We start from the raw sequence: 570,996 nt of genomic DNA, 5'->3' as shown, positions 1-570,996 counted from the left end.
CCACCCCCCGCCCCGAGGATGGGGACCAAGCCACCCCTCTCCTGACTACATCAGTGTTTCGAGGGGCCCAGCTACATCAGGAGGTTGCAGAAGATGCTGAAGGTTGTGAGCTGACTCAGATGGGATGCCCAGACCCTGTAAGTCCCCCTGTTGGGCATCTGGAAGCCTTTGCAGGCCAGACAGCATCTCAGCCCTTCACAGACTGGTGAGCCACCAGCTCTGGAAGAGACCCTGGGCATCATCTCATCCAACTCCCTTATAGCACAGACAGGTAAACTGAGGCCCAGAGAGGGGAAGGCACTGCCGAGTGTGGGCTGGAGTGGGGCTCCTGACTCCCAGGCTGGAGAACCTTCCAGTAGTCCACACTGCCTTTCCAGAGACGAGCTGGTGTGGATAGGGAGGAAGTGGATAGTCAGGGGCCCGGTCGGAGGTTTTGGGAGGAACCAGCCCCTGGAACATTCAGAAACAGCCTCTCTGCTGCGGCTTCTGAAGACGCAGGATGTCCCTGTCTTCCTCAAGTCTTGTTCGGCTTGGCTGTGCTCAAGAAGAGGGGGTAACGCCCTTCTCCCCTCCTCTTCTGGGAAGAGAAAGGGCTCTGTCAGCTCTGAACAGGAGAACTTTCTCCGCTGAAGGGCTTCGCGCATCTCCAGTGGGTTCCAGAGAAAATTAGATGAGGGTGTCCTCAAAGGAAACAGCCCCAAAGCACTCTCAGGGTCCAACAGCTCCCATGACCATGACATCCCCAACCCAAGTACCATGTCCTGGCCAGATGGAACGTCACACACACACCGGGCACTTCCTCAAGGGTCACCTTAAGTCCTCCAAGGGGCCCTGTGAGGGAGGTATTATCACGGTCCTGTGGAAAGATGGAGACAGAAGTACGCAGGGTGCGCTGACTTGCCCGGTACACAAACGGAAGGGACAGGGCAGGCTGTCAACCCATCCACCCTTGACTCTGCACTGCCTGCTTCTCACGAAAACAGTTATCAAACTAGTGCGTTAAAAATCCTAACTCCATTTGCATTCATTTTTGCCCACTTCAGACACTCTCTACTCTCCCTCCTTTTTTTTTTCCTGCTTTAAATGGAACTTGCAAATCTCTAGCGCCCTGAAAAACCAAAACCAAAACCAAAAATGACCCTCCAAGTCCTGAGAGATACGATGGGCCGGGACACCAGCCTCCTGCATCTTCCCAAGTATAGGACTCCCGAATTTCTGTTCAGAAGCAGAACGGCTTTTTTTTTCCCCCATTAGACAATGTGGTTCTAATATATATCAACAGAGCCAAAGAAAAGCGCCCCCCCCCCTTTTTTTAAGAAGTTAACTTCATTTCAAGAACTTGTGTGTTTCTCATTAGTAACGCTGTCTTTTGAAATCCAGCTGAGGGAGGTAATTCCAGCTGAAATCAAAACTGATATGTGAGGGTTTGACTCCAGTGTCACTCTGTGCCCCCTGCTCGCTGCCTTGTTGGGACTGATTGCTGCAGAGATGGGATGGGCAGGGCAGGCCGCCAGCTCTCTTCTCCCCCACCCATGGTCCCATGTCTGTGGTGGTGTTGGTGTGTCTGGGGAGCCTGGTAGGTAGGGGGGCTTTCAGCCTGGCATGCATCTCACCTGATGAAGGGACTTGAGACTTGAGCTTGAGATAAGACCTTGAAGGAGGGAAAGCAGGATTCCTTGGCCTGGCAGCCGGGGTGCTGGGGGCCTATGGGGGGCAGAGGGCTCAAGTCATGATCAGAGCTGTGAACTGAGTAAGTTTTACCTATCATGGGCATGATAATAAGGCATGATCAACCAGTCCCAAGGGGAGCCACATTACTCTCCAAGTTCTAGGTTTTTCGAGCTGTTCTAAGCAGAAAACTCTTACTTTTTACTTTTTGGGCCAATTTTGGGCATTTCTTCTCTGTGAGACCAGGTTTCCTGTAGAACATTAGGAAAATGGAAAAATCTTTCCTTGGTCAGCGAAGGGGCTGCTCAGCCTTCCTGCTGTTGGGGACCACTTTCTCTGGAAGGGTCATTTTCTGGATGGACCAGGAAGGCACAGGGCATTCTCTGCTTGTCCTTCTCTTCTCTTCTCAATGACCCCAAATTGGATTTTTTTTCCTTAATAAAAAACCGTCTTGTTCTTAAGGAGGGCTGATGTGGCTTGATCTCCCGGCCAAAGGTATTTGTTTCAAGGGTGATAGAAAGGAACAGGATGGCTCCCCCCACCCAGCCTTCTAATCAGATTTCCCCATCCTTCAAGACCTAGCAACATCCTTCCTTCCTTGGGAAACTCTTCCACCCGCAACCCCTCAAGGATGGCTCCAGCCCCAGGGTTAAATCTGAACCATTCTCTTTACAATTAATAGGTTGTTGTCTTTTTAAAAAAATTGAACCATCCCTTCTCTCTTGCATTATTTAATTTTTCAGACATCCGGACGTTTCTGTCTTGTCTCCTTAGCTAGAGGTATGATTTTCTTGAGGACCTGAGCCTTTTCCATGCTTCTATCCCCAGCTCTTTCTCAGCCAGACTTAGCAAAGGGTTTGCAAATAATTGCAGTAATGATTTAAAGACTATCACACATTTAAAAGCTCTAACCTGTGCTCTTACTTGTCCCCTTGAGAAATAAAAAGTGTTCCCAAGAGACAACCAGAATCATCATTGAGTCACTTCCTCTTGAAGGGCCCTTCTGGTCCCAAGAATTGTGATCCTCAAATTTGTTGGGCAGTCTCCCTGTGCTTGGCCTATGCTGGAAGCTTTCTCATGCATTGCCTTGTTTAAAGAATTTATGGATCTATTGATAAATCTATTCCGTTTTCCCAAAATTACGTTTGGGGAAACAGGAGGCAGTGTGTTTTGGAAACTGCCCTTGTTTAAATCCCAGCGCCACCTGTCCCACACCCGCAGTGGGACATTCTGATCCTCACTTTACTCATCTGTAAAATGGGCATCATCATGATGCCTTTCTTCCCTGGGTGGGGTCTCGATGAAGTGAGCTCTCAGGAACATTGCATTTGCTCCCATTTGTTGAGCTTTGCTAGGCCTAGAAGTAAACGTGAGAAGCTCAAACATCAGCTTTTCCAGAAGTCTTTCCCATGTCCCTGCCCCCACTGGGTCAGCTCCCTCTGTGATACACTCTGCGTCTTCCCCTCACAGCAACCCAGTTTGTATCTACTGTGTGTTGTGTGAGTGGTTGACATCATTCTTCCTCACTAGAGCTCCCAGAAAGCCAAGGCCTGGTCTGTTTTCACTCTCACTATTGATCGAGGGCCTGGATAAGTACTTAATAAACATTCATTCTCATCTCCCTTGGGTCTCTTTTCGGAATTAAATCAAAAGTTCCCTTGCTCTCCTGAGAGCCGTGTATCAGGGACTATAGCAGCAGAGGCCACAGAGTGGAGACTTCATGTCCATTTTATGGCGGTTTGAGCCATGCAGGGATGTTCTCTCCTGATTGAAACCTACAAGATCCCTGTGTCCTTGCTCCTGCTGAGGCCTTGGCAGTTGACGGCCATCCCACGTCCCCATCCCATCAACCTTAGTCCCCCTTTAGGATGTGCTCCAAGGCCACCTCCTCTGAGAAGCCTTCCTTTACTCTCTGTAATAGACTGAAAAATCTGAAAATACTTATGAACACAGGCACAGTCTTGATCACTGGACTGTGGCTCCCTTGGGGCTCGCTGAAGCTTTGGCTTCCAAGTGCCTGGTACAGAGATAATTACCGGTAAGTGCTCATTGAATGAATCCTGTTAAAGCAAAACCAAACCCAAGTCACTTCCACACTGCCCAGAAAAAGCTAGTATACACCCTTGTGATGTACACAGCTAGTTTCTTTCTTAATTCATTCAAAATATATTTGTTGAGCACCCAATCTGGACCCCACGTTGGGTGCTGGGAGCCAGTGGTAAATCAGGCAGACTCTTTCCTTATGTCCTGGCAGCCCTGGAACTCTCTCTCTGGGCCAGTGGATTCATGGGCAAGGGTAAAACAAGACCAGGGAGCAGGAGAGCACAAGCCTCCCCACCAGACACTTGCTGGAACCCACCAGCCCCACGACGAACATGCATCTCCAAAGAAAAAGGATGAAAACGAGCCATCTCTCCACAGAGGTGCGTGGGTCCAGCTTCTTCCCAGCACCTGTGGGCCCAGGGGAGCAGACAGACAGGGCTGACCCTCTGAACTCAGGGCAGGGAGGACTCTGTCCACCCAGAACCAGCTGGGGCTGCCCAGCTGTGGGCCAGCACAGCTGAAAGGTCCTAATTAGCTCATTTCCCCAGCCCCGTGGGCTGCGAGCAGGCTCCCTTCACCTTTCGCCCTGCCCCATCTCACTCAATTTAGCAGTTCAAGGTTCACCGTGATGCCAGGGTGGGGACAGGGAAAATGTTCCCCCACTCCCATGCCATTAAGCAAAACCATCCCTTTGTAGTCAGCTCTACCCTGAAGACTTTGGAATCCTTCCCTCCTCAGCCTAATTCTGATGGCTGCACTGAGAAGAGAGGCTGTGGGGTGTACCCAGCTTCAGACTCTGTCTCTGCCATTGGACGAGCAGCTGTGTGATCCTGAGCAAGTGACTCACCCTCTCTGACCCTCAGTTTCTTCAATTCTGAGGACGCTGACACTCACTTCACTTGGTGCTTGTGAGGATTTGATGTGATGAGGTCTGCAAGGCAAGGGGCACATGGCCCGGACGTAGCAAGCCCTCAGTTCCAGCCCCTGCACTCTGCCCAACTTTCCCCAGACTGTAAACCCTGTGGGGGCAGGCACAGCGTCTGCTCTGCTCACCACTGTGTGTCCAGCATCTTGCTGAGGTCCTGGACACAGAGGGGCTTTCTTATTCCTTTCTTTAATCACTCCTCTATGCCAGGCCCTGAGCCCAGGAAACAGCCAGTGAATGAACGAATGTTTTCTTCTCCCACTCCCCACTTTTGCAGAGCTGAGCTCTGGTAAAGGGCATCTCTGGCAAGCTAGTTAGACACTGTGGATGGAGCACGGGACACAGGGTCAGAAGGCTGGGAAAGAGCCGGAGCTTTGCATCCCGGCAGCTCTCCTGTCTTAGGAAAGGTCTCCCCTCCGCCATGCCCACACTAGCAACCTCAGGGGCTGGGTGTGCCATGAGCCCCCAACCTACCCCTGTTACTGGCTCCAGTCTGGAAAATCACCCGCAGCTCTTGAAGCCTCACCTTTCTCAGGAGCGGGAATGGGGATAAACGTTTCTCTGTCCAGGGTGACAAGTGGTGTCACCAGGGCGTGAAATGGGAGTGAACGCAGTAAAGAGCCTGGCACAGGGCCTGGCTGGGAGAGGACTCCATCATGTCAGTTTCCTTTTCTTCATCCAGCGTGACAGCTACCTTGTTTCTCTAAGTGTGGTCCTCAGACCTGGGAGCTGGCTGGAAACAGGATCCCTGGGTATCATTCCAGACCCACTGCATCCAAACCTGCATTTTAACAAGATCTCCAGGTGCTTCTGTACCACCCAAATTTGAGGCGCACGCTCCACTGCATGCCCTCTCCTCTGCAGCTCGAAGTCGTGGTGATGTTAATAAGAGCTCTCCAGCCTTGGCATAAGCCAAACGGAATGAGGGAGAATTGGGATGGCCAGTTCCAAAGCCAAACAGAAACAGACTGAGGGCTTTCTGCGGGTCTGCGGGCCACAGCTCCGCTGCTTGCTGGAAGCAGATGGAACCCAAGAGTGGGCTGGGGGATGGGCAGTGGGGTCAACTCCTCCATCCTGTGTTGGGCTTAAAAATAGAGCTGAGGGAGCATTCCACGTCTGGATGGGTAAAATACCTTCTCCTGCTTCTCTTTATTACGGGTCTGCAGAGGCGAGGTCAGGAATCACGCCCCATCCTGCGGTTTACAGGACCTTTCCCTAATGAAGCCGAGGGCCAGGAGGCCGCGCATTCCAGGGAACATAATTAAAACCACCGAGGGTTATTCGGAATAACAGACCCGTTTAGTCGGAAGCACTTGCCATGCTAATTCAAACAAGGTGATTACAGGCGATTAGCAAACCTAATGCCTTCAGTTAAAACCCAGCCTGAGCCAATATCCCTGTGCCATGCGGCTGCTTCCCACTAGCTATCTACCTTACTACGTTTGTTAGTGTGTATATGTTTGTGACAGCCTGGAGGGGTGGGATAGGGAGGGTGGGAGGGAGGGAGACGCAAGAGGGAAGAGATATGGGAACATATGTATATGTATAACTGATTCACTTTGTTATAAAGCAGAAACTAACACACCATTGTAAAGTAATTATACCCCAATAAAGATGTTAAAAAAAAAAGAAAAAAAAAAACAAAAAACCCAGCCTGGAGGAGGGATGAGCAAGTGGCCCTGGCTACTTCCTGTGGCTGGTGGAGGGTGCTGACCTGGGACTGAAATTTCCCAAGGTCAGTGCCAGGTGGGGCTTTTGGGCTGCCCACCTGGGTAAGGTGCTCTCCTAGTGCAGACTCCTTGGCGGGGAGGAGGCTGACCCCACCTGGGGAGGGTCAGAAATGAATCCCTCCAGGTCTCCTGGGACCATTCTGGGCACATCCTACAAGAGCTGGCCCTACCTACCTCTTCGGCTCCATCCTCTGTGGCCTCTTGAAGGCAGGGGCTGCGTCTTCTGGTCCCTCTTTCCCTGAAAGGGGATGATTACAGATGTGCCTATGGACACCTAATAATCATCTTTTTTTAAAAAAAAATAAATTTATTTTATTTATTTATTTTTATTTTTGGCTGTGCTGGGTCTTCGTTGATGCGCATGGGCTTTCTCTAGTTGAGGCAAGCAGGCTTCTCATTGCGGTGGCTTCTCCTGTTGCGGAGCACAGGCTCTAGGCGCACGGGCTTCAGTAGTTGTGGCACGTGGGCTCACTAGTTGTGGCTCACGGGCTTAGTTGCTCCGCAGCATGTGGGATCTTCCCGGACCAGGGTCTGAACCCGTGTCCCCTGCATTGGCAGGCGGATTCTTAACCACTGCGCCACCAGGGAAGCCCTCATCTTTTACTTGGTACTTATTATGTGCCAAACACTGTGCTAAGCAGTTCTTACGCATCACCTCATTTAGTTCATTGAAGTCAGCACCGTTTTTGTCCCCATTTGATGGATGAGGAGTAGTGGGCATGGAGAGAAGTCTCTGCTCCAGGCCGCACTGCTCGAAAGTGGTCACTGGGGTCTTCTACCCAGATCCACTGGACTCTGAGGCCCTCTCAGTACCTCACTGAATTTCCTCTTACAGTTGAAGGGGACTGAAGCTCAGAGAACTAAGTAACTTGCCAGAGATCATCAGCTGGTGAGTGGCGGAAATGGAATTTGCCCCTGATGTTGCTGCTTCCAAAGCCCCTGTGTGACAACTTCTACCGGAGCACCCTGGAGAGCACACAGAATGGTAGCCAAACCTGGAAGGGGAGGTGCCGCCAGGGAGGCTCATTAGGGAAGGGCATCCCAGACAGAGGGAGCTCTACAGACGCCTGCGATAGGGAGCTCTCAGCTGCCAGCGGCCAAAACCCCCAAATCAACCAGCTTAGTTAATAAGGGCTATTTATCATTACAAGCAACCAGGAGTCCTGACGGCTGGTTAATTTAGAGGCTCCACAGTGTCACCAAGAATACAGGTCTCCTTCCTCCCTTCCTGCTTTCCATCCATCAGATATTACTGGGTACCTTCTAGATGCCAGGTACTCTCCTAAACCCTGGGGTTACAGTGCTGAAAAAAAAGGTCCTTGACTTTTTGGAGCTTGTATTCTTGTGTTAAGGACTGATAATCAACATACAGTGTGTGTGTGTGTGTGTGTGTGTGTGTGTGTGTGTGTTTAATATATAGTGTGTGTGCATTATACATATATATACAATACATACATATGTATATGTATATTTAATGTGCATATATAATATATAGTGTGCATATATAATGTGTATATATATGTATTATATTTATATAAATATATATCATATATTGTGTGTATATATACACAGAGTGTGTGTATATATATTATATACCCACATTGTATATATATATATAATATACCCACATTGTGTATATATATATTATATATATATATATAAAATATATATATAAATAACATAATATCAAAAAAAAAAAAGCCACGGGAAAAGAGAGTAAAGGACGGGAAAGAAGTCAGAGAAATCCTTCTGAGGAGCTGACACTGGAGCAGAGACCTGAATGAAGTACAGGAATGAGCTCAAAGAGATCTGGGGAAAGTGTTCTTGGCAGTGGGCACTGCATGTGCAAAGTCCCTGGGGTAGGGTAGTACTTGGAGTGGAGCGATTGAGACCTCTTTGCTGTGCATCCTCAGAGGGTTGGCTTCTCCAGATAATTGCCCTCATGGTGGTCAAGGCAGCTGTAGCAATTCCAGGCACCCTAGGCAGACAAGACACTTGCTGATGAATAAGAGGGTGTCTTTCGTAAATCAGTGGAGAAATCCTTCCCAGAACCCCCCAGTATTTCTCCTCAATCCTGCTGGTCAGAATTGAGTCACGGGCACATGTCTAAATCAATCCCAGGCAGGGAAATGGACTACAGTGGTTGGCTTAGACCCGTGCGGATGCACCCTTGCAGCTGGAGATGGGGCCATGCTTGTTTGAGTTGTAGGGGATAGATAACCCCCTGATAAAATGGGGCCCTGCCAGGAAGAAAGAAGGGGGACATAAGTAGAAATGATGTGTACAATTATGGGTCATGATTTTAAAAGGAAGGGGCATGTCCTTCCCTTCACTGGCTGGAATCTGAGCTTGCTCGTGGTTATCCAGTCTTTTTTTTTTTTTTTAACATCTTTATTGGAGTATAATTGCTTTACAATGGTGTGTTAGTTTCTGCTAGTTATCCAGTCTTGACCACGAGGACAAGGGCAGCTGCCTAGGGATGGCAGAGCAACACGGCAGAAGGAGACTGGGAATCATCAAGTTAGCCCTGGAATGCTCGCGTTTAGATGATAGGGAGACATAGTTAGAGATGATAGAGACAGAGAAAGAGACACAGATAGGTTCCTATCAGGGGAATTTGCATTCTAACTGATTCAGCTCCCCAGCTTGCCTCAACCAGAGTAGGTCCTCTTCACTTATCAGGGCCCATGTCAGGCTTTACTGGAGAAAAAGCTCTGCTGCTTAAAAACCCTTTGACAATGACTAGCGTAGTCCAGCGTCCTCATTTGACAAACTGGAAAGGGAGGTGCAGCAAGGGGAAGTGACTTGCCCAGGACCACACAGTTAGCAGGTATCAGAGCCAGGACCAAATTCAGACTCTGCCCAGCAGGCACTGGTGCTGCATTCCTGGATCACTCCAATCAGGTACATTCTCTATTGTGATCTTAAATCTGTGCTATGGGGAATTCCCTTGTGGTCCAGTGGTTAGAACTCTGCACTTTCACTGCTGAGGGCCCAGGTTTGATCCCTGGTCAGGGAAGTAAGATCCCACAAGCCACTTGGTGCAGCTCCCCAAAACCCAAAACAAATAAAAAAAATTCCAAAAACAACACACACACACACACACACAAACCCAAAAAACAAAGCAAAACTGTGCTGTGGAGAGAATGTGGCTGATTCCAATCCTGATGGAAGACAGCCTCATGGTTCCTAGGCATTACATGCTCAGGCTGTCACTCCACCTTTTACTTCCATCCTCCATGTTAACCTCAGCCAGGGTCCTGTGGACCTGGGCAGGGAGACAGCTGCCTCTTGGCTTTTGTTAGCAGGTCTTAAACTTTGTTCTGCTTAAGAATCATCTAGGGGGCTTCCCTGGTGGCACAGTGGTTGAAAGTCCGCCTGCCAATGCAGCGGACACAGGTTCGTGCCCCGGTCCGGGAGGATCCCACATGCCGCGGAGCGGCTGGGCCCGTGATCCATGGCCACTGAGCCTGCGCGTCCAGAGCCTGTGCTCCGCAACGGGAGAGGGCACAACAGTGAGAGGCCCGCGTACAGCAAAAAAAAAAAAAGAGTCATCTAGGGGTCGGGGTGAAGGGGGGCCAATGATTATGCTGCAGACTCCTGGGCCCTCTCCTGGAAGATTCTGACTCAGTAGGTTTGAGGTAGGGCCCAGGAATCTGCCTAGAAATTAAGGCCTCTCTAGGTAACTGTGCTGCAGGCTGTCCACAGGCTACACCCTGAGAAACAGTGGCCCAAAGGATTCTGGAGGAAAGTTCTCTTCATCCTAAAGAAACAATCCCACAACCAAACCTGAGGCTTGATATTGTTTTTCCAGGTGCTAACACTTTCATTCCAGCTGGAGGTCAGACTGAATACCTAGAGAAGAGGAGAGCCGGGTTGTTGCACTTAAATCCAAACTAGTGAAATATTTTTAATATTAATGACAATAAATTTAATCCAAAATCGCTGAAAACTGGGATCCAACCTTTCCTGAGAGAAGGCTTTTCGGGGAGCTTAAGCTGGCATTGGGTACCCAGGAGCCGTGAGTAAAGGACATGGTCTCCCCTGCTCCGTGGATCTCTTCCCTGCATTCTGCTTCCTCTAGCCTGCGGCAGGTAGGTCTGGGGGATTGCACCCCCTTTCTTCCTGGAGTAGCTCTCTCCTTCATCTCCCTTCCCCGGACTCTTATCTACCTCAATATCGGCTTTCAAAATATCTCCACACTGAGGAAAAGAAGCAGCAAAACTAAAAAATACGCAAAAACCCCAGCTTTTGACAAAATTCACAGCTGGAGAAGTAAAACCTAAGTGATAGATTGGTATTTTGAAAATCAAGATTTTATAGTTTTATTTTTTCAAATTCCCCCTAAAGCAGTCAGGTCCAGTTATTCCTTGCCTCTGGCTTAGATCTCCTAAGGTCTGGGTTTCAGAGGCCATATAAACACTGCCCTGCTTACCTGTAACCAGGAAGTCCAGGGGTCACTGTCTTCAGGCACGGCTGGATCCAGGAGCTCTATGTCTTTGTCTCTTCCACCTCTTGACTCTGCTTTCCTGTGTGTAGCTTCATTCTCAGGTAAGCTTTCTCCCTGTGGTGGCAAAGATACCCACTGGAAGCCTGAGGCATGCCGGGTGCTGACAGCTTGGGATCCTGAGGAGGAGATACTCACATGGGTCTCTGCCAGCATCCATGTAGCAAAGCCCAATTCTTGGACCAATCACAGTGGGCTGGAGGGTGGGGTTCCATGGTTTGTAGGTGTGGATCCTGTTCCCACCTCGGTCATCCAGGGATAGGCAGGGCACTGAGATTTTTTTCCCTCTGTGCTTTGGAATGTGGTGAGGATGCCCTAATAGACAGAGGGCTCCTGCAGATGAACCAGGGCTGCCCACCCCTGGAAGCGATTGGCCTGGTGTCACCCTAGGGCTGAAAAGCAAAGTCTAATTCAGCCCAATGTCCTTATCCATGGTCCAGGGCTCTTCCAATCATGTCACTGGCCTGAAGAGGACACTGGGAGCCTCCTGTTGGGGCTACGGTGTCTGTGGATGACAATATAATGGAGTTAGGGTGGAAGTGTCAAGGTCTTGGCCAAGCTTTCAGGCAGCCATGAGGGAATGGGCAGATCTCAGTGCCAGTGATGGAATTCTGCCATTTATTCTGTATTTGGACTCTGCCATTTACTTGTAATTGTTAAACTTAGTTAACCTTTCTGACCCTCAGTTTTCTCATCTGTAAAAGGAAGATAATAAATATCTACGTCCCTGGACTGAACAAATTATTGATAATCCTTGTGTGGAGGGAGAAAGGGGGAAGGGAGAACAGTTCCAGGAGCTACGCTCAGGAAGACTGGCACAGGGGAGGAGGGACAGAGGACACAGATGAACCCTGTCCTCTAGAGTGGCCTTGGTAGGAGACGGCCTGCATGGGGCCTCCCATAGTGCACTATTACCTGTGGGGTCAGGGAGGGGTTGCAAGATTTAGCAAATAAAAATACAGCACACCCAGTTCACCCAGAATTTCAGATAACATTTGTTTTTCTTTTTTTTAGTATAGGTGTATCTCATACAATATCTGGGATATACCAAAAATTATTTTTGTTGTTTATCTGAAATTCAAATTTCCTGTATCTTAATCCTGCATTTTAGGTCCGGGGAAAGGAAGTGTGAGGATCCCATTGATTCAGGCTAATGAACCTGATCCCGGTTGGGTGGGGGGCAGCCTACCCAGAGCTCTAATTATGCCATCAGGAATTTGTCTTTCTCTGTCTCCTGGCTCTGCTTTTCTCTGTTTTGCTTCATTCCCAAACAGTATGAAGGTAGTCACGAGCAGCTCCGGGACCTCCTTCCGAGCAGCCTAGCGAACCCAGGAAGAGAGCACACCTCCTTCCCAGCCGGTCCAGCAAAAGTTTCAGGCCTGACTCTCATTGGCCTGAATTACCACATGCCGTCTCCTGAACCAATCACTGTGGTCTGGGAAGATGAAGTCACCTGATTGGCCAGGCCTGGGTCATGTGCCCGTATTAGGGGCTGGGGAGTGAAAGGGGGAAAATGTGGTGTTGTTATCACAGTGGGAAGTGGAACTGGACTGCTGGAAACAGCAGGAGCCCACTGAGGGGGATCCACTTCCTCCTGACTAAAGCCTTCTCTCAAGGGGCAGCCTCAGCTAAGCCCGTGTGGCCTCCTGGGCAAGGCAAGTCTGCATTCTTGCTCTTCCTGGAGAGGTCTGGGGTTACAGACCATGAAGAACTAGAATAAGTCCCAGCTCTGCCTGTGTGGTCTTGGGCCAGTTCTCTTACCTCTCTGTGGCTCAGTTTCCCCATTTATAAGGCAAGAATAAATGGCATCAGTGTTATCAAGCAAGTAGAGCACCTGGCACTGGGGCTGGCACATGGAAACTCTAACCTGTCTGGAGGTTTTTGGTGGTTATTGGTCCATGTGAGGTCCTTTTAAGGGTGAAGTGGCAAAGCTTTGATTCCTGGATTGTCAGAAGGACCATCTTTCCGTCTTTGGGTGCGTAAAATGTTTGAATGGTCCTAGCCCACTGGCTATACCTACCATTGGAGCTATATATCAGGGTGGGGAAAGCAGATTCCTTGGAGTCCGTGAGCCTGGGCGTGCCCCCCCCCCCCCACTTCCCCCTACTCCCGCTGTCAGACGCATGTCAAAGTCATGCATGTGGGCAGAATGACTTAGGAGACCTAACGTAGGCTGCCCCTTCTGGGATCCGTAACCATCCTTGGCTCTCACACTCCCAGACTGACCTACACAAGAGACCTATGGTATTCTATTCAGCAGCCAAAAAGGCTTGAAGCTGTCTATTCCCAAGCCTGCCACATGCTTGAAGCGCCGTATCACGGCTCTGTGACTTCAGTTTTAGACTTTCATCCTTTCCAAGATATAAATACTCCTGGGAGAGGTTTGACTTTAAGCAGTTAATAACTGTTGACACCTCTCTATAAATGAAGGCACTGAAAACAAGATTTATAAGGGAAATGAGAGAGGGAGAGAAGGGGGCACTGGGTATAAAAGGAAGTGGGTTTGGGCCCTACGGATGGGGAGAAATTTTAGGACAGGGAGGCTGTGGCCGTCTCCTCCACGTGGCACTGCCCCACGCTGTGGAGCCAGCTACTCACACTGCCCTGCCACTCCCTGGTGCCTGGGGCCATGCAGATGGTGGCAGCACGTGTAATGAAAAGAAGGTGGGCTTTGGAAGCATCTGGGACGGGAAGAGAATTCTGTCTTTGGCAATTAAACACAATGTTTGACCTTCCGCAAGTCATTTAACGTCTCAGAGCCTCAGTTTCCTCATCTGTTAAATGGGGATCCTACTGCCTCCCTGACAGGGTTAGTACCAGGATTTGTGAATTATACTTCAAGACCCTGTATTTTGACTTACCAACCTAGATTTTCCTGAAAGCAGTTGGCTGGCTCTAGATCTTTCTGTGTTCTCATGGCAACCCCACCCAAAGGATTCCCCCCACATTACCAGGCTCCTGACCTTGACTTCAGAAACAGAACCAGACAGCCCATCAGAGGCTTACAGGGTTAGGTCCTGGCTTGGGCTTCACCCCCAGGTCCCCAAATCAGGAGGCATCTTATACCTCCAGGCCCCCTCACCCTCCAAGCACCGCCATTTGCCTGTCAAGGAACTTGGGCCCATGAGGAGCTCAGACAACAGCAGCTTTTTTCTTCATTAAAGTATCTTACTGGACTGAAGAAGAAGAAAAAAATCTGAGCTCGTCCATAATTTAATAGGTGAAATGCCAGGGAAAGTCAACGCCAAGCTGTTTCTTGGTGGCCTCATTATGTCGTCCATTAAACAACTTTTATGTTTTGTTTATAGTTGCCCGTTTTTCCCCTTGTTATTCCACCCCCCCCTTTTTTTTTTTTTAATAAAAGAACATTTAAAAACTTATAACGTTAAAAAGGGACATGGGCTGAGAAACCGATTACGAGAAATCTACTGGCCATCCCTGGCAGGGCTGGGAAAATCCAGCCACCACAGAAAGGAGATGGTCCCGGGAGCAGCCCCTGCTGAGGTCTGGGCCCAGCAGCGCGGGCTTGGGGTCAGCACGTTCTTAGCGTTTTGCTGATTCTGAGGGCATTTCTGAGGTAAGAAAGTCCTTATCTGTTGGGTAATGGTCAGAAAGGCCCTGGAGGGCCCAGAGAGAGAGAAGAGCAAGAGAACATTGGAACTTTCCTTTTCCCTTCAGGGAGAGAAACCCTGGGCCCCGTTGTCTGGCAGGACCTGGCAGGTCAAGAGAGGCGCTGGTCCGGATGTGGCCTTGTTTACAGGCCAGTGTATGAGCCACTCAACACGCCAAGGAAAGTCTTAGGAAGCGAGGCCTCTGGCACGGTCAACTGGGTTGTGCTTGTTCCCAGCTATGCTCTGGCCACAATTGTGACCTCCTGTGGGACATCCCGATGTGAGAACTGACCCCGGCTCAAGATGAAGCTGCCCCCAGCTTGGGGGTCTCCAGCCTTGGTCAAGGGGGTGAGCAGAAGCAAATCTCTCTGGAGCTTCTAGAGAGGCTGCCTTGGGATTCTTCGAATCAGCTCAGACATGAGGGTCTGGACCAGTTCCTGCCAGGCTCTCAGGGGAGAAAGGATGTCCTTTCTGGAGCTCTCTAAGTATAGCTTCTTCCAGAAGCTGACCCAGAGATGAGGTGTCCACGGCGAGTAGTTGATGCATGGGGTGATCCCAGGAAACGCCAGCAGAGGAGTGGGCAATTGAGAGAGGGAAGGGGAGGAAGCCGGTAAAGGGTGACTTACCAAGTTGATTACCCCGGGCAACTGGGACTTAATTCATCTGGGGAAATAGTGTCTCACATGCCCCGGGAAAGGCTGGGAAGGGGGCAGATTCTGGATCAAAGCTTCCACCCCGGGCCAGGCTCCTGCCAGGCACAAGAACAGAAGGATGGAGGGTGCAGAGATGCAGCCCCTTGTCCTTCAGGACTTCTCTGCCTGAGGAGAACCAGAAGAGGGATGTTGTACGCTGGGACTGGCGTGGCCGCTGTGAGCACACAGGCTGAGCCGTATCCTCGCTGTGTTCCTCGCCCGCACGGCGGCCCAGAGCTGAGTTCTAGGGCCTTCAGGTTCCTTGTAAGATGTAGGTCATCATTCCTACTTGTGGCCCGCACTGTGGCTGTGAAGGTGGCTGGGTAAAGAGCTTCACTCCTTGTTCTAGACTGAATTGTACCCCACCCACCCCCAAATTCATAGGTTGAAGCCCTAACTTCCAAGGTGACTGAATTTGGAGACGAAGCCTTAAGGTTAAATGAGGTTATAAATGTGGGGCCCTACTCCCATAGGGTTCGTGTCCTTTTTTTTTTTTTTGCTGTACGCGGGCCTCTCACTGTTGTGGCCTCTCCCGTTGCGGAGCACAGGCTCCGGATGCGCAGGCTCAGCGGCCATGGCTCACGGGCCCAGCCGCTCCGCGGCATGTGGGATCCTCCCGGACTGGGGCACGAACCCGTGTCCCCTGCATCGGCAGGCGGACTCTCAACCACTGCGCCACCAGGGAAGCCCTTGTGAACTTTTAAGAAGAGGAGGAGACACCAGAGATCTCTCTCCACATGCTCAAAGACCATGAGAGGACAGAGTGAGAAGGTGGCGTCCACAAGCCCAGGAGAAAAGCCTCACCAGAAGCCAACTCTGATCGCACTTTGATCTTGAACTTCTAGCATCCAGAACCGTGAGAAAATCAAGTTCTCTTGTTTAAGTCCCACCAGCCTGTGCTGTTTTATTTGGCAACTGGGCTGGCTAAGACCCTCCTGAACCCTGGGGCCAGACTAGGTGGGTTTGAATCCTACCTCTGTTTACATTTAAGCCATGAGAACCTGGGAAGTTTTAACTTATTCTCAATTTTCTCATCTGTGAAATGGGAAGAATAATGATACCTGCCTCCTCAGGAGCTACCACCTCACAGCCGAGCAGCTGAAGACAACGAGCATCGATTCCTGCTCATGAGTCTACATTCTGGGGGGCAGGCAGCTGTGGGCTGAGCAGGCAGCTCTGCTCGTCTCTGCTGGGTCCTCACGTCCTTGGGTGTCAGCTGACTATGGGCAGGTCTGGAATGGTCCCAGCTGCCTTCAGGTACGTCGCTACAGGCACACGTATATGAAGATGCTGCACAGGCCACCTGGCACACCACACATGCAGAGCTATGTCTCCATCCCCCAGCTGGCTGGCCCAGGCTTCTTCACAGCGCTGCGACACAGTTCCATGCAAGCGAGTGGAAGCTGCCAGGCCTCCAGAGGCCTAGGTGTAGAGCTAGCACTCCATCACTTCCACCCCATTCTACTGGCCAAGGCAAGAGTCCCAGACTAGCCCACATGAAGGGGAGGTGAAATAGACTCCACCTCTGCATGGGAATTGAAACAAAGTTATATTGCAAAGGGCAGGTCGTTACTTGGGGCCATGAATTCAATCACTGAACTCATAGCACATTTGGGGGGTGAAATAAGGCACCATGTAAAGTACTTGAAAAAGCTATGACTGAAACGATGCTCTCCTACCGTATTTGTGAATGAGTCAGGAATTTTCAAGATAAGACTGGATGCCCGTGGGTCATTGAGTCAGAACTTAATTATTTTAAAGCCAGAGCTTCTTTGAGAGTGAACACAGGGGTCTACCTCTCTCTACCACACACACACACACACACACACACACACACACACACACTTAACACATTCATATGCAGACGCACCCAGCTGAGGTGCTCAGACATAGCTAGATGCACACAGGTGCACGTGGCCCCTACACCCCATACGCAACATGTATTGTCGCACAGGCCCCAGGAGCCGGTTCACACACCCAGCGGACACGGACATCCCCACACATAACGTACCCACACACACACCACACACGTAGGCACATGTGTTCACACACCTGGACACGCAGATGGCACAACCGACACACGCGGCTCTCGCAGGGACGCGGATGCACGTGTGCCCCGCCAGGACCCAGCAGCCTCTGGCACCTCAACTCCTCGCCTCCACCGGCCTTTTCGGTGAGGCCTCTTCAGAGGGGTGTGAGCAGCGTGTGGGTGTGGTGGGTGGCAGTGTGATGAATGCTCTCCTCGGGCCCCAATGTCTGCTGGGGGTTGGCATCGGTGCCCACGGGGCAGGCCACAGGATGCCTTGCAGATGAAAGGGAGGTGGGCAATGAGTACTGGGAGGAGAAGGGAGCCTTCCCAGGTGGGCCCGGGACCTGAGGGCAAATAGCCCTCCAGCAGCTCCGTGCCTACTCCGCCCCCTGGAGGGGGAGTGTGAGCCCCGAACTAAGCAGGCTGATTGAAGCTACCACACCCCGCCACCCCGGGTGCACATTAGCAGGCGGTTAGAGGGGACAGTGATGCTGAAAGGTCCCACGCTTGGAACCTTACACGGACTGTGTCACAGCTTCTTGGCCATGAGACCATCAGCTGCTGCAGCCTGGGCTATAAACGGGGGAGGCAGTGGGCTCCGGAGGCATAACCTTCTGCCTCTAGATGGTGACGGCCAGGCAAGCTCCCCCAGACCTCCCCTGCAGGTAGTGACTGTGGCCTTAGTGGGGTTTACTGCGCCCTGAATTTTTGCGTCTTTGGGCTGACTCTGTTCCAGAATCCAGTCCTTCAGGGTTTGGGGTGCGTTGGGGGCAGAGTGCAGGGGACTCCAGGAGGCTAAGAGAGCTAGCTATCTTTGACCTCAGGACAGCCTGATCCTCTAGTGAAGTGAGCCCAGCAGAAAGACATGCATATGCGCCTGTCTGCCCCCAGGGGCTGGGTCTAAACACTTCAGAGAAGGAAACCTTCAGGGCCACGGGGAGAAAGTGGGGGGTGGGGGGGTGGGGGTTGGCAACTGTGGCCACCTGGGCAGGTCTGGGATCCGCGAGACAACCTGGATTTGTCTTCCTGTTCTTGTTCTCAGGAGTGTCTGTGGTGGGTGATGGTGTGGACAAGCTTGTGAGCGTGCTTTCCCCAGGGCTCAGCAAACTACGGCCTGGGGGCCAAATCCCACCTGATGCTTATTTTTATAAATAAAGTTTTATTGGAACATGGCCACATCCACTCCAGTATGTATTGTCCACGGTTGCTTTCACACGATTACCACAGAGAGGAGTAGTTGCAACAGAGGTCTGACGTCCCAGAAAACTGAAAAATATTTACAGAAAAAAGTTTGCCAATCCCTGCTTTACTTTATACCCTGAAAACAAGAACGTGGGTTCCAGAATGAGAAAGACCTGGGAGGAAGCACCACTTCCTAGCCCTGTGACCTTGGGCAGGTCACTTAACCTCTCAGAGCCTCAGTTTTCCTGTCTGTAAAATAGGGATAACCACACCTACCTCACAGTGGGGCACAGAGGAGAACAGCACTCAGCCTGGCTGGTGCTGGGCACGTGCCATTGCTCAGTAAATGGCAGCATTTATTCAGTGTTTTGCTAGAGGCTCCTTTAAATTAGTGTTTCCCCAGTTGAATCCCTGGCAGGGGAGCTTCATGAAAATGCACAGCCCTGAGCTTCACCCCAAACCTGCTGAATCAGCCATGCAGAGGATGGGGTGAGCTGTGTGAGGGCTCATCAGGCCAGCTGGGAAAGGGGGCGGGGCCAGAGTGGAGGTGGGTGTGGCTCAGGACGACCAACTCATCCTGTTTGCTTGGGACTAAGGGGCTGCCCTGGGATGCACTACAACCAGGAAAGTCCTAGGCACACTGGAGTGAGCTGGTCATTCTAAGTTGTTCACTATAATAGCTATCCAGTGGGATGGCTTGGCAGGCAGAGGCCTGGTTCCCAAAATACTGCTCAGCTTCAGTGACTCGCCCCAGGTCACAAACCACAAGAGCCAGGGTCTTCAAGTCCTGCGGAGGGGGTGCTTCACAGTATTTCTCTTAGGCAGCCTCACCCACCCCCCTCCTCCCTCTCCATCTCTGCCCATCTCCTTGTTATTCCTATTTCCATCATTTTCCATCTTTGGGGGGGTCTCATGCCTCCCTTGCTCCATCAAGACTGACTCTGTCAGGATGGATGAGCTGTCAGTTATAACACCTTAGAACTAATTTCTGTATGTGAGCTGTGCATTTGAAGCTTCTTTTTTTTTTTTTTTTTTTTTTTTTTGCGGTACGTGGGCCTCTCACTGTTGTGGCCTCTCCCGTTGCGGAGCACAGGCTCTGGACGCGCAGGCTCAGTGGCCATGGCTCACGGGCCCAGCTGCTCCGCGGCATGTGGGATCCTCCCGGACCGGGGCACGAACCCGTGTCCCCTGCATCGGCAGGCGGACTCTCAACCACTGTGCCACCAGGGAAGCCCGAAGTTCATTTTTTTTTTTTTTTTTTTAAACAATCTCAAATGTTTATTGCCTTCATAACAAAACAAAATATGAAGCTCAGAACTGGATCACTTGGCCCTTTCTCTTCTTATCTCCTCCCAGCTCAAAATGCTTGCATCTCTTAATAGCCAGCATTCTCTTAGATCTGCAGTTCGGCTCAACACATTCAAGCCTCAGCACAATCTTCTTTGTAGTTTTAGCCTTTTTCCGGAAAATCGGCTTAGTCTGCCCACCATAGCCACTCTGCTTCCTGTCATAACGCCGTTTTCCCTGGGCATACAGAGAATCCTTGCCCTTCTTGTACTGTGTCACTTTGTGGGGTTGGTGCTTGCCGCACTTCTTACAGAAAGTCCGGCGGGTTTTAGGAACGTTCACCATGTTTGCGAGAGCGCTATCGGCACGGAAAAAGCCCGAAGTTCATTTTTAAGCATGGAAGGGAGAGCTTTTTTGGGGTGGCGGAGATATTGTTGCAATTGTTCCAGTGCCTGCTGGCAGGCACTGGAAAGAGATGTCTGGATTCCCACATAGCAATAGCACCTCTTCCTACTTAGCCTGCCCTGGGAGCCCCGGGAGAAACTCAGGGGGTGTCCTCTCGCCCCTGAAGGGACTCTGGGGCCCTGGCCACCCTGGCCCATCTTTGTCTTGACTCCCCTGAGAACGGTGAAATCTTAGCTTTTGAGCCAGGAATATTGTTTTGAAAAAATTAAATGCCCCAAGAGTCCCTATAGTCCCCAAACCTCATTTTAAAGGGATTATAGCAGCTGGCTTGTAAATCCTGCTTCTTATGGTGGGGGGCTTAGAGTGGGGCTCAGGCAGGGACTGGGGTTGGGGGGAAAGAAAGGAGGTCATTTCATTTCCTAGAGAGAAAGGCCTGGGTTCTCCCTGCTGCCGCGCCTGGGACCGGGCTCAGTGCCTCCACTGGGGAAAATGGACTTGGAATCTGGCCACCAGGGTTCCAGCCCCAGGTTTGCCATCGGTTTATGGCTGACCTTGGGGCTGCTCTGTTACCTTCTCTGGGCCTCAGTCTCCTGAGTGACAAGGATTTGAACATAAAGAAGAGTTTTGCCATCCTCCCTTCTTTTCTTACCTTCCAAGTAGGGGTCTCTGTCTCTGGGCTCCCACACATGTGAAGGCTGTGACAGAGGTGGGTGACTGGAGAGCTGGATCAAAATGCTCTGTCCAGGGGCAGCTGTGTGGCTGAGAGATTGCAAAAACTTTAATTAAAAAAAAAAAAAATGAGGCTTATTTTTGGGGACTGGGTGGAATTGAGGAAGACATTTGACACCTGCCAGGAAGTGGGACCAGGGGGAGGGCAAGGTGGGAAAGGAGGATTTCGAGTAAGTTTCACTGCATGCACTTCCCCTCCCCTGAGCCCCTGCAGAAGCTTCAGTCAAGCTCCAGCGGCTACCATAGAGTTTTGGAGTCAGATTAGTAGTTCTTTGGGGCAAGTGCCTACGCAGACGCAGGCCCACTTGGAATTGACTGGTGCTTCTAGACTACAAGACTGGTCCAGACTGGTGCTGGCCTGAGGGTGGGGGACGAATTATTAGTGATACAGATGATTTGGGTGAACTTAAGGGAATTGTGATTTATTTATTTAGACTATGAATGCTATTTGTTTTTTTTTTAATAGATCTTTTTTTTTTTTTTTCTCTGCGGTACGCGGGCCTCTCACTGTTGTGGCCTCTCCCGTCGCGGAGCACAGGCTCCGCACATGCAGGCTCAGCGGCCATGGCTCACGGGCCCAGCCGCTCCGTGGCATGTGGGATCTTCCCGGACCGGGGCACGAACTGTGTCCCCTGCATCAGCAGGTGGACTCTCAACCACTGCGCCACCAGGGAAGCCCTAATAGATCTTAACTGGAGTATAATTGCTTCACAATACTGTGTTAGTTTCTGTTGTACAACAAAGTGAATCAGCCATATGCATACATATGTCCCCATATCCCCTCCCTCTTGAGCCTCCCTCCCACCCTCCGTATCCCACCCCTCTAGGTCATCGCAAAGCACTGAGCCAATCTCCCTGTGCTATGCTGCTGCTTCCCACCAGCTAACAAATTTATATACGGTAGTGTATATATGTCAATGCTACTCTCACTTCACCCCAGCTTCCCCTTCCCCCTCCATGTCCTCAAGTTCATTCTCTATGTCTATGTCGTTATTCCTGCCCCACCACTAGGTTCATCAGTAACATTTTTTTTCTAGATTCCATATATATATGTTAGCATATGGTATTTGTTTTTCTCTTTCTGACTTACTTCACTCTGTATGACAGACTCTAGGTCCATCCACCTCACTACAAATAACTCAATTTCATTTATTTTAATGGCTGAGTAATATTCCATTGTATATATGTGCCACATCTTCTTTATCCATTCATCTGTCGATGGACATTTAGGTTGGTTCCATGTCCTGGCTATTGTAAATAGTGCTGCAATGAACATTGTGGTACAAGTCTCTGTTTTGAATTATGGTTTTCTCAGGGTAGATGCCCAGTAGTGGGATTGCTGGGTCATATGGTAGTTCTATTTTTAGTTTTTTAAGGAACCTCCATGCTGTTCTCTGTAGTGGTTGTATCAATTTACATTCCCACCAACAGTGCAGGAGCGTTTCCTTTTCACCACACTCTTTCCAGCATTTATTGTTTCTAGAGTTTTTTGATAATGGCCATTCTGACTGGTGTCAGGTGATACCTCATGGTAGTTTTGATTTGTGTTTCTCTAATAATTAGTGATGTTGAGCATCTTTTCATGTGCCTCTTGGCCATCTGTATGTCATCTTTGGTGAAATGTCTATTTAGGTCTTCTGCCCATTTTTAAATTGAATTGTTTGTTTTTTTGATATTGAGCTCCATGAGCTGTTTGTATATTTTGGAGATTAATCCTTTGTCTGTTGTTTCATTTGCAAATATTTTCTCCCATTCTGAGGGTTCTCTTTTCATCTTGTTTAGGGTTTCATTTGCTGTACAAAAGCTTTTCAGTTTCATTAGGTCCCATTTTTTAATTTTTGTTTTTATTTCCATTACTTTAAGAGGTGAGTCAAAAAAGATCTTGCTGTGGTTTATGTCAAAGAGTATTTTTCCTATGTTTTCCTCTAAGAGTTTTATAGTGCCTGGTCTTACATTTAGGTCTTCAATCCATTTGGAGTTTACTTTTGTGTATGGTGTTAGGTAGCGTTCTAATTTCATTCTTTTACATGTAGTTGTTGAGTTTTCCTAGCACCACTTATTGACGAGGCTGTCTTTTCTCCATTGTATGTTCTTGCCTCCTTTGTCGTAAATTAGGTGCCCATATGTGCATGGGTTTATCTCTGGGCTTTCTATCCTGTACCATTGACCTATATTTCTGTTTTTGTGCCAGTACCATACTGTCTTGATTACTGTAGCTTTATAGAATAGTTTGAAGTCAGAGAGCCTGATTCCTCCAGCTCCGTTTTTCTTTCTCAAGACTGCTTCGGCTATTCGAGGTCTTTTGTGTTTCCACACAAATTGTAAAATTTTTTGTTCTAATTCTGTGAAGAATGCCATTGGTAATTTGATAGGGATTGCATTGAATCTGTAGATTTTTGCTTTGGGTAGTATAGTCATTTTCACAATATTGATTCTTCCATTCCAAGAACATGATATATCTCTCCAACTGTTTATGTCGTCTTTCATTTCTTTCATCAGTGTTTTATAGTTTCCTGAGTACAAGTCTTTCACCTCCTTATGTAGGTTTATTCCTAGGTATTTTATTCTTTTTGTTGCCATGGTAAAGGGGATTGTTTCCTTAATTTCTCTTTCTGATTTTTCATTGTTAGTGTATAGGAATGCCAGAGATTTCTATGCTTTAATTTTGTAACCTGCAGCCTTACCAAATTCATTAGTTCATCAATTCATTCATTGATTAGTTCTAGCAGTTTTCTGGTGGCACCTTTAGGATTCTCTATGTATAGTATCACGTCATCTGCGAACAGTGGCAGTTTTACTTCTTCTTTTCCAATTTGTATTCCTTTTATTTCTTTTTCTTCTCTGATTGCCATGGCTAGGACTTCCAAAACTATGTTGAATAAGAGTGGCGAGAGTGGACATCCTTGTCTTGTTCCTGATCTTAGTGGAAATGCTTTCGGTTTTTCATCATTGAGAATGATGTTTGCTGTGGGTTTGTCATATATGGCCTTTATTATGTTGAGGTAGGTTCCCTCTATGCCCATTTTCTGGAGAGTTTTTATCATAAATGGGAGTTGAATTTTGTCAAAATCTTTTTCTGCATCTGTTGAGATGATTATATGGTTTTTATTCCTTAACTTGTTAATATGATGTATCACATTGATTGATTTGCGTATATTGAAGAATCCTTGCATTCCTGGGGTAAATCCCACTTGATCATGGTGTATGATCCTTTTGATAGGCTGTTGGATTCTGCTTGCTAGTATTTTGTTGAGGATTTTTGCATCTATGCTCATCAGTGATATTGGTCTATAATTTTCTTTTTTTGTGATATCTTTTTCTGGTTTTGGTATCAGGGTGATGGTGGCTTTGTAGAATGAAGTTGGGTGTGTTCCTCCCTCTGCAATTTTTTGGAAGAGTTTGAGAAGGATAGGTGTTAGCTTTTCTCTAAATGTTTGATAGAATTTGCCTGTGAAGCCATCTGGTCCCGGACTTTTGTTTGTTGGAAGATTTTTAATTACAGTTTCAATGTCATTACTTGTGATAGGTCTGTTTATACTTTCTAATTCTTCCTGGTTCAGTCTTGGAAAATTGTACCTTCCCAAGAATTTGTCCATTTCTTCATGGTCGTCCATTTTATTGGCATATAGTTGTTTGTAGTAGTCTCTTATAATCCTTTGTATTTCTGTGGTGTCAGTTGTCATTTCCCATTTTTCATTTCTAATTTTATTGATTTGCGTCCTCTCTCTTTTCTTCTTGATGAGTCTGGCTAATGGTTTATCAATTTTGTTTATCTTCTCAAAGAACCAGCCTTTAGTTTTATTGATCTTTGCTATTGTTTTCTTCATTTCTATTTCATTTATTTCTGCTCTGATCTTTATGATTTCTTTCCTTCTACTGACTTTGGGTTTTCTTTGTTCTTCTTTCTCTAGTTGCTTTAGGTGTAGAGTTAGATTGTTTATTGGAGATTTTTCTTGTTTCTTGAGGTGAGATTGAATTGCTATAAACTTCCCTCTTAGAACTGCTTTTGCTGCGTCCCATAGATTTTGGGTCATTGTGTTTTCATTGTCATTTGTTTCTATGTATTTTTTTATTTCTTCTTTGATTTCTTCAGTGATCTCTTGGTTATTTAGTAGCGCACTGTTTAGCCTCCATGTATTTGTGGTTTTTAGTTTTTTTCCTGTCATTGATTTCCAGTCTCATAGTGTTGTGGTCAGAAAAGATGCTTGATATGGTTTCAATTTTCTTAAATTTTCTGAGGCTTGATTTGTTACCCAGGATATGATCTGTCCTGGAGAATATTCTGGGTGCACTTGAGAAGAAGGTGTATTCTGTTGTTTTTGGATGGAATGTCCTATAAATATCGATTAAGTCCATCTGGTCTATTGTGTCATTTAAAGCTTGTGTTTCCTTATTTATTTTCTGCCTGGATGATCTATCCATTGGTGTAATTGGAGTGTTAAAGTTCCCTACTGTTATTGTGTTGCTGTTGATTTCCCCTTTCATGGTTGTTAACATTTGCCTTATGTATTGAGGTGCTCCTATGTTGGGTGCATAAACATTTATAATTTTTATATCTTCTTCTTGGATTGATCCCTCGATCATTATGTAGTGTCCTTCCTTATCTCTTGTAACAGTCTTTATTTTAAAGTCTATTATATCTGCTACAAGTATTGCTACTCCAGCTTTCTTTTGATTTCCATTTGCATGGAATATCTTTTTCCATCCCTTCACTTTCAGTCGTATTTGCCCCTAGATCTGAAGTATGTCTCTTGTAGACAGCATATATATGGGTCTTGTTTTTGTATCCATTCAGCCAGTCTGTGTCTTTTGGTTGGGGCATTTAATCCATTTACATTCAAGGTTATTATCGATTTGTATGTTCCTATTACCATTTTCTCTAATTGTTTTGGGTTTGTTTTTGTGGGTCTTTTTCTTCTCTTGTGTTTCCTGCCTAGAGAACTTTCTTTAGCATTTGTTGTAAAGCTGGCTTGATGGTGCTGAATTCTGTTAGCTTTTGCTTGTCTGAAAAGCTTTTGATTTCTCTGTCAAATCTGAATGAGATCCTTGCTGGATAGAGTAAGCCTGGTTGTAGGTTTTTCCCTTTCATCATTTTAAATATGTCTTGCCACTTCCTCCTGGCTTGCAGAGTTTCTGCTGAAAGATCAGCTGTTAACCTTATGCGGATTCCCTTACATGTTATTTGTTGCTTTTCCCTTGCTACTTTTAACATTTTTCCTTTCTTTGTATTTAAGTGTTGATAGTTTGATTAATATGTGTCTCGGCATGTTTCTCTTTGGGTTTATCCTGTATGGGACTCTCTGTGCTTCCTGGACTTGATTGACTATTTTCTTTCCCATGTTAGGGAAGTTTTCTACTATAATCTCTTCAAATATTTTCTCAGACCCTTTCTTTTTCTCTCCTTCTTCTGGGACCCCTATAATTCGAATGTTGGTGCGTTTAGTGTTGTCCCAGAGTCTCTGAGATTGTCCTCAATTCTTTTCATTCTTTTTTCTTTATTCTGCTCCTTGGCAGTTATTTCCACCATTTTGTTTTCCAGCTCACTTATTCATTCTTCTGCCTCAGTTATTCTGTTATTGGTTCCTTCTAGTGTATTTTTCATTTCAGTTATTGTGTTGTTCATCTCTGTTTGTTTGTTCTTTGGTTCTTCTAGATCTTCGTTAAACATTTCTGTATTTTCTCAATCCGTGCTTCCATTTTATTTACAAGATTCTGGATCATCTTTACTATCATTACTCTGAATTCTTTTTCAGGTAGATTGCCTATTTCCTCTTCATTTATTTGGTCTTGTAGGTTTTTATCTTACTCCTTCATCTGTGACATATTTTTTTGCGGTCTCATTTTTTTTTCCTTATTTTTATGAGTGGGATTTTGTCCCTGTCTTACTGGTTGTTTGGCCTGAGGCTTCTAACACTGGAGTTTGTAGGCTGTTGGGTAGAGCTGGGTCTTGTTGCTGAGATGAGGACCTCTGGAAGACCTCACTCCGATGAATATTCCCTGGGGTCTGAGGTTCTCTGTTAATCCAGTGATTTGGACTTGGAGCTCCCACCACAGGAGCTTTGGCCTGACACCCAGAGGTTCTCTTGGGGGTTCTTCCCATCTCCTTGGGCGTCGGGGTCCCCCAACAGCATCCAGCAGACACCCTAGTTGTGGGGAGATGTGAACTCTGCATCTTCCCACACTGCCATCTTTTGATGTATTGATTTAAATGGGTCCTGGAAGAAAGTAATGCATGAAATAATTATGAAAATAATTGCATAATCTGCAATTTTGAGGATATTAATGCTGAAGACAAGGTCCAAAGAGGTGTTTATGTTAATAATCTGTGAGTTGATTCAAGGGGAGTAATAAGTGATGCTGTGACTGTGAGGCCACTGACTGAAAAGGCCAGTGGCAGCCACCAGAAGGACAGGACTTTGGTGGGCATCAGCCAGCCCACCCCCAAAGGGCCTGGCTCCACATTCACTGCCCACACCCTGTGTGCCATGAGGTTACACAAGCCCCTTCCCCAAACACCCAGTCGCTATCTGAAGAGAAATAGGGAGAGCTGGGGAGGAATTGAAGCATCAGTAAACAGAATGAGCTGATGCACAAAGATTGTTAAAATGATTGGATTGGAGGGAGTCGTAAACCAGACTGGACAAAACTCAACTTCCCTCTCTCTCTCACCCCACTTTCTGACTTCTTCTTTTCTCCCCTTCTTTCCTTCACCCATGCAGTGCAAGCTAGTAAGGAAATTTAGAGTAGCTTTAGAGAAATAAACTACATGTTTGTGGCAAATTTGCTCCACCTAGAACAGTAGTGCTACTGGACGATCTTCACACACACAAATCATATGAATCAAGTTAAATAAATTTTCAGTCAATAACACCTCATGGCCTTTTCTTGGACAGTCACAATATTACATGTGCAAATTGAAGTCCTGTACTTAAAAAGAATATACCTGACTGTGAGCATTTCTCAAATACATTTGACTCTGGTATGTTACCTCCATAAAACATGTGTTGACATCCAGCAGAATTGGTTCCTGAAGAACCCATTTTGGGGAAATGCTGGACTGGGAGCTGGTGAAGGTGCCTTCCATCCCGACAACTCATGCATTGATGATCGATAAACCCCAGGAGACATCCGGCTCCCAGGCCAGCCTCTCCTGGGTGGGCAAGAGGACTGACTCCTCCACGGGAGGCTTCCGGCCAAGATCCGTCCCCCACACCATTCCTGTCTCCACCAGGGAGAAGTTGGAGTGACCTGCCAGCCATGCAGTAGGGTTTTTAGAGCTCCCAGTTTCCAAATAATGCCTTTCTACGGCCCGGGCTTCTTGCCTCTGTTATTGGGATTAGAAAGAGAACAACAGCTATGAAAACACAAAACGCCAAACAACAAAAACCCTTGGACTGAACAATACCCCAAGCCACATCAGAGGAGCCTTTTCCCTGCTGGCCCGCCGCCTGTACAGAGTTGGGATGTCTGGGTATGGCTCCCAGCTCCACCATTGGTCAAGGCCAACATGCTCTCTGGGGTCCTTGGTTTCCTCAACTCTCCCCTCTTTCTAGGCTACCCTCCTTGGGTGGTATAGCCCCCATGATGAAATCTCAGCCCTAAGCTCATTGGAAGCTCTTTATTTAAATACTTAGAATTCTGAACAACCTGAATAGTGTATTAATCATAATTAGTAAGTTGACATCTATTCAGCATTTGACAGTTTACAAAGCAGCTATACAGTCCTTCCTAAGAGGAGCCCATGAAGAGAATAGTGATTCTCCATTCCATCAGTGAGGAAACAGAGAGGATAAGCAGCTTGCCCAAGGCCACACAGGCAGCTGGCAGACCTGGGATTTGAAATGAAGACTTCTGATTTTAAAGTGGGCATTATTAAAGAGCAGAAGACATAGTCCCTGCCTTTGGGAGTTTTAGTCCTGCTGAGAAAGCGAGGCTTACTTTACCCCATTTTCTGTTGTCTGTTATTTTGAATGTGTGTGAGAATAAATCGGGCTGTACAAGTTGTGTAGACACTGTCTCACTCAAGACATCTGAATTCAGAGAAAGGAGAAGTCCTGTGGGCTGGGGTGGTTAAGGGAGGCTTCCTAGAGGAGGCAGACCCAGAGCGAGGCCTTAAAGAATAAGACACAAAACTTAAGAAAAATCTCTAATACATCAGTCATTTATATACCCTAGTATAAAATTCATTCGGCACCCCATCTCTGAACGTAGGACAAAAACAAGGCTTTCTTACTTTTTCATTCAGGACAACATTTTGAACCATTACTGTGTGGCAACCAGAGGCTAGCTTGCTGATGCTAGCTTGTTCCTTGGAATAGGCCCCTAGGATCAGTATATGCCTTTAAATGTAAAGAGGAAGGAAACAGGGGTCCCCCAGCCAGTGGGTGGTAGAGTAGGATTAGCACCCAGATCTCAGTCTCTGTCCTTAACCCACTTCTCTCTATCAAAGTAGTTCACCTGCCCTGAGCAGGTCTGAGCCACGTCCAGCTCAGACGGGGCTGAGGACTCAGACGGTGGTCGTGGTGTTTCGGTGGGAAGGGGTAGAAAATTCAGGGAGCCAGAATTTGAGCCTTGGGACAGGGAAGGCTGGAGTTGGAGCAAGAGGGAACGGTGTCTAACTGCCTGTTTCACCAAAAACACAGAAGAAAGAAAGAGCCTAGAGCAGAGATTAGTAAAACCAAAGGAGACCAAGAGGTCAAGAAGTGGATCGTCAGGGAGGCTGAGCCTGCGGGCGGGCGCTGGGCAGAGGAGCTAACGAAGGCCCTTGGGCAGGTTAACAATTAGCAAAAGAGTTGTGTTTCTAATTACATTTCTGATCTCAATCTGTTTGTTCCTTGAGTGAAATGAAGTAGTGATAGTAGATGGGGAATTGCTTCGAAAAGTAGAAGAGGTTTGCAGTGTTAAGTGATCGATGAATTCTTCATTAGGGGCTGTTAGCTTCTCTCTCTGATATTTATCTTTGTAGGTTGCAAAAAGGGCATTTGTGCCTGAATTTCTTTCTTTCTTCCCCCCCCCCCCTTTTTTTTGCTTCCTACAGGAATTCTTGTACACAAGGCAGACCTGATGTTTGCTCATTGCCCAGCTGATCTCTGGTCCCGTGACTTTTAACATCCATCTACAAATTGAGTTTCCCATGTGGACTTACCAGCCCTGATATGTCTTCTGGGCCACCTTTCCAGTCCAGAACCCCTTTGACCTCACCGCAGCCAGTCTCCCCTTCTCTTCTCCAAGTTCAATCCAACCCCTTTCTGTGCTCTCCACAGTGCACACACACTGTCTTTTCTGTCCTTTGAACATCCAAGCTTGGTCTCACCTCTGAGCCTTTGCCTGCGCTGTTCACTGGGTCTGGAATGCTTTCCCCACACCCTCTCATGGCGGACACCTTCTCATGTAGGGCTGAGTCAAAGATCACTTCCTCAAAAAGGCCTTCAATGACCACTCATCTCAAGAAGCATCCCCATCACTAGTCACTCTCATTACTCGCTTTATTTTCTTTATGGTGTTTGATGATAGGGAATTCTTTCTTTCTTTCTTATTTACTTTTTTGAGAGGGAATGTCTAGTTTTGTAAAAAAGTAATATATGTACATGACTTTAGAAGTTTACATTCAAATAAAGGTTACATAAAATACAGCAGTCTCCTGCCCCCTCCTCTCTGCTTCTCAGAAGCAAAGCATTTTTAGTTCTTTTAGCTGCCGCTTCTATTTACTGCTATATTTCTAAATAATATCCTTGTACTAGAAGTCCTTGATTCTTCTACCTTATTCACAATTCATGGTATTTCTACTGATGGTTCAACTTTTACATACTCGTACATGGTTGTATGCATACACGGGGTTGTCCTTTCCCTCCATCCTCCTTGAATAATTTATCATAATTTTTGGAAAATTCACTATTCAACTCTTTAGGATCATTACTATGTAAATATTGTTCACAGATAAGCCATGTGAAATAATAGCATTGTTCTCTTTCTTGCAGAATTTTGTGTTTCTTCTGCAATGATCTGAGAACTATTAAATGGCTTCTTGTGTTCATTTTCTTTTTTTTAAATTAATTTTTATTGGCATATAGTTGCTTTACAATGTTGTGTTAGTTTCTGCTGTACAGCAAAGTGAATCAGCTATACTTATACGTATATCCCCTCTTTTTTGGATTTTCTTCCCATTTACATCACCACAGGACACTCAGGAGAGTTCCCTGTGCTACATGGTAGGTTCTCATTAGCTATATATTTTATATATAATATAAAATAGTGTATATATGTCAATCCCAATTTCCCAATTCATCCCACCCCCCTTCCCCCCTTGGTATCCATACATTTATTCTTTACATCTGTGTCTCTATTCCTGCTTTGCAAATAAGTTCATCTGTAGCATTTTTCTAGATTCCACATATAAGAGATATTTGTTTTGTTCTTTCTGACTTATATCACTCTGTATGACAGTCTCTAGGTCTATCCATGTCTCTGCAAATGGCACAGTTCCATTCCTTTTATGGCTGAGTAATATTCCATTGTATATATGTACCACATCTTCTTTATCCATTCCCCTGTTGATGGACATTTAGGTTGCTTCCATGTCCTGGCTATTGTAAATAGTGCTGCAATGAACATTGGGATGCATGTATCTTTCTGAATTATGGTTTCCTCCTCATTTTCTTAGTTTTCTGTTTGCCTATCATTAATTCTCTCCTAAACTCTCTGACAGATTTAAAACTCCTCTCAGTATAGGTAGTCTATCACCTCTAGTTTTTAAATTCCTGGAGACATAGCTCCTGGAGCACACCTATCTTCTGCTTTAATGGGGGCTGTTCGCTCTTTGAGCATAGCTGTAGTTCTAGAAACTTCCTCCTCCCATCTACTATGTTGGATCCAGATCTCGGGTTTTGGGGGTGGAGGGGTTTGTTTGTTTGTTGGAGCTTTATTTTTGTTGTTTAATCCAAGGACTGACAAAGATTTCTGTGAAAGGTCAGATAATAAATATTTTTGAGTCTGCTGGCCATATGGTCTCTCGCAACTATTCAACTCTGCCATTGCAGTGTGAAAGCAGCAGTAGAAATCATGTAAATGAATGGGCACAGCTATCTTTCAATAAAACTTTATTTACAAAGACAGATGGTAAGCTGAATTTGGCCTGCAGGCCATAGTTTGCCCTCCCTTGGTTTACACCTTCCTTTTGGTGGAGTACATCCTTCAGTAGCTTCTTGAGAAAGGATGCATGGGAAATAGTTTAAAAAGTATTTGCATGCCTAAAAATGTCATCATTCTACCCTGTGTTTGATTGACAGTTTGTCTGGAATTACATTCTAGGTTGGAAATAACTTTTCTTCAGAATTTTTAGGTCATTCCTCTATTGTTCTCTAGAGATTTAGGTTACTATTGAGATGTTTGATACTCTTCTGATTCTTTGCATACATTTATTTTTTTGTTTCTAAAAGTCTTTAGGATATCTTTATCATGGAGATTCTGAAATTTCCTGATGACATCGCTTGGTGATTTTTGTTTTAATCTATTATCTGGGCAAATAATAGCTCTCCCCAAAATTTATCCTAATAATCTATGGGCTTCAGTTTGAAGAAACATTCTTGTATTATCTCTTCACTGTCTACCCGCTCCCACACGGTGATTTTCTCTTCACTCTTTTTTCTGGAATTCCTGTGAGTTGGTTGTAGAAATTCCTGGTTTGACCCACTAATTTTTACTTCATTTCCTCTCATAATTTCTACCTTTTCTTGTCTTTTTGTTCTCTGAATTATTTCCTTATTTTTACCTTCTATTGAATATTTTATTTTAGCTCCCATTTTTAATTTCAAAGAGCTATTTCTAAATGTGTTCCTTTTTATAGCTGCCTATGGTTTCATGGATGAAATATCTTCCCATATGTTATAAGGATGGAAATAATAATTCTCTGACATTTTCTTTTGCTCCATGAATTACTCACTTCGCCTGTTTGCCTTTCTCATCCTCCCTCTCCTCCTCCCTCTCCTCCTCCTCTGCCCCCTCTCCTTCTGTTTGTTTTGTTGTCTACTTTTCATGTTAGAGGATTTCTCAGGTCCCTGGTGATCGTGGCTGTCTGTATAAGGGTGAGACTCTGTAAAGTGGACTGGAAGTCTCTGGGAATGGGCAGGGTTTGTGTGGTATTATTGGAGAGCGACCCAGATCTTTAATTGGGAGTACCCCAGATCAGTATCTCTGGGTCTCTGCCCTTGGCTGAAAGTCCCTACAGAGATGGATCACCCAATCTTTCACCTGGCTGGTGGGGAGGGAAAAAACTGGGGTCCCTGGGTTTTGAGAGTTGAGTGGGGAAAAGGAGCTGGAAGTTCCCCCTTGTGGCTGTGCACTTCCACTTCAACCTTCTTCTTGCCTCCCCAAGTCCAGGGTCCTTCTCGTTCACCCCCATCTTCAGTCATATCTGCTGCGTCCAATTCCTGGCCTTTCCTGGATTTGGTGGCTCATGTTGACTTTTCTTGTTCAGGCACTTCCCTTGGCAGTTAGATTTCAGTTTCTCCAGACTAGAAAATCAGTTCCCACTCCTTCTTCCACTTTCCATCTTCCAGAAATTTGTTACCTCTGATCTTTGGTGGTTTATCCTTTTCCATTCTCATTGCCCTTGCTGTTTGAGTGGCATTTTAGAAAGGCGTGGAGATAAACTCATGTATGTAAGTGGGTGTTCTTTTTATTCTGTGCTTGGCTGGCTTCTTCTTGCTAGGCTCCAGGAAGGCAGGGAGCTTGTCAGTTTTTTTGTGACTTTGTCTCTATCCAAAGGGGCAGGGCAAATCTTGAATTAAAAAGCCTGCCCAGGAGAGGACATCTGGGGCTGTGTGAGGGACTCAGGGGGTTCAGTGGCCAGGAGGAGGCTCCACTCCCATTTAAAACAGCATCTCTTTCATCGAGTTTCACTCATTCATTCATACTCCTCATGTTTACTGAGCACTTACTATGTGCTTGACATTATACAAGACCTTGGAGATGTAGCAGTGGACAAGACAGATGTAGCCCCTGTCTTCATGGAGTTAGAATCTAAAGGACAAGTTGTTACAATCAAGTAGGGTGAGCATTTAGGAAAAGAAAAACAGATACTACTGTTTAGGGCACTGAAAAAGTGATGGTTCAGGAGACACCTGATGGCCAGAGGAGACTAAGCTATCCTGTTGAGGAAGCAACTGACTGGAGAGTAGTGTGTCCTGGGCAGAGGGGAGAGCATGTGCAAAGCCTGGTGTATTAGTTAGCTATTGCTGCATAACAAATAACTCCCAAAGTCAGTGGTTTAAAACAATATTTATTATCTCACAGTGTCTGTGGGCCAGAATCCGGACATGGCTTAGCTGGGTCCTCTGGCTCAGGATCTTTCACAGGCTACAGTCAAGGTCTCAGCTGGGGCTGCAGTTACCTTAAGGCTCAACTGGGAGTGGACCTGCTTCCAAGCTCAACCAACTGGATTTTTGCCAGATTCAGTTCTCCCTCAGCTGTTGGACTGAGGACCTCCATTCTTCCCAAGGGGTTGGCCCAGTTGGGCTTCTCCACAGAGCAACTCTAATATGGTGGGAGGCTTCATCAGAGCAAGCAGGTGTGAGAGCAGGACAGAGGCCATAGTCTTTCATGACCTGACCTCAAAAAGTGACACCCATCACTTTTGCTGGTCAGAAGTGGTTAGAGGGGAGTCCCTGGGCCTGGCCCACTCTCAAGGGGAGGGGATTCCACAAGGGCATGAGTCCCAAGGAGACAGCTGTTCCTGATCACTGGGAGCCATTTTAGAAGCACCTTTCACCTGGACTGTGTGACTGGATTATTTGACTGGAGTGTCTATATACCAGCCAAGCTGGAACCAAGAGTGTGAGGGGGAGAGTGTGAGTGGAGGCCTGGAGAATTAGGCAGTAGCCATGGAAGGTTTCTCAGCCCATGGAAGGTTTTTGGCTTGGGCTATTATAATAAAATACCATAGACCAAGTAGCTTGAACAACAGACATTTATCTCTCACCATTCTGGACGCTGAGAAGTACAAGATCAGGTGCCAGAGGACTTAATTCCTGGTGAGGGCTCTCTTTCTGGTTTGCAGATGAGCACTTTTTCCTGTGCCCTCATATGGCTGAGAGAGAGAGAGAGAGAGAGAGAGAGAGGAAGCTCCCTGGTGTCTCTTCTTATAAGGGTGCTAATCCCATTATGAGGGTCCCACCCTCATGACTTCATCTAAACCTCCCAAAGGTCCCATCTCCAAAAATCATTGCCTTGGGGGTTAGGGCTTCATACATGAATTTTGGAACCACAATTCAGTCCATAGTAGCAGGTGAGGTTCACGATTGGATATACAGTTTTTGGAAGATCAGTTGGGCTGCTTTGAGAGGTTTAGAGGAAAAAGACTGCAGGACAGGAATCAGTTAGGCTAAAGATAAGTGGCAAAGGAGACCAAGAAGGGGCATCCAGTGAAGTCAGGTGAAACCTGGGTGAGGGTGGTGGCCTGAGGCCCAGGAGAAAGAATTTCAAGGAGGTGGAAGCACAGGTCTGGTCCATTGGATCCGCTGTCCTAGGTCCAACTTCCCTGGTAAAGACATCCATGGCTCAAAAACCCTGAAAAGCAACTGCTTAGCTCCAAACCCCTCATATGTACCTGAGGAAACTGAGGCCCAGAGCAGTGATTTCTGTGAGGAGCGAGACCGTCTGGGGCTCGCAGGCCGAAGGTCACACTGAGTGCCATGGTGTCCAGATTCTGTCCAGTGAGCAAATTTGCATTCTGCTTCCCCTCAGCATGTGATGGAGACCTCACGATTCCAGGTGTGAAAGAGGCTGAGACAGGCAGAAGCTGTGAGAAACGTCTCTGTGAGCCTTTCAGAACATGAGCCATGTGGTTCAGACAGGGCCATAGGAGACCTGCTTCAGGGGGTGTAAGGGGAAACGAGCCTATCAGAAGGACCAGCTTTGCAGATATTAATGATCCTCCTTTTGGGGCTCCTGGCCACATGTCCCTGTGCCCAGCCTGGATTAAAACCCCACGTTGCTGCAATCCTGGGCCCTCAAAGAAGAGATTTCCAACAATGCAAAACTGCTAATGAGGCAATCCTGATGGAAGGCGTGGGCCTCCTCCCTGGGCCCCCTCCTGGGTCTTGGCTTTGAAATCCCATCCCATGGAGGTAGGGGGGAGGGCTGTAGCTCAGACTGTCTGGAAGTCCCCTCCCCCCCATGCTGGTGCTCCCTGGATGGGGCTCAGCCCCTCCCCAGCCTCCTGCTTTTGGTCGCGCTGCTGAGAAGCTCACTTTCTTGGCGGGGGTTCGTCAGTTCCAGGCATCAGATCCCACCATGGGAACCTCGCTAGTTGGGGCCACCTCGCCAAGGTGCACAAGTGTGTACCACACTCAGGCGGGCAGGGAGCAGCAGCAGGGGGAACTGGACTCCTTTCTCCCCAGCAGGAACAGAAGCGGCTGTCATTCTGTGATGCCTGGGCCTGGCGGGAGACCAAGGTGACACTTCAGGGACCCCTTCCCATACCCTGCTGCCCAACCCAGCCTTGCGTGGGAGCTGTCGGGCTGCTGCACATTAGGATGAGCTGCGGAAAAATGGGGCCCCGAGCGAACGTCCCACCTTCAACAGGAGCAATGGGCGGGCGTTTCCATAGAGTATCTAAGCAGGGCTGGTCACTGACACAGGTCATGCCCTGACCCTGTACTCCAGGCGGCTGCCCTCTCAGCACCTGGGGCACCTGGGACAGAACAGAGGCAGAAACCAAGCAGTGTGGGGAGGTCCTAGTGACCCCTTCCTCATTACCTTCACGGCCAATCTCAAGTGTAGGACGGACCCTGAGGTGTGGCCCATGGCGATGGGTCAGTGCAAACCCATGAGCCCATGTTTGCTGCCACCGAAAAGGGGCCCGTGCTTTTTGCCTACCAAGCCCGTTGGGCAAGAGACCTTTGGGTCAAGGGGCCAGCTGAGGAAACTGTCCCAAAGTAGTTATCACGGCAAAGGACCATGGAAGGTTCTGGACCTTCTGAAAGCTGCCCCATAATATTCTCAGGTGATTCCGGGAGGAAAATGAAGCACATTACATTCAAGACCACATTTAATCAAGAACTCTGAGATAGGTACTACTATTATCCTCATTTTGTGAAGACACTGAGGCATAGAGCCACTAAGGAAGATCCTCAAGGTCACGCCAACAGGAGGTGCAGAGCTGAGACGCAAGCCCACGGCTGTCTGCTTGCCCGGTCAGTGCCCATCTTCCCTCTCCCGCCTCCCCTTGGACTCCAGGCTCCCAGTGGCCATGTGCCCCAGAACAGGTGCCCGCAGAGTTCTAGATCCTTCTCATCTATGCTGCCCTCCAGCCCCCTGTGCAAGGGGTTCCACAGTGAGAAAGAGGCAGTTCTGCTTCCTCGTTCTGCTGGTTCCAATGATGGTGGCTCGAGTTACAAACTACTGCAGTGATGCTGTGAGCTGAACTGAGGCCTCCGAAACCTACGGCAGCCTCTGGCTGGGATCCAGCCTCTCTTGAAGTACCTCTGTTCTCTTCCCTGGAATAACGGTTGGACAGTCCAGAAAGTTCTGAAACTCTGGGTTTCAGAATCCCAAGGTACAGCCTGCAAAACATTCGTTTCTCTCTGCTGATTTACCACAGCCTCCAGCACACACGCACACACCTCACCTACCCTTTTATGCCTCTTGTTATCTTCATGACCTTGGGCAAGTGACTTCATCTCTCTTAACCTCAGTTTCCTCATCTGTAAAATGGGGATAATCACAGTACCTAATTCTCAGGGCTGTTGTGAGGGTTAATATGATGTGTCATTTTCATTTTCTTCCCTCTTTGCCCCAGATCAAGGCTGACTGTTCCTATCATTCTCCATACGCTGTCATCCTTTGGCGGAGGGCATGAGAGTAGAGCAGGGAGCCTTAAACCGCCTTAAACCGCCATTCCAGAGCCTTCACACCAGTCGGCCGTACGCCAGCGCCCAGTATAGAAGTTAGGGGCATTCCTTGTTTTCCCAGCCCTGCATGTCTTTCTCCTCTCCCTTTCTTTCTGGTAATAGGCTTGAGATTTTTCTCTGGGGAGCCATGGGCTCCTGAGGCTCAGATAGACCTCACTTTGTTTGGGTTCTAAGACTGGGCATGGGATCCAGCCTGCCCAGCTAGCACACTCCACTCTCTATCCAAGTGCTTGGTTCAGGGACGGTCATGTGATCCAGGCTGGACCAATGAGAAACCTGGCTGGGATTTATGCAGCCTTTTTTCCTCTGCGATTGCTAAACTGGTAGAACGTAAACTTGAAGAGGCTGGCAGGTGTCCCCTGCATCGGCAGGCGGACTCTCAACCACTGCGCCACCGGGGAAGCCCTGCAGTGGATTTTTACTTGTTTATTTTCTCCTGTATGAAAAAGACACTGAAACACACAGGTATTCTTGATGGTTGCACCCATTTCACTGCAGGACATTCTCACTCGCTCAGGCCAATGCTATCTGCAAGTTTACTTTAACATTGTCAGACCTTAACCTGCTCTTTCCTTTAAATGGGTCCATAGACATGGCTCCTAGAAGAGCCGAGAGTGTCAGGGGAAGCAGCAGACAGTCCTCCAGGCTCCATGATGGGGCCTCTCTGTCCCACACACACTAGCCAGCTCCCTGCAAGTTGCAGGAGGTACGCGCTGCACAGTATCAGAAGGAAGAGGTCACAGGGGATGCGTGGCTAAGCTGCTGAGGGATCGGCTCCTGAGGACCCGCCTTTCTCTGCAACACCGTAATTGGTGCCTCTTCACAGATTTTCACGTGGCTTCTTCTTTTCTTCATGTTTCTTTCTCTTTTTTAACATTTGAATGATCTGTCTTCGGTTTGTTTTTTCTTTCCATCTCCAAAATAATTCAGTAAAGAGCCTTCCTACTTTCTGGCACTGACAGGGCAGCAACAGCCCCTCCCTGCCCCCACCGTGCGCTCACCGCCTCTACCTGCCCATCGTGGTCTCATCTGGCACAGAGGGAAGAGGCAGCGGGGAGGAGCAAGGCCTAATGCTCAGAGAAGATGCCAGAACCAAGGAAGAGGCATTCTTGGGATGTACGTCTCCTTATTTCCTCCCAAATCTTAAGTCAATCTAACCAGAACTTTGGGGGAAATTTCTCCCCAAGAATCCAAGAACTTGGGAGGCCTCTGAGAGATGAAGCACTGTGGTGACTTCTTTTTTCCTTTTTTTTTTGCGGTATGCGGGCCTCTCACTGTTGTGGTCTCTCCCGTTGCGGAGCACAGGCTCTGGACGCGCAGGCCTAGCGGCCATGGCTCAGGGGCCCAGCCGCTCCGCGGCATGTGGGATCTTCCCGGACCGGGGCACGAACCCGTGTCCCCTGCATCGGCAGGCGGACTCTCAACCACTGCGCCACCAGGGAAGCCCCACCGTGGTGATTTCTAAAGATTCCTACCTGCTGGTATTCATACCCCGTGTCATGCCCTCCCCTGAGTGTGGGCTACCCCTGGTGACTTACTGCTAAAGAATAGAATATGTAAGAAATGATGGGATGTCCCCTCCGTGACTGGGTTAGGAAAGACTGTGACCTCCATCTTACGGGTATTCTCTTGCTCTCTCTCCCTGGCTCACACTAACGAAGCCAGCTGCCATGTTGTGAGCTGCCCAGCAAGGAGAAACTGAACCCTGCCAACTACCACAGGAGCGAGCTTGGAAGGAGACCCTTCCCCAGATGAGCCTTGAGAATGACTGCGCCCTGGAGGACAGCTTGACTGCAGCCTATGAGAGACCCTGAGCCAGAGGACTCAGATTAACTTTGACCAATTCCTGACCCTCAGCAACTTTAAGATAGTAAGTGCTGTTGCTTTAAGCCACTGTGTTTTGGGGGGTCATATGTTATGCAGCAGTAGATGACCAATACAAGTACAAACCTTCTACTTCCCATGGGAGACCACGAAGGCCAGAGAGAAAGTAAGTCACCTAAGGTTGTAGAGATGGTGGTTGAGAGCAGAGCAAGTGCTATAATCCAAGACTCTGTCCACTGCCCTTGGGGGGAGACTGGAAGTAACCCCACGCCATGATTTTTGTCCGCACTAGGATTGTCGCCATGAACGCTAAGCCTCGGTTCTGTCATCTATAAAATGGGATGACTAGTAACTAAGTGGAAAGATGGTAAATGCTGCATGTAAAGCACGTAGTACCTTGTGCATAGTAGGTGCTTTGTCTAGAGAATTCTTTCTAGAAGAGAAGCCTCGCCTGAAACCATCTTTCCAGAACGTTTTAGGAAATCAAAGCAGCTGGTCAGAGGGGAATCCTAACAGTTATACACATTTTATCTTGGCTAAAACTACAAATGGGCCTCCATGTTGATGTGAGGCCAAGAGTTTTCTTGGCATATAGGTTTACGTATTGGAATCCTTTTCCTCTTTCTTGTATAAAGTACACCCATGATGCAGCATCTCCATTTCTTTAAAAAGAAGAGAGAACTTACAGATATTTGGAAATAATATGATGGCAGAATCCTGGATTTTTATAATCCCCTCCGTCCATCTTTTATAGTCATCTTCTTTATATCTAATTTGAAAGCCATGATTTAGGGGAACTCACCCTTTTTTTGAATATTTCCAAAACGTTCAAATAAGCATTCATAGAAATATTAACATTATTTTGTTTCATCCTTGTATTTCATGATTTTCCTCATATTAAGCTCAAGTCCATGATATCGAGCTTAAGGGATATACGCAGACCGGTGTGGTAACCACACAACTGCCTCCTGGTAAGGCTGGAACTCAGTGATGGGGAGGAAATTCAGGGACACGTTAGTCACAGTCACTTACCTTCGGCATGCCACCCCCGTCACCCAGATGTTTACAAGAGCAGAGATAACACTGGCTCATCCCATGAACCAGGCAAGTGGAACTCTGTTAAGGAGAATCTACCAGATTAATAACTTCCAACAAAGCAGAGGTGGGGTCGTGAGCTCTACTTTCCAGCTGAGAAACAGAGGGACTTGCCCAGGTGCACACAGTTTATTCATCACAGAACTAGACCTGTATATATTTTTATCTTATATCTCTTTTTAATCTTTATAAAGATGGTTATAATGCTGCAATGTAACCTTTTTTTGGAACTTACTCTTTTCACTTAATATTTGCCTTACTCTGTTTGGGCTGCTATAACAAAATACCACAGACTGGGTAGCTTATAAACAACAGAAAATTGTTTCTCACAGCTCTCGAGGCTGGAAGTCTAAGATAAGAGTGCCAGCACGATCAGATTCTCTTGAGAGCCCTCTGCCTGGTTGCAGACTGCTGACTTTTTGCTGTGTCCGCACACTGTGGAAGGGGTGAGCTAGCTCTTTGTATAAGGGCACTAATCACCTTCCAAAGGCCATGCCTCCTAATATCATCACCTTGGGCATTAGGTTTTCAACATGTGAATTTTGGGGGGGACACAAACATTCAGACCGTGGCAATATTCTATTGTTAAGATTCATCCCTATTACTGTGTGTTGCCCTGGTTCACTTATTTTTTTTAAATTTAAACTTTTTATTTTGAAATAATTTTAGACTTACATACAAGTTGCAAAAGTGTACAGAACTTCCATCTACCCTTCACCCAGCTTCCCCTGATGGTAACGTCTTACGTAACCACAGAACATTTATCAAGACTAAGAAGTTAACATTGGTACAACAGTAGTAATGAAACTACAGACTTTATTCTGATCTCACCAGTTTTTCCTCTGATGCTTTTCTGTTCCATAATCTAATTTAGCACACAGCACTGCATTTAGTTGTCATGTCTCCTTAGTCTCCCATCTGTGATGGCTCCTCTCTGGTTCACTTATTTTGACAACTGTGTGATATTCCACTCTTTGAATTCACTATGTTGGTTCATCCATAGCTGAGCACTTGGGTTGCTTATGAGGTTCTGCTCTCATGACCAGTGCTGCTGTGGAACCACTCATACGTATGTCCTGCCATACAGTGGCCAGAGTTTCTCTTGTGTGTATACCAGGAGTTGAATATTCCGGATCATAGGTTTAAATATTCAACTTTAGGAGATAATGCCAAACCTTTCCAGAATGAGTGTACCAGTCATAAGTCTACCACTGTAAATATGAATGGTCTATGACCCCTTCCTTATTTGATATGGTCAGACTCGTTCATGTTTGCCAATTGCATGGGTCTAAGTGGGCTTGATTGGGGTCTAAGCGGGCTTGATTGCTCTCAGTTCTTTGAACACACCAGTGTCTTTGCCCCTCAGGACCTCAGGCATAAATGTCTCCCCGCGGGCACAGCTGTCTCCCCATGGGCATGCCCCTCCTTTCCAGCTCTCCCTTCCTCTTGCTCTTCAGATCCCAGGGTGGGCTTCCTCCACCACCCTCTCCAAGTCTTCCCCCACCCTCATATTGCATCTTAGCATCTTGTCTCTTCTCTCTGACCACAGCGTCAGCTCCATGAGAGCCGTGATTGCATCACTCTTCCCCATTCACGCTCCCCAGCTGGGCACAGTGCCTGGGACTGAGTAGATGTTCAACATGTGTCTGTTAAATGAATGAATGAGTGGATGGAGCTTGTCTGTACAGGATGCTTCCTATTGGGAATCACCCTGGCCCCATAGCCAGTAAAAGTAAAAGCTTCATCTGGTTTCCAAACCCCAGCCTCCTGTTTTCACCAGCAATAATTTGCTGCAAACCCTGCCAGTAAAGGACAGACCATTTGGGATGCATAAAGCAAAACGGAATCATGTGCAAGATCTTTGGGGTGGGCTGCGCTGCTCATCCCGAGTCTGGGGGGCCACAAGTCAAGGCTGGAGGACAAGCTGGGTGGGTGAGAGAGAGGAGGTGAGGGAGAGGACAGCCTTCTCCTTGTCGGCCACCTTTTCTTCAGTTTGAGAAATGTGAGGAGGTGGAGCGTGGGTGGGGGGGCAGGCCACGCAGGTGGTCTAAGGATCCTCCACTTTTCCAGTGGGAACTTCGCTGATGTTGGGTGGTCTCCTGGGCAGCCCCATGGAGGGGATGGGCTCCGACATGGTCTTCTCATGACCGTAGGGCTGCTGGGGCTTCTGGGAGAATTTACAGTATGCCATCAGGGCTGCTTGCTGATGTCTTGTTAAAAAGTACTATTGTACTGTTGGTTGTCTCTGACTGTAAATAAAATACATGCAGTTGTAGAAAAGAAAACAATAAAATCATTAAGGCCTTCCCATCACCCAGAGATCTCACTGGTTCCATGCTGCCATATTTCTTTCCTGTCTTTCCTACTCCTCCCTTGTTCACTTAGGAGAGCCTGGGGAATTGAGGGATTAAGAATATGGGTTTTGCAGACTGACAGCTATAATTCAAATCCTGACTCTGCCTCTTGCGAGCTGCATGGTTTTGGCAAATTCCTTAACTCTTCTGTTTTCCAATCTGTAAAGGGGAGCATTAGCCCATCCATAGTGCCTGCCTCTTAGAATGGTTGTAAGGATGTCATGACCTATTACATATAAAGCACCTGGCCCATGGTAACTGCTGAATAAATGTTAGCCACTATTGTGTCAAACCCATTCAGTCATTCGATTAACATTTATTGAGCATTTACTGTGTGCCAAGCACTGTCTGGGGAGCTAGGCATACAGAGGTGAACAAAACAAGCATGTTGCCTTCCCTGGGGGAACTTACAGCCTCTTTGGGGTGAGGGTGGAGGCACACATGGTCCAAATAACATGCTACTGAATTTATAATCATGTGTTGCCAGGAGTCTTATAAACATAAAGAATAGGAGAAAGTTACATTTCGGCCAGACCTGAAAGACAATGAATAAGATGCAGTGCGGGGGTGGGGGAGGGGCGTCAGGCAGAAAGTGCAGGGACTCGAAGGAGGTTTGGGTGTGTTGAGGTGCTGACAGCCGGCCTTTGTGGCTGAACACAGCTGAGCAAGGGGACAGAGGAATGAGGTGAGATTGGGCTAGAGGGGCAGCCAGGTCAGAGTCTTTGGGGCCTTGTCAGTGTCCTTGAAGATTTTTAATGCAATTCCCATGCAGATTGAATATAAATTATAGGCAAACATGTCTAAAAAGAGATCACACGTGTCCACCATTCTTCTTCCATTTAGCCTGGAGCCCAACTTCTCTACAAAGGGCTTGTAGACATCATTTTGAGGGACTGTGTAGTACTCCATCATGTGGATGGAGCTATAATGAGTCATCTCTCCATTGTTGGCGGTTTGGGCTGTTTCCATGTGGGGGCAGCCAGTGCTTGCTCTTCATATGCTCCTGGCAGCTTTCCGCGGGGACACTCCTCCAACCATGGCACCGGGACCCCTGTAGACAGGAGGGAAGGGGAGTGCAGAGCTCCCTCTCTGCCCCTGAAGGTTTGGCCCACTGGCCTCTGATGTCTTGGAAAGTTGGCCGGCAGCTCCTGGCTCTCTCACCAAAGCTGGCTGTACCAGGCTGGCATCTGCCCCTTGACCGCAGCTTGCAGCTCAAATGCTCCACCAGGACATCAGGGGCCCAGGCAGGGCCTTCTGGGGCCTCGTTGCTCCATTCTGTCCCTTCTCACTTCACCCCTTTGTTCTGCAGACCCCACCCCCAACCCCCCGCCCCCAGCCCTACCCCCATGGGATGAATGAGCTGGGGAGGTGTCTCTGGCCTGTTACTGATTATTTCCAAAAGTCCCTTGTGACCAGGCTGGTGGGGCTGGGACAGACACCAGTTCTTCTCCCGCCGTCCTGCAGCTTATCATTCAGAAAACACATCTTAGAGGAGGAAGTCGGGGAGCCGGGCACAGGTGCGAGGGGAGGGGAGGGTTTCTCCGGAAGGACAGGCCGCCATAAGGGGGAGGTCCCAGAGGAAGTGATTGACGTGGGATGGGATCTGGTGTGGGCCAGTGGGAGGGCTCTCAACAGAAGAAATGTACGGGCAGCTCACGTTTTTACCTTCTTTTTCCACTCCTAGGGCCATCCTGGGAATGTGGGAATAAGAAGGGCCCCTCTGGGCCTGACACAAAGTAAGAGCTTGATAAAGATTTGCGTGAATGAAGGAACAAAACGACCCTTGGATTCAGAATCACAGAACGGCACACACAAAGGACCCGTGGAGATCACCCAGTTCTGTGTTCTTAAGCTCTCTCGAGTCAGGCACTTTTAGGAGAACCTGATGAAGTTTCTGGTCCTTTTCTCCAGTCCATACTCCTACCCACACACCCTCAAAGCTTCTAATATGATTTAGAGGAATTCCAACCCCCTAGAATCTTTCCATGGACCCCTCATTGTCCAATTCTCTCTTTTGACAGAAGGTGAAAGAGATGCCTAGGGAGGATCAGGGACCAGCCCAAGTTCCCCGGAGGTGGTGGCCAGAATCTTGACCTTCCTTCTCACCCCAGTGCTGGGAATCCTGTACAGCCGTGGTCCCGGGCCTGCCATTCACGTGCTGTGTGATCTTGTCAAGATACCTGAGCTCTCCGGACCTCAGTTTCCTCACCTGTAATTGGGGAGAAACAAGGCTCACGGCCCATGTCTGTGCTTGTACTAAGCAAGGGTGCTTGTCGAGTGCCCCACCGCACGGCAGGTGGTAACCACACACTGGCTGGTCTAGCGTTTCCCCATCACACAGAGGTCAGTAGAGCTTCAGTGAAGGGAAGGGTTTTTGCTTAAGGCCGCAACATGGGAGGAGCGTGGAGAGTCTTCCCTTGGCTCAAATATGAGTCCCGCATGACACTGTGTCTGTCCCCTCGGGGCTGAGCACCTCCAAGCCATCAGAAAGGCTCTCACATTTAGGTTCAGTGTGTCAGAGGCAGGCTGTGTGGCCTGGGGCCTCCATCTTCTGATTTGCTGCATTGAATGGGCACTAGTTCCTAGTTCCCTCCAGGATTAGAATGCAAAATATTTGTTTCTTTCCAAAAAAGACATTCTCTTACTCTCTGGGGGAGTCACTTGCCCCAGTCAGCTGGCCACAGAGACGGCAGAGAGGTAGTGACTTGACAATCCCTTTAGTTGGGGGTGGATGGGAGTGGGCAGAAGGGAGCATGGCCAAGGGTCTGCTGCAGCAAGTGACAAATAATCAGTGACCTTGAGTTTGGACTACTGTGTGAGAGAGTTCAGTGAGGGAGACCGTCGTCGTGATACGAGGTGGCCAGGAAAAGTTGTGGAGCTTCTCAGGGGAATATAAAGTGTCAGATAAAGTCTAGAATGTGGGACCCTATACCTCTCAACACCCGGGCTTCTGTCTTATAAATGGTCTCTTCTGTTCTGACTACAAGCTTTGTGATTTGTGTTCTACAAAGGCAGGATTTGTGTCTGAATTGCCCTTTAGACTCTGCACAGAGCCAGGCACATAGTAGGTGCTCAATTAATATTTGTGGAATAAAGGAACCAACTGGACTGCAGCAGTACAGACTCTGCTGACCCCAGCCCCAGCCTAAGAGCCTTGTTAGCGAGACGACAGAGGCAGCTCCAAATACAGGGGGCACCCGTGGGTGTCTGTGCAGTCACCACCCACTCTCAAACCCCTTTGACATGTCCACTGGCATTTGGCACATGGACGTATCTGCCAGGCCATGGAGTGCTTTCCCATGCATGAGGCCCCATGGAGGCCTCGGAGAGCTGGGCATTGTCCTGCCCAGAAAGCTTCCATTTCTTCCAATGAAAGGGTCATTAATAACAATGTATTTAATTAAAGGAAAGCTGGCTTCAAAGAGCTGTGTGTTTATGGGAAGAGACTTGGATGGAAGTCATTATTCTTTTTGTCCCATCTTGCCCCTCATTCTGTTTCTTCTGTCTTCCATTCAGCCCACGTTTGATCTCCTGCCTGTGCTTTCTTCTGCCGGTTCAGGGTCCAGGGGGAATGGGCTACTGTGTCCATGGTGGGAAGAATGGGGAAATCTTTTGAACTGGCCTCTTGTCCAGGAGAAGCGGAAGCCATAGTGGAGTGGGATGGGGGAGCTCTGAGATGTGTCTGGGGGTGTGAACTGAAAGCAGGAGCTGGTGGTGAGGACCCAAAGGAAAGTTCTCTGCCAGGTCAGGTGAAGAAGGGGCTCTGGTTTGCAAAACACCTGCCAGAGAAAGAACCAGGACCTTGTGCTCTGCCCTCCCTGATAGATATAATAACAATCATAATGATTAATATAGCTCATACTGAGAGCTCACTGTGTGTCAGGTCTGTGCCTGGCACAAGGGCATTGTTTCATTTCATCTTCACAATAGGTGTCCTCATTTTACAGATGAAGAAACAGAGACTCTGTGCCCTGTCACTTCTCCAGTCACACAGCTGACATCACTCTTCTGTGTGACCTGAGTCACAAAGGCTCACCTCTCTGAACTTCTGTTTGTTTTTTTGTTTTTTGAACTTCTGTTTTATTTTCATCTGCAAAATAGAAAGGCTGAACTAAGTGTTTCTGGTTCCTGGTATGAATCACATGAACTTTGATGTAATTTTTGTCTGGTTAGGGCAGGGTGGACCACGAAGAGGTACTCAGCATCCTTGCTTCGGCAGCACAGCTCCCAGGTCCCAGGGGAATTCTTCAGGAGGTGCCTCTCCATAGCAGGTAGGAAAACATGATAATAAAGCTGTGTCATGAGGATGAGTTCTAGTCCTTACTTATCATTAGTTGAATGTGGCTATTGGGGAAGACCACAGGTCTTCCTGTGGTCGTGGACTACAGCCTCCTGGAGGAGGATAGGACCTCATGTGTAAGCCGGAAGTTGTGGGCCCTGCCTTGGAGAGAGAAAAAGAGGGAAATAGAGATAGAGGAGAGATAGAAACAGACAGAGATATAAAGAGAAATACAGAAACAAATGGTTATACAGAGAGATAGCGAGTGAGACAGAATGAGTCAGAGAGAGAGAAAGGGGTCGGGGGAAAATATCAGAGAAACAGAGGCAGAATAAGAGAAGAAGAAAAAGAAAGATAGAGGAGAGAAAGCCAGAAAGACGGAGAACCTAAACAGGGTAGGAGTGGAGGCTGCCCAGGCAGCCTATCTGGGATTGGGCCGCATCTTCCTGTAATTGCAGTTCTGATTGCTCAAAGACAGTAGCTGAGAAGCAAACCCCAGCACACCCCAGAGAGCTGCCTGGGGTGAGGGCCTGGAAGGCAATGCAGAGATGCGAGGCCTCAGAAGGTGTTGGATGGGGAGAGAGAAACCTGCGGTTCTTTCGGTTAAACCAAAATTATGATTGTCCAGCTCAATTTCAGAAGTGAGCAGAGCCCTCAAAGCAGGCCTCATGCTCTTTCTGTGTTTTATGGGAGCTGGAACATTGTGGGTGTTAAGCAAACATACTCTTTCAAGTTCAATCACGGAGGGAAGCTGGATGGGAGCTATTAAACAGAGCAGCTCTCACAGCTGGAAAAATAAACCCATGGGCTGAGGCATCATCCAGCGGCATGAGCTGGGCCCCTAATCCAAGATGGCAGAGGGAGCCCATCTGCTCTGCTGGAAAAGGGAGCCCTGGGGTGGCCCTGGAGCCCGGGTCTTCACTTGAAATCTCAAGGTCTCCGACGTGCAGAACTGCACAGGCTCTTGGAAATGGATAATAATAGCACTCCCTTCCAGAACACGACGAGGCCAGCCCCATCTAGTGCCTTACAAATATTCTCTGTAACCCTCAGAGTAACCCTATGAGGTACGTCCTGTTGCTTAACCTACTGGTTTACTACGACTTAACCTGTTCATTATGGGGTAGCCCCATTTTATAGGCAGAAAAACTGAGCCCTGCTATTTGTCCAAGATCACACCTGGCAAACGGCAAAGTCAAGACTTAAACCTCAGATCTGCTGCTTTCCTGGCCATTGCTGTCCAGGTGAGCACCATGAGATATCGCAGGTACCTCCAACGGGGAAGGCCCTGGCTGTGGTCACAGAGGCACCCCCATGGGTTGAGAATAAGGGGCAAGGGGCCAGCTGGAGGGACCATGTCTCCTTTCCAGGTGATAACCTGGGAATGCAGACTTGCTCTTCTTTCTAGACCCTCTGTAAGTAACATGTACCCCAAGAAGCCCCTTTGGGGAGGTGCAGTGGGGGGATGGGCAGGTGGCAGGATGGGAGATGGACAGCTACTGACTTGTGGGCTCAGCATCTTTTTATTTCCCCTTTTGCTGGTGACACCCTTTTCTTTTCCTCTGGGGGATCTCTCCCCCTCTGTTCTATGTGATTCTAGCAGAGATTTCCATTCCACAACTTTACCCTGCCCTTCATAGTGGCTCGCATATGACACTGTGTCTCTGTCAGGAATGCTTTCACCTGCGAGTAATAGAATGCACACCTAACAGGAACTTCAACAATAAAGACATTTAATTATATCCCATAAGGAAAAAAATCTGGAAGTGGAAATTTCTAAGTTTGGTGTAACAGCTAAACAATATCATCAAAGACCAGATTTTTCTCATTCTTCTGGTATTACTGTGCTGGAGTTTTGTCTTTGAGCTTGTTGCCTTATGGTGGCAAGATGGCTGTAGTGACTTTTGCATCATGATTCCATTCAGAAGCAAGGACGCAAGAATCTTTCCTCTTGCTAACATGGCTTTTATCAGGGAGAGAAAAACTTTTCAAGAAGACACTAGCATACTTCCATATATATATGTGTGTGTGTGTGTGTGTGTGTGTGTGTGTATGTGTGTGTGTGTGTATACATATGTATATATTTCATGTTTTCTACCTGGACATCTCTCTCTCTCTTCATCTCTCTCTCTCTCTCTCTTTCTTTCTTCTAAATTAAATTAAAGTTGCCCAGGTGAAAGTCTGAATTCTTTACTTTTGACATCGTTATAGGTGAAAATATGGTGGCGTCTTGCGCCATGGTAGAAATGAATATTGGTGGAATTGAGTATGAGTACAGAATGGAATGTTGTGAAGGTATGAGGATGAAAGGGCATTGCATCAGGTTGCTTTCCTTAGAGATCTGTTAAAATAGGATTCTATTGGGTTTCTATTCCTGCATAAAAATTGACCACACACTTAGTAGCTTAAAAAACACACACACATTTATCATCTCATGTTTTCTGTGGGTCAGGAGTCCAGGCACAGCTTAGCTAACTCCTCTGCTCAGGCTTTAATCCAGATGTTGGCTGGGGTTGAAGTCTTATCAGAAGCTTGACTGGGGAAAGATCCACTTGCAAATGCACTCAGGATGTTGGCAGAAATCATCTCCTTGTGGTTGTAGGACTGAAGTGCCCATCTTCTTGCTGGCTGTCAGCTGGTGGTTGCTGGCATCTTCTAGAAGCCACCACAGTTCCTTCTACATGGCCCTTGCACAGCAACATAGCAATTTACTTCTTCAAAGCAGCAAAGGCATCTCTTTCTGTAGTCCACTAAGATGGAGTCTTTTTTAAAGAATCGTAACCATGGAAGTGATATCCCATTGCCTTTGCCACATTCTATCGGTTAGAAATAAGTCACAGGTCCTTTCCCACACTCAAGGGGAGGGGATTACAAAAGGACAAGACTCATGGGGGAGTCACTTTAGGGCATGTTTGCCATAAGGATTATTCCTCAAGTGCTTCTTGGTGGAGTTCTGCAGGAGCAGAGGGATAGCTTTGATGACTTTCAAGACACCCATGCGTGTCAAGAGTCCAACCAGCATGCCATTCGGCCTCATTGAGCTTGGTTCTAATGGCCATATGAATAAGGGGCTACAGTTCCCTGCCTGAATTCCGTGATGCTGAGCCTGTTTTGCAAATCTCTGATTGGTGACGTAATCCACTCCCTCCCCCGAAGACTTTCTCTGCAATTTCAGAGGTTGGCTGGGACCAAGAGGATGACCACATGTCTAAGGATGTCTAAGGCCTAGGCAGTCTCCATAACCGGGCACCCAAGTGGATCCCCAGCCTTTTGAGCTGCTCACCAGACAACTGCTAAGTAGAAGGGGAGGAAGGCCTAGAAGAATTGGCGAATTTTTTAATTCCCTCATTCTTTTGGCTGTAATTCTGCTGGATTTTCTGTCTCTGAGTCCTGCCTGCTTCTGCAGCTCTGCCCTCTCGTCCTGCACACTGCCCCCACCGCCACTCTAACCCTTCCCTTAGCTTCACCCTGCATCGTCCATCGGCCTGGTCTTGTCTGGCTACCTGCTCCTGAGTCAGCTCATTCATTCATGGATTCATTCATTACACATTTACTAAACACTTATGATGAGTCAGGCAGGGGTTATGTACAAGGAATACCTATCAGTGAACAAAATGGAGAAACAAAGTCCCCACCTTCCTGGAGCAGTAGACATACGAACAAATAAATGTACGATAAATCGTTAAGTTCAGTGAAGACGATAAAGCAGGATAAGGGTTTTGAGAGCAAGGCTGCTGCTTTATATCACAGGTGGTCGGGGAGGCCTTTGATAAAACAGCAGCTGATTACAACTCTGTGGGTGTCTGGGGCAAGCATTCCTGGGAGAGGAAACAGCAGGAACAAAGGCCCTGAAGGGGAAGTGTGCTTGGTGCATTTGAGGAAGAGCAAGGATGCAGTGCGGCTGGAGCAGAGTGAAGAGGAACTGGTGAGGAAAGAGAAGGGAGAGGTCGGCAGAGCCTTCTAGCCACCGAAAGGACTTTAGATTGTATCTACGTGATGATAGAGTTCATCTCTTATGAAATGCCATCCATCCTCTCCTGAGGACAGACCGCCACGAGGAGATGTCATGTAGAATATCTACTGCTTATTAGCTCTGTGGCCTTCAGCAAAGGACCTGAATTTTGAGTCCCAGTTCTTTTTTGATCTGAAAATTGGGGATGATGATGATGGTATTATATCAGAAAGATGCCGCTCATTCAACAAACAGGTGTTGAGTTCCTCCTTAGTGTTAGGCCCCAGGCTATGTGCTGAGGAAGACAGAGCTCACTGAAGCTTGTATTCTGCTTGGGGAAAGAGAGCAAAAGTGCACAAGTAAACAATAACATAATTACAGATGGCAACACAGACTAAATGGGAAACAAACAGGGTGCTGCTGGAGTGTTAACAAGTGAGACTTACTTTGGCTGGGCTAGATGGCATCTCTGAGAAGGGGCCGCTTAAGCAAAGTCTCAAAAAGAAAGAAATTCAGTAATTCAAAGTTGGTGTGGGGGGAAAGGAGAGTTTAGATAAGATATGTTTATAAAATCTCTTGCCTGGCACAGAGAAAGTCAATGGTGGCTGTGGTTTTTATAGGATTCAAGGTCAGGGAGGTGGTGAGTAAGGAAGGTTCAAGGTCAATGGTAGCAGATCACCACAGATCTGACAAGCTGGATTAAGGAAATGGAGCTTTAGTTTGAGATAAGGGGAAGCCTTAGATGGTTTCTACTATCAAACTGTTGCCTTTGCTGCTGTTGGGAGAGGGCTGGGTGCCCCATGGAGAAAAGCAGTGATTTTTGTGGCCAGTGGTTGGATGGTCCCTGATTGCCTTTGTGTCCCTCTCATTCTCCTTCTGTCCTCTTCTTCCCCCACAAAGCCCTCAGAGTCCAGGAAGAGGTAGAATAACAGCAATTGTCTTGATACACTAGAGCAGCACTTTACAGTTTGTACAGGGCTTTCTCCCTCTTGATCAGAACTGCTCTCTAAGGGAGGAGGAAGAGGGAGGGGGTAAGGCACTCTCTCCATTCCACAGCTGGGAGACTGAGTCCCAGAGAAGTTGAGGAATTTGCTAAGTACTCACAATTCAGGAGGGTTTGACCTCTTAGCCCAAGAGCCCAGGAAAACCTCTTCCCATTCCCTGTTTGTGTGTGTTGGGGGAGGGGTGCATGAATGAGGGAGACTGCCCCAAAGGGGAGACACCCTTGTGGTTAACCAAGCCACGTCAGGCACACCCCAGTGCCAAGCCACTTGCCCACCAGAAAAGCAGCCACCACCACCACCTCCGCCCCAGTATGACAGGGACATTCCTCTTCCTGGGATTCTCCCGCCTCAAGACAGGAAACCAAGCGGGTTACGAGCTGATGAGACAAGAGACACGGGCTCGTTAACCCACTCCTCTCGGTCCCTTGGAAGGCTGTGTTTGTCAGTCTCTCTTTTCACATTTTTTTTCCCACTTATCTCATGGCCATTAATCTGCTGCCTTTGCCAAGGTTCTCAGGCTCCTCTGTGACCTCCTGCCCTTCCTCGGCATCCCTCCTGTCCTTCCCAGGAGATTTAGTGGGACAGGAAGTTCATCCACTCACTCATTTATTTTTTCCTTTTTTCATCCATCCATCCATCATCCATCTATCCACTCATCCACCCATCCATCCACTCACCCATCCACTCACCCATCCATCTGTCCATTCATCCACTCACCCATCCATCTATCCATCATCCATCCACCCATCCATCCATCCATCCATCCATCCACTCACCCATCCACTCATCCATCCAACTATCCACTCATCCACCCATCCATCCACTCATCCACCCATCCATCCATCCATACCCTCACCTACCCACTCACCCATCCATCCATCCATCCATCCATCCCTCCATCCATCCATCCATCCATCCCTCCATCCCTCCATCCCTCCATCCATCCATCCATCCACTCACCCATCCACTCACCCATCCAACTATCCACTCATCCACCCATCCATCCATCCATCCATCCCTCCATCCATCCATCCATCCACTCACCCATCCATCTATCCACTCATCCACCCATCCATCCACTCACCCATCCACTCACCCATCCATCTATCCACTCATCCACCCATCCATCCCTCCATCCATCCATCCACCACTCACCCATCCACTCACCCATCCATTTATCTATTCATCCATTCATCCATCCATCTTTACAGTCATTACTGTGCTCTACGTGTTACAAGGATGGACAATGGATGGCCTGCCCTGACAGGCCCTGGTTGTTGTGCTATATCAGGCAGGATGAAGAGAAGAGAAAGCATGGGAAAGGGGTTGGTGGAGATGGTGATAATGATGATATGAGGCTGGGGGCACTCTACCTTGGGCTCAGGCTCCCCAGGAGGTACTGGAATTGGAAAGGCAGGAACTTGCTTCAGACAGTCAAGGGGAGATGTCTAAGGACTTTCCAGATCTGATGTGATGCTATGGGCTTCTCTCCTGAGCTGACAACCTTTCCTGTCAGGGAGAGGAGTTACAGAAGCCCTAATGCCTTAGGAAATGGATATGCCTCCTAATCAGCTTTCTGTCTCAACAGCCCACCCCTTTCATCCATCCACAGAGTGGTCCTCCTAAAGCATAAATCTGGCCACATCCCTCCCCTGCTCAACAACTTTCTGTGGCTCCCCAGTGCCTTTAGGATAAACTCCAAGCTTCTGTGCTTTGCCCCATGTTGTCTTTTGAGTCTCCTCCTACATTTTTTTTTAGAACCCTATGTTCCAGCTTGTTACAATGGGTACTCATGCCTTCTCTCCTGCCACTTCATATGCAAGTGGCGTGCTGGTCAACCAGCTCTCTGGAAAAAATAAAATAAAAAGCCCTGATCTGTAGCACTTGCCAATTTCTGTGCTCCCACCATGGCCAATTTCAAGCTGCCAACCTGGTACAATTGAAAGTAGAGTTGAGAAGAGATGACAAGAATGGGTTCTCAGAAGCCCTTCCCTTTTCTCCATCTGAGGCAGAACAGTGTCCAAAGTAAAGGTGCTGCATTCCCAGTTTCCCCCTTGGGTCTGTGTGACTTTGGGCAAGCTACTTAAGCTCTCTAAGCCTCAGTTTTCCCTAATCTAAAATGGGGCCAGGGATAATATCCCCTTCATACGATCATTATAAGAACGAGATGAGAGGATGCATCGAAGTGCTTAGCACAAGGCCTGACACACGGCAAGTGCTTAATAAACAGTGACCATCATCTCCACCTGCGAGATGCCTTCCCCATCCTCCATCCTCTGCTCAGAGCCACCTCCAACCCGGAGCCTTCTGTGACTTCATCATTGAACGAAGTTCCTCATTTTATACACCAGAGCACACGTTTTACACGCCATTGCTCCCATCTTTATCCCTCAGGTCATTTTACCTTGTAACAGGATTATAGGGTCTGTAGCCCCACTGCTGTCTCATGCCTGATTCCTCAGTATTCTGCAGAGCCTGGCACACCCATCCAGCTTTAAGGAATACTGGTGAGTTTGTGCATGAAGCACGTACATGAAGCGTGTGCTGGGGGGCTGGGGGGATGGGAGGCACTGACATGGAGGGAAGTGTGTGCCTGGGTAAGATGTAGCAGGGCAGGGCCTAGTCGCTTATGTTGGATGGACTAGTGTGTGGACGTGACAAGCAAGGACATCTGGCCAGCTGTGCACACCTGGAGACCCAGGCGGCCCTCATTCCTCAAAGCTGAGAAGATCACAGCCATCCCAGCTCAGCAGAAGGAGCCAGCTCCCAGGGATGGGCTTGCCTGTGACAGTGAAGCTGACGGGCTGGTTATTAGAGAGAAGCCAGCACGGGGCTGAGACCCAGTGGAAAAATAGATCCACATCGTGCCAGACAAGCCTGGTTCCAGGCTGGGTGAGTTAATAAAGTGGCTCCGAGGCTGGGGAGGAATCTCCTCGTTTCTCGTAAAGACTTAATCAGTGTTAGTCACTTCAAGTGATTACGAGGGCTTAGAATAGCCCCCAGCAGCCAGCCCGAAGGAGGGCTCGGAGGCTGCTTTGTTTTGTTCCTGTGGGGAGCACAGCTGGGCCTGGGAGGGACACACGTCTGTCCCTCACTGGACCACGAGGGACCGTGAGCTCACGGAGGGCGGAGACGGGTCTGGCTGGCTGGCGTGTCCCCAGGCCTGGGATAAGCCACTGACTGGCCGAGGGGGCCACTCAGCTCGATTCCGATCCTGGGGCCACCACTGCCTCTCCAACACTTCTTCCTACTTGTTTGATTTTTATCTGTTTTTCTCACTAGAATATCAATGTTCTGTTCACTGCTGTATTTCCAGTGCCTTGAGCAGTGCTTAGCCAGAGGTAGGAGCTCAATGGAGAGACAGATGAGATGGGAAACCATCTTCTAAAGATGCCACTAGGATTCTCAGAAAGTCACCGGTATCACCATCCCCATGGGCCTACCCTTCAGACCCGGCTCCTCATAGCGGCCTGGGACCTGCTTCCAACAAACGTCTCTGTTCCACAAATTCCTCCCTGGCATCCCCCGACCCCTGATAACATCCTGATAAAACTTCCTCTCAGGGAAGGATCCCAGAGCAGTCATTGACACTGTAGTATGAATTTCAGGCAGTGTGTCACCTTGCGAGGTTATTTGTGGAAGTCTCCATTCTCACCAGGGAAGGAGAAACAGCCTCTGTAAATTCATCTTGAGCATCAGAGAGAAAGGGGGAGGGTTTAGTCCCAGCGCTCCCTGAGGGAGGTGTAACTATTAAGAAAACAGGTTTTGGAGTCCAACTGCCTCGGTTCAAATCCTAATTTTGCCCCTTCCTACCTTTCTGACCTTGGTTTTCTCTTTCGAAAAAGGGGCTGATAAGATAGGATTTGTCTCACTGAGGTATTGTGACGAGCAGAGGATGGGACACAGAGGTGGGTAGTGGTTACCTAGCAAATGGGGGCCATTGGGATTCTTGGCTGTGGGACTGTGGGCATGTTCCTTGCCCTCTCTGAACCTCAAGAGGTACAGGCTGAAGTGGTTCAGAGCACAGACTGGATTGTCACTGGCCTGAGTTCCTTCCCCATACCTGCCATTTTTGGCTGTGTGATCCTGGGCAAAGACCAACCTTCTCTGATCCCTGTTTTCTGATCTATACAGTGAGGGGAGTTAATCCACGTCATCAAGAACACTATGCGGGTAAGGTCTTAGCACCTGGTGCCCAGTCTACGTGGGTCAAGTTGATCAGTTTCCTAAGTCTGAGTGGAGAGTGTGACCCAGCTTTGCCTCTGAGGCCCTTCTGCCTCCACCTGTCACTGTCACTCAGGCCAAGTCTGAGTGAGACGCAAACCCTTTGCCTAAGAAACACACTCACCTGCCCAGTGCCCCCATTCCCTCACAAAGTCTCCTTTTCCTGGAGCCCAGCCGGATCTTCGCCGATCAGACTGTGTGTGTGTGTGAAGTGGAGGGGGGCTGCTGGAGAAATTTAGGGAGGTCCTGCCTGGGAAAATGGGGATGGGGCTGCTGGGAGAACCCACCACCAGCACATTCAGCCCTTGGGGCAGAAACCCTGCACCTGGAATCACCGCCAAACTTTACTGGTGAGGACCCCAGTCCCCTCATATACTTCTGCCGCACTGACTTTCCAAATCCATCTACTGATCTCACTCCTTGCCGCTTCACGGCCTTTGCAAGCACAGTTCCCTCTGCCTGAAACCCCCCTCCTTCTTGTGTACTCACCTTTCAGGTCCCCTCTTAAATGTCACTTCCTCACGGAGGGCATCCCTGACCACTCAGGCACCTCGGGGCCCCTCTGTTAGACACGGCCACCATGCCCTCTATGACATGGTCATGGCCTTCATAACAAAAACTCTCAGTCAGTCAGTTAATCAACTGTGTGAGTTCATCAGTCAGTCAGTTCATCAACTGTGTAGTGGTCATCCACACTAGACCCTGAGCTCCAGAAGAGTAGGGACCCGGGTCTGTCTTGTTACCCTGGTTGATATCTGGAAAGTATTCATTAAATAAATACAGGGACTGCCCACATTATGATCTACTAGATCTGCTTTTGTTACTGAGTAAGGCTGTTCGTAATGAACACATTACATGTATTCATTCAACAAACACTGGTTGAACACCTACTGTGTATCAGGAATGTGGACTTCTTGTTCCTGACCCTCAGGGAGGGTTGGGAGTCCAGGGATCCAGACTGACCTGGAGAGGGACAGTTGGAAAAGCACAACACTGGAGAAATGTTCTAGGTGTTATGGGATCACAGCGGAAGGGGTCACAACATGGTACGGAGGAGGGGTTAGGTGGGGATGAAGTGAAGACTGGGGAGGTTTCACGGGGCAGGAACTCAGAATTGGGTCTTTACGGATGCTTAGGCATTCCAGGCATGTGCAAAGACCACAAGGCACCCCCAGAGCAAGGTGTGTTGGGCTCAGTGGTTGATGAGAAGAGGCAGGAGAATGTCCAGCGCTGGAGTGTGGGCTTCATCCTCTAGGCCAGTGGTTCTCAGGCGGGGCAATGTTGTCCTCTTCCTGCCTGTCCTGGGGGCTTTTGGGAATGTCTGGAGGCATTTTTGATTTTCATAACTGAGTGGGGAGAGAATGGGGAGAGCACTACTGGCAGCTAGTAGATAAAGTCAAAAGATGCTGCTAAACACCCTCGAGGGCACAGGGCAGCCCTCTTAGTGAAGCCACATCCAGCCCCAAATGTCAATAGCCAAGGCTGAGAAACCTGCTCCAGATGGGGTTCTGTCAGTGTGATGTACAAAAGTCTCGAAAATTGTTATTTTCAGAGGACGTAGTAGTGACTAGAATCTCTATTTACAAGATAAACCTCTACCTTTCTGTTCCAACAATACAGACCTCAACCTAACCTGGGCACCAAGGTGATGGCAACTGGCCTGAGGGGGGGGCGCGCTGTGTCTATGAGAATTCCAGGGGCCTTCAAGGCCTTCAACATGACACCCAAGGGGCCCGGCTGGCCATGATTAACCCTTTCCTCATGTCAGCAGGTGGCTCCTGCCATGTCCTTTCTGCTGCCTGCTTTCTGGCTGGGCAGGGGGCCGGGAGAGGACGCTCATGTGGTCAGGACGACTCCACCCCAGGAGGTGAGATGCAGGGCTCGGAAGCCAGACTGTATAGGTTCGAATCCCAGTTCAGCCCTTCCCGCCTGTGTGAGCTTCGGCCAAGTTCTTAAGCTCCCTGTGCCTCAGTTTCCCCCGCTAGGACCCACGCCTCGCTGGCTGGGCTGTTTTCAAATGAGATGATGAGATTGTTGGTTAAGATCCTGGCTGTGGTGTCCAGGTGACCTGGGTGTGAGTCCCAGCTCCCCCACCCACTGTGTGACTGCAGGAAAAATCGCTTAACTTTCTGAACCTTTCTGGTTTCCTCATTTGTAAATCGGGAGACATCGAAGTACCTGCCTCAGCGTGTTGTTCTGAGAATTAAGGATTAACTGTGACAACGCACCCAAAAGAGCCCAAGCCAGCGCCTGGCTCCTGATGAGTGCTTAGCCTGTGCTACTGGAATGCTCCCAGGTCCTAGCACAGAGCCTGGCACGTAGGAAGTGCCCTGGGTGTTAATTCCTTCCATCCTTGCCCCGGTCGGGCGCGGCCCCTGTGGAGGTCTTGGTCTCTGCTGGGATCTTTCTGCTTGTGCAGATTACTTTCTGTCCCAGCCTCTCCCCAGGTTTCTGGTACAGGGCGGCCACCCTGGGTCAGGGCAGGGCCTGGAGCAAGGCGGGCCTTCAGCTTTCAATTTCTGCCGCTCCCCCTTCCCTTCTTTGGCCCATTCCATCCCGATTAGCTTCCTGGCCACCCCAGCTCTTCCTCTTCCCCTTTGAAATCCCTGCTGCTGTCCCGGGTCCCTTCAGACATTGCACAAAGGCGTCTTGGATTCCAGCGTCAGCCCCAGAGGCCAGCTCCGTAATTCAATTATGGCGAGGAGGCTTTCTCCTTTCCTTCCCCCCTCTTCCCCTGCCTTCCTTTCTTCTTTTGTTTTTTAGATCAAAAATAAAAAGACAGACATCGTGACCCTCAGAAGACGCCGGGGCTGAAAATTCCCTTCTCGGCTCCAGGCCCCTCAAATGAAATCCCAAGAGTCTTCTCCCCTTGGAACACGTGTGCGTGGCATTTGATGTGTGTTCTTTGTTTGGGGCTTCTCTCTGGTGCCTCCCACCCAATGCCGGGGACCCATATAATTTTCCGACCAGAGAAACGATGGCGGTCCCCTTCATCTGCCCAGCCTAGACTTGGGCGGCCGTCGGCTGGACCCAGGAAGAGAGGCTGTCTCCTATAAGGCCTTGCTCATTTCTGAGCTTGGCGTGTACTTTTTGCTGCCTTCACACATGTGGAATGTGTGGATGGGGTCATTGCCTGGAAGAGGGCAGGCGGAGGGATGGGGGACAGGGCAGTGGTCTGGGGGCTGAGCCTGGGACCCCATCCTGGCTCTTCTGTGTAGTGTGACAGAGGCAGGTCACTGGCTCTTGCTGAGTCTTGCTTGCCCGTGGACGTCAGTTCTGTCTGCAGTTCAGCAGATGTGGGCTTAGAGTGCACCAGGTTCCCAGCTCTGTGCTGGGGTCTGTGGGCAAAAACCCAAAAAACCCTTGTCCTGGACCTCCATGAATTTGGAGAAGACAGTTTTGGAAGCCCTTTCTGGCTCTGATGTGCTAGAAACAGCCAAGACAGGCTCAAAATAGACACTCGAGCTGACTTAGCCAGGGGTTCACAGGAAACCAGGTGTCAGGGATAGAAGATCTTCTGTTGCTTTTCTAAGTGAATTTTCAGGAACAAACAGAGTCTTAGAGGCCAAATGACTCTGAGTATTCAGTTGTTCCAATTCCTCTCCAACACAGGAAGTCTCTCAAAAAGTTGGAGACCGAATGCTCTTCTCATCTTGCCCGGGAGCAACTGCCGCCCCTAGGGGGCAGCACAGAGCACAGTGGGAGAGCTTGGCCCCTCCATAAACCCCCCTCACTCATTCTACTTCTGCCTCCAAAGGGCCTCACAGACACAGCCCAATCGCTGGAAAGATGGTGATCATGTTTCTATAATCCCCCCTTTTCCAGTCTCAGCTACCCCGATTCCTGCACTCGGGGCCCCCAAGGGGGCCAAGAATGACCAGAAGAGGAAAATGACAGGCAGGGTAGAGTGACACTGGTGACAGGAGTGGATCCCTGGGATATCTTAAAGATGCAAGAGAACGTTGGTGGCCCAGACTGGAACACCTCAATGGAAGTCGTTCACCGGGGATGGCAGAAAAGAAAGGCTGTTTCCAAGGGGGAAGGAGGTCCAGAGGATGAGGGTGCTTTGCCTTTTCCTGCCTCTGAGCTTTTGCTGAAGCTCTTCCCTTCCTCCTCCCCTGCAGCTCTGCACACTCACACCTCTCCCATCTGTCACTGCCCTGTTCAAATGGTACCTCCTCCATGAAGCCTTCCTACATCTCCCAGCTGGAAGTTGCCTTTTCCTTCCTTCAGACTCTCATTGCATTTTGCCTGGGCTGCTCACGAGACATTTAAGACGTCCTTCTCTGTGTTCTATATATGTGTGTACAGGAACACTGGGTTGCAAATTACTGGGATGGTGTTGATTGTCTCTTATCCACTTCTGAATCCTCCAGAGCTATGAGCACAGGGCTTAACTGCTGTTTATGGAATGAATCAGTGAGAGACCTACAACAACAGCCAGTCTCGGTGATAGGTGCTTTAGGTGCAACATTTCATTTCATCCTCACACCACCTTGAAAGCTGCAGACTGTTGTTTCATCACTTTGCAGGGGAGGAAACCAAAGCTCAGAGAGGTTCTATAATTTTTCCAAGGTTGCAAAACTCATTTATTGTAGAGCTTCATCTGCTCTTTTGCCCTAGAGCAGCCTGCTCATTATATGTGGCTCAGGCAGTGTTTTTTTTTAATGCTTCGTACCCACTCCATTGGGGATGACTTTAAAAAATCTAAACCTTATTATATATTTACATTAATGTGGAGTAGTAAAAATATAATCAGCACAGTAAACCTGTTATTTTATAAATGCTATTGCATGAAGTGAAGCCAAAAGAGGTAAGTGAGTTTTAAAAATTCAGAGGATTATTTTGTAGGGGATGAATTTTAAATACTAACTAAATGGTATACAGGATAAAAACTGTGAATGTGGTTTAGAGATGACTGGAGTTTGTGAAACATTGTTGCAAGTGAATCCATGGTCTACCTAGGTTTTCTTAAAAACTTCAAAAAATTATGAGGAAGAGTAATTACATATTAACTGGAGAAAAATTTGACAATTGAGATAAACCAGGAAAGAAAAGTTAAAATCCTCCTCCACCCCACAGGGAGGTACTGTGTACAGTGGGTGTGTTAGCCTGGCAGGGGCCCAAGCTGAACCTGGGCCCAAAGACAGAATTTCCCTGGTGAAGTTTCCTTGAAGCTACACTTAGAACCTGGCCTCAGGCTGTTGCTGAGACCTTTGAGTCCATGGTACCAGCCTGCCCAGTGGTTGGGGGATGCCAGGTTCAATGCTACCGACAATGTGGTCGTGATCCCATTTCCCCAACCCCTGCCCCAGGTGTTCAGTGTAGACCCCAGAAGCTGCTGCAAGCTCCTTCCTTTGCCCCGACTTGATGAGGCCACCTTCAACTTTTGTCAGCACTTGTACATGAGTTTTTTTATCAATACATGTATACCATCCTCGTCCAAGCCCCTGCAGGGTCTCAGACCCTCACAGGGTCTGAGCTTTGCAGTGCTTTGCATACAGCTTGGCACACAGTGGATTCTGAGTAAAGAAAAGTTTTGTGTCAGTGCAATCCTGTCTGGAGACCGGACCAGATTATTCCTGAAACCCAATGGGATCTAAAGAAAAAAACTTTAAGAGTCTTTACTCTCTGCCCCTGAGACAAATTCTCTCTCTCTTTCACTGTGGTCTTCTTGGTTTCTACTTTGCCTAAAAAGTAAGCACTGGATATCTGTCTATCTATCTATCTATCTATCTATCTATCGTCTATCTATCTATCAATCTATCATCTATCTATCTATCTATCTAGACTCACAAGGAAGATGGTATTGCTCCTTTGGGACACCTGAGTGATGAGGTCAACAGTATAATTTATTACAATGAATAGCTATTATGTTTCTGACCCAAGTTAGTGCTTCTTCCAATTTATCTCATTCAGTCTTCACACATGTGCTGAGATGACTGACATGATTATTCTTCCTTCTATAGGAAGGAAATTGACTCTCAGAGAGGATCAAGACTTGTCCAAGAGGATTGTGCAGATCGTGAGTGAGGTTCACCAAATATTTTTAGTTGAGCTCCGTGGCACGTGGTAGGATTGTACTTCCTTTGGAATTTGCTTTAGCCAATGAAATGTGAGGGCCTCATCCTCTCCCATTGCCCAGGCAAGTGGTGGCATTTCAGGTGGTAGTGACTCCATCAGTCTTGGCTCTGGAGGGAGGATATCAGGGAGCAGAGCCTCCCACCAGCTTGGAGTGGACTTGTAGCGTGAGCAAGAGATGGGCCTCGTTGTAAGCCCCTGAGTCTCGGGGATGTCTGTTACCGCAGCATAGCCCAGCAGCCCTTCCTGAAGCAAACAGTTCCAAAGCCAGTGAGTTGGCAGAGCTGGAATTTCGATCTCAGTCTGTGTGACTCTAAAGCTTTTGCTTTTCCTACTATCCCCATAGTTCCTGCCACCATGTTTTGAGGGCTGTCTGATGGTGAGATCTCAGAACTTCTGATATACTGATAATGTACACGTGGGAAAAGTCACCTCCCTTGCAAGCTCTAAGTTTTCCTGATTTCAGATGAGTCTGCTGCAAGCTCATTTTAGTAGGGAGGGTTGAGTGAGTGACAGGCAGTATAAAAATAATAATAAAGGAAGAAAACTGAAGTGGGTGCTTACTATACACATCACCTATTGTGCTGAGTGCTTTATGCCTTTACAACCACCCTCAGCAGTAGGGACTATTATTTTCACATTTCACAAATGAAGAAAACTTGAGATTTAGAGGGGTTAAGTAACTTGTTCAAGTTGGTATATCCCTGTAGCATGGGATGGCTTCCTAGCAGTCAAGGCAAAAATGGAAAGCAATGGGTTACACACTTTTCATTATTGGTTGAAAGAAAGCATGTTGGCATTTAGCACCAAGGAAAAATCTGACTTCCCCCAAGAAAATGAAGGTTTTTCTATGGAACATTTATAATGCATACTGTGCAGTGCATGACTTTTTATAAAATATTTTATTGTGAAATAACTTCAAAGTTATAGAAAATTTGCAACAATAGAAGAAAGAACCCCCATATGCCCTTCACTCAGATTCACCCTTGTTAACATCTGCCTCATTTGCTTTATCCGTCTTTCTCTCTACACATATGACTATTCGTTTTCCAAACCATTCGAGAATAAATTGCAGACATCATTCCTCACCCGGATTCCAATCCAGACTCACACATTACATTTAGTTGTAATGTCTCTCCGGACCCTAATCTGAGTAGTTCCTTGGCCTTTCATTGACGTTTTCCTAGAGCAGATCATTTATTTGTAGAGTCTCCCTCAATATAGGTTTGCCTGGTGTTTCTTTACATGTAGATCTGAGCTGCGCACGTCTGGCAGGAATATCACTGAAGTGATGTTGTGTCCTTCTCACTACATCATATCAGGAGGCACGTGATACCCGTGTGTCCCATTGCTGTGGAGGGTGAATTTATCTTCTTGAATAAGGGCGTACCTGCCAACTTTCTTCCATGTCAAGGTACTATTTTTCTTTTTGTAGTAAGTAAGTGATTGTGGAAGGATACTTTGAGAGTATGAAAATATCCTATTAATCCTCAAACTTTCACATACTGGTTTTAGCACCAACGGATGTAACAGCTCCTTGACTACTAACTTGTCCCAAGAGTGGAGAGAGGAAGACTTTGGAAAACTGAGAGTCATTTCAAGTATCTGAGGGTAAGGAAAGCCTGCTACTCTTTGTTGGAATAAGTGACAGAAGGAAGGAGAGGTTCACGTCTAGAGAGTCAAACCAGTTCTTGTATTAATCTGCAAGGGCTGCTGTAACAAAATACCACAGACTGGGGCTCAAACAACATAAATTAAATTTCTCAGAGTTCTGGAGGCTGGAAGTCCAAGATCAAGGAGACCTCTCTCCTTGGCTTGTGGTGGCCATCTTCTTGCTGTGTCCTCACATGGCCTTTCCTCTGTGTGCACACATCTCTTCTTCATCTTATAAGGACATCAGTCACATTGAATTAGGGACCCACCTTTTGACTTCATTTAACCTTAATTACCTTCTTAAACGCCCTAGCTCTAAATACAGTCACACTGAGGGTTAGGGCTTCAACATATGAATTGTTGTGGTGGCGAGGCACACAATTCAGACCATAGCACTTGGATAGGGGAAAAAATCAGGAGGACTAAAGGATGAGCTAGTGGTGTGCTATTTCCTCTCCATCACCTCTGCCCCATGCACTCAGTGGGCTTGTTTATAACTGCCATGTGTGAGCAGTCCCCAGCAGGGCAGACCTTCACGTTCCTTTCTCCAGATGATATATCCGACCCACTGGCAACCCCATAGTGTACAAACCCCTCCTGTCACCTAATGCTGTTTACCTGAAGGTTCTTCCCTATCATTCTAGATTCAAGAATCGTCATGATCAAAGGAATTCCAAGGTACCCCATGAGGTATCTCCCAAGGAAGTGATGCCCTGATCTAGGGTCTGTGCCACACTTTGCTCCCTAGCCTGCTTGCACAAATGTGTCCAGCAGAGCCAACTGATAACTATAGCAATATTAAACCGATAGGAACCAATCGCTTAGATCTCAGAATGTTTCTTTCTTTAAACCTGGCCCTTAGTTCTCTGCACACTTTGTCTATGCCTTCTTGGCAAGAATGGTTCCATCTATAAAGAGGGTCTCCTCAGATCCAGCCACAAAGTCTTTTCTCTTTGTCAGAAAGACTCCCTTTCTCCAAGCTCTACTGTCAGAGAGCTCCTTAATGAAGTATGGTGCGGAGGGGCCTCCCCATCCTCTTAGCTCCTTGAGTCTAAAGGGCTCCCCAGTCCCTCAGTCCCGTTATTTTAGGGCTTAGCTTTCTTTCCCATGGCATCAGCTGCAGCCACCTCCGGCCATTTTCCCTGCTTCCAAATTCTGTTGTTCCCGCTTATAGTCCTTCACTGAGTCTGACGCAGGAGGCCTGAAGGCCGCTCGGGAGCGGTCCCAAGTTCTCTCTCCCTCCCAGACCCTCCAGGGGGGTGCCAAGTGGGAGGAGGTGGGGCTCAATTCTCCGCCTTCCTGCAACTCAGCAAACTGCAATTTATGAGTTTCAATCCACATGAAAGGGCCCCCAACTAAGTCTCTCTGGATTCATTTGGAATGTTGAATTAATTTGGAAAACAAGGGGAAAGAAACCTTGGTTTCAGCCCAGCAAGGGATCATGACGTTTTCCCAAGCCCTGTCACGCCTTTAAATGTTCTTCATCTCCTGCTTGAGTACCTCCTTCCAGATGGACCACAGGTAAAGTGAGGATGGTAGCAAAATTCTGTCCTGTCGTGAGAGTCATAATTCGCCCAAGAGAGGGTGCACACTGAGGAGTTCGGGCCATCACACGTCTCTGCAGAGAACAAGTGAGGCTTAAGGGAAAGGAATCTCTAATGAGGGTATTCCCCGTGTTAGAGAAGCATGATCCTTGAACTTTGAGGCCAAAAGACCTAGATTCAAATTTTGCCTCTGCAGGAAATACATTTCTTGATCGTTGCCTTTCCAAACAGCTAGGGGGAGGACAACAGAAGGGCCCCCCCGAAAAAAACTCATCCTGTATCAGTACATTTCTCTCCTCCAATGCTCTCACCTGAGTTCACTGTAATCTCGCTCCTTTCCTGGTGCAGTTGCCACTGGTCACGCCCCTTCCACTTTCTCCATCCTCAAATCCATTCTCCATGCAGCAGCCAGAACGATCGTTCTAAGATATAAATCAGATCCCGTCTCTGCTCGGCTAAGCCTCCCATTGCTTGTCGTCTCACTTGGATACAGCTCAGACTCCTCACTGGACCTACCAGGTAATAAAACCTGGCCCTTGCCTTCCCCTCCATGCCACCGCCTCTCCCTCTTCCCCCACTCCACGTTCTCACTGCTCCTCAAATCTCCAGGCTCCTCTGCCACTCCCTCTGCATGGAACCTTCTTCCCCCTTCACCTGTCTGGTTCCTTCGGTCATCCAGGTGCCAGCTCAAATGGCCCTCTCCGGAGAGGCCCGCACTGAACCATCAATTTAAAGAGATGCCGCTGACGCCAGCCTGTTCTGTTTTCGTGGTTATTACCCATTGAAACCCTCCTCTCCATTTTGTTGCTGTTGTTTTGTTGATAGACTGCCTTCTCCACCGAAATGTCAGGTCCGTGAACACAGGAACCCTTTTGGTCTTGTATCCCCAGTGGCTGGAAAGGTGCCTGGTCCATAGTAGTTGTTCAGCAAATGTTTGTTCAATGCATGAATGATCAGAAGGGGGCGGGGGCAGGCAATGAGACCTCATGATCATCATCAGTTGCTTCATCTAGGACATGGGGATAATAGTATCTCGCTCATTAGGTTGTTTGAAGATTAGATTAGTTCATAGAATAAAGTGCTTAGAATAGTGCCGAGCGCATAGCAAGCACTCAGTAAGTGATAACTGCTAATATTGTTATTTTAATATTATCACGATTAGTGTTACCGATGTATTTCCTAACTCTCTGAAGATTTAGTGTCTCACAGGGTGTCACGGTATCCAGGGGTGCTTTCCTCTCCGAGGGATGTCCTCGAGTGCCCCCATGGTCGTGGGACGCCCCACTTCATCCCCTGCCCTTCAGGAGGCCGTGTAGAGAGTTGAAAACATTGTGAGCTGTAGTCCAACGCGGTCGAGTAGAGGTCCCAGCTCTGCTGTTTAATGACCACGTGCTTTTGAACAACAAATGAGACCTCTCTGAGCCTCAGTCTTCAAAAAGGAGATCCTAGGAATTCCCCGTTGTTGGAAGGGTTAACGACATGAGCAGGTCCTCAGTAAAGTTCTGTCCCCATAGAGTCCAGCTCTGCCCCTGCTGGAAACGGCATGGACCAGGCCGTTCTGATCTCCCCGGGATGCCTGACACCTTGGCCCACTGCCGCTCTCTGTGTAGGCTCCAGGACTTGCCATCTCCGAAGAAATCAAGAATTCCAGGGAAAGTGACCCTGGTCATGTTGTCAATGTCCAGCAGCCATCAGAATTTGGCAGGACCTCCCCACCTCCTGAGTGGGGCTGGCTTCCTTCCTGCAGTCCCCATCTCTCCTGGCCCTGGTACAGGTAGGAGGGGTGGGAACCACATAATAAGAATCTGCAAATAGCTACTCGCCCATGGCAAGAGCTGGTTTATACTTCACTGTGGACCACCTGGCTGATATCAGTGGAGGGTGGAGGTTAAACTTCCTGAGTCTGAGCCAGGCATCGGGTTCAGATCCTAACACAACCATGTAGTTGTATGAGACCAGAGGGGTCCAGTCACATCGAATTCCATGTCAAGGGAACCTGGGAAGCAGCGGCAACTGCATGCCTCCAGAACTGGGGAGGAATGCTCCAGGGCTTGTGTGACCAAACTTCAGTTTCCTCATCTGTAAAATGAGTGTGTGGAGCGCTTAAACAAGACAACGTGTGGAAGGAGCTGGGCATCGTGGTGGCTCAATAAATAGCAACTGTGATGATTAGTTCTGTTTCTTGCCCTCTCTGGGTGTCCCTGGGATGTTGACCTTGTGTGAGAGTCCCGAGGGCTCCGGGAACAACTGTCCCCACTTTGGAGACTTGTTCCTGAGATCTTCCTGAGTAAAACACTCCAGTGTATCTTCCCAGTAGAAGATACCCAGGGTGGCTTCCAGACCTTTCTCTCTAGCTTCCATCCTTCAATTCTTCTGATTATATGGGGAAGAAAGTCTCTGTTGGGTGCTGGTGGTCCTTAACACCTGGTGATGTTTGCTGCCCAGGGCATCTGAGCAGCAGGGCTCCACCGGGGAGCAGCCGTGGTCAGGAGGAGAGGACGGTGTGATACTGTGGAGGACGAAGTGCTATAATTTTCCCAACCTTGGCTCCCCGCCTGGTGACTGTCTCCCTCAGACCTATTTGAAAGGTGAAAAGAGGTGCCCTGTGACGGCCCCTCCCCAGTGTGGGTGAGGGGTCTCGGATGCGGCCATGTGAGGTGGGGAGTGAGCCTCTGGCTCTGGAAATGAACCCATGGAAAATCTTGGAGTGGCATCCCCGCCTTTGGAGCCACTGGGACACCGCAGACCTCAGCCTGGGGGCAGCAGACAGCAGCCCACAGGGCTGGAGGCAGGAACCGGCTGTGGGAACACACAGAGCTGATGGGGTCAAAGTGACTTTTTAACACATTTCTGTGGGAAGGCGTCCTCAAGTGAGAAGCCAGCTCCCAGAGCAGAGTGGGACCTTTCATGTGGCTCCAGGGCTGACGCTGGTCCCGTTTGCGGGACGTCGGGGCCCTGCCTGGGCAGAGAGGCAGAGGGTAGGACAGGAGGAGGCCTGATGGGCTTACCAGGGTGACCCAGGCCCAGGCCACAAGGAAAAAGCTCAATCCCCGACTTCTTTCTACTTCCAGCCCCATGGCATCTGCCTCACCTACGACTGGGACAGCAGCCTGTATCCGGGGTTCAAATCTCTTCTCTTCACCAGCTGTGTGACCTGGGACAAGCCATTTAACCTTCTGGGCTTTTGTTTTCTCATCTGTAAAACAAGGATGGGTCAGAAATGAAGCCAACCAGTGGGAAAAAGTAGTGCTAGTGACTGATGGCGGCAATGTTCCAGGCACTTACAGGGGCTACTGTTTCATTAAAATATATTCTTTTATTGATACAGGTTGCCTATATTATTATTTCATTGAATCAGAACAATGCTGAAAGGCAGGGATTATTAAGTCCATTTTACAGATGAGGAAACTGAGGCTGGGGTGAGGGGCACAGCCTGGATGTAAACCGGGGCTGTAGGCCTCCAAAGCCTGTGTTCTTTTCTCTACCTCAGAAGCCACTCTGCTTCACGTTATTAATGGAAATACCGTTTGCGTTTTGTTAGTGAAGCTGACCGCAAACAACTGGAGCAGACGGCATCCTCGTCGCCCTGTCCTCGGAGCCTCTGGCCATCCCTGTGTGGTAGATACAGATATCCTCACTTCATGGCGGGGAGGCTGAGGCTTATACGACCAGAGAAGAAACCCAGTGAGGAAAGGGAATGGACAGCAGGCCTGCCACTGATGGTGAGACGTCCAGCTCACTCTTCTTCCCCTGGAGCCACGCCAAGCCTGGGAACCATGGTGGCCTTGGAGAATACCACCCGAAATTAGAGTGGCCGGGCAGGAGGGGGTCTGCCCCACATAGCTGGGGGATGAGTCGCACACTCCTGGGGACTCCCCTAATTGCCCACAAGACCTTACTGACCAGCCTCCCGGGGGCTTGATGGAGTCCAGGCCCGAGTGCAAGGAGCTGGGAGGTAAAGTGGCTGGAGTGGCTCAGAGGAGGGGAGGGAGGGTGGCCGTCTTGGTGCCACCTGCCCTGGGATCCCCAGAGTTCTGTGTGTCTGGGCAGGGATGGATCAGCTGAGGCTCAGGCCAGGCCAGTGCCCGGAGACCACGTGGTGGAACATGGGGCTGGGGAGACAGATAGAACTGGCTTTGAATTCCAGCCCTGCCAGTTACCGGCTCAGAGACTTTGGCCAGCTGACGTCCCCTCACTGAATCTCAGCTGCTGCTTCTGAGAAAAGAAGCAATAAAGGTACACCCTCCACGGGGGTGTCAGAGGACCCTATACGATAGTAAAGAGCGTGGTACATGGAAACACTCAATATGTGTTGGCTGGTATTGTTGTTGTTATTATTATCACCCTTGATTTAATTTCCAGAACCTTCTGCCAGCTCAAAGCCACACACAGAAGGGCGGTGCCCAGGACTGCTTTGATTAGTCAGTGAGGTACGCAAGTCCACGTGGGGGGCCCTGAAGGTCTATTTTCACCAGCATCTGTTCCTATTTAGGGACCTGAAGGATTTCCGGTCTTCAGAGTGTCCCTGTGGAGACACCATTGCCTGGCAAGGGGCTGTCTGTGGGCTTTTATCAGGGAAGCTTTTGTTGGGTGATCAAGGGATGGGATGGGGGGGCTTCCAGGGGAGGCAGCTGGGATGGGGATGCTGGCTGGCGAGACTCCTTTCCTCTCTGGGCCTGAGTCCCTTTGGCCTGGCAGAATCTGGATGGACTGCCGCCCTGTAAGCGGTGGCGTTTTGGGGCCTGGGATTCAAATGATCCGAGCTGTGTGGCCCTCTCCTTGGTGCATCCATTGAAAGACACTCTGGACACGGCCATCCTTGCTGCTGAGGTGCGGTGCCCTCTGAGTTGCTAGAGGATGGTGGGGCGGATTTACAGTGGGGCTTGGGTGAAATGAGGCCCCTCTCTCGGCCTCAGTGTTCCCCTCCGAGAAGCGGGTAGAGGCTCCTTGGCTTCCTCTGCCTTCCTGGGTGAAGCTGAGGATATGGAGGCTAAAGAGCGTGCCTGGGGGTACCCAGGATGAGCTCCTGGTTAGACTGGGAGCCACGATGGATCTTCAGGGCTCCTGGGTGGGCAGCCTCGTCCACACAACTGAGGGTGGTCAGCACATGCCAGGCCTCCCCCGAGCTCTGTGTCGCCAGTGGAGGCTCCCGCTCCCTGGAAAGGGGTGAATATTAATTAAAGTCATCAGGGCCTCAGTAAAATCCCACTGTCAGTTTCCTCCCTCTGGTTCTCGCTGTCAGAATAAATTGGACGGCCATTACCTCATACTCAGCCCTATTTTCCTAATATTTCTTGGACACTGAAGTGCTGACGGGAAACAGGGAAGATGAGGCCCTTCTGAGCAGGGGAGAGGGGGAGCTGTGTGGGGCTGTGCTGTCCTGGCAGAGGGGCCTGCCTCAAGCTACTCTCTGGGGCTGTGGCCTCAGGAGGGGCCTCAGTCCCCAGGGGCCAGGGATTGGGTTCTGTCCACAAAGGTCTGATCCAAAGGAGACCAAAGAGCCTCTGTTAGCTGATCTCTAAAATGGAGATGCTGTGCTTTGGGCCCTGCCTCGCTCCCCAGAGTGTACACAGGCTCCATCACACCAGGCTTAGTGTCATTCACCTCCAATCCCCAAGGCCTGGAACACACGGAAGAGTGGGGACCCAGTATATATTTTTTGTGTTAACATGTGCAATAAAATCAAGCATGGGATGGGTCCTCAAAGGGCCAAGACAATCTTGAAAAAGAAGAATGAAATTGGAGGACTCACGCTTCCTGATTTCAAAACCTGCTACAAAGCTATGGTAATCAAAACAGTGTAGCGTTGGCATAAAGACAGACATATAGACCAATGGAATAGAATAAAGAGCCCAGAAATCAATGCTCAAAGACACTGTCAAATTATTTTTGACAAGGGTGCAAGGCCATTCAATTGGAAAAGGACAGTCTTTGCAACAAGTGTGCTGGGAAAACTGAATATTCACATGCAAAAGATGAAGTTGAACCCTTACTTAATACCATATACAAAAATTAACTCAAAATGGATTAAGGACCTAAATGTTAAACGTAAAACTCTTGGAAGAAATCACAGGACAAAATCTTCATGACATCGGATTTGGCAATGATTTATTGGACTTGACACCAAAGGCATAGGCAACAAAAGAAAAGATAGACAAATTTGACTTCATGAAAGTTTTAAAATTTTGTGCATCAAAAGACACCATCCAGGGCTTCCCTGGTGGTGCAGTGGTTGGGAGTCCACCTGCCGATGCAGGGGACGCGGGTTCGTGCCCCGGTCCGGGGGGATCCCACATGTCGCGGAGCGGCTGGGCCCGTGAGCCATGGCCGCTGGGCCTGCGCGTCCGGAGCCTGTGCTCCGCGACGGGAGAGGCCACAACAGTGAGAGGCCCGCGTACAGCAAAAAAAAAAAAAAAAAAAAAAGAGACACCATCCACAGAGCAAAAAAGGTAACCCACAGAGTGTGAGAAAATATTTGCAAATAGTATGTTTGATAAGGGATTAATATCCAGAATATAGAGAGAACTCTTAAAATTCAACAACAGCAAGACAAACAACCTGATTCAAAATGGGCAGAGGATCTGAATAGACGTTTCTCCAGAGAAGATATACCAATGGCCAACAAGCATATGTGAAAAGATGGTCAACCTCACTAATCATTAGGGAAATGAAAACCAAAACCTCAATGAGAGACCACCTCACACCCATTACTATATAAGAAACAAACAAACAGAAAACAAATGTCAGTGAGGATGTGGGGAAATCGGAACCCTCGTGCACTGCTGGTGAGAATGTAAAGTGGTGCAGTTCTGTGGAAAACAGTGTGGAGAGTCCTCAAAACATTAAGAATAGAACTGCCATATGACCCTGCAACCCTTTTTCTCAGCATATTCTCAGAAGAATTGAATGCAGGGTCTCAAAGAGATGTCTGTACACCCATGTTCATAGCACCATTATTCACAACAGCTAAGATGTGGAAGCAACCCCAGTGACCATCAACCGATGAATGGATCACCAAAATGTGCTCTATACATACATCATTCAGCCTTAAAAAGGACAGGAATTCGGACACTTGCCACAACATGGATGAGGACATTATGCGAAGTGAAGTCAGTCACAATAAACGCAAATACTGTATGATTCCACTTACAGGACTTAGAGTAGTCAAACTCAGAGACAGAAAGTGTAATGGTGGTTGCCAGGGACTGGCGGGGAGGAGCGCACGGGAATGAGTGTTTAATTGATATAGAGTTTCGTATTTACAAGATGAAAAGAGTTGTGGGGATGGATGGTGGTGATGGCTGTCTAATGATGTATTTAATATCACTGAACTGTACACTTACAAATGGTTAAGAAGGGGGCTTCCCTGGTGGCGCAGTAGTTGAGAGTCCGCCTGCCGATGCAGGGGACACGGGTTCGTGTCCCGGTCCGGGAGGATCCCATGTGCCGCGGAGCGGCTGGGCCCGTGAGCCATGGCCGCTGAGCCTGCGCGTCCGGAGCCTGTGCTCCGCAACGGGAGAGGCCACGGCAGTAAGAGGCCCGCGTACCGCAAAAAAAAAAAAAAAAAAAAAAAAAAAAAGGTTAAGAAAGTAAATTTTATGTTATGTGTATTCTAACACAATTTTTAAAAAATCACGCAGAGGAAGTGGTTTGTAAACGATGAGACTAGGCATATCTTGGACATTGTTATATTTACTCCTGGCTTGGACCCTGAGAGATAAAATTGGGACCATCCCTCAGCTCGGGGTATATACGATGGGGAAGGGGCACCTCCCAGGCAGCAGGAACACCTTAAGCAAAGATGAGAAGCGGGAGGGGGGAAGCCCACAGCGACGGAAGTGTGTATTTTTTTCTTTCGAAACAGTATGTGCGTCTAGAGCAGACACAGTCACCCTAGTCCCTGATTCCAGCGACGCCACCCAGAAGGTCCCGCCTAGGTGGGACATGGACACCCCCCATGGCTGCATCTGGGAGGCCCAGCTGGCTGCTCTCTCTGAAGTCCCCATAGTTCCCAGAGCTTCACAGTAGTGCTTAATCCCTCCGAATACAAGCAGCTTTTAGTTGACGGGGACACAATCGTGGCCCTGGGGTCTGAGCTCGGAATCAAAGCAAACAGGCATCATTTCCCATAAACAGGCAGCTCCCCAGTGGGTTCTGAGGCCCGGGGACAAGGAAACCCCGAGATCCTCGGGCACTCACAATAGAAGTCACCAGCACACAGGGCTGGCATCCAAGGCTCTGACCACGAGGTTCCCCCAACCCTGCCCGACCCCGCCCCGCCCCCTCCTTCAGAGGAGCCTCGGAGGAGCTGGGAGGGGCCGTGGACAATGGGGGGTGGAGCCCACCGGCTAGACGGGGCGGGGAACAATGGGTCCCATCAATTTAGGAGACTCCACGGTTGTTCTAAATAAGGCCTGGAGGTTGGGGGTCCCACTAGGGAAGAAGAGGCTCACATTCTTCTGTTGGGAGTGGGCTCTGGTCCTCTGAGCCCGCAGCAGCTCGCCACTGTCCTGCAGGGCAGGGGTGTGCTCATAAGCATCTAACAACCAGTTCTGGAGGGGGCAGCTCTGCTTTGTGGCGTTTGCTGATTTCCATGGTTTCCTTGCTCCCTCCAAGGCCAATTTCAAGCACCCTGGGTGGTATCACAGATCGCAGAGCTGGGAAGAGGGGTGCAGACAGGGCACCACTGTATAGGGCTTCCGCCGTGCACAGAGCATAGATGTAAATAACCTCATGGCCATTGATAATGGTACTACTAAGAAAGGTACTAAAGTGCTTAGGAAATAATGAGCTTTGGTTATTTATTACCTTTGTTTTTAATATAATTTATTTATTTAACTGTAGGTTTCTATTGTTTAATTTTTAATAACGGCTCACAAAAGTCCTGAAAACATACCAGTGGGTCTCGTGAGCTGAAGCAGGTTTGTATGGGTTGGTGTGGCTCCTGCACATCAGCAAGGACAGGGAACCTGGACCAGGCCTGTCACAACCTCCTCTCCAGCCTCTGAACAACGCTGAACAGCTCCTGTCCTTCTGGGAGGCAAGAGGGGCTGCCCCTGGGTGAGATCTGGACTCCAGTGGGGATGGGGGAGGGGGAAGAAGCCGGAGTTGCCACGACTTGCGCTCCAGCCCTGACACGCCTCGACCTGGGCAACCTGCTCCTCCGCCAGACTCCTGCTAAGGTGGGGCCCTGCCTGACTCCAGCCTCCTTCATGGGGTCTGGCTCCTTCTGCGAGCCCCCTCCCCTGCAGCAGGGTATCCGACCTGAGTCTTCCACTATCCCAGCCACTTAGCCGTGGGTAGTTCCCACAGGAGCGCGATCCCACAGCTTTATCACTGTGGGAAACCTCTTGATGCTGGGCTCCACGGATGCTTCTGGTACCCCAGTCTGCCCACACCACACCTTGCCTGCTTACTGCTAAAAGAACAACTCACTTTTATTGAGTCTTTACTGAGTGCCAGGCATTGGGCTACCACAATGGGACCCTATGCGGGAGGAGCCACTCTTATCCCCATTTTTGCAGAGGGACAACCCCAGGCACTCAGAGTGAGGAAGTCACTTGCCCAAGGGCACACAAAGGCTATGTTACAAGCTGAAGCCTGTTACTGAAAGCAATTGTTTTAGTTATATTTCCTAAAAATATTTAGTCCTCTTTTTTTGTTTGTTCGCATGCAGTTGATCTCGCCCTGGTTGTGTCTGCAGAAACCGTGGCTGGTGGTAGAGTCCTGGATCAGGGGCAGGGAGCAGCTGTGAGGATGGGCAGACATACCAGGAACAGAAATTGACATGTGGGCAAAAAACAGGGAAGGCATTTCGGTCTTTCTCCCTCTGCCTGCTCCCCACTTGGGACACGCTTCCCTACTGGGGAAGTGGGAGCAGTTCTTAAGAGACCTCGATCGGTGCTAGGTTTGAGGTCCCCCACTTCCCAGCTATATACCCTCGGGTAGGTCAGTTTGCCTGTCTGAGCCTCAGTTTCCTCATCTGTAGAAAGGGGAGAGCATAATACTGGGCAGTGAGGGTGGTGATGAGAGAGAGAGCAAAGTGCTCACTCAGCACAGCGATTGCAGATGCCTGTCCATCGTTATTTATTGTCATCAGTAGTTTTAGGATCCGGATGACCTGGGCAATCATCGCCGTGGTCTGGCTCCACCCCTGCCCCGAAGCTCTGGCCCCTGTCACCGCCCCCTCACTGGCACCACTAGCAGACTGCTTCTCTGGTCTTCTGACAACAAGATTCAAAGCCCCATCTGGGTGCATTCATTGATACTGTGAATGAAATTCTAGGGGGGCAGCGGCCTCCCTTCCCCCGCTCTGGGGCCGCCTGGTATTGATGGAATAAGTGCTCACGTTTCCCCAGCTCTCCACGGGCTCCGGGCTCTGTGTTTGATCACTTCAAAAGGGTCTGACACAGACAATGCAGGTTCGGAGGCTGACAGGGGAAAGAGTGCCGAAGACCAAGCAGCAGGCGAGGCGCTCCCGGGGCCCAGCCAGGCCCGTGGAGCAGGCAAGCAGCTTACACGGGCCTGGGACTTCTCGACGGACACAAACCAAGTCTGGAAATGGGTGAAGGGACCCGGAAACAAGCCTGGTCAGGTGCCAAGGAGGCCTGGGGGAGGGGCGTCTCTGGGGCTGCCCCGGACCTCTCTCCACGCCTGCTGCCACCCGGCCCTCTGCCTGTGAGGCCGCACCCTTCACCCACAAAGGCCAGAGCAGTGACGGGAACAGAGGCCATGAGCACGACTCTCTTCCCCCAACTTTGCCAAAGAGAGACACCCTCACCACAGTTTTGCAACGTCAAAGGCTGAGCTCCTCCTCACCTTTGGGAGGTGAGTGAAAGGCCCATTTCACAGATGGAAAAGTAGAGGCCCAGAGAGGCCCACTGGCTGGGCCAGTGGTGGCTCAGCTGTGAACTATAGTCTCTCCTCTGGTTCTGGGTCTTCTGATTCACCAGTGCTCTTGCAACCTGGCCACCACGTTTCCCACGAAAGTGACTGGGTGTGTGGCACTAGGCAGAGGGTAGATAACTGTCATTCTTCTGTAGTGGCTGTGACCACCCCAAGTCCGGCAGATTTACAAGAACAGGCTTGTAAACTCAGCAACACCCCATAATCCTTTTTATGGGGTCTGCTGCAGTAATGGACATTCATCAGATCTCCCAGGCTAAGCGTGGTAGGCCCTGGGGGTGAGGGGCTGAGGGGAGCCAGGCCTGCCATCTACTAACCCCCTTGGTGGATCAATCATCCCAAGAGAGGAGCAGGGCCAACAGGTTTCTGAACATTGCCAGGATCCTCGGCCAGGGGGCGCTGTGCAGCCAGGGCTGGAGAAGAAGCTATAGAGGTAAACAATGGATCAAAACACCTGGACACCTGCATTAGCAACATCTTTGTGTCCCTCCAGGGGCTTGGGTGGGCCGGGAAGAGGGGAAGTGTTGCCTAAATTCCAGTTTCCAGGCTCCTGTCCAAACCTCCTGATTTAGAATCTCTGAAGGTGGCCCAAGGAACGTGCATTTAATAAGAGCTCTTGATGCAGCTGACATTTCACATCCACTATTTTAGGAAGAGACAGAGAATAACGGCAGGGAAGTGCAAGGTAGATCAGATACTTAGATTATTCATTTACTCAACAAACATTTGTCCAAATCTGGCCCTGATCTTAGACAGGTGTGGCTTCCCTTTGCCTCCGTGGGGATAGGGCTGGCCTCCACCCTCACCTGCACAGTGACCTTGGACCCTTCCCTCCCCTCTCTGGCCACTGTATCGTCCTCCGTCAAATGGGAGAGTGTTTGCAGTCCCTTTCAGCTCTAACACTGTTAGATGTTTCAACCGGGGTGTAAATAATTAACCAGGATGTGCTTGTTATCAGTTAGCATCTGGGCTATTAGGGGACTGAGGGTAGATCCCGGGGATACCCTGGACCTGGGGCTCCAGGCTAAGGGCCTTTCATCTCCCTTTTCCACCTGCCCACTCTCCCGAAGGGTGTGAGTTGTGCCCTCAAAGCCAGGGCAGACGAGCATGGCAGCGCCTCCCTCTGTCCACACGGAGCTTAGGAGGGCAAGCACTGGGGGTCTCTAAGGCCTTACATGGATCCCTGACTTGATCATAATCTTGAGGTCCCCTAAACGGCAGCATTGCTTGTTGGGTCCTAGACTGGGTTCTGTTTAGTCAGATTTGGGTTTTAACAGGTTGCCAAATGATACGTCATACCTGAGTACTGTCTGTATCATTATTTACTTAATATATTTCCTCGAATCCATTGATCTTTTTTTCTTTTTTACTTAAGGAAATGTATTTAAAAGGGAAATGTTATATCATTACTGTAAACGGAAAAATAGAATCAATTGCATGAAAAGCATAGAGCAATAAAAATTAACGCAAGGAAAACAAAACAAGGTAATTAAAACCCAGGCAGATCTGGAGCGTGGGGGTAGTTACAAGAATCTACCCCTGGTAAAATGACATAAAACTACACACACACATTGTACCAATGTCGACTTCCTGGTTTTGATATTGTACTTTAGCTATGGAAAATGTGATCACTGGGGGGAACTGGGTGAAAGGTACGCAAGACCCCTCTCAACCATCTTTGCAACTTCCTGTGAATCTATAATTATTTAAAAATAAAAAGTAAAAAAGAAACCCTAAGCACATATGGATGCCTTCTTCTAGCTGAGGCTGGCTCTCTCTCCTTTTAAAGAGGGACCGGTGAGTGTTGGTGTCAGACATCCTAACCCCATCCAAGACTTCATCCTTGACTCATCAGAAGATTAGACAGGCATTCTGAAAAGAACCAAACTTTCTCACTATGGGATTCAAAATCACTAAACACTACACCGTCTTACATGCCATGAGTGGTGTGTGTGTCTACTTTGGGCAGCGCTGTCCCCGGTTTTGCCTCTGCTGCCCTGTGTGGGATAGACAGCTCATAGCCCAGCTACGTGGCTGAGAGAGTGCCTGCTTAGAGAGTATTACACAGCTGCGGGCACCAGTCCCACCCAGTCAGTGCTCTTCACATTCAGGAACCCACAGACACGGGCCGTGCTCTTGTCAGGCACCTCCCATGAGCTAGCACAGAACATCTTGAGATCAGGATGCCTGGGTCTTAGTTGCAGTTCTAATTGAAAAGTTACTGTGTGGCCTTGGGCAAGTCCCTTCCCTTTTCTGGATCACTCTTTTTTTTACCTGTTAAATGGGATCTGGGGTTCCCCAACTAAGAATCGTGAGAGGGCACCGAAGATTATAGAGCAACTGTGTTCTGTGCGTTGCTCCAAGGAGATGGTCTAGAGCTACGCCAGCCAGTCTAAGGCAACCAATCACCCAAGTGTGCCCAGGACCCAGGGGTTTCCCAGGACACGGGACCAGCAGTACTAAAATCAGGACAGTCCTGGGCAGACTGGGACGGGTGGTCACCGTAAACATGGTAGCCAGGAGCCACGTGTGGCTACTGAGCAGCTGAAATGTGGCTAGTCCAGATTAGATGGGCTGTAAATGTAAAACACTGCAGATGTTGAAGACTTAGTGTGAAAAAAGAATGTCAAATATCTCAGTAATTTTTAATTGATTCTATGTTGAAATGATAATATTTTGGATATACTCAGTTACATAAAATATGTTATTAAAATTAAAATTATTAAAATAAATCTTTCTTTTACTTTTTTAAATGTTGCTACTTAAAAATCGCATCCAGAACTCGCATGATATTTCCACTGGACAGCACTGCTCTAGAGCCTTCCGCAGATCCCCAGAGGGGTCTGGTCTGTGACTCACAAAGTGCTCCAGCCGTTCTTGATAGAAGATTCCAAGGTTCCTTCTAAGTTAATGATGGCACATTGTGCTTTTCTGGGTAGCTTCCTGGACCTTTCCTTGTGAAAGGCCCTTGTGTGAAGGCAGACACACACACACGCACACGCACACACACATACACACACGCACGCAAACGCGCGCGCGCACACACTGGTACGGCCGCCATCTACGCCTCCCCTTTCCTGATGGCCGCCCTGCCCTCGTCCTTCCTTTGAAAGGCGCTCCTGCGAGCTCAGTCTGCCTCCCCTCTGCTCCATGTGATTTTCATTTGTCTAATTAGAGCTAATCTGATAAAGGCAGGAATGACAGAGATGCGTAGAAGCTCCAGTGAGCACAGGTCATGGCCTGATCCAAAGAGGGGACCTTTGTCTCTCCACCCCCAGGCAGCAGCCAGCTGGGCAACGGGTTACCCAGGGGAGCAGGCAGAGGGGCCAGGACCAGGGAGGGGGCTCTGCTGGGACAATCTGGGCTGACATCACTGTGCTGACCGTTTGCAAACACAGCCAGAAAGAAGCTAAAGACGGAGAAAATCACAGGAGAAAAGTCCTGTGAAAAACAGGGGTGCTCAGGAGTTAATTGTGGGCTGGGATCCTGGCTCCCTGTGCCTTCGTCTTTCCTTCTGGTCAGTGACAGCGTCTAGGGCAGAGGTGGCGGCTTCGTCACTGCTCTGGCCAAAGGGAGGAGGGTCCAGTATGGATCACAAGTATCCTATAAGCAGGGACACTGGGCTCCCCCAGAGCCTTGGGATCTCCCCACGTCCATCCCTCGAGCCCTCCTCCAAGGGCTCCCCACAAAGGCTCTTCTTCAAGAGCTGGGACCCCTGGAGCAGCCCCTCTGACCACTCAGGACATTGTGACATGCACCTACCCACTCTCTCACTCAAATTACTGGGAGTCCAGAGATGAACTAGACGGGGTCTGCAATATCTAAGGTTTTCTGTGTTTGCGGCAGCTCTTTGGTTTGAAATTCTCTACTTCCTCTTTGGTTGAGGGAGGTAGTCCAGTGGGGGAAAATCAAAGATGCTACTGATTAATGAATTAACCAAGCCAGAAGCATTTACCAAAGAGTTGTGGGTAACTGGGCCTCTGCTGGGAATTTTGATGGAGACGAGAGAAGAAATAAAGGACGTCACACTTTCACTGGGGAGACGGCACTCACGTACAAGAACAGCCATGGGAGAAGATGGACACACTCTATTGCCAGGCTGAAGAGAGCCCAGCCGGGGCTCTCAGGGATGAGAGTGGGGAGACAGCAAAGGAGCCTCGGGCATCAGGGCAGAAGAGCTAGAGGTGGGCATGAAATGAGGACAAGTCTAGTGGAAAGAGGACCACAGGGGCCCAGGAGGCCTGTGCTCTACTTAAGGGTTCTTTTTTTTTTTTTTTTTGAGGTACGCGGGCCTCTCACTGTTGTGGCCTCTCCCATTGCGGAGCACAGGCTCCAGACGCACAGGCCCAGCGGCCATGGCTCACGGGCCCCGCAGCTCCGCGGCATGTGGGATCTTCCCGGACCGGGGCACGAACCCGTGTCTCCTGCATCGGCAGGCGGACTCTCAAACACTGCACCACCAGGGAAGCCCTACTTAAGGGTTCTTCTACCAACCCTGGGAGCCTGGGCACCCCAGCTTGTCGCTCCTTGGGCCTCATCTTACTCATCTGTAAAATGAGCGTGCTGACTGGGTCGGCATCTTTACTGACCATAATATTCTAGGATTGGAAAAACCAAAGAAGAGCAGGTGGGAATTCCAGGTGGGAAGAAGTGTTGGGGCACTTCTGGTAGGACTGAGACAGCTGTGAGTAGGGAGGACCCATGGCCAGTGGTGCTGGGAGGAGCAGCTCCCCAAAGCTGGGGAAAGTGACCCAGACCTTTGCTCATTCCGGTCTATCCCAGGGCAAGGAAGGCCCATGGCCTCGCTGGGGTCTCAAACAAGCAGCTGTATTGTGTATGCCCAGCTGGGGTGCGGGCCAGGGCGGGTGTCATGGGAACGGCCCCTCTGCTTCTGAGGAGAGAAGCAAGATGTGGCCTCAGAGGCCTTGCCTGGCGCCTCTGTTCTTTGCTGACAAGCTTTGGGCCACTTCCCCAGAGCCCTCTCCATCCTTCTCCATCATCTTCCCAAGGCAAGCAGAACCCTGAGAGTCAGAGCTGACCATGCAGGGGGCACGGGGAGGGGGGTTAGATCTGGATTCTAGAGAAGTGCTATAGGTGACTTCTGTCATTTTGGTTTCATCTGTATTGGAGCTCGATCCAGCTAGAGACCTGGTAACACCAGCATGGATTCAACCTATGAAATCTTTCAGGAAGTTCACCAATGCAAATAATGGCGAGCTTTATTTCTTGCTTTGTTCTTTTACCAATCTGTAAGTGGCTGTGAAAGGCTGTTGTGCGCCCAGAATTGCGCCATGAGGTTTGCAAAAGGCAACCATGCATGGTTTGCTCTTTCAACATTGGAAGATATTCCATATGGATTGCACCCCAGATATGGGTCTTCTATGCAAGGTGTCTGGGGCCATGTGGCTCCCTCCATCCACGGCCCTGCTTTGTTGTCTTTTTTTTTTTAAAGAACATGTTGGGGGTAGGAGTTTATTAATTTATTTTATTTATTTGTGCTGTGTTGGGTCTTCGCTTCTGTGCAAGGGCTTTCTCTAGTTGTGGCAAGCGGGGGCCACTCTTCATCGCAGTGCGCGGGCCTCTCACTATCACGGCCTCTCTTGTTGCAGAGCACAGGCTCCAGACACGCAGGCTCAGTAGTTGTGGTTCACGGGCCTAGTTGCTCCGCGGCATGTGGGATCCTCCCAGACCAGGGCTTGAACCCGTGTCCCCTGCATTAGCAGGCTGATTCTCAACCACTGCGCCACCAGGGAAGCCCTGCATTGTCTTCTTTATAAACGCATTGCTATCCAACATTATCTTACACATTTACTTGTTTGGTTACTGTGTACTGCCACCCAAGCACATGGCTCCATGAGGAACAGGACTGCGCCTGTCCTGTTTACTGCTGTATCCCCGACCCCTAGATAAGGCCAGTCACCTGCAGGTGGTAAAGAAAAGGTCATTGAATAAATGAATGTGGAGACATGGGCATGCTGCTTCCAAATGGGACAGTCTAGAGCAGTAGGTGGGGGGATGTGATTAAGCAGAGCTATTATTTGGGCTGGCATCACTCATCAGTCGGGGTCCCAGTGGAAACAGGGGACAAACTTCGACAGGTTACTTGAGGCCAGTTTACCAAAGGGCTGTTTACAAAGACACAGTCAGTGTTAAAGGCATGGAAAAGGGACAGAAACACAGGCCACAAGGAGCAAGGCGGGGTGGGTGTACTTACTGCAACCACAGCAAGGGTAGCCCGAGAGGAGCTGCGGCCTTTGGTTGAGGGGTTCTGCTGTTCCCTGGTGACACGTCAGGATGGGAGCTGGGGAATAAATGCCCAGCCTCGCCCTCCTGTTCTTTCTCCCATTCTCCTCACAGGGCCACCTGTGGCTGAGCCCAGCCAGCAGCCGGAGGCCAGGGGAGCCTGACGATGCCATTCACACGGGAGATGGGGTCACGGGCGAGTCAGCCTCGTGGGGCGCAGACAGGGAGGAGAAGGGTGGAGCAGGGGTCTGGAGGGATAAGCAGAGGATGTCCAGCCCAGGAGGTGGAGGGGACCAGGGCTGTTCCTGGGACCCACTGCCACATAACAAATCTGCCCAGAACTCTGGCTAGAAACAACCGCTATTAGGTTAGTATCTTTCACAGTTTTTGTGGGTCAGGAATCCAGGAAGGGCTTTGTAGGGTGATTCCAGCTTGGGGCTTCTGACAGTTACAGACAGATGGTGGCTCCAGCTGGGGTGGTGAAGGGCTGGAGGAGCTGGGTGGGAGCAGGCATCTCTGTTTCTCCTAGAAATCTCTGGCCTCTCTGTGTGGTCTCTCCACGGGAGCTCATTTGGGCTTCCCCATAGCATGGCAGCCTCATTGTGGTAGAAAGTCTGGCATGGAACTCAGGGCTTCAGCGTGAGCCTGCTTGGTGAACACAGCAGAAGCAGCACCACCTTTATGACCCACCCCGGGTCAGAAAAGTGTCATGAAGTGTTACTTCCACCATAGTCTAGTGGTCAACCAGTCTCTAAGATTGGCCAGATGCAAGGGGAGGGGCCATAGACTCCACCTCTTAATGGGAAAAATGTTGAAAAATTTGAAGACACGTTTTAAAAGGTTAGAGAATGCGGGCTTCCCTGGTGGTGCAGTGGTTAAGATGCAGGGGACACGGGCTCAAGCCCTGGTCCGGGAATATCCCATATGCCATGGAGCAACTAAGCCCGTGCACCACAACTACTGAGCCTGCGCTCTAGAGCCCCCGAGCCACAACTACTGAGCCCGCGTGCCACAGCTACTGAAGCCCGCACACCTGGAGCCTGTGCTCCGCAACAAGAGAAGCCACCCAATGAGAAGCCCGCGCACCGTAACGAAGAATAGCCCCCGCTCACCGCAACTAGAGAAAGCCCGTGCACATCAACAAAAACCCAACGCAGCCAAAAATAAAATAAACTTAAAGTAAAACAAAATAAAAAGTTAGAGAATGTGGTCACTTGAGTTATAATTGAGTATTATTTGGGTGTTTGCCAAAGAAGTCTATGAAATGGTGCTTGGTGGAGACAGGGACAGGATGGAAACTTCCAACATTGTTAGGAAGCTGGAGCTTTTTTTTTTTCTTTTTGCGGTACGCAGGCCTCTCACTGTTGTGGCCTCTCCCATTGCGGAGCACAGGCTCCGGACGCGCAGGCTCAGCGGCCATGGCTCACGGGCCCAGCCGCTCCGCGGCATGTGGGATCCTTCTGGACCGGCGCACGAACCCATGTCCCCTGCATCGGCAGGCGAGCTCTCAACCACTGCACCACCAGGGAAGCCCAAGCTGGAGCTTTTGAATTTCTCCTCTTTAGGAACTAAAGGACAGAGACTTAGAGAGGGAAAGTGACAAGTCAAAGTCAGGTGGGGCATCCAGGCTGGAGAAGCAGAACCCTTTCCTCGGTCTCTAGAGATTCTGTGCTCAGTGCAAAGGGAAGCTGGGTGGTGAGAGCAGAACCCAGCACATAGGTCTCTAGGGCTGCTCATCCAAAGCTGGAGAACCAAAGGCCAGCTGCTTTTGGCTAAGATTCCTCCCACATTCCCCTCCCAGACTCCAGCAGCCTCCCTCCCTGGAAGGAAGGGGGAAGGAAGGGCAATTTGGAGACTATCAAAGCGAGTAGCTTTCACTTTCAGGGAGCAAGCTGAGGAAGATTGCTTCCAGGTGCCTCTTGGGGCCCCTCCCAGCCTGGCTGGGGCAGAGGGTGGGCCAGGAGGCAGGGGCAGCAGGCCTGGATGCTGGATGAACTGCTCCCCTGGCCCGGGATGCTTTTTTCCAGAGCTGTCAGGGCCGCCTGCTTCTTAGCCAGGTCTCAGCTCAAAGGCCCCCTCCTCTCGGAGGCCTTTCCTCATCCTCTAAACTGAATCAGCACCCCACCCCCGGGGCTTCCTAGAGGGGCAGCCCTGGAACCCGATTCAGAGGGCCCCACTCTGGCCTGACCCATGGGGTGAGAAGTCCATGGGCTGAGGTGGTGTGCCCACCTGGAGAACACATCCTCCCGTCTAGACGACTCTCAGGGTTCTGAGATCTCTGGAATTCCCTGTCCAAACATTCTGAGCCTGCTTCTAGGCGTGAGGACCTCTTCCCTGGTCTGTCCTGCAGAGACCAACTGTGCTGCTTGTGTGAGCACACCCAGGCCCGAGGGGTGGCCCAAGGGTGGCCGGGTTGTGTGTACAGTGTCGATGCTGGAGGAGATGGACAGAGTTTTTATGTGTCCACACACACGCATGTGAGGGCCCTTAGGATCCGGAGCAGAGACAGGGTGGGGAGACGGAGGCTTGGGCTGGGATCTTCATTAGTACTTATGCTGGGCCCACAAACACCAGGGGTGTTTCAGGCTTTCTATTTCAACACTGTTTTATTTATTCCTACTGCTTTCAACTGTCTGAAGTTTATCACTCCTTTTCTTTTTTCTCCTCCCTTCTCCAACTGGAATACACACTCAGCAAGAGCTGGGACCTTGGGTTGCATGCTTGCTTATGAATTGGGGTCCATCTGTCTCCTTGGCAAGAAGTGGGCGTTAGTCTCTAAGAATGTCTCTGCAGGAAGGAAACTTGCAGAGTCTTAATGCCAAATCACCCAATTTTACAGATGTGCAAACTGAGGCCCAGGGAGGAGGAGGGACTTGCCCAAGGTTACCCAGGTAGTGTGTGTCAAGACAGGCATGTCCCAGATGATGAGACTAACTCCTAAAACCAGGATGGTTATGTCAGCCAATTGACTGAGCAGCTCCACCCGGGCCCAACAAGTACCTGGACCTCCTCTAAGCAGGCAGCTCCCAAAGGGGAAATGTGTTAAAAATACAGATGCCCAGCCCTATTTGTCGTGATGCAGGATGTCTGCAGGGGCGCCAGGATGTCTGTACTCCCAGCAAGCACCACAGGGAGACTGGGGGATGCCCAGCGCTGGGAGGGAGGGCAACCCTGGGCTTCACAGCTGTTGGTGCCAGGAAGTCCTTCCAGAGTCCAATCCAGATGCCCCCCACTGTCTTCACTCAGCCTTTTGTGGGGGAACATGACACCTTCAGCTGAGGGTGCCTGTCCCCAAGCCCTTAGGTGAGCTAGGTGCCTGTGCCCAAGCTCTGGGTCACAGAAGGCCAGATGCCCCAGGAGGGCAGCAAATGGACACAGTGAGACAGTGACATCTCTCTCATGCCACCTGCTCACCCACTGCCTTGGTGAAGCCCTCACCCCTCTATTTCCTTCTCCCCAACCTGTGGCCCCTGCACCCAGAGAGTACCGTGCAGGACAGAGAGGCAGGGGACAGTAGCCCCTTCCATCTCTTCCTTGCGTGTGAGCGGGAAAGTGTGTGGCCTGAGGTCAGGAGACCTGGGTTCTGGGCCCGGATCTGCTATGAGCATGTCACTAAAGTTTCTGCAACTTTAGATGGCAAATAGCGGCTTCTTCCCTCCCAAGGATGGTGTGATAGATGTGATTATGAAAGCAAAGCTTCCTTGAGAATCAAAACATGCTGCCTGTCATAAGGATGATGCAATTTAGCAATAACCCCACGGAGCAAACACAGCCATCTCAGCCGCCTGCTCTGAGTGGCCATCCCCTATGCACAGACAAAAGTAAATACGTGGATTTTGACTCAGAGTCAGATGACGAGTATGGACAAGAAGAGGAAGAAATGATGACAAAAATAAAAACAACTCAGATGCATGGAGTGCTTACTCTGTGCCGGGCATGGTTGTCAGTGTTTTCCAATCCCATGAATCAGGTACTATTAAATACACATTTTATAGATAAGGAAGCTGAGGCACAAAGAGGCCACAGAACTAGTAGGTGGCAGAGCCAGGATTTGCACCCAGGACAAGCCCTGGTGAACGGGAGTAGCTGGGCAGGGACCCCCTCCCCGGGGTGGGGCTCAGAGGGGCCCTTGGGGGCTTTTGCTAAATGAGTGGGAGAAGCCAGATCTTTCTTGGCCCCTGAGGAAAGATAAGATTCCTTCAGGCTGATGGGATCCTCCAGGGTGCAATACGGCAAAGAGGAAGTGAGCACGCTGTTGATTCCCTAACTCCTCATGCCAGGCAGCTGCCGCAAGGGATTCTGGGATTCTCCCAGTACACTGTGTCACTAAGCCTCGTCTAGTTGGAGGCTGGCATTGGTCTTTTGTCTCTGGCCTCCATACCCCACAATGTTCTGCCTGGTTTGACACGTAGTAGGTGACACAGAATACTTGCTGCCTGTTGTGGGATCGGTACCTGCTCTGTGGGGTAAAGGGTGCCCGGAAGGCCGGCACAGGGGCTCGCCGAAATCTCATTGCTGCCTGGAAGACCGTCCTCCCTCCCTGCTGCCCTGGCCTCCTGCTGGCTTGCTTTACGCCCCCTCCCCCCTCCAGCATGGCCCTTCCATTCCCCTACTAAGATGTTCCCCCTCTGAGCCCAGTGGGGGTCAGAGGTAGGTAGGATGGGAATGGGGGACCCAGCCGAGAGACTGTTTCTTGGGCAGGTGGTGGTCGGCTCATCCTTGCCCCAGGTTCCCCAGCCCACGTGCCCTTATCAAGACCTCATCTCCGATGCCTGCTCCTTTCAGATGCCACCTCCAACTTCCCCAGCAGAGACCACCACCTCTGCTATTCAACACCCACATGGAGACTTCCCTGGCAGTCTACTAGTTAAGACTCTGTGCTTCAAGTGCAGGGGTGTGGGTTTGATCCCTGGTCAGAGAACTAAGATCCCACATGCCGTGCGGCCAAAAAAAAAAGAAAACAAAAAAACACCCACATGGCCTAACTCACTCATTGGGCCACTGTAGGACTTGTTTTTGTGTTTTTTTTGATTGTGGTAAATATATATAAACATTTACATATATACAACATACACTGTATATATGTTATATATGTAACATTTACCATTTTATACCATCTTAATATATATAGTTCAGTAGTGTTAAGTATATGCAGAATGTTGTGAAATGGATCTCCAGAACTTTGTCATCTTGCAAATCTGAAACCCTATACCCACTAAACAACAACTCTTCATTTCCCCCTCCCACCAGACCCTGGCAACCACCATTCTACTTTCTATCTCTTGAACTTGACTATTCTAGATACCTCACATAAACGGAATCATCCAGTATTTATCTTTTTGCGACTGGTTTATTTCATTCACGTAGTGTCCTCAAGGTTCATCCATGTTGTAGCATGTGTCAGAATTTCTTCCCTTTTTGAGGCTGAATAATATTCCACTGTATGTATATACCCCATTTTGTTCATCTATTCATCTGTCAGTGGACACTTGGGTTCACTTGCTTCCACCTTTTGACTATTGTGAATAATGCTCTAGGACTTTGCTTTCTAGATAAATAAGACTGTGCCAATTATTCCTTTAGAACCAGGTACTTTATGTACTTTTCTAAGAGACTGTCTTCATTTAACAATGAAGGAAACAGGAGCTCCCACAGTTTACGTCACATGCTTCAAATCCCACAGCCAATAAGTGGCAGAGCCTGACTTTGAATTCATATTGATGCCAAACCTCACATTCATCTCCTGCTTCCTGCTGTCTCCTTTTCTCAAGGGTATTTGTCTTCATCTCTTATCTGCTGGAGAGATGTCCAGGCTGCATGTGCCCATCTCCAAGGTTAGGGGCCAGTGCTTGTACAGGACAATACAGCCAGGTCGTTAAGATCGAGACTTGAATCTAGACAGCCCAAGTTCAAGAGCTGGCTCCTCTCATTCATCAGCTGTGTGACTTTTGCCAAATTACTTATCCTCTCTGTGCCATGAATGATTAGTGATGCCTGCCATGGACTCAGGATGGGATCCAAATGTCTCATAGCTCTCTTGACAAAAGGAAAAGCTCACCTGAAACCACGCCCCACACCAGGCTCCTTCCAGATTCTTAGCCTTGGAAGCAAGAATGTTTCCTACAGAACTGCAAGCAGAGAGGCCCTGAGTGAGGATGGGGCAGGATTCACCCCAGGGGGATTTGGCTTCCATCAGAATGGGAGTGTCTTCCATGGCTCACAGTCTACTTACCCTGAGGCAGGGGGGTTGGTCCCCGGGCCCTGTGGCCAGCAGGTTCCAGGTGGGGGAGATTAGACTACATGGGGGCCCCCTCCCCAGCCTGTCCTTTGCACAGCCTGCATACATTACTGGTCCTTGAGCTGTAGCTGTGGCCTACCACCTTTCTAACGTGCTTACAAGATCCCTCGTGGTTCCTTCCTCCCCAGAATTTCTGAGGCCCTCGGTTCTCTCTGCCTTTCCTCCTGGTCCCCCAGCTCGTCAGTGCAAGTCTTCATCTGAGATCCCGGGAGAGGTGGCATGAGATCTCCAGCTTGGTGGTGCCCTGAACACAACCTCTGCTGACCCCAGGGCCTGAAAGTGGAAGGGGAGACGCGTTTGCTGGCTGTGGGGCAAGTGTGGGAGGGTTCAGGCACCACTCTGGGGGACAGGAAAGAGCAGTTAAAGTGACATCTGTGAGTGCCACTGTGGGTGACGAGGAGACTGATGGAGAATATGGGTGGGTGATGGCGTGAAGAAATGGAACTGCCATGGTTATGGGTGAGATGGGAGGGGTGACAGTGTAGGTGGCCCTATAAATGTCACCATGAGTGATTGACAGAGCTGACCCATGGGAATCTGAGTGGATGACCTTGCACGTGGGTGATGGCGTCAGCGACACGTGATGGGAGACGAGGGAGCAGCTGAGAACGGGGGCTGGGGACGGGTGGGGGAGTGTCAGAGGGTGTGAGAGGGTGGCGGGCTGGCGGGCGCCGAGACTCCGGGCTGCTTGGAGCCACTGGTCAGGCCCCTGGGCTTGTCTCTTGGGGACATTGTCCATGCCGGAAAGAAAAGAACGAATGTGTTTTCTCTGCCTGTTGAAAATGATTCTGAGCGAAGGGGCTTTGCCTCCTGGCCGGCGTGAGCCTGACTCCGCTGTGTCAGAAGATGATCTTTCACAGATGCTGAAAAGTTAGGAAGTGTAATTACGGGGAAATTGCGCTCCGGCAAACGAGTACAAGCCAAGGGCTGCCAGGCCCCATTCCTCACCTGAGCCCCCTGATTGTGGCCGACAGCCCCACATCTGTATGTGCTTTGCAGCCAGGAGAGGAAAGAAAGGGGGAAGCAGAGCCGGTTCAGGGAGGAGAGGGGGGTGAGGGGACCTTCAGCTACCCTGCCCACTGCTCCCCCAGCTTCCTCGGGGAGAGCTGAGGGAAGGCGAGGTCTGGGGCGCATTCCTGGGCTCCCAGGGCCTTCTGGGGCACCCTCACTCCTGGGGGTGATAGGAGGAGCTGGGGTTGGCTCCGGAGGAAGAGAAGGGAGGCTGAGGCGCTTTCCTTCCAACGTCCTCATTTCACTGGCAGGGAAACTGAGGCTGGTGACTCTGTGCCCAGGTCACGTGGTGAGTTAATGGTGCAAGCAGGATGTGACCCTCCACCTCTCGACCAGCCAGGGCTCTTCCCACCGCCCGCCCCCCTCCCCCCCCACCAGGAGGTGGGGGGCTGACAAGGGGCTGGCCTGGTGTGCAACAGGGGGTCCCTGCCCTCCGCCTAGCCTCTCTACAGAGCCACCCAGCAGCCTCTGCATTCCTCAGATTCCTCTCTCTCATCTTCTCCCTTTGGTTCCTGAGCCTCCGCACCTCCCTGCTGAGGAAGCTGGGAAGGTCCCGGCAGGGGGCCTCCAGCTCCTCCCTTGCTGCAGAGACCACTGCTCCATCCCACCCCCCACTGGCTCCTTGTGTTTCTCCCTCCAGCTCCTGGGATGGCCCCAGAGGGTCGGGCAGCCCCCCTTGTTCAACCCCTCTTGGACTAACTCAAGGGTACCCGGATGCCCACAGCTCCCTGCTCCTTGGCCGGTATATGGAGCTATTTTTTCCACTGGACACAGAGTTTGCTCCCCATCTCCATTGTCCTGGTAACAAGTGCCCTTCCCCCTAGCCTCAGAGGTGGGCACAGGCAGACTCTGACTGGACCAATCATCCCAGCATCCTCCTGGCCCTAGTGATTGGGTCAGGGGTGGCCATGTGACCCCCACAGATAAAGTCACTAGGATCAGGACCTGGCTTCATTCCCACTGGAGCTGAGAGGTTGGGAAGCTATAGATTTGGAGATTTTCTTTATCTGCAGGAGGCAAGAATGAGGCATACAGAGTCGGGGTGGGTGGGAGGGAGAACACCATTATTAGCATTTTTGAACTCTGGATTCAGTCCTGTCCCCATCCCCACAGCCCCCAGTTATATTAGCCAATGATTCTATTCTATTCTATTCCATTCTGTTTTGCTTTCAGTACATTCAACTGGATTTCTGTCACTTGCAATCAAAAGAGACCTGTTTGAATAGCTGCCTCAGAGCTGGAGCTTGGATGTCCTGGGAGGTGTTGATGGGTAAGTTGGTCAGACTGAGGAGGGTCCAGTGCCAGCGAGGATGGTAGCCACCTGCTGGCCGGGAGGGGCTTGTTGGGGGCAGTGTGCATGGTAGAAATTTGCTAAGGAGGAAGTAGGCACAAAGGAACTTGAAACCCCAGCACAGAAGCAAACGGACAGCTTAAGTCCAGCTGCAGCTCCTGCAAGAATGCTTGTCTGGGGGAGGGAGAAATATTCCACCCCCCAGGAAGAAAGGACATCTGATGGAAAGGGTCCTTCCAGGCAAAACTCAGACCGGAAGGAGTGTTTCTACTGCCCAGCCGGGAGTGGTCACTGGGACAGTGCAGCGGCTGTCAAGGACATCTCTGTACAGGGAAGGGAAGGGCTGAGACATTCCAGAGAAGGTCAGAGCAGAGTGTAGCCCAGCGTCATAGCTGCCCAACCTGGAACCAAGCCGGAGCAAACCGGTATTAGCCCAAGTGTGGGAAACGCCACCGATGGAGGATGTGTCCTGGGCCCGAACCCCCTTCCCTTAAGTCTGGGTTCTGAGGAACTGCAGTCAGAGATCTCTTGGCAGGTGGGACCCCAGTTCTCAGAAACGATGAATGATGTGAGATACAGGACGGGGGCCAGCAGGGCCTGAGCAGGACCGCATGGGTTTCTGGCTGCCATGGCTAACTGTTCCCAAACCTCCAGTGAGGAGGGATTGGGATAACCTCGGCTCTGCAGTTCTTTACTCTCAAGGAGGCTGTTGAGAATCCTTCACGTCATTTGGCGGGGAAAATTCCATCCCCCAGACGGAGTGTGGTATGGGAGGAAGAATCAGAGTTTAGAGACAAACACAGATTTGAGTCTGAGTCCTGGATCTACCACTTTCTAGCTCAGAGACCTTGAGCAAGTTACTTAAGCCCTCTGAACCTCAGTTTTTTAATTTATGAAATGGGAATAATAACATCTCCCCCATGAGGTTGTTGTGGGATTAAATGAGATCACAGATCTAATGTGAATTAAATGAAGCAAAGGTATGTCAATGTGCCTGGTGCGTTCCAGGCACTCCCCAAACACTCTCCTTTCCCTTTATTTGCTGTGGTTTAAGCAAAGCCCTTGAGTTATAAGAACCACCTCAGGTATCGTTAAGGCAAGGTACTGAACTAGAAAAACGCTTACATCACTCCTTGGTACTCAGCTTCGGCTGATGGAGCAAGGAGCTCCCCACCCCTCCCACCACTTACCAAGAAGCATTCAAGGCAGAATTCTTCTTGGGAAAGCCAGGCTTACCAAAAAGGCACAGGACATGGCACCTTAAATGAAGTAAGATGGTCTCACTGAGTTTTGAGCTCTTCAATGTCAATTATTAGTAGCATAAGCAGGCTGTGGGGTGGTGAATTTTGTGGTGGCGAGAGCCTACACTGCCTTGCTTCTCCCTGCTCCAGTTCCTCAAACACCTCAGCCCCAAGCATGCCACACTCCTGCTCTGCAACCTTCAATGGCTCCCTCTTCCCTTGGAATTAAGTATAATTTCTTTGACCTGGCATTTGGTGATACCTACGGTCTGATCCCCACCTACCTTCTAGCTTTATCTCCTACTACTCTGCTTCTTCCTCCTTATCCTCTGGTCAAATTCAACTTCTCTTTTCCAATCGCACCCTGTGCTTTCCCGCCTCTATGCCTTTGCTCAGCCTGTGCCCACTGCCAGGTTTGCCCTTCTCCCCTCGGTCTGGGGAAATACGATTCCTTCTTCACAGCATCAGGCGAATCCCAGCTCCTTCCTGAAGTTCCTCTTTACCCTGAACTGGACGTGATTCTTTCCACCTCCGTTCCCCCCTGAATCGCATCTTGCGAACCTCAGCTTCAATACAAGCTCCTGTGAAAACATCCCTCCCCCAAGAAGGATTAATCTCTCCCACTCTGGGCCTGCAATATGCTGTTCTCAGTATGTGCCGGGGATGAGCTCTTTAAGTTTTCTCTGCCGGCCACAGAGACTGGGATGCCTGGCCCTTGCCCATACATCTCTGTGCCCTCCCTGGGGATTGCAACATGCTCGACCTGTGTTTTCCAGAATGATGGTTCATGGCCTCAGGACTCTGGCTACTTCTATTCTCTGCCTGTATCTAACATGCCTGGGAATAGTGTCCTGGGAGTAGCTATAAGCATAAGATCAAGTCCACCCCTCTGCTCCAGGTAGCCAGGGGCCTTCATGTTCTGTTTCCCCTCCTTGCTGTCAAAACTCCTCTGCCACCAAGTAGTTAGACCTTGGGTAAGTCACGACCGCCATTTGAGCACTGATTTCCTCCACAGGAAGATGGAGTTTGGCCAAAATCATCCTTAACATCTCCCTCAGGCTAACAGTTCTCCCGCAGTCTCTCATGGAGGGAAACCAATGCATAATGACAGATATATAATTAATAATACTGTGTTATATACTTGAAAGTTGCTAAGAGACTAGACTGTAAATGTCTCACTACAGAAAAGAAATGGCAATTGTGTGATAGGATGGAGGTGTTGGCTAAGGCTATAGGGGTCATCATTTTGCAATATGTGAGTGTATCAAATCAACCTAATGCCCACCTTAAACTTATACAATGTTATATGTCAATCATATCTCAAGCAAACTGGGAAAAATAATGGCGGATAAATGCTTCAGTGGTGGAATTCTCAGCCCCTCGACAGACATTTGAAGCAGACGAGGTTAACCAGGTTGATGAGGGTGTAGACAATGTCGATAAGATTTATTGGTGTCATTTATCAGGCGTTGCTGTGTGCGAGGCACTTTGTATAAGCTATCTTGAATTCTCCCAATAAATCTTTGAGGGAATATTAAAACCCACTTTATAGATGAGGAAACTGAGGTTCAGAGAGGTGATGTGACTTTCATTATTCCACCAGCAAGTGGCCAAGGCAGAACTTGGAGCTGGGCCCACTGGACTCCCTCCCATACTCCTCTGGCACATTCCAGGCAGGCCCAAGTGGCCGGAGCAGGCCCCGCCTGCCTCCCCTCCTGCCCTCTGCGGCTGTTTCGCATCCTGCTGGATTCCTGAGGTGTCAGGCCTCATTAGAGCCCGCACCCCAGCAAGCGCTGAGAGGCAGTTGACAGGTATACAATCCGACCGCGACTCTCTTCACATTATCAAGCTGTCTTCAGGCAGGAACGTGCCGGGAAGCTGGACAGAGGCCCCTGGCTTGGCTGCATAATCTGATGCACATTAAAAACATCTTTCAGACGCCTTCCCCTTGCTGCACACTCGTTCTCACTCTCCCGGTTTCCCTTTTTCTCCGTCCAACAAAAGCTGATGAAGTTAGCCAGCAATGTGGGCTCTCCAGCCCAAACGGGGTCTTGTTGACTGAATGGCCGCCCAGGAACGGCTGACATTCTTGGTGTTTGGCTGGCATCTGGGTGAGAGCACCTGTGACATCGGGCCACATCCAAGCGAGTTTTGACAGGGACCCGTAGCTCTGCCTCCCTCTCCAGTTCTGGGGAATGGGTGCAATTTTACCACAACCATCAGTAGAAAGCCTGGACTCATACTAACCATGAGGGGCATCGGATGAGTGCTTGATTTGGGGGCTGAATCTCCTTTTGTGCTTGGGGAGTTCCCCATCGCATGAGCCATGTTGGGGGAGGACAGCCAGCCTTCCACCAAGAACCCAAGAAAACCAGATCCTTGCTTTCCCAGGGACCCTTGCAACCAGGAAGTGGGCATGTGACCAGAGCCAGCCAATCCGCCGCTCCTGCCTCTCGTTGAATTCAGCCCAGGGGCAGGGGAGAGTCTGACCCCATACCCGCCGCTGTTCTGGGGTGGCGAGGCCACAGGCGGTAGGCGTCGGGTGCACAGAGCTGGGGGTGGTACACAGAAAGCTTCACTGCGCGTAGCCTGGTTTGGGCTGTGGTTCTGGCTGTGCCAGTTCTGGGATTTTCTGACCCTAGATTTGCAGCCCTCCCGATGACTTTTCTGCTTCAAGCAGCACAAAGACCACTCCTGTTGTTTCTAATTAAGGTTCTCTGGCTAGAACTCACGTGGTGGCTTCTTTAATTCTTACAACAACCCTTGAGATAGATGCACTGATCAACCTCATTTTACAGGTGAGGAAACTGAGGCACGGAGTGATTCACTAACACAAGGTCACACAGTAGGAAATAGCAGGACATGGATTCAAACCCAGGTCCGAGAGCCTGGGCTGTCAAACACTTCGAGAAAGAGCCTGTGGTAGGCTGAACAATGGCCTACAAAGATGTTGGCTGTAATTAGGTTAAGGATCTTGAGATGAGGAGATCATCCTGGATTATCTGAGTGGGCCTATTGTAATTCCAAGAGTCCTGTAAGGGAGAAAGATGTAAGGACAGAGCGGAAGTCAGAGAGGAGAGATGCCGCTACACTGCTGGTTTGAGGATGGAGGAAGGGGCCATGAGCTCGGGAATGTAGGCAGCCTCTGGAAACTGGCAAAGCCGAGGCAACAGGTCCCTCCCCAGAAGGAAGCCGCCCTTCCAACACCTTGATTCTGGCCCGGTGAGACTGATTTGGGACTTCTGAACTCTAAAGCTGTAAGATAATACATTTATGTTGTTTTAAGACACTAAGTTTTTGGTCATTTGTTATGGTAGCAGTAGGAAACTCCCCGTAGCTATAAAAAGGTTTACGCCATTTGTAATTTTTGTTGAAGATAGGCTATTGACAGGATGGAGCTCCGTGAGAAGCACCCCCACTGTATCCCCAGGGCCTATCACAGTGCCTGGCTCAGGGCTTCAGTATATCTGTGTCACACAAAAGGACAAATGAACGCAGACAACATGATCCCTGCCCTGGAGAGAGATGAGGCCAGTCATAGGAGATCGTAGCTGCGGCCTTGGCCCCAAGACCAAGGAGGAGGCCCCAGAAGCCCAAGTGGGTCACACACACGGAGGCTGGGGCAGACCTGGACCCAGAGCTGATTGAGCCAGCCCCATTACCGTTTGCTGCCAAACCCATGCCCTCAGTGGCTTACCACTCCCAGGGTGAGGAACAGCCTCATTCCAACAGCGCAGAAGCCAGAGGGCTCCGTCCTAATAGGCTGAAAGTCTGTGCTCTGCTTCCTGTTTGAGCTTGCTTGTAAAATCCCTCATTCAGGCCCTCCGTGCAGGAGACAGGCCTGAGGAGGCAGCCTCGGCCTGAATCCGTATTTACCTCTTCCTATATCCCTTCCATGCGCTCATGGTTGAAGGGAGTGTGCCTGGGAACGGCTGACACGAGGAATATCTTTTGTGGTCTCACTTCCTCTATCTTATTTCCGGGAAAATAGCATGGTCTTCAGGCATATGTTAGGCATAAAGTCCGGGTGGTCCTCCCATCTCTGTCATGCTCAGAAGCTCCAACGCCTAGAGCTATGCCCTGGTGAACTCCTATTCATCCTTCAAAACTAAGCTGACTAAATGCCATATGGTATCCTGGATTGGATGCTGGATTGCAAAAACTGCTGAAATCCCAACAAAGACTGTAGTCTAGTTAATAGGATTGTACCAACGTGCATCTCTTCATTTTGACAAATGTAGCGTGGTTATAGAAGATGTTAACATTAGGGGAAGCTGTGGGAAGAATATATGGGAACTCTCTGTATGACCTTTGCAACTTTTCTACAAATCTAAAATTAACCCCAAATAAAAAGTTTGTTAAAAAAAAAAAAAAGAAACAACTAACTTGGCCCAGGCATGGCCAGGAGTGGAAGCCCTCGTGGCCAGTTGGCATCCCTGCCACGTATGCCTGTGTGCCCTGTTCTTTTCCCTGTTGCAGCTTAGATCATCCCAAGATGTGGTGACCTTTCCCATTCAGCTAGAAGCTCACGAGGGCAGGGGCTGTGTCTTATTGCACCTTCTGCAACGGTCAGGGAGCACTTACCATGTACACTGTACGTATTTTCCATGTATTAACTCGTTTAGTCCTTACAGGACTTGGAGGCAGGTACTGTCGTTATCCGCGTGTCACAGATGAGCATATTGAGGCACAGAGAAGTCAGATAACGACTAAAGTCACAAAGCTAGCGAATGGCAAGACCAGGACCGGGATTTGAATAGCTCCAGCAGTCTGCTTTCGGAAGTCACGTCCTGCACCCTCTGCCACAGGAAGCCACGTGGCCTGGGGGCTGAGCAGACCTCGAGCGTCAGGTTAGCATCCCAGTTCGCCACTCACCAGCTGTGTGACCCTAGACAAGTGAATCAACCTCTCTGAGTTCAGTTTCCTCATCCATGAAATGAAGAGAAGAATCAAAACGGTTTCACCAGGAGTAAATGAGACATGCAGAGTGCTTAGCCTGGTGCCAGACACAGAGCAACCCTGATGATGATGGTAGGCGGTTAACTGTGGGGATGATGCTAAAGGTAGTAAGTGGTGAGCGTGATGATAGAATGAGTGTGATGACAATAGAGAGGTGATGATAGGGAGGATGATGTCATGCCTGCTCACTGAGGGAACAATGCAGGAGCAAAAGGGGACTGGTATCAGCTTCTGGAAGGGTCCAGTCATGATGAACTGGGTGTCGGAGGAAACGCATATGGCAGCAACAGGCAATGACCATCAATCCAGAGGCCGGAGAGGAGAGAGTGAGGGAGGAGGCCAGCTGCGAGGGAGCACAGCCAGCAGACAGTGGTGGTAGAGAGAATGGGCCCAGCCGCAGACCAGAGGCACAGTCCTCTGACTCTGCCAGAAGGTGGATGTTTCCACCACGGCCTCCTGTACTGCTCCGAGCCTGGGAAAAAGCAAGCAGATCAGGCCTGGGCCCCAGGCAGCCCTGCTGCTCTCCCTGCTGGAAAAGGCTTGGTCTGCTGATGCACAATTACAGACGGGCTCTTGTCCCTGCCTGAGCAGGAACCTTTTGTCTGGCAGGGGGAGGAAGAGACAAGGGGACGCCGGAGAGGAGCTCCCGGATGCCACACGCTCTGAGCTCCTCCTACAGTGCCTGCCAGGGCCCAGGTGGGTGTGCGGGCTGAGGAAGCCCTTGCCACCCAGCGAGCGAGGCTCCAGAGGCCTGGCACCAGAAGGAGAGGTGGCAGATGTCAGCACCGAGAAGAGCATTCTGAGACACAAGAATAGGCCAACCACAAAACAGGGAGGCGCTGTCTCTGAAACATCGCCTTCCTCCCTGGAGCAGAAAAGACCACATGTTGGGAGGCCACAAGGTTTCCTGGAACTGCTAGGAGCAGAGGCTGATCCCCAGTGGACCAGTTTCCCTTGCGGAGTCCCAGAGCCCTGGGCATGGGGTGGGCACCCTCACGGAAAGGGTCCATATCTGTGCTTGTCCATGTTCTGAAAGATATCCTCCCAGCCGCTGATGTCCCTGATGAGAAAGTGACACTCCTGCAACCACCCAGCAGAAGATGGTCCACACTTTTATTGTTTATGGGAGACCCTCCGTGGAAAGTGTTGGCAGAGCCTGGATCCCGCTACGAACCACAGAAAACCCGTGCAGACTTCAGCTCTACCCCTGATCACAAACCCTTAGGCGTTTAATTGCATTAATTTTAAATAGCAGTTGAGTGCCTTTGTGCCAGACCTTGTTCTAGGAACAGGGAGGTGGGGGACGGGCGTAATGGCAAACAAGACCAGCCCCAGAATTAACGTCTGCAAGGGAGAAAAGGGACAGTGAACAGGAAATAAAGCCAGCTGATTCTTTTGGATAGCGATGAATGGTGCAGAGACCCTAAGTGTGGTTAGGAGAGGGGGATGTCCAAGCCTGGGGGCACCGAGCAGCTGCTTCAGTCTGGTGGTCAGGGAGGCTTCTCGGAGGAGGTGACATCCGAGTGGATCCCTTGGAGGTGAGAAGCAGCTAACTGTGCAAAGATCCGTGTGAGGAGGGTTTCGAGCAGAAAAAGCATCAAACTGCAGAAGCCCCATCCAAGGAAGGAGCAAGCAGGGAAGGGCAGAGTGGCTGGAATGGAATGTGAACAGGGGAAGTGGCACAGATGGACTTGGTGGAAGAGCAGTGACTGGGGCGTGTAGATGCGGAGCCTTATAAGTCAGAGGAGGGAAACTGGACTCAATTCTACGGGAAATGGGAAGTCAGTAGAGAGCGGTAAACAGAGGTGTGGCGTGATCTGGCTGTTGTCAAAGCCCGCTCTAGCAGTGGGAGGAAAGTGGATTGTAGAGGGGCAGTGGAAGGAAGCAGGGAGACCTAGCAGGTCTATTTCAGTTGTAGCCAGAGAGGATGATGGCCCGGGCTAGTGAGGGAGAGCAGTGGACAGAATGAGGCTATACAGTATTTTGGAAGGTTGAGCTGATGGGAGCTGCTGATGGAATAGATATAAGCGGTGATAGAAAGTAGAGGATTAAGATTTGGCGCTAGAGCTGATGGCTGGGTGACAGTGTCCGTTTGCTGCTGTGGGAAGGAACAGGTTATGGGGTAGGGGTAGGGGTCAAGAGAGTGCCACCTTCGACAGGGAGCTGGACATCGAGGGGTTTGGGCTGGACTCAAGTTTTCATGAGGTGTTTGGGAAGGTGGCTCAGGTCTATGGAGCTGCTGCAGGGTGTAGGGAGACTGTGGGTGGAATCAAATCTCAGTTAAAACACAGTGACTCCTCTTTAATGTATTTTGTAGGTAAAAATGTTTTTTACTGATTCAGGAAAAAAAAAAAGACACCTTCATCGCAACGTTGTTCACAATAGCCGAAAGGTGGAAACACCCCAAGTGCCCATTAAAAATAGATGAATGGATAAACAAAATGCGGCACGTAGACACAATGGAATATTTTTCAGCCATAAAAAGGAATGAAACTGTGACACTTGTTACAACATAGGTGAACCATAGAAACATTACAATAAGTGAAATAAGCCAGATACAGAAGGACAAATATTGTATGATTCCACTTCCATGAAGTGTCACGAATAGGCAAACTTACAGAGACAGAAAGTAGAATAGATGTTACCAGGGACTGGCGAGAGGTGAGAAGCGGGATTTATTATTTAATGGGTCCAGAGTTTTTGTTCAAGATGGTGAAGAAGATTTGGAAACAGATAGTGGTGATGGTTAGCACCTGATCCTCTAGATACCTGGCTGCAGGTCCAGGCAGATCTGCATCCCCAAGAAGAATGCCTCCAGGTGGAGCTTCACCCAAATTCACCTGTCTCCACCCGCCCGCAGGATGTCCCCAGTCTGGTGTCCCATGTGGCCTTGTCTCAGTCAGCTCAGGCTGCCATAACAGAGCACCACAGCCTGGGTGGCTTAAACAACAGACACATATTTCTCACAGTTCTGGAGGCTGAGAAGTCCAAGATCAAGGGGCTGGTCAGTTTGATTCCTGATGAGAGCTGTCTTTTTGGCTTGCAGACGTTTTCATTGTATCTTCACATGGGAGAGAGAGAGAGAGAGAGAGAGAGAGAGACCTCTCTGGTATCTCCTCCTGTAAAGACACTAATCCTATCGGATCAGGGCTCCACCATTATGACCTCACTTAGCCTTAATTACTTCCTTACTACAAATACAGCCACACTGGAAGTTAAGTCTCCAACATATGAATTATTAGGGTGAGGGGGTCACAAGGTAGTCCAGAGCAAGTTTCAACCTCAGTGTGGCCTAATCCAATCTGCCCTCCTGCCCCCACATCAGCGTCTCCTGCTCACTTCTCTGTTCCACGGGTGGCAGCTCTGTGCTCCAAGCCATTCAGTGGTCCATCCTCCCTCTACCTGCCCATGTGCCTGCTGTCACAGAGGTCTTCCCAAAACACCAAAGGGACCGTATCATCCCTTCTATATCTCCACCATGTATGTTCAGACACCTTCAGTGGCTCCCCATTGCCAGCCAGATAACATTTAAACCTTTCACCCTGGTATTCAAGGCCATCCCACAGAATGGTCCAAACCTGTCTTCCCAGTTACTCCCCTGTTCTCTTATCAACTGTTATACTTTTCCACGCCTATGTCTTTGCTCACCCCATCCCCTTTGTCTGCAATGCTCTACCACCTCCTACCTAGAGGGTTTACATCCTCCCAAGTCAAGTTCAAGCTTATCATCCTGCAAGATACCTTCTCTGACTATTCTAGCTGGAAGAGACATCTCCCTCCTTGAGCTTCTTTGTTTCTTGCATTAGTCAATGTCACCTTTGATAAAAAGAAAAAAAAGAACCCAACAGAAACTCAGCTCTTACTAGCATCTTAAGGGGAAATTAATTGGCTCATGTATCTGGCAAGTCCAAGCTTGGAGAAAGTCCCAGAAATGAATATCAGGGCTCTTATGCCTTTCATCACTCAAGCCTTCATTTCTCTAGGGCTGCCCTCACTCTTTCCTACTACAGATGTCGTACCTCCATGCAGTGGGGGGCAGAAAGAGAATATGGTCATGGGCAGTTGCAGGCTCCCGCCATCCCAATTTAGTGGCTCTGTGTGAATGAGAGCATCTGCCTACAATCCTAAGGAATGATTCTGATTGGTCAGGTTTGGACCATGTGCCATCCCAGATCCGTCACTGAGATCAGGAGAATAAGGTGCAGTGATTGGCCTGGCAAAGGTCACATCACCATTTGGTGGGCCAGAAACATGGCCTACTGTGATTGGCACCTTGCCAGTGATGGAGTAGGGGAAGAGCAGCTTCCCAAAGGGGTGTGTGGCAGATGAAAACAATGGTCCATCCTACCACTCGTCTTTATTACATAACTATTTGTAATCCCCTTTGCCTGTGTCTATGTGCATCTCACATGCCAGATTTAAACTCCTTGGGGACAAGGGGATGGGTCTTATTTTTGTCTAAATCCCCACACCTGGCATAGGATCGGACCCATACATTTTCAATAAATGCTACTAGCTGTGCATGGAGTTGTCCTCTTCCCCCTACGCTGACCTTTCAAATGGTCCTGGGTGGGGGAGAAGTGGCAGAGCTGAGTGTATCCTTCAAAGGGTGTCACATGGCTCCCCAGGAGTTCTGAACACCTTTCCAGGGGCCCCACTGGGAAGGACAGTGAATCATCAGGCTTCTGTGTGGTCCCATCCCTGCTTTAATCTGTTTCATATAAATTTAGATTTCTTACAGAAAATAATTTGAAGAAATAATTTTTATAAAACTTTTTAAAAAGTTTGAAAACCACTGTGCCGGGGAAGGGCATAGATGGACTCTGGATTCTTTGAGCAGCTGCTCATCAAAGGAGCCTGTGGTCAAATGAGCCTGGGAAACGTGATTCACTACAGCCCCTTCTTGGTGAAAAATAATGCACATTAATGGATTATACTCCTGAGAAGTCCTGCAGCAGAGAACATCTTCTTGGATTTGTTTAACTCACTGATTCCCAAGATGATTCAATCCTAAATTCTATTGTCTATGAGCGCCAATTAACATCCTGAAGAACCCGTGTCCCATGGAACCCAAATTGGAAACTCCTGGGCTGGGGAGCTCTAAGGCCCCTTCTGAGCCGGCTGTTCTTGGATCCCTGTGAGAAATGGCTGAAAGAGCTGGAGACAAGGAGACTAAATCTTATCTGAAAGATCTGTCACTGGAAGAGGTAGCTGGTCGTACGATGGGTCCCCCACAGGAAGCCTGCCTTAAAAACTGAGCTCTCCTTGGGCTTCCCTGGTGGCACAGTGGTTGAGAGTCCGTCTGCCGATGCAGGGGACACGGGTTCGTGCCCCGGTCCGGGAAGATCCCACATGCCGTGGAGCGGCTGGGCCCAAAAGTCTGGGAGGAAATGCAATACTAGGTCAAGAATGATTTTTCTCTAAATAGTGAGTTTGGAGTAATCACTCTTTTTCTTTTTGAAAACGCTGTATTTCAGCTTTGCTATCATGAAAGTGCATTTTTTGAGTAATAAAAACGTGTCCGAGGTGAGGCTGGATGCGTGTTTCATAAGGAGGTGGTACGGGCTGTCTGGCACGGGGTGGGAAGCCGGGAGCAGATGGCCATGGCGCCTTTCAGTTCCCAGATGAGACCTGTGGCTGCCTTTGTAGGGGGAGACATTTGTGGGTCGGCAGCTTCCTGCAGGCAGAGCCGGGAAGAGGCAGGAGGGTTTGGCTCTCTTCTGAGTCTGGAGCGTCGTCCCTGGCCCTCACCGCTGCTGTCCCCACCACTCCATCCCCATCCCTGGGCACTGAACTCTCTGGCCATCCTTCCCCTTCCCCAGCCTCACCTGGGGGGATACAGAGCATCACTAGTGTCACCTGCACAGCGCAATGCCACCACAGGCCACCACTGAGCCACCAGACACCACGTCAGGGCATCCTGAGTCCAGGCCCCTGCCAAGGCCCCGGGCAACGTCTGTTGGCTCCTAGGCTCCTCCAGGGAGTTTTCCCGGGGACCTCCACCCTGCCAGCCCGCCAGCCGGAGGAGGAGGGAGGGAAGACAGGGGCAGCACAGTTGTGGTTAGCCTAGGGGGAGGGGTGGAAAAAGGCCTCCCCGCTGCCATTCCTGCGGGGTGGGGGCAGCGCTGTCCCCCAGGACAGGAGCCTGGCTTTGTTGTTGTTGTTTCCTAAAGAGAAGAAACGGCAGAGATGAGTTTCCAGACGCCAAGAAGGGGGAAGAATGTGAACCCCTGCTGGGATTACAAGGCCTCCGCCTCTGGTACCCAGACCCAGTGGATGCCTGGGGGCCAGGGCACCGACCGTGCCAAACACAGCCGGCTTCCCAGAGCCGTCACTCATTCTGGACCCAGAGGGAGGGCGGGGTGACCTTGGGTGACTATAGATCTCTTGTGCATACCTAAGTTCGGGCAAATCATGGTTGTCAAGGCACAGATCTGAGGATTCAGACTGTTCCAGAGTTTACACCAACCCAATGAGACAGCTATTAGTGTTATTCCTGTTTTACAAATGAGGAAACTGAGGCTCAGAGCAATAAAGTGACTGAATTGCCTAAAGCCACAGAATTGGGAAGTGGCAGAGCTTGGACTCAAGCCTGTGCCAAGCTTACTCTAAGACATGTGCTTTCTCTGCCAGGACATCCTGTCTCCTAAGAAGGTAAAGAAGGTGTGGTCTAATTCTGGTTTGTACTCACACTCCCTTCCGGAGAGCCTTGCCACATCAAAGGCTCCTAATGCACGGCATGTAGACTTTGCTTCTTCCTAGCCTCCGTCCCTGTTGGAAGGTGCCAAGAAGCCAGTTGTTGTCGATGTGCAGTGGGTGAAGGGCTGGAGCTTGGATGGAACTGGAGCTCTGCACTGGGGACTCCAGGCTGGATCTTTGCTCCAGGGCTGGCCAAGTCCAGAAGTCCATGTGGGCTGGAGCCTGGATGGGGCCATTGCTTCAACCCACATTGTCCGGGGCAGCTCCAAATCCCCAACCCTGTGCCGCAGCCCTAGTCAGGGGCACCTGCCATCCCAGGCTCTGGAGGGTTTGCCATGGGCCTGGGTCTCTCTGCCCAAACTTAGCCCTGCTAAGCCAACCTGGTCCTCCTTCAGAGGTGCTTCTGGATGATGTCAGAGACAAGGGCCAGGCGTGGGACTGGGAGCCAGATAAGGGTGAGATGCTGAGTCTGGCCATCCCAAACTTGGGAAAACAAGTGGAATTCTAGAATTCTGGCTGAGTTACTGGACTAACTAGGAATTCAGATCAAATCCTTGGAAAGATATCAGCAACAACAGTCAAGTGAAAGAAAAATCTTTTAAATGGGATTTATAGAGCTATCCCATCTTTGCAAGTACATGCATTTCGATGGGTGTATATGTATGAATCTATATCTATTTCCATAAGAACCCAGAGATAGGTCAAACTTTACAGATTAAGAACATGGTCCTCCACAAGACTGCCCTCCCTTCAGACACAAGGGCTACCTGCACTTCAGACCAGCTGGCTACAGACTCTGAGATCCCCATGGACTCCCTCAGGTTCCACAATTCGCTAGAAAGACAGAACTCAAAAAAGCACTATAATTATGATTATTGTTTTATTATAGCAAAAAGGACACAAATTAGAAGATATGCATGGGGCTAAGTCTGGGAGGGTTCCGAACACAATGCTTCCATCACCCTCAGGACCGTGTTACCCTCCGGGCATCAATGTATGACCAAGAGTACTGCCAACCAGGAACCTCGCCAGAGCTTCAGAGTCAAGAGTTTTTAATGAGCCTTCATTGCACAGGTATGATTGGCTGATCTCCAGCCCTTTCCCTTTCCCCAGATGTTGGGCTGATATCACGCAGCTCAAAGCCCTAACCCTCTAATCATAGGATTGGTCTTTCAGGCATGGCCAGCCCCTATCCTGAGCCACCCTGTTAGTATGAACTCTTAGGTATGGTCCCAGGAGCCCACCAGGAATAATAATGCACTCTTATTACCCAGCAAATTCCAAGGGCTTAGAGGTTGCATCCCAGAACTGGAGACAAAAACCCAGCCAAATGCTTTATTACACAAAATGTTCGTGACATACAAAAAAGAATGGAAGGAGGCCCCTCAAAACGTGAATAGTGGTTCTGTCAGGGTGCAGAAGTTTGGGTTATGGCAGACACAGTGATATGTTCACCAGACCCAATTTCTCTTCTTCCTGACACACAGTTAGACTACATTTCCCAGCTTCCCTTGCAGTCAGATGCAGCCATGTGACTGAATTCTGGCCAATGAAATGTGAGCAGAAAATAACCAAGCCTAACCCATAAAACCTGCTGCACAGTCTTTACTCTCTTTTTTCCCACCTACTGGCTAGAGACATAGAGCTCAGGGCCCTAGAGGATGATGGAGCCATAAGATATGAGGGTTCCGGGTACCAGAATCATCAAGAGAAAGGCCATGGATCAAATACTGTCATTGGACTTTCGCATGAGAAAAACAATCTATTATTTTAAGCAACTGAGATTTGGAAGTTGTTTATTAACATCAGATGGCCTACTGTAATTAATGCATGGCAAATTTCTTCCCCCCACGCTTATGTTAATTTTCTTAACATGCTGTAATAAAAACTTACCATGCTTGTAAGACCAAAAGCAAACACCAAGGTTATTTTTTAATGACAACATACAAAAAATTAAATTAGATGGTTAGGTTAGAGTGGAGTGTGCCTGAATAATTTTTACATGTTTTTGAAGAAAAAATTAAATTTGTTGGCACAGGAAAAAATCTTTGTTCTTCTTGAATCCCTGAACCTGGAGGAGTTCCTCTCCTTTCTCAGTGACCCACCCAGCAGGCCTTGAAGTAGCTTTTTAACTTGAACACCCCCAGAGTTAAAATCATGGTTCCCCTACAGGACTTCTTCCCAGCCTGCTGCTTGGGTTGCATTCCAGGAGCTGCTTCTGCTCCCACCCAGTTCCCTTGGCCTGAGACTGAGGCCCAGGGATATGGAAGGGGACTCAGGCTAGGACCCCAGACTTCTCTCCGTTCACAGGGTTTCTCCCCAAGGTGGGTCCTTATAGAGAACAGTCTGGGCTCCATAAGGATATCTCATCAACCTCACTACCTTGACATTTTCACCAAGAAGGAGCTTTTTTTCCTTCTGCTGTGGCTTCACAGAGTAACCGGACCCAGGTCACTCAGGGCTTGCCCAGGGCCTGGGGCCCCAAGAGTCTACTTCCTGAGGATATACTTCCAGTTCAATTCCAAAGTAGCCTGCTGAGAACTTCCCTTCTCCCACTTTTCATCCATGAGGTGGTTGGGCATGGGCATGCTTTTCATTATCAATAAATATAGGATTTATATTAGTCAGGGTTCTCCAGAGAAACAGAACCAGTAGAATGTGTGTTTACATATAATGTGTGTGTACACATATAATGTATAATGTGTATGTGTATATATGTGTGTGTGTATATATATGTGTGTGTATGTGTGTGTGCATACATATATACACACATATTTAGAGACATTTATTTTAAAGAATTGGCTCATGTGCTTACAGAGGCTGACCAATCCAAAATCTGTAACGTTGCTCAGCAGGCTAGAGACCCAAAGACTAGTCCTCGTTGCAGTTCAAATCCAAAGGCCATCTTCTGGCAGAATTTTCTCTTGCTCGGGGGATCCAGTCTTTTGTTCTATTCAGGACTTCAACTGTTTGGACAAGGCCCACCCACATTATGGAGGACAATCTGCTTTACTCAAAGTCCACTGATTTCAATGTTAATTTCATCTAAAAACACCCTCACAGAAACATCCAGAATAACATTTGACCAAATATCTGGTCACTATGGCCCACTGAAGTTGACACATACAATTAACCGTCATGGGATCCTTGAAAACCCAGCCTTTAGGTCAGTTTTTCTTGAGAGCTAAGACTTCATGCTCCAGGAGCATCTCAGCTCATGGTAATCTCATGACACAGCCACCTGCTGAGCGCTACTAGCCCCTCACATCATCATCACCATCATCATCCTCATCATCACTACCATCGTCATCATCATTATTCCCACTTTACCAAGCAGGTGCCCAAAATTCAGAGAGGCTCAGTGACTCATCCAGGATTACATAGATGGGAAAGAGAGGAAACTGGATTTGAACTGAGATATTGGAACCAAACTCATACACTTTCCATCTTGCCAGGCTGTCTCTTTTCAAGCAAGCACAAAAAAACATTTACAACAAGGCCTGACACCACTCTGGGCATTGATAGGTATTCACCCATCAAATGCCTACCATAGCGCTACGACATCAGCACCTCTAACAGCCCCATTTAACAAGTGAGGAAAGAAAAACAGGCACAGAGAGGCGGGCCAACCGGCACCACAGCAGAGCTGAGATTTGATCCCGGAAGCCTGACCCCTGAGCCCATAGATAACCACTGCCTCACACTGCCTCCCTCTCCACCCCACACCTACTTGTATTTTTAAAGGAGCTTCATAGGAAAGAAGAATCTAAAAATTATTAGGCTCCTGATCTTTGCGACCCTCTAAACTGAGCCTCTGAAACGTATGTGCCCTGTTGTAACCACGGCTACCAGCCATCTGGGGCTCTGCCTTTTGCCCTGTCACCTCCCCATTTCCCCCATCCACAGAGCCCACATGCTGCCACTTCCGTGGACCAGTGTCGCCCACTCTGCTGATTTCCCCCAGCTCCTTGCCCAGATGGTTGGGGGTTACTAAGAGTGAGCATTTCCATAGAGCCAACTCTGGGCCAAGCGTAGGGCTGGATTTATCCACGTGGACTCCTGGGCACCCTGGCAACCCCGTGAGGTCCCCATTACACAGACGAGGCGACTGAGGCACAGAGCCGTTAGGTGACTTGGCTAAGGCTGTGCAGCTGCTAGGTGTGGCCCAATCCAGGTCTGACTGACGTGACAGCTAGAGCTGGCCCAGGGACTAGCCAGTCTTTTGGGAGACATGGACTGGGTCCCACGGCATACCTGGCTTCAGCACGTGCTGGCAACCCAGATACGAGTGAGACGCAGGCCCTGCCCTTCTCTGGCTCACCGTCTAGCCAGGCGGCATAAAAATATCCTCCCTCTCTAACACGAAACCAGCTTTCCAGGACCCCACGTTGCAATCCCTGGCCAGCCTCCACCTTATAACTCGACAGCTAGGCCTCCCAGCCTCCAGCCTGCCGTCCAGTGCCAAGGTCTGGCCTCCACTGGAGGAGGTGGCATCTGGTTCTGCTTTGCTTGGGAAAACAGCTCCATTTACATATATTTGGACTGTGCCGCTTGCCTCCCCGCTCAGCCTCGGCTTGGGCCTCAAAATGAAGCCTTCCTGTAAGGCACCGGAGGCAGGTCTACCGGCTGGGAAAGGGGGAGGTCTCTGTTGAAGTCATCATTTTCCCTAATGGAAACTGCACTCCCGACCCCCCGACAGGGCAGGGCAGCTGGTGGTCTGGAGGCCCTGGGTGGGCAGTATTTCCAGATAACGGGGCTGAGCTTGTGGGAGCTCATTGACTGCCTGTCACACTGAGACTCTGGACCCCTCCCCATAACACCACAACAAAATGCCTTCGACTCCCCTTTCCCGTAACATCCCTCCTAGGGTCCCCCCTCCTACCCTCCTAGTTCTGGCAGCCATGCTGGCCCCCCCCGAAGCACTGTGGCCTGGAAAGCAGGTGACCTGGGAGCAAGGGTCTGGCCATATGGAGACCAGGATGGTTCTTCCACAGGGGAATGCCAGGTATTGCTGTGGCAGAGCTGCATCTCAGCCAGGAGTCTCCCCTGAGGACTCACAGGCACAAGGCAAAGCCGTTCAAAGTTGCCAAGAGACATGATTCATTCACTTGCCAATTACTGAGTTCCCACTCGGTGTCAGCTCAAAGTTAAGACCTGGGGTTCCCCGGTGAACAAAAGCAGACACAGTCCCTTCATTCCTAGTGGGGAGGTGGTGAGAAATCACAGTGTTGAATGAGAATTAAAACTAAGGGAAGGTGCTGAGGAGAAGAGGAGCTTGATTCTATGAGGCCTGACACAAAGAACCAGATGGGAGTCTGGGAAGACTTCCTGGAGGAAATGAGGCTTGCCTTGTGTTCTGTCCTATCAGTAGGAGTTAACCAAGGGAGAGGGCAGAAGAATGAGGATCCCAGGTTTGGATGAGCAGGGAGTTTTTCAGGAAGTGAACATAAGTCCCGGTCAGCAGGAGGACAGAAATGAGCAGAAAGTCATAGGGGAGGGGCTGAAATTCATGGAGGAGAGATGGGGGAGGCAGACCAGGCAGGGCCTTGACACTATGTTAAGAATCTGTATCCCCACACTTGAGGGACAGTCCATGTCTTCACCTGGGTTTGTGTGCCTGTGGGGCAACTTGCCCAATGACAAGAGTGTCTAATGTCCATCCCTCACTGGAGGATTTTGCCATCCATATAGATATTATTATTTATTTCTTTTTAAAGAAATGCCAAATAATTTATCCAAGTGATTAAAAGTTGTTAAAAAATTTAAAAATGTTTCCACAATAATTTTTAGAAATTCTATTATCGTATCCACAGGGGATTGGTTCCAGGAGCCCCCTCTTATACCAAAATCCATGGATGTTCAAGTCCCTTATACAAAATGGCCTAATACAATGAAAGGATGGTCCCTCCATATCCATGCATGTGAAACCCACAAATACAGAGGGCTGACATTTATTGAAAAAAATCTGAGTATAAGTGGACCTGCTCAGTTCGAGCCCATGTTGTTCAAGGGTCAGCTGTGTTTATAAAAGTTTAATTTTAAAGTCACTATTGAGTCTAACACTTAAGAGCAGGCAGGTGTGTCCTTTATGAGCTGAGGGTCACTTCCCCTCTCCAAAACTCTTTTCTCATTTGGAAAATGGCAAAGTATCTGGTTCACAGAACTACTGATAAATTAAGGAATGAATGTAAGCCAACAGCAGGCACTTTGCGTTCCATTAACTATTCATGAGTTTTAAATATCCTCCCACCCAAAACCTGTTCCATCCTCTGTCTTTCTCACTTTGAAAAACAGCCTCACCCTGTATCCAGCGACGTTGACGCCTCACATCCAGGAGTCACCTTTATAGCACACTTCCTTCACCCCCAAAGGCTGATCTATGGGAGGTAGGCGCCACTTCCTGAATCTGCCCATGTTGGCCACGTCTTTGCATGTCCCCCGCTTTCTCTCCTTCCAACTCTCCATCATGGCCCCCTCCCTCACTCTACTGCTTCTCAAGTGGCCTCCCGTTTGCCCCTGCCCTCCACGGTCCATTCTCCACACAGTGGCCAGAGTGACACTCAGATCCTCACAGCTCTGAATCCTTCTTAACATTCGGGTACAAGTTAAGTTACAGCTCCTCAGCGAAGCCTCTCCTGACTACCTGTCTTAAGTCATTCCTCCCCACCCCTCACTTTCTATCCCTTTATCTTATCATCTTATCTACAGCACTTCCACGTATTTGAGATTATCTTAGTTATTTGCTTACTTGTTAGTGCCTAGAATGTAAGTTCCTGGAGGGCAAGCACCCCTCAGTCTGGTTTATCACTCTATCCCCAGCACATAATAAAAGCTTGGTAAATATTTGTTAAGTGTAGGGATTAATAGCAATACTGTTCATATAAAATTAATTTGGAAATGCCTCAAATGTCACCTCCTCTCTGAAGCCATCTCTGATTTCTGGAGCATTTTGTGCCTATGTCTACCGGCCAGCTGACCTGGGCTTGAGCTGCTTTAAGGTAAGGTGGTCCAGGGCTGATGAGGGTTGCTGTAGGGTTTTTCTGAGAGAATAGCTCAGCCTTGTCGCCTTGGAGGCCTGGAACCCCCACCAAGCAACAGGCTGGCACAGGCAAGGAGACTTCATCCCCATCGTGCAACTGATGGGCCAGAGAAGAAGAGGTCAGGGCCAAAAACTAGAAACAATTTTCAAAAGAGGGAGAAAACTTCAACCATCGACCACAATGTAATGAAATGAGAGAGCCACCCAGGGAAAATTTGCATTTTAAAAACAGAGATCTTCCAGGGCCCAGCCATACCAAATCAGCATCTGGTTTTTGCCATATAAGTCATCTCCTCACCCAACACTTGGAGCCTCCCCAAATGGCTCTGCTTGTCTGGTCTGATATCCTGGGACTGCCTGGAAAGCTGGGAGTCCCTGACCTCCCCGGGGTGGCTGAGTCGAAGAAGATGCAAAAAGGAGAAGGCAAGCTCTGTGGTCAGCCTGGATTTGGGTTTCAGAGGTTATTCTGGAGCTCTGAATAAAGAGCAGATTTCTACTGGGTTAACTCATGTTACTGCAGTGACTATCGGGCAGTGGACTCCAGAGTCATTGGATTCAAATCTTGGCTCTACAAGCTATAAACTAAATGACTGTGGGAAAGTCACTCAGCCTTTCTGGGCCTCAGTTACTTCACCTGTAAAATGGGTACCCACCTCAAAGGGAGATTAAATGAGAGAATTTATATAAATTGCTTAGAAGAGTATGTCACACACAGCTAGTGCCGCTTTGGTGTTTGCTTTTATTATTACCCTTTATCTACACAGACTGGCTTCCTATAATATAATATTAGAGTAAATCATGACAAAATTACAGTTCAAAACTTGAAGATTCATTCTACCTCATCACCAATTCAATAGGTTGAACTTCTGGATTCTTGTCTACTAACCTTGAAGTTTTCAGTCTTAACATAGATTAGAAAAAACAAATCATACTTAGCATGATGGGCCATTTAGGGCTAGGACCCCACTCTGAGCCTCCAGCTTCTGCCACCCCAGTGTTTTCCTAGAGAATAATCATTCTGAAGCATAGACCTGGGAAGCAAGAAGATTATTTTCCTCTCTCTGGAAAGGCCAAGATAATTAATGGAAAACAATGATAAACAATAAAAGCTTGGTATAATGTATAGTTACAAAATAAATATACAAAAGTCAGTAGCCTTGCTATATAGCAACAATAACCAGTATAGTGGAAATAAAGAATTCATTCACAAAAGCAACAATACTAACAACAACAGATAGAATATTAGGAATAGATTTGGTAAGAATTGACAGGTTCATATGAAAAAAATATATATATGAAAAATATATATAAACCCCAAAAGTATAGAGAGGAGGACTTGAGTAAATAGGTATGTATCTTTTTCTTGTCTAGAAGGCCTCAAAATTATACAACCATCAATTCTCCTAAAACATATTGAAAAATCCAACCCAATCTCAACCTAAATTCCAGTGCGGTTATCTTTGGAGCTTGAAAGCATGGAAGAATAAGTAGGAGAAAATAAATATCTGGGGCAAAAATGAGAAAAGATGGAAAAGTTGCACTAGCAGATATGAAAATACTTTATAAAAATAGAATACTATAGATGCTTTGATATGGCATCAAAGATAAGGACATCAATAGAGTAGATTAGAAAGTGCAACTTAATATGAGAACTTAGTACACTAGAAGAGACACTTCTAATCAGAGGGGAGAAATATATTATTTAATAGATGAGGTAGGCAACTGGCTGGCCATTTGGAAAATAATAAAGACAGATGCATACTTCTCTCACCAGAATAAATTCCAGATGGAATAAAATTTAAATGTAAAAACCCAAACCATAAAAATATTAGAAAAAACGATGGAAGAATATTTTATAAGGAAAAGCCTTTATAAGTGGCAAATGAGACCCAGAGCCATAATGGAAAAAGATAGGCCTTTTGAGGTTTTACAGATTTTACAGTAAAACACGTTGCAAATAAAGTTGAAAGACAAGCTTCGCTTGGGAAAAAAATATGACAGAGATATGTTTACTATCTGTAAGATAGAAAGAGTTTCTACAAATCAATGAGTAAAAAAAGCAAAGAGCCTGAACGACATTCAGAAAGATGACCAACCTCTCTAACAAGAAAAGAAATGAAAAATTAGAACAATGAAATATATTCTCCACCCCCCGCACCCCCCATTGACAGTTTTCAAAGATCAGATACTCAAAGTTGGCTAAGAGGTTCGGAAATAGGCATTTTCATACATTGCTGGTAGAAGTATAAATTGATTCAAGCTTTCTGGAGAGAAATTGGGCCATATCAATCAACATTTTAAATGTGCAAAATACGGAGAATAAATCTCTGTCTTTCTGGTGGTTCTTACACATGTTTTCATGTGAGAAAAACTGTGGTGTAGTGGATACTGTGGTATTTCGCCCAGATCCTCCTTCAGCTACTAAGAGGGTGGGCAGCTGACAACTGAGAACCACCCTCACTCCAGCCACCCCAGGGATTGCTCTCCGCTGAAAAGAAACATCTTGCCCAAGGTCATAGCCTGAATCCAATGACTGGTTAATGGAGGTGTATAAAGACTTAACCTTCTCGGCCCAATGTGGGGTAACTCTAGCTCCAGCGCTCCCTGTGGGATTGGCTGAGGCTTTTGTTGCGTCTGCACTGCAACCTAACTCCTCCTTGTGCCCAAGAAATGCTTCCTTTGCTCCCTTGCCAATGTTGATGCTGAGAACATCTTCCAATAAACCTCCCACAAGCAAATCTCTGTCTCAGAGTCTGATTCCCAGGAAACCTGACCTGTGCTGTTTGGTGCCATGAGTGGTCCAAGAAGGCAAATTTTAAAATGGGATCTTTGAGCTGGATTATCTGCTGCCCGGCTGGCAACGAGGGCCTCATCGCTGTTGGCACGTGGAGCACTGATCATCACTAGAGCACTGTAGCAATGAAATTATTAGTCTTTGACTAGTAGTGAACTGGGGTGGTTTGGAGTAGAAAGGAACAGAAGGTTTGGACAATGTAACCGGAGTGACAAGTATGGGGGAAATAGTAATTCTAAGGACAGTAGAATTGAATGACTGTTGCTAAGGGCAATAGATGTTTTGGAGATAGACAAGGAAAGGCTGAAGGAGTTTAGAATGGATTTGAGGACATGGGGTGGGGGGAGGGGGAGGCTGGGGTGAAGTGAGAGTAGCAGCGACATATATACACTACTGAATGTAAACTAGTCAGCTAGTGGGAAGCAGCAGCATGGCACAGGGAGGTCAGCTCGGTGCTTTGTGACCACCTAGAGGGGTGGGATAGGGAGGGTGGGAGGGAGGCTCAAGAGGGAGGGGATATGGTGATATATGTATACATACAGCTGATTCACTATGTTGTACAGCAGAAACTAACACAGTATTGTGAAGCAATTATACTCCAATAAAGATCTGTTAAAAAAAAAAAAGCGAATTGTTTTTCCTTCTCTGATTGCCATAGCTAGGGCTTCCAAAACTATGTTGGATAAAATTGGTGAGAGTGGACATCCTTGTATTTTTCCTGATCTTAGAGGAAATGCTTTCAGCTTTTCACCATTGAGTATGATGTTAGCTGTAGGTTTGTCGTATATGGTCTTTATTATGTTGAAGTATGTTCCCTCTATGCCCACTTTCTGCAGTTTTTATCATAAATGGGTCTTGAATTTTGTCAAAAGCTTTTTCTGCATCTATTGAGATGCTCATATGGTTTTTATTCTTCAATTTGCTGATGTGGTGCATCACGCTGACTAATTTGTGGATATTGAAAAATCCTTGCATCCCTGGGGTAAATCCCACTTGATCATGGTGTGTGATCCTTTTAATCTATTGTTGGATTCGGATTGTTCGTATTTTGTTGAGGATTTTTGCGTCTATGTTCATCAACGATATTGGCCTGTAATTTCCTTTTTTTGTGATATCTTTGTCTGGTTTTTGTATCAGGGTGATGGTGACCTCATAGAATGAGTTTAGGAGTTTTCCTTCCTCTGCATTATTTTGGAACAGTTTCAGAAGGATAGTTGTTAGCTCTTCCCTAAATGTTTAATAGAATTCACTTGTGAGGCCATCTGGTCATAGACTTTTGTTTGTTGGGAGTTTTTAAATCACAGTTTCAATTTCAGTACTTGTGATTGGTCTGTTCATATTTTCCATTTCTTCCTGGTTCAGTATTGGGAGATTGTACCTTTCTAAGAATTTGTTGATTTATTCCAGGTTGTCCATTTTATTGGCATACAGTTGCTTGTAGTATTCTCTTATGATCCTTTGTATTTCTGTGGTGTCTGTTGTAACTTCTTTTTCATTTCTAATTTTATTGATTTGAGTTCTTTCCATTTTTTTCTTGATGAGTCTAGTTAAAGCTGTATCAACTTTGTTATCTTTTCAGAGAACCAGCTTTCAGTTTCATTGATCTTTGTTATTGTTTTCTTCATCTCTGTTTCATTTATTTCTGCTCTGATCACTATGATTTCTTTCCTTCTACTAACTTTAGGTTTTATTTGTTCTTCTTCCTCTAGTTGCTTTAGGTATAAGGTTAGGTTGTTTATTTGAGATTTTTCTTTTTTCCTGAGGTAAGATTGTATTGCTATAAACTTCCCTCTTAGAACTGCTTTTGCTGCATCCCATAGGTTTTGGATCATTGTGCTTTCATTTTCATTTCCAGCAGTATTTATAATAGTGAAGACATGGAAGCAACCTGAATGTTCATCGACAGATGACTGGATAAAGATGTGCTTCATATATACAATGGAATATTATTCAGCCATTAAAAAGAATGAAATAATGCCATTTGCAGCAACATGGATGGAACTAGAGACTGTCATACTGAGTGAAGTAAGTCAGAGAAAGACAAATATCATATGATATAGCTTATATGTGGAATCTAAAAAACAAAACATACAAGTGAACTTATTTACAAAACAGACTCACAGACAGAAAATGAATTTATGGTTATTGGGGGGAAGGGTGGCGGGGAGGGATGTTTAGGGAGTTTGGGATTGACTTCTGCTCTTTAGGGTAGAAGAGCTCCAGGAAAGGAGTTTCTATGAAAGGTCAGACCTTTAGGAAGGAGTAGGACCCTGAGATAAGAGCTGGGGACATCTGGACTGATACACTTGAAAATCTTCTGTCTCCAGATAACCTTGAATCTTCTGACCATTTCTTTTTTTTTTTTTTTTTTTTTTTGCGGTACGCGGGCCTCTCACTGTTGTGGCCTCTCCCGTTGTGGAGCACAGGCTCCGGATGTGCAGGCTCAGCGGCCATGACTCACGGGCCCAGCCGCTCCGTGGCATGTGGGATCTTCCCGGACCGGGGCATGAACCCGTGTCCCCTGCATCGGCAGGCAGACTCTCAACCACTGCGCCACCAGGGAAGCCCTCTTCTGACCATTTCTTGATGGCAATGCAGAAGCCTCTGACTTACAGGCAATATATGCCTCCCTTAGAATGTGCTCCTACCTCCCCTCCTGACCAGCAGACGAATAATTAGGATTAATTCACAACATAACTCAGGCAGGGATATGCTGGACCTTCTAAGAGGGGAAAGGGACTATATTCTGAAGGAATAGAGCCAACAGGAGTTGGTTAAGAGAAAATGGCATCCTCGGGTTGGACGGGCGACCAACGAGGGTTTTTCTTAATCTATACAATTAAATTTAAGAATGAACAATCAGGAGTCTGAGAGCAGCCACCCAATAAAAAGCTATGATCCCTTGACCAGTTTCTGATCCCGAGTCAGTTTTCAGACTTAAACCCATTGGCTGAAGAAGAGGCTGGGTCTCCAGGAGGAAGGAGCCTGCGACATCATGGCAAGTGTATATGATAAAGATTTCCCCAGCCCTTCCACCAAAGGGACCTATAGCCATTTACTTGGGTAACTGAACACTGAGGAAAGAGGTATTCCTAAACATTTTGAGGACTATTAGACACAGGGCATGAGTTGACTCTGATACTCAGGGACTCAAAGCATCATCATGGGCTTTCTGTTAGAGTGAGTGCATATGGGATCCAGCCCCAGCTTACAGTGGGTCCACTGGGTCTATGGTCTTACTCAGATCATTTGCCTTGGCCCCACATTTATCACTGTAATGTCTACACTTAGAAGTTGGCAGAATACATTGGTTCCTTGGTATGTGAAGGAAGATCCAAGTGTCAGCTTTTGAAATTGGCCCCCTCATCCCAGCCAAGATAGTAAATTAAAAAAATATGGTAGGGCTTCCCTGGTGGCGCAGTGGTTGGGAGTCCGCCTGCCGATGCAGGGGACACGGGTTCGTGCCCCGGTCCGGGAGGATCCCACATGCCAAGGAGCGGCTGGGCCCGTGAGTCATGGCCGCTGGGCCTGCGCTTCCGGAGGCTGTGCTCCGCAACGGGAGAGGCCGCAACAGTGAGAGGCCCGCGTACCGCAAAAATAAATAAATAAAAAAAATATATTGTACCCCAGAGTTGGCGGAGGGTGTAGGGGAAATAGCAGCAATTAGTGGCTCTCAAAGTTCTAAAGGATGCGTGGATGGTTGCCCCATCCTCTTTCCATTTGATTCAGTCTGGCCCCTATAAAAGCCAGACAGATTCTGAATGATGACCACAGACTGCTGCAAACTTAACCAATTGGTAGCCCCTATTGCAGCTACTGTGCCAGCTGTGGTTTCTCTGATAGAACAGATTAGTGTGGGCTCTAGGAAATGACCTGACCACTGATCTGGTGAATGTGTTATTTTCCATCTATCGGACAGGAGGGTCAGAACAGTTTGCGTTCAGTTGGAAGGAGCAACAGTATATCTTTACCGTCTTGCCCCTGGGGCTATGTTAATTATTTCACCCTCTGTCATAATATAATCTGAAGGAACTGCACCATCTGGATAGCCTGCAGAGCATCACATTAGTCTTCTAGGTTGATGACATCCAGTTAACAGGACTAGATGAACCCTAAGCAGCAAATACATTGGAAGCCTTGGTATAACTCCTCCAGGGAGTGGGAGGTAGTCCTAGAAGATTCAGGAGCCACTTTAGTGAAGTTAAGGGTCCCATCTGGTCCTGGTCTAGAGCATACCAGGACACTCCCTCTAAAGCCAAGGGCAAATTATTGCATCCTGGTAGACCTCTTCGGGTTCTAGAGGCAGCATATTCTACATGTGTGCCACCTATACATCGAAATACATGAGAAGCAGCCAGCTTTCAGTGGAGACCAGAGCAGGGTCTGTCTACAACAGACCCAGACTGTAGTGTAAGAAGTTCAGCTGCTTGGGCCATATGACCCAACAAATTATATGGTACTGGAGCTCTCCAAGGTGGGAAAAAGTGCTGTGTAGATTTTATGGCGAGCCCCAGTAGGAGACTCTCAGTGTAGACCTCTGAAGCTCTGGAGCTAGTTCATGCCATCTGCAGTGGAAAAATAGACATTGTTCAAAAACAGCTCCTGGAATGATACTGATACTGATAGAGTACCCAACCATGGAGAGCAAGCCTCCAGGTAGCCAGAGCTGTCCATCATTAGCTGAGTTCAGACAGCACTGCAAAACCATAAGTTTGGCCCAACAGGACCAGAGGGTACAAATAAGCTGACAGGCAAATAACCCAAATCCCCACGTCATCGGCCACTGTTCCACTCACCCCATGTCCATATGCAGGGTCCTTATAAATAGCGATAGAGGAGGGGAGAAGTTCACAGGTGACATTTAGAATGGATAAACAACAAGGTCCTACTGTATAGCACAGGGAACTATATCCAATCTCCTGGGATAAACCATAAAGCAAAAGAATATTTAAAAAAAAAGAAAGTCTCTGTGTGTGTAACTGAGTCACTTTGCTGTACAGCAGAGATTGGCACAGCATTGTAAACCAACTCTACTTCAATTTAAAAAAAAACAGTTAAAAAAAATTCACAGATGGGTTAGTTTGACTTGTGGATGCAAGCGGTGCCTGAAAAACTGATGGCAGGAGATTCTAGCCCTGGGTGGAGTTTTGGGCAGTGACCTGGTCATCCACTTAGTGTAGAAAGAGAATTGGCCTGAGGTTAGAATATGGACAGATTCATAGGCAGAGGTGAATGGCTTGATTCGCTGTTCAGGAAACTGGAAAGAGAAAATTTGGAAGAAATGGTGGATGGATTTAAGGGAACAGGCATAAAATGTGAAGATTTTTCCATTGCATGTTAATGTCTGCAAGGGAGCGTCCACCTCAGAAGAGCCATTAACCAACTAAACAGACAGAACGACTCAGCCAGATGATGTCAGCCAAAGAGGCATCGGCCACCCCAGTGCCTGTACAACTGGCACTGAATGGAGAAGGCATGGTGGCTGGGATGGAGGCTACGCATGCGGGGGGTCCCAGTCCTCAAGGCTGATCTAGCTATTGCCACTGCTGGAACAGTTGGTGCCAGGAGTGGGATCAACGCTGAGCCCCCCACATGGCAGTTTCCCTTAAGGAAAACAAAGAGCTTCTCAGTGGCAAGTGACTGTGTTGGATTCTGTCCACCGAGGAAGGAGCAGATTTATCTTGACTTAAAGTGACACATACTCAAGGTATGAGTTTGTCTTTTCTGTCCACAAGGCTTTAGCCCATACCTACCAGTATTCAAGGTCTAGCCAGGTGTTCGTCCACCCACCCAGTTCGTGCACAGTATTGCATTGGACCAAAGGATCTACGTTAGAGCAAAGAAGGCACAACCCCCTTCCTCCGTCTTTGAAACGCATCATTTCAACCTCGGCTTCCATCGTCACTTCTCCTTTCTGATCCTCCTGACTTCCTCTTATATGATGCTTGTGATTATACTGAGCCCCCCTTGATAACCCAGGATCATCCGCCCCTCTCAAAATCCTAAAGTTAACCGCATCTTCCAATTCCCCTTTGCTATGTAAAATGACATATTCACAGTTGCGGGGGATTAAGATGTGGACAACTTGGGCGGGTGTGCATCATACCGTCCACCACAAATGGTAATCCCAGCAGCCACACTGATAAGACAGCCAAGGACAAATGGTAATCCCAGCAGCCACACTGATAAGACAGCCAAGGACGAAACCCTACCTATAGTTCTTTCATACACTGCAGTTTGAAGTCTAGGGAGCTGGTCTACCTGATCTTAGCTAGGACAGAGAGCAGAGCAAGGCACGTTAATTTAGAGCCATAGAAAGGCTAACGGATTGGTGAGAGCTGAGGGTTGGCAACGGCAGTGATGCTGAGCAGGGAGATTAGCCCAGGATACTCTGCACAGGTGGTGATGGAGAGTGTGCAATGCAGAGCCTGAGAGGACAGCAGTGCTGTGTTGGTAAGACAGTGCCAACAGTCAGCCTTCGAGCCAGAGTTCAGAAATGCGAACCCAGCCACCTTGCCAGCACAATTAGAAAACAAGAGAAACCGCTGTTTCTGAGAGACAGTGCTGCAGCAAGGGGTCATCCCTCAGGGCCTCGTTCCTCGGCTGGAAGATGAGCGTGATACTAAGGGTCCTCCCCTATGGAGCTGCCATGAGCCTCCATGAATGATGGGTGTAAAGGGTATCACGTGGGACCAGGCACATAACCAGGGAGTGCTAGCCAGGCACAGAGCCAGCGGTGGTTGTCTATCCACCAAGAATTATGCTCTCCTCCCAGAATACAGAGTCATTACTGGCAAACAGCCGTCCAGCCGAGGACGACAGTTGCCAGCCCCCTCATCCGTGTGTGGTCACATGACTGGTTCTGCTTGATGGACCATGGATAGCGTGATGAGTTCCTTCAGGCTGGGCCCACAGGATCTCTCCTGGTGGCCTCCACATCCTGCCTCTCGTGTCTCTGGCTGAATGTTGATGCCCAGTATGACCTTTGAACCTAGGAGATGAAGATGGCTTAGCCTCCATCAACCTGGGCCCCTGAGAACACGGGGCTAACACTTCCCTGGTATCCCACGGCCATTTAGACTTTACATGGATGAGAAATAAGCTTCTATTATGTTAAACCATTAAGAGCTTGGGATTTGCTCTATTTTTAGTATCAACGAACAACTGATCCAGTTGTCAATGATTACTTAGCCATTTGGTCATCCTGAATATCTAACCCAAGATTATAAAATGGACACGAGGCTCAGAGAAAAGCCTCAACAAATCTGGAAAGAGCAGGATGGGGCAGTGCATCAGTTATAGCCCTTAGGTCCCAGGACTGACCCTGTTGTGACAGTTTGAGACACACAGGCTCCATGTTGTACCTGGACTAAACGAATATATCCATCATGACAGATCTAAATCATTAAGCACTTCCTATGTGCTGACTCTTCCCTTGCTTTACCCCCCTGAATCCTATTAAACCAAGTTTATGTCCATTTTACAGAGAAGGAGTCTCTGTAAAAACTGCACAGAGAAGTTCTGTGATTTGCTGAAGGCTGCACAGCTGGAAGGTGGGGGAGCTGGGATTCCAGGCCAGGGCTCCTGAAGCCAAGCCAGACTCTCAAGTTCTGTGCTGGCTTCCTTCCTGGGCTGGTGGGAGCTGAGTGGACTGCCAGACCCATAAGGAGAGTTTTCGTTACAACAATGAACGACTGCCCAGGAGTTGGCTAAAGCCATCGTATTAAGATGCTTAGAATCGGATTTGTATAATTAACAGGGAAGGTCCTGAAGAGAGGGCTCTAATTTATGATCCTGGAGCCAAGATGGCTACAAGGTTTGGGTTAGAAGACGTAGAAGGAGAGAGTGACGTGGCCTGTTTTCTCCTCTCACTGTGTCTGTCTGGCCAACATCATTCATGTTTCTGCCATTGGCTCTTTACCTCAAACAGAACAAAGCAAAACAAAATCATGAAGCTTTTTGAAAATTATATCTCAGATTTGGAGATTTACGGGTTCACAGTTAAATAGTCTTACGGGGATTAGGGCAGGAGTGAACTCTCATTACAAATGTCAATATCTTTGGGCTCTAAACGCCTGAAGAGTCACCTAAAGGAGTCTCGATTTCATAAGCGAGCATCACTAATATGCATATTAAGATCTGAATCTCTTATCTGTTGCCACAATAGTGCTGATTCACAGCCACAAAGACTTGGATGCCTGCACCAATAAACATGTATGTGGCTCAAGAGTCTGTAGGGCTCCACTGACGGGGGTGGGCTGGGCTGGCTTCAGCTGGACTTGCTCCTGCTTCTGCTGCCAGCTGAGGTCGTCTGGGCAGCTTTAACTTGGCTGAGTCTGTGCACATGCCTGGAGTTGGCTGGCTTCTGGCTGATCTAGGTTGGCCTCGTTTGAGATGACTGGGCTGACCCAGCTCTGCTGCATGTGTCACATCCTCCGGCAGGAATGCCCAGACCTATATGAAGGTGCTTCTCGAAGTACAGTGGACCCTTGAACAGCATGGGTTTGAACTGCGCAGGGTCCGCTCATACACTAGTTTTTTCAATAACAAATATTAGAGTACTAAAGATCCAAGGTTGGTTGAATCTGTGGATGTGGAACCATGGATATGGAGGATCCACAGGTAGAAGGGACCTGTATATACAAAGGGACAACCCTAAGTTATACTTGGATTTTCGACTGCAGAGAGGGTTGGTGTCTCTAAACCCCATGTTGTTCAAGGGTTAACTGTATAAGCTAACATTCCGTTGTTTAAAGCCAGTCACATGTCCAAGCCACAGTCAGAGAGGCATGACACTAAAAATGTACATAACAGAGAGTGAGGACCTGTGATGGGGTAAAGAATTAGGCAGAGGGTGGGGAGGAGGGGAGGGGGCAGAGGTATTAGCACCATCTACCACAAAACTCATCATTTACTGTGTATTTACCATGAGCCATTTCCTGGGCCAGATCCTTTATATATGATCTTTAATACTCACAAGTATTATCATTCTGTCCCTGATTTAGATCCTCAGAGAGGTGCAGTAACTTGCCCAGCGTCACACAGTTCGCAAACAGCTGAGCTGAGATTAGAATTCCAGGTCTGCTTCTACAGTAGGTGATCTTTCCACATCAGTACATGGCTTGGATATAAATATTTTTGTTACTAATTTTGAGGCTCTATCATACTATAAGTGCTTAAATTTCTACCTTAAGTGGAAGATCTATCTAGAATGTTTGAGTCTTTGTTGGTTTGTAAGGGTGAACATTTGAAGTATACGATTTTGATATAAAATGATTACTCCCAAACAGCAAGAATAAGGGCAATAGTAATAATAACAGGAGCTTACCATGTGACAAGCACTTAGGTTTCATAATTACCTTGTGATGTAGGTATCATTTCTCCCTCCACTTTACAGATGCTGATAAGAGGCAGGTCTAGGCTCTAAAACAGGCACGATGATGCCAGAGCATGATGGCTCCCTTCCTTGGCTATTAAGTAGAATTTCACGCATTTGGGAACCACTTTGGGGACAGTCAGATATGTCCCATGAGCCTCTCCCTCTCTGCCTTCACAGCTCCCTTTTATCTCATGTGATTGATCTCGGGCAGGGATGAACCAATCCTGGGTGGGGGTGGGAGGGTGTTGGGTGGAGGGGAAGTTTCCAAAGCTGCAGCCAGGAGATTGTGCTGGAAAGGGGGAGAGGGTCCTCCTCATGGAGAGAACAGGCGCTAGCCACGGGGACCTGGCTTCTTGGCGGTGTAGCCTCCAAGATGGATGGTCATGGCCTTCAGGGCTGGACAACCTCTTCTCAGGCCTTTGATGCTGAAAGAAGAACAAATGTGAGCCGCCTGGCCACAGCTGCCTCTCATTAGGGCCGGCTTCTTCCAGCCCAGGACAAGGTGGACCCGAGAGGTAAGCTGGGGCAAACGCCAGATGTGTCCGCCACAGCTGGCTGCAAAACCTTGCTCCTGACTTCTCGCCCCCAGACCTACTTCCCAGCCCCCACCCGACATCCCCCCTGGCTCCTCAAGCCAGAATCTGAAGTCCAAGTGGGTCCTCCCGCCCACCACCACCACTTCCCCCACATACCTAATCCATCAGCAGATCCTATCAGCGCTGCTCTCAAAACGTGTCTTCTGTCTGACCGCTCTCTCCGCCTCCACTGACATCACCTGGTCCAGGCCACGTGTTCTATCTCTCCTGGACTTATTGCACTAGCCTCCTGGTATGGATTGAAAAATTCAAAAATTTTGAATTCATATGTTGAAGTCCTAGACCCCCAAACCTCAGAATATGACCTTAGTGGGGAATAGGGTCCTTATAGATGTAATTTGTTATGATGAGGTCGTACTGGAGTAGGATGCGCCGCTAATCCAACATGACTGGTGTCCTTATAAAAAGGGGAAATTGGGACACAGATGTGCACACAGGGAGAATGCCACGTGAAGATGGAGGCCGAGATGAGGGTGATGCTTCTATAAGCTAAGGAATGCCAAAGATCGTCGGCAAACCATCAGAAGCTAGGGGAGGGGCACAGATAGATTCTCCCTTCCAGCCCTCAGAAGGAACCAACCCTGCCAACACACTGATCTCAGACTTCCAGCCTCCAGAATCGTGAGCCGACATTTCTGTAGCTTAAGCTGCGCAGCCAGTGGTTCTCTGTTGCGGCAGCCCTAGCAAACGAGTACACCCCTGAACTGGGGCTCTGCTTTCTCTCTTGTTTCTTTCCCCAACCCACATGCACATTATACTCCACAGAAAGTGGACATTTTAGAATTCTAACTGGGACCGTGTAATTCTCTTGCACTCGCCATGGCCTGCAAGGCCCTGGGAGACCTGGTCGTGCCGAGTTCTCCAATGTCCCCTCTTCCTTTTTCTCCCAGGGCCACTACACACCATTCACACCAGCCTCCGTATCAGTCTTTTTAGTTTTTTGCTTTTTTGGCCGTGCCGTGCAGCTTGCGGGATCTTAGTTCCCCGACCAGGGATCAAACCTTGGGCCCTGGCAGCGAGAGCGCCAAGTCCTAACCACTGGACTACCAGGGAATTCCCCCTCCATGTCAGTCTTGAACATGCCAAGCTCCTTCCAGCTAAGGGTCTTTGCACTTGCTGTACCCTCTCCTCTCTTCCAAGTCTTTGCATGGTCACATTGTCTAGAGAGCCAGGGAAACACGAACGCCAATGACATCCCTGGGACAGGGAGGAGGATGCCACGGGAGAAAGGGGAGGGGAGGGAAGGATGCTGATGGAAGGGTGAGGGGCCTGTGCCTAGCTCACAGCCTCTGAGAGCAGAGGTTTGTTTGCCAGGGATTTTCACGTTTTGAAGTGAAGACCCAGATTCTTACCCCCAGTTCTTCTGTAAGGACTTGTGTAGCCTCAGATGAGTCTCTGGGATAGTGATGTGGGCCTCAGTTTACCTGTCTGTAAAATGGATCTGTACATGACCTTATTCAGTTCTCCTAACAACAGTGTAAGGTAGGTGTCGTCTCAACAATAGGTGCTATTAGTGTCTTTATTTGTTAGAGGGGGAAACTTAGGCTGGGGTTGATGAAGTCACTTGCCCAGATCACACAGCATGAGGAATGGCAGAGCAGGGATTTAAACCCAGGTCTCTCTGGCTCCAGAATTCACATCCTTGGCCACTGAGCTATAGTGCCTCAGAGAAGCTGGGCCCAGGACTGTCCACATCTGCAAAATGGGCAGGTGTCTGTGGAGGTGTGGTTACAAGGCACTGGGTGAATTCATCCAGTACGATTCCACGGAGCCTTTCTAAAATGAGAAGTCCATCTAGATATAAAGCCAGATGAAAAGCTCCCCACAGGCACACATGCAACAGATACTGTGCACACCCTGTGTGCCCTCTGCTCTGTGGCTTAAGCGGGAGAGAAATCCCCATACCCACAGGCCACACTCTGTGGACTCTCCCCGCATAGTCAGCGGTCGCTGCTCTTGGGGAGAGGGAGAAACAGCTGGGGTAACCTCTGAGACTTTGTCAAGATGGAGATGTTTGCAATGGACATGGGGCCCCATGCTTTCAACTTTATACCAGCTCTGAGTTTAAAAACAATCAATATATGCAAGATTACAAAATCAATATTCTTGGAGCAAAGTTTGAGGCTACTGTAAACAAACGACTTTTAAACATTCCTAATGCAGATTGCATATTATTCATGGGAAGTCCCCCAATACAGCTTACCTGCCACCTGAAAAGAGCAGCTACTGCCCGATATCCTGCCTGTGGAGGGTGCCAGCCTCTGGGTTAAGACCCTCACATACAGTCCCATGTAGTCCTCAAACAATCTTCTGATGTGGATAGCAGCCTCCCTGTACCCATTTTACAGAAAAGGGAACTGGACTTCAGCGATGGTGGACCATCATGCTGGGATCACGGCAGGCTGATAAGCGACGCATAATTCATATGCTTTTCTACAACTTTCTTAACACTTTGACACTCCCCACCTCTCACCTCTGTGTACTGTACCCTTTAGCTTTAACTAGCCTTTAGATGTGGTCCCCGGGGAGGTGTCACAAGCAACTGAGAAAGGCCAAAGTTTCCAACATTCTATAATTTAGATAAAAAGCTAAGCAATTTGGGAAGAGGGTTTGTTTCAGGAACGGCAGCTTTTGGGGGAGGTAGCCGGAGGCTTTGCATTGGAATGGGGGCTCTGCCAGCTCTGGGGCACCATCTGGAGAAGGTGGGAAGAACAGCCCTGTTACGCTGGGAGATGGGCAGGTGCAAGGAGGTGGTGCCTTGCGGCCCAGGGGGTTGTCCAGGCAAGCCTGGAGCACAGCCCTTCATCCCGCAAGAAGTGACAATGACCGCACGAGGGGACTGTGCCAGTGTCCCCCAAGCAAGCAGGGCTTGGAGAGAGTGGCTCCACAGTGTGGCAAGCGCCTCTGGGTGGGTGTCCAGGGACACCTCCCCACGGCTTCTGTGGGACTCAAGTTGGCTAAATGACAGAAAGGCAGGGGCCAAAAGCGGAGGAGAACCCCGAGCCCTGGGGAGCTGGCGAGGAGAGGCCCAACGGAGCCTGAGCTGCCTCCACGGGCGTCAGCCTGAGGCGCCAGCAGCTGAGAACTGCCTCCAAAGGATGAAGGATGGGGCAGTGGCCCCCCACGGAGTAATGCCTGCCCCCCACGCTGGCCTAGCGAAAGCCTGAGAAACTCACTGCTGTCGGTGCCTCCGCCTGGATGTGACCACATTTCATTGCAGCAGCACAATGAGGGCTCCGGAGAGAAATGAAGGTCTGTCACAGAAAAAAAAGAAGTCACATTTATTTGCACACCTGCCTGTAAAACATACCTGCCTTATTGTTCTAGCTCACACTATGAGTTCGTTCCTGCTAGAAGGTTCAGTTCTCTTACACACACACACACACACACACTCAGGAGGGTCTCTCTCTGAACCTGTGTGATTGGCAGAAAATGCTACCCTCCCACCCCCCCTAATTCCCAGAACCTGTGATATGTTACATGATGGGAGAATTAAGGTTTGCCTCAGTTGAGGCTGCTAGAAATGGGAAGCTCCTGAATTCCGGGTCCTGTGGGACAGGAACAAGCCGTCGCTTTCCTGGGCCTCTTTAGTCTTTTCCAAGGGGGGGGCCACCCCGTCCCGCACACCACCCTTCCCCTGCCTCCCCCGCCAAGGCCAAGGGTGGGAGTGCAGACCGGGGGCTCCTGCCTGTAAAGACTCTAATGTGGGCTGGGAGCAGGAAGGGGGGCGGGTAGGGCCCGCTGAAGTTACTGGAGAGCATCACACCTCGTAAAGCAATGCGAGCTGGCGCGCAGAGAGGGATAGCTCTCCCGACTTTCATCTCCTGTCAATAAAGCGTTATCAGCACTGAGCTGGGTTTTTGGCTCTTAATTCCAGATGTGGCCCAAGGCCCATCCCCAGCAGGCTTCTTTCCCCCTTGCCCTCTTCCCACGCAGGCCCCTCAGGGCGATGCTGCGCTAGAGGAGCGGGACAAAAGGCCTTTAGGGACTGTGTCTTGGGGTCGCAGGAGCCAGGCCAGCCCAGCCAAGCTGGTGGAAGGTCATGGATGCAGAAATCCCTGCCCCTGAGGCAGAGAGGGGATGGTGGTACCTCCACCTGGGGTCTGCCTGTCCCTGCTGAGGTGTGGGAGGGGCACACCCTGGACCAGGACTGTCCTTGACCTGAACGGTGACCTTGGACAAGTTAATTTCCTTTTCTGGCCTCAACAGTCTTGGTAAAATGAGGCACTCGCTCTAGTTTCTTTTGTTAATTAGTCAATAACTATGTACTAAGCCCGTAGTCCTTGCTGGTTTCTGCTTAGTCTTGGGAGATGCCGGGTAGACAAAGAGCAGGGTTCCTGTTCTTATAAAGCGCCCATTCTCATGGGAAGAAGCAGTGAATCCCAAGAAAACACGCACAGAAGCCAAATACCCAGACTGTGAAAAAATGCTGTGCAAGAAAGGAAGTAGGATGCCAGCTAGAGGAAAGCTCAGGGGAAGGAACCTCGTTAGGAAGGCGGTCGGGGACACCCTCTCTGAAGAGGGGATGTTTGAGCAGAGCCAGATGGGAAGATGAAGAAGAAAAGCATTCCAGGAAGATAGAACAGAGAGTATAAAGTCTCCAGGTGGGAGTAAGCTTGGAGCATTATAGGAACAGGAAAGCCACTGTAGCTGGCATGGAGTGAGTAAGAGGCAGAGGGGTAGGAAGTGAGGACCATCTGATAGTCAGGGGTCAGATTTCCTCGTATTAACCAGGACCAGGTCAGGCGCATGGCAAAGAAGTCCAGAAGTATGTAGTTTGCGGCTGGTGTGACACTACGCAGTGTCACATCCCCAGCTCCTTCCATGTTGCTATTCCACATTCTCAGCTTGTGACTTACTCCTCGTGATCCAAGATGGATGCTTGAGCTCCAGACATCAAGTCCACTTTCCAGTTATCCAGAAGGAGGAAGAAAAAACAAAGGAAGGTAGCCTACTGGGGCACTGCTCAGTAGTTGAACACAGCATTTCTGCTTACATCTTGATAGTAGGAATGCTGGGAAGTGGCTCTTTATTCCAGGTGGCTACATGCCCAGCTAAGAATCAGGGGTTATATTATATACTAAAGAGGAAAGGGAGAATATGTAGAGGTGGACACCTGACAACTCTACCACTGCCTATAAGGTAGGGAGTTCTCAATCAGAGTCCACCTCCTGGTTCCACCACTCAAAGCCACATCCAATGCTAAACTGATCACTTACCCCATAAACCTAGCCTTCTCCATCTCAGGAATTGGCACCACTGTCCTCCAGTCAGTTGCCCAAGACAGAAATCTAACAACTCTTCTCCCACCTCCAGCAAAGACGCACATCAAACATACCACCATGGCCTGCCCATTAGACCCCCGAAATATTCCCGAATCTATCTTTTTCTCTCCATTTCCCCTGTCACCATCTTAATTTAAGGCCCATCTCTTCCCTGGTCCACTGCAGTAGCCTCAAAATTGGTCTTCCTGCTTCCCTACTATCCGTTCACCACAAAGCAGCCATCATCATCGCTCTAAAGTCCTTCAGTGGCTTTCTGGATAAAAATAGTAAAGTCCCAGAGCTATGATGTGGTCTTGTGATAACCAGGCTCTTATCTTCCCTTGTTTCATCTCCTCTCTCTCCCTCCCTCCCTCCTTCCCTCTGTCCATCTGACTGTCTGTCTTTCTCTCTCCTCCTGTCACATTAGCCTTCTTTCAAGCCATCAAACATTCCAAACTCCTTCCTGTCACAGGGCCTTTGCACATGCAGATCCTGCTGCCAGGAGTGCTTCCCCCGTCTCCTTTCTCACCTGAGTAAATCCTATCAAGAGGGCCTTCCTACCACCTATCCTAGATGATGTTATTTGCTCCCACATTGCCCTGTATATCTCACACATGACACTTAACACAATTGCAATTAATTAATTGTTTTGTGTCTGCTCTCCCACCAGAACAGCCGCTCCTGGGTGCAGGCAATGTATCATGTTCATAAGGAGGGTGTATAGTAAACGGTTCAATGCATACATTGAACTACCCTGTCGATCCCTGTAGCCAGCCCTGCACCAGCTGATGCCTCTCGATCCTGAAGAGGGACACACAGACATCTGGGAGTTGAGAGACTGTTCATGTTAATGGTGGGGCTCGTCTTGTACAGGCTGCTCATTACATGGTAAAGCCTGTGGCTTCTCAAAGGGAACTTAATAGCTTCACGAAGGGCTGGATTCTCAGCCACACACATGTGGTGGAGCCCATCTCTGGGCGGCAGCGACGAGCTTAAATCTCACTTGAGATGTCCAGCGGGCGGAATTCCAGAAGGTGAGAGAGGGAGGGGCAGTGAGGGGCCGGGGAAGGGGAAAGAGGGGTCTTTGAAGGGTTGAAGGAAGCCAGGGTGGTTTACAGTGAGTTGCCCAGAGACAAGCAGCATCTGGGACACCAGAAGCCTGCCCCACAGACACAATGTCTTTTTAGGCTTCTTTGGAGGAGCCAGTCTTTTGAACTTTTAGAGTATGTTTCATTGAAACTTTGATTTGATCAGAGTGGCCATGATGGGCTGCGGGCCAGGAGACCCCAGCTGGGGACTCACCCAGGCCACCCTGGTGCCTCACCGGTGCTGTTGCTCCTCCTCTCTGGGCCTGCCTCAGTTTTTCCATCTGTGAAAAGGGGGTGGTTGAACCAGAAGACTGAGAGTCCTTAAAATGAACTCGTGTTGATAAAACTACGAGCTCTTGCCTGTCTCTGAAACATGCAGGAGACTTGCTTAGATGTGAATCCAGCTACTAGTTAGGACAGACCAGGCTGTGCTATGGTAACTGATAGACCCACACAGCTCAGCGGCCTGGGGACATTACCATTGTATTTCTCGCTCTCATCAACTCTGCTGTGTGTTAACAGCAGACTCTGGAACAGGTGGCCACCTAGGTCCCGAGGCAGAGGAGAGAAAGACGAGGAAGGGACGCCGGCTCTAACTGCCTCTGCCTGGCAGGGGCACCCAGTCTCCATTCGGAGGCTACTAGCCCAGGGAGTCCTGGGGCCCCGTCCCTGCTGCAAGGGATTCTGGGAGATGAAAGGAGCACTTGGAATATTTGGTGGATTCCAACCATCTCTGACACACTCCATGACGTGATGTTGGGGTGAGACGAACCTCTACACTCGTGAGCCTGTGTCACAACACACAAGCATCGAGCACTTCCCTGGTGTGTGTCCCAGAGCTGGGCTTCCTGCCGCGCCCTCTCCTGACACGCAGAGACCCCGATCTCTCCTCTACGACACCACCTGTCGGTTGAGCAGCCAGTTCCTCAGAATCATCCGGAATCCCTCTTTCCCAGGGGGAGACATGGAGCTGGCCCCAGATGGTGTCTCGCCAATTCTGGGGCATCCATGGTATGACTAAGGGGACATCTGTTCTCCCTTTGTCTCGAGTATGGTTAAAGAGAAGGAAAAAGGAGAGTGGTCTTTCAACTGAAGAAAATACTTGAAATATTGAACTGGTTACGTTTGTCCTTCCTTCTCCTGCTACACAACCCACCCACCTATGCATTCAGTTATTGAAGAGTCATTTCACACCAGGCACGGATGACACCTCAGAGTGTAGAGCCCCTACAATGTGCAGAGTATTGTTGAAGGCACCAGAGCACTGTGTGGGGGCCTTGCCTCGGGAGCCAGTCTAGCTGGCTTGCTGAGATGAATAATAAAAAAGTCACCACAGTGATGACTTTCTGACTTCTCCTTCATAAGCAGAAGAGTTGCCACTGCCTCCCTCCTGGACCCAACTCTGACAATAATCCCATTGGTTAGAGCTGAATGGTGGCCACTTCTTACAAGCAGGGCAAATGTTCTCCTTTTTCCTACAGCTTCTACCTAGCTCACTTCTCCCATTTCCGCAAAATCTGTCCTGGCCTCCCATAAGCACTGACATTTTCGGTCCCTGATTTATTTAAAGCCTTATTTTACAGGTGGACATACATGCCCTGCTAGGGGGTTGTCCAAGGTTGCATTTCGTGACAAAGTTTGGCCCAAGGCCGGGACCAAAGTCCCTGGGTCCTCACCCCACGCCTCCATCTGCCCCGGGTTCTCCATGCATCCTTCCCATACAGTGAAATCAGCCTGCGTGCACCCCACACGTGCTTGGAATCTCCGTTTTGGATTTGCCTTAAGCTCCTTTCGCTACAAGGTTTGGATGTTTTAGAGCCTCCTAAGTCCCCATCAGCTCCTCCCATTACCACCCCCAACGAGATCCTCGGTGCCCCGAGCGCGGCGTCCAGCGCCACATCCATCACGGACACTGGGCTGTCAGCAGGGCCACGTGCCCCTCTCAAAGGCCCGAATCCAGAATGGATTTATCCCAGGGGGAACCTTGTTATGCTTTCATGTCTTCAATTCATTAGATTTTCTGTCAGCAGCATAAATCAGCGCCGGACCCTCTTCTCACACACTCGGGAATGGGGAGGACACGCAGAGAACAGATAGAAAACTCATGGATGGCTGGACGTGGTGGAAAGTGATCTTACCACCCCTGTATTTATTCCTTTTTTAATATAAAAAAAGGGACCTTAGAGAGATTTGGGGAGGCACGGGGAGAGAGGACGGATGGGGAGACTGAGGCTGAAAGTGTTGCTTCCCCATAATTTTATCAGATTGCCCCTAATTTCCCCCAATTCCATAGTCAAAAAATCTCCCCTTGTATTCTGTCATAGCATACCCAGGGGAGTTATCTTTACAAAATATAAACCAAATCATGTTAGATTCTTCAGTATCTCCCTATTTCAGTTAGTACAAACTCCAAACTTCCTGCCAGGGTCTCCTAGTCTCTCGTGGTCCATCTCCTTCCTTCTCTCCCATCTCCTTCTGCTTGACAAGTTGCAAAAAAGCTTTCTGTTCATTTGCTTATTAATTCAGTCATCTGACAAATGTTTCATAAGCACCTGCTGGGGGCCAGATAATTTTATAAGCCCTCAGAACGCAGTAAGGAACAGACCCACATTCCTGTTCTCCTAGAGCTTACATTTTAGTGGAAGAGAGGCAATATTACAAATAAACAAACACATATAATATGTCAGATTGTGATAAGGGCTATTAAAAAAAAAGAAGAAGAAGGAATGGGGTGGCCCCAGAAGACCTCTTTGAAGCAATGTCATTTGCGTAGAGACCAGAGTGAAGTGTGAGGGAGTGAGACACTGGGATAAAAGGAGAGAGAGTGATCCAGGGAGAGGTAGCAGCGAGTGCAAAGGCCCTGGGGTGGGAGGGTTCAGTGTGTCCAAGCATGTGCAAGAAGGCCCATGTGGCAGCCGAAGGTGGGATAGGAGTGAATTTGGAAGAGGTGACCAGAAGCCAGCTCACGCAGTCCATGCCTCCGGGCCACGGTAGGGACTGAGATGTATTCTGAGTGTGGCAGAAGCTCTGAGGGTTTAAGCCTGTGAGTGGCACGCTCATCCGCTTTAACAGGATCCCTCTGCATCCTGTCCTCCTGTGGGATAGACCTCGGGAAGGCCCGAGTGGGTGCTGGGAGCAGTGCAGGTGGGGGCCTGCTCTGGGGCAAGGAGAGACTGGAGAGGGAGAGTGGGTAGGGGAGTCTTGGCATCAGGACAGCAGAGAATGAAGCTTTACGTCCTAGGTGTTGGCCTGGAGCGCACACTGTGACATTACATCCACACTACATCTTTATATTATGACCACCTCCATTGAGCCATCCTGCTGTCCAGAAGCCTCCCTGGGCTTGGAATCTCAGATCATCCTCCGATTCTACCTCCCACTTTGTTTTGCGCATCTAAATGAGTACTAGGCTCATGTCAGCACGAAGCGTGCCTAGAGGGAAGAAATACTTTCCTAAGGATGGCTAATGGAAAGGTGGGAATTTTATTCCTCTTGGCCCCAAACTCATCCCCATGTCAGGGCTTTTGAAATAGACACTGCTTCTAGAATGTGGGTCCCCTTCCCCCAGCACCTTCACCCTTCATCCAGGACCTCACCTGTCCATTCTTTAGGGCAGAGGTATGCCCCCCAGACTCTTAATGTTGAAGCCCTAACCTCCAACGTGATTACATTTGGAGATAAGCCTTTTAGCAGGGAATTAAGGTTCAGTAAGGTCATAGGATGGGAGCCTAGTCTGATAGGCTAGGTGGCCTTATAAGAAGAGGAAGAAAGAGGGGCCTCTCTCTCCACCCATGTGCACACAAGCTGTGTGAGAACGCAGGGAAAAGGTAGTCAGCTTCAAGCCAGGAAGAGAGCTCTCATCAGGAAACAAATTGGCCAACACCTTGATCTTGGACTTCCCAGCCTCTAGAAACATGAGAAATAAATTTCTGTTATTTAAACCACGCAGTGTATGGTATTCCGTGAGGGCAGCCTGAGCTAAGACGAGGGGTCTCCCAACTCTTGATCACACGCCTCTCCCCAGCAGTAAAAACACGGAGCACACCCCACTGCACGTAGAGCTATTTGTGAACTTCATGTATATACACATAGTCTATCATCGGTCTGTATATATAATCAGAGAAAATGTTAGTTTCTTACTTTAAAATTGAGAAATAAACATGAATAGAATGTCTACTCTTTTCTTCATGTATTCCACCGGACCCTCCCTTTGGGAGACATTATTTTAAAACTCAACTTCTGTCCTTCAGGAAAGCCTTTTCTGATCTACAGCTCACTCACTCACTCATTCATTCATTCATTCACTGGACAAATATTCATGAAGGACCTCCTAGGGACCCCGTATACGTGGAGGCATCAAATAGACACAGTTCTGCTCTTGAAGGGGACGGTCCAGTCTCAGTTGGCCTTCCTGTAAGGCCAACCCCTCTGCAATTAACCGTAATTAATTAAGGTTTAATTACCTGTTTATAAGACATCTATCTTTCCTACCAGAGGATGGAGGTGAGCCTGTCCTCCTTTACTGTTGCATCTTCAGTGCCTGGCATGCACTACGCGTTCAATAAAAAGTGAATGGATGAGAGATGAATGAATGACAAATGAATGAATGAGTGAATGAACGAAAAGTGAATGACAGCGTCCACTCCCCCTTTTCTCCCTTTTCCTCAGGTCACTCTTGCCATGAAAAAGTGTTGATGTAGCTCGGGGCAGGCGGGCTGGCTGCAGGGTGGAGGCAAGGGGGAGAGATTTGCGAGCAGGGCCAGGTTAGCGTTGGTTTTATTACATCCCATTAACCATCTGGTCATGATTATAATAAGCTCATGAGTTATGGCGAATGACATGTGTTTCTTGAAAAAAAAAAAAAAAAGGAGAGAGGAAGAGGAGGAAAAGAAACACAGCAAAGCCCCCAGAGGTGGCCTGGCTGGCCGGCCGGGGATTGGGCCGTGAGTGGGCCTGTTCTGCCCTGTGCTTTTTAACCCCCTCACATCCTGGGCATGGCGTGTGGGGAGAGAGGGACTCCTGGGGGCCCGTTAGGGTCAGGAGGCTCCCAGGAGGATCTTTCTTGCCCACTTGTCTAAGAACTATCAGAGGACAGGGATGTGGTCGGCTCAGCTTGGAGGCCCCACTATCTGGGACAAGGCCTGGCCCAGAACAGACATTTGGAGTGTGGAGGAGGGAAGGAGGAGGGAGGAGGGAAAGAAAGGAGAAGAGAAAGGCAAGAAAGAAGGAAGGGAGGAGGAAGAGAGGGAGGGAGGGAGGGAGGAGGTTGGGGCTTCTCACTGAACGTTCATTCATTCGTTCATTCATTCATTCAACAACCAGGATCTTTCTATTGCACACAGCGTGGTGTAGCAGGTGAGGCCTGGGCTGAGGTCAGAACACCTGTGTTGCTCCCTGGGCTTTGCCACGTACATCCTGTGTGGCTTTGGGTGAGTTCCTTTCCTTCTCTGTGCTCATTTGTAAAAGGAGGTTGTCACTCAAGTCTCTCCCAGCTCTGACTTCATGGGGGCTACAGATCTCTGGGGGCGAGGGGCACAGAGACGCTGCCTCCTGCCCCAGCACTGGGGAGGTCCACACCCAGCCCTCAGCTGGAAGTGTCCTAAGAGATCATCTAATCTCATTCCTGCTCACCCATTTCACAGGCGTGGAAACGGAGGCCTGGGTGTCTATGTTGCCTAATGAGGAACTCTCCAGTTCTCTTCCACCCCCTTTCTCTCCTCCTCATCCTGAGGTCAAAGGGGATTACAGCCACTCAAAGACACGATCTTCTGTGACCAAGGAGGTCTCCACATCTGGGTGGCAGCAGAAGACAAGAGCCCCTGTTTTGGGAAGTTCCACCTCACCCTGGCAGCCAGGCCATGGCTCTTGGCTCCAGGAACAGACCTCGGGGGCTGCAGATGGAGGGTGTGGGAACTGGGGACCTTGGCCACCAGACCTGTGGGTGTCAGGAAGTGTGAGGCCTCATCTCTGAAAATGTGCCCACGAGTCAGATCACCTAGAGAATTAGTCCTTAACTCCCTCAAGTGGTTTCACACCCTCTTTCCAGATGAGGAAATGAGGTTTGCTCACAATCTCACAGCAGTGGGTGGCAGACTCGGGCTGGGATCCAGGCCTGCCTAACTCCAAAGCCCGTGCTGTGTCTTCCTCCCTAAGGCCTCTACCTCTGCAGCGTGGAGGCCTGACCTGGCCTCCACCAGTGTGACGATGGGCAAGTCAGGTCACCTCCCTAAATCTCAGTGTCCTCACCTGGAGAATGGGACCACCCTCAGGGGGCCGCCAGGAGGGGTCATCAAAGCAGCATCAGGCCCAGAGCTGGGGTGGGGGGCAGGGGTGGTGCTGGACCAAATTAGAGCTCCCCTGTCTTTTTTCCAAGCTTTCATTATCCTGTGTTTTGAAAGATCTTATCTCTTGAACAAACTTTGTTTTAAAGTAATAATTTATTCCTCCCTCCTTCTATCCCTCCAACATGCCTGTGGTCATCCTCTGAGATGACTGCTGTGTCCACACTGGGCTGTTGGAATTCTAATCACCCCTAAGAGAGAACATTCTCTGTCCAGGCAGGATTCTCCAAGCTGGGGGTGTAAGGGCCTTGGAATTGCCAGAATAATGGGATGATACTTATTCTGTTACCTCTCTGAAGACCCCAGGTCAAGAGCCCCCGGGAGGGTGATGGTGATAAGAAACACAGTCATGGGCCTTCATTGAGCTCACCTCCTATGCCCTGCATGGTTCCAGGAAGTTTCCACGTGTTACCTCACAGGCTCTATTACTTGTCCTCAGTCTGCACGGGAGGAACTAAGACTCGGAGAACTTACCAGCTCCCAAGGTCACGAGCGGGGTGTGGAGAGTCAGGGCTCCAGCCCTGTCTGATTCCAGAACCCCACTTCTGAATCCCAGCACTAAGTTTCCTTCCCGTGTCTGAGTCTAGAATCCTGTGATTGGGGTGGGAGATCTGGGGCAGCGTGGGCCTTGCCTGGAGGACTTCCCAGTCTAGCAGAGGACACTGGACACGAATTGGTCTGCCCAGACCTGCAGGACGTCAAGGCAAAGGCCCCACAAGGCCTTGCGCGATTTGGCCAAAGATCGGCCACTGGTGCCCTCAGCAGAGCCAGGCAACCAGGAGACCCCTGAGCCGAGCGGCTCCCCGCTCTGTGCCTCCATCTCCCCCGGTAAAGTGCACAGACACTGATGCTTCAAAGGGCTGCCAGGAGATAGCAGAGGCCCAAACGCCCAGTTATAAGGGCCTGTGACTAAGACGAATCGCCCTCGGGCAGCAAGCCTTCTCTGTGCACTGCCAGGCGGGGAACTGGAAAGTAAGCCGGAGGAGGACCGGATTCTGGAGGCCTGTCCTGAGAACTGCGGCTGCCCCGCAGAGTGATGGCCGCTGGGGGATGAACCTGAAGATAAATAAGAACAGTCCGCGTGAGCCCAGGCTCATCTTAACACTAAGCAGAGAGGCCTGGGGCTGGACTTGAAAGCGTCCGGCTGAGATGGATGGGCTGCTGCCAAGGTGGGGGCAGCTGGGCGTGCGGGATGAGTGATGGGGTGTTGGGGCGCTCAGTCACCGCCAGCCAGAGATGCCGGCCTCTGTCCAGCCGCCGGGACGTGTGCGGGGGCCTGCCCCTCCCACCGCCCTGCCCGGGGATTTATGGCTACGCTGAGGCCTGGAGAGGGGCTGAGGCCAGGCCTGTGGTGGGAGGGTTTGATGTCAGCCTGGCTGCCCCTGCTGGATTTCCGCCCTGCGCAATCCAGGGAAAAGTAGGCCGGGCCCTGCGGGGCAGCGGTGACTCCGGGTCACGCACAGAGGGGTGTGGGCTTTGGCCCCCTTCCTTATGTTGGCTGGCCCTGGGGAGCTCTGGTAGGGAGCCTCCGGGTGCCCTGTCCTCAGCCAGTTTACGCCTCTGTGCTTTTCCAGCCTCCTTTGCCTTTACCCATGCAGGTCCCTCTGCCTGGAGTGCCGGGAGCCCTGGGGAGGTGCCACCTGCCCTCGCAGCCTTGGCGTCTGTGCCACCTGCTGTTGGCAGGCTTGCTTGGACACCCCTGCTCCATCCAGGCCCCCCCGGCCCTTACTAACCTCTCCCACAGTCATTAGGTACCTGTCCCCAAGTGACCATGAGCTTGAGGGCAGGGAGCCCACCTTTCTTCATCTTGAGCCCCTGACATTTACTCCGTGATATAAACTGCTGTTTTTATCTTCCCATGCGCCAGAAGCTGTGCTGTGTTTTTCTATTTTACTATTTACTGTGTTCATCCATTTTACAGGCACGGAAACTGAGGCTCAGAGAATCATTAGACAGGATTCAAAGTCTGATTCCAAAACACAAGTGCTGGCCTGTTGAGCTAAGCGCCAGCTTGGGGGGGGAAATCAGCAAACATGGAACAAGTTTTCTTCTTCCTCTGAGTCCATCACCCAGTGCCTACGCTTTGCATTTGCGCAATAATGTGGCTTCACCTATCGATCCCCATAGCAGTCCTGTGAGGTCGGTGTTGCTGTGATCATCCCATTTTACAGAGTGAGAAAACTGAGGTCCAGAGAGGGGACACGGCCTGCCAGGGCCACAGCCAGCTGGTGGCTGGGCCAGCGCTTTTGAGGTGGACGTCCCGCCCTCTCCCCACAGCCCCTCAGCTATTCCCACACCTCCTCCCTCTCAGGCCAATCTCAGCTCAGGAGGGCCGACCTGAGGGACGCTGAGACTCTGCAGGTGGACTCTGGGCCCTTGCACTGGGGAGCAGAAGAGCCTTCCCAAAGCCCAGGCCCTCGCTAACAGCCCGCCCCCGGAAGGGATCTTTCCCTTTGGTAGAATAAAGCCCCTAGCCGCCAGCCAGCCTTGACTCTCCTGAGCCTGGGACGCTCCCAGATGGCCCTGACCTCCTGCCCACTTACAGCCCCCCTGTGCTGGGGGTGGAGGTGCCCTCCCCATCCCCCTTCCTGTCCAGCCCTGCAGCTCCAGAGTCGACACAGCTGTGAGGAAGCAGGCTTCTCCCACCACCTTGGCCTCCCTGGCGGGGGCCCTGCTTCTAACAGGGGTGTGGATGACGGCGCACCGGGGCTGTCTGGAGAACAGCAAGAGCACTGCAAGCTGGTCCCATCTCCAGCTCTCCCTCTTCTCGCTCCACGTCCCCGTAGCCCCGCTGCGTGCTGGCTTTCCTTAATCATCTGTTTTGGGCCCAGATGTTTGAGCTGGGATTCTCAACACCTGTCCCAAAGGATCCGTCTAATGAGCACAAAAAATTTAAATTGCCACATGTGACTAGTGTCTGCCAAACTGGACAATGCAGAGACGTCTTGGAGAAGCTAGCAGTTGAGACCAGCCTTCAAGGAGGGTTTTTCCAACTGCAGGTTGCAATTGGTGGGTTAAGAAATTGATATGGTAGCTCACGATTGGTATTTTGTAATGAATGAGGACAGTAACATAGAATGCAGCAGAATGAAACTGAATGGAATAGAATGGAATAAGAATAAAATATAAGAATGCAGAGTATTATTCTGAGAGATGTTTACTTCAGTTATATGGGTATGTGTATGTATGTACCCTGGATCAAAAGTAAAAGGTACTTTTCATCTCCAAAAAAAAAAAAAGGATCAGTCAAGCTCCCTGTTCACTCGCTTTTTGGGAGGGAAGGGAGGCTTTGAGGAGGAAACTGACAAGTCTGCATCCTCTTTGGGGCAGGAGCGCAGTTAGAACTTGAGCCTGCAAAGATTTTCTGCCTCATTCATGCACCCATTCGCCTACAGTGTGCAAGGCACTGTTCGTTGAGCACCTACTATGTGTGAGGCACTGTTCTAAGCATTGAGATACCATTAAGGACAAGACAGGCAAGCGTTTTGTTTTCATGGAGCGACAGTGTGGTGGGAGAGACAGACATTAGATAGACTTTCAGAGAATCATTCATTTATGCTGTGAAAAATCACTTCCCTACAGCTCTGCTTCAGTATCACCTCTGCAGAGAGACTCTCCCCGACCCCTGTTTCTAAAATACCACCTGTCAATCTTCATCCCCTTTCTTGATTATCTATTAGCAGTACGAGTATTTGGTATTATGTTATATATTTCTTTATTTTCCATCTTTCCCGCTAGAATGTAAACACCATGACACTGGAGATGGTGATGATTTTGTGCTCAAATCTCCAGCACCTGGCATGTAGTAGATGCTCAATAAATTCCTGTAGGATGAGGAATGAATGAATGGATGAATGAATGAAGGCAAAGGAACCACGGTGTGTGCAGAGCCCAGGATGCCTGAGACAGCTGATAAGGCCCCTGCTAAAGTTCCTATAGAGGACAGTCACGGGCTGCTGCCGCGAGGGCACACAGTGGGGAGGAGGGCATTTTCCGGCAAGTCTTTGGTGGCACCGCAGGGGCTCTGGATCCTTGGATTAAATCCTGGATCCCCCACTGCCTATTTGAGTGATCTCGGGCAAGTATTAACCTTCCTTATCCTCAGTTTCTTCATCCGTAAAATGGGGATGAGTATAGCATCTACCTAGTTGGGTTACTGTGAAGACACATGGAATGACAGTTGTGAGTTTATTTAGACAGATTCTGACTCATAGTGAGAGTTTAATAAATGCTGGCTGGACTTCCCTAGCGGTCCAATGGTTAAGACTCCATGCTTCCACTGCAGGGGGCACGGGTTCGATCCCTGGTCGGGGAACTAGAATCCCACATGCCACGCGGTGCAGCCCCAAAATAAAATAAAATACAATGATAAAGTCTAATAAATGCTGGCTATTGTAGCCCAGTGCTACCTCCCGTCTCCCACAGAAAATTAGGCTAAGGTGGCTGGGATTTTAAGGAAGTGGCTCCCTGCTGGCATGGATATAGGAATGATGGGGTGGAAAGTCGGAAGTACTGAAAGTTAGGTCATTTCCAGTCTCTTCCTTGAACGTATCATCCACCTCTCAGTCTCAGTGTCCCCATCTGCTCAAGGAGGCATCAGCCAGCTTCTCTCTGTGGCTGGTTCCCTCCCCCAGCCCTTTCCCAGCCAAGCTCCCTGTTCCCCGAGGCCTTAACTTCCCGTCAGAGACCTCAGGGCCACGCAGAGCCAGGCCTTTACCTCCTGCATGAATAATTTTCACCTTCCCCCAGCCCAGATGTCCTGGAGTCTTGCCTCTCCCACTGTCCCTGGGCCAGCTCTCTGTCCCCACCGGCTCCCAGCCAGAAAGCCCTGGGCCCCTCCCTGTGACCCCAGAGCCTGTGGCAGGGGCTGCTTTGCCCTGAAAAGCCCCCAGGACCCCCACTTCCCCACATTCCCCCACTCTCACCTATCTACGCCCCCTGCAGCAGGAGGTCGTGCCCACACCTAGGCATGACTTTTAGGGGGGTTGACTCACCGCGAGGGCTGGTTGGAAGGGTCCCCCACCTCCTACCACAGGGGAGACGTGCCCTAGGTAAGCGTGAGCGCACTCGTGCGTGCACACACACACTCACTCGCATACACATGGCCTCAAGAGGGCTGCAGAAGCTTTCTTTCCCCTGAGACAGAGAGCAAGTTTCAGGACCTCAGGACAGTGGGAAAGGGGTCGCCGAGGGGGCAGGCTCTGGCACTGGGCCCAGAACCGTGGGCCTCAGCCTTGGGGCTGGAGGGAAGCTGGGGGAGGGGGAAGGGGAGGAAGCACTGAGTCTGCAGCTGAGCCATGACTGGAGAAGTCCACAGGGCAGAGGTGGCCCTGGGATCTCTTATGGAACGGGGTGACCCAGCTTCTCCTGGTTTGGGGACCCTGGGGAAGTCACTGTCCTTCTTCAGGCCTATTCTTTCCTCTGCAAAATTTCAGTTCCAGACAGTAGGCAGCATGGAGCCAGGCAAAGGTTAGGCAGGTCCCGGGTCCCCATCACAGCCCAGGCCCCCCAGGATTGTGCGGCTGTGGTAGAAGGTTGTATCTTGCTGGACCTTCCCCTCTTTATCCATGAAATGCGGATAATAACCCTTACCTTGCAGTATTGCCATGAGGTCCACTGGTGTGTGGAAAGCATCTCATGCAGTGCCTGGAAAACATGTCCATTCCTCAGGGAAACCCGACCTCAAGGTGAGAGCCAGGTCCCATTGATAGGACCTTTCTTTATAGACTCTGTCCTTGACGGCCCTGACTGCTGTTTGTAATTATATATGTATTTACGTGATGATTGGATGAACACCCTTCTTCCCTACTGGATTATAAACTTCTTGAAGGCAGACACCTGAGCGTGGCCCATAGTTGGGGATTTTATTAGATCTGGTCAGGAAACCGGAACTGCAGTTATTTCAACAGAAGGAATTTAATATAGGGCACTCATTTTGAAGGGGTTAGAAGAGCTGAAAGGCTTTATGGGATGAGAGGGCAACTCAGGGGCAAGTAGCAGCAGGAAGCTGCAATATCCTTGGGACAAGAGGGACGCGAGAGACCAGGAGCCAGGATCGGGGAGGGGCACTGGAGCCACAGTCAGGCGGGGGCTGACCACAGGAGCTGGGACACAGAGCGAGGGCCTGTCGCCAGGGCCTGGTACCACAGGGGTGGCTCAGATACTGCCCAGGATGACAGCAGAAGATCAGGGTAGGAAGGGGGAGAAGAACCCTGGCTCCCACCCTCTAATCACTAACCAGCTCTTCCCATTGGCCAAGGATAACAGGAAGCCAGTTGGCAAGAGAGCCTGGGAGATGTCGTTTGGCCAGAGTCAACCCTAAGACACAGAGAAGGATAAAGAAAGAGCAGGGGACAGATCTGAGTTGAACAGGCAAATGGCAGACTTTATTCATTTAAGAATGCATATATATGATTATATATATGCATATGCATATATGCATATATATGCACTGGGCACTATTCTAAGACTTTTACAAAGATGAACTCATTTAATAAGCATATGTAAAGAATAAACAGTAGGCACTCAGTAAATGCTGCCTGCCCTTGTTCACGGGGCTGCTGTTGGCAAACGCGTGTGAAAGGGCTCAGTCTTGCAGCGATTCTGGGATTTTCCTGTCTCAGACTACAAGACCTCCACCCTCACCCTGGCCTTTTTGGGCCCAGGGAGCCGGAACCCAGGCCCCCAGTCTCTCCCCGGCAGAGAGCAGGGAGGAAGGGCAGAGGAAGAGGGCCCTGGAGCCCCAGCCCCCTCGGAGCCGCTCCATCTCTGCCCCGGGCTCCACGGGGAGCCGGGGCTCCCTTTCTGCGCCTGTCAGTCAAACCCGGCTGCTTGGAAGTTCAACCGTGGCCAAAAGGAAGCAGATTTCAAAACACACCTCTGCTTGCCCCGCTTCCCTTCCCCACCCCCTCATGGCTGTTGCTCCAGGCTCCCCGGGGGCTCCCTTGCCCCTGGCCTGTCCCAGGCAGGCAGAGCTGAAACCCGAAGGGTCTGGGGCAGAGGCCGGGAGTGGGCTGTGGGGAGGGAGTGGGAGGCACCAGTCTTGGTCTCACGCCCGTCTGGGGGCTGCTCCCGGTGGGTGGAGAAAAAATCTAAGGCGGATCAGGGGCCAGAGCTGCCCCTTCTTCAGTGAGGAGGGGGTGGCGGGAGAAAGCGGCCTGACCCTGAAAATCAGTGAGTCTGGGGTTTGCTGTTTTTATTTATCACTCCATCCCTGCACTAGCACAAGCCTTGGCTTCTAGAAGATTCTCCATAAGTATCCGTTGAATAAATGAATGAATGAGTGAATTCCCACTAAAGAGAAGTTGGCTCAACTTTGACACTGAAGGTAAAGTAGGGTGTCAGGCTGGAGGGCCTCCATCCCCACTGCCCTCCAAGAACCAAAGTTTTCCTCTCAGCAGGGGTGTCTGGGTCAGAGCACTTGGACACCACCCTGACTGTCGCCTTCTAGCTGTGTGACGTCGAACAAGCCTCAGCTTTCCTCACCTCTAAAGTGGGGAGAGACAGTCTCCGCTCCAGAGCGCGCTGGGAGGCGGCAATTGAAAGAGTCCCTGAAAATAAATCCTATCACAGGCCTCTGTGTGTAATAAGAGACTTCACAGACACCCGTGACCACTGGAAATTAGAGAATGAGCTTGAATGTCTTCCTGGGAGGGTGTCATTAGCGTTAATATCATGGCCAGGGGCACTAAAACATAGCTGTTGCTTCTTGTAATTTCTCTGCTACAGCAGATGGAAGTGAAGTGAAGCAATGCCCAGTCACGGAGGCCAATTCTGGAACGAACGCCTCGACGGGATGGTGGGAGTTTGCCTTTCCTGGTTGGTTTGTTAGGGTTTTTATTCGTTTTCTCCCCTCACACACCCTCCCCTGCTCAAAGCCCAACCATAAACGCAGTGACAGCCGGGACCACACTGTTCCCTTTATTGCAGTGTTGTTTTCCATTTGGAAAATCTCTCTCCAGAATGTGCTTGAAATTTTGAAGTGAGTTAATATATCGATGATGTCTTTATTGTCAGGACACTTCCTGAATTAGAAATAAAAGGCTCTGCTGAATTCAATAAAACGACATGGGGGAAAAATGTTCCTTTCCCAGGATGAAAGCCCTCCTTTTGTGGCTAGCTTGGGGGTAGGGGCCAGGGGTGGGGACAAACGTTCTGAAGCCCGGAGCTTCCCCTGAAAGCAAAGGAGAAATCCCTGCCCTCTCAGGAGCAAAGAGCAGGACCAGTGGGTGCCCAAGGTCTGAGCCCATCTCTGGCCCTCTCCTGGCCTTCTCAGTCCCCCAACAGCCCCAGCCTGACCCTCCCCTGGGCCCCCCAGTCCTGTGAGTCACCCAACAGCATGGGGCAGGCCCTCCCCTCTGCAAAACTGTGAGGAGACAAACCCTGCCCTCGAGCCCTCTTCTCTTTTCCGGACCCCACCAGGTTGTGCCCTCATCCCCATGGCCCCAGTGTCGTCCCCCCCACACACACCTTATTGATCTTTTGAGTCTGAAGCCTGTCTATGATTCATTAGAAGAGGCAGACAGAAAGGCGGACTGGAAAAGCAAAGACTTGGGCTCCCACAGATCTGGACTTTTGTCTCCTTGGTCTCTCAGTTGCTGTGTGACTTTGAGCAAGTGACCTCACCTCTCTGTGCTTCAGTTCCCCAGCAGTGATGGAAACACCCAGCACAGGGCCTGGTAGCTAAGGCTGCTACTTATTCACTTCCCTACAGTTCTGTTCTCACTAAGGAAGAAGTAAGTTGGAGGAGAAGGAGCCAATGGGGTATTGGCAATAGGAGGGGTGGGGCAACAGAAGTTTCCTCTCAAGGGGAAATGTACATTTTAATGTACATTTTAATGTACACCTACTATGGGTCAGGCAGACAGCAACCCTTATTCTATGAGGCTCAGAGAAGTTAAGTTACTTGCCCAAGGTCACACAGCTAACAAAAGAGACTCAGATTCATACCTGGGTCCATCAGACCCCCAGCTCATGCTTAGCTTATTCCATCCTTGAGAATACCTCCCCAGAAGCCATGTACAACTTCCAAGGGGATCCATGAGTGGGTGGAGAAGAGGAAGGCCCTCAGGTCAGAATCCTGCTGTGAAGGAGGGAGGGGCAGGGGGAGGGGCAGGGCAGAGGCCCTGCGCAGTCACAGTCCCTCTGGCAGCCCTTGTTGTACGCGATGGGAGCGTCCGCTTTCGCTTCTACTGGTCATGTTCTGGGCAGTGCCACTTTTCCCTGAGAAGAGCCCCAGCTGTCCCGGGAACAGCTTGTTGACTCAGACACCTGAGCAGACTCTGCTTCCCAGGGCCCCGGCCCCTCCGATTTCATTTCGCATTTCCTATTGATGGATTTGCCCGTACATCCTGATGCCTGCCACTTTGAGGCTCTGATGTCCAGCTTCCCCGCTGCCATCTTAGGCCAAGTGCCTGGGGGTCCAGGACCTAGAAACAGGAGGCCGGGGAGAGTGAGCCATCTCCTCTGCACTGGGTAAGACTCCCATTGTTTGGTACTCCTGCTGGGGAGGAGGCCGTTGGCTGGATGGGGTGGGAGCCCCAGGCACCCCTGACCTGCCTTATCCTCAGGACCAGCCATGGGTCAGACTGAGGGGCCTGGGCTGGGGGCAGGGAGGGGACGCTTGGGCCCCTCGGCCAAGGACAAGAGAAGGTTGTGGTCTCAGCACTCAGCACTGCTTTCTTTCACCCCCGGCACCCTGGGAAGGAACCCAAGACATCAAATCCGTTTGCTATGAGTCCACCCAAATGCTGTGTTCCTTGAAGGAATGACTGGCCCTCTCTGTGCCTTGTCTCCCCCATGGGAAAAGGTGGGAGGGATGACACCCTTCCCCATACCCGCTTTGGGACTGTGGGACCCTCCAGCTTCACACTCCTCATATTTCACCTAAAATACAGCTACATCCTGACTCCACTGCCCTCCAGCAACCCAGCTTTGTTGTCCAGGAAACTTCCAGCTAATCTAAGGAAGCCATCCTATGTTCACTGAGGCCCCTTCCTCCCCGAAGCCTCCCTCCCCAGCCCTGGGACAAACCCAGCTCTACTGCCTCCAGCTGGGCACCTCGGGCATTGTGTCTCCTGTTCGTCATGTGTGTGACAGCAGTGACCACCCCTTGTGCCCTGGGTTGTTTGGGATATGATCTGAGCTGCTATGGGCTGAGTCACCCCTCTTCCTGCCCAGTCATGACCAAGAGTCAAGAGACCTGCCTTTGGTTTCAAACCTGGTCACCAAGTTGCTGTGTGACCTGGGGGACATAACCCCACATCTCTGTGCCTTGATTTCCCCATCTGAGCAGTGAACATGCCCCTTCTCTCCATCCCCCCCCACCTCTCCCATTGTCCAGCTGCTCAGGGACCCAACACCCAGAGGGCTTCAGTGTCTGCGGCCACGGGGGGAACAGCTCAGCTGGTCTGGCCTGGAAGCCCATGGAGGGCCAGGAGGTGGGGTGGCCACGATGCTGCAGCCCCCCCAGCCCGCCCCCATCCCGAGCGCTCCCACGGGCACATCTGCAGCCCCTGGAGCAGCCAGGCCCTGCCCGCACACATGGTCCAGCAGCCAGGCCACCAGCACGCCCCCCACCCCACCCGGCCGCCTCTCCTGCCACCTCCGGATTTGTACCCATAATCTGCGTAGTTAGCAGTTCGCCACATTGCAGGCCAAACCATAAATCCTTCTCAGGCAGGGCCCTGGGAAGGAGTCCCCACGCCTCCATAGAGCCCCAAGGCCTGGCTTCTGAGACCCCGTTCCCCAAGTCTTCAGGCCCGGAGGGGGTGTGAGCTCTGTCCTCAGGTGTCCCCGGGCCTCCAGAGGCTGAGCCAGGCAGCTAAGAAATCAGAATCATCAAAATAATTGGAGGAGGAATCAAAGGGAAATAAGAACGATTTCATTCAACTTTCAGGTTGCTGAGTGAGACAGACTAGCCAGTACCTTTCTCCCCATTCTGCAGAGGGATAAACTGAGGCTCAGGTTCTGTCCTGAGTCATTCAGGGCCAACTCAGCTACAATGCCAGGATGACCTGTCATATCTCACTTGGCCAACGCAAGTGAATTTCCAACTCTTGAGTCTGGAAGCTGCTAGGAGCTAGGGGCAGAACATAGAGTATGGGACCCCCGCACTTGGCCTCCAATCCCCACTCAGTGGCGTGGTCATGGCAATGGCCTTGAGCCCCCTGAGACTCCTTCCACCACCCTGTTACTCCTGAGCTCTCTCCAGCCTCCCAGTTCAGCCTCCCAGCCTCTCACTTCTCCAGCCCCAACCCCAAAGGGGCAGGACCTTTTAGCGTCACTGATTCTCCTCAAATAAATAGGAATGGACAGCTTTAGAAAGTTGTTACCAAGAAATGTGCATAGCAGGCATCCTGGTGCTCTTAACCCATCAATGAACCTGACCCCCTACCCTAAAGTATCAGGCATTAGCATTTTCTGAGCTCCATCTATGGACCCGATGCTACAGTGAGCATTCTAGGAGGACTTTCTCATGTAGTCCTGATGTCAGCCCTCTGGAGAAGGAGGAAGGAGATGAAGTTAATAAAGAAGATGGTGCTGGTGAGTGGCAGGGGCCAGGCTCCAAGCTAGAGCTGTCCCATGTAGGGCTTGAGCCGTCGTCTCCACACTAGCGCCCACAGCTGTGGGCGTCCTTGGGAAGAAGGAATCACCCACATTCTGCTCTTCGCTGCTCCCTGCAACCCAGGCTGCCCCACGCAGCACACATCTCTCTCCAGATCCCAAAGGGTGCACCCCCCTCCCTATTTGCAGCACCAGCATCCCCACTGCTCCTCTCTACTGGGGCATCTACCTGCAGAGATTTATGTCAACAGGTGATCTCCACAGCCTGCCTCTGCTGCCCTGGGCCTGGTACCTCTCCCCAGCAACACCGGGTGCTCATCAGGGAAGGATTTGGGGTTCAAGGTCTTCTAGTCTCTTTTCTATTCATGCATCTAACATGTGCCTCCTGCCAGGCACTGTTCTGGTGATGGAGATAAAGTCATTTTAAAAATGTCCTCAGTGCTATTATCTTCAGCACAAGCTGTCCACAGCCCCACCTCCCCTTAAGTGTCCACTGAAGATGAAAGAGAGAATTTAGAAGGAAAAGGCACACCTGGAAGCAGAAGACCAGGGTGTAAGTGCTCACCTGGCCATTAACTCATTCTATGACCTTGAATGAGTAACTTGGGCTCTGGGCCTAAGCTTCCCCATCTATCCAATGGGAGGCCTGGACTCCAGCAATCACACAGCCTCGGTCGCTCCTGTCTCTCCTTCCCAGCTTTTGCCGCGTCCGCCTACCACCCGTAACTCTATTAACTGAATATTATTCTTGAAATAAACGTACTTTTTCTAATTAAGTGGATTTATTTTAGAAGGGAATTTTAAATCACTTCTGCAAATGGAAAAACTCAGTATCGTTTGCCGTAAGAAAAAAAAGGTAACCAGAAAAATAAATTCAATGAAGGGAAAATAGTGTTATTAGCCTCACTGGAAACCGTTCCCTGCTGAGGGTTGTGGTCCCAACGCCCTGCTCTCTCCCCTCCCCGTTCAGCTGACGACTGTTCCAGAAACTCCTTCCATGCGCCAGGCACTGTTCTGGTGCTGGAATAAAGCAATTAAAAAGAAATAGATAAAGTCCCTGCTTGCATGGCGCTCAGGTCCTAGTGGAGGGAAACAGGAAATAAGTAAAAAATGCAGTATGGTAGAGGCACGTGCTGTGGAAGAAAAGAAAGCAGATGAAGGACAGGTCACTACCTCACTGAGGGTTGGGGAGGGTCTCAATGTGAATTTGAGCAAAGCTCTGAAGGGAGCGAAGACAGAGCCACGTGGGTCTTTAAGAAAAGAGCATACAGGGCTTCCCTCGTGGCGCAGTGGTTGATAATCCGCCTGCCAGTGTAGGGGACACGGGTTCGATCCCTGATGCGGGAAGATCCCGCACGCTGCAGAGCAGCTAAGCCCGTGCGCCACAACTACTGAGCCTGTGCTCTAGAGCCCACGAGCCACAACTACTGAGCCCACGTGCCACAATTACTGAAGCCCGCACGCCTAGAGCCCGTGCTCCGCAACAAGAGAAGCCACCACGGTGAGAAGCCTGGAAACCGCAATGAAGAGTAGCCCCCACTCACCGCAACCAGAGAAAATCCCACGTGCAGCAACGAAGACCAAACACAGCCAGAAACAATAAATAAATAAAATAATAAAATAAATAAATTTAGTTTTTAAAAAAAGAGCATCCAGGTTAGAGAGAACGGCAAGTGCAAAGGCCCTGAGGCAGGAGTGTTCCCCTGTATCTGAGGAACCTTGTAGCCGAGTGAGCTGGGGGAAGGGTCAGAAAGGTAGCAGGGAGGCTGCTGTTAGCTGGGGACGTTGGGAATATCGAAGGGGTGTTAAAGATGGAGAAGCAGCAAACTGAGACCTCCTCATGGGTTTCCTCAGAAGGAGGAAAAGAAGTAAAGAGAACAAACAGCTCTCTGGTTCTGTGACTCAATGCTATGTACTGTTGGGTCTTTGTAGCCTTTTAAAGTTATCCTCTGGCACTCCAGGGATGGCCCACCAGGGCACACATCCCAACTGCCCAGGGAGCTCACCTCAGGGCAATCTGGGTTCTTTCCTGCTCACACGGTCCATTATTCTTCCTGTTTCCAGGCTGGACACCAAGCTCGGGAGGTGGTCTACAGATGCCCGGCAGGCTTCCCTTCCAACTCGTATTTCTATGTCTGCACTTTGTATCTCCTACGTTCCTGGACAGCCTGCTCCCAGACTTCCTCATTCCAAGGAGGCATCTGGAGATGCTCTCTGTCCCAGAGACCTGTGGCCAGGCCACCGAGCCGAGCACTCAGATGATAGCATGGATAGCCCTGGACCAGGGAGTCCCTTCCTCGGCTAATCCTAGCCGCAAACCCAGAAGGACATATGTTACGTTCCCTGACTGCAGAGGCTCCTGGGTGAGAAGAGAGGCTCAAGGCTATGAGGTGCGGGTTTCTGAGGGTAAGCTGAACGCGCAGTTATGGCTGGGCACCAGGTCCTTGCTCAGTGGGGCTGCGAGCGCTGGAAAAGTCAAAGAAAGCAAAGCCCAGAGCCAGGAAAAGGAGGCAGACACAGTTCTGCATCACGGGCGTACACGCTGATGGGGAGGTGAGAGGCAAGAGACAGGGCGCAATGATTTTAGATGGTAAGAGCTGTGAGGAAAAGACATGGCGGCGTGAGCTTTGGGGAGTGGCAGGGCCACCTTTGGGTCCGTAAAGATGACTCTCTGAGAAGGGACCTTTGAGCTGGCACCTGGCTGATGTGACTCTCTGGAGGAAGGGTACTCCAGGCAGTGGGAACAGCCAGTGCAAGGGTCCTGGGGCAGGTGCAAATCTCCCACTAGAGTGAAGGCCAGTGCAGCTGGAACATGGCGAGCTATGCGGGGAAGGACCAGTTGACAAGGGGGTGAGGAGAGCAGGGCCAGGGCGTGCTGGGTGAGTCTGGGTAAGGAGTTCGGCAGGTTGTAGCAGGATGGGATCTTCCTCTTCAACAGATGGCTCCGGATGCTGGCTGAGAACGGACTGGACGGCACACTACAGGAAGCAGGGTGGCAACTGCAGTTGTCCGGGTGAGACGGTCTGGTGTCTGGGCTGAAGGCAGGGCAGATGGGATGCAGGGTCCGATCAGGCATCCATTTGCCGGGAGGGTGGAGAGGAGTTTTGAATGGACCTGCCTGTGCTCTGTGGACAGACGTCCTGGGGAGCAACTCGAGGGCGGGGCCCGGCCTTACAGGGCTTTGTGCCCCCTTCGGAGGCCAGGCCCCGTGGGTACGGTAAGCAAATAACCTGCAGAGCGTGGGTAACTCCTAAAATGTCCTCGGGACGGCACAGTGTGGCGAGAGATGGGCCAGGAGGAGCAGTGAGGGCGGGGGCGGGGCTGGGCCGTGACCTCAGCAGGCCCTGGAAGCTGGGCCCACCCCAGCTCTGGGGAGTCGGGAGCGTCCAGGGTGCTGCGGCGGGCCAGGCCCGGCCTGGACTTGATTAGCCGCCGGGAGGGGAGGGCGAGGATGTTGACCTTCGGAGGCAGGCTGGCGTCCCAGTGGCCCCGACACCAGGCCTGGCACCCACAGACATCTGGCCCCTCTCAAGCAGACCTGGAAGAAGCTCTAGGGTGAGGGGCGGAGGTGGGGTGCAGGTTGGTGGGGAGGATCCGGCTCAGACCTGGGAGTCCGGGGACCTGGCTTCCAGCCCCAGCTCTGTCCCCAGGCCCTGGTGACCTTGGACTAGTCCCTACTCACTTCTCGATCACTTCCTCCATCTACAAAAAGTGGTGGATGAAGCTGGTGGCCCCCTTCCAGGGGCTCCCTTCCAAACCTCACATTCCCTAGGCCTGAGACTGTGGGGAAAGTTCAGGGGGGATAGAAGTCTCAGGGGTGGGGGAGGCCTGGCTGTGGGAGGACAGCGAGGTGACTGGGAGAGGAGGACCTGCAGAGTCATCAAGCTGCACCTGGAGGGGACCTTTGGGGATGCTCAGGGTGACTGCAGGGGAGGGGGTCAGAGGGCTCACAGCTCCTCTCCTGGCCCCTCCAGACCCTGACGGTGTTGCTTTACCTTCTTCCACAGGGGATGTGGCTCGAAGCAGCTTCTACTGCTAAAGATCAGCTTGCAAACTCCTGACCTAGGCCCATCCCATTTCACGGATAGAACGGCCCAGAGAGGGAAAGGGACCAGCTTGAGTCACACAGCAAAGAAGGCTGAAGGGACAGAGGTAAGAGAGGAGTATCCACGCCACCTCCCTTATCCCCTTAACACTAGCATGGTTGCCTCTCAAGAAAGATCTTTAGTCTACCCAGGTGGGTTCATGCAGGCACAGAAGAGTCACCCAGAGGCGTACCCAGGCCATTGGCTCTTCTGACATCTTTGGGCAACCCAATCTCATTTATTCTTCGTTATTTGTCCCTACCTCCTCAGAACGCCAGGCTGGTAAATTTTTCATTTCATTCCACTCAGAGAGGTGGGATAAGGTGGGAAGATCTGCAAATGCCCCCGGCTTCCCTGGCAAATGCAGGGGAAACCTAAAAACAAGCAAGGAAACAAGAAAGCAAAGCAAATCCTTATCGACTATCCAGTAGGGCCTGGATAGGATACCTATGTCCAGACGTAGCACTATTGCCCCCACTTGGCAGACGGGGAAACTGAGGCTTAGAGGGGTGAAGGGACTGTCTTGGTGTTCCCAGCTGGGACCAGAATCCAGGCCTGGGGACTCTACAGTGCGTGATGCTTGCTATGGTGAGGCTTTCCACGCCTCTCCCAGTGCCTTCCCTTGGTTGCTGAACAACTCCCCTCCTGCCCATCCACTGGGTCAGCAGCATCTTCGGGCGTCACTTGCCCTTGCATGAGCCTGGACCACAGTGGCAAGGCCCAGAAGACCCCATTTCAGAGACAAGGGCGACTCCTGGTGGCAACTCATGAGTATGACATGCTGCTAAGTGCTTTGGGAGTAGCCCGGGAAGACGCCAGGGAACTTTCACTCTCTCCTTTCCTCAGACGCTGCTCAGTGTGCCTGTATAGAAGGCCTGCTCTGTGCCAGGCATAGTCCAAGGTGTTAGGGACACAAAGCCAAATGTGATCTTTTCCTTCAAGAAACCTCCAGCATGCGAGAAGTTTCCCTCAAAAAACTTCAAGCATATAATATTGTTATATAATAATAATTGCAATGCAAAGCATGAAAACCAAATTTTCACATATTTTTTCCTCTTAATCAGGGCAAATTAAATCCTATATGGAAGTGTAATTTTACAGTAACATCCAACACTACTGGACATTTACTACAGGCCAGGAACTGTCCTAAGTGCTTTACCTGAACAAACTCATTTAATCCTCCCAACAACCTTAGGAGGCAGGCACTGTCATCAGCCCCATTTTCAGATAGTAAGTGTATTACTAGCAACATGTGATATCATGTACATGGTAAGAATATTAACTCCATTTGCAAACGAGTGATCAGAGAAGCTGAGTAACCTGGCCAGGGTCACACAGCTTGTGAGACAGAGTCAGGATTTGAACTCAGGCAGGATGGCTCTAGAAGCCTTGCCCTTCATCTCAATGTCACACTGCCTCTGTGTACAGGTTATACAAGTGAGGCTTCTCGGGCTGAAAGGAAGGGGGGTGGCTGAGGAGCCCTGCTTGTTCAGCCCATCCCTCACCTCCTCTGGACACCCAAGGGGTCATCAACAGCTGTTGACCTCAGTGTGGAAATCAGTGCACACCTGACACGGAGATGTTGACAGATTTTAAGCACAGAAGCATTTTGCAATGATTACTCCAAGGTGGGCTGTGGACAAAAAATACTGCCTGCCATTCCAGTAAACAACGAATGTTGCCTGCCATCAAGCCACCAGCCACTGCAGCCTCCCCCAGTGGTGTGCCCTGAGGGGAATTCAAGATGAAGAAAAACAGGATACTGGCCCTAGCTAGTTAAGATGCGTATCTAAGGAATAATTTCATTAAACTCAGACTCTTGCATCTTCCCATACATAGAAAAGCACTAAAATCATTAACTTGAGATGTCTGGGTTTTTATGATTAGCAGTAATCTTTAATATTTGACTACATTTTTTTTTTTTTCCAGCAAAAACTCCTATATATCCTGGCTTCTCCCTTACCTTTTGGGAATGTCCTCAGAGCTAGCCGAGAGGCTCTTTCCCAGGCTATAGTCCTCAGTAAGGTCTCCGAATACAACCTAACTTGCAACTTTTAGGTTGTGCATTTTTCTTCAGTTGACAGGAACAAGGGGCTCAGGACTGGAGACTGTGATCAGAGTTAAGGGGCTGAACTGGGCCAGCAGCCACAGAAGCAGAGGGCAGGAGGGGAGAGGTGAAAAAGTGATTGGTCTTCACCATGGAGAACATATGGCCACAAGCCTAGTTTTTTTTTTGGTTTTTTTTTTTTGCGGTACGCGGGCCTCTCACTGTTGTGGCCTCTCCCGCTGCGGAGCACAGGCTCCGGACACGCAGGCTCAGCGGCCATGGCTCACAGGCCCAGCCGCTCTGTGGCATGTGGGATCTTCCCAGACCGGGGCACGAACCCGCATCCCCTGCATCGGCAGGCAGACTCTCAACCACTGCGCCACCAGGGAAGCCCTAGTTTTTAATTTACTTGGAGGTTGGGGGTGGGCTATGTTTCTAGTTTGCCTCAGGAGCCAATCAATTCGTTCAAAAGTATTTATAGAATCACTGCTATGTGTCAGCCATTGTTCTAGATGCTGAGGATATAGTGGGAAACCAGAATGCATTGTTGGCTTTGATTTGCTAATATTTCGTTGATAATTTTTGCATCTATGTTCGTGAGAGATGTTGGTCTGTAGTCTTCTTTTCTTGTCACATCTTTGTTTTTGGTGTTAAGGTAATGCTGGCTTCATAGAGTGAGTTAGGGATTAGTCCCTTTACTTCTATTAATATCTTCTTTTATTTATGATGAAACTTAGAACACAAGTGTATATGAAAATGTGTCTACTACAAGGACAATGTTAAAATCAAATGTTTGTCTACCCAAGCCAGGAAGTGTGACCTTGGGATGGTTCCTCCGTTCCTCTCTTCTCTTTCCTCATTTGTAAACTAGCATTGATCATAATAAACATATCTTACCAATAGGCCTGTTTTAAGTGTCAAATAATTTACAGCACGTTAAAGGCTTAAGCACAGCCCCAGGACATGGGGAAGGCTCATTAATATTAGATAGCGTTATGACCAGGTCTTTAATTTTACATATAGAAGTGTGCCTCAGTATAAAAGTCTCATTCATGCCTAAAGTATCAGATTGTAAATTTTGCACGAGGGACTACATTCTTCTTTTTCTCAGTGCAAAAAATAAGAATGCAAATAATGCACTCTTAACCCATTCAAAATTCCCAACTGATTCCCCAAATATCATGTAAACATATATAATAATTGACTAAGGATTTCTGCATAACATGAAGCAGCTAAAACACCGACTGCCTAAATACTCAACCTCTGTTGGACTCACGAGCGGGTCTGTTTGTCCTCAGGGTGCAGCTGTGTGGATACGAAGCTCAGGCTCCTTCGTGGATGAAGGTTGCAGGCCGCCACGCAACCATTTCTCTAGGTGTTTCAAAAGCACCCCATCACGCTTCAGGAAATGCGGTAATGCATTCCAGAACCAATAACGTCTTTATAATTATCTTTACTTTCTTACACATGAAAAAAAATGCTACTGCTGGAGGCACACGTATGTGCAAATGCACCGTCTCATACCCTCATTTCCTCCATTGCCAAGCTTTTCTATTAAGTAGATTAGATAGTCCAGGTCTCCGGACTCACCTTCTTTCTTCTCAGGCTTTTTCCCTTTCGTAGGAAACATTTACACTTCATAACGTGGGGAAGACGACAGTGTCGGCTCATGGCCCGTTACACAGTGTAGACACTGGACGTGGATGTCCGGGAAGAACCGCTGAGCTGCTGCCGCTGCTCACACAATCTTTGTACCAGATCCCCCCGCGGTGTAAATGTCTTTACGCCGTGTTCCCGCAGAATCATTAGAGCAGGGTTTCGTTCTTTAGTCAGAGAGTGAATTGGGGGTAAATATTTTTTTCAGGTCCTTTTGAGAGTGTGTGTGTGTGTGTGTGTCACCCTTTCTTCAGAAGCAGTCTTATTGTGATATATACAAAACAGTGGAGCACAGAGCTGCCTGAGGAACGGGGTAGTGGAGCCCGAAGCCCCGCCCCTGGAACCACCCTGGTGGACTCCACGCACGTCCACAAAGATATGAAGATATACATCACCGCAAAGCTTGAAGAGCACTGAACCAGATTATTTTCATATTTACAGCACTGCAGTGGCTCGATTTTGTGCTCACTTGTTAGAGCTTTTCTCAACTGGGCTTTTTATAGATGTAATTTCTCTTTTCCTTTATATCATGCCCTCCATCATTTTTGCGTTTGTTGATAATGTCTGCTCTTGTGATTGCCGGTTGCTCCTGGGGATATAAGTAAATCGATAAGTGTACTTCTGAATGCTCGCTGGGCCCCCTTGGTCCAGGTCAACATCTCCTGCCTGGATTATTGCAGTAGCCTCCTCCTTGGTCTCCCCTCTTCTAGCCTTGCCTCCCTAAGGTCTGTTTACAACCCAGCAGCCTAAGGGATCCTATTAAAACATGAGTCAGATGATGCCATTTCCCAGCTCAAATGCTTCCCTCTGAGTAAAAGCCCAAGCTGGGAAGGCCCCCCATCATCTGGCCCTGACACCTCTCCGGCCTCATTTCCTATTACTTGCCCCTCACACACCCTATTCCAGTATAGCTTCAACCTCAGGGCCTTTGCACGTGTACCTGCTCTGCCTGGGATGCTCTTCCTCTAGGTAGTCTCACTCCCTCACTTCATTCAGGTCTCCGCTCACATGTTACCTCCTCCGATGGGCTTCTTTGATCTGTTATATGAAACAACTTCCCTCTTCCAGAAACTCCCTACCCTCTACCCTGCTTCAATATCTCCAATCCACTTGTTGCCACCTGCCATACTATATATTATTTTCTGTCCTTCACTGGAAGGTGAGAAGCTCCAAGAGGCAGGGCCTTGACTGTTCTGTTCGCTGCTGTCCTCTCAGTGCTAGAATATTGCCCAGTACACACTAGACACTCAACAAACATTTATGGGATGAAGGAATGAATGATCATTAAATGTGAGTTAGTGTTAAGCACGATTTTTCGCATTTGGTTGCTTTGCAACTGGTTCATATGGTAACTCGGCTACCTGGAATGTAGCTATAGGTGCTAGAAGAGCTGGTGGTAGAGTGTACTTTGGTTCCCAGTTAACCACTCCCCATCCCTATAAGAGGATTAGACAGCCCCGCACATTGTCACATGACTAGAGGCACCTCCCTGAGGGAGGATAGGTCTCTGCCCACTGACGTGGAGCTTTAACCAACGGAATGTGGGCAGAAGGGACGGATGCCACGTCCGAGCAGATGCTTTGAGAGCCATCATGTGGCTTGGCCGTTGTTGCTCTTTTTCCTTCTCTCATGAGAGCAGCATATCCCAAAGAGGGGCCAAATTTTCCTCTTGAATGTAGGAATGACAAAGACACAAGGAGCAGAGCCTCGCCTGACACATGGCAATCTTCAGCAATCACTTAACATCAATGAGAACTAAAACTTGGTTGTTATTAAGTCGACAAGATTTTCAGGGTTCTTTGTTACTGCAGCATAACCTCACAAAAGCTGACTGATACAGGGCTAAGGAGTAGCACTAAAGAAGTAGTTAGGTTAAACAACCTCTGAATTCCCTTCTAGGCCCTCATTCTAGACTCCCTGGCTCATTCTCAGTAAATGGGACATGAGTCACTTTAGGAAAAAAGAGACACTTTAGGAAAACAATATAGCATATCTTTTAGGGTCTAGAGTCAGGCAGTCCTGACTTGCTCCTGGCTTTGCCACTCACCAGCCACGAGATCTTATTCAAATTATTTAAACTCCCCAAGCCTTAGTTACCTTCTCCACAAAATGGGGATGGTAATTTTTCTGCCTCTGAGGGTCAGTATGAGGATTAGATGAGATGATGCCCAGTGCTTGGCATGTGGTACACCCTCCATCAGCAGGAGTTGCGGTGGACATCTGTTATATTCATAGCTGCCCTGCGTCTTTGGAACAGTCTTTCTATGTTTGAGGAAATTCCCACATTACTAGTTCAACCTCCCAGAGCAGGCATCAGAACTCTAACTCCCAGCCTCGCTGGCAGCCAGCCTGCAGGCCAGTGGCCTCGGTGCCTGGGGTCTGACACTTGGCTGCAAGGTTTGGGTTCAGAGGCAGTAGGCTTTGTGAGGAGCTTCCGTGTTTTGCTGTCATGATGGACGTAACCTCCTGGTGGTAGGATTCCAGGGGTTTGCAAAGTTGACTTCCTGGGGTAGAGGGGCATCGGATGGAGGATGTGACAGTGACAGTTTTCTTATTAGGCTGGTGCTTCAGCGTAGTCCGAGGTCTTATTTCTGGAAACTGAGCTCGAGCCTGACTCTCCAGCCAACCCCAGTTCCCCACTCAACAATTCAGGGGGCTTTGCAAGTACCTTGTAGTAAATTTTTCTGCATGAACAACTAGACTGTATTTCGTATGCTTACAATGCTTACTAGAATTAATATTACTTCATTACCATTATTAAACAAGAGTCATCGGTCTTCGAGGCCTCCAGATACCCAGGGGGACTGCAGGCCAACTAGCATTGGCTGGTAAATCCCACACCAAGTTCCTTGTCCGGGCTGGGTGGGGAATCTGCAGTTGGAACCTGTTAAGGAGACCTAATTCCATGTCTGCCCTCGCCTGGCTCTCAAGCGGTGCCTACACTCTGCTCCTGGGAGCGTGAATTGACCTGAGGCCCAGGGTGGGAGGTGGGGACCCTCCCCTGTCCCTCCCGTCCCTCCAGGCTTTCTTCTCCTGGTCTCACTCCAGGTTTCTCTTGATTGGCTGCACTGGGTGGTATGGACACCAGAGGGCGCTAAATGCTCATTTTGGAGGGAAGCGTGTGGAGTTTTTTTTTTTTTGTTTTGTTTTTTGGTGTGCATTGCCTGCAACTTACAGGTGAGGAAACGGACCCAGACAGGTGAAGATGCAAGCTTAAGGTCACATGGCTAGAAAGTTATCAGGGCAGGAACTTGAACATAAACCATCTCTCAGAGAGGAGGACTGTGTCAACACCGTAGTTTTCTTAGGGAGGGTCATGGAGAGAAGGGAAGGAAAGACTGTGGTGTTTTCCTACAGAGGTCTCTGTGGCAGCGCTGACACTCAGAGAGCTTTCAGTACAAATGCCAATTCAGCCAGCATCTGTTGAGCCCAGGACTGCAACCTCAGCTGCCCATGGGGACTAGGCAGGTCACAAAAATGAGGAAACCAGGTCGGGTGGGCAATGGGGAGTGGTGGGGACTGTGGCCAGCTGTTACAAATGAAGGGGACACCACACTCATGTCCACCAGCTCTTGCCCTGTCAGGATGCACGTCAGGTTGTTTGGGTTTTTCTGTTTTTTATCAGAAGCTGTATGTCTAAATGTTATGAAATCCCCCAATGTTGAAATACCTGTGACAAATGCAAAACTTTTTCAACTCAACTCTCTGAGCCTTGGCGTTCTCAACCTTACAATGAGGAGACTGTCTACACCATTGGCTCCTTGGGCCACAGGAATGTTCTTTTTAGCCTTGTGCCTGTTTCAGGGAAGGATCTCACGCTGGTTTTGCGCAGCTCCACCCAATGGCAGGAGTGAGAGCTGCCATTTCTAGTCCCCTTTTGGTAGCAGCTCCCCATCCATCTCAGGGACTTAGGAGTATCTGGAGACACCAAAACAGGGTTGTCCAGAGAAGCCTTTTCTGTTTTCTGCTTTTCTGCTCCAACAACTCTTCCCTGTGGGCACAGAGGTCACAAGAAATGGTCTCTCATGGGATCTACTGGGGTTCAAGGAGAAAATGATTAGGATTGCTTTATATTTGTTGATTTTTATTTTTGTATATCTTGAATATTTTAAATAACTTTTTATCTTGTCTTTTCAAATTTTGCTTTGTGTATGGCTCAGAATATGCCAAATGGTAGCAAATTAGTGCATACATCTCGATTATAAATAAATAAACTAACATACATTGGCATGGGGGCTCATGACTGCTTGGGGTACCCAACTCCTGCCGTGGGGTTGACCTGATGCCTGAAAGGGGAAAACAACAGGCATAACAGGGAATTGTGGATGTGGAGACATCACTCAATAGTTTCAAAGTTACCCAAGTGCCACAGTTGTTAAAAAAAAAAAAAAAAGCTTCATAATATGTAAAGCACTACACAAATGCTTGTTATCAAATTAGTCAAATATACCCAGTCATTTTTAAATTGTCTGGAGCATGGTAAGAGTTTGCTTTAAAAATGGAGGCTCTGTTATTATTTTTGCCGTTGCTCTTGGTATGGTAACACCGTGGGGCACCACTGCACTGGTTTCTGGGTCAGCTTGCCCACTGTGCTGAAAGCCCCACTGAGGCCAGGGCTGCGTGAGATTAACCCCTGGAACTTCAGATGTAGCAGGGGGCAGGGTGGGATTTGAGCAGGGGTCTAAATGATCTTTGTTAAATGGCTGAGATGGAAAAAAATCAACGGCTCAGCCACTTTGGTGGGAACTTGGATCCTGTCCCAGCTACAACCCAGCTCTAAGGGGCTCAGAGTTTAGATCCCCATCCAGCTCTTTGGAGAAGAAAGGCCCTGGCCCTGTTGAACCCATTCAAATGCAGGAGTTACTGTGCTTAGCAATAGACTCAGGCTTGATAAATTGCTATTAACCATTTCCTGGCCCAAGACGCAGCAAGAGGACAGAGTATAGAGCAGATTTATGTCCAGCGTCCGGGACCAGCATTCTTTCTGCTTCTCAGGCAGGAAGCAGGGTCCTTTCAAGGCCCTGGGGGGTGCTCTTTGATGCAGTGTGAGCCTTTAGGAATAGACCACATGGCTTAGTGTTGGTGGTCAGAATCTGGGCACCTAGGTCCTATGCAACTTGGGCTTTTCCTGTTACGGTCAATTTCTGCAACCGAAAACTAAGTTGGCTATAAACTATTACTTCTCTTTCCTCTGTCACTTACTAGTTGTAGGACCTTGAGCTGGTTACTTACCTTCTCAATGCCTCCATTCCCACATCTTGGAAATGGGCATCGTAATAGTACGCACCTCCTAGGGTCGTTGTGATGAGGATCCAGGGGTGCTATTTAAGTTTATAATGTTAAGGAAACCATGCAGGTCGAAGGGAGGGAGGTGCTAAATCTGTTCTGAGTACTCTCTGAAGAAGGATGGTCCTAAGTAACCTAAACACTCAGGACTAAGCGTCTGCTGCCAGACCTCTGATTCATTTGTGCACAAATGGTTGTGTAAGAAAATATTGGGCCCCTTTTTCTTTAAATCAGCTGAATTCAGACTCTCAGTTCCCACCAGAGGAATATCTACTCCAGTCATTCCGAGGTCCCACTTGGGACAGACTGTGTTTTCCAGATTGAGTTTCCCACCAACTAGAATATCTGCAACTATATCGTCTGCCCTGCAAGTGCTTCTAGAACTTTGCCACCCCTCATCGAGAGAAGGAGACTATGTCCCCTCCCCTTGAACCAGGTGGGCTTTCGTAATTGCCTCCGCTCATAGAATACAAAGGAAGTGATACTACATGATTTCTGAGGCTAGGTCATAAAACGCCATAAAACGCCATATGCTTCTATCTTGTTCTCTGTTAGCTCTTGAAACCCAGCCATCTTGCTGTGAAGAGGCCCCAGCAGCCTGTCGAGAGGCCTCATCGAGAGGAACTGAGGCCTTGGGCGCCAGCTCTAGCTGAGCTCCCAGCTGACAGCCAGCACCAACTTGCTAGCCAGCTGAGTGAGTGCACCATCTTGAAAGTGGATCCTCGGGCTTCCCTGGTGGTGCAGTGGTTGAGAGTCCGCCTGCCGATGCAGGGGACACGGGTTCGTGCCCCGGTCCGGGAAGATCCCACATGCCGTGGAGCAGCTGGGCCCGTGAGCCATGGCCGCTGAGCCTGCGCATCCGGAGCCTGTGCTCCGCAACAGGAGGGGCCACAACAGTGAGAGGCCCGCGTACCACAAAAAAAAAAAAAAAAAGAAAGTGGATCCTCAACCTCCAGCTGAATCAGCTGATATTGTCTAGAGCAGAGATAAGCCTTCCCCACTGAACGTATCCCAAATGACAGATTTATGGGCTAAATAAATGACTGGGTGGTTTGTTACATAACAATAGGAAACAGATGCACCACTCTCCCCCATCCCTCTCCTCCTCTTTCCTCCCAGAGCTGTACAAGAGCCTTGGGGCTTTTCCTAGGCCCAGACACCGATGAGACCCTGACACCCATGTTCTTGTCCACAAGGACCTTCAGATCTCCTGCTTTGCCACCTTTGGGGTGGAGAATCTTTGGGAGGCTAGGAACCCCATGGCCATACCCTTTTGAGGTCTTATAACCACCATCTCCCCTACCTCCAGGTTGGCCATTTGACATTTTTTGGCCATTCCATGTGGCTTGAGGGATGTCAGTTCCCCGACCAGCGACTGAACCCAGGCCACAACAGTGAAAGCCTGTAACCCTAACCACTAGGCAACCAGGGAACTCCCTAGAGTGGTTCTTCTTGCCCCTTTCCCTGCCTCCAAAACTCCTGGTTTCACCCCTGGAATGGACTGGAGAATTTCCCAAAAGATGGAAGTAATCTCTCACTAGAGGTGGCTGTGCTCTCTGCCTAGAAAAGTGACCGAGGTAAGTCACGGTGAAGCCTGACTCCCGCTGGAAGAGAGGAAATGCTGAAAAACCAACCCAATTTGACATTTCAGTAAATAATTGAGACACACATCTATTCATTGACTGTGCGTTAAGCTCCCAATGTGTGCCCAGCATTACGCTGGGTGCTGGGAAGACAAAGCTGAATGGCAGCGCCACCCACAGACCTGGACAGGAAATCCACCTGTGTCCACCCAAAGCCTGCACCCCACCCTCCTCCTCCATCATGCTTCAGGTATCTGAAAACCTAGAAATCTCTGCCTAAACGGCCCAAGCCCAGTTTTAGGGCTTTTACACAATGACTTCTCCAGGTCCATCCGTCTGAGGGTACAACATGGCCCCGTGTGCACCCCTAGAGGGGTGACTTGAGTGGTAGCTATAGGCAAGGTGTGTGGACAGAGTTTGGGCATGTGAGCTGAGGTGTTCACAGGCCTGAGTCCTAGGCTACTTGTGACACAGGACACAGATGGTGCTAGGAAGAGAATTAGGGCGGGTGTGCTGAAGACTAGTGTCAGGGCTGACTCACCCCGACACCCACCATGTCCCTGCATAGAATTACAAAGAGTACAAGGATTCTAAATTTCAACATGGCCTCCTTGGTCATTATAAAGAATATTTCTCGAGGCAGGAGAATAGACATATTTTATTTTACAGTCTGTTAAATGTTTAGATATATATGTGGGCCTCGGTTTTCGCTATCAACATTTCAGAGTAGCTCTGTGGTACAGGACCAGTGCCCCAGGCTGTAACTCCTATGGGACACCCTCTTCTATGGGCTGCAAAGGATGGTGGGAGAGTCTGGCAGAGATTCCAGAAGCTGCCTGCAGACTGCCCTCCATGTCGCCCCAGCTGCCTCCATCTCTAATCTGGAGTGACAGAGACAGGAAGGGGTGGCAGAAGGGACTCATGTGATCTAATGCCTGCCCGGGGGAAGGGGGGCATTGCTGATGGAATCCAGCTGTTTTGCCACCTGCCAATCACCATCACTAACACCCCCAGCTTGAGGGGAGGGGACCCGGAGCAAGGTAGGAGAGGAAGGTATTTCATGCCCATTTTGCACGGATTGGCTAGGGTGGGAGATGGAGTCCAGGCCAAGATAGAATAGCACTGTGGTTCCCGAAGTATGGTCTCTGGACCCGTAGCATTGACATCATCTAGAGCTTTTTAGGCTCTTGGCCCCTTGCAGGAAAGATGGTGTCCTTCTGTAGGAAGGGCAACAGTATGGGACACTTCTGGGCTTAAAAAACTCCCCAGCCCCACTCCTCCGGCTTGGTGTGGAGATTCTATGAAAGGGACTTTTTACTGGAAAGAAAACATTTATTTACTGAGCATGCACAGTGTGCAAGAGTGGAGAAACACTTCACGAGCACTTCCACATTTAAGCCTCAACAGCCACCCTCGAGATTGCTATTATTTTTATTATCATGATATCTTTTTCTTTTTTGCGGTACGCGGGCCTCTCACTGTTGAGGCCTCTCCCGCTGCGGAGCACAGGCTCCGGACGCGCAGGCTCAGCGGCCATGGCTCACTGGCCCAGCCGCTCCGCGGCACGTGGGATCTTCCCGGACTGGGGTACGAACCCGCGTCCCCCCGCATCGGCAGGCGGACTCTCAACCACGGCGCCACCAGGGAAGCCCCATGATATCCCTTTTAAGGGCTCAGTCTAGAGGGGTTAAGTACCTTCCTTGCCTCGCCTTGGGTCACAAGGCTCCCAGGAGGCTACTTGGTCTGTGTGATTCTCAGAGCACCCTGACTTCTTCACCTTTCTGCTAAACAGTGGTTCTCAAACTGAAGTGTGATTCAGAATCACCTTGAAGCCTTGATAAGGGAACTGCTAGGCTCATCCCCCAGAGTTTCTTACTCAGTAGATCTGGGATGGGGCCCCCAACACACATTCCTAACAAGTTTCCAGATGCTGCTGCTGCTGCGGGTCCAAGGACCTGCTTCGGGAACCACCGTGCTGGGCGGGGATCCAGCTCCCTGCCCTGCTCCACCCATGCAAAACCGGCACAATCAGACCTTCCCCACAATGACGTCCTTGTGAAATGCCAGTGAGATAATGGGAGTGAAAGAGCTTTGTCAGCTGCACAGCTCAATGGCTCTGGTCATAACCCAGGGACCTGAGGCTGGTCCCTGGGGTCTGGGTGTGTGGAGGGCTGGGATGCAGGTGGGGGTACCACAGCCATCCGGAGATCTTTTGCAGCCCATCTTAATTCTGAGCCACTTCTCAAGGGAGAAAGCCGGCTTCTCAGGGATGGACCAGCAGCCCCTGCTGCCCCCCAGCTCATCACCCCATGCCTTCTCCCTTACCTCTGGCAGCCTGCTAGCACTGCCTCAGCAGACGGCTGGTCCGGGCTACTCCTCCAGGGGCCAGTCCAGGCAGGCTGGTGCAGCATCAGGCCTTGTGATTCACGGCCTGGGACTGGGTCCTGCTCACCAGCCTTGTGAGACTCAGGGGCCGTGACTTCCCTTCTCTAAGCCTCAAGTTGCTCATTGGCAACATGGGTGCAACATCTGCACAGAGTTGTGCAAACTCAACGGCCAGTACTTTTAAAGTACTTTTCTAAGCCACAGCTTGGCACACAGCCTGGCCCCTGGCGAAAGTTCAATCAGTGGTAGCTGTTAGTATTTTCAAAAAGTGCCTGGGCCCAAGCCACCTCATGGTAGAGGCCCGGACTTGGAACGCAAACCGCTCCCACGCCGTTCCCCGGTTGCACCCGGATACACCCGACCCGGAATGCCAGCGTGGGGATCCGGAGGCCTGCCTGCCTCGGGTAGGGTTGCCAGTGTAGGGCAGGGCAAGATTAGGGAAGCGGTGAAGCGAGGAAGGGGCGTTCCTGGGGAGAGGCCTCAAGCTAGGAGGGCCGGGGGCGGGGATAAGCCCGGAGGAGAGGGAGTCGGAGGCGGGGGTGGTGGGAGGGCCTAGGGAAGTGGCCAGCGGCCTGGGAGGAGCGTGGGAAGGCTGAGGAAGGCCGAGGAGGGGCGGGACCATTAGGAAGCGCTGGGAGTGAGGTTTCCCACCCGGCAGGGCTGAGGCTCATGCCCACCCAGACAAGGCTTTATCCGGGCAGGGCCAGGGGCCTGGAGGGGCGCAGAAAACCCGGCCGAGGAGGCAGGCCCAGGGAAGGTCCCATCCACAGGGTGAAGTTGGGCCGTAGCGGGGCGGGGCGAGGGGCGTAGCTCCATCCCCCGCAGGACCCGGGCCGGGGCTGGCCGGTTAGAGCAGGGAGGCCGTAGCGGACAGAGCCCGATCCGGCTGGAAGCCAGTCAACATTCCTGCAGGGTCTGGGGGCGGGGCTGGGCCCAAGTCAGGAGGCCGAGGGGGTGTGTCTGGGGCGTGGCCTCCGGAGGGCGGGGCCTGGCCGAAGCCTCTGCGTTCCCCGACGACTGCCGGGAGGGGGACGATCAAGCTACTGAACCCAGGGCTGCGCAGTCGGACGCTGACTGGGGCGCGAGCGGGCGACGCCAGGCTTGCAGCGCGGAGCAAAAAGCAGAGCCAGCAGGTGAGAAGGGGGTCGGGGGAGGCCTGCCGGCAACCACGAGCAAAGTTAGTTTTCGTCCCCACTTCCAGAGGCCGCTCGGGCAGTTTTCTCGCAGCAAGTGACAGGTCGGGCCAAGAAGGCAGCTGGTGGGTGAGAAGGAGCTTAATTAAGTTCCCAAGTCCTGACCCCCAGTTCTCCGGCTCCTCCGTGCTCCAGCTGTGTGAGCCCGGGCGCGTCCCCCGACCTTGCCCAGGACCTCTCGGGTTCCAGTAAAAGGAGGAGGTTGGACTAGGTGGACTCCGTGTTCTTACTGCCCTTTCTCACTGAAACCCCGGAAGGTGAGGCTGGCAGGTGAGAGCGGACTCAACAGGTATTTGGATTGTGTCGCCCAGACTACAGTTTGTCTCCCTGCAGAGTGACACTGAGCAAAGTGAACTCTCTGCGAGCGTGAAGCGAATTGTTTTAAAGGTCACACTAGTTCCTCGCATGGGACTTGAACCCACAGGCCTGGGAACCGGGGGCAGAGCCGGGGGGGTGGGGGTGGGGTGGGTGCCCAAGTCAGGGAGATTTCAGCCTCCCCTTCCCCACAGCTCTGAGAGCCTAGTAAGACTTGGGGTGGGAAACTCAGCAGGGCATTTGTCCCCCTCCCAGGGCTTTTCCAAGTGAGCTGGCTTGGGAGGCCCCTGGCGGAAACTAGGGGACAAGTTCTTATCCGGGTGAGTGGGGAAGACAAGGGAAAACCCCGCAAACATTGGGCCCAGAGTCAAGCCCAGAGCCGGGGCTCTTGCTGCATGCCCAGGGTCCCTTCCTTGGGCTGGAGGTTTCTGTCCCTGGTGGCAGTAGGTGCTCTGTGCCAGGGGCCATAGTAGTTGGGCAGCCTAGTTCAGTGGTCAAGGACTTGGGACCAAATTTGGATTCCACTCCCCCTTCAAACTTCAGTTTCCTCATCTGTTAAATGGGGGTAGTGATGGTACTCAACGGTAGTAGTGAGGACTTAATAGAATAATGTGTATATAGTGCTTAGCAAGGCGCCAGGCACCCAGTGAGGCCTCATTGTATGACAGCTGCTCTGATGTGGATGGGCAGGTGATAGACTGGCTTCCTGCCTGGGAATGAGACTGTTTTTGGAGGGCTGGCTGCAGCTCCTCTTGACCTTGTGAGAGCCAAAACTTGCCACCTGCCACCAGCATCACTTTGTCCATTTTGGGGTTGGGGAATGTGTCATCTGGACCAAAGAGTAGCTGAGTTTTCAGTAATATTGCTTGCAGTTGTTAGGTGTCCCGTTAAATAAACCTCCAAATGTTTACTTAGCACCTACTCTATATTAGATGGAGCTAGGTGATACAGAGGTGAACTAGCCTCTGGGTTCTGCCCTCATTTTGAGTTGCTGACAGTGAGGTCCCCATCCCCACCATGCCTCTGCTGGAGAGGATAACTCACACCCAGAGCTCAAGGCCAGATGAGGTCTCATGGGTTTGTACTGGTCTGGTGGCCAGAATCCAGCTCTTCCATTGCATGCTTGGCTCAGGGTGGAGGTGAGGGCCAGTGTGGGCACCTTGTATCTGTTTGATCAGGGTTGGGCACTGAAGGTGGCTGGCTCCCTGCATCTCCTGGGGAGATGAGCCCTACACTGTGGAACCAGCTGGAAAACATTATGGGACAGTGTTTGACTGAGGGCTGTGCTATGTGGAGGAAACAGCTTGTGTATGTATGGGAGGGTGGCGCTCAGGGCAGGTGAGACACGGGAGAAAGGGAGATAGTGAGACTTGAACAGGACTTTCTGCCTGGGATCCCAAGTCCTGGTTGGGCTTGGATCAACTTGGGGCCCCAGACTCCCCTCTCCAAGCATTTGAGTGGCTTAAGATTAGAGTTTGGTCTGGTGGGGAGGGAGAGGGGTCAGTAGGTGTTGCCTGTGAGGGGGGCAGGGAGGAGATGTTCATTTCAAACAGTGCTTAGTAAACATCTACTGGGAAGTCCTCCTACCACCCCTCCACCCCATGTGATAAATGATGGACGATGACACACTGACCCCATCCTTAGTTGCTTACCATCTGGTGAGGGACTTAGACAAGGGGACTGTGATAGGAGATAGATGAAGGGTCAGAGGGATCTTTAGGAAAGCTTCATGGAGGAGGTGGAGTTTTGGGTGGGCCCTAAAGATTGCAAAGGTTTCAGTAGCCACAGCAAATATAGTGTTTTGGGAAGAGGAGGTTGCCGAGGGGAAGGCAAGGAGGTCAGTGTGTTCAGGGGATTTTTTTTTTTTTCAACCTTGTTTGAAAGTAGCCCACATACTATATAGCAGACACTATGAGCACAGCTCGGTACTTTTACAACCACCAAGACCAGGGTTCAGATCCGATGGGAAAGGGAACCAGAGGGTTCCGGGCATTTTTAGGAAACTGCTAGATGGATCAGTCTGGCTGAAGAGCTGGGACTGTGCAGGGATGCGAAGGGGGAATGGTCGGTTGGATCAACTTGTAGAGGACCTTGAATGCCAAGGTGAGATGTTTGGATTTGATTTGTAGAAAGTGAGGGCCGCTGAAGGTTTCTGAGCAGGGGAGTGACATAGTCAGGGTGGCACTTTTGGAAAGATAGTCTTGCCAGATGCTCTGGGGTGCAGGACCCAGTGGTCAAGGGATAACGAACCGATGGCTGTGATGATGGAGAAGCAGGGGCCTGGGGGGCTTTGGGGATGTCTGCAGCTGGGGGATAGGAAAGACACTGTTGGAGGGGAGGGGGAGCAAGTGTCCCAGTGGGTGCCCTTTGTTTCTTTCGATCCCCAATGGAGCCTAGACCCTGGTGCATAGCGGGTGCTCAAGAAGGTGGCTGGATTGGGTGGGTAAAGGCACTGGGGAGGGTGACAAGTGCTACAGAGTGATAGAGAGGGAGCCGCCCAAGAAGGCTCTGTGTTTGCCCATGAAGGGGAGGCCTCTGGGCCAAGTGAAGGGAACTTGAGCCAGTCAGCAGGGGCTGGGGGGGCGGGAGAGCAGGGCGGCTGGAAAGAGGTACCTGCAGCTCTTCCCTCTCAGTCCCAGCCCAGGGAAGGCCAGGGTGAGAGGTTAGCCGGCGGGGGCACAAAGTTCCCACATGCGGCAGGGGGGTGGATTTTGGGTTCCTCCAGGGCTCCTCTGAAGTTTCTGCAATGTGGGGCAGTCCCCTCTCTCTATGGCCTCAGACTTTTGAACCACTTCCTGGAAGCGCCTCACCCCCTTCTCTTACCCTCCAACCCTGGGGATGCAGCCCCTGTTCACCCTGAGGACCAGACAGCCCCTCCTGGCCCAGGGCAGAGCAGCCCCAAGCCCCGAGCCTTCCTTTCGATTTCGAGCATCTGGGGCCAGCGGACACCCCCTGGTTTGGGCTCAGCTTTGACCCCCTGCTCCAATTCTTTAAACCCACTTCCTCCACCCCACGGGAAACTCAGGGGGCGGTTATGATTTCACGGAAGAATCAAACAGTCAGGAGTTGGCTGTGTGAGAGGCGGGCGGGAGGGAAGAGCCTGGGCCCCTGTGTGCGACAGGCCGGGGCCAGGGTTGGGGGTCCGGTTTAATCTCAGCAGGAACTGCCCTGCCCACCGGCTTCCCCTCCTCTAAGCCTGGATCTGAGGGGCCGGGAGGGAAGCCTGGAGGTAAACATTGGCCGAGCTCCATGCTACACTTGCTTCCCTCTTCCCTTCGGCCCCTGATGCTGCCTGTGAGGAGGCCAGCCACAGGCCCAGGGCCTCTGTGACGGCCCCGCTGGTGTCTGGGGGCTGTCTGGTTCCTGACTCACCCCTGGGGTTCCCCCTACACTGTGGTTTTCCTGTCAGCAGCTGATTCACTCTGTGCTGACATGGAGACGCAGCTGAGGTGAGGGAAGAGGCCTGTCTTCTGGTTCTTAGAGTTAGTTCCAGCTCTTCTGTTTACAGGCTGTGTGACCTTTCATGAGTTCCTTCTCCTCTCTGGGCTTTCCTTCCCTCTCTGCTAATGGCCTGTTCTTTACTTGGCTCTCAGGGGATTCTGTAACCTGGACTCTGTCGTTTGTAAAGTAGGGCACATGTGAGTGCACACACACCACACACACACACACACACACACATACAACACAGGGTCTCAATACAGAGTGGAACTGGACAATTCCACCTCCTAACCTCGCCTGCCCCCCACCTGAAGCACCCTTGTCTACCTTCTGCCTGTCCACAGATTAGGGAGATGGTACAGCATGGTGGTGAGGAGTTGGACTTGGAGCAAACTCTTGGCCCTGACCATTCCTAGCTATCTGACCCTTTCTGAGCCTCAGTTTCTGAATCTCTAAATTGGGGATAATAATGGTAACCACTTCATAGGGTGACGTGAGGATAAAACAAAAAAGTGCATGTGTTGGGGCTTCCCTGGTGGCACAGCGGTTGAGAGTCCGCCTGCCGATGCAGGAGACACGGGTTCGTGCCCCGGTCCAGGAAGATCCCACATGCCGCGGAGCGGCTGGGCCCGTGAGCCATGGCCGCTGAGCCTGCGCATCCGGAGCCTGTGCTCCGCAACGGGAGAGGGCACAACAGTGAGAGGCCCGCGTACTGCAAAAAAAAAAAAAAAAAAAAAAGTGCATGTGAAGCGCTTTGCACATGGTGTATCCTCCATGAATGAGAGCTGCTGCTGCCCTTATTTTCTTCACCTGGCCAGTCTTCAAGGCTTATACTAGGCTGCTTCTCAGGCCCCCAGAGACATTCCCCAGAGCACCAGCCTTCCGTATGGGCCCTCTGTGCCTCTCCAGCGTGTGTGTACGTGCTCCAAGACACCAGTCATTTCCACCTGCGTGGTGCTCTTCCCGGGGGTGGCTGGGTCTCCCCACCGTGACTCTGAGCTTCCTGAGGGGAAGTAGGTCTGAACGTCAGTGGCAGACTTTCTCCAAAACCCCTCCTTTCCCTTCCCCTCTTTCCTCTGCGCTTGCCTACACTGAGTACTTGCCTCTTTGCTGCTGTTTGGTGGCATATAGAGTATCTCTGTGAACCCTCCCAGCCAGGGACTGCCCCATCCATCTCTGCGTCCTGACTCCTGGTACAAGGCCTGGCCCACAGCGGGCACGCAGGAAATGTTGGTTGAATGAATAAGTGATTCTCTTCAGGGTGGCCCAGTAGGACCCAGTTCAGAGCCAGATCCTCAGTGGCTCCTTTTGGCAAAGGCGGAGCTGGGAAGCAGGGTCTGGATGCCCCTGCCTTGCCCTTCAGGCCTGCCCGTCCCATGCCTGCAACCGGGGTCCAGGGAGGTGGGAATGGTGTGGCTGGCCTGGGATTTCTTCAGCCCGGGCTCTGGCTTCCCTCATGAGGCCCAGCCTTTCCCCTCCTGAGAGGGGAAGAGCCCAACTTCCTCCAGCCCCAGGCTTGTGGGAGCCACTCTGGCCCTTAGTGAAGCCCGACTCAGCCAGAAAAGGCACGTTCAAGTCAGCAGTTCCTGCCCCGTGAGGCGTGGGCGCAGGGCTGGGGGATGGGAGGATGCCCTCCAGGAGGCCCACCCCTGACATTATCCCTGGAGACCACCAGGTGGGCAGCTCTGGGGGGCCCCGCCACTCTCTCCTCTGGCTTCTTTCCTGGAAGTGGGAGCTTCTGCCTTTCTTTGGGCCCCACCCCTGACTTTCCCTTCTGTGTCAAGAGGTGATCTGGGGTGGGAGTTCCTGAAGATTCTGGACCTAGGCTCATAGGACCCATGCAGAAAAGTGGACGAAGTGCCGGAAGCTGGGCATTAGGAAGCGTGGGTTCGGCTCCTGGCTCTGCTGTGACGTTGCAGAGTGAGCTGCTCCAGGGGAGTGACCTCCTAGGCCAGTTTGCTTACTCCTCAGGCAGAAATGCCCCAGAAGGCTGCCTGGGGTCCAGCTGGCCCTGGCCCAGGAGAGTGGAGGACGAACCATAGGCAATGTCGTGGACTCTGGAATCAAAGTGCCCAGGGATGCTCATTTCTGCCTCTGCTCTTTACCTGCTGGGTGAGACCTTAGGCAAGTGTCTTAACCCCTCTGTACATCAGTTTCAGCATCTAACATGGAGTTGGTTATAACACTTACTTCATAGGGTTGTTTGAAAATGATACGAATCAGCGTACGTGAAGCATTTGTGAGACTTGCCTGGCACACAGTGAGTGCTTTATATGGACCAGATGTTTTGGATAGCGTTGCTATTATTAATAGGAAGCAGGATTTAAGTCTTTGGGGGCAGTCTTTGGTGAATGGCTTGAGTCTGGGAATTTGGAGCCCTGGGTTCTGATCCCAGCTCATCCTTTACTTGCCATGTGACCTTGGACAAGTTGCAGCCCTTTTTGGGCTGCAAAACTCTATTATCCTGCATTTGCTGCACTTGGCTATTGTGAGACAGGCACATGTGATATCACAGTGCGGAGCTGCAGGGTTTTATTCAGGGAAAGGACTTCTGGGTGGCCAGCCTGTTCTCCTGCCCTGAGACAGCCACAGTAGGTGGGCAGGTGTCCACACTGTCACAGAGGTACTGCAGACACAGAACGACAGGGCAGCCCCCCACAATGGCACTCAACAAGGCTAAAAAGTAGGTGAAACATTTAAGTATACACATAATGGGATTATCTAGATCATATTACAGACTTTTTTTTTTTTACTTTTCCCCATTTTCTGAATCTTCTGCAGTAAGCCCATATTATTTTTATGCTCCAGAAAGAAAGAACACACTTATACAATAAAGCTATCAAAAAACGTACTATAAATATTTAAACAAAAATGCATTATATGAACGTGGGATCATATTGAAGTTCTTGTTGTTAACAAATCACATTTATTTCAAAAGGGGGTCAGGTGTTGGTTTGAAGTGAATGTCAATTTGTCAAGCCTCAGAAGACTGAGGGAGTGTCTTTGGAGGGAGACAAGAGTCAGATTCTGAATGGGATCATAATCCTGCTTCCATTGTGGTGGACACACCCCAAGTGCCGCCTGGTGTTTAGAAAGCTTCTCAACAATCCTTGACGCCGACGGGCTTACTTTCTTCACGCGTAAAATGGGGATAATAATAATACCTAATTCAGAGCGGTGCTGTGAAGGTTAAAGGAGCTTCACACTTGTTTAAGTTGTGAGGGAAGCCCTCTTCTTCTGAATTTGGAACCAAGTGAAAAGAACAGTCGACAAAGATGGAGCTCCAAAGGAAGCCCCGAGAACGTGGCTTTAGATCCAGTCCCCAGAGGGCTGGCTAACCGGCTGCCCTGGAACTGGCAGAGTTCCGGTCCGGTCACAGGCAACTCTGAACAGGGGCCAGCCTCCCTGCAGGGGCTGGTATTATGCAGAGGAGCAGCCCGGAATGAACGCTGCCTGCGGGCAGCCACCGAGCGTGCCCAGTACGTCTCCCAGATGAACCAATCAGATAATCCACTGCTGGGGTCCTGGCCTGAAGCGAAGAAGTGGGTGGAGCGAGGCCAGAGGTGTTCTCCCTGTAGAGGTCCCTCCTCAGGGAAACAAGTGGAGAGAGAAATATGTGTTCCTCCTCATGAGTACAAGGCGCTTCCAGCGATGCCTGGTAGGCAAACACTCAATGTTAATTTGACGTTGCTAACAATAATGGTAGCAATGAGTAATTCTACTACTGAAGTTGGAAAATTACTCTCCCACCCACTGTCTTAGGATATGGAATATTAGAATGTTGTTGCAATGGGACATGATGAGACGTCCTCATTTATAAAGGAAATAGAAACTCAGTGGGGCTGGGGGATGACAGATTTGTCTGAGATCCCACCGCAAATGAGTGGGTGGCCAGCTAGGCCCTGGGTCACTGACGGTCACGTAGGCAAGTCACCTCCCTGACGCTTTGACCTCTCTGAACTCACAGCAGAGGAGTAACTGCGGCAGGAGGCTGTGTCATTCAGGGGCTCTCAAATGCCCCTCTGATCCCCTCTCTCACCAATTTCGGTGAGGATTAAATGACATAATGGCTCTGGGTAACATGCTTAGTGGTGGGCCCAGCACGTAAAACTCCTTCCATACAAGCCAGAGGTTGATGAGGGTGATAGTGATGAACGAACGCTGCGCCTTCCACCCCTTTGAGGAAATGACAGGGTCCTCCTCCCCAAAGACCAAGGTCCCCGGTCTGGAGTAAAGGAGCTTTCCAGGGCTGTTTGGAGATCTGGGGGTCAGGAGGGCCTTAGGCCTCTATGGGCCTGGTCCTCTATAAGACAGTCTGAGCCCAGCCTCAACCTGGCTGCTTTTGACTTAGCGTGAGGGCAAAGATGGAGGCTCGTGGCTAGAGTCCCAAGGTCGTAGTCTTGTGAGCAGCATTACAGTTCATTGAGTCAACCTACCTACTCAGTCCGATCCCATGGACAACATTCAGCCTTTGCTCGCACACCTCAAGGCTTGGAGAGCTCACTACCTTTCATGTCTGGGCATATCTGACTCTTAAAAAATACTGTGTAGAATTTGAACAAACCCACTCTCCCTTGACTTGTTGGACCTGATCATGCTTTGGGGACCACTTGGGGACCATGTGGAGTATGAAGGCTCTCTGGGTGTGGGGGAGGGTAACCAGACCTCCCTTGTAGCGCCCCGCCCCACCCTCAGGCCAGAAAGAGACATTTCTGTCAACTTTTTGTTGTTGTTTATTTTGCTGATTTTTATTGGAGCATAGTTGACTTACAATGTTGTGTTAGTGAATCAGTTATACATATACCCACTCTTTTTTAGATTCTTTCCCCATTTTGGTCATTACAGAGTGTTGAACACTGTTCCCTGTGCAATACAGTAGGTTCCTGTGAGTTATCTATTTTATACATGGTAGTGTGTGTATGTCAATCCCAATCCATTTCTGTCAACTTTTTTAAAAAGCCTTCATCTCTACCTGAACCAATGGACCCTTTAAAAAAAGGCCCATTGAAGACATAGTTTTGTGGGAAAAGTTGGAGGGTGAAGAACAGATGCAAAGGAGGAAATAACTGCTCAGAGATGTCCTGTGAACAGTTTGGTGTTCACACACACACACACACGATTGGGATCATACCCTATGAACCACTTCCTGTGCTGCCACTTTTAGGTTAACATTGTAGAGGGAGGATTTTTCCACGTTATTCAATATTCTTCCACAGCGTGTTTCCCGGCTCCCTAGTATCATACCACGTGGATCTGCCGTGACCCAGTTAAGCATTCCCCTGCTGTTGCACACTTAGGCTGTTTAGAATTTTTCATTAGTACCCACATTGCTATAGTGACCAGCTGGTCCGTACGTCTGTTTTGTTCTCAACTTTAATGATCTTCACAGACTGAATTCTTCGAAGTGGCTGTCTCGTCAGATGGTTTTTAAACTCAAGGTCCAAGGACCAGATTTTTGGGAGAAAGCCCTTTCCCTGATACGCACCAGCGTGTACCCGCGCATGTCGCTCCAGCTCTCCTGGGGCGAGAGGCACTGTCCGTTCCTCTGTGGTGATTAGCAAGCTCACGGAGGGAAGGGGGCAGGCTCTTGGGGCGTGTGTGGGTGCACAGGAGTCAGACAGAAAGAGAAAGACAGATATGGAGGAGCTGTTCCTCCTCCACTGTAGTCTGACTTTGGACCCTCCTCCTCTCCGGGAGCCTGCGGTGTCATTAACTAATTATGGGATCTTTACTCTTTAATGACCTCTCTCCATGGTGACTCCTTCCTCCCCAACAGCCTTCTGGGAGCCAGGGAAAGTGAGATGAGTCGGTAGGAGGAGGTTTCTCTGGAGTAGGGCTGGGGGGGTCATGGGCTGGCGCAGTGGTTCTCAAACCATGATATACCTCAGAGTCTCCTGGAGGGTTTGTTAAAGCACAGGTCATACCCCCAGAGTTTCTGGTTCCATTGGTCTGGGGCGCAGCCTAGGAATGTGTGTTGCTAACATGTTCCCAGGAGATGCTGCTGCTCTGGGTGTGGGACCACACTTTGAGAACCAATGGAGTAGTGGATTGGGGCAGGGGAGGCTGTGTAGTGAATTTCAGCTCCTGGGGCTGCTGCCCGTAGGAACCTTGCCTTGTTTAATAAAGGCTTGGGTGAGATCTGAACTCACCTTCCCCCTACCCCCACTTCATCACCCCTTCTCCAGTATGCACTCTCCAGTAGCCATGTGCAAGAGGATAAGATGATTACCACCATCCCCATTTTACAGAAAGGAAAACTGAGGCTCTGACAGACGATCTGATAGATCCAGGGATGCTCTGAAAGCCGGCAGGAGCGCTAATACAGGACCCCTGGCCTTGTCACCTCTCCCTGCTCCTCCTGAATCTCATTCCCCACCCGCCCCCCCCCCCAACACACACACACACTCTCTGGGCTTACCTCATGCAGGTGTGATGCAGGAGCAGAGGTGCCTTCCCTGAACCCTGTGCCTGCCCTGGGGGACTCCAAGTGAGGGGGCTGGGAAGGCAGGTTCCCCATCATCTCTGAGCCAGGGTCTTGCTCTACTTTTTACCCCCACTAACCATTCAGCAACGTGATCTTCTTCTGAGATCCAGTGTTCTCCAGCCAGTTCATGTTCCCAGTTATTGTTCTGGGCCACTTTTCCGGGAGGCTAGAAACTTTCTCTGGTTGAGCCTGGGCACTGTGTGGTGGGCACAGCAGAGGGAGGGGAGAGAACCCTCACCTGTTGAGCATCTGATGTGTGCCAGGCCCGGCCCTGGGCACTTTGCAGCCGTGATGTCAGGTCATCCTCCCAGCAGCACCCTCCCCCCAGCAGAGGTTATCATCAGCCCCCATTTACAGATGAGGGAACTGAGGCTGCCAGGGCTGAAATGACTTGCCCAACGTCACAGCTGAAGGAGGCAGAGCTGGGCTTTCAGTTCCAGACTCCAAGGCTGGGCCCCCTGGTCTGGAGTGGCAGCGGATCCTGGACGGAAGGAGCTGGGATGTGGGGGACTCAGCCTGTGCTCCACCACCATCCCTGCAAAGAGGGTCAGCCCGAGGGGCAGGGCTCCCCTGGGACGCAGGGTCTTGCAGTGGGAGGACCCTGGCCCAGCCACCAGGAGACCCAGTTCAAATCATACTTCATTCACCTCAGAATGATACCTTATGCTTTATAGCTTTTAGCAGTGGACATTTTCTCACGTACTTACTCCTGCAAGCCTCCCAGCACCTTATGAAATAGGCAGGGAGGGTATTATTACTGAGCCCATTTTACAGATCACGACAGAGGCTGTGAGTGAGTTGCCCAGGATCCTACAGCTGAGGAGGGGATAGAGCCAGGACTTGAATCTGTGTTGTCTTTGCTCCCCGTCCTGAGGCTGGTCCATCACCCCAAGCTGCATCCTCAGTAAGGAGGGAGAACTCTGGGCTCCTCTATTCTCAGCTCAGGATTGTGGATCCCAGGGCTCTTAGTTGGGGTGGTGGCTCTTGGGTGCCAGGGGCCCAGGACCCCGGGAAAGGCTGGCCGGAGATCCTCACTCTGGGCCAGAAACCTTGGGGAAGGAAGATAGGGTGGTCCAGGCTGCCCCTGTTACCGGTTCCTGCCCAGACCCGGACATTTGAGGTCCCTGGTGGGAAGGGGGGTCTGGCCACGGTCCCCCTCCCACCTCAGCTCCTGGTTGCTCTGAGGACTGTGCCTGCCCTCCAGATACACGATACAGAATTTTCCAGCCTCTCAGGCCTCGGTGCCCCTGCCTTGTGGTTCAGCCTGAATGCCCTCAGCTCATCCCTTATCTCCTGATCTGCATCTTCCTTGTCCCTCCAGACCCAGTTCTAGCCGCCTTCTTCCCTGTGGCCAAGCCAACTCAACTGTCTTGGGTTCTGTCCAATGAGTAAACTGGCTAACAGGGTTAGATAACTCACCAGGGTGGCCATGAGAGCAGGGACTGTGGTTCCATTGGGCCCAAGCCCTGGGGGGTCTGCCAGACTGGCAGGGCTCAGGGCGCTGGGTCTGCCTGGGCTGGGGACAGCTGAGTCCCTCAGGGTCAGCCTCAGACCTGTGACTCATACTTTGGCCCCCCTCCCCCCCGCCCCACCCGAGCAAGCCACTTCTCTTCTCTAACCACTGGCTTCTTTATAAAAATAAGAAAGCTGTCTTCCTCACCAACCACTGTGAGGCTGGCATGAGATGCAATATGCAAAACACCTGCCGCTGATGCCTCGTGGGTTCCAGGTGCTCGGGAAGTGCAGCTCCCTCCCCTTGCCTGCAGTCAGCTTGGGTTTCATTCCTCCTCCACCCACCCAATCCCCTGGGATGGGTGTCTGGTTGGGCATTGGTGTCAGGCCTGAACTCTATCTTCTCTAGCTGGGAGGTATTCGAGGCAGATAACAGGGGAAGGATTGGGCAGAGGGACAGAATTAGCTCCAAACAGGCTCTGCCAGCCTCACGTTGTGAGCCTGGGCACAGTACCTCCTGAGCCTCAGTTTCCAGGTCTGTGGAGGGGGCATACGTCTGTGACCTGTGTTCTCAGGGTCACACAGGGCTTCCTGGGAGAGCTGGAGGAGTGGGGGTGGGAATCCAGGTGACCTGAAGTGCTGCGTGCTCCCTCGCAGGAGCCTGGAGTCCGGCCAGTCCCAGTTCATTTCCATGTCCGCTTTCCTGCTGCGACACAGACAGCCCCCTTTCCCTCTGGCCACCTGGAGGCTCACCAGGCTGCTGTGCTCTTGGCTCTGGGCCTGGCGTACGGGGTCACCATCCGTCTGGACTCGTTTCTTCCTGTGCAGCTCAGGGAGCCGGCCCAGGCCTGAAGCCCTGCCTGACTCAAGGTCCCTGCGCTGAGAACTCTCAGAACCCCACCCCTGGCCCCTGGGGCTCGCTGGGGGCACAGACCCCTTCCAGTAGGACCAAGCCCCTTTCCTTTCCGTTTCTGTCTGTCTGCACACACCCCTCCTACCTCTCTATGGCCTGGAACCTTCTCGCGGTGGTAATAATCACCATGGTTCCCTTTGTTGTGCTGGAGCATTCTGACTCCTCAAGCCTGTCTCCTCCCTGTAAGGTAGGAGTGAATCGCTGTCATCCCAGAGAGGGGAAAGGACTTTTCAGAGCCCGCAGTGGGGACTCACGACCTCTCTGCCCAGCCCCGTACCCCAGCCCTCAGTGTAGGCAGGCCCCTGGAGTTGGGAGTGGGAAGTGGGTTGAGAGGAGGCGAGGGTGGCGGAGTCCTAGGTCTCCAGGGTTGCAGGGGCAGTATCCCTGCTTCTGGGGCTGGCGTAGGGACTGTCCCCATTGCTGAGGGGGGGAAGTTGAGGTTTAAGGGAGAGGAATGAGATAGTGAGGACCTGGCTGGGCTTTGGTCTTTCCTCCCCAGGGCTTGAGTTGGGGGGATTCCATGGGGCTGTGTGGGACCTGGGTACTCATTGTGCCTTAGGTGCTGCGGGCTGAGGTCAAGTCCCTCACCCTGCCGCAGCTCCCGTAGGGCCTGGGAGTGGCTCCAGCACCTTTCTGGTGATGAAGACCCAGCCTGCTCACGAGTCTCCGGAGGGGTGCGTGCGTGTGTGTGTGTGTGTGTGTGTGTGTGTGTGCGTGTGCGTGTGCGCGTGTGCGTGTGTGTGTGTGTGTGTGACGGGGTGGGTGTGTTTGTCCAGGCACCGCTTGGCGCTCCCAGAATCTGGGGGAGGCCAAGGCTAAGAAGAATGGTCTGGGGAAGGGATGGGCCATTGTTGAAGACTGGGGGCAGGAGGGTGGTGAACACCCCGGGTGGGCTGCAGGGCAGAGCTGGGCTGGCTCCCAGGGTGGGGTCCTGCCTGGGCCAGCGAGGCCTGCGCGCCAGGTGAACTTCTGCTTCAGGCCCCCCCTGGGGGCTTCCCGTGGAGACCAGAGAGGGCCTGAGGTCTGTGGGCTGGAGCCCTGGCTGCATGGGAGGCTCCCTTCACCTGGGATCTGTCTGTCCTTCTCTGCCTGCCATTCTCTGTCTCTCTTCCCTCATCTCTGCCTCTGCCTCTCTCACTCTCCCCTGCCTCTCTTTTTACCTGCCTCACAGCCAATGCCCCCTTCAGTCTCCCATGCCTCTGAAGCCAGAGCATCTCTGGAGGGTGTAGCAGGTGTTGAGGCCCAAGGCCACCCTGGCTGAGCCCAGTCTAGGGGAGCTGGAGCCGTCCCAGCCCCGCTCCTTAGCAATCCCTGAGGACCCAAGAGGCCCAGGGAGCCCTGGACAGGGATCCCTGACAGGCTGTGCTGGTCTCCTCTGTGACCCGCTTTCCTGCCCCAACTGCCAGGTGTCCGGGTGGGTTAAATGGCCGCCGCCCTGCCTGGGAACTTGGGGCTTGGGCTCTGCCTGCCATGTGGGAGGTGCAGCCCTTCCTCCCAGCCCCGGAGGGCCTGGACCCCTGCAGCTAACTGTGGAAATGGGGACCCCGGGCCACGCCTTGCTGGAGCCAGGTGCCCGCCACGGGGAGGACTGGCCGTGCTGGAGTCCGGGCCCTGTGTCTGGAGTGAGTGCCCTGGGTGCGCTGAGGCCCTCAGGATATGAGAGGGAGAGGCCTGAGAGCTGGTCTCAGAAACAGGGAGGGACGGACAGAGGGGAAGGCTGGAGGAAGCCACCAGCAGAGAGAGGGACAGGTACAGAGGGGAAGAGACTGGGGAGAAGGAGGGACTGAAGGACAGAGTGGGGAGGGCCCAGAGGCCCTGCAGTGCCCCCTCCTCCCCTGGCCGAGTGGCCTCTAGCTGGGTCTCAGGTGGAAGACCCCCTCTACCCCCTACCCTGCACCTCCAAATTCTTGGAGTTACAGACCTGCCCTTGCCCTCCTCGCTCTCCATCTTTTCTGTGTTTTCCCTTCAGGACCTATGAGAGAAAACGTACCTGTGTATACCTGTGTGTGCAGCACTTTGCCTTTACTGTGTCTCACTCACCTCCCTCTCTGTCTGTCTCTCATCAAATGTCCCCAAAGCCAAAATAGCTCTTAAGCCTAGAAAGGTGCTGAGAAGTACAGCTTGGGAAGTAGGAAGTATTAGCCCATTTTACAGATGAGGGAACTGAGGCTCAGAAAAGTTAAGTGACAGTGATGGGTAGACAGAGCCAGGGTTTGAACCCACATCCGTCCGATGCCCACCCTAACTACTCATGCCAAGATGATTGGGGCTGCCAGATGGTGCTCCATGAGCATCTGTGCAGGAGGATGCTCTGGGAAGGCTGCTCGGAGGAGGTGGCATCTCAGGGGCCCCATCTCTTCCTTCCTGAACCCAGGATCTGGAGGGTGTGTGCTGTGACTGCTGCCATGTGAGGTCCCTGATTAGAGCCCCCCTCCTTCTCCCTAATCACCCTGCCACCCTGCGGAGGGCCCACACCCAGCTCCCAGCCTCCCCACACCCAGCTCCCAGCCTCCATCTCCGCAGCCCTGACCCAGAGGGTAACCCTTTGTTAGCCACCTGTGCCCAGCTGGCCAGGCCCCGGGATGGGTGTGTGAGCTGGTCCCTGATGCCTAGTGCCTTCCCAGAGTGTCTTCAGTTGGCTGGGTCTGGAGGCTGTGTTGTGAAACCCAGTTAATGTAGGTTGGGCCTTGGTGAGGTTATTTTAATTACGTATCATTTATAACTTCATTTCTGCAGGCAGTGCAGCATGACAGTAATGCTCAGGGGCTCTGGGTCAGGTTTTGGGGTTCAACTCCCAGCCCTGTGGTCTGTGTAACCATGGGCAAGTCCCTTCACCCTGAGTCTCAGTTTCTTCAACTGTGAAATGGGGTTAAAAGCAGTACTTACCTCATAGGGTCATTGCAAGGATAAAGTAAGCCACGTGAAGCGCTTAGCACAATCTCTGGCAAATAGTAACTGTAAGAACATTGGCTTTTGTTATTATCGAATACCGAGGGCTGTGTTCTGAAGAGCCCATCCTGTCCCACAGAGGAAGAGCTGGAGTCGAATACTGAGGGCTGTGTTCTGAAGGGCCCATCCTGTCCCACAGAGGAAGAGCTGGAGGCTGGGTAGAATCCCCGTGCTGCTTTATGGTGATGCTGGTGTGTAATTGCTTAGTTTCCTGTCTCTGCCTTCTCCAGACTGAGCACTCCCTGAGGGCAGGGATGGGTTTCATCCATCCACTTCCTGTGTCCAGCTCCGGCCCAGCCAGAGTTGGGGGGGGGTGTCAAAGAACTGCATTGATTCAGGATGGAAACTGAGCAGAGATGGCCTCTTGGGAGCCCTCTGGGAGGGCAGCCCCTCAGGCCTTCTGACCCATGAGCGGTTCTGACCCCCTTGAGGTCGCCTCTGAGGGTTAGGCCTGGGTTTACTCACATCCTGGTGGTTCAGCCTGGCCCTCTGCACCCACCACTGCCATAGCTGGCTGGTGTAGGGTAAGAGTTCCACAGCCCCTGTGTGCTTGTTACACCTGCAGACACCTGGCCCCACTCCTGGGTACTCTGATTCCATGGGCTTTGATGCTGGGTGGCCCCATGTGAGAAGGCTTGGCAGTAAGGAGTAGTATCACAAAGCAGGTAGGACATTGGACTCCAGAGTCAGAGGGTCTGGAGGACAAAGTTCAGCTCGGCCACTGTCCTCCATGTGACTGGAGCAAGCGCCACCGCCTTCCTGAGCCCCAGACGCCCAGCTTGTAAAACAGAGATGATGAAGCCATGCTCTCCACATGGCGGGGGATGTGGGGTTAAATAAGATAAGGTCTGTGAAGCACCGTTCACATGGGGATGCTTTCATTAACATTCATTTCATCAGTCCTCCCTCTGCCTGACATCTATTTTCAAGTTCTTGGGTGACGATAACTTTCCGGGGTCAGTTTGTAGGAATCTTTGTGTGTCCCACATCTCAAGGGAGAGTCTCTATGCCTACCCTCCTCCTGCCACGTAAGGAAGGGACTCTTTGCCTAACATGACCTCTTCTCAGAGACTCCTGCCTCTGTCGTGCTTACTTTCTAGGCTTTGGCAAGCCGATTCCACCATCTTCCTGGACAAGCCTTGATATCCCTATTTTACAGATAAAGACACTGAGGCTCGGTGGGGTAGGCAGCTTGCCAAGGATTACACAGCTCTGTGAAATGGGATTAGAATGTAGGTCTCCCTCAATTCAAAGTCCATACTATGAACTGGTCCATTATTCTCCCTCCCACCATGGGGCTGGGGAGGGGTCCTCAGAAGGTAGTTGACCCCTGAGAGCCCACCTGGGAATCTGGGTCTTCTCGTTAGGGCCCCTAGACTGTGGGGCTCCTGGGCAGCCTCTCATATAGTCCTAAATATCTGTCTAACTTAGGGCTTCCCAACTGATGTACCCGAATGGCTGGTTATCTCCTCAGCCCTGGGAACAGAGCTCTGGGTGGGTCACCCCAGACCAGGCCCAGTGTTGTCTGTCCACATCAGGGCGCTGAACAAATATGTGTACTTCTCTACGTGTATCATGATGTGAAACACGTTGGGAAGTACTGACGGCTCTAACCAGTCCCCTCCCTGCCCTGTACAAATACACTCCCCAGAAGGGTGGGGATTCGTGGTCCTCTCTGGGCCTCAGTCTCTTCATCTTACAAGTGGAGACGGAAGTAGGTGATGTCCAAGGCCTTTCTAGCACTGTGAATCTGAGTGTACAAGCCTCAGAACCCGGGGTTGAGAGGGAGCAGGGTTTGCATGGGGCCCAAGCAGCCTGCAAAAAATAGGAAGGGGAGCCATGGAGAGGGAGAGGTCAGAGACTATGGCTCAACCTCAACTTGAACCTTTGGCTGCATTGGGCCAGGTGGGGAAGCTGCAAGTTTCAAAGTGTCTGCTCTCCCCAAAACTGCACCCTCTGTCAGAGTGGCCCCTTCTTCATGCTGAAAGCCCTCTGGTCTCATTGCTTGGGTTTCAGAGAAAAGCAAGGAAGGACCACATCTGTTGGCCTCATCAGCCAGTGAAGGAGCAGTGTGGCCAGGATTGGTGGGGCCGATCTTTTCCTTCCTGACGGAAGCCAAGAGTCAGGCCTCAGAACTGGGGTAAGATGGGGTGTCAGGCAAGCAGACTGAGGTGTGGCAGGGTGGAGCGGGCAGGCTCCACCATTGACCTAATTCACTTTGGCAGCAGGTGAAGAGAAAGGAGCTCTTGTCTCAGGTCAGACCTGAAGTTCAATCAGGGCTTAGCCACTTACTTGTGTGACCTTAGGCAAGTCACTGAACCTGAGTCTCAGTTTCTTCATCTGCTAAATAGGGGTAGTAATATCTCAGGGGGTTGTTACAGAGATTAAACGAGAGACAGTGGGAATGGCATTATACAAATGAAAAAGTGCTGTCACTCTACAGCCATAGTCTGGCCAGGGTGGCTGGTGGCCTGCATTCCTCTGCTACCCCTGGCCTCCTTCCCCCAAATGTCAGGGGTCAGTCCCAGCTTCAGGCTGTTAAGGTCCTCAGGAGAACAGGAGCCTGTCACACCGGCTCCTGGGATCATTGCTCCTTGGGTTCAGCCTCTATAAGACCAACAGGAGGCCTTGGGCTCCAAAATCCTGGGATTCCTGGGGACGTCTGATCTGGATGTGTTTCTTCCACCCCATGGTGTTGGTGGTGGTGGCGTTTGCTCACTTGCGTTGTGAGCAGCTGACAGTGCCCCCAGAGGTCTTTACTTGCCCCATCTCAGTCCCCCAACAACCCTACGAGACAGGGGGTCCTGCTAGTATCCCCATGTTAGAGATGAGACGTTGGCCTCAGAGAGAGGTTCAGTAACTCCCTTGCTTAAGGTCATACAGGAGGAAGCAGAGCTGGGATTCAAACCTAAGTCTTGAAGGAAATGTGAGATCCTAATCGTGCTTTATGGCCTCCTGATTTTCTGGTTGCCAGGGTAAGAGCTTTTTTTTTTTTTTTTTTTTTTTAATTTATGTTTGGCTGCGTTGGGTCTTTCATTGCTGCACACGCGGGCTTTCTCTAGTTGTGGCGAGCAGGGGCTAGTCTTTGTTGTGGTGCGTGGGCTTCTCATTGCGGTGGCTTCTCTTGTTGCGGAGCACGGGCTCTAGGTGCACAGGCTTCAGTAGTTGTGGCACGCAGGCTCAGTAGTTGTAGCTTGCGGGCTCTAGAGAGCAGGCTTAGTAGTTGTGGCGTATGGGCTTAGTTGCTCCGCGGCATGTGGGATCTTCCCGGACCAGGGCTCGAACCCGTGGCCCCTGCATTGGCAGGCAGATTCTTAACCACTGTGCCACCAGGGAGGTCCCGGGTAACAGCTTTTTATTTTTATTTTTCTGTTTTAACAACAAGGGGAAAAGGTAAGACCCAAGATGGAAAAATAAGGTAGTAGGAAGGTCAAAAAGCCAGCCCCTGGAGTCAGCATGGGTTTCAGGAAACACATCACCTGTCACACATGAAAACAAACACAGCCACCTGTGACCAGTCTCTTTTCACGGGCAATCGGGACAAAGTCCAGAGAACTGCAGAGCTGGGTGGCCAAGAACCAGCTTGCAGGTGGAGTGTCTGCTGACAGGCAGGTTTCCAGAGTAGAACAGCCAGGCCAGGCTTTCTCACTCCACTTTCTATCCAAGCTGACTGAGCTCCCACGGGATCAGTTGTCTGACTCACCAAACTGGCTGGACGTCCAGGTCTCAGGCAGGCCCCTGAGGCACAGCCCGGAGGCTTAGGGACAGAGGCCCCCCACCCTGTGGAGGGCAGAGGCCTCCTTCCTTAGGGGGCCCAGCCCTGCCCTGTTTCACCCCACCCCCCTGCCTGAGAGCAGCAGTAGTTACTCTCTGGCACAGAAGCCTCCAGGCTGGGCATGTATCTGGAGGCTGGATCTAGGCCCCCAGAGGGCTTCAGACTGTTGGTCATGAAATCAACAACTTCCGGATAATCATCATCGTCATCGTCATTGGTGGCTTTTACTTGACACGAGGTGCCAGGCATTTTATGGATGCTAACTCGTGTAAGCCTCACCATAGCCCATTATTAAGTCCATTTCACAAGTGGGAAAGTTGAGGCAGAGGGGTGAAGCGATTGCCCAAAGCCACACAGCTGGTAAGATGTGGCAGATTTGGCATCTTCAGGCGGAGAGAGTGGGAGGGAGGAGGGGGCCAGGGGGCCAGCATGGATCGAGCCCTGCTAGGTGCTAGCCTGATTACAGTTCACCTTCACACCTGTGAGGGGTGGGTGGGTTTAGTCTCCCCATTCACTGATAAGGAGGCAGCTCTGTAGGTTACGTGGCCCATATGTAGCAGATCCGGGGGTGGGAACCAAGGGCTGCTGTGTGACTCTGAGTCCATTTCTCCTTCAATCTCTATGCGGAAGGCCTGGTGAGCTGGGGCAGGACAGCAGATGGAAAGAGAAAAGCCTGGACCAGGAATGTGCAGGTCCTCCACTGTGTGTGCAGCCCTGATTTTGCTCTGTGACCTGTGGTCTCCTGCTTTCTCTGGCCCCTCTGAGAAAGGCAATGATCTCAAAAGTCTTCTGCACAGTGGATATCGCTCTCTGATGAAGGATGCGGGCAATGTGCCTTCAGGAAGTGGAGGATGGAGTAGAGGTCCAGGAAGCTTCATGTGAGTTTCTCCCCGGCCAGGACCTGCTGCACCAGGGACCCCAGGCCTTCCTGCATCCCACTCAGAGCAGAGGGACCAGGCCATGCTGGGTCTCAATACATGAGAATCCCCTGGGAAGCTTAAAAAAAAAAAACCCTATGCCCAGGCTGCACCCCAGGCCAATTAAAGCAGGATCTCAGGGGCTTGGGGCAGGGGATTGGCGGGGCAGGCACCAGCACGTTTTAGAGCTCTCCGGATAATTTTAATGTATGGCCAAGACTGGGGGCCACTGCTCTCAAGCAACTGGGAGACGGGGAAAGTAAGTCCTGGCTTTCCAGGGTTAGTGGCCCCCTGAAACTGGATGAACGCATGCGCCTGCCTGTCTTCATGCATCTTTATAGAGAGAGGGTTCACGGCTTCTATCGGGCGTTTCTGACCCAAAGGAGATTAAAATCCAGTCCTGGGAGGAAGCAACCCCTCCCCACAAACCAATGATGTCATTTTTAAGGCCCAGAATCCTCCAGTTGCAGGATCAAAGTTGGTTTTTCTTATCTCCTCTAAGAAACCTTTCCTGACCTCCCCAGACTCCCCTTTCTGTTCCTTCTTCCTGCAAATACACATCCAGGGGTTACTACGTGCTAGGCACTGTCCTAGGCTCTGGGGTACGGGGCAAGTGAGACAGACGCAGCCCCTCCCCTGAAGGAACCATATTCTCATGGGGGCTCCGGATACCCCAGTGGACCAGTAGGATGACTGCAATGAGCAGGGTCATGTGACAGGCTCAGGTGTCAAAGCCGCTGTTCCTTACAGTTCTCAGGGAAGCCCCCATACCCGAGTCTGATGACTTGCGTAGGGCAAGGACAGGCGGCTGTGCATGGGCATATTTTGGTTCTAACGCGCAGCTGGAGTTGAGGCCCGCTGTATAGATCAGGTGTTCGGGTAGGGCCTCTGGGAGGAGTAGCTCAGTCTACTTATAGGAAGGGAAGGAGCCAGCCAGGGGCTTTGGGGGAAGATGCTCCTGGCAGAGGAACCGTGAGGGCAAAGGCGCTCAGGTGGGCAGGGGCCTGGTGTACAGAACAATAAGAAAGAGTGGCCTTAGGGATGAAGGTGGGATGGGGAGGACGGAGGTGCTGAGGACCGAGGAGGGGCAGGGCCAACCAGGCAGGGCCCCGCTGGCCACATAAGAGTCTGGATTTTATAGCAAAGTGTCAGCTACATTGCCATTGGAGGGTTGCAGGCAAGGGAGTGACAAGATCTAGTTAGCATTTTTCAAAGAGCCCTCCCTGCAGTGTGCATAACAGCTTGACAAGGGCAGGAGTGGAGCCTGTGGCCAATCAGGGAGCTGCACTGGTCCAGGGGGAGGTGAGGCATGGGGCCGGGAGAGGTGGTGGATTGGAAGAGACGCATATGGGCTGTGGGATGAGGGGAATGAGGAAGAGACCCGAGCATGGCCCTCAGGTGCTGGGTCTGAGCCAGCTGGTAGGTCGAAGGGCCGTGCATCTCCTCGCCTCCTTTGAATCCTGCAGCACTTAGAGTCCAGGAGCCCTGGCCCCCAAGGGACTCTCAAGGGCCTAATGTGTATTCCACGTGATGTTAGGCTGTTGAGTGAAAGGTGGTTTTAAGTCAGCAGTGTTTACTGTCTGGTGTCTTGGAGACACTAAGTGTCTCATGTACAGTGACTCGGGGAGAATTGGCGCTCCACAAACTTGGTGACAGAAAAGACTCTTGTTCTTAAGGGCGTGTCTTCTAGGACTTGTGTTTGGAAGAACTACTGTGGAAAATGCTGCTGCTCTGGTCCCAGCCTGTTGTTTGACCGTTGAGGAGGCAGGTCTGGGACGGGGGGTGGGGAGGTCTGGGGACAGTCCGGGGACAGTCACCTGTGCTGGGTCTCAAACAGCACGTCCCATCAGAGCAGGCGCCGAGCACGAACCCTGGACTTGAGGGGCTGCACCACCACACCACTTGGTTTCCCCAAGGCTATTCAGGGACACCCAGGTTCTGGGGTCAGGCTGGAGGGCTCCTCACCCAACCTCAAGTGAAGGATAAACCAACCTCCTACTCTGCAGGAGTGGACTCACAGAGCCCCAACACAGACAAGAGGTTCTCTTAAAGAAGGGGATCTTCCCCAGGGGCTCCGGGGAAGGCGAGGGAGCCTTGCTTGTGGGCCCTGGCATGCAGAGGTGGCTCAGGGTGCTCACCCTACACATCCCCCACCCCACCCCTTGGGGGAAGACAGAAGAAGGCTGAAAAGAGAGTCTCAGCTGATTTAGGGGCAGTGGAGCTCAGACTCCCTTTGTGTGACTGAGTACTTGAAAGTCTTGGTGTTCTATGTGGAAGTTCCTTCCCCTCCCCTTCACCTCTCCATCTATCCACCCAGCCATCCCTCCACTCATCCCTCCTTCCATCCACCCATCCCTCCATCCCCCATCTATCCCTTCATCCATGTACTCATCCCTCCTTCTCTCCCTCCATCCCTTCCTCCATCCATGCATCTAGTCTTTCATTCAGCAAATTTGTTGGGAGCCTACTTTGACCTCGTAAATAATACATAGTCTCTCCCCTCAAGCTATCACAGTCCACGGGGGAGACGGGCAAGTAAGTAGAAAATTACTGTACAGCATCATGAGTTATAATAGTAACCTCCACTTATTGAAAACCTACTCCATGCCAGGCATTTACCCACATTATCTAATTTAATCTCTGGGCAAATCTGCCAAAAAGGTTTTATTTTCCTCTTCTCACAGATGAGTTAGTTGGGATTCAGAGAGTTTAAGTCACTTGTCCAAGGTCACACAGCTAGGAGGTGATAGAACATCATTCAAACCCAGGCAGTTTGATGCCAGAGCCCATCACAGGAACTGCTCTAGTATCCAGTGCCATTGGAAGGAAGCAGAGGGGGAGGGCTCCTAACCAGCATATGTGTTGGTGGGGAGCGTGTGGCCCTGATGGTGGTGACAAGGGTGGCTGGAGTAGGAGGTGTCCTGGAGGAGGTGGATGTCTGAGGTCTGTATTAAAGGATGAGCAGGAGTTAGTAAAATATTAGTAGCATAATAATTCCATTGTATAAACTGAATTGGCATAAAATTATATATTTGGTCAATTTAAATTGGAGTTGCTTAGAAATGGTCAGTTTACCTGTATAGAGTATAACATAAAATCAGCACCTCCTTCCTACTGCTCACAGAGCTGTCAGTGCCTGTTCCAGAATTTTCCAAATAAGATGTACTTGCATCTCGTTCCCTTGTTTTGTGGCTTTCCAGACATCCTCACAGGAAAGCATGGGCAGACCTTCTAGTGTTTCTGCAAAGCACAATATTGGGAGACTCTCTCTTTGTTTAGTTTCATGAGCAAGTGAAACGCTCACCCTTCACTCCTTCCACAAGTGCCGATAAAGACGCTTACCCAGCTCCAGCTCACCCAGCCCCGACTGTGCGAGGCGCTGATCTCACTTTTCTTTATAACAGGGGGTTCAGTTGGGAAACGAGGCCCTGTGAGTCCTTTCTCTGTGGCTGTGCGTTGGCAGAGCTAGGATTCGAACCTTTGTCTATTCGATTCCTGCCGCCCAGCTCGTTCTCCCCGAAGATCCTGAGCTAATGGCAGTCCTGATCCTTGCCACCTTTTACAGACACTTGTGTGTGTGCCATGTGATCCTCTGCCCCAGGGGCCTGCAAACTTCTTCCATAAAGGGCCAGGCAGTAAATGTTTTAGGCTTTGCGGGGCAGTGGCCTCTTGTCATAACCGGCCCACGCTGCCGTTGCCTGTGACAGCAGCTGTGGACAATACAGCTGGGTGCCAATACAACTGAACTTATTTATTTTAATTTTCCGTGTTACAAAATAGTCTTTTTATTTTTTCCCATCTATTGAAAAATGAAAAATCTGTTCTTAGCTTGCAAGCCGTACAGAATAGAGGCGGTGGGTTGGATTTGATCCACAGGCCCCACCTGGCTAATCCCTGCTGAGGTTCAGGCCTCAGGGTGGGCGGGCAGAGCTAGAGCGTAACCCCGGGCCCTCTGAATCCGACTTTGGGGTCTCCTCGGGGCTTGGTGGTGGTTATGGGCTCCCTGAGGTTGATGCCAGACCCCATCACGGGGCAACCTGGATACGTCCCCAGACTGAGCTGACTCCCAGCCCTTCGTGGAACCGCCCAGCTTCTGCCCAGTATGGAGAACGTGTTCATCTCCTGCTCCCTGTTTCTGTGAGCGGGGAATGTCAACACTTGCGGGGCAGAAACACTTCGTATCCTGGATGTTGGCCAACAGGCCCTGGAGCCACGCACCCCGGGCTCCGATTCTCAGCCCCTTCTCTTCCCTCAGGCCGTTCCCAGGTAGTCTCTGGGCCTGCCCTGATTGGCCAAGCCACCTGCCAGTCATGGGGCTGCCTGGCTCCTGTTTTAGTGTCTGAACCCACCCAGCTGCCTCCTGGAGAGGCGGAGGCGGCCTAAGGGGCCAGGAGGCCTGGGTTCTGTCCTTGCTGGTCCATGTGGCCTTGGGCAAGCTGCTTCACCGCTGTGAGCTTTAGTTTGCTTGTAGGATGCTGAAGGGCCTTCTTTGCCCTACGCCTACTTCAGTTTGTGTGAGTGACAAGAGGCCAGCAGGGTTGCCCGGAGAATCGGGGGATACCAGCCCAGCAGCCTCTGCCTCCTTGCCCACACACCAGAGCTCCTTTGAGCAGTGACCTTGGTGCTCACCACCTACCTGGACAATGGAATCCCAGCCATCCCCAGAGACCCCTTTATACAGCTTGGCCGCTCTCCGGAAGGCAGCCCTTCAGAGATCTTGACCTCGGGAGTTACCACTGCCTAACGAGCTATGTTTCTCGGGCAAGTTACCTCATCTCTCTGAGGCTGTCCCCCCACCCCCTGCTTCCCAGGACAGGAAGACCTTCCTCACCTTCTGGGCAGGTCGTGAGGATTAAAGGGATGACACATGCCAATGGCTGTCCAGAGCAGATGCTGTTCAGGGGGAGGCCAGGTGTTCACTGTTGTGAACAGTGAATAAGAACTGCCTCTTTCTGAACACCCGCCGCCCAGCAAGGCTGCCTCAGACACCCAGCCTGAGCGGAGGATGTGGGAGCCAGAGAGTGGAGAAACTCCCTTGCCTGTGCAACACGGCTGGCGGACATCAGTTACCAAAGGACTGTTTCAACACTTCTCCAATTTCACAAGAATGCAGCCGGCGTCCCGTTCCCGCTGCTGCCCGCTCAAATGCTGTGCTGGAGTTCTTCTGGGGAAATGATGATTTATCTATAAGCTGCTTGGGGCTGAGAGACTCAAGCAGGTCCCTGATAGGAAAGAAAAACAGGCCTCCTTTGGTGAGAGACTCCTTCCTCTCTTGCCGTTTCACTCCGCGCCCGTTTACGAAGCGCCTGTGGTTGTCAGGCGCTGCGCTGGGAAGGGAGAGAGGAAACAAAGCTCTCCTTCATGTGGACCATCCCCAGCAGGCCTTCCTGGGGCCAGGCCTGGGTTCAGGATCTCAGATCTCTGGATCTCCTGACACGGGGCGGGGGTGGGGGGAGGGCACGGAGGGGAAGCCCTTGTTTTCTCCCCCTCTGGGCCTGGGGGAAGCCCCAGGTGGAGTTGCTGAGGCCAGACTTCCCTGGTTCTGAGTCACTGCTGTCCCCGCATTTCTCAGACCCAGGTCTTGGACCCTGGAGCCTGGAGGAGTGTTCAGTCTCATCTCCCCACGTAGCTCTTGGATTCCCTGTAAGGCTTTAGTCAGATGTTGCTTCCATGCCACTTGTGACGGGGTGCTCGTGGCCAGGCCGTCTTTTGCTTTGTTGGAGGCTTTGCTTCGTGCTGTGCCCGAGTCTCCCCCTTAACTCCCCGACCCCGGTCGCTGGAGGTGTAAAGTCGAAGCTGGGCTCCCACTTGGCAAAAATGATGCGAGAAGGGCGAGGGGACCTCCGTGTGGACAGGGGAGAGTCACAAGGCTTAGGACTGCCTTGCACCCTTGCAGGAGGAAGAAGGGATAAAGCCCATGCCTTGGGCCCTCTGTTCCCTCTGCTCAGTGGCCTGCTTCTCCCCACCCCCCAGCCCAGCTCTGCCCACACAGCTGTCCCAGTCCAGCTGTCTCGGCCCCAGCTGCCTGTGCTGGCTCCCTTAGCCCCATGGGGCCTGAGGGCCATGGCCATTCCTGGGGTTTCTGGCCTCAGGGAGCCTGAGGGTCTCCTCCATAATTTTCCTCTAGGCTGAGCCCTGGTGAAGTCGCTGACTCAGACCCCAGCTGCCACCTACCCCCCACACCCTACTGCATGGCTTTGGGTCAGTCATCTAAACTCTCTGGGCCTCCGGGTCCCCTGAAACAGGACCTGACCTTAGTACCTACCTCATGAGGTAGTTGGGGGGGTGGTGAGCTGGGATGATCTGGGGCCGGTGGGTCTGGGGTACCCACCAGCATTGATTCCCTCTTCTCTCCCCAGCCCCCAGCCAGGTCCCGCCCCGCGCTGACCGACCTGCCTTCTCCGCAGCGAGCTCCCGGACCAGCAGGATGGGGTCATCCTGCATCAAAGTCACCAAATACTTCCTCTTCCTCTTCAACTTGCTCTTCTTTGTAAGTATGACCCGTGCTACCCAGATGCCTCCAGAAGAGATGCTCCTCCCGGGCACGTCCCAGTCCAAGACCCTCCAGCCTGGGGATGGTGCTGGGGTGTGGCTGGGGCCAGGGGGCTGAGGCCAGACTGTTGGAAATGGAAGCAGGTGGGAGCAGTGAGGAGATTCCCAGCGTTCCCAGCTGGCTGGATGGCAGAGCACTGGATGGCTCCCCCAGCCTTCCCCCTTCCTGGAGCACCGAGCCCGCCACACCCGGGCTCTCAGGGCCGGAGGTGGGCGTGGGGAGAGGAGAACCCCCGGGGCGTCCCCTGACTCCTCATCGGGAAGTTGTAGGGGAGCCTCTGGGATCTTTCTCGTCCTGTCCCGACTCTCCATCCTCCTCCGCCCACTCTGAAGAACTTGCCTGTTAACACGTCTGGGTCTCAACTGCCCCCATCACACTCCCACCCACACGGTGGGGGGTGTCTCTGGAGCTCCCAGAGAGTGGGCAAGAGGAGGCTGGGCTCTGGGCCGGGGTGAGGACACAGTGGTCCTTCCCCAGACCCACCCTGGCAGGCGTCACCCGGTCATGAGCCCCGGGGCCGCCCAGATATAAGCTCTGTGCACATCTGGGGCAGCTTTTCCTGGGGCCCCAATTTTCCTCTCTGGTTTGGCAAGACAGACTCCTGCCTTGGAGTTGCCAGGATGATGGAATGAGTGTGTGTGTGTGTGTGTGTGTGCGTGTGCGAGATTATGTGTAAGTATATATGTGTGTGAGTATATGTGAGGTTATGTGTGTGTGTGAGTGTGTGTATGTGTGAGTATATATGGCTGTGAGGGTGTGGGTGTGTGAGCGGGTGTGTGTGTGAGTGTATGAGTGTGCATGTGTGAGAGTGTGAGTGTGTGTGATGGGGGTGGGGCTGTGGGGAGAGTGGCCTGGAGGGACCTTCAAAGGAGTGCTGCTGGGGACTGTGGCCTCTCATGGTGTTGGTTCACCCTATACTGTTAAAAACATCAGATTTTTTAATAGGATATTTATTATGATTCAATTTTAGTTTTTAAAATGTACACATACATGAATATTTTTGAGAGGAGAAGAAAATACCTCCAAATGTTAGTGTTGGGATTCCTGGGAATTTGGGTTTTATTCTTTTTGCTTCTCTGCAGTTTCCAAATTTTCTACAACAGACATGAATTTCTTGTAGAAAAAAGAAGTTTTACATTACAAGTTACATAGGATTATAGAAAGTTTGGAAAATAAAGAATCTTTCTAAACTCCCCCTCATAACTTTAACCCAACACACAGATACTTACAAGTGTGTTCCTGGCACACACAAGTACACCCACGTGCACACACACACACATACGCACATGCACGTGGACAGCCCTGGTGTTGCCTGCCCTACTGGTCGTCCACCTTGGCTCCGACCCCAGCTCCCTCTCAAGGATGGCACTGGGGCCCCACTGCAGCTCTGGCCCTCCACTGATGGCAGCCAGGCCTGGGCACCTGGGTTTCCCAGCTTGGCGGTCAGGTCCCTCCCAGCTGGGCCAGGCTTCTGGAAAAAAGTGGCTGCCCACACAGGCACGCCTTTCCTGGCAGGCACTTGGCTCCCAGGCTGAGGCCCAGCTTTAAGGGCCAGCTGGCCAGGGTGGGGTGGGGAGTGTGGGAGCCCTGTGGTTCTGTCCCTGGGGCTCTAGGGACTGGAGGGAGGAGTCTGGGCTATAGCCTAGGAGGTGGCAGGGCTTGGGGTTCAAGGGCACAGACACCCCTCTCCCCCCATGCAGTGGGAGGGAGGGAGGTAGAGACTTCATGGAGAAAGGGAGAGGGGTTGATGGTTTAGGGCCAAGACGTCCCTTCTGCTCCCAGTCTCGCCTATGGAGCCAGAGCCTAGAGGAGCCTCCCTTGGGCCCGAGCTCTGGGGACCGGTCTCGCTTGGCCTCCTCCCAGCCACTCCAGGGTCCTGGGGGGCAGGTGTTCACTCCCTGTGTGCTGGGGCCCAGGACGGGGCCCATCAGGATGGTGGTGGAGGGGGTGTCGTGGGGGAGAGGGGAAGCTTTTATCACAGGAGGGAAAGGAAAGAGTGAGAGGAGACTCTGTGTGTGTGTGTGTGTGTGTGTGTGTGTGTGTGTTCATTCACAAATACTTCTCCACCAAATGTGTCTTTGACACCCCTGTGTATTCAGACCCCGTCCTGGGTGCCGGCTAGACATTCGCCAGCAGGAGAGCCGCGACTTCTTCACTCGCAGGGCTTATGTTCTGGGGGGTGATGGGCTTCGATCAAATGCTCACTCCAATGGATGATAAAATTGCAGTTCTAGGCGCTCCTGGGAAAGATGGACATGGCCCCTAAGAGAGAGCAGATAACAAGGCACTTGACCTTGTCAGGGTGGTCAGCAAGAGCTGCCTGGAGTTCTGTGTGAGGCTGGGGAGAGCGGGGTCCCGGCAGCAGGAGCGGAAGTCCAGCACAGGGGGAGGGGGCCAGCGCGTGCCTCTCCGGGGCTTGGGCGGCGTAGCCCTTCCAGGAAGGATCTGGGTCTTTGTTTCACGCACAGTGGGAAGCGGTTACACGATTGAACTCGTGGTCTGGCAGAATCACTCTGGTTGCCGTGTGTGCTCATGCATGCACGCGGGTACACGTGTACCTCCTCGCCTTCACTCCCTCCGGACCCCAAACTCCCCAGAAAATTGCCCTGTCGTCAGCTTTTCTCAGATCCTAGGAGACCCTGAGGCCGCAGCTGCCGTGGCCGTTCTGGGGGTAGGACGCTGGCTGTGAGACTCCTGGCTCCTGTCGGGAGATTCTGGTGGGTCTGGGTGGGGTGGGTTAAGGTGGGTTTGTGGTTCCTCCCCCAGTCTGGTCGGCCCCCTGCCCTGGCCTCGTTTCTGGCTGTCCCGTGGCCTGGCGCTGATCCAGGCACACCTGGTGCTCAGGCCATAGTCACCAGACGTGCAGGGGAGCTGAAACGGCAGCGCCAGGTACTTCGCTCCCTGGGTTCCGGGAGGCGAGCCGAGGAGCCTGGCTGGGCAGTCTGGGATTTTACTCTCTTTGGGATTATATTTGCCCAGAGGGAAGTTTCTGCCCTGTCTTGAATTCTCTATTTGGGAGGACTGTTCCCCCTGCAGCCCTGCCCCGTGAGTGCAGGAGGTGAGCGGACAGGGGCTCCGCCACATGGGTCTGAGGTGGCAGGGGCAGACCACGGGCCAGCTGTGCTGTGAGGTGTGAGGCTGGGGTGAGCAGGGCTTCAGGAGTCTTTGGGAACCTGACTGCCGGGTCCTGTAAAGCCCACCTTCCTCCCCGCAAGCTGTGCAGTCTGAGGTGCCTGCACTTTCGGGTGGGGACTTCCTCTCCCCAGGGACTGGCTTTCTAGGCTAAGGCCCGGGACGGACCTGAAGTATCCCTGCAGCTGATGTGCCGACATCTGGCACAGCTGTATAGTCAGACCTGACTTGGAGCCCCTGATGAGTGAATTGGGTGACCTCGGGTGAGGTTAGGACCTCAGTTTCCCCATCTGTCAAGTGAGGACGATAACAGGGCCCATCAGACAAGGAGAGAGGAGGGGACAAGTGAGTGGCTGGGGACAAATGTGGGGAGGTCCTTGTACTTTCCTCTTCCTGGTCGTCAGCCGCTGTTGTCTTTAAGGAACCTGGGCCAGGGCGAGACGAGTGAGGCACTCACTGTGGGATCAGAAACAGCGCGGCACTGCATGACATCGGGGCCCCGCTCCTTTTCAAAAGGAAAAGTCAGGAACACCAAGCCTGTCTTTATTGAAAAGCTTGATATTTTGTTCATCATGATGGATTCTTTTCCCCCATGAATTTCCATTTCTTAAAAATGATTGCTATAAACTCGTTTATCTTGGTTCCTGCGTGTTTTTGGTGTCCCCTGAATTTTCACATGTGCGGCAAACGCCCCATTCACCTTACCCAGCGTCCCAGCTCTGGTGGTTAAGATCTGTAGAGCAAGGCTGGTAAACCCCTGGGACCCAGCGGCTCATCGCAGGCTGAGGGCGTTATCAGTAGCTGCTGCTCTTGCACCAGAGGTTACGGGATGGTGGCTGAGGCGGGGACCCAGGGCTGGTAGTAAAGGTGGGTGGGGACATGCTGGGACCCTGAAGGTGGGTTATCCCCCAGGTAGACCCAGGCCAGGCCCCAGGGAAAGGCCAGACTTATGGGGTGATGCAAGCCTCCCCGCCTCCATCCCCTCAAGGGAACCTATGCTTTTGCCGGGACTGCAGGCCCTTCCCCAGCCGTGGCTGGCTTAATGGGGTCTTGCTGGGCTGATCTTGGCTGGGGGAGGTGGGCTCCGGTTGTGGGTCTGCCCCCTGGTGGAGGGAAGAGAGGCAGGGAATACCTGGGCCTATGCCAGCCACCCTACCCCATCCCCACCACCATTCGTTTGCTTTTCTAATCCTGCCTTTACACAGTTGGGTTCATGAACTCACTCATCCGCGGGGGGCCCTCAGCACCTGGTGCGCCCAGGCCCACAGAGCTGCATGCAACCCAGCCCTGCCCTCAGGGAGCTCACAGTCTAGCCAGAGAGACAAGTGGCAGAGTTAAACCCAGAGGGAAAGGCTATTAAGGAAGTGTCCCACGGTGGTTGCCACACAGTAGAGGCCCCTTAGTCTGCCTGGGGGTCAGGAAGCCTCCTGCGGAAGGTGGCCTTGGAGCTGAGAGATCTGGAAGACGGGTTGGGCTCCAACGGTCATGTCCCCCGAGGGTTTCCCCACCCTGGCTTGTTGGGGAAGCTCCCAGCCCCCAGGCTGGGGCAGGGCCAGGAGATAAGTAGGAGGGTACAGGCTGCACCCCCAGAGCCGGTATGCTCAGGCTGACCACACGTGGGGGTAGGAGGGCCTCCCCACTCATGGCCCTGCTGTCTGGGTTGCTGGAGTTGGCTGGACTTGAGGTGCGGGGCCTGAGGCCACCCTGACATCCCTGGCCGGACAAGGATGTAGGCAGCTCCCCTGTTTCCCCCCGGCCAGGCTGCAGGGGCAGCTGGGAGCGGCCCCCACTAACTGCCCCTTTCTCCTTGCAGGTCCTGGGCGCGGTGATCCTGGGCTTCGGGGTGTGGATCCTGGCCGACAGGAGCAGCTTCATCTCTGTCCTGCGTAAGGACCCCTCTGCTCCGCCTGCCCCAGCTGCCTCTGAAAGGGGGCCGGGGCCGCAGGCAGGGCTGCTCCCACGAGTACTTGAACCTCAACGCCGTCCCTTTTCCAGCTGCCCTCAGGGCCTCGCTTAGGTCCTGCATGCTGACCATTCCACCTTGGGCCTCGCCCAGGTCCTGCATGCTGACCGCTCCGCCTTGGGCCTCTCTGCAGGGGTTTCCAGAAGGAATTTTCTCTCCCTCCCCAAACAAAGCTGCCGTTGTCTGGAGAACACTGGGTGGGGGATGAGAGAGGCTTGTTCTCCATCCTGGCCCCCTCCCTCTGCCCTGACCTGAGAAAGCCTCTTACACCCTCAGTTCTTCCATTTGCCGGCTCAGCAAAACGTGGCCAACAGCCCCTCCCCTTCCTAGTTCAGAAAAAGGGCCAGGAGTGGCAGATCGTCAGATATGCGTGAAGCGCCTACTGTGTGCCTGGCACCAGCCAGGTGGGTCAGGCAAGTGTGCTGACGAGGAGGTGCCGGGCCCAGTGTCTGTCGTTTGTGGTCATGATGTGCCAGGCATGGGGCCAAGCATTTGGCATAGATAAACTGTCTTAATCTCACAACAGCCCTGTGCAGTAGCAACTTCCTGCCTTACAAATGAAGAAATGAGGCTCAGAGAAGTAACGTCCCTCGCTCGAGTTCACCCAGCCTCTGAGTGATAGGTGTGGGACTCGAACCCCCAGAGCTTTGGTCCTTGGTAGGGGAAGCCCCTTGTCTCACTCTTGAAGCTGGAGGAAAAGAAGCCCAATGATGATGATGAGCGCCCTTTCCGATCTACTCACAGTCACCACCAGGAAGTCTGCCAGGCTTGCTGCGCTAGCGTCTAGTGGACGTCCTGAGGAGGGAGGGAAGCAGAGCAGAGCACAGAGATGCCACTCCCCTCAGCAAGTGCGACCTTGGCTCACTTCCCCTCCCAGCAGCTGCCCTCCCCTGGACTCAGGCCCGTGACAGCTGCTTGATTTGAATGAAACGGAACCAGGCTAGGATGGGTGATGGAGGGGCCCTGGGGGCTAGGCCTCCCCTCACACATGAAGGGAAGCAAGGAAGATCCACCCTCCAGCCACTTCCGATGCCGTCTGGGGCTGTCAGTCCTCACTTCTGCTGGGACTGCTCCCCATTCTGGGCTAAGGTTTAGGTTTCCAGCCCCACGCCCTCCCCACATGGGACACATCCCCCTTGGCCCTGCTCGGCCCAGGCTCCCGCTTCCTGGGCTGTGGCCCACACCCAGCGGGCACTGCATCTCGGGGCAAAGTCTCAAGGCCCAGCCCGCCCACGGCGTTTGTGCCCTCTGCACCCCGACTGGGGCTCCGGGGACGTCCTGCTGCTCCTCCCTGTTCGGGGCTGAGAACCTCAGGCTGGCCAAGCCTTAGAGGCCCCCTGGAGGCGCCCGAGTGCCTTTACAAATACCAAGACCTAGCCCCCCCTAAGGGATCTGACTTCAGATCAGCACTGAGGTTTTTAAGAATCTTCCCAGGGGTTCCCCGGGCAGCCAAGGTTCAAAAACACCAATCTGCTAGCCTGGTCACTATACCCTTGGGTAAACTGAGGCTCAGAGAAGAGGAGAAAAAGACTCACTGAGAGTCACACAGCAAGTGAGGTCAGATCTGGGAACCCAGGGCCTATCGTGTGCCAGGCCTGCATGGCACGGCTCTTCCCTTACCAACTGAATCCTCTCCGTGAGTCCATGGGGCTAGGCATTACTAACCCCATTTTACAATGGAGGAAATTGAAGGGAAGGGAAAGAACTTGTCCAAGGGCACACACACAGCTAGAGGGTGAGGGAGCTGGGATGTGGACCCGGGGGCATGGCTCCTGAGACCCCATCCCCTGTACCGCAGGGCTCTGCAGCACGCCCCGCGTTCACACCGTAACGAGCGGAATCAAGCACAGTGGTTAAGGGCACAGACCGTGGAGCCGGGCCGCCAGGTTCCCATCCTGGCTCTGCTGTCTGCGAGCTGTGTGATCCTGGGCAAGTTACTCCACGCTCTGTGTCTCCTCATCTGTGAAATGGAGACAACAACAGACAGTATGTCATAAGGCTATCGTGAGAAATGAGGCGAGTTAATAAGAGTGTCTAGTAAATAGCAAACCCTACATGAGTGATTGTTAAATTAGTTTATAACACCATCTGAACCTTAGAACATCTTTAAGAAGTAGGAATTAGTTTTATTTCACAGAGCCAAGAATAGAGGCCCAGAAAATGGCTTGCCCGGGGTAAGAGCCTGTTAGCAGCGAAGCTGGGGTTACGTGGCACCCTCTTCTCGTGCTCCTCAGTCCCTTTCAGTTTGGGCCACTTCCTCCCCACCTCGCTGGTACCTCCGAGGCCCAATAAAACCAAGGGAAGTTGCTGGCCTTGGTGCACAGAGGGCGGGCTACCCCACTCCTTCCTAAGTCAGGTTGCTCAGATCAGGGCCAGCCTGAGACCCGGGAGGAAGACAGGGACTGGTATTGATGAAATTTTCTGAGAAAAGAGAGACGCCACACCGCAGCTCGGCTGGCCTCCCAAGAGAAGGACCCGAGTGGGGGGTCTCAGCCTCCAGCCTTGCCCCTTGGGCCCCATCTGCGGCCTCTTGCCTGCTCTGGGCCTCTGGGCCCTTACAGACAGATCAGGGTGCAGATCTACCCTCATTGGGTCACGGCAGAAATTCAGCAAGATGGTTTGGATAAAGGGCCTTTTTCAGGGCTGGCACACAGTGGATTTCCAGGCAGTGCCACTTGCCTTTTGATGGGGGGAGTATTCGCTGGGAGGGCTTGTTGGAACCCAAACCCAGGAAGTTTAAGAAAAGCAAACTTTGATGGCCTTCCCCTGCTGTGGTTGATGGCTGACAGCCAGGGCGGTGAGGGCCTGGAGCAAAAAGGAAGCCCCTCACTCAGCCCCTCGGGGCCTCTGTCCGGCTCCTGGGGCTCCTGTGAGGAGCTGAGCGGGGGCCTCCCTCCCCTGGTGCCTGAGAGTGGAGTGGGCTGGCCAGGGCTTTTCCTGAGCTCCAGAACATTCTGTCTGTGCCCAGGAAGTGGATGGAGCTGGATCACACTTTCCTCCCCACCCACACTCCAGCTTTGTCGTTATTCCTTAAGGACCCTAACGCCCCGTCCGTGGTCGAGGTGGGGACTCAGCCCCTCTGAGGTGCCCCCAGGGAATGGTGGTCAATCAGCCTATTGACGGGCAACTGTGGCAGCCTTGGCTGTGCCCGAGACATCGGGGAAGCACATTCACCATGCAGATTCCAGACGGTCTCCTGGAAAGTCTGCCTGGCTCTGACAGACCCGGGAGTCTGCATCCCTGAGAGGTGCTCCTGATCTGCTGAGGCCCCCTTCTGGAAACACCCCACACCCTGAGAGTGCCGCGCCAGCCTCCCTGGAGTGCCTGGGCTGTCAGGGGAGAGAGCCCGCAGCGCCCTGCCTGCCGGGGGGCGCGTCCACCCTGGCCCACCTAGCGCGTCACAGCCTCAGGGTAGAGGGGACCCCACGCACCCCACACCGGGGAGCTGGAGAAGGACATGAGCTTCTCCCTGTGTGATCCGTTGGGATTCTTGGGAAATGCTGGTCAAGTGCCCCGATGAAACTTCTGACCTCCACCTACCCCGGGGGCTCTGTCACTGCCCTTAGGCCCCTGTCTCTCCGCCTCAGGCGTGTCGCCTGTCAGACTCCTCTCTCACTCACACTGATCCGTTCTTTCTGACCTTCTTTTTATTTTCCAAACACGCCGAGCTTACTCCTTCCTCAGGCCTTTGCACCTGCTGTTCCCACGGCCTGGAATGCTTTTCCTCAGCTCTTCACTCGGCTGACGGCTTCATTCTCAGCTGAGCGATCATGTCACCTGCTCAGACCAGCCTTCCCCCACCACCCCGGCCCCTCCCTGCCCATGTCCTTGACCTTAGACGGCTTCAGTAGCTTCCCGCCCCTTCACACAGCCAGAAGAGACACTCCTCACCCCATCAGCTTCGTGGCGTGGGGACCTCGGCAGGCTGACGGCTGTATCCCCAGCAGGTGGCACAGAGCCTGGCATACGGTGGGCCCCGGGTAAATCTCTGGGGGCTGAACACATGAATGAGCGTCACGCCTGTGTCCGTACACGTGCCCGGTGCTTCAGTGCGAAGAGTGTGGCGCTGGGGGGTTGCCTGTCTCCAAGTCCCAGCTCTGGCCCATGCTGGTGGGCCTCTCTGAGCCTCAGTTTTCTCATCTGTGAGATGGCCGTGCTGGTACCTACTGGGTAGAGTTCTGGCAGAGGGGAGACAGCACATGTGAAGCCCCTGAGGCCTAGGGAGTGGGCAAGGGAGGCCGGCATTTGGTCACGGCCGAGGAGGGAGGCAGGCCCTCAGCGTCTGCGGCCTCAGCGGAACCTGCCAGTCTGGGGTTCTTTCATTCAACAGTTATTCATCCAGCCCTTTGCTGTGCCAGACACAGTTCTGGGGGTGGGGGGTTCAGCAGGGACTAGAGTCCCTGCCTTCGTGCAGCTCGCAGGCTTGTGGAGGCAGCAGACAATGAGCGAGATAGGCCGGTAGAACGAGAGTCTTTTCAATCCTGGTAAGCGCTAAGGAGAAAAACGAAAGCGGGCCGGTTGGGAGGTGGGGATAGGATAGATGGGGGGTGGGGCGCACATCTAGGGGACCAGCTTCCAGAGCTGGTGCAGGAACAGGCTTCCGGCTGGATGGCCGACCCCAGAGCCTGACCCCAAGGCAGGGATTTGGTAGCAGCCCTGCCCCGGCTTTGTACTTAGTACGGGCGAGATAGGCTGAATTGGATGCTCTTGTCCACCCGCAGAAACCTCGTCCGCCTCGCTCAAGGCGGGGGCGTATGTCTTCATTGGCGTGGGCGGCTTCACCATGCTCATGGGCTTCCTGGGCTGCATTGGTGCTGTCAATGAGGTCCGCTGCCTGCTGGGGATGGTGAGTACGGTCCTCCAGCACCGCCCGCCCAGCCCCCCTCATCCCGCCCAGAGGGGCCTGAGTAGAGCCCCGGCCCAGCCTGGGTGAGGGCGTCTGAGGCGCGTAGGACCTGGTGGGAGCCCCCAGCTGACTCTGTGCCTGCTCTGTGTTCCCAGTACTTTGCCTTCGTCCTCCTGATTCTCATCGCCCAGGTGACTGCTGGGGTCTTATTCTACTTCAACATGGGCAAGGTAAGCACCCTCCTCGTCCCCACCCCCTGACCTGGGCTGGACCAGCCACGTGGGGTGGGGGGCAGGGTTGGCCTGGGACGTGGGCTAGACAAGAGGCCTCTTAGTTGTCACAGAGAAACCCATAGGTGGGGAATTTCCTGGCGGTGCAGTGGTTAGGACTCTGCACTTTCACGGCCAGGGGTGCGGGTTCAATCCCTGGTCAGGGAACTAGGATCCCGCAAGCCATGCGTTGCAGCCGAGAAAAGAAAAACCGGGAACCCACAGGTGCCAGGTCAGCCTCCCAGGCTTCCAGCCCCCTGTGGCCACATGGCAGAATGCTAGAGGAGAGGACAGTACAGGTGGGTGGAGGCGCTGCTGGCCCAGATCTTGGCTCGATCCCACTACTTTCTAGCTGTGTGGCCGTGGGCAAGCTGCTTTCCTCTCTGAGCCTGTTTCACCTTCTGTAAACTGGGGACATTAATAAATTTAACTCTCAGGGTTTCTGTGATGATTCAGTGAGATGATCTTTATCTTAGCAAAACACTTAGCACAGTTCTCGGCACCTCATCCACAGATGAGGCCCAGGGAGGAGACTGTCCATGAAAACATTATTCCCGTGTCAGCGGGAAGACACTCAGCGTTGAGGAATAAAAAATCAGACATGCTGGGGCTTCAGCTCTAAGGACATTTGTTGTTGACTGAACCAGAAGTCAGGTTCGGAAGCTCGGAGGCCCTGGTTCTGGCTGTCTGTTCAGCATCCTCATTGTGACGGCTTTCCTTCATCTTGCCACTCACCTCATGGCCGTGAGATGGCTGCCACAGCAGCAGGTACAACATCTGTGCTGCTGTGGCCTGAAGAAAGGGAGTGGACTAGTGCCAGCCATGGCCACCCCTTTTATCAGAAAAGCAAGCCTCCCAAAAGTCTCCCCCAGTCTGGGTTATTAACACACCCCTAGCTTCAAGGGAGGCTGAGAAAGTGAGTATCCAGCCTTCAGGCTCTAAAGACAGAGACGTAAGAGAGGAGGGAGCTGGCGATGACTATCGGGCCTGCCAGTCGATTGTGGCTGTCATGGTTATTGTGAAGCACCTACTCCGTGCACGTGGTATTTTCTAGAAGCTTTATACACATTGTCTCATCCTCCCAGCAGCTCTGCCGTGTAAGTGTTACGTTGATGGGCAGAGGAGCAGATGCCCAGAGAGATGAGTAACAACGACAGCAGCGGTAGTAGTGATGATAACCCCTCATTCCTAATCCCTCTTCGGCACACACCAGATACTGGGCACAGTGTTAGCCACTTTACGTTCCTTCTTTCCCTGAGCCTCACCTCCTCATCCTGCAGGTGAGGGGTGAGGGCACAGAGTGGTCAGTGGCCAGGCCAGGTGAGAGCCCAGGCTCCCTGAGGCCAGTCGGAGTTCACCCACGGCTCAGCTGAGGCTGGGACCCTGCCTTCCTCCAAGGCTACAGTTCTTGTCCACTGACTGGGCTGGCAGAGCCAGCGGCCAGGTGATCTCCTACATTTTACCACTTGAAGGTCAAGTTGCCACAGATCTCTCTTGGAAGGAAGCTGAGAAAACATTACAGCAACATCAACAACTAATGCTTAATAGAATTTAGAACAAGCCTGGCACTAAACGCTTTGCATGTACTGCATTTAATTATTCGTTCCTCACAGCAAGCCTTTGAGGTCACGGGTATGAATACCCTCATTTTCAGATGTGGAAGCTGAGGCACAGAGAGGTTAAGTCACCGGGCCAAAGGTCACACAGCTAGTAAGTGGCAAAGCCAGGATTTGAACCCTGGCAGCCTGGCTTCTGGGTTCATGCTGGTGAAATTTTCATTATAGTGGTTCCTACCTGAATCTGCTTTACTTATTTATAATCCACCCAGCCTGTTTCCCAGGAGAATTGGAGCTGGCTTCCAACATAGGCATAGAGCAACTAAAATCAGTATGAGAAAGATCCGAATGCACACTGAGACAGAAGAAGGCCATTGTTCCTGAAGCTAGGGGACAGCATACTCAACAGCAGCTGAGAGCTAACTTGAACACTGAGCTTCCTGGCAGCCAAGGCAAAAGGGGAAATAGCAGTTTAGTAGATGAAAGGAAGTTCGCTTGGTGCCAGACAGAAAGCCAGTGTTTAGGGAAGGGAAACTACTTTTCCAGTGCAAGCACTATGGGATTAGGTCTTCATTTCCACCCTGTGACACCTGGGGCTTCTCTGGGACCCAGTCACTGGTACATTACAAAGAGAGTGGTTAAGAACTGGGCCCCAGTGAGCCGGTTCCTGTGACTCAGAAGCTGGTCAACATGGCAGGGGTGTCAGGCAGTCCACCTTTTCACCCCTGTGTTTCCCCATCTCACAGTAATAAAGACGGTGCCCATCTGTGAGCGCCAACCACGTCCCAGGGGCTGAGCTAGTCACTTGGCGCACGTTTTAGTTTTGAGAGCATTTTCAAGTTTAAGAAACTGAGGCCCAGAAAAACAGTGACTTTGGGCCACGGTTACACTCAGCTCAGATGCATCAGAGCAGAGATTTCCATCTCCATCCCTCCGACCCAAGGCCACGCCTTCCTCTACTCCATGCTCCTCCCCTCGAGCTGGTATAATCTGCCTGGCCGCTGACAGGGAGCCATGCCTTAGAGAAGCCCCCCGCCCCCCCCCCCACCCCGGCCCCAGAGCAGGGCTTGTTTGGAGAATCAGCTCTCCTGACTCCAGTCCAGGCTGTGTCTGTCGTGGTACCTCACCGTCCCCTCCTGTGCTTCCCCGCAACCCCCAGGCTCCACACCTCACACCTTCCTCCCCCAGCCCCAGCTGGCCTCACCTCGGCCCACCTCCTTTTCTGGAAAGCGGGGAAATTTCCTGGCTTTGCTGGGGAAGTGCTGGCGCCACTCGATCGCCCGAGTTGGAATGAATGATTTATTTTTTCTTTCCTAGTGCATTGTAAATCCCAGTGGAAGACTAAACATGCCCTGGTGGTGTTTATTCCTGCAGATGAGGCCCAGTTGGGGAGGTGGGACTTGTGTGAGGCTGAAGGAAGCAGGCTTTCTGGAAGGCGATGGGTCCGATCTTCCTTCTCTCTCCAGGCCTCCTGGGCGGGTGGGAGGGACTGAGCCTCTGGGCTCTCCCTGAGGTGGTCTCCAGGGCCGTTATCTGTCCTTCCTCCCAGCAGCCGCTGTTCCCAGGGCAGCAACAGGGGAGGCTGGATGCCTTGGGCAAAGCACAGGCCTTCCAAGCCGTGGGTTCTGTGTCTGTCAATGGAGGAGAATAGACCTCGCTGGCCCCTACCCCTGCCAGGGTTGCAGGGAACCCAGGCTGCAAGGCTTGTAGAAAATATAGAGTGGTGGCCCAGGGCCTGGACCCCAGAACCAAACTGCCCATGCTGGAGCCCTGCTCTGACACCCTCGGCAAGTTACTCAGCCTCTCTGTGCCTCAGTTCCCTCCTTTGTCAAATGGCAGTAATCCTACAGGTCTGCTCTATTTATCTGCGATTCCAAAGTCCAAAAAACACTTTGAAAAACAAAAATACCATTTGCAACTCATTTGGTGGCAAAATGGAACCGGAACGGAAATGAGCTTGTTGATGGCCATGGTTTACCCCCTTTAGGTGCCCCTTGGGAAATATGAATGGGAGAGATTGTGGGGGGGGGGGTGACACATAGCTCCCAGCCCTTCCTAAAATCTGAACGTTTCTCAGTGCCAGAGCCCACTGGCCCCAAAGGCCACCTGATAGCGTGGTGGCAAGGCTGGAGAGCGTTGACAGATGGGAAGGGCATAGTGTCCGCCTGGTGCAGAGCAGATGTTTGCTGGCATTGTTGCAAGAGTTTATTATTACTGTCACCATTACTAACTTCACTAATGCCTAGTAAGGGCCCAGTAAATGGCAGCTGTTCCTGTTGTCACCAGTATTAATGTTCGTATTAGCAAGGGCTGTGGGAACCAGGATTTAGGTGTGGAGTTAAGATTCCTCTGGCTGTTTCCTCATCTGATCACTATCTAGCCCCCGTTTAGTGGGAAAAGGACAGGTCTGGGATTCAGGGCCCTGTGTTCGGGGTTTGAGGTGGGGGGGCGCCGCTATTTGCTGTGTGACCTTGAACATGTTACCCAGCCTCTCTGAGCCTCAGGTGACCTCTTGGGCCATTCCCAGCTCTGACACTCTGGGATTCTGACTTGTTCTCTCCAGGCAGTGAAGGGTGGGAGGTCAGTGAGGAAGGAGGTGAACTTGTAACTGTTTCCCAGCATGTGCTGGGAGCTGGGTTTGGTGCACTCACGCAGGCTGCACCACTGACCTGCACGTGTGAGACCACTGAGGCTCTGACAGGTTATATCAGGCGCTTGTGCAGAAGGTCTGAGGGCTGAGAGCGTGGAGGGAAGGGGCTCGCAGGGTCTGGATGGGAGCCGGGGGTTGGGGGTGGTGACCTTGGCTGGGCTGGACTGCTGTGTGCTCCCCAGAGAGGGTGGCCAGCCAGGAGAACTGTGATTCCCTCCCTCCTCCTTCCCTCTCCCACCTAAGAAGCCCAAAGTAGCCAAATAGCCATGCGCATAGGACTGAGTGCACACGTGGTGAAACGTGTTCCTTGAGGACAGTGCCGCTCTGTGAGACATCTGAGATGTCTGTTTCCCTGCGATGGAAGCTTCCTGATCCACTAGCTTGGGTTTCTACTGCCATAGGGAGGCAGCTGGAGCCAGGACAGGGGGAGGCGATGGTGACCTTCCTCTTCCCTTTTGGGAAGGGGGGAAGAAGGCGTCCAGGCTGTCCTTCTGGAAAGGAATGTGGAGAGCAATGGGCGGAGACTCTCAAGCACCTGCGTGCGTGGCTCCCATACCTGACTCAGGCCCCACCCTCAGGGAGCCTATGGGGGCGGGGCCGGGAGCATACGACGTCGTCCTCCTGCTGAAATCTGGGGTAACTGGTTATGTAGATTGCAGCCGGACTCTCAGAAAAGACTTGGATGGTCACTGAAAGTAAACATGCCACCCCCTCCACATTCACCAGGGCAAAGGGTCCTCATTTCTTGCCAGGATCCCAGGATGAAGCCTCAAAGCATTGGCAACACCTTCTGTGGGAAACTGGGGAGGGGACAGGAAGGTGTGGGTCCCTTACGTTGCATGGGGGTACCTCATTGTAAGAGGCAATTTGACACATTAGAGCATGGAGAGAGGGCTGAACACCATCCCAAAGGGCCATCAAAGGAGCCTGGAGACTTACCCTGGGGAGGAGGGGGTAAAGGGGGACGTGGGTGAGTCTCAACTATCTGAATGATGTTTGTCCTGGGAGAGAACAATTTGATTTGTTTTCTGTGGTCCCAGCTGGGACTTGGGAGGGAGAGGGAGGATAAAAACTAATGGGTAGAAGTCATTTAGGCTCAACTTAAAATGAATTGCTTGTATCAAGAGCCTCCCCAACCTGCAATGTGCTATTTTGTGTGATACTGAGGTCCCCATCACAGGGAGCATTTAAGCAGAGCGTGGAAAAGTATGGGGAGGATTCTTACGTTTGGTTGATATGTTGGACTCAAAGGTGTCTTCTAATTCTACCTCTCTGAGAAAAGTCACACTACAAGGTGACATAAAAGCACAGCATGGGGTTGGGGGGAAAGAGAGTCATGCCAGAGGATGGAAGGATCTCAGGCCAGGTGGATATGGTGGGTGGCCTGCTGTGATTAGAATCTCAGGGTTCCAGAGCTGCATATGGCAGGTTATGGTCATATCTCGTCTGCTTGCCGGCTGTCTAATCTTGGGAAGTTGTTCTCACTGTCTGAGCCCTGGTTTTGTCTTCTGGGAAGTGGGGAGGATGGTATTGGGCAGAACCAGGGCTGGCTTCCTGGGTGTGTACCCCGAGCAGCCACACAGTGTCCCACACTTAGAAGGGTGCCGTGCTTGGTTTGATGTCTTGAAATTCGTAATCACTTTGAAATAAGGAGTCCTGCATTTTCATTTTGCACTGGGTTGTAAATTATGCGGCCATTCCTGGGCAAGACTCTTTATTACATGTGAAAGCAACCCAGATCTGGCTGCAGGCTCAGCTGGATCCAGGCTTCTGAAGGCTGCCACCAAGACTGTCCCTCTCCAGGCTCGGCCCTGCTCCCCTCCATTGGCTCCCTCCTCAGGCCAGCTATCCCCAGTGGCTCTTGGGGTGGCCACCAACAGCTCAGGCCCTCATCCCACCAGATTAGCGGAAATAGAGGGCCCATGTGTGTGACCTCGGGTCACATGCCCATCCCTAGACCGCTTGCTGTGGTCAGGGTGTGGAAGGCACTAAGTGGCAGCCTGGGTCTTTGCCCATGGCAGCAAGGGGGCAGGGCTTCCCAGCCACATGGAGGGATTGAGGGGTGCTTACTGCTAAGCAAGGGAACTGCTGTTTCAAGAAGGGAGAGTAGCTGTGGGGCAGGCAGAAACCACAGAGAGGTTGCAGCAGGGATGAAGTGAGAGGGCGAGTGTCTTCTCACTCTCCCTCCCTGCTCCTTCTTGTCTCAAGAATGGCCTGGTTGCCAGGGTAACTTCCCTGGGCTCCTGACACTGCCTCTTGGGCATTTGCTTCAGCTCCAAGCTGAACCAGCCCCTGCAGCCATGGTCCCCGTGGCCCAGTTGTGTCCCTCAGCCCCATTCTGGGCTGGAGGATGGTTGTGGTGTTTCCATGGAAACCACCCAGCCTCAGTGGAAACCACCCAGCTTCCATGACCTTCTCATTTCTGGGGCCTGAAACAGGGAAGTCTGTGCTGCTGCGGCAACCATGCCGGGTATAAATAGAGCCCAGGTCGGTGGGGGAGGGTGGGTGGGAGGATGTGGGGAGATGGCTGTCTATGCACATGCCTCTGGGAACCCCCTCCTTTCCACGCCTCAGGGATCATCTGCTCACCGGGGAGTCGAGGTGGAGCAGAGACAGTCGGGGCAAAAAGACTGAGATTCTGCAGGCAGACAACCCCCGCTGTGTGACATGGGCAAACCACTGAGCTTCTCTGGGCCCTCCTTAAAACTGCTCTGACCTGCTGCAAGGTACGGCCATGTGGTTTAAATGCCGATAGAGCTTAATGGGTAAAAACTTGGGTTCCGGAATCAGAAGAGCCTGGGTCCAAACCCCAGCTCTTCACATGTTGGCTGTGAGTCCTTGGGCAAGTTAATTAACCTCTCTGGGCCTCGTTTTCTGCACCTCCCTAATGAGGGAACGAGGTCAGTACCTGGGCCATAGGTCTGCTCAGAGGATTCAAGTGAAATACTGCATTAAAAGTCCTTAGCATGGCGCTGGTAATAATAAGCATGAGATCAAAGTTAGCTGCAGCTGTTGTGATTACTGACAGGCAAGCTCTGCAAATTGTAGAGCTCCGTGTGCGTGATATCAAAGAAGTATTGATGCTTCGCTAAGAGTTTTATGGAAAGGGAGGGGGCAGAGAGCAGTTCCAGAGGGTGGGGCTGCCTGGGGGTGGGGCTGGTCTCGAAGGGTTGGTGAAGGCCCGCAGCAGCTCGAAGGTCGGTCTGGAGGATGTGGGTTCTCTGAGCGCTGCATTCGTGAGGAGCTGGCGGAAGCCCTGTTCACGGGATTCTGAGCCAGGCTCTGTAAGCGCCCCCCTGGAGGCACCTGTCCCATCTCCCCAATTCCTCTTTCTCAGCAGCAGAGGACCAGGTGCGGGGCTGTCCCTTCGGTGCCCCTACCCCTCTCGGGCACCTTGCCCCAGGGTTCTGCAGGGACAGCAGGTGACCATGACCAGCCTGTCCCTGCTGGGGCACCCGGGGAGGCCCCTGGGCAAAGTCGGCAGGTGGGGCCCGGCCTCTGGGCCGAGGGAAGCGTGTCCGCAGCTCTTAGGCTGGTTTCGGGTTTGCCTCCCTTGCACAGCTGACTTGCTCCTGAAAAGCTGCGGTGGTGAGATCCTCTATTCAGAGCCCCAGTAAGAGGCCTTGGGGGCTGAAGCCCTTTGATCTCTGCACCCCGCTCCTGCCTTCACTGTAAATGACTGTTTTCTCTGGGGGGTTAGTGAAAAGCAGGTGCTTCTCTCTTCCTCCATGGGGGACCCTGGAGTCCCAGCACAGGCGGGATGCAAACTTTGTGGGGCCCTGGTGTGGGGCAGGTGGCGGGGTTACACACGCATCCCTTACCCGTGCTCGCCACACACTTACTCTGGCCAGGCTGGGTCAGACCCAGTCCCTGCCCCCGCAGAGCTGATGTTCCAGTGGGGGAGAGAGACCATAAATCCTGGAAACAGGGGAGCAGGTAATGACGAGACTATGAAGAAAAATATATCATGCTTCCCCTTGTAGGATAAGGAGGGTCTTGGAGGAGACAGAGAAGGGCTGACATTTTCTGGGTGGTCCAGGAAGGCCTTTCTGAGGAGGTGCCATTTGAGTAGAGCTGTAAAGAAAGTGGAAGAGTCAGCTGCATTCATATTTGGGGAAACAGGGTCCTAGGCGGAGGGGACAGCAAGTGCAAAGGCCCTGAGGCAGGAGTATGCCTCGCACAAAGACAGCAAGACCTGTGTAACTGAAATAGAGGGAGGACAATCAGAGGACACGAAGTCTGGAAAGAGCAGGGCCAAATGGCGTAGGGCCTTGTGGGCTGTTGAGAAGACAGCGGTGTGCCTCCAGAGCGTGGTGAGAGGCCCTGGCTGGTTTTCAGCAGTGACGTGGACAGATTCCCATCTAAAGGGCCATGTGCTGCTGAGTACTGAGGAGACGGTCAGGTGGGAGGGTTTTTTTTTTGTTTTTTTTTGTTTTTTTTTGTGTGGTACGTGGGCCTCTCACTGTTGTGGCCTCTCCCGTTGCGGAGCACAGGCTCCGGACACACAGGCCCAGCGGTCATGGCTCACAGGCCCAGCCACTCCGCGGCATGTGGGATCTTCCCGGACCGGGGCACGAACCCGTGTCCCCTGCATCGGCAGGCGGACTCTCAGCCACTGCGCTGCCAGGGAAGCCCAGGTGGGAGTTTTTGACCCTGACCACTCTGGGCTTAGCATGGTGACCGGGGGAGAAGGTGCCCAGGAAGTACCAGGAAAGTGAAAATTGGTTGGAATGGGTGACGAAACGCTTTTGAGCTGTGAGCGTGTCCAGTGTTTGGGGGGAGTGGGGGAGAGGCAGCTTAAGCACATATGACCAGAGGTGGGGTGCGGGTTTCAGGGAATCTGACCTCGGTCCTCACTCTCCCCTCTGCAGCTGAAGCAGGAGATGGGCGGCATCGTGACCAAGCTCATTCAGAACTACACGGATGGTCACGAGGACAGCCTTCAGGAGGCCTGGGACTACGTGCAGGCTCAGGTGAGGGGACGTGGGAGACTGGCCTCTGCGTGTCTGTGTGTCTGTGGCTGGTCGTCTGTGGGCCTGGGTGTGCCTGACAGACAGACGATGTTAGCGGTTTGAGTGTCAGTGTGTATCTGTTGGGGGCAGGGCTCCTGAGCCGCCCCACTTCCTGCCACCCCCAGCATTTCCTCGCCCAGGGGCCCCGGGCGCTGGAGGCTGCTCCAGGGCTGTCCCCAAGTGGCCAGAAGCAGGGGTAGCCCTCGACCCTCTCCTCTGAAGCCGGACTGGGGCGTGCTGACAGCTCCCCCTGGAGGTTAAGAAACCGGGTGCCGTGACAGTCTGCAGAATGTCTTGAGCATTTTGTAGCATAAGAGAGTTTGGTGGTTATAGCTAAAAACGGAGAACTTGTCTGGCTAACTAGTTCTCTGGAAAGTTATGTGGTTACCGGGCCAGCTGTTTGCAATCAGCTGGTTAGCAGGTTCAGAATCCTTGTATTTTATCATAAAGGTTAGAAAGCTTAAGTTTTTAAATAATGGTTGTCAGCTAAAATGCACAGCCCCAAGGAATCCCCTTGTTTCCATTTTACTTCTAGTTTAATTGGGAATGAAAGTTAACGTTTATTGAAAACTTCCATATCTATGAAAATGATTCTATGATTTGCTGATATAATAAAGTATGTTGTCAGATTTCTTACTACTGATTAGCCTTAAATTCCTAAAATAAAAATATTTGATCAAAAAAAAAAAAAGAAACTGGGTGCCAGAGCTGAGATGCTGACGCAGGTCCGAGTGGAGGCTGCCTTTGGGGAGGAGCCGCGGGAACCTTCAGGGGTGAAAGGCATGTTCTATTCAAATCTTGGTCCAGGTGGTGGTTATGCCAATATGGGTGGCAAAGTTCATCAAGCTGAATTTGTACACTTTGGTGTGTGTGTGTGTGTGTTCCACCTCAAAGCGAAAGAGAGAGACTGGCTGGCTGACTGACTGACTGACTGACTGCTTGATAGAATGACTGACTGACTAATAGAATGACTGATTGGCTGACTGACTAACAAGCAGACTGACTGACAGAATGACTGACAAACCAGCTGAATGACTAACAGAATGACTGACCGATTGTCTAAATGAATGAATGACAGACTGATGGATGAAACAACTGACGACTGACTGACTGACTGACAAAATAACAGCCTAACTGCTTGATAGAATGACTGACTGACTAACAGAATGACTGATTGGCTGACTAACAAGCAGACTGACTGACAGAATGACTGACAAACTGGCTGAATGACTAACAGAATGACTGACCGATTGTCTAAATGAATGAATGACCGACTGATGGATGAAACAACTGACGACTGACTGACTGACTGACTGGGTTCCCAGCCTGCCTCGATGATGGACCAATCGGCACACACGCAAAGCGCCCTCAGTGATGGGACCCCAGCTGCCCCACTTTGGTGGTCCCAGATGTGTGCCCTTGGCCAGGAGCCGCCCTCTCCATGCTGCAGCTCCCCCTCTGTCACAGAGGGCCCTGCACACAACAGGCACTGCCTGCCGGCTGCCTTTGGGGAGACCTGTGGGATGTGAGGGGCAGGGACAGGACAGCACGAGAAAGCCTGACACCAGGAGAGCGTGGAGACTAGAGATGGGTCTCTGTCCCGGCAACATGGGCATGTCCATCATCTGAGCTGGGAAGAAGGGAGGGTGACACATTCTAGCCTGCGTGCTTCACAGAGTTTCGGTGACACAGGGGGCCTGTGTCATCTGGAGGGCTCCAGGAGCACAGGGAGACTTTTTCATGCCCCCTTTGGTTTGATCCGCAGTGGCTGAGATGCTTTGCTAAGATTAGAGGGAGCGGGGTGTCCCAGGGTGAACAAGTGTTACCCTTCAAGGAGCCTGGGGACAGAGGCGGGTCCCTGGGGAGGTGATGAGCACCCCGTCATGGGAGGCGGTGGACTGACTTGGGGATTCCTGCAGTTTGCAGGGCCTCTAGGTGATTTGACGTCTGTCAGATGCTGCTTGGGATGGTGGTAAGAAAACAGAGGGTGAGTCAGGCTCCCAGGGCTGAAATACAAAACTCAGCTACTTCCTGGCCAGGCCTTCTCTGAGCCTGTTTCCTCATGTATAAAATGGGACTGTTGACCCATGCTTACGTGAGATGAGTTTATAAAGCCCGAGGCACTTATCATGTGGCATGTGGGTGGTGATGTTTAATCATCTCACAACCCCTGAGACACCGGGGGCGTCAGCGCAGGGGCTCCTGGTGAGCGGGGCTTTGCCTGCTGCAGTCGAAGGACCAAGGCAAGCTGCCTCATTTTGCTTGGGTGTGGGAGGGCCTGTGGGTGCCCCTCAGAGCTCTGAGGTGCCAGCCTTTCTTGCTGGAGAGGAGGCAGCCAGGCACCTGCAACATAAAGAATAAATCCTAGACTAGAAACTGCCTGGAGCCGGAGAACGCCTGAGCGAGCCTGGCACGCCCTCTGCTGGCCACCGCGCTGCTGGTCAGGCACTTCCCACCCGAGATAGGAAGGAAGCAGGTGGGGAAGCGACCTCGCGCTGGGCAAGGTGTCACACAGCTCTCCCATGCTAGCCCTTCAGCCTCCCGGGGGCCCTAGCAGAGTGGCTGTCATCACCCCATTCTCCGGTGAGGAAATCGGGGCTCAGAGAAGTGCAGCGGCTTGCCTGTGCACAGGGTAGGGCCAGAAATGGAAAGGACCCTCCCCCGACTCTGCTCTGCCTTCCCGGGCATTTCCCGGCACAGGCTTAGTCCCTGAGGTCCCAGTCCTGTCGGGAATTCAAACCCACATGTGATCTGAAGCCTCTCGGGGTCCCCTTCATGAGCCCCCAGAAAGACTCTTTGCCTCAGGAATTAGAGCATTTTCTCCTCTAAAAAGGCAGATGTACCGTGTTTCCCCTTTCACTCTGGCAACCAGGAAGCTCAGAGCCAAACCTCAGCTCCAGCATGTTCTCAGAGCCGAAAAGTGGAACTGGCCTTACCCGGGCGATTACCGTGCTCTCCAACCTGAGCTGGATGCCTTGCCTGCCTCGTCTCATTTGGTCCTTATAACAGACCGAGTTAGGAACCTTTGTTCCCTCCATTTTGCAGATGGGGAAGTTGAGGTCAGCACTTTGATCAGAGTTGAGTAGCTGGTAGGTGGCAGAAATGGGATTTGAACCCGGTAGCCTGACTCCAGCCCCCAAACCCTTAGCCGTGTGCCGTCTGCCCGCCTCACGTGCCGTATACCTCGACCATCTTCTTCCAACTTGACCGTCCCTCCTGCTCTGCTTTATATTTTTGCTGATTTTGTTTCCTCCTGTTTTCATCGTTTACGGTATATCCCGAGAGCCCCTTTAAATCCCTTGTGGCTCACAAATGCCAAAGTGAAGCGTAAACTCTAATCCTGGTGGATGGGCCGAGACCGGGCTTGGGGGCAGCTGGAAGGGGCAGATCTGAGCTCCTGTCCAGGAAGACCCCAGCTGAGTGGGCGATGGACTTGAACAGCCTGTCCCCTCCTCTGCCCAGGTGAAGTGCTGCGGCTGGGCCAGCTTCTACAACTGGACAGAAAACGCCGAGCTCATGAGTCGCATCAACATCACCTACCCCTGTTCCTGCAAGAACAAGAGCGAGGACAGCAGCAGCATTTCGCCGCAGACGGGCTTCTGCGAGGCCCCCGCTGGCAATGGGACCCAGAGCAGCAACAACCCCGACGAGTGGCCTGTGTACAAGGAGGTGCGTGGACGGCTGTCGGGTAGGGCTGGGCTCGGTGCACAGGGGGTTCAGACCCTCAGTCCCCCTGGCTCGCTCATCTATGTATTCATCAATGTCTCCATTCAAGGAACACCCAGACCCCTCTCTGCTGGCCCTCCAGGCTGGGGGTGGCCCCTCCTGGGGATTCTGAGTGGTGGGGTGAAGTGGCCCATCGTGGGGTGACGTGGCTGTGTTCTCCACTTGTAGGGCTGCATGGAGAAGGTGCAGGCCTGGCTGCAGGAGAACCTGGGCATCATCCTTGGCGTGTGTGTGGGCGTCGCTGTCATCGAGGTCTGGGTCCCATCCCCTCCAAACCTCCCCATGCTGCCCTCCCAGGTCGTCCCTGCTCTGCAGGCCTCCAGTGCGGGGAGGGGCGGGTTGAGGCTCTTCAGCTTCTAGAGGCCCTGCGGCTAGCGTGGCCTGACCACTGCCCCTCGCCGGCCCCTCTGCCACCTGCATCACAGGCTGGTCCTGAGGCTCTAGCTGAGGATCAGCTTCATCCAGGTCAAGTCCCGCGTGTTGACCTGGGGCCTCTGGGGACCTGGGCAGCCCGGCCTGACTCTGACTCTCGCCTTCTCCCTCGACAGCTTCTGGGGATGCTCCTCTCCATATCCTTGTGCCGGCACATCCATTCCGAAGACTACAGCAAGGTCCCCAAGTACTGAAGTGGCCGCTGTCCCCACCTCCCTGCCTGTCCCCCAACCTCAGGGCTCCTAGGGGTCTCCCTGGCTCCCCCTCCAGGCCTGCCTCCCACCTAACTGCCAAGACCCCTTGTCCGTCCTGTGCTGGCTGGAAGTGGGGGGCGTCCTGGGGCCTGGATCCCTCTCCTTTGCTTTTCTGCCGCCAGCCTTAAGCCCCAGCTCTTCTGTGGCTCCTCCGCTCACTGTCTGCCAGGGTTGTCTTAGCAGCTCCGAGAAAACGCTCCCTGCACAGGTGGGCTGGGTTTCTACCTGCCTTGGGGGCTGTGTATATTGTACGGGAGGAAGTGTATTAAAAACTTGGGGGTGGGGTGGATAAGGCGCCCTGGGCTGTCGGGTGACTGCCCACTGCGTGGGTCAACTTTGTTTCCACTACGATGCTTCTGTCCTCGGTTTTCACATTTTTGTTGAGGTAGCGGGGGGGGGGCGGGCTTTACTTGACATGAGGAGAGCACCCCTTCCCCAGCCTGAGCCAGCCCCACCCGGGCAGCTCAGATCAGTCTGGGCCGTGCTGTGGGAGCGGTGCCTAGGTGAGCTGGGCTGGAGCGGGACTGCCTGGGCCAGAGGGTCTGGACTGGCCCTGGGCCGCCTAGGGAATCAGACGGGTGAACCCTCCAGGTGTGGCACAGAGCTGGCCCTGCATTCTCCAGGACCCTGAGCTGTCCAGGGAAGCTAGAGGATGCTTTTTCCTGTCCCCTGTCCCCTGGGGAATGGGTGGGTAAGGCTGTGCCTTGTAGGGGAGTGGGGACGGGCCCTGTGTACAGTTCTGTAAAACATAGATGACTGATTATTAAAGAAGATTTGTAACAATCTAGCCGGCCATGGTGGGGATGCTGCTTCCCCGGGTTGGGGGAGGACCACAGGGGAGAGGTAATGTTAACAGAGTGGCTGGGTCTGCGGGAGAGAGTTGTGGGCGCCTGACTGCTGTCTCCAGGGCCGGGGGCCCTTTGGGGGCATCTCTGGTCCCCTGTTCAAGCTGGAACCATGAGAAGTGTGACGCCTGCCTCTTGTCCATTTGCATGGCTGCCGGCGTGGCTGGAATTGGATTTGTGTGTTCAAACAGGTGTAGGTGGTACCCCTCGGTTCCGGCCTCCGAGACCAGGGTACAGGTGCCCCTGGGCTGGCCGCGGGGGTGCATCAGTGAAGCCACAGAATGAACTCCGCCTCTTTCTAGAGCATCTGTTTTTCACAAAGGAAGGAAACATTTTCATATTAAAGAAATGTGATGGAGTAAGATGTGCAGAGTTCAGGAGGTTTTTAAAGACGCAAGATGAGACTTTAAAGGAAGCTCTTACTTGTGCGTAGGGGTGAGCCCCACACACCCCCTGCCCAGCATCACAAAGCCCAGAGGGGGTGTTCAGATGCTCTGCCATCATGGCGGCTTTAGGACATATGAGGAGGAAGTTCCCTGGGGTGGAGGGGGCGGTGTGGTGGGTGGGGAAGGCTGGGAGAATGGCCAGTCTAGGGTGGCACTTGTTCTGCCATCTCCTCCTCTCCAACTTCTCCGGGACGGGGCCCTGGAGGCAGAGGAAGGGGCCGTTGGGGGACTTGCCTCCCTGAAGTGGGGCAAGAAGGGTAGTGGAGGTGTTTCAGCGGGACCCACCAGGTGGCGCTGCCGCCCCAGCCTTGGAGCTGGTGGAACCCAGAGTTGATGTCAGGTCACTCCAGGTGCGTCACCAGCTCCAGGCCTGTGGGTCTCTCAGTCGGGTGGGCTGGTTAAAGTGCAGATTCCAGGGCTCAGCAGATCTGGGCTGGGGAGAAGGAAACTGCATCTTTAGCAGCCCTCCAAGGTAATTCCTGAATCAAGTTGCTTTAGTTTCTCAGGCTCTGAAAAGATGTAACTACAGATGCTCCCCAAAGAGAGATGGGCTGGAGGGTGGACCTGGGAAAGAGCCCTCGTCTGTACAGGAAGGAGGGAGGGGTGCACCTTAGAGACAGTCTAATTCTTGATCTGAATCCAGTTAATTTCTTGCAAGAGGCTTTCTGCCGCTAAAATCCAGGGCAAACCCGCTTTCGGGCCTGTGGGAGGTGCCGGGCACAGCCCTGGGCTGAAAAAACCTTCAATTCCAAGGGGCTGTTCGCCGCAGTCAGGGACTCTCCCTGGAGCTCTTCCCAAGCTCAGAGGGCTGAGGGCTCTGAGTGAAGCTGTCCCAGCTTATTTTGTGTATAATCTGCCTCATTCCACAAAGGAAGTGCATCTAATAAAATATAAAAACTTAGAGAAAAGTAAAGTTATGAGGAAGTATAGACTTGGGTGAAATAAACACACGTTTATTTGATTTGCCCAACCTGCTGATGGCAAATGCACAGTGAGGGGCTGCAGGAGGAGGGCGCTGAGGAGCCCGGGGCCCTGTAGGCAGTGGCGGGAGAGTCTAGGTGGCCACAGGGCGGCGCTTCCCTGCCCTTCAGTGACGCCTGCGGATGGGGCCCCTAGTGGGACACCTGGAAAGGTAGGTGTGAGGGTGTTGGGTGTTGCAGACAGGGGTCTCTGCCCGGGCGCTTTCTCAGGATCCATCAGGACCCAGGAGTTGGGGACGGCACCAGGCTGGGGCTAGTAATCAGCTGAGCACAAGGAAACCTCGGGCCCCTTTCTTCCCCGTGCACAACTGTCCTCCACCCTCCTCGTCCTGGGTGGAAGAATGGGAGCGCCAGGATGGTCCAGGAAGCCCAGAGCCCCTTCCCCAAAGAGCAGCAGCAGACGTTAGCTGAGAACACAGCGTGAAATGCCTGGGACTCTGGGGCTGAGGCTGGGAGTCTCAAGAAGGTGGGGGGCAAGCGAGACCTGAGGTAACTCCTGTCCCAGCCACTGGCTGACCTCCGACCTAAATGGGACCTTGGCTACCTCCCTCTTGAGTGGGTGAAGGGGAGGGATGGGGGAGTATAGAAGGTTCTACCTGGCCCCTCCTCACGGGTCCTGTGCCACAGAGAGTAGGAGTGGGTTCAAAACTGTGCCTGAAAATATTTTAGGGAAGATGTCATAAGTGATTAGGGGGTGGGCTAAATGCCGCAGCCGGCTTCCTCTGGCATGCCCACCTCCTGAGGCATGTGCTGGCCTGGCAGCAGGACTGGAGCGTCATGGAGCGGACTCTAAGGACATCCTCCTGCCTCCACAGCCTCCCTCTGCCCCAGATTTCCTGGGATGACCCCAGGGTTGTGTTGTGAAACCTGGTCACCATCGCCCTGAGCCTGCTGGCCACTCACTCCTACCTCCTGGGAGGACCGAGTTTCTCCCCCTGCTTCTGCCCCAGGCCCGTGAAATTCCACAGGGAGGTGCTGTGGACTGGCCTCTCTAATTCCCAGCTGGCCCCGAGAGCCAGTCATGTGTCCACAGGGGCCATGGGCTTCCAGCCTCTGACGTCCCTCCCTGGCGGCTGGGCCAGCTGAGCTGCTGCCGGGCCTTCTGTGGGGTGGGGCCACCCCCGGGCCGCTGTCTCTCCCACCAAGGTCCAGGCCAGGGCACATGCCGTTCTGAGGACTGGCCAAGGGTCCCACGGTGCCTGGCTGCTGAGCCCCTGGGGCCAGGCAGGAGGCCTAGGTGGGCGCCCTCTTGCTCTCTGGGTTTTGGGGGGAGCCAATGGCAGTGCCCAGGAAGTGTCCAGAAGGCTGGACTTCAGGGGAGCTGTGTGGCACGGACACCGACCAATGGGAGTGGAAGCCCGACTTGAGCTGGAATAGGGTCCTTCTGTGTGGATTGGTGGGCGGTGCAGGGCCACCTAGGGGCTGGCCTGGGGGGACTGTCATCCACCAGTAGAGAACTGTAGTCGTGTTTTAATAACTGGCATGGCTGTATGGGTGAGTACTGCTGGACGCCACCCCTGGGTGCGTGCACACACACACACACACACACAGGGGCCCTGAAACCCCCTGAGCTCAGTCCATTCCTGGCTGGGAAGACTCCCAGCTCTTCTCTGCTCACACTAAGCTGTGGGTGGCCAGCCAGTGGTAGGCAGGAAAGGCCAAATGTCTGCCAGCCTGGAACATTCCAGGACAGGCAGAGCAACCCACCGCCGACCCTGATCCTGCCTGTTTCAGGGCAGAGCCTCCTCCAGGCCCTGCCCTGGGGTCTTCCAGGTACGCAAGTCCCTCAGGCCAAGGAGCAGTGAAGGGGGTCACGGTGACACTGGAGTGGCCAGCCACCAGCACTTGTTGTGGGCCAGGACTGCCACCACCTCCTTCCCCTGCAGAGGGACAGAGACTGAAGTTACCACGCTGCCTCAGGGAAAATATCCCACTGCTCCCTGGGGTCTTTGGAACCTGTGGGCTAAGGCTCATTCGTTCATTCATTTATTCATGCCAGGAATACTTAATGGCCACCTGTGTGTGCCAGGCCCTGTTCTAGGCTCTTGAGAACACGGCTGTGTGACACCTACGTGGCATTTGTGTTCTGGTGAATGTAGGGCGTCTTGTACACTCACCTGCACGCACCTACGTGTACACGCACACAACCGCCTGCTGCTGACAGCACGGTCCCTGCTGAGCGCTGCTTGGGACCCCTGGGGCCCATCCAAGGCCTCTGGCATCCTGTGGAAGGAAGTAGAATAATGAACAGCGAGTGGAACAAACAGGAAAGGGTGTGGAAGGCTCATCACTCAGCCCCCTCCGCTCCAGTCACACTCCACAGGAGTCAGCCATTCCCCTGGCAACCCCCTTTCCAGCCGAAACCAAATAAAATCAAAACACCTCCCGGTCTTGGGGGCTGATGGGCCCAGTGACTTCACCTCTCTTAGTCTCATCTGTGAAATGGGGACGATAATTCCTAACTCCCAGGGTTATAGTGGGAATCAAATGATGTAAGGTACATAATGGGCTACTTCCCATGCCGCCTGTTCCTATGACTGTCCTTGGCCTCAGTGGAATTCCTCGTCCCCTTGCGGTGGGCCTCCTTGGACCAGAACGGGCAGGTTGGAGCCTCCGGCCCGGGAACTGCTGGTTGGTCCAAGAGGCTGCTGCTGGAAGGAATCTGTGTCCAGGCCCCTGCCTGGTGGGGCGGAGCCTCCCAGCTTCTGGGGAAGGTGTGGGGGTAGGAGGGGCCGCTAGAGGGCAGCGAGCTATGAGCACCCCCTCACCCCAGCTGCCCCCTCTGAGGTCACTTCCCCAGCACCTGCCTTCTGGGCTGGGGGGATGTCAGGCCCAGAGCCAAGCTCCCTGCTCCCTCACTAACGTTACCTCGGATGCCTCAAGCAGCGCCCTCTGGGAACAGGAGTGGGCTTCCTGCAGGATGCTGGGGGTGTAGGGGCATCGGCAGGAAAAGCTGCAAGTTCAGAGGTGCTGGCGCGAGGGAAGGATGCAAGGTGGGAGCTGGAGAGGCCCCAGCAGCCTCCGGGGGTCGGGGGGAGCGGGGGCGGGAAATTGCTGACGGCAGCTGACAGGAGTGGAGCGGTCTGGCCTCTGCCCTGCATCACACACCTGGGTGAGCCCACTCTGGGGCTTCCAGGGGGACAGTGACCCTCTTGGTGATGGTCCCTGGGGGACTCAGGGTCTTGGGGGGCCCAGAGATGTCCCTGTCCTGGGGTCTGCTAGGATGAGAGGACAGGGGCAGGCTCACCCAGGGAGCCGCAGAGAGGAGGTCGGGAGGGCAAGGGTGAGAAGGATGCTGTGAACAGGACCCTGGCCGGCAGTGGAGCTGGGAGTAAGAGCTGAGCCAACTCTGCAGGGCAAGGCATGACTTGACAGGGGGCAGGCGGGGAGGCAAGGCGTGCGGGCCAGGCGCATCTCCCTGGCACCTGCTTCCTTCCCAGTCATCATCACCATCATCATCACCGTCACAGCAGCCGCCATGTACTTAGTGTCAACCTTTACCCTTCCCACCCCAGCACAGTAGACGCACGCTATGGTCGTGGAAAATCTAAGTCGCTTGCTGCAGGCCTGCCCCACTACATGAACCCAGGAGGAGTCATTCACACTGTAGTCTAAATAAATGGCTCCCCCTGGAGGTGGCAGTGGACAACCAGTACCACGGCACGTGACCACCTCGTGTCCACGGTCACACAGTAAGCAGAGGAGCTGGGATTGGCCCCCAGGCCTGTGGCTCTGTGTTCCTGGCTCTTTCTACTAGGCCTCAAGGCCAATGGGAATAAAGACCCCTGGTTCAGAAAAGGAGTAGAGGAGGTAAGCCTTCTGTGAGGAGGCTCAATGCAATTAAACCCAACTTTTCATCCATCCATCTGTGCAATAGCTATGGGGCACCCACTCTGTGCCAGGCTCTGTGGAAGGAATCGGGGTTCGCCATCATCCCTGACATGCTGGAGCTTACAGTCTAGGGTGGGGCACAGGCCGTAAATACAAACATAAACTGGAAAATGTGCCCCCTATCGGGGACACATGAGCAAGACACTGTCTCTGCCTGCCAGTCAATGCACAGAGGATGGAAGAAGCCTGTCCCCAGACTGCCCATCTGACCCAACGTCCTCATTGCCTGGAGCACTGCAGGGCTGCCACTCTACCAGGAGGCTGGCCGACCCGAGAGGACGCACAGGAACCGATCAAAATGTGAATGCAGATGAGAACCAGGTACCCCCTACCCCCAAGGGGAACTGACATGCCCTCCTGTCCATGCAACGTGGGCAGAAGGAGCTATCTGTAGCTTACAATGGTCTAAAACACCTTGTCAGAGATAAGTTTAATGAGTTTCTTTAGCAGACAGCTGGGGCTGCCCTGTGGGGAGGGCAGAGGACACATGCATGTCCAGCTGTGCTCTGTATATTTCCTTCCCCTGAGGACTGAGGGGACAGGGACTCCGTAGAGTTTCCATGCAGGAGGCAGGTCATCAGTTTCCCATGACTCCATGAATGAATGGGATGCACGTGGCTGGCCCTGTGCAGAGCCTGGGCTCCATCTCCTAAGGGTACAGGCATTTGAAGGTGGCAACCTGGCTCTGACCGGGGTTGGGGCATGGAGCAGTGGAGCCACCTGAGAAAGCACCAGACTTTGCTGCTGGTGTTGCAGGACAGAGCAGGTAGCTGAGGTGGGGTCACTGCACTGCGAATCAAGAGACCTGGTTCCTGTCCCAGAGGTCCCCTCATAGGCTGCACTGTGGTCAGTTGTTTCCAGAAATGGTCACACTCTCCCCCTTCCTGTGTCAATGCCCTTTGCATCATGACTGTGCAGCTAGCTGTCCCCTGCCCCGACCCCGAATCTTGACTAGCCTTGAGAATTGCTATGGTGAATGGGATGTTGGGGAAGGGGCAGAAGGTCAGATCTGAGTCCAAGCCTCAGGAAGTTTTGTGCACTGCCACTCTCTCTCTCTCAAAACCCTGCCACTGCCCAGTGAAGAAGCCCAGGTTGGCTTGCTGGAGGATGAGAAGCATCCTCTCAGTCACCTCATAGCCCCAGCTGGTAGCCAGCATCCCCTTGGAAGCAGAGATGCCCAGCTCACCTCTGGCCAGCCACAGACGCAAGAGGAGAGCCAAAGGATCACCCAGCTGAGCCCACCTAAATTGTTAACGTGCTAAACAGAATCGTGAGCTCACTAAATGGGGGTCATTTTAAGCCCCTAAATTTGGGGGTAGTTATTACATGGCAATAGCTAACTGATACAATGATGAGCTTAGGTAATAATAATGACGGCTATCATTTGTTGAGCCTACTGTACACCAGGCCCAGTACGAAGCTCTCGACATAGATCACCTCATTTAATCCTCCTAGCAGCTCTGAGCATTGGTATTCAGATCTTTGCTTTACAGTCAAGAAAACTGAGACTCGGGGAAGACATGGGCCTCGTCCAAGCCTGCCTGAATGGCTGGTGGCAGAAGCAAGATTGGAATCTAAAGTCTGTTTTCATGGACTCAGTTCTGAATCTCCTTCCTAGACGAACCTCAGTGTCAGAGCAAGCCAGCAGCCCTTGAGATCATAATGTATTCTGCACACAGGAGCTGATGTCATTAAGAATGTTCTCAGCCTTCCATTCCCCCAGAATTATGCCGTGTCTCGCCCTGCTCCTCTGTCACCCCAGCCAATACCTCTAATTCCCAAGTGTTTTAGAAAGACAAAGGCACAGATGTTGGGGTCATTTATTTCTTTTTTATTCAACCTCCTATTTAATCAGAAAATATTTGAGGGTCTATCATGTGCCTATTTCCATCGCATTCTTTCTCTCATGACATTTCCTGAAGCCCTATTGTGTGGCAGACCCTCACTTAGCATATGTAATCCTTACAGCAACACTGGGGTAGTTAAGATCATCCCCACTTTACAGATGGGAAAACTGAGGTTCCAGAGAAGTGAAGTGGCCACCCTGAGGCCGCCTAACTAGTAAGTGGCTGGGACATGATTTTATTCCAGATTCGGCTGAGTTCAGGATGGTCCTCTTCTTACTCTATCACCATAGCTATGGCTTTTTTAAAAAAGACTTTTTTTGAAATTTACCCTGGGCTCTGAGTATGGCAGACAGGGGACTGGGAGGCTGAGACGAGAAAGAAAGCGTAGTGGGGTGCTGGAAAATGTTCCCTAACTCCAAGAGCTGTCAGGCACCCTGCCACAGTGCTCAGGCCCAGGTAACCCTGTGAGCGGCATCAGGCCAGGAAGGAGGGAGCATGTGCTGGTGGGGTGGAGAGACAACCACAGCCTCCGTCTTGCTCCCCTGTGTCCACAGCTGACAAGTCCCAGCCATCCTTCATCCCCCGCCCACCAGCCCCTCCCCTCTGCTTAGCTGTTGGACCGCAGCCATCTTCCAGCGCCAGGCACCGGGCACAGTGCCCTGTTCCTCCTGACTGAACTGTTTACAAACGGGGAATTCAGGGACGGTCCAGGCTGTCTCCTCCTCCCAGGGGGATTACACTCCCAGGCTGGGGGCTTAGCCGTAGGCCTTCAAAGTTTGCCAGAGCCCTGTTCTCACCAAGGCTGTCTCCCCCAGGCTGGCAGCAGGCCTCACCTAGCTGCCCCGGCCGATCAGTCTAGCTGCAAGGAGCCTTCGCGTGCCCAGGAGCAGCAGCAGGTGTGTCTGCAGGGCAGGAAGGGCACAGAGAGACTAGGCTGGGAGGCCTGAGGGTCTTCTCGGCGACGGCAGGGATTTCACACCCCTCAACTGCACGTGGCTCTCTTCCCCTGGCTCAACTTGGGTGCCGGGAAGATCCCTGCACTAGGGGCCCCACTGGCTGGGAAACCTTCGACAAGTCACTCTGTCTCTCTGGTCCTCCATCTCTTCATCTTTAGACTGGACAGAGAGCACTCAGAGCCACAAACGCACAGTAGCTAAAACCAACGTTGAGCAAGTGCTCAGAACTTCACACACAGCATCTTAGTTATTTTTCCAAACAGCCCTAAGACGGAAAAATTCTTAGCATCCTCCCCATTTATGGGTGAGAAAACTGAGGAGGCTTGGCGAAGTTAGGTAGCTTGCCCAGAGTCACACTGCTGGCAAATGGGTGGCCACAGGGCATTTGAACTGAGCCACCCCAGGTTCCAGCACAGGGGCTCGGCCTCATGGCCGCTGGCCCCCCTTCTGGGGGAGGTACCATTTGCAAACGCGTGGATACCCTGCCAGATTCTCCAGCTGCTGGGCAGGTGGCCCTCCCACACTTACGCACCTGCTGCTCTGGACTGTTGCTCACCCTGTGCTCCCTGAGCACCCTGAATTCCTCTGTTGTGCTAGCGCGCTCAGAAACGAGTCCGCTTCGCCTGAAACCATCTCCCTCTGGTCTCCTGTCGAGCCCTGCTCCGCCTTCAGGTCAGCCTTCAGGGAGCTTCCCTGACCACACCCCCTAACGACATTGGTGGCCTTGCTCTGCTCGCCCAGGGCCCTCTCCTCCCAAGACAAGATAGCACGGCCTCCTGGCTGCCCGCACATGGGCCATGGGTTCAAATCCAGACCCTGCCCTCCCAAGCTGTGTGACCCTCAGTGAGTGGGTTAACCTTCTGTTTCTTCCTCTGAAAAACGGGCATAATAATAGTCCCACCTCAAAGGGTTGCTGGAAGGACGGAGTGAGTTAGCACATGTGCAGGCATAGAATTGCTGCCCAACCAGCAGCAGACTCTCAGTGCCAGATACGGGCACTGTTTCCCCATTGGAGCTCTGGTGACAGTGAATTGTAATTGCTGGTTAAAGTTTGTACCTTCTGTTGAACTCTAAGTTCTCGGAGGGCAGGGGGCTTCTGGCTTGTTCTTTGCCGTGCCCCCAGCTTGGAACACAATGCCTGGCACAGACAGACCTTTGATGCATATCTGTTGAATGAATGAATATAATGTCATTTCCATGCCAGAATGAAATAGGGTGATGCAGAAAAGAACTCAGGCAACGATCCTTTGAGCAGTGCCCCATACTTGCCTGATTTAACGATCACCTGAATCTCTTCTTAGCGATGGAAATTTCCAGGCCCCACGGTTGGGGCAGAAGGTACAGAGCTAGGGAGAGGAGAGAGAGGAGGGAGGAGAGGTGAGTGAGGACCAAGTGATTGAGGGTTTGGGAGGGTGTCAGAGGAGGGAGCCAGGATCCTATTTGTACCTTGAAGAATAACTCTGGCTGCTGTGTGGAAAGCAGGTTGGAAGGGCTTGAGTAGGGGCAGGGAGACCAGTAGTCCGAATAAGAGGTGTCGGCAGCCTGGACCATTTGGAGCACGGGAGATGGAGGAGGGTGACCAGCCATCCTGGTCTGCCTGGGACTGAGGGATTCTCCGGGATTTGGGATTGTCAATGCTAAAACCTGGAAAGTCCCAGGCAAACGGCATGCGTTGGTCACTCCAGGATGGGTGAGTCCCCAGAACGAGGGGGCCGATTGGGGTTAGAGAGGAAGGGTCAGAGAAGGTTCCCAGGTTCCAGCTTGGGCAACTGAATATGATGAAGGGACATTTACAAGCTTGGGAACCTGGAGGAGGGGCATGACTGGGAACAGATAAGGGGCCATGATGAATAGGAACTTGGGCAGAAAACAGATTTTCGACATGCCATGCTGAGGGTGTAAATGGGTCAGGTGGCTGGAGAGGAGGAGAGAGATTTTGTCAAAAGGACTTCTTTAGAGGGAGATCTGGGGGTGCTTGAATTTCCGGCCCCTGTGAAGGGGGGAGAGGTGGGACTACTCACCCCTCCTTCCAGCTTGGTGAGAGGCTTCCCAGGGGACCATAAGAAGATGGTCACGTGTGTCTCCAGTAGGTTGGCACATAGTGGCCCAGACGTAGTTGGCTCCCACCAGGGAAATCTAAAAGGGCCAGAAGAGGGCTGCTACCTGCTAGGGATGAGCAGAATGGCCCAGGACCCCAGAGCTTGTACAGGACCCATGTGTGTTTTCTGTGGTCCACACATGGGCCTGGTCTGCCGAGGTGTTTTACAAGACACAGAACATCATCACCATCTTCATCATCATCACCATTATGCGGTCTAGTAAATTCGAGAAACAATAAACAGAGAGTCTGTGTGGCCCTGGAGAGCCTGAGGTTGACTGGGGAGCAGCCACATGGAGAAGGCACATGCCCACATCTTGAGAGTTGGAAACAGGGCCTGAGGACCCCCAGAGTCAGTCCTACCCTCTGCAGGGCCCCATGAGCAGAATCCAGCTCAGAAAGGGACCAGAGAAATAACACCTCTCCTTCCCTCGACTTCTGCCTCTTCCTCTCTAGACTCTGGCAGCCTCTGAAACTCAAAAACAAGGTGAGGGAAGAGGGTGGAAGAGCAAGGGCCCATGCAGGGGTGAAGGAGGGTCTAACAACCTTCTCCAGCTCGCAGGCAGTGGGGGACAGCAAGGGCAGGAGTATTCAATCTAAACCAAGTTCAAAGGTGTGACTCTTACCTGGGACCAGATGCTCTGAATGGTTAGCTTGACTTCATGTTTGCAACTTAAAGTGACCTAAGGATTTTTGTCCCCTAAAGGAAGACAGAAAACTAGAGGAACTGCCTGAGTTTTCATCCAGGAATGGGGGAAGAACTTTCTCCCGTGAAGAGATCGTAAACAGACATCAGGAGACAAGGGTAAAACTGCTTTCCATGTCCGCCCCATGAGTCCAGCTTGTCCCAAGTGCTCACTGGTTTCTGTCCTCATGGGTATGAATTTGTCTCCCCTCCCAGAATTGCAAGCTGCGTGTGGGCAGGCCTTTGTCGGATTCACCTCCGTTCCTCTGGCACCTGGCCACACTTGGATGTTAATTTCCTCCCTGCCTTCCACCTGACCCTGAGTGCTAAGAAAGGATGGCATCTGGCACCTGTGAGAGGCTAGCCCAAGGCTTCAGAAAAGTAGACAGAGATTCAGCCCATCCCTGCCGCCATCTTCAAGTGTCAGTCACGTAACTCAGACAGTCCATCACACAGTGAAGAGAATGGATGGTTAGGCCATCAGAGAGTAGAGCATCGATCAGGGGACGTCCGGCTGTCAGCCTTGCCAGACAGACAGACCACCGCTCCACACTCAACCCGACATGGACACTCCCCTTCCAGAGTTCCCTCCCAAGACTCTGGGAATTCTCCTTTCCCGGAGACCCCCTGCCCAGGAGGCCGGGTCCTGGGTGCTCACGGCAGGGTACCCATTCCTGATCACCAGTTGGCAGCCTCCCGGCCGCTGGCCCCAGTACTGGCCCTCCTCACCCCTCCCTCCCAAGGTGGGAGCTTCAGGTCTGCCAAAGCATTACTGAGAGGGCGGCGACGTCACCCTCCAGAGTCCCACCCCACCCCGGCCAGCTTACCCTTCACCCTTGGCTGCCCCTGAGAATCTAACACATCCTGGGTGGGGGAGGCAGCTGTCCCCTGGGTCCTCAGCCCTGGGCTCAGCGTGCTCAGGCTGCCTTGCCTCCCCTCCGAGCTGGAGGCTTCTCTGTCTTTTTTTTTTTTTTTTTTTGCGGTATGCGGGCCTCTCACTGTCGTGGCCCCTCCTGTTGCGGAGCACAGGCTCCGGACGCGCAGGCTCAGCGGCCATGGCTCAGGGGCCCAGCCGCTCCGCGGCATGTGGGATCCTCCCAGAGCGGGGCACGAACCCGTGTCCCCTGCATCGGCAGGCGGACTCTCAAGCACTGCGCCACCAGGGAAGCCCGGCTTCTCTGTCTTGCTGGAGCAGTCACGGTCCTGTAGGCAGAGTCATCAGATACAAATACACACTCAGGCTTCTCCACTCACCAGGTGGGCGGCCCTGGACAAGTAACTTTATCTCCTTAAGCCTCATCTCTAAAACGAGGATAGTAATCAGACTTGCCTCACAGGAAGATTGTGAGGCTTAAAGGAGGTCATGTCCATCAGGGTCCCGCCCGGGGGAAGGTGAACTTTGGGCCATCTTGGTTGCCCGTGGGATGTTTATTCCTAAGTCCTCAAGGTCCATTTCAAAGTTAAATGTCTGGTCCTTTGCTGTCATGGCCATCTGGGGGACAAGGACCTCCCACCCATGCTTTCAACACCCACCTCCTGGCGCCACAGCAGCTGTCCCCAGTGTGAGGCACGGCCACGTGTGCAAATTCCCGGCACCGGACCCGCTCTGGGTGCAGGAGCTCCAGTTCCTCAATGGGAGCCAAGGCTACAATACCAGCACGGGCCGTTCATCCTTCCCATCAAGGGGATTGTGACTCCCGAGCAAATACCTGGATGGAGGTTTTATTCAGGAATGACGTTGAAACACAGCGAGGCTCTTAATCCCCACCCGCGGCCACCTGGGACCCAGAATTCGAACGCAGAGGGCGGCTGGCTTGGCAGGGAGAGGGGAGAACCTCCCTGTCCCTCCCGCCGGGAGATCGCTCTCTCGCATGGCATCCTCTGGCTGCCCCTGGAGTTCTCCAGGGAAGAGATCCCCCAGGCTGCCCCAGCCAGTGCCACCCAGCCAGCACCTCTCAGCTGTGTCCCCCGGGATGCCAGTCCTGCAAGGTGCTTCATCAGATACACACCCACACACACCACTGCCACCAGTAAATTGATGGTAGCGAGGGTATGTGGTTGAGTGAATTCGGCAAGCAAGGCGAAAAAGCTTCCCCACCTCCCCCCATCTACCCAACCCTGCCTTAGCTTTTCATGGTGAACACTTCAAGCTTCTGTTATAAAAATAACACATGGTTACAGTAAAAAGCTCACACGATGGAGACAAATATAAACTGAAGATAAAGTTCCTCCGCTCACTCAGGATTCAGCTCATGTCCCCTCTTTGGACACCTTCCCTGGCCGCCCTAATTAGAGAGTCCCCCAACCCATGTTATGCTCTGCTGTCCTCACCCAGCTTCGTTTTCCTTCATAGCACAAAACACCACCTGACACTGTGCTGTGGATCGTTTAGCATATAGGTTTGTCATCTGTACTTCACTAGACTGGCAGCTTCATGAGGGCAAGGATTTCTGCCTGCTTTGCTCTTCTTCACTGTGTCCCCAGTGACAAGTACAGAGCCAGGCATAGAGTAGATGCTCAGTTAACATTTTTGAGTGAATAAATGAATGAACAAATGAGCTCTGGTATTAAAAAACAGCACAACATTGTAAATCACCTATACTTCAGTAAAAAAAATGGCTTTACCTTTTTTCCTTCTCCTTTGGTATTTGTCAAACTCCTCTGACATCCATAACACTAATCTTGTAGAAGGGGTGACTTTCAGAGTATACTTTGGGAACTAGTGCACGCTCAAATCACACCTCTAGCTCCCCTTTCCCCATGCTAACGTCTGGAGCCTTGGCTTTCCTAGTGGGAAGGTGACACACAGGCACTCGTGATTATGTACGTTACCAGCTGGCATTCTGATTGATACAGCATCCTTTGGGAGGTGGGAGGTGTGAATCAGCGTCCATGAACCTGATCAACTCTGGATCATTGAGAAGTTTGGATTGAGGGTTTAATCGTGGCTATTACTAAAGAACATATCACCTAATGGCAGCCAGTATAGGTGACCCTCAGGATGACTCAAATAATTTCCACTTGAGCTTTTCTATCTGGAAGCTGCCACTGGTTTCATCCTCCCTTGCACTTAGAGGCAGCTGGAACACAGTGGCTGAGTGCATGAATCTGGAGCCAGAGTCCCTGGGCTAAAATCTCCGCTTCCGCACTGCTAGCTGTGCAATGGTCGACACGTTAATTAACTTCCCTACACCTCAGTTTTCTTTTCTGTAAAAGGGAATAATAATAGTACCTATATACAGGGTTGTGAAGAATATTAAGTGAGTTTATACATGTGAAATGCTTGGGCTCTTCAAGTCATATGAAGAATGAGCTACTCTGACATCCCCTCCTAAATACAGCAACTAAAACAAGCCAGATAAAATATTATAAAACAAAAACTAGCAGAGGCCCAAAATGATTTTCGATTCAGGAAATCTGGGATGTAAATCAATATCAATGCCAGCTTTCACCTGCTGGACACTAGTGAAATAAATCAAGAAGAACAAAGTAAATGGGAAGAGATCTCCTGTTCATGGATTGGGAGATTTAGTATTGAGATGGCAATACACTACAAATTAATTTACGAATTCAAGGCAACCTCTTTCAAAATCCCAGCTGGCTGTTTCCAAAAAAAAAAAAAAATGATGAGCTGATTCTAAAATTCATATGGAAATTCAAGAGATCAAGAATAGCTAAAACTTGAAAAAGAACAAAGTGGAGGACTCAGATTTCCTGAATTTAAAACCTATTACAAAGCTGTAGTAATCAAGACAGTGTGGTACTGGCATAACGATAGACCTATAGATCAATGGAACAGAACTCAGAATCCAGGAATAAGCTAGTACATTTATGGCAAAGGGTGCCAAGACAATTCAATGGGGAAAGAATAGTCTTTTCAACAAATGGTACGAGGACAACTGGATATCCCCGTACAAAAGAATGAAGTTGGACCCTTCTTTACATCACACATGAAAACTAACTTAGAATAGATCATAGGACTTCCCTGGTGTTGCAGTGGTTGAGAGTCTGCCTGCTGGTGCAGGGGACACAGGTTCATGCCCTGGTCTGGGAAGATCCCACATGCCGCGGAGCGGCTGGGCCTGTGAGCCATGGCCGCTGAGCCTGCGCATCCGGAGCCTGTGCTCCGCAACGGGAGAGGCCACAACAGTGAGAGGCCCACATACCGCAAAAAAAAAAAAAAGAATAAAAAAGAATAGATCATAAACCAAAATGTAAGAGCTAAAACTATAAAACTCTTAGAAGAAAGCATAAGTGTAAATATTAGTGACCTTGGTGTAAATCTTAGATCCTTCTTGGATACAATACCAAAAGCACAAGCAACAAAAGACAAAATAGATAAATTAGACTTAATCAAAATTTAAAACTTTCATGTTTCAAAGGACACCAACAAGAAAATGAAAAGACAAACAGAGAATGGGAGAATACATTTGCAAATCATCTGTCTGATAAAGAACTAACCAGAATATATAAAGAACTTTTACAACTCAATAGTAAAAAGACAAGTAACCTGACAAATAACCGAGGTGAAACATAGGCACAAGACTTAAATAGACATTTCTCCAAAGAGTACATACGAATGACCAATAAGTGCATGAAAACAGAAGTACATGCTTAATATAATGTCATCACAGAGCTGCAATTCAAAACTGCAATGAGATACCACTTTACACCCAGAAGGAAAGAAAATGTCAAGTATTGGTGAGGACTGGGGGAAATTAGAACCCTCATACATTGCTGATGGGAATGTAAAGTGGTGCAGTCACTTGGGAAACCAGTTTGGCAATTCCTCAAAATATTAAACATGGAGTTACCGTATGAGCCAGCAATTCCACTCCTAGATATATACCCAAGAGAAATGAAAACATACATCCACACAAAAAAATTATACACAAATGTTCATAGCAGCATTGTTGGAAACAACTCAGTAAAAAAGTGGAAACAACCCATATGTCCTTTGGCCGATGAATAGATAAATAAAATGTGGTATATTCATACAATGGAACATTATTTGGCAATAAAAAGGAATGAAGTACTAATACACGCTACAACGTGATAAATTTGAAAGGATTATGCTAAGTGAAAGAAGCCAATCACAAAAAAAACCATGTACTGTATGATTCCATTTATGTGAAATGTCAGAATAGGCAAATCTACAGAAATAGAAAATAGTTTAGTTGTTTCCTAGGGCTGGGAGATTTGGGGGGAAATGTGGAATGACTACAAATGGTTAAGGTTACGGAGTTTCCTACTGGGGTGATGAAAATGCTCAAAAGTTGACTGTGGTGGTGTTTACACAACTCTGTGAATATGTTACAAAATCATTGAATTGTACAATTTAAATGAGTGAATTATATGGTATATGAATTTTAACTCAATAAAGCAGTTTTTAAAAAATGTACTCTAGGCAGAAAAGAAAATATCTCAGAGTTGGAAGGACTGAGATGCAAGAAAGAATGGTGAGCAAAGCTGATTGTAAATGTGTGGTTAAATTCTAAACCCAATGACTGTTGGGCCTAAACCCAATCATACAAAGCAAATAATGTCTAATTGAAGAGAGTCTAATATAACGAGGTAGAACTTAGCTTTGTTATGCTACGTAAGAATGTGAAAATATTAAAGGTAACAAAGACTTGATAAAGAAAATAAAACTGCTGAACTAGTGGGGAGGGAATGGAACTCGATATGCATGGAAATCTGGACCTCGTATTATTACTGGGCATATAAGCAGATCACAGAGCAGCTGGCTCTACGGTCAGAGTGCCATAGAGAAGATAAAGCTCACCTCAGAACAGATTGACCAGGGCTTCCCTGATGGCGCAGTGGTTAAGAATCTGCCTGCCAGTGCAGGGGACACGGGTGCATGCCCTGGTCTGGGAAGATCCCACATGCCGCGGAGCAACTAAGCCCGTGCACCACAACTACTGAGCCTGCGCACCTAGAGCCCCTGCTCCACAACAGGAGAAGTCACTGCAATGAGAAGCCCGCGCACCGCAACAAAGAGTAGCCCCCGCTCGCTGCAATTAGAGAAAGCCCACGCTCAGCAATGAAGACCCAACGCAGCCAAATAAATAAAGAAATAAAATAAAGAAATAGGAAAACAAATTAAACAAAAAAAAACAAAAATAAAACAGATTGACTTTTCTGGGGGCTGGATCTGGGGGCATTGGTGGATAACATTACTTTTTGTCCCTCCTGTTTGTTTTTCTCCTTTTAATGTGTTCTTCAGTAAGGGTCAAACCCATTTAATTCAAAGTGAAGCATAAAAGAAAAGAAACAGGAAAAGCTGTACAAATAAACGCACAAAATAAAATGGTGGGAATAAACCCATTAAACAGTAATCACAATCAATACAAATGGACTAAATGTTCTCATTAAAAGACCAAATTTTAGACTCAATTAAAAGTTAAATTCCAGCTCTAAGTTAGTTATTTTTTAATCTTTGAGCCTATGTTTGCTTGTATGCTTCTGCCTTTCTTCTTTTAAATAGTAGCTTTATTAAGGTATAATTCATATACCACACAATTCACTGATTTAAAGTTTGCAATTCAGTGGTTTTTAGTATGTTCACAGGGTTGTGCAACGATCAATTTTAAAACATTTTCATCACCCCTGAAAGATACCCCGTGCCCATTAGCAGTCACTCCCCATTTCTCTCAAAATCCCCAGCCCTAAGTAGCCACTACGTTCAACTTTCTGTCTCTATAGATTTCCCTGTTCTGGACATTTCACATAAATGGAATCACACACTACGTGCTGCTTTGTGACTGGTTTCTTTCACTTAGCATAATCTTTCTAAGGTTCACCCAGGTTGCAGCATGTCTCAGTACTTCCTTCCTTTTTACTGCCAAATAATATCCCATTGTTTGATAGACATTTTACCCAGCCATTCATCAGCCAAAGGACATTTGGGTTGTTTCTGCTTTTCGGCTATTATGAATGAAGATGCTGTGAACATTCATGTATAAGTTTTTGTGTAGACATCTGTTTTCTAGGACTGGAATTGCTGGGTCATATGGTAAAACTCTATGTTTGACCTTTTGAGGAACTGACAGATTTTTCCAACCTGGCTGCACCACATTAGCAAAGCGTCAGGGTTCCAATTTCTCCACACCCTCTCCAACACTTATTATTATCTGACTTTTTTATTGACTTATTTATTTATTTATTTATTTATTTATTTTTATTATTTTTTTTTTGCAGTACGCGGGCCTCTCACCGTTGTGGCCTCTCCCGTTGCGGAGCACAGGCTCCGGACACGCAGGCTCAGCGGCCATGGCTCACGAGCCCAGCCGGTCCACGGCATGTGGGATCTTCCCGGACCGGGGCACGAACCTGCATCCCCTGCATCGGCAGGCAGACTCCCAACCACTGCGCCACCAGGGAAGCCCTGACTTATTTATTTTTATTTATTTTTGGCTGTGTTGGGTCTTCGTTTCTGTGCAAGGGCTTTCTCTAGTTGCGGCAAGCGGGGGCCACTCTTTGTCGCGGTGCGCGGGCCTCTCACTATCGCGGCCTCTCGTTGCGGAGCACAGGCTCCAGACGCGCAGGCTCAGTAGTTGTGGCTCACGGGCCTGGTTGCTCCGCGGCATGTGGGATCTTCCCAGACCAGGGCTCAAAGCCGTGTCCCCTGTATTGGCAGGCAGATTCTCAACCACTGCGCCACCAGGGAAGCCCATTATCTGACTCTTTAATGATAGCCATTAAATTGGTAATGCATCACAACCAAGTGTGGTTTTATTATAAAAATGTAAGGTTGGCTTAACATTCAAAAATCAATAAATATAAATCATTCTATTAAGGGACCAAAAAAAAGAAAAGCCATTTGATCATCTGAATGGAAGAAATAAGAGCATTTGTCAAATCCAATATCCATTCCTTATAAAAACTCTCAGCAATAGAATAAAATAGAAGGGAACTTCCTCAACATAAAAAAGGGCAACTATAAAACCCTACAACTAACATCAAACTTCATGATGAAAGACTGAGTGTTTTTCCCCCAAGATCAGGAAGAAGGCAAGGATGTCCCCTGTCATCACTTCAATTCAACATTGTACGGCAGGTTCTGGCCAGTGCATGTGGCAAGAAAAAGAAATAAAAGAGATTCTGATTTGAAAGGAAGAAGTAAAACTGCCTTTATTTTCAAGTGACATGATGATCTATGCAACTAATCCCCTGGAATAGCAAAAATACTTCAATAACTAATAAGTGAATTGATAAAGGTGATGGGATATAAGATCAATATACAAAAATTAATTGTATTTCAATATACTGGTCACAATAGGAAAATGAAGCAAAAATTATCACTTATAATCTATCAAAAATATGAAAAACTTAAGGATAAATCTGAGAAAAGATGTGAAAAACCTGTACGCTGAAAACTACCAAACATTGCTGAGAGAGGTTAAAGAAGGCTAAAATAAATGGAAAGACATACTGTGTTCATGGATTGGAAGGCTCAGTGTTGTTAATATGTCAATTCTCCTCAGATCAATCTACAGATTCAGACACTGACAAACTCATTCTAAAATTCATTTGGCCATGTGAAGGACCTAGAATCAGCTAAAGCAATTTTGAAAAAGAAGAACAGAGTTGGAAGACTTATACTACCTCATTTCAGGACTTAGTATAAAGCTACAGTAATCAAAACAGTGTGGTACTAGCATCAAAAATAGACAAACAGTTTGATGGAACTAATAGTCTGTAACTAGACTCATGTGTATACGATTAAATGATTTTGGAGGTACAAAGGCAATTCAGTGGAGAAAGGATAGTTTTTGAGAGTTTAGCTAGACTATTCCATGTATTGCAGCCATGACATCTGTTTTGTTTGGCCAAGTGGCCTGCAGCAACCTTAAAATAATACCAGCCTCCTCAAGCAAGCGCATGACCTAGATAGAAGTTTGAAGAGTCAGAAGCAAGTATAAGTCCTGATATGACCAAAAGTCCTTGTTGATCAAGTCAACCCCACCTCCCAGGGCCTTCCCCTTTACACCCCTTAGATGAGACCCCATAGAGTTTACCAAAAACTTGCTCTTTTGGTTTGAATTCACCAATCTGGCTTTAGGATTGGGATTGGGATTGGCTTGGGAACCCCAAAGCGCACCACCCACGGATCCTAATAAAGGGTTGTTGCCCTAGGTCCTATTGCTCTCACTGTCTGCACTCTGCCTTGACCTCCCCCTGTGGCCCCTTGAGGTATGCCATGTGCTTCCTCTGGACCCGTGAGTAATAAATTTCTCTATTTTGATGTCTTTTGTGGTCTCATGTTGAACTGAGACTCACCATCCCATGCCCTGTGCTCTACTTAACAAGTGTTAATTTAACAAAGTCATAACAGTAGTCTTGTCAAGACATGGTGCTGAACAATTGGACATCTGTACTTTAAAAATTAACTTTGATCCATACCTCACACAATATATAAAAATGAACTCAAGATAAATAATAGGCCTAAATGTAAAATCTAAAGTTATAAAACTTCTGAAAGAAGATGTAAGAGAAGATCTTTGTGACCTTGAGCCATTAAAGAAAAAGTGGAGAAACTAGACTTCCTCAAAAATAAGAACTTTCGCTCTTCAAATGACTTTGTTAACAGAATGAAAAAACAAGTCCAGGATGCATCATGAACTTTTAAAAGTCAACAAATGAAAACCAGAAATGGGCAAAAAATTTGAACAGATACTTTGCCAAGGAAGATATACGATACAAATGTCAAACAAGCACATGAAAATGTGCCCCACATCATTAGCCAAACAAGGAAATGCAAATTAAAACCACAATGAGATATCAATATACACTATTATAATGTCTAACATGAAAAAGACTGACCATACCAAGTGTCAGTGCAGATATGTTAAGAACTCACACACTGCTGATGGGACTGTAAAACGGTGCAACCACTTTGGAAACCAGTTTGGCAGTTTGTTGACAAGTTAAACATATACCAACCATACATCCCAGCCATTCCCGCTCCATCACGTGTTTCATTCAGAGATTTGTACACCAATGTTCATGGCAGCTTTATTTCTAGTCACCAAAATTAGAAACAGCCCACATGTCCATTGAAAGGGAAAAGGATAAACAAATTGTGGTATATCCATACAGTGGAATATTCCTGAGCAATAAAAATGAACTATTGATATACATAGCAATTTAGGGAGACCTCAGAATAATTCTACTGAGTGAAGAAGCCAAACAAAATAGAGTATGTATTGTATGATTCTATTTTATAAAATTCTAGGAAATGGAAACAAATGTATAGTGACATAAAGCAGATTAGGAGTTACCTGGACGGAAGGTCGGGGAGGCGGCAGGAAGGAGTTACCAAGGGGCATGAGGAAATTTGGGGCGATAAGAGATGTGTTCACTATCTTGAAAGTAGTGATGGTTTCACAAGCGTATACCTCTGTCAAAACTCATCAGATTTTATGCTTTGTATATGTAAAGTTAATTCATGTGAGTTATAGCTCAATTTAACTGCCAAAATTATCAGAAGATATGATGAACTTTCTTCAAATACATTTTTAAAATTATGTGACACGAATGAATTCTTAGAAAAATAAAACTTTAAAAATTGGGACCAGAAGAAATACAAGGTAAGAGAGTGTCTCTAAAATTGTGCATATGCCACCCCCGCCCCCGCCATCTAAACAGCTCTAGAACCACAGAAGAAATGGAATCTGAAGCTCCAGACTTTCCAAACGGAAAACACCAGGCTCACGCAGCTTTATGGGCAAGTTCTACCGAACAGTCAAGCTTCAGATAATTCAGATAATTCAGATAATTCAGAATATTCCAGAGGTCATAAGAATGACGGTAATCCCCAGCTCATTTTTATAAGACAAGTTAAACCTTGATACCAGAGCTGGACACAACACGATGGAAAAGGAAACTACTTCACTTGTGAACATAGAGATAAAGCTCTGGACGAAATGTTAGCAAACTGAATATTCTAATGAATAGAAATGACAACACATCCTGACATGCTCAGTTTACCCCAGGAATGCAAAGTTGGTTTGACTTTGGAAAATAGATTAATGTAATTTACCACATCAGACAAGTCAAAGGACAGATGCTTTATAATAATCTCAACAGATGCAGAAAAAGTTCAATAAATTTCAATATCTCCTCATGACAAAAACTCTTAGAAACCTAGAAAGAGAAGAAATGTTTCTTTAGCCCAATCAGTAGTATCTACAGAAACCCTAGTGCAAACATCATAAAGCGTGAGGAGCGATTGAAAACATTCCCTTTAAAATCAGACGTAAGACAAAGTTGCCTACGAATGCTACTTCTGGTCAGTATTGTATTGGAAGTTCCAGGCAGCATGGTAAGACAGATAATAAGATAAAGTTAAGTGTTTTAAGATGAAAGGATATAAATATTGGAAAGAAAAAATAATTATGACTACTTGCAAATGATGTGATTGTTTTCATGGACAACCCAAAGGAATTCATGGATATAGTATTAGGCTCAACAAGAGAACTTAGCAAGGCTTCCAGATACAAAATCAGCACAGAGAAGAATCCATCCTGCTTGTATGTCCCAATACTACTGGGAAATGTAAGTAATACAAAGTAGTAGTGTTGGTGAGAGTTGCCACATCTGTAAAATGCGGACGGTAGTGCCTGCCTCGCCATGTTTGTGTGGGGATTACTGAGATAAGTAAGAAGTACTAGCAAGGGCAAAGTTACTAGCTTAGTAAATGTCAGTTCCTCTTGCTCGCGTCCAAGGCACTGGATTAAGCACCCTTTGGGCGCCACATGGCAGGACTCAGCTCACGCTTGGCCTCAAGAGCTGCAGGAAGGCAGACGTGACCTTTACCCAAATATCTATCACATACGGCAGAAAATGACCAGTGTCATGAAAGGTAAGGCACCGTGAGGTCAGAGGATGGAGAGAGATGCTTTCTACCTGGAAGCACTTTATCAGGGGCCTTGAAAGTAGACAGAAGTTAGATACTCAGAGAAGAGACAGAAGGAGAGGACAGTGCGGCCAATGGCTAGAGGTGGGAACACAGGGAGAGAGACACACAGGGGTTGGTGTTGGCTGTAGCAAAGGGTGGCTGGAGAGGAATTCCATGCACTGGAATGGATACGTTGCTAATGGTGGGACCTGTGTGTCACGTGGATGTCACACGGGTGAAGGGGCACAAGGCAAGGAGACTTGGGTGCAGGCAAACCAGGGAGTGGTCACTCACCTCCTCCCCCGCTCTTTCCTGTGCCCACCGCTGTGCTCAGCAGGGTCCTTTGTTCTATTCTCTGGGGCGGCTGCCCAGCCCTGGTGGATCCCCCAGAGCTCACGGCCTTCTGGCCTCCGAGGTTTAGAGAGAAGCCTCATATCTGTGGGAGGAAATCTCTGCAAGGTGTTTACTGCAGGGACCCAGGGTGGCCGTGAGCCAGGTCTGAGTGCTGACCGCGGACTCTGGAAGGAAGAGGGAAGGGGGCCTGGATGTTTGAACAGCTGGGGTGGATCAGGCTGCCACTCCCTGACCCCCTCTCCCCTCCCTGGCTTTCCAGGCTCAGGCCCCTTCCTACCTGGGGTCTGACTGCAGCTGTCCGCTAATGGAGCTCTGTAGCTAGAGGGTGCTCTCTACCCCCAAAGAGACAGACTTGGCAGAAAGGGTTTTGTGTTTTCCCCAGATTGGGTCTGTAGGTAGGGGGCTCACAAAAATACAAGTAGAATTGTTCGTGAGGTTCCACGGTGGACTGGGCTGGAGACCCAACCAAAAGCAAACACACAGATATGTAAATTCATCAGGAGTTCCAGCTAACGTGGGTTAGTGTGAAGGATACCTTCTCAGCGAGGATATGGGCAATATCAAGCCTCCTATCTCCCCAGTTCCTCAGAGAGACAGGTCTGAAAGGGTTGTGATGGGGCCTGCAGCTGGTAGGGAGCCTCCAGGGAGAACTTCCCCGGCCCCGAACTCCTATCACACCTCCCCAAAACCCAGCATGAATCCCTGGCATGGCTACAAAGACAGCCGTTTACCAGCCAGGTCTCCTGAGTCTGACATCCACTTCCCGGCACTTTTCATCTTGCACATCCTTCACGGAGTGTATCGTCAGGACTGATGATACACTCATGGATGGTCACTTTGCAGCCACCTGTCAGTGACCATGGGCCCTGAGTTCTCTCCCATGTGACAAAGCCTGGGAGGGGCTGACCCGTGAAGTTCTGTTCAGCCCTTGGGCATTGAATCCCCTGCGGTGAACAGAGTCACTTTGGGTGAGAGCTCTCACAAGACCTGAGATGGGACTCTTTCCTGGACTCTCCAGGAAATCTCAGAGGTGGTCCAGCAGATCCACTCAGGCCTCCTGGGCAAAGAGCGGTCCTCCTAGGTGGCCCAGAACAAGCAGCAGGGTCCCTTAGAAAGCAGTGACACAGAGCACCTTGCACCCACCCCCAGCGGGGTTGGCAGCCTTGGAAGGAATACAAGCTTAAGCTCAGATCCCAAGCATAGTGTTCCTCAGCTGTAATCTCTTAGAGCCTTAGTGTTTCCATCTGTAAAATGGGGGTAGTGACTCCCACCACGAGGTTCTGCTGAACGATCAGTTCCCTTCTGCCCCCGCCCTACCCCCTACCCACCCAAGCGCAGCCTCAGGGAAGAAGCAGTTTCGGAGATTGCCCATGCTTGGCCCTGGCCTGGGAGCTGGCTTTTACTGCCTCCCAGCGAATGGCATCCCTGCCACGATTTTTCCGGTGCTTTCCAGCTTGGTAACAGTGGGGAGCAGAGGGGGTGGCTGGGCCCCAGGTGGGTGAGTGGGGTGGATTCTGCTGACTTAGCCTTTCTCCTCCCTCCTGGATCAAAGAGGGAGGAGGCTCCAGAGGTAGGAAAACGGCCTCATTTCCAGCCAGCCTTGCTTCCTCTCTCCTCACTGACAGAGGCTGCAAGATCCCAGGGACAGAAAACGGCCCGGAGGCTGTGAAATCGGAGAGTGGGAGAGTGGGGCGCCACCCCGACCCTCAGATCAAGTTTCTGGGCCCCCAAGAAGAAACTTAAAAGCTGGGCTCTTAATTCTTTTCCTCTGTGGCTGCCTCCCGCCCCCTCACCCTGTCCCCCTTCCCTCCTCTCTCCCCATTCAGTCCTCAGACAGGCAGGGGGCGGGGGCGGGGGCGAGGGCAGGGCGGGGGCGGCACACTCTCTGGTGCCCACTCTGCACAGGCCCAGGCTCCCGGGCACACGGAGTTGGTTAAGTTGGGCGTTCCTGACTCCCTCCTGCCCTCCCACGGAAGGCGGCACTGAAGCGGGTGTCACTCTGATCAGGTAACTTGGGACCCAAAGCCTGGGAGGGACTCCTCCTTGGGACCCTGTATGAGGAGTTCCCAGGGCAGGGGCTCCCGTGAAGCTGGGGTCTTTCTGGGGGACCTTTAAGGCCTGGGAGTTGGTCACCTTCCTCTCTCCGGAAGCCCTCCATTTCTCCTCCTGCCATGCTGACCCAGCACTGCCCTCCTGGCCAGTGCCCTGCCGCCCAGACTTTGTCCCGTGACTGCGGAGCTGTGTCCGCGGGTGCCGAGCGCTGTCACTCATGCATCAACATGAGAGTGACAGCGAGGGGAACCGCACCTCGGGCTGGGCCTCAGCTTGGCCACTGGCTGGGTGTACAATTTGGGACAAAGTAGTTAGCCTCTCTGGACCTCAGTTGTCTTCTCTGTGAAATGGCCCTGAAAATACTCAGCTTGTGAAATGAGAGCTAAGGTATGCAGTGAGCCTCACAGAATCGCACAGGGGCCGTGGCCTTATTGTCGCTGTCTCGGCCCTCATCCTGGGTGTGCCGGTCCCGGTTGCGGGGGGCTGGGGTGTGCGTGGGAGGGGGCTGAGGGGCGCTGCATCGCCATCCCCAAGGGCAAGCACCCTCGGCTGGCTGCGGTGTGGTCCAGGCTGCCACTTACTTGGCCCAACTTCTGGCCGAGGGACCTCGCAGTGTGCTTGGCCAAGACTCCTGCCCTGACAGGCCATGTGAGCTAAAGAGGAGACCTCAGCTGTGGCAGAAGCCCATCCATCCTCCCACCCCCTCCATGCCCAGCCTGGTGCCCATGTACAGGGCAGGAGCCAGAGGAACGAGGGGACTAGTGTGATTGCCTGCTACAGACCAGGCAAGTGCCGTGTCACGTCCTGCCAATAAGCCTGTGATGTAAATATTATCTATTTTATAGATAAAAACCAAGAGTTCAATGATGCCTCCTTTGTGTCGCAGACTGCCTCGCCACACTGGTGGCAAAGCTGGGCTCACAGCGGAGCTGGCACAGGACGCCCTGCCAGCACACAGGGGTCTCTCTTCCAAATGGTTCTTGCAGGCCCAGCTCCCGCAAGTGAGACATTGGGGGGATTGGCGCAGGCCTGGTGCCCCAGCTCCAAAATTCCTCTTGTCCAAAAGGGCCCCACCTGTCACCTACACCCAGGCTCCTTCTTGGTCCACTCCAAAGCCAGGGAGGGGGAGTGGGCCATCTTGATGGCCGTGAGTCCTGGGGGTCCCACTGCTTGAATTCCTCCCCTGGCCATATGAGCTGGGAAGTCTTGGGGGAAATCATCTCATCTTCTTGAGCCTCACTTTCCCATCTGAAAAATGGGGATAAGCATGGTGCGCCCCACCCCGAGACGGTGGTTTGGATTAAATGAGATGGTGCATGTCAAGTTTCAGCCCCCAGAGCATGTTACATGTTCGCTCTGATTATCTGATTCCCAGATTCTCCTCCTCCCTTCCCAGATGCTCCTATGGCCTGGGCAGGGCTGATCTAGGGCAGAGAAGACAAGAGAAGGAGGCATCAGGTGCACCTCATTGGACCTGGTCTCCCCAAGTTCACAGCCAGGGCGCCGCTCCCCGAGCCTCCCCAGAGGCTGACCGCCTCTCAGCCTCTTTCTCGTTCTGAAGTAGAGATCAGGTCAGGAGGGGCTGAGCAAAAGCTTGAAGCTCTTTGGAAATGACAGACAGAGCTGATGCCCTGTTGGTTCTTACCTTTCTGACTGGACGCTGTCCACGCTCTGCTGGCTGGCAAATATTTTTCATATCACCCCTGGTTGTAAATGTGGTTCAACCACATGCATTGCTTTCCCACTGTGCGTGTTCTGGTTCCAGGTTATGTTGGGGGTGGGTGCAGGGGGAACGACCGAGGTGACTCAGATAGCAGACCCCTCACCCCACTTAAGGAGCTCAGATGAAGAAGACAGACATACCACGCCCTCCCTCAACACATCTTCAGACAAGGCAGAGCATGTGATATTTGTAAAGGGGGAGTAAATACAGTTTTGTGGGAACTAAAGAAATGATTCACTCTTGCTGAAACTGGTGGAGGTGGGAGCAATCTTGGAAGACCTCCTGAGGAAGCATCCTTGGAGGTGAGTATTGGGGAGTAGGTAGGATTTCTTCTGGTGGAGAAGAAGACTGAACTATTCCAGGCTGGGGGAAGAAACAGGAGCCAACAAATCAGCCTCAGACTTCCCTGGTGGCTCAGTGGTTAAGAATCCACCTGCCAATGCAGGGGACACGGGTTCAAGTCCTGCTCAGGGAAGATCCCACATGCCGTGGAGCAACTAAGCCCGTGCGCCACAACTACTGAGCCTGCGCTCTAGAGCCCACGAGCCGTGACTAGTGAGTCTGCGCGTGCCACAACTACTGAAGCCTGCGCGCTAGAGCCCGTGCTCCACAACAAGAGAAGCCACCGCAATGAGAAGCCCGCGCACCGCAACGAAGAGTAGCCCCCACTCGTGGGAACTAGAGAAAGCCCGCGTGCAGCAACGAAGACCCAAAGCAGCCGAAAATAAATAAATAAATTTGTTTAAAAAAAAAAAGAAATCAGCCTTGAAGTGGGGGCTGTGTTTGGTGGAATGTAGGATTTGCTGGAGGAGGGATTTCCAATTAAACCCGAAAAGGCACCGCATGTTTGATCCCCAAAGTGGAGCTAGTGGTAGGGCAGAGATGCACTCAGATTTCCTTCCCATGCCGGGGCCTCTGGACCCAGTTCCTCAGTCGTAAAATGGGGGAAAAAACACATCTTCCTCATAGGACTGCTAGGAACTAAAAAGAGACAGGGTGTGTAAGGCTCCTGGCTCACTGTAGGTACTCATGAAAGCTGAGTCCTTCCAGTATTTCTCTTCCGCCCACCTGCTTTGCAAGCACAGACTCAGTCCCCATCGCAGACTTAGCAGAATCAGAGTTAGTTGTGGACTTGATTCTCAGGGTAGCATAAGCTCCGGAAGGCAGGGGTGCCATTAGATCCAGTCAACAAACATTTACTGAGAGATCGCTGAATCCTAACCACGAGACCACCAGGGAACAAACATTTCTTGAAATATTACGGTGTGCAGCATGCCGGCCCCCTGAGGGAATACAGTGGTAGTGCCTGGTCCATGGAGACCTCTCAGTAAGTGGAGAGAGATGAAGAGATGGACAGATGGAAGGAGAGGTGGAGGGGGGATGGAGAGGAAGGAGGGGAGTGGAGAGAGGGCTGTTGGCTAGATAAAGGATAAAAGGGTGGAGGGATGGGTGGAGGGATGGGTGGAGGGAGGAGGGAGAACTAGAAGGAGGGAAGGATAAAGGGATGAGTGGAGGACTGGAGAGATGAATGGTTGAAGGGATGGAAGGGTGGAAAGTGGATGGAAGAGTGGAGGGATGGAGAGGTGGATGGATGGATGGACGACTAGATGGATGACTGGATGGGTGGGTAGGTGGATGCATGGATGGTTGGATGGGTGATGGGATGGAGGGAGAGAGGGAAAGATGACTAATTGGCTGGAAGAAGGGATAAGGGGGAGAGTTTGAGTGTAGGAATGAGGGAGGGATAAAGAGAAGGATGGAGAAAGAGAGAAATTGATAGATGAAGAGATGGAAAGGTAGAGGGGGCTGAGGAAGGGATAGAGAGGTAGAGAGAGAGAGATGAAAGGAGGAAAGACAGAGGAAGGGAGGGAGGGATGAATGGAGAAATGGAGAGATGGATGGATGGATGGATGACAGGGTGGAGAATGGATGGAGAAATGGAGGGATAGCATCCTCTAAGGAGCTCACCTTTACCTGTCCCTGCAGATCCTGGCACTGCGTAGGCACCTGTTTGATTTCAGGGTATGTATATTTGTTTAGTTGAAACCAACGTGGGTGGCCATGCTTTGGAAAGACTGCAGGCCCTGCAAATGCTGAAACATCCCATTTTGTCTCCTCCTTGGTCGGAAGTGGGAGGTCCTTTGAGGAAGACAGACAAAGAGAAGAGAGGCAGGGAAGTCTGCTAGGGGAAGGAGGAAGAGAGGGCAGCTCAGCTGTTCAGTGCAAAAGTCCCACCCTGGTGGCATATGGGGAACATGTGGCCCCCTCCCTCCTGGCACTGGAGACGCGTCACGCCAGGAGAGCTGGTGGCCAAGGGCACGGAGCGTTCCCAGAGGGAACTGCAGGCAGTTAAGCCTTGAAGCTACAGCCTGGAGTGGGCTCTGGAGCAGGCCCCGGGGACCGTGGGAGGCTGGGAGAGGTGGGCTCTGTGCTGCCTGTCCCCCGGGGCTCTGGGAACAGTCGCCCCACCGGGCCTCCAGCAGGGAGAAGACTCCCCACCCATGCAGGACCTTGGAGCCCAAGTCACTCCCAGGAACCAGTGCTGTGGAAAGAGCCCTGGACTTGGGGTCCACTCTGCCCCTCACTCACCACGGGATCCAGACATGTCACTTCTTTCTGGACCTCAGTTTCCCCATTGTTCCAAACACTGGCCTGCTCACAGCAGCTAGTCAATAAGGAGGTTTTTATCACCAAGGAAGAAAAGAAAAATCACTGTATATTGAGATTTCCGAAAAGCCCAGTGCTTTCTGTGTAAAGAACTGTCCATTATCTTGAAATCATACCCACCTTCCTCTTACATTTTTGGCATTAAAGAATACCATTTCTTTTATAAAATAAGGGTTGGTAATGGTAATTTTGTCAGATAACTGTCCTTTATTTTTGTAATTCTTCACAGGGAACACAAAATCGCAAATCATGAACCATAAACAAGATAATTCCTAAAGGGCCTTCCAGAATGGGGTAGAATTCTGTCTTAGCTGTACCCCCTCCATCCTCCTCCCTGCTCTCCTGCTACCCATCAGGGAGCATCAGGGCCTGGGTTTGGAACCTCGATGTCTACAGCTTCCTTCTTGAACCTTCCACCTGCTCCTGGGGGCAGCAGTGCCCTTGGGGTTCTGGTGCAGGCAAGGGATGCTCTTTGGGGCCAGAACTGGGCCTTGCCTTCAACAAGCCAGCTCAGCCACATTTGATGCTCAGTTCACTCTCCACCCCCTACCATGTACCAGACACCCAGATCAGCTGGAACCAGTTCACTCCTCCAGGGATCCTGAGACCAGACTCCCTAGAGGTGCCCCAGGGCAACTCCAGACAGGACACATGTGGGCTGACCATGGCTCCCTGTGAACTGCACTCCATCTGGAGAGAGTCAAGTTCAAGTTCAGTGGGGGAGCAGCCGGTTAGGTTGGGTGGATCAGACCACAGAAGACATGATTGAAGGCTTGTGCGCCTCAGCACATGTGGACTGGTTACTCTGGACCCTCCGTGCTCGCACCCCCTGCCAGACGTGGGGATGGGCAGTCCATTAGAGGCAGTGGGAGCGCGGCAGTCAGAGGCGTTCCCAGGCAGGGCCAGAGCCTTGCTTCCGGAAGCCCCTCCTGGGACACAGCTCTCCTTTCATTTTCTCTTCTCCCCTGGGTAACCCCGACCGGTGCCAGCTCTCCTGGTCTCAAAAATTACAAAAGGAACGTTAAGACCGGCCCCAGTGAGACAGACCAGCTCAGCGGTTTCTCCCGCTGAGCAGACTGCAGGCAGCTTGGAAGGCCGGAGAAACTGCAGACAGGCTGGGCCCAGCCCGGCTCTCTGGTTTCCTGGACCTGAGAGTTTGCGCTCATTTATTATTTAGCAAATATGTCTTAATCACTGACTAAGGGATGGGTAAAGCACCCCAGAGGGCGTTGGGAGCATGTGTGTCTGTCTGCGCGTATCTGTGTTTGCGTGTATGTGTGTGTGTCTGCGTGTATCTGTGTGTCTGTCTGTGTGTCTGTGTGTCTGTCTGTGTGTATGAGGGGGTGGGGGCGGGGAGGGGGTTTCTGAGATCAATCAAGTAGGGCATCTGTGCACCAGGGGCCTGAATCCAGCAGGTGTGCACATGGGGGAGGCCGGCGCACCCCTGTTCTCAGGAGCGAATGCAGAGGGTGTCAGTAGGAGTTCCTGCTATGATGCGCCAGGCCCTGAGATGTCATCACCAGCAAGGCAGCCCCAGGGATAAGTCTTTGCTAAATGGACTGTGGTTCCCAGAAGACAAGGAAACGTAGGAAGGCTTACATTTAAAGTTCGGGGTTTTTTGTTTGTTTTTTAATTGGCAATACGCATACCATGTCACAAATGGAGGTAATTTGAAAGGATAGGAAGCCAGCTTCCCACCCTCCCCACTTGCCAGAGTCACGAGCTCCCCCTGAATCTGCATTCACAGGAGAGGCTGTCTCATCCTGTCCAAGGGTGGGGTCAAGGTGAGAGCATCCCATCCGGGTGAGGAAACTGAGCTCTAGACCCCGCAGGGCCTCAGGGATTATCTCAGCCAATCTCCTTCCTTCCATAGACTAGCAGAGAGACAGAGAGAGCGAGAAAGGGACCTTGAAGTAACAAGGCAGGTGAGGCCGGGGGTGGGGTGGGGGGTGGGCAGGGCTGGAAGCCACGCCTCCTGACTCCCATCCATCACCCTCTCTCCTGACCCCACTGCTTCCCTGGCTACTGAACAGAGGCAGGTGGGAGCCCCAAGAGGACCAACGATGTGGTCAGTGGGGGTGAGGGGTGTCCCCGGACGAGAGCCACACGCTTAACAAGGCCTCTGATCACTGAAGCCTCCTGGGTCCGAGCCAAAGCAGGAGCTCGTGGCTGGGGCCCCCAAGCAGCCCTCGAGGGTGGGGACTGAGGCATGGCCCCGCTCGGACTAGCTTGTCACCGTTGGCACGTAAGGCGCTCTCTCCGGGAGCCTCCACAGGGTCACTCCCAAAGTCGGGACAATCCCAGAACTGACTCATGGGCCAGCGGTGAGGATGGAGTGGGACGATCTGGAGATCGCAGCTCCGAGCCGGGCCCAGATGCTCCTCTCAGCGTTAGAACGAGGAGCAGTGTGGCTACTGCAGCAGTTATGCCACCCCCACCCTGGCCTTGTTTCCTCCACGGCACCGTCCGGATCTGACATTCTAGGTAGTTCACTCACTTCTTTCTCGTCTCTATCCACAAGATGTTCCATGAGGACAAGGATCTTTAACTGTTTTTGTTCACTGCAAATTCCAGCACCCAGGGCGGTGCCTGGCACGGAGGAGATGCCCCGTGTGGATTTGTGGAGGGAATGAATGAATGAATGAAGCATTTCATCTTGGAATCTGAACACCCCATCTTGTCTCAGTGAAGAGTTGTGAACTGAATGAGGGAGTAGGAGGGATGGAAGTGAACCCTGCCCAGAAGAATGTTAGGGGCTGACCAGTCATCAGGAAGGTCTCCAGCTCCATCAGATGACAGGGACCCCATGAGCAGAGGAGCTGGGGGAGGGGCTCCCCATATCCAGCTAGGTTTCCAGGCACCTAGAAAGTGGTTCTCCACCAGGTCATTGCCTGGAGGTGAGAACAAGCCTCAGAGCACCCTTTCTGCAAGACCCTGGGTCCCGAACGTGGAACAAGCCTGGGAAGTCTATGTTCCCTGTGCCCCGTGGGCCTCCCCACGCTCTCAGATACCCTGTGCCTACGGCTGCCCCACCAACATTACCACAGACCACCTAGCTCTGCGTCTCCCCTGTTACTTGGGGCAGGGAGCAGGGCTGATGGGCTATTATTTAGCCAACCCCTAGCATGGAGTCAGGGTGTCATCAGGACCCAAGGGATGTTGGAGGTGAAGGAAGGAAGGAATAAGTCCCGCCTCGTCCCCACATCTCCGTCCCCCATCCCCACCCCCCACCCAGATGGCCGCCTCAGCCTCAGCACCTCTGGCCTTGCGTCTGCTTGTATCTTGGTCACTTACCCAGTGGGCAGCCTTCGGGAAGCTCACAGAGGCCGTCTGTGAGCACAGACCCTGCATCTTTTCCCCTCCCTTCCTCCTCCCGCCCCCAGGATTAGCCTCAGCCCCTCTCCCTTCAGCTCCCATTAAAATAAACATCCATTTGACGGGATTTCCTTAGGGCACCTCCTCCTCCCAGGGAAGCCCGGAGCCTGGCTCTGAAAACTGCCTTCCCACCTCTGGGTTTCCTTTTAATTGTCCTTTTCCTTTTACTTGCTGGGGAGCGGAGGGGAGATACAGCTGGGCCCTTTGCCGCCCCCACTCCCAGCCTCCCCTGCCGCAGGGGCAGCCACCCCTGGCCCCTGGGCTGGGCGGCTTCCTGCAGCCAGCCAGTGAAGGGAGGAAGACGTGAGAAGAGGCGGGTGTCTGTCCCGGTCCAGCGAGGTGCTGAAACATTGCAGAACAGGGATTTAGGGGCTTCCTTCCAGCTGTTTCCCACCACCACCACCTCGCCCTTGATCTTATTTCTGCTGCAGTTTCAGTCACCGGGCCTGCTCTGCTGTGTGACCTGGGCAGGCCTCTGACCTCTCTGGCTTCCCATTTACTTTCTGGAAAGTGGGGCAGAAAGAACGAGCCTGAGAGGATGTGGGACTTCGTCCATTGTCAGAGTCCCTCTGGACTCTCCATCCATCAGTCCTGCCTTCAAGGATTGGTTCATTTAGCAAACATTGTCTGGGCCTCAGAATGTGCCAGACCAGGTGCTGGGATGCAGGGGTGAACAAAGCGCAGAGCCAGCCCTCAGGGAGGCAGAGGGGGAGAAACAAAGAGAGTTCAGCGTGAGCAGGGCTCTTGACAAAGAGGAGACAGAACCCAGCGGGGCGCAGGGAAGGGCGTCTGTTCCTGGTGATGAAGGAAGGGAAGGCTGACATTTGAGAGACAGTCAGCAGTACCAGTAAGAGAAAGTCCTCATCAGACCTAAAACTGCCCTGCCCTACGGCCAGGGCTGCTCTGCAGCTCTCAGTAGAGACCCAGGCTTCCTGGTCTCATCTTCCCTGATAATGGTTGTACTCCAGTTACAACCATCTGTCAGCTTCATTGGGGTCTTGAATGCCCTGACTCCTAGTATTAGTCAGGGTTCTCTGGATAGAACTAATAGGAGATAGGTAGATAGATAGATGATAGATATATTATAAGAAATTGACTCGTGTGATTATGGGGCCGAGAAGGCCCATGATACGTCATCGGCGAGCTGGAAACCCAAGAAAGTCAATGGTAATTCAGTCCGAGTTTGAAGGCCTGAGAACCAGGGATTCTGGTTCTCTTCCCTGCTGAGGGCAGGAGAAGATCGGGGTCCCAGCTGAGCAATCAGACAGGAAAGGCTGAATTAGTCCTTCTGACCTTGGGTGGCCTCGGCCTGCAGCGGCTTGAAGCAGGATTTCGGTGCCCCGGCCAGAGACTGAAGCCAGGCCACAGCAGTGAGAGCGCTGAATCCTAGTCACTAGACCACCTGGGAGCAGTGGCCAGTGACGAGGCCCTGGCCCGTACGACTGCAGAAATGAATTCCCACAAAGACGGAAGGTAGTGAAACAAGTAAAGTGTTTATTAGGAGGAAAAAGAGTACGTGTGGATAGACACACGGGTGGGCTCAGGGGGAGAGTCACACTTCATGGTGGTTTGAATCACTTATATGGGGCATTTCTTCCGGGTTTCCTTTGGCCAATCATCTTACTTTGCTTGGTTCTGTGTCCCTATTTGGTTTATCTCAGGGTCCTCCCATGTGTGCGCACGCATCTCTTAGCCAAGATGGATTCTAGCGAATAGGCCTATGGGTAGGTTGACATCACCTACTATGGGGTGACGCCCCCTCCCTTTGACCTGAGGAGCCTTTCTGCACCTGTGCAGTCGGAAAGGTCTTCCTGACCTGGAGAATGAGAAACATGTGGTCTCTTATCTGGGTGGGGCTTAGCTCCTCCCCCTCTTCATCTTAGAGTATCTGTCCGCAGGGGACAACTCCAGCTGTTCAGCCTGGGGCCCATCTATGTCCTGCCTCACTTCCTTTGCCTTTTTGTTCTATTCAGGCTCTCAACGGATTGGATGCTGCCCACCACACTGGGGAGGGCAAACTGCTTTACTGAATTCCCTGATTCAAATGCTAATTCCATCCAGAAACGCCCTCACAGACACACGCAGAAATAATGTTTAGTCAAATATCTGGGCACCCCATGATCCAGGCAAGTTGGCACACTAAATGAACCATTATACCCTTTTATTGACTTTCTTTCTGGCAACCACCTTCCACCTCCGCTTTCTTCTGCATCCAGCTTAGAATCCCTGGTGGTCCACCATTTCAGTGACCCTCTGAATCACCCAGTTCCGGAATCACACGTTTCCATCTGTCTTTTGCACCCACCTGCAAAATTGCGACCCTAGATGAGCTGATTCTCAGCTTTCTCTTTACCCGCACCAGGACAGAAGGAGGAAATCACCCCCCATGGCAGGTTGTTCCCACTGAAAATACAGAAGCCTCCTAATACCCACAATGCCCTAATGTATCTCTGGACCACTCACCTCCCAAGCCCTGAAATATCTAGTCCAGTTCCTACTGCTGCATACCAAACACCCCAAAACTCACTGGCTTAAAACAACATTTGTTTAACTCACAAATCTGTGATTTGGGGCAAGGCTGGGCTCTGCTCCATTCAGCATCAGATGGGGCAGCTCATGGGAGTTTGGAGAATCCACTTCCAAGGAACTCATTCATGTGGCTGGTAAGAGTGGTGGTCCGAACGCGGGTTGGAAAAGAATTTCCAGACATAAGGCAGAATGTAAAGAAGATAGAATTTATTAGAGGGAAGGGTCGCTGCCAGAACAGCGGGCCAACTTCCTAGTAGTCTAGGAGAGTCGAGCCCGAACATGTGCTACTGATCAGTTTTTATAGCCAGAAAACAAAGGAATGGTCCGAGGTGAAAATTTCATTTACTGATTGGTCGAGGCGCATATACCTTCCTTCTATAGGGTGGAAGTGGGAAAGGGCATATGCCTTTCCTTATTTGGGACACGTCCCGTTGCCCAGGTGGGCGTTGCCCAGGTGGGCTCAGGAATTTCATAATCATCGCAACAGGGTGGAGAGGGCGATTAAGAGTCCGGTAGGGGGTGTAACTCTGAAACTTTTTCAGGCAGGTTCGTCCTTTGTCGTTGAAGCACCATTGTCCTTAGAGCCCCACAGTAAGTTGGTCCTGTTTTCAGCTGAGAGCTTGGAAAAAATTGTGTGTGTGCTGGGGTCAGGGCCTGGGGGGCCTGGGAGGGAGGGGTGATAAAACAATGGCGTTAAGTGCTTACGATAAGTGGATTCGAGTGAAGGGAATATACATGTTCATTGTACTATTTTTATTTTTACAACTTTTTTGTAAATTTGACATTATTTCTAAATAAACGGTTAAGAAAATAGAAGTGTACTACATAACTTCTGAACGTTTGAAAATGTTGCGTTTATCATCATAATTGATTTCACAGTGGTCAAAGACCTGCTTGTACTCTGTATTATTTCAATCTTTGGAAACTTTTTGAAACTTCTTTGATGGCCCGGTAGAATCTTTTGGCAAATTCCATGTGCCTTTGAAAATAATTCTGTCATTATCTGATGTATTTCTCTGTATACATCAGGCATTGCTTGTTAATTAGGTCATTCATATCATCTACACACTTATTGATTTTTTTTTTTACCACCTTGCTCTAAAGTTACTGAAGGGCTTCCCTGGTGGTGCAGTGGTTGAGAGTCCGCCTGCCGATGTAGGGGACACGGGTTCGTGCCCCGGTCCGGGAGGATCCCACATGCCCCGGAGCGGCTGGGCCCGTGAGCCATGGCCGCTGAGCCTGTGCGTCCGGAGCCTGTGCTCCACGACGGGAGAGGCCGCAGCAGTGAGAGGCCCGCGTACCGCAAAAAATAATAATAATAAAGTTACTGAAGAAGGTGTGTTAAAATCTCCCACTAAGAAGCAGCACAGGGAGATCAGCTCGGTGCTTTGCAATGACCTAGAGGGAAGGGATAGGGAGGGTGGGGGGGAGGCTTAAGAGGGAAGGGATATGGGGACACATGTATGCATATGGCTGATTCACTTTGTTGTACAGCAGATGCTAGCGCAGCATTGTGAAGCAACTACACTCCAATAAAGAAGTATTAAAAATAAACTCTCACTAAGATTATTGATTTCTCTATTTCTTTTTGTAATTTTTCTCTGTTTTTCTATTTTTCTCTATGTAAATTTTCTCTATTTTTTTTTGTTTATATATGACTAGGAGCACATAAAAAGCAAACAGATATCAACAACACATAAAAAGCAAACAGATATCAACAACAAAAGTGATCCAGACAAAGCATCTTCCCTCCCGTGTCCTCGCCTGCCTCCCTCACAGCCAATCAATCTTCTCAAAAGACTTGCCTAACTCAGCGCAGCTCAGTTTAGTGTGAGGACCAGCAGAGTCAGCATCACCTGGGAGTTTGGTGGAAAAGCAAGTTCTCTGCTCCACCCAAGACCTGCTGACTTAAAGCCCTGGCGGTGGGACCCAGGAATATGCGTGGACAAGCTCTGGGTGGTTCCCAGGCATGCTACACACCAGAAAGCACTCAACTTCATTGCTTGCCTTGTCCACGCCTCCCGTTTATTCCTCTACCTATCCAGTCTGCCTGCCGTCCCTCACTCTTCCAAAGGGATGGCTCCCATCAGGCCCCCAAATGATCTCCTAGCTACTACATCCATTAGGGATTTTACCCCTCAGCAGTGTTCCACCTGTTTACCATTTCTTCCTTGATTTTAGAGAACAATTCCTTGTTTTCTGTAAAAACTAATATGTATGCTTATTATAAAAATGAGTTACAAAATATGGGCCTGAATAACGTTAAAAATTATCTCAAATCCCATCACTCAGAAGCAACTGTTATTAACACTTGGTTAATACAATTCCAGGCGTTGCTTTATGCATAGTAATGGAGGGAAGGATGGACAGAGAGATAATAAAAAAATAGAGAGAAGTACTATAATAATATGGGATAACAAAAATCCTATTTTAAAATATAAAGTATTGCATTTAATTTTACTTGATTCTAATAGTATAAAAACAAGTTTAGTGGGGGAAAAGGAACTGACCTAAGTAACTCTGAAAACAGTTTTTTGACTCAACACTGTAAACCTAAGGAGGAAGCACAGTACACAGACACTATACTCTCACCCTCCAGGTTATCCATTCTCTGTACTAGGGCTGTATATGCGTACATACATACATATATACGTATATATATATATTCTAGATAATGAGAGCCAGCTTTTTCACTGTTAAAGAAAGACATTACAAATAAGTAAGGGGGAAGCCTAGAACAAATGCTATAATGGTGGATTACAGTCAAGATGTCAGTATGAACTCATGTTTATTATAATATATATACAAGTAATATGCAGAAATAAATATAGTTATGTGTGTATACATATATTTCCTAGCTGTGTCTCCTGAGAGGACCTGGAAGCAGTGACACTCCAGTAACAATAATCACACCTATCACTCAGATCTTGATTTCTAAATACCATTCTCTAATAAAAAGAACCACGACTCCCTGGAGAAATGGCTGATTCTGGGACTGAATTCTAGAAAAAATATAAGATGAGCCTGGAGCATCTTGTACTGCCAGAAAGAAGTAAGAAAGTGCTTACTTAAAAAAAAAAAGTGGAGGCATGTCAAATGACACAGGAGGCTATACAACATCATAAGTCATTAGGGAACTGCAAATTAAAGCAACACTGAGGGCTTCCCTGGTGGCGCAGTGGTTGAGAGTCCGCCTGCCAATGCAGGGGACACGGGTTCGTGCCCCGGTCCGGGAAGATCCCACATGCCATGAAGCGGCTCGGCCCGTGAGCCATGGCCACTGAGCCTGCACGTCCGGAGCCTGTGCTCTGCAACGGGAGAGGCTACAACAGTGAAAAGCTGACCATGTGTCAGGTGTTATGTTAATTGCTTTGCTTGAATTATCTCATTTAATTTATGTCTATCCAGTGGGTCCCATGCTACGTTGAGGAAACTGAGATAAATAATCACCTACGTACTCCCTGAGGATGCAAATATGAAGAAAATAGCAAATCTCTAGCTTCCAGTGCTCACCATGGAGTGAAGGAGGCTGATCTGTGAAACCACAGGGTCTCCATAGAGTCTAGAAGATAATATAGATAATCATTATATGTTTACATAGATAATATATATATTTACATACATATATTTGTTTTACAGATTGAAGCTGTCCTTGACAACATTATATATAGTTATATATATTATATATGTGTATTATATATAATATATTATACTTTATATATAGTTACAGACACTGTACACTAGAAATGCATCCTTTGATAATTTTCAAGAGATGAAAATGTTTGCATGCTTTCGTTTTGATGATAAAATCTAAGAAATTAGTTCCTACACATAAAATATTAAGAATTATGTCTGGCACGTGGTAAATTCTCCTTACGCGGGAATTATTTTTAAGGAAAAAAATGCTATTGCCTTTTGTCAAGGCAATACCTCCCTTTTACAGTGATAATTGACAACAAAAGACATTTTCCTAGACTGAGACTTTGGTTCTTGGGTCAGTATTTCTCAAATCGGGGCCTGTGGACCTTAGGGTCCCCAAGACATGTTTTCTCCCGTCAAAGGGCCTACGTACTAGTCAAGTTTGAATGAGAAACAAAGGTTCGGGGGTCCTGGAGAGCAGGGAACCTGGGCTCAGGATACCTCTTGCCTCTGCTCTCACTGCTTCCCCACAGCCAGGATGACTTGCTTTTTCCTGAGGTTGGTGGAGACCTTGGAAACATACGTACCTTTCCCAGGAAAATGAGTTCCCGGGGAGGTCTCCCAGGCCATGGGCGCACTCCAGCACCTGTGTTCTGTAACGTAGCCCTAATTGAAATCACATTAACATTATGATTCCATTATGGGGAACAAGAGGCTGGCTGCAGGAATGTGCCCCATGGGGCCTAATCAGCTGGACTGGATCATTTATAAAGAGCTGTACATCTGCTGGAGCTCAGTGTTAAGTAAGGCAGACGGGGGCCTATACATTATTAAGAAGGCTGTATGCGTTCAGCCAGGCAGGACTACAAAGCCGGCCGAAAGGCGAGTCTGATGGAGGAGAAGCACTGAGGCACTGACTGCCTACGCCCCATCTGCCTTGCCCATTGGTGGAGCCCAAGATGCCTTCACTCAGATGGAGGTGACTCCTATCCCCAAAGCCTTGCCCGTGACAACCCCTCCTGCCGATGGGAGAGATTAAGTAAATTGCCCGAGCTCCCAGAACTACTATGTGTAGAGTCGGAATCTGAATGCAGGCAAGCTGGGTCCAGAGCCCACAAGCTTAGCCAGCTTGCCGTACACAGTCCAGCCCTGGCAGCTCACGCCTATCCTGGGTTGTGGCGTTGTACCACCCGGTGTTCCCGCAACTCCAGGTCTTTGAGGTTTTGATGTAAAGGAAGGAGCCCTGGAAATCAACAAAGGAAATCAGCAAATGAGGCTGGAGGTTCAGCTCTTCTACTTAGTTTATTCACTGCTCTAAGTCCCAGTGCTATGACAGGCACTGTGCTCGGTGCAACAATTGAAAAGGTGAACGGGGACTTCTCGGGCGGTCCAGTGGTTAAGACTCCGCACGCTTCCACTGCAGGGGGCACGGGTTCGATCCCTGGTTGGGGAACTAAGATCCTACATGCTAAGAGGAGCAGCCAAAGGAAAAAAAAAGAAAGAAAAAGAAGAAAAGAAAAGGTGAGTGACACCCAGTCTCGCTCCAGAGGAGCTCAGAACAAATTATAATATAATGTGTAGAAACCATAACCAGAGAAACTAATGAACTATAAGTATTCCACTATAAGATATGTGTATAAAATTAAATACTAAATTAATTAAATATGATTAGAGGTGATATTATATGATGGTTAGCAGTACAGTCTCTGGAATCTGACAAACCTCAATTCCAAGCCCAGATTTGTGGCTTAACCTTTGTGTTGACCCTGATCATGTTACTTCAGCTCTCTGGGTTCACCCCTGACTGTTCCCTCTGTCTTGCCTCGTCCTGAGGGTGGGGGATGAGGTGGAAGGACAGGCAATATTGCCACCTTGTAGGAAGGGGTTTGCATAGCGTTTACAACTTTGGAGCTGGGGAAGGATATTTTGGTCAGTAGAGTGTGGTGGTTGAGGGTATGAGTTCTGAAGGATCTGGAAGGCTATGAAGAATGGATCTGTTTCCAAATCACGGCTCTGGTCTGACGGATGTGTGACCCTGGGCAAGTCCTGCATTAGGAATCTCAATTTCTACACCTGTAACATGGGGACAATAGCAGCGCTTACCTTACCAAGCTGTTATGAGGATCGAATGAGGTGACGGATGTAAAGCACACAGCACATGATCTGAGATACAGTAAGGATTCAAAAGAAAACAAAACACTTCAGGTATCATTTTAGAGGACTATCTAAGGTGTGAAGGGAACATCCCTAGATCTCCACCGGCTGTGTGGCCTTAGGCAAGTCTCCCGGTCCACTTGAGCTGGTAGCCCGGGGTGAATATGTTTTGTAAAGGGTAACACCATGCACAAATGTGTAACTCTCCTTACTGAGCACCAATTGTACACCAGTCCAGAGCTCAGATATGGGAGATGGGGGAAGGGAGACATAGCCTTCTGCTCTCCAGGGGTATGCAGGTGGCAGTGGGAGGCATCACGGCAACTCACGCTACCCCATGAGTGTGGTATCAACTGAAAATGCAGGCCCTTGGCGGGGAGACAGTGAGCTTATTCCTCCCCACCCATGGCATTTTGTGGGACGGTCTGTTCACTAGATATGAGCATGACCTCTCTTGTGTCTTTTTTTTTTTTTTTTTGCAGTACGCGGGCCTCTCACTGTTGTGGCCTCTCCCATTGCGGAGCACAGGCTCCGGATGTGCAGGCCCAGCGGCCATGGCTCACGGGCCCAGCCGCTCCGCGGCACGTGGGATCCTCCCAGACCGGGGCACGAGCCCGCGTCCCCTGCATCGGCAGGCGGACTCTCAACCACTGCGCCACCAGGGAAGCCCTTGTGTCTTTTTTTTAACCCCACAGTTTACCTTTTTTTTTTTTTTGGTGAGAACATTTAAGTTCTACTCTCTCAGCAAATTTCAGTTATACAACACGGTGTTATCCACTATAGTCAGCGTGCTGTACATTAGATCCTCTGACCGTATTCATCTTGTAGCCGAAAGTTTGTGCCCTTTTACCAGCGTCTCCCTATTTTCCCCAGCCACGCCCCCACCAGACCCTGGCAACCACTTTTCTATTCTCTGTTTCTATGAATTGAACTTTTCTTTTTTACGTTCCATCTGTAAGTGATGCCATGCGGTGTGTGTCTTTCTCTGTCTGGCTTATTTCACGTAGCCTAATGCCCTCCAGGTTTATCCATGTTGCTGCAAATAACATGATTTCTTTCTCTTTAAAGGCTGAATAATATTCTATTGTGTGCACGTATAAATATTTACATGTCATGTTTTCTTGATCCATTCATCCATGACAGACACTCAGGCTGTTTCCACACCTTGGCTATTGTGATTGACGCTGCAGTGAACATGGGAGTACAGATAGATTTTGAGATAATGGTTTCATTTCCTTTGGATAAACACCCAAAAGTGGAATTGCTGGATCATATGGTAGTTCTATGTTTAATGTCTTGAGGAACCTCCATACTGCTTCCCATCGTGGCTGTACCAGTTTACATTCCCAGCAACAGTGGGAATGTAAGTGTTCCCTATTCCCTGTTCTCTGAATCCTCGCCAACATCTGTTTTCTTTTTGTCATAACTATCCTAACAGGTATGAAGCGATAACCCATTGGGGTCTTGGCTTGCATTTCCCTGATTATTAGCGATGATGATGGTGCATTCCCCTCCGCGTTCCAGCGGACGGTGAGCTTTCCTTCCTTCCTGGGCGCTGAGGAGGCTAATCCTGTCCAAGGAATAATTTTTTAAAAGCAATCAACCTTGACTATGAGCTGGGCCCTAAGTCCTTTACATTCAACCATAACAGCTGTGCTGGGAGGAGTCTTACAGACGAAGAAACTGAGGTTCAGAGAGGGGAGATGACTTGCTCCAGGTTCCACAGCCCATAGGTGCAGCCTGTATGATGCTGAACTCACGAGTGCCCCCTCTCTACCCCGAGGATGCATTTTGTGACCATGAGGGGCATCTTCCCATGTCATTTCTTACTCTGATAATGAGAGAGGAAAGACCAGCATCGGAGGAGATCCAGACCCACAACAGCCCCGTCCCCACCTATATAGTCTAGACCACACCCTATAGCAATGACTTTGGGTTACTTGTTCTTTCATCCCAATCTTCTCATGAAATAACCACAACGACAGCTATAATCACAACAGCTGCCATCCAGCTAGTGCTACTATTTCCTCTGGCGCAGTCTCTCTCCCAATCATCATGTTAACCGTAGGAGGTGGTTGCGTCTCTTACAGATGAGGAAGCGGAAGCTTAGAGAGGCTAAGTGGGCCTGGATGTGAACCCAGGCAGCTTTTCCCAGGAGTTCAGCTCCATTGCCTTTAATGCTCATTGAGTACTTCTCCTGCAGGTGCCACGTGTGCTAAGCTCTGCACGCACACAGTCGCACTGAATCCTCAAAATGTCCCTGCCAGCTGGTACTATTGTTACCCCATTTCACAGATGAGGCAATTGAGGTTCTACAAGATTAAATTAAATACACAACTTAAGTAGCAGAGCTTCAGCTCGAACCCACTACTTTCTGAGGTCCAAACCCGTGGTCTCCACCTCCCCTGTCTACTTGGGAAACCTTCCGGTGACCTTTCTCATGCTGAGGCTGGAGCGGAGGAGTGCCTGGGGACAGAGCAAAAGCAGCCCCACAGGGAACACTGAGGCACAGCCTCCTTTCAAAGCCACCCAAAGCAACCAGTTGTCTCCACCCAACTGGCCCTGATTAAAAATAGAGCCTGCCAGCCTGGCTGCCCAGCAGCTGAGCCGACATCAGAAAACATTGCCAGCAAACCTGGGTCTTTTAAGTTATTTATCTGCCTGCATTTTTCATCCTTTGCCGTTGACTTGCAAGGGCCCTTCCCGAGAGCCCCTCTGGTGCCCGCCTGCAGGGCAGCTGGCTCTTTGCCTCCCTCATCCTTGGGGTTCTCCCCCTTTCCTATGAAAAGGCCCAGCACCGGCTGCCTGCTCAGGGACCTCTGAACCCGGGTCCTCCATAACCAGAACTGCCCAGACTAAGGGTCTTCGTCACCCCCTTCTCCCCACCTGCACCTCCCAACAACACGAGGCTGGGACGTTCTGGAGCAAGCAGATCTGAAGCAAAAGTTCCCCCTGCCCTCCTTTCTCATACCTGTCCCCCGCTCCCCCCCCATCCAGGCTCTACCCCTCCCTCCCTGCCCCAGGAGGTCGACCTCTAAGGATTGCATCCCCCAGGCTCCCTTACCCTCTCCATCGCGGTTGGCGTGAGGTACTGGGAGATACTGGCGCGAGATCAGAGAGCGGGAGGAGAGAGGGGTATTTCCACCGAGGTCTTGGCTGCAGGCGCCCCTCCTGCACTGCAGCCCCTGCCTGGTGCTCAAGCGTGTCTCAACACTCCCTTAGCTCTGTGCACACCTCTGTAAAGTCCCTTCATTAAATCCTCCTCAAAGTCCTCTCTGATGTGATTTCTGCTTCCTTCCAAGATCCTGAGTGATCTGCAGAACTCCTGGCTCCATGAAATGGAAATTGTGGACAGACATAAAAGCTCTCAGGGTAAAGCTGCCAGGGACCCAGGAGAGAAGCACGTTTATGACCGGTTAGAGGATGCGAGTCATACTCTCCCCACCACACAACTTGGGTGGAATGTCTTCACCCTCCTCTCTCTTTCTTCTTGATGGATAAACAGAGAGGCTCTGTTTTGTCAATGCTCTTTTGATAGCTGCTTTGTCCAGAAAGGTCTGAGGCTGGATTTGCACCTCCTGGATGGAAAGGGCAGAACCTCCTGACGGGGGAGTGGGTTTGGGTCACAAATCTCCCCACTGTGTTCTGGCCTTCCACTGTCCCTGGCCAGGGCATGATTTTAGGCCACTCTACCACAGACCACCTAGAGTATCTCAGTTGGCATGTTTTGCCTGCCAATGATAGAAAAACCGATGAAAATAGTTTGAATAAGAAATGTATTGTCTCACCTAACAAGGTATCTGGAATCAGTGGTTGCAGAGTTGGCAAGTTCAGCAGCTCAATGGAAGTAGACTTGGCTTCTCAGTTATCCCCTGGGTTTTCCCCTCATGTTCACAAGATGGCTGTCACAGCTCCAGACAGCACAGCAAGATCTAAAGCAAGAAGATCCTGTATTGGGTAGATCAGCTGCTGTAACATGACCCCAAATAGCAGTGGATTAAACAACACAGAAATCTATTTTCCTGTCCCTTTATGGTCCAACATCAGTTCGGGGTTAACATGGCAGCCAGTGGGATTGAGGGCTAGACTTCTCTAAGTTGCTGTCCTTATCTACAAGGATGAAGATGGCTCATCATTACGTAAGTATTCTAGTCGTCAGGAAGAAAGAGGGGAGGGAGGACAGGTCATGTACCTCCTCTTAACAGGCACAGCCACAGAAGTCACACACAACACGGGCACTTATACCATTGGTTAGAACTTGGCTACATGGCCACATCTAGCTGCAAGGGAGGCTGAGAAATGCAGTCTTTGGCTGGACAACCGTGTGTCCAGCTAAAATCTCATCCTACATGGAAAAAGGGTATAATAGCTGCAGATAGTAAACTATCTCTTCACAGGCCCTGTCCCATGTCCCTTTTGAATAATAAGAAAAACCCTCCCAAGTACCCCCTACCACCACCATCAGACTCTCCCTACATCTCATTGGCCAAGGTTCATACTGGACCAATTTCCTATCCTTTTTTTTTTTTTTTGCGGTACACCGGCCTCTCACTGCTGTGGCCTCTCCCACCGCGGAGCACAGGCTCCGGACGCGCAGGCTCAGCAGCCATGGCTCACGGGCCCAGCCGCTCTGCGGCATGTGGGATCCTCCCGGACTGGGGCACAAACCCGTGTCCCCTGCATCGGCAGGCGGACTCTCAACCACTGCACCACCAAGGAAGCCCCCAGTTTCCTATCTTCAAAGAAGCCTGACCGAGATGCAAATTCTGTCAGGAAAAAAGAAGGGCAAGAATGGCTATTGAGTGGTCAACTCAAATCGTCTTCCAAATGGCAGACCTGCAACCTGCAAAGCAGTTTCATTCTTGTATTCTTTTCTCCCCCGCCATGCAGCTCCTCCTCCTCCTTCATTTTCTTTTCCATCTTCATGGCCAGCAGCAGAAACTGGCTCTGCTTAGCCAGGCCAACATAAGAAGGAAAGAATAAGCAAACAGTGACTGAAATGTCACTGGATCTCAGGGACCAGAAACAGAAAATCAAATGCCACAGGGCTCTCTTTTCTCTCTCTGCAGGCTGTGCTCTTTCCCTCTCCTTGCAGACTGAGTCCTCCATGCGTGAGCGACATGGCCAACAACATCTCTGGAACCATATCTGGAGGTCCCCTCACCAGGCAGGAACACTTCCTCCATTCCGGGGTGGGGGCACTCTGATTGGCCCAACTGAGATCAAATCCCCACCAATCAGCTGCAATCTAGGGGTGAGGTCCTATAAGCACAGGACAACGCGTTCTCAAAGCACAAGATGGAGTTGGGAGAGGGTAGCACTGCCAGAAAGAAGGGTCAGGGTGGAGCCTGGGCAAACAAAACAATAGATGAGCACTTGCATTCTTCAGTAAGACTGAAAAGTGGCCGTGGTGAGGTGGGGATGATGGGATTCTAGAAAGCTGTTGAAGTCCCAAGAGGTACTGTCCCCGTGTAAACTTTGTGTGGGGTCATTGTTTTGATGTGTTTTCTGGTTCAGGTACAAATATCGTGCTGAGGAGTGCCTGTACACTGGTTCTCAAACTGTGCTTTGAGGAACCCCTGGAGGCTGAAGGTGTGGGATGGATCTACTGGAGCCAGAAAGGCAGTGCCGTTTTTACCTGATTTATCTATGCTCTGGTTTCTGCATCTTTAAATTGGCAATAATAATAGTAGCTATCCATCAGGTTATTTTTAGGATTAAATTAGATAATCCATGAGTAGTGCTTAACACAGGACCTGGCACGTAGGAAGTACTCAAACCTCGTTGGTTAGTGTCATTATGATTTTCTATTTTACATAAGATGTACTTTGAAATAAGGGTTCTGTGGATAAAGGAATTCGAAATGACTGGTCTATTGGAAAAGAGAGGGTCCAGGGATACAAAGACCTGTAACCTGGCAACCGTGGGATGCAGGGCGAATCTAGGCTTCCTCCTGCTGACTGGACCTGCCCACCCAGTGCCCTTCTGCCAACTAGAAAACAGTCCCCTCCCACCCAACTCTGGGACACAGCCCCATGCCAGGGCATGGGACAAGTCAGCCTGGGTTTCAGCCCCTTCGTCCTGCCCCTTGAGGTGGGTGCCCTTAGGCAGTGCACGCCCTGCCCGTCCTTCCAGGCCTTAGTCTCCCGTTTGGTTAGGTGGGGGTCACACTGCACCCTGCTTGTCTATCAGGGCAGTTGTGACTGTCAATGTGGTGATGACTGTGCCCGGGTTTTGAACCTGCTGTCTCCTTGTGAAGAGGGGGTGGAATTACAGCTATGGTGAGGTGACCAGCTGAGAGTCACAGGCAATGGAAGAGCAGGCGCTAGGGGTGGGTGGAGCGGCCGGGCAGGAGCCTTGGGAAGATCAGCTGGGAAGAGCTCTTGCCTGACCCCTGGGAGAGGCCTAGGGGTGTCCATCTGCCACCCTCCGTCAGTCCTCACCCCAGGGCCAGCGGAACCCATTCATCGACTGGGCCCCAAGCCCCACCTGCCAGAGCCTTTTAGATGAGGCCTTTGACCTCGTGTTCTGTCCAGGCTGCCAGACCAGAAGGACGTGGGGAAGGGAAGCGGGGATAGAATGGCCCCCTACCTCCATCAGCCCCAGGGCAGCCTCCCATCCATCCCCTCTGCGAGAACGTCCATCGCAGGGAGACCTCCTTCCCTCCTTCACGAACCACCTCTTTAGAAACCGGCCGTTGCTATCTGGGTACTTTCTAGCTTTCTCTAAGAAAGTCACTCGACAGCCTAGTGCAGGATTTTGTAGACAAGAATCTCCTGGGACACTTGTCAAAATTACAGCTTCCAGAGCCTCACTCACCTGGCATTCTGACTTAATGAGTCAAGGCAGGGCCCAGGAATCTGAATTTTACCAGCAGTAAGGTTGGAGAGTCACATAGCCATTGAGATTAAAGGATGGGCGATGGATTCCTTCTGACGTGGGTTAGATGCTGTGTGATCTTGGGCAAATGACTTAACCTCTCTGGTTCCATCTGAGACAAAATGGGGACAACAGAGCCCCTACCTCAGAGGGTCATTGTGAAGCCTGAGACCAAGCAGAGAAATCTCTTAGAATCTGCTTGGTAAGCATCAACCAATGATAGTGACCATTATTCTTTTTGTTATTATTATTCATTTTTTAGCCAACTCCTGCCTGCACTAGGTCATTGTGTTGCTCAAGTGAAGGGGATATGGGGCCACAGGGTACCTGTACCAGCCCTCTCGCGGCCCCAGGATGAGCCTCAGCCCTGCCTGCCCTTAGGGTCTGCTAATACCATCACCTCTCTGGCCACACCCCTCCTGCAGCACTCAACACCTCCCCTGCCCGGAGCCCCATCAGGCAGCCTGCCTGCTTCTCCCATCAAGGCTGCTTCCACTCAGGCTGTGCCCTTTGGGGTGGAGGCTAGTCAGTGCCACTTCAGGTGCTGGGTGGAGAGCTGCTGCAGACCCTGGCTGGGGCCTGGTGAGGGGACACGGGTTGGGCAGGGAGTAGGTGGGTGGGTGACGGCTCCGCCTGGATGGCCGCCAGTTCAGGGTCTGCCCTTGGTGCTCAGTCAGCTGCTGAGTCCCAAACTCACCTGGGTGGTGCGGAGGTTGGAACGAGGTTGCCCGAGCGGAGGGGAGCAAGGTGGAGGAGTATATGAAGAGACCCTATGAGCCTGAGCCCCTCCTTCCCTTGGTCTGAGGGTGCGGGATCCCAAGATCCAGAAACCAGATGTCTTTGCGGGCTCCACAGCTCACTCTGGGTCTGCAGAGGAAGCACCCCGGCCACCTCTCATCTCGACAAGATTTCGTGGGAAGGCTGGCTGTGAGGCGGAGGTCTGATCAGTCCTGGCAATCGCTTTTTCCCACAGCCTCCAGCCCCTTGCCCCTACCTCAGCTTATGGAATGGGGCAAGCCCCCGGGGGGGGCCTTGTGGAGGGGAGGGCCGAAGGCCGGGTGGACAGGGTCCGGTGTTCCAGTTCTGATTCCTCCTCCACCTCTTCGTGTGCTCAGGGCGTTCCCCACATCATCTCATTTAATCCTTGCATGGACTTTGTGCAGGAGGCTGGCTACTACCTTCTCTTACAGCCGAGACAACCAGAGGCTCAGGGAAGGGAAGGGACCTGCCCAAGGTCACAGAGCTAAGTGAAGTCAGGCAGAGCTACAGGGGTCTAGAGCCGGGTCCACTTAGGGTCACTTTGACCGACATGTTGACCTTATGTTGGGGAATTTGAAGGCCAAGGAGGTTGGATTCCCTGCCCCAGGTCACAGCCCAGGGCTCTCTCTCTCCACGATGCCACCAACAGCCTGCCCTGAACACTCAGGCAGGCCCAAGCCCTTCCTCTTCTGATTTCTTTACCTCTGTCCCTCCATGTCGTCATCCCACATGTAGACGGACACAGGGCCCACTTAGGAGCGGGTGATGAGGCGAACTCGGGCTCTTACCTGCAGATGCTGAGCACGGTGGCAGGTACATGGTAAATTTGGTAAATGCTCAGCAAATGAAGATTTTTTTTTTTAAAAGATTATAATCTAGGAGACTTCCCTGGTGGCACAGTGGATAAGACTCCGCACTACCAATGCGGGGGGCCCGGGTTCTATCCCTGGTCAGGGAACTAGATCCCACATGCATGCTGCAACTAAGGAGCCCTGGAGCCGCAACTAAGGAGTCTGCCTGCCACAACAAAGACCTGGTGCAACCAAATAATAAATAAATAAATATTTTTTAAAAAAGAAAGGAAAAGACTATAATCTAGGGCTGTGTTTCTCCATCTGTGGTGTGGAAAGAAGTTAGACTCAAATGAGCTAAGGGGTATATCCCTGCTTTGGAAATCCTAAGATTTAAACAGTCACGGAGAGGGGCTCAGCTCAAACCAGTGTAGTGGTTAAGAACACAGACCCTGGGACCAGCTGGTGTTCCAGTCCCCACTCTGTAACACAGAAGCATCTTGGGTGAATTCCTCAACTTTTCTGTGTCTCAGTTTCCTCATCTGTAAAATGGGGGTAATAATAGTTGCCACCTCCTAGGGCTGTTGTGAGGATTTAACAAGTTCACCTCTATGTGAAGGGCTTTGCATGATATCAGGATACGGTTAAGGACTTTATGAGTGTGAGCTGTTACTAAAAGTCTGGTTATTAGCCTTTGATCTTTCCAATCAATTATAGTTACAGTATTAAAATGGAATGTGAATGCTATTAACCTCGCCAATATAAAAATCAAATCACACAGCCAACACACATTAAGGATTGGTCACTAATTTCCTCACCTTTCTTGGAAGGTCATCAGTAGATATTCCCTAAAACAGACACATGAAGAAACAGGAATGTACTTTTAAAAGTTTAGTTCAGAAAAACTAAAAGCAAACTTGGAGTGTTTGGGAAGATAGAGAAATTTATTTTTTATTATTTTTAAGCATATGCATGTATTCCTTCCATGAGAAAAAAAAAGTTTAACAAAATTTTAAGGCCAAATAAATGAAATACATCCACAAAATGACAAGCAGTTGCTCTCTATGTGCTGCCTTGGAAAGGTTCCTCCACTCAATATTTAGTGTAAAAACAAACTGCAGAAGATTAGATTCAATCTGATCTGGGTTTTGTAAAGGAAAAACAAAATTTAAGTGAGTGGATTGGGTGTTCCGCAAAAATGTGGAGAAAGGCACCTGCTCACTTATTAAGGATGCCAGCCTGTCTCTGGTTAGTAAGAGAGAGTAGAAGCCAGAGAGAATCCTACACGCCTGCACCGCTGAAGTGCTTTGACAGCAAGCATGAATTACCTGTAAAGAGAAAATGTGTAAATAAAGACAGAAATTGGAAGCTAATGTGATGATTTTTATTCCTGGCAGGAAGGAGGGCGCCACCCAGAGCCACGTCCTCCCCCCGTTTCCCCTCACCTCTGACCAGATCCAGGCAGGAGCCCCGACTCGCATCCCGGGACATTGCAAAGGTCTGGAAGGTGGACATTGCTCCTGGTCCTTTTCCGGCTGGTCCTTCCAATCCAGGTGGCCTCTGCTCAGGGACCCTGTAGGCAGAACTAAGGTTATCCCGAGCAACTTTCTGACCCAGTGCGGTGCCGGCCACCTGGACCAAGGAAGCCAGTGCTTAGCTGGCCCCACAGAAGTTTCTGGAACCGGCAGCAGACAGACCCAGGCAGCCCAAACAGGCGGTAATATGAGGGGCACCAGAGAGCCTCCTTCAACACGTCTCCGGTCATCCATTCATTCCGCCATCAAACGTGTGCTGAACCCCGACAATAACGTCTGAGTTCTGACGACTTCATAAGTCTCTGCATCACCAGGTCTCAACCTTCTCACAACCGACACCTTCTATTTATGTTAAAATATGTAATATCCTCTTTAATACTCTGAAATGAACCTCATGGATACTGTAACCTACCTACATACTCCTTTTTAAAAATATCCATATATAAAGTCCTAACTGTAATGTAAAGCAGAAATATAGAGAATGTCATGTAAAATAAAATCTGCATCTGCTCTAGGAAGCATGATGAAGTTGCCAGGAGCTTGCGGTCCCTGCAGAACCTCCGAGAAGGTGGCCACTCCGGATGTGGGGTTCAGAGCGGAGACTCCAGCACTCCAAAAGGGTAACCGTCCAAAATTGCGAGCAACTCCTGGCCTGTTCTGAATAAAACGAAATAGAGACTTCTCTTGTTATTGCTTTTAGTCAGTTGACCCGTGGAAAAATCAGTGTGTATTCACACTGTGCAAAACGCTTTATATTTATACGTAAAGCAGAGTTAAAGTCTAGATTCATATAATTATATACATCTTTCCTCCTTAGATGAATGTCCCGCAGGACACGTGAAAGTCATGTGCATCATGGGACCGTTCTCACTGGGCATGGCTGTCCCACGTTTTGCTCAACACCTGCCTTCTCCACCTACTAACTAGAATGGTGTTCCCCCCCATCCCCAGCTTTGTGACCAGCCAAAACGCCGCCGTCCAGTTCCAAAACATCTCCTGGGGCAGTGCCCCCCAATTAAACGTGTCACTTAATCATCTCAACAAGCTGATGTAAAAGGCACTAATATTATCCCCATTTTACAGATGAGAAAACTGAGAGCGCCCAGGTGGGAGGGGTTGAGCCAGGACCCTCACCTGAGCTTGTCCTGAGTCCACCCAGTGGGCTACACTGCCTCCCCTCCTATCAGGTCTGGGCTGGCACTGGGGGACCAAATATGAGAAAGGCATTCCTCCTGGGGAACAGAGACAGCTAGATGCCTAGGTGAAGGGCAGGCAGGGGACATGCAGCGGAGGAGTGACCATGGAGGTGGAGGAGCACTGGGGGGAGGGCGTTCCCAGCAGGGGGAACTGCACGCGTAAAGGCATGAAGGACAGGACGTTATGGGAGGCTCCTAGGGACAAAAGGGGGTGCAGAGGCATGGGCCTAGCAGGTATGATGTGAAGCACCCAAGGGGTCTGGTTTGGGTCGGGTAGGCAATAGGGAGCCATGGGCAGTTTTAGAGCAGGGCAGCTACTTGAGGGCTTTGGTTTAGAACAATCCCTGGGAGCAGGGAGGAGGCTGGACTGCAGGATGGGGAGACGAGCTATGGGACCAGTGACGGAGTGTCTCAACAGTCCAGGCTGGGGATGGGAGCATGATGGCAGAACCAGATCAGAGGAAGAATTCTCAGCCTCATGACAGACGGGCTGTGGGGCCTGGTGAGGAGGATCCTCACACGACTCGGGAAAGCAGGAATAGCTGGAGGAGAAACACATTCGAGCGGAGCTGCAGTCTGGGTTGGGACGTTTTGATGTGGAACTTTCTCCCACAGGTCTCTCTACCTGCTGCTCCTTCTACCTGGAACTGCTTCCCCCAGTTTTCACCGTGGCCAGGGTTAAAGTTCCCCTCTTGAGAGAGGCTGACCCTACCACCCTGTTTAGACAAGCCGTCCCTCCATTATTTCCTGTCCTAGCATTCTGCTTGGTCTCATTATAATACTCACTCCAATCAGTAATTATTACTATTCTTTTTTTTTTTTTTTTTTGCGGTACGCGGGCCTCTCACTGTTGAGGCCTCTCCCTTTGCGGAGCCCAGGCTCCGGACGCGCAGGCTCAGCGGCCATGGCTCACGGGCCCAGCCGCTCCACGGCATGTGGGATCTTCCCGCACTGGGGCACGAACCCGCGTCCCCTGCATCGGCAGGTGGACTCTCAACCACTGCGCCACCAGGGAGGCCCTATTCTTGATCTGCTTGTTTTCTGTTCCATATAAGAGAGCCAGGCTCGTCCCTATTTTAGGTCACTTCTGTCTCCCCAGGGCCTAACACTGTGCCTGGCACACAGTAGGTGCTTGAAAATGTTTGTTGAGTGAACAAATGAGATACCAGAATGTCATCAGCAGAGAAATGCCCAGAATGACTCAGAAATGCTCCTGCAGGGAATTCCCTGGTGGTCCAGTGGTTAGGATTCCGGGCTTTCACTGCTGGGAGCAGCCTGAAAGTCACAATTTGGGCTCTTTCGATGTCAGCCCTGACCTCTCCTCACTTCGAGGTCCTTTAAAGTTGCAGAGGGGAATGTCAGCTCTTCTCTCTGAGCCCCTCCCCTAGGAAGGGGTGTATCAGGCTCGTAGTGGAAGCCTGGGTGGGGCGGGGTCTCTGTGGACTGTTCTCCCATGGGTTGCAAGAGGACAGTGGGAGCAAGTTCCCTCCATTCCTGCTCTGTGTGTGGGTGTTGGGGGTGGGTTAGGAGGGGTGGGAGGATGGAGGGAGCCCGAAGCCCATATCCCCAGTCTTTCCTGGAAGCCAGAGGCAGGATGCCCGAGGCAGGGGTTCCTAAACAATTCCCAGGCTTCCAAGATGTCCTGCATCCCACCCCCTGCCCCTGACCTACCTGAGGTCCTGCACCCCCTTTTCCCTCCCCATAGAGCTCCTCAAAAGATTCTCTGGGGGCTTCCATGGTGGCGCGGTGGTTGAGAGTCCGCCTGCCGATGCAGGGGACACGGGTTCGTGCCCCGGTCCGGGAGGATCCCACATGCCGCGGAGCGGCTGGGCCCGTGAGCCATGGCCGCTGGGCCTGCGCGCCCGGAGCCTGCGCTCTGCAGCGGGAGGGGCCACAACAGTGGGAGGCCCGCGTACCACAAAAAAAAAAAAAAAAAAAAAGATTCTCTGCCCTCATCATAGAAGTTAAACGTCCTCAGTCGTGCTGTGATGTCCGCTGTCTCCCTTAAGTCCCACACCAGCCCTGGAGATGGACTGTCACCAGCCCTATCTCACAGACGGGGAACCCGAGGCTGAGGGAGGCAGTGACTCACCGAGGACAGAGCCAGGCAGAGGCAAAATCATGTGCTCTTAGCTGCCCGCAACATACACCGTCGTCACCATCCCAGCCCCACGTGCAGTGTAGGCGCCTCCCACACTGGCAGAGGGAGCTGGACAGGGGAACCCTCAGGCCCTGAGCAGTCCACCCCACCCTGGAGCCTCTGAGAGCCTCGCTCCCGCTATCACAAAGCTCACGGGTCGGCCTTTCTCTCCCTATCTCCTGGGGCAGGAAACGTGCCAGGAGAGATAAGGAGGAAAGAAAGGAGGGGGGAGGCCTCTGAGGCGCAGGGTGGGGCTGCTACCTCCCCATGATCAGGGCAGGAGAATAGAAGGAAATGGCCAGAGAGAGGCAAGAGGGGCAGGGGGCAGGGAGGTTATCAGCTATAAATACCCTATCTCCAGGATCCCCAGGAGAGGAGGGAAGGGGTTGAGGTCAGAGGGTCTGGTCTCTGTGGCTGGGGGTGGAGGCAGTGGTCATTAGTGTCTGCCTGGGATTCAGATCAAAGAGCCAGACGGCAGATAACAGGCTTGACCCAGGACCCTCCCCCTTGCCTCCTGCTAGAGGCAGGTGCTCTGACACTATAGGAGGCCAAGCAGGTCTTCCGTTCTCGCATCTTCCGTGCATTCCTGGATCCATCCATCTACCCACCCATTCAATCAGCCACCAGTTCACCCCACCCACTCATCTATCTGTCTACCCATCCTGCCTCCCCCTCCCTGCCTCTGAGCCTTCCCATTTGCTGTTCCTTCTGTCCACAACACTCTTCCGTTCCTCTTCACTTCGCTAACTTGTCCTTTAGGTCCCAGCGGAGAAACAAAGTCCTTCAGGAAGCCTTCTCAGACCCCACCCCCAGCCAAGTCCAGGGTAAGGAACATAGCGCATCAGCTCCCACACCCCTGGTCTTCTGTTTCTATGGCATTTATCACAATTATCATTTCATACTTGCTTCCATTTCCCCAGCTCCCTGAGGTGGCTTGCAATTCTGTAGCAGCTAGGACAGCAGAGGATGAGGAGGTAATGAGGGTGGGCTTCAAGGAGGAGGTGGCCCTTGAGCCAGGACTTGACTGTGTGGACATGGCAGTGGGACAAGGGGTGGGTTCCGCCGGCTCAGGAGACACACAGGCAGGAAAGTGCAAGGTGGCCTCAGGGAGTGGGAGGTGTCTGGAGGGGGCCTCCCTGAAGCAAGGGGGGCAGAGGGAAAGTGATGAAAGCAATATGGTGGCAGAGTGGGGAGAGGGAGAGAGAGGGAGAGAGAGAGAGAGAGGGAGGGAAAGAGGACAGACAACATTACCGAGAGAGAGAGACAAAACGAGAGGGGTCCCAAGACCTTACATGCCAGGATATGTGGTGAGGGAGACCAGAGGATGGATCAGGTGCCTGGATATGGTGTGTCCTGCTTCTGCTTCTGAGACAGTGGAGAAGCAGCTGGCTCCTAATCTCTTCAAGAGAAATGGTCATGATCGTAAGGCCTTGCTGGAGCCGATGACTCATGGCTGGAGACTGCTGCCTTGTGTGCACGCAGCGGGGCGTATGGCCCATGTGGAGAACGACACCACGACAGCTCTGGCAAGGACGGGATGCTGGAGCCAAGGCCGGGTTCCCCAAGGCCTGCTTACTGCCTGGATGCCTCTGATGGGTAGGAGCTAGCCCCCAAAAGAGAGGCCAGGCTGAGCCCACTTCTGAGCCTCTGGCTGGGCTGTGCCCTCCTCCCACACCCCAACCCCTTCCTCTCTGGGATGAGGGAGGGAGGTCCTTTCCCCAAGAAGGGTGGGCTTCTGGAAGTGGGAAGGCGGGGGCAGGAGCACAAATCCTGGAGTCACTGTGGGTGCAAACCAGTCCAGGACCCAGTGTGGGATCTGCCATGTCATGGCCGTCAGCATGACTGGGAGGCCCCAGAGCGGGGAAATCGGCCAGGGATGCTCCTGTCCTCGGAGCAGGAGGGCGAAGCCTGGCCTTTCTAGACCTAGATCTTAGCAAACCCGTGTGTTGTTCATGCTTGAAGTCCAGGGAGTACAGGTTTCTCCTTTGCCCTCTGGGAGGACTTAACTATTAAAGTGAAAACAGCTACTGCTATTTATCGAGAACTCACTTTGTGCCAGGCTCGAGGCTACATACCTTGTACGAAACATTGTGCTTGATCCTCCAAAACACCTATCAGTGGTACCCACAAGTATTACCCCCTGTTTCAATGATCTATTGCTGGGTAATATAAACTACCCCAAATCTCAGCAGCTTAAGGTAAGACACATTTACTCTCTCACAGTTTCTGTGGGTCAGGAAGCTGGGCAGGACTTAGCTGGACCCTCTGCTTCAGGGTCTCTCCCAGGCTGCAGTAGAGCCCTCTGCCATGGTCTCAGTCTCATCTGAATGCCTGACCGTGAAAGGGTCCACTTCCCAGCTCACTCAGTGGTTGTTAGCAAAATTCAGCTCTTTGTGGGCTGTGGCCAGAGGCTGCCCTTAGCTCCTTACACATGGGTCTCTCTCTTCATCAAAGTCTGCAAGCCCAGAAAGCAGTAGAGAGTCTCCTAGTAAGATGGAACTCATGGTCTTTTCTCACTGAATCAGGGTTGTAGCATCTCTCAACACTGCTGTAGTCTATTGGTTAGAAGCAATTTACTCCGTGGAGAGGATTCCACAAGGCCATGAACACCAGGCGGCAGGATTACGGACGCCGACTCTGAGCCCATCTGCCATGCTTCCATGGAAACACGGGAATTTAGTCATCCAGAGTCACAGCTAATAAGCGTCAGGACCAAGACTGGGATGCGGGTCTGTGGATCTCCAATCCACAGGGATGCTGAGCCCAGGCTCTGGTAAGAGCCCGGCTCCACCACTTGCTAGTGGTTGAACTCGGGCAAGTGAGTTACCACCCAAAGCCTCAGTTTCTTCTTCTGTAAAATGGGATAGCAACAATCCTAATTTAAAAATCTCATACAACACTTCTATGAAGTGTATAAAGACTTCTGGAGAAGTAAGGCACCTTATCCTTGCTAGCACTGTGTGGTATGAGCCCTCCTGTTCTGCCCACAGCAAATCACACCACGTCTTCCCATTACTCACACTTGTCAGTGGTTTCCCTTCCTACTCGAAGTGAAAGTCAAAGTCTCTCCACGGCCTCTGAGGGCCTGCAGGATCCTCGCTCACCCCCTCTGGCACACTGGCTTCCGGCTGCTTCTCAAACACGCCAAGCGCATTCTTCTCCTGGGTCTCCTACAGGCACAGTCGTCTCAGTCTGGAGTCCCGTTCCCGTGGATACAGCTCTCTCCCCTCTGCGTGCAGGTATCCACCCAAGTGTCATCTCTCAGAAGGCCCTCCTGGACCCATTTTAAACACCACACTCTCTCATTTTCCACCCCTTTACCCTTCTTTTTTCATCATGGCACCTGACAGGACATTCTATAAATACTGGTTGGTTTATTCATTGTCTGTCTCCCTCCCTAGATTGTAAGTTCCATGCAGCCAGGAACTTGTTTTGTTCATCACCATATCACTGGAACCCAGAACAGCGCCTGCCCAGCCTAAAGGCACTTGATACATATTTGCTGAATGGATGAGTGGATGATGGATGATCGAATGAAAACATTCGGCCTTGAGGGACACAGCCACGAAAGCACCTCTGACCCTCTGTTCATCCTGGCTGTACTTCCTCCTCCACTCTTTACCTTCTCCCTCCCGGAAACCAATCAGGGTGAGAAGGAATCCTCTGGGAATAGCTGAAAAGAAGCTCAGATTAGGGACATAGTCTGCCCCCAGAAGGCCAAATCTGCTCTGGTGTGTTCCACCCATCATCCGTCAGCTGCCATGCCTGATGCCCTGCCCCAAAAGTGGTCCATCCCACCAGCCTCTCCCACACCCCTCCCAAGGAACTGCTGATTTCCCTGCTGCCAAGTGACCCCACTCAGCTGTGACCACTCCGGGCAAGACAGAAGGCCAGGGACAACAGGACACCACCATCAGGTAGGCCTCCAGGCTTTACCTAGCAAATCAGGCAGGAGCCAGGGGTGAAGAGCACATTCCCTGTTCTCTGGAGGATACTATCCCTGAATCGTACTAGCAGTAACTCCTTCCTGGGTTAGGATTTTTGTTTGCAAAGTAATATTTCTTATATGATCTTTTAATCTGGTTTAAACAATTCAGTCAAAGCAGCCTTCACTTTCTATTACAGAGACAGAGAATACAATAATAATAAAAAAAACCCACACAAGTGTGAATACAAATGCAAATATAAATACCAATAACTCATGTTTATTGAGCTACTACCAGGTGTTCTGAGCTGTAGTGTGTCCTTTCAAAATTCATATTGGAGCCCTAACCTAACCAGTGCCTCAGAATGTGACTGTGTTTAGTCTTTAAAGAGGTAATTAAGGTAAAATTAGGTCACTAGGCTGGGTCCTAATCCAATATGACTTGTGTCCTTATAAGAAGAGGAGATTAGGACACAGACACGCACAGAGGGAAGACCATGTAAGGACACAGGGAGAAGACGGGCATCTACAAGCCTAGGAGAGAGGCCTCAGAAGAAACCGTGCCAGCACTTTGATCTTGGACTTATAGCCTCCAGAATTGTGAGAAAACATATTTCTGTTAAGTCACCCAGTTTGTGGTACTTTATTATGGCAGCCCTAGCAAACTAAGACACCAGGCATGGAGCAAGGACATATGTGCAATTCTGGCCAATGGGATGCAATAGGAAGTCAGGTCAGGTGCTTCTGGAAGGTTTTTCTCCCTCTCTCAAAAAGGAACGGCAGGAGGAAGGGGCCCACTCTCTTCAGATCTGTAGACATTGTCATTTGAGCATGTTAGACCTGGAGCTGCTGCAGCCATTTTGCACCATGAGGTAATCAAGGATGGCTGAGCAGAAAAATGGAGGAAACCTGGGTCTTTGATGTCATCACTGAGCATAAATTATGTATTCTAGTTCTAGACTTCTATTTATATGAGAAATTGGAATGTCCTTACTCTTTCGGCTACTTTGAGTTGGGCTTTATATTATTTGCGTGCTACACTAGGATGTAGCACCCTAGTGATGGAAGAGAACCCTGGTCACATCTGAGACACATTGAATTTGTCTCAGGTAGCAAAGCAGCTCTGTGATGTTGCATACTGAAACCCATGAGCCCCACAGATATGAATGGGATTCAGGAAAAGTTCTGAGGGGAGGGATGGCTGGTGTTGAGTTAATATCATAGCAACGTCAGAGCTGCTAGCGTCTCTCTCTCTTGACCTTCCCCCTATGGTGTTAAGCTGGGGGCTGGGCATGATTTGGGGGAGTTAACCAGCAGTGTCTGCCACAAGACACTTAGTAGCTAGAAAGAGATTAGGAAATTTTGGAATGTCTTCTATCTGTACCTCCATCCGCCTTTTTTGATCATCTAAGAGCCACATACTCTTGTGCATTTTAACTCCATCATATCCTCTCAGTTTGTCCCCTGCTTGTCATCCCTTCTGTGTGGACTTTGTTTGGGCTACAAAAGCCTGGGAACCATAACAGCTCCCAAGTGGTCTCTCACGTTCCTGCCCGTCCATCTTCATCCAACAAAGCTCACTGAGTTCCTGCAATGTGTCAGGCACTGGTCTAGGCATTTGGGCTATTTCAGTGAACAAAACAAACAAGTCCTGCCCTCGTGGAGCTTATATTCTTGCAGGGGGAGAAGCAATGATCATAACAAACAAGTAAGTTAACCAGCAGGTGGGACGGTGACCTCTGGATGAGGGAGATCAGAGGCAGGGCTGCAATTTTAAATTTGGTGAAGTCAGGCTGGGTAGAGTGGGCTCCTACTAGGTCCTTATAAAAAGCGGGAATTTGGACACAGACCTGCATATAAGGAGAACACCATGTGAAGATGGAGGCAGAGATCTACAAGCCCAGGAATATCAAAGATTGCCAGCAAACAACCCCAACTAGATGAGAGCATGGAACGGATTCTCCTTCATGGCCCTCGCAAACAACCAACCATGCCAACCCCTTGATTTTAGACTTCTAGCCTTCAGGACTGTGAGGCAATACATTTCTGTGATTTAAGCCACCCAGTTTGTATCACTTTGTTACTCAGCCCCCTAGGAAACTAACACCGTGATCAAATAGGCCTCATTGAGAAGATGACTTTTGAACGAACACGTGAAGGACGTGGGTGTGAAGACAGTGAGGGTGTCTGGGGGCACAGCACACAGGCAGAGGGAACAGCCAGTGCAAAGGCCCTGAGGCAAGCACTTGCTTGAAGTGTTTGAAGAAAAGTAAGGCGGCCAGAAAGTAGTGAGTGAGGGATGCAGTGTTGCAGAAGAGGAGATGGGATGAAGGATGGATCTTGTAGGGCCCGTAGGCCATTGCACAGACTTTGGTTTTTATTCAGCATTGAATGGAGCCGTAACAGAGTTCTGAGCTGCAGAGTGACATAATCATACTTACATTTTAATAGAATCACTCTGGCTGCTGCGCAAGAAGAGACCTGAGGGGGTGCAGGGAGAAGAGGGGAGGGGAAACAGAAAGTTAGTGGTATTGCAACAACCCAGGCAAGGGACGATGGTGTCTTGGATGAGCATGGTGGCGGTGGAGGTGGGGAGAAGTGGATGGAGTCCAGCCACTTTTTGAAAGTGCAGCTGACAGGATTTCCTGACAGACCAGATGTGGGGGGGAGAGAAGGAGCTGAGTCAAGGATGACGCCAGGGATTTTGGCCTGAGCAGCTGGAAGGATGGTGTCGCCATCAACGGGGTAGAGAAAACCATGGCGCTTCCTGCTTCCTGCAGGTCTGGGAGGAAGGGGGGCGGGGTCGGTGGGAAAGATCGAGAGTTCGGTTCCGAGCAGGTCGAATTTACAAGTCTCACCTTCCATTAATCTTCAAAACAGCTGCCAGAGTGATGGTTCTTTAAAAAGCAAATGAACAAATGAACGAACAAACAAACAAGGACTCTAGGTGGCTAAGGCATGAAATCCCCACTCTAGCATGGATGGACGGGGCGTCGATGAATCCTGCTGAGCGTATATTTCCAGCTGCTCCCCCTCGACCTCCTCCACGCTCCTTATGTGTTCAGACTCTACTGAGTCTCTGGCAGCTCATTCATTCATTTACTCACTAAGTATTTGTTTAGCATCTACTATGCCAGGCACTGAATTAGGCATTAAGGCTGCAGCCCTCATGGAGCTTACTGTCCCACGATCACATTCTACACACCCCAGTGCCTTTGCACAGGCTGTGTCATTTGCCTCAAATCCCACTCACCCTCTTTCTCCTACCCTTATTCACCTTCTAAGGCCCAGCCATTACAGTTTCCTCTGGGGACCTTTTTGATGAGCTAGACTCAAGGAGGTTGGTGTTTCCAGGGCCCTATGTCCCTATTATCTGCAGGGTTTTCTCAAAGGCAGGGACCTGTCTTTATCCATCCCTCTATCTCCAAATGTTTGAATAATTGAATGGCTGGATGAGTGAGTGTTAGTAAGGATTCCCCAGCTTTGATCTTGGTCTGACCCACATTTGGCTAATGGTATCCTGGTCATGAGCTCAGCTGAGATGAGCTAGCCATGGGCCTAATGTCTCCTTTCAAACAAACTGTCAGCAGTGTCCTTTTGAGACAAGTATGGCCTCCTAGAGAATTATGGGAGGTTCCCCAGGCTGGAATCCCTTGGACAGGAGGAGAAAGTCCTGTTGTGGGGGAGGCACGGGAGCCAGGGGGGTGTTTCTGGTCCAAGCCACCAGCACCAGCATCCCCTGTGGCCTCTGAGGAAAGCCGGGGTAACCATGGCAACCAGGCACCAGAGCCAGGAGTGGAATGGAGCCAGGCCCATGGAGAGGCCTGCGGGGCAGGCTGGACTCCAGGGTCACTGTGTGTGTGTCAGGTACAGGAGGAAATGAAGGGGTATCCCAAAGACCAGGGGGTGAAATGGCTGTGGGAAAGGGGGGGATCCGTAAGGCACAGATTCAGGGCTCTGAGCTGATTAACCGTCCTTATGCTTCATACGGTGCAGGGTTCTCTGGGTCCCAGACCCCTTCCCTGAGAACAAGAAAGAAAGAGTGAGGGGTAAGGAGACAGAGATTGATTGACACTGGGAAAGGAGAGGCGGAGAGGCAGAGAGCCCACCACCGAGAGAAGGAGGGAGGGAGGAAGAGAGAGATTATTAGGTGCAGAAAGCACAGAGAGAAAGGGAGAGAAAGGAGGGAGGCAGATTCCTACATAGAGAAAAAAAGTACCGACGGAAGACAGAAAGAAACACAAGGACATGGAGACTGAGAGACACACAGAGATGGATGGAGAGACAAAGGGGAAAAGCTAATAAGAGACAGAGAATGAAAGAAAGAAGAGAAGGTGAGACAGAGCCAGAGGAAGAACTAGATACAGAGGAAAGGAAGACAGAGGAAACATGGGGCAGAGAATCAGAATCAACAAGGTAACAGAGAAGGTAGGCGCGAGAGACTAGCAGAGGAAAGAAAAAGACACAGAAAAAAATGAGAATGACCCAAAATGAGAAAGAGTCAGAAATAAGAGAGATGAGCAGGAAAGGGAGTGGGACGATAGAGGCTGAAAAATGATCAGATTGGCAGAGGGCGCCCAGCCCCACCCAACACAGGATCGGAGGCCCTACCATGAGGGACCGGGAGAAGCCCGGTCTGCTCCAGGAAAGGTCATCAGGACTGTGGGCCTTGCCTCCCCAAAAGAACAGCCAGTGTCCCATCAGTGTCCCCAGGGCCAGATGCGATGGGCCAGGCTGTTCAGTGGGGACCACAGGGAATAGCGGCGGCGGCGGTGCAGCAGGTTGGCTGCTGAAGTATTTCCTGGGGGCGGCTGCACTCGCCGGGTCCTCCATATGTCCCGTGCATATGTTTAGCAACCTGCCTCCAAACTGGGAGCTGTGTTTACACTCAGGGAGGGTTACAGTCTATTGTCAGAGAAAGGAAGCAGGAAGTGTTTTACATTTCGAGGTGTTGCCATCTTCGCAGGTTGGGATTCCCAGGCAACCTGCAGCTAGCTTCTGCTTAGTGGAAAAAGAAGAGCTACTGTTTTGCCGCCAAGAGAGAAATTCCTCCCAGATGATGGTGCCAGGAAAGAGATTTTTCTCTTTCAAAGAACTTAATGTGCCTTTTTTTCCTCCGAAGATAAATGAGAGCTATAGAACCCAGTATCTCCTTCTGGCCTTGGCTGCCCGGGAAGCTCAGATCTAAACGGCCTTTGACGTCTTTGGATCACCAAGGCTTTCTAAGGCCCCTGAAATTGTATGCAAAATTATTTCATCTGCTCCATAACAAAGCACCATAGGTTGGGTGGCTTGAACAACAAACATTTATTTTTCACAGTTCTGGAGGCTGGGAAGTTTAAGATCAAGGTGCCAGCAGATTCAGTGTCTGGTGAAGACCCTCCTTCTGGATTGTAGACGGCTACTTGTTTGCTGTATCCTCATATGGCGGAGAAAGGAAGCTCTGGTGTCTCTTCCCTTTCTTATAAGGGCACTGATCCCATCATGGGGTTCTACCTAATAAGCCTAATAACCTCCCAAAGACCCTACTTCCAAATACCATCCCATTGGGACGTAGGACTTCAACATATAAATTTGGGGGTACACGTTCAGTCCATAAAAATTCCGTGTATGTATATTTTTCTGGGGAGGGGTCTTCAGCATTCTCAACGTTCTCAAAGATGTTTATGACCTTTAAAAGGTCACAGAAAGAGGGCAGTCAGGGTTAGGCTCACACCATCCCTTGGATAACTGACCCTCTCTTCGAAGCCACAGCCTCTGTGAGGTGGGGGTATCATGGTAGGAATAGCTGATAATTGCTGCCATGAGGATTAAGCCACCTGACACACACACAGCTTGGAGTAGAGCTGATAGCAGGTCTCGATCATTGTTGGTTGTCCCGATTGTTTTACCAAGTTGCCCTCTGGTGTGACTTCTAGCATGGTGCCTTGTATGCAGTAGGCACTGAATGAACATGTGCCTGCCTGCCCAACTTACTATCCGTGCTTTTCAGTGTCCCCAGTGCCTCTCCTGGGCCTGGGTAAATACGGGCTGAACTAGAGAAATTTGAGAAGAAAAGACAGGTGTAAGAAGACAAAATAAATCCCGTTTCTGGGACTTCCCCGGTGGTCCAGTGGTTAGGACTCCAAGCTTCTACTGCAGGGGCCGCGGGTTCGATCCCTGGTCAGTGAACTAGGATCCCACGTGCCGTGTGAATAAAATAATAAAAGAAAATAATAAAAGAAAATAAAATAAGATAAAATATAAAAGCAAGTCCCGTTTCTGTCTAGGCCCCTCTCACAAATGGACTCTCCGCCCACCTCCTCCCCAGCAGACCAAGCAAGCTCACCGGTCCCGTCTTTTCTGTCCTTTCATTCACTGTACTGGGGACTTGAGCCCAGGTGGGGGAACGAGGCCCCCGGAGGGTTGCCTCCCTCTGCCAGGAGCACCAGAGCCAATGATGAAGCTGAGAGGGACAGAGGCATTTGTGCTTAGTGGTGCCCCCTTTCCAGGCAGAGGGCACAGCCAGTGCAAAGGCCCTGAGGTGGGAATATGGCTGGCGTGCTGCTGTTGGAGCCCGTAGGGCTGGGGCGGGATAGACCAAGTAGAAGGTGGAAGGAGACAATACAAAGCAGTGAGTGGGCCAGGTCAGGCTGGGTTTGGCATGTCATTATCAGAACTTCAACTTTTACTCTGAGAAGCAGCAAGGACAGGCAGGGCTGCCCTTTGATCAGTCTTCTACTCTGGTTCTCAGAGGTCTGCGTTGGGGTGGGGGTGTTCTGTGGGAAAACACCCGGTAGGAGTGAACCCCCCTGTGGATGACAGAGAGGAAGGGCCTGGATCTCAGTCTCTGGGAAGCCACAGGATGGCCAGGCGTGCAGAGGCCGGGGGATACCTAAACCCCGAGCTCAGGTGCTCCCTGTGCCCCTGGACCACCAGCACTGGCATCTTTGCCCTTTGACTTCTGAGCGCAGCAGTGAAGGCTGGGGTTCCCTCCCAGACCTGGGGTTGGCTGAGTCTTTTGGGTTCAACATGGCCAGTGGTTCCCTAGGAAACTTGCTTTTGAGAGTGACAGCACGCTAGGAGAATGACACAGGACAATCCAGGCATAAGCAGGATCCTGAGTAGGGGGACGAGAGGTAGAGGGGTGGAGAGGGCAGAGAAATAGAGGTATTTGTACATATGCAGAAGGTCTGAGCTGGAAGGGACGCACGGCTCATCTCATCCAACCTGGACAACTCAGAAAGAGCAGGGCCTTGTCCAGGCCACCAGCATGTTACCGGCAAAGCTCCAGCCGGAATCTTGATCTACTGATGTCCAGTGTGATCAAACCCCACGCCCGCACCTCCTGCTGCCTCCAGGTGCTGTGCGTGTTCAGGGCTCCGTGGAGCCCTGTTGGGTTTAATTGCTCCCTTTGGTTCTTGTTAGTTTGTTTTAGGTGGTAGCAGTTCCAGGCTCTAGAAAGTGGAGTAAGAATTGTTCAGTGGGTTTTTCTCTCTAGTAATAAAGTGCTGACACTTAGCTTAGCCTCGTAGCAGAGGCAGAGGGGTTCACCCACTATTCCCATAACTGGGGGGTTGGGGTCTTTCCCTGCCGTGGAACATGAGGTGGGACTGGGACCGCTTCTGCGTTCATCAGGCAGCCTCGTGTTCAGTCAATCCCAAAGTAGACAGCTTTCCCCACGACCTGTGAGCATCACAGAAGCAGGGGCCACGTCTGTCGGATCCACCATTATATGCCCAGCATTTACCTGGCATAGTCGGCCCATGCGCAGGACTCTAAAACATTGACTGGATGAAGGAAACCTCTGAGTTAAAGGATCCTGCCTCAGAATGCAGCATGGTGTCTCTGAATCCAGGAGACTCAGAGGCACAGATAATCAGAAGAACAAAATCTTTTTGGCCAGAAAGAATATGTATTTGGTTTTATTTTCCCTTTAGAGGAATTAATCTTCTAATTCTGTTTTGCTAAAACTAATGTTTATTGATTATTTGATTCATGCCTTCCTTCACTAGATATTTATCGAACCCTTACAAGGTGCCAGGTGCTGTGAACTAGACAGCGGACAAGCGGCTGGTTCCGTACACTCAGTGGTGAGCCGTTGCGGTCCACCACAGTGCGATGGTCTGAGTGGACCCAGGGTCTTGTCGCAAAGCTCAGCCTCTTAAAAAATGCAGCCACTATGCAAACATTCTGGGGGAGCTTTATGGAGTTCAGCTGTTCATGCTGCGGAAGCCTTTTTACAAACCGCACATGGGGCCTTTTATCCACCTTATAATTGGCTCGGGCTCCTCTGTAACTGGTGATAAATCAGGCATAAGCCTGTCTCTAGGTTTATTGAGGTTTACATATTTGGAATAAAAAGTAAGGGATCTGGCAGTCAGTAGCAGAGAAAGAGAAAATCCTGGGAAGAAGAAAAACCAGAAGGAGAGAAGCTGGACCAGTGGGGCTTGACCCCAGTTATGCTGAAAATCAGTGGATGAACTTGGCTGCCTTCGACCCCCTGAGATCTGTGAGGTTCCTCATCTGCGCAGAAAGTCAGTTGAGTAAAATCACTTTTGATAAACCGTGAAATACTCCCCTCTTCCTCTCTTCTGGGCGTTTTTATTCCCTGTCTTCCTTTGCAAGCTCTCACACTTCCTCTTTTGTCAGAATGCTAGACGGAGGCAGGCAGACACCACTGTGAAAAACAAGAAAAAGTCAGAAAAAAGCTGACCATCGCCCAATACTTGTTAACTCAGGAATGAGATCCACTTCGTATTTTGTTGGTGGAGGGGTCTTGAGGGTCAGTTCATTTATTGGCACATGAACAAGCTGTTCCCATTAAATGAGTCAGTCACCGTGTGAACATTAATTTGGTTAAGTGAATCAGCCTCACTCTGAAAAACAAAAAAGATGCCATGAAGCCGTGTGGACGTGTGCCAACACACACATATTTACACAAGCACAGACATGTACCATCACACACACACACAGACATTACATTTACACATGTACACACATCGTAAGCACAGACGTGTCACAAACACACTCAAGCAGAGGGCTAGCCAACCATCCTGGTTCCTTCCATCTCTGAGGTCCCGTAAGCTCACAAATCCTGTCACTGTGACAGCCAGGTGCAGATCTGTCCTTGAACTTCAGGGTGGCCCAGCAGGGAGCCAGGTTTCTCAGCCCAGCTCTCTGTAGCTGACTGGCGCCCCAGGGCACGGAATGGACATCAGAATCGATGACCACGAGGTGGCCTCGCCTTCTTGTCACTATGCCTAGCACACACCCCAGTGGCCTGAGAGCCCCATATGACTCCTGTGAGGTCACTTAGCTTCAAAGGAGGCAGCTCTTCCAGGCTAGAGGGAACTCATAGGCCAGTCACCTGCCCTGCGTCACAAAAGTCAAGGCCATCGCAGTCAGAACATCTAGGGTTCTTTCTAGTTCTGCTGCTGCCTTGCTTGGTGAGTTACTCCACCTCCCTGAACCTCATTTTGCTCATCTGTAAAATGGGGACAACACTAATAACCACAGCGTTATTGGGAAAAACAGAGAGACCGTGGGTATGAAGCAGTGAGTCAGGATATAGAAATTGGGCTCTGGAATATGACTGACTGCCTGGGTTCAAATTCCAGCTGTGCCACTGACAAGCTAGGGCATCGAGGACAGGCAACGTAACCTCTCTGAGCCTCAGTTTTTGAAGCCTCTGTAAAAGGGGGACAATCATAGACTCTTCCTCATAGGATTTTTGAGAGGAATAAATGGAGGTACAGTGTTTAGTGAGGTGCCTGGGGTTTAGTAAGAGCTCGATAACGTTCTCGGCTGTGGCCTTTGCAGCTTAGCCTCCCTCTAAGCACACAGTAGGCTCGCAATGCTTCGTGCATCAGTGAGACTTGGTCTGCAAGGAAAATAGGTAGAACAGTCCTGAATACTTAGCCTGTGCCTGCTGGAAGCACTTTACGTGTGCTATTTCAATGAACCTTCCGAAACCCCAAGAGGTACTTACTATCTTCATTTGCAGAGGAGGAAACTGATCTTCAGGGAAGTTAAGTCACAGCCCAGGTCTACCCTGGCCTGGAGTCCAAGAGCTGCAACATGCTGACACTGCAAGAAAACTGATCGTAACCCCCATGACTTCCCTGCTGGCTTAAATGTCCCAGATGAGGTGTCCACTGCCCATGCGCGGAAGAGCCCTTGGCCAAAGACCCAGGTCTAGGGCAATTCCTGGATGTTGCCTGAGGCCCCCGATTGACCAGTCAAGTGCATTGTCAAGTCCTTCCTCGGGAGTTGCTTGCATCAGAGTAGAAAGGGTGGACATAGGCTCTTAGTTTAGGGAGCAAAGGTGTGGGGACTAATAGTTCATAGAGGGGAGACAGTATCCACTCCGTCTGAGAGCAGAAAATGAGGCAGGTGGTTTGTTCAAAAGAATACCCAGGGCTTCCCTGGTGGCGCAGTGGTTGAGGGTCCGCCTGCCGATGCAGGGGACGCGGGTTCGTGCCCCAGTCCGGGAAGATCCCACATGCTGCGGAGCGGCTGGGCCCGTGAGCCACGGCCGCTGAGCCTGCGCATCTGGAGCCTGTGCTCCGCAACGGGAGGGGCCACAACAGTGAGAGGCCCGCGTAATGCAAAAAAAAAAAAGAATACCCATTTGGAAGCAGGACCCAAATTCCCCTAAACCCTGAAGTCAACTTGCTGGCAGATCTTAGGTAAGTGGCCCCTGCCCACCCTGGACTTAACGTCAGTGTTTTCATCTGTAAACTAAGAGGGCTATTGCACAAGATGAGTCTTAAATTTAAAAATTTTCTGATTGTGTTGATTGTTCAGTCATCAAGGGAAGGTAGGGACCGTACACATTCTCTGTTACTACTCAGGTTTGGATGTCCAGGTATGGAGCCGGTTCCCGATCCACAGTTGCACCTTCACGAATATTTATTGGATGACTGAATTGTACCAGGGGGGACCCTGAGTTCTAAACATGGATGATAAAGATGATTTAAAAACCCAGAACTTAGATTTGTTACTTGCTTTCTGGTTTTCAAAGCCCCTTTGCAGATATCACCTCCTTCAATGTTTACAACTGCCCTGTGGGGTAGATGCTATCATCTCCCTTTACAAAAGAAGAGGGAGGTTGAGAGAAGTTAGGCCACTTGGCCAAGGTCACACAGCCAGAAAGTTCAATGCCAGGATGGTCTCAGGTCTTCTCCTGACCTCTTTCCTGCCTAGCACTCTCTCCCTGTCTTATGAGCATATGGTTCCAAAGGTAATGAAAAGGGAAAGGTTTGAATCCCTGTTCTTTTTTTGCTGGACAACTTACGGGAGGTCTCTGAGTTTCCCTCTCTGTAAAACAGGCTTCCTAGCCATCTCTACCTAATGGAGTTGTTTGGAGGCTTAGAGAGCTGGTGCTTTAACAGCATTATCACAATGCCTGGCATATAGTACACATTCCTCCTGTTAAAGATTAGGAGTCTAAAGCACAGAGAGGGAAAGTAACTTGCCCAAAGCCACACAGCTGGTAAACAAAAGAGCCAGGCTTTGAACCTGGGTTTATCCAACCTTATAGCCTGAGCTTCTACCCAAGTGAGCACTCCATGAATGGTAGTTACTAGTATTGCATTACTTACTATCAGTTAATAAAGAAAATGAAGGTGATGATGAAGGTTCAGAAGTATCCTTATCTGGCAGGATCTATTCCAGGGAGCTGCTTTCTGGAAAGCTGGGCTACAAAGCACCCAGAGGAAGCTTGACCCTGGGCCCCTCCCAGTGCAACCATCCAGAATCCACCTCTTTTCCTGCAGAGGGCTGGGGGGAGGGAGCACATGGGCCTTCCCTTTCTTCCAGCTCCCAGCCAGCAGCATTCCTGGGGATGGAGGAGGACCTTGGCAGACAGGCCCTCGGGTCTGGTGCTGAAAACCTCAGAGGGGCTGGCCAGTGTCTGTAGGTAGCTTGCTGGAGGGAGAAAAAGAGAGAAAGAGGGGGACTCTGTAACTGGTCCAGGTCTGGGAGGGTCAAAACTATATTCATCAAAGCTCCAAAGGATGTTCCTGGGATTTGCAAATTTATTGCTATGACAATCATGGCAAAGATAAACAAATTCAATCACACTCAGTTGTACGTTTAATGAACTGTCATTTTGGGAGAAATGATTGCAAATTACATATAAAAAGAGACAATTCATAAAAAAATCAGGGAGGCAGTGATTAAATATTTAAAACGCAGGCTGCCTTGCAAAAGCTAGGTTGGAAGGTCAAGATGCCTCCTGGGGAAAGGATCCCGCCCGGCCAGCATTCATCCAGCCATCCGTTCACACATTAGGCTCACCTTGACTGAACATTTATTATATGCCAGGGGCTTTCCATGAGACTCTCACAGCCACCCCATGCCAGAGGTGCGTTTACAATTCCCATCTAGAAATGCATCAATTCACTGAGGCTCAGAGAGTTTTTAAGTGGACAGTTCAAGGTGGCACAGTTAGGAAGTGGCACCCAACATCCCCTGAGCGCTGGCTCTGCCAGGTGCAAAGGCCCTGGAGATGGACAAGGCAGGGCCCCAGTACTTGAGAGGCTTACAGTCTGATTAGCCATAAATTTATAAATGTTAGAAGTAAATCTAGTGATTTCGAATTCTTTTTAAGTGAAGGACACTTTCTCCTTGAAATCTCATGTGAGACACCAGCGTACAAAACAGATGAAAAGGGAACCTGCTTCTGGCTAAAGCTGGGAGGGAAGTTTCCCTCCCTCTTCCACGATCGTTAGGTACCTAGGAGTGGGAACTGCCAGCCTGACCTGAAACCCACTGATCCCGCCCAAACATCTCACTCATTTTACCGATGGGAACACTGAGGCCTGGAGAGGGAAGAGAATTGTCAAGATGGCCAGGACTGGAACTTCGGTCTGTGGACTCGTGGTTTGGAGCTCTTTGCTCTGCATTAGTGCCCCCAAGGTACCAATGTTGGCCGCTCACACCAGGTGTCCTGTGCCAGTGGCTGGAGCACAATACCTGGGTTGCCCACCTGGCCACACTCAGGTGAGTTTGGGGCTTTCACGCCAATTCAACATTTTTTTTTTCCCCAGATGACGGAGAAAAATGAAGTCTAAGAGCCCCCTTGGAGAAGAGGTGAATATTTTCAGAAGAACTATTTCTACTAGACCCCCAAACACCAGGGGAGTAGAAAGGGCCCTGGCCTCGGAGTCAGGAGGCCTGGTTCAATGCAGCTCTCTGACCACGAGGAGGAGACGATAGTCTGTGGTTCTTCCTCAATTTCCCCATCTGTAAGATGAAGTTGGATTACAGTGAATTCTCCACAAGATTCCTTCCAGGGTGGGCAAATGGGGAATCTAGAACCTTCTGGGCCAGGCCACTTCTGGGTTCATGACCACCTAGACTCCAATTGGTCAGCAGTGGTCTTAACACCACCTTCACTCCCTCCTGGGGACTGCTGACCCTCAGCCCTGCCCACTCCCAACATTTTCTCCCTTTTCTGGCCTCTCTTCTCAGGAAAGCCTTCTCCCTCTCTGTTTCCCAACAAGCCACAAATTTAGTTCCTTTCTTGCTTTTATCAAAGGCTACCAAAAAGGATTCTAGAAGCCATTTGCCCTGGGCCCTTGTGGTGCAGGTGGCCACACTGAGGCCAGACAAGGCAGGACTTCCCCAAGGCCATCCTGTGAGCAGGAGGAAGGCCGGCTCTCTGTAACCCAAATCACGTTCTCTCATGCAGGACTAAACTCTTAGGGTTCCTGACTTTGGCCAGAAAGTACTTCTTAGCTAATATATTCAGAATTGTGTTTCCTGATTGTGGGGCAGTAGAAATAGTGAAGGAGATATAAGGGGTCTTCAGTACCCTGACAGACCTCCTGGGAAGGAGGTTTATTGGTTTATTGTTGCTGTGTCCTTAACACCTTTCTATCCTTGTTAATCTCCCTTTTCCAGAGACAGTGGGGCCTCTGGCTTCACACCTTCCCTAAGCAGCAGTATTGTGTTGGAGGTTTTTTTTTTACTGTGGTTAAATATATATTGCTAGAATTTAATAACACCGTTTTATTTGCATTGTATTCATTTTTATGGTTACCTTCTATTTATAGTAACGTGATGCCCATTTTCCATTTATGGTAATGCTGTAACATTTCTTTGTAAAACACGCACATTTACTTAAAAAAAAAATAAAACAAGCAAATAAAAAACCCAAGAGTTGATTTAAAGGAAGCGATTAAGCAAATGGTTCTACCTGGTGTGCAGATAGGGCCAGATTCTCAACGGAGGCAGAGAACTGCTGAGGTCTGGGAAACTCAGACTTGGAACTAGAGCTCTCCTCCCAGCTGGGTGTCTGACTGTCCAAATGGCCTGCCCTGTCCTCACCTCCCTGTGCTCCTTTCTCCCACTTCCTCCCGCCTGCTTCTGCCCATCCTGTGGATCCCCAGAAACTCCATCCATCCCTCCCGCTGCCCCTGGCCTCCACCTCCTGGGCCCCAGCACCCTCATGGTAGGTTCACGCTTTTTTCCTCTTTGAATATGTGTGGTGTCTTGCATCCAAGGAGGCGCACACAGACGGCCTCTCCCAACAGCATTCCAGAAACGAAGAGCCTGTGAGGTTTCTCAGGGCAAATGGTCAGCCTCTCCCCCAACACTGTTTTGGCAGCTGAAGGGGTGAATGTGGAGCCTGAAGCCCTTTCAAGTTTTCCTTGTCCTTGTTTTACAGAAATTGCATTAGTAGAGATTTTTCTTCCCTTGGGTTAAGGATTGCTCACTCTGGGTCCAGTTGAAAACTGTGGATCCAGGTTTTTTTCTTCCAGCCACACCTCTACTGTATTAGGCCCTCCTCAATTTACTCAGTGAAAAGTTGAAAGGACCTGACATCTTCCAAGTCCTTAGAAGGATGTATCCTTTTCCTGGAATGTGGGCAAGGAAAGGCAGAGACTTCCTGCCCCTGCAAATGCTGCCCTGTGGCCTGACATCACCAACATTCCTATCCAAGACTGGAGTAGGTTCAACTCCTATCAGTCACTCACCCCTTAGTGCAAATCAGTTGACAAAGGGGCCTCCTGCAGAACTTGTGTGTGTTTGAATGTCCTGGCAGGCAGGCACTGGGTGTGGAATCTTCAGAGCTGGGACTCAAAAAATTGTTGCCCAGGGACAAGGAGTGGGCAATCTGAGCCCCTCTCCTCTGGGGGGGTTAGAGAGCACTTTCACTTGGGCTGTCTGCTTTGATCTGCTTGCTTGCCCATTTTGTCTGGGGCAGGCGGTGGGTAGCTACTTCACAGAAGAGGTTCAGAGGTTAAATGTCTTGGTGAAGTCATGTGTCAGTGGCTGGGGAGGGGGCCTGTGGCTCAGGCAGTGGTACAAAGATGAAAAGATAAGCCCTGAGACGGAGACACAGGTCTGGCCTCTTGAAATCAAGTCGTTTGCATCTGGTCTGGGGTGGGCACCCCCGCGTCCCCAACCTCTTGCTGCAACCCCTCCAGTCTCCTCTATTAACGGCATCGGTCCAAAGCAGCCCAGGGAGGGTGAATCACCCTGGCTTTCAACAGGTCTTTCCAGGGCAGCGGGAAGATGAGGAGCGAGGTCCGGATGGGGGATCATCCCACCCCGCAGCCCTGCGGTCCGGCCACGGAGGTCGGGGGGCAGCGTGGAAGTTTCCCTGGAATAAATACTCCGGTCTAGCGCGCCCAGCTCCCCACTCCCCCTACGGATCTCCTGAATTCAGACGAAGCGACGGCCTGTGAGCAGAGTGGGGAGGAGGGCAGGGGTGACAGAAGGGGAGAAGGGCAGAGGGTGGCCCCAGGGGCCCCCGGAGCGAGGCCTGGATGCTGGACCAAGCCCGGGAGGGGGCAAGTGGGGCAGCTCGCCGGAGGAGACGTGCCTTCACGTCGGCCGCCAAGGCAGCGGCGGCGGCGGCGGCGGCGGCGACTGGAGACTGAAGGGGAGGAGGTTTGGGGAGGGGAGGGAGCTCGGGGGAGAGGGAGGGAGGGACGGAGCGGTGGCGGGGAGGTGGGGCCGGCGGGCGGGCGGCTGCAGCTGCCGCCGGCGTCTCGGGGGCTCCAGGCTGCGGGGCGGACGCAGCGCCTAGTGATCCACCGCGGAGCCGCGCGAGGCCGCCCGAGCCCGAGCCCGAGCCCCGAGCGAGCGCCGCCGCCGCCTCTCGCCAGCCGGTCCCCGGACGCGCCGCCGCCGCCACAGCCGGGAAGGCAGCCGGTGCCTAGCAAGTTGCGAGTGCGCTTCTCCGCCCGGGGAAAGTTTCCCCCGCGGCCGCCGACTGGAGTTGGCGCGGGATCCGGCCACTGCCGCTGGAAGGTAGGGGTTCCGCACCTCAGTGCCCTCCGTGCGCCCGCCGCCGCGCCCCGGGGGCCTTGGGGGCCCAAGCGCGCTTCCCGCCTCCCCCCGGGCGACTGTTGGGCACGGTGGGGGTGGGGGTGGAATGGGGGGATCCCAGGATGTTCAAGTTCTACTTCGGCTAGGCTGGGGAAGGGGCGGGGGGAGACGTGCTCGTCCCCATCCCTGCCCCGAATCCGCCGAGGGCCAGAGGCTTCCCCCGGGACAGGTGCAGCGCTGCTTGGCGCTCTGGGCGGGTATTTGGGGGTGGGGGGGCAGCAGAATGGCGGGGGTGGCAGGTGTGGTTACAAGTCGGGGTCTTGGCGAGGGCTGCGTCCTGAGGGAGGCGGTGCGCGCCATGCCACTCTGTAGGAGGGCAGGTAGGGACTAAGGATTAGGAGCAAGGATCCGGGCCGTGAGGATTGCCGGGCCCAGCAGGGCCACTGAGGGCGGGTCGCCTTCGGAGTCCCTGGAAGCGGGGCGGGGCGGGGGCGCCACGCTTTCCTTCGGGGCACCCTTTATTCCGTACTCGGTGTGTGCGGTTTGGGGAAGCAGAGACTCCGTTGGGTGCTCGTTGGATCCGAGGCTCGAGCACGTCCAGATTTAGGGGGCGCAGCGGGAGTCCTCTTGGAGGGTTGGAGGGCACGGGTGGGTTTGCGCCGGCTTTGAGTCCCGGCTGGATTGAGGTGAGTTCGCTCCCGCGAGGGGGCGCCCTTCCCTGGCCGTTTCACCCACAGGAAGGCGAGTTCTGGTTCCTGCGAGACAAATGCACCGAAATCCAGGACCGACAACCGCAGACCAACCCCCAACACACGAGGGGCCAGCCCTGAGGAGCACCCCACCGCAGCCGGAATGGGGCAGAGGGTCGGAGTGTGAGGCTGGGATGCCCCAGTTATAACTGCGCTGTGTACTGGAAAGCTTGGCTCTCAGGAGCTGGTTTTTCTTGGGGGAGCTGGCAGGATGTATGGGTGAATAAAAAATTCACCCGCAGAAAAACCAAAAGGAGGGGAACTTTACATTAACAGCGAATTGGTGTGGAGTAAGTGTATGGGAGCATTAACTTTCTGAGGTTTCTTTGGGGTCTGAAACCCAAACCGCTGAATGCACCCTTTTGGTAAAAGTTGTACCTTTGTTCCCTGGATCTGGCCAGATCCCTTTCTGGTGTGGGTGGGTTGAGGGTCTTGGGGTGAATCCCCTCTCTGGGCACAAATAAACTGGGAGGCACAGGGTGGGGTTGATGGGGGCCCTTAAAGGCTTTAGCAGTCCAGTTTCAAGTGGTAAATTTCATTTCCTCTTGGGGTCTGGAGTCTACAGGCCACATTCATGTGGTCATTTCACAATTATTGGTGGAAACCTGCCACGTGTCCCCTTGTGGGACCTCAGGGCCCCTGTGTGTTGAGTCTGTGGGTCTGTGCCAAGGCCTCAGGGAGCCAGACGGCTGCTGGCATCTATGAAGAGCATCATCTTTGTCGTGTGTGGGCTGTTCGACATTGGAGGGACCCTGAAGCACTGTGGCCTCATCTTTCTCTCTAATTCCCTCCCTCTTCCCTGCACCCCAAGTGAGTACAAATGAGCAAATCTAAGAACGTGCATGGTCTCATAGTGGCTGGCGGAAGTTTTCATCTTTCTCGTGGATGCCAGTGTGGGCTCATTGGGCAGCCCCCCTCCCCCCGCTCATGTTCCCAGAGTCCCCTGCAAAGGTGATGGAAAAGGGTGGTCCCTGAAAGAGAGTTGAGGTTCTTGCTTTCAGTGTAGCAAATGTTTTTGTTGGATGCTCTCAAATTGCTCGAGGACAAAGTTGCTGTAAAGAAAGATCAGCATGGTTTTTATTTTGAATAGAAGAGGACAGACGAGTAGGGAGGAGACAGAGGAAAGGGTGGAGAAGCCCGCTGTCTCTGGATTTGTCTTCAAGACATTCCATGGGGCCAGAAAACAAAAGGAGTTGTTTTGTTTTTTTGTTTTGTTTTGTTTTTAATGACTCTAGTTTTTCTGTGGAGGGAAGCCTGCCTGGAACAGCCCTGCCCTTGGAAACTGGGAGTGAGCAAGGGGCCCCCAGAGGGCTGGCGGCTCTGCGTTCTGCCCCTGCTCCCTGCTCCTCACTCACACCCAACCTGCCCCGAAGATGGGAGGGAACTGAGACCCCTGGGACTGCTGACGTCCCTGTTTGGATGTGGAGTATCATGTGTGGACTCAGACTGCTTCCAGGCAAACTCCAAGGTCTCTGATTCAGCAAAATTTCAGGTCTTGGGCACTGTGTCTCCTGGTCGTCTGGTCCCCAGATCCATTCAAATGGCAGACCCTTGGCGTATCTTTACCCAGCCTGAGGCTGAAATGGAGGTATATCAGTGAAAGTTCCAGGCCACTTTCTAGAAGCATCAGTTCATCTGGAGTTGGAGTTAGGACACCTTGGGCTAATCCAGGAAGTACCCTCTCCTCCTTTAAAAACTGCCTTGTCAGCCTGGAAACAGCTCCCTGAATTAGTGACTTTTTAATGGCCTGGGGCCGGGGTGGCGGTTGAGGAGGCGGGGGCTTGAAACTTAAAGTCAGGAGAGTCTAACGTTTTAGGGCGCTAGGCAGCCCTGCTCTGCCTTCTGTCCAGTGGGGGGCACCGCTCCTGGCCGCCTTGCCCCGCTCCGCCCTGACAGGGCAAAGTGAACCAGGTGCCTGTCCTCCATCACACTGCGGTTTGGGGGTGGAGAGGGTGACGTTGGTGATCAGCTCCTGCTGGGATCCCCATTTCTGTCCGCAAGCTTGCATGTTACCTTTCTCTGGAGGCCTGTGCAGCGTTTACTCCCTCCTCTTTCCTGCTACGAGCAAAGAGTGATGGCTGGACTGCCCCTCTTAGGGACCCCTCTTTCCAGAGGGCGGCTCTTCTGGTCTATTTCATCAGCCATTGACAAGGAAAATCAGGAACATTTGTTCAAGCTCAGCTGGGACACAGCAAAGGGAGGGGGCCTTGGAAACCAGCACTTTAAGTCCCCCAGAGCAGATGATCGCTTGATGGGGTATTTTTGCAATCTGATGCTGCTAAGTAACCCGCCAGCCTGGGCTCCTCCTGCCGCATGGGCTGCCACCTTGGACCCGCATCAGTGCTCTGACTGGGGGGTGGGGTTGTGTGCAGATAATGTAACACTCATTAAAAAGAGAGGGAGGGCTTCCCTGGTGGCGCAGCAGTTGAGAGTACGCCTGCCGATGCAGGGGACACGGGTTCGTGCCCCGGTCCGGGAAGATCCCACATGCCGCGGAGCGGCTGGGCCCGTGAGCCATGGCCACTGAGCCTGCGCGTCCGGAGCCTGTGCTCCGTAGCGGGAGAGGCCACAACAGTGAGAGGCCCGCATACCGCTAAAAAAAAAAAAAAAAGAGAGGGAGAGGGAGATGGGTCCCAGTGTTTGCAGCTGGCAAAGCAGTTCTTTCATCTCAGCACCTGTTATCTTAAGGTCTAGCCCTTGCCCCTTGTTTGTACCCAAGACTGCTAGTTTAATTAGTAACTGAACAACTTGGAGCTGAGCAACAGCATGTTCACTAGTCCTATGCGTGTGTGTACATACTGATTGGCAACAGGATGGAGTGGAAAGGTCACTGGACCAGCTGGACCAGGAGTAAGGAGACTTGTGTTCTAGCCCCAATTCTGTTATACATGGAACTGTGGGACCTTGAGTGACTCACCACCCCTCTCTGAGCCTCAGTTTCCCTATTTCTCTAGACGCAGCATTGTGAGGTGGTTAGGCTGCCTGGGTTTGAATGTCGGCTTTCTTCTACTTAATAGCTGTGTGACCTTAGGCCATTCAACCTCTGGTGCCTCAGTTTCCTCATCTGTGAAATGGGACTAATTATACTGTATCAGAGTGTTGTGAAATGTCAACGAGATAAAACATGTGAAACACTTAGCACAGTGCACAGCAGGTAGTAAATGCTCAACAAATACAGTCATCATTGTCATTATTATTATTACTGATACTCTTATTGTGAAGTGGGAGGGAGGGATCAACGTTGATCCTTTCCAGCTCTGATATTTTTGGGCACAGTGTGTGTGTGCGTGTGTGTGTGTGTGTGTGTGTGTGTGTGTGCATGTGTGTGTGTGTGTGTGTGTGTGTGTGTGTCTGCTTTTGAGGTGGAAGACAAGGGTGAATAAAACAAATTGCTTTTCTTTTTTTTTTTTCTTCCTTTCCCTGCCTCACTGAGGGACTCCAGAGTTAAAATCTTGTGAGTATTCTCATGATAGCCCCATCCTTGTGGCAGGAAGCCCAATGTGATGTCACTGAACATATCCTGGTTACTGGCAGTTGAGGGATGATATTTCATCAGCTAGTATATGCCCATCCTTTCCCTTCCATCCTTTGTTTCCCCCCCTTAACTATAGTACAAAGACCATATGTACAGATAATGAGTTTAAGCTGATAACTCCGAGATACACCCAAATAAAAGGCCATCCTCCTAGAAGACACTTTCGACTTTCAAATAAATAATCTGGCTCCTCTGCTGCGTCGCACTGTGTCTGGCTGGCCCCGCTCCGCTCTCTGTGTTCTGCCCCTCGGTCTCTTGCAGGGATGCGAGCTGGGCCAGGTCTGCTGTCTGGGCTGCGTCAGCCATCCTGGCGGGGCAGCCTCTGGCTGCACCTCGGCCTCAGCTCCCTCCAGCAAAGGCTGTTCTCTGAGCCGTCCCAGTGACGACCTTTACTGCGGCAGACATTTGGGGAGTGCTCGCCATCGGCGGGAGCTAGACAATGCTTCGTCTCACCTCCACCCTCAAAGTCGGTTCAGATATTGTCCCCACCTTACAGATTAGGAAGTAGGGCTCAGAAAAACCAAGGGAGCAGTGGTAGGGCTGGACTTCGATCCTAGGTTGGTCTGGTTCCCCCTTCTGTGCTCGAAACCACTCTGTGATGTTCCCTCTCCTATCGAACCCTCCTGTGAGCTCCAAAGCCCCAGAAAAGATTTCCCTGAGATGCGATCGGGCCCCCTCCTCCCTGCTTTTGCTCATTTTCCAGGCTCACAGTGCTTTATGAGATTCTCTTTTCTCATCCTGCATTGACTCTTCAGCCATCCTGGGGACACTGAGGGGTAGGAGCTTTTTGGGACAAGGTTGCTTACAGGAAGGGGATGATCTTATTCAGCAACAGAAGGTTGTAATTGAAAGAGGATGTGTGTTGGAGTCACAGATGTGAACTCGCATCTTGTTTCTGGCTATGTGGCCTTGGTTTCCGTATTTGTGAAAAGCAGAATAACAGCAACAATAAGAGTGTTAAGCTACGTAATACCAGCAGCCACAGCAGATGACCCCAGACTCTCAGTGGCTTAACCTTGTGGCTTTAATTCTCACTTACGTTACTTGTCTAACATGCATCTCTGCTGTACACAGTTACTCAGGGACGCAGGCGGATGGTGACTCCACCATCTTCATAGCTGCGCTTCCAGGACGATGTGGCATCCATGGTTACCGCAGAAGGCGAAGAGAGCAATGCAAAAGGAAAAGGCACACTAACGCTCCACTGTGTCCCCTGGAGGTGACACACATCACTTCAGCTCCAGTCCATTGGTCAGAACTGTCACCTGGCCCGATGCCAGCTGCAAGGGAGGCTGGGTATTTACTGAGCACTTGTCACCTGGCCTGAAACCAGCTGCAAGGGAGGCTGGGTATTTACTGAGCACTTGTCACCTGGCCTGAAACCCGCTGCAAGGGAGGCTGGGTGTTTACTGAGCACTAACTCCCTGCATTTATATTTCCTGGATAGAGTACTTCGAGGATTAATTGAGATGATGCATTTAAAGCTCCTAGTATAGACCTGGCACATAGTCCTTAAAACACGGCTGCTTCCTTTCCTTAATGATCCCTGATGTGCATTGCTCTTTGGAGATTACAGACCATGTCCATGGAAATGATCTCTGGACAGATCATATATTGCCCATAATACACTGGAGGTGGGGGTGGCTCGGAGGGGCCAAGGGGCTGGCCAGTGAGCACACAGCAAGGGCACTAAGCCAGACCCTTGACCTTCACCCCAGAGCTCCCATGGCCTCCTTTGCCTTATTGAAGTTTACTGCTCTTAGAACTTCTTCCAGGACCCTCCAGCACCTACTTCTGCTCCTGTCTCCTCCTCCCATGCCCTAATGGGGAAGAGCTTCTGTATTCATCTTCTGTGTGTGCATGGGGCAGGGGGAGAAGGGCCAGGGGCAGAGAAGGCGGGGGGGGAGGCTGCAGGAACTATCTGGAAGCTGACGGAGTAGTGTAGGGGCATGAGAAGCCTTAGTTTTAAATATTCATCGTGAAAGCCATAGGAATTTCGGCTCCATATACACTACTTTGGGAATTGCTGTGCATTCAAGCTTTGGGGTGTCCCCCAAATGACACAGAAGGCTACCTGTGCTTCCTGTCCCATCTGTGCAGTCTCCTGCTGGCCCCTTTCACTCCTTGTGGGGTTGGGCAGGTAAAGAGAGGGGGCCTGATGAGGGTTTCTAGCCCTGTTTTTCTGAGAACAGCAAGGTGGTCAGATCTAGCTTCAAATCCTGACACCTCTACTTTAACCCTTGTTCATCTCTCTGAGCCTCAGTTTTTTCCTCTGCAAAATGGGAAGAATGTAGAAAGCTGTAAAGCTGATCAAGTGCCTGGCACCTAGTAGGTGTCAATAGGTTTACACATCACTCCTCGCCCACTTGAGGAAGAAACGAGAGACGCCTTTGGCAAGGGACCAGCACCCAAAGAGAGGCTCCAAGCGCCCCCCCACCCCCCGCCCCTGCGCACACGCCTGTCACTCCCATCTCTTGGATGGAGAGGCTCTGGGCTCCCATCCTGGGTGGCCTGGGGCTGGGCTCTCTAGTTCATAATAGTTGAACTACTATGGCTTCCATTGGAAATGGGAGAAGAATTTGGAGCCCCAGTCCTTGGATTTAGGCGCGTCTTTTCACGGCTAATCACCACTGTGGGCGCGGGGCCTGAGGGTGCTGCCTCTCCGGCTGGGACAGATTGCAGCACTCTTGCTAGCCAAGTGCGCCTCGGCCTCCTGGGGGGCAGCCCGCCACCACCTGGTGCCTGACATTTAGGGCTCTCTCCAGCAGGACCAGCTCAGGGTACTCATCTTGTCTGAGTTTTTAGCCCCCAGGGGAATGAGGTGCTTTTCCAGCCAAAATACAAGCATGCCTTGAATAATGGGGATTTACTGTCCCCTGCAAAAGGCCTCACAGGGATAACTGGCGAGCTGGACACCAGGGTGGAGGGGTCTTTGAGAGAGTATGGCTCCCCAAGACGGAATTCGGACGTGGCCCGTGGCCCCCTGGCATAGTGGATGCTTGTTCCTGGGGGCACTGAGAGAGGGGCCTCCCACTGTAGCTGCACCAGGATGCTCCTGGCTTCTTTGAAAAGTGCTGGTGGGAGGCAGGCCGGTTAGGCAGTGAGTCAGGCACGTGGAGTCCCTAAAACACATCTCATTCACTCTGCCCCCAGACTTCAGCTCACCTCACCCCGAAACACTGGGGCAGAGCTGTGGACCAGCTCAAGAGCGCGGTGAGGTGATGCGTTGGTTTCCTAGGGCTGCAGTAACAAGTACTGTAAACTGAGGGCTTCTAACCACAGACATTCATCCTCGCACAGTTCTGGAGGCTAAAATCCAAAATCAGGTGTCAGCAGGGCTCTAGAGGAGGGTTCTTCCTTCCTTGCTTCTGGTGGCTATTGGCAGTCCTTGGTGTTCTTGACTTGTGGGCACATCACTCCAGCCTCTTCCTCTGTCATCACACGGTGTTCTCCCTGTAGCTGCACCAGGTCAGCTTTCCTCTTCTTATGAGGACACCAGTCACATTGGATTAGAGCCTAATGACCTCATCTGAACTTGATGACATCTGCAAAGACCCTGTGTTCAAATAAGGTCACATTCATACATACCAGGGGTTAGGATACGTGGGGCACACCATTCAATCCATAACAGGTGGGTACTGTTATCGCTCCATTTAACAGCCAAGAAAACCAACCCAAGAGGCTAAGTGTTGTCATTTGCCCAAGGTCACACAACTCTACAGCTAGTAGGTAACAAGAAAATTAATCTCTGTACATTTCAGTTTTCTTATCAATAAAGTGGGGATTTATACCCACCTCGTGGCCTAGTTCTAAGCATCAAAAGAGTAAATGTCTGCATCAGACACACTTTGTCCACTGCTAACGTTTGTCAGATGCTGTTTTCCATATTTTTTCCCTCCCAACAGGTCTGGAAGGGTGCTGGGTGTTAGTGTGGGCTTAAGAAACATGGGTGCATGTGAATTATAACCAATTGCAGATAAGGTGTTTTCTAGAAGTAGTAATATGAAAGGACTTCGTGAAAGGCACCATTTACGTTTTTCTCAACTCGTCTTTCTGGAGTTGCCTGCCATCTCCATCTCCTCTCGGGCTGAAAATATCTGGTCCAGATGAATTGTTCTCGCTCTTTATCCTGGGTTCACCTTTAGCACCGGAAGTCACTGTGATGTCGGCAAGTTGGGTTCCTCTTCCCTGGCAGGTCGTCTGGACTTCTCTGCAAGAGAAGGGGGCCTAGGAGGAAATAGCCAAGGCTCCCAGCTCTGGCGCCCATCTCACAGGGGCCCAGGAGGGTTTGGAGGCTCAGCTGTGGAGGGGTTCAGATACACCGCCTCATCCCCATGCATTGAAAACGTGAGAGGCAACACGCCATTGGGGTTAGGAGTTCTGAACATAAGGGCCCGGGTTCAAGTCCCAGTTCAGCCACAGTCCATGGCCTCTGTTTGGTCTTTGACAAGATACTTAACTTCTCTGTACCACCGTTTTATTTATTTATTTAAAAAAAATATTTCTTTATTTATTTGGCTGTGTCGCATCTTTGTTGCAGCACGCGGGATCTTCGTTGTGGCATGCAGGGTCTTGTTGTTGCAGCACACGGGCTTAGTTGCCCTGTGGCATGCGGGATTTTAGTTCCCCGACCAGGGATTGAACCTGTGTCTGCTGCGCTGGAAGGTGGATTCTTAACCACTGGACCAGCAGGGAAGTCCCTGTACCACCATTTCACTTCATAAGGTTTTTTTTTTTAATTGAGGTGTAACTGACATAAAACATTATATTAGTTTCAGGTGTACAACATAATTATCCAATATTTGTATATTTTGCGAAATGATCACCCTCATAAGGTTTTATGAAGATAAAATAAGATCAGAATGCATAAATGTATCTTTTAGGATTCAAGGTGGCACTTTAAAAGTATTCAGTGAATGTTGGAATTATTCTGATTATTTTATTTATGATCTGTTTCCCTCAATGGAATGAGGGCAGAGACCTGTCTGTCTCAGTCTCCACGGAGCCTGTGTAGCTCAGTGTGTAGCTCAGTGCCTGGGACTGAATAGATGTTCGTAGACGTTCATACATGCAGAATGAATGAGTGAGGGAGTGAATGATGAATTCTTAGTCATAGCTTCTTAGGGATCGCATCCTTCCTTGCTATGCACCGTAACGCCCCTTAGGTGGGGGCACTGCGGACAGCATGGAGACAAATCCAGTGGGGAGCCAGGGGTGCCAGTGGGGAGTCATGAAAGGCACTTACATCTGGGGGCGGGGGCAGCGAAGGCCTCCCCGTGGAAGTAAGCACAAGTTAAAGCTTGGAGGATGAGGGGGAGATGGGGAAGGGCGGCCTGGAAAGTCGTGGTCACCAGGAAACAGGCTGTGAGGTGGCTCCACGGGGAAAGCCACGTTTGCAGTGTTAGGTGTCCCTGCGACTTATGGGGGAACAGACAGCCTCGACCAGCAGAGATGCCCGCCCACGCCCTGACACATGGAAGGCCAGTCCTCCTCCGGTATTACTACCTAACAGGTGTACCTCACTCGAGGCGGCCGGATCTGTGAAAATGCCAGCTGGATCAGAGGATCCTCATCCAATTTACAGACAGATTAACGCTCAGATTCCCATTCCTCCCTACTGCCTTAAAAATAAAATTCAGTTTACTGAAGTTCGACTTACACACTTTGTTAGGGAAAACATCTGTTGTGTAATGTGATCGTGCTAGCTACCTCGCGCCCTCTCGGAAGCGCTTCAATAGATTCTCACCTGTGTTCAGAAGGCTTTCTTGCAGCCTCTGCCCCTCCCCCCACCCAGGCCTGCCTCCCTCTGCTCCAGCCCACCAGCCACCTTGCCCCAACCCAAACAGGTCTGCTCTGCATGCTCTTCCCTCATCCCTGCAATGCTTTCCCTCCCTCATTAACTACCCAATTCCTCTTCATCCTTTGGATCCCATCACCTCCTCCAAGAAGCCCTCCTGGACTCCCAAGTGGGCCAAATTTCCCACCTATTGGCTCTGATTGCTCCACCATCCCCTCCCTAACAGGAGTTAGTCACGATTGAGCAATTGTTGACTTGTCTGTGTGATTATTTGACTTCCATCTCCCCAGCTCTAGCGTAACCGCTGGAGGGCAGGGACCCTGTCTGTCTTTGCTCATCCATCCCAGGCACCTGGCAGGTGCTCACAAAATGCCTCCCTCCATTTTTCCCTTTGTAGACCAGTCTTTTTCAGGCTGTCTTGGGTAATGAGTGCAGCTGACATATTGATCACTTTCAGTGTGCCAGGCACTTAACGAGTCTAATCTCATCCAATAGAATGGTTTACGGTCCCAGCTCTACCACTCAACAGCTCCGTAGCCTTGGGCAAGTTACTCAACCTCTCTGTTCATCATTTTCTTGTCCATAAAATGGGACTAAAAATAATACCTAATTTATTGGGTTGTTGTGAGGACTAAATAAGTTAATTCTTATCAATTTTATTTTCTCACAGTTTTGGAGGCTAGAAGCTCATGATCAAGGTGTTGGCAGACTTGGTTTCTTCTGAGGTCTCTTCCTGGCTTGCAGAAGGCTGCCTTCTCACTGTTCTCACAGGGTCTTTCCTCTGTGCACGTGAACCTCTGGTGTCCCCTGGGGGTCCAAATCTCTTCTTATAAGGGCATTAGTCAGATTGCCCTAAAAGCCTCATTTTAATTTAATCATCTCTTTAAAGACTCAGGAGGTCTGAACCCCAAGCCTGCTCTCCAGCATTACATGGTCTGTTCCCTGGCTCTGCTCCTCTGTGGGACACCAGGGTCTTCCCTGTTGGAGCCAGTCCATGTCTTAACAGCCAGAGTGGGAGAAAATCAGAATCTGGGGTCTCGGAGGCCTCTCACCTGGCCCTTTGCTCCCCTCCAGTCCTTAATCCCCTGTTCAATGGCAGCTGTCAAACCCCTAAGGGGACTGGGACCTATTGTCCTGCATGTGGGCTGAGAGGGAGGCCGGGGGTACGAGGAGGTGAGAAGGAAGTGGGAGGGTTCTAGGAAGTGAGGAGGATTATCGATTCTGGGATTTTCTCCCTCTCCGTAGTTCATTTATTTGATTTTCCAGGAGTTATCACAAGCTCTTTGAAATGAATCACTTTTCACTGGTGAAAGACCTAAGGAAAAAATAATCAGAGTAAACATAGTAAGAGAATACGGAAATAGATCAAAAGCGTATTCGATGGAAACTGAGTCTTAAGCCAGTCTCCTCACTGGGAGACCACCAGTGTGAGCAGCCCCGTCTCTGCTGGGTTGTTCTCCCAGTAAATGAGCACAGCTGTGTACATGGTGCCTGCCATTCCTATATACCCTGCGGTGTTCCATCCCTTCAACTCTGCATCTTTTCAATTGTTCCGTCTTAGCACGTACACCTCTGCCTTGGTTTAGTTGGGGGTCTCCAAAAACAGACCCTGAGCATGGATCTGGGTACGCAGAGTTTATATATGATGAGGCTGGTTCCAGAGAGGTGAGTGAGCAGGGAGGGGAAGGGAGCCAACGAAAGATGCCCTATTGAGCAGCCTCCCGCTGTGGGCACCTGGGGCCCTGTCCCACTGGGGACCCTCCCAGGGACTGTGTGAAGCACACCTCAGAATCGACCCCGCGAGTGGTCACCGACTTCCGTCTCTCACTGGTTGAGGGTTGCTCCTGGGGACATCAACTTCTGGAAGCTTCCAGGCTGCCTTCAAGCCAAGAGACTGAAGGAGGTGCCTGTGTAGGGGCTACCAGAGTGAGCGGAACTGTCCCCTGAAGCTGTAGGGGGTCTCCAGGGTGGACCACGGTGTAGGGGAGAGGCACAGCTCACGTGTCATTTACTTACCACGTCCTCTTGTGATGGATGACTAGTATATCCCTGCATGGACAGCCATGATGTTTTTGCCTGATTCCCTACGGGCGAACTGAATTGCTTTTCTGGAACACACCTCTTTCTTGCCGCTCCACCCAGCAGACAATCTGTGGAGACCACGTACTGTGGAGTGGCCAGCTGGGTCAATGGCTATCTTCTCTCTCCCATAGTTGCTTGGTCCTCTCTGGCCTCTTCCTGCCCCCTGCCCATCCCCACTTGGTCCCCACAGATGTCGTTTTGACCCTTTCATCTCATGGGGTCCAGGAGCCTGGGCTAGGTGGGGTCTCTGAAAGACCCTGGGGGCCTTTGGAGAACACTTGTGAGAGGGAGGCCAGCAAGTCACTACAGAGGGTGGTTTCCACCTTCCTACAGGGTAGGACGGGGATGTCCGTTGACAGATCAAAAGGCTTTTTGTTGTTGTTTTATTTTCCTTTCTAGCGGCTTCTTGCTGGGGAAGCAGGCTGTGGAGCCAAGGCAAACAGAGCGACCTCTGAGGGCACTGCCTGCAGGTTCTGCGAGGCTGAGGAGATGTAGTTTTGGCGCTGCAGAGGGGATAGCGCTGGGGCCACAGGTGGCGGCTGTCCCCGGGGACCCTTCCCTCCTCTGAGCCCAGAGACCAAATGGGGACAACGGGGGCCGAGCTCAGAGCCTGATGGGCTCAAGGAGGCCTGGGATTTGGGGGAGCAGGGAGGGGTCACCAAGAGGGCTGGACCACAGACTAGACTCAACCCCTGAGTTGCCGTCCTTACCGTCCCCAGCTGAAGAGATGGGGAGAGCCCTGGACTGGGAGTCCAGAGAGTCAGAAACGGGAGCCGAACCCCGTTTGGGCTCCAACTAGTGCTCGTGTCCGCGGAGGACCGCTGACATCGCGCCCACACGCTGGGAGTGGGGCTGCTTGTCCCATGGCTCTAGAACCTCCCTTTAGAGTCTGCAGTGGGGACTGCAACCGGAAAGCCTCGAACCCTCTGGAGACAAGCGCTCAGGAAGCCGAGGCGTGGTTGTTCATGGAAGCGGGGGAATTAAGTAAATTAAAAGTGCGAGAGGAAAATCCATCAGCATTATTCTCAATCGCTGGGATGATATGCATAACATTTCCTCCCTTTCACTTGATCATTTTCTCTTCCCAAAAGAATTTGAAGAAAGAAAATGTCTGATGATTCACCGCACACTAAGCTCAAATAAATATGCTCTTAAAAAAGTGGTTGCTATGTAATTGAATTGATATAATGGGCAAATTTTGTTTCTAAGTAGCCCTACAGCTCACAAAGATCTATTCAAACCTGCTGGAGAGGTACGTGTGTGTGTTTGTGTGCAAAGAGAAAAAGATCTCACCGATAAGGAATCTTTTTGGCCAAACAATGATAATGATGATATATTTAAATAAAGATGTGTGCATGTCTGCTGGGGAGGAATGTACGGGATTAAAGTTTAATGTTCTTCGAGAAGGAGTTCCGAAGCCAGCTGTAGAGTCCAGGTGGCATTCGAGTAGGGCCGTAAGCAAGTGGGAATTCCCACTTCTGAATCCCACAGTTCAAATCCTGGCTCTGCCCCCACAAGCTGCATGACCTTGGCAAGTTTTTTATCCTAATCGAACCTCAGTTTCCTCATCTGGAAGAAAAAGGGACAGCACAAGCGGGACCCACTGGGTCCTGGGCTTGGAGTGACCCGCCACGTCGGCTCTCTTTCATTCCCTTTCCTCTCCAGAAGCACAGCAGAATTGTTCCATGTACCCAGCAGACCCATATATATGATCTCATTTGATGCCCCACAGTCTGATAGTGATGAGATTTTTAATCCCTCTTTTATGGAAGGGAGACCTGAGGTGCTGAGATTATGGAATTCCATAGATCACCCAGTTGGTTGGAGAGATGTGGGAAACTGGGAGGGTTTTTCTGAAACATTGCAAGGCCCCACCTTTTCCACTGTAAGGGGATCTTTGCCCGGGAGGCCTGTTGAATGCAGAAAAGGAGCTCCTGGTGTTGCTTGGTGTAGGCGTTCGTTCATTCTTTCTTTCTTCCATCGTGTGTCCTCAGCCCTCAGCATCCGCAGATTTTGCATTGGTGGATTCAACCAATTGCGGATTGAAAATATTCAAAAATAAAAATTTCAGAGAGTTCCGAAAAAGCAAAACTGGAATTTGCCACACTCCAGCAACTATTTACATAGCATTTACATTGTAGTAGGTATTATAAGTAATCTAGAGACGCCAAGGACACAGGAGCATGGGTGTAAACTATGTGCAAATACTACACCATTTTTTAAAAATAAATTTGTTTATTTTTGGCTGCGTTGGGTCTTCACTGCGGCGCGCGGGCTTTCTCTAGTTGCGGCGAGCGTGGGCTACTCTTCGTTGCGGTGCGTGGGCTTCTCATTGCGGTGGCTTCTCTTGTTGCAGAGCACGGGCTCTAGGCACGCAGGCTCCGTAGTTGTGGCGCACACGCTTAGTTGCTCCGTGGCATGTGAGATCTTCCAGGACCAGGGCTCGAACCCGTGTCCCCTGCATTGGCAGGCGGATGCTTAACCACTGCGCCACCGGGGAAGCCCTGGGGAAGCCCAGGGGAAGCCCCTACTATACCAGTTTATATGAGGGACTTGAGCATCAGTGGATTTTGCTATCCATGGAGGCCCTGTAGCTAGTCTCGAGGGACGACTGTACTAGACTTTTACTGAAGACTTGAGGTGGAGGATGGTACATCCAGAGGGTATGTAACCACCCAGTCCAGTACTGCACAGCAGTCTTTCTGGTCTTGAAGCCCCTGAGCCATACCCACCAGGAGGAGTTCTCTCCTGGGTCCCTGACTCAGGCTGGGCCCTCTCGCTTACTCTTCTCACCTCCCAAGCTTCTCCCAAGTCTCAGGCCCCCTCGGCCCCTCCCTCTGAGGACGCAGGGCTTCTGCTCTCTTGGTCTCACCTGGAGGATCCCCTGCCCCTTATGTGGGTGACTCAGGCTTGGTACTGCTGCCACACAGAGACTGATGGGGACACAGCCTCTCCAGTACCCACCTTGCCCTCCTTCCCTGCCATACAAAGTTGCCCTTTGCCAGAGATGCTTTCTTGCCGGGTCCTGGCGGGGCTCCCGGCCCTCACACTCCTGATGCCGCCTGATTCTCTGAGACTGTCTTTGCCTCGGTACCTAGAGGTTCTCGAGAGAACCTTGTCCTTAAGAGCCCCGCCATGGGGAGTGGCGGGCCATCTTCCTAGCTCACATCTGTAGTCTTGTCTTTCCTGCCAGTTAACAGGAGGCTGTGAACAGAAGCAGCACTTCTTCCCCCCAACAAGGAATTCAGGAGTTGGTGTCGCATGTACGCGTACACATGTGTGCACTTGGATGGGTTTTGCTGGCCCTGAACCTGGGCCTTGAGGTGTCACCCAGAGCCTTGTTGGAAATAAGTGTGTTGTTGAAGGCAGCAGATGACTGTATCTTTGGAAGGAGGAGGGACGGGATGAGGACAAAGTGCATTCTGGTCAGTTCAGTAGGTAATGGGAAGAGAGCCTCGTGGGGCAGTGGTTAGAGCCCGGGCCTGGGGTCAGGCCATCATGGGTGGATTCTGGCCCTGCCACTTTCTGGCGTGTGTGACCTCGGGCTGGTAAAGCCTTGATACTTCTTTCCGTTCCACGTGAAACTAGGTAACAGCAGTGCAGGTTGGTGGGAGGCTGAGTAACCGAGTCGGACCCCTGCCATGAACACGAGTCCCCAGGAGTTTGGAGAGAAGTGTGTGCAGGAATAGGAACTCCTCACATTTCGAGCTGCCCTTGGGTCCTTTTTCCCGTCGCGTTAGTCCCGCGCCCTCTGGGAGTCGCCAGAAATCTCCCAAACGCTGCAGCCGTTTCTGGTCTTGCCTTCACTTCCTGATGTGGATGTGGACATGGACGTGGATGTGGACGGGCAGGCTGGGTGCCTTCCTCTGCCGCCCCTGGAAGCCCCAAATCCCCATAGAAGGCAAAGACTTGGAGGTGCAGATACAGCTGTTCCCGAGGGAGGAGATGCCGTTGTAACACAACCCGATGAACTCAGTTTCGGGCACCTTTGGCTAAAAATGACCTTGAAAGGCAGATTTGCAGACGTCAGGGAACTTTTAGTATTTTTGAGCTTAAGAAAAAAATTCTAGTGTGAGTGAGGAGAGAAGGGCAAGGAGGAGCCCTGTGGCCTGGTTGAGGGAAGAAAATGACATTGCTTGGTTTTCATTTGCCTCAAAACACACTGTGAGTTTTTCTGCAAATGTTAATAAAGACAGAAAGTGGTGGGACCACAGAGGCCCCCCCTGGGCTGCTGCTGGGAGCACCTCCACGTTGGAGCCCCTCCCTGGGTTTGTGTGGATAATCGCTTTGGAAAAGGGCAATTTTTAGTGGTGTCGGATCACCGATCTCAGCCTCATTAAGGAAAATCTCTTTCTTAGAGCCCAGGGATCAGCGCGAGAATGACTCCTCACCAGCTCTTGGCCGCAGCCTTGTCTCTGAGCTGAGATCCCAGCCTGCAGCCAGCCTGGGTGCTGTCTCCACTGTTTACTGCTTAGCAGGGAGAAGTGAACCAGATGTGATTGGTTTGAGATGAATGAGGTTCCCATCGTGTTTCTGGCTTTTCTAGTAGTTCCTAACTGGTTGTGAGAGGCCCCCTGGAGTAGTGAAAGAGCCCTGAATTAGAAATGGGGAGATGGTTCAAGTTCCCCTGGGGCAAGGCGCTAGCCCTCTCTGGGCTTGTTTGCCACCCATACAACCTGTAGACAAAACCCCAAACCAACAAAAACACCCCAGGGCAGACATACATTATCGTCAAGGCAAGCGTCGTAGGGTTGGCGTGGGAATCAGAGTCAAATAAGCTAAAGAATGGGGCCAGGCTTGGGTTTGGTCCTTTCTCTGTTTCTTACCCATCCTGGGAATAAGAAGGCTGAGCCACTTGAGAAAATGGCAAGGGTTTCCGGGGGCCAACACTGAATAGCAGGTGTGGCAAATGCATTTCATCTCAAATGCCAACCCTGATCGATTGGTAGGGCCTGCTGAAGGGTAGATGAGGCCGGGTTATTCGGGCTCAGCAGGAAGGAGTGCCAAGATCAATTATTGATGTCTGTTACAGTTGCAGGAGGGTGGAGTGCTAGCCCACAGGGTAGATTTGGGGAACCCTGGCGTGCTAGGTAGAGCCTAGCCACTGGGAACCTGGGTGCTCTGCAGTCACTGGCTTTGTGCTCTATGACCTCAGGCAGTGGTTCTTAATTGGGCTACATTTCAAAATAATCATGCTTGGCTGTCCACATCCTCAGGAAGTCTGGTTGGTACTAGTGCAGTGCTGGGCATGTGTATTTTGAAGAGACTGCTCAAGTGATTTCAATGTAATTTCATCCTCGTAGAGCAGGGGTCCCCAACCTCCGGGCCGTGGACCAGTACCGGCCCGTAGCCTGTTAGGAATCGGGCCGCACAGCAGGAGGTGAGCGACGGGCGAGCGAGCGAAGCTGCACCTGCCGCTGCCCACCGCTCCCCGTCGCTCGCATTACCGCCTGAACCATCCCCCCCCACACTATCTGTGGAAAAAATTGTCTTCCACGAAACCGGTCCCTGGTGCCAAAAAGGTTGGGGACCGCTGTCATAGAGAAGCACTCACGGCAGGACAGCCATTGATAGCTTACTGAGGCCTCATTCACTCAGCAGTTTGGTGGAGGTGATTATGGGAATTTTCCCCACTGTATCATATGAATTTGTGAGGCACCAAGCAAGATGGTCTGGCCAGTGGCTAAAATGAAAGAAGCACACAGGCCAAAGGTGCAGCGTGGTGGCCTGCAGGCCAGATCCAAGCTACAGATATATTTTGTTTAATGTGCGCAATGTTTAAAACGTGAAACTGACCGAACATTAAAATGTTGGGAAATGTAACTAAAACATACACATACCGTATGACCCAACGATTCCACTCTTTCCAACAGAAAAGCATACATGTGCTCCCCAAGAGGCATGTGTAAGAATGTCCGTAGCTTCATTCTCTATGAGAGGCCTGGAAGCAACCCAAATGTCTATACGTGGTAGAATGGATACGGGAGTACTACACAGCAGAGAATGAATGAACTCCAGCTGCTGATGGCGATCTGGGGGGCATCTCAGAATCCTGATGTTCAGCAGAAGACAGCAGAGGTGAAGGCGAATGATTCTATTTATACAGAATTCTATCTACACGGAACGATTCTATTTATATAAAGTTCAAAGTCGGCGAAGTGAAGCTATGGTGTTAAAAGTCACGGTAGTGATTCCGTTTGGGCAGAGGTTGGGGAGGGCCCGGAAGGAAGCATGAGGGGCTTCTGGGTGCTGGTCTCTTTCTTTTCTTATTCTGCTTGGTGGTTTCACAGGTGTGTCCAGTTTGTGACTATTCATGGAGTTGTACATTTCAGACCTATGTACTTTTGTGTATATATATTTCAAAATTTTAAATTCTGTTAACAGAACAGAGGATTCTAACCAGTTGAAAAAGAGGTGTAGCATAAAACTCTAGATTTCTTCCTTCCTTGGCAAATAGGCCCCTACGTGACAACAGCAGGCAGGGGGTGAGCAGGGGCTGCCCCCTTGGGAGGGTGCACACCTCTCTCCCCTTCTGTTTCAGGTTGTTTGTTGGGATTTGCCTTTGAAACTCGTAACGAAACGCTGCCCTCTGGGACTCCCAACCTCCGTCAGAGAGAAGGGCTTTGCGGGTGAGTGATGGATGAGGTAGAAGGAGCAAGGTCTCCTTGTCAGGCTGGGTTCAGTCCGGACTGTGCGTACCCTTGCAGTTTTGGAGACCTTGGGCGAGTGATTTAGTCTCTCTGAGCCTCGGTTTACTCATTTGTAAAGCGAGGAGAGTAACAGCACGTCATAGGGTTGTTTGGGGGTTGGGACTAGTTTACGAGGAGAAAACGCACGGCGCGCCTGGTGGCCGTGGCTGCTTTGGCAGAGCTGCACTTGCCTCCTCCCCACAGCAGGCCTGGTGCTGTCGCCTCAGGCCCACTGGGAGCGGAGACTCGGCGGTTACTGAGACGTGGCCGCCTGGACCCAAGTTCCCTTTGCTGAGGTTGAGGTGGGAGATGGGAGACCTGTTCTCTGGGGCCCTGGTGGTGCCCTCCTCTCTGGCCCAGTCCTGTGCATCGGGCCCCAGCTTGCATGGAAGGGCAGGGCCTTCCTCTGGCTGGTCAGGACCAGGCGTCCAGGTGAGGCGATGAGCACAGTTCCTTAGTAGCTAATAGTGACCATCATGGCGCCAGGCACTCCTGCACAGACGGGCATCTGCTTTGCCCCGTGGGGCAGCTAGGAACATTCCGTCTTCACTCCCTGCTTGCTCCTCGGTGCCTTGCTTCTCCATCCTGCTTGCAGCAGCCACAGTGGCCCTGCCTCAAGGGGACAGTTCTCAGGAACATCTGGCGCCTCCAGGTGACACTTGCCGGTTGCATCTCCACTGCGCACCAGGCTTCCTGATTCCGGGAATCACCCGGGCAGGGAGGTGTAGGGACCACGTGACTTACCCTCTCCAAGCCTCAGTGGCCTGATCTGGAAAGTGGGCATTGATCACACCTGCTCATCATGGCCGCTCAAGAATCCTAACTATGACTGTGAACATTGCTGTCGCCATTATTATTGGTTGTGAGAAAGCGTCACGTGGACCACTGAGGGTCTATTGTGGTGTAAAGGATGTGGTTTGAAATGGCCTCTTTGTCTCAGAACAATCTGTTTTGATTTATTTGACTGTGGGAATTTGAAAACGGCCCAAATGTTTTTCCTCCTCTTGTTCTCTCTCCAACACTCGGATTTCCTCTCACTCATTCACTCACTCCGCGCTCACAGCCCTCTTGCTTACACCTGTTCACACTGATCCGCTTGCAGCCCAAGGGCAGGTGGCACGTCAGATGCCCCACAGCTTTTTCCCTCTCCCTCAGAGGCTCATGCTCTCACAATTACTTACACTCAGAGTTATGAATAGTCATTTTCACACTCAAAGTCCCCTCCCGTCTCTTGCTCCCCCCCGGCCCCTCCAAGTGCCAGCAGAGCCATGAGGTCAGGAGATCTGGTTCTCACTCTGTCTCTTTTATCAAAAGCCTCTATGGCTGTGTGACATGGGCCAAATCACTCAACCTCTCTGGGCCTTGGTTCCTCCCTCACAACAGAGGCAGAGCTGCCAGTTTTACTTTTAAAGAGATCATCACTTTCTTCTGCAGTATCTCAGATGGTCTGAGACGAGGTTCTTCCCGCATCTTGATTTCCCCGACTCCGCAAATGAGTGGATCCGATCTCATCAGGCAGACCGTGTGCCAACCTGAAATTACTCTTTAGCCTTTTCCTGATACTGAAGATACATCATTTTATTTGGAGCTAGAAATTAACATGGGGTCAGGAGAAACTAGAAAGTTCAAGAGGATAATTCGTTCTTGACTTTGGAGAGACACAATGTGATAGCGTCTCACTGGGTCCCATTCCTCTTCCTCTCGGTGTCCCCAGTAGAGGTGACCAGGGAAACAGGGGTGGTGGTCAGTTTGCTGCTGCTGATGGAGGAGGGGCTGTGGACACAAGGACCTTATGTTTCCTGCACCAAGCCCATCAGAAGGATCCCCTTTATTTTGTATGCCTGTCCCCACCCCAGGTTCTGGCCCTAAGAGAGCTAGAATTTATTGAGAATACATGACATATACTGAATCCTTGTGACAGCCCTACAGGTTATGTATGAAAATCATTCCTGTTTTAAGGGTGGTGAGACAGGAGCCTGGGAGGCTGAGTGTCACACAGTCGATCAGTGGCACAGCTGGGTCTGTAACTGGGCAGTGACCTGCCCTTGCACTAAGCTTTGACCATCAAAGCATGCCGTCCTACGTGGCCCAGTGGTGCCAAGGTGGAGTGGAAAGACATAGGATTTCAAGACGGGAGTCTGAGTTTTAATCCTGTTCTACTTACAAACTCATTATGAACCTTGGGTAAGTCCCTTACCCTCTCTGGGCCTCAGTCACTCATTGTAAAATGATGGAGAGGACCAGCTGATCCCCAAGTCCCCTTCCGGCGTGATATCTTGTGGCTGTCTGGGGCAGTATACGCAGTGATTTCAGGCAGTGATTAAGAGACAGGGTGCTGGGATCCATCTGAAATGGACAATCTGATCACGTGGATAATCTGTTTAATGTAGATGCTGAGCGGCTCTTCTGCCTTTGCAATGGCAGGATGCAAAAGTAATTATTTAGGATTTAGGTAATTATTTCCACTATTCAACCTCACTTTCCTGGGACAGTGTGTAAGATGGTCACCTCCTCTTTAAAAAATAAATTCCAAATGTTAATAACTCTGATCTGTGTGACTAATCTAAAGATGTTTAAAAAGGAAATTCATTGACCAGTACTGTCAAGGGTCCTGATACGAGGTGATCGTTTCCCTATTCATAGCAGAGATTAACACCCTGAATTTTTTTAACCCTGAGGTTTCTTTTTTAATACAACAGCTTTATTGATATATATTTTAAATACCATACAGTTCACCCACTTTAAGTATAACATTCAATGGCTTTTAGTATACCTGCATAGCTGTGGAACCATCACCACCATAGATTTTAGAACGTTTTCATCACCCTGAAAAGTCACCCTCTCTCTGGTAGCAGTTACTCCCCATTTGCCCCATTCCACCACCTGCCCCGGCCCCTGGCGACACTAATCTACTTTCTATCTCTATGGATTTGCCTATGCTGGACATTTTTAATAAATGGAATCATAAAAGAAAAGAGACAGGGTGCTGGGGTTAAATCTGGGCTGAAGAGCTGTGCGTCCATGGGTAGGTTACTCAACTTCTCTGACGGGCAGGTTCTCCGTCTGCAAAATGGATCAAGGCCTGTTGCATAAAGTGGCCACGAGCGCTGAGAGGGATAAAGTATATGGGACAGTGTAAGTGTTCCCACGTGTGCCAGCTCTTACTGTGGTTTTATGATCTGTCTTGGCAGACTCTTTTGCTAGGGATGTGGGCTTGCTACCTGACATAGACAGCCCATCCCAGAGTCAGAGGCGTTCCATCCCCAAGTGATATTATGCATGGACCACCATGATGCCTTTGAGTAAAAACCATTTGCCTATCAGAATTCCTGGGAGTTTCCTAACCAAGGTACATTCAAGATGCTAAAGTGAAAAGAAGCTGTGATGACTTAGCCCAGTGACATTCAACTTACTTGTAGTCACAGACCTCAAAGAAAGTTCACCATGGAGCCTCGGAGCCTCCAGAATAACTGGAAAGGGAGCTGCCCTGTTGAAGCAGGCATAGGCGGCTGGTCCCCCTCCGCCCCTCCGCCTCCGTTTGGGTGTCTCCTGAGGAACCCCTGGGAAACCCATTCTGAGAATCACAGGCCATTAGGTGATAGAGAATGAAACTGAGACCCCGCAAGGGGCAGTAACTCACCCAGGAATCAGAAGCAGGCACGTCTGCTGGAATCATTTTCATTAGCAGTGTCCTTTCCCGTTTTTATAAGAGGGCTGTCCTGTGTTTCTTTTGGCCACTGGTCCTAATTAACCACCTACAGATGCGTCTTTCAACATTGACGCTCACTTCGTGGCTGACGGCTATTCTGTCTCCTACCTTCCTCACAGTCATAGGTAGAGGCTGGATGGATATTTATTGTTAAATCAAGGAACATGAAGCTTTCTATTTGGAATCTTTTGAAACAGTGTTTTACCCAAACAATCGTGCCTGCCTCTGCAAGCGGATATGACCCCCAAATAAAAATAAATACATTGCGACCAGAATGAACCCATAGATGGGGTGATGTGTAGGGGCTCTCAAGAGCCCTATTGAGATGAAGCATCTCTCTCTCCCCACTCCCCCTTTTGCAGCCCTCCACCCCAATTTGGTTTTCCAGATCACAAGGCACTCCTCCCTCAAAACCTATTTTCCGCAGATTTAACCAGCAGTGACCTGCCACGTGAAGAGCTTTAGCGAGAATCAATAGGTGTGGGTCTGTGGTGCGGGCTCCACGCCTGCTGCATATAAAACACCCTGGCAGCGAAAGTGAGATTGATGCTGGCAAAACATCTGGGGCATCATAGCACAGTGGGTCCCCCTGCAAATTTTAAAGGTGAGGTGATGGCCCAGAGACGCTTGGTGACTTGCCCAAGGTCACGCAGTGATTTAAAGGGAGGGCCCATGTCCTCCAGGTTCCCAGGTTGGGGTCCTTTCCAACACACCGAAACCCCTCTTTGCTGAAGCCAGGCTGCGCTTTGCTTTATGATCTAGGTAATAAACCGGTCTGTAGTGCCTGTGTGGGCAAAGAGAGAGATGGAGTGAACTATTAATTAGAGGCTGGCTTTTAGAGTCCCTGAATGGAGTGTGCTATCAGAGCAGGGAGAGAGGTGCTCTGAGACATTTGCTGAGCATCCACTGGGGTCCAATCCCAGCCTGATGGGAGGTTCAAGAATGGAGAAGAGCAGGTCCCTGCCTGCAAGTGCGGGAGAGGAGAGACACATGTGAATTCAATTCAAGGCTGGCGAGCCTCGCGCTTGGCTTCCCGGCACGCTGTACTCTGGGCGGGGGTGGGAACACGGTCTTCTCCAAGCCTGACCCTGGCAGCCCGGCAGATGTGTTTATTTCTTCCTTTTCCACTTGGGAGGCAGGCGTCTGGCAGGGTGGTTAAGCAGGCAGCCTGTAGGGCCAGGCTGCCTGGGGTTCAGATCGTAGCTCTTACTGTTGAGATCTGTGAGCGGAGGCTAACTACGTGATTCCATTTCCTCATCTGTAAAATGGGGAGAGTAACGGTGCCTTTCGCGTGGCGTGGTATGACGGCGAGGCCTTGACGAGGTGGTGTTCTTCAGTGCTTAGAGCCCCGCCCACTGACAGATGGGATAAGCAAGAAACTGGTATTAACTGTTAGTCTGGGGAACCTTACATGGGTGTGTGTTTCTTCATTTAAAAACTAATGTTGATCACTTTTTTTCTGATTATAAAAGTCACTTGTATACAAATGCCAGCTACCTAAAGATACCCATTGGTAACATTTTGCTGTAGTTTTTTCCATTTTTATCCTTGTGCAGTGTGTGTGTGTGTGTGTGTGTGTGTGTGTGTAATTGGGCATGTGCTGTCAAAGTATAAGTTTCAAAAAATTATAAATCCTATAGAATCACATGGACATCTAGAATGAACGTGGGTCAGAGACTGATTTGACTCGTGAATGAGGAAGCCAACAGGAGATGCTCATTGGCTAAGCTGGAGATGAGAGAAACAGCGGTTACGTAGGCATGGGAGGAAGAGAACTGGAAGATGGCTGGATTGTATACACACAGGTTAATCCTAACCGTTGGGTTATCTTTTCTACCGGGCCAAAAGAAATCTACAAATTCACCTGTCACCTCCCATGAGTCAAAGTTACGTTTCTCTAGAATCCCCTAGATAATGACCCCTTGGGTGAGTCTGCTAAACAGCGCTCCAGTATGATGTTGAAAGTTTGCTTATCATTTACCTTAGCGGTATCTATATATTCTTTGTGATCATACACTAGAAAACTACACACCTTGCCTTCTACACTTAATATTCCATCACATTCATTTTCAAAAGAAAGTTTTGAGGAAGGACCAGGATCCCCAAGGGTGTGACCAGCTCTTCAGCCCAGCTTGATTGGAGTGCCCCATCCCCTGCCATCTCGAGGTCCCAGGGCAACTGCGTTGATCTCAGGCGCCTGCTGCATTTTATTGTGTTCGTCCATTTCTCTCTCTCTCTCTCTCTCTCTCCATCTAGACTGAGTTTCTTTTTTCTTTTTTTTAATTTATTTATTTGTTTTTATTTTTTGGCTGTGTTGGGTCTTCGTTGCTGCGCACGGGCTTTCTCTAGTTGTGGCGAGCGGGGGCTACTCTTCATTGCTGTGCACTGGCTTCTCATTGTTGTGGCTTCTCTTGTTGCAGAGCACAGGCTCTAGGCACGCAGGCTTCAGTAGTTGTGGCACGTGGGCTCAGTAGTTGTGGCTTGCAGGCGCTAGAGCACAGGCTCAGTAGTTGTGGCTCACGGGCTCAGTTGCTCCGTGGCATGTGGGATCTTCCTGGACCTGGGCTTGAACCCGCGTCCCTTGCATTGGCAGGCTGCTTCTTAACCACTGCGCCACCAGGGAAGCCCCTAGACTGAGTTTCTTGAGGTCAGGGATTTGTTGAGCTGAACTATCTTCCTGATCCTTCTCTCTCAAGCACCTAATATGTGGCACATGGTGATTCTTCCAAGATGCTTGTCGAGTGAGCGAACAGGGATGTTAAGAAGCCTGGCCTTTGTCAGTTACAAAAGGCGAACCTTGCTGTTGGAACAAGCAGGGCTCCTCTCCGGAACTGGCCGTGTTCTTCTGTTGAGTCAGAGAAGCTCCCAACCCCCACACAGTGTCGCGGCCTTCCACCTCCCCCATCCCTGATTCTGCCGTTTAATTGTGTTTAGAGGACTCTATACACTTGGTCTAGAAAACCCAGCTGTCTCTTCTCCGTAGGACTCTGAAGACTGAGCTCTCTGAGTTCCTAACTTTCTATCCTAATCAAGGTCTGAAAGGGGTAAAAAGTTCTTGGCCACTTCCAGCTGTGGATGGAGAGATGTGATGGAAGGATTAATCTCTGGGCTGTGAATTTTAAAGCTCTCTTGTTCCATGTGTTGGGAAAACCCATCAAAATGCTAATAGATCTGCTGTCTTCCCTCCTGCAGACGCTTTTCTGCATCGGAATATATTTACAGGGGCTTGAGCAGGGAAGAATTACAAGGAGTTGGGGTGCCCTTTGCCCAGATTCCACTGCAGCCCTGTGGGTTATAAAGTCTGAATTAATAGCCCCGCGTTGCGGAGGAGAGCTGTGGTTGGCTGTGGGGTTGGCCCTTTAGTGATGAGTTCTCAGCTTTTGGTTTCCTTGCTAGCGGCAGGGCAGCCAGTTTGGAAACATCTCTATTACTGTCGTGTGGCTTTTTAATACTGCTTCTCTCAGAGGCAGAATATCCTCTCACAGGCGTTCCCGTAGGTGTATGACTGACTGCACAGCGGATCCCCGTTGAGTTCAAGGTCTGCAGTGTGTTGAGACACATTTTGTGCCAAAGTCAGCTTCAGCACTGAGACAGACTTAGCTCTTCTTGAACCCTGTGCTACAAGTGCTGGATTGTTCTCGAAGCCTTTGAAACACCAGGTATCTTTGTTTGAACAGCCCAATGGCCTGAGAACCTCTCAGATGCATTGTTGGAAGGACAGACACTATGGGGTTAGCCTAATGCAGGCTGGCCTCAGGCAAAGTGTCTCCAAGACTTTGGCTGCAGACAAAATGGTGGGTTCTGGTCCTCCCTCTGCCTGGTCCAGCTCCGTCACTGCAGACAAGATGCTTGACCTCTCTGAGCATCCCTTCCTTCCTTTGCTAGTAAAGAGGAGAATGCTGGCCACTTGGTACAAGAGTTGTGGGGCTCACATCTTTCATTTCTTTGTTCACACAGATGAACAAAGGCCAGGCAAGCCAGGCTACATCTTCAGAGATAAGTCCCTTAAACGATTAGGGCTTCCGGGTCCCTCTGGGACCAAATGCTGGGCACTTGCCTGACAGGTCTGCTGGAGCCCCATCTCCTTGTGAGAATGAGTGAGCCTTCCTTGGCAGACACTGCTGTTGATTCTGTTTCCCTTTCCCCATGAACTGAACCGATGTTTAATTACATAAAAATGCTGTGGCCCAGGCTCACTTTCCTCATCTGTAAAATGGGAAGATGGGTAATATTTTTCTTGCAGTGTGGGAGGAAGGGGAGTGAAGATCAGAAGTAAAGTCAGCTCCAGTGTATGCATAGCCCTTGTCCTTACCCTCCTCGGGTACCAAAAACGTGCTTCCAGACGGGAAAGAGGGTGGGCAGATGCAGGGCAATGCCCACTGGTGACAGGGGGTCTCCCCAGTTCTCCTTCCTGCTCCGTAGAGCATCTTGGCGGTGGCGTCTGTTGTATGCATCCTACGGGGGAGGGCAATGGAGACCCTGGCTGGCATGTGCAGAAAAGCTCCAGACCTGCCGGCAGGTGCAGAGGAGATGATCGCTAATGACAGTTGCATTGAGAATAAACAGCTTCACATGTTAATTTATGGGGTTGGTACATCCCTCTTCTGGGCCCTTTCACCCTCCCCAAGCCACCAAGAGCCAATGGGCTCAGATTGGGAGTCCCTTGCCCATCGGGCAGACCCTCCAGGGCCCTTGCTAGCAGTGCAAGCACCCACTGTGCTGTGCCCAATGACAGGTAGGGAGTGGCCCTCCGCTCCCAGAGCAAAAGTAAATCGTAAATCCCAGTCTTTCTGAGGCTGTCATGGCTCCCCCTTCAGCCCCATTGTGACCCTGGGGCACAGTTAACAGGCTCATTCAGGGACTCATTATGGGAACAGAGAGTGATGGGGCTGAGTGACAAGGCGGGCGGCACTGGGAAGCGCTCTGACTCCCCCAGCCAGACAAGTGCAGGTGGAGAGACAAGGCAGAGGCACGATGCACTCAGGCAGCTTCATTAAGGGCTGCCCAGGGGATCACTGAGATGCAGGACGCAGCAGGAGCTCATCCTGAATAAGCCTTGGCTCCTCTCCCTCTCCCCGCCACCACCCCCTGCTTTGCTAATTTAAAACAAAGCAAAACAAAGCCCCAGCTTTGCTTTGGAGCCATAAACTGCGAGCTTTTATCCATCAACAAGCGATGCATCAGGCTGGCAGTGGCCCAGCCTGGATCCTGTGGCCTGGCATCAGTGTGGGGAGAGGGGCCCAGGCTGAGCCGGCTTCTGGGACTCGCTGAGGACGCTGCTGCCGCTTCTTGTGGCACAAGACCAAGAGTCCTTGTGGTCACAGAACTCAGAAGGATGGCTGGTCCACTTTGGGTGGCTAGAGTGGAGGAGAGTTGGGGAGAGATTTCTAGCAGGAGCTAGCCAGGAAGAGGCTCATCATTGAGCTGATCACCTTTCTCCCTCTCTCCTTTCCTTGCTGCCTCTTCCAGGAAGACTTCCCAGCTCTCCACCTCCTCTGAAATCCTACTGACTTGGGATTCTAGGATATCAAGAAGCTCTAAATCAGTCACCTTCAACATCATGTGGAAACCTAATATATAAACGATCAGAAAGACCAGCTGTTGTGAATTAAGTGGTAGGATGTATACGTGGGGTGTAGACTCCATCTGTTCTGAATGTAGACCCCTAAGGGAGAGAGGGAAGGGTCCTGAGGAGTATGGACCCTATGGAACCGGTGATCATGGCCACTACCCTTTCTACAGAGAGTATCAGCAGGTTCTACTTTACATAATTCCTGTGGCCTCCGAGGACCAATTCTGTGCTGAGCACCGTGGGAATCACTTATAATCCGTTAGCTCATCTAATCCGCAGCTCAGGCCAGTGAGGTAGGACTGTGATGGCCCATACTTCACAGGTGGATAACCTGAGGTTTAGTGGGTTAAGGAACTTTCCCAAGGCTCCACGGGCGGCAGCTGGCCTAGCCGAGATTCAAACCCAGGCCTGTGGAATAGGCCACAGTGCTTCCCGCCATTTGATGCGGAGGGCTCCCACCTACCACCTACCCTGCTGCACATTGCAGAGAGGCAGCAGGCTCTAGTGGGGGAGTCGTCCCCACCAAAGCCCACTAACAGGTGACCATCCAAATGCTGCTACACTGTCTACCTACCCCGACCCTTCAGCCATTTTCGGGTTCTTCCAAATGGCATCTTTTCAGGGGAGCATGGAACTTCCATCAGCAGTTGGCCTGTCCCAGGCCTATTGCACACAGCTGGCAAACCAACTGCCCCTCAGACCGGGGCTTGACTCAGACACAGGGAAACTTTGGTCTCCTTGTGGCGCTGTGCTTCACCGCCTGCGTCAGCCAAGGCCAAGGCAAGAGGTAACTCTGACCCCTCCTTCCTGAGGCCTCAACTTGTAGCTCCACAGCTAGAGCGAGTGTTGAAATGGGGTGGAGCTGGGGGCTGACAGTGTTTGACTGAGTGGTCTCTGCTGGGATCCATAAAGGACTAAAGCAAAGTACATTCATAGATGCAAGAGGCTCAGCTTCTCGGGGTCCAGAGAAAATTATACAAGTAGCTGAGAGTCACTCGTTCCCTCTCTTATCTCTGTTAACCTGGTTTTGCCTTCCCACTCTTCATTTAATTCTTTTACAGATATACTCACCTTCCAACTGTCCTGTTCATTTCTCCATTTCTCCATCCATCCATCCATCCATCCATCCATCCATTTCTGCTTCCATGCATGCTTGCATTCATTTATCCATCCATTTCTGCATGCATCCATTCATTCATCTTTCTATCCCTTCAGTTATTCATCCATCCCAGAAACCAACTACAGCCTAGTTCCTCTTTTTCTCTTCTACCATTCCGTTCTTGTATAGATCCATTCTCTACCCATCCATCTATCTATCATAGCAACTATCGATTCATCCCACTATTATTATCTGAGTCAGGAATTGAGACATCATCGCCATCTTTCAGGAACTCATAGAGCCCAGAGAACAGTGATTAATCATGGCTGTGGAAGTCTGGGAAGGTTTCTCAGAGGAGATATCGAAGGAAGGTTTTACAGGATGAGTAGGAGTTTGCCAGGTGATTTGGGGAGTGTGTGTGGGGCTGCAGTTCAGGGTTAGGAAAGGAAGAACGGACTTGCAGGCAGAGTGAACAGCAGCGAGTTTGGGCTGAGTGTGTTGGTGGGGCGTGTGAGTCCAGGTGAGTTCAGCTCAACTGTTGGGTCTGTGCGTATTGCGAGGACCTGAAGATCGGCCTGAAAAGGCAACTGCGGATCAGATGACAAAAGGCCCTGTGTATAGACAAAGGGAGGCCAGGGAACCCACTGAAGCAGGAGAGAAAGACATTTATGGGCTCAGTCTGACAGCAAAGGAGAGGGCAGGTTGGAAGGGACAGCTGCAGGCTGGCGGTCCAGCAGGAGCTCGTTTGCAGCAAGCAGATAGGCAACGATCAGGCTGAGCCCAGGCGGGGCTGGCAGGGGCAGTGAGGATGGAGAGGCAGGGATGATTTGGGAGACATGGGATGGTAGAGAAACATTGACTGGGAGAAGAGTGAAGAGTCTTTGATCTGGGTGTCCCGTTACACAGGGGTGCTCTGTTCTAGAGTAGGAATCATCAGGGTAGATATTTAAGTCTCTCCTCCGGGTCCTATCCAGGATACTGAAGTGGCTATCAGAATTTTTCTTATAAATTGAGGGCTGGTATCCCCACCCAGTGCAGATTTGCTTTGATTGGAAGAAAGAAGAGGAGGAAGAAGGTCTAAGCTTTGAACTAGACCTTGCAAAATGGGCGCACCTGGCCAATATCACTAAGTACCACTGATTAAGCTCTTACTATATATTTCATGGATTCGAAGCCACACTTTTTAAAAATATATATATTTTAAGGTCTCTAAAACCAGGATGCATCATACAGAAAGTGACATGTCATAATTAGTTTAACAGGCAGTGTTTTCTTTTTCTTAGAAGTCCGTATAATAATGGTACGATTATAACCCACGGAGTCTTACATTTAAGAAATAGGGTATCGTGTGCCAGGCTCTCGGCTAAGTCCCGTGTATACATTCCTCACGTAATCCTCACAGCCTCTTAGGAGGCATCAGCTGTTGTTAACCCTGTTTCCCAGGTGAGGAGTTGAGCACAGAATAGGAAGGTCATTTGCTCAAGGTCACAAAGCTAGTTAGAGTTGGACTCAGGATCCCAACCTGTGCCACTTCAAACCTGGGGACGGCGGGGATCTTTGTACAAAAGCAAGAGCAGGTCTGGGGCCAGAACAATGGGGGCCTCTCCCTTCCACGGCACAAGACAGCCGGGTCAACGGCGACCACCATCACCCAGCCCACCACCTTTCAACGCTGCCTCTTGTCACCCAGCCCCAGTTCCCGTCTTGGCCCTAAACCTCGGGATTCTTTTCCCCCCTCCTGGGAGGGCTCCGGGCCTAACATCTGTAGTGACCTCCCTCCCCCACGGAGAGGAGGGGACTGGAATGAGATCTCAGGGGAAAGGGGGAAGAAATTCCGAGCGCAGCTGGTTTTCCTCACACAACGCAGATCTGCTTAAATGGGAATTAGGATTAGTGCTGGATTTTGCCTCTCCTGGCAGGCTGGTAATAAGCCAATCTCCTCGCAGTCTGCAGGAAGGCAGAATTCCACTGAAGATGGGAGCCGGCTTCAGGCTCGGGAGTGCGAAACCTGAAAAGTAATTGTGTTATTGACGGGTCTTGCCCGCACTGCCAGATGTGCAGCCTTCGGCTCCTTCCCTGGCGTGGCTGCAGCCTTTAATTTTGTTAATGGGTAACATTCTCCCAGGCTGCGTGGCTGACAGGCACACTTGACATTAATACGTGTTCTTCGCGGTCCCCAGAGCTCATAAAAGCTCATTATCAGTTCTGAGCCTGTAAATGTAGTTCCCGGCTCAGGTGGGCCGGGAACTGGGAGATGCTCTGGGGGGAGTGGAGGGGTGGACCTCTGCGTGAGCCAAGAAATAAACTCCTCCCTCATCCGGGGATGCGACCTCCCAGGCCACCAGGAGGGGAGCAGAAAAGCAACTCTGTAGGCTGAACCCTGGGTTCAAATTTGCATTCAAGCAAAGGGGCTCCTGCCCTGCTATTTGAGGGGAGTTGATCCAGTATTTTGGGAAGGCAGTTTGCCAAATGTGATGTGTGCAGAGCCTCTGCCCGGCGGTCCCACTTCGGGGCATCCGGGCTTTGGAACTGCATGAACTTTTCCACACATAAATGTGGGCACCGAGGGGACCGTTGCCGCAAAGTGGTAATGGCCAGAGATGGAAATATCCACGTATCCATGGTGGGAGAGGTGAGTGCATTGTGGTCCACGCTTCCCATGGGATACTGTGCAGCTGTGAAAAAGACTCCAGAAGATGCACGTGTGCTCACTCGCAGAGGTAGACATGGTATCACTGATAACTGGGGTTGTAGAACATGCGAGGTAAGATCCCATTTGTGTAAAAAATTGCCACTGTCTGCTTGTGGGCCCCCATGGGCCCATGCTTATGCACACATGTACACACATGTGTGATTACATGTAATATAGCCTACAACGTCATATTACAAAGATTTTGCAGTGGGTTTATCTGTTAAATAGAATGAACGAGTATGGACAAACTTTCACTTTTATAGTTAAAAATGAAAATTATATTATATTATATTATATTATATCCATCCATATCCGTATGTATATGCACGTGTGTGGATACAGATATGGCTGTATATGTATACGGATGTGTATATGCATCATGAATTCCTCTGACTAGCCTTAGTCTGGCCCATGACACTTGAGGTCCCTTGGGCTGACACTGCCTGGGTGGACGTCTGAGGCAGAGATAGCTAAATAAAACGAGATCACGTCCTCTGGCCAAGCCCTGTTCCCCATCAGTTAGCAGGGAGTTCTGAGAACTTCTTACGTGCCCGGGGGCACTGGTGTTGGGATCTACAGGGTTGACCTTGAACTCATTGCTCTCCTGATTGCTCCTCTCCCACCATGGAGATGCACTTGCAAGGGACTTGACTTCCCACGGACCTGAGTGTAGCCCTGGCCCTGCCCCTTTTCAGTGGTAAGTCCTTGGGTGAGTTAATGCCTCTGAATTCACCATGGTCCTTATCTCTAAAGTGGCCACACTTTCTCATGGAATTGTTGAGGGCGTCGGGATTAGTGTCATTGTCATTTGAGACAATATGAAAGTTGATCAGGGCTGCTTCTGTGCCGCCAGGTTGTGGGGAAGGGAAGGACGGGGGTGCTTAGCCCTCCCCGCTCCCACTCCGCTGTGAAGTTTTGCCCTTTTGTTACTCAGCTGGGTTTGTGAACAAGCTGGTCCCCTGAGACTGGCCTAAGCCTTTGCTGACAGGTACGTGGCCTGGACATGGTGAATTTGATCCTTCTCCCGTGACCTTTGTCAAACTGACGGAGAGGAGGCAGGGGTCGGGGGAGAGGCTGGACTTCTCGCCCCTGCACTCGGGCTGAACTGCTTTTCTCACCACCAAAGATTTCTCCACATATTACTTCTCTCTTCACGGATACCAGGTCTTGAAAATCTCCGTCTGCCCCAAAGCCTGCATTCATTAGGCAATGATTAATTCGCTTTTGCATTTTCAAAATGACTCAGAAAGCCTTTTTTCTGCCTGAGGAAAATGGAGTTCCCACACCAACATGATACTATTCTAGCTAGAAGCAAAGTGATCCAATGTGTCGCTGTGGTTACGGCACGCTCCGTCTCATCACAGGGACGTTGTGCAGGCTTCCTGATTTTGGAAGACTGAAAATACGCCCCAGTCCCTAGGCTCTGGGGATGCCATCCTGGGACCCTCTGTGGGGCTGGGTGCTTGCTTCTGTCTTTCTGGCCACGGGGCCTGTGGCTTCTGCACCTTCAGAGATGGGAGGAGGGAGCGGGTGCACAGCTGGACGAAGTGGCCCCCAGAAGCCACATGCCCCCCACACTTGCTTTTTTAAAATGTATTTCTCCCTCTTTTCCTTCTAGAGTTTATCCTGAAGCTACCATCAGAAAGAGACTTCAAGAGAATCTTGACACCCCTGAAAGGAAAAGACACCAGTTGAAAGAGGTATGATTGGCGACATGGGAGTGTGGATCTTAACGTATTCAAATAAGAGGGTCTAATCTTCTCTCTGCTCCCTTTCCCTCCAGACTCTCCATTTCTGAGTGAGAAAGCTCTCAGCTCGTGCTGGAGGGCAGGGCAGGCAAAGGGCGGCTTTTCTCTTGTCCTCACCCCCAGATGTTTGCTCGGGGCTGGGGAGCGAAGGTGAGGGGTGAGGAGACAGAGGCCGATGGGGTCTCACCAGACTGGGTGCCACCCCACTGACAGGGCCGAAGGTCATGCTGGGTCCTGAGTCGATCCAGGAAGTGAGGGTTGAAGGGCTGGAGGGAGTGAGCCCTCCAAGGGAAAGCAGAGCTCCTGGGGGGATCACGGAGGGTCCCGCCTCTGTCCAGGACCCCTGCCACGCCTCCCCTTCCTCCGCACCCACCATGGTCTTGGGATTGTGGGAAGGAAATACCTTCCTGGGGTGATTTCCAGCCCTTCCCTCCCCCCATCCCCTCCCCCATTCCAGGACTGTCTTTTTGGATAAAGTTCAAATCCACAAGGACTAGGACCAATCACCAAATTCCATGACGGAACTGGGAACGGAGAAGCCTTGGTCTGCTTCTTGGGCTCTGGGAGCTTCTTGGGCTGCCCACAATCCCAGGACTGGTGACGGGCTGGGTCGCCTCAGGGAAGGTTCCTGAATGAGGAGCCAGGATATCTATCCTCTGGCCCAGTCTGTGGCACCATTGTGCCTCTAGAGCCCTTACAAGCCATTTCCCTCATTGGGCCTCATTTTCGCATCTGTAAAGTGGGGCAGCAGTGCCTTGAATCTCTGTTCCAGCCCACAGGTCCTCAGTTGCTGAGGTCCCAAGACCAGGGCTGAGCTGGGGGAAGGGCAGATTTGGGGGCGGCGGGGAGGCAGAGATGGAGGTGGGGCTTGGGCATGGCTGTGGAGAGGAGAGGGGATTTGAAAGCTCTGAGGAGATTCGATTGCCAGGCTCGAGCAAAGGATGACTCAGAGCCTCAGGCGAAAGACCACAGGGTCTGAGGTGCAGATGCGACCGTGTTTGAGTCCCAACTGATCAGAAGAGTCAGATTAAGCAACACTGACTGAGGGCTTCTCCGTGCCAAGTGGAGGGCTATGTGCAATCCCTCTACCAGCAGCCCTGTTATCACCTCCATCTCAGGGAAGAGAAAACCAGGCCTCAGAGAAGTTAAGCGACTTGCTAAAGGTCACACAGCAGTAAGTAATGTGGCTTACTGGAAGCCCCTCCCTGAGCTACCCAAGCATTCTTGTGCATTTTGCTTACCAGCTCTATGACTTGAATCTTAAGGTTAAAAACTCCTTGAAGCCAAATCACCTCTCCGAAATTCATTTCCTGAAAAAGACATGGAAGTGAGCTCTTTCCTAGAATTTTTTTCTTAAACTTTGGGCTCTTCGTAAAATCTCTGTGAGTCTTGATTTTCTGATCTCTGAAATGGGAACATCGCACTTATTCATGGGGTTGTTTTGGGGAGAAGATGAGATGAGGGGGCTGAAGAAATCTCCCCACACCCTCCCTACAGACCCCCTCCACCGGCCTTCCGCCTCCTGGGGCTGCTGTGAGGGTGGGTGGCGTGTACCCACGTTAAAGTGCTGTGCCCAGCCGCCTGATGGTGTTTGCGATTTCAGCTGCCTCTGGTGCCCATGTTTGGGAAGCACCGGCCACTTTCTGACTCACTGATCTGATATTCACCTGGTCTCCAAGCTCATCCTCTTAACTTTGGATGTGCCCCCTGGCCGGCCGGGATTATTTTAGGCTGGAATCCAAGGCAGGGTGGCCAGGTCCTAGCAGCAGATAAAACAGGGCCACGTCAAGGCCCACCCAAGAGGTCAGTGGCAGAGGAGCAGCGAGGCCAGGGCCTGGGGGGCTTCTCTCACTCCCTCGACAGCGTCCGTGTCCCACAGCTCACCCTGCTCTGCCAGCCTCCTGGGCCATAATCTACATTGTAAGCCTCCTGGCAGCAGCCGCCCTGGTCCCTGCAGGAAGCTCTCACCTTATCACAGAGCCTGGATCCCACCAGGTTTTCTTAATCAGGAGAAGGCACTGAAGCGAGTCAGAAAAAGCTTAACTTCCTCGGGATGTTTCTCCATCAGGGGAAGCCGTGGGCCTCAGACGAGAGGAAAGAATCTCTTCAAGTACAGAAAAAAGCAGCAAGGGGGCCGTCGTTCTTGGTTTACCTTCAGCAGGGCTGCTGAGGGAGCAGAGTAATTTTGCCTGGCCCCTGTTGTTAGTCAGGAAACAGAAATTATAGAGTCACGGGGAGAATCCAAAGATGAGTGTCAGCGACGGGCAGACAGGCGTGAGCTGTTGCGGGAAATGTTTGCTGGGGGCTGGTGGAGGCTGAGTCGAAGCTCTGCCCTTCAGTAGCTGTTTGACTCCGGGTGAGTGCTTTGATTGCCCAGGGTCTCAGTTTTCTTATCTATAAAATGGGCAAACAGCTTGCACACCCCACCCCACCCCCAGGTGGTTGTGAGGGCCAGGAAATCACCGGCTAGATGATCCTGTGTGCTTTGAACGAGGGGAGCCCCCTGGAATAATGTGGGGAGCCTCCCAAGGTGACCTCCTTGAAAAGGCTCAGGCTCTTGGGATGTGAAAGCTGGGTGTTTGTGACCACACAGTGGGGTTACCCTGGAGACACATACCTCTCTCTGTGCGTGGTCTAAAAAAGGACTGAGATGGAGGGCCTGGCTTGTGTCAGCTCTCTGTTCTGACACCGCTGGGGCATGGGGCCATCTCGGGTGTGAGCAGTTCTCCCTGAGCCTTTATCCCATGGTTTACACTTCACTCCTGGTGATCTTTCCTGGGCTCTTTCTGTAGGTAATCCCTGATCCCCCCCACACCCCAAGAGGCAGGGATTAATAAGCTCTTTTTAAGTGAGGACAACTGGAGTTCAGAAAAGTGGTAAATTATTCCAGGTTCACCTCTAAAAAGCAACAAGGTTAGGACCCAAACATGGGGCTCCTGCCCTAAGGATAGTGTGTTTACCATAGCCACCCACGGCACCCACAGTGCCCGCAAAGGCACCCCTCCACACCTACAGAGGTGCCCTGTGCGTGTCCATAGGGACTCCCCACAGCACTACAGTGGCTCCCCATGGTGCCCATAGAGCCCCCTAAGTCATTCGTGAAGCACCCCCCAGGAACTCACAGCATCACCCCATGGCATTCATGGTGGTCCCCATGTGTCCCCAGAGCATCCCACATGCCTGCAGTGACAGCCCACAGCTCCCATGGTTGCACTGCTCCTGAGTTCTCCACCCAGCCTTGCATGGAGTTTGGAGGGCAGGCAGAAAGGGGAATCCCTTGATGTTTTTGTCTCCCCAGCCAGCCCTCTATAGCAGGCTGAGCAAATGAGTGAAGGCAATTTTTAGGAGACCTCTAGATTGTCCTCCTGCTGAGATCTGACAGTGGGAAGCAGGTGGCTGGTGGGGGTGGGTGGTGGTGAAGGAGGCCTGGCTGCCGCCACAGCAGAGCCTGTACCTACTTACCTGTTTTTCCTTTTGTTGCTTGTACTTTTGGTGTCATAGCTAAGAATGCATTGCCAAGTCCAAGGTCATAAAGGTTTACCTCTGTGTTTTCTTCTAAGAGTTTTAAGGCTTTAGCTCTTATATTTAGGTCATTGATTCATTTTGAGTTAATTTTTGTACATGGTGTGAGGTAGGGGTCCAACTTCATTCTTTGGCCCGTGGATATCCAGTTACTCCAGGACCACCATTGAAGAGACTGTTTTTCCCCATTGAATAATCTTGGCACCCTTGTTGAAAATCCATTGGCCATAGATGTGTAGGTTTATTTCTGGATTCTCAGTTCTCTTCCACTGGTCCATATATCTATCCTTATGCCAGTACCATGCTGTTTTGATTACTGTTGCTTTATGTGTAACTTATGGAGAAGTATTAGTATATTTTAAAGCTCCCCAGGTGACTCCAATGTGCAACCAAGGTTTTGCACTACTGGTGTTTAGAGGAAGATGAGGCACAGTTAGGGAGGCTGGTTGAGAGGCTGCTGGAATGATCCAGGGCAGTGCAGGGTGGAGAGGATGTGGCCCTGAACTAAAGCTTCAATCGTGGGGGTGAAGAGGCCATGAGTTGAAAGAGGTTAGTGAGGGAGACATCCCGATTCTCCTTGATTCCGGGAAGGCTTTAGAGATGCCAAAGGTGAGAACAGAAGCCAGTGGTCCAGGTGAGCTTGAGTAACCTCTTACCCACCCCAGTGTGATTTGGAGGAAGACCTGAGTCCCAGTCCAGCTCTGCTCCACTGTGTGACCTTGGGCAAGTTGCTCAACCTCTCTGAGCGCCTCCATTGCCTCTGTAAGGTGAACTGATATTCTCTGCCTGCTCATTCAGAGGGTTGGGTGTGGGTCAAGCGGGTCAGCGCTGCAAAGACTGGAAGGGACTTAAAGGCCTTGGCAGATCCTTGGCAGAGAATGCGTGGCAGATTCTTCAGCCCAAAGTTCCTGCCAGGTGGTTGTCAGTATCCGCCCAACCAGGGCCTTGAGGCTCATAGCCTCCAATGCAGCCTATGCTGCCTTGGGCCGCCTTGGGCTGTCTCTGACAGGTCAACATGGCTCCTTGTGCTGCACTGAGATCTATTTCCTTGTGCCTTCCATCTTCTTGCCCCAAACCTGCTTTGTGGGGCTGAAGGGAGCAAGCGTCACCCCTTTCCCTCCCGGCCATTCTCCTGCGTCCCCACCCCACAGCTTCTCATCTTCTGGGTGCAGGGTTGTAGTTCCCTCTGCCTCCCTCTGAGGATGCAGGTCGAGGTGCTCTCTGCATTTCTTGCTCTCTTGACCCTCTTCTGGGTGGACTCTGGCCTGAACTTGGCACTATCATAGTTCAGCCCTCAGAGCTGAGGCCAGAGCTCCAGCTGTGTTCTGAGTCCAGCCAAGGTGGGTGAGACCATCATCTCCCTCAGTCCAGAACTTTGATGTCTGTTCATGGAGCTGACGTGGCATTGGGATCCAGTGATTCCCTCATCCTGTTTGGACTCAAGCTCCCATCTTTTTGTTAACCAAGTAGAAAAGGGATTCACTCTTGCTACTTACATCACATTTCCATGCATTATTTGTAAATCATAAGGCAGGTTAATCCAGGAGGGAGAGCACAGCTTTGGTATTAGATGAATTTCAGGGCTATTTCTTAGCTGGGGCAGATGAACTCAGTGTACTCTCCCGTTAGATGAAGATAGTCATTACAACTGCAGGCTTCATGGTCAAGATTAAATGAGGCGATGGATATCAAGTGTGTAGCCCACTGCCCAGGAAGGAGACAACATTCCAGGAAGTGGTGGATCTCATTACCTGTGTCGTCCCAGTACCACCCTTCCTTTTTGTCCAATTCTGACTGATGGGGCACAAGCCCTGAGTTTAAGGGCAGGAAGGGGTAGCAGCCCCAGGCCTCGTCTCCCTCCTGGCTTCCCCCTCGCTCTCTGGGACACGTGTGTGAGGGAACAGGGTGACAGGTTCTCACCACCCCAGTTTCCTGCTTACTCAGCTCAAAGTCTGCCAGAACCTTCTGGCCTGGGGCCAGCACTGTGTCCATATGTGACTCATGACAGCAACCTGGTCCTTCTCTGCCTTCTAGGATATTGTCCATCCCAAACCTTTTCCTTCTTTTGTTTTTCAAGTTGTTTTAAATTTGCACAAGAAGGTTCATCCCAGGACCACACACCCATTGTCCCCGATGGGAGGCCCAGCCAGTGGAGTTTTATCCCTCCGAGCTGCCCCCTCTCCCTGACCTGGTTGGCTGTGAGAGCAAGGCCAGACCACCCCCTCACTCTGTGGGGTGACCACTACTTAACATCATGGAGAGATAATAATAAGTCTAAACTTCCTCTTCTAAAGAATGAGCAAATCATTGTTTTTCTGTTCATGCAGCAAAAATTAGCAAAACATGCCCTTAAATGGCTTTTTTTTTTTTTTAAGTAATGACCTATATCCACATTGTGAATCACAGCTGAAGAACTTTCAAACAGCCAGATGTGGCAAAGAGGGAGGGAATAGAAACCCCATTTTCAGATGCATGTCAGCATCAGAGAGGGGAAGTGACTTGCCCGAGGTCACACAGCTATGGAGTGGTAGAGATGGGCTCAGTCTGTGAGTCTTCTGACCTGGACTGGTGATCATTCTGCTGCACCCAGCTGCGTCTTTTATTAGTTAAAAGTGTAAAATAATGTATTTTAATTTATAGCCTACAAATAAAGGAAGAAGTCCAAACTGGCTGGCAGTGATGTTTGGTGGCTGTGGTAGTATATTATCTGAGAAGAAATGAATGGGGCCATTCCCTGTGCTTTGGGGTTTGCCGAGCTGTCTTCCCTTTCTGGGCCATGGTCAGGGCTAAGTTCTGAAAGAAAGGCACTGTGGGATGGAGGAAGGAGATCGGGCTGTGGATTCTGAAGCTGTTTTTTTTTTTTAATAGCCTTTATTTTCTAGAGCAGTTTTAGATTCACAGCAAAATTGAGGGGAAAGCGCAGGGAATTCTCACATTCTCTGTCTCTATATACATCCCTACGCACATGTACAGTCTCCCGCACTACTGACATCCCGCACCCAGTGGCACATGCATTACAATTGATGAACCTACATTGACACATTGTTATCACCCAAAGCCCATAGTTTATACTGTGGTTCTCTGTTGGTGTTGTACATTCATTCTATAGGTTTTGACAAAAGGATAATGACATGTATCCACCATTATAGTGGATACTACTATAGTGGAAACTACTCATACAGAGTATACTATATACTATATACATACTACTATGTACTACGGTACTACTGTACATAGTACTACATACTACTAGGTACTACTACTGTACTACTCATACAGAGTATACTATATACTATATACATACTACTACTATATATATACTACTATGTATATACTATATACAGACTACTATAGTGGAAACTGCTCATACAGAGTAGTTTCACTGCTTCACCAATTCATCCTTCCCTCCCTACTAAGCCCTGGCAATCACTGATCTTTTTACTGTCTCCATCGTTTTGCCTTTTTCTTCATGTCATAGTGTTGGAATCATACAGTACAGAGCCTTTTTAGATTGACCTTTTTTCACTTAGTAATATACATTTAAGGTTCTTCCATGTCTTTTCATGTTTTGATAACTCCTTTTTTTCCCCTATTTTTTTTGTTTGTGGTAAAATACACATAACAGAAGTTAATGTTTTAACCGTTTTAAGTGTACAGTTTGGTGGTATTAAGTGCATTCAAATTGTTGTGCAACCGTCACCACCATCCATCTCCAGAACTCTTTTCATCTTGTGAAACTGAAACTATACCCATCAAACAATACCTCCCTATTCCCTTCTCCCAGCCCCCGGCAACCCCCATTCTACTTTCTGTCCCTGTGATTTTAACTACTCTAAGTACCTACGTAAGTGGAATCATACATTATTTTTTTTTTTTTACTGCTTACTTCACTTAGTGTAATATCCCCAAGGTTTATCCATGTTGTAGCGTATGTCAGAATTTTCTTCCTTTTTAAAGCGGAATAATATTTCTCAGTATGTGTAAACCACATTTTGCTCATTCATTCATTTGTTGATGGACACTTGGATTGCATTCACATTTTAGCTATTGTGAATAATGCTAAGGTCATTTCTTTTTAGCACTGAATGGTATTCCATTGTCTGGTTGTACTACAGTTTATTTATGCATTACCTACTGAAGGACATCTTGTTTGCTTTCAATTATGAATAAAGCTACTATAAAACTTCTGCAGGTTTTGGTGTGGACATAAGTTTTCAACTCATTTGAGTAAACACGAAGAAGCACAACTGCTGGATTGTACAGTAAAAGTATGTTTAAATTTGTGAGAAACTGCCAGACTGTCTTGCAAAGTGGCTATACTGTTTTGCATTCCCACTATAACAATGAATGAGAGTTCCTGTTGTTCCACATCTTCGCCAGCATTTGGTGTTGTCAGAGTTTTGGATTTTGGCCATTTTTATAGGTGTATAGTGGTATCCAATGTATGCAATTCCCTGATCACATGTGGTGTAAAGCATCTTTTTATACACCATTTTCCATCTGTGTATCTTTGGTGAGTTGTCTGTTCAGGCCTTTTGTCATTTTTAAATTGGGTTATTTGTTTACTTATTGTTGAGTTTTACAATGCAAGCTTACAAATTTACAAGTTCTTTGCATATTTTGTATAATAGTCCTTTACATATATCGTTTCCAAACATTTACTCCCGGTCTGTGGCTTCTTATTCTCTTGACAATGTCTTTCACAGAGCAGAATTTAAAATTTTAATCAAGTCTAGCTTATCAATTATTTCTTTCATGGATTATGATGTTGTATCTAAAAAGTCATTGCCATACCCAAAGTCATCTAGATCTTTCTCCTGTGTTATCTTTTAGGAGTTTCATAGTTTTGTGTTTTACTTTTAGGTCTGTGATCCATTTTGAGTTAATTTTTTTGTTGGTTATAGTATCTGTGTCTAGATTAGGTTTTTTTGCATGTGGATGTCCAGTTGTTCCAGCACCATTTGTTGAAAAGACTACTTCTTCTACAGTGTATTACCTTTGCTCCTTTGTCAGAGATCAGTTGACTGTATCTATGTGGGTCTATTTCTGTGCTCTCTATTCTCTTCCGTTGATCTAGTTGTCTATTCTTTTGCCAATACCACACTGTCTTGATTACTATAGCTTTATAGTAAGTCTTTTTTTTTTTGCGGTACTTGGGCCTCTCACTGTTGTGGCCTCTCCCGTTGTGGAGCACAGGCTCTGGACGCACAGGCTCAGTGGCCATGGTTCACGGGCCCAGCCGCTCCGCAGCATGTGGGATCTTCCCGGACCGGGGCACGAACCCGTGTCGCCTGCATCGGCAGGCGGACTCTCAACCACTGCGCCACCAGGGAAGCCCCCTATAGTAAGTCTCGAAGTTGGGTAGTGTCAGTCTTCTGACTTTGTTCTTCTCCTTTAATATAGTGTTGGCTCTTCTGGGTCTTTTTCCTCTTTATAAAACTTTAGAATCAGTAGCTGATATCCACAAAACAACTTGCTGGGATTTTGATTGAGGTTGTATTGAATCTATAGATCAGGTTTGGGAAGAACTGACGTCTTGACAATATTGAGTCTTCCTATCCATGAACATGGAATACTCTCTAATTATTTAGTTCCTCTTTGATATCTTTCATCATAGTGTTGTAGTTTTTCCTCATATAGATCTCGTACATATTTTGTTAAATTTCTACCTTGTTTCGTTTCTTTTGGTGCCAATGGAAATGTATTATTATTTTTGTTAAATTTCAAATTCCACTTATTCATTGCTTGTGTATAGGGGAGCAATGGACTCTTGTATACTAAACTTGTATCCTGCAACCTCACTTTGCTGTAAATACTTATTAGTTCCAAGAGGGTTTTTTTTGTCATTTCTTTTTTTTTGGTGGGGGGGGTACGCAGGCCTCTCACTGTTGTGGCCTCTCCCGTTGCGGAGCACAGGCTCCAGACGCGCAGGCTCAGGGGCCATGGCTCACGGGCCCAGCCACTCCGCGGCATGTGGGATCTTCCCGGACCGGGGCATGAACCCATGTCCCCTGCATCAGCAGGCGGACTCTCAACCACTGCGCCGACAGGGAAGCCCCTTTTTTTGTTATTTCTTACAGATTTTATATGTAGACAATCATGTCATATGTGAACAAAGGCAGTTTTATTTCTTCCTTCCCAATCTGTAAAATTAAAACACCTGTAAAAATTTAAAAAGCTTCCTTCCCAATCTGTGAAAGTAAAAAAACCCTATGTCTTATTGCGTTAACTAGGACTTCCAGGACAGAACTAAAAAGCAGTGGGGAGACTTGTCGCATTGCTCCTTAATGCGAGAGTTTCTAGTTTCTCACCATTAAGGATGATGTTAGCTGTAGGTTTTTTGTAGACATTCTTTATCAAGTTGAGGAAATTTCCCTCTATTTCTGGTTTTCTGAGAGTCTTATCATAAATGAGTATTGGATTTTGTCACATGCCTTTTCTGTATCTATTAATGTGATCATGTGCTTTTTCTTCTTTAGCCTTTTGATATAATGGATTACATTAACTGATTTTTGAATGCTGAACCAGTCTTGCATACCTGGGATAAATCCCACTTGGCCGTAGTATATAATTCTTTTTATACTTTTTTCATTTCTGTTTGCTAATATTTTATATTTTGTTGATGATCTTTGCCTCTATGTTCATAAGAGGTATGGTCTGTAGTTTTTTTTTCTCAGAATGTCTTTTTTGGTTTTGGTATTAGGTTAATGCTGGCCTCATGGGATGAGTTAGGAAGTATTTTCTCTGCTAATATTTTCTGGAAGAGATTGTTGCAAATTGGTACACTTTCCTCCTTAAATGTTTGATAGAATTCACCAGTGAACCCATTTGGGCCTGATGTTTTCTCTTTTGAAAGGTCATTAATTAGTGATTCAGCTTGTTTAATAGATACAGGCCTATGATTGTTTATTTCTTCTTGTATGAGTTTTGGCCAGTTGTGTTAAGGAATTGGCCTATTTCATCTAGGTTATCAAATTTATGGGCATAGAATTATTCATAGTGTTCTTTTATTTCTCTTTTCATGTTTGTGGGAACTATAGTGATGTCCTCTCTTTCATTCCTGATATTAATAATTTGTATCTTCTTTTTTTCTTAGTCTGTTTAGAGGCTTTTTTATTTTTATCAATTTTCTCAAAGAACCAGCTTTTTATTTATTTATGATTTTATTGATTTTATTTATTTATGATTTTATTGATTTTCTCTATTGAGTTCCTCTCCTTTGAAGCATATGTTTTAATCTGTCACTATCTGAGGGATCTTGAGGGTATACCCCTTCTATTCTCTCAGTTTCCACATCTGCAGAATGGGTATTGCGGCAACAATACTTAGCCCAGTGTTCTTTGAGGGCAGATATCAAATGTGAGTCCACATTCATTGATTCAATAAGTATTTGTTGAGCCCCTACTATGTACCAGGTTTTGCTCTACATTCTAGGAATATCATAGTGAACAAAAGAGCAAAGTCCCTGCCCTCATGGAGCTTGGCTTCTAGTTGCAGGAGACAGAGGTCAAACAAGCTGAATGTCAGGCAGTATTAGAGGCAGGAAGGGACAGGGAGTGGCCAGGGCTGTGCTATTTTGCATAGCGGGTGCTTGGAAGGCCTTCCTGATCAGATGTCATTTGAGCAGAGACCTGCAGGCAGTGAGGAATGAGTCTTGACTTCATGTGGGGGAAGAGCCTTCCTGGCAGGCAGGCAGCTGGCATGTTGGAGGACCAGCAAGGAGGCCAGGATGCTAGAGGGAAGGAGGTAAGGAAGGAGAGGCCAGGAGGGAGCTGCCAGCTAGGTGAGGACTTTGGATTTTGACTCTAAATGTGATGGGAAGCCAGTAAACAAGGAAAAGACAGGATCGAATTTACATTTTACCAAGATCACTCTGGCTGCAGGGTGGAGGACAGACCACAGGGGACAAGGAGACAGGGGTGGAGACTGATGTTAGAATCCAGGCAAGAGATGAGGTGATTTGGAAGAACAAAATGGTGGTGGAGGTACTTTGAAGCCAAAACATTCACCGTCTGTTTTGAAAGTAGAGCTGAAAGACTCACTGATGGGGTGGAAGAGAAAGAGAGGTGTCAAGGGTGACCGTAGAGTTTTGTAAACGGAGGAGCCCGGGTGGCTAGGCTTTGGAGGAGTCTAAGGAGAACGTACTGAGTTCCCTTTTGAGGCATTTTAAGCTGAGACATTTATCCATCCAAATGGACGTGGCAAGAACATGGATGGAGATACAAACCTGGAGTTCAGGGGTGAGGTCCGGGCTGGAGAGACAAATTTGGGAGCCATCAGCTTATAGAGTATTTCAAGCCTTAGTGCTTAATGAGATCCCCTGGGGGTGAGTGTGGATGGAGAAGATGATTGGGGAGTGCACGGTCTTGGAGGACCTGTAGAAGGTGCCCACTGGCTGCTAGCTGGAGCTGCCCTGAGGGTGGCCCATCCAGGACACCAGGGTGAACAGATATTTTTGCATTGTCCTGGGAACTGTTCCAGAAGAGAAGCCAGCTGCAATAGCAAGCCCAGGCTTAGCCTGCCCTGAAGGCGGGCGTTGTTCAGCTGTCAGTGACCGACATAAAATAGAACAGGAGCAGCAGGACATACCTAGGATATTCAACACCTGGGGAAGATGGCTTTTAAACACCTGTCATCTCTATACAACAAAATTATTTTCAGTAACAGTGGTGAAATAAAACCAATTCTAATAACGGCCAGAAAAGAAACAGTGAACCTTTCCCTTTAGTGGACTTCGTATATAGAACCAGGCCAGTCAACAAACAAACAGACATTACAGTGCAAAAAATGGGGGAAAAGGTAATGGGTTCATACTTGTTAATTACATTAATGTATATTTTGAAAAAAGAGAAAAATACACAAAGTATACACAAAAATACACAAAAGAGTGAACCCCACAAGGTTGGGAGAATGAACAGAGGTGGCGGCCTTGGCGATAATCCATTTCTGTTTCCTCATCCTTAAGTCACTGCGCTGTCATTGCCTGGTTAAAATCTGCTATTTAACTGTGAGAATATCTGGTGGCATAGGGACTGGAACTATGTTCAAAGAGGACTCCAGCGTTCTGAATCCTTATTCTCACAATGAACGTGTGTAGCAGAATTGGCTTGTGTTGGGGAATAAGTGGGTGTTCTCTGAACTAATGTCCATGTAAACACAATGTTTATTAAAGGTCAAGTAATAAAAATGTGCTCATTTGAAGCTTCCACACGTATTATTAAAACTCAGCTGTGATTACAGCAATTGTTTAGAGCCTGCAGCAACAGGACTTTTTTTTAAGGCAGTATGTTTTATCATTGACATTGTTTAGAATTGTCAGCTTTCAGTCGGTTTTATGTTTGTTTTTAAATTCCCTACAGGCAATTCATCCCCTATGGACCCTGTGCAGACCGCTCCCACTACCCCGCCCTTGGGAGATGTTTCCACGAGGGTTGTTGGGCAATGGAGGGGAGGGGGCGGGGGACCCTGAGGGGGAGACCCTGTGGGCTGGTCCTGCAGTATGGCCAGCTGGTTTGCAGGTGGGCATAGGTGCAGAAAGGCCTTCCAGGTGTCCAGTACACACTGAAGAGGGAGGCAGGATGGAGCCTGGTGTCCTGGGGGACCCTGAGTAGGTTGGCATTAGGCTCTAGTTCCTAAAGGCCACCCTGGTTCTGAGTACCATCTGTGCACAGAGTTTAGTATTACAGAGGGTCGGGCACCGAAAGCTTCATCCGTGGGTGACGGTTTACCCTGGTGGATGTGAGGCTACCTCCCTCCCGGGGACACATCCAGGCCTGCCCAGTGGGATCCCTACCCTCTCTCCCTCCCTTTCTGTCCTTCCCTTTCCCTTTCGGCAGAGCGGTCCGTGAAGACGGCCGTTCTAATGAAAAATCTCATAAATACCAGGAGAAAAGCATCCAGGGCTTTGGGTTTTTATCTCTTCCAAGGCTCCCTGGAGAGCCTTCTTGGTAGGAAACATCCCTTCGGAGCTGAGATTTTCTCCCGGGCTTCAAAGACGGGGCTCGCTCCTTAGGAACACAACATCTGTTTAAACTGAACTTGAACCGAGAGGCAGGCGCATCCCACCGGAGGGGAACAGGGCAAAGCAGGAGGGTGCAGAATCTGCTGTCTGTCTCTGGGGGAAGCTCCGCAGGCCCGTTCCTCCTTCTGGTGGTGCATCACCCTGATGGGCAGTGGCTCTGGGCACATGCAGAGCACTGCGGGACAGGGGGTCTCAGACCTGCGGCTGTGTACTGCCTGCTCTCCAAATAGCACCCAGGCCTATGATGGTGGAGACCTCCTCAGCCAGGAGAGGGAGCGAGGAGACCCAGGGCGATAGAGTGGCTCCTCCAGCCTGGGAGGTCCCCTTGGGCCCCAGGAGCCCCTTTCCAAGTGCTGATTTCCCAGCTCTTGGCATTTGTGCCGACACATCCTCCCTCTCTCCCTCCCTTTCTTCCTTTCTTTTTCCCTCCATCATTCACTGAGCATCCACTGGGATACAGGGATTAAAAATTCCCAGTCCTCAACTTCAATGAGCTCAAAATCTGATAGAACAACCTGATTCCTCTCAAAGCTAAGAAAAGTCGAGCCCTTTGTGTGCTTGGGCGTGTGTGCCAGCGCACGCTGTTATTGTTAAGGCTGCAAAACAACATTACAGAGAGCTTGGAAAACGAAGGGAAGAGAAATCGCTCAGTGCCCCTCTCAGCACAAGAGGCCCATTCCTTTCCTGCTTTTGTTCCCACCCAGGAGCATGTTCGGCAGAGATGCCTCCAGAAAGTCCGCCGAGTTCGACTTCCTGCTTTTCTTTGCGCACCAGCTCCCGCTGCAAAACAATCGCGTAGTACTCCTTCCTGGACAGCACTGGGTTAGGGGCCCCCTCTGTGGGCATGCAGCTCGCTTCCAGTGTCCACCAATGTTAGATGCTAGATGCGTGCCTCCTGGAAACGGTCGCTAGGTTAGCAAATAAAACTACAGGACGCCCAGGTAAATTTGAACTTTGTATAGCCAGTGAATCATTTTCTAGTGCGAGTATATCCCATCAGTATTAGTCCCATGGACTATTTGGAACATAAGCTAAAACGTTATTTAGTGTTTATCTGAAATGCAAACTCTTCCCTGAGCATCCTGGATTTTATCTGGCAACTGTGTGCCTGGAGGGTCTTGTGGGTATTCAATGCTCCTTTATTTAACGATACAGAAAACTAGCTGCTGCTGTGTTTTCTTTCCTATTTCATGGGGGGAACACTCTCCCTAACTTGAATCTATCCTTTTTTGCTCTTGATCGATCGTGCCTCCCCGACAACTCTGATCACCACGGCTCTGTGGCTTAACACACTTGGAGGTCAAGGAATCCAGCCCCTGTGGTCCCTCCGAGCACATCCTTTCCCCAGCCTTTTTCTGGAAGCTTCCAAGGACTGCAGATGTTTGGTTTGCTTTGTGAAGGGAGGAGGAGGGGCTGGTGGGAGGTGTGAATTAGCACTCCTCCTTGGGCCCGAGGAACTGCTTCCTCCAGAGCCCGCCAGCTCCTCTGGCAGCCACGGATATAGGCAGTGTACTCGCCTTTGCCCTGTTAGAGAGAGCAGAGGTTTGAGGATGTTGATACAGGGCTGCAGACCCATAGAGGTTTATGACATCTTTCTCTCCATCAATGAACTTATTTTTCATCCTAAGGCAGCTTCAGGGAATAAAAATATAAATCGAAGTGGCAGACAGTAAAGAAAAAAGATGATTGGAGAGTGGGAAGACAGAGTGATGCCTTGTGGTTAAATGGATTTTCTGTTTAACTGAGGGTTAAGTAGAAAACTCATTTTGATTCATCCTCTGCTCTTGCAAATCTTTCTGAAATGCATCAGGCTGTTCCCTGGTTTTCCTAAGTGCACCATAATGACCATAATTGAATCTCTTTGCTGGCAGAGTATCCTGTGGGCGTCGGGGTGCGCTGTTGTAAATGTCAATCCTCTAGGTGTGGCCAGGACTTGGGCTTTAGAGCCTGCGGCGTAGGCTGTGTTCTGTGCAGTGGCCCTTCCTTCACTTTCGCTACTGTCTCACACTGTCTTCCCAGCCACCCTGGGCTGGGGCTCAGGAAAGGACCATTTTAGAGATGTGGAAACTGAGGCCCACCAGGTGAGGGACTTGCTCCAAGTCACTCTGGCTGGTAGAGGAGCTGGGCCTGAAGCCAGTAGAGGTGGCAGTGGTGAGTTTGTCTGGATTCAAATACTGGCTCTCACTTCCTGGCTGGAAGAAGACCATTAAGCTTCATGAGCCTTGGTTTCTCCATCTGTGAATTGGGCATAATAGCCTTTCCTTACAAAGCTACTGATGAGATTAAGTGAGGTAATCATGTGGGTGGGCTGCATACCTGGGCCTTTATATATTTAAAAGAAAAACAGCACACACACTCCCTTACCCCCAAAAGTCCCACACACCCTGGTCCTGGGACCCTGCGTCCAGCTTCTTTCCACTTTGCTGTCCTTCCTCCTCTGTGCGCTAGTCATTTTGCGAGACTCCAGGGCCAGAATGTCTGGGTTTGGATCCTGACTCCATCTCCCGCTCCCTGTGTGGCTGTATTTCTGGGCCTCAGTTTTACCATCTATAAAATGGGGATAATAGTAACCTGCCTCCTAGGGCTGCCATGAGGATTAAAAGCAAGAGAGCTTGTCCAGGCCAGTGCTGTGCAAGCATTTGCCATTGTCCTTCTAGGACTTGCTTAAGTGAGTCCAGGTTCACCAGTCTTTCAGGATTTGGTCCATACCCTGAGCACGTTAACAGGAGTGGGCTTTGGGCCCAAGCTCCCTCTTGGTGCCCCGGGAGCTTGTACGGTCAGTCTGGGGAGAAGGAAAGAGCCCCACTTTCTTCCTGCCATTGTCTGGCTTACGTTTACCCCTCCCCAGGTGCTCAGAGATGGACACCAAGAGGGAGCCGTGGTAACTTATGAGGGGCCCTGGTCACTGGATGGAAGACTTCTGCCCTGACAGGGCCCCCTAACCAGAGGTCATTGCCCTCCAATAGCCTGTCTGTCTGAGGCCTTCGTGCTCCCTCTCCGTATGTCATGGATTTCCAGCATTTCAGGAAGGCATTTGTTTTTCTCCTTATCAAGGGATCCACTTGGAGCACAGAGGCCTGTGTGTGACCTCCGGACCCTCCCTGGGGTCAGGGTTGAGGGGTGGGGAGTACTCTTCTCCAAGCCAAACCCCGGCCAATGAGGCCACCTGTTCTGGCCTCTGGGCTGCTGGGTCCACAACTCTGTGGGCCTTGTAGGCAAATCTGCTCCAGCCCCAGAGTCATCAACGCTGACCCCTACCTCTGCTGAGCCCCCTCCCACTCTGGGACTCTTGCACGAGGGTTGTGGCTAACAAAATAGTCACTCTGGTATTTTAGGACAGGAACAGCAGCCTGGGTGCAAAGCCCTGGGTAGGCTGGTTTATTTATGCATTTATCTTTAACAGCAAGGCTGAGAGAAAGTGCGTGTTTTGTGAATATTTACAGGCAAATTACTACGGGGAGGAAATGAATTCATTCTCTCTCCTTTCCCACTGTTAACAGATCACACTGTGGTTCCCCACCGCCTGCCTCTTGAAACCCTCCCTTTCCTTTCTTGCAATTCCTTGTAGGCTTTACTCCAGCTCCAGAAGGGGCGGCCGAGGAGATGTGTCAGTATAATTCCCCATGCACTTATCGAGCACCTACTGTATTCCAGCCCCGGTTCGGGTGCTGCGGGTACTGAGACGAGCAGCTCACCCGCCGTCCCGGGCCTCTCTCTCAAGGGGGCACGTGAACAAAGAACAGCAGTGTCTGTTGGAGGAAACAGTTGCTTCGAGACCTGAGGGGGCAGGGGGATGGGCAAGATGGGCTCTGTCCGTATGACTCTGGGGAAAGCTGGGCAGAGGGGCTGCCTCTTGTCCTGGGCCTGGAAGGATTTGTTTTCTCAGCAGAAGGGGTAACTGGGGCAGCGGGAAGAGCACAGGGCCTTGGAGGTGTGAAGGACAGCACTTCCTGGGGGGCAGGGACATAGCACCTGTGGAAGGAAGCAGGAGGGGGAGCTGCCGAAATGTGGGTTCGGCCGGATTATTTCTGGTTTTGAGCTGGGGAAGGTACTGATAAGGGAAGAGGCGGCCCAGGGTTGCCCAGTTTCCAGAACTAGCTGGGCTGAGCCCGCCTCCCGCCTCCTGTGGTAAAGGACTAAGTTGGCAAATAAAGGCCTCTATTGAGAGATGGGAATTTTCGCCTCCCCTCCCCCCTCCCCTTGAGGCCAGGAGGAGCAAATATGAGGCAGATGTGCTGTCACTCCTCCCTCCCTTTCAGAGACATCACTGATTGATTGTGGCACTTTCGCTGGACACAGAATCCTCAGTAAAGCAAGGGAGGCGGGTACTTATAACAAGTGTAAACCAGCCCTCCTGGAGGAAGGTGGAGGCCTTACAGTGGACGGCGGGACCTTAGGGTAGCCTTGGCAATGGATTGGTGATGAGAAAATTGCTTCTTTTCTCCAGGCCTCAGTTTTCTCACCTGTGAAATGGGGACAGGAATGGCCCACTTGATTTCTGAGGAACTTCCCAGTGGCTAGTCAATATTTGTTCATCCACTCATTCATTCATTCTCTCCACACTGTGCACGTACCATGGCTGGCACTGGGGAGGGGGTTCCTAGGAACATACTGGTGAGTCAGGCAGCCAAGACCTGGCTCCAGTCCTGGTCTGAGCTGACGGTCCTGTGGTCTGTGGTTTTCAGAATCTTAAGTGTGAGGTCAGCTGTGACCAAGGACAGGGCTGGGGGCCTTGATTGTTCCAGACAGATGGCAATCTATGTGGCCACCTGTCCGGTGGCCAGAGGGCATGGGGTTCTCTTGGGACATCGGGCTTGGTCCCTGGGCCCACACACCAGGCATCCCCACATCGGTTGGTCAGGTGCCCATCAGGTCTAACCTGTGCACTGAGAACCTTGGCCCAGGCTCCGGGCCCTGCTGAGCCGAGGGAGGAGCTAGTCTGGTCACTGTGGGCCTTGTGAGGGCTGCAGGCTGGGCCCAGTGTGTATTTCCTGGGAGCCTGCCCCGGGATTGACCCCTGGGCTCTTCTCAGCAGGGAGAACCTTCTATCTTCTATCGTGCTCACTTTCCTTCCAGCTTTATGTGTTCCTCCTCAACACCCCTCCCCAGGTTCCCTGCTGGCTGCGTCCTTAGTTTATCCCAGGTCAGGTGAAGGAAGACCAGCCCTTTATTCTCAGTATTCTGAAATGGGGCCAGGGAGGGAGCAGAGATTTCAGAACTGTCTAGGACCTCCTCTGGCCTGGCGCCTTCGGATGCTAAGAAAAGCACCACGCGCGCCTTTTCGCTTTTTGCATTCAGGGAGAGCCTTCCTTGACCTGCCATAGGCAGGAGGGAGTGGGGCAGGCCAGCTGGGGCAGATCCCAGGGAGGGTTAGTGGGGGGCAGCAAACTTCCTAGGCTGGGAGCCTTTGGGATCAGGGCTGTGGTTGAAATGTGTTACCCCGGGAGCTGATGGAGCCCGCCACCGTGGTCTTGTTAAGACACACATCCATTGCTTTCAACTGCTTCTCATGGGCACACACACCTACCACACCCATGCCTTTGTGCTCACCGTCCCGCGCACAGGCTGACCACATACCTGTGCACCTACGACACGCCTGTGCATACCTACGCACTCCTGCACACGCCACGGACCGCTGCACGCGCCCATCCACGCAAACGCCTTCACACCCCTGCACGTGCCTCTCCTCCACACCCACCCCGGCTCCCACTTCCCACCCACGGCCTTCCTATGCACACTCTGTCCTTCCCACAGAGTTCCTGTCTCCAAACACAGGTCCTCCCTGCCCTGCCCCACTATTCACATGTGCATGTGTGTGTGTGCGCACACACACACACACGCACACGCACGCACACTCACACACGCACACACACGCACACTCACGCACGCACACACGCACACGCACGCACGCACGCTCACGCACGCACACGCACGCACACACACGCACGCACGCACGCACGCACGCACACGCACGCACACTGACACACGCACACTCACGCACGCGCACACGCACGCACGCACACGCACGCACACGCACGCACACGCACGCACGCACACACGCACACTCACACACGCGCACGCACACGCACGCACGCACACGCACGCGCACGCACGCACGCACAGGCGGCAACCAGACTTTTGGATGCTCTTGCTTGTTTCTCAGCTCTTGGCCTGCAGAAGTCTGGGTTATCCGGGACCCTTTTACCCGGGCACCAAGCCCAGCAAGAGCTCCGGGGAGAGTGGGAAAGTTGAACTGGGGACTAATCCTGGGCCCAGCGTAAGTGCCCTGTGAGGCTGGTGCGTTTCTTGACTCCTGTTTCACACACCCATCCATCCATCCGTCTATCCATCCCTCCATCCATTCATTCATTCACATTTTCATCCACCCAGTGATTCATTCCAGCACATATGATAGCAGTGAACCAGGCATTCACTCCAGGGTTCTCAGGTTTGTAAAGGAGAAAATGACATGGGGACTTGATACTTGTATTTGGACCCGGAAACTCTAGAGTCACATTTCTGCCACTTGCTAGCTGTGTGGCCTTGGTCGTGTCCTGTCATCCCCGAGCCTCAGTTTCCCCACCTGGAAAATGGGGATCATGGTGCCTCATCCCAGGAAGAGCGCTGGGCCCTGTGGATGGCAGCCGTGAACACCAACTTGGGGGCTTCTGTATCCATCATTAAAACCCTCCTTGAGGGCTTCCCTGGTGGCGCAGTGGTTGAGAGTCCGCCTGCCCATGCAGGGGACACGGGTTCGTGCCCCAGTCTGGGAAGATCCCGCGTGCCGCGGAGCGGCTGGGCCCGTGAGCCATGGCCACTGAGCCTGCACGTCTGGAGCCTGTGCTCCGCAACGGGAGAGGCCTCAACAGTGAGAGGCCCGCGTACCACAAAAAAAAACAAGAAACAAAAAAAAACCTCCTTGAAAACTCTAATTTAGAAAGATACATGCACCCAATGTTTATAGCGGCACTATTTACAGTAGCCAAGACATGGAAACAACCTAAAAGTCCATCGATAGATGAATGGATAAAGAAGATGTGGTATATATACATACAGTAGAACACTACTCAGTCAAAAACAAGAATGAAATAATGCCATTTGCAGCAACATGGATGGACCTAGAGATTATCATACTAAGTGAAGTAAGTCAGAGAAAGACAAATATCATACGATATCACTTATAGGTGGAATCTAAAATACGACACGAACTTATTTACAAAATAGAAACAGACTCACAGACATAGAAAACAAACATGGTTACCAGAGGGGAAGTGGGGGAGGGATAAATTAGGAGTTTGGGATTAGCAGATACAAACTACTATATATTAAATAGATAAACAGCAAGGTCTTACTGTAGAGCACAGGGAACTATATTCCGTATGCTATCGTAAACCATAATGGAAAAGAATATGAAAAAGAATATGTATAACTGAACCATTTTGCTGCACACCAGAAACTAACACAGCATTGTAAACCAATTATACAACAATTAAAAAAATAAATCAAAACCCTCCTTAAAACAGGGATGAAATGAGGTGAAATAAACTCCCTGCAACCTGCAAGCTTCCTGGGGCTGGAATGAGAAGTCCTGGTGTGTCTTTGGGCCTGCATGTGGAATGCCTACTTTTCAGCCGTGGTTGGTCAGTTTCTATTTTTCTGTCCCCTTAAGAGAAAGCGATTGAGAAAGGACTGGCTTATCACACCCATTAAGGAAATGTGAGGCTCTAGAGGTTTCTGCCAAGGGCTGGAGGACCAGCCAGAACCGGTGGCTTCGTCCTCTTGCGGCTGCACCGGCGGGCCCCCAGCCAGTTGCGCTGTCTGTAGAGACGAGATAGTGAAGCCTTGTTGGCGGCTTGGAAAACCTTGCAGCTTGTTGGGCCTTGTTGAAGGGCCGCCCACAGTCACCAGATCCCACTGAGAGACCCGCCCCCTCCTCACCTGCTTCCCCCCTCCCTCCGCTACTCCGGGGCCTCCTTGATGAAGGTCCAGCTGTTGGAGCTGCTGAGGGGGGGATGAAGAGGTGGCTGAGTGGCTGGGTTTTTTTTTTTTTTAATATTATTACACTTTTATTGGTTATTGGAAACTATGATGGCTAACTTCTTGAGAAGTGAGACACACACACTCACACACGCAGGAGGACTGTTAGCTCATTGATGGATGGGACGTCGCCTTATTGGCCTTAGTTGCTCCAGAGGCCATAATAGCACACAGTAGGGGTAACAGATCTTTGTTGGATGAGGAATGAATGGAATGTTCCAGCAGCTTGCCTGTGCTTGCCTCTGTCTTTTCTCCCCTGTCCCTGGCATGTTTGGTGACAATGCCAGACTGTGGAGCCTCTAAACCCCGGGGGAACAGGAGAGGTGTCCTTTAAGGGTACAGTCTTGTAACTAGGAGACAAGTAAGTCCTGGAGAGCTAATGCACAGTCTAGTGAGTATGGACACTATTGTGTTAAAATCACTAACCTTGCTAAGAGACTAGATCTTAGTTATTCCCACCTCAAAAAAGAAATGACAATTATGCAACATGACAGAGGTGCTATCGCTGTAATGGCCATCCTATTACAGTGTATATGTGTATCAAATCAACAAGTTGGGCACCTGGAATTTACACGATGTTATATGTCAAATATATTTAAATAAATAAATAAATACACTTGTTAAAAGAATAAATAAAATAGTTGAAGGACTTAGATATATTTTCATCCAGCAACTTTTTCCTTTTTCCCGCAAAGAATTTGAAACTTTATTGAGGTACAATTTGTATACAGATCTAAAGTGTTCATTCCATTTTGACCTTGTTTATACCCATGTAATCCACATTCCCAGCAAGACAGGAAACTCTTCCGTCAGCACAGTTTCCTCATGCCCCTTCCCCGCTAACCATTGATCTGCTTTCTATCACTGTAGGTTAGCTTGGCCTGTTCCAGAACTTCCTGTAAATGGAATCCTACAGTTTGCCCTCCTGTGTCTGGCTTCCTTCCCTCAGCTTGATATTTCTGAGATTCATCCATGTTGTTGCCTGTATGGGGAGCTCATTACTTTCATTTCTGCACAGTATTCCATCTTCTGTATACACAATCTTTATTTATCCATTCATCCTTTGATGGACATTTGGATGTTCCCAATTTGGGGCTACTATGTAATCAAGCTCCTATGAACATTTGAGTGCAAGTCTTTTTGTGGACACGTGCTTTCTTTTCTCTCACGTAACTACCTAGGAGTAGAATGATTGCATTATAGGGCAGGTGTGTGTTTAACTTACAGGAAACTACCAAGCTGTTTTCTAAAATGGTTGTACCATTTCACACCTCCACCAGCTGTGTCTGAGCATTCCAGTTCCTCCACAGCCTCATCAACATTTGGTATGGTCAACACAGCTTTTTGATTTTAGACGTTCTGTAGTTGTGTAACGCTATCTCATTGTGGTGTTAATGTACCCTGTTTGGCTAGTGAAGTTTAGCATCTTGTCATGCATGGGCTTATTGTCATCTGTATCTTCTTTTGTGGAACATCCATTCAATTCTTTTGGCCATTTTTTTTTTTTTTTTTTTTTTTTGCGGTGTGTGGGCCTCTCACTGTTGTGGCCTCTCTCGTTGTGGAGCACAGACTCCGGACACGCAGGCTCAGCGGCCATGGCTCACGGGCCCAGCCGCTCCGCAGCATGTAGGATCCTCCCGGACCAGGGCACGAACCCGTGTCCCCTGCACGGGCAGGCGGACTCTCAACCACTGCGCCACCAGGGAAGCCCCTGGCCATTTTTAAAAATTGGATTGTTTGTCTTTTTATTACTGAGTTAAAGGAATTCTTTAATTTCTGGAAGAAAACATGGGAGAATAGCTTCACGACCTAGTGGTGGGCAGAGGTTTTTTAGACGGGACAGTAAAAATAGGAACCTTTAAAGCAGAAACTGATGAATTGGACTTCACCAAAATTTAAAACTTCTGCTCACTTCTGTCAAGAAAATGAATCAGAAAGCCACGGAGTAGAAGAAAATCATAACACACATGCCCAGGATGTACCACAACCATGTGTGAGGACTAGCTTATAGCCGGTACTTTCTGAAACCTATGAGGTCCTACAGCTCCCACTCCCCCAGCAGCCAGGGTGCTCTTTGTTGAAACACTGGTCTGTTCGGGCTCGCCCCCTGTTGAACTTCCAGCACTCAAAGGGTAAATCCCAACATCCTCGACGTGGCCTCAAGGCTCTGCCCCATCCCTCTCACTATCTGTGCCACTGGCTTTCTCTCAGTCTCTCAAGGTTTTAAAACCTTTCCCTCGGGGAGCTGCCTTCACAAAGGCTGTTCTTCGAGAATACACTTTTACTGGCTGTTCACACTACCTCTCCTCCCCCTTCAGAACTCACCTCCAGTGTGGCTTCCTGAGGGGAACTTCCCTGGACCCCAGAGGCAGAGCCTGGCTCATTTCCGGGGCTTGGAAGGGAGGGGCGGAGTCATGGTACAGCCTGCATTGCTGGCTTGCGCGGAGAGATTGAGGTACGATTTAGACCCCCATCCTTTGACTCAGGGGCAAAATGCCAGCTATTTAATGACAGGTGGGTACTGGCACTGACCAGCCAAGGTAGACACTGGTCATAGTGCTGGGTCCCAGAGGTCTCTAGGGCAGGGGCAGACGTCCCCGCCTTTAGCTGCGGGGGAGGGGCTGGGGAAGCTGTGGGAAGACTTCGGAGCCCAGAGCCACAGCTAATTACCAACCAGCGCCAGCATACGGCAGGACTGTGCTCTTGGGCTCTCGGCACTGCCGAGTCGGCATTCTGTTCCTGGCCCATGGTCTTGCCTTTACCCTGTTTTCTCTAAAGCCTTTTTATTCATATCAACCCATTACCTTTCCAACAAGCCTTCAGATTATGAGAATGTGTTCAGGCATTAATGCCCCCACTGCTGCCCCTCAGACCTGTTGAACCCTTTGCCATAAGCTCTCTGGGGACCCTGCGCTATCACTTCTCATATTTCTCTCGTTGTAACTAGGTATTATTATGATATCCTTTGTCCACGGTCTCCATTCCTGGACTGCAGCCTCTGAGAAGTCTTCTGCTGCATCCCCTGCCCTGTCCCCAGCACTCAGGGCTGAGCCCGGCACACAGGGATTGCTCAGTGAATATGTTACCAATTAGTGAAGGTTAACCAACAACCACCCGACAAGACAGACAACTAAGTACATCCTCCCATTTTCCCGATTGGGAAACCGAGGCTCCAGGAGGTTCAGTGGCTCGTTCAAGGTCTCACAGCTGACGAGGGGTAGAGTCACAGGTGAAAGGCGGATCTGGGTTCTAGCAGTTCTGTCCTACGACGGCTGCATTCCTTCCTTCTAAGTTTAAACCCAATAATGCAAGTGGTGAATGCTATAAAAATGTGGAGTGTTAGATATAAATAAAAGGTATCATTAAAAATGTCCTTGGTGATTTTAATCATCCCTAACCACGATAAAGACAAAACGTGATTCTAAATACGGGCAGGGTTAGTGCTAAAATCCAGATGTTTCTTAGGGGCCTGATGTCTCATGTGTGAATGCTTCTGTTGGACGGTGATCAGGTGCGAAAGAATATTTATCAAATAAGTGTAGGGAATCAATTATGACAATACACTGAACACGTGAGTACCCACCGCCCAGACCTAGAAACACCAAAGACCTCACCCAGCCTGAGCCAGCGTCTTCCCATCCTGGAGTTTACATTTATCCCCCTCTTGCTTTCTTATTTTTATTTTTTTTATGGCTTTTCCACATCCGTTACTTTAATATTTTCTCTTCATTGAAATATTTATCCAGCAAATGCCTGTAGAGGTCTACTCTCGTGGGAAGCGTTACAGAATCTCCTGGTCCCACCCCTGCAGTTGTTAAAAGGGAAGAAAGATAGGTGATTTTTTTTCCACTGACAAAAACAAATTCTCCCGGTGGTATGTGTGCCCCACGGCCCACCACACCCTGAAGCCAGCTTTTCCCCTCAAATGCCTCATTTTCATTTTGGCCCACGCTGCAGCCCACTGTGAGTTTTTTCCGCAAAATATCTGTGGCTTTGGCACGGTGGCTTATACCATTAATAGTGTTCCCCTTGTCCAGAGGTTCCCCCCTCTCTGTTCTACTCTGTGTGCATCGGGTCATTGACTGGACCTGGCAAAGCAGAACTTTGCTCCCAGGCCCTTTAATTCTATTTACGTTTTATTGATTGAAATTTAATAGCCACATGGGGCTAGCGGCTGCCATAGTGGAGAGTGCAGGTTGGAGGAGGGATTTCCTGCAAAGGGACGTGTTTGACAAGAACTGGTGGTACCTCGCTGGTAGCTTTGTTTCTCCTGTACCTGGAGAAGCTGGCCAGGATTGAGAAGGTCACGTGTCAGAGTTGATTTTACACTAATTCCCTCCCCACTACTCCAAGGAGAGGAGAGAGCAAGAGAAAGGAAGAACCCAGGCATTTGGCCGCCTTTGCCTTTCTGCAGACGAGGCTGTGCAGGGTGCCTGGGCATGCAGAGAGGAACGGGAACAGCAAAGGAAGAGAAACGGGCAGCAGCCTTGAAATACCACCCTCGTGTCAGTGGCTGGATTTCATTCACCCAGGGAGAAGGGAGTGTTGGATGAATTCATCAATGAATTCTTTTCACAGCTTAAGAATGTTTACACAAGGCAGGGCTGGGATGGTCAGAAAAGCTGAGGTTCTCACTTCCCAACAAAAATAAGTCATGGGCCGGGGAATGAAACAATCACCCAGTGGTAGATCTTATAGGGTTTTTCCCATCTTTAGCCGACGCCGGGATGAAATTGTCCAATTTGGAACCTTGGAAAGGAAAATAGCTCTATTGGCTTTCATATCTGCTAAGAAAAACAGCTTTCCATGATTTGACTGTTCCTTTGTGAAGTTGCTGTATGCCTAAGATAAGTTACTTCACCTCTCCGAACCTCAGTCTCCGGTGGGCCATGATATCTTGCAGGGGGAGGAATTTGCCGAGACAGAAAGCAGGGCTGTGATATGGCGGAGAGAGGTGTGTTCACAAGGAGACTTCAAGATTAGTGACGCTGATTCAGGAGCAAGCCGGGGGGGGGGTTGTGTGCCAGAAACCCAGAATTATGGTATTTGTGGAATGAAAAGGAAAAATATCCCACATCAGTGGGAAATGAGTCTTTATTTTCATAGTCTGTCAGCAGGACACCGCAAGCATCAGAAAAAGAAAAACAATAATTGTCCATGTTCAAAAGGCAGCCCTGGCCCCCTCCTCCCAATCTTTATCTGTGGGACTGTGTAGGGTACACGGACCAGAAGGACCCCTTCTGGAGCCCTCGCCCCATGCCAGAGCCCCTTTTGAGTGCTTTGAGGGCCTGGGGGATGCCGGCTGGTATTCCAGGGAGCAGGGTCTCTTGGGATATCATGGGCTGTGAGAAGGACACCCATCATGAGAATGTCCTCATCCTGTCCCTGTCTCGAAGACCTCAGGCATCATGGACTCACCGCCCTTGGTTAGTTACCTGGGCAGCAACTTCACTGCTGGGCTATCAGGGGCCAGGAAGGTGCCTGGCTGCTGTGTGTGTGCATATGTGTGTGTGCACGTGAGTGTATGTGTGTGTGTGTGTGCCTGTATGCATGCTTGCTCTGGGCTCTCGGAGAACAGAAAAGGAGATGGGATGGCGGATGTCTAAGAACCCCTGGAACCTGGTCAGGCAGAGTGAGGTACCTCAAACGGGGACACCACGAGGTTTAGAATCCCGCATTTCCCCTAGGAGCCTCAGCTTCCTCATCTGTAAAGTGGGACTGTGGAAAGCTAATTCACAGGTGTAGAGAACAGGTGGGTGCAGGGCCAGGTGCACAGTGGTAGCCAGAACAGGCTGCTCTGGTGACAGTGTCATCCTAAAGTGGCTTCTTCCTGTGGACCCCTTTAGGAAAGGGCATTTTTGTGTCAGAGGTGGGAATTTCCTAGCGCATCTAGGGCAGGGTCTCTCCTGAGAGCCTTCTCCAGGCCCTCAGAAAATGAAGGCTACACTGGACCCTTCATTTTCAGCCCTCTGCAGCTCCAGCCAAGCCCAAGTGTGAGTGGCAGCCTTCTGGAGGGTTCCATTCCCTGTGAGCTTTTGGAAACTGGACCTAGGGTGGCCTATCCCATCCCCCGACTCCTCTCTCACTGCTGAAACATACAGCAGGGATGGAAGGCAAGGTGAGCGGGGATGCCCCTGGCAACTCTCTGCCATTGATTGACTCCAGCCCGGGCCTCCAGGCCTAGTGAGTGAGCAAAAGGACCAATGTCATTGGGCCCCTGCTCCTCCTGCTTTGGGGGGAGGGAAGATAGAGGTATGCCTGAAACACATCCATAATAATATGCAAACTTTTGAGCTAATGGGCTCATATGTTCAATTAATAATGGACATATTGGGTCCCGTGAAGAGGCTGGAGAGCTTTCATCTGGACCCCCAATGTGGGGAGGCTGAAAGACTTGGCAGTGGTTAAGGAGCTGGTGGGGACATCTTTCCGTTCTGAAGAATAACTACCCCTGCCTCCACCAGCCCCACATCCTCGTGGCCACCGAGAGATGCTCAAAGGCAGCCCAGTCACCTCTTCTGTGGACCATCTCCTCCTCCAGGTCGCCACTGTGTCCCCTGCCATGGAGGAGCCATCACCAAGATCTGGGCATCTGCTCTGGAAAGAGGCGACAGGCTCCGGGGCAGCACGCTGGGTGTGGTGTTGCTGGTGAGGGTTCATGGTCAAGTCTGGTGGTCAAACCCCAGGACTGTGGAGCCAGGACGCCCTTGGTCTCTGTGGCCTTGGGCAAGTCATTCCACCCAGTGAGCTTCAGTGTATAATAGCACGTACATCAAAGGACTGTTTCTCAGCAGTCGATTAGGGGCTTGGACTCCATTCATTCATTCAAAAATATTTATTGAGCATTTATAATGTGCTGCAGCCACTATTCTGGGTACTGGGGTTACAGCAGTGAACAAAGGTCCCTCCTTTCTGGACCTTGTACTCTAGTGGGAGAGACAGACAACTAAGTATATGGTCAGCATGAATTGATCTATGTTATATAAATATTATATATTTAATTGTATGCCTATCATTAAATATATATTTATTGTAGGCTCTTATATATAAACAAATATATATTGAAGGTAGTGAGAAAGTCAGTGAGCAATGATGGGGAAAGCTGTTTGCAATAGAGGGGTCAGGGAGAGCCCTGAGGGGGACATTAAGTGGAGACCAGAGGAAGTGAGGGAACAAGCCCAGGGCTTCTGTGGCACAGAAGACTGCAGACAGAGGAACCGCAGGCATAAAAGACTTAGGGTGTGATGGGCTGCCGTGTCCCAGGACTGGTGTGGTGAGTGGGGGGACGAGTGCAAGAAGGTGGGGGCAGCCGGGGCCATCATATAGGGCTTTGCAGATGTGGTGAAAACCGTGGGGCTTGTCTTAGCCACCACTCAGCACAGACTAGGTACTACCTAAGTGCGCTTTCATTCCCTCATTCGGTGTTTGTTAGCACTTCCTCAGTGATGTACCCTGAGAGGGGCCGTGAGGATGCGGAGACGAAGGCACACCCTGCCCTGGGGGCTCAAAGCTGTCTCCGGGACACCAAGTACATCTTCTTCAAGATGGGGCTTTGGTGGAAGTGATGCAGAAACAAGGAGGTCCCGTGCCCCTCTGAGCCCCTTCAGCGGTGGCTGAGGTCCAGGGAAGGCCTCCCGGGCAAGGGGATGCCTCAGCCAGCCCTTGCAGGGCACGTGGACCTCAGCCCCAGGAAGCAGCCTGAGAAGGAGGCGCCGCGCAGAGCGCACAGGCCAATGGCACGTGCCGAGGCCCTGAGGTTCGGGAGAGCGCGGCTGTGGGGAAAGGCAGTCTTTCAGTGTGGCTGGAAGTCCAGGGTGTGCGGGGGATGGGGAAGTGCTGAAAGCCAAGGTCTGGGTACAGGACCAGCTCCAGCATGACCTACTGTGTGACAGAGGTCAGGCTGTCCCAGGAGCAGAGCCCGAGGAGAGGGTTCTGTGCAAGTGATTTGTTAAGGATCTGCTCGCAGGGAATTGCCAAGGGAGGGGAGGGGAGGACGTCAAGTCGGGGGATCCCAGGCAATGTCCCCCCAAGAGGGTGGCTTCCACTGGACCCCACAGGGGAGCTCAGAGCTTGTCCTCGCCAAGACCAGAGAACTGGGCTTTCCTGTCGGCCATCGGCTCAGGGCCCCCAGCATGGAGGTGGGTGGCTTAGAGCACTTCTGACTCTGCTTGGGGGCAGAGCAGCTCCAGGGCCCAAGGGCCATGTGAAGAAGAGTCACAGGTGTAGGTGTTAGAAACAAATACACAGGAGGTGGACCCACCATCCATTTGCCAGGGACCAAGGGGTTTCCTGGGATGCGGGACTTCGAGTACTAAAACCAGGATGGTCAGTCACCCAGAGCACCACCACAGCAGCCACTACCATGACCTCACCTCCTAGAGCCTCAGTTTCCTCTTCTGTAAAACGGGGATCGTAATACTACTGCCAACTATTCTTCACGAATAACCCAAGCAGAGCCCATTGCCCAGACTAGAATCCGCTTGAAGAATGTCTGTTCCCTGAACCCTCCCCTCCACTTGCCGGGCACCAGGTGACCCCAAGCCTCAGAGGGATGAGAGCCGACATTTCCAAAACCAGGGGTCCTCCTAATTCTTGGCTTCTCACTACACTCACCTCCTACCCGCTCCCCAACCACTTGACAACTGCTCGTGGACTGAGGCCCCGAAGAGCAGGAGGCTGTGTCTTTAAGCGTTCCGAACAGCACTGAAATGTTATGACAGTGCATCTCACAAGGGATGCAGTTTCCACGGCAACCCCACACTAAGATAAGCAAGCCGCCTGTATTTTTTTCTGAAAGGTTCAGGAACAGGGAGGGAATTAGGCGATCTGTCAGCGGGTGGGACTTGAAAGCAAGAGCCACGTCCATTAATCCTTGAGCTCTGATTGCGTTATCCAGAAATGAACGTGAGCCATTAGAGGAGGGAGAAGCGGGGCCCCTTCCCCTGGCGCCCCATCTCACGGGCCAGAGCAGGAGCTGCCTCTGAACGCACAGCAAGAGGAAGAAAGAGAAAGAGCCATGGTCAAGTTTTGTTTGAGAAATTGTAGCCCTCTAGATTCTACTAGCTCCACCCCCACCAAGTGTTTCCTAGTGCCCAGAGAGTTAAACCCCAAAGTGTGTGTGTGTGTGTGTGTGTGTGTGTGTGTGTGTGTGTGTGTAGAGCTCAGGGGAGTTAGTTTGTTGGTTGGTTTTTTTTTGTTTTTTGGCTGTGCAGTGCAGCTGGCAGGATATTAGTTCTCCAACCAGCAGGGATTGAACCCGGACCCTCGGCAGTGAGAGCTTGGAGTCCTAAACACTGGACTGCCAGGGAATTCCCAGGGGGGTTAGTATTAAGGACAAAGACATAGTTTCAAGTTCTGGCTCTGCCAGTGGCTGGGGTACTGGACAAGTTCCTTAACCAGTGGAGCCTCAGTTTCTTCATCTGTAAAATGAGATAATAACAAAAGTAACCTGTGTATTATTGTAAAGTAAATCACGTCATAAGGAAAACTGTGTCATGGGTTAGGCGTGAGGATTTAATGAGAGAACGAATGTATGTCACAGCGCTCAGGATACTGCCTGGCACACAGTAGGAGCTTAGTAAATGCTAGTTATAAGCATTTATATTTATTAGCTGAATCAGTGGAGGTAAATGGTGCCACTTCGGTTGATGCATGAAAGACGGGTCATAACTGGCTTTGGGCAGAAATCAACGTTATTCAGGCCTGTCCCTAAGAGCTGCTGCTGCTGTATCTGCTGTTGGAACCCTGCCCCCCAGTGTCTTCCCATCACACTTAAAGTCACACCTAAACCCCTCACGCGGGCCGGCTCCTGCCAACCTATCTTCCCCCCCTCCCCCTCCCTCCCTCTACTCCAGCCGTATTGGCCTCCCTGGGTTCCTTCAACACACCAGGCCAGTTCCCGTCTTCATACCACCTGCTTCTATGCTGGGACCGCTCTTTCCTCAGTGAGTGAGATGTCTGACATCATACAGAGGATGCCACTGTCCAGTCCCCGGAGCCTGAGTTCAAATCCGCTGTCCCACATCACCTACCCCAGTAAACGTGAGCCAGATCATTTCTCTAAACCTTAGCTTCCTCATCTGTAAAATGGGCATAATGATAGCCTTACCTCCACCCATTCATTCATTCTGCCAAATAATAGGGCAGAGGCTCAGGAGGCCGGGTAGGAGGCATTAGTCCAAGCAGATGAGGGTGGTGGCTACCTGCGGCACACAGGAGTAAGGATCACACGTGCACCAAACTTCCAGCGAGTTCACACCCAGGAAACGCCAGCTTCTTAGTCCTGTCGCTTCTGGTGGTCTAGACCCCATTTCCTGCTCTAGGAGCAGGGAGAAAGGTGGACTCTCTTACCAGACACCCTGGAGGCATCGGTCTTGGAATCTGATTAGTCCTCAGGTCTAGACCCCATTTCCTGCTCTAGGAGCAGGGAGAAAGGTGGACTCTCTTACCAGACACCCTGGAGGCATCGGTCTTGGAATCTGATTAGTCCTCAGGTGATGGGAGCCTTAGGCTGGGTAGCTGCGGGATGCACCTGTTTCCTTAGTGGAGGCACGTGGGACCACCTCCAGGCCCTGAGCCCACAGCAGAACTGCTCCAAGGGTCTCCTGTGACTCTGGAGTGAACGGGGACTGGCCAGAGCCCTTGCCCTTAGGCCTGCTGAATGTGGACTCATAGCCCGCAGACTTGACCTGTCACCAGCACTGCCCACCCCAGACTGCAAGGGCGTGCCACGGCTGCATACACACCTGCCAGTCTTTCTCTGTGCCCCCCCCAGCACCCTTGGGCCCTTCCCGCCTCGCAGCTGTCTCTCACTCACTGTCTCAGAGTCCAGAGACCCTTCGCCCCCGATCGCCAGCTCTTACAGAACAGCCGGCTGAGGACTCGCACGATGGCAGGAGGAGGAGAAATGAGGCTCCTGGCTCTTTGCTAATTTATTTTGACAACTGTAATTTCATTTTAGTTATTTGTGCTCATGTTTCGGAGTTCACTGGCAAATGGCTGGAGGTGTGTGTTTCGTGTGATGGAGAAGGCATGGAGTAACAAATTTGTTTTTTCGATTTTTTTGCTGATTCATGGGAAAGGAATGTCAGGGTCCTCTGCCTCCACCTTCACCCCATGGGTTCCTCCACCATCACTGGAGAAGTATTCTGTTTTCACACCACGGACATATAAACCAAGGGCCCAGTGCTCAGGGTCACGTGGGCGGGCTGAGCCTCCGTCCCAGTTTTAGGCTGGGCTGCTCCTCCTTGGATTTTATTGTTAGCTCCCTGGCAGGCTTGGGGGTGGGGTGGGAGTGGCTTGTTCACGGTGCCCACAGTGGAACCCGGAATATCAGGGTGGGCAGAATGTCCACCCTGGTCTTGCCCTCTTGTTTCGTGCACGAGGGAAATAATGACCAGAGAGGGACAGGCATATCCTCAGTCATACAGCAACAAAAGAACCCCAGACCTGCTGACCCCAGGCCAACTCAAGCCCACCCACCCCTCCGCTGTCTGCCCCTGTGCTCCTGCCCTGGCTGCAAATTAAAGCAACCGCAGCACAGTTCATTGAACATGCGTATTCCTGGGTCCCAGGCCTGAGTCTGCAGGGCTTTCTCAAGCAAATGGTTCCCCTTGAGACACTGGCTTGGTGTGGTCCCGACTGGGGTTTCATCGGAGCCGTGGCTGGTGGGTTTCTTCTGTTATCAGCTTTGAGGGTGTTGAGGATACCCCCTTGGCCCCAAGTAACACATCTCATTCCAGGTGTCACCAGACCTGACATTCTAGCACGGGAGGGTCTTTCTTTGGGGATAAGCATTGCCCTCGGTATTTTTTCTAGCGCAGATGCCCCTGGGAGGCGTTGCTCATTAAGGCCATGAGGGAACTTCTAATAATGACCATGTGTGTCTTTTGAGCACGTTGCACCGATGGCTCATCTGATTTCCCACAACTACCCAGGAAAGCAGACAAGGCAAGGCTCACTCTGCCCATTTTATAGATGAGAACCCAGAGGCTCCAGGAAGCTGACTCCTCCCAAGGCACAAGGCCAGTGAGTTCACAAGCCAGACTCTGGACATTTGAGCCCCTGCTGTACCCTGATGGGGGGTGGGTGTTAGGGAACAAGGGAGGATGGGCTGAGGGGCTGCTGAAGGGGGGAGAAGTGAGAAGAGGAAAGGCTTTGGTGGGGGCCACCACGGCCACCATTGTTTCCCTCCCCATCTTGGCAGTTAGAAGGTCCATTCATTCATTCATTCATTCATCCCTCGCAGCCTCCGATGGTGGACTGTTTTGGAGTGAAAGATCTGTTACTGATCTACTGTTTTACGGACTGGCTGTGTGACCTTAGCTCTAATTAGAGGGGTGAAGCCTACCTCTCAGTGTTGACGTGAAGGGTTTAAACTTACCTCCTGTGTGTACAAGTGCCCGGCACAGCGCTTGGCACAGCACCTGGCTATAGCTCTCCCAGTGGGGCGGTCTCCTGGCTGTTTGCTCCGCACCTGGAGCCTCTGGCTGATGGCGCACAGGAGCATTTTCCCAGTTGGACCAGGACCAGGGATCATCCTTGGCGATGCTACAACCCGGTGACTGTCCCCACCGCTGTCTACTGAGCTTTCTTCCTCACTCATCCTATCAGTAAATATTGCTGGGACACCTTCTACGGCTAGGCAGTATGCTAGATACCAAGACTAGAACAATGCATATGGGAATCCCGTGCCCTCATGGAGCGTCCTACCTTACAGTGAAGGAAGAGAGAAAAGAAACATGGAAACAAGTTAAGTACAAAACTTTCAAATGGAGGTAGTCCTATGAAGGAGAGAGGGAAATGTGATAGCGACTGTGACCACTGGGATGGGAGGAGCTACTTTGGATGGGGTGGTCAGGGAGGGTCTCCTAGAGAAAATGGATAAACAGACTCCTGACGTCTGTGTGAAGCTCCAGAGGAGGAGCATAGCAGGAAGAGGGACCAGCAAGTGCAAAGGCTCTGGGGTGAGATCCGAAAGGAAACTGGCAGAGCTGGAGGATAGTGAACAGCAGGGTGAATTGTGTGCAAGTTGGTGGGTAAGGTGGGATCATGGCAGGCTTTGGTTTAGTGTGAGAGAAAGCCATTAGACAGTTTTAAGCAGGGGAGTGGCATGATCTGATTCTATTTAACTCTGTGGAGAAAAGACTGGTGAGGCAAGAAGGAAGCTGGGAGATCAGTGAGGAGGCAACTGCAATATCCAGGCAAGAGACGACGGGCGCTGGGACTAGTGCAGTAGTAGTTAGGAACGGTGAGCCGTGATTAGATTTGGGACATAGGGCTTTGCTGATGGATGTGAAGGATGGTGAGCAGGAGGGATAGAGAGTGGCTGAGAGTTTGGGCCTGAGCATCTGGGAGAAGAGTCCTGCCATTATCAAAAATGGGGGAGGGGACAGACACAGTTGCAATGTCTCCCTGATGAGACAAAAAGATTCTTCAGGACTGTTTCTGTGCCAGATGCATCATTTGATCAACCTTGTGCCTGGTGCAGGGCCTGGTGGGACGAGGTTCTCATGAAGGGTTTGTGGAGTGCAGATGTGAATGAGGGAGGGGAAAGGCCTCATGAAGACAGGAAAGTGTGAATAAATGAAACAGGAATGAATAAGACTCCCAGGCCCAAGGTGGAGCGACATCCGGCCTTTCCCAGAGTGGGTGACGTAGAACACTAACCCCTGGCTCTAAGCTGTTGTGCCGCAGAGAGGTTTGGGAACCAGCGTGTATTCTGCCTCCCTTTCTGGAGATTCAAGATGCAGATTGGGTCAAACAAAGGCGCTGATGAGTCCCGCACAAAAGATCCTATTTAACTTGGGTTAAGCCAGCATTTCCCAGACTTCACTGATCCCAGGGCCTTTTTCTGCTGGTGCACTTAACATCTGAACACACTTCAAGAAAGGCTCTTCAGGCCAGCCTCCCTCATATCTGCTTAATTGCTGGCTGTCATTGAAGAGGGTCAAGGGGCACAGTGCCCTCCCACACTTGGCTCTTGGGAAATCACTCTCTGTGGCTGAGGGTTATTCTGAAATGGTGCCGTCATTAGCATCACAATAATAGTCACTCTTTACTCAGTCACACCCTGGACCAGGCGCTGCTGTGAGCAGTTCCCAGGCATCTTTCATTGAAAGCGCTGGGACATGGATACTGTCACCTCCATCCTCATTTTACAGATGGGGAAAGCGGGAGTTGGGAGGATTCAGTGGCTTCCCCAAGGTCGCCCAGCTGGAAAGTAGCCGAACCAGGATGTAGTCACAGGAAGGTCCCAGAGCATGCCCCTCCCCGAGCCTAACCACTACCCTATCCTGCTAGGGGCCGGTACCCTCGCCCACCCATCCCAGTGCCTCCCATCTGGTGTCTGCGTTGCTAGCTTGCTGGGAAGCCCACCACACGCCCCACCCCCAGCCATCCCCGGGGCTGTTGCTGAGCATCTCAGAAGCCCATGGAATTGGAGAGTTTTAAACAGGAAACTGGTATAATTTTGGTCAGGAGCTAAGGCAAGAGGGAGAATTCTGCCAGGCACAGCCACGTCCAAAAGAAATAGAGAGGGAGGGTTTAGGGTTTCAAGTTTGTGCATTTAAGGGATATTAAGACAAATAAAGGACTTTTATTCAGCCTCGTCCAGGCTTGGCCGTCTCCTGCTTTTCTAGTCTCTCCCATCCCTCACTGAATTGAGGGGGACTGGGGTCGACCAGGGGAGCCCAGCGCGGGGAAGTCACCTCCCACCCTGGCCTCTGTGACTTGGCCTATGCCCCCCCCCCAGCCCCCTCTCCCAGGCTCCGTGCTGCCCCCTCCTCACCCTTCCCCTCCCTCAGTTCTTTGTTCTTCTGGGAGCTCTCCAGAGACCCGGCCACTGTTGGGCCTGCCGGTGTGGAGAGGACACAATGGAACCCTTGTGAGTCTGTAGACCCCTCCTGCCCCCTCGCCAAGGGGCCTGTGGAACATTCCTCAGCCTTGCCCAAGACCTCCCTGAACCTTGTCCCCTTGGAAAACCAGACTAAACCGGTCTGGGGGGATAGGGATGTTCTTGGCCCCAGGAGCCTGTCCCCCACCCCACTGCTCTTGCACAGCCCACACCCATGGTGCAAACAGCACAACCGCAGCCCAACGTCAGCCTTGGGTTTAGCGGTTTTATTAGGTCAGCCAGTTCGATCTTCCCTTAGGTTTCCCCAGCCCGCATTCAATTGCATTTCAATTCCAGAAACATCTATTAGCCCCTCACAGTGTGGGAGAACAACCATGAGCAAGCAGTGGCTCGTAAGTGGGGAGGAGACACGGTGGTGGGGAAAGGGCAGCGGACCAGGGCCAGGATGTTTTCAGGAGGAGCATTGGTTGAGTGTTTATGATGTGCCGGCTATGATCTCTGTGGTCACAACAACCCCGTGAGGTAGCCGCTACTATTATTCCCTTCCTGCAGGAGAGGAAACAGAGGCAGGAGGAGTGATGCTCCTTGCCCAGGGTTACGGTCAGCAAGTGGCAGAGTCAGGATTCGAACCCAGGCAGGCCGCTTTCAGAGCTGCTCTTCGACATCCCCTGCGTTGATCAGGGGACTTAGCAAGCATCTGTGAGCCACGCATTGTCTCTGCCACCCAAACAGCCTCTCTCGAGGGCACGTGCCTCAAGATTCGTGATGCCCTTTCCCATCCCGGTCTCCAGGATGACCATATGGGAATTACAACACCCATTTTGATGATGGAGAAACTGAGGTTCAAAAGGAATTGCCAGAGGCGCCAGAGCCGGGATCGGAACCTCTTCTGGCTCAGCTGATTTTCATCTGAGCCCTTGGGTCAGGGTCAACACAACCCATGTGCTGTGAGTGAAAGCCAGGTTATTGCAGGAGACCAGCGCTCGCGTCTGGACAAGCCCCTCTGTCTGTGAGAGAACCAACCACCCAGTCCGGGGCTTCTCCTGACTGACCAACGGGCTTGTGTTTGCGTGGTGTTGGGAAGCTTTGCGCACGACGTATTTGTGACTGATCTCCCCGGGGAGCCTCTTCCTGGGCTTCCTGGCAGGACTCTGGGTGACACCTGCCTGTGGAAGTTTCTGGTTTCCCCACTTGGACCAGATATCCCCCAGGCCCTCTGTGGTCCCCTCCCTGAGAGAGTGGCTTCCCAGGACGGGGGGTGGGTGTGGGTCGGGACCTCTTAGGCCGTCTGTCAGATCCTAAATGAAGGCCAATCGCAGAGCTTTCCCCCCAGAGGCGCAGTGTTTTCAGGGAAGGCTGTCTCCTGGGAAAGGAGATTTCCAGAAGGCCACAATGGCTCTCTACCATGCAGGGACCCCACCGGGGCTTCGGGGATTGCAGGGGGCTTGACCTACAGCCCCGGGCCACACAGCTGGTTAAGGGTGGCGGCAGGACCTAACCTCAGATCTTCTGACCCCGAGTCTGATGCTTTGTCAACTACACATCAGAATAAGAATGGCGGGATTGTTGAGGCTGAGTGATTGGTCCATGGGGGTTCACTGCCATATTCTCTCTGGGTGTATGTTTGAAAATTTCCACAATCGTTAGTTAAAATCATAAACTAAATATTACCTCCTCAGAAAAGCCTTCTCTGAATGAAAATATTAGGTTACCATTCACTGCAGCCATTCTTTGTTTACGCCTGTCTCTCCGTGGAGCGTGTGTTCCTGCGTTGGCTTGTTGACTGGTGCATCCCCTTCTGCTAGCTTGGAGCCGGGCGAATAGAAGGCACCCAATAAATACCTGTGCAATAAAACAGCATGCATACAGCATCTGGAGAAGCCACCCTAGCTCCGGGACTTGGTGGGGGATAGTGGAGAAGGTAATAAATATCTCCCTGGGCCGAGTACCTCAGGGCAGTGGCTGAGCCTGCAGAAGACAGAGGAAGCCCAGCTCCAGTTTCCCTGTAACCTTGGGGGAGTCTCTGCCCTGTTCAAGCCCCCATTTCTTCACCTGTGGAATGACAACCCTTATGGTTCTAGGCACCTGGCACATACCGAGTGCTGCCTCCAAGCAGTGGCTACTCTCCTAGCTCCAGGTCCCCCGACTGTCCACTAAGTGACCGTGGGAGCATCATTTAACCTCCTTGGACCTTCTAGGCCACCTTCACGAAGCAGGGCTGTTAGTGCCTTATTTATCTAGAGAGAGGAGCTGGACCAGGCTTTGGGGAAGCACCGCTTTCCTCCTCACAGAAGCTGTTCATTTCTGGCTTGCCTCTGGCTGAAAAGGACCTCCAGTATGTTTCCCAAAGTCCTGGGCCCACCATCTCCACGAACAAGGGAGAAAGTCAGCTGCAGTGGTCCTTCGGAAAGAGGTCTGCGGAGCGCTGAGCTTGGGTTCTGAGCAGGTGGAACCTGTCAAAGGCGCGTTCCAAGAGCACCAGTGCCAGGGGTCACCTGCTTTGTCCACCCCCCCAGGCACTGGATGCCAGGTTGGAGCCTGGCTTGGTCTCTTGCTGCCACGTGACTTGGGGCCAATTTCCTCCACCTCATACTCCAGTCCCCACTCCAGTTCTGAGAGCTGTTTGTCCCTCTGCAGACCTGAGGGGTCCACCCAGACTCTAATGTGGATGGGAGGGAAGGAAGTTTCAGTTTCAGAGCTGGGTGAAGGAGCCAGCTCTGTGCCAGAGGGATGAGGTCTGTGGGACGAGCCGGGTGCCCTTGAGACCCACGGTCTTTCTAAGCCAGGCCCAGGGCAGGGCAGTGTCTCGTTGATGAGGTCATCTTCATGTCCATCCGATGATGAACTCCCATCTTTGTTCCAGTTTAATACATGAGGAAACTGGGGCACAGAAAGATGGTGTAACTTGCCCAGGCTATACAGCTAGTAGCGGGTAAAACTAGGATTTGAACGCAGGTCCTGGTGGCCAGCACTAGACTTGAAAACTTTAATATAATCACTCTTAGCACCCAGGAAAGTATTGGACAGAGACAGAGCCCCTGCTCTCTCCCTTTTCCACTTAAACTACCCTGTAGGTCTTGGAGTTGCCTCATTAGGAAGTGGGGGAAGGTCCCTCAGCGGGTGGGGAAGGCAGTAGAATGGGGGACACTGCGCTGATCCCCGGGGTCTTTGATGCGTCAGGAACCCTCCTGGAGAGGGCACCGCAAACGCAGGGGCTCTGAGGTGTGTTCAGGGACTCAGAGAAGCAAAGCTCCATGTGGCTGGGTGGGTGGGGGGTGAGACTGGAGGAAAAGAGACAGGTTCGTGGGCCACAGGCAATGAAGAGTCTGGGTTTTATTCTAAGTGCAATAAGAAACCTTCAAAGGGTTTAAAGCAGAGGAGCTCCAGGTTCTAATTTGCATTTTAAATAAATCTCTGGCTGCTGCATGGAGAATGGATTACAGCAGGGCCCAAAGTAGGAGCCAAGGATCTGGAGGAACAGAGACACAGACAGGACTCCCCCCCGCCGCCCCCGCAGGAAAGACCTGCTAGCAGGTGAGCATTGCTCACACACACACACACACACACACACACACACACACCCTTCTGCCAGGTGGGCTCAAGAACCTGGGAGAGAGGCAGCTGGGGGTCTACAGGTGGGAGCTAATTAGGGAGAACCCTAGCATCTAGCTGGGAGGTAGGGGCCCTCAGTTTGTCTAGACTGGTCCCCAGAATAGTGGGAGGAAAGATGAAATGGTGAGAGAAAATTATACTGAGGACTTTACGAGGGAAGCTCCCCCTGAGTGTGCACGAAGCTATTGATTTAATTGTTGTTTGTACTTTTCAAGTTATTATTTAAACATTAATTAATAACAAATAAACATTTTTAGTGTTATTTTGTATAACATTTTTAAAATGTTATTATTTTGACGTTGAGCTGCTATGGTCAACTGGTATACCAACCTCTTGACGGTAGGGGAGAGTGGTGGGGATAGTGTATGGGGAGAGGAACAGTGGAGGTGATTTCATTAACCACCCATTAACTGAGAACCTGATGTTTTCTGGGCCCTATCAGGTATTAAAAGGTATTCACTGCTTTCTGCCCCTAGGAATTCAACCTTGTAACTATATATGTATATATATAACTGAATTACTTTGCTGTACACCTGGAACTAACACAACATTGTAAATCAACTATTCTTCAATAAAAACATGAAATCTGTGCAATAAAATAACAGACTGTCTTAAAAGAAAAAGAAAAGAAAGGGAGTAATTACAGGCTATAACACTAAAGTACGGTATGAATGGTGGCAGAAGCAAACTCCACAAGGATAGTTAAGACATTTTAGGGGACAAAAGTGCGAGACGGGTGAACAAAGCCTTTCTTGAGGTGGCCTTAGAGGACTGGGGTTGGGAGGACGGCATTTCAGTTGGTGGAGCAGCATTTGACAACACTTGGACATGGGAAAGCATGGGGTGTATACTTTCAGCACAGAAGGAACGATCTCTTTTGATGATAATTCTGGAAACATGTAGAGGAGTAGTGAGATATTAAATTTGAAAGGTAGGTTTGAGCCCGATTATAGGCCTTGAATTGCTGAGTTTGGATTTAATTGTTCAGCCATTCGGGGCATGGTGGGAGTTTTGAAGGTTTCAGATCAAGCCAGTGGTGTAAGGGGTCTTGCTCTGACAGGGGTGTAGAGGATGGGCCGAAGAAGTGAGAGACTGGAACAACTTGCCTACTGCAGGGATCCGAGCAATAGAGGATGCAGGTGTCAGGTAGAGCAGGGCAGCTGGGGCAGAGATAAAGCGGCAGACGCGGGAAGCCATGGGCAGACCCTGTAGGACTTTGGTACAAATTGGGAGAAGCAAGAGCAGAAATGACCATGTCTGTGAGTCTTTGACCTGAGGTGCCTAGGAGATTGCTGGGGCTGCTAAGAAAAACAATGGGAATTCAGAGGATGGGGAAAGAGCTAGTTGGAGGGGCCAGGGAGATGATGAACTCAGCTTCGAGCAAAGAGTTATAATTCTTACTCCATCACTGTTCCTACATCAGAATTCCATTCTAGCAGTATTCTCTCAGCAGTGAGATAGAAGTTAGACCAGCATTTATTAAGGCTTGAAAAGAAAGATAGAATGTTGCCAGCCCAGAGCCCGTCAGTACGGTCTCTATCAGATTACATTGCTACTCATCTTTACTCTGTCTCTTTGACTCTTTCTGCTTCGGATGTTGAATTCATTTGGGGCCATGGCTGTTCTTTTTGACTCCTGTGGACCCAGAATACATTCCAGTGTCTGGTAATAGAAGAGTCCAACAAGTATTTGTGGAAGGAAGGGAGAGAGGAAGGGAGGGAAGGAAGGAGGGTTGCCTTATTCATCTCAGTTCAGCACTGAGCCTAGCCCTCCCTCAGAAGCCTCTTAACTAATATTCATGGACCGGTGTGCAGCGGAGGAGTGATTCTTTGCAGGCTGCGGTTTCAGAGCTCCCCTCTGGTAGCTGCCATGCTTACAGTCAATGGTGTGTTTATCTTTAAGGTTTGGATCTAAATTTTCCTTTCAAGTTCAAAGGCATTTACAAACCCCAGCCTAAAACAACAAGTGGACTGCATTTCTGAGGAGGAGGGGGGGGGGAGGGAAGAAGCAAAGGGAGAAAACAAGAAAACTTCTCCACTCCCCACCCCCTGCTGATTTCTGGGGTGGAGGTTAGAGCTGTAAAAACAGCCAGGGGTGTTTAAATGGGGTGAGCAACCAGCCCAGCCCCCGAGGGGGTGTGGGGGTGGGGAGCCTGGGAAAGATTCAGGGGGAGGAAATCAGTTTATGGAGAAGTAATAGACCTTCTCCTGGCTGGCTGCATTTAGCAGGGAAAACCTCAGCCAACCTGGGGGAGGCATAGGGAGTGCCTGTCTGGCGTGTTGGTGGGAGTGGCTGAAGCAGCCTGGTGTCGTCCACTCAGAAGGAACTGCTCTGGTTATCGCTTTGCATAAAAGTTGGGTCTGATCGATGCCTGGGTGGGGCTTCTTGGCAGAGGAAAAAACCAGCTCTAAGTGGGAGCTGTGGATGTGCACATCTGTCCAGACAGCCAGTGAGAACACGTGGAGAGACTTGGCTAATGACAGGTGGCATTTCTGGCCAATTTTCACAGCTCTTTGCGATGTAGAAGTGAAAAAAAAAAGCTGCTTCCACTGAGGCAAATACGGTCTCAGGTATTTTCCCATTGTTCAAATTAAAATAGGGAATATGCTCACCTCGTGTGCTAGCTGCTGGTTTCTAAGACGCTTCTGTTCCTCGCAACGTGAGATCAAGATCCAGCCGGGAAGGCTTGAGTTTCAGTCCCAGATCTCAGATTAAGTAATTGTGGGACGTCAGCTCAGTCCTTTGCTCTCTCTGGGTCTCTGTACTCACCTTCTGTGTTAGTCCTAGAACTGCCATAACAAATTACTGCAAACCGAGTGCCTTAAAAAAAGTGCAGTCTTCCACACTTCTAGAGGATGAAAGTCTGAAATCAAGGGGCCATCTAGGGCTCTAGGGAAGAATCCTTCCTGCCTCTTCCAGCTTCTGGTGGTTGCTGGCAACTTTTGGCATTCTTTGGCTTTGTAGCTGCATCTCTCCCATCTCTGCCTCTGTCTTCCTTCTGTGTGTCTATTTTTCTGTGCTTCCTCTCCTGTTATAAGGACACAATCATTGGATTTAGGACCCTCCCTAAGCCAGGATGACCTCATCCTAACTAATGACATCTACAAAGACCCATTTTCCAAATAAGGCCACATCCTAAGGTTCCCATGGTCATGCGTTTGGGGGGAACAGTGTTCAACCCAATACACCTTCCTCCTTTAAAGAGTCATTGTATTTTATGAAGTTCCACATATGTAGTTCATAAACAATTATTGAGTGCCTTTCGGGTGCAGAGTGTGGGGGAAGGGCCTCCAAAGAGGAGTAAGACATTGTTTTCGATTTGTCAGCTCCTTTCTTTTTTTTTTTTTTTTGCGGTACGTGGGCCTCTCACTGTTGTGGCCTCTCCCGTTGCGGAGCACAGGCTCGGGACGCGCAGGCTCAGCGGCCATGGCTCACGGGCCCAGCCGCTCCGCGGCATGTGGGATCTTCCCTGACCGGGGCACGAACCCGTGTCCCCTGCATCGGCAGGCGGACTCTCAACCACCGCGCCACCAGGGAAGCCCAGCTTCTTTCTTAACAAGCCCGCATCAGCTGAACTTGAGCTAGGCCTGCTGGGGGCTGGACGGGTTCCAAGAAGCCAGTGCTTTTTCCCAAGAAATGTAGCTGCTTAACTACAACACCAGTGGTGTTTGCATTATACAACCCCAAACTTCCTTGGACCTCTAAAGAAAATTGTCAGAGCTAGCCTTTTTATGTCACTTGTTCCGCTATAAGACTCTGTCTCACTTGTCTTGGGGCTGGAAGAACATGTTCTGATTCTGCAGACTCTCAATCCGACAACTGTTGGAATATTGGCTGTATAATTTAAGAAGTCTTCGGCAGATCTAAGTCAAACAGAACTTTGGGAGGCCAGTTCCTTCACCACTTCCAGAGCGGGGAGGAAGTACATTAGCAGTCAGCGGCCTGTGATGTGTTAGATGATTTTAGGTGGAACTCACATGAATTAGAGCACTTTTCATTTTAATGGTTATATAGCTATTTGAATGAGTATTTGGTAAAATATATCTCACATCTCCAACCCATGGTTTCCTGGATAGTATTGCTTAAGACAAGGTTAGGTTTAAAAAAATGGGTTAGTTTTAAGTCATTGGAAAGAACAAGATGCAGTAAAGAATAGTATAGGTGGGATATCGTTAAGGTAAAATGAGTGAAGGAAGGGAGTATACAGCGGGTGCGGAGACTGCAAATATTGTGATGGGGTTATGGGAACGACTCAAGTTTGGGGAACGCTAGCTGAGTGGATTAGAGAGGTTGGCATTCATACCTGGGTTTGGATCTCTGCTGCACCGCTTACTGGCCTGGTAACCTCAGGCCAGTCACCTGACGCATCAGTTTCCCCATCCGATGGCACAGAGGGGATCATCCCTGTGGAGCTCTGGGCATGGAGGGAGAGCTGATATGGACTGGAAGTGGCTATCCAGTCAGAGTTGCCTCCAGTGGCATCCAGATTGGAAGACGAATCCAAACTCCAATTGCCCAAGAGAGGGGGCAGTGTGGGCGGGCTGAGTTCCAGGGCTCTGAGCAGGAGGGGTCCCGTAGAATGTTTGAGTCTAGGGAGCGATCCTGAGAGGCAGCGTCCTGCAGTTCTGAGGCTGGAACGGGGCCAGGAGAAGAAACTGAGTAATTCAGGAAGCTTTGGTTTGATTTTTTAAAGCTCCTACTATGTGCCAGGTGCCTCCCTTGGATTTTTATCACTCCTGAAGCAACCCCATGGGAAAAGTGATATTATTCCCATTTTACACATGAGGGTTCTGAGGCTCAGAGAGGTGAAGTAACTTGACCAAGATCTTATAGCTAGAAGAGGTGGAGGGAGGGTTGGAAACCGTCACTGTCTTGCTCCAAAACCCTGCTCCTACCGCCCTCGGGATGGGTGTTTCTGAATCTGGATCCAGGGAGCAGCTGTGGTGATGGACAGACCTGGTGCAGGAGAAGAGACAGGAAATTGAACAGAAAATCCTGCACCTCTTTGTACATAAGGATCCCCTAAGTAAAGGCATCCCACAGGCTTATGCTCTTCACTTCACCTGTCTCTCTAGAAACGAGACACCAGGGATCATCATCTGATCTGCGGCTTTCACATTTCTCTGCAGCATAGGAGCCAGTAAAATTGTCCAAGTGCATCCTCTAGAGACCACAGGGTGGGGTGGGGTGGGTTGGGGGATGCAATCACATGGAATTAAAAAGCAGTTTGAACATGAAATTACCCCCCAGGGCCTGGAAGCTACACAAGGAAGAAGATATAATTTGACATTCCTTGGAAATTGATATTCTCACTTCCCAGTAGATCTGAATTTGTGGGACAGTCTCCTGGGCTACGTCTCTCTCACCATGGTTGTGATAACTGCCGATTGCCCTTATTCACACAAGGCTCACATTTGCACATGGACTTTCCCTTGAAAACAGGCCTGGGTTAGTTTGGCATTTGGATCTATCGTGTTTCACTGGGTGTCTGTCTGAACTTTGTGCCTTAACTCCTTCCCAGGCCTACACTCTGCACAGGCAGAGACCAGGGTGATAATAATAAGAGTTAACACTAATCGTTATAGCAGTTACCACGTGTCAGGTCTTGTTCTAAGCACTTCACATGTCTTCAATTATTTAATCCTCAGCACAACCCTTTGAGGCAGGTACAATTAGCCTCATTTTAGATGTAAAGCACAGAGAGGTTAGGTGACTTGCCCAAAGACACACAGCTCAGCTGTGAGAGAAGCAGGGTTAGGACAAGTCTGCCTTCTTAACACTTCACCACACTGAGTTTCCCATGAGTTCCTTGGACACACACCCGGTATCTCCTGAGTAGACATCTATCACTGAATTTATGACACTTGAGAGTTCTCATTTATTTTCCTATTTTTCTCCACTGCAAGGTCTTCGAAGCTGGGGCCTGGGCTTACTCAGCTCTGCATCCCCAGGACCCAGCATGGCACTTGGCACATAGAGAGTGTTCGATAATGTTGTTTTTGCAAAAAAAGGATTTGAATTTGAAGTTCACTTTCAGGGAAATTCATAGCAGTGGGTGGCAAGAGGTCAGGAAGAAGCCGTCTGAAGAGCGAAGAGCCCACAGAGGCAGCTGGCCGGTGAAACGCGGGGCAGGATGACCCAGCTCCTTGCTCAGCCCTGAACATTCGTGTTTAGCTGAGGTGGACTCGTGAGTCTGGAGGGAGTGATGCTTGGTGTTTACCTCGAGGTGCTCTGAGCACAGCGTTAGCCAGCTCTCCTGAACAATGGTAGGGAGTATGATGTGAGTGAGGCAGTGTGGCGTCATGGTAGAGCAGCCTGGGCTTGAACTCTGGCTCCAGCTCTGATTTTCTTTAAACCTCATAATCCTCATCTGTAAAATGGGTTTGTTATGAGGAGTAAATGAGAAAAAAGAAATGCGATAAATGCTGAGCACAGTAACAGGCCCATGAGTCTTCGATAAATGTTTGCTTGATACATCTTAATTTTCAAAATCACTCCCCTCGCTAGCACCTGCTGGACCCTCCTACAGCCCGGCAAGCCCCTGTTTTATAGAGGGGGAAACTGAGTCGAGGGAGCACAAAAATGATTGCCTTAGGTTCCAGCGTTAGAAAAGGTTGAGCAAGAGTAGCCCCAGGGGGCTTCCCTGGTGGCGCAGTGTTTGAGAGTCCGCCTGCCGATGCAGGGGACACGGGTTCGTGCCCCGGCCCGGGAAGATCCTGCATGCCACGGGGCGGCTGGGCCCGTGAGCCATGGCCGCTGAGCCTGCGTGTCCGGAGCCTGCGCGGTAAGAGGCCCGCGTACCGCAAAAAAAAAAAAAAGAGTAGCCCCAGGGCTCCTGACTCGTAACCCAGTACCCTGCATCACCCGCCGCCTTCTTATCACTGGGAAAGCTCAGGCTTTTCTTACAAATTTTTAAATTAAAAAAAAAATTATTGACGTGAAATTCACGTACCATGAAAGTGACCATTTTAAGCCGAACGATTCAGTGGCATTCAGTTCATTGAAAATCTCGTGCAATCCCCTATCCCGTTCTAAAATGTTTCCGTCACTCCATAGTAAAACCCCTCACCCATTAAGCCGTTTCTCTCCATTCTCCTCTTCCTCTACCTCCTCCATCTGCCTTCTCTCTCAACAGACTTACATATTTTGAATGTTTCATATCAATGGAATCCTACAATGTGTAACTTCTGTGGATGGAACCTTTCTTTCACGTAGCATGATGTTTTAGAGGTTCATCCATGTGGTAACATGTGTCAGTACCTCATTCCTTTTTGTGGCTGAGTAGTATTCCATGGGGTGGATATACACAGTTTGTCATCCATTCATCTGCTGACGGGCATTGGGTTGTTTCCACCCTTCGGTTGTTTTGAATAGTGCTGCCATGAGCACGCATGTACATAGACTTGTTTGACTATCTATTTTCAAATCTTTTGGGTTTATCCCACTTTCTTTAAATTGTAAAGGAACAAGCAGATGCGTGTTGCACAGTCATTTCTTAATATTACTAAACCAGAAGGCATTTATAATTCAAGAATTTGGTTAATATCTGTCTCATCGCCCAAAAGAACAGACTTCCTGCTCTACAAATGTGGTTTAAATACCTCCACTTCCCTGGTTCGCGTTTTAAACGCATGTGCGTGTGCGCGCACATGCGCACACACACACACACACACACACACACACACACACACACACCCCTGAGCCTTCTCACGCTGTAGTCACCACTTTTGCGCTGGTTGCTGTCCGGCTGGGAGATAGAGTTTCTGTTGATGTTATTGACATAATCTGATGTTTGGGTTCATAACTGTCTCTATTAGGTACTCAGCACTACTCCAAGGATGTGAGAAAAGAGAGGCGGGGAGAATAGCCTTGGAGATGGACTCAGAAATAGAAGCACAATTAATCTTCCAGTGACAAACTCCTTGATGGCATGTACCATATTTTATGCTTTTTGAAAAAACATTTTCTTTAGCTTTAGTTGTAAAGTTGGGGCTCTGCAACTATTTGTTCAGTGAGTGAACCAGAGCACTATTTTGATGTGCTGACAAGCTCCTTAATGAAGAGAGCTGTGGGTGAAGTGAGGAACCCCCAGAAGGAGAATAGAAGGGTCAGCTCCCTTCCTGGGGTGACAGCGGTCATGGTTAACCCCGTGCTCGGCCTGTTTCTCCTGCTGCACCTGGTGGAAACGCCCCTCTCAGTGATTCATCCGAACAAGCCTCGCGGATCGCCACCAGATGGGCCTCCAGGCTGGGCATGTCCTGTCCTCCATGGCAAGGCGGGCCTAGCCAGGGCAAAGAGCATGTACTTTGCAGATCTGTAGGTCCGGGTTCAAATTCCCAAAGTGACCACTTCCTGGCTGTGTGACCTTGGACAAATGGCTCTACCTCTCTGAGGTTACAGTAACCATGAAATGAGTTTGAGCTCGTAATGAACTTAGCAAGGTGCCTGGTGCACAGTAGGGACGCAGGTCTGTGCTTCTCATTCTGTGCCCTTTCCTTCCTTCCTCCAGGCTCCAGACATTTTCTGTTTCTGGTGTATGATAGAAGCTATGACTCCTCTGGTCTCCTGGAGGGCAGTCCAGGGGGATGATAAACAAGCAGACAGAATCATGGAGGGTGTACTGTGTGCTGGCAGAACACAGGGTGGGAGCAGCAAATTCTGCTGCGGGGCCTGGACCCACCTTTCCAGGAGTGACTCCCTTTCTGACTAATGGTTGGTGAACAGCAGTCTGCCTGGTGGGGAAGGCGGGGTGGCATTCATTCCCGCGAGGGCCCAGCCTGGCCGGAGGCAGGGAGGTATTTCAGAACAAGGCGAGCAGAGTGCTCTGAGGTTAGGCCGCTCAAGGTCTCCAGGTACATGGGTGTGTTTAAGGTGAGATCTGATAATGCCTTTTTTCTTTTTTAAAAAATCTTTATTGGAGTATAATTGCTTTCCATTGTCGTTGTGTTAGTTTCTGCTGTATAACAAAGTGAATCTGCTATACCTATGCTTATATCCCCATATCCCCTCCCCCTTGCGGCTCCCTCCCACCCCCCCATCCCACCCCTCTAGGTGGTTGATAAAGCCTTTTTACATGAAGCCTAAGGTGGGTTGGAAGTTAGGGTTGGAATTTAGGGTCTATCTTTGGTGTGGGAGGAGCAGTTACTGTGGTTGTTCCCTACAGAACTAGCCAACCCCAGCTCAAAGAGGGAACTCAAAAAGGGCGCCCAAGCGGAAATGGGGGCTCAGCAGATGACAGGATGACCTCTCCAGCTGCCCGCCCACCCCACCCCTGAAGGATGCGGGGCATCACGATCATTAAGGCAACGTGCCAGGCTCGTGAAATAGCTTCGCTGGGCTGGAGGAGGGGCTGGTAGATTCTTCGCCAAAGCGGGTATCCGAGGAAGGTGAGGGGATGCCTCCAGCGGCCCCCAGCCCAGTGATGCTGTTGCTTTTGGCACCAGTGGGCCTCTTGGGTTCCCAGGAATGCCAGGACCTAGCAGTGCGCACGCGCGCACACACACACGCACCATGCACAAAAGGGCACAAATTACTTGTTTTGCTCTGTGACAGAGATAAATGCTCTGTGTGTAATTAGTGAAAGGACAGAGCACAGCCGTGTCTCTCTGTGACGCTCCCCAGCACTAGGCCTGCCCTTGCAGACGCTCCCATACTCTTCACCTGGCGGGAGCCTTCTGTCGCTCGGTGCTCAGCTCCCGGTCTCGCTCAGAGCGGCCCTGAAGCTTTGATGTCTCCGAGTCCCAGATTTTTTCCAGCCGCTCCTGGTCTCAGCAGCCTGGCTCTTCCTGCTTCTGCAAGACAGGGGCTCAGCCAGGCTGCTTCTAGAGAAATGACCCTATGCAGAGAAAGGCCAGCTTGAATGCCCTGTGGACAAGGACCTGCAGCCACGACTTGGGGACAGACACAAAGAGGGTGGAGCAGATTCAGGCCCGATCCTGGTTCCGCCACCTCGGACTCCTCGTGGGATCATGGGCAACTTCTGAAACCTCCCAAACCTCAATGTCCACAGGGGAGAGTGGAGCTCCTGACACAGGCTTGCGTCTGTGGTGGGGATGATGCCCTGCAGGGCCTGGCACAGCCCAAGCACTCCACGCCCAGGGGTATGAGCACAGGGTGAGTAAATTGGAGACAGGCTTAACGTTTCTCACGTCTGGGACAGGCTGCCAGAGGGCTCTTGAAGTTCCTGCTCATCGGGTGCTGCTGGGAGGGAGACCTCTAAGAACTGGCTTTGCGCCTTTCCTTGCTGTGTGACCTTGAACAAGACAGTGGGTCTCTCTGAACGCAGCTAAAAAAGAAGGACTCCCAGTGCCAAGGGCCCCAGATGCATCCGCCGCAAATGTACGTCAAGTGCAGTTATCTTGTCTTATTTTGAAAGAGGCACAAAGCCTGATGCCGAGAAGCCCAGAAAGTAATGTGTGGGCCAGAGGGCAGTCGGCACTGCCAGACCAGCATGAAGGACCGAGCTGGACTGGGCAGACCCCTTCTGGGTCCTCCAGATCCATCAGCCCGGCTCTGCACACCTGGACAAGCACACCCAGACTTGGAGGAAAGTCTGAGCAGCACAGGGACCAAGATGTGACAAGAATCAAGGGTACAGAGACCATGGGGACGGGTCCTTGGCGGTAGATCCTTCAGAGATCCTCGAGCTCTATAAAGCAGTAAAACTACTTTTTCAAAGGGAGCCCAAAATAGGAAACAGACAAAAGCAAACGAGTCCTGGGGAGGTTATATTCTTCTTTGTTGGTGGAAAATGCCTCATTGTTTGGGGCATGTCCGCAGAGCACCAGGGTGGGGAACCCAGACTTCATTTCCTTTACCAATAAAATTACCAAAAAAAAAAAAAAAAAGTCAGGACTGACATCTGCATCTGGTTGACAACCTCTTCCTGTCGCAGAATAAGGATGTTGAAAGAAGACAGCTACCACCTCCCAGCACGGTTATTTCACAGAAGAAAGATTTGCTCCCTCTCCGCCCCCATTAGGAAGGACAGGACTTTATCTTCCTGAAACCTCACTGCCCCGTCTGGAGTTTGCTCATTGGCTGATTTGAAACCTGCAGCGGCAAAGCAGCCGGTGGGAACCGTTTCCGGAGGGTTTCCAGCCACATGGTTTGAAGAGTGTTGACTTGTCCGTATGCCTCACTTTACAGATGTGGAAACTGAGGCCCTGAAAACAAGACAGCTCCTTCACTGGATGACATTTCCTAAGTGTCTGTTCCACGCAATGCACCACGCCCGGGCTAGTGCTGGGGCTTCGGAGGGCAGTTCCAGGAGGAATGGATCCCACAGGAAGACTCCATCCTTCATTCACTCATTCATCAGTAGCTTTCGAGCCACTGCAATAGACCAGCTAACACAGAGCCATTAGGTACCAGCTAATGGGGTTTAAAGTCAGACGGAACAGACAGATGAAAGGAAAACTAAAGCAAGCAAAGAAATAAGATGATTCTAGGGAGTGAAAGTGATACACAGATAAAGGAACGGGATAATGGGAGAGAGTGACGGTGGGGGGGTCTGGTGTTTCCCTCTGATGAGGGGATATTTGCGTGAAGACCTGAAGCCTGAGAAGAACCTGGCAGAGGAATATTCCAGACAGAGGAAATGGCAAGAGCCATAGTTCTGAGGTGGGAATGGGCTTGGCGTGGGGGAACAGCAACACGAAGGTTCCAGAGTGGCAGCTGGAGGTGGTGAGTAAGGAGTGGAGAGGAGAGAGGGAGTGAGAGCAGGTGCAGAGGCTCCGGGGAGGTGGGGAAAGCACGAGACCTGAGTTATTGTTGTGCCTTCCTGTGTGACCTGGGGCAAGTCCGTTGCTCACTCTGGGCCTCTGCTCTGTAAAACAAGACTGCTGGACTAGACCAAGCATGAGAAATAGGTTTTACTCTTAGTGCCAATTCAGACCAGTGATAGCAGCTGCCCGTGCACTGGGCTGAAAGGATTCTGAGGAGTCTTCTGGGCTGATCAGCAAAAAGTACTGTAATTGATTAGTGATGTCTACCATGGGTGGGCATTAGAAGGTGGTTGCACGCGTGCCACACTTTGGCCGTTCCTGCCTCACCTGTGACTGAATTGGCAGGAAACTGCTTTGGGTATGTTTGTGCACGTACCCGTCTTCAGCATCTGTTCATTTTCCCCTCTGGTCCACCGGAGTATTGAGTACTTGTGCAACCACCTTGGCACAGACTCACATCAGAGAATAGTATTGGCTAATGTGTTACACTGCCTTAGAGCTTACACGGGGCCCTGGTGCTCATAACCCATGAAGTCTTCATAGCAGCCCTGGGGGTAGGCCTTAGGTCTTTTCTCCTTATGCCGGGTTTTGAGGCCCAGAGAACTGATTTCTGGTCATGCAGCTGGGACGAGGCCTGGAATGGAACCCATCTCACTGCAAACACCATGCTCTTTCTGCTGTAACAGCTGCCTTCTCAGAGAAGGGGAGGGCCCTGCACACATTTGGAGACTGTGTCCTGACAGAGAATCACATGGGGAGTGAGTCCACGGGAATAGACGCTGACTGCCTGCTCCTCCTGTCCCCTCCTGCTCTCCGCAAGCCTGCTGCCTCCCAGTCAAGGTGAATGTAGACTTACTCAAAGGAGCTGGCTCCCCGGCTGCCTGCTGTCTGGGTACAGGAGGTAGGGTGGCCCAGCAAGAACCTGGCAACTTTCTCTTCTGACCGCTGTCTGCTCTCCCTCTTCCTCCATTTCACCTGGGTCTGTCCCTGCCAAGGAAGTGTGAGGGGATGATAAATCAGAATGCCCGGCCCTGGGTGAGGGTAACCTTTAGGGCAGGGGATCCTGTGGCCAGCTGGGCTCTGGTCCCAGAGCTGTGGTTAACAGCCCAGATGCAGTCTGATGGGGCTACTCAGGAAAGTGTGAGGCTGGAGGGGTGGACGTTGGGATCTGCTTGGTGACACCCCCTTGGGGGCACCTTGTGGGCATCACTGCCTCACCTTGCTGGGGGGGCAGCTTGAGGGTGTGCCCCAGAGGGCCGCCCTGGGTTTCAGCCCTGACTGAGCATCGAGAGCTTGAATGAGTCACTTAACCTCTCTTTCTCATAGTAAAATGGGAGTTACATTCGTTATCGCCAAAATAACGCCACGTAACAAAAGACCCCAAAGCTCAGTGGCATCATTTATTCTCATGTTCAAGGACCGTGGGTTGACTGCACCTTGGCTGGGCTGGCCTGGACTCCAGGCGCTGGCTGCAGATTGGGTTTGAGTCTGTTGCACGTGTCTCTCATCCTCCTTGGACCAGCAGCTGCAGGGGCCTGTGGTCTGCTCTATGCACGTTTATTCTGCAGGCCAGGCTGGAGGCACAGTGGCTACTGTGACATGTTCTTTTCATAGCATTTGACCAGCACCCAAGAGGGCCCTCCCAGCCAGGCAGGGACAGCCGTGCCTCTGCTCTGACATCCTGTTGGTCAAAGCAAGTCACCCATTCAGGCCCAAAGTCAAGGGGTGGGAGGTCACTGCCCACGTGAGGCTGTGGCAAGGGTGTGGATGAGTCATTCTTTTACGGGGGAGGCAAGACTTGGGAACTCTAACTCCAGCCACCACCAAGGTACAGAAGCACTGACATACCACCGCCTGCTCACCTCGCACCCACTATGGTCCAGGTACCATGCAAAGTGCCTCAGGTGCATCCCCTGTGTGGCGGCTAGTCCCCAGCCCGTCTCCTTCACAGATGGGGAAATGAGGCCCTAGGAGCTGACGTCTCACCAGGCCACCCTTCCCTGTGTCCAAACCCTCAGTCACTGTGGTCCAGGCACTTCCCCCAGTGTGGATTCGCTTTACGTCTACCCTGACAAGCGTCCCCAGAGGTACCTGTGGTTATTCCTGCTTTGTAGCTGGGCTGTCTGAGGCCAGAGAAGGGAGTCCCATAGCTGAGATCACCCATCCATCCAGGAAGCCGGAGAGTCTGTCCGCAGACCTCTGATTCTTTCCACGCTGAGTGCTAGTATCTGTTCCTTTTAGCCTTAAATATTTATTAGGCTAGGAGGGAAGGGAGCACTAACCTGCAAGTCAGGATATCCAGATTTTGGCTCTGGTTAGGTGTGAGATGCAGGCAAGTCTCTGTTGTTTGACTTGGCCGCTGCGGAACAGACGGTGAATGACAGGAAAGCCCATTTCCCTCCACGAGCCCTGCCCCTGGAGAGGACGCTATTCCCATACATCCTCCAGGACGCAGCTCTCCTGGGCCCTGACCCTGACCTTCCTCTGCCCTGGGCTTTGAGGCCAGGGAGAGCCTGGGGCCCGAGGGCCGGAGGATTTCCTGGCTCGGCCGCACCAGCTGGCCAGAGAGCACACAGCAGGCCCCCCACCCGGGGTCCTCGCCAGGGTTCTCTGTTTCCAGCTCATCAGGGTGGGAGGGGAGGGTGGCACGGGGTTTTGAGGGGTGACTGGTCCAGTGTGCTGCGTTTGTCCGAGAGCCGGCTGGGACTCAAGAGGCCTAGGCCTGAGTCCTGGCCCTGCCACTAAAAAGCACATGGCCTGATTTTCCTGAGCCTCAGTTTCCTCATCTGCCATGTGGCCGAGCATCTGTCACAGCACCCCTGACCCTGATATTCTAGAGACGGGCCTGCTAGGCCCCTCGTGAGCACACGCTGCAGGCCTTTGCCTGTCTGAACAGGGAGATTCATCTCAGACCCAGGTTTTATGGACTGTGTAGCACATTCACTGGTATGTAAGCTTCTGGTTTCTAGATGTGAATCTGGCTCTGAGGATGGAATCAACTTGCTCTGAATGTCCTTCCTTCAAAGTTGCCTTAAGACTGGCCCTATCCTGGGTGGTTTGGGCTGGACTTGCCATAGGCAGGGTTCTGGACAAGAGAACCCGGCCGCTTCCTTTAGGCTTCTGGTCTGTGCACCTGTGTGGGAATTTGCACCCTGACCAGCATCTTAGTGCTAATTAGAGAGCTGGAGGAGCTGGTAGTTACAAGGAGTGGGGTTGGGGTATCTTGATTTCTGGAGTTGGAGGCTGGGGCTGCATTTCATGCTAATCACAGGGGCCCAGGGAACCCAGCTGTGTGTGTGTGTGTGTGTGTGTGTGTGTGTGTGTGTGTGTGTGTGTGTGTGTGTGTGTGTGTGTGTGTGAGGTTCTTTAAAACTGCTAATTGTCAGGGTGAAAATATTTTCACACATTTGCTCTCCAGGAGAACGTTATTACTGAGCCCACTGGCAGCCTCGCTGAAGTCAAACGGCGGCCACAGTCAACATGGAAATCCTAATTAATAGATGCTCAGACGCTGCTCTCGGGCACCGCAGCGGAAGTAATTATCATGATTTAATTGACTTTTCTCCCCTCTGTTATGCACTCTGCTTGTTTTTTCCATTTTCTTGAGCTGGGAAGGATTTTTTTTTTTTTTGAAAAAACCTTCTCTCTCTCTTTTTTTCCCTTTTATACAAACTGTCTCCACACCAGTACTCTATTTGTCAAATCCTATTACAGTAAATATTGTGACAGCGCAAATCTCTATATTACAGAAAAGTCCAGTGCCTGAGCCAATGGCTTACTTATTAGGAGCGTGTTGGTTTTGTAAAGGTGCAGTCAGACCCAGTGAAGGCGTCTGGCAAGCAGAAGCGGAGTCAGTTTTCTCAGAGCTGCTGGTTTCAGCAAGCTCCTTGGGACGGCAGGGGACAGACGGACACGTGCCCTAGAGCCACTCAAGGCAGGTTGCTGTCAGGACACATCCAGAGTTCAAAGCAATCCAAGGGACAAAAATGGGCCACTTCCAAGCTCCTAGAGCTAGTAAAACGTCTGAAGAATTCTAAGCTGTGGTCAGGCCCTTCAGGGCAGCTGTATGCTCTCTCAGCTTTGACTAGCAGGGTCTGCTAATTTGTACTCTGACCCTGGTGAGTGGACCCTGCGTTCTCATGGGTTTCACTCTAATGGCCAGTGCCCTCAGAGCCTCCCTGGGCAAGCCTGAACGCCTTCCCCATCAGGCCATGCCTCAGGCTGCCAAAGGTCAAAGGGTGGGCCACCCTGGCACAGGTGTCCTCCCTGGTCCCATCATCTGTGGCAAGTGGGTGGGGGTCTGTGGTCTGCTGTCCACTCCTCAGGAGCTAGGGGCAGAACCTTTTGTGAATAGATGGGATTGTGGGAGCTGCCAAGGTAGCCCTCGAGAGCTTGACTGCTTGGGTTCGAACCCTGGTTCAGCCACTTACTTGCTGTGCATCCTTGGGCAAAGTACTTAAACTTTCTGCATCTTGGTATCCTCATCTATAAAATGATAGCCCTTACTTCACAGGGTTGTTATGAAAGATAAATGACTTCAATCTGTGAAGCACTGGATAAACGCTCAATAAAACGTTCACTTATCAGTAGGGACAGGTGGACAGGGGTGGCAACTCCCAATGTCTAATCAGCAAGTGAGAAAATCCTAGAGTCACAGACCTTGAGGATGGCAGGGAGCCTGAGTATCCCTCTAGGTTAGCTCTCTCATCATTACACAAGGGGAAGCTGAAGCACAGAGAGGAGATGTAACCTTTAAATAATTTCATAATTAGTTAAATAATTTTAACTGATATGATATTGGGCTATTTGGCATGGAGCTAAAATTAAGACCAAGACATTTCCTTAGGTCTCATTGGGGGTGCTTAAGAGTGCTTGACTTTTATTAGACCATTACAGATAATAAAATAAAAGAGAAGAGAAGCTGAACCTGGGATTGTACAATTTCTTCACTTTGTCTCCATTTGGGAATTCTGAGTTAGGCTCATAATAAGGTTTTAATTTTTTGAAGGAGGTGCATCATCTTCATTGATCTTCTTTTTCAGATGATTCCTGTGTGTTGGGTCAATGGGCAAGATGTCACCAATAAGCTATGTTATTTTAGACACTTAGCTTTTCTGAGCCTCTGTTTCCTCATCTGAAAAATGTGGACACATTACCCTACCTGGACTGAAAGCTTCTCAAGGACAAGGATGGTTTCTTATTGACCGCTTCTTCTAGGATATTGTCTAACACATAGGAGGTGTCAACAGGAATTTCTAGAAATGAGCTGAATGATCTCTTGAGGTGTAGTGAGGGTCAGAAGGAGTCAGCTTTGTAGGTTGTGTGGGCAGCTGTGCTCCTGAAAGTGAGGCCATTTGATGCAGGAACTAAGGTTCTAAGAAGTCAAGATACTCCAGACCTTGGTGGGCATAGAGAAAGGACGACCTTTACTGGTCTGTTTCTTAGGATGGTTGGGGATGGAGGCCAGACTGAAGGGGGTTGAGAAGTGAGTGGAAGATGTAGAAATGGCGATGAGAGGTGTAGACAACTCCTGTGAGAAGTATGCCTGTGAAAGGCAGAAAAGAGAGGGTCATCGCTGTGCATGGGGGGGAGGTAAAGCAATGGGTTCACCAGAGGACTTTCACCTGTTGGTGAGATGGGGCCAGGTATAGGAAGCTCCGTAAACGTCTCCTGAATTAAATGAACTCTTAGCTGAGCCTTTGGGGTTGCCAGGGTCTTTCCCAGCATTCTCAATAGTGCTTGTGGAGGAGATGGTTGTAATAAATGAGAACCCAAGGCTAGCGTATTGGTTAAGGCAGTGCTGAGTGCTGTAAGAAGTAAAAAGCTTGAATCTCAGTGCTTTAACACAATGCAAATTTATTTCTCACTCAGCAACAGTTCATTGAAAGTGGAGGGCAGCTTTCCATACAGAATTTAGGGCCCCTATTTCCTTCTGTCTTCAACATGTGGCTTCCAAGGTCACCGTGGAAGGAGGAAGAAAAGGTAAAGAGTGTTCATCTGCTTCCTCATCACATTGGCCTAGGAGAGCTCACATTACTCCCACTCCCATTGGTGGAAATGAGTCACATGGCCACATAGGTGCAAAGGAGACTGGGAAATGTAGTTCCTGGTTGAGCAGCCCTTTTCCAGCCATAGTTCTTCACTCTGGAAGGGAAGCATGAGTGTTTGGAGCACAATCTCTCTGCCCAGGAATTACAACCCCTTTCAGCTATCTGAGGAGCACTTTCCCGCAGCCTGAGTAGACACAATCTATCTAACTGAGAAAATGTTAGACCCCAAATGAAGACCAGGCCCTGCTCCTGAGGGCAAAAGAGAGATAAGTCATTGATCTGGGCCTCAGTTTGCCCACTTGTATAATATTAAGTCCTGCCAGACCAAGTTAAGGGGATTAAAGGAGTTAAGGGTTGGCAGGGGCTGAGTTTGAGCACTTGATCTTTCACCCACTAGCTAGATGGCATTGGGCAGGTTTCTAAATGTTCTGAGTCATTGTAAAATCCTCCCTGAGCTGCCATAAGGATTAGCAAGACACTCCCGGCATATAGTTGCCCTCAGTAAACGTGAGCTGCTACTATTCACGTCATCTCTCCTTCATTACATCACCAGAAATGAAAGGTCTTGACTCAGGTTTAAGGGCAAAATGAATAGAATTGCTATTGCCGGGAGATATTTTTGCCTTCATCATGTTCCATCCCTCTCTGTGACAACAAGAGGAGCTCTTTGAAGTCAAGTAGCTGGAGCGGGGGAAGAAGGGGAGAAGGAGAAAGGAGTCAGCCACTGGGAGCTGGGTCTCTCCGTCCCGCTCACTGGAAGACCAGGATCTGTGAGGCTTATTTCTCGCTCGTCTCTAACAGCTACTGGAGTTCTGCTCTCCGGCAGCTGCTGTAAATCAGTTAGAAGACAAGGCTTGGTCCTGAATCCCACCCATCAGCCCCTACCTCCTGTTTTCTGGATCCTCCCTCAGTGAAAAACCTGCCTCCCCACGACAGTCGAAGGTTTGGAGTTAAGGCCTTTGAGTTTCTTTGAGCTAAGTGGCGTTCTAAGGAATCCAGAGGCTCCTGGTGCGCTTGCATGCCCTCCCGCATGGATTTTCCCCTCTGCTAGGGAGAGATGGATTGGTGCACTTCCCCACCCCTGCCATTCCATGCCCCTCCTGGCGGTCATTATTTAGCGTACTATTGGGTACTTATTTGGCATGGTATTTTTTGTTTTGCATATTCCCTGCTTTAGCTAATCATTTGGCTTCTTGGGGGCCTCCATCCACCAGCCAGCTAGGGATGCGGGCAGGAACAGGGGATGTGGAGGCCTCCGTGTTTCTGAGGAAACCAAGCTGTGAGGGGGAGGGTCCCTGGGAAAGATCCGAAAGGAATGTGTCTCCAGGAGGGGAATGGGCCATTCTGCTTTACCTTGTACCTCGCCTGTCAGGGCCACTCAGTGACCTCCAAACAAAGCCAGGCCCTTGGCCTGGGGCTGTGGGAAGCCAAGCAGGGACAATGGGAGGAAGGAGAAAGCAGGGAGATAAAGCCCAGGGCCCTGGGGTCTATGCCTGAGATTCCGGAGGCTGGCTTCTCTCACCCCAGTGAGAGGAGGCTGCAGTGTAAACACGGCTGGGCTTCCTGTGGTTACAGGGCCAGTACCCTTTTTACTGTGCTGTGATTGTTGAAATTATTATTCCATTTCAGGAGAAGCCTGAGCAAGGACAGACTGCCTGTCTGATGCTTCCACAGGGACACTGCCATCATTCATTCATTCATTCATGCCACAGACATTTATCGGTACCAAAGGCTTTGCTTGGTACTGGGAATAGGAAAATCAACATCCACCCACCCCTGTCCTCAGTAAACTCTTCTCTGGTCCTGGAGACAGACACCAAACAGATCCTCATGGGTCAGTGTGGCCAGTTGAACAGTAGGAGTGCACCCAGGGTTCAGAAGTGTTGCTGAGAATGAAGCAATGCACTGCCTTTCGGGGAGCGCTCACTGGTCAGGGCTCTGCTGGGAGGCCAGGGGTGTTCTCACCCAGGCAGTCTTAATGCTTCCTGAGTGCCAAAGGTGGTCAGAGAGTTCCCTTTTTTGATCTCTGTCTGAGTCCAAACCAAAGGACTCTTAGAAGGCAGTCAGTTAGGAGGCTGACGTTTATCCAGCACCTTCCACGTGTCAGAAACTATTGTGGGAACTTCTACAGATTATTACCCCAGTGACGCTTTAATCCTCAGGACACCCTACGAGATAGGGCTGACGTTTATCCCATTTCACAGATAAGGGGACTGAGGCCCAGCCAGGTTAAGTCACTGGCCCAGTTCACATCACTGAGGAGGAGGGCAGCTGGGTGGGAGCCCAGGTCTGTGGGACTCCAGGGCCCTCACACTTCTCACTGGGTCTCGCCGCCTTTTGTAAACCTAGCCCCCTCAGGCTCCTGCAGAGGCTGAGCCCTGCCCAGGACAAGGCTCGTCTTGCCTGACTTGATGCCCCCCAGAGGAGTCCCCTTCTGTGGGGGACCTCCTGACGGACCTGAGCTGGGAACAGGAGTCAGGGTCTGGCTATCCTTAAAGGTTTCTGGCATGTCTCTGGACCCGCCCTCGAGCCTGATAGAAATGTGTCGAGGTGGGTTGTCTGTGGGTTTCCGTATCACCTGGGGCCTATATTCTTTTACAAGGCCATTTCTTGGATTCTCAGCTCCCCCACTTTATACACAGAGACCCTGGGGGGCTTGTTTTTCCATCAGGATGTTTAGAGGCGGGTGATTTCTCAGCATGTCTCACAACACACGCAGGGCGCGGTGGCCTCGGAAATCAGGCTGTGTGTCCTCACTCTGCTCCTCCCCTGACTGTGGTGCCTTGACCCGGGAGCTTCTGGCCTCCGTTTCCCATCATTAAAATGGAACAATGATAAAATCTCCCTTAAAGGGCTGGAGGAAAGACGGTGGGAGCTAGGGGATATAAAATACTCTTTACAGCTCAAAGTTAGAGGGGTACAGTAGAAAGAAGGGCTTTCCTGGAACAGGGGAAGAGAAAAAAAGCTTGTGTCCGCCAGTCCATGAACTGCAGGCATTTTTCGATTGTCCCTGTGTCTTCTGCCTGCAAATGTCACCAATATTAGCACCTCAGCTTCTGGGCGCCAGACACTGTGCACAGGGCTTTACCTGCCTCATCTCCTCTCACTAGGTTGAGAGATGAGGAAACTGATACACAGAGTGGTTATGTAACTTGCCCAAGGTCACACAGCTGACAAGTGGTAGAGCCAGGATTGAAACCAGAAATCTGACTCCGAAGCCAGAGCCCCTCATCCCGTGGGTCTGCCTCTCAACATCTGGGTGGCCTGTGGCTGGACACACACAGGTGCTTGTGTTCTGACCAGGGCATGAGTCAGTCGTGGTGTGGGGAGTTGCACTGGGAGTCCAGGGGAAGGGCATGGCTTTACTCTCTGCATAATGTCATTTCTCCTGTCTGCCTTCTTGAAAAAGGCAGTTGGGATACACCATGCCTCTCCCAGCATTCTGTGCTCCCGCCGCACTTAGAATAAAATCCCTGCTCCCGTGATGGTCCGCCCCCGTCCTCCTCCCAGGTCATCTCCCCACGCCCTTCCCCTCACCCACCCCACCCCATCCCCACCAGCCTCATCTCAGTTCTTAGAAGAGTGCGAGCCCGTTCTTGCCTCAGGGGCTCCACAGAGGCTGTTCCCTCTGTTTAGAGCACTTGTCCAGCCCCTCTCATTCTTCAGTGTTCAGCCTCCGTGGGGAGCCCTCCTTCCTCTTCTCTCTCATTGCACTCTATTTATTGCCTTTGTGGCACATGTATCTCTAACTGGATTTACAGATTGATTTGAATTTAATGATAGTGATTTGACTTAATAATAGTGTGCAGGTGCCATGGAGGCAGTGACATGTCCATTTGTTGTTCAAACGCATCCCAGGGTCACGCCTGCCGCTTGGCATAAACGTATTGCTCAGTTTTTACTTGCTGATTGGAGAAGGAAGGGCTGGGCCAGTTTAGCCAGACAGGAAAGGGATGGGAAAATATTTATGGAGCATCAATTAGGTACCAGCCATAGTCTGGCCACATTCATTCACCTTCTTTGACTTTAGGAGGAAAAATCATTTGTACTTTACAAGTGAGGAAACTGAGACAAAGGGCGCTTAGGCCAGGGATCACTCAAATTTTTACATGGGCCAAACAGCAAACACAAATAAGTGAGTTGGTTGAGTGACAAATGAACAAACAAACCAGGAGCCCAGGCTCAATGATAATGGGCATTTAAACCATGACTTGATTGTCTGGGAGACACTAGGGAGCGGTGGGGACTGCGGTAAACCTCAACACGCACTCCATCTGAGGAAAGAAGCTACTTTATGGTGCATCAGTTAGGTACCAGCCATAGTACTGGAGCTGATGAATGCTGTTACACTTTTTTGTTCATTGCTTTCAAGGTCCTTCATCTAGGCCTTTACCAGCCCCAAGAACCCCAGAACTTGGCTTTGGAACAAGCAAGCCCACATATCCACACCTGACCATCACTGTGCTTATTCACAAGCCTGTTCACCGCTCCCTGGTCCTGCTGGAGAAGTTTGGGTCATCAGAGTGTCTGGGTCGTTCATTACTCACCCATTGATTCATTCACAAATGTATGTTTTTTTAAAAATTTAACTAGAGTTGATTTACAATATTGTGTTAGTTTCAGGTGTACAGCTTCAGATTCTTTTCCATTATAGGTTATTACAAGATATTGAATATGGTTCCCTGTGCTCTACAGTAAATCCCTGTTGTTTTTCTATTTTATCTATTTTATCTATAATGTGTATTTGTTAATTCCCATATTCCTAATTTATCCCTCCTCCCCTTTTCCCATTGATAACCGTAAGTTTCTTTCCTATGTCTGTGAGCCTGTTTCTGTTTTGTAAATAAGATGATTTGTATTTTTTTTTAGATTCCACCTGTACGTCATATCACATATTTGTCTTTCTCTGTCTGACTTACTTCACTTAGTGTGATAGTCTCTAGGTCCATCCATGTTGCTGCATATGACATTACTCTTTTTTATGGCTGAGTAATAGTCCATTGTATACATATGCCACATCTTCTTTATCCATTCCTCTGTTGATGGACACTTAGGTTGCTTCCATGTCCTGGCTATTACACAAACGTATGTTGACGTCCACTCTGTGCCGGGCAACATTCTCCATGCTAGGGAAACGGTGAACAAAATCTCCATCCCCCTGGAACTCTCCTTCAGGGAGTCACTGGTGGGGTAGGGAGGTGCCCAAGACAGAGTGGTCCAGGAAGCCCTCTTGGACAAGGTGACATTTGAGCAAAGACCTAAATGAAATAAGGGAGCAAACTGAGCAAAGATCCAGGACCAGAGATTCTGAGCCGAGGGAGGACCAGTGACCCGATGCCCAGATGCCCCGAGTGGAGCAGCCTGGGGTGTTCAAGGAATAGTGCGGGGCCATTGATCAAAGGGGCTGGGGAGGCGACGAGGGGAGGAATCCCTCACTCCCTTTACTGCGCTGGGTAGACGCCAGCTCCTGTCCGGGCTCTTGCCTAGTGTCACATGTCACTCATTTGATTCCCCACCTTATGAAATAGGCACTATGAGGCTCACTTCTTCACATGAGGGATGTGAGCACACAGAGGTTAAGTAACTTACCCCAAGTTGGCATCCATCCTGAGTGGCCAGCGTGTGGGATTCAAACCCACTGCCTCTGAGTCTCTTCCTTTTCACAAGCGCGTTTTCCGCATCTTGCCAGTGTCTGTACATCTAGCAGCCAGCACGAGTCCTAGCAGAGTCCATGTTGTGAGGGAACGAGTGAATGATTCTTTTTTTTTTGTTTGGGGTACGCGGGCCTCTCACTGTTGTGGCCTCTCCCGTTGCGGAGCACGGGCTCCGGACGCGCAGGCTCAGCGGCCATGGCTCACGGGCCCAGCCGCTCCGCGGCATGTGGGATCCTCCCGGACCGGGGCACGAACCCGCGTCCCCTGCATCGGCAGGCGGACTCTCAACCACTGCGCCACCAGGGAAGCCCCGAGTGAGTGATTCTTGTTGTACGTTTTCCTCTCAGTGGAGAGGAAACTTCATTTTTCTCCTCAGCTCCCCTCTCTTCTTTTTTCCTCCAGCTCCCTTGCTCCCTTCTGCTCCTTCTGTCCCTCCCCAGCCCAGCTTCCGTTTCCACTTCTCAACCCAGGGCCCTCAACTTCCACGTCTGGAGTCAGATCCTCCCCCAGTCTGGAAAGAATCTTCCCCACTCTGAGCTGCTTTTCTCCACGTTGACAGCTGAAACGTAAGCCCGGAACAAGCCTACCATCTCCCCCTCAAACCACCACTGTCCCCAGAGAGCTGTTTCTCTGTGGCATCCTCGTTCTCCCAAGGACCGCAGGGAGGAGCCTCCCATCCCCCCAGCCTCCTCCTCTGGCCCCACAGCCCAGGGCTGTTGGTCTGCCGTGGCCAGGCCTCCCAGAGCTGCCCCTCCTCGCCATCCCGGTGCCCTGGAGCCCGGCGCGCCTGCTCTCCCCAGTCCTGCAACAGCGTGTCTGTTCATTCAGTGGACAGTCCCCTCACCAGCTTCCCCGCTCACTCACTTGTCCAAAGAAACCTCCCAGTGCCAGTCTTCACTGCCATTTTCAAGGCCTTCTACAGAGGATGGGCCTGGATGTCCTGGATAGCTGTGGGACTTTATTTGCCAACAATGCCCCTTTGACATCTACCAAGTGAGGCTGGCTGTTCACTAATACCTCTCTGCACTCCCACTCTGTGCCTGTGCCCGCACAGTCCCCTCCACCAGGAAAGCCCTTCCTCCCTTCTCTGCCCGCCTAAAGCTTCCGCATCTGGAAGACACTTCCTCCAGGGGGCCTGCCGCTACTGCTCCAGCAGAAGCACTTCCTCCCGACTTGGAGCTCCGCAGCACACTGTCTGCCCCTTACCGTCCACTTCTGTGCCTGGCTGTTCATGATGCAGGGCACAGGGCGGGGACCTGGGTGCAAATCCTAGCTTTCCTTCCTGTTGGCTGAGTGACCTTGGGCAAGTAGCCTAACCTCTCTGATCCTATTCTGTCATCTGTAAAGTGGAATAATAAGATTACCTTGGTGGATTCATTTAATGATTAGAGACTAAGTGAGGCCCCCAGCTCCATGCTGGCATGCCGCACATGGTGGCTGTGAGAAAATTACTTCTCCTTTGCCTCTAGCTGCCCTGCTGCCAAGGGTGTTACCTTCCACCTCCCCCAGGAAGCCCTCCCTGGCCTCCCAGGCTTAGTCCTTCCTTCCTTTTATACCCCTAGCACTTCATTAATGACCACTTTTCCCCCTTAGAGCAGTTATTGAATGATTTTGTCGTTTATGCTAGATTCAGCTTATGAGGGTGAACGACATAATCTTACGTCAAGGAGCTCTTGGATGAATCCGCCGCGGACCCTCGTAAGGCCAGGAGGGTGGCCAGCAGGGAAGAGGAACCAGCAGCAGGCAGGCCACCCTGCCGAGCAGAGAAGGCGCCGTGCGCACCTAGTCCACACTGTACCTCCGCCTTGATTTTACCTTCTTAAAAGTCGCCTGCGTCTCTGGGGCCTGGGGACTTGCAGGGGAATAAAGACACCCCCGCATTCCTGATCGTCTGCAATTAAGTGCTCGCTCCCATCTAGAAGAGGAGGATGCTTTGCCCGTAACCTGCCCAGATGGAGCCTGCTGGGCAGGCAAATAACACACAGAAAAGGAATGTATGACGACAGCTGGGAGATCGTTAATTACTGCCCCCCTCTGCCCGGCCACAGGGAGCCCAGGGATCAGCCTTTTGTTTCCAAGGTTTAAACCCAGGCAGGAACTGTGAGGTCTCCGAGACCAGGAGCAAAAAGGGACCTATCTATGATTTTCTTTTCTTTCTTTCAAAAAGACTCATGGGGAGATGAGGGGGGGGGGGGGGCATTGAGGCACTGAACACTGAGTCATTAGCTTCTTTCAAGCCTTGTACCTCGGCCGCTCTGGCACAAGGACCTGCCAGCTCCCATGGCCCCCTAGAGCCTCCCTGCTCTGCTGAAGAAACAAATCCCTGCCTTAGCTGGGCTTTGCGTTGGCTCGGAGGGAGAGAGCCTCAAGGGTTCCTTCTCTGGCAGGGGCGGAAGCAGCCCCAGGGAAAGGCCCGACAGGTTGGGCTTCAGATCACAGTGTGCCTGAGTTGGCAAATGCTGAATCTATTTTGTTTTTATTATTGTTTTACTTTGATGAAACCCAAGACCCCACAAGGGGTTCTCACCCGTTGTCCTTTACTAGATGCATCTCCCTGGCACCCGTTCCTCCATTTTCTTACGTCTTCAAGGAGTTGGGGGAGTCATCACACAGAGAGGAGGTGAGGCAAGCAGGCTTGGTGTCAGGCTGACGTGGGTTCAAATCCCACTCGGCTACTTAACTCTGTAACTTGGGCATATTGCTAAATTTCTCTGGCCTCAGTTTCCTCATCTGAAAAATGGGAATCATCACAGCACTCACCTCAAAGGGTTGCTGTTAAATGAGATGACATACGTATCATAGTCTGGATGCTGCAGAAGTAGACTCCAAGACGAGCACTTGTGGATAAGGGATTTATTAAGGAAGAAACCAGAAAAAACCAGTAAGAAGTTGGGGGAGCAGAGCAGGGAAGGAGAGGAAGCCAAGAAAAGGAGAGATGTCAGGCGCCGTCCTGTAGAGGCTGTTCCAGCCTGACCCTGCCAGGAATTCTGGGGTGTAAGTTACATCTCTGGGTTTGTCTCAGCTTGCGACAAGAGAGCTGGGCTCTCATCCTCCCACGCCCTCAGACATTGGCTGAGGGCCACCCCGAGCATGGGGGAGGGATGTAAGCTCCCAGACACTTCTGGCTCCCTGTACACGGGGACAGAGGGTTCCAGCAGCCCAAGGGCAACCTTCTCATGAGAGTGGCAGGTGCAGGCCTTCAGAGGAAGAAGCACACAAAAGGGGGGGCCTCGGAGGATCCCTGACAGCTGCTGTATATGGAGCTGTTACCTAGCACGTAGTGGGTGTGCAGCTTGTGGTATCTGGGATCAGAGTCACTGGACAATTCATGAAGATGAGGGTCACAGAGAGGTTAGGACCTTGACCTATAGACGAACAGCCCATCCATGCAGGGGCTGGAGTCAGTAAATCCTTTGGCAGATGTCATAGTCCTTTGGAGTGCTAAGCTGAGATCTTATTCTCATCACCTAAGAGTCCTTCTGTGCCTTCCCTGGGGGTTTGGACTACTCCCAGGGGCGGATTCTGCTGGGAAAGTGATCTGTAGCCCAGCTCTGATCCTGCTTCGTCCTGTCTCACTGGGTGGGTGGGGGCACCAAGATGTGTCCACTCCACTGGTGATGAGCTTTTGGGAGGAGTGGTAGGCAGAATAATGGCCCCCCAAAGATGTCCATGTCCTAATGCCTGGAACCTGTGAATATATTTTCTCACATGGCTAAAGGGCCTTTGTAGACATGATTAAGTGAAGGGTCTTGAGTTGGGGAAATCATCCTGGGAGGTCTGGGTGGGGCCACTCTAATCACATGGGTCCTTAAAAGAGGCAAAGGGAGGTTTGACTACAGAAAGGGAGTGTCAGGGTGACGCAGCCTGAGAAAGATGAGGCTGGTCTTGGCTGACCTTGAAGACAGATGGGACCATGAGGCAAGGAACACAGGCAGCGTCTAGAATCTGGAAAAGGCAAAGAGAAGGCTTCTCGCTAGTGTTTCTGGAAGGAACACAGTCCTGCTAACACCTTGATTTTTTGCCCAGTGCGTCCCATTTAAAAGGACTTCTGGCTTCCAGAACTGTAAGATAATCACTGTGTGTTGCTTTAAGCCCCTACGTTTGTGATAATTCATTACAGCAGCCAGAGGAGACCGTATTAGGTGGTGTGATGTGTCAGCCTGGCGTAGTACCCAGTTACAGAAGCAAACACCAATCGAGGCGCTGCCCTGAAGGTGTTTTGTAACTGTGGCTACCGTCTGCAATCTGTTGACTTTAGGTATGTAGGAGGGCCTTATCCAATCAGTTGAAAGGCTGTATGAGCAAAAACTGAGGTTTCCCAGGAAAGAAAGAATTCTGCCTCAAGACCTCATTGACTCCTGTCTGAGTTTCCAGCTCAGACTCCTACTGGTTCTGTTTCTCTGGAGAACTGACGGGTACAGATGGCTTCCAGTGTTTTAGGCTATCATGGACAGTGCTGCTATGAGCACTGTGGTGGACACACACAGACGTTTCTGCTCATTCACCTCCATGGGGGAGCTGCCCTGTGGTTCAGAGCATTAGCGCCTTGGACCCCGGTCTCCCAGCTCCCATCCTGCCCACCCCCCCCTCCATGACGGCTGCTTCCTGGCCTCCTGCAAGGGGAAGCCACTTCCCAGACACCCTCTGGGACAAGGCCAAATAAATGAGCCTGTGTCTGCCTATTTCCCTCTCCTGAGTTTCTCTCTCAGGCTCTTCGTTCCCTTTTCCTGGGGCCTCTGGTCCATCTCTCTCCCTCCCACGGGGCCTCCGGCGTGTCCTTGCATCTCTGTCCCCCCTGCACATCCTCTCTCGAATCCAAATCCCTCTGCCACTCTTCCCCTCTCATCCAGCCTGCCTCCTCTCTCCTCCCTCTCTCCTCACCCCCCGGAGTCTCTCTGCCCCAGGGGTCTCTTTCTGCCAACTCCTCCCCCCACCACCTGTCTTCTCTCTGCTTCACTAATCTCGTCTAATTGCTTTCTGGAGCCAAGATTGGCACCATCAGAGCTGAGCCTGCAATGGGGAATAGGAGGTGACAGAGTGATGCTCCCAGACGCTCAAGGACCATTTAGGGGTTAGGAGGGCCTTTGGCCAATGGGGAGTAGCCGGAGGGCAGGGTGGGCCAGTGACTCTCCATCTAAGGAGGTGGAGGTGAGCTCGATTTGTTGATTCCCCAGGGCTCCCCAGGCAGGAAGGCCTTCCTGGGGCCCAGAGCTGGGCTCTTAACAGCCCGGGTGGGGGTGGAGAGGAGAAGATGCAAGTTCCAAGGCATGAAGTAACATGCATGCCTGAGGGCACCCAGCTCTGAGCTGGGTTGGAGCAGGATTCCAATCCAGGACAGGCTGGCTCCGGAAGGTCCTCTTTCCCCTTGTTGGCCGCCTCCTGGCGGGGCAGGCACAGACTCTGATGGGCAAAGCAAACCTCAGGCTCTTTCTGTTTCAACGTCAGTGCAGCTGCACGCTGCTTGCCGGTGTGCAAAGCATCCCACCTTAATTATCCCGCTTGATCATGACACAGCTTGCAGTGCAGGCAGGAGATCTTAGCTCCACTTTACAGACAAGAAAAGCACGGCCTGGAGAGATGGAATCGCATGGTCACAAGTGGCACAGAGCCATCTGTCTCCAAGCTCAGGGCTTCTGGTATGTGACCGTGGGCACAGCTCTTCACTGCTCTGAGCCTGTCACCCAACTAATCCTATCTCTGAGGGTTGTAGTGAGAATTAAATGACACAAGGATGCAGAGAGCCTGGCATCGTCACAGTACCTGCTGGGTTCTCTATACATGAGCATTTTCTTTCTTTGGGAAATTCTTACATGAGCTTCTGAGGGCGGCTAGAACTCTGTAATGCTGCCTGAGAGGATGAAAAAATGCACAGATATTTATTGAGTGTCTACTGTGTATATGTCAGAGGGTTCAATGGTGACAGACAGAGTGGCTGCCCACATGGAACTTACACTCCAGCGCAGAGGACAGAAAATAAGGAAGCCACGAATTCATCTAATGAGCGCATGTTGTCATCATTGGTATGAAAGCGAAAAAGAAAACACAAGAAGGAGGACTGCTTATCTGCTCAGGGAAGGCCTTTGAGAAGGGGACCTCTGAGCCGGTGCCCTAAAGCAGGCAAAGGCTGGCCATGCACCCCTGGGGAGAGGGTTCCAGGTTAAGAGGGCAAGGGGCGCAAAGGCCCTGGAGCAGGAATGGATTTGAGTGTTGCAGGATGGAGGGAAGAGCATTATGGCTGAGACCCAGTGAGAGGTGAGGGAGCGGTTCCAGCCAAGGCCGGGGAGGTTGGCAGGGACCTGACCATGAGGATCTGGTCATGGATCTGGACTTTATTCTAAGTTGAATAAGAAGCCGTATATGAGGTTTTAAGCGGGGGGGGACATGATGTAATTTTGACCTTAAGAAGTAAGCAATTTATAAGCTCATAAACAGTTCTAGTTGAAAGGATTTCTAAATATGATCTAGTCCACCCTTGTAAGGTGCAGTGAGGAAACTGAGGTCCCAAAGGCGAGAAGAGGTATCCAATGTCACCCAGCACATCAGGGCAGAAGCAGCCCTTGAACCCAGGGCCCCAGACTCCAGCTTCAGTGCTCCTTCCTTTAAAAGGCCAGCAGAAGCCCCAGGCCAGGCACCGCCTCTGTCTCCTTCAAGGATCATCCCTGCACTGCTCTGGCCGATAGCCTGAGGGACCACACCAGAATCTGTGCCTTCCCAGGTCAAACCAGTGGCCATCCCTTTCCCATGATGACTTTTGTTCCATGGCCACCATCTTAGATCCCTTGACACCAAAAAATACATGTGGGCCAGGTTTGAGTTTTAAACCACACCCTTGCCATAGTAATTGCAATTCTGCCTGGATATACTTGACCCCATGCAAAGAGACATCTGCTAGCAATTCTGGGAATGCAGTTAGCATTTTTGCTCTGTGATGCACAGAGCATTTCCCGTGCATGACCATGTTTCTCCCTCTTGGAGGGGAGTCCTGGCAGCACGACCCTCTTTTTGCAGATGGGGTGATGAGGCCAGGAGTGGCTGACTGACTTACACAAAGTCAGGGAGGGAGAGGGAGCAAGAGAAGGGGCCTCTCTTGGCAAGTGAAAGGGAAGAGAAAGAATAAAACGAGCACAGCATCTGCGAATTCCAGCATTAGAACCTAAGAATCATTCTCCAGGCTCTGAGGATCATAAACTGATAGGGCTCATAGGCCTTAGAGATGGCTTGGTCCAGTTGATCCTCTGGTCATTTATTTAAAAATCCTATTTGGGAATAATATATATACAGTAAAATACATACGTCTCCAATATATAGCTTCATGATTTTTTTTGTATACCAAGTAACCACCATGCAGATGTAAATATAGGTGAAGCCTGGCCATGCGGAACTGGGAAGAGGAGGGTTCCAGATTGAGAAGGCAAGATGTGCAAAGGCCCGGGGGTAGGAATGGATTCAAGTGTTGCAGGATGGAGGGAAGAGCATTATGGCTGGGGCCTAGTGAGAGATGAGGGAGTGGTTCTAGCCAAGGCCGGGGAGGCTGGCAGGGAGCCATGCCATCAGCTCAGAAGGCTCTCCTGTGTCCCATCACGGTTGACACTCTCCTTTCCTCACCCCCTTCAGCCCCCAGGTAACTACTGTTCTGGCCTCAATCACCATCAGGCTGTTGTTCTTGTTCTAGAACTTTATATAGACGGAAGCGCACAGCATGAGCTCCTCCAGACATGGCTTCTTTCACTCAACATGATGATTTTATGATCCTTCCATGCACGTTGCACGCGACAGCAGTTCTTTTTTTTTTTTAGTTGCTGTGTAATATTCCCTCAAGTGAATATATATATATATATATATATATATATATATATATGAACTGATTTATCCATTTTTCTGTGGATGGACATCGAGTTGTTTCCCATTTGGAGTACTTATAAATAAAGCTGCAACAAACATTGTGGTCCAGGCCATTTTGTGGGCATATGCAGGCATTTCTCTTGGGTGTGTAACTGGGAGTGGAAATACTGAATGGTCATGGGTTTGACTTTAATAGACAGTGCCAAAGAGGATGGTTGTACCATTTGATGGTCCTAGCAGTGCATGAATGTTCTAGTCTGTCCATCTCCTCACCCACGCTTGGTGTCAGCCCTCTGTTCAGTCTTAGTCAGCTGGTGATTCTGTATCTCATTATGGTTTTTATTTGCATTTCCCTGGTGAGTAACGATGCTGAGCACCTTTTCATATACTTGTCAGCTACTTGGATATCTTCTTTTGGGAAGTATCTTTTCAAAACTTTTGCCCAATTTCAACTGGGTTGTTTTCTTACTTTCTTATTGATCTGTAGGCATTCTTTACATATTCTGGATACGAGTGCTTTGTAATACGTATGTGTTGCAAATACGTCCTTCCGTCTGAGGTTTGTTTTTCACTCTCTAAATGGTCTGAGGATAGTTTGAGAAGGAAGAGAATAAATACTTATTGAGAGCTTCCTTTGTGCCAATCCAGGTGCTCTGCAAGTCTGTCTCACCTTAGCTGACACTCATCACCGCTCAGGGAGGGAAGCATCATCACCCTCCACCTCTCCATGCCCCCACACCACCTGACAGTAAGGGATTTAAAGAGCTGGCCCATTATCCCAGGGTTGGCAAGTGGCTGGGCTGGATTTCTCTGGTCCCGAAGCTCCCTCTCTCTGCTTTGGGTGTCAGTTGAAGAGGTAGTGGTCCCCCCAACCCCCCACCCCTGTTCTTAGCCTGTCTTACCGTCAATGGCCAAGTAGAGAGCAAGATCTGGGAAGTGCATGTCTCTTTGCCTTCCCTGCAGTGAGGGCTTCCTAATTCAGCCGCCTTGTTTTGTTTGAAGTGAAGTTCTTGGCATCTTTAACTAATTCACATTCCATTGCAGATTCGAAAGAGCTTCCAAAAGCGTCTTGAAAAGATTGGCACTGTCTGGTGTTTGGGATTATTCTTAATGCCAATACCTTAAATGTATATAATTCCTTTAGTTTAGAAAGTGCTTCCATGATGAATGTCTTATTGCATCCTCATTAGATAAGCATGACGACAGTTATTAGAGAGATCGTGTTCAGTAGGCTTTTACGGAGACCAGAACTTCTGATTTGTCCTGATCTGCAGAACCTGGGGCTGGAGGTGCCTCGTGGAGCAAAACGTCGGGACTCAGTCAGGGCCTGGCTGGTCCCAGGAGCCTCAGACATTTAACAGAAACAGCAGACTTTGGGTGTGTGCGTGCTGGGGGCCAGCACGGCCAAGAGGAAACAGAGTTGCATTTATTATAAACTGTGAACCAAGACAGGCTTCCTGCCCAGCAGGAGAACAGGTAGGAAAGTGGCTGCTTGTCCGGGAGTTTGTCTCTCCCCTCGCATTCCGCAGTCATTTGAGGAGTGCCACTGGGAGCAGGGCCTGGGCCAGGGAAGCAGAGATAAGCCCGCGGGTCTCAGCGCTTCAGGAGTGAACCTGGCCGTTCACAAGCACCAGTGATTGAGCGCTCACTGCCTGCCAAGCCCAGAGTGGAGAGCTCCGCGGGCATTCGTGTTATTTAACCCTCACCAGGACCTGTGAGTGTGATGACCCCCTCAGGCTTGGTGGGGAGCGAGGGAGAGCCCTGTGCACTGCTAACTCTGGCAGGAGGCGTGGGGCAAAGCTGACCGGGCAGGGCACGGGGCCGGGGGTCTCCAAGTGGAGAGGACTCCGAGGAGATCTGGAAGGCTTTGGGGAGGGGGGTGGCTTTTAACCAAGGCCCCTGAAGAATGCGTAGGGTTTCGAGAGCAGAAATGAGGAGAGGGGGTCTTGCTGGCCAAGGCATCAACAGAGGCAGAGGCCAGAGATGGGAAAGCACAGGACAGGCAGCGGAGGATGGTGGCCAAGGGCATGCCCTGCCGTCAGCAAGACCCAAGTGTGAACCTGGGCTGCCCCACTTACCTGCTCTTTGACCTTCCGTGCATGACATCACCTCCCTCTCGCCAGCCTCCCCCAGATGTTTTAAAAAATTGAGGTGACATTCACATGACAGAAAATTAACCATTTTAAAGTAACAATTCAGTGGCATTCAATACAGAGTGTTGTGCAACCATCACTTCTATCTAGTTCCAGAACCTTTTCTTTACCCCAAAAGGAAACCCCGCACACGTCAAGGCCCCTCTCCACGGCACCTGGCAACCACTAATTTGCTTTCTGTCTATATCAGTTTACCTATTCCAGACATTTTATATGATTAGAATTATACTCTATGTGGCCTTCTGTGCCTGGCTTCTCTCCCTTAGCATAATGTTTTGGAGGTTTATCCATATTGTAGCATGCATCAGTACTTCATTCCTTTTTCTGAGTGAATAATATTTCATTGAAAGCCTGTATTACGTTCATCTGTGTACTCATGTACATATTGACGGACATTTGGGGTGTTTCCACCTTTTGGCTACCGTGAATAGTGCTGCTATGAGCAGTCGGATACAGGTGTCTCTTTAGACCTGGCTTCGGTTATTTGGGGCATAGACCCAGGAGTGGAATTTCTGGGTCATATGGTCATTCTATGTTGGACTTGTTGGGGAAGCGTCACCTTCTTGAACCTCAGTTTCTACATCTGTAGAATGGGGATGATAATGATAGCTTTCTCATACAGGGTAGATGAGACAAGGTTTTTGAGGATTAAATGAAGTCCAATGCCCAAGGTAGCGAGGGCTCAAGGTACCTTGGAGAGGCCCTGTTACAGAGGGCTGAAGGTTTTGGGCGGGAAGGATGAGGGGGCAGGGGTCCTTGTGCCTGGCTGGGCTCGGCTCTGCCCCGAGCAGTGGGCTGTTGGAGGCCTTCTGCCTTTTACTCACCGAGGATGGGGCAGAGGGAGCAGATGGCTGGTGCTCTGGGAACCAGGCCCCCTTCCTGCCTTTGGATCCATGGAGGCTAGCCTTCCCTGGCCCCCGCTGTGCCGCCCTCACCCAGGGGGGCTGGCTGTCGGATTCACCCCTGGAGCGCAGGCCACTGCCTGCCCTTCCCCCTCCCCTCCTTCTTTCAGAGCTGCCATGGAGCTGTTCAGGCTTGGCAAGCAGCAGGGGTTCAGAAACTAAATTAACAGGTAAAAATTCCCATTCTCTGCCTGTTACCCGCCTGGCTGAGCTGCGTGATCTGTGACATACAGGAACTGGGGGGAGGGGGACCGGGGAGGAACCAGGTCCGGGAGAATCACTTAAGAGCGAGAGACCCCCGGGCCTGTGATGTGGAAGGATGGCGCCAGGGAAGCAGTCTCCGGTGAGACTCCGCACTCCCTCTCCACTTCCAGAACTGCCTCCCCCAGGCTGTGGGCCCTGAGTCACAGGGCCCAGGAGGTGGCAGAGGGGGATAGCGAGCTTTGCCCTGGGCATGACCCTAACCACGGGGCCTCCCTGCTCTCCATCTCTGCAGATGTATCCAGGTCCCCTTTGTTAGTGGGAGGCAGGCCCTGGGGCCCAGCAGTCAGGCAGAACTGAGGTCTAACCCAAGTGCAGCCACGTAGGAGTTGCAAGTGACCTTGGGCAAACTATAACCCCTCTGAGCCTCAGCTCCATCTATACGATTGGAGCTAACAAACCCTCTTGGCTGGGTTGTCGCTGGTGTTCAGTGATATCAGGAGGGGAAGGGGGTTGCACAGCATGTCATAAGATTGGGGGGGGCGGGCGGTGGTCATGGTTGAAGGGACCGTGTCACGGTCAGTCGGTGTCTCAGATTTGACTCCTGCCGGACGTTGACTCTCGAGAAGGCAGGAACCGCGTCTGTCTCCTTTGTGTCCTAGGTCCGGCTCTCTGAAAGCAGAACCTGAGCCGGGATGGTTGTGCAAGTGAATTATTGAGGAAGGATTCTTGGGACCAGAGAAAGGAGCTGGATGAGGCAGAGGAAGAAGCTAAGCAAGGACGGGGTTCAGGGGCGCTCTAGCCTCAGCCGGATCCCAGGGGAGCTCTGGAAAGTGAATGACATTGCAGAGTTTGTGCCCAGCACCCTCTGTCGGGGGCTATGGGCTATGCCTGGGGGTGGGGCAGGGGTGCAGCCTCCCAGGCATCTCTGGGTGATGTGAATCCAAACAGCCAGGGCCAGCAATCCCCCCCAGAGAAGGGGCAGGTGGAGACTTCTGCATCCAGCGCGGCTGCGGTCGAGGGAGGGGTGCGCCCTCCAGGCGCGGACGCACACATCCTAATCCCTTACTTTGGAATTAGGAAGAAAACTCCTCCGGCTGTGGCACCTGACGGACTTAGGTGTGAAGCCCCTTTCTACCGCTTACTAGAATCATCCACCTCCCTGGGTCTCCATTTAGAGACCCCCCCTCCCACATAGGATCCAGAGGAGGACACACCAGATGCCATGGAGACAGCAGCTCCGCCGTAGCCCCTGAGCACCTTTTGGGTGGGTGGAGTCAGGCTTTCTGCTCTCACCGTCTGCATGGAAACCATCCCAGGACGGGTCTCTCCTGCCTGGCCTGGCCTGGCCTGGCCCGTGAGAGCTCCTTCCCTCCTACAGATGGGAGGTGGACTAGTGATCTCTAATAACCCCTGTCCCCAGGGCCAGGAATGAGAAACACAGCCGGATCCTTCAGCGTCGGGGTCAGCCAAGGCCTGGGATTTCCCCAGAGGTGTTTGTCCCCAAACGATTGATTTATTCTCATTGTTATTTAGCGAGTGATACATGGATACATTCCCCTTATTTAAAAAAAAGGACACATTTCAGGAAAGGTTAGAAGCCCTAATGCCAGGTACCTTTCCCCACGTCTCTGAGGAGTCGCCACGGTTTGTCCAGAAAACTGATGTTAAGTCCACAGCCATGTTTGCATGTGGCCGAGGTGTGGTCAGGAAAGCTCCCCTTCTTGCCGGGGCTGCCAGGGGTCTGGGAGGGACCCACAGAGCAGTGAGGGAGCTGCGGCTGGGGTTTCCCCCAGATGTAGATGGAGCTGTAATTGTAATACTAATAAAAGCTTTCACTTACTGAGGCCTACTCCACCCAGACACCATGCTGGGCAATCTCCTTGTGTCTTCTTGTTTAACTTTATGAGTGAGAAGTGTCATGTCCCCATTTTACAGGTGCGGAAACTGAGGCTTAGAGGGGTTCACATAAGGTGTCCAATAGCATAATGAATGGTGGGCCCAGCATTTGAATTCAGCCTCAGTCACCGATGAGGCTGCAGGAGCCCCTGATTCTTGTTTCCGTCGCTACCGGCCTGGCTTTCTCCCAGGTACAGGGCATGTCATCCCGGGGACTCAGGCCCTCCAGATTCTTCCTCACCTCACTTTTGCCCATCTGCGGGGACTTAGCCCCCTTCCTTTCACTTGAGCATTGAACATCATTGAATACCTCACCTCATTTTGTAGAGGAGAAAGTAGGAGCCCAGAGAGGGCACATGACCTGAACGGGGCACACAGCACAGCTGTCCCAGAGCTGTGACTCCGCATTCTTGATCTTTTGACCTTATTGCTTTAAGCCAACACCAAACTTTGCTGCGAGTGTGGGTGTGTGTGGGTGTGTGTGGGGTTGGGTGTGTGTGTGAAGAGCCGCAATGTGCCAGGAAGGGGGCACAGGAGGCCCATGGGGAGAGGAAGGAAACATCTCTGCTCGGCCGCTTTCATCATACACAGCTGAGCACGGGCCAGCAGAGCCTGGCTGGCTCTGAGTAAAAGCAACTGCATCCTGGCTTTGTGCGCCCCTCTCCACATCTACCTGGAGAGCCACGCTTCCTGTTTGTCATCTGGGTTAGTGCTACATCCGCGGAGGTCGGTGGCCAGAGCACTTGCCCTGTGGCCTTGCCCTGCGGCTGCGCAGGGAACCTTATGTAAATTCTTATTTCTCAGGCGAGAGAAATAGATCCAATGTCCCCTGGAAAAGTTTCCATCAGCCTCCCGGGAGGGGGCTTCGGAGCTCCAAAGACCAAGGCTTGAACTTCAGACGAAGAAGGAAAACCCTGGACCTGAAGTGGCCCCCATCAGCCCCTCCATGAATTTCCTTTGACTCCCCACTAGCCCAAGCTCCATCTCAGCACCCGTGACCCACCTCTCCTCTCCCGTTTCACGCCTCCGCCAGGGCACATCCTGCTTGCTCTTCCCTCCACCTGTCGTGCAAGTTGAGGCCCTTGAGCCACTGCCTTGGCCGTGCCCTCTGCTTGGAAAGCCTTTCCTCCCGTTTGCCTTCTCCTTGGACTTGAGTCTGCTCATCTAGGAGCTCTCCCGCATCTTCAGCCGTGCTGCCATCCATTCATCTAGTGTCCAGTGGCCGGCAAGTTGAGGCTTTGGGGGTACAGCAGTGAGTGGTTTAGAACATTCCCCAGCCTCTGCCCGCTTCCAGCTACTTGTGAACAGCACCTTCCACTTGGCCTCACTGCAAAGACAGGGAGTCCCTCCACCCTCCCGCGGCACCTAACACAGAGATTTATACAGGAGGCACTCAATGAGTGTTTGCTGAATGAATAAGCGAATGACAGAAGTCACTTTCCTACCTTCCATTTTAATGTTCTGCAGGGCCTTCTCCACCCGTTGGTCTAGCACTACATGCCATGTTCTGCTTCAGTCATTGAGTTTCTATGTTCCCAGGGTTTATTAATTCTTCTTATTATTAATAATAAAAGAGCTAACTTTGGTCTGGCTCTTCCTGTGCGCCAGGTGCTGATCAAAGTGTGCGTTACCTCCTCACGAGAACGCTATTGTTAGGAGCTACGATTAGCCCCGTTTTACAACTAAGAACCAAGGCTCAGAGAAGTTCAGGAATTTTCCCAAAGTCACACAGCTAGTCAGAGGTGAGAGGATTCTATCGCCAGCGGTCTGACTCCAGAGCCCAATGTTTTACGTTTATCAAGTAAATGAATGACTCATACTACTTGATATTTTTGTAACTGAAGGAGTTAAGTCACACAAGTAGCTACCTAGGCCCTACTTGTACAAACGAAAGTGTGCACACCACGTACACATGCACACACAAGCACCCTCCCCCTTGGCTCTCTCCGTGTGCCATCTGTGCTGGAGTTTGTCACCGTGTCCCTTACACTCATCTCTCGAGCAGACCACACACTGGCCCCTGCATCTGAGGGTCCTTATATAGCCTCTTTGCTCAGCTGGACCTGTGGTTTCTGGGCCCTAAAAGATGGATTGTTCTTAAATGCAGCTGGTTTGGGAAAGATTTTTGTCGGGGGGAGAGGGGAGGGGAAAAGTGGAGGGGAAATAAACAGTGAGGGATAAACCCCAACTTCCGGGATAAACCTCAAGGCCAGGTGCATAAAAGGCACTGGGACGTCCCAGCTTGGGGGGTGTGTATGCTTCTCAAGTCTAGCAAGACATTCATTCATTCCTTCCTCCATCATCGAAAGCTTAGGGCTCATGAACTTAAGAAATGAAGGTGGAATTTGGGGCATTAGTGATCTTCCAGCGGAGGCAGGTGGACCTTGTTGCATAGGCAATGGTGAGCTACAGAAGGTTGTTGAGCGGGAGAGTGGCATAGTCCAAGCTCTGCTCCGTGAGGATCTGTCTCTCCACCCAGTGGAGGATGGAACGGGGTGTGGGGAGCATCAGGGAGATTGTGTGGAGGCTAATGGCTGCGGGCCAGGTGAGAGAGGATGAAGGCTTCCTGGATTAGGGAAGTGGAGCCCATGGAGGTGGCAGGTAGAGGGGAGGGGACAATGTAAGGAGGTGTTTCCAGGTAGATGGGACCGAGCTCTCTGTCTGAGGGGTAGAGAGTGGAATCCAAAAACCTGAACATTTGGGAGACTCTGTGATTAGGAGGGTTCCTGGAGGGGCCATTTCTGCGTAAATAATAACAGTGATAGTTATAATAGGTATTACTGGAGTCTGACTGTGTGCAAGGCAGTGGCTAAGTGTTTTACGCATTCTGTCATATTAAATACTCACAAGAAACCCCTGAGGTAATTACTGTTCTCGTCTCCATCTTGCACCTGGGGAAACTGAGGCACAGTTAACTTGACAGAGATGACACAGCCAGGAACTGGTAGAGCTGGGATCCAACTCCAAGCAGCTGCCTGCAGACCGTCCCCAGGTAACCCCTGCCTGCCGCTGCCTCTCCATCCGCAGGCCAGTAGGAGGCCGGCTTCATTTCTGGAAAGGACATGCATTTCCAAGCTGGAGAGCTGAGAGGAGAGGACTGGGGGCGATTTAGAGTCACATGAAAGCGGTGAGAGGGCAGAAGTGGCACCTCAGGGAGGAGGCCGGCAGCCCGCCTGGGCTCCCCGTTCTGTGTGGTGGGGACATCAGCCCAGAAGATTAATGAGAAGACAGGGGAGGGAGAAAAGGAAGAAAAGGAAAGAAGAAAAATTGCTGCCCATTATACCTGTCCTTTGGCAAAGCTGGGTAATTAGCAAACCCTCGGCACTAAAATATTTCTTTTAGGTGTAATTGCAAAGTAATTATGTGGTATGGGTTGTGTATTAATCGTGTTGATTAATAACACTCAGGTAGTAATTAAACATCTGCTTCACAATCGAGTGTAGGCTGAAGCTTAACATACACGCATGCGTGCCTGTGCCACGTGCAAAGCTCCTTCGTCCGTGTGTGTGTGTGTGTGTGTGTGTGTGTGTGTGTGTGAGAGAGAGAGAGAGAGAGGGGTGGGGGGAGAGGGAGAGAGAGAGAGAGAGAGAGAGATAGAGAGCACGAGCCTGGCTGAGTTGAGACCCCTCCCTTCCCCACTGTACAATGAGGCCTTTGTGCCTCCAGCCCCACCTGGAACACAGGGAGGAGCTGACATGGGCCTGGGCTGTCCCAGCCTGCAGCCCCTCTTAGAACAGAACCCAACGCTCCCAGTGTGTCTCTCTCCTGTCTGAGCTGCCTGGCAAGCAGGTTGCGAACAGGGGCTCAAGGGTTCTATACGCAGCAATGTGCTAGAGTGTCTTAGAACTTTGCTATCAGTGTTAGACTGCTGGGCTTTGAGGGTCCTTTCTTGGGCAGATTACTTTTCCCCAGAGCGGGGAGAAAGTTCTTATTATAGGAATCACCTGGGCTAACGCCCGGGGAACATCCCTGCACATCCCTTAGGGCTGGATTTATTGATCTGATCACAGATGCTGCAGGGACCCGAGCAGGATGCCAACCTGGGTGCCTGGAGCTCAGGTTCTAGCTTGGATCCTACCCTTACTTGCTGTGTGATCTTGGGCAAGTAGCTCTCCTTCTCTGTCCCTTGGGTTCCAGGTCTATAAAACGAAGAAAACTGAGCTTAAGGTCTTAGTCTCCAAGGGCTCTTTCCAGATCTACTGTACTCAGATTCTAATTTGGTTTGTACTAATTAGGGATCAGAGACAATTTAAATTCAATACATATGATCCTTAGTGAGTAAACAATTGGAAATAATTCCTTTCTTTATGACTTCTCAAAGGCTCATTCAGGAGCCATGAGAACCCAAGCTAAAATCAGTAGCTTTTATTTGCAGACAGAGAAATTGCAGATTCTTGGAGCTGCTGGGCATTGCAATTCATTCTTGTATTTTAAGATTTTATGTTTATATTTATGGACTGCCGTTAGGTAATGTGGAGCCATCCTGAAGGTTGATTTTTTTAATTAACTCATTTTACTTATTAGTTCACATATATAGCTTGGGTTTAATAAGCATACGGCACAAATGTCATAAAACAGCCCTTCTCTTTAGCAATATTTTAAAATCAAGACTCTTTTCTGAGTCATCCCACGTTTATTTGCTCATAATTTGCTTCTCTTACGATTTGAGGCCCAGTGACTGCCAATTCCAGCCACTTGTTTGACTTTGAACTTCAGCGTCCTCACTTGTAATAAGGGAAGGTCACCACTAATTAATAAAAGCAACAAATGCTTACATTGTAGGAAGGAAGCATCCAACAGTCACTTACTATGTTGAGTGCTTCTCGTATATTATCTGGTTGAATCTCACATCTCTTTGAAGCAGTTTTATTTTTTTCACTTTATAGGGGAGGAAACTGAGGCCCAGAGAGGTAAACTGGCATGCCTGAGAGCACACGGTGACAGTGGCAGAGCCGGGATGCAAATCCACCATGTCTAAATCCAGTCATCATCCCACATCTGTGTCCCCTGCCCACAACCTGCCGGTTTCATATGCCCCCTACCTTCCCCACCCCTCCAGCATCCCTTTATCCAGCCCCACCATCAGGCCCTGCCCATCCTCCTTCCATCCTCTCATCATCTGTTTCCACTTGCCTGGGCTCCTTGCTGCTTTTCAACCACCTGAAGCACACCTCTGCTCTATACCCTTCAGTGGCTCCCCTTTTTCTGTGGATAGAGTTCATCAACCTCGGCCCAGGATTCAAGGACCTTAATCATCCAGCCCCTTCCGATTTCATTTCCCATTCTATCCCTACAGGCAGCCTTGCCTCCTGGTCCTGAATACTCACCTCACACTTGGACACCTCTGTGCCTTTGCTCACCCTGGTCCCTTTGTTCACAATGCCCTCCTCTCATCCCCATACATTCAAATCTGCCTCCTCCTCCAGGAAGCCTTCCCTGGGGCCCAAGCAGGAAGGGGTCCTTCCCTCCTCTGAACTGAAAGCAATGTGATGAGTCCTCCTAAGCCACCTTGAACTATGGAGACAAGGGCATTGTCACTCTTCCCCATAACAGGAGCTCCTTTGAAGGCAGAGTTGGTGCCTCTCTCATCCCTGGCACCCCCGGAGGCCCCAGTACACAGCAGGTATTCAGTTAATGCTCACCAAATGAGTGAATGCTCCCATTCCTTGAGGTCTCCAGGAAACAGAACTCCTTGTGTCTTCTCTGTGGCATTCAGGGCCAGCCCAACGCAAACCTGGGGAGAGAGTTTGTCCAAGTTCTGTCGACTTCCAACAGCTCTGCCCCGCTCTGTTCCTGCATGCTTCCTTCTGTCTTCCTAGAATGATCACATTCCTTCTTAGTCAGCGACTCGAACGTGAAACCGTGAAACCTCTCTCCTCCCATCAAAACTTACCTGTCTTGGGCCCCATTTACTCAGCTTACTGCTACATGAATGGCCTTCTGGTTTCTGGTAAATGAAATCCAGCTGTGATGTTAATAGCGAATCATGGTGAAGAAAAGTAGACACGCAGGGGCCGAGCACACTCCGTATCTGAGCCTGAGGACCCTTTGCTTTATAGATGGGAGACTGAGGCCCAGGGGAGGGGCGAGGGGGACTTACGTAAAGGCATTGGCTGGATTCCCAGTCATGGCTCTCTAGGGAACTCTACTAATTCCTGGGTTATCTTGGCCACTGGGATTCGAACTACAGCCCTGTCTGTGGGCACAGCACTTTATAGAATGCATGCCTTTTCCCTTAGGTAGTCATCTTAGCAGCTCTGTGAGGGTTCACTGCGGCTCAGAGAGGCCGGTCGCATGCCCTGATCACACAGCCAGTGGCTAGTGGCTGGAGTACAGGTCCGGCTGGTCCCCAGGTGCAAGGTGCACTCGCTTGCTGGCTTCCCTGCCCGCTGACAGCAGCCCCGGGTGTATACCAGGCTCAGTCTACAGGATCTGTTCCCGGCTGGGACAGCCATCCCGAGGGACCACGCGGGAGACTAAGTCAAGGAAGAGGCCGAGGGCAGGATGTGCTGCTCTCCTGGGCAGTGGTCAGGGGAGTATGGGATCCGCAGACAAGCGATGCAGGCCAGGCCCACACAGCAGGACCATGAGCACAGGCCCAGCTCACAGCCCACAGCGCAGGGCTGCCTGGGCCACTATGGGATGGCAGGGCCTTCTGCCTGCCCACTCCCCTGCCCCACTGGCCACTCGGCCACATCCTCCCCATTCGGCATTTCTGGGCCCGGACTCAGGGCAGCAGCTTCACTCAGCAGTGAGCCACCCACATTTACAATGTACGCACGTTCTCATGCTAAGCTCTCCCACCCCTCCCCTGCAGACGTGGGCGTTGCCCACCCTTGCATATCACGTGAGCTCGTTTGCATGCCTTTATGACACAAACGCTCCTGAATTTCTCTCCTGCTCCTTCTGTCTTAAACAGTCTAGACAGTGGCGCCCCACAGCATCAGGAACTTCTGCTCTTAAATCAACTACGGGGTTCAAATCCAATCGGTGCTATTTAACAGCCATGTGTCTGCTCAATACTTAACCTTTCTGAGCCTCAGGTTCTCATCCATAAAATGGGAATGCTAGCAGTGTCAGGATTAAATGGGAAAATGCGTGGAAAGCACTGACCACAGGACTCTTCCATCTCATTTCCCAGCTGCCTGTCGGGCAGCCTTGGCTCCAGGTGCCCCCCCTGCAACTGGGTATCTCCAGGCCTTTGCTCACCCAGGCCCCCTGCCCGGAGCGCCCTGCTCTTGTCTCCACACACACACATCTGCCCCCTCCTCCAGGAGGCCTTAACGTGCCTGCGGGTGTCATCAGTGCTGGTGGCATAAGGACACTGGAAGAGAAGGAGCTTTACGTTGGCATCTCTGCCTGTGAGTTGGGGGATTCAGAGCTGACTCGGAGACGCTGTCGGGACTGATGCTGTATCCGGCGCCCCCTTTCACAGAGGGAGAAACTAAGACCCCACGAAGGGGAGGTGGTGCCTGAGTGCTCACAGAGAGTTAGTGCCGTGTTGGGGCTGGAACCCAGAATGCCTGCCTGCGGATCCGTGGGGTTCAATGCTGCCACCTCCTCCTAGGAGACGAAGCACCCCCCCACTGCCATGTTAATTGAGGGGGTGGTCTGCTTCTCTCAGCAGGTTTGAGGGAGCGTGGGCTGGGCTGGAAATGAAAGGTGGAAGCTGGGGGTCCCCCTGGTGAGCTTCTTCATCAGCTGTATGTGTGAAGAGGAGGCCCAGAGAGGCTGAGACACATCTATCATCTGGACAGGGGCCGAAGCAGGGACCACAGGCAGCCATGGCGAGCCCAGGAGAAAGGCTCAGCCCCACAGCGTGCTGCTAGAAGAACGGTCTCCATCGTCACCTCTTTCCTGCAGCCATTTATTTATTTCTTCATCATACCCTTATTGGGAAAAGCTGAGAACGCCACGCCTCCCGGGGAATCCGCCCCCCACCTTCCACCCTCCCCAGTTCTCACGCACTGGCTGCCGTCTGGTGACATTAGCTCACCAGCGTACAGAGTGCTAATGACATTTTCATTCTGCTGGCTGGTGAAATGTGGGCTGGGGTGTGGGGAGCCCGCGGGCAGGTGGGGAGCTGCAGCTGCGGGGAGAGGTAGGTATGCTGGGTTGGGGACCCACCCTGGTGCGTGAAGGCAGAGACGGGGATGGACAGCGGGAGCAGCGGGCATGAGTCACTGGTGGCCTTGAGAGAGTTTTGTCTAAAGACTTGCTGAGGGCACACAGGGGATCCCCCTGCAGCGCTCACAGTACCCTCCCTTGTGTCGCCTCCCTAACATTTATTGAGTGATTGCTGTGAGCCAAATGCTCTGCTGGGGCTTCACAGACTTAGGAGTGTCATTTTCACTCCCTGCAATCCTCAACGAGAGATGCTGTTACTATCCCTGTTTTACAGAGGAGGAGACTGATGCTCTGAGAGGACACCTGACTTCCCCAGGGTCTCTCTCTCCTGGAAAGAGTTTGCCCCAACAAGTGACCGAGGCCCACCTGCCTCCAAGCCCAGGCTCCCGCCCACCGCGGACACCGTCTCCCATACCTTGTCTGGGCTTGGACGAAGTCAGGAAACAATTCTCCATTCTGGCCTGTGACCAGCATTCACCTGTCAGGCAGGCGGTAGACCCTGTGCCCAGGCTGCTCCAGGGGTGCAAGTCTGTCAACAACAAAGGAGGGTGTGGCCCGGGAGAGAGCACCTGGCCATGATGAGTCAGGAGGGACCTGGGGTTTAGGCCTCACTCTGACACCAACTTGCTCTGTGACTTGGAGCGAGTCACTGCCCCTCTCTGGGTGTCAGTCTCCTCACTGATAAAATGAGGCCATTGGTCTGGCTGGCTGGAGCATCTCAGGAATGCATTTTCACACGAGGAAGAATCTCTCCACCAATGCGCGTGAACTCTCAGAGTTTCCTCCCACTCAGACATATAAAATTTTGTTTCACATCAAAGCAAATCGGGAAACATTTGTCAAGCCTCCCGCTCTGCAAAGGGCACCATGCTAGACACAGTGGGTGTGACACTTGCGTATTTTTATTCAGGACATACACACACAGGCGCATACGTATCTTTGTGTCTTGGAATTTTTTGCAAGTTCAGCTGGGACCTAGATGATGCCTCCCCAGTCCTGATGCCCAAGCCCAGGCTCCTTCCGGCTGCCCCTTCACACTCTCTCCTCAGGGCCCGGAGCACATTTCAAAAAAAAAGATGAGACCTCGGGCAGTGTGAGCGATGGCGTCCCCCCCACGAGGCAGTCACAGCTGATTCTGCTTGTCTTGACAGGTGGGCATCTCCTGGACAGCCCCGAGCTTTCAGGGACCAGACCTTCCCACCCCATCATCCAAGCTACGTGAACCCTTTGAATTTGAACTTCTAAAAACGTGGGCACAACCTTTTTCCAGACTTCTTGACGCAGGCTACCCAGGTAAGGGAGCTCAGGTGTTCAGCACGGGTTTTTATGCTGCTTTTGCTGTTTTTGTTGTTGCTGATAGCAGCCATCAGAGGACGCCCTATCATTCTTTATTGCCCTGTCCTGTTTTATTTCCTTCATTAGCAGGAGAACCCAGTGGTTAAGGCTTTAAAGTCCAACAGACCTAGGTTCAAATCCTGAACCTCCAGTTACTAGCTGTGTGACCTTGGGCAGGTTTCTCAACCTTTCAGTGACGCTGCTTCCTCCCCGGTCAAATAAGGAAGCAACAGCACCCACCTCTTGGGTTTGTGGTGAAGATAAAATGAGGTAATATATGATGAGCGCTTAGAACAGGACATGTAGTAAGCTCAGGGTGCAGTAAGCATTAGCTGTTACTAATAGTATTCCTGTACTCATGACAATCCGTAGTTAATTCATCCTCACGTGGATAGGCTGCCTCCTGCACCAGAGTGTGGACTCCAGAGGACAGGAGTTTGTCTGTTTTGTTCTTAGTTGAACCCCCAGATCCCAGCAGAGTGAACTGGTTATTATTTGCTGAATGAATGAATGAGTGAGTGAAGCTGTTTTACCTACATTATGCAGAATCCTCAGGACAGTCCTTGAAAGGCCTTGCATTTGTTAGGATAATCATTTGGTTGCATGTGAACAAAAATGCAAAATAAAAAAGAGACAGGTTGATTTTTCTCTAAGGAAAATTCTGAGCTAAGGGGATTCTTTGATACGAAAACATTAGGGGACTAAGTTCCTTTTGTCCGGAGGCTCTAACCATCGCTTGTCTACATGACCCACGATGGCCCATGCCAGTCTCTCCATTCTGGTCAGCAAGAAGGGGGAAATCAGAAAAGGACAGGGTGCTCCTTCCTTTAAGAGGGTGCATACATCACTTCCTGTCAGGTCCCATTGGCCAGAATGTAGTCATGTGGCATGCCTAGCTGCAAGGGAGGCTGGGAGATAGAGTCTTTATTCTGGGGGACCATCTGCCCAATTATAATTCTCCTATGAAGAAAGGAGGGGCAGTGGATACTGGGCCACCCTCTGCCTTGTCAGATAAGATGACACCGCCACACGTTTTTCATCCTCCCTCCCTTCTTCCTCACCCCCAGTCACCAGTGATCTTTTTACTGCCTCCTTTTTTTTTGCCTTTTCCAGAATGTCATATAATTGGAATCGTACAGTAGGTAGCCTTTTCAGACTGCCTTCTTTCACTTAGTAATATGCATTTAAAGTTCCTCCAGGTCTTTTCATGGCTTGAAAGCTCATTCCTTTTTATTGCTAAATAATGTCCCATTGGATGTCTCACCGTTTTTTGTCCATTCATCTATTGAAGGAAATCTTGGTTATTTCCAGTTCTGGGTGATTATGAATAAAACTGCTATAAACATTTATGTGCAGGTTTTTGTGTGGACATAAGTTTTCAATCAGTTGGGTAAATATTTAGGAGCATGATTGCTGCATTGTACGGTAAGGGTATATTTAGCTGTTTAAGGAACTGCCAAGCTGTCTTCCAAAGTGGCTGCACCATTTTGCATCCGCACCAGCAACAAGTGAGAGTTCCTTTTGTGCCATCTCCTCACCACCAGCTGGTGCTGTAAGTTTTGTAGATTTTTGTCCTTCTGTCAGGTATGTAGTGATATGATCCCCACTTTAAAGTTGAGGATCCTGGGCTTCCCTGGTGGCGCAGTGGTTGGGAGTCCGCCTGCCGATGCAGGGGACGCAGGTTCATGCCCCGGTCCGGGAGGATCCCGCATGCCGCGGAGCGGCTGGGCCCGTGAGCCATGGCTGCTGAGCCTGCGCGTCCAGAGCCTGTGCTCCACAACGGGAGAGGCCACAGCAGTGAGAGGCCTGTGTACCGCAAAAACAAACAAACAAAAAGATACACAAATGGCCAAACTGCTTAAAAACCCTTTGACAATGACTAGTGTAGTCCAGCGTCCTCATTTGACAAACTGGGAAGGGAGGTCCAGCAAGGGGAAGTGACTTGCCCAGGACCACACAGTTAGGTATCAGAGCCAGGACCAAGCTCAGACTCTGCCCAGCAGGCACTGGTACTGCATTCCTGGATCACTCCAATCAGGCACGTTCTCTACTGTGACCTTAAATCTGTGCTATGGGGAATTCCCTTGTGGTCCAGTGGTTAGAACTCTGCACTTTCACTGCTGAGGGCCCAGGTTTGATCCCTGGTCAGGGAAGTAAGATCCCACAAGCCACTTGGTGCAGCTCCGCAAAACCCAAAATAAACAAAAAAACCCCAAAACAACACACACACACACACAAACCCAAAAAAACAAAGCAAAACTGTGCTGTGGAGAGAATGTGGCTGATTCCAATCCTGATGGAAGACAGCCTCATGGTTCCTAGGCATTACATGCTCAGGCTGTTACTCCAGCTTTTACTTCCATCCTCCATGTTAACCTCAGCCAGGGTCCTGTGGACCTGGGCAGGGAGACAGCTGCCTCTTGGCTTTTGTTAGCAGGTCTTAAACTTTGTTCTGCTTAAGAATCATCTAGGGGGCTTCCCTGGTGGTGCAGTGGTTGAGAGTCCACCTGCCGATGCAGGGGACACAGGTTCGTGCCCCAGTCCGGGAAGATCCCACATGCCGCAGAGCGGCTGGGCCCGTGAGCCATGGCCGCTGAGCCTGCGCGTCCGGAGCCTGTGCTCCGCAACGGGAGAGGCCACAACAGTGAGAGGCCCGCGTACCGCAAAAAAAAAAAAAAAAGTTGAGGATCCTGAGACTTAGAAAGGGCAGCTTGCCCAAGGTGATACAGCAGGTAAGAGATCCAGGAACTTTCCCCACCTGCTTGACAACTGAGCCCAGTCACACCCCACAGCCTCTGCCCATAGCAGGTCTCTCTGAGGCCATGGACCAAAGCCATGGGGTAACTCTTCCCACTGCAAGCTCAGGAGTGTCTGGATTCCAGACACTATGTAGTGTCTTTTTCTCCCAGCAGAACTGAAGTCCAGTGAGCAGGACAAGGAGGGGTGGGGGCAGAGTGAGTGAATTTGAGCCCAGATTGGAGGGGTCCCACTAGATCAGTCAAAACAGAGCCCTAGGCGGGGCCAGACGGCTGGGAAGGCTAGGGTATAGGCTGCTGGCCTGTGCCCAGTCCTTGGGTCTGAGGGGAAGGCTAGAGCTGCTGCCCAGGTCAGAGGAACCAATGACGGGCCAGATGTGAAGGTTGGCTGCAGGGGGAGACAGGGTGAGGGTGGTGGGGTGCGATGGGGTTATGAGAGGCCAGCCAAAGGCTGAACTGAGGTCAGATGCTGCATTGTTTGGAAGCCAGCACTCAACTCAAACCTGATTAAGCAAGAAGACAGGCAATTTATTCGTTTTTTATTGGTTTCCAGTATAGTGGCAACTGGGGGCCTGTTTATTGGTGTCCAAGTTCAGATAATGCCCAGGTCTGTGCCCTCTGCTTCTCTCCTCGTGGGTTTCAGTCCCCAGTAAGCACTCCCCACGTGGCAGTGGGGCAGTGGCCAGCAGCTCCAGACTGACATCCTGCTTATTGCAAATCCAGCGAAAGGAGAGCTGCTTTTTCCCAGGAGTTCCTACAAAAGTCCCAGAGTTGAAGCTTATTTGCTGGCCTTGGGTCACATGACCATCTCTGACCAATCATTGAAACCAGAAGGAGAGACTATGCTGATTGACCAGACTTGGTCAGTGTTGAGGGGTCTGTGTTTGGGGCTGTGTGTATGGGTGGGAGGATTCAGCCTGAAAGTGTCAGAGGGCTGGTACCCCAAAGGGAAAACCAGGTGCTATTTTCAGAAGATGGAGGAAGGAATGTTGAGCAGACAAAACAACAGCTGCTCCATATCGGAGCCATGGCAGGGGGTAAGGGGGCTGATTTGTCCTGAATGGGTCCTTCCTGTGGCTTGCACCTCGGTTTCAGTGGATCTGGTATCTGAAAGCCTGATTTACACAAACACACACACACACACACACACACACACACGATGTATCTGCAGGCGATGCTTCACTTTCCAAAAGCATTGCCCCAGGAAGTCCTTCCCATAGTGAGTCCTCGTGTTCCCTAGTGGCCATGCCACTATTTCAGTCACTGCTTATCTGGCCGCTTTGGGTTGTCCTTCACTTGCTGGGAGGGCCTTTTGCTTTCTTTACACCCCACCCTCACCCCCACTCCCTCATCGCTGGGGAAAGTTCCTTGAGCCACTTTAGCACTTATTTGCCCTAAATGGCCTCCCCTCAGCCACCGCCTTCCTGGGGCCTCTCCGAGGGAAGGGGAAGGAGAGGAGGCCGTCACTGGTCAAGCAGGAGCGGCCCCAAGAGTCCGCTGGTTTGCAGGCCAGCCTCATAGCCCCAGCTGACATCCACCGGGAAAGCTCTGTTATGCATTTAGGGTACGGTGTATGATTTCATTTGAAAAAAGATTACTTTGCAGGAAAAAAATGGAAAACCGCAGTGTATGATGCTGCCTCCCAGGCAACTGTGGCCAAGCGCTTTTTAAGATCTGTCCTTTGTTGATTTCGGTCAACCACAAACCTCCTGGCCCTGCACCCATGTCTCTCTCTCTCTCTCTCTCCCCGTCTCTCTAGCCTGCGAATTCTGCAGCTCTGACTCAGCATGTAGACCAACTCAGCGTTCAGCACCACCCTGCCTTATATGGGATGCTCACTGCTCTTGGGTCAATACATATTAATTTATTTCTTCAACCGTTGGCTATTGAGCTTGTACTGTGTGCCAGGCACTGTTTATTTGCCGGGGATTGGGAGTGGGCAAAGCCGAATGGTCGCTGCCCTCCGGGATCCCTGCTGTCTCCTCTGTGAGATCCACTGAGGGCAGGACCCTTCCTCTGGGTGTCTTGCCCCCCACCCCTCATCCAATGCCAAACCATAGCCGGACTTGCTGGATGTTCACCACTTAATTATTTTCCACACGACTTTTTAAAGCCCCCACTTATGACTGATGCTACAGAGATACTAGAATGATTTGGTCCTCACCCTCTAGGACTTAGAGTTTAAGATGCAGCTGGTGATGGGTCCTGGAGAGGGAGGGAAGGCCACAGTTTGAGATCTGTATGCAAACCCAGTCAGGGGTGTGCACGAGTCAACAAAAAGAATAGGCCAACCTCTCCACTCCCAGCCCCTCTCCGTTCATTCAGCAGCTCCTCCGAGACCACCGCTGAGAGCCCCTCAAGGAGCCAGCCTGTTATAAGGGAGACAGACATGAAAGTAAATCCTGTCATTCAAGGTAGAGAATGGGAGGGTTCAGAGCAGAAATATAAAGGAAGGCTTGGAGGTTCCAAGACCAGATCAAGAGGTCACTTTGGGGTGGTGACAGTGGCGGGAAATCAGGGAAAGCAGTGCATTTGAGCTGGGCTTTGAAAAGTGAGTAGGACATGGGACAGGCGAGGATGCTGGGGGAGGGCATCCCAGGAGGAAGAAACAGTGAGAGCAAAGGCCTGGAGATGGGAGCCCGGGAGCTTGGAAGACTGTGCCGGGCAGGAAGTGAGATGAAGGCAGTCAGCCTCTTCCCTGCAGTCCTCCAGGCTTGGCCACACAGGCCTGTGGCCATCTTCAAGGCTGCCTTAAATCACAGGCTAGGTTTGGAGCTGAGTGGCTCTTCTGTTTTCCCTTTAAGCCCAGGAGAGGGAGTTTTGGAGGGGCCCTTTAGAAAAGACAGTGCTGCACAGGGACCGAGAATAATTAATCCTCCCATCTCGAGGTTCTTTACAGAACTTAGAAATCGTTTTCATTTACAGTGTTGCAAGCAGGAGGCCTAGTGGCAGACCCTGGGCTGGAAGTAGGGGCACTCAAATTCTTGTCCCAGCTGTGTTACTGGTGACCTCAGCCTCCCTGAGCTGTAGTTTTTCCTTTGTAAAATGAGGGGTGAGGCCCCTTCCAGCTTTAAACTTTTATTCCAAGTTAGACCTGGGTGCCGATCCCAACTCTGCTAGTACTACGGCCTTGGCCCTCTGAGCCTCAGTTTTCTCATCTGTAAGTTGGGGGTAATAGTACTCTGTGTCTCACAGGACTTACGTGAAGATTAAATGAAATAACTAAGTGAGATAATGTGCTTGACAGCACGCCTGCCCAGAGGGTCAGTACTTTGTGATAGCACTGATGCTATTGGTGTTATTATTATTTATATTTTCATTTTCGTAACTCTGTGGGAGGAGTCCTCAACAGAGTCTTTGTATAGGTTCCTGCAAGGCAGCCTAAGTCCATGTCCCCCAAAATTTGGTGGTGGGGCAGAGAGTCACACCCCTCCCATCTCCAAATGGGGGCAGAGCTGCCTTCCTCAAAACCACATTTCTTCATTCATTCATCAAACGTTTATTGAGCACTTGCCATGTGCCGGGACCTCTGAAATGCACGTGGGATCCTATTGAATGGGGCACCCAAGCTGCCTGCGCTCGGAGCAGCGTCCGCCTTCTGGCTGGCGCCATGGACACCGTTGGCCAAAGGAGCTCAGGGCCAGCAGGAGTGCACTGAAATCTGCAGACTGGAGCCCTGGGGAGAAGTCCCACCCTGCCTTCCATCGCTCCTGGGCCTTTGTATAACCCCTTCCTTTCCATCTTGGGGCTAAGGGATGAAATGCCAGAGATCCCACCATATTTAGCTGGTCTCGCGTTGTCCCTGGACCAACGAGATGGACTGGACTGCCAAGACCAGGCTCGGCCTTATGCAAACGAAGGCATTCGAGAGAGGAAGCCCACCAGCGAGCATGGACTGCAGGGCTGTGTTTTATTCTCACCGCCTGTAATGTTTGTTTGGATCCGGAATTGCAAAGGGTTTGGGGGTCTTTCTGGAGGATGCAAAGCTGGCAGATTGGAAGGTGCTGAGGGGTCCAATCTGCCTTGTGCTCACCTGGTCCTTTCCTGGTGGCCAAGGGCATCTCACCCGCTCTGGTCTTCCAGCGTCCAGCACAGAGCTGAGCATGCCAGGGTCTGTAGTCAGGGATTGGTGAAGGGTTAGACAGGTGGGCGGATTACAGTGGATTCACTGTCATACACTCTTTCCTAGCCTTGGTCCAAATTTCCCAGGTGGTTGGTGACGCCAGGCCCTGGGTTTGTTTTTCTGTGACAATTTGATTTGGACTCCTGTGCGAAACCGGTGGTTCTCAAGCAGTGGAGTAGATGCGAAACAAATGGCTTTGGGGCCTGTCAGTTTCTCCGTTTCAGTTTCAGGAGGCGGCATAGTGTGTGTCCTGATCTAAGGACGAGACCTTGCCAGCTGTCAGACTCACGAGAGATCAGACCCCCGCTCCAAGGCTGGGTGACCTTGGGCACGTTATTTAGTCTCGATCAAATTCTGTTTTCTCATCTAGAAAATGATGGCACTAATAGCTTCCAACCCATAGGGCTGTGATGAGCATTAGATTAGATAATGGGTGTTAAACCGTGGAGCAGCGCTCTGGGAACATGGTAAATGCTCAAGAAAAGATGATGATGATGTAGTTAATGACCCCTTAAGCTAATGGGCCATAAACTTCTCTCTTCCAAACAGATTTTTGCAGACTGCTTTGCATTTTTAAGACAAAAATTATTTTTGAAAGTTATTATTACAGAAGTAATGTGCTCCTTAAAAATTTCAGTAATCAGAAAGGATTTAAATTTAAAAGCAAATGTCCCCCAACCCACCCTCTGCCATCTTCCAGCTCTTTCCCTCCACTTCCCCAGCAACATTCTCTTTGCATGTGGAGCTTCCCAAGTCTGGAACTTTTCTCCTTTTTTTTCTCCTTAAAGAGCAGAAGACAGGTACACAGTCAGGAGGGGACAGTGGTCCTATTGGAGCCATGGCAGCCTGTGTGTCCTTGGCTCCGGTTTGCTCTGAGCCTCGAGGGTCTCCAGTGTTCTGTGTCCTGGAGGCCTGGGGCGGTGGCCTGAGGTGCCACATTCAGGCTAAGCTTGGAGTGAGAGGCTCGTGGACACCATGTCTGGCCATGTGCCCAGGCCCTCTCTTCTGTCACGGTGCCCCAGGGCTCAGTCCAGCCCAAGCTTCCGTGTTCCTGGTGAGACAACTGCTCGTCCCTAGCCACCTTCTGACAGCCTGCACTTCCCTGCCTGTGTCCTCTGCTGCCTTCCAGAGGATTCTGATGCAAGCTCAAGTTTGAGAACAACAGGCAGGTGGCTGGGGTCTAACACTGTGATGCAGCCACACGTAGAAGGAGTGAAGGAACCCACGCTGGAAGGGGGAGGTGCTGGGGAAGCCTTGGATTATGAATGACTTAAAGGTGGACAAAGAAATCTGTGTGCAACTTGGGGGAGGGGAGTGGATTCCTGGCAGAAGGATCAGCCCATGCGAAGTCCCTGGGGCGTGGTAGAGCCAAAGCATTCAGGGAGCTACAAGTGGTGCTGCTGGAGCGGAGTGAGAAGAGGGCGTGGGGGGAGGGAGGGCATCATCAATAGGCTTCTTGTGCTCTGAGTTTGGGCTTTTCCCCAGGAGCGCTGGGGAGCCATGGAAGGGTTTCTGCAGAGGAAAGAGAGTGGGGAGGATGGACGGTTGTGTGGGGCCCCTGGACCACAGCAAGTGACAGGCTGTCTTCTGGAGGGCAGGGCTGAGCCTGCAGTGGATGGAGAGAAGACCCTGGAATACCCTGAGTCATGGAGGAGCCCTGCCCTGTTGCTAGAACATTAGGACCTTGAAAGGATGCTGTAACTGTCTTGTACTGCATTGAGTCTCTGCGTTCATGCCTTCCACCCCCAGAGACTCCAGTTACTGTTTCTGGGGTAGAGGAGACTAAGGTGCCCCCTGCACATCTGGGATCTAGGTCTGAAGTGGAGGCACCAACATAGGTAAGAGCAAACGGAGATTCCTTCTGAGGGTGGAGCAGGATGAAGGCTGGGAGGGGCCGGGAGGGGCCCTAAGGTGGATGACAATGGGGGTCAGGAGGGCCCCTGGCCTCCCCACCTCAGGGCTGGCTTGGGGAGCCCCCTGGAGAGGAGGGGACAGGGGAAGCCCCCAGACCAGCCCCCGCCTCAGAGGCCCCAGCCTCTCTCAGTCTTCCCAGGGCCAGGCAGGAACAAGAAAGGGAGCTGGGGCCTCTCGCAGGCCTGGGGCTCTTGTTTGGGAAGGGGCCTCTGATGAGCTCATCCTGTGGTGAATCAGAGCGGAGAGGATGCTGAGTCCTCGGGGAGGCCAGAACCAGGGAGAGGGAGAGTGGGGTGGCCCCGCGGGGCAGAGGTGGGGCAGGTGTGAATAGGCCGCTGGCTAGAGGGCCAGGCAGGGTCCCATTCGCCCAGCTGAGCAGCAGCTCTGGGGTGGCAGCTCCTGCTTCCTGTGCCCCAATCCCGGGGCTAGTTCAGGCTGAAGTGCAGTTGCCTGGAGCCCGGCGATGCTTGCCATGGCCTGGCCTGTGTGTATTCAAGTATCACGTCAGCCCCAAGCAGCAATCAGTGGTGGTGTGTGGCAAGCGCTCAGAGGAGCTGTGGTTCCAGCGGAGGAGGTGCCAGCCAGGCCCTGCCCACTACGTCCCCTCCCTCCGGGGCTCGGAAATGGCTCAGGCTTTTCTACTTTCCCTCAGTCCAGATTTAACTCTCAAGGAAAATGACTGGCAAGGATGTGTGGCCTCACAAACCAACTGGACTTGGGAGGGCTTTCAAGGTCATCTGTTTGGACTTCTTGAGAGTATTCATTAAGCCTCTGCTTACATACCTCTAGCAATGGGGAGCTCACTACTAAGCAAGAGATCAACATTCATTCCGATCGCTCTGTTTTTCTCCTCCTTTACATAGGCCCTGGGTTCAAGTTTTACTTCTGCTACTTCCTGTGTGGCCTCAGGCAAGTGACGTAGCTTCCAGAGCTCTGGTTTCCTTTCATGTTAAATGGGTTTGATAAATGCCCACCTCTCATTTACAAAGAAGTTTAAACCAGACAGCTTTACCACCATGAGCAAGTCAGATCTTTCCACAGTGCATAGGCCTGGTGCCCAGACAGGGTTTCTCTGCTGGTCTCCCGGCCCCATGGCCAGTCACATCACCAGGGTGAATGTCCACCCCTCCCTGGCTCGTAGTAGGCGCTCAGCAGATGATTGGCTGCATCCCCTCCTCCCTCGAGTGGACCCACCGGTGCCTTACAAACAAGGTCAGGCCAAGTCCTTGGCTTTTATCTTAACTCAGAGACCCCGAACCACGAGGTGCCCTGAGCTGCCACCCAGTGCTGGTCACCAAAGGCTTCCAGGAGGCCGGTCTCCTGCAGGCCTCCTCCCTCATGCTCCCTCCCTCGGCCCCTCAGGCTTCTGCAGAATCCCACCTCCTCACATCGCCTGGGGTTCACTGCAGCTTTTAATGAGGTCGGCTGGTGGGTCTGTTCCATTTCCTCACATCTTACAGAGCAAAAGCTAACGAGGAAGTGCCAATGTGAAGCCGCAGGTGGAGGAGACTGGAGGCGACCTCAGGCCTCATGACCTCTGACCTCAACCTACTACTGCCATGCTTCCCACGGGGTGTGGGCATCACCCTCAACCACGCCATTGGTTCCTCTGGAATCCTGCTTTATTGGTGGGTGTTTTGTTTTTGTTTTTAACAGCTTTAGAGAGGCAAAATTTATGCACCATAAAATTCTCTAACTTTAAGGGTATGATTCAATGATTTGTAGTAAATTTTCAAAGTTGTGCGACCATCACTACAATGTAGCTTTAGACTATTCCCATCACCCCCAAAAGAAACCTGGTTCCTATTTGCTATCAGTTCCCATTCCCACTCCCTGCCCCAGGCAACAACTAATCTACTCTTCTTGGTCTCTATAAATGTTGCCTTTTCTGGACATTTCATATAAAGGGACTCATGCACCATGTGTGGACTCCTGTTTTTATAGCCTGGTGAAGGTGGGCGGAGACTATGTCCACTCAGTGATGTGCCCATCTTCCCATAGCCAGCCAAGGCCAAGTTGCAAGTGTGCTCTTTTAGAGTTGGAAGAACTCATAAGGACACTGAGTGCAGTTTTTACTTCAGTGCAAGAAAGAAATCCTCTGTACCCAATCCCACACTATGACTCTCTGACATCTGCTTGAATATACCCAGTGTCGGGCAGCTCACTACTCCCCCAGAGACTGAAGGAAACTTGCATATCTTGATCATATGCTAAGTGCCAAGCTTGTTGATGTCTTTTGATCTTTGGTTCCATCCTCTGAGAGGAAATCATTTTACAGATGAGGAAATTGCACCTCAGAGGGGTAGAGGCACTCACCCAAAGGTAGGAAGTAGGGGAAACCAGGATTTAAACCTTGGGCCTCTCAGATTTCAGAGAGATATGAGATACTTATCTTTGTATCAGGGTGAATCCTCTCCCTGTAACTGCCACCCATTGTTTCTAGTTTTGCCAGTAAGACTCACACAGACCACCAACCTGGACATGGGGAGGTGGGAGAGAGAGTTAAGGAAGACTTCTTGGAGGAGGTGATGTCTGAGCTGGGACTTGAAAAATGAGCAGGAATTAACAGGCAGAGCTGGGCGGGAAGAGTTTTTTCCAGGGACTGTTTTAACTGCCAGCCCTTCTAATATTTCACAGCTGCTTGAGGCTGGGGAGAACTGTTGCAAATATCTACTCTTGCTGTTCATTCTTTCCCAAACATCACCAGTAAGTGGTGGTCCTACAACAGTACTTGAATACCTTCAGGGCCGGGGAGCTTACCACCTGACCTGGGAACCTTTCCATTGCGGAGTTGCTCTGGCTCTAGGCCAGGCTGAAGATGGCCTCCCAGTAGCCACAATCGCTTGCAGCCACACAGGATGTGGTCAGTCCGTCTTCCCACCACCAGCCTACAGGATGCTGAGCATAGCAGGCAGGTCTTGGAAGCAGCCTAAGCGTCTTGACTGAGATGTACCAAGTTCCTCCATCCGTTCTCCTTGATGTAGACTGTCCGCTGCTCAGGCCTGGCCACTTACCTCTGGGATGTCCAGCGCATGCCCTTGAACTTGGAGGCAGTTTCAAGTAGTGGTTGAGTGTGGACTCAGTAGCCAACACCTGGTTCATATCCCAGCTCTGCCACTCCCCCAGGTGTGACCTTGGGACAAGTGCCTTAAGTTCACCATGCCTCACTGTTCATGTGTCAAATAGGATTAAGAATGATATTACACCTTCTTAGTCAGCTAGAGCTGCCATAACAAAATAGCACAGGCTAGGGGCTTAAACAGCAGACATTTATCTTCTCACAGTTCTAGAGTCAAGGCGTCCAAGATCAAGGTGCCAGTGAATTTGATTTCTGGTGAGGCCTCTCTTCCTGGTTTGCAGACAACCACCTTCTCACTGTGTCCTCACATGGCCTTTGCTCTGTGTGTGCACACGGCGGGAGAGAGAGAGAGAGAGAGAGAGATCTCGTGCTCTACCTCTTCTTATAGAGACACCAATCCTATTGGATGAGAGGCCCACCCATATGACCTCATTTAACCTTATTCACCTCCCTAAAGGCCATATCTCCAAATACAGTCACACTGAGTCACAACTTCAACATATGAATTTGTGGGGACACAATTCAGTGCATAGCAAGCACCAACCTCAGAGGGTTGCTATGAGATTGAGTAAATGTATAAAGCATTAAGAGCAGTGCCTGGAATGTGGTAAGAGCTACATTAGTGGATGCTATTATTGCCACATTTAGCATTAAATTCAGGGGCGGAAGAAACCCCTGTCCATCCTTGCTGCAAGTCTAGACACTGTGAAAACCTAACGAGGGACTTCCCTGGTGGCACAGTGTTAAGAATCCGCCTGCCAATGCAGGGGACACGGGTTTGAGCCCTGGTCCGGGAAGATCCCACATGCTGCAGAGCAACTAAGCCTGTGCGCCATAACTACTGAGCCTGCGAGCCACAACTACTGAGCCCGTGTGCCACAACTACTGAAGCCCGCGTGCCTAGAGCCAGTGCTCCACAACAAGAGAAGCCCACACACCACAACAAAGAGTAGCCCCTGCTCGCCGCAACTGGAGAAAGCCTGCACGCAGCAACGAAGACCCAATGTAGCCAAAAATAAATAAATTAATTAATTAAAAAAAAAAACCCTAATGAGTACACACATATAGTAATAGCAGATATTTATGTTCAACCATAAAAAAGAAGGAAATCTCACCATTGCAACAGCATGGAGGAACCTTGAAAGCATTATGCTAAGTGAAATAAATCAGACAGAAAGACAAATACTGTATGATCTCAGTTATTTGGGGAATCTAGTGGAGCTGAACTCATGAAGTAGAGATCAGATTGGTGCTGGCGGGTCGAGGAAATGAGGAGATGTTGGTCAAGGATACAAACTTCCAGCTAAAAGATTAATGAATTCAGCAGATGTAATGCACAGCACGGTGACGATAGTTAAACACACTGTATTGTATACTTGAAAGTTGCTAAGAGAGTAGATCTTAAATATTCTCACCTTAAAAAAGGGGAAAAAAACCCAGCATCTATTTATATCATGCTTACTATACGAGGCTTTCTATGTAAGTGCTTTACATAGCTGATTTAACCCTCACACCAGCCGTATGAGATAGATATTCTTGGTATCCCAGTTGTGCCGTTGAAGACTGAGGCACAGAGGGGTGGAGTGACTTGCCCCAGGTCAAACAGCTGTCAGGCGCCTAGTAAATTAATAGCATACAGTTATTTACTCAAGTAATATTCATTAAGGGCCATCTGACTGTGCTGGGAGCTCAACCCCTGCCCTCCAGGAGTTCACAGGCTGGTGGAGGAGACAGACCCATGGGCAGGTAGTGGCAGTACCGAGTGCTGAGTGCTCTCATGGGGCGAACCCAGGGAGCTGTCATGGAGCTCAAGACATGACATCCATGCTGTGGCATCTAGCAAGGCCCAGGGAGACACCAGGGAGGGCTTCCTGGAGAAAGAAACATTTAAGCTGAGATCAGGAAGAAGGTAGGAGAACAGCCTGAATGAGGAGCTGAGAGTGAGAGTGTGCGGTTGTGGGCTGTTGGAAGCTTCATAAGCTGATAATGTCCATTCTAAGATTTTCCAGCGGTCCTGTGACAGCACAGGGGTTCTTTGGTGGCCCAGGGTCTCTGACATCACAGGGTTTCTACATGGCCTAGACTTCCTGGAGCAGCCCAACCCCCCGTGGCAACCTAGGGGTTCCATGCCAGTTCAGGGAATCATATGGTGGCCCAGAATTTTTTCTGGCATGCAAGGGACCTGCGTGATCTTGGTGCACAACGACAGCCCAGGGATCTGGAAACTCCCAGGGGCACTGTGGCAGCTTCTGAGGGTCCCAGACATTTTCTGCCGGGGATCTCGTGGCATCTCCAGGGTCCTGTAGCCTTGTTCTTTATGGCTTCAGAAAGAAGAATATGCAGACTCATGGTAGGCAAGTCCTTTGGGGAAAGGAAACAGCCTGGAAGGGTCTATACCTGGAGGTGCATTTGCAAGGCTTAACCAGGCAGCAAGGAGATGTGGCTGGAAGTCCTCTCCCTCCGGAAGCCTGGGGGAGCCAAGGAGTCTGGATTCCTTATGGTTTATTTCCTTCTGGAAAGCTGAAAATTAGCCACTCAGGGAGGTCTGCGGGGAGCACTGTCCTTACTTGCAGGCCTGTGACTTGGAGAGGACCAAGGATGCACCTGTTGCCTGGATACGGAGGTACCGCTCCTCAGAGCCCTCCGAGCAGGTGCATCGTGCAGGGGCCGGAGGTTGCGGCTGCCCACGAGGGGGCTGGCACACCTCCACTTACAGACACCAGCATTAGCCCCTCAATGGGCTCCTGTGAGCTGAGCCTTCCCAGATCGGCATCGCTGGGTTAATCCCAGCCCCACTCACTGCTCCAGGTCAGCTGGGGGACCTGTCTGGGCCTCAGAGCCATGCCTGCAGAATAGGGATGACGCTCCCGCCTGTTTCCCTGGGGGGTGCGGCATCGAGTGGGATGGGGGAGAGCCTTGTATGAAAGCATGAGAACACGTTCCTGCTTCTCCATGGGCGCTGTGCGCTCCTGGGCGAACTCCTTCATACCACAGGGCCCTCAGTTTCCTCATCTGTAAAACGGGGGTGGGCCTAGCACAGCGTAGGAAACGCAATAGTTTCTCAACCAATGCTAGGTCTACCCCAACTCCTTCACCTCCAACCAGAGACTGCAGCCAGGTATCCTGGGTGTAGGGAAGAGGGTGGTTCTCAAGCAGAAGAGACCATCTGGCCCCAGGAAAGTCAATGGTCTTTGTGCCTTTGCCTCTGAGCAAAACCTCCTTTCTTTTTAACCCTGGGCAGAGCCAACACAAGAGCTACCTTTGTCAGGCACTGGGCTGAGAGTTGGACACTCATGATCTCATGTAGTCCACCCTACAATACTATAAGATAGTCTTAGTGATCCCATTTTACAGACAAGCAAACTGAGGCACAGAGAAGGCCGCTAAGTTGCCCCAGGTCACCTGACAAGAACAGAGCAAGCATTCGTACCCAGGTTTGTCTTGATCGCAAAGCCGGGACACTAATCACCTCTCTTCCCAGGTATCCTAGAAACAGCCAGGGGAGAAAGAGAAAAATGATGAGATGGGAACCAGCTGGAGAACTAGTTGAACACTTGGTGCCTGGGTGGGTACATTGTTTGTCCTTCAGGTCTAGGGCTGGCCTGGCTGGGTTTGACCCGGGCTGGCTCCGTGAACCATTTGAGAATCCCCAGCCCTCAACAGACTGGACCTCTCTCCTCTAGTGGCCCATTTTTAGAGAAACTGATGGTGGGGGATGTCAGAGACTCTGGTCTGAACAAGAACCAGTTCTGCCTGCACTTCAAAGGTCTTCTTCTTGGCAGGAGGGAAACAGACATCTCGTAACTGGGAGAGAAGGAGGGGTCTGGCGGCCCAATGACCCATTTTGCTTTTCCAGCCAAGTGGGACTTGGCATCACACAAGAGGGCAGGATTCATTTCCCCCACCCCCACTGTAGCTAGATCTGCCCAGGGGCTGGGGTCTCAGGCCCCATGCAGAAGGGGGAACCCCTCGGGAACCAGCCCCTGTGCCCTAGCCTATATTCTCCCCCGCGGGGCCCCCCAGCCAACAGCCAGCCTCTCTGATGCCACTACCAAATACCAGACCACTTATCAGGCTTTTCCAGGGGACCGGTGTCCCCAAGCAGAGCTCCAAGCCTGCAGTTAGGAAAGCAGCAATGGGCTTAACTTTCTCTGGACCGTGGGCTTTTCAGTGGGGAGATAAGCTTGGTCTGGATTAAGCTGGAGGGTAAAAACTATTTACTCTGAAACAATACTCTGTCTAGGAGCGAATCTGGACCCTGGGGCTTCCGGGGGGTCGGGGTGGCCAGGGGGTCTGCCCGCTCCTGCCAGGTCCCCAGCCGTCTCGCCTCCCTACCCACCGTCAGCCGAGCTGGTTCCACAGCCCAGTTCCCCCCAGCGCTCGCTCTCATTATGGAAGGAAAATGAGAAGAAGCTATAATGTTCAGTGCGTTATTATCTGCAGAGCAGCTGACCTGTGCAATTATCTCCTCCAATCCATATGACTACCTTGGCAGTCGGGCTTACTGACCTCTAAATAGATCTAGACTCAAGTCCCAGCTCAGTCACTTTCTAGTTCTTGACCTTGGGGAAGTGGTTTCATTCCCTGTGAGCCTCAATTTTTCACCTGTAAAATGGGAGTGACAATAGGCGCCTCAGAGTGCGGTCATGATGAGCCATGGTGTTTATAAAATACCGAACCAGGCCCCTGTTCCCAGCAGTGCTTAATAAACGGTAGTTTGTTTTAGGAAATAGTAGTATTTCTGGTAATGTAAGCCTCAAATAGGTGAAATCAGAGCTTTTGTTCAGTGGCAAAGCTGAGATTCAGACTCAAGGCAACAAAGTCCTGGCCCCGTGTGAGCCCGGCCTTCAACCGACCAGCCAGAGAGGGGCCCAGGGCAGGAGCCGGGTGGGCAGGGAGGCCCTGATCAGGGTGGCCTTTCCGACGCAGCCTCAGGGTCCAGAGCGGGAGGAAAGGCCCCAGTGCTTCCTGTCCCCCATCCCCTTGGTGGAAAAACAACTGGACCATTGTCCGCTTCTACTCCCCGTGTTTCACTGCTTTGTGCCCCTGGAGGCTGGGAGAAGAGCACCCTGGCTCATTCCTGAGAACAAAGACGAGGTCAAGGCCATCTCTCCTACAGGGCAGGCTCTGGCTCCAGGGAAGGAGGGGGGAACTGAGAATCAACTAGTGCCTGCACCGACCTCCCCCTCCCCCACTGCCCATGCTGTAAAAGGAGCCCTTCTGGGTTCTAGTGCAAACTTTACTACCGGTGACCTAGCTGTGAGGCCTGTGGAGGCCCCTGCCCCTCTCTGAGCCTCATCCTCTCATCTCCAAAATGAGGATCTCAGAAATAAACAGAACGTTAGCAGATGCAAACACATATATATAGGATGGATAAGCAATAAGGTCCTACGTATAGCACAGGGAACTATATTCAATATCCTGTGATAAGCCATAATGGGTAAGTATATGAAATAGAATATATATATATATATGTATAAATAACTGAGTCACTTTGCTGTGCAGCAGAAATTAACACAACATTGTAAGTTAACTATACTTCAATAAAATTAAAAAAAAAAAAAAAGAAAGAAACAGAAGGGACCACTGCCTATGCTGGAGAAATCGGGGAAGGTTTCACGGCTGAGGCGACATCAAGCAGGGCATTGAAGGGTGAGAAGAAGTTCTCCAGGCAGAGAAGAAAAGAAAAGGTATTCCAGGCCCAGGTTGCAATACTCACAAAGACCCAGCAGCTTCAGAGTGTGAGGTTTAAATGGCCCTTTTGCAATGATTTGTTTTAATTATATGAATAATACATGTTCCTAGTAAGAAAAAAAAACACCTGAATATAAGGAATAAAAGAAAAAAAATCACCAGTAGGCAGTTAATATTTGATACCGTTTTTAGCCCTTTTTAATACGATTAAGAAAGGGGCCTCTAAGCTCCCTAATATATGGAGAATCTCAGATTCTAGGCAGACAGGGAAGAACAAAGAACTGTCTTCTGGAAGCGGAGCCAGGCCCCGAGCGCTGGACAGACGGACAGCGTTTCCTGGGAGTGGGGACTGGGGAGATCACACCAGTGGAGACAGACGCACAGGCAGACACTCGGGGAAGCGGGACAGCGCCGCGGCCCCGCACAGCTCAGCGCCTGCAGCGGGACTGCCAGGGCCGAGGAGGGGAGGCCAGGGCAGGGTCCTTCTGAGCATGAATGAGGCTTGTGGGAAGGTCCAGCACTGCTGCTTCTGGGAAGCCCCTGCGCCTGTCAGCTGGCAAAAGTGGCCGTCCGCCGCCAAGCAGCTGAGGGGCTCCCCGTAATGGTTTAACTGGTTTCCTAAGCTGTCTGGCTGCAGGCTACGGCAGGCTGGGGAGGGGCCCAATGACGCTGTGAAGTCACTGCTGTGATCTTGCCAGCATGATCACATGGTTTAAATATGGTTCATCTTAATGGACAGGGGCTACGAGGGGAGTGGGCAGGGGCAGGGTGGGCGCCCAGGACAGCCAGCCTGAGCTGGCAGCAGTGGGTCAGCATCGGCGTGGGGTGGTCTGTCCACTCCTCGGCCTCCAGGTCCAAGGCCAAACTTGAGGTCCCTTCCTGCGTAGCTCCACATCTTCCGTGGACTCCTGCCTCATTTCTCCCAGCCCCCAACACCAGCGAATTTTCCCCAGAGGCCTTACTCGGGCCCCCCCTCACCTACGTGATGGAGTTAAAACAGCCCACGATGGAGGCCCTTCCCACCTGCCTCTGTCATCCTGGGCAGTCTGGGCATCTGGGGTCCCTGGGGGAATCCCAGAGCCTTGTGGATGGAGCAGGGGGACACAGTGACCACCGGAACCATCGTCACCTTGGCTGTGAAAACAGGACAGGGTGTTCCATTTCCTTCATGGCCCCTGTGAAGTCTGTTAACAGTAATTATGAAGTTATGGAGAATTCCCAGTCCTCCTAATCAGTGTTAATACGGGCTGCGTGAGCTAGTCATGGGAAAAGAGACGTCTTTGTTTGCGCTCTCGAAATTGGACCACTGCTCCTGCCTTTAGGTGTGATTCAGCTGTGTTCTATCCTCTCCCCCCATCTCTTAGTCCTACACCCGGCATCGTGAACGTACGCACGGTGTACATGCCCGCTGACCATCATATTCACTGTGTGCACACGCATATACACGTACACATACGCACACACACAGCAGCGCAACAGACTACAAGTCTTTGGATGCTGGATTAAGACATCATTTTGCAAAGCAAACACCAAAAACCAAAGAGCATTTCAGCCATGTTCCTGGCCCTCTTTGGCGATACCATTGGAAGCCCCCTCTCCCATTGCCGTACCCTGACCTCAGAGACCCCCTTGCGCGGGCCTCCCCAAATTAGACCGTGTTAACAAACCATTCGTGTTCCAGTTAGCATGGCAAGTGAACCTGGCTGGCTGAGCAGGGTAATACGCTCTCCTCTTGCTGTTAACAGGCCGAGGCACATTTCCCTAGGAGGGAGGCTCCCCCACCCCGTCTGTTGGAATAATGAGATCTGTGCAAGGCTCTCTGCCATCTGAGTCTGAGGCCATCCTGGAGGAGGTTCCCTTTGGACCAAGCAGGAGGGAGGCAATGAGTGAGGTGATGAAACTAATATTTATTGTGCAGTATTGGCTGTTGAGCCTATGCTAGGATCTTCTACCTAGGATGGTGCTTTTTCAACTGAGTTGTGGGTACTCACAGGGCCTGGGGTACTCCTCCCCAAGCCAGGGGGTACACAGAATCTCAGGATTAGCCCTGCGTGTCCTAATGGAACATCAATACACTCAAAGATTTGGAAGATTAATACCTTATTTTTATATTAAAACAACTGTGGATATACTTTGCAATCAAATGAAAAAATATATAGAGAGATGGCATGAATAAGTGAGGTGAAACAGGAGATTTCCAGGCAATTATGCTCTCCCACTTTCTTCTCTGGGCTGGGCCCCCAGATTTCCAGATGAGTGGGGATAACAGAATTCCTTCCATAGCCACTGCAGGAACTGAGGAGGGAGAGTTTGTGAGGTTCTAAGCCATAGCATAATGCTGTGTGACGCTGGGCAAGCCACTACACCTCTCTGATCCTCCCATCCCTGAGCAGCACAGTGGAAATGGTAATAACACCTCCTCAGGGCCAGCTTCACAGGTATGCAACCTGGGCAGTGGCACAGAGCCTTGCACTTGGTTTAATGCTCTGCCGCTGCCATCTTGCAAGTCTTAATAACTTTTGAATAAGAGACGCCTCATTTTTACTGGGCCCCACAAACTCTGTAGCTGGTCCTTCATCTTCTGATAGCGTTTTAGCAAGAGTTAAATCAGAAATGTGTGAAAGAGGCCCGTGCAGAGATTGATTCCTCCCTCCCTCTCTTCCTTCTTTCCTTCCTTCCCCAAACGTCCACTGAGCACTCACTCTGTGGCAGGTACTGTACGAGATGCTGGGATTCAGCAATGAACCAGGCATTCAAGGGAAGGAGGCGGAAGAAAAATAACCGGAAGAGAACTTTGTTGGAGATAAGTGTCAACAACAAGGGGATAGACGTGACTGGGGAGAGGGACTATATTAGGTTGTTGGGGAGCAGGGCTGGGGGTGGTCAGGGAATATATCCCTGAGGAATTTGATCAGAGACCTGAATGAAGTGAAGGAATATGCTGTGTGGAATATCAGAGGGAGAGAGAGTCCCAGGCAGAAGGACCAGCAGGTGCAGAGGCCCTGAGGTAGACGTGCTCTTACCATGTGGAAGAGATCAGTGTGGCTAGAGCTGGCTGGAGTGGGGTGAGGGAGGAGGCGGGTGGTCAGAGATGAGCTCAGCAAAGTGTGGGGGGCCCCGTAAGCTGTTGTGAGGATGCGATGGGGGTAAGTAAATGGCTGGGGGGTAGACGATTCCTTCAACCAGAGCTGGTTGTTTCTGGTCCCCCGTGGTTAGTTAGTACCTGGAGGCCAGAATGACAGCGGGAAGGATGAAGGTGTCCCATTATCCTCTGGAAACCCAGAGACAAGTTGTCTCTGGGCAGGAATGAGTGGCAGCCCCTCTGCTGTTGGTGAGGGATGACTCTTAGCTCTCTTCTTCCTCTGACTGGACAAGAGCTGTCCTGGTCCCAGGGCTGGGAGGCTCCATCTCCGGCAAGCTGTGTGCGATCAAAAGGCCAACCCAGGGCTTCCCTGGTGGCGCAGTGGTTGAGAGTCCACCTGCCGAGGCAGGGGACGCGGGTTCGTGCCCTGGTCCAGGAAGATCCCACATGCCACGGAGCAACTAAGCCCGTGAGCCGTGGCCGCTGAGCCTGCGCGTCCAGAGCCTGTGCTCCGCAGCGGGAGAGGCCACAACGGTGAGAGGCCCGCGTACCGCAAAAAAAAAAGGCCAATCCAAAGGCACCCCGACGGTACCTGTGCCAGAAGAGCCCCCAAGGCGGCCACCGCAATGCATCTTCATAAACTTTGTCCCCTTCCTCCAAATGAACTCCAAGATATGTAGCATGAACACCAGGGAGTGGGGCAGCCAGGCAGCCTCAGCCTCAGGTCCGGAGGACAGAGCTGGAAGCTGTCCTGTGCTGGCTAGTGGTTATGCAGAGACCCCTGCTCCCTGCCAGTGGCCTCAAGGCAGAGGACCACAGCTTCCCTTCCTCCAAGCTTTGTGACCCTGGGGAAGGGGTGTCCCCTCTCTGGGACCCCATCTCATCTGTAAATAGGGATACTAATAGTGACATGAGGATTAAATGAGAGGGCAGCCGAAGCACATAGAACGTGGGAAGTGTTCCCTCCCTGGGACTTTTTGGGAGTTGGGGCCCAACGCGAGTGTCACCTCTGAGACTGCAGCTGGCCACAGCCCCCCTGAGAAGTGAACAGAAGAGGGCGAAACCATCTGAAGCCAGCACGTAACGCTGAAGCCCCTCAGAATATGCTGTGACTGGGGGCAGGTCCTCAGAGCTCTCATCTTTAACATGAAAGAGACAGACTCTAGGACCTCGGGGGCCCCTCAAGCCTTGACGTTCTCTAAGATGGGAAAGTGATGGAGTCCTCCGTGACAGCCCATCCACCGGGACACCACTCCACTCTGGTTGGGGGCAGCAGACTGCAGGCCCCACATACACCTGGTGGCCCTAGAGGGACGGGCCTGCAGGCTGGAGGCTCTGGCCATCAGTCCTTCTGCAACAGGCCTAGGGCTCCTGCTACCGCAGATGGGAGAGGGGGAAGTGTCAGGCTGTTGTTACAAGCCTAGACTCTGGAGCAGCCCTGCTGCTTTCTAGCTGTGTGGCCTTGAGCAAGTGACTTAACCTCTCTGAGCCTCAGTTGTCACAGCTGAAAAATGGGGGTAATAAAAGCATCTACCACATAGGGTTGCAAGAGCCAGTGAGAACCGTGTGTGGCCCATGCAGCTCTGTAGACGTGCAACACATTCTTATTGTTTGTTCTCTCCCGGTGAACTGGTTCCACAGATGAGGGCGGGGTCCCTCCTTCCCAGGTCCTGGCTTCTCAGACCCCCTGAACCTCTGCCACTGCCCCTGAGGGCCAGTCCCCTCCAGGAGCAGCTGGGCAGGTATAACCTCATGATAAGGCCAAGACATCCTGGGAAGAAAGGGTTTCTTTGATCATCACTGATGAAGTCGGGCAAAGGATCCCTAAGGCCATATTTTGGAGGCAAAGGGGACCTTAAAATGGTGTGAGGTAACGGAAACGTAGCAGAGAGAAGGGCACGGCCCTGGGCATTAGAATGCACACAGGTCAGCCCTAATCCGAAATCCTTCAGGGTCTCCATCCTAGTTTTCTCCTCCATGAACCAAGGATATTATACCTTGCAAAGTTGTCAGAAACCTTCAGTGGGATGTATGTGAAAATATATATTCTCCACCCAGGGCCCAGCAATGTGAGTGGGCCTTCACAGAGGCCCCGCTGTATGCCAGGCCCTGTTCTAAGCATACTCCATATTTCATTCATCCCAGTTGACTGGGAGGCACTGGTTGCCCCAGGGCACAGCTAGGAGGTGGCTTATCCCCACCCCCATTGCCTCACTCGGGTAATGGATCCAGGATTTTCTTTGGGCTTATCTCTTATTGGAACATTTACCTTGGAAAGTCCAATATGAGGCCTCTACAGAAAATGTTTCCCACAGGATCTGCTCTCCAATAACATTTACTGTTCAGAATTACACCCAGGAAGAGACAATTGCTGGAGTAATGGCCTGAAGCAAAATTCAGAACTATCTGGCCAGCACTCACCTCAGCTCCGGGTGCAGCCCTGCTGCCTAGGCCTGCCTGGATGCGACCCAGGTCTGCCTGGATGTGACCCAGGTCTGCACAGCGGGCAGGGACCTGGTGGCTCTGGAGTCACCTTCGAGGAGCTCAGAGGTGCTTGCTCAAGGTCACATGAGCGCCCGGGGATAGGCTCAGACTGGAGCCCAGGATGGCCTCATCCTAAAGCCTGCTCTGTACACCCACCCCCCTCCCCATCCCTGTGGGGTCCCTGGGAAACCCCAACCTTGCCCCTTGAACTTGCTGAGTCTTCCTCTTTCTTAATTATTGGGCAGCCAGGGGGAAATGAAACACCTGCTACGTTCTTCCTTTTCTCAGCAAGGTGGCTCCCCCAAGATCCCTCTGCCCCAGCAGGGCGCCGGCAGTCCTGAGGCTGCCTTGGGCAAGCAGGCTTTGTACAATGGTTCACACGTGCAGATCCTCTAAAGTAAACGTGGCCACTGCCCGCTGGGGGTCACACTTCCAGGATAGGGCTAGGGGATCTACGTCCAGGCCCCCGACGAGGTGGGGTTTAAGAGAAAATGTTTCCAGCCTTCCACCCCTGCAGGAAGTGGTCACAGTAGTGTGTGTGTATGTCTGTGTGAGTGTGTCTGTGTGTGTGCACACATGTGCACGTGCACTCAGAGAGGGAAGAGAGCGCAAACAGAGTTGAGACTCGGAGATGGAGAGGCAGCGGGGAAGCCCGGCACTCAGGACCCGAGACAGAGAGAGGGGGCTTAGTCCAGCCACAGAGCCAGCTGGTAGCCGTGAAGTCCAAAACTGAATCCAGATCCCTGGACCTTTTATCCTTATATCCTCTGGGGTTGCAGAAAAAGTACCAATTTGCCTGATTGGAGCCTGGCCTGAAGTCCCCTCTGAGCACCGTGTCCCTGACAAAATAGGGGACACACAGGCAAGTGGCACCATTGATCTGTGTGGTCTGCAGGGCAGCTGAAGCGCGTGTGAGTGGCTGTGTGGCCTCCTTCGCCGCCACGCTCAGACACACCCCACACACCCTAAGATCGGCGTTCACAAGGGGCGAGACCACCTGCCCTCCGCCCCCAGTGTCCTTGTCTCATCGGGGCCTTCTTAAGCCCCGACCCCTTTATTTTGCTGACATTTAGCTCTGGAGGCTACAGACTGGGCTGTATTTACATTTTTAAATGATGAGGTCTGCTCGTCAAATATTCAGGCCACCGTTTCCATTTCTAGAAGGACGGTAAGGAGTACTCTTGACCCAAAGCGGAGCCAACGACACCCAGGGGTTTGCTCAGCGTTGGTGCTGGGAGCCACGAAACTGTGGATGAGCAAAAGGCGTGGCTTCCGAATGAACAACAAAAGCTCCCACTTCTAGAGCTTTCCGTGGAGCACAGTCCCATTCACGTTCACAGGACCTGCAAGATCGCACGTTTGTTGAGGCTCAGAGGGGCCGAGGCCACGGAGGTAGCGAGTCGGGGAGACAGTTCCACCCAGCCGTTCTGATGCCTTTGGCCACTCTGCAAGCTGCCTCTGCAGAGGAGCCCCGGAGGCCAGCGGGTGGCAAGTAACTTGCTCGACGTCACATGGTTAGTGAGCAACAGAGCAAGTTCCAGACCCTGAGCCCCCAGTTCCCACTGCAACACTCCTTTCTAGTGGGTTTCCTAATTCTGGAGAGCTCCGTGGTTTGCCCCACAAACTTCGGGACATCTTGGACACCCTCTAAGCCCAGATGCTGGAACTACCTGCCTGGGTTCAAATGCTAGTCTAATAGCTGTATGACTCAGGGCAAGTTAATTGACTTCTCTGGGCCTCGGTTTCCTCATCTGTAAAATGAGCATACTAATTGTACCCACTTCATAGATTATTGTGAATTAGAGGTTAATAGATACGAAGCATTTAGAATGGTGCCTGACACACAGTAAGCACTCTGTAAGTGTTAACTCTGATCATCACCACCATAGCCACCCTGCGCCCGTCCCCAGGGATGCAGAAGCCATGACTGGCTCAGATCCACCCAAACTGCCCACCAGACTCCCTGCCCCTTCTAACTGCTATTGGGCCTCAGCAGAGAAGAGAAGAGGCCTTCCAGGCACAGCAGACTAATCCAAGGGCACATCCTCCGCTTGTAATGTGCTCTGCATGGGTCATCAGTCATCCACTAGAGCCTCAGAGAGGGGCCAAGCCTGCAGCAGGCAGGCTGCCCAGGGCTGCCCAGACACTACCGGCCCATTAGATGAACAAGGTGGGGCTTTCTGCCCCATTCTACAGATGGAGAAACAAAGGCCTGGAGAAGTTTTATTTTTTATTATTAGTTATTATTTTGTCAGAAGGAAATAGAAATCCTCTCCTGGGGCCCTGTAAGATCCAAATACTTGCTTATCCCTGTGGCTTCCTGGTGGGATTGCCAACATCCTTCCTGGCCTGTAAATCAGCGATGTTTGGTGGCGCTGGTGAACAGGCTTCTGTGGAAGGATGAAGCACTCCCTTTGTCTGAGCCCAGTTCCTGTGTCTGTCTAAGCCCAGCCCTTTCCCTACCCCCACCCCTGCCCACACCTTTCTTGAGGGCTCCTAGGAGCAGCTGGGATGATATTTTATGGGGAGGAAAGAAAACAGGTCTCTCTGACTCCTGCCTGTTCGTCTACTCAGGCCCCGGCCCCGGATCTTCCTTTTGATTCATTTCCTCTCAGGATCTTCTCAAGCCAGGCAGGACTCTCAGTCATGGTCTCTCTGCTTTTCCATTGTTTTTCCTCCTTAACTCGAGCTCCAAATACCTGTCGTCATTCCGTTTATGGCAAGGGGTTGTGGCCTCCCTAATTCGGGCCAGGTGACTAGAATGAATTGCAGTTGCCCTGGGAAGACCCAGTGTCTCTAATATTTACTGCCAAGCAAATGTAAGTGGGGCAGTGCGCCCTGTGGGCGTAAGGCTCGGGGCGTGGCTTGGTTCTGCTCTGGGGACAGTTCCTGGTCCCTGGGGAGTCGAGGGAGCCTGCCGTGTGGTGGAGGATGCCCTGAGAAGGAGAGGACAGCCTCACCAGTCTGCTCTCAGCACAGGAAAACTCCTTTCTGGGGAGGGAGGATGCGGTTGCCTCTGCGTGGGGCAACTCCGGGATCACCCAACTCTGAGACGCCCCCATCCCCCATGCTGCACCAGGGCATCACTCAGGCAGGAGGGATGTGAGCCAGGGCCAGTGCCGTCCCCTCGCTGAACACTGACAGGCTGAGATCCAAGGAGGCTCACTGCAGACAGGAGAAGACAAAGTGAAATCCATGGGACATTGATAGCACCTGGTGTAGTTCAAGGAGCCGTGAAATCAGCAGCATATACCTGGGTTGAAGCCCAGCTCCAATGGGAGCTGTGTCATCTCAGGCAAGCTCCTTAACTTCTCTGGGCCCTACTCCCCATAAAATACTATACAGTCATCTCTGCTCTGCTTGCCTTGCTGGATGGCTGTGAGGGTCAAGCAAGAGCATAGGAACAGGAGGGCTCTGGGAGCTGTAAGCAGAGTACCGATGTCAGGAGTTGCATTGTGATTAATGTAAAGCAGGAGGGAATTTGGTTAGATGCCAGGAAGAACTTCCCTACTTCAGGAGGAGACATCAGAATGAGGCTATGGGGATCATCCTCCTTCCTGAAGATCTTTAAGAATAAGATCAGATCCGTTCGGCCGTTTCAAATAGTCTCGAGGTTGGCAGAGGCATTGGCCAAATGACTTTTGATGTCTTTTCTATCTCTCTCCTGACACTGTAGTCAGTTCCATCAGGCAGAAAGCGACCAGAGGCCACATCTGCGTGTGTGTGTGTGTGTGTGTGCCTGTGTAAGTACCTATGTGTGTACCTATATCTGCCTGGATGTCTGTACGAGTGTCTGTGTATTATATGTTTTTCTATGCATGTGTCTGTGTGTCTGCAAGGCTGTGTCTACATCGTTGTCCATGTGCCCACGTCTTGTGTGTAGAGCAAGTGGCTGAAGCCAAGAAAGCTCAAGGCGACTCATCTTTATTACTCAGCAGTTGGAAGGATTTCCTTTTGCCGCCCTATCCATCTTGGGAGGATGAGGACAAAGCACGAGGGTGAAAAAGGATTTTAAATCGGATCTTTATTTATTTGTTGTTGTTTTTGTTATACAACTTTCTAAATTTGGGCTAAGAACTAGATGAAGAATACCCGCTCTGGAGTGTCCTGCTGAGGCTGGAATACAGGCTTCTCCACTTCCCTGTGATCTTGGTGTCTGACTTCCCTTCTCGAGGCCTCAGTTTCCACATCTGTAAAATGGGGGCGCCTCCCTCACAGGGTAGTGGTGAAGATTAAGTGAATTAGAGCCTGTAAAGCCCTTAGCACAGTGCCTGGCCCTTAGAAAGGACTTCATACATGCCCGCTGTTACAGGTATTAGCTAGCAGCGATGTTTCTGGCCTGGCTCCTGATAGATGTAGCTAAAAGAACACTGGCTGTGGAGCCACCCGGCCCTGGGTTCAAGTTTGCCGCTCAGCAGCTGTGTGGCCTTGGGCAAGTCGCTTCACCTCTCTGATCCCGGTTCTCAGCTGTAAATTGGGAGCAATAGTATGCCTGCCTCACAGGATTATAGTGAGGCTCAAAGGAGAGAATGTAAGACCTTAGCATAGTGTCCGCCGCACTGTAGGCACTTAAGAGAAATAGTCCACCTGCAACAGAGATTCCCCTGGACCCTCTCCCCTCCCAATACCCCCGCAGTGGAATTCCGTGTCTCACCCACTGCCTGGGCTCCTGTTTTTATCCTTTCAGACACTAAGAACAGCAACAGAAGCCAGGAGCCCTAGGCACCCTTCTCTGATGGGGCTCATGGGGGAGGGGCTGCTCTGGCAGGAGCTGCCCGGGCTCCCCGCCCCCTTACCCCGGTTCAAACCTGTGCCCTTTCCCACCCAGTTCCCAGGGCCCCTTAATACCCGCGAAGCCATTAAATATTTAAATTGGGCTGTGTGGCAGCCAGGTTGCCCCAGCAACAGCCCTGCATTTTTGGGGATGGATTACCAAGTCTTTCAAAGGGTCTCCTGCTGCTCCAGCCCTAAGAAGGATGAACCGTGGGAAGCAAGAGCGAGTGGGAGGGAGGGCTGGGGGCTTCTGCTTCCCAACTGGGGCTTATAGATGCAGTCACCGTGGGAAACAGCCAGAGATCTCGAGGGTCAGAGAAAGGGCAGGCTTCTCCCCAGTTTTCAAGAGTCTGGACTCGAATCCAGGACTCGTGCCTGCCAGCCTGTTCTCTTCACCTGCTTCCGTCTTGTGGGCCTGTTGTCTGGATTGTGGTCTGAACCCCAGTTCTGCGCTCACCAGCTGGGCCACTGTGGGAAACTTGCTCACCTTCCCTGGGCCCCCGTGTACTCCCGGGTAACTTGGGGATAATTGACCCATTTCAGGTGACATTGGAACAGTGCTCGGCACGGCTCCTGGCCCACGCAAAGCAGTAGCAGTTATTATATTGATAATATTCCATCCAGTACCCCCTGTGTGCCCTGAGGGGACTCAGAGGAAGTGGGAGACACAGCCCTGGCCACCAAAGGCTTATGTCTGGTGGAGAAGGTCTGCCAGCAATGGTAAGTGCTAAGGATACATCCAGTGTTCCCTGGCCCTGTCCCCTCCGATCCCGGTGCGAGTATACAGTGGCTGCGGCCGCTGACTCCACACTCACCTTTCCCAGGGGCCTGGCGTCGCCTGGGATGCGTTTTGAGGCCGGCCCTCAGGTGTGGCAGGGGGCACCCAGGCTAGGAGTCTAGACTGTGCCATCCAGCCCTGACTCTGCTGTGTGTCCTTGACTCTGCTGCAAGTCCCTTCCCCTCTGGACGCCAATCTCCTTGGCTGCAGGATGAGGGTGGCTCTGAGTCACTTTCTCGGGCAGCCTCCCTTTCCGGCCAGCACAGATGCACCAGCAAACCATAAGGATGGCCTGTTCCCCCCTCCACTTCATCCTGTGAGTGCCCCCTTAGGAAGTAAGCCCGAGGGGATGAGGCCAGTCCTGCAAGTTTCTTCTGATCTCCACCTGGACTCTGCTCTTCAGTTCGCAAAGCACCTCCTCTCCTATATTTTATTCCATCTCAACCCCCTGGGGGAAACAGAAAAGACGGCTGCCTCTCTCCCCAGCCCCAGGCTCTCTCCAGAGGCAGGAGGATTTCCAGGGAATTAAAATCTCCACTGCAGACAATCCAGACACGTGCTGGCTGGTCCCAGCAGGAGGCCAGTGGCGTGGAATCATCGTTCAGTTTTCTTCCCTTGGAGGGAAGGCAGAAGATGGGGAGGCTGGGAGGAGGCCCTGAGCCACGTGCTGGAGGCTGGGTCACGTCGGAGAACCTGGGCTCTGGCTGCCCGGGGTGATGGGGGAGGGACGCTGGGCATCTGACTGGCAGACAGCCATTGGCTGGTTCCATGGTTACCCTCCTAGATTTGGGGAACATGATTTTCAGCCTGCTTGGAGCCCTGGCCTTCCAGATAGACCACAGGGGGGTTCTCACCTTTGAACCTGACAGTGTAGACTCCCCCCCCCCACCCCCCAGGGATGGATCAGAAGGAAAGACCGACCGGTAGGCCTCTCCTTGAGCCCACAGAATCCAAATCTCAGGGCTGCAACCTGGAAGTTCGAGGGCTGAACAAACTCCCCAGGGGCTTCTCAGACTGGCTGGCTCCCTGGCCTCCACTTCCACCCAAGCTGCCTATGCCTGCCCTGGGCAGGAAGGTGGCCACGTGTGGCTATGGTCAGTTTAGGGTTCTGACACCCCTCCTCTTCCCCGCCCCTATGGTCCCCTTTGCTCCTGCTGTAAACTTTCTGCCCCTCTGCTGGGGGTGGGGGCTGAGGGGAAAGGGCATCCTCTTTCCCTTTCAGGGAGGGAGGGATGGAGATTGTGAGTGACAAACTGGATTGATGAGCCGCAGGTGGGGTGGGGCGTTACTGTCAGGGATGAGCTATGTCCAAGGCAGGAGTGCCTGTCCCAGGGTCCGCGGATGACATGGAACTTGAGGAATTGGTGGACTTGGGGGAGAAGCTTATATCTTTGCTTTCACTAACATCTAACTGAAATTGAGCATTTCCTCCAACTATGATCACAGGCAACAAGCCATAGCTCCATTAGCTGTACTTGTAACGTTGCCATCAATATATAGAAGCAGATACTTTCATAGCACCCCAAAACTGTTGCAGATTTCAATAGTTATCGAACCTATCACTGGATCTTGAATTTAATAGGTTGATAAAGAAATATTTGCATTTTACAAATGTTTTTTAAATATTCTTGTAACCATATTTTAATATAATTGGTTTAATCCTATGTCTTTTATTTTACGTAGGGTTGGGGGAAAAGTGAGAGACCCTTGCTAAGAGTTCAGCTCTGGGATCAGGCCAGGGGACCCCTGCAGCCTGGCTGAGTGACCTGAGGCAGGCCGCTCATCGTCTCTGAGCCTGATTCAATCACAGGTCGGCGGGGAGCAGACCTACCTCCTGGGATTCTTGTGAGGATCTGTATGCCCTTAGTTCAAGGCCAGGTATACAGTAAGAGATAACTAGCTGCAGGCTCTGGTTAGCATAAAGACTAACAAAAGCTTCCAGGAGGCCCCCTGGAGAATAATGAGACAGACTCAGCCAGGTGAAGCAGAGGTGTTGCCGGAAGTCACCGCTTCCTGTGCCAGGCTGGGCGGAGAACCCACTTCGGGGAGAGGGCTGCCTGGAGGCTGGGGACACAGTGACACTTCCTAGCACAGGAGGAGCTGCAGACACAGTCTACTGGCAGATCCCCCAGACCCAGGTCCCCCGGGGCTGTGGGTTCCCCCCAAAGGCCAAGGGTGCTCACTAAATGGGGAATGAATGAAAGAACATAAAAAGGAAGTGTTTTCTGATATAAATTGCCACAGAATAACGGTTGGCTGGGAGGGAACTTGTTCTTTGCTGATCCAGAGAGGCCGTGGGGTAGACACTCTCTGGATCCCATGAAAGCAGCCAGGTTGCCCACCAGCTTTTGGTGGAAGGTGCAGAGCCTTCCCAGAGGCCTTTGCAAATGGGCCATCTCAGTGCAAAGGCAGGAGGATGGAGCCATGGACCCATCCCAGGAAGTGTCAGGGATGAGCGCCTTCTGTGGCTTGAGTCCAGTCCAGGTCCATGGGGCAGGGGGCAAGGATTGTGGCAAGGGTCACTCTGGGGACCAGCAGCCCAGAGTCCCCGGGCCACACCTCTGGAGGACGGCCAGGGCAGAAGGATGGGAACCCTGCTTTGTCCCAGCAATTTCTCTAACCTTGGGCCAGGGATTTCATCTCTCTGAGCCTCAGTTTCCTCATGTATAAAACAAGAGTGCCTATCTCCTGGGGTGGTTGGGAGGATTCGATAAAATAATGTGTGTAAAATGCTTTCAGAAGTCAAAATAAATTAAGATGTTTGTCTTAGTGGGCTGCCTTGAGTGGTGGGAAGAGCAGTGGGCTTAAAATCAGGAGTTCCTGGTTCCGGCGCTGCTGTGTGACTTTGGGCCAGACCCTTCCACTCTCTGGCCCTCAGCATCCCCCAGTGTGGAAAAAAGAGAGTTGGAGTCAGCCCTCACTAAGGTTTCCTTCTTTGAAGATTCTCTGATGGCAGAGGAGAGGGCTTGCGGCAGGAACATGCAGTGCCCGGACCTGGTTCTGCTCACAGACTACAGACTGTGCTTTCCCAGACGCTGCAGCCACTCTGCTTCCAGTGTGGAGGCCGGGGAAGGCTGTCATTTAGGATCCGCTACATCCACCACAGGCTCTGCCCCCAGGAGCCTAATTAGATGTTATCCCCCATCAGCTGTGTCCATGTCCCCGTGTCCGTGCTATCACCAGGCATGCCAGGATTTCGGGCCAATTGCTTGTTTATGAGACCATGTATCTTGGGATGAGGCCCAGCAGTCACCGCCAGCTCCAATTAAGTTCTCCCTCCCACCCCCCCACCCCCCACCCACCCCCGCTCAGCTCGGAACCTGATGACAAGAATCATCGTTCTTCTGACACGCCTCAGCCCCAAGTCCTGATGAAGGAACACTTGCGTCTTCGAGTCAGGCAAACCTCGGTCAGTTCTGGCTCTGGGGCCTTCCTAGCCCCTTGGAGACTCACTTTCCTCTTCTGTAAAAGGGAACGATGGTGATTTATCTACTGATAAGTTGCAGATCTCTTTGGAGGATCATTATAGGTAAATGCCCATAACACAATGGCTTGCAGTATTCACTGAGGCTCAGTAAATGTCGGTCCCCGCCCTGTCCTCCACACACAGGCCCCCCAGCTTCTAGGTTCCCCCTGCAGCCCCACCAGGCAGTCAGCACTTGTTTCCCTTCCTGCCCGGCACGCCCTTGGTCGAGGTGGCTGTTCACAGTCCTCTTTTGAGCACCGGGTTATTAATTCTGAGTAGGCTCTAGTGAGTCCTTGAGGGAGGGAAGCCGCTGGTCTCCGTGCCTTGGACCCAGCCCAGTGCTGGCACTAGCAGGTGCCTGGCGTGCACAGGAAGGAAGGAACTGGACGTACAGCCGCTCAAGTGCTTTTTCCTACACCATCTCTCCATCCACGCAGTGACCCTGGGAGTTAGATCTGAGAATGCCCATCTCACAGATGGAGAGATGGAGGTGCAGGTGGTGAGGAAGCTGGCCCACGTCTCACAGCTTGTTGGGGGCAGAGCCGGTACTGGTTGGGACCCAGGTGAGGCCGCTCCCCTGGGACCCCCTGAGGCTCTTCCCTGCACCACAGCGCCCTCACCTGGCCAGAGTGCAGACAAGACGTTTCTCGGCTCCCTCCAGCCCAGATCTACATTTGCTTCCTCCAATGGGGGCTTCTCCATCGCCCCTGTCCACCTGCCTTCTTTTCTCTCTCTCCAGAAAGCATGCCCAGGGCCTGGGGGCGGTGAAAGTAAAAGGAGTGATTTATGAACTGAGCTGTTCTTCTTAATCAGAGAACCCCTCCTGGGCCTGTTCTATGCAGATGGGACTGAGCCGCCATCTGGGGCAGTGGATTGACAAGATTAATAAAGCTGTCTGGCCCAGGCAGGGGCCTGCAGAGGAGAATGCAGCAGTGCTGCGTGACCTCACACCGTCTCTGCCCCTCTCTGGGCCTCAGGACTCCCATCTGTCAAGGGATGGCAGGATGGGGTCATCCCCCAAAGGCCTCTAGCTGGCATGGGGGAGGATGCTAGCCAGCTCGCTGGGACACTGCCTGGTCGCCTGATTCAGGGCAGAGCAGCACTGGGTTGGAAACTTTGGAGACTGGGGCATAGCACCCCCTCTTTCGGGCGTCCTCTCTCTTGTGCCATGTCCATGGATCAATGTCTTATCAGGTGCTCTGGTTTGGAGTCTAGCAGACTTAGGCCTGATTCATGGCCAGGTGGTCTTACTAACCATATGTATGAATCCAGGCCAGTTAATTATATTCACTGAGCCTCAGTTTCCTCATCTGTAAAATGGGATAATAATGATACCTACCTCCTAGGTGAAGATTTAATAAGAGGATGCAGGAGAAACGCTTAGCAGAGTCTGGTGCATGGTAAATGCTCAATACTACTAGTTATGATTAGGCTCAATTATCACAAAATTGGAGCAACTAATTTGACTTTGGGGCCATTTAAAGGAAAGATATTTATATCCATCCTGACCAAGCCAGATGTCCATGGTCTGCCCCACGCCCACCTCCACTGATAACCAGTGAACATGGTTTGGGCGTCCACCTATTTTCAATATATGAGGATGCGGATAATAATAGCTCCCCATGGGAACAGTGTTTCCAAGTGTTTCCCAAGAGTTTTCACATCATATCGCTTCATTTCATGAATTCTTACAACCACCTTTGGCTTCAAAACTGAGAATCACAGTTTTCATAGGAGCACCTAGCGTCTCAGGGAGAGTAGTGATTTTCTGAAGGTCTCCAGGGTGCTGGCCAAGGCAGGTGCCGTCCCAGACTGTGCAGAAGCAGTGCTGATGGCTGAGCAGGCAGGCGTCTCCCAGGCCATCATTTCCCAGCTTCCCCTTAGTGTAGATCTTCACTGGGTGAGAAAACAATCAGGGAGGGGGCATCCTGGTGAAGAGGAGGTGAAGAGACGCTGGAGATTCACACGGAGCTCAGCACCTCCTCCCCGCCCCCGGGTGAGCCTTCTGCATCACCCAGGCCTCTCATCCCAGCCTCAGTGTCCAGAGGAAGGTGGTTTGTGTCACACTCAAGATGACCACCAGCCTGAGATGCTGGGCAGAGGATGGTGCTTTTGGGGCACCAGGGCTGGGACGGGGCAGGGGAAGAACGCGGGTAAGAGAAAACTATGACCCCCTCCCTGCTTCCCTGAGCCCTGGGGCTGGGTGTGGGGTGCATCTCCTGAACTAGACATTGGGGCTTCCATTCCTTAGGCCACAGAAACCCGAGCTCTAGGAAGGACCCTGAGTTGGCTTCATCTTGCCCTGTGAGCCATCCCTGGATAGAGTTCCAGCCCAGAGCTCCTTGAGCCTTGCCTAGACCCCGGGGGCTTCTTCCCCCAGATGTCCACCCAGGTGGCAGTGTCCTGCCTGGTAGTGACAGTGTCCTCCCTTCTCCACACCCCGGGGTCAATTTCAGGGCATCTGTCACTGTTCAGATGCAGCTGGGCTTCTGCCCTCTTCCCCACTCCTGGCCCCCAGCACAGTTTTTCTAACGTCTCGCCTGGAGTTTTAGAAAGAGCCTCGGATCTCAAGAGGGTGCAGCCGCTTTGCCACAGTTAAGCCTCAGTTTCCTTCCATAAAATGGGGCAATAGTCCACCCTGCAGATCTGTCTTGAGGATTCACCATAATCATGTGAGTGAATGCAGCCCTTTCCATGAAAGCTGGCTTTGATTCTGACTGCTGGGTGTGGATTCGTGGTCCATCACTTACTAGCTGTGTGATGATGGACAAGTCACTTCCTTCTCCAGGTCTCGGTTTCCCCATTGTAAAATGGAGGTGATGGTATGATATCTACTTCCTAGGGTTGCTCCTGGCATTTAATGAGCTCATGCATGTAAGCATACAGCCCAAAGCCATACAGCAGATACCGAGGCAGGCAGCTGAAGAACTTGCCACGTGTGTCTGTTTAGGCTAAACAGTAGTGGGGTACCAGTTCCTGGAGCCTCAGAGAGCTCTCAGGAGGGCCTTCTCCTGCCTTTCCCCACCTCTGCCCATCCCCACATCTATACTCCCTCAAAACTTACTCCCCTGCACTGTCCCCTTCCCGGTGAAAACTCCCTAACTGCCCCCAGTGAAGTTACACCAGTGGACTTACACCAGTGGACTTACACCAGTGGAGAGTTTGTCCTCCTTCCTGTGGGCCCCCAGCCCTATTATCATCCCTTCCCTTGCCTCCCCCAATCTCCTACCCCCACTGCCACCCAAGTGTTGAGTTCGTGCTTGTTTGTATCTCCACTTCCTAACACAGCACCCAGCGCAAAGTAGGAGTTGCTGAGCAGATGGGTGGATGGATGGATGGAGGGATGGAGGGAAGGATGGAGGGATGGAGGGAGGGAGGGAGAGGAATCTTTCACCTACCGCCCCTCATCCCCACCACTGATGATAATGGGAAGAAATCTGAACAGGTACCCAAGACGCAGAAATTCCCCCTTCCTGCCCATGGGAAGGCCCACTGCAGCCCAAGCTCCCCCAGACCTCAGGTTTTCCCTGGAAATGTCCTCTAGCCCAGTGTTTGAGCAGCAGCCGGCTATGGAATTCCCCACACATGTGACAGAACAGGCGTCTCCATCTGGGCCCGTTTGACTGCTGAAATCACACCCCCATTCCCACTGCTGGGAGCTGGCAGTGGAAAGGAGGAAAGGAGCCTTCTGGCAAATCCTTATGCAAAGCCTAAGGCACACTTTCCAGCATCAAATTTCTCTCCCCTGGGAGTCAGAGCTTCTGGTGAGGGTGTTTGATTTACGGCGCTCTGCCAGCACTCTCTCTGCTGAGGCATCAGTGCAGACGCCCAGGTGGCATCCAGGGGGCATCGAGTTGTATGGGCCACCACACCCACCCTCTTCTCCCCATTCATCAGCCACGTGCAGTAGCGTGTCAGCAGAGCTGAAGCCCGTGCCAGAAACCCCAAGTCTCTTGAAGATGTGGTTTCCCATGCGGCCCCAGCAAGGGCACCCGGGAGCTGCCATCTGGGCAGAAGGCGGGCATGGAGTGCGGGCCTCCCCAGCTGGAGTGCCCCAGGTGCTGAGAGCTTTTCATTAGCGCTAACGGGCCCAGATCAGCAAGGCACTGGCCCAGAACGTGCGTGTCTGAAGGGGGATCAGGTGTTCATAAGCAGCTTCTTTTTTTTTTTTTTAGCGGTACGCGGGCCTCTCACCATTGCAGCCTCTCCCACCGCGGAGCACAGGCTCTGGACGCGCAGGCTCAGCGGCCATGGCTCATGGGCCCAGCCACTCCGCTGCATGAGGGATCTTCCCTGACCGGGACACGAACCCGCGTCCCCTGCATTGGCAGGCGAACTCTCAACCACTGCGCCACCAGGGAAGCCCCATAAGCAGCTTCTTGAATGGGGCTGCTCCTTATAGGCTTCCTAGAATAATTGAATATTCTCTCTTACAGGACAAGCTGGGCCAATAACAGAAATATACAGGAACCCCTCTGACCAAGAGACTGTCCCGCTGACATCAGAACTGCCCAGGTGACAAGTCAGCAATTGCTCCCCCCTTCCCCATCCCTGTGCACCCCTGTGCCATCCCCTGATACCATCCTCTCTCCCCAGCAGACCTTTCTCAGTCTGTCTGTCTGTCCCTTCCCGTATCTCTTCTTCTGCCTCTTTCCCTGTCTCTCTCCTTCAGTCTTTCTCCATCTTTCCGACTTTGTTTCTCTGATTTGCTGAGCCTCTACTGTTCTGTGTCTGTTTTCTCTTTTCCCACTCTTCCTGCATTTATTCATTCATTCAGACATAGGAATTGAGGACCCACATGTGCCAGGCACTGCTCTAGACACTAAGAATACGGCAGTGAACAAAGCAAGTCCATGCCTTTCTTTTTTTTTTTTTTTTTTTTTGGCGGTACGCGGGCCTCTCACTGCTGTGGCCTCTCCCATTGCGGAGCACAGGCTCCGGACGCGCAGGCTCAGCGGCCATGGCTCACGGGCCCAGCCGCTCCACGGCATGTGGGATCTTCCCGGACCGGGGCACGAACCCGTGTCCCCTGCATCGGCAGGCGGACTCTCAACCACTGCGCCACTAGGGAAGCCCAAGTCCATGCCTTTCTAAGCATACATTCTAACAAGGGAAGGTGTGTGCTACCAAAATAAATAAGTAAAATATTGAGTGTGGAGAGTAGCTACCGGGCAATGGCCTGGGCTTCAAGACACAGGGCTCCAGGCCCAGATCCCTAATTGGTTTTGTAACTTGGCCACTCTCCCCTTCCCTTTCACAGCCTTGGTTCTCCCATTTCCATGGTGAGGGTGTTGGGCCAGATCAGTGCTGCTCTACCTTTTCATGGCCAAGAACTTCTTTTATTGAAATGCTGGTGACATGAGTTATACAAAGGCTGGATTCTAAATCAGTGCTTACACAAACAGTAGTGTCACGTAAAAGTTCCCCTTAAAGCCCTTAAACACCTGGCTTTGTTATACATGAAACAGTCAGTGGCATCCGGGGGTCACGAACGATAAAGCAGCCATCTGTAAGCACCAACCCTCAGAGGCCAGGGGCGGGGGTGGGGGGGTGGGGGGGTTGCTGTGAAGGGCACAGGTGTCTCGAGACCATGAGAGCCATGGCAGCAAGTCCACGGCTCCCACCCAGGATCACCCTGGGGCAGGCGCCCACATGGAAGGGCAGCTGGACCCACAGCACCTGAACTGCTTTCCCAGCATGCTTTCCCTGCGCCTGTGGGATTTGAATTCACATGAGGGCAAGTTTGCCTGTGATGCTGACTCCTCCATTTCCTCTCTCTGGGCCTCAAGATTTAAAGGACTGGGGCTTCCCTGGTGGCGCAGTGGTTGGGAGTCCGCCTGCCGATGCAGGGGACATGGGTTCGTGCCCCAGTCCGGGAAGATCCCACATGCCGCGGAGCGGCTGGGCCCGTGAGCCATGGCCACTGAGCCTGCGCGTCCGGAGACTGTGCTCCGCAATGGGAGAGGCCACAACAGTGAGAGGCCCGCGTACTGCAGAAAAATAAAAAAAAAGATTTAAAGGATTTTATCAGTCAAACAGCACTGCCTTTACCAAGTCATCATTTACGAAGTATACCTTTCTCCCTAGTTCATTTACTGCCGAGTCATACATACCTAGCAGTTAGAGCTTCTAAACAACATGACAAATAGGGTTCCCACCCTGGAGTGGTTTAATGGCTCCAAAACCCAAGACACTTGCCCCTTGAGCCAGGCGGTGCGGAGGGGTGATTTGTGAGGTGTTACTTGAAATCCTGAAAATGGCTTTAGGAGATTGCTAGCCTCGGGGAACCCAGTATGAAAACCACTGACCACACTCCTCCTCCCTGAGCAGAAATCCTCCGGATCAGAGTCCTTCCCTCTCAGGGTCTGGGAAAGCAGGGCAAGGAGGGGAGGGGAGGAACCGCCGTGTGTCAGGCCTGGCGTGAGAAGCCCTACATACGTTATTTATCATTTAATCCTCAGTCCTCTGATTTCCTGAGCAGGTCAGCATTCCTGGCCCCATTCTGCAGACACGAAAGCAAAGGCCCAGGGAGCTTACGTGATTTGTCCACTGGCCCCGGGGCTAGAAGGAGGTGGAGCCAGGACCCGTGTGACCCTGCAGCCCCCCTGTCACTGCCACCCTCCGCTCTGGGACCCTGTGGGCTCCGTGGAATGGGGAAACCTCAGTGGGCCTTTCACCCCTGGCCCCAGGGAGGGCATGGCCTTTCCATTTAGCAGAGATCCGCCCCCTCCATCTCCTTCCTAAGTGCCTTTCAAACATCTTTTTGGAGGAACAGCCAAGCCTTTGTACCTCCATGGTCTGCAGTTTCTTCTCAATCCGCCTTGCAGAGACTATGTTCTACTCTCCTTAGAAGTAAATTAGGGCACTGCGTGGTGATGGGCTTAGCGTCCAAAAGGCTCCGTGGGTAGGTGGAGCCAACACCCAGATCCAGGCAGCGATTGGAGGTACCATGTGTCTGTCACTTTTGTCTGGCCAATTGGCCGTGGAGGTGTGTCCCCACATTCAGGAGCCCCTGTGGCTGGAGGAGCTGGCAGTAGTTGGTCTTTTGATTTTAGCCGGGCCGTGGGCGATGACGCAGGAGGCCGTCTCTCTGGCCACTGGGAAATAAAATGGCATAAGAGGTGTGAAGACGAGCCTGAATTTTGGAGGAAAATGGATAAATGGGGCGAGGGAATTAGCATTCATTGAAAATGATGATGTGGCTCCGGATTAAGACAGACATGGGTTCAAATCCTGGTTCAGGCACTTCTGTGCTGTGTGACCTAAGACAAGTGATTCCATCTCTCTGAAGCTCAGTTCCCTCGCCTGAACAAAGGGAAATGACATTACCTAAATCCAGGAGCCTTACGAGGATTCAGTGAGATTGTGCATGTTCCTCCGCACATAGTAAGAACTCAAGGGCAGTCAGCTGCTACTCGCTGTTGCTGTTACCAGCTACCACACACCAAGCTCTGTTCTCAGTGTTTTCCATACATTATGAGAAAGGCATTATTTTTTTATACTAATTTTAAAGAAAAGAAACTCGGATGTATGCAGTTCAAGAACGTGCCCCAGGCCACCAGCTAAGCAACTGGGATGTGATCCTCTGTCAGGCTGCAAAGCCCTCTGTCCACTCTGCACCCTGCCCTGGAGCTGACGCCTGGGCTTCCCTATCTCCATCCACCCTCCAGCTCACATCATCTCTTTTTCTACTGCTTCACCTTTGAGGTTGTCAGAGGCTCTTCCCAGGAGACACATCCCCTTTTATTGCACTCGTCTGGGAGCCCAGCACTCCATAAGCCACCCATGAGATGTAATCTCTAATGAATGTGGTACATAATAAATACAGGTAGCCCGTTTATGAGCTGCCATATTTATTATGCCCCTTAAATGCCAGAGAGCCAGAGCCAGCTGAAGCCGGATCAGACCCTGGAGAACAGCTTTGCCTGGGTAGGCAGAGGAGGGGGCCCCAGAGCCTGGCCCCCCTGCAGACTTCTCAGCATCTCACTGGGGCTGCCCCTCCTGCCCTCTAAAAGCCCTCCCAAGTCTGAGCCTGATGGCAGGAGCTGACAGCCCATCAAACTCCATCTCCATCCATTGCAGATGAAGACACTGAGGCCAGAGAGGAAGTGACTCGCAGAGCTGGAGCCTGGGGCTCCAGACTCCCAGTCCAGTGCTCTTCCTGCCCTGCTGTCTGCCTGAACAGTGGTCCCTGGACCAGGTGGAGCACAGGATCTGAAGGGAGCTGAGGGGCATGCTTACAAGCTCCAGGATGTTGGGCACCTTCACCTCCCTGAGGCTCAGTGTCCTCATCTGTAAAATGGGCACAGTGCTTCCTGCCTCATGCGGTTGTTGAAAGATTCAGGACAGTCACTTCATGGAGCTGGAGCGTGGCTGGCAAAGAGTCGATACTCAACGAATGTTCTTTCCTGTCCTCTTCCCCCTTTCCAAGGACGACAGGGTCTCAGCAGATGTATGGAGTTGCACCAGCCAAGTGCCCAAGGGAGGGGGGGCCAGCACGCCACGCCTAGGCTGCACGTCTCTGTCCTGGGGTCCTGATCTCATGGGCAATGATAGCCCAGTGAGTCACCTATGACTGTAAAGTTAGGTGTGTTCCTAGTAAGAGCTGTTCACTCCACTCTGAGCCAGGTGCCGTGGAGAGCCCTGACATAGGACGTCTCATTTAATCCTCACAACACGCCAGGATGCAGGTCCTAAATGCCCACTTTCAGATGAAGAAACTGCGGCCCAAGATGTTAAGTCACTTACCAAAGACACAGAGGTAGAGAGGTGTGACGAGCCAGGATTGGAGCCCAGGTATGTCTGGCTTCAGAGCCCATGCTTGGAACTGCCATGTTTAGATGCAGGTTAGTTGCTGCTTCTAGAAGGTCAGCGATGGAGGAGATGGCGGAGGGCTGGTGGCTTGGTGTGGGGACCTGTTCTGGAGGAAGAGAGCCTGGGCTTGGGCATGATGCAAGAGACAAGGATGACCCACCATCAAGGATAATGGTTTAACAACTGGTGGGCGTGGCATGGACCAAGAGATGCTAGCTAAACAGGCCCGCCATACCCATGGTTCCCCACTGAATCTCAGCCCTCCACTGGCTGCTGGGAGGATGGGGCCTGGAACAAGGGAAGGGGTAGGTCCCCCCTGGGTCTGCCCATCCTCTCCCCAGGGCTGTCAGGAAGAAAGCGTAGCAATATTGAACATTGTATATTGAATATGACCGTGACGTGTGCACCTTGAGGGATGACTTGCGATAGCAGATGCCGTCTGCTTCCGCCGGGCATGGGGGAGGGCTACATCTTGTTTTCAAGCCCCAGTGCCTGGCATCCAGTCGTTGCACAATAAATGTTTGTTGAATAGAATTGTATTCAGTGACCCGCTACCATGGGCATACTCTTAGGTAGGGACGGGGAGACTCCAGGGGGTGGTGGGATGCTCTAAGTCTCACGATAGAGGTAGTCAGGGCAGGGGAGCATCTGGGGGCTTGGGGTCCCAGGAGGTGCCTGCAGCTCTTTCCCTGCAACACCCCTCCTCACTGGACAGGTCCTTCGAGTCGGAGGGTATGTGGGGTAGTAGGTAGTTTGTCGGACCTGGGTTCTAATCCCGCTCTAGGACCTTAGCAAGTCCCTCAGGGCCCTGAGCCTTAGTGTCTCATCTACCAAATAGGAGGCTCGTGTCTGCAATCAAGTAACATCATGACATCACACCTCTGAGCACCTGCCACACTGAGTACCTGCTAAGCATATTTCTGCGTAACTTCAGTTAATCCTCCCAACACTGCTGGGGAGGAAGCTTCTGTTTTTAATCTCCATTTTCAAGTTGGAGAGAGCAACAATCAGAGAGGTGGAGTAATTTGCCCAAGACCACACAGCAAATGAACGGTAGAGACAGGGCTTGAACCCGGGCAGGCTAGCTCTTGAGTTCTCACTCCTAACTCTGGCCTCACAGGGCGAAGCACTGGCCCTGTGATAAGGAGGTTGTTATCAGCTGCCCTCTTCCCCCATCGGCTATGAGGGCAGGCTGGCCACTAGGACACCCCAAGGAGGAGGAGAGGAGGGAGGGGCAGGAGATCTTTTCGGATGGGGTCCCCCAGTGGGAAGGCTGAGAGGGCCTTGCTGTTTTGTAGGGGGAGCACCATGGAAGGCGACTGTCTGAGCTGCATGAAGTATCTGATGTTTGTGTTCAATTTCTTCATATTTGTAAGTATTCCTGGAACATTCCCGGGGTCTCCCCAGGCCTCTGCGGGGTGGGCAGGACTGACTGCGGCTTGAAAATCACATGGGGCTGAGTCCCAGGAACAGGAACAGGGGCCAGTGCTAGAAGCAGCTCTACCTGCCCAGCTGGGGGCTCACGGCGGGGAGGCCCCCAGCAGTGCCCACCCCATTCCTAGCGCCCACCATCACAGGAGAGATGTTTTGCACAGCCCCTGGGGTGATGCTTCAGCGACTCTGAAAAAGAAAAGATAGGGGCCTCAGTCCTGGCTACTATCTTGAAATCTGACCCCTGGTAGGGAGTTGTGGGGGGAGGATGGGGGTGATCAGAGGGCAGCAGGGAGCCCCACCCAGCCCTGACCCCCCAGAGCAGTTATGCACAGCAGAGCTGGATGGGCGGAGCTGACAGAGCCACCTGATGAAATCTGAAACCTCTCTGGCACCAAGAGACCTGGGTTCAAAGCCCAGCTCTGCATCTCTCCAGCTGTGATCTGAAACACATTTCACCCCTCTGAACCTCAGTATCTTCATCCTTTAATCTCCTCCCTCAACAGGTTTTTTGCAAATGAAGCAAGATTAGTTTAGGAAGTGCCTGGAATGTGTCAGCTCCATCCCCATCCAACCTATGGATTCTACGCGTGAAAGAACAGAGGCCCTGGGGGCTCAGGTGGCCAGCCCAGCGCCCTGTAGCACAGCCCACCTGCTCTGCTCAGACCCATGGCCTCTCCCAGGAGCAGAGCCACGCTCATCGTGTGACCCCACCTCAACCTTTGACCTTAGCGCAGCCAAGACCTCGATGAGTAAACATCTACTGATGTCCCCCAGGGCAGGGTCACTAGGAAAGAGAGGCCTCTTCTGGTCAAGACTGACTCTTGTCGGTCTGTCTGTCACCATCTATTTTTTGTACATTTCAGCAACTCTCCTGGATTCCCTCCCCTGCCCCTAATCCTGAAGAGCAGGGAGCCCCACAGACTTGAATTCTAGACCCAACTTCCAAGCTGGGTGGCCCTGGGCAGCCCCAGTGTCCCTAGGTGAAATGGGGCTGAGTCATCCTGGGCCGCCCAGTTCATGCCTGAGCCCCGCCCTTGAAGCAGAACTCAGCACACAATTATTAAACCCTCAAACCTCCAACAGCTATGAGGAGGTTTCCCTGGAGGTTTGTGGGGAGACCAAGGAGAAAGGCGTTGCGCAGCAGACGGCGAAACTGTAGATTCTGTCGTTCGCTGTCCCGGGGTCCCTCAGGCCTCTCTGCCTCCCCTGTCCCACCACCGCACCTGAAAATATCGCCTCTTGCCCCAAACCATCCAGCTCTTCCCCCAGCTTACAGACCCCCCAGCCAAGCCAAAGCTCAGCAGTTTTCTGTCGTTCCTCAGGTTCTCCCACGACACGGGGATTTCAAACACTTCCCAGCCTTTAAAATCTGATGATGCCAAAGGGTTTCTCCTGCACCAGGTCTGTTTCCAATACTGGTCTGTGCCCAAGACCAATGGAACGGATGTTTATTGAACCCTGCTAGGCACCTTCACCTCCGTTCTGTCCTTTCTTCTTATTCGGGGCCACCTTGGGAGGTGGGAAACAGTATCTTCTTTTAACCACGGGGAAGCCAAGGTTCAGAGAGGTTAAGCCACTTATCCAAGGTCACACAGCTAATAAGTGGTACAGCCCTTTCTCTGGACTAAGCTGCCTCTCTCCAAAGATAAGTAAGGCATGGAGACGAGGGCCGTGGAGATGAAGACATAAAAAGAATGTGATGTGAGAGTGGTGATCCCAACCCAACTGAGAGCTCCTGTTGAGGACAAAGAGGGTGGCTTTTGTCTGTGTTTTCCCAGCATAGGTGTCAGAGCATGTTCATGGATTTGGCGAGGGTCCTTGGGGCTGGAGTCAGGGAGGCCTGGGGTTCAGCCCTGGCTCTGCCGTGAACTTGCTGTGTGACCTTCAGTAAGTTCGTCGGTCCCCTCTGGGGCTCAGTGTGGAATCAGAAGGTTGGACTGAATGACCTCATTACCCAGCAGCTCTAACATTTAAGGAGAATATAAAAGTGGTGGATAAACTCTACATGACATGGTTCTCAGCAGCCCGAGGTGGGGCGTGGGTCAGAGACTGGATGTGGAGGTTGCGTGACACACCGCGGGTCAGGGTAAGTAGGGAAATCCAGAGCAGAGGAAAACGCTGCCCGCACATTGACTCGAGCAGCAAATGGAGTTTGTGCCCAGTCCACCGGGCACTCAGCGCCTCCGCCCCAGGGCCTCGCTCAGGGAAATGGCGTGTGTGTGTGGAGTGTCTAACCTCTGTGTCTGCCTGTTTCTTCTCCCCTCTCCTGACTGGCCTCGGGGAGCAGCTGGGTGGGGCCTGCCTGCTGGGCATCGGCATCTGGGTCATGGTGGACCCCACCGGCTTCCGGGAGATCGTGGCCGCCAACCCCCTACTCATCACGGGCGCCTACATCCTCTTGGCCATGGGGGGCCTGCTTTTTCTGCTCGGCTTCCTGGGCTGCTGCGGGGCCGTCCGGGAGAACAAGTGTCTGCTGCTGTTGGTGAGTACCCCATCCTCCACCCCACCCATGGGTGCCCCGGGCTGGGTGTTGGGGGCCCTGTGTCCACACTACGGGGGACTCACACTGAGGTCTGAGCCAAGTAGGCCATCCTCCAGGAGCGGGAGGACCACCAGCCCTTCCTACATGCATCTGAGCTTGGACCTGTGCCTGCCGTGTGGGTGAGCTGCTCCCCCGTGGACAGCGGCCTTGGACTCCAGGTCTGAACAGCCAGGCTTCTCCAAGGCAGGGTCAGCTGAGAACGCTGACTCGTGACGCTTTCTACTTGCTTGTAAGACCTTGAATATATACCTCTGTGGTAAGAGAGCTAAGATAGCTATCAGATAAATCATTCAGCTTTCGCATTTCCACTTCTAGAATAGAAATGACATGACCTCTGAAGGGCCTTTATTCATTAAATAAACAGTCCTTGACCCACTATTACAGGCCACATAGGTCACTAGGTGCCATAGATGCATCAGGGGCCGAGTGGCCGTCCCCTCCCTGGTGGACAGGCTGGTGAGAGGCAGGCGAGCCCACGAGGATGAGCTGGGCAGGCCTGGGCTTGTGTGTGCGCTCTGCTCCGTCTCGTAACTAATGATGTGACTCCGCTCTAGTTTCTTAACCTCCCTGAGCTTTAGTGTCTTCTCGTTAAGTGAGGGGCGAACCAGCTCAGCTACAGGTTGGAGCCGAACAAGACAAGCGGTGGATGTCCTGTTTCTCTGGTCTTCTGGGTTCACATGGGCTGTGGCCCTTTGGGCCTCTGCTTACTGCCCTGGCCTTGGTGATGGGGCTTCCTCTCCTATGAGGTCCTGTGCCCCCACGGGCTAGGAAAACCGGGTAGAGCGCAGTCCTGCTGGAGGGTAGGTTAAAAATGGCCCAGCTTAGAAGCGTGTCACCATCTATTTTTTGTACATTTCAGCAATTCTCCTGGATTCCCTCCCCTGCCCCTAATCCTGAAGAGCAGGGAGCCCCACAGACTTGAATTCTAGACCCAACTTCCAAGCTGGGTGGCCCTGGGCAGCCCCAGTGTCCCTAGGTGAAATGGGGGAAGGGCCAGCTTGCAGACGCTCCTCATGGGTGAGCAGCTGCGTGGGTCGGGGGTTAAGTGATAGGGAGACATGGGCTGGTCAGTGACGTGGGCTTGCAAGGCGTCTGTCCGCTCCTGCCGGTGAGCCGGCGCCAGTGGCTTTGGGAGGCAGAGATCGGGCACAAATGCCTCCTCCCCAGATTAGAACAGACTGTACACTCTCCATTCATGTCACAGATAGAAAGTGAAATCAGCTGTGATGTGTGTGACTCAGGCGCCCTGGGTCCCTCTGGCCTTGGGCAGCAGGGTAAGCAATGCAAACTTGCCTTCTGGAGAGAAACAAAGAAACCCGAGGGCGCCCCCTGGTGGAGAGCTCTGTACAGTGTCCGACGGTGCAGGGAAAAGTCTGGGCTTGGGGAGCTGGGGACTTTGAAAGGAGCTGAGTATGGGTCCCAGGACACACCAGAGCTCCCTTCCTACATCACTCCTCTGCCCACCCTGCATCTCAGCCCCCAGGGCTCATCCAACGTTAATGGGCTCATTCCTGAAGCCAAGACAGGAAGCCGGGCTGGGGCTCTGGGCCAGGAGCAGGCTGGAGGCCTCGCACGCCCTCTCGAGCTGAGCGGCTCCCGCAGAGCCTGCCAGCTGGACAACACGTCGCTCTCCGCAGGGCCTAGGGGAGAAGGCTGAGACCCCGGGGTAGGAGGAGGTGTGCCCCAAGCCCCCTGAGAGAGTTAAGTCCCGGCTGTGGCCCGTGTGCCCACCGAACCTTGAAGTCACCCCTTCCCATCCCATCTTCTGCCTCCTTCCTCCCGTCTGTCTCTTCAGTCTCATTATGTGTGTTTCTCCCTTTCTTTTCTCACTCTTTCTCGGCCTCTGTCTTCCTCTTGGTTTCTGTGCCTAATGCCTTTCCTTCCCCTTCTCCTGGACCACTCCCCCTCCCCCGCCCGCCTCTGCCCCCTCTCCCTGCCTCTGTCTTTCTTTACTTCCCCTGCTTCCTTTCCCCCTTCTCCTCTCCTCCCCCCTCTCCCCTTCCCCTCCCCTCCCCTCTCTCTCTAAGAACCCTAACACGCATAACCCTGAGGTCACAGTGCAGGTCAAAGCCAGGGGAGTCTCGGACTCAGGTCTGCTGCCTCAGACCAGGGCTGATCCAAAGGTTCTAACCTGGAATGGACTCAAGTGATCCAAAACTCACCGCAAATTATGTGCAAAATATGCCAGGTTCTCCGTGTGTGTGCCTGTACCTATTGTATGTGTGTGTGGTATGCATGCCTGCGTGTTTCTAGGGCCACCACGGCTTCTGGAAGGTTTTCAGAAAGATTCATGAGAAATAGGAAGATCTGCTTTCTCTTCCAACCTGGACTCAGCTGTGTGGTGGTTCCAGCTGAAGAGGGGCCCCAGGTCTCACCCCTCCCGGCCACTGCATCCTTTTAAGAAGTCTGAGCCGCCTCCTTGCCCTTCAGGGAAGGAGGGAGGACTTATCTTGAGAGAAGCCGAGAGAGTGACTTTAGTCACCTCTGGAACTGTGGCTTAAAGGCTTGCAGAGAGAGGAGGCCTGGGGATAGGAGTTAGCTGGGCACCCCTCTGCCTCGCTCTGAGGCTAAACCCCAAGGGGTACCAGTGACCCTTGGCCCTGGAGACAGTGAGTCTAATGTCAGCTAACGATCAACTCTTCTAAAAACACATTTTCCAAACACTCCTGTTGATCAGTTTTACAGCATTTTCACGTACCATGGAACAATTTCAGCCTATTGGTGAGATTGTGTGGCATCCCCTTTTTCCTAGTTGCCTACCTATAACTAGTTCGAGGAATGTTTTTAACCCATTTTTACAAAGATTCACATTTTAAAAATATTTTATAACCAAGACCTGCTACATTGGAAAAGAGAACAGCAAAAAGAGATGAGTGTAATTTAAAAGTGATAAGTGAGCTGAATTGTTCATGAAGTAGGTAAATTTGCTAAATATTATCAGAAACGAGAACTAAAAGCTGACATGCTGTAGGCAGATGGCTTAGAAAAGTCTGGAAATGCTCACAAGTAGGCAAAAGAGCAGTTTTTACCCCTTGATTAATTTTCTGAGCCTAAAAGTGTGATAAGTGTAAGTTCAGGAATTACTGGCAAATGTGTCCTTAGGCAAATGGGATGAGGTCAGATTAACTCAAGGCAAACAAACCCTGGGAAAGGCCCTGGTTAGGTGAAGCCCCACGAAGCATCAGCCCTGTGGCCAGGTCCAGGAGGAACGCCTCCAAATAACCAGTAGTAACCCTGTCAAGCAGGAGAAAACTATTTCATGCCAGAGAAGTTAGCAGAAGTGACGTTGTTACCGATGTTGGCCCCAAAGCCCTGCACTTTCCTTCAGGTGACTTAAACTCACACACTCATGTTATCCCTCAGTCCCCATGCTTGGGGAGACCTGCTCCAGGCAGGAGCAATGGCCAGGAGATCTGCAGACCCCCTTCCTCTGGGGAGGCCCGCTTTCCCCATCAATGAGTGAGTTACCAGGTTCATTCTATCATTTCATCTCATGAATCTTATGTTTTTCATCTCATGAATTTCATTTCATGAATCATGAACCTTGGCTCAGTGGAAACTCCATGAGGATGGGGACCACATCTGCCTTATGTGTATTGGTTTACCAGTACCTAGCACAGTACCCGGCACAGCGTAAGTGCTCAATAAACAGCCCTAGAATGAAGGAACAGAGAGGAGGTGGTCTCAGAGGTGTGGGTAAGAACATGGGCTTTGGAGTCAGAAAAACCTTGTTCTAATCCCTGCTCTGCCACTTCTTGGCTGTGTGACCTGGGGTCAGTTACTTAACCTCTCTGAACTTCAGGTTCCTCATATGTAAAATGAAGATAATAATACCTCCTTCCCAGACATAGTGTTGTGATCAGAGTTCAGTAAGAAAATATGCATCTTGTTTAACTCTGTTCCTGGCACATATAAGCATTTGATAAATGTGAAAGCAAAAGGATTGGTGTCGATCCCCAAGAGATCCTGCAAGCCATCTGAAAGTCTTAAGATTCAGAGGCTCTTCTGGGTGCCAGGATAACATGGTGTTAGGAGGCTGTGTTCTGGAATCAGAGTTCCTGTGTTTATCCCATCTGAGCCAGCTTGGTCAAGTTCTACCCTCTCAGGGTTCCAGTTTCCCCATCAGTAAAACAGAGGTGTTGTTGATAACAGCAGCTGCTCCTCCAGGCTACCCAGAGGGTTCAATGAAATCACCCATGTAAGAGCCACAGTGCTTAGGTGTTAAGCACCCCATAGATTGTAGCTATTGTTGTTTTCCCGGAGATCGCCCACGCCAGCCCTTGTCTTCAGGAAGGCCATGCTTCCTCTTGGTTCTGAGCCACCATCTGAGCCGTGCTCACATTGTGCCAGCCTCGTGCACAGCGCTGCACCTGCATCGTCTCGCTGACACGGTGCTAAGTCCCCTGGAAAGCACACGCAGGCTCCCAGAGTTATGAGCACGTGGAGTTCCCGAGTTCTGTCTCATCCATAGTTTATAACTGTCTAAGGCCAAGGTTGATAGGCAGAGACAGCTCAGTCACGTCGCTGGGGTGGAAACCATTTCCGAGGCCGCTTTTTGACCCTGAGGACAGCCAGCAACTCCACCGCAAGGGCAGCGGGTGGGGCGGGGCTCCGTGGAGGCCGTGTGAAAGAGAACTGGATGACCGTCTGTCACCAGCCAAATGGAGATGCCAGGAGCCCTGCCAGGGCCCTCCATCACTGTCACAGGGGTAAGAGGCTGCAGAGGTGGGGAACATACCTCTCAGCCCAAGGACGAGCTTGTGGAAGTGGAGGGGGATGGGATGGGCATCGTGGCCAGGGGCAGCCTGCCCGGGGATACAGGTGTCCCTCTGTCACTCTCCTTTCTGGTTAGGGAGCTCTGACTCCCAACCTCAGTCCAAGGTCACCCCACACAGCTGACTACAGCAAGCCTGCCCCTGACCTGCTGGAACCAGAGCGCCAGGGTTCAGAAGAGCCACTTCCAGGCCAGCCCTGAACTGTGCTCTTCAGCAGAGAGAGAGAAGGGGTAGCGTGGTGCTCTGAAAGGAGCTGGATTAAGAGGACAGGATGTGGTCTCAAATTTTTGAGCTGCACACCTTTGGAAAGGAAAGTTTTTCTCCTTCTCTGGCTTGTTTCCTCCCCTATGGAAATGGGGGCTAAACAGAAAAGAGACCGTGGGACAGGTGTTGGGTTCTGATGCCAAGCAAGCCTCTATGAGACCAGAGACCATGGGCTTGAACCTAGCGAGACCTCCCCCCCACCCCCGGCCCCTGTGGGTAAGGAGTGAAAAACGCACGCCTTGTGCTGGCTGATCTGTTTAAGCCAGGGGCTCTCCTTGGGTTTGGACATTGAAAAAAACAAAACAATGCCTTTGGCAGGTCTAGGAGATGTTTCATGTCTGCATCCTGGACGGATCATCTCACTCTCCGTCCTAAGCTCTCCCCGAAAGCAGTCCTCAGACCAAGGAGTTTGGAGAAACCTCGGGACCTCTATGGGGCAGCTGCTGTCAGCGCTGAAAAGTCAGGGAGGGTATATGACCTGGGGTCTTCCTAGGATGAGGATAAAGTGACTGGAAGAGACAGGATCCAGGAGAGACGACCCTGTTGGCTCCAAAGATGGACTGTTGGTGTGTTTATTATGAAAAATGTCTGGCTTACGGCAGTTAAGTTCCTCAGTCTCTCAGAATCAGTACATTGTGTCAATCGTGTGACCTATGGAAGGGTGCCTCGGCAAGCGGTCACCTGCCCCCTTCCCCCCCCCGCCCTCGGGGCTCACGGGCCTGCCGCCTTCTCTCTGCAGTTCTTCCTGTTCATCCTGATCATCTTCCTGGCGGAACTCTCGGCGGCCATCTTGGCCTTCATCTTCAGGGAGAACGTACGTACTGGGCCCCGTGTGCTCCGGCCCCATTCATGGCCAGCCCCTCCCTCCCCAGAGGGTCTCACAGAGTCAGTGCCCTCTCATCCAGTAGTTCCAGCCCAAATCACAACCCACCGGCCCAGCAAGGCCCCACAGCCCAAAGAGAGACCCCAGTGAGCCTCTCTCTGCAAGGGCTTTTCCAGAAGGTCAGAGGGCCCTTAAGGGTCTCTGCTTTTCCCAGGCATCTGGTGCAACCCCGCACCTGGTTCTAGAATCTTCCATTCCATACCTTGCCCAGCTGTGGCCCAGCAGTAGTCATCTGACAGTCTGAGGATAGTCAAAGAGGCTGTCCCTTGGGGCTTCCCTGGTGGCGCAGTGGTTGAGAGTCCACCTGCCGATGCAGGGGACACGGGTTCGTGCCCTGGTCCGGGAAGATCCCACATGCCGCGGGGCGGCTGGGCCCGTGAGCCACGGCCTCTGAACCTGCGCGTCCGGAGCCTGTGCTCCGCAGCGGGAGAGGCCACAGCAGTGAGAGGCCCGCGTACTGCAAAAAAAAATAGTCTGTTCCCCCAGCACAGATTGTGTGCCATGCGGGAGAACAGGACAGAGCCCTCTTGGACGAGGCCCTGGCAAGTATGAAATTTGGGCAACTTGCCCCTATAGACCATCTTATCAGAGGCTCCAACCACCCGGGTCCCCGCCCTTCCCTGCAGCAGGGAGCAGGGTCCTACCTCTCACACGGTGGCTTCTTCAGGGCCTGGGACGCAGCGCATCCACTTGGCTCTGTCTGAGGAACAGCTCAGGGTGGCGGGTGGCGGCGGCATGAGGGGGCGAGCGCCCCACTGTGGACCAGACCTCCCTCTGGGAGGAGCTGCAGGGACGGTGGAGGTTCCCAGGTGGCCCTGGCGTCAGGCTTGCCGAGGCCCGTGTGGGTAGACTGCGTTTTCATGTCGGGGATCTGATGATGCAGGGAGGCCACAGGTCCTGGGGTTGGAGGTGAGGGCCTGCCCCAAGTTAGCTGCTTGGGAGGAGGGTCACTGGCACCAGGACGCTGAGGCCTTCCCCCTCCGTCCCCCGGAGCAGGTCGCTGGAGAGGCCAGGGAGGGGAGCTGTATCAAGCTGCTGTAGACCTCAGCCTGCCCCCTCCCTTTGCCTCCAGCTCACCCGCGAATTCTTCACCAAGGAGCTCACCAAGCACTACCAGGGCAACAACGACACAGACGTCTTCTCTGCCACCTGGAACTCTGTCATGATCACAGTGAGTGGCCCCAGGGATGCTGGGAGCATTCAGAGCCCTGATGCCCAGTGCAGCCAGTGTCTGGCCTCCAGAGCCCGCCTTGTTCACGTGTCTGCACAGACATCAGTAATCAATCAGGCACTGATCCACCCAGCCCGGACCGGGCCTCAGAACCCTCATTCGCACAGCTGGCAGCCGCTGCCCACGCCTCACAGTCCAGACTCGGGAGGAAACCTGTTTGCTCTCCCTGTCTTGAGTCCTCGAGCAATTGTAACGGTCATCGATGATAGTAATCATAGCAACTATTTATTGAGTGCTAAGTGCCGGTGAGGTAGGAGTGGTTACCACCACCCTCACTTTACAGGTGAGGACGCTGGAGGCTCAGAGAAGCTGAGTGACTTTCCCACGGTTGCACAGGAGGAGCAGCCAACCCACACCTGGGTCTTGACTCTGCTCCCGCCCGCTGCTTCACGGTGGCCTTTGAAGTGACTGTGTGTCTCTGCACCCTCATACCTGGGTCCAGCTCCCATCCCCCCTTCTCTTTGCTCTCCTCCTAGTTTGGTTGCTGTGGGGTCAACGGGCCTGAAGACTTTAAGTTTGCATCAGTTTTCCGACTCCTGACTTTGGAGAGTGACGAGGTGCCGGAGGCCTGCTGCCGGAGAGAACCCCAGAGTCGGGACGGGGTCCTGCTGAGCAGGGAGGAATGCCTCCTGGGAAGAGACCTGTTCCTGAACAAGCAGGTACCAGGCCCCACTCCCCCAGGCAGGGGAAGCCTGTCCATCGGGGCTTGGGTGGCCAGAGCTGGGTGGGTGACAGTTTGGGCCCTGAAGGTCTGAAGGCACTGAGGGAATCCCATGGAAATGTTGGCTGTGATATGGGACTCCTGAATGGGGGCTGAGGAAGGCTCCATGCGTGCTCCTGAGATCCAACCAAAAGGGGGAAAGGATGAGAATGTCAGACAGTCCATCAATGGCCGTGAGCATTCAGAGCCCTGATGCCCGGTGCAGCCAGTGTCTGACCTCCAGAGCCCGCCTTGTTCGCATGTCTGCACAGACATCAGTAATCAATCAGGCACTGATTGAGGAGTGGGCCTTTTGGCTGGGGTTCAGGGGTGACTAGGAGTTTTCCAGTGTTCCAGGTAGAACACTCCCTGAGCTTCTGGTAATGCAGGTGTCAGGAGCCAGAAACAGAATGACACAGTGGGGGCCCCTCCTCTGCTGTGCATTTTATTTGGAGGGAAGCTCACCTTTGCCATGTGGGAGCACCTCCGGATCCCACGGGAGCGAGGTTTCCCTGACCTTAGTCTCCAGAGTCTGGGAAGCTCCTAGACTTCTTGGCTTCTTTTACAACCCAAGGACTTCATCTCGGTCTCAGAAGAAGCCCTTTCCCTTCCTGTGTGCGCCACCTCTGGGGGCTGCAAGGGCACCTGCTTTGCCCCCTCTGTGAGGCAGACAGTGCCCTAGACCTTGATCCCCTTCCCACTGACCAGTCCCCATACACCTCAGGGGTGTGTGTGAGACCAGGCTAGGCAGAGCAGTGGGGGGAGAATGAGGGTGACCTGAGCCGCACACCTCTCGCTTGGTTCGGCCTTTGATGAGGCTCTCATGGCAGAGTGCCAGGTGCAGGGGACACAGCAGGGGACAGCAGACAAGACCCCTGCTCCTGCCGGGCTTACAGTCTGGTCAGAGGAAGCAGACGATAAGCGAGCAGCCAACACATAGCAAGTCATAATTTCACATGAAATAATTTTACTCTAAAGAAAATAGAACTGGATGATGGGCTAGAAGGGACTGGGGTGGGACGGGGGCGAGGCTCAAGTCTGGCCTCTTAGAGTCCCGGGGGGCGGAGGGGGTGGGGGTTGGGCTGCGACCTGACCCTGACTGTCTGATGAGACTCTTTCCAGCCTCAGCTTCGCCTCATGAACTCAGCACCCTCCTCCCCTGCACCTGCTCATGTCATGTCCAAGGACTCATGAGGCCCCAAAGCCACATTCCTCTACCCCTTATGGTCCGGCCTCCCTGCACTGGGGGAAAGAGACCTAAATAAAGAAACAAAGGCCCTGGAATCAGGCTGCTGTGAGCTGGGGGCAGGGGCAGCGCCCCAGGAGTTAGGTCTCAGCCATGAGGAGAGGCTGCAGGGCATGGGGGGATGTTTCAGGCTGTGATGTCAGGCAGACCTGGGCTGTTAGCAGCTGTGTCACCTTGGCCAAGACACACGCTCCGGACCTCAGATTCCCGACACAGTGGCAGAGACTGCTGGCTGCCATGCTCGGTTCATTTCTCCTCCTTGGAAAGAGGAGGTTTAGAGACCCCATGACCACCAGGTAAAGCCCCCCTTTCCAGCCTCCCTTGCAGCTAAGCCATCTGACCCAGTTCTAGCTGAAGGGAGGTGAGCAGAGGTGATTTGTGCCATGGAGTCGTGTCCTTAAGAGGAAGCACTGTGCCTGCCCCTGGCTGGTGGTGACAGCCATCTTGGTGACAGCCATGGTGACAGCCACCTCAAACCTTGCAGAGGAGGGTGGCCCCCTAGAATGTCAGAGCATCAAGGCGCCTGGGACACTGACAGCTCCATGGAGCCGAGCAGCCAGCACAGCTGGGGGTTGATAAAGACAAACAAACTTCTACCGTTAGGACTGCCTGCTGCCCACTGCCGAGCTTCGATCCTAAGGCCCCTTGTGAAGTGTTCAGGGAGGCTTCCCATGGGCCCTGTTCTGTTAGGGCTCCATCCTGACATGCTTCCCATTTCTGGATTCATCCACCATTATGATGTCTCCTTCCATCTCCTGGGTATGGCTTTGAAATTGAAGTTCATCAGAGAGGTCCCTGTGCGGCTACATTAGTTCTTTACGCTGACTCTTCCCCTGTTTCTCATGAGGATTCCCAGAGATTGACTCCTGGGATTCCTTTTCGGAGACACTAGCATCCCTCCTGAGCATTCTTCCCTTTTAAAAGCCTCTGCGGAGGGACTATTTCTATTTGATTTTTCTCCAAAGCCCACTTCCCTGAAGCCCAGGATGCATTTCTGAATTTGCCTCACATCCTCATCACAGTTCTGAGTCAGTGAACAACATGGTTGATTCCAAGTAACTGAAAATCTAAACTAAAAGGGTTGAAGCGAATGGCAAGAATCCTGGAAGACAGTGTCTCCTCCTATTTATCAGTGGCCCCATCATGTCAATCAAGGCCTAGTCTCTGTGATCCTTGTGGCCTTTCTTTGTGCTTAGTACTTCCTGGTGGCAAAATGGCTGCCACGGCTCCAGACATCCCACCCATGTTGAAGACAGGAAGAAGGTGGCACCAGCTTCTTTCCCAGAAACCCCCATCAGACTTCTGCTTCGGTCTCACTGGCCAGGACTCAGTCATATGGCTGTCAGGAGCTAAGGCAGTGTGCACTCATCTATGGGTGTTGAGTTAGTCCACCAGCCCTGTTTATCACTGAGTGCCAATGAAGAGAAATCAGGAAATCCCCAAAGGTGATCCGTGGTGAATAACCGGGCTCCTCCATTGGTATGAGTTGAATCCACCATGGCAGCTTCTCCTGCTCATTCCTCAGCCTTCCCTGGGTCAAAATAGTCACCCAGGCAAGTCAAGAATGTATTCCCCTGCTGGAAAAAAAAAATATCAGGGAGTGTGCCAGGAGATGGTGATCTTGCTAGACCTTGACTCCAGGCCAGTATGGTGACCACCAAGAGGAAAGCATCCATTTTTCCCACTTGTCAGGGTGGTCTTAAGTGTTCTCTCCCCACAGCATCGCTGTTTCTCTGCTTTATCCTCAGTGCTCTCCACCCGCTTCCTGGTGGGTTGTGACTATGGGTGCAGCTGTGTCTCCACTAGACATAGAGTACTACACTCTCATCCTCCTGACGAGGGAAGAGCACTCCAGCCAGGGAGTGAGCGCAGCCTGTTCAAAGGCCCTGGGGTAGGAGGGAGCATGGTGTGTTCCAGGGACCAAGAGAAGGCCAGTATGGCTGGAGCACAGTGAATGAGGCAAGACTAGCTCAAAGCGAGGGTGTCAGCAAGGGCCAGACCACGCAGTGCTGACGGGCCCATGGCAAAGATGCTAGAAAAGCAAAGAAGCCCACGTCGAGTTCTACGTGGGGTTGTGGCCATGTTGGCACCCTGGCTGCTCAGCGGCCAGGGGTTAGAGGTGGACCTGAGTGAACAGGATGGATTTTTACACTGGTCCCAGTGAGAAGCAACGCTGGGTTAGACCAGGATGGTGGCAGTGGAGACGCAGAGAGGTGTACGGATCTGAGAAGTGAATCAGGAGGTAACATGGTGGTAGGCCGACTTCGGGGAAGGCAGGATGAGGCAGTGATGAGGGGGACTCCACAGGTCCTGGTTTGGGGGAAGATCTCAGATCTGGTCTGAGGCAAGCTGAGTGTGAGGTGCCTTTGGGGCCTCCAGGCAGTGGTAGCCAGTGGACAGTTGGACTTAGAGGGCTGGGGGGAAGGTCCATGCTGGACGTATTAATGTGGGTGGCCTTCGTGCCGGCACCTCTGGCCTAGCTGCCCTCTGTCAGATTAGGTTGCGGGGGGCGACTGGTCAGGAGTCGGGGGTGGGAGGATGTTCTCTCTCTGCAGAGACGGAGGATGGGTGCTGGCGACAGTGGCACAGCTAGGGGACTCACAGTCTGTGGTGGTAGCCTGGGGAGAGATGGTCCCCTGCAGCGTCTCGCTGGGCAGGGTCAGGATAAGGGGTGGGCATCCATCCTGAGGGTGAGGAAGGGGTGATACCCCGGGCTGTAGGCAGCTCCAGGCCCTGAGCCAGGGACCCCGCCTGGGTGAGCGAGAACCGAGGCTTCCTGATGCAGCTCCTGGGAGCTTGGAGTTCCCTCAGTGTAAATACGCTTCGCTGCCTCCTTGGGTGTGACCTTGAGCACGTAGTCAGCTGCTCCCTCCCTTCTTTCCTCTTCCCTGAGGGGCTGGAATGGGGACTGAGTCGTAACAAGCACACGAGGCCACAGCAGAGCTCCGGCCAGGGCGGACACTCGCTAAGTGTTGGCGGCATCTTCCATTCTCCCCCTGCCCTCACTGCTCACTCCGAGGGCGTCTCAGTACCAGGGCTTCCATCAGCCAACTGGTCTGCTCGATTCAGCCCAGGGACCCAAAAGGTCTTTGGTGCCACAGCCCAACAGAGAGCAGATGAGCAGTTAAGGCCCAGGTACCTCATCCACAGCAGATGAGGGGTGCAGGGACATCTTCCCTCTGGGGACAACTCCCACCCACCGGCCCGGGTGAGGCACATAAAATCAACTTCAAGTTCAGGAAGGGATTCACTGCTCCTCCTGTCCCCTTGTAGTATAGGGGTGTGTGTGTGTGTGTGTGTGTGTGTGTGTGTGTGTGTGTGTCTCATGCACGGACCCCCAGGGCGTGTGTGTATGTGTGTGTGTGTGTGTCTCGTTCATGGATCCCCAGGGTGTGTGTGTATGTGTGTGTGTGTGTGTGTGCATGTGTGTCTCGTGCACGGATCCCCAGGGCATGTGTTTGTGTGTGTGTGTGTGTGTGTGTGTGTGTCTTGTGCACGGATCCCCAGGGGGGGTGTGTGTGTGTGTCTCGTGCACGGATCCCCAGGGCCATAGAGGGTAAACCCACACACCCAACTCTGCACTCAGACATTTCCCACCACCCAGGGGCACAGAGAGAGACAGCACGGTCCTAACGGGACCAAGGGCTGGCTCCCTGCCAACCCTGTTCAACGTGCTTTGTCTGCAGCGTCTCATTTTATCCTCACACAATCCTATGAAGTAGTCAGCCTACATAGCCCCAGTTTCTGGATGGGGCAAGTGAGCCTAGAAAAAGTAAGTACAGGCCCACCCCAGAGATACTGCGGGTTCCATTGCAGACCACCGTGATAAAGAGAGGGACACGAAGTTTTTGGTTTCCCAGTGCCTATAAAAGTTATGTTTACACTACACTTTATTAAGTGTGCAATAGCCTTCTGTCTAAAAAGTGTGCATACTGTAATTTTAAAATGCTTTATTGCTAAAAAAATAATGCTCACCATCATCTGAGCCATCAGTGAGAGGTAGTAGTAACGTCAAAGATCACTGATCACAGATTCCTGTAACACATCTAATAATAATGAAAAAGTTTGAAATACTGCGAGAATTACCAAAAGGTGACACAGAGACACGAAGTGAGCAAATGCTGTTGGAAAAATGGCGCCAACAACGTGCTTAACGCAGGGTTGCCACAAGCCTTCAATTTCTAAAAAAACACGATATCCATGAAATGCAGTAAAACGAGGGATGCCTATCAGTTTGCCCAGTAAGCAAGCGGCTGGTGTAACCACCACTTCTCCCCGGGTCATTGGTGCTTCTCGTCTGGAAGGCCCCCAGACTGCACGACAAAGCCAGTGTCGGGGTAGAGGGGTGGTGTGCAGCAGTGGGTGCTGTCGTCGGCCCCGGGAGGCAGGTGGCAGCCAGAGGGGATGACGGGAGGCCGGAAGCATCCCTCCCAGGCGCCTCCCTGTCTCCCTTCCCTTCCCTCCAGAGCAGGCCAGCTTTCTGCTGCCATGGCTCTACGTGTTGGGGTTCTGATGCCTCAAAAAGAGTTAAACAGACCAAGGGGGTTGGCAGTTTGAGTTCTGCCCTGATACGGCTCTGCAGGCGGATCCAGGATGGCCCTGGCCTGGCCAGGCGGATGGGGCTGCCCTGCCAGCTCTGAAGTTGCCTCCAGCCACTCTGGGCTCCTGACCAGCTGGCCTGTGCGAGGGCGCCCTTAGGGCTCCGATCACACAGCCCTTAGCTGGGCTCCCAGTGGCACTGCTGAGACAAGGCCCGAGTTCAGCTAAGACCTTCTTTCCTTGCTGTCCTTGCCGGGACTGTGGTGTCTCAAAGCCCGGCCGTGGCAAAGGCATTAGAAATCACCTGGGGCATCTGCTCACGACGTAGGTTCCTGGGCTCCACACCAGAACCCCTGATCCAGAGTCTTGGGGGTGAGGCCTTGGCATCTGCATTGTTAACCACCTCCCAGATGATTCTGACACACCGTCAGCCCCAAGAGCACTGTGGATCCAGGACATCGTGCTGGAGGGGTCTGTTTATCTGGGTACATCCTATTTGCTGCTGAGTGTTCAAAGGGGGGGCCTGTGGGAGCCTTCCCTGCCCAGCCCCCATCAGCCTCCAGCAGGAGGGTCTCATGCTCTCCACCTGGCCACTCTGCCCAGATCCCATCCTGCCGTCCACCTGCCTGGGCACAGCCTCATGGGGCGTCATTTCCACTTCCGGCCAATGAGGCGGGGCTTCTGGGTGATTGACAATGGGCGTGAACACCCAAGAATCACCCAAGAATCTCAACAGAGCTCAGAAACAGCCAGAGTCACCCAGCAGGGACCAGGCACGATCCCCACCCCCACCCGGGGGCTCTTCCCCGTGCAGGTCCTCTGGCTGGGCCCAAAGAATATACAGCTTCTCATAAATGAAAGAAAATTCTCCCCCTTTAAAAATACATTTCATTCAAGGCAACTACTGTGCATCAGTCTCTGGTCAGCACGGTGCCGGGGGAAGGAGCATGGACACGAAGATGACCAAGCTGTGAGGCACCCAGGGTCGGATGGGGCTGAGGTCACGTGCTGGCAGCTCCTGGCTTTGCTTGCATGCCATCCCTCTCTTTCTTTCTGTCTTACTGGGTCCATCTCTATCTCAGTCTGTACCTCCTGAGGACTGCTTGAGAAAGCAGTAATAGCACAGGAATTCAATCCGTTTAGAAGGGGCCCTATGAGAGCTGGGCTGGTCCTGGAAGGCTGCCTGGAGGAGGTGAGATATGTGCTGGGTCTTGAAGAATGGGCTGTGTTTCCTTAGGGCAGAGGCTACAAACCAAAATCCAGCTGCCAGGCTGGTAATGGGAAGGAGTAGAGAGGGTGGGTGTGGGACAATAGGGGATGGTGGTGACTGTGGTTCCCCAGGGAGCACCTGTCCCCAGGTACTGCCACGTAGAAATGATGGCTTACCTCGCTGGATCTTCTGATTTTATGAGAGAAGCAAGGAGCCCAGATATTTAGGGGAAATTTCCCAATATTCCAATCAGAAAAGAAGAACGGGTCTGTGGCTGATTCGGCAGCAGGCAAGCTGGCAGTTTTCCGCCCCGCCTTAGGGGCTGGAGGGCCAGGAGGGTCTCTGGTGCATTGCTGCTGAGTGGCTGAGCTTATGGGCCTCCTGCCTCCCCCGCTCCTCCCCTCCAAACTGTCCCAGCAGCGGTGTGACAGGGTCGGCCTGCTGCTGCCTGAGCTTTGGGGCCACATGCCAGTTCCCAGGCTTCACACCCCTGTCCTGAGGCTGGCCCTTGACCTCTGTCCCTCCTTCCTGGCTGTGGCTTTACCTCTGGTCCTTCCCTCCCAGGGCTGTTACACGGTGATCCTCAACGCCTTCGAAACTTACGTGTACCTGGCCGGAGCCCTCGCCATAGGGGTGCTGGCCATCGAGGTAAGTAAAGGCCCCCGCTTCTGTGGCTCCTCAGAAGCAGGAAAGACACCTACACAGGGTCTCAGGCAGATCCCCCATGGCCTGCACCCCCAGCCTGCCTCCGTCTCCAGGTCCTTAACCCAGGACCCAGTGGGTCCCCACTGCAGGGACGATGGGCAGGTAAGCCCAGCCGTGCCTGTCTGCTGCCTGCGAGTCACCCTGGGACTCTGGACACATCTGAGCGAGTCTGCGGGCGGTGGGCACGGACAGGCTCTGAGAGTCGCTGCCCTCACCCCTATCCACGGTCCAGAGTGAACTCTGACTGAAGGCTCAACGCAGCTGATTTCAGGGAGGGGCTACAGCCTGTGCTTCTAGATCAGGCCCATTCTCTGTGGGGTGTTCAGGGCCTGCGGGGCCTTGAGGACCTCACAAGCGCACGTTGAGCCCCAGAGGTGAAGACAGAAGGGCCCTGAGCCCCCTCAAACAGAAGGCAGCCGCAGACTCTGGGAGCCACCACTAGGTGGCGCTTTGGCCAAAGGGCAGAGCTGCCCCCTTCCCTTCCTTCTACCATCCTCTCCCGGATCTCAAACCCACTGCCCTGGGAGGTTGGACAGAGGGCTTTGCCCAGGCCCGCCCATCTCAAGAAAGGGGCTGCCAGTCTTCGGCCAGCCAGGAAATGAAGTCAGACCACCCTATCCTCAGCCTTCCCCCTCCCACCTGGCACCATAAACATGGCCTTGCTTAGCGTCTTACTGTGTCCTACAGCCCTGCTTAGAGCAGTTTTGTGGAGACTATTGAGGATGGGGAGAGGGAGGGGTCATTCATTCATTCGTTCGTCAAGCAAAGATTGAGCCCCTGCTGTATGCCAGCGCTGTTCTAGGTGAACAAGTCCTCTCCTAGGAGGAAACAATGAACAAGAAACACAAATCAGTACCAGACCCCCTGGGAAAACGCAGGCGTGGGTCCCCTGCAGGAAGAACATGGGCTTCTAGAGTTCACCTTCCAGCTCTGCCTCGCCCCACGCACAGGATGCCCGAGCCACAGTTTCCTTATCTGCAACATGGTACTAAAAGCCTGCTCCTAGGGCACGGTGGGGCTTGCAGGTGCCGGGGACTACGTGCCTGGCGTGTAATAGGGGCTCGCTAAGCAATGCCTGTGTTCCTGACCTACTGCCCTCACACCCAGCCCGCAAGCCCAGCTGTGGCCTCTGTGCCAGGCAGAATGATTCGGGGACCTTTTGCAAGAGCTCTGGCACAGGGGCATCAGCCAGTCTGAAGAAATGGGCATCTCTGAGTCAGGGTCTCTACACACCCCACTACCCCAGGGCCCTTAGACAGTTGTTCAGTGATTGTGCTCCTAGCTTGGAGAAGGGCTGCATCTTCCTTGTCTATTAGTAACAATCCTGGTAACTTCTAATTAAGCATCTACTATATAACAGGCCTCATTACATCGTTAATTGCCTTAGACTTCAATCTCACCTCCTTCCTGTGAGTTGGAAGGAGGCGAGTGCAGGGGCTAGGAGCATGGTCTCTGGAGTCAGAATACCTAGACTCCAATCCTGGATCCTCCATTTGTAGCTGTGTGACCTTAGGTGGGTTACCTGACCTCCCTGTGTCTCACTTCCTGGTCTGTGAAAATGCTTCTGAGACAGCACTTAGAACCGTGCCTGGCACATGGTAGACTCTTGATACATACTCAGGCCCAGAGAAGGGAACTGAGCATTGGCCCAAGTTTGCTGCTGGCAAATAAGGGAGCTGGATTTGAACCCATGTCCAAGGCCCCCTTCTTTTCATGACTACACAGCATGAAGGGGAGCATTGACTGGCAAGAGGGGCTTGCCCCCAGGGCAGTGCCAGGAGTGCCAGCAGCAGGAGTGTTCTAAGAGTGATGGGGGACCCCCCTTCTTGTCCCAGAGCAGACAGCCCCTTCTCGTTGGGGAGGGTCAGCCCCCTGGAGGGCTGCAAGCCCAGCCTGACAAGCAAACTCCTACTTTCTTTGCAGCTTTTTGCCATGGTCTTTGCCATGTGCCTCTTCCGGGGCATCCAGTAGAGGGTGTGGCCTGAAGATTGAAGACTCACCCCACCCACCACTGCCCACCACCCAATGCCCTCCCTTCCCCCTCGCCCCTGCCCTCTTGGCCCCGGGGGAGGAGGTGAGGCCATGATGAGTGGCTAGGAAATGGGGCAGAGGAAAATAGCTATTTTTTTAACAAAAAAATGAAGGCAAGAATATGGACTGATGTAGCCCATCTGGACTCCGGAACGGGCGCCATGGGGTTCTCCGCGGGGGCCCGGGCACCTGAACCCAGGATGCAGCCTGCACTAGAGACCAAAGCAACACCAGGGCCAGGCCCCCTCCTTGCTGCCGCCAGATGTGGCAGCCCGGGACCTGCGCCCTCAACTCACAGCTTCAGGATCTGGTGCCAAGGAAGTAATAAGGATTTAGGCAAGAAGGAGGCAAAAGAAAATTGTGGAGAAGTTGGCAAAGCCCAGGGGCGCCGAGGAGATCTGGTCACCATGTCCTTGAGGACTTGGAATCTACGTGGAGTCCCCGGTCCTCCGAGGATGGAGTTGTCCCTGCCTCAGGCTGGGGCCAAGAGTGGGCTGCAGATGCTGGATCCAAGGATGGCCCAGCCGGTAGGGTCCGTGCTTCCCCATCTGTTGGAGCAAATAATCTGGAAAGCCCAGAGAGGAGCAGTTTCTCATCCACAGTCACACAGCACGTGCGTGACAGTTCTGAACAAGAACCCCGCCATCCCCAGGGTGCCTGTCACTCCTTCCAAGGCTCTGTTGGTCCCAGCAGACCTACTGCTCACACCCCTCCCTGGCCTCTGCATCCTGGTTTCCCCAGAAGAGAGCGGGCAAGCTGGTCAGGAATTGCCTCTTCCCGCCTCCACAGCTAAGAAAATTCTGGACTCTGCCCTCCCTGCTCTCCCTGACACCTCCCCACACTTTTCTCTAAGTCCCAGGAACACACACACATGCACACACACCACAGCCCGTTTTCTACACTGCCCTCCTTTCCTCCACCAACCCCACCAATTTCCTGGCCCCCAGGGCTGGAAGGAACCCCCAAGATCATCTGGTTCTCCTCTCCTCACTCAGAACTGCCACTCGGATGTCTTCCACAAGATCCCTGCCAAGACTTCTTCATCTTCTTCTTGCACACCTCCAAGGACGGGGAGCTTACTACCTCCCAAAGCAGTCCTTCTCTTTGGACTGCTCTGACTTTAACATCAGCTCAATACACGGAAGAGGTTCATGTTTTTCTGTGGTTCTGTCCATGGCATCCCACTTGCTCTCCTTCCCAAAGCGATAAGGCCACACGTTTTCCCCCGGAGCCCCGTTATTTCCAGGCTAAAGAACCCCAGGGCACCTCATCATTTCTGCTGACACGGTTTTCCTGTCCCTTCGCTGTCCATAGCACATTTCTGAGTGTTTCCTCCAGGATCTGGCAGGGAGAGGTTTCCCCACAGACTTACTCACACCCACACAGCACCCACAGATCAGCCCCTCATGTGCAGGTCTCAAATTCTAGACCAGTGTTAGCAACTCTATTGCAAGATGCCTCGACCCTGATCAGTCAGGAGTGGCTGCCAGAGGCTGTGTGGAGAATTGGAGGCTTGGTCTGGGCTCAGTGGGGGAGGACAGTGTAATCTTGATTAGTGATGTCTGCCAAACAACTCAAGCTTGTTGAGGGATGGGTGTGGGAGGGACAGTATGGTGCCTGCTCTCCTCTCTTCATTGTCCCTCTTCAGGGTCTGGGAAGAGCCCATTCTATCTCAAAGGCCCTGTGCCAGCTTCCAGCCTCCCCTCCAGCTTTCCAGCCACTGGGAGACAGAGCAGTGGCCTAGAGCCCAGCGCTCCCCTGCTCTGCCACCTACCCCCTTCTGAGATGCGGCCAGAGCTCTGTGCCTGCTGTAAAGATTTGGTTTGCCCCTCCCCCCATTTCTCCCCTTCCCCCTTGCACTCACCCTGCTGTCCTCACCAGTCCTGGCCCATTGTGGGCTGGGTCTTTCCAGACTGTCCCTGTATCAGTCTGCCCTGGCAACTCCATAAATGATGTTATGAACTCCCTAGCGACTGGGCAACCCCAGGACCCAGGGGGCCGTGCAGCTTGCACCCCAGCGCAGGTCTCTAGACCACCCACAAATTGGCTTCAACTTCCTGGCAGAGGCAACGGGCTGGTGTGTGGTTGACAAAGAAAAAAAAAAAAAATCCGGCTGGCTAGGCAGGGCTTAGGGTCAAATTGGGCAGCTGTGTGACTTCGGTCCAGGGGCGCCCCAGGCGTCAGGGCCCCATCTGGTCCCCACTGCCCAGGAGAATCTGGGGCCTTCAAGGTAAGAAGAGCCGGGCATCGGGCACCACCCCCTCCGGGCCCCCGAGAAGAAAGGCTGGTCATGGAGGAACACCTGGGGGAGGCGGGTTTGAGGGCAGAGGTAAGACCCTCATCCCCAAGGGCTCTCCAGAAAGGGGCCAAGGAGCCCTGATCTGCCCCCGCTGACCACGTTCTGGGGCCGGAAAGGGGAAGCAGGCGTCTCTGCTCTGTAGCATGAACGCAGGCTGGGAGCTGTTTGCAAGGCTCCCAGCGGCCGTTCTCGGGGGCACGAGAAGGCAAAGGCCAGCGGCCACAGCCCCTAATAGGTGCAGATGGCAATTTGGGGGCTGCTGGGAGGCGGGAGGGTAGGAAGTCTCTGTGCTGAGACTTCCTGAGCCCGCTAACAGGCCAGGTGCCAGGGGAGACCTTGCACTTGGTCACATACCCCGCCCAGCACTGAAGGCCACCTTCCCTGCTTAGTGGCTGGGCACTGGGGCCCCTCCCCAGCCTCCCTTGTCCCCTCTCTCCTCTCCATGCCTAAGGGGCCCAGACAGGATCCCCCAAACCGGCCGAGGCCCAGCACCCCCATCTCCCTAGAAGCCCCCCTTCCCCTCCCCGGTGGGTCCTATGTCGAAAGTCTATTTTGAAAACTCTAAGTGTTCCTTGCGGTAGGTAGCAGAGCTAATTTATCAAGTTTATTTCCTGTGAGCCTCCCTTTTTTATATTCTATATCAAGAGGAGTTTTTGTAATATAAAGCAGGACGCCCACACTGATGGTTTTGCACTGGTTTTTGTGACTGTTTCTTACAAAAAGAGAAAGGAACGAAGAATAAATAGTGACCGTGAGGAAAGGTGGTCTTGGTTTGGGGGCGGGGTGGGGAAGCTGGGCCGAGGCAGGAGGCTAGCAAGTGAGCCGGGGAAGGGGCATTCTGGGTTCTCCCAAACCTTTAGGAGGGACAGAGCCAGGACAGCATCGTCCCAGCAGGCCCGCATTACCACCCCCGGGGACAAGGGCCTGCCACCCTCCCTCAGCTTGGCTGGCTCAGCCCCCGCGGACACCCGGCACAAAGCCCGGCTCCAGTGCCCGGACTTCCCCCTGCCCTGCTAGCCTCCCGGGGGAAATCTATCCGCCACGCCCAGCGGTCATTAGGAGAGACCGTCCACCGCTTGGCGGCGTGCTAGCCAGGCCTCAAAGAGCATGGGTCAGCTCAGAGGACATGCCTTGGCTTGGGGGCACTGCCCACCAGCCAGTACCACTTCCCAAAGGCTGCCGTGGCTCTGGGCCTGCCTGGGGCTCGGCGGTTGGGGGCAGGATTCTGCAAAGAGGCGCGAACTTCAGCCTCGAGAGACGGAGGCCAGGAGAGGATGGCCCCTCCTTAGTGTCCAGCCTCCCTTCCGCTCGGCCGCGGTTTCCAGCAGCATAGCCTTGGGCGCCCAACCCGCTGGGCCTCTCTCCTCGGCTGTGTTAACAGCGGCGGTGCCGTGCTCCGCTGGGCACAGGCCGTGTCCCTGGACGTGTGGCTGCAGGCCACAGGGAGGGCAGCAAGGCCCAGCGCGGGCAGGGCCCGGACCCAGGACGCAGCAGCCAGAGCTGGGCTGCACCTAAGGACCAACTATCTCGCCCCCTAAACACTCTCTTCCAAGACGGGAAGCAAGTCTGGGGCCGGGGCTGCTTCTCTCCACATCTGTCCCCAGGACACGGGGGCTGCCACTCCCGGGGTGCCGGAGGGAAGGGGGGTGTCGGGTACAGGACTCACAGGGGGCACACAGGCTGCTGGGCCTGCAGGGGTCTTCATCTCTGAGGGAGCCGGCTGCCGGCCTCTTCCAGGGCATCTGATGGGGGCTGGGCACGAGAGGAGGCGGCTTGCTGAAATATTTCTATTTTTTGCCCCTGCTGAGCTTGAAGGGCACCCAGTCCTACCCAGCCGGCCCCAGAGGCACCCCAGGCCAGAGGGCAGCACCCTGGGGAGGGGGGGAGGGTGGATAAGGGGGCTGAGCCAGGTGCACCTCGGACCCTGGAGGACATGCCAAGTGATGGAGACATGCTTCTCTCTCTTCCTCAACCACAAACGCCGTCACTTACAGGTGGCCGCCATCTGGGGTTACCCGGGTGTCCATCTGTCAGGGCCGGCCTGGGGCTGAGGCCCTTGGCAGCCTCTGGACCCAGGCCAGTTGGGAGAGGGGGCACCGAGGGGCCTTCAGGAGCTGCGTGGAGGCAGAGCAGCCAAGAGCGAGGCCCGAGGAGAGGCCGTGGCCGAGGACAAGGCCCTGCCATCTGCAGCCCACCTCACAGAAGGCGGAAGGGGAGGCGCCAGGGGTCAAAGGCGGACCCCTGCCTGCCAGCCCGCAGCTGCGCTGTGTGTTTAGGGGGCAGAGGGTCCCCTACATGTGGAGAGCGCCCGCATGGAAGGGAAGGGGCCCGGGGTCAAATTCTAAGGTTTTCCAGGCATGGGCAGAAGCCAAGTTCAGCTGCTTGGGCACTAGACTGGCTGGGGGCCTGGGGGAGAGCAAGGAGGCGGTCCACAGCCTCTCAAGAAAGAAGGGTCTTGTGACAGAGGGGCAGGAGCCTGGCCTTGGCCGGATGCCTGTGACTCAGGCTCTGTCCTCGCGCATCTGTCCAGGGGATCCAGAGGCCGAGACACCCATGAACAGGAGGCGTCACCGTGTGGGGGGAAGGATGGGGTGCAGAGGCTCCATCCCTCCCCAAACCTGAGGGCCCAGGAGATCACAGCGTTCGGGGAGTGCCCAGGAGGAGAGGAAGGCGGCCACTCCTGCCTGCGTGGGGCAGGGTCCTTCCTGCCTTCCGGAACCAAAGGGAAACCAAGGTCCCCAGGCCTCCCTGCCCCAGAGGGGCCCCTGGCCCGGCGGGCGGCTACACTTTCTTGGGCTTTCGGCCGACTTGGTAATAGTAGTAAACGCTGATGGCGACAAAAAGGAGGCGGCTGGCCAGGAGCAGCAGGATCCCCAGGGACACGAGGCCCGTCTCGGCGAGCGTGGCAGTGACCACTGTGGGAGAGAGGCCGGGGGGGACACAGGTCAGAGGTGGGGATAGCCCTTACCCCAGCACGGGATGCCATGGGCCCCAGGGTGGCTGCCTGACTGACCCCCGCCCTGAGCTGGGGCATCCTATCAGCTGGCCAACCGCAGCAGGTATGGAGGGCGATCATGTGGGCAGAACTGGTTGTGTGTCATCACACCTGTGCTGGGTCCACAAGTGAGCAGTGGACTGTGGGTGCACGGGCGTGTATGCAGGAGGATACAGGCACCTATCAGCTGTGTGAGCACAGGTGTGCAGGTGTACAGGTCAACCCAGCCACACGAGTCCCTCCCCCTCGCACAGGTTTTCATCGCTTCCCAGAAAACAAATGGCAAGAGTTGGGAGGCCAGGGGCCAAGCTGCCCGCACCCTGTACCCCATCAGCTTCCCCATCACTGCCCACCTCAGGACTCACCCAAGAACTGGACCGAGAAGTAGCAGGCTTCGGTGAGCAGGGTCCATCGGATGATGACCTTCTCAGCCGTGTAGAGCGCATTCCACATGATCAGGGAGATGCCTGGGGTGGGGGACAAAGAGGGGAGTGGGGGGCAGAGTAGCCTGATCCCCCCGCCCCCTTGGGGGACGGGCAGGGGGCCTGGTCCTCCACCCTTTGACAAAGTAGCCAGGATCCCGGACATGCCCTGCCCCCACTCCCACTGCTCAAATTAAAACTCCTACGTCATCCAACCTGACCCATAACCCGTAACGCTAGCTCTCCCATTGCGAGGCTGAAGGGCCTGAAGCTGCCCCAGTCCCCACCCCCCAACCCCACCCCAGAGCTACTGGCGCTGGCCCTTGAAGGTCAAGTGGAAGTGCAATTGGCACAAGGCTGGGGAAACTGTGTTGCAAAGTCGTGGAGGCCTTCTGAAATGGGGGCCTCAGGAGGTGCGGCTGGGGTCCGGGGCCCACCGTGGGATGTGGGGGAGGGAGGTTTGGAAGGCAGGCGGGATGCACCCCGCAGATGACCCTGAATATCAGAGACCGGAAGGAGCTGGGACTTCAGTCTGCGGGTAATAGGGAGCCATAGAATGTTTTGGAGAAGAGGAGGGACACCCCCAGTGCTGGGTTTTAAATGCTGTCATTTAGCTTCCTCACAGGCACTGCTGCGTGTGACTCAGGTAGGAGAGGAAACAGAAGTGGTTCAAGTGGGCGGTCCAAGGGCGAGGGCTTTACAGACACTGTGTTGATTCTGCCTCTTCCTCCGGGCTGTGAGGCCCTGGAGGGCGGAGCCTGGGCCTCTTTCATTTCTCTACCCCAATGCCTAGGTGGTGCACGACACACAGCAGGCACTCAATAAGTGCTTTGTCCCAGATGATGCTAAGGACAGTCCCAAGCCCCTGGGGACAGTCTACCAGTGGCCACAAGATGGCAGCACACACCCAGCAGAGACAGACTTGTTGGCTGAAGCGTGGGTTCTGAGAAGGGGAGCCCCTGCACAAAGAAGGCTCCCCATGTTCCCTCGGCCCCTATTGGTCCCTCGGCTGCCTGTCACCTCCCCAGAGTCTGCCCCAGCAATACTCACTGAGGAGGGCGCCGCCATAGAGGCGGATGGGGGTCTTGCTGGTCACCTGCACTCCATCAAAGACTGCATCATAGAGCTGGTCAGGAAAGGTGAGGGCCTGCAGACAGCGGGCGGGAGGCTCAGGGTGAGGGGCTCACTGTGGAAACTTCCCCTGGACATCTCCTTCCTTTCCCCAGTAGCAGTCCAGGATCAGGACACTGACTGCCCCCGACCCCTCCCTACCAGGACAGAAGATCTGAGGTTCCAGTGACAAGGAGTTGGGACCATGGACCATGGGAGCTAGGATGCTCCAGGGCAGGGGAGGGGGCCAGGTCCCAGGGGCGGGGCAGGGACTCACCATGATGGCAATGCCAGAGAAGAGCACAGCAGAGACAAGCTGCCAGACCCTGGGGAGGCGTGGAGAGGAAGGTCAGAGCCACCCCAGGCCCCACAGAACCCTTCCCTCTCCAGCCAAGATGCCCAGCGATGGCTGGTCTGGGGGAGGGAATTTGACAGGATGGAACCAAAGACAAGACTACACAGGGACAAACTGATGAGCCCCTCCCCCTAGCCCTGTCCCCCACCAAACTCGTAATGCTCACCTGAGGCCCAAAGGCTCCCGAACAGCAAACTTCATCTCATTGCCCAAGACCTGGCTGATCTGTGGACACAGAGGGGTCAGAGGCAACCAGGCTGAAGGCAGCTCTGCCTGCCCAGTCTACTCACCCCCTCCCAGAGGCCCCTGGATGCCCAGGTGGCTCTGCTTAGCCAAAGGGTCACCCAGGCTGGGAGGGTCACACTGAGGCACACCCTCTCTTCCTCCTCTTGACGCCGGGGCTTATGGGAAGCTGAAAATACAGTGGCTGAGGGTGAAAGCTCAGAGGTCCGCCAGATGTGGGCTTGAAGGCTGGCTCTGCCACTTATTGGTGTGGCCCTGGGGAAGTCCTTAACCTCTCTGAGTCTCAGTTTCCTCATCTGTAAAATGGGTTAATAACTGACCCTACATCTCCCAGGGTAAATAATGCTTATAAAGTAGCTGGTGCCATAAGAAGCAAGTAATAAGCACTCAGCTAATTCTAAGGATCCATTTTCATTATTGCTACTATTCCTCTGACATATCCATTAGACTTCCAGAAAATATGAGCTAAATCTGGGGGCTCCCTGCAGCTGCAATGGGTCTCAGCTATTCTTCTCCCCAAACAGTGGGCCAGATCTGCCTCCCCAAATAGGTGCTTGGAGGCAGACCCCCATGTGGCTGGTTCGAGGCCCCTCCGCCGAGCTCCGCCCACCTTTGAGCGGTGGACCGCCCCTCCGCCGAGCTCCGCCCACCTTGGAGCGGTGGACCGCCCCTCCGCCGAGCTCCACCCACCTTGGAGCGGTGGACCTCCCCGTCGTCATCCTCCCCGCCCACGCCGAGGATCTTCCGGGTCTTCAGGCGGCTCACGAGGTCCGTCTGGCTGTGCTTCTTCATGAGGGGTGGGGGCTGCTTGGCTGCCATCTTGTCCTGGAGCCCGGCCTCTGTAGGAGGGCTGCAGGGAGACACCAGCCTCAACCACGGGTCCTGCCCAGCTTCCGGATCTAAGAGGGCAGCCAGACCCCAGCCCAGGGCCTGGGGAGGCCTCCCCGTCAACCTGGGGCAGCAGGTGGACACTGGAGGAGGAATCTGAGGGTCCAGGTGCAGTACTGGGCTCCCTAACCACCCGACTGTGTGATTAAAAGGGTCAAGTCGCTGCCCTCTCCTGGCCTCAGCTTCCTCATCTGTAAAATGCGTTAGGGCAGATGGTCCTAAGGCCTTCCAGCTCCGCCAGCCCGTCTGGCCTAAGTGGATGTGGCACACCCCGGACAACCAGGCCGGAGGGAGCCTTACAGACAGCCCTGGAGGAGGTATAGGCCCAGGACAAGGCATTCAGGCCTGGATAGACTGTACCCAAAGGTTCCTGGGGGCAGGGGGTAAGCTGGGGCCTGGGTCAGCCTTGGCAGAAGAGGGAAGGGTCTACCCAGGCCTGGGTAGGGCTCCTGAGTTCTGGAGTCCAGGCCGCCACTGAACTTTCGCCCAGACAATTCCTCTGCCCAGCAAGCCCTCCCACCCACCCTCCCAGACAACCTCCCTCTAACCTGCCAGCGCTGAAAACAAGGGGAGGGGGTGACCCCAGGACCCAGCTGAGCCAGAGGAGGGATGGCCAGGAGAGTTGGCAGGGCTGTGGCAGCAGTTCGGGCCTTGCCCCTCCCTGCTCTCCCCTCACCCCCCCAGGTCTGCCCACGATCCTCGATGGCCCCCAACCTCCGGCCTCCCCCCAGCTCCACCTCAGACCAGGTCTTGAGCACCTACTATGTGCCGGGCAGTGGAGACGCTGATGTGAGTTGAGTGGCCGTCCTCACCTTCAGTCAGCACAAAATCTATGTGGAGGAGACAACAGTGTAAACCACAGTGAAGTAAAGGTTTCCAGAAGCTGGCCCTGAGTGGGCTCCTGTGATCTTGCCGCCCTGCAAGATGGGTACTATTTACACCCATTCTACAGATGAGAAAACCAAGTTCAATGAGGCTCGATAGAAGACCGGGTTGAAAAATGGTAGTACCCCCACCCGATCACGTGCTGCACCAGTGCTGGGTGCCTCCCATATCCCTGCACCTCTTTCCCACCCACAGCTACTCTCCAGAAAGGCAGGAAAACCACCCCCAATAACAGACAAGGCTCAGAAGTTGCCTGTCCCTCAACCACGGACCTGAGCTGGGCTTGCTGGACCCCCCCGACCAGGCATCAGACTCAGGTCTTTGTGTGGCCCCCGGCAAGTCTCACCCTCTCAGCCCCAGCCAGAGGCAGGGCACAGAAATGTCCCCAGGTCACCTCCAGTTTTCCAGCCTCTAAGACACTAAGACCCAGTGTCTTAGAACAAAATAAAGCACCCAGCAAATAAACATCAGAACAAAGAATCAAACGGTGGGGTGTTTGGATAACATGGCTTTACACTGGATGAACTGGGCAGGGAGCATACCAGCTCGAGTTTGGAAATAATGGCCAAGGTCATTACTGGAGGTCTTTAGTGAGTAACGTCCAGGCCCCACTGCCCTCCTAAGCCCCCTGGCCTAGCTCCTCACCTGTAGAACAGGGGCAGCTATGCTTTCCTCTCCCACGTATATACATCCCGGGGAATGGGAGGCGGCGGCTGGTGGTGACCAGGAAGGCAGCTCAATGAATGGCTGACGCTGGTCAGCGGGGCAACCGCCTGGGGCAGCGAGGGTTTAACCAGGCTCCTTGGTGGGGGGGCCCGGGCACTGTCACAACACCTCAGCCGCTTGCTACCACCTTCTGGTGGATCCAGGTAGAAGCTATAATCAGCCTGGTGTCTCTCCCACTTGCCAGGTGGACCCGCGGGAGGCTGTCCCCAGGGAGCCAGCAAGCCATTGGCCCCTCACCCATCCCTCCATGAAGGAAGCCCCAGGCGGGCTGGTCGCCACCCTTCCTCTTCCGGCCTCCGCTCTGGCCTTCTATTTGTTAATTTGCATACAGTGAAATGAACCTTCTTTGGGGTCTGTAGTTATATGAATCTTAGCACATGTATAGATCCAGGCAACCACGGCCTCCAAATCAGGACCCAGGGCAGCTGCATCACCAGTCAGACCCTCCCCTCGCCCCTCACCCCAGGCAACCGCCGATCTGTTGTCTGTCACTGTAGTTTTGTTTCTGTTTTTTCAAATGTGTTGCCTAAATGGAATCACGTCGCACATAACCGTGGATACTGGCTTCCTTCACTCAGCATCATGTCTTTGAGACTCATCCAGGCTGCTGTGCATATGGACGTTCCCTTCCTCTAGGCAGGAGAGTGGGAATCAACGTACCGGTACCTGGCGTCAACGTACCAGTTCGTTTACCCCGTCACTCACTGAAGGACGTCTGAGTTGTTTCAGAGTTTGACAATTATGAATAGAGCTGCTATAAACATTCATGTGCAGGTTTTGGTGTGACCATGAGTTTTCATTTCTCGAAGGTAAATACCTGGGCGTGGAATTATATTGAGTTATATGGTAAATCTACCTTTAACTCTAGAAGAAAGTGCCAGACTGCATTCCAGAGCAGTGAACCATTTCCGCTTCCCCACAATGCATGAGTGTTCCCTTACCCCTCATCCGCGCCAGCACCAGGTATGCTCAGACTTGACTTAACCCTTCATATAGGTCTCCATAGTGTTTTAACCCTTCTCACCCAGGCCGGCCAGGCTGCCTGACTCAGTCCTGCTGTGTCCCTTACTGCCTATGTTTAGTGGACAAGTCACACTGCTCTGAGCCTCGGTTTTCCCCATCTGTGAAATGGAGCTGTAATTCCCAGCTCCTCGAGATCCAGGGGCAAAAGGAGAAGCTTGGTCAAGAGCACGCAGCACAGCACCTACACATTTAAATGAAAGGACTGCATTTAGTGAGGATGTGCTGTGAGCCACGTAGGGGTGGTGGGACTGGGTCCCTGCCCTTAAGTAGCTTGCAGCCTGAGTGGGGACAGGGAAGCTGATCTGTCAGGCACGAATCAGGGCAAGTTGCTTCTCTGAGCCCGTCTTCTCATCTGTGAAATGGAAACAACAATCCTTACATCTTCCCTAGGCCTGGTCAAAGCAGAAACAAAATAACGGACAGCAAGTATTTATAAAGTACCAGCTAACTGCTAAAGCCAGAAGAGCTTAGCTGCAGAAGCCACACTCTCTGAGTTCAAATCCCAGGGCTACCACTTCTTAGCTGTGTGCCTGTGGGCAGGTCACTTACACTCTCTGTGCCTCAGTCACCCCATCCATAGCTGGGGAAGCAAAGGGTCTTCCCTCACAGGGATGCTGTGAGAATATAAGATGTGACCTCCGTGAAGGGCATAAGGTAGTGCCTGGCCCGTACCAAGTGCTTGGTTGAGATGGGCACTTAGACACAGACACCCCCTCCTCTCCACGTCCCCCATGGAGCAGGGGCTCTGGGGTGGAGGCCAGGAAGCATCAGGAGAGGGGCCTAACTAGCATTTCCTAACATCTCCACCCCTTGGGCAGAGCCCCCAGACCTCAATCCCATGGCGTAAGGCTGACACTCGGGCCACAGCACCACGGGCCTGGGCTGTGTCAGCGACCCCTGCTCAGAGGGTCGGCTGCCTTCCTCTGCCCAATGGTCCCTCCCCACCAACACAGACACAGGGCTCCCCTCGGCACCACAGGCCCAGGGCTGGTACAGAAGGGGGGCTACAGGGCAGGGTCCTGGGCTCCATTTGACTTCCGGTATCACTCCGGCACAGCCATCAGGTACCTGGGCTGGTGGGACCCACTGCGGCCGTACACAGAGCCCAGAGCCCAGCCGCAAGCTCCCCACCAACAAAGGGCCCTACAGCCTCCCAGGGAAAGTGGGATCTTAAACGTCACGTCCAGGGAGCAGGGTCCCCAGCACCTGGCCCTACAGAGTTAAGTGCTCTGAGCCCTGAGTCCCATTGCTCCTTCATCCGCAGGACTGGACCCCACCTGGAGAGGGCAGGCGGGCAGCTGCCACACTCACACACTCACATACACACACACACGCACGTGTGCGCACAGCAGCCCCTAAGTACCCCACCGCCGAGACACACCACACACCCCCTCTGATCTGCCCGTGAACTTTCCTCCCTTTCAAGGTCACTCCAGGTAGGACTGGCCCCATTGTAACCTAAGAGAGGACAGAGGACAGTTCCCCCACTCCCTCCTTGTACCCCAGCTGAACTGGCTTTGGGACAGCCAGACCTGGGTTCAAATCCTGGTTCTGTAGGACACCGCAGCTCTCCCAGCCTCAGTTGCTGCCCCAGTGCAATGGGGCTGATGAGAAGGCCCACTCTGCAGAAGGGCTGGAGGAGATATAACAGGCGATACCTTGTGGCAGAGTGCCCTGCCCGGACCCAGGCAGGGCCCCACTCCTTCTCCTTCCCTCTCCTCACTCAGCCATGCACAGTGGAAAAAGCCTGCCTGTTACAGCCGTCATGCTTCCTTTCCCAGGCCCCTGTGCCTCCTGAAGGGCCCCCAGGGCTCCCCGGGGGCCAGGCTGGTGCCAGGCTGCCCAAGGCTAGGGGAAGGGCTGGGAGGAGGGCTGCCCTTGCTCCTAGATGCTCACTTGGGAGGCCCTGCCAGGTAAGGAGAAGGGAAAATGTGGATGGCAGCCCCCAGACCCCGTGTTCGCGATCCTCTGCATTCTGCCCCTGGCCAGCCTCTCTGACCTCAATTGCCAATGAACTGGGAAATCACTGTCCTTCGAACATGTGTTCTCCCTTCTGAACCACTGCCTTCCACTCCCTCCATCCCGATGCCCCCCGTTCCTCAGGGTCTTTGCATGCCCCCTCCTCCAGGAAGCCTTCCCAGGACACAGTGCCCCTCCCCTCTCTGGACCCTCAGTGGCAGCCAGGGCCACTTCTGGACCATCCTCATCATCATTTCAGGGCCAGGCATTTCAGGGCTCCCCGAGACCCAGTGATCTGAAGGCAGGGCTGGTATCGTGCCCACCTGAGAACCTCCCCGCTGGCCCCGCTGGGACACAGAGGCACTTTGGCAGCAGAGGCGAATGAGGGACGGTCAGGCCAAGGCAAGCAGGTCTCCCTAACTCTACCCACAACACTCAGGATCACACTCAGTTAGACCTGGCAGGGCCCAAGGGGAGGCTCTGCTCCACACACACGCTGGACACGCTGGACACGCTGGACAGGCCAGAGAGCTGAGGCCCAGAGCGGACAAGCTCTGCCCCAGGCCACACGTGAGCTGGTGACACAGGAGAGCCGGGAAGGAGCTTTGTGGTCAGGCAGAGCTGGGTTCCAATTTGGTGCCTCCTCTGGCCAGGTGACCGTGCACAAGCAGGTCAGGGGCTGCTGAAGACTCCAGGAGAGTAGATGGGGTTTTCCCTGGCATCTGGGGTGCCCAGGAAATGACTGGAGGTTGGGTGAGAACGTTGGGCGAGACCCCACTACCACCTCAGAGAGCTGCAGCCATCCCTAGGTGAGTGCCACCGGGCAGGGGTTACTGATGCTTTTGTTCACCCGGCCTGGACAGCTCCAGGCATGGGAGGAGCTCAACAAAAATTTGGGACAAAGTAAAGCTGGGGGAAGGGTTTCGAGGCCCCCTGCTAGCCGAGATCTGACCCCGTGTAGCCCCTTCCTCCTTCCTCATCTGAGGCCAGAAAAGAACATCCCCAAAGAGCTCCTAGCGGCGGCGGCAAGACAGAAGGGGCCGTGATGGCACAGAGGCCAAGCAGAGCCTCGAGATCGGACCAGGAAGGGAAGGGCTCATGGGGGGACGGGAGGAGTGTTACAACTGTCAGGGGAGGGGCGGGGGTGGGCATATACTTAATGATGAGGCAAACTTGGACTCAAACCCCCAACTCTTACTCTTAATTGCTCTGTGACCTCAGGAAAATTACTTAACCTCTCTGAGCCTCCATTTCCTCATTTGTGAAACCACACGACGACTTCTTAGCTCACAGGGTTGTGATCAGACGGACTGAGAAAAGGCAGTGGAGGGGCCTGGTCCCTGGTATGCACTCCCCAAAGGACAGTAATTAACAATATTAAAGGGGTGGCTGTCCAGGCGCTGCCCTGGCAGCAGATCCGATGGGGCTGAGACATCTTTCCCATGCCAGTCCTGTAGGACCTCTCCCAACCCCCCTGTAGCCTTCCCAGAAAGCCTGGTTTCCACAGAAACAGATGGACTGCAGAGCTGTCCCCTTCACGGAGAATGTGCCACCACGAGGGCTGGCTTAAGAGGTGCTGGGGGAGAGGAAGCGGCCTGGGGCCCAGAGCACCCACCAGCCTCCGGTGATTCAGGGGGGAGTCATTGCTGTTGAGTGTCAGAGCCAAGAGCCACTACCTTTGCAAACAAGACCCTCTGCTGGAGGGGCAGCATACCTGTCCCTCCCCATCTGGTAAGGAGAAATGCCCCCAAAACATCCTCCCAAGGAAAGGAGGCAGGGGACCAGTACTTCTAGACCAGGAATTCCATGTAAGCCCCACAGCCCTATGAGAACAGCTGTACTATGACTCCCATTTTAGAGATGAGGAAACTAAGGCCCAAGGGACTTACGTATGTGTCTCTTGGGGGTAAGTGTCAGAGCTGAAATTCAAACTAAGCTAACTGTGCCTAACTGGATATTCAGATAGAAGCTGGTGTACGTGCACGCGTGTGCATGAGCACACATGTACATGTGCGTGTGGCAGGGGTGTGGTGTGGTGAACACGACATCCAAAAAGAACTCAGCTCTAAGCCATCTTCCCCATCACATCTCCCCGTGAAAGTCCCTGGCAGGTTGCCAGCATCTGAACCCCTCCCTGGGGTCCAGCCTCCTTTGGATTAGGGCCCTGTGACTCCAGCAGGACCTGGGAAGGGCTACAAAGGAGACCCATTGTTCGGTTATCACGTTGGTGCAAAATAGCTGGAAATGGGGTCTGGGACAGGCAGCACAGGAGTGGGGGCAGTGAGAGACAGAGCCTCCCAGCCCTGGGCAGAGGGAAGGGGAGGTAGGGAGAGACCCAGCAAGGGGACCATGGGGGCTGGAGGGTCCACATCATCCTTCCTGTGGTCCCTTCCTGGGGCAGCCCATCAGCCCCCTGGGCGAGATGCGATCTAAAGAACCCAGCCCAGAACCCTCCACCGGGGCCCTCAGGCGGAGTGAATCTCAAACCTCAAGGACCCAGATCTCTGGGTTCTGCATCATTAGTCCTGTGTCTTTGGGCAGATTAACTTCCCGGAGCCTCCGTTTCTTCACTGTAAATGGGGTGACAATGCCTGACTTACTAGGTTGGCAGCAGGGTTGGACTAAACTAGGAAGTCACACAGCTGCTTCACCGACATTATTATCACAGTGGCCTCTGGGGTGCAGGTTTTGCTGGTGGGCGTTTCCTCAGGGTACACGGGCTAAGGGAAGAAGCTGAGGAGAGGCTGCCACGTGGCAGGGCTTCCTTGCAGTGTATCCCTCGAGAGCAGAGTGCAATTATTCTAAAGGCCAGCCTGCCTTAGGCAGCCTTGTCTCTCAAGTCGCCGGTGAGCCAGTGGAAGGCGGGGCTGCATCACCCATCTCTCTCTGTACCAGCATCACCACCGGGCTCAGGGCTCTGTGTCAAGGGCAAGGATGACAGAGTAGAACTGGCGGGGGAGAAGAACACGATGCGAATCCTGCTGGCGTACAAACCAGTCCCCGTGACAAAGCTCTGTAGTCAAGAAAGGGATTCCACACCCCATTTCCAAGAACTCCAGGAACACAGGAGCTGGCAATGGAGGGTTTGACTGAAGCTGGAAGGCTGAGCCCTGAGTCACTGGGCTGGGAGACAAGACAGCTGAGGTCACCAACAGATTCTGCCATCACAGGTAAGCCAGGGCCGGGCTCTGGGACTCAGCTTCCTCGCCTGAAAAATGGAAGTGTGGTCTCCAGGACCCCTCCTGGCTGTGATATTCCGGATCTGGCTTCCCAACCTTGTCACTGACCAGCCGCACGCCAGCTCCAGCAAAGACCCCAGCACAAGCTGCCCCGCCCCCAAGTCCTAGCACCTCTCTCACCGGCTCTGGAAACACACGTTTTGCTATTTCTCTACCAGTTCTCTTTCTTTTGAAGCTGCCTAATTTCCAGAAGGACAGAGGAAAGCCCACATTTTCATCACAAATATCTCCAAGCCCTCCGGGACAGAAAAAATAAACATTCCCTGCTGTGCTGGAGAGGGTGAGAGGGCAGGGCAGGACAAGGGGTAAGAAGGAGGGGACATCCCTGGGGGCCTCACCCTCTGAAACTGCTGTGTGGGCAAGGGGGTGTCCAGGCCTCGTATGGCCATCCACTGCCACACAGAAGTCACCGAGAGGGGCTTCTCTGTCCCTACTGCCACTCACAAAGGGCAGAACACATGGAGAATTCCTGTCCTTTCCAAACCAGGAGTGGGCCAGCCTCCCCCTCAGCCCAATGACCACATCAGGGCCCTCAGAGGCAGCTGGTGCTTCCAGATCCCATGGGGCCAGAGCTCTTGTGAAAAGGCGGTGGCCATAACCCTCTCCCCTCCCACTCCTTCCACCTCCCCCACCCCTGTAGATGCTCAGAAACTTGGAGAGGAGGAGAGAAGGGCGGGAAGGGAGTTTCCGTGAAGAGATGTCCCACTATTTTGAGCCAACTTTTTCATAAGCAAGTAGTTATTTGCCCTTTGGGTGGGTTGCGGGAGGCAAGCAGAAGGATCCCTGTACTTTTCCCAGTACCCTGATGGGCCAGAACCACAGTCCAGAACTAACCATCTCCCCCAGGGTTTGGGGGGGCTCTGGCATGACTCAAAAGGCCTGTGCTGATATCCTGGCTCCACCACTTATTAGCTGCATGGCCTTGGGCCAGTGATACTACCTCTCTGGGCCTCAGTTTCCTCATCTGTTAAATGGTTGTAATAATGACACCCATCTCCCACTGATGAGAAGATGCACAAAAAACTCCTAAAACAGTTCCTGTTTATAGTGAACGCTCAAAAATAATGTTGCTCTTATTTTCAGACAAGGAAATTCAACCTCTTTGCCTCAGTTTCCCCCTTGACCATACCAACTTCAGAACAGGTCCCCTTGTAGAAGCCGCATGTGGATACAGAGTGGGGTGCTTACAAGGCAGTGGCCACACGAAGGAAATGGGAAGAGAGAGAACTAGGGTCACTCTGGCTCAGGAGGAAGATGCTGCCCTGAGTGTACTGACAACAGGTGGGCAAGGGGAACCTGGGAAGGGGGCTGGCAACAGCCTGCAGAATACGGAGCCCCTTGGGGTACTAAGCCTGGGTGGCTCCCCTCCATATCCCCAGCACTTGGCCAGGCCTGGCCTTCGGAGGGGCACAACCATTGTTGTGAATTAATGGTTGAGACGCAGGGTGAAGGGAAAATTATTACGGGCTAGGCGTCAGAACATTAGGCACCCCACCCTGCGGCTGCCACTCCTGGGCAGCTTGCCCTGGGGTTACTTATGCTATCTCTGAGCATCACTGCCCTCATCTGTGAAATGGGGAGGCTTATCCCCTCTCAGCCAGCCTTGTCTCCTATCTCTTCCCCACCCGCTCGCTCTACCCTAGCTACACTGGCTCCTTACAGTTCCTCAAATACAGCGGGCACATTCCAGCCTCAGGGCCTTTGCACAGGCTGTTCTCTGCCAGATCTTTAGTCCCCGAAGCTATCCCCACAGCTCACTCCCTCAAAACTTTAGCTCATAAGTCACCTCCTCAGGGAGACCTCCCTGACCACCCTACTTAAAATGGCGACGTCACCCCTGGCCTCAACACCCCCCCACACTCAACTTTTCCCCCTCACCTCCCAATATACTATATAATTTGCTTATTTACTTTATTAGTTATTTGCCCCTCCCCCACTGTGTCAGCTCCAGAAGGGCAAGAATCTTTTAATTTTGTTCACAGCTGTCTCTCAGGGCCTAGAACTGTATCTGGCACTCAGTTCATTAAGTCATTTTTGGCCCAGCTCTCACAAACATTTTGTCCAATAAATGAAAGAAAGTAAAGAGCAGTTCAGCGCTGTGTGAGTATCACAGGTCACTGTCAATTCCACTGTTCCTCCCACCCCCAACCCCTGGACTGGCAGGCCCTTCCTCCAGCAGACACAGAGGGGGGGCTACCATAAGATCCTGGGGGAGGGGAGGCAGTTGAGTGTGGGGTTGGAGAACTTGGGGTGCGGGTGGCGGGCCTGAGCTGTGGATCCAGGAGGTACTGACGGCCAAACATGGGTGGAGGGCTTTGGGCCTCAGCCCTCCACTCCAAATTTAGGGCAGATTAAGCTGACAGCATGTGGGCAGAAAAGTAGAAGTCAGGTCGGCTGGTTCCCAAGACAATGGGGCCGGGAGGGCACCTTGGGGGACAGAGGGCCCCTTTTACAGATGGGATAACAGAGGCCTGGAGAATACGTAGTCTTATTTACTAACAACCCAACGAGAAAAATCTTTGCTCCCCCTGGGCTAAGTGTGAGGCCCGGCTAAAAAAATGGACTCTGCCTCCCCCTGGCTCTCCAACAACCCTCTCACCTCCCTCCCCACCCCCTCCCCCATCCCTATGTCCCTGGCACTGCGAGCCGGAGGAAGAGAGGGCGTCGGCTCCCTCTCCACAGACCACCAAGACTGGAGGTCCAAGAGGCCTCTCAGTTGGGGTGGGCATCCCTGCAGCCCCGGTGCCTTCTCCCCTCAGGGCAGCCCCACCGGGAAAAGTTTGTCTGAAGGAAATCAACCAGGAAGTGCGGGGCGGTGGGGCGGCGAGGCGGCCTCGGCCGTCGACGCTGGGCTCTGGGCTACAGAGACGCCTCGGGGTTCAAGGCCTCCAACCTCCACCCGGACCCCGCCCCCGCCGCCTTCGCTCCCGCGTAGAAATCCGCTCCCTCCGGGGCCTCGAGGAGGCGGCGGGAGCCCGGGACGGGGTAGGGGCGGGGGAGGGCGGAGCGAGAGGACGCCGAGCTAGTGCCCAACCGTGATAGGGGCGTCGCGGGTGGGCGAGGCGGCCAGGCGGTTCCCCTACGGACCCCCGGAGTGGGTACGAGCATACCGCCCAAGGCGGGCAGTCCCAGGCTATTCAGCGCCAGGACAGTGGGACCACGCTGCCCCCGTCCGCTGAGCCCGTCCGCCGAGCGCGCGACTTGGGAGAGAGTGGGGAGCGTCGGTCTCCACCTGTCCTTCCCCTAACCTCCTCCCAACAACTGGGGCTTAGGCTCGGCTTCCGATTCTGCTCCCCCCACCCCTGGAGACTGGGGTCTCCCGGTCTTGCTCCTCCCCCCTTCAATGTGTCCTTTATCTCCCAGCTCCAGATACCCACCCACTTTCATAGAGGGCTGGGGGCTCCAGGCGGGAGCTCCAGGCTGTCGGACGCCTCCGGTGCTCTGGCCCAGCACTCCAGCCCCCACGGTCCCCCGAACCAGAAGGTCGGGCCAGACTTATGGGCAGCGGGAACCCCGCCACCTCCAACCTCGACCCAGCAGGGGGCGAGGAAGGGGACTCGCAAGTTTGTGCCGCACACACCCCAGACCCGGGAACAATGGAGGGAGGACGGAGACAGGGATGGAGGGGGGAGGGGACAGAGAACCGAGCGCGGGGACCGAGTCAGACCCCAGGGAGGGAGAAAATGCTTTCCGCTCGGTTTCTCCCTCGCTCCGAAGCGGAGAGCGCGAGCCCAAGAGGCGGAGGCGGAGGGCGGAATAAACCGTCGTAGAGGGAGGAGACGGCGGAGGGAGGAAGCCGAGGGAGAGAGGGAAACCGAGTCAGAGGAAAGGGAGCAAGCGGAGAGCGCGAAGAAGAGGACCTGAAGGGACTGCGGGACGGCGCCCGGGAGAACCGCGGAGGGGGGAATCCCTGGAGTCCCGGCAGAACCCTCCGGCGCCAAGAGGTGCTGGGGCGCCCGGCTCGCGCGCACGGGGTCCTCTCTGTCCTCGGCGGTCCCTGCGGCCGCAGGAGCCCCAATGGGCTGCGCTGCGCAGGCACCGGCCAGCTGGCGGCGGGAAGGGAAAGTGCTAGGCTCCGAAGCGGCGGCGGGGAGCAGAACTCACGTTCCTAGCGCCTGCTGGCGCCGGCGCTGCGCGGAGCTGGCGTGCCAGGGGGACTCTCGGGCCCTCGGTCGACTCACATCGCGCCGCCCGCGCCGGGCAGGGCAGGGCCGGCTGGACTACGCGCGGCGCCCAGCGCGGCGGGGCTTTGCCCGAGTCTGGCGGCCCGAGCTGGTCCCTCCTCTCAGTTCCGTGCACAAGCCAATGGCGCGCCGTCCCCTCCCACGCGCCGCGCTGCCTAGCCCCCGAGGGTGGCCGCCGGGGCGGGCGGGAGAGAAGGGTTGGGGGAACTGGGCTCCCGGGCTCCCCAGCCGAGGCCTTCCCGGAGATCTCCTGCTGGGGGCGCGCTCACGCCCGGGGGGAAGGCGGTTGGGAATCCGAACAGAGGGCCCGCGCCGCCCAGGGAGACTTTCGTGGCAAATTCTCCAGACTGCGCCCCTTTCGTGAGACTATCAACACCCTCGTAGGTTGGCAAGCCACCTTGTCTTAAATATCCCTGGGGTATCGCCTGGGGCCTAGGCCAGTGTCTAAAACGGAAAGGAATGCTTTGGCTGGTAGATACCCAAGTGTGTAATAACACAGTTACACAGCAATGGTCCCCGTCTGCTGAGCGCCTGCTCCGTGCCAGGCACCGTGCGCTGAAGGAATTACAAGTGTTAACTCGTGATTCTCACAACTACCTATATGAGACCGGGATGATTGATCCCATTTTACAGACGGTGGTTGTTTATATTTGCTTTCATTTAGTCTTCTGGCTTCCAGCCTAGGCTCACCGTTTCTAGTCCTCCCTTGCCTCATGTCAAGTAACATGACACCATCAACACCCCCCCCCGCCACACACACACACACACACACACACGCACACACACGCACACACACACACACACACGCACACCTTCATCCTCCATCCTAAAATCCAGCCTCAGCTAAGTTGCTACAAATTTGCACTGTCAAGGCACAAAGATCTTAGCTGGGGCTCATTGGCACATGGGGGAGGGAGGAGGCACAGTGGCAAGACCTTTTGTGTCCGCACATCCTGTGGAGGGCAAGGGGGGTAAGAATGGAGTTTGGGGGTCCTGGAGGCTCTCTGGGAGCCTTTCAGCCTAAAATAACTAGATTCCTACAGCAATTCCCCCCCCACAAGATTCTGAGCTCATTTCAATCCTTTGTGACTAGTAATGTGTGTCCCCACCCGAACTCCCACCAACCTCCCTCCTAGAAAAGAACACCTGCATCTCTTTATCTTGGCGGATGGTCACAATGGGAGGGGGCTGGAGGAAAGAGGAAGGCGAGGTTGACGACAAGCTCCATTTCACAAGATAAGCAAAGGGGGCAGAGAAAGGTGAGTGGTTCCCCAGGCTTCTACCCATACCTTAAGAGTTGATCAAGCAGGCTCTGGAAGCAGACTGCCCAGGTCCAAATCCTGGCTCAGCCTTTTGGACACTGTGTGGCCATGGGCAAGTAACAACCTCTAGGTGTCTGGTTTTCTCGGTGTACAAACTGGGGGCAACCAATAGTAGGAGCACCTGTGGTTGTGGAGATTTAAATGGCAGCAGTTCACGCTTATTGGGCGCTGACTGTACCAGGTGCTCAGGGCTGGCGTGCCAAGCAGGCTCCCATTGCCCTCCCCGAAGCTGTGACTGGGCAGGAGAGGCTATGCCCTTTACACAGAAGTAAACAGGAAGTGCCTGGCTCATAGTAAGCACCCGGTGACGGTTAGCTGTCTGATTACCAAGGTAACAACTCTGATCCTGAGGCAGTGCTGTGGCCCACAGTGCCACCATCCCTGCTCCCAGCCAGTGACAGCCAACAATGAATGAATGAGTGAATGAATATGACTACAGATCAGGATTGTTCCTAGCTTTGTTGGGTGAAGCACAGACCCCAAATCCACCTGACTGAAGTCTCAGGGCTTGATAGTAGTCTTTGTGACAATTTAGAGTCTCAACTCACTGCCTTAACAGAGCTGGCTCAAGCAGGGATGATGAGTTCATTTGTTACTCCTTCTGCCTCCCCAGCATTCTGGGCTCTGGGTTGCTGAGGGGCAGGCACCAGCCTCACTTGTGTGCAGTGTTACCCCTGATTGCCCCCCTGACTAGGAGACACAACTAATGCTCCCCTAGGTGTGACTATTGGATATACCTGAGAGCCTGACTTTTATCAATAGACGGAGGGACTTTATAACAATCGCTCCGAGATCTCCAACACAGAAGGGGCTGCTTTAGTAGTAGTGAGCACCCTGTCACTAGCAGCATGCAAGCAGAAGCCAAGGAAGAGTTGATGAGGGTGCTACAGGAGGAGTTCATGCCTTAGGTGGTGTTTGATGTGGATAAACCTTGAGCGCTGGGTGACTTGATCCTGTGTTCTTGTCTCCCAAGCCCATCAGATGGGAGGGTGTGAGCACAAGCCGTCCCATCATCCTTCATGAAGGAGGCAATGTTGACTGGGCCCCTCCCGTGCGCCAGGCGAGGTGCTGGCTGTTGGGGCCCCAGTCCCTGTCCTTGAAGAGCTTATAGCTCCTGGGAGACAGATGCACACGCAAATAGTCAAGCCCAGCAATGGAAACAACTCGCAGTAACAGCCAAAGTGCTTGGGGCGCCGGAGGAGAAGGAAGAGACATTCTCCATTACCCCTGGCGTCCACTTTCCCTAAGGAGCCCATTAAAAGCTCTGTTCTCTTCCTTCCTATATGATTTTCTAAAGTGATGTGCCTCTACTTCAGAACATTCCTTAGACTGCCATTCTGCCGTTAACATCTCTGAGTCACCTCATCTTTACATTGGACATAAATGTAAAGAGGATAAAAACCGACATTTGTAAAGTGCTCCCCAAATCTAGGCAAGAATAGGTGCTTGACACGTGGTGGCCATGAGGTGTCATCATTATTTACAGTGCAGGACAGGGAACATTAACTGAGAGGGCGAGAGAAGGGGGTTAGGACCCTGGCTCTGCTCCTAACCAGCTGTGGCACCCTCTGCTGCTCCTGAAAACGGGCTTGTGAGAGTCACGTGAGGTGATGAGATGCAAAGGGTTTGCGGACTGGAAATGCTGATTCCTATCATTATCATGATTATTGTGATTCTCATTATTGTGAAATGTTTCCCTCAAAGCCCCAGGAGGGTGGGGGTGGGGTGGAGGTGGAGCCCAGACCCGTGGCTGGGCGAGGGTCACTCCCCTCCAGCCTCCCACAGGAGCCTGGGAGCAGCTGGGCCTCCATCTGCCCAGGTTCCAGCCAGCAGGGGCGGCAGCACCTCCTTTGCGGCTGTGTGTCTGTGTGTGTGCCCGTGCAGGTGGGTGTTGGAAGGTGGAGTGGGCACAGGGAATGCCCGTGTCTGTGGCTAGAAATCACTTGTGGATTGTGACTCCCTGGGGAAGAATGCAGAGGCAATTAGATTTCAAAGATGCCAGCAGTGGGACTAGTGTTGGCACCCAAGAGATAAGGAGAGAGGCTGGGGGGAGTGAGGGTTTGGCCTAGTCTTTGGGGCTAGGGACAGGGGATAGGTCTTACCAGGGACCCCTCCCTGGGGCTGGCGGTGCGTGTAGAGGAAAAAGATGTTGTCAGAGGCCTGTGGTGGTTGAGCCCAGGGGTTTTGGAGCTGACAGACTTGGGTTCAAATCCTAGGGATGGGCCAGTGATTTCATTTCTCTAAGCCTCAGTTTCCTGGTCTGTAAAATGGGAATAATAGGAGAGCCTATCTCCTAGAGGTTATTGGGAGTTTAAGAGAGAGGATGCATGTTAAGCTGTTAGCAAAGAGAAGGCACATAGTAGACAACTGTTGCTGACATTATTCGTAGGAAGCCCAGGAGAAGGAGGGAGGGAGAGGGTCTCGCAGGTGCCAGTGCTTGGTAAACTGGGAAAGTAGCTCTGGGGTGAAATCTGTCAAGCCAGGAGGTGGTGGAAACTGCCATAAGGAGCATCATTTTGGCCCAGGCCGAAAGAGCCACTGTCCCAGCACACAGCGTGAAGCAGAGGAGCTGGGCTTTCATAACTCCTGCCACTTCCCTTTGCTGGTTCCCCTCACTTCCTCTAGAGCATCTTCCTTCCCTGTGAGCCTGTCTGGTAAGAAGACCTCTGGGTCTTTCCGCTCCAATTCCAGTGGGCCCAGGCTGAGCACAGCTTTGGGGACTGGGAGAAGCTGCTGGGAGCTCAGGGACCCTGAGACAGGCCTCCCCCACACTGCCCGGCCCCTGCCTCCACGCCAGAGACACTGTCCAGGCCTCCTTCCCTCCACCACCCCCCTCCCGCCTATGAATCATCCCCACCACTGCTGTTGCTGCTCCAGGACCGCAGAATGTCAAGCAGCTCCTCACCTGTGGGACAGACAACCCATTAGGATGCGGGTGGAAGCAGGGAGGCTCAGCCCTTTTAAAGGAAAGACGTGACAGCTCAGCTCTGGGACCAGAGGACCACAGCCAGCCCTTTTCTGCTTCCACAGGGGAGAGCTCAAGGGGGCAGGTGAGAGCAGAACTTGGGAGTTAGACCAACCTGGATCTAGGGTCAAGGCCCTAATTCTGCTTATTGGATCTGTGGCCTTAGTCGAGTTACTCAGCCTCTCTGAGTCTCAGTTTCTTCATCTGTCAAATGGAGAGAGAAAAATCATGCTGAGGCACAGGGGACTTGGAGGATTAAGTGAGGCACCACCTGTAAGTCCTGAGCTCAGAGCCTGGCTCACAGTAAGTGCTCAATTAATGTTCACTGACCCAATGAATGAATGAACAGGCGACAGTGGCGGTGAGTGGCGGTACAGGGAGGTGCATGTGACTGCCTTTGGGAAAGCCAGCCTCCACCAGCTGGCTTGGGGCGGTGGGGTCACTGTCTGGGGGCCCAGGACACCTGTTGCTCGGTGCTGGTGTGAGAGAGGCAGCTTCCAAAACTCAGAACAGAGTGTGGACTTTCCCTTGTGGGCACAGCTCACACTGCTGCAAGTCAGATAAGAGCCTCAGGCTCTCTGAAAGAGCTGAGCCCTGCCTGACCAAAAAGAATTGCTGTTGGGGGGGGGAACAGCAGGGAGTGGATCTTCAGCTTGGGAGACCCCCCCAAACCCCTTTACAGTGATAGTATAGAGCAGCCACTCTGGGCTGCGAGGTCAGGACCTTGGGCCTTGGGTAGCCAGCTAGGGCCGTGAGCAGCACCTCACCTGCCTCCTGCCCAAGGGGATGCTAGGCCCCTTGGGTACCACACCCTAGAGAGCGCTATCATCTTCTCAATAGATAGCTTTCTGAGCCCTTACCAGGTGCCAGGCCCTGGTCTAGGTGCCTTACATGTATTAACCTTAACAAATCTCATGACGTTGGTACCATTATTAGCTCCATTTTATAGATGAGGAAACTGAGGCCCACTGAGTTACATAACTTGCTCAAGGCCACAACCCAGAGATCAGTGAGCTCAGGATTGGAAGCCCAGGCCCAGTGCCCCAGACGGCTCTGGCTGTGCTGCTGACCTGGGCAGGGATGGCTGGTCCTCCTTGGCCTGCCCTGTCCCCAGTGTAGTCATCCAAGTTTGGGGCAAGGGTATCACCTTTACATTTATAAGGGTAATTTATAAATGGCTTTTGAGCAGTGGTTCTCAAAGCAGGTTTGCAGGAAATAGATAGCTAGTGGGAAGCAGCCGCATAGCACAGGGAGATCAGCTCGGTGCTTTGTGACCACCTAGAGGGGTGGGATAGGGAGGGTGGGAGGGAGGGAGACGCAAGAGGGAAGAGATATGGGAACATATGTGTATGCATAACTGATTCACTTTGTAATAAAGCAGAAACTAACACACCATTGTAAAGCAATTATACTCCAATAAAGATGTAAAAAAAAAAAAAAAAGAAATGCAAATACCTGGTCCCGCCTCAGACAACACAGAATCAGAAACTCTGAAGGGATAGAGCTGCCGGGGCCGCAATCTGCATTTCAACCAGCCCTCCCGGTGATTCTGAGTCGAGCTAGAGTGTTTGAGAACCACTGCTTTAGAGTCTGCAAAGCAAACTAAATTCCTAGATTTTCTCATTTAAACTGACACTTTGGTATTATTCGGCCCATTTTTCAGGTAAGAGTAACGAGTCTCTCTTTGCCAGATATCACCTACCAGGGAAGTGGAAGAGGTGGGCCTGGAACCCCAAGTTTTTCGTTCTGAATTTTTTTTTCTTCTTTTTTCCTTCTTGAGACCAGACTGCTGACCAAGGTGAGGAGGGGAAGGGACTCTGACTAGAGGGGCTGGGACTGGGGTGGGAGAGGTGGGGAGCCCGCTGCCCTGTTTCCCACGGGAGGCGGCGGGCCGTGTTTATTATTCTTTCGGAGGTGTCCCTACCCAAATCAACACAAGTAAAGCCCAGCCTGGCGTGTTGAGTGATCGGTTTATTAATACTCGCGGGGCGCGGCCGAGGCGGATCGCAGAAACAAAGGCGCACCGCACGGGAGGCATCATTATGTAATTGCTCCGAGGAGGAGCGGAGGGTTGCGCGTGCCCGAGGCTCAGGGCGCCCGCGGCCGTCGCCCGTACTTGGAGGGTGGGGGGCTCTGCCGGCGGGGAGGCTACGCTCCGGGGCGCCCGGGCTCTGGGCGGGGCGCGGGTGGAAGGAGCGCCGGCAGCGGAGTCCTCACCCGGCGCTCGTCTCCTCCCTCGCCCGAGCCTGCGGCTGGGAGGCAGGTTAACCCCTGCGTGGCTGGGTACAGCCCTCCGCTCCGGAGGAGGGGTCCCGCAGAGGCAGATCCCCCCAGTCCCCCTGGTCCCCGGAGGCTGAGCCAGGGCCTCCCCAGCCCCACTCACCGCCGCCCGTCCGTCCTTCCCCACCCTCACTCGGAGTTGGGGTAGAGAGAGAAAAAACAACACGCTGGGCAACCTGTGGGTGCAAGACCCGTGCTTGCATATCAAACATCTGCGACGTGGCCCATTTTATAGATGGGGACCTGAGGGCCAGAGAGGGCTGGCTTCACGCACCAAGAATTCCAGCCCGCAAATCTGTCAGCTCCAAAACCACTGTTTTCCCCTGGTACCCCACAAGGGGTCTTTATAACCACCGCGGATCGCTTGTGGCCTCTGTTACCCCATTTAGGGTTCAAGTGCGGAGATGCTGGGGATCGGTGGATCTCCCCATCAGGGGCCTGAGGAAGGGGTTCGACACAAGCAGCGCTGCAGCTGGGAGGCTGGTGTTCCTCGAGCAGTTGGCGCCAAGGGCACACGGTGGCTGTTTGGGTGAGTGGGGATCAGCACGCCAGGCCCCGCCCCACACTCCTGACCACGCCCAGACCCCCAGGAACCGACCTTGCCTTACTCCCAAACACTCCAGTGCTTCAGCCCTCCTGGCCTTTGGCCGGGGCTGGGCCTTCTGCCAGGAATGCCCTCCTTCCATCCTCCAGGCAGTCTCACTTTTGAGAGGTCCTTCCCAGCACACCACCCCCTGCATCACTCATGTACCAGGAAGCCCTCAAGGCTGTCTCTTCCAGCCCTGGGAGCACCTGGTGACTGCACCTGACACACTGCTCTGTAATCTGTCTGCCCCCGTTAAGCCACATCCCTGGGATGGCGGCTCTGTTGCTGACATCTTCACACAGCCACCCTCAGGCTGGCACACAGCCGGCCTCTCCCAGAACTGGGTGAATTTGAGGTGGAGGGTGCAACCCTGAGATGGATTGAATGCTTGGTGACAGTCTTCAGACCCTGGCTTCAGAAGTCTACAGCCCTGGCTCTGGCACTGCCAACTCCCAGCTGTGTGACCCTGGGCAAATTTGTAGCACCCCTGCACCTCTGTTTCCCATTAGCAAAGAGGGACAATGGCAACCTTAGTCTCATGAAACTAGTTAGTGCTTATTGAGCACTTACTATATGCTGGGCAACTTCATGGACTCTATCCACGTTATCATCTCCACTGTGTAGATAAATAACGCTCCTAGTCTCTAAGTCTCCTGTTTTCTAATCTCCCTTTTACAGGATTATTTTGACAATTGGATGAGAAATAGTTAAGGACCAGCATACAGTAGGTGCTCAGTAAAGTGTGCCCCTCCACTCTAACTCCCAGGACAGAGCTCCCTTTGCCCACTGCTTGCCCGGGCCATTCCGGGAGCCCCTCTGTGGGTGCGGGGCTGAAGGAAGGGGTTGCAGGAGGACCTTGGCAGAAGGAAGTGTTCTGGTTTCTGAGTATGAATAAATTATTGTTTTATATCCTTATATTAAGAGAAGGGCACAGTGTGCATTTACCAATCTAAGCATGTTGAGCTGCAGCTTGTGTGTTTTGCCAATTGCTAAAATGTATTTTCAGCCCAAGGCAGTAAACAGAAGACCACTCCGCCTGGCTGCTCCCACAGTCCTGGGGCAGGGAAGGACATCTGACCCCAGCCAGGCCTACAGGGAGAGTAGGTGTCAGTGGGGATCTTGAGGCAATGAGAGAGTTCCTGTGGGTCCCCTCCAGGTCATGAGAACTTCAACAGGACTCTTCACCTCTCTGAGCCCTCAGTTTACATAGCTGAAAATAGGCCTATTACTAGCGCCCTGTCCATGACACAAGGTGAGAAAAGTGGCTGTGAAAGTGCTTTGCTCATGAATCATCTTATTATTGTTGTTATTCATACTGAGAGCAGTACGAGTTCAACTCAGCTACCAGCACCTACCCTAACGTGCTACCCAACCCTAACCCAAGGCAAGATCAGCTCTCACTGGGACTGCTCCTAACTGGTCCCCCAGCTCTTAGCTTTGCATCCTCCAACTCTCTCTCCACTCAGCAGTCCAAGAGAGCTTTGAAAAAGTTGACCAGAGATTAGGAAACGTGGTTTTCCCTGCTGCGTCAAGTAAAATCCGGACTCATCACTGTAGCCAGGGTGGCCCTGCATCCTCTGCCCTCCTCTCATTCCCTTTGCTCCACCCACACTGCTTCCGCCTGCCTAGTTCTTTTTTTTTTTTGGCCACACTGTGCAGCTTACGAGATCTTAGTTCCCTGACTAGGGATTGAACCTGGGCCCGCAGCAGGCCCAGTGAAAGCGCTGAGTCCTAACCACTGGACTGCCAGGGAATTCCCCCACCACCTTCCTAGTTCTTGTATCCACTGAACTTGTTTCCACTTTGGGCCCTTGGCACATGCCATTCCCTCTACATGGAATGCTGTTCCCATCAAGCCTTCCCATGGCTGCCTCTCTCTCTGTTACCACTGGTGTCATCTGATAGGTCACCTCGGAGAGTCTTCCCAGCCACCAAATCACAGCTGACCCCTATCACCTAACTGCTTCCCCTGTTCACTACACTTATAGCATGTGTCACCATCTAAGATTATCTTTCCATTTAAAAATGTATCTGTTTCTTTTATCTGCCTCCTCTAGAATATACCCTCTTTGAGGATAGAAACGTCATTTGTCTCACTCACCATTGTATTCCCAGCACCTTATTCTATAAGAGAGAGAGGGAAATTAATAAGGGTATTGAGAATATTTACTAATAAATGACAATGCAGAGCAGAACCAATGGGTATTAATCCTACTGTGGAGGGAGTGTTGCAGTGCACAGCCTGTGCAGCGGTACCCAGCAGCCCAAGGGTAAAGACCGTCATAGACCTACCACTTCATTTTGCAAGATTTTAAATGAACTTATATTGTTCCAGCTAAAATGAATATAGGAATATACATACATAAAACGAGTGATTTTTGCATTAGAGAAGCTTGTAATTTGATGGAGGAGATAGACATCTGAGTAGATACTACTCTCAGTTGCCCTCCTGTGCTTTGCTGTGTCCTGTGTCTGGATCCGTCTCATGTGCTGTTCCCTCTGCTGGGATGCTCTTCCCCCACCACGCCCCAGTCTTCATCTGCTGGCTCTTGCTCATGCTTCTCTTAGAATTTCCTCTGGAAATTCCTTCCTGACCTCTCACCTGCACCTCCCATACTCTAGCCCAAGTCTGGGTTCCCAAAGACCCCCAAGCCAACCACAGCAGCTCTCTTAAGGCACTGGTGGATTTGAGACCTAGGTTCTGAGTGCCTGTGGCCGGCTGAGAGCTACTTCCAGGCCGGACTGTGTCTGTTTACTGCTGTACCTGTGTGCCTAGCACAGTGCCAGCACGTGGTGGGTGTCTGAGGAGTGCAGGGAGTGTGTGTGTGGGGGGTATGAGGGGAGACTGTGAGAGCAGGGGTGGTCTCGGCTGCCCCTCTCCTATACACACGCAGCTGCCCCGGCCCAGGCTTTAATCCCTGGAGTCCAGGGAGCCAGATGAGAACCTCCAGTGGGTGCAGCTACCCTCTGAATTACACCCCATACCGGCTGTCGCCACCCCGCAGCCCCTCTCCTACTTTCCCTCACCCTCACCAGGGGTCCAGGGCAGCCCACAGTCACCCTGGCCTCTCTGCTCTGTCCAGCTTTCCCACCCCATCTCTTTTTCTTTCCCCTTCTGCTTTGCTTCACACTCAACCCTCCTCCCCCGCCTGGTGAATGCAAACTGAAAAGAAAAAAAAAAAGAAGTCCCCCTTGGCAGCAGTGGCGTCAACAGTGAAAAGTACCCAATTTAAGGAGTAATCGCTGCTGTAATGATTGCCAAAGCCCTGAGTCACTACAGAAAAGCAGGCTGAGGCTCTGGGACTCCCAGGCTCCCTGAGTTGCGCCGCTTGGGTTGTTTAATACCCAGGACTCAGTGTCTTCACCTATAAAGTGGAAGGACTAATACCGGCCCAGGGGAAATAACAATCCCATGACTCTCCCTGGGGCTGCAAATCAGAGGTCAAGGTGGCACACACAGCTGCTGTGGGAATCATTATGGGAGGGACATAGTCTCCCTACACAGGGCCAGTGAGAGGAATGCAGTGCTGGGGGGCGGGGCCTGGAAAGGCACATAGCTTAGGGCTCTTGGGAAAGGCTTCTTAGAAATGGTGACATTTAACTAAGCTGGGAAGGACAAATGGGAGCTATGGAAAGTGGTGGAGTGAGGGAGAGTCGGCCCTGGAAGGGACTAGAGACCTTTTCTGGCCCCACACTCTCATTTTACAGATGGGCAAACTGAGGCCCAGGGAGGCTGTGGGAATTGCTAAAAACCACCTACCCATTAGTGGCATAGCCCCAGTTAGAAAGCAGGTTCCTTGACTCCTGTTACAGTGTTCTTTCTTCTGATGTCACTCTAGTTCATAGCGACAATAAGGACAGTGTGTTGAATACTTACCGCGAGTCAGGCTCTGTGCTACATGCCTTCTGTGCATCTGTGTGTGTCTGTGTGTGGGTCTGTGTGTACTATTTCCTTTCATCTTTGGATAATCCTATAAGGTAAGATTAGAATATAGGTCCTGTTTTAGTTTAGTAAGGTTCATAGAGCCTGAGGTCCCTCCTGGCTTCTCCATACTCCGGTACCAGCTAACGCCAGTGGTCCCAAGCGGAGAGAGGGCAGCTTCTGGGCCTCACCCCTGGCAGGACTGCCCTTCTCTCCCCTCTCTAAAGGGAAGAGCCCTTTCCACAGAGGGGTGAGGAGGGAGCCTGGCCTTTCTCTCAAAGCCCCACAGGAAGAGAAGCCTGATGGTCAAGGATATGAGAGGCATACATTTCAAGTCCTCATCAATGAGACTCTGCCTTGCCAGGGCCCATCTGAGATAGATGCCAGGCTTCCCTGGTGAGTTCATTCCAGCTCTGGGGGGAGGAAATTGGGTGGAACTGAGGGGGGTGGGGAGGTGGGGAGGGACCAGGCTCAGGGATGAGAGGGCAGCTCTCAGTGGCTGACTGGCCCCTCGCCCAGACTCCCACATTGGAAAGGGCACCTGGGACAGTGAGTCATCTCTTAGGAAGGGAGGATATTGCTCCGGGCACCACAGAAGTGGGCCATCAAATGAGGGGAGGTGTTTTTAAAGAATTTAAATTTTTAAAAAATGCAGAGTACTATTGTCATCATGGGATTTCCTTACAGCTATTTTAGAGTTTAGTGTTGTTTTTATTTAGGGTTGCACTGGGGATCGAGGGAGACACCATCATCTTTCCAGGACTTCGGGCTTTAAGTGTTATAAGTGGGTAGAGGGAAGAAGTGGTGGGAGTATCTCAGGGCCATTCCTACTCTCCCCTGGGGAGATGGCAGGGGACTGTTGTCCAAAACCCATTAACTAAGGAGGCAGAAGTATTCAGTACCAGGCCTGGCTCTGGAAGGACCTTACTGTGTGAAATTTACTTTGTGAAATTGTGTGCCTTTTTGGGGCCTCAATTTCTTCACCCGTGAAATGGGAATAAGGACTTGCCTACATCACAGAACTTTAACTGCCCTTCAGGCTAGAAATAAACAGGGGAGACAACCAGGATGGCAGCACCTGTGAGGCCTTCTGGGAATTGCCTGGAACGTTTATCAAGAATGCAGATTCACAGGGCCCTCCCTAGAACTTCTGAGTCAGAATCTAACCACCGCTCCCCACCCCAAGTCAACCTGAGGCCCAGGCAGACTGAGGACCACAGCTGTGAGGCGGTGAGCCTCACCCGGGTTCGGTCTTGGCTTAAATTTTGAGGAACTTGTGGCCTCAGGCAGGTGGCTGGTGCCTTCTTTGTGGCCCCAGGGGACGGGCCTGGGTGGTGTCTGAGGGTGTGGCCTCACCCTCATGGTGCTTCTCTGAATGCTTAGAGGTGGGGCTGGCTGGGCAGGGGGTGGTGAAGAGGGCGCCAGGCCTGGCAACAGAGGCCCAGTGAGGTGGGGGCCCAGGACCTGGAATTGGGAGACGACCACTTCTGTAAGAGGAGGGCAGACCTCACCGCCTCCGGCTTCCAGCTGGGCCTCAAGGCTCCCCAGCCTCCGGGGTGGGGTGGCAGCTGGCCATCTGCTCAGGCCTGGGCCCGGGGAGGTGGAGAGACACAGGCCGAGAGCGCTGAATGGCCTCTGTGTTGGGACCCAGCCTGAAGAACAGATGGCCTGGAGGCCTCTGGCCTGCCCCCCTCAGCCCTGCCAAGTCACAGAGTCCTCTCTTCCAGGGAGCGGAGGCTCCCGAAGGCCACTCATGGCGACAGCAGCCAGGAAGATGTGGGTTTAAGGGGGATTAGTGGGGCCCGACAGCAAGCCGCCGCCAGGAGAGACCTGGGAAGTCATGTGACACCTGCAGCCTCAGCTAAAGATAGGCAGGAGGGCGCCCAGTGGGGAGGGGGCGTGGCTATCAGAGCCACACCTGGCCCAGGCCAGCTTGGGGTTCACTCAGTCTAAACCTCTCCCACCGGTTTTGCTGACTGGGAAACTGAGGCCTGGGAAGGGGCAGAGACCCCACTCCACATCACCCAGCAAGTCAGCGGCAGAGCTGGGAGTGGAACCCAGGTGTCCTGATTCCCGGTCTGAGGATCTTCCTATCATACCTCCCACTTCCCTTCCGACAGCCTCCCCCTCCCCCCTCCCCTCCCCTCCCTCCCCTCCCCCTCCCTCCTCCCCCCTCCCTCCTCCCTACCCTGCAGTCAGACCCAGGCTGCCTCCCCAGACCTGGCCCTGGCCTGCCCACCTGTGTGACCACTCGAACATTTTTTCTGCTGCAAATCCTTCAAGACCCAAATCAAGTTCCCACTTTTGGGGAACCTTCCAGCCCATCCTCAGAGCCTAAACTTCTGAAATGGGAGGCCCGTGCTGTTGGCTTTGGGTGATGAAGGCTGACCCCTTCATGGTAAAGAAGTAGCTGAGACCCGAAAAGGGGAAGATGTTTAGAAATGGTCCCCACCACGTCCCACCCCAGTCATTCTCCTGGGCTTCAGTTTTCTTTAAAAATATATTAAAGAGCTTCACTTCACCAGAGGCTGTCAAGGAAACTGGTGAAACAGGGTCCCTTTGGGTCTGTTTCTTGAAAAGAGAGATGTTTTTCCTGCTTTCTCTCTAAGCTTTCCCATAGGGTCAGATTTCATTTCTTTTCAGAGGCAAGCGCTGAGCGGGAGAAGCTGGGGTCAGTGCCCAGGGAGGAGCTGCGCCTGCCAACACCCAGGTGAGGCCCGCAACTGTCCCTCCCTGTGTGCCGAGGACAAGCGAATCACAGGGCAATCCAGCTCTGCTAAAGCCTCCTAACGCCGGCTCACAAAGAGGGGCTGCGGTCGGGGAGGGAGAGGGGCGTCACCTCGGGCATGGACAGACCCAGGTGTGGTCCAGACTCCACTATGTACCGCCTGTGTGAGCTTAGACCCGTCTCTGAGCCTCATCTGTGCTTCTCTGACCAGGCTGCGGGCACACCCCACGAGGGCCTCAGGAGGGTCGTATGAGCACAAACTCCAGCACCCAGAGAGGGCGAAGCCAGGCCTCAGCCCCTGCCCCACGCAGGGGCCCAGCCCAGGCGATGGCACCCCTGCCCTCAACAGCTACACACCTCCCGGTTGCCTCGGTCCCCGGAGCCAAGAAAACTCCTACTATCTCTTCACCTGAGCTCCTGGCGGTGCTCTCTGTTCTGCCCTTGCTGTGTGTCTTTAGGTTCAACCCTACGCCTCTCTGATACTCTGGCTTCTCGGGCCTCAAAGGAGGGGCGTGGACGCCTCACTCTTCATAGCCTCTTCTGGCCCTGGAACACCACTCCAGGCTTTCTTTGAGCACCTGGGATGGGTGCAGGTGCATCTGGCCTCCCCGGTGTAAGGGAGGCTGGAGAGGCCTGAGGCCGGGGAGGGGGAAGCCGGTTCCCCATATCGTGGAGCTTCTAGTGGTGGCCAGGAGACAAGCCCGATCGAAGAAAACACTTGTAGTTTCACCCAGACATATTCATTCATTTCATTACTCATTTGCTTAGCGAGCACCTACCATACACCAGGGACCATGCTGGGCTCTGAGCTCATAGTAGTGAAAAAGGTGGACATGGGGGCTCCCCGGTGGCCCCCAAGCTTGTCATCTGGTAGAAGAGACAGCAGAGTCCACAAACAGATTGACATAGTGACAATGTGTGATTGATGTTTTAAAGGTTATGAAGGAACACGGAGACAGAGAATAATGGTGGAAGGGAGGGGAGATGAATAATCTTTAGATGAGGGGCTGACCCTGGCCTCTTCGAGGGGTGACCCTAGAACTGAGACCTGAAGGGTGAGAGGGAGCCAGCCACATGTCATCTTAGGTGGAGATGGGTGACTGTGCCAAGGGGCCCCAGGAAGCCTTCGTGGCAGAGGCAGAATGAGACAGGATGGGGGAGGCGGTAATGCAGGGGAAATGGGAGAAGCAGCCAGATCTTATAAGAAGTTTTACTTTGTCCCCAAGACCCATGGAAGGCCCATAAGGTGCAAGGAAGGGGCAGTGACTTGATCAAACCCACATATTCGTAAGCTCCGCCAGCTCCTGTGTGCAACAGAGATGGTTAGGGAGCAAGGGGGGCGGTGCGGAGCCTGACGCAGAGGTCTCCAAAGTGGGGGTGCAAACACCCCAGGAGGTGTGCAAGGTAATTCTCTGAGGCGAAAGGAGTATTAAATATTGTTATTTCTATTTCCATTTCATCCAAGAAAAAAGGAAAAGAATTCTGTTTTCCCGGTATTTATAATTGACACTGATGTCCGTATTTGGTCTTTATGTCAAACATTACTGCATGGAAGATTGGGCTGTCAGCCGGCCTTTTCCTTTGCTGTCAGCATTTTGAAGAACTTTTCTCTTCAGGTGAGACCAGTTCAGCAGATTTCTAGATAAGAATACCCTTCGAGTGATTTTTCACCAAGTGGACAGAAGACTTAAAAAGAAAGCAGGAAAAAGAGGGACGAAAAAGGAAGAAACTCTGAACATAATGCACACACTCGAATTCACTCCCTGGCATCTGCTCCGACAGCCACCAGAGAAGCAAACACTGTGATAATCCAATTGGGTCTAAAGAGAAAGTGGTCCCCAAAGTTCACATATGAGTGAGAAGACAATTTGCAATAAGAATTTATATCCACTATTATTACTAATGAGGCTAACTCTAAGTATAGAGTTTTGGTTTGCGATCTTAGCGATGATGGCATAAAACCATTCACACTTATTAAAACATTTAAAAATATTATTTTAATCTGACTTAATTGAACTTAACTTTCTATTTTTGTGCCTGTTTGATAATATTCATAATACATTAGTACAGTAATGCATGATTATTATTTATAAATGAATAAATATATTCAGTAGGTGTGATCAGCACTTTTTGCTGTGTCAAGGGCATGAGCAAGCTTGACGGAGACCCCTGGGCTGTGATGTGAGGGCTTTTGTCTGGGAAGGCTTTTTTTGTTTTTTGCGGTATGCGGGCCTCTCACTGTTGTGGCCTCTCCCGTTGCGGAGCACAGGCTCCGGACGCGCAGGCTCAGCGACCATGGCTCACGGGCCCAGCCGCTCCACGGCATGTGGGACCTTCCCGGACCGGGGCACGAACCCGCGTCCCCTGCATCGGCAGGCGGACTCTCAGCCACTGCGCCACCAGGGAAGCCCGGAAAGCTTTTTTTTAAAACTCCCCAAATGAAACAGAAGTTCATTCCCTTAAAGGGTAAACGGCAGCTCCTGGCGAGGCTTTCTGACTGTTTATACACTGGCCAGTAATAGAAGCGAACACATATCCTGGCTGGAGGAGAGGGTGCTTCCAGGGGCTGCACATGGGGCTGGAGCTCTGGAGGCCAGGAGCTTGCCCACTGCGAGGTTTGCCTGCCGGCCTCTTCTACACCAAGGCCCTGAATTTCACACGTGTGATTACTGTTTCCCTCCTTCGGAGCCCAGCATCAGGCTGGCAGCCCCTCTGGGGGAAGATGCCTCCTTGGCTTTCCTATTGCTTTTGGGTTTAAGATCCTCCACAAGTACAGCACTGCTGCCATCTCCCCCGCCCCTCATCATACACTCAGGGTCCAGCAGACCCAGGGGAAGATGTGTCCCGCTGCCTGCAGCTGGGCTAAGCCAGCCTTCCAGCCCCAACATTTCCAAGCGCTCCGACTGGAGGGTCAGGGCACCAGGTTCCTTCCTCTCCACATCCTCCCAACTCTCCTTTTCCCAAAAAGGTCTTCACAAACTCCAGAGGTCCTGGGATGCCCCCAGAAGCCCTAAATTGGGCCATCTGGCTGCCTGCCTCCCTTCTCCCCCTAGATCACTGTTTCTCCTGTCGCCACAATCCAGCCAGTAAACTCCCCAGAGCATGCTCCCACTCCTGTTCCCAGACAGCAGTTTCCATGTTGTTGGCATCAGTACACATTTATTAATAAAATGAGCAAAGTAACCAAACGCTCTGGCAGCTCCTGAAGTTGCCAGAGGCTCTCCATATGCACAGTGGCACCAGAGGGCGGAGAAGGGCCCTGGAGAAGAAGTCTGTGGGGACCCAAAGGGGGACAGGTCCCTGATCATTGGTGAGACCTTCCAGAAGGTACAAGAGCTGACGGGCCCGCGTGCCGCGGCTTGGGTGGCTTTGGGGGAAGGAAGCCATGTTGGGGGCAGGGTGGCCTGAATGTGGCTGCTTGGAGGACCTTGCTCCAGAGAGCCCCACGCAGCCCCACTCCTCGGAGAGAGGGCCGGGCCAGAACTACACCACCACCCCACGCACTGCCAGAGCCCCAGGGAGCGGTGGAGGGTAGGTTGGAGCCCACCCACCAGTGGAAGTGCTCTTCGCGTAAATGACGCTACTTCCGCAGTCAAATCCTGCCTCTGGGCGGCTTTGCCAGATCGCCTAGTGCATCTCCCTACTTCCAGATCACCTGGGATGCTACTACAAATATATTACCGCACCCTCGGGCCCATCCTAGACTCACAGAATCACCCTCTACAGATTCAGGCCCAGGAACTTGGTTTATCACATGTTTTCCACGTGCATTTTTTTTTTTTTTTTTGCGGTACGCAGGCCTCTCACTGTTGTGGCCTCTCCCGTTGCAGAGCACAGGCTCCGGACGCGCAGGCTCAGCAGCCATGGCTCACAGGCCCAGGCGCACCGCGGCATGCGGGATCTTCCCAGACCGGGGCACGAACCCGCGTCCCCTGCATCGGCAGAAGAACTCTCAACCACTATGCAACCAGGGAAGCCCTCCACGTGCATTTTTGTGCCGTCAGGTCAACACTCAGGAGCCACAAATTTAACCTCTCAATATTCATCCCCCCCAAAAAAAACAAAACAAAACAAAAAACTGGGGGTAAGGGGAAGAAGAGGACAATTGTTCTAACCTTTCAGGATCATTATGAAGATTAAATTGATGAATGTATACCAAAAAAAACCCCCAAAATCTAATCATTCACTAAGACCACTGTGTCCCTAGGAGGTAGGCACCATATTAAGCCCATTTCTCAGATGGGGAGACTGAAGCTCAGAGATGTTAAGTAATTTGCCCGAGGCTGCACAGATGGTAGCGGCCATTATCCATGTAAACTGCTTGGCACAGTGCCTGGAACTTAGTAAGTACTCATTAACTGGTTTATTTAAAAGAAAAATAAAAGGGACCTCAGGTCTGTTGCTTAGTCGTTTGGAGATGATGTTGTCCCTGCCTTGCACCCCGAACATTCCTCCCTACCCCTGGTCAACCTAACCCTGACCAAAAGGATCTCCTTGCAGAAGCGCCCCAACTGCCCAGGTCTGCAGCCAGAGCCCGCTGCCTTGGTCCCAATCCCTGCATCTCCCCAGGCTCCGAGGAGAATCTTGGGAGCTGCATCCAGCGTGATCCCTCCAGTACCCAGTGTACCCACTCAGCACCCGGCCGTTTTACCCTGAAGTCCGTGGAGGCTTTCTCACCAGGTGGGAGAGGGAGCACACATTATGCTTCCTGAGCTCACGCCTGTGCATTCAAGTTCACAAGCGGTGCTTTTCTTAGAGCAGCGCGTCATTTATGCTATCAGAGTAAACCTGACATGAGGGAGGACTGCGGGGGAGGGAAGGAATGTGCGCTAAACCAGGCGCTGAGGTGGGACCTGGGTGTGTTGTCTCGTTTTGTCTTCCCAACTGCCCTCTTCAGGATACCTTCTGAATGCTCACCCTCATTTCACAGCTGAGAAAACCGAGGCTCAAAGGTTAAGCAACTTGTGATGGTAATTTATTGAATGCGTCACATGTATCTATTGACCCCTTTAATTCTCACAAGTACCCTTGGAGGCACTGCCATTGTCCTCACAGAGAAGACAAGTGACTTGCCCAAGATCACCTAGGAAGTGACAAGGCCAGAATTCGAACCCAAGTTGGTGTGGGTCCAAAACACTTCCCTCTGTCTCTAAATGTCCATGTTTTAGCATTTCATGGTTTCTTTTGGACACTGGAAGCCTGTCCCCAGGTTCACTCAAACCCCCTCCCGCTAGGAACCCTAAATTTGTAATACGGAGCATTGAGTTTGAGCCTCCACTTGCTGGGCGACCTTGGACAACTAGCTCCACCTCTCTGTGCTTTGGTTTCTTCATCTGGAAAAGAGGAAGAGTGATCCTTGTCGACATTACTGACTTGTGGGGATCTACCTGGAGAGACACTGCATGTATAAGACACAAATAAAGGGCCTGTAAGAGGACTTGGTCTCATTCAGCCACAGCTTAAACCACCTTCCTCCTGCTCTGGGTCGCCTTTACTTACTATATTTCCAGTCAATTCAATTCAGCAAATGCAGGGGTGCAGCGGGAAGTAAGACCTGCTGGAGTCTGGTGCCTGCCCACCTGCCCCAAAGCCTGCCCTTGAGTTCGCTCTGCAGCCAGCCTGGGCCACCCCACAGCTGTCTTCACACAGGCCCTCCCGATGCAGGTCTCTCTCTCTCAAATGTCTCTTCTCCACCGTCCAAATCTCACCTGTCCTCTGAAGCTCAACTTCCACCTTCCAGGAAACCCTTCCTCATCGATCAGGACCTCTCGGAGCTCGTCTTGTAACGTCCTCCAGCCAGGCCACAGCCGTGTGCTCATTCAGTCTTGGCCGTGACTTTGTTGTGTGCGGCGTGGCCTCGTTAACTAAGCAGAACCCCACAGCTCTGTGCCCGGCAGCCTCCAGCGCAGAGCTGAACCCGCCCATTTGGAGGGCTTCAGTACCAGCCCTGCCAATCCACAGGGATGTCGGCGGGTTGCTTCACCTTTCTGCGCCTTAGCTTCTCATTCCATAAAGTGAGGATAATTACAGTATCTGCTTCATGGTGTTGACACGAAGGTTAAATGAAGTACAATAATTCGTGTAAAGGGCTATGCCCAGTGCCTGGAATATAGGAAGACCTCGATCAGTGATAGACAATAATAAGGATAACGATGAAAATATTAATTCCATTGATGGGATAGAGCTTCAGCTGATGAATTACAGATTGCTTGAGACCTGGGGCCAGTGGAACATTTTTAAAAAAGGTTCTTTGTGGGCATCTGGCCAGGGTGGGGATAGGGAGAGGGGAGAACGTAGGAGGTGGGTGCGGAGGTAGATCTCTGGCCGCAGCCCCTCCTGGGGGTCTGCACAGCCTATGAGCGGAAGGCCCCCCATCTCTATAGCAACTCCTCCCTCCCCATCCCCAAGGGAGGGTGCCAGATTGTACTGCATGACCCCACCTTAGCTAGGGGTAATTAGACTTGAGCTGGACCTGTGACTCCATCTAGGCCAGTCAGTTTCCTCTCTTGAACACTGGGATTTGGGAAGGGAAAGAGAGGGAGGGACACAGCGGCTGGTCTCTCCACGGGGCTAGGCTGGAGCCAAAAGAGTGACCCCAGCTGCTCAGGGCAGCCAGGGCCTCTGAGGAAGGGAAACCACGGCTTGGCAAAGAAGGAGAGGAACAAAGCCAGCTGGCAGAGGGGAGCCGAGTGGAGGAGGGAGAGATTGTCGCAATGGCTCCCCGCCCGGCTCTAGTCTCCCCGGACCTGGCCCTTCCTGCCTGTCCAGCGTGGGCGATCTGGAAGACACCGCCAGGGTTTCATAAAGAAGTCCCCCTTTTTGCTGAACCCAGCTTCAGTTGGTTTCTCTGACTCAGAACTCCAGAGCCCAACCACTACAGGCCAGAAAACACCCAATGGGGGAGCTCCCATCTCCAGGGTTCGTTCATCAGATAGCCTGGGAGAGAAGATCTGAGAAGGGGAGTGCTTGCTCTCCTCGGGTTCTGGGGGCAGAATTGGGGCTCTGTAACCCCAGAAGCTGCCAACGTCCAGGGGCTGCCCTCTAACATCTGAGTATGGGGCAGTGGCTAGAGCTCATGCTTGTACTGGTCTGTGTGGTGTTGAGCCATTTCTGAAAACTTGATCCCAAGACAGAGGCCTCACTACAGATGCTCAGTAATAACCTAACCACGGTTCCCACTTATTCAGCCCTTTAGATGTGCGGGTTACCATGTCACCCTCTGGGAAGCATTCCTGGACCACCCATCAGACCAGCATGGTCTTTCTCCTCTGCATCTTGGACATCCTTCTGCTGTGGCTGTCACACTCTCCGAAAGAAGCAGACTGCGGATGCGGGCAGAGCACCTGCTTCGAGGGAGGTAAGGTGGGTTCGAATCCCAACCCTACCACCTGTTTGCATTTGTGAAATGGGGATAGAAATCTCCGCATGGAGTACTTTTAAGGATCTTATAATACCACGTACCTGAAGGGCTCCGTACAAAGCCTGACGTTTAGTGAAATTTCAAAAAGCCGATCTGTTGCTGTTATTTAGTTTGCTTATGCGTGTCTGTGTTCCCCACTGGACTGTGAGTGCTTTGAAAAGGCAGACAGGCTACTTATGGCAGCAGCCTCCCATCTCAAAGTGCCTGGCACACCGTGAATACCTGTCCGGCCACCAATACTGAGTTTTGGATCCACAAGCTTCCCTAAGAGTCCCCGGGCAGCATTCTGCCTGTGGGATTGACTGGGCAGCATTCTGCCTGTGCCCCGAGTAGGATTCGAACCCAGGTCCTGCTGAGCTCAAGCCCAGGTCTAGTCCCCACTTTGCCAGGCTGTGTTTCCGCTCAAGACCAGATGAATCCCAAGCTCATCTGGAATGAGACAAGCTGGGGAGCCTGGTGTTCCGCTCGAGGATGTACACTACCCGTCCCAGACTGGGGTTTCTCTATCAGACCTGAGCCTGAGAAGGGGACAGGGTGGGGGGACATGGCAGCCTTCCCTGGAGGCAGCCCAGCCGTGGCCCCCTGCCCCAACTGGCCAAGGAGTGCTTTGTTGAGTTGTAGGGGTTCAGTGCTCAAAGTTTCAGAGGAATCTGGGTCTCTAAGATTCTCAGAATCACCCACCCAAGGGTCCCCATCTCAGGTCTCAGGGTCCCACTCTTTCCCCAGTAGGGCTCTGACTTTGCTTCAGAGATCTGTCTAGACTGTGCACTAGTCTCCTTTGCAGCCCTACGCGCCCCCTCCAATTTCACCCCGTACAGGCTGTACAGGGTGTAGCCTCCCTTGGGCTGCAGGAGGAGAGAGTCTTTAAACAGTACCGTGGAGGGTTTGGGTCTTCACGACATGCCGTGAATTGACACGTGATTGACATGAGCCTGCTATTTTCTTTCTTTAAGGCTTCCAAAGCAGTTAACAGAGCTAGTCAGCCCCACGATCCTTATCATTGCCAACAATCTCAATGCCTGTGACTCTCAGTACGGCAGCTTGTCATACCCGCCCATCACACTGCAATGGGGTCCTCACCATATCTCACCAAGCGATCCAGGTCCAGAATGCCACCCTGTGCTGTTGCTCTTAGGGCCACTCTAGTGTCAAATGTCTTGGCCTAGAGTCCCCTCAAAACAGGACCCAGTGCACGGACATGGGTACAGGGACGTTATTTTGGAGGTGATCCCAGAGAGCAGAAATGAGGGACCAATCCGAGCGAAAAAAGAAAAGCCGAAAATCCAAGGTAGCAGCACTGCATCACAGGGTCCCTGCGGTGGGTGACTGGGGCTCAGTGCTGCCAGGACCTTCTAAAAGCAGCGTACGGAAGGACGCTCCAACTTGTCGGCCAGATGGCGAGCTGGCCAGGGCATTCATCCCGCAGCTCCCAGGCCGCGCTGGTTGAGGTTGGCAAGGAGGAAGCCAGCTTCTCTCCACACATCCTCACGCTGAGCGTACTCCTGCCAGCAGCCTGTGTTGGGCACCGCACAAGCCCCAGGGCAGAAAAAGAAAAATGCCTCGTGCTCACATAAGGCGAGATGCTGTCAGTACAAAGTGAATTGAAGCCCGCGTGGAACTGTTTGCCACAGCATGGCTGAAAATAGAGGTGCCGCTGAGCGCCTGGGAGGCTGTGAATATGCGCTCTCGAGCCAGACTGTCTGAGTTCAAATCCTTTTACTGTGCTTCGTTTTCCTCTACTTGTAAGAGGGGGAGTACTAAGAGGAAAATACTAGACTACATTGTTATGAGATTAAGGAGAAAATTCACACAAGGTGCTTAAAAACAGCGGCTGGCACATGATAAGCCCTTAATAAAGAAGGATGTCTGTTATCCCCATTTTAAAGTTGAGGAAACTGAGATGTAATTTCTAAGGGATGGACAGAGAGAAGAGGAAGAAAGGGAGGGAGCGACTTCATTTAGCCTCCACTCAACCTCCAGAGAAGCCTCGGTTTGCAACTCACAGAAAAACCTGGTTTTTCCAAGAAGAGTCCCTTGCCCTTTCCGTGTTTCTACGCCCACCTCCTCTATCACATGAGGGGCTGCTGGAGGGGAAGCAGACACTCTTTCTTGCCCTGAACACGCATTCACGCTTCCTCCTCCAGCTAAAGCGTCTGTAGTGTCCTTGTGATGTCACAGCTGGTTGCTATGGAGACCAGGTTGCTGTGAATGTCAGTCTGGATCCAGGAGGAGCACAGCGGTCAGCACGCTAGCTGGGTCCAGGGGGAGAGGAAAATGAAGCACCCCGGGAGGTCTCATAAACACCTCTCCCCCATGCCCCAAACACACAGACACACACAACGGAACCAGCAGGCCCCCCACACGTTCCCTGCCCAACGTGCTTGGTTGAGATCTGACAACATATGTTTGGGGGCAAACAATCCCAGCAGTCAGGAGCTGGGTGACACACAGTCAACATCAGACACCATCCCCTCCCGCTTGCCCTCCCTGCCACCGCTCACAGGTGGTGGTGGCATCCTAAGGGTTCCCATGGCAACACTGAGGTCAGACTTCGGTGTGGTGACCTCACTCTGGGGCCACTGGGCTCAGGCTGGGCTGTCATTGCCACCAGAGGAAATGGATAAGCTGTGAAGATGCTCTCCCGAAAAAATGCATCTGCCCTCCTAGGGCAATGGCTCTGGGTAGATCCCTCCCAGGCCTCCTCTGGTTTATAGTGAGGACAGAGGCTGCTGGGCCGGGGACTGGTTTCTCACGGGGCAGAGCTGGGCCTACAGGAAGTGGCTTTCCTGTCTCTGAGGACAACAGACAGCCTCCTTAGAAAGGAATCCCATCACCCCCTAGCTGTTTGGGTCCCCAGGTGGCAGCTGCTCTGAGATGGGGATCCCCCCACACTCTAGCTGGGCCCTGTGTCCTCCCTGGCCCGAGTCACCCCTGCTGCTGGCTCACCCCATCCCCCTGCCCTGTCCTAGCTGAACCCCTCCTCCTGCCCAGCCCAGTGCCCCACGGCAGCACCTGCCTGTTTAAGACACTTCTTCAGGAGGCACTCTCACCTTTCTTGTGCTGGACCCTCAGAGGAAACAGGTCCTCCTGACCTGGACCATGACTCTGTAGCTGGGGCCCTTCATTCTGCTGAAAGCGGGAAAGAAACCACAAAGTGGTATTAAGATGCAAAGCTCATCGCCACCCCTTCTAGAAGTGTGTCACGTCCCCTCTCTCAGGGTTGTTGAGAGGATTAGACGGCCCCATCAGTGTTCACATCCTTCTCCCCGATTGCCCCTGTCTGGACCCCCAGATGCCACCTCCCTAGAGGCCCTGTACCTACCTATGCTCTGCACATCTGTTGTGCTACCTGTTGCTTCACCTGCCGTTTCACCTGCCCTCCCCCACACCAAGGCCTGTGGTTTTTTCTACACCTTGCTCTTGCTGGCTCAGTGGGTGTGTCTAACTACAGTCAGCCCTGGGCCCTCTCCCCCTGTCCCTTCCAGAGAGGAAGACCACCAAGAGCCCGTGGCCGGCTCTGCGTTAGGATCTGTGATGGACACTGCACACCCGGTACTCCCACAAGCCTGTCAGAGAAGTATCCCTAGTCCCATTTTAGAGATTTAAAAAATGGAGACTTACTGAAGTAAAATGACCTGCCCAAGGTCACACAGCCACCACAGCTACCACTTATTTAAGTAAGCATTTCCCTTTGGTTGAGTTTAATACTAAAATGCTTTATACACATTATCTCAGTACAGAGTAGGAAGTTAAAGCCTGAACTCTAGGGCCGACCTGTCTGGCTTTGAGTCCTGCCTCTGCCTTTTAAAAGCTGTGTGTAATGTTATATGTCAATTACATTCCCCCCCAAAAGCTCTGTGACCTTGGGTAAGTTATTAACCTCTCTGTGCCTCAGAGTCCTCATCTGTAAAATAAGACAGTAGCAGTGCTTCCCTCATAGGGTTGGGATGATGATTAAGTTAGGATGCAAATGCTTACAATAGTGTCTGGCACAAAGTACATGCTATATAAATAGTGTTCGCTGAAAATGAAAAAAAAAAAAAGAAGAGGTGGAGGTGATGAAAGCTTTGCATCATCTTTTGGGGTAGAGTACTACTGTTAATTGTAACTTGGGGGTAAACAGGCTCAGAGAGGTGAGTTAATATATCTGAGGTCACACAGGCCTGGGATTGGAGCCCAGGGGTCCTGGTGCTGGAAGCTGTGCTGGCCCTACCTTTCCAGGTCACACTGCTGGAGGAGACAGCAGACATCCTGCCAGAGGGCTAGAATGGAGGGAGGGCTGCCCGGAGACCCAGGAGGTGGCCCAGGCCGGGGTAGGAGGACTCAGGGGAGGGGAGAGGTGAGAAGGGGAGGGGGAAGGAGGCCTGCAGAGGCTTACAAATTCCTTTGGGCTACACCCCAAAGTCCCCCACTTCTTGCCTAGACTGAGCTTGAGCCCTTGTGAATATTTGAATTGACTGTAGTAACGTGAAGCCGAAGCCCTTAGAAAGTCGGGAGCTGCCGCATTTGCCCATTTCCTGCTCAAGAAGCCTGGGAGGATAAAGGGAAGTGGCTTCTCTCACCCACTCCCAGACCACGGTCCCAGAACTACCTCTGGCCAGCTGGCAGGTCTTGAACAGATCGCTTCCCCTCCCTGAGCTTCAGTTTCCTCATCTGTAAAATGGGGACAAGAATAGCACCTAACCTTTTACTGCTGGTTTGGGAGGGTCCAGTGCTATCACATTTATGATACGAATTAGCTTTCCCCTCAGAGGACATTCCATAGCTGGAGCTATTCTTTCCAGTTCTGTGCCCTTAGACAAGGCCTTGCTCTATCTGGACTTTGTGTCACAATGTTGTTATGGGGAATGGGTGAGTTCACAACATGAGGCTCCTAGCACGGTGGCTGGGCAGTGTGGGAATTCAGTGTGTGGAAGTCGCCTTCCCCCTGCTTGATGCCCATAGACCACAGTTGACCCTTCTTAGTAGACAGTGTCCAGAGGATGCCTGCATGCCCGGGATGGGCACTCAATGTGCCTCTGTGGTTATCCTAAGTGGAAAATCGGAGGCCCGCAGATGTCTTTGCTGATTCCTTGGGGCCTCTTGGAACCAGAAACCTGGCCTTAAGAAATAACTATTGGAAAAGAAAAAAAAAAAAGAAAGAAAAAGGGCTTCCCTGGTGGCGCAGTGGTTGGGAGTCGGCCTGCCGATGCAGGGGACGCGGGTTCGTGCCCCGGTCCGGGAGGATCCCGCATGCCGTGGAGCGGCTGGGTCCGTGAGCCATGGCTGGTGGGCCTGCGCGTCCGGAGCCTGTGCTCCGCAAAGGGAGAGGCCACAGCAGTGAGAGGCCCGCGTACCGCTAAAAAAAAAAAAAAAAAAGAAATAACTATTGGGCGTGCAGCCAGCAGAAACATAACTGGGTGCTCACCTTCTTCTTCCTATAGAATCATTTTGGAAATGACAGCAGGTCTTGGCTCAGTTGAGGGGAACGAAGAGAAAGGGGCTCAGGCCAAGCCGAAGGGGACTGTGCTGACCACAGTGACCTCCTGAGGCCAGCATGGTGGTGGTGGCAAGACAGCAGCTGAGTGAGACCCCAAGGGAGACCTGAGGCTCAGCAGGACATGGTTGGATCACTCCCACATCATTCCTTCCTATTCTCCTCACCTCTAGGTCACAGGCACCCACGCCCCTTTACACGCTCGTGCCTGAAGATTGCCGTATGACCCTGCTTCCCTGTCTCCTGCGTTCCCCAGCATCACGTACCCTGCGAGGCTCTGCACGCTTCCCCTCCAAAGGGCCCTGACAGCAAAGGAAAGCAAGGACCCGGGTGGTGGTGGCCCGAGGGCTCGGTCCAAAGCAGCCTCCGTCAGCACACTGTGTGCCGAGCTCCACACATTATCTCATTTAATCTCATTAGCAGGAAATGTCTTTGAAGTCTTGTGTTTAAGCTTAAAAACTCCTAAGCAGTTTAGCCTTGATAAAGCTGAGCTTCTTTTGATTTAAAATCAGGCTGAGAAATCTGTAGTCATTGGAATTCCCTTCTGGAATTCTCTTGGCTCGGGAGGGAGGAGGGTGATGATGGTGGTGGCAGTGGGAGGATCAGAGGGGACATGCAAGTAACAGAAGGTGATGCAGGGGGGATGTAGAGCATGCGAGGAGGGAGGCAGGGGATGCGTGGTGGGAGGAGGGTCTAGGAGAGAGCAGACGGAAGCCAGTGATGCTGGGACTGCTTCCGGGAGGAGAAGAGGAAAAGAAAGAGAAGGCCCTGACTGATAGCAGAGGAGCCAGCGAAAGCAACGATGGTGGAGAGGCTCGTGTTGGGGACAGGAGATGCGCTGCGCGGTGTGCTGCTGTCAGCGGCGACCTTGGCCTCTTCAGCCAGACCTCGCTGTGTGTCTGTGTACCCTGGGCGTTGTTTGGCTTCCTCGACACTGGAGCCCCTTCAGTCTCTCTTCCCCACTAGGCTGTGACAGTCCCGGGGGTGGGAATGTGTGGCCTCATCCCTAAGCCTGGGCACCGCCCGGAGCCAGGACCATCAGCAAGGTCAGCATCGCTGGAACCAACCACCCGTGCGTGAGGCCCCTGCAGGTGGGTCTGGAGGTTTTCACTCTGTTTGTTTTCTAGGTTGGTTTCCTTTAACAAAGGAGATGGTTCAAGTTCAGGCCTAAATCCTCCCCTGCCCGGTTTCGGTTTTGCCTGGAAAATCGATTGGCCGAGCCCCCTCAGGTTGGCCCAGTGCCCAGCTGAGTTCCTGGATGTGATGGGAAGCAATGAGGGGCTTCTGGCCTGGCCACTGGATTGCCTGAGGGGAGAGAGGGTGAAGCTCGTGTGCTGCTGAGAGGGCAGAGGGACGAAGGGAACCCCTTGTCCTGGCAGCTGGTCCAATTCTGGCCTGCCCTGTCTGTCCTGGGCTTCTGAGCCCCAAGAAGGGAGAAAGATGGATCACTCATTCCAGGCCTGTTAACCCAGGAAAAGAAAGGTAACAGCCCCACAGCTGCTGGAAGTGTCTTTTTTCCATTTGGGCAGGAATGTACCAGCACAAACACATGGAGTCATGGGAGCAGCAGGAGTGTTCACAGGACCTCACGGGGCCAGGCTCTGTCCTAGCCACGTTCCCATCTTTTACTCCTTTCATCCTGGACTATGATGAAAGTCACAGGACTACTATCCTCATCTCACAGGGGAGAAAATGAGGGGAGAGAAGGATAAACCATCCAACAGGATTTGGATTTGGCCCAAGAATCTATGTGAAGCCAGTGTGACTTTCAGCTGATGGCTTCACGGAGCCTTGGCTTTTGTTTTTGGTTTTGGTTTTGTTTTTGCGGTACACGGGCCTCTCAGTGTTGTGGCCTCTCCCGTTGCGGAGCACAGGCTCCGGACGCGCAGGCTCATCGGCCATGGCTCACGGGCCCAGCCGCTCCACGGCACGTGGGATCCTCCCGGACCGCGGGCACGAACCCGTGTCCCCTGCATCGGCAGGCGGACTCTCAACCACTGCGCCACCAGGGAAGCCCGGAGCCTTGGCTTTGACACCCCGTTCCAGGGTCTGACGGTGTTCCTAGACCTTCCCCTCCCCCACTGTCCTATTGCGGGGACCCAGGCTGGGGCCAAAATGGTGAGATGGGCAGGGACCCACAGGGATCCTCTCCTACAGAACCCAGCTCTTTGCTCCCAACCACTTCTGTCCCCAGGAAATGCAGATGATTTTTCCCAAGGGCAAAGTCCCTCCCTCCCTCCCGGGGGAAGGAGATGTTGGCAAGGTGGTAGGGTCCATGGATTAAAGCATTGTCTCCTGTGTCTGGATTCAGCTTCTGCCTTAACCCCTGTGGTCGAGAGCTGGTCAGAGCCTCAGTTTTCCTTGTTTGTGAAATGAGAATCATCCTCCTCCCAGCCTGGGTACATAACTGTGATGAGCAGGTAGAAAAGGCTCCTGGTACAGGGCCGCTCAGGCTGGCCCACCGGAAGCAGAGCCTGAGAGGAGGACTCCTGTGTAATGAGTCCATTAGGGATGTGCTCCAGGGGAACCAGGGGAACAGGTGGGAGTGAGGGTCAGGGTCAGGGGGAGGGGACCCAAGGTGCAGAGTCAGGGCGCTGTCTAGTGTAGATTACCCTTCAGAGTTGGTCAGACGCGAGGCAAAGCCATCAGTCACTGGCCCAAGGTCACCCTAGCTTCCCCATCTCTGCACCAAGGTCAAAGCGTCTTCAGGCCTGAGGGCTGTTAGAGGACAAAGTGCACAGAAGCCAGGGGGAGGGGGGGTGAGGTAGGGCACTTGAAATTGGCAAGAGGATCCAAGGGGATCAGGGCCACCTCCTCATTAAGTGGGAGCATGCGAGCTCTTGCACAGAGCTGGACCAGGACCCTTGAGCCTGGGGCAAGTTGTGTGGCCACCGTGTCTTGGCAGGTGTATTAGTCTCCTATCGCTGCTTTAACAAAGTGGCTTGAAACCATACTGTTCTAGAGGTTAGAAGTCGAAAATCAAGGTGTCATCGGGGCTGAGTTCCTCCTGGCGACATTTGGGGAGAATCCATTTCCTTGCCTTTTCCAGCTTCTGGAGGCTGTGTGCATTCCTTGGCTTGTGGCCCCTTCCTCACATCACTGCAGCCTCTTGCTCCCACTGTCACCTCTCCCACTACTGACTCTGGCCCTCTTGCTTGCTCCCCTTATAAGGACCCTGTGATAACACTGGGCCCGCTCAGAGAACCCAGAATAGTCTCCCTGTCTCAATGCCCTTAATTGCAAAGTCCCCCCTTTTACCTAGAAGGTAACATATGCACAGGTTCTGAAGATAAGGATGTGGACATCTCTGGGGGTTATTATTCAGTCCACTGTAGTGGGAGAAGGGTGGGGGCATGTGACTCCCCCAAGATGGGTACAAAAGCCCTACCTTTGTCTCAAGGGGAACAACTCTGTGGTGCCAGTCGCACTTCTATGGGATCAGACTGAGCCCAGACTTCAGCTGAACCCACAGCTGTGCCTGGCTTCTTCCCCAGCCCATCCCATTTCCTTTACTCCCCTCCAGGTTTCCCCCAATAAATCACTTGCACAAGAATCCTTGTCTCAGTCTCTGTTTCTAGAGAACCTGACCTAAGTCACCGGGTCCCATTATCCCCATTTTACAGATGAGAAAACCGAGGTGCACAGGGGATCACATGTTCAAGGTCACATAGCGACTCAAGGGCATAGCTGGTCTGGATCCCAGTCCCCAGATTCCCAGTTCTGGGCTCCCTGCCCCTCACTGCTCAGCCTCCGGCTCTCTGGAGGGATTTGTTTAAGGGACTGTGAGGGGTTCTGCAGAAGATCAGAGAGCCTTTGTGGTTCTAATTGCTCCTCTGGCTGGCAATTGCTCCTCTGGCTGGCCCCCCACAAGCCTGCACCTTTTTCTTCTCTCAGTCCTTTGTTCCAGAGATGGGCTTTGAAGAGCCTGCTGGCTGTTTTGCTTTGAATTTCCCCAGCAGCTCTTTTGCCCCAAATCCTAACAGTGCAGCTTGGGGAGAACAGACTCTGCACCCAGTGCCCTGGGATGATGTAGGAGGTTTTGCTTTCCCTGGAAGGTAGGACAGACAGAGGCAGGCAGCCCGAGGCCCTGGGTCGTAAAAAGGCCTTCAGAAGGCCTTTAACGTCTTCAAAAGACCAGGCCTCAAGCACAGTCATAGCTAATACAACTCAAGTACTGTGCTGCTTGTTTTCCGTCTCCTCACCCCCATCCCTTCCCTGCCCTGCCCTGTGCCTCTGCCTCTGGTTGGGCTTCAGCCAATGAGAGGTACTGGCAGGAGGAGAGAAGGCCAGTTGTCATTTCTCCCTCTTCCACTCCAGGCTTAAGGATGGTGACAGCTCCGCACAGATGCTAATCCCCAGCTGCCTCTCCATCCACTTCCACATGTGATGGACTGAATAATGACCCCAAGATGTCCATGCCTTAAACCCCGGACCCTGTGAATATGTTACCTTATATGGCAAAAGGGGCTTTGCAGGTATGATTAAATTAAGGGTTTTGAGTTGGGGAGATTATCCTGGATTATCAGGTGGGCCCGGGGACATAATCATTAGGGTCCTCGTGAGAGGGAGACAGAGGGTCAAGGTGATTTGATGATGGAAGCGGAGATTGGAGGGATGTGGGCAGGAGCTAGGAAAAGCCCTCAGCCTCACACATGTGGCTGTTATATTTCTGTCTGCGTCCCCCTGCTCCCTTACAATTTATCTGTTGTCTTCTACCCTACCTTTCTTTTCCATTCCAACTCTGCTCCGTCCTATAGCTTTAGAAAGCAGGAGCGCCTGGGGCTGAGGTCAGGAGTAGAAGTACCTGCCTTAGGTGCTATTCCTTATACAACAAAAATATTAAATATCTTTTTTCCTCCTCAGTAAAAGGATTAAAAAAAAAAAAGCCCTCAGCCTCTAGAAGCTGGGAGAGACAAGAAACAGATTCCCCCTTGGGGCCTCCAGAAGGAACCAGCATTTTGGACTTTGTGTCATTTTAAGGGATAAACGTGTGATCATTTGCATAGCACCCTTCTGTAAAGAGCCTCTTCCTTCAATTCTCTTCAGTTAAACCCTTGAGTGTGCCTCTACTTCTGGTGAGGTCCTGACTAATACAACTACTGCATGTGTCAGAAACTGTACTCAATTATTTTATTTACCTCTCACGACCCATTTTCCACTTTCGGGGAAAGTGGGGCTGAGGTCACACGGCCAACAGTACGAAGTGGCATCCAATGCCCTGGCTCCAGAGCCCGTGTGACCACCCAGTGCACAGCTGCCTCCAGCTACGGAAGGAGCGGCTGAGGCCAAGGGAAGGGGTCCTTGGTGGGAGTGATTAACCCCTGCAGGCCCGCAGGCCGGCCAGTTGCAGGCTTCTGTGCCCAACTTGGGTGGGGTGATGGAAGCCTGGCTGTCCCCTCCCTGCTTCTGAGGGGCCTGAAACACGCCCAGAGGTTTTCCAAGGTTTGGTTGAACCCAAAGAGGTGGATTCAAATCGTGGTGACTTACTGGATCCCACTTGACCCTCTGTTTCCTCTTCTGTAAAATGGGATTCAGAATACCCACCTCCCAGGGTGGGATTGTGATAATTAGTAAAATAAAGTATGCATGAGAATTGATTAGCATATAATTGTCCAATCATGGTAAATGTTATTTGAGCATCTACTGTGTCCAAGGCTCAGTTCTAGGTCCTGGGGATCAACAGGAGAACAAAACAGACCCACACCCTCATGGAGTGTTCATTTTGGTGCAGACAGACAACAAACAAATAAGTAAATTATCAGAAGGATGGAAGATGATGGACGATGCGGAGGGCGGGACGGTGGAGGAGGGCTGCTGTGGTTTACACAGGGTGTTCGGCACGGCCCCGCGGAGGAAACGACATTGGCTTCTGAGCTTCATCTTGCTTCATCTATCCACGTGTCGATGTCCTCGAATTCGCTTCAATAAAACTGGTGCCAAATTGTGACTGTCTCTTGCACCCCAGACGAGGGAAGCATGAAGGCTGAGTGTGCTTCTGTGCACGCACGAGTATGTGTGTGTGTGTGTCTGTAAAGGGAAACGCCTACTCATCCATCAGATGGATGGAAGATGAAGGCAGAGGAGACTGGAGATGAGAGAAAATGTTATTCTTGTCTTTCTACTCTGGCTCAGCCTCCCCTCCCATTGACTTCATGCTGGTCTCCTGTTCCTGTTTCCTTCCTCCTGTCCTACTTCTTTGTGCTAATTTGCCACCTCCCCAGTCATCTCTCTTTTTTGCTGTTTCCTTTCACACTCAGCTTCTCCACTTTCCCTTCACATGCCGCTGATCAGGGCCTCTGAGGCTTCGCACATGCTGTGCCTTCCACCTGGCACGCCTACCCATCCACCCAGTCCATAGCAACGCCCCTCATTTTCCCGGGGAAGAATCAATGGCCCCGTCTCTGCATTTGCATAGCCCTTTGTACTGGTCTCTGTCGCACTACTTACTGCATTGGGTACAACTGTCCTTACGGTCTGTGTGTGTCCCCACTTCACCCTCCAACACGGGAAGGGACGGTTTCTCATTGGATCTCACGTCCAGAACAAGCTCCTGACAGTGTGGCCTCGGCCAGGTCACTTAACTTTTCTGAGACTCAGTTTCCTCATCAGAAACCTCCCTGGATGGAAATGGTTCTGCTAACCAATCGTTACCATAGTAGCTCAGCATCATCACCGGCTTCCTGCGTGCCGGACACCACTGTGCTGCGCTTTCTCGTGAATTCTCACAACAACCTCTGAGCCAGGTGCTGCTAACATCGCATCTTCGCAGAAAAGGACATGAGGCACAGAGAGGCTAAGTAACGTGCTGAAGCCTTCACCTTTGACCCCAGAGAGTCTGACTGCAGAACGGTACTCTACGATTTGTTTAATTTTGAATAGCAATTCGTGCTACGGTACAAAATTCAAGAGATACAAAAAAGAAATATAATGAGAGACCAGACTCTCTCCTCACCCTGTCCTCCAGCCACCCAGTTTCCCTCCGAGGAAATATCTACCACGAGTATCTGGTTTTTGAATACCCTTCCAGAGATTGTCTGTGGATAAACGTACATGTATTTTAAATTCATAATGAGGTATCACCTCACACCGATCCGAATGGCCATCAACAAAAAATCTACAAATAAATGCTGGACAGGGTGTGGAGAAAAGGGAACCCTCCTGCACCTGTTGGTAGGAATGTAAATTGGTAAAACCATTATGGAGAACAGTATGGAGGTTCCTTAAGAAACTAAATAAAGAACTACCATATGATCCAGCAATCCCACCCCTGGGCATATATCTGGAGAAAACCATAATTTGAAAAGATACATGCACCCCAATGTTCATTGCAGCACTATTTACAATAGCCAAGACATGGAAGTAACCTAAATGTCCGTCAACAGAGGAGTGGATAAAGAAGATGTGGTACGGGCTTCCCTGGTGGCACAGTGTTTGAGAGTCCGCCTGCTGATGCAGGAGACACAGGTTCATGCCCCGGTCTGAGAAGATCCCACATGCCGCGGAGCAGCTGGGCCCGTGAGCCATAGCCGCTGAGCCTGTGCGTCTGGAGCCTGTGCTCCCCAACGGGAGAGGCCACAACAGTGAGAGGCCCGCGTACCGCAAAAAAAAAAAAAAAAAAAAAAAAAAAAAAGAAGATGTGGTACATATATAAAATGGAATATTACTCAACCTTAAAAAAGAATGAAATAATGCCATTGGCAGCAGCATAGATGGACCTAGAGATTGTCATACTGAGTGAAGTACGTCAGACAGAGACAAATATAATATGATTTCACTTATATGTGGAATCTAAAAAAGACGGTACAAATGAACTTATTTACAAAACAGAAACAGAATCAGAAATGTAGAAAACAAACTTATGGTTACCAGGGGGAAAGGGAAGGGGGAGGATTAAACTGGGAGATTGGGATTGACATATACACTCTACCATATACAAAATGGATAACTAATAAGGACCTACTGTCTAGCACAGGGAACTCTTCTCAGTACTCTGTAATGACCTATATGGGAAAAGAATCTAAAAAAGAGTGGGTATATGTATATATATATAACAGATTCACTTGCTGTACACCTGAAACTAACACAGCATTGTAAATCAAATATAGTCCAATAAAAATTTTTTTAAAAATGTTTATGTGACAAAATTTTAAAAAATTAATAAAAGTGCCAAGTAAAATCTTTTTCAAGATTAATTAATTAATTTATGTTTTACACAAAAGGGAGAATTCGTTGTGTGCAGCTGTGTCTGTCTTGAGGTGGCTCTGTGTCCATGTTGCCTCTTAGCGGCTGCTCTGTACGGTCCCAGGGAATGCAGAGCAGAGGCAACATCGTGGGGCTGGAGGCTGAGCCTGTGGTTCAAAACGTGCGCAGAGCATCGCTTGGTGACGCTTGTTCCGTTGCCTCAGGCGCCCCAAGTCCATAGTGGGAAGGATGGTCCTGGAAGTTCACTGTGCCCCGTCAGCTATTCCTCTCCCCTGCAAACAGGGCTGGTCAGAGCAGAGCTGGCCATTCCAGGCTGTGTTTGTTGGCACAGCAGAGGAGAGAGAGGACACATGTCTACAAGCCCAGGGAGCCTCCGGGGAGACCAGCCCAGGCCCCAAATAGCTCCAAGGCCAAATCTGGCTCAGAGGAAGGAAACTCAGAGAGGCCATTTGCTCACCATTGGCTCCTGTGCCCAGGCTGGGCGGGTGAACCCGATATGCAGTCAACATTCTTTATTTTAGGCTCTGGGCTCCATGTGCCTCCTCCTCTCTCACCCTTCTCTTTCTGGGTCCTAAGCTCTGCTCTCCGGGCCTCTCAGGCACAGACCCAGCCCTCTGCAGTCCTTGCTCTTGCCTCCAGGAACAAGTCACTTTTCAGTCTCCTGGTCAGCTGATGGCTGTTATCACTGAATCACCATGTTGGGATCCCCCCAGGAGGTCCTCTTGACCAACCTTGTTTGATATGTGGGTCTCTCTGCAGTTCAGTCCATTGGTCCTCTAGCTTTTTCCTTGAATGCCTCCAGGGACGAGGATCTCACAACCTCTCAAAGGCATTTTGGGAAATTCCTCTCTACTGAATATCAGAACTAGAAGGGATCTTGGGACTCTCTAAGCTCATCCCTCCATTTTTCCTGACCACACCTTTTCCTGCCTTGTAATTTACCCAGTTCCGATCCACCTCCCTTCCCCTGGCTGGCTTCTTCATGGCCAAGATGTGGGGAAGGTCCTCTTACTTGAAGCAACTTCTGGGAAGGTACCGCAGAAGAGAAGTAAAAACCAATCCCTACTCTCTACCCTAGCGGCTCCCTGCAGCCCCACCTGGCCAGGCTAGTAAGTGCCTGGCATATGTGCTGCCATGATGGCTACCACACCGTTGGCCACCAAAGTTTTGTTGTTGTCGTTGTTGTTTTGGGTTTTTTTTAAATCGATCTTTATTCTTTTCGGCTGCACCGAGAGGCTTGTGGGATCTTAGTTCCCCGACCAGGGATCAAACCCGTGCCCTCTGAAGTGGAAGTGCAGAGTCCTAACCACTGGACCACCAGGGAAGTCCTTGGCCACCACTGTTAATCAATTACCACACTCAGATGCAGGCTCAGAATCTCTCTCAACACAGGGCTCTAAACAGCTACTCCGATCGGTGGGAACAATGGCACCCGACATTCCCAGTCCAACCTGACCAAAGGCCTCTCTTAGCCCTCAAGCCTCCTCAGCAGCTGACTCAGTTCTGTGTCCAACCGCCCGGCTGTGTGAGCCTCCTCCCCAGCCAGTGCATTCTCCTTCATTTACTTCATTTCCCAGGGACTTCCCTGGCAGTCCAGTGGTTAGGACTCTGCGCTTCCACTGCAGGGGGCGCAGGTTCGATCCCTGGTTGCACAGCAAGGCCGGAAAAAAAAAAAAGAAAGACCTCATTTCCCAAATGCCTTGCTCCAGCCCAATCTCCAAGATTTTGTTCAGCCTCTTTCCAAAGTCTAAAATTCCTTCCCTGGTCCTTTCTGTGTATCTAAAGCTTCTCTGTTCTTGGAGAGCTCCTCGATCACCAGCTTCCCTGGAACCCTTCCCCAGCTGCTGCAGACAGTAATGAAACCTCCCTACCAGACAGTGGCTTTTGGTCCTGGCTGGACATTGGGATCATGTGGGGAGCTTTAAATGCTACAGGTGGTGGATGCACCCTCAGAGACCCTAGTTATTTAATCGATACGCGGTGTGCGCTGGGCACCCGGATGACTCTAACATGCGGCCGAGTTTGAAGCACTGCTAGGCGATCCAGTAGAACTTTCCACACACCCCTTCAGTTTACGCTGTGGGCAGACCTCCCTTTGAAGTGCTTTTATGGATTCGTGTTTTTGTGTCCACACTCCCTAAAAGCTTAAGGGCCGAATCAGAACATTTACCAGGGGCCAGGCACCACGTTGAGAGTTTTATTCACTTCACCCCATTAAATCGTCATGACCCTCTTGTGAAGTAGGTATGCTTATTATAATCCTGATTTTCAGGAAATCAAGGCTCAAAGTGTGAAGGTTTATCACGCTTACACAGCTGGTCAGTGATACCCCCAGGATCTGAATCCAGCCCGACCGCAGAGCCTGCACACTTCACCCCTTCTCTACACAGCTGACCCCACCCTCCCACCAGTTGGTACCCTTCACCTGGCTGTCTCCTGTTCATCCTTTGGATCTCAGCTCTGGGAGGCCCTCCCTGACCTCCTGCTAAAGCCAGCGGACATTCTCTGCTAAAGCCCAGCGGACATTCTCCTGGCCACACACCTCTGCCTCAGAGCACTTGGCGCTGTTGCCGCTTCTATTTATTTGCGTCGTTTTCCCCAGACCGTAAGCTCCACACAGCCAGACTGTCAGATGTATGTATGGATGAATGGATGAATAGTTGGATGGATGAGTGAATGACTGAATGAAAGAAGCCAGATACAAAATAGAAATTCCAGCTTCCCAGCCAGCCAGCCACAACCATAGAAACAGAAGACCCGCCTTCTACTCTGAGCAGCAGGAATCCCAAGCAAAGGACGGTAGCCACAGAGGCAACTTACGCTTCCTGCCTGTGTGACCTTGGGCAAATTCTCCACCTCTCTGAGCCTCGCCTGTAGAATGAAGATGGCAGTGCTCACTCACAGGAAGGCACTGGAGACGAAATGAGACCACGAGCAAGAAAATGCTGTAAACAGCCAGGACTTGTTACCAAGGGTGGACTTGGTCAGCAGTGCAGCAACTGCTCTCCCTCCCCCACCCACTTCTCCCTCCAGGGGCCGTTGGCCTTGGTTGTGGCGAGGAGACATCCTTTGCAAATCCAGGGGAGGTGGACTCTGGGAATGGGCTTGGGAGGGGACTTTCCCCATAAGCCCATTCTCCCCAAAGGGACCTTTGCAAAGGCAGCTCAGACTATGCTGAGAAGTCAGGGGACAAAGCAGTGTGAAATACAGGATGTGAGCATCTGTGGTCAGACCGGGAGGTGCAGAGAAGGGATGGTCAAAGGCAAAGGGCCCTGGTGATGTTCTGTCTCCCTCCACCCAAAGCCGCAGCCCCCTCAGTCATCACCCCACGGGGCTCTACCCCTGGGCTCCAGCCTCCTTTTTTTTTTTTTTTTTTTTTTTTTTCGGTACGGGGGCCTCTCACTGCCGTGGCCTCTCCCGCCGCGGAGCACAGGCTCCGGACGCGCAGGCTCAGCGGCCATGGCTCACGGGCCCAGCCGCTCCGCGGCATGTGGGATCTTCCCGGACCGGGGCACGAACCTGTGTCCCCTGCCTCGGCAGGCAGACTCTCAACCACTGCTCCACCAGGGAAGCCCCAGCCTCCTTTAAAGAGCGTCTGACTGAGGTCCATGGATCTGAATGGAGAAAACAATCCCATCTTTATGCTTTGAAATTTACCATTTCCTTCAAGTGTGTGTAGGCAACAAACCACAGTGATTAACAGCACCTGCGACTTTGTTGCTGTGAGAAATCCCAGGTGTTTCCATGTTACATGCTAGGTGTGCAGGCATCTTGAAATATCATTTGTGCTCATCATTTACTATCACTACTTTGAAATTATGTTAGTTATTAAACCTGCCACTGGGGCTTCCCTAGTGGCGCAGTGGTTGGGAGTCCTCCTGCCGATGCAGGGGACACGGGTCCGGGAAGATCCCACATGCCGCAGAGCGGCTGGGCCCGTGAGCCGTGGCCGCTGAGCCTGCGCGTCCGGAGCCTGTGCTCCGCGGTGGGAGAGGCCGCGGCAGTGAGAGGCCCGCGTACTGCCGCTGGATCTCGCTATTTAACGAATCAATGACAAAGCCCATATATTACTATTTTGCAATTTTTTGTTTACTTTGATAATCCTATTTTAACATAATTGGTTTCCTGTGTAATTCTATGTATTTTGTTTCATGAGTTTTAAAAAACATTTCTCTGGGAAAGGGTCTAGGCTTCACCAGGCAGCCAGTGGGGTCCATGACAGAGACAAGGTCACAACCTCCTATAAGAGACTGGCTCACCTTCTGCCCCAGTGGGCATAACACTGTCTGATTCTTTTTGGCTCTCAGTCGGCTGTCGGGGCCAGGCCTGTGGCCCTGTGCTAAGTTACAAGGCAGGTTTTGGGACCCTGAGCTTGTTTGGGGGGCCGCCCTCAGCCTGCAGAAGTCGGTGGATGAAGGATGGTGATGCCTAGGGCAGGGGTTCTGGACCTACATTCCTCTGGGTCAGGACCAGCCCTTCTAGCCTCCCCATCAACCAGGGACAGGTAGCTTGGTTTGTGGATCCTTCCAGGAGTTCTCCTGAACCTTGGTTTCCTTGTCTGTAAAATGGGGATAATAAGGCCCAGTTCACAGACTGACACACACTCTAATGAGGTCACCTGGGAAAGAGCACAATAAACAGTGACATGTCACTCATCTGGGCTGATGACAGAGCCACCTCTCCTCCTCTGTGGTACCCAGGCAACCCCCAGGCCAGCGTCCCCGGAACAAGACCAGGTGAAGGATCACTGCTGGCAACCCAGGGCCTCTCCTTTCCTGCGTGGCCAACTCTGTGGCAAATGCCGCAGAGTACGTGTGGTCTGGTGCTTAGGTCAACCCTGTAACCTTGCTGGAGCACAGGAGCCAGTGCAACAGGGATGCTCATCAACCAGGGAGGCAGGCGGGCCAGAAAGTCCTGCCCAGCCTGGCACAGCCTTCAGTTCCGACGCCCATCGCCTCCGGTTGACAGTTTCTGGCTGACGCCCAATCACTCGTTGGACAAACGGCCAGAGTGGTGACAGTGAACACGCGTTAACTCACTCCATCTGTAAACAGTCCTATGAGGAAGGGACTGTTATCCTCCCCATTACACAGCCGGAAAAACAGAGGCGCAGGGAAGTGGAGTCACCTTAGGATTTGAACCGAGGCAGCCCTGGCTCGGGGCTGGTTCCCTCAGCACAGCTCCGGATCAGAGGTTTGCACAGTCGAGCGTGCCTCACAATCACCTGTTAAAACTCACACCCCTGGGCCCCACCCCGGAGCTTCTGATTCCATAGGGCTGAGAACCACAGCACTGGGACCTGGCTGCTCAGAGCGTGGGGCACGGCTACTCCAGCATCACCTGAGCTTGTCAGACAGGCAGACTCTCAGGTCCAGCCCTGGTCCTACTCCACTGGAATCTGCATTTCAGCAAGATCCCCAGGTGATTTGCCTGCACACCATAAGGTAAAAAGCTCTGCTCTAAACCCCTCCACGGACAGGGACCCTTTACTCACAGAGCTTAGATCCCAGTGGGAGGGAGACAGAAACAGACAAATAAATAGATATCATGAGATCGTCTCAGATGGCAATGTGTTCTACAAAGCAAGTAAAACAGGGCGATGAGAAGCAGACCATTCTAGAAAGAGTGGCCAGGGAGCGCCTCCCTGAGAGGGTGACACTGGAGTTGAGACTTAAATGAGAGGAGAAGCCCTCCCTTTTAAGAGTCAGAGGAAGAGCACGTGCAGCAGGGGCCCTCCTGCATCCAGGGCCGTGGGATGCCTTTGCAAGCAAGGCTCTCTCTGGCAAACCAGCAAGATGTGTGCACTTCAGACAGATGGAAAAGACAATCTAAGTGGGGGAGGGTGTCAGGGCTCCTGGGTTAAGTCCTGGAGATTCAGCCCTCCCCACCCCACCACCCAGGAGCTGAAGCTTGAGTATGGAGATAAGCTATGAGCACAAGAATTATAAAATGAAGTAGAAGGGGCCAAGTCAGAGAGGCAGAGATAAGGAACGATGAAAGTAAATGTTACCCATGGGCACACATATATGACACATACACACATAGACACACATACAGGCACACACAGATACACACACACATATATACACACACACATGCCTACACACATGCATATACACAGGTGCACACACGCACACTTATTGCTTATCACACGGTGATTCAGAGCAGAGAGCTGGAGCCAGGCTGCCCTTGCAGAGTCTCACCTTAGCTGTGGATTGGGCCTTGAACCCGTCCTTTCACTTCCCTGTACCTTGGTTCTCTCTTCATAGACCAGGAGAAAGGAGAGCACCAACTTTTGTAAAGCTACTGTTATTTTAGCCTCTGAGTCTATGATTCTCTGAGGTAGCCGGACTAGCATCCCCATTTTGCAGATAGAGAAGTTGAGGCTCAGAGAGGTCCACCAGCTCCCCCGGTCAGAATACCTGGCTGTCTGACCTGGTGTTCAGAGGAAGCAAGAGCACTCCCAGCAGGGGTGGGTGCGTGAGGCCTGATGGAGGAGACATCCGGCCTCGGGTGTGGGGGATGGAGCGGGTTTGGTCATGTAGACAAAGGACTGGGGGTGTTGGGATGAGACGGAGACAAAGTGAGTGGTGGAGGGAAGAGAGTGAGCAAACACACAGAGGGTGTAAGTTAGGAAAGCAAATGGAGAACAGGAAACAGCGCCATTTGGCCTTGAACATGAAGGCTGTGAAGGAAGAAATGTGGCTGGACCAGACGGAGGAGAGTCGAAGGGTAGGAGCTTTAGGATTGCTCTTGCAAGAGGAGTCATAGAAAGTTCTTTCCCAACCCCCGTGTTCTGAGCCCCCGTGGAGCCACTGGGAACATACAGACGAGTGTAACCTCGTTTCCGATGGCCACACTCATTCCCACTTTAGAAGGCCTGGCATTGGCCTCAGTTCTCAGCTGGGCCTGAAGCCACATGTCCTGGAACCAGGTCACAACCCACAGCCAGACCTCACTTCCTAGGGCAGAGCCTTCTAGGAAGGGAAGTGAGACTCAGCAGCAGGGCAAACCCCAAGGGTCTGGCGAGCGGCAACAGCTGGGGTGTTCAAGGTTTTCCACAGAAGCTCTGCCAATGGCAACGTTCACCTCCCTGGCTGGCTGGTGAGGAAGTCCCGAGAGCTCTCTCCTCGGCCCTCAGCCAAAGACACTGGCGCTGCCTGGAAGATAGCTGGCCCTCTGGGCCCAGGAAGGACCACGTGCACAGACTGGAGAAAGCTGGGAGGTCGTCCCCAGCTTCAAGGGGCAAGAAAGCGTTTGCACCTCAGCCCAGCCACCAATTTGCCATGTGACGTTGTGCAAGTCACATCCCCATCCTGGGTCTCGATTCCTCATCTGTAAAATGGAGGTGATGATGCTTTATGGTTTTTTTCTGGCCTGTGTTTTGTTTACTTGTGATTGTTTAGTTAATGTGTGCATTTGTTTACTTCCTGGGTTCACGCTGGACCGTGCACTCCATGGAGACAAGAAACACATGTCTCGGGCCACCTGGCACACAGGAGGTGCTTGGCACGTGGTTTTTGATTGACTAAGTGACCGTTGTGAAGATCAAATAAGTTAGTGTACGTGAAGGTGCAAAATATGAAATGTAAATGATATGTACAAGGGCGTTAGGCTCTTAGCTCACTAGGATGTGGCTCTGCTCTCAGCACGTGAGAGAATGGCTCCAGGTGGTCCCAAGAACAAGAAAACACAAAAAGAAATTATAAACATGGAACAGAAAGGCAAAAATGGTAACAATTTGCTGATGATGTGATTTCTAAGTTGAAAAGTCCAGACAACTCTGGCTGGGTAGCAATGATTAGCACTAGTAAAAATGTTTAGTACAAAACATAAATTAAGAATTAAGTAAACATTCATTGTTTTCCCAGCTAGTTGCTATACTTAATTTAAAAGTGTTATTTGAAAAAGGATCTCACTCATAATGGCAAGAAAATGCTGAAAACCGTATCAGGAATTTGCTTCACAAGAAGCGTTGCAAGGGCTGTGGAGGGAGATCTATTAACACTTTACTACAGGAAAAGAAAAAAAACGAATATCTGAATAAACAGAGACGTAATGGTGTTTCTAGAAAGGAAGTCCCAAATGTAAAGATGTCAATTCTCTCTCATATAATTAACAAACATAAGGTAGTTCCAGGGAAAAGAGCAGTGGGGATGTAAACTTCATGTGGAAGAGTAATTGCTTGAGGATAGCCAAGAAAATTTTGGACAAGAATAATGATGAAATGATAAAGAGATTTTACCGAATTGATACCAAAGCACACTATCGAGTGACAATAATTAAAACAGGGTGGGTTTTGCATGGGAAAACTTGGTTCAGTTCCCACCTCCCCCTTCCTAGCCAGGACTTCGGGTTATGAACTTACCTTCTCTAAGATCATTTCAGTAATATGAGGATAATAACGGCCCCAGAGTTGATGAGGGAATCCAGTAAACTGAAGCATAAGTGGATTTAGCCCGGTGTCTGGAGTGGAGTAAACTCTCAATAGATGAGATTATTTTATTCACTAAAAACAATACTAAATAAATGCATCGTTAACTGGCTTATGGGCCAAGGAAGAGTCAGTTGCATTTTTCAGTTCCTGGTTGCTGGGATCTTGGTACAGTTTCCTAATTTGAGCCCGTGCGGCAAACCCCGAGCAGCTGGGAGGTGGAACCACCTGCGTACTGAGCTCAGATTTGTTTCCCTCTGCCCTCAGCTCACCTTCCAGGTGGTTCTCTGGTTTCCTTGTGGTTGTTTTTCCCGATCGTGACTCGCAAAGCCATCCTCCCTGCCGCCTTCGCAGGTCAGCCTGGCTGAAGCCGGGATCAGGCAGCCAAGAGCTGCCCAGACTTCATGCTACGCAGGCAGGGCCTCTTCCCTTGGTCGTTAGTGCCTGGGATGCACCCCTACCCCACAGGGCTGAGTTCACACACCCCTCCCCACCCACCCCAGCCGTCAACGCTTGCTGGGCTCCCTGCGGAGAGAGAACAATATTTTCCTGAACACAATCTGTATGTGACTTGGGGTAATGCTCCTGGGAGTGACCTTGGGACAGTTTGTAAGGAATGAAGGAGGCAGAGAGCACGGGGGAATCCTCAGTCTCCTATGAGCACAGACAGCATCACACAGGTGCCCACAGGACAATCGTGTCATTACAATTGTCCCCTCTGATGGGGGAGAGGGCAGCCCCTGGGGAATGGTGTCCTGGGCAGAAAGGGGATTGTCCTGAATGGGAAGTGGATGGAGCAGGAAAAGCACTGGGTGGGGGTCATAGGGCTTGAGTCTGGGCCACTCAGCCTCTTAAAAGATGCTGTAACCTCAGCGTGGGTGGGCCTCTCCCACCAGGCTGTCCCCTCCTGAAGGGCAAGACCAGAGTCCTATTTATCTGTGGTCCCCAGGGCCCGCTAGAGGGCCTGGTGCGCCGTCAGTCCTTGAGGTGCCCCTTGCATTGAGAATGTGGGAGCCTGGGCAGAGGGATGCCTAGTGACAGCTGACCTTTTGGAGAGGCACTAAATGGTGCTCCCAGGGTCCCACCCTCTCTAGCTCACACTCGTCCATGGACCTTTTGGACACCAAAGGCACACGTTTGGGGACATCAGTAGGGAGAGGACTTAGAGAGTGACCAAGCTTAAGGGTCCATCTAATTGGGGTCAGTACCCAGCTGTGGCCCATCACTCAGTCTGGGGCTGAGTTGGTTCCCTCCCTTCCAGGTAACCTGTCCCAATCCCCATTTTCCCATCTCTGTAAATGGTACCACCTCCCAGCAATTCCCCAGGCTACAAACATAAGAGCCATCCTGGTTTCCCTCCTTTCCCACACCACCCACATCCAATCCATCAGCAGTCCTTGTCAGCAGCTCCGCCTCCACGTAAGATCTCAGAATCACCCACTTCTCTCCATCTCGGCACTGACGCCGCAGCCCAAGCCGTCCCGGGGCAGATGGGTGGTGCACAGAGCTCCTTGGCGGGGGGTGGGTTTCCGGTGGGGCTGGGGGTAGAGCTGTCTAATTCCAGCGTTCAGCGTTAGGCATCTCATTTCTCCAGGATGATAAGTTACAATTGCCATTATCAGCTTAGTCAGTAATAATGATAATATTTTTCTCTTATTTCTTAATTGGTTCAGAACTCAGGGAAGAGAGGAGGCATCTATCAGGCCCCCTCAAAAACATCAACACTAACACCTTGTTAGCACTTTAGAGGTCAAAGAATATTCTTATTTAACTTCCTGGATTCCTCACTTCAGCTCTACAACATAAAGGGTTATTTTTATTATCCCTACTTTACTAATAAAGAAAAATTACTCAATATTGTGAGGTGACTTGCCCCAAATCACACAGCCTCAAGCCTAGAACCCAGGCTTCACAAAATTTCACTATCAGAGCTTCTCACTTTTGCCTTAAGATTTGAATTCCTATTAAAATGCAGTTCTTTTGCTCTGTAGCTATAGTAATCGAGACAGTGTGATACTGGCAGAAGGAGAGACACAGAGATGAATGGAAGATCCACTTATGGGACAGGGAGAGGGAGATGTGACTATCCAGGGGGAGTGCAAGGGAGTTTCTTTGCCTATACATGTGATAACATTTCGTAGGACTCTACACCTCCTCACCAAATGAACATACAAAACACTGGTGAAATCCGAATAAGATCTGTAGTATAGTTAACAGTATTATACCAATGTCAGTCTCCTGATTTTAATAATCAACTATGGCTATGTAAGATGTTATCATTGGGAAGCTGGAGGAAAGGTATATGGGAACTCTCTGTACCACTTTCACAACTTCTTGCAAGGCTTACCTTATTTCAAAATGAAGAGTTTTTAAAAATGCAGCTCCCTCCAGGAGACAGGGATCAACTTTAATCCTGAGCTGGCAAACGAATTTCAACTCCTGTGCCAATTGCAACCAATTGATAGGGGTTCTCTGGATGACAACCCACAAAAGGAAGGATTCAGAGGCTGTATCTGGGCCCGGTGGGAATGAGTGCATTAATCGATTAGTGATGTCTGCTGTGGCCTCTGGGAATGACATGGGGGAGCATGCATCAGGTGCATGGCTCTCTGTGTGCCCAATTCCTGACAGCTCAGTGTGAAGCAAGGCCCCGAGAATAGGAAGACACTGACCTGAGAGAGGGAGGGAGGGTGGGGAAGGGCAAAAGCGGGCAGCAGGTGCACAGTATGATTCCATTTACATCCAGCTCCAGGACAGGCAACATGAAATAGTAGTGGCTTCTGGTGGTGGGAGATTGATTAGGAGGTGATGAAAAATGTTCTGTTATCTTGATTGCAGTGTGATTACACCAGTGTGTATGTTTGTTAGAAATTATTGACCTATACTTTAAGATCTTTGCATTTTATTACATATAAATTATACCTCTATTAAAAAAAGAAAGAGATGGGGGGGCAAAACTCTGAAAGGAAAACCATTTGCATTAATACAACATAACTAGAAGCTTCCAATGCTCTCACTGGAAGGAATCCCTCCTGGTGGGGGAGGGGTGGTGGGACCAAATACTCAGACAGGCGTGAGTTTCACCAGCCCCATGGTGATGGGACTCTCTGGGGTAAAGTCCTAACCCTGCTATCTACTGGCTGGTTGCCCTTGGACAAGTTGTCAGATCTTTCTGCCTCAGTTTCCTCAGCTGTAAAATGAGGACGGCAATAGTGCCTGCCTGAGAATTAAGTGAGTTAAGTGAAGAGCTTAGAATAGTATTGCCTGGTGCGCAGTACGCACTCAGTAGATCTTAGCTGCTGTGACGGCTGTGGTTCTCCTTCTCCTTTTGGTTCCCGTGGCTCACAGCTGCTGTCCGTCCCCCTTTAGCACTCTGGTGCCAGGGTGGGCAGACTTCCTGCAGCGTACCTGAGACTCACTGGATACTCAAAAAAGGAAGATGACAGGGAAGTAAACACCATGTGGCTTCCCCAAGGTAGTCTGGATCTCACAGAGTGAGCTCTACCCCAGGCCCCATCCTCCTACACCTGTCTCCACCTGCATGCCCACTGTTAGACTCTCTGCTCCCTAGCCCTGGGATGAGCTCCTTGTAAAGGAATGCCATCTTTACACGCACCATCTAGATATTTCACTATCTTGGACAAGATAAGAGAGCTCTCAAGCCCTCTGTCCTCCATCGACGTCCCTTCCTCCCAGTTCCTTGTCGGAGAGCCACGTGTTTATACTGGTCACTGCCCCCAGGAACGATCTCACCCTTCAGGTGCAGTCCTGCCCCCTACCTGCTGGGGGTGTTTAGTTCCCCACGGAGGGTCCATGAACAGAGCAACGCTGCAAAGAAGCGATGCCATTTCTGTCTAAAATGAGTCTGTGACAGCACTGGGGAGGTCTGGCTGGACCAGAAGGGAAAGCGGAAGTTGTCCAGGGGATGCAGGAAGAAGGATTTGGTGGGGTTCGTGGCGCCCTTCCCCTGGAAAGAGAAAGAGGGGCTCTTCACTTTAGAGTTTTCACAGCGCTGTCATGAGAATGTATAGCCAGGAGTTATCCAGTCCACTGCCAGTTTCCAGAGAAAAAAGAAACAGCTGAGGCATGGGCAAGCTTGAAGGCTCGTGTGAGGAAGATGTGTGTGTCCTTCCTTTTATACATCTGTCTACCTGTCCATCCATCCATCCATCCAATAATATATTGTGCCCATTATGTGCCAGGCATCAGGCTGGATCCCAGGGATTCACAGTTAAACACAGAATTTAACCGTAAAGTGTTTATATTATCTTTCTAGATACAAACAAGAAAACAGTACAATATGATACAGGAGAGGACAGGGTGCTGGACGCACGTAGGAGAAACACCTAATTCCCCGTACCTGGAGACTCAGGGCAGGCTTTCTGGAGGAAACAACGTTTAACCTGACACCTGAAGGATAAGGGGAAGTTAGCCAGGTATGGTGGAGACAACCAGCCATGTTTGTCTCTTCAAGTTCATTCTCGCCTTCCATGGTGTAGGACTGTCGTTGGAAGGGGCTACATCTCTCAGCCCTCTCCTTGCCGGTGTGAGCCAGTGACGAGATCTCGCTGGTAGAACATGAGTGGAAGTTACACGTGCCATTGCTGGGCTAAGGCTTTTAAGAAGTAGGTGTGTCTTCTTCAGTATCTCTTTCCCAGAACTGGACACAGATGCTGTTAGGATGGCAGAACCACAGACGGAAGGAGGCTGGATCCCCAAGACTGCATGGAGGAGAGCTGCCCACGGACAGGAACACCCACTGTCTATTCCTCTTACCTTACCCCATGGATGCTTGAAATTAATTTGTTATAGTAGCTAATGTTCTTTAAAGGGAATGAAGAATACACCCCATGAAGAGAGAAGGAGAGGAAAGGGAGAGGAGCGTTTTGGAGGAAACCTCGAGTATAAAAGCCCTAAGGAGCGGGAGAGAGAGAGAGAGAGAGAGAGAGAGGAGAGTGATACCAGGGAAGGCTGGTAGGTAGACTGAGGCCAGGTCAGCCGTGCCAAGCAATTGGGACTCCATCCTAAGTTAATAGGGTTTAGCCAGGCCAGACAGCCCTAGGCATGCCGGTCTCTGCCCTCAGTCTCAGAGAAGATGGGTAACTTCCTGGGGGTCATCTGAACAGTAGACAACAGAGCTGGACTCAAGCCCAGGTCTTGCTGACTCCATATACCTAAGCACCCAGCACCATGCTTTCAACAGAAAGTTGTACAACAGAGAAACTATGACATTCATCTCCCAAGAACTTTATGGGAATCCTGCCTACATGGATTCCTTCTCCAGTGTTCTGGGACTGGACCTCACCCAACTAAGAGTGCTATCTCCTAACCTCCAGCCCAGGCCAGCACACAGAATGGTCCCCCCCACCCAGCTACTGTGGCCACCTGCAACTCCCACCCTGGTTGGTGCTCTATAGCCCCAGCCAGAGCGAGTGAAAGTTGTGCCTGGTCCAGGCCCACGTTTGGAGAGAGCCCATCACCCGGTCATGTTGATCAGCTCCCACTCTGTGGTCTGATCCTCAAACGGGACACAGTAGGTGGCAGAGGTTGTTCAGAGTTACTCACTCCTCTCTGTGGCTCCCTGGGCTGAATGAATGACTCAGCAGGGTTTAGATGACACCCAGTACCCCCATATGTACATCCTCAGAACCAGAAGCAGACATTGCTGTGCTCCATTAGGCTGGTCTTAGCTAGGTGGACCCTTGCTGACCCAATAGGCAGTGATAGTCGATGTGGGCAGGAAAGGCTAAGGGTTTGGCTAAGGTCCTCATCCCTCTGCCATCCTTCCCCAGTATGTCTGTCTTTGTTTCTGAAAACAGAATGTTCTGTATCGCCTTTGTCCTAGGCCTTCCTTGCTTTTGCAAAGGTGTCTCTGGTGCTCCTACAGAGAGTAAGGGTGAGGTCCATGAGTACAGAGCTTCTGGTATTCTGCCCACCTCTTTGCCCGTCCTCTTTTTCTCTGTTATCATGCCCAACTTTGCTCATTACATAGCCTCTGAAGACAGGATTTCACTACTAAGACCAAAGTTTGAAAACAACTACTTAAGTTCTGCAGTCTAATTTTCTGGAAGGAGACATGAAACTCAGAAAGGGGAAGTATCTTTTTTGAAAATATGTGCACAGAAGTTATAGAAAAGTGTCGGCTTGCCTATTTGTATCTGTGTCATCATCCATCCGTCCATCTCTCCATTCATCCATCCACTTGCCTGTCAATCCCTTTGTCTATCATCCTCCCATCCATTCATCCACCCACCCACTCATCCATCCATCCATCCATCCATTCCTCCATCCATCCATCCATCCCTCCATCCATCCATCCATCCATCCCTCCATCCATCCAGTCAACAGGAACTGAAGGCTCAGGATGTTATGAGCTTCTCACCTTGCAGCCTGGGTAATTGCCTCTAACGCTCTTGGTCTTTGCACCACGGAATAGAAAGAACCTGGATTCAGCATGGATTTGTGCTCAAGCCCCTTTTCTGCACCTTTCAACAATGAGCTTAATTCCAGTTCCCTCAGTTGTAAAATGCAATCACTATTTCCTACCTCTGGATTTCTGTGGGGACTTAGTGAGGTAGCGTGTACAACCCCTGATGGAGTTCCTACAACATGGCAGAACCTCATTACCTGCTCGATGGCAGAAAGTTCTCCAAGTGCTCTGTGCTTGGGGGAGAGCAGTGGGGCTCTGGGGCTGCTCTCATGCAGAAGTGCTCAAGGCCACCAGGGAAGGAAGTCTCTCTGCTCTCCTTGTAGAAAGCCAGGCCCTAGTCCTTCCTCAGCTGTCACCTAATTTTGGTCTGGCCGGAGCTGGTGACTTCCTTTTCTCCTCATTGTCTTGGAAACCTCAAGTGAACTTGGCCAGGACCATTTCCTTGGGAATGACTTATATTCACTCAGCCAGTCATATTGCGCTCACCCCCCTGCCCCCACCCTCTCTTACACACTTTCTCCCCTGCAGTCCTGAGGTCCCTCTCCCCTGCCCCCATAGAACCAAAGCTTACTCCCTGGCTTCCTGCAGATCACCCCTTCAATTATCACCTCCTGCGAGAGGCCATCCCTGACCCCTCTCCGCCACTCTCTCTCCCCTTCCCCTAATTTATTTTTCATCACACCATCAGGCATTATATAGCATATATTTCATGTGCTTGAATGTCTGTTTCATACCAGCGGATATAAGCCCCGTTATTTTGTTCTTGTTGGATCCCCAGCCCTGTCACATGGTCGGGGCTCACACAAATTTGTTGAATGAGTGAACTGGTGAGAAATCGAGAAAGCTTGAACTCCTCTTCCTTAAAATTCACCATATTCATTGAAGTCACCCACCCCCGTGCCACAGAGTGTCTATGGCCATCTGGGTCAAGGTGGAGATGATACAGGGTGAGTTCCTGCACAGAGCATGAGAACATCTCCTAAAGGGCAGGTGTAAAGGTCAAACTCACCTGGTTGTGTGGGAGGGGCTGCACCTGGATCATACTTGCCCCCCAAGAGTGGGCACGGGAGTGACTCAACAGAGGAAGTTTGAGAGGCCTTGGAAGTCACACAGACCTGGGTTCAAATCCTGACTCTACCACCTTCTAGGAGAAGTCACTTAGCCTCTCTGAGCCTCAGTTTCTTTCAGGCAACGGGGCTAATGATTCTTGCCTCAAAGCGTTGTTAATAACACATCTACCCTCTATTGTTGTTTGCGCATTGGGTACAATGGTGGGCACACCAGACACAAACCTTGCCTTTGGGTGGTGCTAGTGAGTTGTGTGACCTTGAGCAAGTGACACTACTTTTGGGTGTCTCAGTTTCCCCATTTGTAAGATTTGTGAATCTTTTGTGAGTTAATGCAGGTAAACAATTTGGGTCTGTGACTGGTATTCGTAACATTCAAGAGTTTTATTTTTATTTGTATTCTTTACAAATCAAGGTATAGTTTATGTGCAGTGAATGTTTAGTGAGAAGAATTTTGACAAATTATGTATACAATCTCCATCCAGGTAACCCACACCCAAATCACGGTATGGAACGTTCTCACCATTCGGACAGATCCCTGTGCCCCTTCCCAGTCAATTCCCGCCATCTCCCTCCCCAAGATAGTGTTAGATCTGTAGTGATAGATACTAGAATAGTAACTATTTATCACTAGAAAATGTTCATGAAATTCATATGAATGGACTCATACAGTGTGTACTTTTTTGGGGTCTGGTTGCTTTTGCTCAGCCTAATGTTTCTGAGGTTTATCCATTTCGTTGTGTGTACCAGTGGTCTGTCCTTTGTTATTGTTAAGCAGCATTCCATCATATAAACATTCCACAGTTTGTTTATCCGTTTTTCTGTTGATAAACTGTTGGGCTGTTCACACATGAGGGTAATTGGAAATAAAGTTGCGATGAACATTCTTGCATCTGACTCTTTGTGGACATGTTTTCATTTCTCTTGGGTATCTAGAAAACAAACTCCTGGGTCATAAGGTAATGGATGTTTAATCTTATAAAAAATGATTACAATCATTTGACGTTTCTTGAGAGATCTTTTTTGCCTGAGCACATCATCTGTAACTTCCCACACTTGAAAAAAAAAAGCATATTCTGTAGTTTTGGGATATAATTTCTACAAATGTCAACTCGTTTACATCTCCTATAATCTTACTAATATTTTGCCTCTCAATTATTAAGAGTGTTAAATTCCCAACTAACATTCTGGTTTTTTTCTATTTCTTCCTCTAATTCTGTCAATTTCTGCTTCACATAGTTTGACGCTCTATTACGACGTACATAGACATTTCCGGGTATTAGGTCTTTTCGATAGTTGGCCACTTTATCATTAAGAAGTGCCCTGATAGTATTTCCCGTCTTATATTCTACTTTATCAGGTCTTAATATGGCCACATCAGCTTTCTTATGCTTAGTGTTTGCATGGTTTATCATTCCTCAGCCTTTTACTGGGAAAAGTGTATTTATATGTAAAATTGGTTTCTTATGGAGGACACAGAGAGGGTTTTGCTTTTTAACACATTCTGAAAACCTCTGCCTTTAATTGGATTGTTGAGCTCATTTATTTAATTCAATTGTAATTTTTGATACACTGAGTTTGAGTCTATCATCCTACTATTTATCTTCTGTTTGTAATCGTCTCTTCTTTGTCCCTTGGTTTTGCCTTTCCTACTTTGTTTTAAATTACTCAAGTATTATTAATTTTTTAGTATTCCATTTTATCTCTTCTATTGGCCTTAAGCTAATATATATATATATATATTTTGTGTGTGTGTGTGTGTGTGTGTGTGTGTGGTACGCGGGCCTCTCACTGTTGTGGCCTCTCCCGTTGCGGAGCACAGGCTCTGGACACACAGGCTCAGCGGCCACGGCTCACGGGCCTAGCCACTTTGCGGTATGTGGGATCTCCCCGGACCGGGGCGCGAACCCGTGTCCCCTGCATCGGCAGGCAGACTCTCAACCACTGCGCCACCAGGAAAGCCCTAAGCTATATATTTTTGTTTTATTTATTTTTAGGGACATCTCCAGGGGTTAAAATATACATCCTTAATTATCATATTCTACCTTGAATTAATATTATACACTTTCCTTATAATGTAAGATTTTAAAACATCATACTTCCACCTTACCCTCTTTTGACCTATTGTGCTCTTGTCAAGTGTTTCACTTCCGTATGTGATATAAAATCCTACAGCACACAGCTATTATTTTTGCTTTTGAGTCAATTTTTTTTTTTAGTTTTCATGTTTTTTATTTTTTTAAAATATCTTTATTGGAGCATAATTGCTTATAATAGTCAATTTTTAACAGCTTAATTGAGGTTTGCTTTACATAGCATAAAATCCAGCCACTTTAAGTGTACAACTCAATGATTTTTAGTAAATCTACAGAGTTGTGCAACCATTGTCACAAAGCAATTTTAGAAAATTTCCATCACCCCAAAAAGATCCCTTGTGCTCATTTCAGTAACTCACCATCGCCCTCCCCTCCTCAGCCTCAGGCAACCACTGATGTACTTCATGTGTCGGTAGTTTTGCCTTTTCTGGACATTTTATCTAAATGGGATCATACAATATGTAGTCTTTTGTATCTGATTTATTCCACGTAGCATAATGTTCTTGAGGTTCATCCATGTTGTAGCTTGTATCATTAGTTTGCTGCTCTCTATTGCTAAATAATATTCCAGTGTATGATTATATCACATGTTTTGTTTATCCATTCACCAGTTGATGGGCATTTGGATTGTTTCCACTTTGGGGACATGATGAATAATGCTGTTATGACCATTCCAGTAAAAATCGTTGCATGGATAATTTTCATTTCTCCTGGATAATATCTCAGGAGTGGAATTGTTGGGTTGTATAGTAAGTTTAACTTTTAAAGACACTGCCAAACTGTTTTACAAAGTGGCTGGAACACTGTATATTTAGCCACACTGCAGTCAAGATAATAGAACATTTTTCATCACCTCCTAATCAATCCCCCACCACCAGAAGCCACTACTATTTCATGTTGCCTGTCCTGGAGCTGGATGTAAATGGAATCATACTGTGCACCTGCTGCCCGCTTTTGCCCTTCCCCACCCTCCCTCCCTCTCTCAGGTCAGTGTCTTCCTATTCTCGGGGCCTTGCTTCACACTGAGCTGTCAGGAATTGGGCACACAGAGAGCCATGCACCTGATGCATGCTCCCCCATGTCATTCCCAGAGGCCACAGCAGACACCACTAATCGATTAATGCACTCATTCCCACCGGACCCAGATACAGCCTCTGAATCCTTCATTTTGTGGGTTGTAATCCAGAGAACCCCTATCAATTGGTTGCAATTGGCACAGGAGTTGAAATTCGTTTGCCAGCTCAGGATTAAAGTTGATCCCTGTCTCCTGGAGGGAGCTGCATTTTTAAAAACTCTTTATTTTGAAATAAGGTAAGCCTTGCAAGAAGTTGTGAAAGCCTAGAACCCAGTAATGCATTACTCCCTCCAAGTAATGCATCTTTTTTGTTTTTTCTGGATGATTGTAAGATATTTCTCTTTGTCACTGGTTTTTATCAACATTACTATAATATGCCTAGTTATGGTTTTCTTTGTGTTGATACTGCATTCTCCTCTTCTTCTGGGATTCCAATTATATGTCTGCAAACTGCTTGATATTATATCGTAGCTTACTGATGCTCTCTTCATTATTTTTCAATCTTTTTTCCTCTATGCTTAAGTTTAAATTTACTTTGACCACTCTTCAAATTTACTGCTTTTCTCTTCTACTGTGTCAAATCTACCATCTATACAATAAGCTTTTCAGCTCTCATGTTTTAACTGTTATTTCCCGAATTGCCATTTGGTTATTTTTTTAGATTTTCCACTGATATCCTGAAAAATCCCATCTCCTCACCATTCTATCTATTTCTTTCCCTACAAATGTCTTCATATGTTTATATATGTATTTAAGGTCTTTTTGTTGTTGTTGTTAACTGGTACCTGTCTGCTTCTATTACTTCTGCTTTCTCTTAGTTATGGGTCACATTTTTCTATTTATTCTCTTGTCTAGTGTTTAATTGTATTATATTCTTAAAAGTGTGTATAAAAGAACAATTGAGATTGAAGTGTCATTTTAATGTTTTGTTTTATTTATTTCCTAGAAATCTAAACCCTTTCTGCTGTCTAATGGCTGGATTGAGAGGCTGCTCATCCAGATTTTGCTTAGAGTATAACTGACCTGGGGCTGAGAAATAGCTTCAATTATTCTTAGTTACCTGTAATTAGCCCAACCACCAACATCCTCTGCCTTTTTTATCTTGTCAGTATGTGAGCTAGGAGGGAGCTGGGTGCAGTTTCAGGTATTTTTGGTTTACCTTCATTCCAATCACTGTGAGAACGCACAAGAGTATGTAATTTTTCTCTACTTATGTACCTTTCCTCCGCAGCTGCCTTTCAGAAAAGCTTAGGTAGGGCAGGTTGGGAGGATGAATTGCTGGACCAAACGATCTCTTCTTTCACTGAGAAGATGGCTTGTCCATCTTGATGGACTGAGTGATGTCTTGTTTCATTCAGGATGCATCCAAGACGCCAACTTGACCTGTCATCCCACACCCTGGTCCAAAGCTGGAATGGTTTTCCTTTGTCCCTGCAAAGTCTCTCCATCTATGGCTGATGTTCCTCTGTCTACATACACAGACCAGAACCTCCTCCAAGTGTGGAAGCTGTCACAAAACTCTCGCTCCCCCATAAAGAGCTTGTTTCTTTCTGGAATTCAGTTCTTTGAGTCCACTAGTCTTCCCTAGTAACACAGAAAGCTATACTTTTCATTTTTTCTGGGTTTTTCTTGTTGCTACCACAGGAACAAAGGTCTTTACATCTCTCTATATCCTTTCTGGAAGTAGAAATTTCCATAAGTGTTATTATTAGTGGACACAATCATGAATAAAATAAGCACACAAAAAAGAATATAATTGTGATGAAGATTCGTGCTATGATGCAGGAGTACATGGTTCTGTGAGGGTATTTTCTGGCAGGATACCCAATGTGCAGATGAGGTAAAGAGAAACTGAGTACATTGTCCAAGATCACATCACTAGCAGAAAACAGGAGCAGGATTTTAAGTCATCTAATTCCAGAACCCACAATTTTACCCATTCTGCTGTAAAATAAGTATTTATATTTAATTTACTTGAAGTAAATTAGTAAATACTCAATGAATGATGCTATATAAAATGGCCTGTCCCTAACTGGGTCATAGCACATACACAAATATTTATGGAATGAGTGAATAAATCTCTACCCACAACACACACATGCATGTACACACACACACACACACACACACACACACACACACGCACACACACACACACCCTCTCTTGACCTGGAAGAAGAGCCTCATGACTAAAAGGATCTGAGAATGTTATGTCATGAACATTAAACCTATTTTCATGTCTTTTTTGAGCTGGCTCCTCCTTCTCTTCTGACAGCCAGTGACTCTGGGGAATTAAGCAAGGGGACAGAGAGGAGAAATCTCAGTTTCTGAATAGTCTCATGTTCTCAGATATCATCCCTGGAGCTTACTAGGTTTCTGGCTCCAAGGTGACCCAGTGGCATCTTCACTAGGGACTGGAGACTGTGGGGCTCAGTATCTTGCCCAAGGTCCATCTACCCTGGGGCTACTACAAAACCCACCCCTCAGGGAGTGGTGGTCCCTACCAAGTCATCCCTGTGGTCTCCTCCTGGGTGGGGGCAAAGAACGCTGCTAAAACCTGTGCTCAGCTCTTTAGACTCATACAATTGTGAAGGGTCCTGCATTGGAACATTCAGTTCAAATCCCAGCTTTACTTACTTCCAAGTGCGCGAACTTGAGCCATGACTTAACCTCCCTGAGCTTTAGTTTCCCATTTAAACTATGGAGGTTAAAACTAGAACCTACCACACAGAGTGATGGACCAACTGGGCCAATGCACAGTCAACTTTGGCACAGTGCTTAGTACATAATAAACACTAAATAAATATTAGCCATTCTTAGTCATATCAGCTATTTGGATTGTATATTACCAAGAAGAAGGACCAGGACTTGAATCAAGATCAACGTCTGTGTTTTACCCGTTGAACTAGATTTCACCCAGAGAGCTGGTTAACAAGGAAGATTCCAGATCCTACGCCCAAAATGCTGATTCAGAAGTTCTGGGGTGGGGTCCAGGAACCTGCATGCTGAGAGGCACCCGAGGTGATCTAGATGCAGATCTGGGGTCAGACTTTAAAGATCACCCTTAGGCTATCCCACCTCCCTGCTTGGGGCCAGGCACTGTCCAGAGACAGAGGTCTGGAGGGGGACCCTGATGACATCTGGTCACCAGCACATCTTCTCTCCATACTCTGCAGACAAGACAAAGAACACCTTAGTCTGCATCCCTGGTACATTTAGGTGGTCTGGGAGCCCTGGGGGATCAATTCTACAGCTGTCAGCATGAGACTTAACACAGCAGGACTGGGACCCTCAAGTCCAACCCTGCTCTCTGTCTATTCTCAAGTAGTGGCAGGTTGGGGCTGCTCTTACCCTCAAATAGAAGGCTCTTAAGTTGGGTCACAGAATTGCCAAATCAGGCTGTTGACTTACTAGGCTCTGGCCCTATGTGAAGTGTCAGCTCTGCTCGCCAAACAGGTTTCATTCCGTGGTCCAGCTCAGCTTGACGGTGGCTGCTTGGAGTGCTGTGTCCACAAGGATGCTGAGGCTGAGTCTGGGTCAGTGGCTCTTAACCAGTGGCAATTTTATTCCCTAGGGGATATCTGAAATTTTCTGGAGACATTTTTGGTTGTCACAAATGGGGTGCCTGTGGTAATGACATCTAATGAGTAGAACCCAGGGATGCTGCTAAATTCCTACAATGCATTGGGCAGTGCCCCACAACCGAGAATTACCCTGCCCAAATGGCAGTCAGACCGAGGGGAGAAATCTTCTCTAGGCTCAGTGGGAAACGGTGTCATAATTGATTAGCCACGTCTAGCATGGTGGAGGGGGGAGGGTAGTGAAAGCACATGTGGTCTCTATTTGCAGATTCTAATCTTTCAGCTTTGATTTCAGTCTGTACTTTAAGAGTCCCATTAAATGAGAGCTGAGACATTGTAACTCCTGTTGGCCAGAGGGGGAAATAGAGACTCAGGAAAGTAACCGGAAACCCTGTGCTTGATCTTAGTGCTCCTGAGGCCTGGGGACACGTGGATGGGGCTCAAGGAGGCCTGTCTCCGTCGAGGTTGGAACTCCCTTTCTGGCCTGATTCACTCTAAAAAGCCACTTCTCTTCCTTGGGGACCAAACCCAGGCCGGTCCTGGGGACATAGTGAAAGAGGAAATGGTCATATCCTCCTGGGCTCCTGGGGGTGGGGGGGACCAGGAAGCAGTGGGGTACCCTGGGAGAGGAAAGGGCTATCAGGGAAAGCTGCTGAGGAAGCAGTGGGACACTCCCAGATCCTCTCCCCAGTTCTGTGCTGCAGGGTGACGGCTTCTCCCCACCCGACAGAGGACTCCATGTTTGTTCTCTGATGATTATGAAGCAGGAGTCTCTGTCCCGGAGAGCTCCAGGCACAGGGGAAGATGGGGCACCATACTGAAAACAGGGGGTTAAGTGAATGTATCATAAGGAACACTGTCAGCCAGACGTCAAATTTCCAGACAAGAGAATGGAAGCGTCTTCCCTGGGGAGCTGACAGCTCAGGAGGAAAGATCTAAGGACCCTGACATCCAGCATTCCCCACAGATGCTCAACACGCCCACCCTCTATTACGGCTGGCTCTTTATCAAAAGCAGACAATGAAGGATCACTGGGCATGTCTGAAAGCTGCTAGTGCAAACTTAGAGACCTAAACAGACACACAGACCAAAGGCACCAGAACGGGCAGTAGACATGGAAGACAGTAGGCATGGAAAAAATCATAAAAAATATAATCATGGGCTTCCCTGGTGGCGCAGTGGTTGAGAATCTGCCTGCTAATGCAGGAGACATGGGTTCGAGCCCTGGTCTGGGAGGATCCCACATGCCGTGGAGTGGCTGGGCCCGTGAGCCACAACTACTGAGCCTGCGAGTCTGGAGCCTGTGCTCTGCAACGAGAGAGGCCGTGATAGTGAGAGGCCCGCGCACCGCGATGAACAGTGGCCCCCGCTTGCCGCAACTAGAGAAAGCCCTCATACAGAAACGAAGACCCAACACAGCAAAAATAAATAAGTAAATTAATAAACTCCTACCCCCAACATCTTCTTTAAAAAAAAAAAATCATCATAATTAAATCAAAAACCTCTAGATCCAGAGAGAGATAGACGATAATGCATCCATGAAAAAAGAACACGATGCCATAAAAAAGAAACACAGCGAACAAAAGAGCTCTTGGTAAACAAAATACGATAGCAGAAACAGAACGCTCAGTCGAAGGTTTGGGAGACAAAGTTGAGAAAATTTCTCAAGAATATATAGCAAAAGAAATCGTTGAGAATAGGAGATAAATGATGAGACAATTAGAGGACTGGTACAGGGACTCGGATATTCAAATCGTAGGAGTTCTAGAAAGACAAGGAAAATGACAGAAAAGAAATATTGATAAAATAGTTGAGGAAAATTTCCCCAAAGTGAAGGATGTGAACCCCAAGATCAGAAGGACCCCACAAGTGCTGAGCACAGCACACAAGCCAGACTTCCATCAGGGAAGGTCAAGGGGAAAATCTCAGGACATCTGCAGCACAGGGAAGAGTTGGCTGACTTCCACAGAAGTAAAACTGGAGTCAGGATAACTTAAAGCTTCTCGAGAGTAGCTCTTGAAGGAAGATAAAGAAACGAAACCTTCACATTCTGAAAGAAAAGTGTTTCTAACTTAGAGTTCTAGGCCACACCAAAAATGTAAAGATATCCTTAGACAAACAAACACTCGAGAAAGGTACATCCCACCTACTCTTTCTCAGGAAACTGAGAGAGGATGCTCTCCACTGAAATGAGGAGCAAAGCAAGAAACAGGGAGACGTGGAATCCAGGAAGCAGGAATTCCAGCTCCGAAGAGAGGTGAAGGGATCCTCAAGCTGATGGGGGCTGGGCAGCAGGGGTGGGGAGTGGAGGGAAGGGAGATCCCAGAGTACCAGCTGCAGAGGGCAGCACGTCCAGTTTGGAAATGCCAGAAGGTTCCAGGAGAGACTTCTTTCAAGATGATGAAATTAATAGAAAGTCGGATGTGAATGAAAGTATTGAGAAAGCCTGGGACAATTGGCAAAGTTTGAGGTTGAAAAAAACAAGTGATCAGGGCACAGAAAACTAAGCAAATGAAGAAATCATAACAGTTGTAACACGGAGTACCAATGTCACCAAAGTTACGGCATAGCCATTTGGGGAGGATAGGAGGGATGGAAGTGTGGGGTTGGAGCAGGAGAGGACAGAGATTTAATACTGCATGTTCTAGAGCAGGGAAGCAATGGAGAATGCCTAACACTGAAAAAATACTTATAGCGATAAAAGTCGGTTATGGAGCCATTGGGAGCTAAACACAGAATGATCAGCGGAAGGAAGTGAAGTGGCCATTTCTGGAGAAGAGGAAGCGCAGGGAAGAAGGGCTGGAAACGGCCGCTTGTCTTAACTTCCTAAACCAGCTCACTCTCTTAACTAGGAGCCTGGCTAACTGACAAAAATTGGAAATTAAAAACAATACCATTGGCACGCATGCAAAAACTGCTGACATCTGAGTAAGGTCTGCATCTGAGTTAATAATATCGTGCCAGCATCCGTTGCCCGACTTTGACGATGTACTTTGGTTACTTGAGATATTATCATGAGGGGAAGCTAGGTGAAGGGTATGTGGGAACTCTGAACTATTTCTGTGACTTTTTGTGAGTCTTAAATGACTTCAGATTAAAAAGTTATGTAAATGACAACAACCAACAGCAGTTACAATAGGCAACTACGCTGTCCCCAAAGTTATCCTTTGTAGAGGAAGGAAAATGACCCTTCATCACGTGGCCGGGCAGCTTCTGGAAAGGGCAGCCGTCGTTCAGTTGGCGCCCTTCCCCGAAGGCTGTGGCTGTATGGCTGGAGGCGATGGGAGAGCTGGGTCACTCCAGGGCCAAGGACCCAAGTGGTGCCTGCCTGCCAAATCTTATCATCCAATCTTTGTGGGACCAATGAACACATGGGGGAGGGAGGCAGGAAGAATTGAATTTGGAGTCAGAGCGATCTGAGTTTACATACGAGGACTGCCTGATCCTACGTATCTGTAGCCTAATATCCTTGGGCAAAAGCCTTCCACTTCCCAATCATCAGTTTCTTCACCTGAATATGGATGTTCAGTGTGAAGTTTGGAAATCAATGTCTGCCAGGCCCCAGGCACAGGGCCCCAGAACTTTTTTACATATGAAGAACTGTGGCCCAGAGACGGCAAGCAGCTTGCCGAAGACCACACAGCAGATAAGGGGCCCAGCCAGGATGGGCACCCTGTTGGTGTGGGTTTAAAGTGCGGCTCCACCAAAGAAGCGAACCCTTCCCAGTCTTTGCCATGGTACCTTGCTGTGCAATCAGGTGTTCCCAAATCTTCATGAAACACCTGCTACGTGCCAGGAGGCACTCTAAGAGCTGAAGTTGCTGCTGTGAATGAATCGGCCCATGCCCTCAAGAAGCTGGCCTTCCAGTGGGGGAGCTGATAAGCATCAACTCGAGAGGCGTCACATGTGAGAAAAGACAGCTGACAGGCATGCTGAGCACTTTGTGAGCCTGTGCTGCCAGACGGAAGCACCATCACCGTCCAGTCAGGAACCTGAGCAAGTTCCTCTTCAGCGGAGAGGATCATGGGGTCTGGATTCCAGCATCCTGCCTCCTGGAATGACGGAAAGGCAAGGCCGGCCTTGGGGATTAGCTCAAGGATGGTCTGCCTGAGTAAGCCTGAAGCTATTTCTATAGATTAAATGTTCGTGTCCCCCTAAAATCTGTAACATTGAACACCTAAGTTGAGGGCTTCCCTCGTGTCACAGTGGTTAAGAATCCTCCCGCCAATGCAGAGGACACGGGTTCGAGCCCGGATCCCGGAAGATCCCACATGCCGCAGAGCAACTAAGCCCGTGTGCCGCAACTACTGAAGCCCGCGCACCTAGAGCCCGTGCTCTGCAACAAGAGAAGCCACTGCACTGAGAAGCCCGTGCACCACAACGAAGAGTAGCCCCTGCTCACCGCAACTAGAGAAGGCCTGTGCGCAGCAACGAAGACCTGATGCAGCCAAAAGCAAATAAATAAATTTACTTAAAAAAAAGAAAACCTAAGTTGATGGTATTAGGAGATGGGGCCTTTCTGAACTCTGCTTACTAAGTTCGTAAAACATGGCTGATGGTATTTGCTTCACGGGCTGGTTGGAGCAATGAAATGAGATGATACGTCAGAATCGTCTGCACACACGTGTTCAATAAGCAGCAGCTGCTATGAACCAGCCTAACTTCAGTTCATACCTTCTTCCAATCTCTTCTTCACAGTGTAAGGAGAATGAACTTTTAATTTTAAATACACGGACCTATCACGCCTCTCCCGCGTTCAAAAGCTTGCCACTGTAGCTAGGATAAAGTCTAGCCTCCTCGCCATGGCCTACACAGCCTCACTGGCTGCTGTACTGTTTCTTGAATACGTCAAGCAGATTCCAACCTCAGGGCCTTTGCACCTGCTTTCCCCTCCGCCTACAATCTGTATCTGGTAAATTCTTCCCTCTGTCTATATCCGGAAAACTCCTTAAAGCCTCAGCTTAAACAACACTTCATAATGGAAGCTTCTCCCAGGCTGGGTCAGCCCCCATTAGCAGCTCTTATGGCATTCTGTATGTTTCCTTCAAATCACGTATTTATTCTTGTGTTATGTGTTTAATGTGTGTCCGTGCCACCAGACTGTAAGTTCTAAGAGGACAGGGACCCTCTGCTTTGTTCACAATTATACCAGTGCCTAGTATCATCCTGGTACATCCTGACTCAATAATGTTCAGTGAATAGTTTGTGATTGAAGGATAATAGGAATGAATGAACAAATAAATATCAACGTATCATCCCACTTCAAGTTTTCCCTGGCCCAGGGCTTTGGGTTGCTCTCAGGAACAATTTGGCATTACCCAAATTTTGAAGTAGAAACCTGGACGAAGTCTTTGGCACCCCTGGCCTCTATTCCCATATCTGTAGGACCCTTGTAGCGAACTTGGGGAAGTCACTCCACCTCTGTTGTTCTCAAGTCCCCATCTATAAAATGAGGAAACAAGGCCCCTCCTCTGGTTTCCTGAGAGAGCTGGGGGAGCAGTGGCTGCATTTCTGCAAAGGTCTCTGGAGGAAGTGCTGGCCTTGGTCTCCAGCACTGGCTGCACGCTGAGACCAGGATGCCTAATGCTGAAACTCAGATGCCAAGGGAATGTCTGCTGTTAGCCCCCACTGGGTCCTCTGTAGAGGGGGAGGATTTGGAGAAGGGGACCTATCCCAGAAATGTACCCAATAAGGTCATGTAGTGAGGTGAGACTTAGAGGTGAGACTTGGGAGAAGGTGAGTGTATTTTGCATGTGGAATAATAATTATGGTCAAAAAGGAGTACTGTGGTGGATGAAAAGAGATATTCTTTGCAGCATCTTGCTTTGAGGGATAGAGTCTATTTCACCACCTCTTGAATCTGGTCTGGCCTTGTGACTCGTCTTGATCAATAGAATGTGGCAAAAGTGACACTGCATGACTTCTTAAGAGGCTTTGTAGCTTCCGCTCTTGCTGTCTTAGGGCCTAGCTCACGAGAGGAAGCCTGAGCTAACCTACTGCAGGGGCTACGTGGAGGTGAACTTAGGTGCCGGGCTGACACCCAGCCCATTGCCAGACTGAGTGAGAAGACCGTCTGGGACCAGCCAGCCCCCAGCCAACCTACCAAGTGACCTTTCTTCTTGCCTATAGTCCAGCCAACACCACCTGGAGCAGAGAGGAGCCATCCCACCTGAACCTTGCCCAAATTACCAAATCCTCAACCACGAGCATCAATGGTGGTTGTTTTAAGCCACCATTTTGTGGCAGTGTGTTTCATAGCAATAGGTAACTGATTCAGCTGTCTGTCTGTCTGCTGTGTCCTGATCACAGCAGAGTGTTAAGAGCATGCAGCAGCATCAGACAGACCTGGATAAAAATCCTGATTCTCCCACTTACTAGCTGTGTGACCTCAGACAGGTTTCTTAACCTCTGTGAAGTTTCTTTTCCTTCTCCAGTTAGATGGGGGCTGCTAATAGCACACAGCTTTGGCTTAGGGGTTATCGTGAGGTTGAAACGAAATAATATTCAGTGTCTGGCACATAAGTGTTCCATAAATTTATTAAACTGCCAATGAATATTTATTGAACACCTACTACATATACACTGATCCTGGAATTATGGGGCTGAATAAGACAGACAAGGGCTCTGACCTCGGAGAGTTTATATCCATGCAGGGGAAGACAGAGTAAACACATAAAAACGGAGACAATGGCAGATGGTTATACAATCTCTGAAGTATGATGTGACAGAAAGTGACTGAGGCATAATATGAAGGGAAATCAGGGCAGGCTTCCCTGGGGAGGTGATATTTCTGGTGGATGAAGAGGAGGCTACACCCACAGGAAGATCAGGAGAAGGGGTGTTCTAGCAAGAAGGAACAGCACATGCAAAGGCCCTGAGGAGAGACAGAGGTGGGTGAGACCCAGGAATCCAGGGGGTCTGCAAAGTGCTGGGAGGAGTAAAGTGGAGGAGCCGATGCTGGTGGTAGAAGCAGACGGGGGCTGCTTTACTATTGTTGTTGTTTCTATTGCCGTCAGCCCAGGTTCAGGACCTGACCCACAGCAAAAGCTCAGTTCATGTCAGACATGAGGTCCAGGCATAAGCTGTGTAGTATTTCCATGGAAACCCATCATGCTCCCTGCTGATAACTAGAGAGTCTCCCCGAGGTCTCATATCCTCTGGACCCGGCTGGCCCTTGGGCTGATTACACTTCCCCTTCCTCTGCGTCTCTCTGAGCCCCAGCTGTGAGGGAGGCCGCAGACTAGAAACAAGAAGGCTCTCCCTCGGGAGGGCAGTCCGCACACACAGACACCACACAGGGCCCAGGTGGCCCCGGGCCGCGCCCCGCCGCCATCCGAGCCCACATCAGCAACCCAGCCCGGATGCAGCTGGGCCCCACCTGGGCCTGCGGCAGGAAGTGCTCACGCCGATGGGGCCTGGGGAGTGGCCATCCACCGCCCAGACAAAGGAGCTGGACGGAGACCCCTTCCTCACAAGACGAGACTCAGCCTCCCAGGTGGAACGTCAACACAAGTGCTTGTGTGACCCCAGGATGGAGACCAGCCGCCCCACCCGACAGCTGAGGAAATGGGCCATCGTGGTGGGACTAGCCTGCCCTCGGAGAGGGGTGCTTCCAGAGCCAGACTGCACCCTCCATCTGGGCATATGTGTGTAGTCACATGGTCACACACAGGCAGACTCACACAGCCACACACTGCGAAGACAGATCCAGGTATAACATGTTCTGATACAGTAAGACAGGAAACACAGAGGCGCCATGACACACAGCAGATGTGAGGAGCACACATACACACACACCATTCAGTAGGACGCGCTCCTGTGAAGATGAGACACACACGTGCAATTCTACACGACAAGGCATATACACACATCCAGACACTCCTCACAGCACACACGCAAAGCTGCAGACACATCCATTGGTGCCCCTGCCCTCACTTCCCAGATAATTATGACAGAAAATAGAAACACCTGCTCCCCACCGAGCCGTCACCCGGCAGCGGTGGCAGCTGAATGATTAAGCCTTCACAGAAGCCTGGCATTTTCCTGGCTGCCGGAGCAGACACCAGCCTGAGTGGCCTTTGTGATGGGCCCCAGGGGACACTCCGCCCAGCCTCTCTCCCCCTCCTCCCTCTCTGGTCACTGGAATAACTCCCCACCTTCCTGTCCTGAAGGATCCTTCTGGGGCTGATGGCCCACGTATGAGGGTGCCAGGATGAAACTTGCCCAGGGAGATTGAGGCCTGGACCAACAGATTCCCAAGGAATTCTCATTCCCGGACTCGAGGATACTTGAGAGACTTAAACCAGCCGTGGACATGTCTGGTGGATGCCCTCAGCTGCTCTCTGCTTAGTCCAAGCGCTAACCTCAGTCCCTCTGGCCAGAGGGTGACTCAGTTTTCCTTATTTGCCATCCTGGACCGGGATCTTCATCTGTTCCCTCTCACATATGGTTGTCTCTGCCACCCTGGCCTTCCTGCTCCTTTTCCAACACACCTGAGGCTCATGCCTGCCTTAGGGCCTTTGCACCTGCTCTGTTCCCTGTATGAACCCCACCCCCACCCCTGCCCCAGGTCTTTGCCTGGCTGTCTCCTCCTCACCACTCAGACCTCAGGTCACATGGCTCTTCCTCCAGGAGGCCTGCCTTGATCTACCCAGTTAAAATGTCTCCTCCAAGTGGCCCCTCAGTTATTTCTCAACTCAGTGGTTCTCAATCCTGGCTGCTTGTTAGAATCTCCTGGACAGCTTTTAAAAAATCATTCGATGCCAGGCCCTGTGTAGGCTAATTGAGTAAGAATCTCTGGGGTTTGGGTCCTGAGTGCCAGCGTTTTAAAAAAAAATCCCCCCATGTTGTTCTAATGTGCAGTCAGGACTGAGAATTCTTGGCCCAGAGGCTTTTCAGTTAGTAAGAGGGAAGGCTGAATTTTGCAGCTTCCTCACCCCCTCCTCATCATTGCTGCTGTTTATTGAGCACCTACTCTGTGCTGGGCCTGTGTTGCCTTATGTGCATTATGATCTCAGTACACACTTGGGTAGCACTTGCTGTGCATGCAGCATGGTTCAAAGGGCTCTGCATGGGACAGTTCATGTCATCCCCCTAACAGCTCTGTGATGTAAGACCTAGTATCATCCCCATTTCACAGATGAGGAAACTGAGGCCCAAAGAGAGAAAGTGATTCACCCCAAGTCCTGCAGCTGGAAAATGGTAGAACTGGGGATGTAACCGAAGCAGTGTGTTTCCAGAGCCTGGCTGTTAACCCTGATGACACGACTTTGTAAAGATGTAGAAAATCTGGCTCAGAGAGTCAGGAGACTTGAGGATTCAAACCATGTCACTCTGACTCTGTAAAGTATAGGGTGCAGGCACCCTCATGATCCCTTATGTCCTTATCTTCCCCCCACCCCAGAAACCAGCCTTAGGGGCAGCAGGGCAGACAGGAGATTGGAACCAGTATGGGTTAGGCCACTTGCTGTCCGTGAATTAACTTAATAAAAGTAATAACTGACATATATATGGTATTCAACATACATTGACTTATATCAAAGGGACCCTCATTTTATGGAGAGGAAGCAGATGCACAGAGAGTTAAGTCACTTGCCCAAGGTTACACAGCTGGTCAGTGCTGAGCTGAGACCTGAACTCAGGCAGGTTGGTTCCAGAGTCTGTGCTCTTAATCCCTACACCATACTCCCTCTCACCCGCCTTGGTTACTTAAGCTGCTTGAAATTCACTTTTCTCCTCTATGAAATGGGTACATTAGCGCCTACCTCTTTCAGAAAAGTAGAGGACAAAACAAGAGCACGAACGTATGGACAGGCCCTCACACAGGGCCTGTGTGTAGCAGGCATTTGATAGGAGAGGTCACCGCACAGAGCAGACAGAGTCACAACCTCGTCCTGCGACAGCTTGCCTCGAGTCTCACACACGGTAGGGGCTGAACTAACGTGGGCCGTGGATGCAGGTGGTGACATTTGGAGGCTTCCAGCCTGCTGATCCCCCAGAGAGGTGCAGGGGCCCGGTAGGCCCCTGGGACCCTGAGCTCCACCTGGGCACCTTCAAATGCCTAGAAACCTCCTGTGTGCGCCACCGCGAACCCTCCATTAACGTGTAATTGCTATTGCAGGCGAGTAGTTGTGTTCTCTTGTGTGAGATTTACAGCAGAGCAGGAAACAGCCCGGCAACAGGCATGATGGAAACAGGAAGAGAGAAGGGGCTGGGAGACCAGAGGGAGAGGAGCTTTCCAAAGAGGAAAGCTGAATCCTTGGGTGAACTTGCAACCTGGGTCTTCAGATCCAGACCTCATTTTATATGGTCTGCCCTGCTGCTCCCACCAGGCACGCCCTGGAAATCCAATGTTTGAGCCTCCAAGCTACATCTCCCATGAAGATGTGAAAATACGTCCATGGAATGGGCATACTGGGATTAAAGACTTTTCTGAGTCTCTGTAACTTTATCCCTGTGTGCGAGATATCACTGAAATCTGCGAGAATCATCGAAGATGCCCCATCCGATGGGTATGAACGCAGCCTTTTGGTTTCAAGGCTCCAGCTGTCCATCCCGGGAACGGATCCTCACATGCCTTCCTAGGTGTGCTGCTCATTGCTTCAGCCCTTCAGAAGGTCTCCAAATGTGCACACAGGCTGCTGAGTATGTGCTGTCAGCTCCATCGTGCCCCCCAAAGATGCTGTAGGAGTTAGGAAGAGTGGGTGCAGTGCCTCAAATGTGCCGTATTTTCTCCTCCCTTCTTGCCTTTGCACCTGCTGTTCCCTCTGCTGGGGACTTTCCTTGTCTAGCCAGCTTGGAGAATTTCTCCTGGTCCTTCAAATTCAGCTCAAGAATTACTCCTTTTGTGAAACCTTTCCTAATCTCCCTTCCACCCACCCTCCCACAAAGGCGCTGCTCCCCCAGGTGTGAGTTCTCCCATAGGAAGCTTTGTCAGAGCTCTTCCAATTCTTTCCTTTTGTGTTTGCTTCCCAAGACCAACTTTGAGTCCATCATTAAGCCACTTATGCAGTAGAGCAGTGGTCCCCGAACCAGAAGCTTCACTCTCCCCGGGACCTTGTTGGAAATGCATATTCTTGGCCCCGCTCCAGACCTGCTGGATCAGAAACCCTGGGGGTGGGCCCATCTTTCAACAGGCCCTCTAGGTGACTCTGGTACATGCTCAAGTTTGAGAAGCAGTGTGGTAGGAAGATAAGGCAAGTTCATAAAGCTTAATCCAGCACAAATAATACAAATAATAATCACAGCAAATACCATTTAGAAGACCACGTGCTAGACGTGTGCCAGGCACTTCACCTGCATTAATCCTCCACAGCAACATGTGAGGAAGATACTAATGTACCCATTATATGGATAAGGAAACTGAGGCTCAGACAGTCACTCCCAACCCTAGCAAACAATTGCCAAGTGGTGGATCCAATTGCGAACCAACCATGGCCAGCTCCTCTGACTGCAAAGCCTATATGTTACCGACAGACGGTGCTGTCAGCGTGATTTGGGTGTTTAAAAGAGGGAGAGATCACATCCAAGTCAGGTTCTTTCTCAATTTTATATTTTCAAAGTATAATTTTAAAAGATCAGTGATTTTTAAAAGAATCAAATCCTTGCTTCCTCCATGCAGTCCTCATCCCAGCTCTCAGAAGCAACCACTTTCAACTCTTTTGGTTGTTTTGGGGGTGGTGTTTACTTTCATATTTTAAAATATTTGCATCTTGTATAATCTTTTGATTTGTCCATATTAGACCCAACCCCCTGAATTATGTGAGATAAGGACTTTTGCTCAAGTATACCCTACCTTCAGGACAACCACACAACTCTAGGAAGCGTTTTTCACATCGTAAACATCATAGATATTTATTTATTAAATCCATAGTCAGTGTTTCATAACTGTGACAAAATAAATTTTACTCACTGCTGAGCCAGGTAGTGTACTGTGGTTGCATTTTCTTTCTTGGACTTTTTGGTTTTCGTAGAGCTAATTTGAGGGCTCCTGTGCTGTCCTTTTTCTTAATTTGCTTCCTTATAGAGTGTTCTAGAATCATCATGAGTACCATCATTCCACAGTGTGCTCTCCCTGAAAATTCCAGCATCTTTCACTAAATCCACATCAGCTCAATGCTCTGTGATGACCTAGATGGGTGGGATGGGGGGCGGTGGGAGGGAGGTCCAAGAGGGAGGGGATATAGGTATACATAGAGCTGATTCACTTCATTGTACAGCAGAAACGAACAAAATATTGTAATCTTACTCCAATAAAAAATAAAAATAAATAAATAAATAAATTGTTTTCAGCTTTAATTAACTTAAATAACAAGAAGTTGTGTTTACTTGTTTGTTTTTGTTTTTTCTCAAGTGACAAAAATCTAGAGGAAAATCCAGGACAGGCATAGAAGATGCATGGTCATCAAAGACCCAAGCTCATTCTGCCTTGTTGCTTCACTACCCTTAATACAGGGCTCCCAACTCATGGTTCAGGATGGCTGCTCGAGTTCCAACATGTCTGTATTCCAGCCATCAGAAAGAACGAGTCTTCCATTCCACATAAAGATGCTTTCTGAAAGTGGCACACATCGTTTCTGCTCACACTCCAATATTTACAACTTAGTCACATAGCTACACCTAGCTGGGAGGGAGGCTGGGAAATGTCATTTTTTTTTAAATATAGTTTTTATTCTGGGTGGCAAGTGCCCAGCAGAAAAACTGGAGTACCGAGGTCAGCTCTCTTAGTCGTGATCGTTTTCTGCCACGTGGCATTGACTTTGAGAAGCATGTCTCGCCTCCTCTATGACCTGGAAGTCCCTGGAGGACAGGACCCAAATCTGATTCTTCTGTGGTCCACCCACACACATGCATAAGAACAGCCTAGGGGAGCCTCTGGTCCAGCAGCAGAATGGCTGAGGGGGAAGCAGGACTCTGCCTCTGGCTCACTGTGTGATGCCCAGCAATCACTTTCCCCACCTGGTCTCTCGGGACTCTTCTGGATGTGATTCTCTGATTTGCCACCTGATGCTGCAGTTCGACTCGGGGGCTGCTGACCTCTATTCACCAGGAGTCTCTCCATGGGCCATGGGCTCCGGTTTCTTGAATTTTGTTTTCCATTTAGAGATCAAAGGAATAGAAATGCTGGACGCCAGGCTCACGGGCAAAATAAAACAAAACAAAAAACCCATCAGTGGGGAGGAACTTTTATAAAATTAACAGCTGGCGCCAGGGCTCCTCATAGGAGGACATGTAACATTGTTTGGAAAAAAATATTTTGACAAGTGTTGGGGAGAAATGTAAGAACTGTAGGCCTGGTGCCCAAGCCTCAAAGTGAGGGAAGAGGCTACCCTGTGAGGAGGGAGACTTCGCAGGCTCCCAGGGCACCCAGAACGGCGCGGGTGAGGAACAATGCAAACAATGGCAAATATTTATCCATATCCTGACCCGCACTAAGGAATGTGTACGCTCTGTGCTTAGTGCATTGCAGGAGCCAAGGTGCCAGATTACAAAAAAGAGCAGAAGGAGGGAGAGAGAGAGAAAAGGAAAAGTACAGAGCAGAAAAGAACAGAAAAGAAAAGACTAAAGAACCACCTCTGGCAGCTGGAGCCTTGGAGGAAATCTATTAGAAGGTGTATTAGCTGCCTGTAAGGCACCTGGCTCCAGAAAAGGGAGACCAGAAATAACAGAGCTTAAATGAGAGAAAAATCCTTTCTTTTTCAGTAAGTAGCTGACATGCAATGGTGTTTCTGCTCCATGAATTTTTCAGGCCCTCAGCACGTGGTCCAGGAAGGTTCACTGCTCCGCCAGCAGGAAAGGAAATAGGAGGGGAGGGCATGGCCCTTGCTCACAAGGGCTCCCCTGCAGGGTGCACCCGTCACTTCTGCTCACACCCCATCGTCTACAGCCTGTTCAACAGCCACACCTGCAGCAAGGGAGGCTGAGGAATCTAGTTGTCCTCTGAGCAGCCATTGGACCAGTGAAATGTTCTATTACTGCATGAACAGGGGAGATGTTCCTGGGGGCAGGGGCTGGGGTGGGGTGAGGAGGTGCATGAGAAGTCTCTGCCACTGACAGAGATTGGGGAGCTTACAAAATTGGGGTAATCGGGCTTAGAAAACTGGTAGGAACGAAGGGTGGCCATGGAGCGGGACACACAGCCACTGTCACACTAATAGACAGGCCAGCTGGGGCACGCTGCCAATGTTGCTACTGGGAAGGACGTCCCATCTATTCCTGCGTCTTGGCACCGGGATCTGGGTGGGGGGGGGCGGGAGGAGCATTCAGTCGGTGGAGGCAAGGTCACAGGTCTGAGCTTCAGCTTCTCAGGGGCTCTGGTGGAAGGAGAGGGGCTCCAGGTCTACCCATGCCACAGGGACTGAGAATTCCTCCCCAGATAGGATGGGATTTGGATGTCCGGCAGCCTGCACCACCCCAAAAGCCCCCTCTCAAAAAAAATCCACAATGCTTGTGATGTCATCTCATCCTCATAACCAGTATGCTAAGTCCCAGTTTTCAAGTGAAAGGGGTTAAATTTGCCAGTCACTTCTATAGCGCCTCCTGAGTTAGGCATCGCTCTAAGCACTTTACAGTTATGAACTCTTACTAATTTGCCGGAGCCTCAGAGCAACCGTTTAGGACAGATACCGATAGAGTCCCCATTCTGTAGAGGCACTGAGAGGTAGGGGAAGTGCCCAGGGTTGCACAGAGAGTAAGTAGTAGCAAAGCTGGGATTTGAACCCTGGCCATCTGGCTGCAAGCCCGAGCTGATAACCACTGACTACACAACTGGCCAGAGAGGAAGGAGCAGCTAAAGGTATGAGACTGTGCATTCTGAGATGAGGCCCTCCCCCAGGTTTTCCAGCAGAAGATATTGAATTTGTGAAGATTTTATGTAAATGTTTGTTGCTGCTCTTCTGGAAACTAAGCCAATTTCATGTCAGGATCAGGAGGCACAGTCCCCCAAGACAGCGCTTCTGGGGAGCAGGGGCCCAGCAGCAGGAACAGGCAGGACAGGCAAGCCGCTTCTCCTCCTGCCCCCAGCTCCTGCTGGTAATTAGCAGAAGTAGAGGAGAAGGCTTTGAACTTCACTAGGTCTTGGGACAAAGGGCATAAAGACAATCTCATGGGGACCTCAGAGGCAGGCTGCCTAAGAGCTGACATCTAAGTCACCCAGACTCTAAAGCCAGCAAGCAAGGGGCTCAGCTTCCTGCCCGACATGCCAATGGCGGCCTGAGTCTTCAGTCCCTGGCTGCTGCCTGGGAGCTGAATTCATACATGTGACTTCTCCCGGATCTGGACCCCATGTTCCCACAGGGCTGCTCCAAGCTGGCTGCGGCCACAAAGCAGGAAGTTGAGAATAGGAAAAACAGGGTCTGCAAAATCCATCGAAGAGAGATCTGTCCCAGAATTCACCCAGTGCGTCCCAGGACTCACCCTGGGGTGCTGGGCCCTGGATCTCACAGGGACCTAAGTGACCTCAGGAGGAAGTTAGAAAGGCCCCTGGGGAGCCCTGATTCAGGGACATGGCTGTAACCTGCTGCAGAGAAACCCTCACCGCCCCCGCCCCGCTGTGTAGGTTTAAGGGCTGGGATGTTGGGGGGTGTGGGTCCTCAGAGGCCTGCTGCCCACACACACACGTGCATACGCACACACATGTATACACACGCACACGACCGTTCCCAGGCCTCAAGAAGGCCCAAGGTGTCGCTTGACTACGTCACACCATAGCCTGATACCACTTATTATGTCCCCAGGGCCAAAGGGGTCCTACTCTTCTGGAAGCAATAGGAGACTCTTTCCCTCAAAACTCACAGGCCAAGGGAGTCCATTCCTTAGTAAGATATGTTAATTATTATTATTACCATTATTGTTACTCAGCCATCATGTTTTAGCATTTCCAATACCATCAATTACAGAGTTTCCTCACTTACAACCAGATTCGGTCCTGATAAACCCATTGTAAATTGAAAATATCATAAATCGACGATGCAGTTTTACACCTAAGCTACCAAATGTCATAGCTTAGCCCAGCCTACCTTAAACGTGCTCAGAACATTACATCAGCCTACAGTTGGACAAAATCATCTAACACAAGCCTATTTTATAACAAAGTGTTGAGTCTCTCATGTAACTGATTGAATACTGTACTGAAAGTGAAAATCAGAATGGTTGTCTGGGTACAGAATGGCTGTAAGTGTATCGATTATTCACCCTCATGACCGCGTGGCTGACTCGGAGCTGTGGCTGCCGCTGCCCAGCGTCAGAAGAGATTATGTACCGCTTATCACCAGCCTGGGAAAAGATCAAAATTAAAAATTTGAAGTATGGTTTCTACTGAGTGCTATCGCTTTCACGCCATCATAAAGTTGAAAAATCATCGTCAGTCAGGGACTGCCTGTACATTAGGAACTTGACATTTGCTAGCTTTGGTCTTCCCCCCATGTGGGAGGTAGGGACCCCACGCACATCCTGCAGCTGGAGAAACAGAAGCTCAGAAAGATGGACTGGTGGTCCCACAATTCGTAAAGTGCGGAACCAGCATCAAGCCCCTGGTCCATGCTGGAAGGAGGGCACCTCCCCAGCACAAGTAGGTAATGGCTCACCCTTCTGGGAGCAAAGCAGCAATTCCTGAGGTGGCCTGGAAGAAAAGGTCCTCGTGGGAAGGGTTGCTGGGTCAACCAGCAAAACTGTAGCTCCTGAGGTCTCCTTACTGTGCCCCCTGGGAGACACACTAGAAGGTCCTCACTGGGTCCCTGCACCACAGGGAAGTCACAGTTGAATTCTGACAGCCTGCTGCTCCCCAGAACTGCACACCCATGGCCCAACGGCAGGGCTGCGTCTGGGAAGCCATTTTTGTATCATTCCTTCCTTGACATTTGCAGGTGATGAGTTAATGGGACGAGGAATGGACGGCTAACCCAGGACAGCCAGCCTACTGCAGAGCCGGGGACCCCTTTTTCTTTCATAAAAATGTGCACTAAGAGACAAGAAGTCTCTGGCTAATGGGGGTTCTGGGTCTGTAAGGGACTGTGGAATTGGGGCCAGTTTGGACACCAGAAAATTGCAAGGTGCTCTTTTGCACTCCCTCTCTCCACAGACCAGCAGGCTCTTCCTTGCATATCTTAGACCACAATTACAGGGAAGGAAAGAAGCCACAAGGATGCAGAGTAAGTCGACAAAAAAAGGAGAATCAAAGAAGCAAGATGACATAGAAAAAGAAGAGAGGGAAACAAAATAAACGAGAAAAAGATACTTTCTTGGTTCCTCCCAGCTTTGGGTTCCGTGAGGTCCAAAACCATTTCATTTCCATGAGATCTGTGCCCTCCCCGGCCTTCCTTTGAGCTATTTTGGGTCCTTTCTATTCTTTGCAACTAAACCATCTCCGACTAAAAGAAAAGTTGGAACCAAGAATGGATTTTCAATAATGTCTCAGAAGAAACATGAAGCCTCCTGTAAGATTAAAGCAAAGTGAGAGACAAGGAAGATCCTGTGGTAAATGGTTTAGTGGCCATACATCCTCCCATCCCGGTACGCTGGCCCCTTTGCAACGTGACTGTGCTGAATGTCCCAGCCAGAGGTGGAGCCCGTTTCTCCATCCCTTTGATTCTAAGCTGGTCTGTGACAGTAGAATCTGACCAAAGTGAGGTTGTGTGAATTTCAGAGCCTTGGTCTCCAGAGGCCTCTCAGCTTCTGCCTTTGCCCCCTTGGACCACTGCCCCAGCATCCTAGCAACCCACAGTGGACCACACGGGCTCAGATTGTGACCTCATTGAGAGGAGCCCTTGGGGAATTTGTGGCAGCTGAAAGGAAAGATATTGGAGCACGCTAATCACTCCTTCCGGTCTTATGTAAAAGGGAGAGAGACAAACACCAATTCCAGGTTTTCCAGCTGGAACCGGACATTTTCTTAAATGGCGCAGTTTTGTAGCTTTTTGTTTATATCCAGCCCTCTGAAACAGCTGATACCAAATCCAGAAAATAATCGTGCACCTTGACAAATTGCAACAGCTGAATTTTCTGCCATTCTG

General features: G+C 51.4%; 4 protein-coding genes across 17 annotated transcripts; 2 read left to right on the top strand and 2 right to left on the bottom strand.

The window, feature by feature from the left end:
- Window positions 1-19,695: 19,695 nt before the first annotated feature.
- Window positions 19,696-20,055, bottom strand: LOC101281452 (60S ribosomal protein L36a). The gene has a single exon (XM_004264032.3). The coding sequence runs from the start codon at window positions 20,017-20,019 to the stop codon at window positions 19,699-19,701; it is 321 nt and encodes a 106-aa protein (XP_004264080.1). The 5' UTR covers window positions 20,020-20,055; the 3' UTR covers window positions 19,696-19,698.
- Window positions 20,056-165,866: 145,811 nt separating this feature from the next.
- CD82 (CD82 molecule) lies at window positions 165,867-218,080 on the top strand. 8 transcript variants are annotated; one of them, XM_033411179.2, is made up of 9 exons: window positions 165,867-165,884; window positions 193,324-193,406; window positions 198,415-198,487; window positions 203,286-203,410; window positions 203,566-203,640; window positions 212,757-212,858; window positions 216,360-216,566; window positions 216,792-216,875; window positions 217,172-218,080. In XM_033411179.2, exons 2-9 carry the CDS (start codon window positions 193,344-193,346, stop codon window positions 217,247-217,249), a joined length of 807 nt encoding a protein of 268 aa, XP_033267070.2. In that variant the 5' UTR covers window positions 165,867-165,884; window positions 193,324-193,343; the 3' UTR covers window positions 217,250-218,080. The 8 variants fall into 8 exon arrangements, with proteins under 8 accessions (XP_033267070.2, XP_033267090.2, XP_004264081.2 ...); XM_033411199.2 differs by lacking the exon at window positions 165,867-165,884 and adding an exon at window positions 166,100-166,251; XM_004264033.4 differs by lacking the exon at window positions 165,867-165,884 and adding an exon at window positions 166,260-166,613.
- Window positions 218,081-292,623: 74,543 nt separating this feature from the next.
- Window positions 292,624-478,073, top strand: TSPAN18 (tetraspanin 18). 3 transcript variants are annotated; one of them, XM_033411213.2, is made up of 10 exons: window positions 292,624-292,928; window positions 326,489-326,570; window positions 449,139-449,217; window positions 454,815-454,887; window positions 457,238-457,432; window positions 463,271-463,345; window positions 464,487-464,585; window positions 465,122-465,304; window positions 472,905-472,988; window positions 476,072-478,073. In XM_033411213.2, the coding sequence occupies exons 4-10, from the start codon at window positions 454,825-454,827 to the stop codon at window positions 476,192-476,194; spliced, it is 822 nt and encodes a 273-aa protein (XP_033267104.1). In that variant the 5' UTR covers window positions 292,624-292,928; window positions 326,489-326,570; window positions 449,139-449,217; window positions 454,815-454,824; the 3' UTR covers window positions 476,195-478,073. The 3 variants fall into 3 exon arrangements, with proteins under 3 accessions (XP_033267104.1, XP_004264083.1, XP_033267132.1); XM_004264035.3 differs by having other exon boundaries at window positions 474,969-478,073; XM_033411241.2 differs by lacking the exons at window positions 472,905-472,988; window positions 476,072-478,073 and adding an exon at window positions 467,076-467,328.
- TP53I11 (tumor protein p53 inducible protein 11) lies at window positions 478,056-522,486 on the bottom strand. Of its 5 annotated transcripts, none has more exons than XM_033411247.2 (8): window positions 496,694-496,837; window positions 484,151-484,218; window positions 483,191-483,350; window positions 482,424-482,482; window positions 482,180-482,228; window positions 481,843-481,939; window positions 480,736-480,837; window positions 478,056-480,290 (listed from the first exon to the last, which is right to left on the bottom strand). In XM_033411247.2, the coding sequence occupies exons 3-8, from the start codon at window positions 483,317-483,319 to the stop codon at window positions 480,157-480,159; spliced, it is 570 nt and encodes a 189-aa protein (XP_033267138.1). In that variant the 5' UTR covers window positions 483,320-483,350; window positions 484,151-484,218; window positions 496,694-496,837; the 3' UTR covers window positions 478,056-480,156. The 5 variants fall into 5 exon arrangements, with proteins under 5 accessions (XP_033267138.1, XP_012393284.1, XP_049569171.1 ...); XM_012537830.3 differs by lacking the exon at window positions 496,694-496,837 and adding an exon at window positions 495,325-495,392; XM_049713214.1 differs by lacking the exon at window positions 496,694-496,837 and adding an exon at window positions 494,598-494,754.
- Between the last annotated feature and the right edge of the window lie 48,510 nt (window positions 522,487-570,996).

The sequence above is a fragment of the Orcinus orca genome, chromosome 8 (genome assembly GCF_937001465.1).
Source record: "Orcinus orca chromosome 8, mOrcOrc1.1, whole genome shotgun sequence".
Classification (NCBI taxonomy): domain Eukaryota; kingdom Metazoa; phylum Chordata; class Mammalia; order Artiodactyla; family Delphinidae; genus Orcinus; species Orcinus orca.
Note: the sequence above shows the minus strand (reverse complement) of the source record. Positions and strands in the feature narration are given on the sequence as shown.

What these genes read in the sequence shown, in the direction of transcription:
- TSPAN18 (XM_033411213.2), top strand. Translation starts at nt 454,825, where the DNA reads ATGGAAGGCGACTGTCTGAGCTGCATGAAGTATCTGATGTTTGTGTTC. An exon ending in TGTTCAATTTCTTCATATTT is followed by an intron (nt 454,888 to 457,237) that starts GTAAGTATTCCT and finishes CTCGGGGAGCAG; the next exon opens with CTGGGTGGGGCCTGCCTGCT. An exon ending in TAGGGGTGCTGGCCATCGAG is followed by an intron (nt 472,989 to 476,071) that starts GTAAGTAAAGGC and finishes CTCCTCACTCAG; the next exon opens with AACTGCCACTCGGATGTCTT.
- CD82 (XM_033411179.2), top strand. Translation starts at nt 193,344, where the DNA reads ATGGGGTCATCCTGCATCAAAGTCACCAAATACTTCCTCTTCCTCTTC. An exon ending in TCTTCAACTTGCTCTTCTTT is followed by an intron (nt 193,407 to 198,414) that starts GTAAGTATGACC and finishes TTCTCCTTGCAG; the next exon opens with GTCCTGGGCGCGGTGATCCT. An exon ending in GGGACTACGTGCAGGCTCAG is followed by an intron (nt 212,859 to 216,359) that starts GTGAGGGGACGT and finishes TCCTCTGCCCAG; the next exon opens with GTGAAGTGCTGCGGCTGGGC.
- LOC101281452 (XM_004264032.3), bottom strand. Translation starts at nt 20,019, where the DNA reads ATGGTGAACGTTCCTAAAACCCGCCGGACTTTCTGTAAGAAGTGCGGC.
- TP53I11 (XM_049713215.1), bottom strand. Translation starts at nt 483,319, where the DNA reads ATGGCAGCCAAGCAGCCCCCACCCCTCATGAAGAAGCACAGCCAGACG. An exon ending in CGGGAGCCTTTGGGCCTCAG is followed by an intron (nt 482,229 to 482,423) that starts GTGAGCATTACG and finishes ACGCCTCCCCAG; the next exon opens with GGTCTGGCAGCTTGTCTCTG. An exon ending in TCTCTGGCATTGCCATCATG is followed by an intron (nt 481,940 to 482,179) that starts GTGAGTCCCTGC and finishes CGCTGTCTGCAG; the next exon opens with GCCCTCACCTTTCCTGACCA.